Source organism: Pleurodeles waltl, chromosome 8, assembly GCF_031143425.1.
Source record: "Pleurodeles waltl isolate 20211129_DDA chromosome 8, aPleWal1.hap1.20221129, whole genome shotgun sequence".
NCBI classification, from domain to species: Eukaryota; Metazoa; Chordata; class Amphibia; order Caudata; family Salamandridae; genus Pleurodeles; species Pleurodeles waltl.
In genome coordinates this window covers 1,254,026,980-1,254,603,695 of record NC_090447.1, presented here as the reverse complement: position 1 = coordinate 1,254,603,695, position 576,716 = coordinate 1,254,026,980, and positions in this window count along the sequence as shown.

Sequence of the window (576,716 nt, the reverse complement as noted above, 5' to 3'; positions counted from 1 at the left end):
CAGCCTGTTGGCGGTGCTTCCGTCAAAACAGCCCTGGCGGTCTTGGACCGCCAGGGTTGTAATGACCCCCAAAGTCTCTTAGGATAGCTAAGAAGAATAACGGCTTCAAGAGTGGCAGGGTAAAGGCGAGTAATGGCTCGATAATGGCTGATTTCTCCTTGTGTCACGTCGTTATATTAAAGTTGCTGGACAAGTCTCTTATTTCCAATTGGGCAATATTTGGTGCATCGTTATCTCTGTCCAATAATCCATCGCTCACCTTACTAGAATTTTCACCTAAAACAGTTCTCATGCAGTTTATTGGCTCCTGTGATTGACGTCTTGAACGGGTAGAATGTCAGGTAGGAAACGTTACACTAGTCACTCCAGTCAGTAGTTCCATTGTCTTCCTTAGGTTTAGGCGACCTTGTACCTGTTGCGAATTACACTGTTGCTTTTGGCAAGAATGTCTCCTTGAGCAAGTCGGGTCTCATAAGAAAGAATTTACCACGGTTACACACACATCTCTAGCTTCTGGAAAAGTACAGCATTGTGTCCTTCAGGAAAGCAGCACATTGCACGTTAGAAAACACAGTTAATATGAGACCAGGCAGGTAGGCCCAGACCCTTGCTTACTAAGGCCTAGTGATTAATTTAGCAAAACCCTAATACATAACTCTTAACGCTAATACAAAGTCAGACGTTAGTACAATATTTAATTCATCATTTGTCAGTTTCGTTAATCATCGTATACAGTGGTGGCCACAACCATTGGGCACATTTCAAACGTGTGCATTAATACTATTCTAGCATATTTTCTATGCAGCTTTATTATACATTATTTCGCAAGCTTTTCAGGTTAATATTGATTATAAAAATCACACCCCAACAATCCTTCCTCTGATGACTCATCACACAAATCCCTTTCCTTCACAATTTATTCATCTTCAAAGTTCTTTCATCTCCATTTCTTCCTCCACCTTTGCTTTTCCATATTTTGCTCTGAACATTTTCTCCCTTTTCCTTTCTTCCCTCCTCGTATTATGTTTTGCCAATTTTGCTCTAATTTTTTTAACTAATTTTGCATGATAACCATAATCCAAATAAACAAGCTAAAACAATCAATATACCATGTATGATTTTTGCCAATATCCCATGCCAAATGTTTCTAAACCAACTCCCCACGTTAGCAAGTCCCTTTCCAACCTTTTCCCAAACTCCTGGTTCTTTCAGTTCCTTCAAGTCTGTACTATCTCTTGTTAGGTTAGTAAGCATACTTCTAATCTCATTACTATTGTCAGGTATGTAGGCACAACAATGTCACTCATTAAGCATCTTACAGACTCTGCCATTCTTCACTAAAAGAATGTCTGAAGCAAGCTTGTTTTGAAGATTCATAGCCCTCTCCGCAGCAAGTTCAGTATCCATCAGGAGTATAGCTCCTGTAAAATTTGTCAGCATGTTATCCACAATAGTAGACAACTTTCGAATCTTTATGGAGTTGAAGATAACTCCCACTGAAGGAGTTATTGCTCCAAATATGTCTTCTACTACACCAGCAGCAGTCTCTCTCTTTTGTTTAATACGATGTAAGTCAGACAATTTTGTAAACTTCTTTAAATCCTCTAACTGATATATCTTTGGGAAAACTATCCCCAAATAACATGTCCCATACCATCCCTTTGGAAGATGGTAATAAGCATTAAGTCCACATATATAATAGATCCCAGGGAGCGCTGGATCCTGTCCATTTAACATGAATGTCCACTTACTCTGAAACAAAAACACATGCTTGCATTCACTCGTTCCCACAAACACATTGTCATAATATGACTTAGGTCGCGTTATGCAAAGCTTTCCTCCGTGCAGTGCATCTAAAGCTAATTTCCCTTGTTCCCTAATTGCACTATAGCTCTCACTACTGATAAAGGAACGTTGTTACCATCCCTTCTCTAACTTCCCTTTCAAAGCCCTTCTCCTATCTTCCATGTGATCTAAAATGCTTTTCTCCACAGGTGTAAGCAAACATGTCAGGTTATTGCGGTATGCATAAGACGTACTAATAGCTAATGTTGCCTCAAAGAATCCTTTAACTAATTTTATGGCATAATACTTTGCTACACTATTCAGATCTTCTATAATAGGCACATAAGAAAACACAAGATCATGATTAGAGTAAAAGTACTGTATCTCTTCCTGGTTATAGAATCGGGTTAGTAACAGACTACAGCTTATCCCGTAGGTTAAATATAAACTATGTTAGGTAACTCCCTCTTGCACCGAAACAGGAATTTGTGTACACACATAACAATTGTTCGCATCCATAGTGTCAACATACTCACTCAGCAAGCGACAGAAAACATTAGTAGATAGTTCCCCTTTCGTGTTAGTTCCCTCATGCAAATATCTTGTGTCCTGCTCGAACCTCTCCCAAGCTATTAGTGAAGCAGTGGTCTCAGGAATTGTAGCATTGTTAGTTTCGTCCTCATCTATCAAAGGCTTCCCCACAATCAGAACTATAATGAATATCACACACAAAATACACAGAACAACACCCAAACATTTACAACGCCTACTTCCCCTGTCATCATCACTAGTGTTAGCCATGATCTGTAAAGAATCAGAAAGTAAAGTGCTATAAGTGTAAACAGCCAACTGAGGATGGTTTAAAGATTTTCTCTCTTTTTTTTTTGGCAAAAGCTAAGCAAAGTCTCTCTTTAGCAAGTATTTACAGGTTTTCATTCACTCCCAGGATCCTTGTCAATTCAGGTTAGCAGCTTGTCAAGATTAGTTTTCAAAAGTCAATTCAGGTTAACAGTGTCACATCTGGTAACTTATCAGTCTCTTTCCTCAGCTTCCTTTTAGCTCAAATTCACCTTAACACAGTCTCTTTTCTTTCTGGTCAAACTCAGGTACTATAGTATTGACCTATGACTTCTTGATCAAAGCAGAACGTCTAGAACTCTTGTTGCCACTCAGCTGATCTATACGCCCATTCGGGACCTGCGTACCTTCATTTTGCTACTCTCTTTCTTTTCAATTTACGCTCACCCTGTAATTCTCCTTCACTGAGATCTTCTTTCCTGGGAGTATCAACTTCTTCCTCTATCGTTTCATCAACAACCTCCTTTCCTTTTGTTACTTGCGATTCTGGCCAAGTATCCCCTTTCAGTGTCTCCTTGGTCTTTGATTTTTCTTGCAGCAGCTTGTGGCCCTCCTCTGACTCTATGGTGCTTTCTCTCAATGGACCTGCAATTCTCTCAGGAGGAGTCTGAACACTCTGACTTTCTCCTGTCTCAACTCCTTCGCCTTCTGGGTCCGTCAGTGCCTCTACTTCAAACCCATACCCGTCTGCTTCTGGGAGAACCTCTCTTTGGGTTAGTCCTCCTGGTGCCTCACTTGAGATAGGCTCACTGTCACCCCTCTGGGTCTCGTCTCTTACTGAACTGACCAAGCCGTCCTCAACAGGCTCTCCTTCTGTCTCAGTTCCCCTTTGATTAATCTCTGGCCCTGAGACTTCCTTTTCTGTAGCTGTTATTTTTGACAATTCAATTTCCTCAGTAGTTGGGCACGTCACCTTTTTCGTGTGACTGGCATGGATCCAGTTTGGAATTCCCGCACACTTCACAGCAGTAGTAGTTGTCAGTATTACTTGATATGGCCCCTTCCAACGTGGCTCCAAACACGACTTCCTCACGTGTTTCTTGATGACAACCTAGTCACCAGCTTTCAGATTGTGACCTGGATCATTTATCTGTGGCAATGTGGTAACTTCCATCTGGAGAGAGTAAGAGCAGACCACGTCAGCCAGACCCTTGCAGTAGTCCAACACCATATCATCCGTGATATTCACAAGAGCATTTGAAGGCACTGCGGGCAGTCTCATAGCTCGGCCCATGAGAATTTCGTGAGGAGACAGTCCTGTTTTCTTGTTGGGTGTATTTCTCATTGACATTAGCACTAAGGGCAGCGCATGAGGCCACTTCAAATTCGTAGCTGCACACATCTTTGCCATACTCGACTTCAAGGTACCATTCATCTGCTCCACTAGTCCTGAAGCTGCGGGACGGTAACTACAATGCAACTTTTGTTCAATGTTCAATGCTGCACACAAGAGCTTAACCACCTCGTTAATGAAGTGACTTCCTCTATCTGATTCTAAAGAGATCGGAAACCTGAAATGTGGAATCAATTCCCTAAGCAACAGGTTTGCTACTGTGAGACTGTCATTTCTGCGTGTAGGGTAAGCTTCAATCCAGTGACAAAAAATACACACAATCACCAACACGTATCTCAGACCTCCACACACAGGCATCTCGATACCATCCAATTGCATTCTGCTAAATGGACCTCCTGCTCTCCCAATGTGGCTCAAATTTACCACTGTCCCTTTCCCCGCATTCATCTGCTGACAGATGATACACCTGTGACAAATCACTTCTGTGGCTTGTCTCAACTTCGGGTTAAACCAGTCAATTTTGAACAACCTGATCATGGCATCTCTCCCAATATGTGCTTGTCCATGGTAAAACCTTGCAAACTGTGACAGAAGACTGTTCGGCAAAACCATTTCCCCCTCATCTGAAACCCACAAATCATCTGGTCTTTGTACACATTGCATTTTAACCCAAGTGTGTTTCTCATTTCTGCTGGCACGTCCCTGCAACAGTTTCAATTCCTCCAACATGTCAACCGCCCTCAATGCATAACCTTTCAGGTAACAATTCCCATTGATCCTTGAATGATAAACAGTTCAATGCGCAAAACCTCGCGACTTGATCCACATATCCATTTCCCATTGAAACAAAGTCTTGTGACTTAACATGAGCACTGCATTTTACCACAGCAATTTCCTGAGGTAACTGAATCGCGTGCAACAACTCCTTAATTCTTTCATCATTTTTCACAGGCGAACCAGAAGATGTCAAGAAACCCCTCTGGGACCATAGCTGACCAAAGTCATGAACGATTCTAAATCCGTATCTGCTGTCGGTATAGATAGTAACTTTCAGTTTGTCAGCGGCATGACATGCCCTGGTAAGAGCAACCAATTCAGCCATTTGAGCAGAGAATACTCTTTCAAGCCAGGAGGCCTCTAGGATACCAGTGATTGTACACACAGCGTTTCCGGCTCTCAGTACTCCTACTGAGTCTCTCAAACAGGAGCCGTCAACAAAGATAATGTAGTCATTTTCTTCCAATTGGGTATCTTTAATATCAGGTCTCAGTTTGGTGCACAGTTCGGTTACCTCAAGACAATCATGTTCTACATCATCAGCATCCTCAACTTCTGTATTTTCATTGGGAAGCAAAGTTGCCGGGTTCAGCAATGTACATCTCTTCAAAGTCACATTCGGTGACCCCAGTATCATCGTTTCATATTTTGTCAATCTTGCATTTGTCATGTGCTGCGTTTTGGTACGGGTCAACAAAATCTCAACTGAGTGTGGGACCAAACTGTTAAAGGATGTCCCATCACTATGCCTTCACACTGTGCGAGGCCTTGACCAACTGCTGCTGTTGCGTGCAGACAACCTGGTAAAGCTTCTGCAACTGGATCTAAAGTAGCTGGAAAATATGCTACTGGTCGGTTTGCACCTCCATGGACCTGTGTCAGGACAGACAAAGAACATGCATCACGTTCATGACAAAACAGGACTAAATGCTTTGTGTAATCAGGCGTACCTAAAGCTGGAGCCCTGCACATACACTCCCTCAGCTCGATGAATGCTTTCATCTCTTTCTCTGACATAGCTATGGTATCTGGGTCATCTTCAACCTCCTTAATCGTCAATCTTATTAATGGCTTGGAGATAACTGAGAAATTCGGGATCCACTGACGACAGTAGCCCACCATTCCCAGAAACATCCTAACATCTCTCTGTGTTGTTGGGGGACTCATCTGCAATATGGGGGTCACTCTTTCCTTGGATATTTTCCTTGACCCCTTCTCAATTAGGTGACCTAGATATTTCACCTCTTTCTGACAATATTGCAGCTTCTTGGGGGGGACTTTGTGCCCATTCTTCCCAAGGTGGTTCAGTAAAGCAATGGTATCGTACTTGCAATCATCTCTTGTTTTGGATGCAATCAACAAGTCATCAATGTACTGCACTAGAGTCAATTGAAAAGGCAATTCCAATTACTCCAAATCTTTCTTCAATATCTGATTGAAGATGGAAGGTGATTCCGAAAACCCTTGGCTGATTCGACACCAACTGTAAACCTTGTCCAAGAATTTGAAACTAAAAAGAAATTGGCTGTCCTCATGAAGAGACACTGAAAAGAATGCTTGGGACAAATCAATAACTGAGAACCATTCTGCATCTCATGGAACCTGGAACATGATCGCAGCTGGATTTGGCACTATTGGGCAACATTTCACCACTATGTCATTGATTTTCCTCAAATCCTGCACAATCCGAACTTTCCCACAAGGCTTCCTCAGTCCCATTATAGGTGAATTACATGGACTGCTCATTACTTCTTTCAAGACCCCTTGTTTCACGAAGTCAGCAATTATCTGCGTTACCTGTATGAGGGCATCTTGCGCCATATGGTACTGCGGTACATGGGGAAACAAGGCATTTGGTTTCACATTAACCTTAACTGGTTCTACTCCTTTTATCAGTCCCACTTCCTTTCCTGTCAAATCCCACACTTTCTCTGTTACCATCCCCTGCAAGTCTGCTGGCAGATCAGTCACTGTGAACATTGGGAAAAAGCTTATCAGGGGGTACTCCTCATCTGTGGTCTCCGTCTCAGGCTCTGAAATCTGTCCGTCATCCCCTTCATCGTCACTGTTTGTCTGCACCTCAGTCCCTTCATTGGAACATGTGATTGAACACCTCGTTTTGCACAGTAAGTCTCTTCCCAGTAGGGATACAGGACTTGAGTCACAAACCACAAATCTGCGCAATCCCTGAAAGGTACCAATCTCAACCTGAACTGGATCAGTAATCGGGTTAGTCAGGAGCTGATTTGCTATTGGTACTACCTTTATCGTACGTCCCGAAAGTGGCAACTGTGGAACCTCTGCACTTCGGACTGTAGAGCGTGTAGCTCCTGTGTCAACCAAGAATGAAACTTTGTGACCCATCACTTTCCCTTGCACATAGGGCCCTCTCTGATCTACTTCTAGGGACGCTGCAAGTCTACACTCCTCATTATCGGAACTCTCATCCGACCAGTCATCGTTTATTCCATTCTCACCACGCAATGGGAACTGTTGTACTGTGTTACTTTGACTCATTCATTGACCTGTGACCTGTTGAGGAAGCATCACCTGTTGCTGTCCCATTGGTGCTAAGGGCAACTGCATTTGCTGTCTAGGTACCTCGGGAATCTGCTGTTGCACTTGCTGCCTCTGTACTGGTTGTACACGTGGCATCTGCACTTGTTGCATGGTTTGAAGACCCTGCACCTGGACCATGTTATTCTGGAAGTTCGGATTAGGACCTCTCATTCTTGGTCGTTTAACATTTTGGAATGCACTGACATCATTCCTTTGTTGAACAACATCCTCCTGTACCATCATCGGGCACTCCCGCTTCCAATGTCCGACGCACCCACAAGCATGACACGGTAACACCTTCTTCATCCCCTGCACATCGTTTTGGGCTACTACAGCATTCAATCTGGACCCCGGTTCACAAAACCTCCTCGACCTCTGCCCTTCACTTGCATCTGAAACACACTGTTTCCTTGCGGCTGTTGCACCATCTGCTGTAAACCATTTCCCTGCATCCCTGCTTGCGCTGCCTTAATTTGCATCACCATCACTTTCTCCTTCAACTTTCTCTGCTTCAACTCAATTTCGTCACTACAGTATTTTGCATACTGCAACACTTCATCAGTCGGCTTCGCTTGCCAACAGATCAAATGATTCTTGATCATCTTGCTAATCTCTGGTCTCAATCCCTCAACAGACCTAAACACAAGATGATTCATGTCCTTTGCCTCTATGACCTCTGTACCACTGTAGTGCTTGAACGCTTTTAACAACCTCTCATAATAGGCATGTATCGACTCTTTGGCCTCTTGTGCCGTTCGGTTAATCTTTTGCCAATCAATATTCTGCTGCGGCACTTTCTGCTTCAAAAACTCAATCACCTTATAGTAGTACTTCATTACCTCAGGAGACGTTACTCCTGTTGTTCTGTCCCTTGACGGTTCTGCTGTCGGCCAGTAAACACTCCTCTTACACTCAAGCCATAAATCAGCCAAAGACACTTCACAAGCTTCACAAACCTGTCTGTCTGCTGATACCACTCTATTGGCTTCTCCCTCAGCCTGGGGAAGTAATTTGTAAAAGACAAAATGTCACCTCTGGACCATGGTACGTGGACAAGAACCCCTCCCGCTGTCTCTCTCATGGGGTACGCTTTTATTGTACCAGTGTCTGGCACTGATTTCGCCTGCTGCTGTTCTGAGCAGTCGCTTTTCCTTTTATCTCTTTTCTTTGCCCATCTGCCTTCCCACTTCTCTAAGCCTCCCCAGACCTGTGCGCTCTGCAGTATTTCTTTAAGGTGCGCCTTCATTCCAGTAGACCTCATGTGATCAAAATCTTTAGGCTCAAAGTCTAACCTGTAACTCCTCTTCAAATGTTTAGTATTGTTTATGTCTATACCATATTTCTCTGCTAGGTTCGCCAACCTCTGGTGTACTTTGCTCACTTCTTTAGTTATCTTTGGGCACAGATACCTCAACTCTGCTTCAGTGTATGACTCTAGTCTATTCACTCCCATGCTCCCTTCTACTAGCTCAGCTGCTTCAATGCCCAACCTCACAAAATTCAGGTACTCCTCTCTTTCTGTAACAACTGATTAAGGAACTCATCATCATCTGAGTCGTCTGCATCTCCCCAGGACTTTTTAGTCTCCTTTTCTTTGCTAGCCCCTTTATCCGACTTGAAAGTGGCTTTTCTTCCTTGTGTGCCGGCTTCTTGAGTTATTGCTGGAAACATCCTTACTCCATCTATTATCACCCTTCTCCACATCCTGTTCTCACTATCCCACCTAGCCTCCGCTAGTGTCTTTTCTGCCTTCCTCATTCTTCTCTCAAACTTTTGTTGCCGTTGACGTATGGCCATCAACTCCCACATTGCTAATGCCTCAAACGCTGCTGGCCTCGTAGGCGGCTTTTGCTCAGTTAACGCCTTCCGCAAATTCTCTAAGATCATTATATTAAACGATCCGTTCTCCGGAAACGCCAAACTCTCATCCTTTTCTGTTAATTTGCACCATTGATTTAGCCAAAGACATGGTGCGACTCCCCTCTCCTCCATCATGGCATAAGCCAGAGTATCCTCTGGCGGTGTGGGCTCCCCCACACTAGTGGTAATGTACACATCATCCCCTCAAAGCGCTCCTTAGAGCTTTGAGGAACTTCATTTTTATGTCTTTTATTTTGTTTACAATTGAATCAGGAAGTGACTTTAATTCCCAGAACTCTCTTCACCTACCTTCTCTCACGGACGGCTGCCAATCCGTGCGCGACCCTTCTCACTAACCGACCTATCCGAGCGCGGCTCTAATGACGTCACACTCACACACCCTGCGGCTGACAAAGTCTTGCGGCTTGTCTTCCTCACTCTCGATTCACACACAAAACTAATGCAATATATTGCGAGCACCAACAAAACTCAAATTTGCCGTTTTGCTACAGGAAGGGTAACACAATCGCTTCAGAGCTTTAAAGAGATTTCACTTTAAGCCTCGGCCGCTACTCTCTCCTTCTCGGCTCCCACATTCGCAAGCAAAATTTGACCCGCAAATTCTACTCTCGACTTGTCAATGGGTTTTCCTAGTGCACTTTAGAACTCCCCAAATCTCCATCGAAGTTTTCATTCACTCACTTTGACTCAACCTCAACTCGTCAACCACGCCCGATTGACCTATTAAACCGTGCAAATTACAACATAAAACATCAATATATCCGGAGTCTTAGACCATGCAGGGTCCGTACATCATCAACAACCACGTGGACAATTTTTGAGCACAAAGCGCCACACTCACATGAAGTTCGCCGACTTCCCTACTCTCATACTGCAGAGTACGCAAACTCCTGCTAAAACATCACCTGGCCTAAAATTCTCACAAACCTCACAATTCACCTGCGGAATGCATAAGCTGGGCAAGCGCAAACCCTACGTGACTCACACTATCACTAGAACGCCAAGAACATACCCAACTCACTTCGGTAAGCTCCGAGATTCCGGGAAAGTCATTCGGGACTTAGGGGCACATCATCTCTCCAATTTGCATTATCTCAGAATCAATTTTCAAACAATGGTCCCTCGTCCTAGGGCCCCCAAAGGGCCTAAACCATCCTCTGTTACCAGAACTGCTAAGGTGTCCCAGCTTGGATAATTTACTTAAAATGGGACTCCTTTTAGGCCAATGAATCTTTTGACCCTGATTGGAGACTCCTCAGGACGAGATATCTGCTTATCATCCCAACTGATAAATCAATAATCAAATCGATATGCACAATATCTAATCAATAAAACTAATCATTCACATTTAATAAGAATTGGACACACCATGACCTTTCAGTCACGAATAACCACACAAATCTAGTAAGGTTTTGGATATTTATTCCCTATTAGTTACAACCTACTAGCATATTCATTGATCTCAATACCAGTAAGCACATCAATAGAACTACAATATGGCAACTGAAATAAGATTTTATCAATGCAAAGGTCATGAACATTAGCACAAAACATGAAGTCAACATGAATTAAACTTTAGCAAAGTATAATCAGTACATTATTCAACAAAGCAAAGATTCAGTCATTTGTCTATTTGCCTCGATTTTGGTGACCTCCTTAACTAACCTCTAATTAGCATCAGCATGTTGGGCTTCATGCAAAACAATTTAGTAACATGAATTTAGAAAACATCTAATTATGGCCTCTGTCAAAAGAGCAGTTGGTACCTAGAAAGAAAAGTCAAACAAACAATCACAATTCATCATCAGATAGTTACCCATCCAAATGGGGCGGCATACAGTGACAGTCTTCGTCCTCAGGACAGCAGTCGATTCACCATCAGCCAGGATAAGCAGGTAAGACTCAGCAGGGCATAGCAAAGGGCTCTTCCCTCATAAGGAGGAGAAGTGCAAATCAGGCAAGGGGTACGGCGAGGATGGTTAAGAGTATCAAACAGCTAGAGACAAAGGGGGTCATTCTGACCCTGGCGGTAAAAGGCTCTTACCGCCGGTCAGAAGACCGCCATCATTCCGCCGCGGTAAACCGCCACGGTCATTCTGACCCACAACTGGCAAACTGCCAAAAACCCGACATCCACTGAAGCCCGCCTCATCAGCGGTCAGCGATAAACTGGAGATGACCAAACCTCCACCGTCACGCCAACACAAACACGCCCATGCCATTACGACCCACGAATCCACGCGGCGGTCTTTCAACCGCGGTATTCCATTGGCGGTACACACCGCCGCGGTCAAAATACACACACCTTTACAAAACACAGCCACATTGGACAATTCAAAATACACACACCTGATACACATACACACACCACACCCACACCCCCATCACCATATAAAACACACACCCACATCACCCACAAACCCCCACAAATCGAAATTCAGAGACAAGGCGCAATACACAGAGAGAGAGCACAGGGAACGCAAACCACAACACACACAGGAACCCAACATCATCACCCACACCACATCTACGCACAAAACACCACACACCACCACACTCATCACCACAAACACCACCCCACACCTCATCCACACCACCCCATGGCACCCCAAAGACACCCCAGGTTCTCGGACCAAGAACTCAGGGTCATGGTGGAGGAAATAATCAGGGAAGAGCCCCAGCTCTTCGGCACACAGGTGCAGCACACCACAATAGCCAGGAAGGCGGAGCTATGGCAAAGGATCGTCGACAGGGTCAACGCTGTGGGACAGCATCCCAGAAATCGGGAAGACATCCGAAAGCGCTGGAACGACCTACGGGGGAAGGTGCGGTCGATGGTGTCAAGATAAAACCTCGCTGTGCAGAAGACTGGCGGCGGACCCCCACCCACTCCACCCGAATTCACAGCATGGGAGCAAGAGGTCTTGAACATCCTGCATCCTGAGTGCCTCGCTGGAGTAGGCGGAGGAATGGACTCTGGTAAGTCTAATCTCAACTACTTCACCCCCCCAACCACCAGCATGCCAACCCACACCCCCACCCTCACCTCTAACCCCCCAGCACACATACTCCCTGTTAATGTCTCACCAGCACAACCCACCCAACTCAACCCCAACCCCTGAATGCCAACACAAACCATGGACACCCATCACCTAAGCATGACCACTGCACATACCCATCCCCCCCCACAAACCACCCTCACAACTCCTACCACATGGGACTGCCAGCACTGGGGGACAAGGGCACCCACAAATCGCACGCCATGGCACACACAAAATCAATAACCATACTCTTTTACCCCTGCAGGGCCCGAACGCCAACACACCGGCCAGGAGGGTCCAGATTTGTCCATCCCACCCCCAGAACAGGCCCCCAGTGATGACAGCAGCTCTGTCAACCTAGAACCTGATGACCAGCCCGGACCATCGGGGACCTCTGGACAGTCGGTTACCCTCAGACAGGCCCAGGCCACAGCAGACCTACCCCCCTCAGGAAACACCAGCACAGCACCCACCCAGCGGGCCCATGCTTCTGTCTCCAGGACAGGTCAAGCAGCGGTGTGTCTACCAGTACAGGGCACCCAGGGTAACCCACAACCCCAACAACAACAGGGACCTGGGGACACTGGTAGTGGGCACACCGTCCAGGGGACAGAGGCCCAGGAACAAAGAGGAACTGGGAGGGCTGCTGTGCGACAGAGGGAGGACAGGCCTAGGGAACCCACTGTCCAAGAGGCCCTCACCACCATCATGGGAGCGTACCACCACTGCCAAGAGACGATGGCGACGGTCCTGGCCAGGTTCCAGGAGATCCAGGCCATGCAGGAGGGCCAGTACATGGGGTTCCGGGAAGAACTGCGCAGCATCAGTTCCGCAATGGGTACAATCGTGGTGGCACTCAACCAGATTGTCACCACATTGCGGGACCATGTGGCCCCCCAAAGGTCCCCTGCCACTAGCATGGAGGAAGAACAGCCCACCACCTCCGCCGGTGCTAGTGGTCAGGAGGCCCCGACACAACAGTAACGGCCCTCCCGGACCCCACCCCCTGCAGAACAAGAACCACCCTGCAAGAAAGGCCTGAGATCGAGGAAGAAGACAGAGTAGGATGTCAAGACCCCCGCCATGCACGGAAACCCCCGGATGTCATCCCACTGTCCCACTTGTTCACCCTGTCCAACCTTGAACTGCCCCTGCTCCACCTTCCACAGGCATATGGACAATGGACCTGTAGGAACGACAGTCTGGACACTGCCATGGACATGCCTCCACCATCACCCATCACCCTTTTTGAACTATACACCTATTTGAAAACTTCAATAAACACAATTATTGCACATTAACCACCTGGATTCTGCTATCTATTTATTTAAACCAAATGTATTCGATATAACCAACAAAACATTTCTAGTTACATTGTGATGACAACATACCAGTGTCACACAGCGGTAGTCCATGGGGAAGAAAACCAGAGGGCACACCGTGGGGATCAGATCACTGAAATAGGAAGTGATATACACAACTAAGTTACCATACATTGGGGTGAAAGGTCAGACAGTAGAGAGCCACTACAGTTACAGATATAATACAATGCAGGAGTAGATTATTACCTGTGTGTCACTGGAAATACTGCAGTATCACTCTGTCCCTGTTGTCTGTGTCGTCCTCTTCGTCTTCCTCCTCTTCACTCTCCGCAGGCTCCACAGCGGCCACAACACCACCATCTGGACCATCCTCCTGCAAGAAAGGCACCTGGCGTCGCAAAGCCAGGTTGTGAAGCATGCAGCAGGCCACGATGATATGACACACCTTCCTTGGTGAGTACATTAGGGATCCACCAGTCATATGCAGGCACCTAAACCTGGCCTTCAGGAGGCCGAAGGTCCGCTCAATCACCCTCCTGGTACGCCCATGGGCCTCATTGTACCGTTCCTCTGCCCTGGTCCTGGGATTCCTCACTGGGGTCAATAGCCAAGGCAGGTTTGGGTAACCAGAGTCACCAATTAGCCACACACGGTGTCTCTGTAGCAGTTCCATCACATAAGGGATGCTGCTATTTCGCATGATGTACGCGTCATGCACTGACCCTGGGAACTTGGCATTTAAATGGGAGATGTACTGGTCAGCCAAACAGACCACCTGGACATTCATCGAATGATCATTTTTTCGGCTCCTGTACACCTGCTCATCGTCTTTTGGGGGAACCAAAGCCACATGGGTACCATCAATGGCACCAATGATATTGGGAATGTGTCCAAGGGCATAGAAATCACCCTTCACTGTAGGCAAGTCACCCACCTCAGGGAAAATGATGTAGCTCCGCATGTATTTCATCAGGGCAGACAACACTCTGGACAACACCTTTGAAAACATAGGCTGAGACATCCCAGATGAAATGGCCACGGTAGTTTGAAATGATCCACTGGCAAAAAAATGCAGTACAGACAACACCTGTACTAGAGGCGGAATCCCTGTGGGTTGGCGGATGGGTGACATCAGGTCTGGCTCCAGCTGGGCACACAGTTCCTGTATAGTGGCACAGTTGAGTCTCTAGGTGAGTATGACGTGTCTTTCTTCCATTGTCGACAGGTCCACCAGCGGTCTGTACACGGGAAGTTTCCTCCGTCTCCTCGCAAGTCCCAGCGGACGATGCCTAGGAAGGACAACATGGAGCACAGAGTCAAGCAACCCACAGGTAAGTGCCCACAGCATGCACAGTACACGAATCTCTCGGGATTGAATGGCTAGTATGATTGTCGGTGCAAGGCCTAGCCATGTGTGACGCAGTAGGAATTAAGCCATGTGGGCCCTTGAAATGGCGGCTGCCTGACCTGTGAAGTGTGACAATGTGAAGTGAGGTCATTGCGAAAGCGTGGCACACCGTGGCAGTAGGCGGTCGCAGTCCGCGGCGCAAAGCCGCATTGGACAACATTGAACCCTATGGGTTTCAGGAGCCAATGGCGGTGAGCGCCGGCGGTCGCGGTACGCACCGCCGCGGTACGCACCGCCGCGGCACGCTCCGCCGCGGCCGTAACCGCCATCTTCTCTCTGCTTGATCACACGAGACCTGAGCATCCACAGGAGAGGACCTATACTGCAAGTGCTGCTGTGACCTCGGTCTGGAAGTGACAATGGCTGCTGCGACTGGGGAAAGGGCCCCCGCCTTCAGTTCCGAGGAGTTGGAGAAGCTCGTGGACGGGGTCCTCCCCCAGTATGCGCTACTCTACGGGCCTCCAGACCAACAGGTGAGTACACGGGGGCAATGCATAGTGCCCAATGCCTGGGCTGAAAGGGGAGGATGTACGATGGAGGGGAGGGCAGCGAATGACGAATGCATGGCACGACAGATAAGAGCATGTGCCACATGGCAAGGTTGGGGAGGGGGGGCCACTCACATCGAGCATGCAGAAAAGTGATGATGTTTCTCTTCCCCCCCTGTACATGTCACATAGGTCAGCGCCCATCAGAAGATTGACATTTGGCGTGCCATCGCCAAGGACGTCTGGGCCCTGGGGGTCCACACCAGAAGGGGCACCCACTGCCGCAAGAGGTGGGAGGACATCCGCCGCGGGAGCAGGAAGACCGCGGAGGCTCTGCTGGGGATGGCCTCCCAACCTAGGAGGGGTGCCAGTCGTACCTTGACCCCCCTGATGTCCCGGATCCTGGCGGTGGCCTACCCCGATTTAGATGGGCGCTTGAGGACATCACAGCAGACACAAGGGGGTGAGTACCAGCAAATCCAGCTATTTTGCGCGCAGTGGAGGTGAATGGGTGGGGGAGGAGGGCTGTGGGTATCCCTAGGCCAAGGCGATTTCTGTAGGATAGGCCCGTCCGTGAGGTATGGTCCTGTGCCCCCGCCCCCCACCTCTGTAGGGTGCCTAGTAACGCGATTCATGGGCCAGTGTATACTGTGTGGGCAGTTGTCGCCCATAGGCTTGTAGGGCATGTCCCAGTGAATGAGTAGTGTACCCCAAGTGCGCAGCGTAGTGCAGGGGGCTTCTGTGTCTGTCCTCTCCGCCAACGGTGTCCCTAATGCATGCACTCAACTTGTCTTTATGTTTTCCACCCCCCCCCCATTTTCTTTGATTTTCTGTGAATGTGTGCATTAGCATCATCAGGCGGAGGAGAAGTGGCATCGGCGCAAGAGGGAGCTGCATCTCACATGGCCCCGGAGGGCCATGCAACGGACTCCGACATGACCAGTGAGACGGAGGGCGAGGGGGGCTCCACCACGGGGACCCGTGGAGACGTCAGCGACACCGACACGTCCTCGGAAGGGAGCTCCCTTGCGGTGGCGGCAACATCCGTGCCCACCGATCCCACAGGTACAGCTGCCACCCAGCGCACCAGCTCCGCCCTCCCAGCAGCCCCTCGGCCCGTGCCCGCAAGGCCAGGAAGCCGGCCATCTCCTTCGCCCCAGGCACCTCAGGCCCTGCCCCAGTCACCCCTGCTGCCCTCAGTGAGGAGGTCATTGACCTCCTGAGGACCATCATTGTTGGGCAGTCTACCCTTTTGAATGCCATCCTGGGTGTGGAGAGGGAGGTGCATCAAAGCAATGCATACCTGGAGGGCCTTCATTCGGGTCAGGCTGCCCATCAACGATCGTTCAACGCTCTGGCCTCAGCACTGACGGCAGCGATTGTCCCTGTCTCCAGCCTCCCTCTTCTGACTCCCTCCACCCAGCCCCACTCCCCTGTTCCTCTGCCTATCCCATCCACACCTACAGACCAGCCTGCACACACCTCAACACCCAAGGCCAGCTCATCCAGATATAAGCACCACAGGACACACAAGCATTCACCCAAGCAACATCCAGATGCAGACATGCCAACAGTCACTACCTCCTCTGTGTCCCCCACCTCCTCGTCTCCCTCCTCCCTCCCTGTGACGTCTCCACACACACCTGCAAGCACACCACCATCAGCCATTGCACCCATCACCAGCACACCCTCCAGACCAGTCCGCACACGTGCAGTCACCACCCCCACTGCCATGTACACGTCCCCTGTGTCCTCTCCCAGTGTGTCTGTCACCCCCGCTTCCCAACCACACAAACGCAGGCAGGCACCCAAACAACAGCCATCCACCTCACGTCAGCCTCCTGCCCAAGCACCTGCACCCAAAGACAGCACACTTGACTCTCCCATACCCACTCCAGCCACCCTTCCCATGGCTCCAAAGAAAATTTTCCTCTCTAAAGTGGACCTCTTTTCCTCACCTGACCCACCCCCTCCATCCCGTAAGAGCTCCACAAACACCTCAGCCACCACCAGCCCAGCAACTCCCAAGAACGTCGTGCCTGGTTTTTGGAGTCCGCCCTTTCCTTGGGCTGGGACATCGTCCAGCAGCAAAGGCACAGCCAGCCCCCCCCCTGGGAAGAGGACCAAGAAACTGAAGGGCAGGCGCAACAGGCCTGATACGCCTGCCCCCAAGGAGGGTAGCCTTGCACCGTCACCTGCCACATCGGGTAAGGGAGCCAAGGGCCACGGACAGTCTGCCAAGGAGGGCAAGGGCAGCAAGGAGCAAAAGGCAGGGAGCAGCCGACCTGGCCATGAGGGCCCCACCAGCCCCATTCCGGGGGTATCGAAGGAGACCCAGGGCCCCAGGACTCCATCACAGGAGGGCCCCGCAACGGAAAGGTCCGATGCAGACTGAGCGGCAAGTATTGGCCAGGTGTGGTTCACTGGAAACACAAGACAGGCACCGCTGAACAGGGCCCCGCCGTGAGGAGCACCGCTGAACAGGGCCACGCCGTGAGGAGCACCGCTGAACAGGGCCCCGCCGTGAGGAGCACCGCTGAACAGGGCCCCGCCGTGAGCAGAACCGCTGAACAGGGCCCCGTCGTGAGCAGAACCGCTGAACAGGGCCCCGCCGTGAGGAGCACCGCTGAACAGGGCCCCGCCGTGAGCAGAACCGCTGAACAGGGCCCCGCCGTGAGCAGAACCGCTGAACAGGGCCCCGCCGTGAGGAGCACCGCTGAACAGGGCCCCGCCATGAGCAGAACCGCTGAACAGGGTCCCGCCGTGAGCAGAACCTCTGAACAGGGACCCGCCGTGAGAAGCACCGCTGAACAGGGCCCCGCCGTGAGGAGCACCGCTGAACAGGGCCCCGCCGTGAGGAGCACCGCTGAACAGGGCCCCGCCGTGAGGAGCACCGCTGAACAGGGCCTTTCCTGTCAGGCACCGCTCCGCTGGGCCCTTCATCTCAAGCACCGCCCCGCTGGCCCCTTCATCTCAAGCACCGCTCCGCTGGGCCCTTCCTGTCAAGCACCGCTGCGCTGGCCCCTTCCTGTCAAACACCGCTCCGCTGGGCCCTTCCTGTCAAGCACCGCGCCGCTGGGCCCTTCCTGTCAAGCACCGCTCCGCTGGGTCCTTCCTGTCAAGCACCGCTCCGCTGGGCCCTTCCTGTCAAGCACCGCTCCGCTGGGCCCTTCCTGTCAAGCACCGCTCCTCTAGGCACCGCCGTCTCAAGCAACGCTCCGCTGGGCCCTTCCTGTCAAGCACCGCTCCGCTGGGCCCTTCCTGTCAAGCTCAGCTCCACTGGGCCCTTCCTGTCAAGCACCGCTCCGCTGGGCCCTTCCTGTCAAGCACCGCTCCGCTGGGCCCTTCATCTCAAGCACCGCTCCGCTGGGCCCTTCATCTCAAGCACCGCTCCGCTGGGCCCTTCCTGTCAAGCACCGCTGGCCCATTGGCAGTCCCGGGTCTGTGTCGGGCAGGCCTTCACGACGCACTCTGCCCACCATGCCTCCTCCATGACCAGTGGTCTCTGTAATCCACCTGATGGACTGTGGCTTTGCACTCCCCAGGATGTAACAGTGGGCAATCCACCCACTGTAGAGACTTGTGAGACTGTGGCTTTGCACTCCCCAGGATGGCACAGTGGGCAATCCACCCACTGTAGAGACTTGTGAGACGGTGGCTTTGCACTCCCCAGGATGTAACAGTGGGCAATCCACCCACTGTAGAGACTTGTGAGACTGTGGCTTTGCACTCCCCAGGATGTAACAGTGGGCAATCCACCCACTGTAGAGACTTGTGAGACTGTGGCTTTGCACTCCCCAGGATGGCACAGTGGGCAATCCACCCACTGTAGAGACTTGTGAGACTGTGGCTTTGCACTCCCCAGGATGTAACAGTGGGCAATCCACCCAGTGTAGAGACTTGTGAGACTGTGGCTTTGCACTCCCCAGGATCGCACAGTGGGCAATCCACACACTGTAGAGACTTGTGAGACTGTGGCTTTGCACTCCCCAGGATGGCACAGTGGGCATGGAGGCCCTTCGTGGATCTGGCGTCGTGGACTCATGTGGCTGAGGTGCCCCCCCTTCCCTTCCCCCTGAGGTGCCTGTCTTTTTATTTTAGTGATGCCCCAGCAGTGTTCTCTCCAATGGACTCGATCTCGTGTGTGGGCTTTGCCCATGTGTTGCTGCACATTGGCCCACGGACATTTGGACTTTGAATGACTGGGCCGGACTTTTGCTACTTGTATGGATCTAGTTCTGAATGTGTATTCATTCTTCATATATTGCTAAGGTCGCTATACTTTATTGTTGCAATAGTATGGTTCTACTTTTACATTCATTGCCTTTTGTCTTTGTTTTTTGGGGGGGGGGTTGGGGGTGTCACTCTGAATTTTTTATCTGCATAGGTGTGTAGGTATTTCGGTGGGGGTGAGGGTGGGGGTGGGTGTGTGGCGTATGTGTGTGCCCGTAACCTTTCCTCCTCCCCCCTCCCCTGTGTCGTAGGTGCAGTACTCACCGTTGTCGTCTGCGGCGAGGTTCGTGATCCTGGAAGAAGAGCAGAAAGGCAATGGCTGGGAGGATGTGGAGTTCGGGTTCCATGCTGTTCCGATTCCGCGTGGAGTGTGTCAAGGTAAGCGTTTTACATTGGAGATGTCTGTTTCCGCCGTGTTTTTATCGGCGGGGCTCCCGCCCCGGAAAAGGTGGCGGATTGGTGAGTCGTGATAGGGTGGGCGGTACATTGTCTGCCGCCTGCCTGTTGGCGGTGACCGCCGCGCTGTTTGTTTGTACCGCCGTGGCGGTCGAAGTGTTACTGCGGCGGTCTGTGTTGGCGGTTCCCGCCAGGGTCAGAATTCATATTTTTAGGCCGCCAGCCTGTTGGCGGGTTGGCCGCCGCTTTAACACTGACCGCCAGGGACAGAATGACCCCCAAAGTCGCTTAGGATAGCTAAGAAGAATAACGGCTGTAAGAGTGGCAGGGTAAAGGCGAGTAATGGCTCGATAATGGCTGATTTCTCCTTGTGTCACGTCGTTATATTAAAGTTGCCGGACAAGTCTCTAATTTCCAATTGGGCAATATTTGGTGCATCGTTATCTCTGTCCAATAACCCATCGCTCACCTTACTAGAATTTTCACCTAAAACAGTTCTCATGCAGTTTATTGGCTCCTGTGATTGACGTCTTGAACGGGTAGAATGTCAGGTAGGAAAAGTTACACTAGTCACTCCAGTCAGTAGTTCCATTGTCTTCCTTTGGTTTAGTCGACCTTGTACCTGTTGCGAATTACACTGTTGCTTTTGGCAAGAATGTCTCCTTGAGCAAGTCGGGTCTCATAAGAAAGAATTTACTACGGTTACACACACATCTCTAGCTTCTGGAAAAGTACAGCATTGTGTCCTTCAGGAAAGCAGCACATTGCACATTAGAAAACACAGTTAATATGAGACCAGGCAGCTAGGCCCAAACCCTTGCTAACTAAGGCCTAGTGATTAATTTAGCAAAACCCTAATACTTAACGCTAATACAAAGTCAGACATTAGTACAATATTTAATTCATCATTTGTCAGTCTCATTAATCATCGTATACAGTGGTGGCCACTCCCCGTGGGCACATTTCAAACGCATGCATTAATACTATTCTAACACATTTTCTATGCGGCTTTATTATACATTATTTTGCAAGCTTTTCATGTTAATATTGATTATAAAAATCACACTCCAGCACTAGAGAAATACTAGTAAATAATAAACCTACCAAGGTATTGGTTGACTCAGGGTGTAGCCAGTCGGTAATAAAGGTGGAAATTCTAAAACAAAACTTGTGGCGACAAGAGGAGACAGTGTCTATATGTTGTATTCACGGAGATATGAAGCATTATCCCACAGCCGAGATTAAAATAAATTGGAGAGGCGCTGATGAATCCCTACTAGTAGAACTAATACCCCATTTAGTCGAGGATATGATTATCGGTACTGATTATTCTGCTTTCTCTAAGCTCTTAGACAGCATTAACGATGATCCTATATCTGGTTCTTGGTCCATCGATGCACCTTTTTCCCACAGCACCCTCACTCCGGGTAAGATAAAACCAAAACTGAGTAGGCAAGAGAAAAGAGAGCAGACAAAGTCATATCGAAGAGCGGTTCAAAGTGATCCCAATACTATAGTTCCTACAGAAACCTCTGTGTTAACGAGTCTACCACCTTTTCATGTTTGTCAATGGGACCACCCCACACTGAAACATGCCTGGGTTTCTGCTGTTATGGAATCAACAGGATAGGTGGGTCCTTATTTCCTTGTCCAAATGGTTTGTTGTACAGGGTTGTTAAACAGGGCATTGAACAAAGAACCCAACTGGTGGTACCCAACTCTTATCATATCCAAGTGCTCCATTTAGCCCTTAGTCAGGTTGGGGTGGGCATTATAGACGATAAAAAACTGAAAAGTACCTCCTACGACGTTTCTATTGACCAGGGGTCTTTTCTGACATCCACAGATTCTGTTTGCAATATCCTAGGTGTCAACTTGTTAATCCAGGTAAAGTCCAGAAAGCACCCCTTTATCCATTACCTATTACAGGTGTTCCTTTCTCCAGGGTAGGAATGGATTTAGTGGGTCATTTAACCCCTTCATTCCAAGGGTACATGTATCTACTGGTTCTCGTGGATTATGCCTCTAGTTATCCAGGAGCAGTCCCCTTAACCGGCATGACTACAAAAAGTGTGGCCCATGCAATGATAGGGTTCTATGCTCGAGTGGGTTTTCCCAAAGAGATACTAACAGACCAAGGTACTCCATTTATGTCTCGCCTTATATCTCAGATATTTCAAATCTTTGGCATAAAACACATCCATACCTCTGTCTATCATCCCCAAACAGACGGACTTGTAGAGAGTTTTAATCATACTTTAAAGACCCTTCTAAAAAAGACAATATCTGATTCAGGGCAAGATTGGGATAAGAAGTTACCCCAGGTCCTATTTGCAATCCGTACACATGTACAAGCATCAAAGGGGCAGAGTCCGTTTGGGTTAGTCTTCGGAAGACAACCAAGAGCCCTATTGGACATGGCTGCAGAAAAATGGGATGGAAAAGGAAACAGAAAGTAGAGATATATTAGAGTACACCCAACAATTGAAAGATAATATGCAAAACATATGGGAAGATGTCAGGAAGCATCTTGAGGAGGCACAAGAAAAACAAAGAAAACACTACAATACAGGCACAAGACAATGAGAACTAAATAGGGGAGAAAAGGTCTTGGTCCTTTTACCAAGCTCTGAAAATAAATTACTAGCCAGATGGCAAGGACCATATGAAATAATATAGAGAGTAGGTCCTGTCACCTATCATTTACAATTATCAAAATCACCACAGAAAACACAGATATATCACATCAACCTTTTGAAGAAGTGGGAGGAAGAGGACAATCCTAATCTTACTATAGATCCTGTGTTGTTGGTAAATCACTTTATATCCTCCAAAGGAAGACCTCCCTAAAGTGCTATCCAACATTAACTCAGACCTGTCTAGTGAAAAAAAAGACCAGCCCCTAAATGTTATACGACAATATAGTAAAGTCTTCTCCACTATACCAGGAAAATCTCCTTTAAAACAACATAATATTGTTACCAAGCAAGGACAGATAGTTTGCTTAAAGCCATATCGAATACCGGAGGCCTGTTGAAAGCTGTTAAAATAAGAAGTGCAAAAGATGTTAAACACAGGTATAATTGAGCCATCTGCTAGTCCTTGGTGCTCTCCGGTTGTATTAGTACCAAAACCCAATGGAGCGATCCAGTTTTGTATAGACTTTAGACAATTGAATGCTATCCCAGATTTTGACACTTATCCTATCCCTAGAGTAGATGAACTAATCAAAAACTTAGGGAAAACCCAGTATCTGTCTACATTAGACCTCACCAAAGGATACTGGCAGACACCTTTAAACCCTCAGCAAAAGAAAAAACGGCTTTGTCCACTCCTTTCGGATGCTATTATTTTACCATACTACCTTTTGGTTTAAATGGAGTGCCAGCTACATTTCAACGGTTAATGGACAGAATATTATGGCCCCACACGGAGTATGCTGCCGCATACTTAGATGACATACTCATATTCAGTTAAACTTGGGTTAAGCACCTATTCCATTTATCAAAAATATTCCATACACTACTTGAAGCAGGGTTAACAGCCAACCCAGAGAAGTGTAAACTAGCAAGGGATTCTATTACCTACCTCAGTTATAGTATATAGAGAGAGGGCATATAAGACCACAAGTCGATAAAGTGGACGCCATCATGAACCTACCATCACCGAGAACAAAAAAAGAGATACAATCTTTTCTTGGATTAGTGGGGTATTATCATCAGTTTATTCCAAATTATTCTACCCTGGCAGCTCCATTGACCAATCTCCTAAAAAAAGGACAATCAAAGAAGTTTAACGAATTAACACCTGTCCAAAAGGAGAGTTATAATATTTTTTAATGTTTCCTAACACAGAAACCTGTGCTCCACTGCCCTGATTTTAGAAAACCCTTTTGTTTACAAACCGATACTTCTGATGTTGGTATAGGAGCGGTATTGTCACAGGTGGATGATGAGGGTGTAGCACACATGATAGTGTTTATTAGTAGAAAGTTGTTGCCAGGAGAAAAGCACTACCCGACCATAGAAAAAGAATGCTTAGCTATCAAGTGGGCTATAGAGAACCTACAATATTACCTACTGGGACACCCATTTACCTTGGTTACAGAACATGCCCCTTTAACGTGGTTGGCACAGCATAAGGACACTAATTCTCAGGTATTGCGCTGGTTTAAGGCTGCAACCTTTTGTGTTCCAGGTACGACATTACACAGGCTCCCAAATGATACCAGTGGATTTTCTTTCACGACATCCCTTTGATCAGGGATTCAAACAGCCCTGTTCAAGAGAGGGCGAGTGTAATGGGGTTTCGAAACCCCTTCTGACCTCTACACGATCGGGCCAACAGTGAAGTGCCCCGGGGGCACTTCTAAAAGCGTCGCTTTGCTAAGACCCGATAAAAAGGAAACGGAAGCTGACTCACGCAGTGCCGTCATTGAGAAATCCAGCGCGGAAGTAGACGCAAGTGGTGAGAACATCGTCACAGCAGGGGACAGCGCGGGAAAAGACACAGCCGGTGAGGGAGAAGAACCATGGGAGAGCAGTGTAGAGACAGACAGCGAAGCGGAGGAGCAGCTGGAAGAGAACAACGAACGAGCACAAAGAGAAGACTCAACAGCCTACCACGTCCCTGGAGGATGGAGCAGGTATGTGCCCGTATACAGGCCTGGAACACCATTTGGGCACAGACAAGCGAGGCAGGTGGAACAATAGAGGATGGCAAAGAAGGTGGGGGGAAAGGGACCAAAACAATGTTTATGGCAGTGAAGGGCAAGGGACAGTCCTATAAATAAGTACCTAGGGTTCAACTGTGCATGTAAAATCTATTCTGGTGTTGTTTTTTTCTCTCTTCCCATTCAACTCAAACGACCTCACTGAGCAGATCACCTATAAAAGAAATAGACATTTATTGGGAGTGCACAGTCATTTTCACTAATTCCCTCACAACCCTTAAACCCTATTGCAAAGAAATAGGGAAAACCCCAACCTTACCTTCTCTTTCTTTATCTTGTGTTTCCTCCTTGCTCATCAGAGAGACATCCAAGAGACCCCAAGGAGTGCCTGAAAGAAAAACAAAACACAAATAAATGCTGTTAACAACAGAAAAGTAATAAGGAAAGAAGAGAGACTGTATCACTTAAGAGAAGGAACAGGAGAACCCAAAGAGAGAGAAGAGCGGGGAAGAACAGAAGAGAAGTGGAAAAGCAGGGATACAAAGAAGACTTCTGAGATTTTTTTTTTTTTGTCTACGAGTATTGGACGGTTAATAACGTAATCACAAGACTAATAAAGGAAATAGCCCTAATATATATAAACATTGCATCCGACGTTATTTAGGGGTTGATACAGGGTGAAGGCTTTATATTAGAGGAAGGGAAGGATCTTAGCGGACTAGCCCACTACACTCAGATTATAAGATATTCACGAAAGCATTACCCTTTAGATTGGAACCTTTTCTCCTTTAACTTTTGGGTAAGGAAAAATCAAGTTTTGTTAAGGGCAGATACATTTTTTTGGGAAATATTTTTATTGAACCATAAAGGAACAGGGTTCCCACTATCAAATACAATGGAACATAGGTTTTGCACATTAACCATTCAAACACAAATTAATTGGCATCATACAGTTTACCGCCGAATACCACCAGTGGTCATTTTTTTATTGAAAAGAAAACTCAGCCCAACCCCAAATCTTAACTCTCTTAGCTCCATCCTAGCTCCACCTCCATGTCCTGGCCTCTGACAGACGCCCATATCCCCACAGTTTCTCCCCTTGTTGGCGGAATTCCTCCCTGTGTATACAACCTTCTTGGCTCTCTGGCACCAATCCAGATCAACCTGCCAATCCCCCAACCTGGGGGGGGAATTGGAATTTCTATATTGTGCTTGGCCACTCCCACTGCCAGTCTCAACCAAAGCCCCTGGTACCTGGGCCATTTGTGTTGTCTCTCATGATCCCCAAAAGGAACCATTTGGGGTCTAGTGGTATCTCTAGTGTAGTGACCCAGGACATCTTTCGGACAACCCCGGACCAGTAGTTCTGCAGTATGGGGCACTCCCAGAGTGTAGGCATAAATGTGTCCTCCAGTCGACAGCCCCTCAGGCACAGTGGACTTGTTGCTCTTCCATTTCTATGCAATAGTAATCGAGAAAAGTAAAACCTATGCAGAATTTTTAACTGAACTAGTCCGAACCGGGCCTTGATGGCAATCTCCCTGGCCCCCAAGAGCTTCTTCCCATTCATCGTCCCCTAGGGCTCCCAGGTTCTTCTCCCATGCCCCCTCAGTCCACTCAGCAAGTACGGGGAGTTATTTATCAATTTTTTTATAAATCACGAAGGTCCCATGTTTGAAAATCAGTTCAGTAAGGATCCTCCCCTCCAGGGTTGAGGCCTCCAGTAATTGTTCCCATTCCTTAATATGCCTCCTAAAGGAATGGTCCATCTACAGGTATCCATAGCATTTAGTGTACACAAGATTGTATTCTTCTCGAAGAGTCTCAAAATTGATTATGGCCTGTCCCCTCCATAATTCCCCTAGGTGCTCAATCCATATTACTTCCCATTTCCTAAATCCCAGTAGTCCTTGCACCTCCGCTAGTAGGTCGCTATACCAAAGTGGAGAATGGCTGGTGAGCTTCCCCCTTCCAGCTCAAGTATGTGTTTGCTTTATTCCAGGGCCTGACTACAGCCAATGTGTGATGTGGTAGGTCTTTTTCTCGTCGTCGTGTATCAAGCAGTAAGGCCTTAGGACCACCCTTACCCATCAGATGTCTTTCTAGTCTATAGGCGGGAGACTGCTGATCTGCGAATACCCATTTATTGGCCACTAGTAGGTGTGATTCCCAATAGTACCTTTGAATTTCTGGGATTGAAAGTCCTCCATCGTAAATCCCTTTCTGCAATTTGGCCAATGCTATTCTTGGAGCTCCCCGGTTCCACAGAAGCATGCGGACCTCTGTATCTACCTTTCTGAAGATTTCCTGAGGGATCATGTGGGGCAAGTTCTGTGTGACATATAGAAAGCGCGGCAGGCTCATCATTTTATAGAAGACCGCCCTCCCCATCAGGGTCATCTGAAGGCTATGCCAATTAGCAACATCCATGTGAATCTTTCTAGCTGTGTGAATAAGTTCTTATTGAGAAATTCCTGGGGGTTCCTCGTAATGTGAATTCCCAAATAATGAAAACATGTTATGACCACCTGTGCTGTGCAGTCCCAGGGCAGACGGGGGCTCACACCAGAGAGAGGAAAGACAACTGACTTTGACCAATTCATGGTATAAGCAGAGTGTTCCCCAAAATTGGCAAATATCTGAATGAGCCTGCCGATTGAGAGGGAGGGCAGCGATACATAGAGGAGTATGTCATCCGCATATAATGAGATTCACTCTTTCCATCCCTCCTGAGCTTGGATCCTCCAAACCAGAGGATCCTGGTGAATCCATGCTGCGGTTGCTCTAGTGACAGGGCAAAGAGCATAGGGGATAAGGGGCAGCCCGGGCGGGTCCCCCTCAGCAGCTGAAACTCCCAAGAGACCACCCCGTTGACCCTCACCCGTGCCATGAGGGGGCCATAAAGTAGTCTGACCCACGTTCGGAACCACAGACCAAAACTCAGTCTCTCCAGCATGGCAAACATATAGTTCCATGCCAGGAAGTCGAATACCATTTTGGCATCTAATGCCAGCAGGGCCGATTGTTCCTCCAGCAGATCCCCAGTCATGTGCAGCACCCCATATAGGTGCCAGAGATTCAGTCTCATGCTCCTATCAGACATAAAGCCCAATTGATCTGGATGTACTAGTGATGTAATGACCCCTTAGAGCCTTTTCACCAAGACCTTAGCCAATACCTTAGCTTCCATATTTAGCAAAGAGATGTGGCTGTAAGAAGTGCAGGTCACGGGGGCTTGACATCTTTATGGAGGACTACTATCGCTGCGGTCCTCTTATCTGCTGGCAGATTCCCTCCCTCACGGGCCTCCTGGAACATCACCAGCAACGGTCCAGCAATAATGCTGGTCAGCTGTTTGTATATTTCAATCGGCAGCTCATTGGGTTCTTCCCTAACGGCAGATCTCGAAGGGCTCTTGCCAATTCCTCTTCTGTTATATCTGCCTCCAATGCTTCCATATCATCCCCCGTGAGCACCTGTAGAAGGATATCCTTCTGAAGATCAACACAGTCTGCTGGGGACATGGTCGTCTTGGTGGTGTAGAGACCCTCATAGTACCCAACAAAGGACTCAGCTATGGCTGTGCAAGTTGTTTGTAGCACTCCCTCTGCGTTATCTATCTGAGCACCCAGGAGCATTCCCTACCCCTTGCCCCAGCCAGTCCAGTAATTTACTGTTTTTTCCCCCACGTCGTATAAGCTGTACTACCAATGTATGTTTTTGGATATAGTCGTCTGCCAGCACCCTCAGCTCCTGTTGGCAGAGTCGTAATTACAGCGATCCTCTGAGGACCCCGAGGTCAGGGCGCCTCCTGCATTTGAGCTATGTCTCTCTATCATTGTGCATTCCTGCCTTGTATGTTTCTTTTTGGCCCCAGTAAGCACCTGGGCCTGCCCCCTTAAAACTGTTTTAAAAGCCTCACATAGCATGCAGTCTGCCTGCACAGACCCCTGGTTTTCTTTAAAATAAAATAGAGATCCGCTCCCACCTTGAACTTGCCTTGTATCTCTCTATCACGCAGGATCCAAGCATCCAGGTGACACGGCAACGAGTAGTCTCGCGCAAGACCCATCAGTGTGACCCCAACCCGGGAGTGGTCAGAGATCCCCCTTGCATGATGAACAGCCTCCCAAAACCGAGAAGCGTGAACACTTGACGTGAATTTGTTATCTACATGGGAGAAGCTCTTGTGAGCAGCAGAGTACGTGTATATTGTCATATGTGGGGATTGCTTTCCCTCCACAGATCGATGAGGCCCAGAGTTCCTGCAGATTGGGGCAATGGACCACCTCCCACCTGTGAGTTTAAGTTCCCCCCCTAAAATAAAGATCCCAGGGGGAAGTCCCAGCAACAGATCCTCGACCTCCGGGAGAGTTGTTTCATGTAGGCTAGGGGGAATGTACAGAGAGCAAATATTCAGAGTGGTTCCCTCCCACGTGACAGATAGTGCTACATAATGCCCATTGGTGTCATGCCATACCTGATCTGGGATGAGGGCCACCAACATTTTAACAAGTATGCCCAAAAAACACATGCCCTGGGGATGTACTTAAACCTTTTGAGTGCTTTGTAGTAATTACCTCGGAGGTGTATTTTCTGCAACAGGACTATTTCAGGCGCATGACATCTTAAGTGTTGCAAAACCAGCATAGTTTTAATCTTATCACCAAGACCATTGATGTTCTAGGACTAGACATTCAAGTTCTGAGTCAAGACCGCCATCTGAAAAGGCTGTTACAGTCCCAAGATCGGGCGTCTAATCCCAGTAGTGTCCACCTCCCTCCCTTACTATGATCACCATCTCCCCCAACAGTGCAATGTAAACCCCTTCTACCCATAAACTAGGCTCGATAAACAGTTAATTCATTACCAACAATAACTGTAAACTCCCCTCTCCCAGCAACCCTGCCTTGTGGGTTCAAAACTACCCACCTCCCCAACTCACAGAGCACCTGTTTAAGGGCAGATACTTGTCAGATAACACAAGCTAATTGGTTGATATAATTTCCAAATCTGCAGGTATATCAGAATCTATGGCTGCTATTGCCTTAGATGCTGAAAAGGCTTTTGACCTCACCAATTGGAAATTCCTCTTTTCTGGGATTCTGTACATTTTCCAACTGCTCAGTGGGCACATCAAGTGCCAGGTGTTGTTTCTGTCTATCCAGCAATTGTTCCCAGGCTTCTATAAACGCAACACAGTAGCTTTTCACTGTATCAAGCTAATGTTATAAATTATGTCTAGCACTATTTATTTTTAGAGAGGAGGATTCCAGCAGAGCTGACTCGTCTGTGGAACAGATGTCCTCCAGGGCATGCAGCCTGTGTAAACTGGGTTTACACTTCCATATGAGGACTGATTGACTGCGCAATCAGAGGTATAGGGTTCTCCGCACCCAGAGATTACAAATAATAGTATTCCTGTGCATACAATTACAGGATAGGCTCAGGGCACTAGATTTAGATTATTCTAACTACTTTTCTGATTTTTGTAATTATTGCCAGTATAGTATTCACATCTAATTTGCTTCATAATAGACTGTGTTAGTTGCAATCATTCTATTGTGCTTCTTTTTTAGTGTTGCTATGATATTTATGACTGAGATAATGTACGAAAAGGACTGACCTAATTTTTCACTGTCCCCTCAGAGGGGGATAGACTCTCGTGCCTTTTGGGTTGCCACAATTATTCGTCACTCTGTAAGGTTAGGAGTGAAAGTAAGGCACTGTGAGCTAGTCAGATATTTTGGTATGACAGTACTGATTTGGCATAAGTGGTGCAGCCCCTGCATTCTGATATTCTGTTGTCCCAAGGCACAGTTCTGCAAAAGCAGTCTCTCTGCGACATGGCACCACAAACAATGCGCCTGGTACTTAAACACACACTTTTGCAATACAAAACACACACAGTACAGCACTTATTAATAATATTGTCCATAAAAAATACAAAATGACCTTGGATATTTCAAATGTTTTTTTCAGTCAAAATCTAGTGCCCAAGAGTAAACTACTTTCTACGTGCTTGGCTTCCAGCTCCGCTTTGCATGCCTGACCATGGTGTACAAGAACAGTTCATTACTGTTGGCTGCCCGTTCAGTGTCAATTCTCCATGATATTGACCCAGACACATAGGGGGTCATTCTGACTAGACTACCGCCAGGCCAACGACCGCGGATGCACCGCCAACAGGCTGGCGGTGCATCCATGGGCATTCTGACCGCGGCGGTCCCGCCGCGGTCAGAAACGGAAAACCGGCGGTGTCCCGCCGGTTTCCTGCTGCCCTGGGGAATCCTCCATGGCGACGCTGCAGGCAGCGCCGCCATGGGGATTCTGACCCCCTTACCGCCAGCCTGGCCTGGATGGCGGTAACGGGTGTCGCGGGCCCCCTAACAGGGCCCCACCAAGATTTTCAGTGTCTGCCGAGCCGGCATCCTCATGGAAGGGGGTTTCCCGCTGGACTGGCGGGCGGCCTCCTGGCGGTCGCCCGCCAGCCCAGCGGGAAACTCAGAATTACCGCGGCGGTCTTTTGACCGCACAGCAGTGTTCTGATGGCGGTACTTTGGCGGGCGGCCTCCGCCGCCCGCCAAGGTCAGAATGAGGCCCATAGTCTTACACAGATGATATCTATCGAATGGATGATGTTTTGGGCACACACTTAGCCAGAGTGGACCGCATTATTTTGCGGTTTGCTGCCATTGACTACAAATGTATTTTTAGGAAATCTCACATTTCATTTTTCAGTATCATACTCTTAGGGTATGAACTCGCAAACAAAGGCAAAAGCCATGTATCTCACTTCTTAGAGAAGTGTGCACTCCTACAACGACCTAATATTCTTTGGAAACTACATTCAGTCTTGGGTTTCCCTAATTTTGGCAGGACATATATTCCTTACTATGCTCAACGCATAAATCATTGTATAAATTGATAACCCCTTATTTTTCCAGTTCACATTGGATTTCTGAACACAGTTACGGACTCAGATCACTACAATCTGACTTACTTGCTACACAAGGTTTACATGCATGTGTAAATACCACAAATCTTGTCATCCATATAATTGCGGGTGCCATTGGGTTTAACTACATTTCCTTCAACAAGAGTGAAACAGTGCTGATTGCATATAAATCACATTTATATAAAAATGTGGAAATGCGTTTTGCTTCCACTGAGAAAATACTGACTGAAGTGCAGATGGCCGTCCTAAAAGAACGGCCTCTTGCACAGGGAAAATGCATAATTGGTGTTACACCAATTCCAGACTTATAGGATATTGATCCACAGTACACAAATAGTTGTCATGATCATTTTTTAAATTCCTCTCATGAGTCAAGACAAGCAGGCCAGACTCTTGTTATCCCCCATCCCAACACTCAGACATAGTTACCACATATTTAGTGGGGAGGTTTTGAGTAATGATTAGAATATTCCACACTGTCTGCATTCTTTCCCGCCTATCAGAGGACATGGACCTCTCCGATTTCTTGTTGGGTCCTAGGTTTCCACGTTCAAAAAGATTTATTTACACAACCTATAATGAAATTTGTAAAGTGTCGCAATTGAAAGCCGCTGCACGTTTAAGACACATTGATCAAGATAATTTGCATAAAGTACTTGCTGTTGTTGATAATAATATCAACACATTGTCTTTGCGAATTTGCATTTTGAATAATGTTGTGTCTGTCATTGGTATTATGCAAAATGATATGTCTGTATTGTACCATGGGAAATTTCAGCTGAGAACAATTTTGCAATTTAGCTTGACACTGCAGAGCCTTTAAAATGGTCATGTACCTCGGCAATACCTTAATTTGAGACACCTATTCCTGCCATTTAATCTGACCCGCAAAAGATGACTCATGACATAAAAAGATGCCACATACACAAAGTTAAATATCGAGAAGCTAGACAAGCTACCCTTTACCATTGCAGAAACACCATCCTCAGCTTACCTAATGCTTGGAGTAATATCGCTCTCTATTTCAAGATTCAAGTTCACTTCTTGCATGAAACCTTTCCCTGTGGGTAGATACGAAGCCCTGGGTGGGAGCTTCACTTGCAAGAGATGGTCATTCCCTTTTGGATAGCATTGTGAATGGCTGGACTCCTCTGTCGGCCACTCACTTGTGTGCAAGCATCTTACCATTCATGGCTCCTGTAATGCGTCTGTTCCAAATTTGGCCTGTTTTTCAAAAGGAATTCCAGTTCCCACAATTTTACCCACACTTATTGCTCTTTCCAATTGCAGGTTAATTTAAATGATCAGGACTGTTGCGGAATGAAAGCTGGGATACCCTATATTCTTTCAGTTCCCAAGCTTGTGAAATGTTGTAATAATGTCCTTTTCCCTCCCACACATGCGGTTCTTCATAGTTCGATATGGCCCTCCCTTGCAACTTAGAAGGCAGATTTCAATAAGCTAACAAGACTCAAAGCCTTATTGTTTCAAAAAGAGGTAGCGTTAACTTCGGCTAAAGAAACATTTGAACTTCAAGTCTCAAGGATGTCTAGCGAAATACAGTCACTCTTATCTACAAACCTCTCACTACATTTCAGCACGTTATTAAAACACATCTTTAATAGGTCCAATACTGCAATCATAGCACATTTCTTTAACCTCCTGGATATTTGGGAGAGCTAGTTACGTCCTCGGCCCCGGGGCTTGGGTGCCGAGGATGTAATCAGCTCGTCCTGGACCTGGTTGAGCTCCCCCGTGGGCCTCCCACCCACCTCCTCTGGGCAGGGACGGGAGGGGAATCGCTTTCCCAACCTCCCAATCCTCTCCCAGTGATGTCTGATGAAGTTGGCACGCAATCGCACTCTGACCTCATCAGAGGTCACCCCCATCTCGCTCAAAGCTCGGCTTCCAGCACGATCAGAAGAGAAATGCTTGCATTTCTCTTCCGATCAGGGTGTGGGAGAGATCAGAGAGGCATCAAAGGAAAGGAAACGCTTTCCTTTCCTTTGATGTCTTTCTGAGCATTCCTGCAGCACAATTGCATAGCGATCGTGCTGCAGGAATGCCCACTAGACACCAGGAATTCTTCTTTACTTTTGTAAGCAAATAAGGGGAGCGGCCCCTTGGGCAAGGGTCGCTCCCCCAGAGGGGAAATTTATTTTTAAGCCATTTGTGCCCCCCTTGGGACAGATCAGCCTATTTTAATTAGTCCAATCTGCCCCCAAGGGGGCAGAAAACACTAGACCAGGGATATATTTTTTGTTTGTTTTCAGGGGAGTGGCCCCTTAGGCAAGGGTCGCTCCCCTGGGGGCCAAATTTATTTTAGGCCATTTCTGCCCCCATTGGGGGCAGATCGTCCTATTTTAATTAGACAAATCTGTCCCCAAGGGGTGCAGAAACCACTAGGCACCAGGATTTTTTTTATTTTTTTACAGATGGGGAGTGACCCCTTAGGCAAGGATTGCTCCCATGGGGGGGCAATTTTATTTTAGGCCATTTTGGCCCACCTTGGAAGCAGATCGGCCTATTTTTGTAGGTCAATCTGCCCCCTTGGGGGCAGAAACCACTAGACACAAGGGATTTTTTGCACCAATTTCAAGCAAGGGGAGCGACTCCTTAGGCAAGGGTCACTCCCCTGGGGGGGAAATTTAGGCCATTTCTTCCCCCCCATGGGGGGCGATCAGCCTACTTTTATTAGGCCAATCTGCCCCAAAGGGGGGCAGAAACCACTAGACACAAGGGATTTTTTATTTTTTACAGATGGGGAGCAACCTCTTAGGCAAGAGTTGCTCCCCTGGGGAGAAAATTTATTTTACGCCATTTCAGCCTCCTGGGGGCAGATTGGCCTATTTCTATTAGGCCCATCTGCCCTCAAGGTGGGGCAGAAACCAATTAGGCACCAAGGATTAGTATGTGTCTGTGTGTGTGTTTTGTTCGGGGGCATCCTCTTGGGCAAGGGTTGCTCCCCATGGGGACACATTGCTGTTGGCCATTTCTGCCCCTCCCCCTTGGGGGCCCTATTTTTGTAAGGCCCAATGGCCCCCAAGGGGGGCAAAAGGCCACTACACACCAGGTAAGTATTTCTTTTTAAAAACAGAGGGTGGGGAATGTCCATACCCCCACCCCTTATAAATGGGGACAAAGTTGTTCTGCCCACCGGTGGACAGATGGGGTAATTACCCCCGATCCACTCCCCGGGTGGCAGAAAACCTATTAGATGCCAGGGAATAAAAAAAAACTAAAAAATAGTGAGGTGTTGGTGGTTACCAACCAGTATGGGCACGGTAATGCCCCCACCCCAACTGAGGGGGTAACAGTCTTTCAGCTCTGACCACGCATACTAAAAGATCTTATCCCAATGGCAAGCAAGAGGACATTTGATTGTTTTGGGTTTTGGTTTTACATTTGGGCCATGAGAGCTTGGCTAACTCTCAAAATCGTCCCACTTGGACTGGTGAGGGTTGCACTTTTTGGGCTTTGGGATGCTGCCATGTAGAAAAATGTACAAGACCTAGACACATCTGAAAACTAAACATCTGAGTGAGTCCAGAATGGTGTGGTTCACATGCACCAAAAACCATTTCCATACCCACAATGCCCTGCAAATCTCCAACTTTGCTTTAAATCACACATTGTTCCCCACATTTTTGTGATGGAACCTTCCGGAGTCTGCAGGAATCCACAAAATTCCTACCATCCAGCATTGTCATATACCGATAAAAATTCTGCCCCACTTGTCAGCCTAAGAACGTTTTTTTTCAAACTGCCCTTTTGAACCCGCTTTGGTTCCCTCTCAATTTCAACATGTTTTTTGCTCTTTCCTGTCTCAGGCACTTGGTCCAACTACACAAGTGAGGTATCATGTATATCGGGAGACTGAGGGGAACGTTGTGTAGTAGGAAATTTCTGCTGGTGCAGTGATCCCACACAGAAATGTGGGGAAAATGTGAATTTTTAGCTAAATTTGAGGTTTGCTGAGGATTCTGGGTAAGAAAACACTGGGGGATCCACGCAAGTCATACCTCCCTGGACGCCCTTGGGTGTCTAGTTTTCAGAAATTTGTGGGTTTGGTAGGTTTCCCTAGATGGCTGCTGAGCCCAGGACCAAAAACACAGGTGCCCACCCCTGCAAAAACAGGTCATTTTGCAATTGATCATTTTGATGTCTCCACGCAGTGATTTGGGGCATTCCCTGTCGCGGGCACTAGGCCTACCCACACAAGTGAGGTTCCCTTTTTATTGGGAGACTTGGAGGAACACTGAATAGAAGAACAAGTGTTATTGCCCCTTGCCCTTCTCTACATTTTTTCCTTCCAAATGTAAGACAGTGTGTAAAAAAGACGCCTATTTGAGAAATGCCCGATAAATCACATGCTAGTAGGGGGACCCCGGAGTTCAGAGATATGCAAATAACCACTGCTTTTCAACACCTTATCTTGTGCCCATTTTGGAAATACAAAGGTGTTCTTGATACCTATTTTTCACTCTTTATATTTCACCAAATGAATTGCTGTATACCCGGTATCCAATGAAAACCCATTGAAAGGTGCAGTTCATTTATTGGCTCTGGGTACCTAGGGTTAATTATGAACTTACAAGCCCTATATCCTTGCAACCAGAAGAGTCCAGTAGACATAACAGTATTTTGCTTTAAAAAATCTGCCATAGCTGGAAAAAGTTATAGAAGTATACGTGGACAGAAATGGCTCTTTTTACCTCAATTTCATTGTTTTTAATTTAGCTGTTACTTTCTGTAGGAAAACCTTGAAGGGTCTACACAAATGACCCCTTTGCTGAATTCAGAATTTTGTCTACTTTTCAGAAATGTTTAGCTGTCCAGGATCCAACATTGGTTTAATTCCAGTTTCTGTCACTAACTGGAAGGAGACTGAAAGAACAAAAAATAGTAAACATGGGGTATGTCCCAGTAAAATGCCAAAATTATGTTGAGAAATGTGATTTTCCGATTCAAGTCTGCCTGTTCCTGAAAGCTGGGAAGATGGTGATGGTTGATGCCATGTCCAGGGGAAGACCACATGCTTTTTTCTGCAGCTCCTTTTCAAATTTTTTTAGAAAAACTAAATTGTAGCTGCATTTTGGCAAATTTCTTAGTCTCCTCTATGGGAACCCACCAACTCTGGGTACCTCAAGAATCCCCAGGATGTTGGAAAAAAGGACAAAAATTTGGTGTGGTTAGCTTATGTGGATAAAAAGTTATAAAGGTCTAAGCGCAATCTACCCCAAATAGCCAAAAAGAGGCGTGGCACAGGAGGGGAAAAAGGCCTGGTAGCAAAGTGGAGGATTCTAGCAGGGCTGACTTGTCTGTGGAAGAGATGCCCTCCAGGAGTATTCAGCCTGTGTGAACTGGGTTTACGCTCCCCAATGAGGACTGCTTGACTACGCAAACAGAGGTATGGGGTTCTCAGCTCCCACAGATCACAAATAATAATAATAGTCTTCCTGCACATACAATTACAGGGCAGGCTAAGGTCATTAGATTTGAATTATGGTGGCACTATTTGTGTTATACAGTTTTCCAACTGCTATTCTGATTTTTATAATTGTTGCCAGCATTGTAATCACATCTAATTTGCTTCATAGTTGCAATAAATATATGGTGTACTTTCAATTTGCCTTTTTTTGTTGCTATGGATATGTATGACTGAGATAATGTACAAAAAGGACATACTTGTTTATCCACTGTTTCCTGAGAGGGGGTCTAGAGTGTTATGCCATTTGGGTTGCTACAGTTACTTGTCACTCTGTAACATTATGAAGGCGAGTAAGGCACTGTGAGCTAGTCAGGTACTTTGGTATAACAGTACAGTACAGAAAGTGTGCAGCCCCTGCATTCTGGCATTTTGTTGTCCCAAGGCACAGTTCTGCAAATGCAGACTTCCTGCAACATCTCTGTTTCTTTTTAACTTGGCCGCTTGAACCAGTCTTATTTCACATAAGGCAAAATACAAATATTAATTGATTCACATATAGTACCATTCATGTCAAATCAGCAGTACATGACAATGACATTTTATTATTTATCTCAAATCCTCAATCTCCACTTCCTTCGTTTTCAGCAGATGTTTCCTCCTATGCATAATGTTGGAAATGGCCCTTTCTGCAGGGTTTCCTCTGCGTGTTTTTGCTTCTGACCTGTTTTTTTATCCTTTGCTCTCTTTCGCTTTTGCTGGCTTTAGGACTCTGGTCACTTTACCACTGTAGACCAGGACTAAAGTGCAAGTGCTCTCTGTCTAAATGGTGATTGGTTTATCCATGATTGGTATATTTGGTTTGCTAGTAAGTCCCAAATATAGTGCACCATGAGTGGCAGGGCCTGTAAATCAAATGCTACTAGTAGGCCTGCAGCACTGATTGTGCCACCCACAAGAGTAGCCCTGTAAACATGTCTCAGGCTTGCCACTGCAGTGTCTGTGTGTACAGTTTTTTAACTGCCAGTTCCACCTGGCAAGTGCACCCACTTGCTAGGCCCAAACCTTCACTTTTAATGCATGTAAGTCATCCCTAAGATAGGCTCCAGGCAGCCCCATGGGCAGGGTGCAGTGTATTTAAAAGCTAGGACATGTACTGGTGTGTTTTACATGTCCTCATAGTGAAATACTGCTAAATTCGGTTTTCACTCTTACATGGCCTATCTCTCCCATAGGATAACATGAGGATTGCCTTGAAATATCTTTCAAGTGTAATTTCCTTTTGGAGCAGATGGAAATTAGGTCTGGGTGGAGTTCACGTAGCCGCACTAAGCGGAACTACGTGAAGTTGTGTAAAAACTCAGTTGCGCTGTGCAGAGTTTCACAACGGGCAGAATTTCTGGCCGCACCCATTTGCATAACATTTAACTTAACTGGCAACGTGAGGTACGTCCTCGCATTGGAATTCACACGCGAACAGAACCACACAGTTCGCAAGGGTGCGGTCATCTTGTTTTTTGCCTTTTTATGGTGCAAGTGACTGGTTTTATCCCTCTTCTATTTGTCCTATCCCACACTTTTAAAACACATTTTCCCTTAATTTTTGTTTATTATTTCACCTTTTCTCTTTTGTTTTTATATTTTACCTTTTTCCAACTTTTTTGTGTTTTATGCAACTTTTTTAATTTTAATTTTTTTTCGCTTTACTTTCTTTTTTTCCTTCTTTTCTTCTTTCCTATCTTAGCTCTTCTCCCCCCCAGGTCCTCAGCGCCATGTCAAAGCAGTGGAGCGGCAGCGCCAGGCCCCCAAACACCACTGGCAGCCTCCTTCCTTGTGGGTGGCACTGCCATGAAGGGGTGAAGCCCTGCACCATTCTTTCTGAGGTGAAAGTGGCTGCAGTGGTGTTTTATTTTCAGCACCACCTCCCCTCCACCTTGGCAACAGGCAGCATGCCAGGGTTTAGGTAGGGCCTCCGGAGCTGCCAGCAACGCTGAGAGACGGTGCGCCGGGCTGTGTGCAGCAGGTCTGGGGTCTGGCGTACCCAACAACAGCTAACGCACCGGTGGGCCGATATCCTAGACTGTGAAATGGCATAGGGGTTGCGGGGCTCGGTGAGTAATAATTAATTGTTAGTTGTGTTGTATGCTAATAGTTTGAAGTTTCTTCCCAAATGACAAGCATGCTGCTCACATGCAGGTAAGTTAACTTTATGTTGAAAATATAATATTATGTGATGGCTGTGCAAAATGCGTCTGTCTGCTTAGGTTAAGTTAATGTGTCAAACAGTTTTCAATGCATGGCAATGCAAAAACAAGGTGTGTTTCACTTCCCTTCCAGTGTCCACTGGGTCAGTCACTTCCTAGTACTTCACTTCTTTAATCTTCTGTTCCAGCCTTCTGAATAATTTGAAAAGTCCATTCTTTCCTTGCATCACATTTTTTGAGCCAAGTGATCTATAAATATAATAAATTATGGCTTCCATAAGGGATTCACTTCTGTTCAAATTGTTCCCTTTCAACACTTGCCAAACACAGGGATTGACACTACTAGCCACACCTTAGGCACATGAAGAGGATGCCTAATCCCCCCTGCTTTACCCTGCAGGTTATGAAGTTAAGAAGGTTATTTTCCTTACTGCAAAGCACATGTATTTTTTTTGAAAAAAGTAATTATTATAAAGTATGGTGGAGAAGGGTGATGATGACAGTGAGTAAAGTGGTACTAAGTAAGTGTCTTGATTTTCTCGAATGGAATAGTCTGTGATGAACAAGCCAAATAAAATGTATATATATATTATGTATATATATATATCCCATTCCTCAATCCTTTCCCTCTACTGCAGTACATTGCTTTTCTCACCATCTACTCATGGCAGACAGGATGTCTGAATGATTGATTTTATTATACTACATGACGTGTTTTATTCTTAGTACTCATCGGCCTTGTAGTCTGGGTACAATTGAAAGGCATTTATTTAGAAGAAGAACGGGGCCATTGGCATAAGATAATTTTCTAGTACTGCTGCCCTAGCTGCAGACAGTAATGAGTATGACTAGTGCGCCAGCTGAGCTGGCAATGCCACCATTAATTTAGCACAACAGGAGAGAGAAGAATACTTGTACTTCATAGTGCATTATTGCTGTGACTCTAATCACCTTAAAATCAAATGGCCTGAGGTGACCAGCAAATGTACTTCTACTGTGCCACTTCAAGATTTTAAACACGTGTTTTGCTCAGAGTATAGTTCACAATTCTTCTTTTTTTTCTTTCTTGATATAGATATTCCTGCTGGTCCACCATCATGGCAGCAAATAGCAGTCCAGCTGTGGCGGCAGAAGCTGGAGGCCATCAGAGCAGAGTATCAGCAGCTGGTGTTCCTCGAGGAAAAGGAGGCAGCAGCAGCTGCTGCCAATGCTCAGGGCCCCAGCCAGCCCCCCACGCCTCCAGTCCAAGCTCAACAACACCAGTGGTGCAGTTCCAGTGTGGTTAAAAGAGACTGTTTGTTTGTGCCTGAGCTTATGATTTGAGAAGGGTGGGAGTTTATGAATGTGTGGTGAAATTACATCGTCCTTTTATTATAGTGGAGTAACTGACTACTGTTGGGTGTGCCGGACGAAAAGGATTTAACAGTTCTTTTCTAAGCAACAATTATTGTGATTTAATGCACTGTGACATATTGTCCTGAGGATGGTTTCATGGATGGTTTGAGCCTTGGTATACCGAAACATCTACCTTATACTCTTGATGATGCAGTCAATTGTGTGAACTGCTGGAGTTCATTAGGAGTTATTTCTAATTGTTTGAAAAACTGCATATAGAACTCAAACCTTTTGTGGTTGGAGAGTCAGGAGGGTTGCAGCTCTCCTTCTGTCCCTTGGATGTAAAGGGATTGGGGACTAGAGGGGTTGCCAGTGCGTTTATAAAAACACTAAAAGTTCTCTTTCTTGCTTTTTTATATTGATGAATATATTTTCCGTGAATATATAAAAAATCTTAATTTTTCCAGAAACAAATTACACGCTGATAGAAGATTTATTCATTTATAGAATTTGATTTATGGTTAATTACAACATAGATAGTATTTAGTATCGCTGAAATATTTGTATGCAAATGATTCTTCCATGAACATTGTGTGCTTTGCAATTCCAGGGCAGCCGCCTACTGCCATACCATCACTGCTACCCCATCCCCCAGACACCGCTTTCCAATACCATGTCCTTAGGAGGCTGCTGCAAATTAGAAGCCAGGCAGGCACACATGGAGGGGCTCATCAAATGAGTCCTGGCCTACTGTAGTGCACTCTTCTGCCTCTTTCTAACCTTTTATTTGTGTTGGGTGGGACTTGTTGTGGATGGAGAGGGTGGAAACAGGTCTTTGGGATTAGGATTTTTCTACTTTGTTTTGTTTTACAATGGACAATTGGAGAGTTTTTTTGGACATTGGTTGGAGAAAGGGAGATTTGTTTGGCGTTAGGTGTGGGCAAGTTGTGGGTGGAAGGGGTGGGTTTCTATTATTTTGTTAGGAATGGGGGAATAATACATATTTATTTATAGTTCTTTATTCTTAAAATACTTATTCGGGTGTTTTACTTCGGACTGCTGCCTTTACGCATTGTGTTTTTTCAATTCTGCTGATAGTGTTTTCCTTTTAGAGCAGCATGTTTTAAAATCTGCTGACAGTGTATAACAATTAATTATGCAGTTAGGTACCTTTCTCCTACTACTCTCCTAGTCTCTGCAGTGCATTCTGCAATCATATTTGACCAATAAGGAGAATAGGGTGGAGAGATTTGCCATTGCCAATTATATTGCCTTAACTAATAATACAACAATGCTCCTTAGTTTTCTTACCTGAATAGATGAGGCAAGGGTTGCGTGGTTTCTCAGGGTACTTGGTGGTGTAGGAGTAGCATGCTAGCGCACTAACACTGATAATATCAGAAGCGAGGTCCCACTGCCCCTAGGTGAACTCAAATGAAGATCCTGCACACTGAGTTTGTGTTGCTTCCACCACATCCGCCCCACCAAGTGTGTGATTAATAATGGTATAAATTATTAAGTAACACCTCAATAAATCACACAGCTGGCGGAAAGAGGGTTAAGGATTTGATGAATGGATGGGAAAGGGATTTAGCGAAAGGTGTGACAAAAAGACAAACACCACACAAACACAATGTTCATTTGGGGAATGATCAGCAGTCTGTTGTGGGAGGTATAGAAAAAATGAGTATGTATGACACAGTTAACTTTACATTCCATTAGCTCCAGTGAGATCCAAGTTGTTATAAATCTAAAAATGTTCGGCCATCTACATTTGCAAAATAGTACATATAATTAATGTTGGGGTGAAGCCAACACAACAGTTCTTAAAAAAGATTATTGAAACAAAAATTATACTACTGTGGATTGTCAAATTGGGTGGTGCATCTGCATTCTTCTTGGATTGCCCCGTCAATCTTCTTGGGTGCCTGCCTTAAGCAGTCCGATAAGGTAAGCAAGAGTGTTATGGTGCAGGAGAAGAGAAGGCCTGCAGATTCTAAAACAGAAATGATTATCATGATATTGTAAAATGAAGAAGGATTGAATGGAAAGTAAGTTTCATGAGGAGTAGATGTACCATGAAGTCTCGAAGGTGGCAGAGCAAGAGCAAAGTCCATAACAATCATTCATTTTATGACTGAGGTGCTATCAATTAAGTGAGAGCAGTTCAACCAGCAATCACAGACAAGTGGCTGCATATATTGGGAATATCTGCGACTCCCTAGCCACCTTCTTCTACTGCAAGATCACAGACATCCATGACAGCTTCAATACCCAGATTTCTCCACGGCAAACATAGCTACTGCTATGCTATGCTTCCAAGCACCATTAAAAATTTCAGCAGTGTCAACACCTGCAGATATAATTTCCCGAACCCCCACAAAAGAGATCCAGTGTGCAGTGATGCACATGTAATCAGTGGCTTGGCAACTCGTTCACATGTCTGTCATCAGGTGGATTGTGTGGAAAGGACCCTGCTGCAAAGTTTGTCCAACCAATTCCAACGCATCGTGATGTAGCACTAGAACACCAACTCTGGTGAAATAGGTCCGGCTGGGAGCCTTCCATTTCTGGCAGATGGCTGCCACAAATTCTAGAAAACCCACTCCTTCCACAAAAGAAAAAGGGAGAAGGTCCAACGCTAACATTTTAGCCTGCTTCCTGTTGTACAAACGTGCCATTGGGTGGTTGTGTTTGTACTGCCCCTCTTGCCTAAACATGGCAGTAACAGTAGCCTGAATTTGTTTCTTTATTGGTGCCACCGATGCAAGCAACTTCAAAGCAAAAGGTGGTGGTAAGCTCAATGTGCGTCTCAGGGGGTTAGCCACTGTATGTTCTTGCATTGGTGTTTCACTGTTGACCTGAGTCTTCCTGTGCTATTGCGTGGTTGCTGATGTGGGTGATGATACCTCTGCACTGCTGGGGACAGATCTCATTTGTGTAACGAAAATGTCACCCTCTTATTCAGCTTCTACCATGATCGGATCAGATTCCCTACTTTCAAGAAGTCCCAAACTAGGGAGGTCAACTTTCTAACACTGGTGCCACTGCCAATGTCTACAGAAGTGGGGGTAGAGGGGTGTTGTTTTGATGACGTTTGCCTTTCTGCAGTGCCTACTTCTCCTGAGGTGGCTATGGATGTAGGTCACAGCCGAGGCCTTATAAATATGGAAGCTGTTGGAGGTGGAAGTGGTGGTATCTGTGCCACATCCCTCGGAGCAGGTTGAGAAGATTGTGTAATGTTTGACTCCATTGGGGCTGGGCTGACATCCATGATGTCTTGCTCATTATCAGACTTGTCATCCTCCTCTTCTTCATCAATAAATCTAAGGCTATTAGGAACCTTCCTTTTCACTCCTTTCCTCGCCTGGTGTATCTCAGACTGAGGTGGCATCCAAATGGAGTCTTAGGCCCTCATTATGAACTTGGCGGTAATCACTGCCAAATGCCGTGGTGACAGTGAACAGAAGACCGCCAGTGGCGGTAAACTAGACACCGCCGAATCATGATGCCAAAAAGTCAAACCTCCAAAAATCCTGCAACCTCCACCCACCGCCAGGGCCTACAACGGTGGAAAGGCAGTACACCCCACACCGCCACCGCCATGTAGACAAACCCTCTGCCCAACAAACAATGAAGCACAAATCAGCGTGGCTGATAGTGGATGCCGAATGACCATTGGTGGTATGGACCGCCATGGCCAACAATGGGACCCACCAACATCAAATGCACACATTGGCAACTTTTAAACCCACACACCTGACACACATCCACAACACTATAAAACACCCACACACATACCCCACAAACCTTTGCATTGCCAATAGCACGACTGAGATTGACAACACAACACGCATACACTGAACACAACATAACACAAGTCACACGCACAAACACACCACCAAAACCCATACAAATCCCAAACACCTTTATAAGCCACAAGCACAACCACACGACAGCACCCTCACCAATACACCCATAACACACCACCCACAACACACACCAAGGCACCCCCTAAGCACCTGCGCTTCACAGATAGGGAGCTAAGAACCATGGTGGACGAAATACTCAGGGTCGAGCCACAACTACTCGGGGCACAGGCGCAGCAGACATCTGTGGACAAGAAGATGGAGCTATAGCAGACAATTGTCAACAAGGTCAACACAGTGAGAAACCATCCACGCACAAGGGATGACATCCAGAAGAGATGGAACGTCCTGCGCTGGAAGGTTCGGTCAATGGCATCCAGGCACAACATCGCCGTACAAAAGACTGGTGGCGGTCCCCCACCTACACCCCCCGAATACACCGACTGGGAGGAGAAGGTTCCTGGCTATCCTGCACCCTGAGGGCCTCACTGGACTCACTGGAGGACTGGACTCGGGTAAGTCAACCACTATACCTAAACATTCACTCCACCTATAATGCATGTATCACCCACCCCTTTCACTCCCACTAGGACCCCATCCCCAGCCAGTCCACAACACCCACATCTAACTAGCCTGCATGCCCAGTATCCCACAAACAGACCTCCATCCTGCCCCCTGTGCACAGTCACCTACCCCTGCATGGATTCCCAGTGGCACTACAGCACCCACAAAGCATCTCCACCCCCCGCATAAAATGCAAAGAAATGTACACGAAGGGACCTTGCATGCCACAACAGGGGAATATAAGCACAAAATAGGGCAGAGCAGTGCATCAATTGCTGAAAAAGTACCTGACACCCACAGGTCCATTCCCCCCCTCAGGCACCACCACGCATTCCACCCGGATGGAAACTGAGAAATTCCCTGGCCCATCTCACAGTCCTGGACTGTCACCCTCCAGCAGCCCCACCCAGGATACCACTGACAGCCCTACCACCCAGCCACAATCATCAGCTCTGGCCAGATGACCCCACACCAGTGTCTTCCCGCCACGGAGTGGCAGCTCGCATGTACAGAGGCCAGAGTCTCCACCCACCAACAGGTAGAATGATGAAGGGCCCAGTGCAAGTGGGACTGCCAGAACTGTGCAGGTGACACAGGTACAGGGGTCTAGGGCCAGTGGCAGGACATCAGTGGCCCAGGGGGTGGCCAAAGGATGGATGCAGCAGCCCAGGAGGTGATATCTGAGGTCTGAGGAGTATACCACCATACCCAGGACAGGATGGGCCAGATCCTGGCCACTGTGGAGCAGAATCAGAGGCTGCAGGTAGCACACCACCAGGAGGCAATGGAGCAATGGAAACAGCTTAATGCCACCATGGACTCCATTGCAGGGGTGCTGCAGCACCAGTACCACAGCCAGCCTGAGTCCTCCCCTACCTGCAAGCCCCCACCACTAGCCAGGACACTGCCCTGCCCTCTACATCTGCAGCAACTACTGGACTGGTGGCACTGCTAGAGGACACACAGGAAACCAGTACCCCTACCCCTGCAGCCCAACTCCAGCCATGCAAATGTGCCCTCAGACCCAGACATGCCACTGAAACACCAGCCAAGACCACCGCTAGGAAGTGGCTCTGCCCTGAACTGTCTCCCTTGTGTGCCACTGTGCTCTCTTGTTGACATGCCACTGCCATCACACCATCTACTAATGGCCACATGGACCAAAACCCAGTGCTACCAACAGCTGACCATATGTACCTGAGTATGGATATGCCCATGTGCCCCCTCCCTATCACTGTCCCACGAAATATGTATATGTTGTCAAATCGTATGTCCCTCGTCAATATGAGATATCAATTGTGTGTGTGTATGCATTAGCCAGTCAATTTCATAATCATACCTTTATTGCAAGAGGGGATCCAAAGCACTGTAGTGTCTGAAGTATGTCACACTGTACATAATATTGGGTTACCTGGCACATGACACTTCAGTCATCAGTTTACAGTGTCACTGACTATAGACACCACATTACCAATTACATGAGTCAGACTGATGCAGTGGAGACATCAACATCATTGAACAGTACCTTATAGTCAATGGAAGTATAGGCAGATCAGCTGGTTGATGGAGTTGATATCTTCCCCCTCTTCCTCACCATCACGCTCATCCCCTCTCTGAGGTTGCTGGGCTGGTTGGACAGCACCCTCCTCTTCCAGAAGGCGGATAGCTTTCCTCACAGCCAAGCTGTGTAGCAGGCCACCACTATCTTACACACCTTGTCAGGGACATAACCCAGGGATCACCCAGAGATGGAGACAACAAAATCTAGCCTTCAGGAGACCTATAGGGCATTCAATCACCCTCCTAGGATGTCCATGGGCCTCATTATAATTCCTCTCTGCATCTGTCCTGAGATTCCTCACAGGTGTCAGGAGCTATTGCAAGTTGGGGTAGCCAGAATCACCTGCAAAAGCGGGCAAAAGAGGACTTTAATATATTGCCTTTACTTGCATACAGCCTGGCTGTCAGCTATGTACGGGTCCAGTGTCATACACACTCACCTATGAGCCAACCTCTGTCCCCTTGTAGTTGTTCCATCATGTGTGGCACACTGCTGTTTCTCAGAACAAATGAATCATGGACTGATCCAGGGAACCCGCATTGACATGTGATATGTGCTGATCAGCAGTACACACCAATTGTACATTCATGGAGTGATAGTTCTTACTATTGCTGTACACCTGTTCATTCATTCCTGGGGGTATGAGAGCTATGTTGGTTCCATCAGTGGCACCAATTACATGGGAGATGTTAGCAAAGGCATAAAATCCAGATTTGATGGCAGGAAGGTCAGCCCTTTGGGGAAACTGGACATATGTTTGCAGGTGTTGGACGAATGCATCCAGGAATTTTGACAGGATGGGGCTGAACAATGGCTGTGAGACCCCTGCACCCATGCCCACTGTCACCTGAAAAGTGCCTGTAGCCAAAAAATTGAGTACAGATAGCACTTGCACAGTTGTAGGGGTGGCAAGCTGATTCCGATTAGTCGGTTTCAGTACAGGATCCATTAATGCACTGTGGTCATGGACAGTAGCTTTATTGCATCTGTAGGTGACAATGATATAACGTTCCTCTATAGTTTCCAAATCAACCAAAGGTCTGTAAACAGATGGGGCCCTCCCTCACCACATGGGTCTGTACCTATGGGGGAGGAAAGAACACATATTGAGTGTAAACATACACTTGTATCAAATGATGTCACTGTATCTTTGTAAGTGTGACACATAGATAACACACACAGACAGAAAGTATAACTCAGTCATAATGGCATCCCAGTGAGGACACAATTCCAAAGATGGGTACATGTGAGGATCCTAGACTTATGTCAGCAAGCGGCCAAGGTCGGAGATTTGAGGCCCTGGATAAGGGCCCCTGGCCAGGCTTTGGTGACGTGGTGATAGCAAAATGACAGCCTCTTGCCATCCAGGTATGAGAGGAAGTGTCTTCATTGTAGGAGGCTGGCCTGGCTTATAGTGGGTATCTGATGGTACTTCCAACTTGTGCCAGGTCCAGTTAACCCTTATTAGTAGATTAGTAGTGTTCTAGCAGCTTAGGCTGATAGAGGTAGCTATAGCAGAGCAGCTTAGGCTGAACTAGGAGACAAGCAAAGCTCCTACTATACCATTTATAGCATATAGCACTAAATTACAAGAAGCACAATACTCAGAGTTACTAAAAATAAAGGTACTTTATTTTAGTGACAATATGCCAAAAGTATCTCAGGGGATATACTCCCTTAGGAGGTAAGTAAAATACACAAAATATACAAACAAACCAAAGTCAGGTAAGTAAACAGTTAGAAAAGTAGTGCAAACTGTAGAATACAATAGGATGCAATAGGCCTAGGGGCAATACAAACCATACACTCCAAAAGTGGAATGCCAACAACGAATGAACCCCAGGCCTAGTGTGGTGTGTAGAGGGTCGCTGGAAGTGTAAGAAAATGCTAAGGGTGTCCAGGATACCCCACCCCAAGAGCAATAGTTATGAGGGGATTCCCTGAATTTAATGAGAGTAGCTCAGACAGGGAAATAACCAAAGTAGGGAAAAACTACTACACAAGCTACTAAGATAGCCATGAAGATACCATAATCTTCACGTACCAGTACTATGGTATATTTTATTATTCCATGATTGTATCATCATGGAATAATAAAATATCTATATTTGTAAAATAAGTTTGTATCAACTATGTAATAGGATTTGTTTACCTGCAATCGAGTACCTAAATTAAGTAGCCTGATATTATAAATATACAACTGGTCAGTCATATGTAGTTAGTATCATTCCAGACCATAGTACTGGTACGTGAAGATTATGGTATCTTCATGGCTATCTTAGTAGCTTGTGTAGTAGTTTTTCCCTACCCCACCCCAAGACCCTGAAAAGTAGGAGTAAAGGTACCCTACTACCCCAGAAAGACAGTAAAGTCGAGATAGGGGATTCTGCAAAGGCAACAACTGACTGCAAAGCACTGAAGATGGATTCCTGGACCTGAGGACCTGTAAGGGAAGGGGACCAAGCCAAGAGTCACGCAAGTGTCCAGGGGGGGGCAGGAGCCCACTAAACCCCGGATGAAGGTGCAAAAGGGCAGCCTCTGGGTGGAAGAAGCCAAAGATTCTGCAACAGCGGAAGGTTCCAGGAACTTCTCCTTTGGTCCGAAGATGTCCCACATCGTTCTGGAGGACGCAGTGTTGTTTCCACGCAGAAATACCGCAAACAAGCCTTGCTAGCTGCAAGAGTCGCAGTTGAAGATAATGGGTGCTGCCCAGGAAGGACCAGGAGGTTGCCCCTTGGAGGAGGAGACAGAGCAATAGAGAGAGCCCACGCAGAAGCAGGCAGCACCCACAGAAGCACTTCAACAGGCATTCAAGAAACCTGAGCACGGTGGTCATCTCAACACAACAAAAGAGGGTCCCACAATGTCGGTGGTCAACTCAGCGAGTTGAGCAATGAAGGAGGGAGTGCTGGAGACCTGGGCTATGCTGTGCATGAAGGAATCCTTGCACGAGTGCAGAGAAGCCCTAGCAGTTGCAGATCAAGCAAATACACAGGATTGCTGTCTGGCGTGAGGAGGCAAGGAATTACCTCCACCAAATTTGGGCAGAAGGACCACTGGACTGCCGGGGTCACTTGGATCCAGCTCCTGTGTTCCAGGGACCACGCTTGTCAAGATAAGAGGGGACCCAGGGGACCGGTGATGCAGAAGTTTGGTGCCTGCGATAGCAGGGGGAAGATTCCGTCGACCCACGTGAGATTTCTTCTTGGCTTCCAGTGCAGGGTGAAGACAGACAGCCTCAGAGTATGCACCACCAGGAAACAGTCGGGACAGCCGTCAGGATTAGGTGCTACAATGTTGCTGGTAGTCTTCTTGCTACTTTGTTGCAGTTTTGCAGGCATCCTGGAGCAGTCAGTGATCGATCCTTGGCAGAAGTCGAAGAGGGAGATGCAGAGGAACTCTGGTGAGCTCTTGCATTCGTTATCTGAAGAGGAACCCACAGGACAGACCCTAAATAGTCCTCAGAGAAGGATTGGCTACATAACCAGTTAAGAGCCTATCAGGAGGGGTCTCTGACGACACCTGCTGGCACTGGCCACTCAGAGGTCTCCATTGTGCCCTCACACCTCTGCATTCAAGATGGCAGAGGTCTGGGACACACTGGAGGAGCTCTGGGCACCACCCCTGGGGTGGTGATGAACAGGGGAGTGGTCACTCCCCTTTCCTTTGTCCAATTTCATGCAAGAGCAGGGGTTGGGGGATCCCTGAACCGGTGTAGAATGGTTTATGCAAGGAGGGCACCATCTGTGCCCTTCAAAGCATTCCCAGAGGCCAGGAGAGGCTACTCCTCTCAGGCCCTTCACACCTATTTCCAAAGGGAGAGGGTGTAACATCCTCTCTCAGAGGAAAGCCTTTGTTCTGCCTTCCTGGGACTCGGCTGCCCAGACCCCAGGAGGGCAGAAACCTGTCTGAGGGTTGGTAGCAGCAGTAGCTGCAGAGAAAACCCCAGAGAGCTAGTTTGACAGTACCCGGGGTCCATTCTGGAGCCCTGGGGATGCATGGGATTGGCACCCCAATACCAGATTTGGCTTGGGGGGACAATTCCATGATCTTAGACATGTTACATGGCCATGTTCGGAGTTACCATTGTGAAGCTACATATAGGTATTAACCTATATGTAGTGCACATGTGTAATGGTGTCCCCTCACTCACAAAGTCTGGGGAAATTGCCCTGAACAATGTGGTGGAACCTTGGCTAGTGCCAGGGTGCCCTCAAACTTAGTAACTTTGCACCTAACCTTCACTAAGTGAGGGTTAGACATATAGGTGACTTATAAGTTACTTAAGTGCTGTGTAAAATGGCTGTGAAATAACGTGGATGTTATTTCACTCAGGCTGCAGTGGAAGTCCTGTGTAAGAATTGTCTGAGCTCCCTATGGGTGGCAAAAGAAATGCTGCAACCCATAGGGATCTCCTGGAACCCCAATACCCTGGGTACCTAGGTACCATATTCTAGGGAATTATAAGTGTGTTGCAGTGTGCCAATCAGAATTGGTGAAAATGGTCACTAGCCTGCAGTGACAGTTTTAAAAACACAGAGAGCATAAACACTGAGGTTCTGTTTAACAGAGCCTCAGTGATACAGTTAGGCACCACACAGGGAACACATATAGGCCACTAATTATAAGCACTGGGGTCCTGGCTAGCAGGATCCCAGTGATACAGGCAAAAACAAACTGACACACAAGTGAAAATGGGGGTAACATGCCAGGCAAGATGGTACTTTCCTACATTCATTCCGCTGGCGTTAGTCGTCATGGCGGAAGGCGGTGTTCACCGCTGTGCACCTGATCATTGAATTACATGGTTGTCAATGGGAAACCTGAGGCAATCATGATCACTGCCTGCTGTGACAGAGCGCACTGCCACGATACCTACGCCATTTCGTCAGACCCTTGACTCCTGATTCCCGTGCAGGCTAGTACTCCACTGCGTGTGCTGCTGTGTCCTGACTCTGGTCCCTGAGATGGCACGGGTCACAGGGGAACGTGCCCCGGCCTTCAAGGTGGAGGAGCTGGAGAAGATGGTGGATGGGGTCCTACCCCTGTATGCCAAGTTGTATGGGCGACCAGAGGAGCAGGTGAGTTGGCATCTGTCATCCTTAGATCTGTGTGATTGTGGCGGATGCCTGTATGCATGTGGGTTCGATGTGTGTCTGACCAGCTGTAGACTGTCTGGCATGTACTGTATGAGAGTTGATAACTTGCCTTTCAACAATTGCCGTTCCATAGGGAACGACATGTTATCTGTAATCGGTGCACACGTACTGACGTCTGTTTTTTTGCTCTGTGTGTCCCATGCAGGTCAGCGCCCATCAAAAGAAAGGCCTGTGGCAAGACATCGCGAAGGAGGTGCGGACTCTGGGGGTCTACAATCAGCAGAGTACCCCCTGCAGGAAGCGGTGGGAGGACGTGAGGCGCTGGGCCAAGAAGACCGGAGAGGCCCAGCAGGGGAAGGCCTCCTAACAAAGAAGGGGTGCCCGTCGTACCCTGACCCCCCTAATGGCCTGCATTCTGGCGGTGTCCTATCCGGATTTGGATGGGCGCTTGAGGGCAGCACAACAGCCAAAAGGGAGTGAGTACCTGCACTCTTGTGACACTGCTGAGATGGATGTATGTTGGTGCTGTGGTATGTATGCATTCTAGTGCCAGGCTCTTGGACAGGTATGTTCCTGCAGTCTTGCCCCCTCAAAGTCCCTGGAATGGTGTGAGAGCTAGTTTGGGCAGTCTCAATAGGCACATGGGGGTCCCCTTTCTGTCATCTGGTATGCTTTGTGGCCTCATGGGCTTGTAAGTGCATTGGCTGGGCATGGTCTCTCATGGGTGTACTCCACACAGTGTATCAGGTTCGTGTTTTATGTGGGTTATGTGGTGTATTCTGGGGTAATGACCACTAGTCAGAGCCACAGTTGTATGTTGTAGGTGCTGCGTGTAGGTGTGCGACCTGGATCGGAGTGTGTGTGGGCCAGAGATGTACATATAGTCAGTTTTTGACAAAGTTCTCCCTTGTTTTGTCTCTCCACCCCTGTGCTCTTGTGTCCTTTGTGTACATCAGCATCATCTGGCTAGGGAGCAGTGGCACCGGCGAGTGGGGATGCAGCAGCCCACGGTTCCAAGGAGGCAGAGTTGAGCGACGCCAAGGGGACCAGCGGGTTGGAGGGCGAGGAGAGTAGCACGGTGGAGGCAACTACCACTGGAGGTAGTGACTCTGATACTTCCTCCAATGGGAACTCCCTTGTGGTGGAGGACCCTACTGGGCACACCCATTCTATGCCATCTTCCATCGCCCCCCATGCCATCACCGCCCTCCCAGTTGCTCCCCACCCACTTGCCGTGCCCGCTCACCCAGGAGGGTGGGTGTCTCCTTCGCCCCAGGCACCTCATCCCCTGCCCCAGTCAGCCATGCTGCCCTCATGGAGGAGGATATTGACCTCCTGAGAACCATCTCTGTAGGGCAGAGAACCATCACGAATGCCATCCAGGAGCTAGCATACCAGATGCAGCAATGCAATACATACCTGGAAGGCATTCACGGTGCCATGTCTGGCCTACAGAGATCTTTTCAGACTTTGGCCTCCTCTTTGACGGCAGCCAGTGTCCCTGGTCTTTCTGTACCCCCTCACACCACCTCTACCCCTTCCAGCATCCTACTCCCTTCACCCATCCCAAACACACGTACAGACAGCCATGCACACAGATCAACACACAAGAAGCACACAGACAAACACAAGCACCACACTTCCCACCACAGGCAGACACACACCCAACATACCAAAGCACACACAACAACATCCACTTCCCCCAGTGTGTCAACCTCTCCCGCCACTGTATCTGTCACCTCACCATGCACACCCACAGACAGCACCCTCAGTCATTGCTGCTGCCCCATTCATGCAGTCACCACAACAAGTGACATCCAGACATGCACCCCAGACACCACAACTGCACTCACCACAACTACATTGACAGACACTTGCAGCACACTCACCAGACCTGCAGACACCCAGACAACATCCATGTACACTGGCAGCCTGTCTTGTCCCATTGTGTCCACCCCACTCCTCCCAAAACACTCAAACATTTGCAGACATCCACACTACACACATCCACCATAAATCAGCATACTTTACAGGCACCTGCATCCATGTCTGGCACATCTGCACCTGATACAAGCACTCCCTCAACTTCCACTCTCAGACCTGCCTCCAAATGCCCTCCGACTGCCCTTAAGAAGCTTTTCCTCTCCCATATTGACCTGTTCGAACCCACCGGCCCACCCCGTCTCGTCCCTAGACGTGCCCATCTCTTTGCCCAGTCCATTCCTTCCACGTCCAAGTCCGCCCTTCCCATTCCCGTGCCCCTTCCTCTGGGAGGAAGAGGCCCAGTGTTGCCCTAGGTCCCTCTGCCACCCCCGGTCCAAGCCCACTCCCCATCCTTCCAAGGTCAAGCCCAAACCCCCTCCACCTCCCAAACCTAAGCCCAAGCCCCCCCCCCCTTCCAGACCTAAGTCCCCAACCCCGCCATTCCCTGCCCCTGTTCCCTGAGGTGCCTGGCTGCCCCATTGATACCCCTTTTTAGTGGAGTTCCCTTTGCACATGTGGGAGTCAAGTTCGGCCTGTTTTGGCCCTTCAGGTTATTTGTAATGGACTGGCCAATGGCCTTATTTGGACATGACATAATGGGGGTCATTCTGACCCTGGCGGTAATTACCGCCATGGCGGAGGTCGGCGGTAGCACCGCCAACAGGCTGGCGGTGCTCCGCCGGGCATTCTGACCGCGGCGGTACAGCCGCGGCCAGAAGCGGAAAGCCGGCGGTGTACCGCCGACTTTCCGCTGCCCATGGGAATCCGCCATGGCGGCGCAGCTTGCTGCGCCGCCATGGGATTCTGACAGCCCATACCGCCATCCTGTTCCTGGCGGTTCACCCGCCAGGAACAGGATGGCGGTATGGGGTGTCGTGGGGCCCCTGGGGGCCCCTGCAGTGCCCATGCCAATGGCATGGGCACTGCAGGGGCCCCCGTAAGAGGGCCCCACAAAGAATTTCAGTGTCTGCTTTGCAGACACTGAAATTCACGACGGGTGCAACTGCACCCGTCGCACCTTCCCACTCCGCCGGCTCCATTCTGAGCCGGCTTCCTCGTGGGAAGGGTGTTTCCTGCTGGGCTGGCGGGCGGACTTTCGGCGGTCGCCCGCCAGCCCAGTGGGAAAGCCAGAATGACCGCCGCGGTCTTTCGGCGGGAACCGCTTGGCGGGCGGCGACTGCCGTCCGCCGCGGTCAGAATCACCCCCAATGTCTTTTTAAATAAGGTTTCAGTGCCCAGTAGTGCTGTTGTCACAATATGGTGACGTTGTATAGCTTTTCACTATGGAGGGGTGATGTGCACATGTGTGTACTTTGGTGCAGGTCTTTGTTGGCTTGTGTCTGGTAAGTAAATTTTGTTATGGTATGTTTGGCTTGGGATGTGGGAGGGTTTGGGGTTGTGTTGCAGGGTGGGTGGAGTGGATGTGCAACTGTGCCCTTTCTTCCCATGTGTACTAGGTTGCGGTATTTACTGTTGTCGTCTTTGTCGGTGGTCACGATCCTGGAGGTAAATGGCAAGGAGCAGCAATGGCATTATTTCCAACTCCCTCTCCATGTCTGTGTCGGCGTGTTGTGTGTGCCTCTGGTGAGTGTGTCCTTTTAATATTGGTGGTTTCCGCCACGCTTTGCCTGGCGGTGGTTCCCGCCCCAGAACTGATGGCGTTCTTGTGTTTCTTTATTTGGTGGGAGGGTAGGACCTTTCCGCCAGCCTGTGTGTGGCCTCCTCCGTCCTCGTCGGGACTACAAAGATGGCGGTGTGTGGATGGACTGCTACTTTCTTCTCATTGGCTTCAATATTTGGCGATCTGGACCACCAGCATGCTGGCGATAGTTACCGCCACCGCCGGCGGGGCGGTGTTTACCACCATGTTCATAATGACCACCTTATTCACGAGAAGAGGGACTTGAAGAAGAAAATGGCAGAGATCTAGAAGACAGTGGACCTTGTGAAGGGGGGGGTTGTTAGGGTTCTGCAGCATGAAGGTCAACATCCTGATGTGCTCCTACTTCGGGAGGAACTTCTATTGCTGGCTCTGGCTGTTGTTGTCTACTAGCCTGAGTTTCCGGCAACAATTTTGTACTATTTTGAGAAAGAGATAAGTCCAACGCAACATCACTGCTCGTCGACGTTGCTGTAATTAGAGAGGCTGTCTCTTTTCCGGACATGGGCTTTGGCCTAGTTTGGAGTGGGGCTGCTAATGCAGGAGTGCTGCTCCCAGCTAGCTCCCCAGTGGCTGGTGCGGCAGGTACATGTTTTTGCTCGAAAAAGGTCTCGGGCAACATACCAGTAGTGTGAGGCTCCTTCTTATCACTGACCGTTTTCTTGGTAGCACCTTTCTTTGGGGCCATCTCGAAGCTGTCAGTTGGCAGTAGCACTTAGCTTCACAAGCTGAAGAGATGTCCGTGTGGTCATGAGTGTGGTCACGTGTCAGGTCGCGCACAGGCATTCTATCTGGCGGTACTGTGGGTGATGTTTCTTTCTCTTCGTGCTCCTAAAAGCAAACATGCAAGAAGGATATCGGTGAAATGTGGCATTTTTGAGGCTGTATTAATAGTAGAAACAATATAATTTAGTGATTACTTAAATTATAAATAAATATGAAATAATACAGTGTAATCCATTACAGTAAACCACAGCAACATTAACTTTCATTAGCAGGTACACTAAGGAAGGATAAGAAAGCAACTACAATATACAGAATGTAACTGTTAGCTTTATGTGCATCAAGTTGGCAGGTGGCACTCAGGGGGGTGATGGCGACAAATGGAATAATCCTTGGATAATATAATGGAATGTTGCACAGCTGTATGCCTATGGCAGACATCGGGCTAATGGGGACAACGGAAAAAAATTAAAATTAAAATCATAACAAGTTACGTAAAAAATGGGATTTATTTTTAAAAATCTACAATCAAGGATTTTTTAACAAATAATAATAATAATTATTATTATTATTATTAGTTTCATCAGTATTATTATTATTATTATTATTATTATTATTATTATTATTATTATTATTGTTATTATTACTAATAATAATAGTATTGTTAATATGACATTAAATGAAAATAACATTTGTGAAACAAATCATTCAAAATAAGAATACAATTAAAACAAATAAATTAAATTACTGATGTACGAGGGGAGGGGGACTACCATGAAAAACCACATGGATTTGGGAGGCAATGAATGGTGCAGGTGAAAAATGCAAAAAAAATAATAAACACTGTTCATACAGTTCATACATTTAGCAATAAGCATTGACCTACTAGGCCTCGAGCATAACACACAAAATGGCTGCCAATCATACAGTCAAACAACAACAAGCAATGAGGCATGGCCACCACAACAAAGAAGAACACATGCAGGCCGAAAAGCACACTAGCTGCCTACACAAAATGGCTACCAGCCACATGATCATACAACAACCAGCAAGGAGGCATGGTCACCATAACAAAGAAGAACACATGCACGCCTAAAAGCACACTGGCTGCCTACACAAAATGGCCACCAGCCACATGGTCAAACAACAACCAGCAAGGAGGCATGGCCACCACAACAAAGAAGAACACATGCAGGCCTAAAAGCACACTGGTTGCCTACACAAAATGGCCTTTAGCCACATGGTGAAACAGCAACAACCAGCAAGGAGGCATGGCCACCACAAAGAACACATGCAAGGCCTAAAAAAAAGCACAGTGGCTGCCTACATAAAAATGGCTGCCAGCCACATGCTCAAATAGCAACAACAAGCAAGGAGCCATGCCCACAACAAAGAACACATGCAGGCCTAAAGCACACTGGCTGCATACACAAAATGGCCACCAGTCACATGGACAAACAGCAACAACCAGCAAGGAGGCATGTCCACCACAACAAAGAAGAACCCATGCGGGCCTACTGGCTACCTATGCAAAATGGTCACCAGTCACATGGACAAATAACAAGCAGAATGAATACAAAAACAAAAAACACAAGTAGTTATAGGACTATAATTGACTGTACAAAAAGGGCACCTGGCCATGTGGCATGGGGAACAAAAACAAATGGTGGCCTATGACAAACGCTCGCATACGCTGGCCAGACAAAGAAGGTATTGGTACAGGAGAAAAGAACAGCATTGATTCAGTAATTCCAAAAATGAAAATAAAAAGGGCTAGAATGATACAAAGACATCAAGTATTTTCCCAACATACACTGCAGAAAAAAGTGAAATACCGCCTAACAACATTTTGTTATTTTCTAATCCAAAGCCATCCATGGTGTTTCAGTTCAACAGACACCACAAACAGTTGTTTCATCACGCGCCCCTGACTAGTACTGGACCTGCAGCTGGAAGGCCTATTTCATTAGCAGACTAGGCCACTTAATAACATTATCATAGTGAATTAAATGAGTATTGCTAATTTACAAAGCAAAACAGGGAGAAAAACATTATTCCTGAAAACTATAACTAGGCCCCAAATGCAGGCCACCCACCACAATACATTTAAAAAATTGTAATAAAAGTACAGATACATCTTGGTGCATGCTCTCTATCAAACAAGTTATACAACACCCTTTATACAAGTGTTTTTGAACTTACTTTTGAAATCTCAATACAACAAAGTCCTTAAATCCAATGATATATCCAGGAAACAAAAAAAGTAATCCTTCCAGCTTGAAATTCAAGTGAAAAGTGACTAGGAGATGGAAAAAGCACTGGAAGGAGCCTACTGGACAGGAAGAGGAAGTTGGAGTCTCTGGGGCACTTCCTGTTGTTGAAAAAAAATAATTTAAAAAGTAGCCTTGGACAACAAAATCAATTCAAACGATTTATTAGAGAAGATTTTTAACCTGAAGTTGTCTTTTGGGGATATTTTAGCTGCTTGAGCTTCGCCAGGTTGCAGCCGTGGTCGATCGCGCTCACTCACCTACGTCTTTAAAGATGCTCCCGAAGTCACTGGTGTTGCGCTAAATCTCATGGGCGGGTAAAAAATCACATTTGTGCTTGCGAGGGACCAGAAGTCTCTCATCTCACTTCCTGCACACGTGAAATTACATTAAGCTTGCGCCAATGGGGGAAAAACTCCACTCCGTTGCGGAGTGCGGAGTCTATTGGTAACTCCGTGTTCTCAGTGGAACGCAGAGTTGCCGAATTCCACAAACTCCACCAGCGGAGCTGAGTTTTTTGCACAGTGCTAATAGAGATATGAAGTTTGGGGGCTCTGAACTCACAACTAAAAGTACATCTTTTGGTGAAGTCGTTTTTTAAATTGTAAGTTTGAAAATGCCACTTTTAGAAAGTAAACAAACACAAATGATGGACGGAATGCAGAACCAATCAAACATTCACCCCAAGTCACAGATCTAGGTTTAATCCATCAATTATTTTGCTCACCATACCACCCCAGTTTGGACTCAGCTATATGCAAATCAGTCTTGACCCTGTGATTGCTATGCCACCAGATTCTAGCTAGCCTGGCTGATGAAGGGTGATACCCTGAAACCGGTCCCAGGATGCTTGTTTCCGGTCCAGGAAGGACCTGGCCTGGCAGTTCGGGCTGGACTGTTTCCATGAGTGACAGGGTCAAGACTGATTTGCATATGGCTGGGTTCAAACTGGGGTGGCATGGTGAGCAAAAGAACGATGGATTAAACCCAGATCTGTGACTGGGGGTGAGTGTTTGCATTATTCAGCACTCTGTCCATCATCCTTTTGTGTTGCTAAAGTTGCCCAAAGTGGGAAGGGTATGCCCAGACGTAGGTCCTGTGCTCCCTGCCCCAATGGATTCAAGCTAGCCTGGCTGATGAAGGGTGATACCCTGCAACCGGTCCCAGGATGCTTGTTTCCGGTCCAGGGAGGACCTGGCCTGGCAGTTCGGGCTGGACTGTTTCCATGAGCAACAGGGTCAAAACTGATTTGCATATGGCTGGGTCCAAACTGGGTGGCATGGTGAGCAAAAGAACGATGGATTAAACCCAAATCTGTGACTGGGGGTGAGTGTTTGCATTGTTCAGCACTCTGTCCATCATCCTTTTGTGTTGCTAAAATTGCTACAGATAGACCTAAAGCTAACATTTAGCTAGAATTGGAAACAGACCGTTCCACTACCTTTTCCACATCAACCTGGAAACACATTTGGATCAAAATAAAGGGAATCCTTTGCAAGCAGCAACTACAACAAAAACACTCTTTTTCATTTACAAAAGGCTGTTTCTGACATCCAATCTCCTACACAAGATTAGCTCAAATATTTTGGATACTTTCTGGACTTGTTCTTTACAACAAGCTGATTTGGAAAAAATTCTGATTCAAATGTCCTATCGTTTTCACTTTGTAGACACAAGTTTGGGATCAAATCAATTCTATATTTCATTCCAACATTATCTATTCTGCCACTAATGTGTTTTACCATATCTGATGCATGGACACTTGATTTAAAAATATTGGACATATTACTATCAATTGACTTTCAGCAAATAGCTTGACATTGGAAGGATTTCTTGCAGTTGTTATTTAAAGTGCAGTCTGCTACAATCATCAAGTGGAACCTGCTAATATGCACCCTATATCACTGGTTTTAAAGCAGAAAACCCTTTGGACACCCATTACACAATTCATTGACAATTCTGCAAAACTGTCCTTTGCCCCGTTACCCTACACTCAAGAAGTTCTTCAACCTCTCTGACTTCCTATTTTAGATTATATATTTGTATATTATATATTGTTTGTTATATGTTTTATTTATCACTTTTTATAATCAGACACATATGCATATAACTTATGTACCTCACCTTCCATCCCCTTCTTCTCTTCTTTTCTTTATTTAGTTGCTTCTTATCCACCAAATGTATTACTTCTTATGTATTACCAACAACAACTGCCAATAAATAAATCATAGCTCCTTTTATATTGTTGGTGTAGGCTGGCTGTCACTCTTCTAGATTTATTCCCAGAACCCCTTTCAAATAAACTATAGTAAGACAGCAAATCACTGTTCAAAAAACACTTTTGGGCATGTTTAAGTTTAAGAGCCCCTAGTGCCAACTTTGTGCCACCATAGGGTAATTTTTTTTATGCTAAGGTGGCGCTAAAGTGGCATGTTTACCCGCCATATTTACAAAGAGGTGCAATGCATGTATTGCACCCCTTTGTAATCCCCTGTACCACATTACGCTTGCGCCTGGCATAATGTATGCCAGGAGGGCATCCTGGCGCTAGGAGACCTGCAAAAATGGCGCATTGAAATTTAAAAGATTTCACTGCACCCTTTTTTGGGTCATTTTTAATTCCCGCTCAGAGCAGGCGTTAAAATGACGCTCCCATAGTAACCTATGGGCCTCCTTGCACTTTGCAGCACTAGCGTAATTTTTTTTGACCCTAGTGTAGCAAAGCGCCACAGTGGTGTCAAAACATTTGATGCTAAGGTGCTAACGACCGCTATAGTACGCCGTATTAAAAATACACTGCACCCATGAAGTTGTTAGATGCTAGTAGGGGGGCGCAAGAAAAATGGCACATCGTAGCTGATTTGCCACTTTGTATTAAATATGGGCCTTTGTTTTATAGAGTATAGAATATAGAATTTTGTGATTTCAAGATGTTGTTCTGATAGCCTTCCAAAGTCCCCATCAGACACCTCAATGACTGACAACTTTCAGTCTGATTCAGTGACAAATATAGCAATTATGTTAGAAAGTGAATGTTTTGTCCTGTTTCACTGATTTCCTTGCTCTGGACCCCAGGACCAGTATTCAAAGGGTCAATCAGGCACAGACTGAATCTGAGCACCCTATTTAAAAAAAAGAAATACATTGTCTAGCCTGCAGATGGGAGCTCAAGCCAGCATTGGGAACAGTGTTGCATTGAGATTGTTTGGCTGTTGTAAATTGCAAGTTTCTTTCTAAGTAGGGGTTCCGGCTTGCTTTTATAAAGGGGACAGAAACACGTCTCATGCAAGTAGAATGTAGGACTGCATCCGGGGGCACTAGAGAGCCTGGATGAAAGATGGTGACCTCTTAGTGAGGCTCTACAATACAAGACACATAACCCAACACTTATCCTGCTCCATGAGGAACATTGGACTTACTTTGCCTCCTGCTGTTGTCCCTGCTGGCTAGCAGATCGCATTGAGCCCTTTTGGTAGAGCCGGGGTCGCGGAGGGCCTGGATTCAGGCACCGCCTTATGTGAGGCCTACTTGGGTGCCTGCAGCTAGGGCATTGAAGGTTTCATGCGCTACACCTATCTGACTCCTCATGACGGGTGGGCCGGCAGTGAGCTGCACTGCCGCTTGTGGTGCGGCACCTGGCCTCACACATGAGTGTGGTGGTGGGAGCCAGGTGGCTGATCCCGTGTTGAGACAGGTTGTGGGGGGACTTACCTGCTGTGACTGGACCCGCAGAGTGTGGCGCTGGAAACTGCTGTGTCAGTACTGCCAACTGGCCCTTTCCCTTCTACTGCTGAGCTCTGCTCATGCTCCCCAGGAGGGGACTTCTATGGTGTGGCAGGGCCTGGAGCACCACTTAGCACCTCTACTGAACTATTGCACTTGGGCCAGGTCCCTCCAGCATTAAGGACAGTGGATGATCCCCTTGCCCTGAGCATAGTATGGTGGTCCGTTTAGGCCTACCTGTGATGCATACCAATGAGGATTCTGGTTGGGTCTGGTTGTGCTCACTGGTTGATTGCACCTGATAAGTGGCAGGACCCGGTACATCATGCAACTCACCCCCCTGGAGTTGGTGATCTTGGGCAGTGAGTACCTTAAACCCCCTTATCCACACTGTGGGAACGCATGACAACAAGCAAACTAAGTTCTCATTTGAGTCGCACCATCTCATGTACACTGCAGAATTGGGATCTGAGGCACCTGGACTAGCTCCACAAGCTTGTTGGGATGCCAGGGAGGGGCAAGACATTTTCTCAATGTTCTTGGAACTCAAACAGCCTGAATACCATTGACTCAAAGATTGATCGCCCCGCTTACAGATTTGTCTTAAAGAAAAAGTAGGTAGAAACAAGGAGCATATTGATCAGCTTGAGTGCAGCCCATCAGATACTGAAGATACACAATCTACAGCTGATTAACAGCTACTGTGGATTTAAAAAGTGTAGGAGGTTATCAAAAGTAAGAATGAGGACCCTGAAGCGCACTCGCTCCAAAATAACTTGCACATCCGTGGCTTCCCTGAATCAACGTCAATCATTGGATGGAGATCTACATTGAAAATATGTTGCAGTCTCTTTTTTGAGATGATTCCTCCCCCATATTTGTTGTGGAGAAGGAGCATTGATCCATGGGCCCACATCTGACTTCTTGGGCTCCAGCATGCCTGATCCTTGCTCAACTCCTAAATTATAGAGACAGGGACACCGTACTGTGCCACGCCAGGGAGCTCTTACAGGGGAACACTAACTCCTTCTTCCTGGACTATACTTTGGCTGTGCAGGCTTCCCGCCTTGAGTTCCTCCCGGTGAAACTATCACTGCAAAAGTTGGCACCACATATTCCTTGATCTATCTGGCCAAGCTATTTGTTCGGCATTGTGGGGCAACATATCACTTTATCGACCCAACAACCAAGTTTATTCAAAGTATAGATCCCTCTACTGTCATTTTTTTTCCCTCTTCAGAGGATCCAGCTGTGACCACCTCAGTCACAACGATTAATCACCAGATGACATTCATGTTGGTCCTCCCCTGCCATGGTCGGGGTGTACTCCTGGATGAGAGCAGCGCGTGACTCATCTACTGTAGAACCTACTGGCCGACCTCGGCTTGACTGCTTGGTTGTAGCAATTCACCCCGTAGGCTGTGGGGATGGCCATCACATTATCCTACCATGTCAACTTCTCTACAGTTCCTGGATACTCAACCATTTTATGATTGGGTTGTACTCTGGGTCCTCTTGCCGCCACTTGGAGATGTTTCCCTTCACTGTTTTGGTGTGTTGTTCTACCTTTCTTTGCGGGGGAGGGATGGGGAATTTTTGGCTCGATTATGAGTCCTAGGTGGGTGGGGGGCTGTGTTTGAAGGCATTGTCTACTGTTGTGTGTTTTGCCTCGGGTTCCCTTTTCCTTACCACTCAGATTTTAATCTCCACTGATGCATTTGCTCTACGTACACTATGCAACATGTATCACTATCTGCCCCCTAAGTAATGATGCGTTCTAATAAATGCTTGACCTATACATTTAACTAAGTTGTCCCAGGCACGCCAATGGGCCATCTGGGTTGCCACTACTTCAACTATGCATGCAGAGAAGTTGTTCTTATCCAATGGATTTTACCTTGGCACACCCTCCATGTGCTATATGAGTAACAGTGCAGATTTGTCATCCTGTTGGGCACATTGCAGGGGCACCCTCTGATACTGATGCCAGGTTATGGCTCAAATGTCGATGACACTACTTTCTTTGCTGAAGTCTGGTGGCTGGCACACTGTGCTTGGGGGCAGTGCTGCAGGGGGGAGGGGATTTCTAAGTGGTGCTAGACATGTATGAGGACAGGTCTAGCAATTCTTAGTACATGCGTCCCGGGGTCGCATCTCCGCTGTCCAGCCTCACTGCAGACTATGATCTTACTGTCATCTAGCATGCTCGCCACACCTCTAGCGCATAGACTGATGTATAGGATCAACTCATTATACTTGGAATTGAATCAACTATTGGTTTGTCACTAAGAAGTGGTCGCCTGGGCTACTATTGTTATCCATCTCCCAAGGACATTCTGATCATGCACCTGCCCTGTTGGAGTTGGCCCCCTGGAGTTTATTTGTTAGCCTTTTCTTGGAGCCTTCTCCAAACGCACTTCAAGATCAGGTCTTCAGGGCAGAAATTAGGAATGTCATCATTGAATACTTTGAGCAAGATAAAAAGTTCTTAGATTCCCCATCTACACTCTGGGAGGTGTTTAAGGTAGTGATTCGTGTGGCATGCATAGCTAAACAGACCGGTGTACGTAAAATGCTACGCAGAGAGCTTTTGCGCTTGGAAGCAGACATCAGAGCTTTGGAGCTCAATTTTTTTGCCTGTAACAGCTAGAGCGCCCTTGCCTTCATCTGGAGTAAGATCTTAGATTACATCACAGCAGCGCTACAAGAGACGCATTACCTGGGGAGGGAGGCATGCGCTTGGCAATATGGAGAGGGTAATAGTGTGGGTAAAACACTGGCCGGCCTGCTATAAAAACCTTGGGCAAGTGACTACAGTGTAGAGCTAGTGGCTGACCAACAGACCATCCATGTGGGTGTTGCAGCTCTACAGCACATAATGACCAATTTGTACTCTAATTTGTACACCTTATCCCCGCTGCCTGCCCTGTCTGACCTGACCTTCCATCTAAATTCCATCCAGCTACTATGGTTAGATGATGGGCACCAGCAATTTGTGACTTAACCTTTCACTGTGGAAGACATCTGTCTGAGACACCAGATCCTCGGGGTCTGCGCACGTTCCCAACACGTTCACCACTGAACAGCTCCAAGACTCTGATAGATAAATCACAGAGGCTAAGAGAGTTCAAGAGGGGAAGAGGGGATCAGGAAGGGAACAGCTGGGAAGGAGACCTGTAGTAAGAAAAAAGTTAGAACACACAATATGAAAATTATATCTCCTGAAATCAATACTAGACTATGATTCTAAGCATAGTCATTCTGAAAACATGAACAATCTAAGAATGAAGTTTAAAATGACTAAGTTTCAAGATGGCCGGATACCTGTAAGGGAATCAAGATGAATTAAATGAAAACTTTCTTATTCAAGTACTTTCTTTTACATGAGAATCAGAAAAAACATTCTGACTAAATTTTAAATCAGTCGTATGAATCCTTTTTTTGAGACTGAATAATAAAACCATACAATATTACATTTAGAAACTCTGGCCTTTTGTGTTTTCTTGAAATGTTTCAACACAGATTACACACTTTGCAGATATATATTTATATGTAGTAAACACCATGGAAGAATTGTGCTTCAATGACTAACACTATATGAGTTCAAGAAATAAATCACACACTTGCCAACTCGAAAACTACCAAACAAATGTCCTAGAATGGTAGCATACAATGAACAACATGAAATAGGCTCGAGGAGAGAATTGCGCGTCTTACCGATTCAAATACCACCATGCAAAATATCAAGAATAGGGAGCGCCTAATAAATAACAAGGTTTAAATCATTATCAAACGAATCGTGTGTCTTTCCGATTCGTAAGCCTCCATGTAAATGTCAAGAAATGGTTGCGCGCAATAAACAACAAGCTTTAAATCATCTTGAATCGAATCGCGCGTCTTGCCGATTCGTAAGCCTCCACGTAAATGTCAATAAATGGTAGCGCATAATGAAATACAAGCTTTATATCTTCATGACACGAATCGTGCGTCTTGCCGATTCGTAAGCGTCCATATACATGTTAAAAAATGGTAGCGGGTAATGAAACACAAGTTTTAAATCTTAATAAAACGAATAGCGCGTCTTGTCGATTCCTAAGCATCCATCTACGTGTTAAAAAATGGTAGCGCGTAATAAAACATAAGTTTTAAAACTTCATAAAACGAATCGCGTGTCTTGCCGATTCAAAAACCTCCATGTAAATATTACAAACATTCAAGTGCGCTTTTCATGAGCTCAAAGTAATTTGTTAATCAAATAAAGAATTAGGCTCAAGAACATGAGAGTTCTCAAATAAACGGCGTCGGGGAGTAAACCCAACCACCGACTTACCGCCCAGAACAATGATCACCAATGAAGCATGAAAAGCAGAGGTCTGGAAAATCAAATAGGCCACCGGGACAGGAACTCTGGAAATAGCTGCTGTTCTGCACCGGGACCTCTGAATAGTTAGCACTGGGAGTTGGGCTGGCTCTCTTTTATAGAGTCTTGGACCAGCCCACAACCACCCTGGAAAGGGGCCACACCCCAACACACTCTGAAAACCTGCAGCAATACATTGCAAAAGAACAGTATTTGTAAGCATATTAAAAATCAGTCTTCAGGATTGAACTCTGCAATGCAAAAGGTTAAACCACAACATATCAGCAAAATGCATAAATTACGGTGTTTTGAGAGTGCTGGATTTTTGCATTCTAGTAGCCAATAGAGCTCGCAATGCCCTGGTGTTGACAACATCATACAACCCATTAATGGTTCGCCTGGAGGTAAGGCGCCGGTCCTACGTGGCCTGACAGCAGCTTTTTTTAAAGAGCATGCTCCTCTCCTTGCCCCCCCACCGCCTCTCCATGTAAGTGGAATCCTTAATGTGCGGCACCCTCCTGCCCTCTTTTCAGGAGGCACTTGTTGTTACCATCTTGAAATCTGATCAAGATACCTAGTGCTGCGACTCCTACAGACCACGAGCCATGATTAACTTGAATAACAAAAGTCTAGTGAAAATGATTGCTTCCTGGCTTCTCCCCCTGTAACTGCACAATGTTTGCCCAGATCAATCCAGTTTTGTACGTGGCTTTTCGACAGTGCACAATCTGCAAACCTTTGTATTTTGGTGACCCCCAGTCCATCATGGATCCCATCATTAGGAAAATTATTCATTTTGGTTGTTTTGCTATCATTACTATCAATTAGTCTAAATCCATCATTTTTCCCCTCCCCTTATTCCATGCAAGTCTTTGAGTCCGAATTTGCCTTTATGTGGGCCATTGACCCAGTTGAATACCTGAGGATTTGGCTCAGTCAAGATATGGATGAATTATGGCATGTAGACTATGGCCGGCTGATGACTTGGCTTAAGGGTTGAGTGTCTGCATGGGCCAGACTGCTGCTGTCTGTTATTGGGAAGATCGCTTTGGCCAAAATGATACTTCCCAAATATCTGTATCTCTTTATTAATCTCCCAATCTCTCTAATGGCAAACTTCTGCCAGTGCCCCTGATCTCACCTATTTACATTAGTTTAGCTGGGAAAACAACCTCAAGGGGCAGGCATGGGAGTTGCTGACTCTAACCTTCAAGAGGAGCGAGCTCTGCGCCCAGGATATGAATCTCTATTTCTATTGCTCTCAGGCAGAGTTTGCTCATTACGGCTGCACCCTACTCAGTTACAGCTGCACACAGCACACAAACATGATCAGATAGCCCTCTGCGGGCTGCTTTGTCCCTCCCCCGGTGCCTCCCATGCTAGGATCAACACTGTGGTTTGTAGGGTTCGGGCGTGGGACAAGTTGCATCAGTGGGTGAGATTGGATAGCTTGTATGCCCCTGCGGTGCCACTTGTGAGTCACCCTCTCTGCAGACATGAGGACTCTCAGTTGCCTGAGATGGCTGCAGCTGGTGACCTTTGGGGACATATATGCAGAGGGGAACTTCATTCCCCTGCAGCAAGTGTCAAATGACCCCTCCTCCATACCCCTGGTTATACTTATTTATTATCAGCCTCGTGCTGCTTTGTGCTTCATAAATGATACTTTTCCAATGGCCCCTTTGACTTTACTTGTGGTTGAGGTGATGCTCACTAACCCATATGGAATGGGCCTGCTTGATGAGCTAGAGTGCTTGCGCTGCATGGGAGTGTCCCAAAGTCCCACGCTTTTGGTCAGAAGTTTTCTAATACTATTCAGATGATTACAGACTATGCTCCTGTGCGGACACCGATGATGGCGCTGCTTGGTTATGTGAAAGATGACCCTGCAGAAGTGCATGAACTCATTGCTATCTTGCTGCTGTTGGCTTAGCATAGAATGGCCATCCACTGGAGTTGGCATCCCCAGGACCAACTTGACACTTAGTGGGAGCTGCTGTTGGTATGCTAGTACCCTAAACACATTTGGACTCTACTGGTGTGATTCCTGATGGTGCAACAGTACACTGCAGGACTGATGACTATGTTAACTCCCAAGACACTACAATCTGACTTTCTTCAGCTGTGCTATGGTGGTATGTGATATTCACCACTAGAGTCACCTTTCGGATGTTTCTGGGGGAGATTAAACACGACTATGGGATGGTAATCGCTCTTACACTGCTGTGCCCAATATTGTGGGGTTAGATGCTGAATTGTTTACTAGTATTGTTGTAATCAGTGGTGATTTGTGTATCTATCCGGCAAATATCTGAGTGGAGTGCTGTTTCCTTCTTGGTTGTATTGAGTTTGGTGCTTGTGTTGTTCTACTCCTTGTTTGTGCTCATGCTAATAACCAATAATATACAATAAAAAATGTAGGACTGCACTCACTTTTGGGGGGATGTCTAGAGGGCTGCTGGGATACCCTTTGTGCCTCAAACACCAAGGGTGTACTAACTCTGCCACTTCATTTTTCATCAAAGTTTTTAAGTGTATGATTAGCAAACGCTATCCACTCTGAGGTACAAAGCGATTTAAAAATGTTACAATCACAAATACAGTATTAACTCTTTGTTTTGTGAAATGTTATTCAAATCAACCACGAATAAGAAACAGAATCTCCTAGCACAGGTATTTTGCTCTTATTAGAGCTTGCCATAGAAATATAGGCCCTCATTACAACCCTGGCGGTCGGCGGAGAAGCGGCGGTTAGACCGCAAACAGACCGGTGGCAAAAAAAATGGAATTTGGACCGCGGCGGTCACCGCCGCGATCGACCGCCACTTCACCACTCCGACCACCACGGCGGTAATGACCGCTGGGCTGGAGGTTGCGGTCTCCAGCCCGGCGGTCGTCACTAGACCGCCAACGGTATCAGGACCCTGCATACCGCCACAGTTTCTGGCGGTTTGGAACCGTCATGAGAACCATGGCGGTAGGCACTATCGGTGCCAGGGAATTCCTTCCCTGGCACTGATAGGGGTCTCCCCCACCCCCCACTACCGCCCACGAGTCCTCCCCCCACACCCTCCACCCCCCTGCCACCCCCCAGAGGTGGGAACAAACCCCCTCCGCACCCCCACCCCAACATGCACATACATGCACATCCACGCACCCCTACACGCACACACCCCCAACATGCACATATACATACCCCTACACACACACATACACAACGAGGACACATACCCGCACACATACATGCAGACATGCACACCGGCCGAACCGCACACATTTCCCATAGACACAGCAGCACCCCCCGCACGTATACACGCACTCACACACCCCCTCTACACACTCACACGCACACCCCCATGCACGCACACAACACACAACACCCCCCAACCCCCTCCCCTAACGGACGATCAACTTACCTTGTGCGTTGGTCCTCCGGGAGGCGACGGGATCCATGGGGACATCACCGCCACCAGCACACCGCCACCAGAACACTGCCACACAGAATCGTGGGATGTGATTCTGTGGGCGGTGTTGTGTTGGCGTGGCAGTGGAGGTTGAGCAGCCTCCACTTTCCCGCCGACCGCCAGTGTAGCTGCTGGCGGATTTCCGTACGGAAAACGTTGGTACGCTGCCAGCGGTCATAATACGCGGAACGGAAGACCACCACGACTGGCGGTCTTCACCGCGGTGGTAACTTGGCGGTCTTGCGAAAAGACCGCCAATGTTGTAATGACCCCTATAGTGTTGGTCAATTTCAAAGACACTCTCAATAAGGGTGGAGCTTGCCCACTGTGGTTGATGTCTGCTTGAGACGGGAGCTCTGTGCCACAGCAGGAATCTTCTTCTGAGGACGCAGCTCTCGTCAGTCTAACGGCCCTACGATGAAGTGATTTTGGCATCGGAAGGTCTGGAGGTTGTAAGAAGCCTTTCTCATCACTTCTCATATCGCCCTTTCGTCACAGATATAAAATGTTAATTTTTCTCCTCAAGGAATGATGCAGCGGCCATCTTGAATTTCTTCAGTGCTCCTGAGTCTTTCTCCTTATGATGGCATCTAAATTCTCTTCACCGTACAACAAGTGACTTTTATTGTAAATGGCTCTGGGTACTTATCTTAATGAAAGCTAATGGTCCATTTTTATATAATTGGACTCCTTAAAGCTTTTCCACATGCTGTCCTTCTCCTGTAAAGTTACAATCGCCTATTTCATTGGGACTCTTGCTTGATGAAATTAGAGCACTACGTCCTTTGTGGAAGAAACCAATGCTCAAATACAACACTTAGATGACAAGTGGTCCAATACTGTGGTGAGTGTTTCAATGATGGAACAATGTATTAGCGATGTACAGGATGAAACTCATAAAATCACTTCATCGGAGAAGTAGGTGGCTGAACTTAAAATCCAGACAGAAGATTTTGAAAATAGGGATAGGAGAAACAATCTTTGCCTTTATGGTCTTTAAGAAGGCATTGAAGGTGCTGATCCTGTAGCTTTCTTCTCAGCTTTTTTACCTCAACTAGTGAATTCACCATCTCCCTCAGTCATTAATATTCAATGTGCACATCTACTAGGTCCACATCTTCACATGACACATCCAACCAAACCAAGAGGAGACATTAATTTATTTCTAGAATTTACTAACCTTCTAAAACTTCTTAAAGCTGCAAAATTTAAAAAAAACGATTATTCTGGTCAGGCTATAAACTCTTCCTCGCTCAAGTTGCCTCCAGAGCTACCAGAAGAAAGGGAATTTGTTGACCTTCATCCACAATTGCAAACCATAGGTGCCAGATGTGGTCTGCTTCATCCATGATTTTTTAAGGTCACTATCCAAGATAAGACTACCACCAGGAAAATCCTGCAGACTTTAAACATTTTCTAACACATTTTTCCTCTAATCCTATGAATATTCCATCTCCTTCTAAGAGATAATATTATACTTTTACCATATGAGAGACTACTCTGTTCTTCTATCTTATTGTTGTTTATACATATTTAATGATATTACTGTTGCTGCACACAGTTTGGTTTTGCCTTTGTATTGAATGTTAATATATTTGTTTTCTTTGCAGGTTTCTTCTTCCTTGTCCTGTCAAATTTGTTGACATATGCCCGGTCATCGTTGCACTGGGTTGCCCGTGCTATGTCATCTTCTTCTTGTCCTGTCACCATTGCATCCTTATTTATGCCCTTTATCAAGGTATGTTTTAGTAATCAATTGTTTTTCATGTACTGTCTCTTTTGCTTGGATCGTGTTCCCTTTCTTTTCCTTTCTCTTTATCCCTTCCTTATTTAGCCTTCTTCCTTTGTGTTCTTCTTTCTATGAGTCTCTGCTCCTTAACTTATTTTAGGAATTTTTTTTACTTTACTACTATTTAAGACCTCATTAACTTTTATTTTGTGATTGTTTAGAACATTCAATTTACTCTTGTCTTATGTCATAGGTTTTATTAATCCTATAAAAAGGCAGGGAATGTTATCCCATCTGGCCAAATATGATCCTGATTTTGTTGTACTTCAGGAAACTCACCTCACAGAACTTGAAGCCTTGAAGCTCAAATGTAGTTGGGTGGGTACAGTGGGTACATTTCAGCATAAATGAAATGGTGTATTTGTTTTGTGTCATAAAAAATTACATGTTACGATTCTCCCTAAAACAACTGATAATGACAGGAGATGGATTTTGTGTGAAATTTCTTATTAATAATATTCCCTTAACACTTTAAAATGTTTATGGTCCCACACAACAATTATTGGCCAGGTATGTCAAATAATGCTTACAATATGATGATGATTACTTTATGATAGGGGTGATTGTAATCAGTTTATGGATCCTTTTCTTGATTATCAATCCATGGTAAAATTTGTGCTCTCTAAAATGCATTAACAATTTCACTCATCCATTATGCAACAACATCTAATTGATTCTTGGAGGCTGTGCAATACCTCTTCCACTAATTGCTCCTTCTACTCTCCTGTTCATAGTTCTCTCTCTAAGCTTGATCATATCTTGATTGGTAAATCTCTTTTCCAAAATATTATTGGCTCTTCATTAGGTCCTATTTTAATTTCTAACTATGCACCAGTGATTACAGACTTTGACTTTATTCCACTCCAACCGAAATTCAGTAGATGGAGATTTAATTGTTCTCTGTTTTGAGATCCCAACTTCTCTTTGCCTTTTCTTTCCTTTGTTACAGAATTCTTCACCATTCATGATGATCTTGAATTCTCTACTCAACTTCATTGGGACACCTATGAAGCATCTGCTCATGGATTTAAAATTGATTTTGTAGCTAAAAAGAAGGGACATTTCAGTAAAGAGCATAAGTCTCCTTACCACTATTAAAAAACTCAAACATCACTACTATATGACAAAATCTAACTCTGCCCTAAAGGAATGTATCAGAGCCAAAATACAATTTAATTAATATTCTACTTTGAATGCATTTCCCATCTTACTTAAACGTAGTACCCGTTTCTATAGGGATAATAACAAAGTTGGCAAACTGTGAGCTAATTATCATAAGGTCAGAAAACAACACAGCCATAGGTGATTCCCAAGGCTATCATTTATTTATTTAAAGATAAAGGTATACTAAATGAATTTGCTACATACTACCAATCTCTTTATACACATGAAACTCCCTCACTTTCTTCCATTGATGATTCTTACTTAGATACTGTTCCTAAGCTCATTCACATTGATCTTGATTGTTCTCCCCTTAAAACAGATATCTCTTTACAAGAAATCTCTAACACTTTTAGTACACTTAAGAAAGGAAAAACCCCAGGCCCTGATGGTTTCACATTAGAATGTTTCCTCCATTTCTTCAATATTCTATTATCACAATTATTGCATTTTTTTTATTTTTCTCTCCACAGCTGGCTTGACTTTTGGCACAGTCCAGGAAACCACCATTTGTCTCATTCATAAGGAGGGGATGGATCCCTTATACTGTAAAAACTATAGGGAGCTTTCTCTTGTAAATGTAGATTAAAAATCTTTGCTAAACCTTTAACTTTATACATAGGACCTTTTCTCCCAACTTTAATAGGCAGGGAACAGTCAGGATTTATAAAGGGACACCTTGCTTGGGATAGTACTTGATTACTCTTTAATGTCCTTAATAAAGCCTCCCTTCTTTCTTCTCCACCAGTAGATACGGAAAATGCTTTTGATAGGATTGATTGGAATTTTATATTCAAGTCTTTAGCATGGCGTGACCTTGGCCTCAAGATAATATCCTTAATCTCTTTATTAAGATTATGGGCCTGATTACAACTTTGGAGGAGGTCTTAATCCATCCCAAATGTGACAGATATACCACCAGCCATATTACGAGTTCCATAGGATATAATGGACTCGTAATACGGCTGGTGGTATATCCGTCACTTTACCGTCACTTTTGGGACGGATTAACACCTCCTCCAAAAATGTTAATCAGGCCCTATATCCTTAATCCCTTTACTATATGTTTCCAGAAATGCCTCAGTTTTAGTCAATAGGGTGACCTCTCCTTACTTCTCTCTTCAGCAGGGAATTCAACAAGGTTGCTGTTTATTCCCGCTACTTTTTGTTTTAGCCCTAGATACTTCCCCTCCCATACACATAGGGGGTCATTCTGACCCCGGCGGGCGGCGGGAGCCGCCCGCCTGGAGGAAACCGCCAGAAGACCGTACCGTGGTCAAAAGACCGCGGCGGTCATTCTGGGTTTCCCACTGGGCTGGCGGGCGACCGCCAAAAGGCCGCCCGCCAGCCCAGTGGGAAACAGCCCTCCATGAGGATGCCGGCTCCGAATGGAGCCGGCGGAGTGGAGGATGTGCGACGGGTGCAGTGGCACCCGTCGCATATTTCAGTGTCTGCAATGCAGACACTGAAATACAAAGTGGGGCCCTCTTACGGGGGCCCCTGCAGTGCCCATGCCATTGGCATGGGCACTGCAGGGGCCCCCAGGGGCCCCATGACACCCCTCACCGCCATCCTGTTCCTGGCGGGCGGAACCGCCAGGAACAGGATGGCGGTGAGGGGGTCGGAAGGGGATTCCCAGGGCAGCGGAAAACCGGCGGGAGACCGCCGGTTTTCCTGTTCTGACCGCGGCCGAACCGCCGCGGTCAGAATGCCCAAGGGAGCACCGCCAGCCTGTTGGCGGTGCTCCCGCGGTCCCCGGCCCTAGCGGTATTTACCGCCAGGGTCGGAATGACCCCCATAGTAACTCCTCTATTACAGGTTTTCAGTACAGAGCTAATCAATTAAAATGATCAGCTTATGCTGATGACATCCTCTTCATCATACTAAATTCTGATTCTTCGATCCTGGCTTTACTTACAGAAATTGCTAATTTTGCCTCAGTATCAGGTTACAAAATTAGTTCAGATAAGACCAAATGTTTACCACTCAACCAATTCACTTTCAAATGTGCATTTGAGTCCTTTGGTCTTCCAATGGAACTCTTCAAAGATTAAATATCTGGGACTTTGGTTTACCTTCAGTTTCTCTTAATCTCAACGGAAGGTTGGCTAAATCGTCACTATCCTCCTGGAATCCGTTGTTTCTTTCTTTGTGGGAATGTATTGATTCTAATAAAATAATGCTTACTCCTATATTTTTATATGTACTATCTATGATTACTGTATTAGTACCTTCTCTTGATTTCAAGAAAGTGGACTCTCTTCTCTCTAAATTTCTCTGGAGACAGCCAAAATCCAGGATTTCTCTCAGCAGCAGAAAGAGTGGTGGGCACAGAGTACTGCAAGTGTACATCAGTTTGGCTGGCTGTCTTTGGACGGCCGAACCAACATGTGTCTCCAGGCTGTTGCATGGAAAACATCAGGGACGGGCTCCCAGTCCCTGTTGGAGCATAAAAACAGCCTCCTCTGCCCAATCTGTGTGCTTCTATCATGCTGATTATTACCAGCATGTGAGCAGTGTCTGGATTGGCGCCGGGGAGTCTAGGAGCCTTGCATCTGGAGCTGAAGAGCACTGAGGCGGCGTGAGGCAGGTAACTTTTCTTTTTTTTTTTTTTATTATTGTCCCTCCCCCTGCACTACTCCACCACTTTTCCCTGCTAGCAGCCTATGGTTGCGCCAGAAGCGTCACTCTTTTTGTTCACAGATGTGGTGTTCTTAAATTACAGCAAGAAATCCAAGAGACGCTCACTGAAACCATCTGCACTACACAAAACGCTCTTGCCACTGATCCAGGATTTGGAAGAAGGCTAGAGGACCCGCTTCACCATTTTGCATTGTCTGTGCTATAGCACCCTCTGTGTGCCCACAAGCCCATGAACAGTCATCCCACACTATATTCTACATCTTCACACAACAATGTTGTTCCTACCCTCAAACCTCTGCGACCAGTTCCAGGGTCCCGTTGTTGCATTTTGTGGATTTTCAAGCTGGGCACTTTCCTCGCTATTGGAAGAGTTCCCACTGGAAAAAAACCTTTGCATCCGTCATCTCAGCCTCGCAGCATTGTATTCACTGGTGCACTTCTATGGGCATCAAAAGAGATGTGAACCAGACTAAGAGAGGGCACAGATCTTAGAAATTCTTTGTATTCGGCTCCGTCCCCGCCATTTCAGAAGTGACAAATTCAGCCAGCATTCAGATGGAGAAGCCCAGAGAGAGCCCCGCAGCGAGGGACGAGCTTCTACAAACTGTGAGAGCAGACTCGAAGTCCCAGCAGGCCCCAGGAAAAGGGACGGAGCACCATCACCACAAGGCAGTGCAATAAAAGAGGCATAGGGATTGGTGGGCCTGAGGGTCTCTGGGGCTGGGTGGCTGATGGGATGAGGAACAGGGAGTCTGGGAGGAACTGGGTTTGCGGGCAGCAATTATAGGTCTCGGGCTCAGACAGCAGATCTATCTCTCAAGGTAATACAGATGTGACAATAGGCTTTTGGCAGCAGAGCTATTCTGCTTCTATGCGGCTGAACAGATCACTCAAATAAATTGATGAGGATTACAACTGTCAACGAGCCTGTGCCTTGATGTCTGAAGTACAGACCCAGGGTGTTTTTTTGCGCTTTAACCTGCCATTATCTTACGGGAGCTGCATCATGAACTTTAGTATTCAACGCTCACCGTGGTTATTTTGATCTCTTTTATTAGTTTCAGTCCTGCAGCAAATTTGAATCTTGCGCAATTCATTAATAGCCTCTGACAGGGGTCGCTTTGATTTCTCATCTCTCTTCTCCCCTTTCTTCCTCTTTTATTCATTTATTTTTCTCTTTCTTTCTCCATTGTTTAGTTTTTATATCCCCTACTTCATTGCATTTTACGGTCTCACTTTCTAACACTCAATTTCATTGAGTATCTCAGTAATCCCGTTCACAAACAGCACAAATAGGTAAGGCATCCTACAATGTGCACAGCTTCCCATTGAGTGAAATGGCATGTCACCATATACAAAGAACGACCCTGCTCCCTATCCCTCAGCCTAAAATGAGGATTTCTGTGATGATTGAATATTAAAATGTGTTATGTTTGATATAAGCAGACACACATGACATATTGGTGGCACCGATTAAAAAATGCTGGCCTTAGGTTACTACAGATAATTATTGACTTAAATGATACTTCCCCGCCTATGTTGAAAGGATGAGTATTAGGCTTCATTGTCACTGCTGAAAGTACAACATTATTTAATGAGTGCCCTGTCACAGCCTATGGCTTTGAGTAAATGTATATGAAAATTATGCTCTAAAATGTTCTATCTGACCCAATGTTAAGAGAAACTCATTGAAGGGATGACCACCCTAAACCTTCTAAGAAGTGTTATGCCCCACCACTTTCAAAGTTCACCATCCTCTACTGGTTAAAGTGTTATACATTTACCAGACTTGTTGTTTGCGGCAAGCCTCTTTGTGGATCTCCAAAGCTCCCTTCATTTCTCATCGATTGTGGCTTGACATTGACAAATCATTCCTTCATCCATTCTCCACTTAAGAGGTGATTTCTTTTTCTTCCTCTTCACATATTATTTCTACACCCCTTTTTAAACACACTTGTCTGGATAGCGTATTTATTCCAGGAGGATGCTCCTACATCTTTCCCATTAAAAAAAAAACATTTCAATGCCTGAATCACTTCCAAAAGAAATGTTCTCTTGTAATCAATATTGTACATTAGATGTTTTTTTAATCACTAGCAGAATCTCCTTCACCTTTTTCATTCTCCACAGTATCTTTGTCCATATTAGACTGTGGGGAAAATGGGCTGATTGCAGAAGCCCCCTCACTTTTTGAACCCCATTTTTGTCTGATACTGGTGTTTTCTGGCTCTGACTGTGCCGTAGGCAATGCTAACCAGTCCCACTGCCAGTGGTAATATGCAAATTAGGCATAATTAACTTTTGGCTCTGACACCCTACCTATAACTCCCTAGTATATGGTTGGCATGGAAGTTTAGGGGCCTCAGTATAGTTAGGGCACCTCTAGGTACACTGCTGTGGTGTCCAGTGTCATAGTAAAGGCAGGCCTGCCTTGCTGGAGGCTTTTAAAATAAAAGTAACCCCAAATTTGATGTTGGAATTACAAGTACTTCCAAAGTCTTGTTAACGGCTCAGACCTTATTAAGTAAACTTACAAGGGAGACTCGTATAGGCCAATGGACCTTTTGACTGTGCTTCGCTTTCTATAAAGGTTACAATGTTTATTTCCCCATATTAACAATGCTAATGTCACATAACTTAATCTCAAAATCAAATGATAAACGTACAAAAACACGCACTTCTACAAACTGTGAGAGGGGACCCAGGGAAAGGGGTAGAGCACCTTCCCCACGAGGCAGTGCTATAAAAGCACAGAGAGAGCCCTGCAGTGAGGGACGTGCTTCTACAAACTGTAAGAGGAGACTCGAAGTCCCAGCAGGCCCCAGGAAAAGGGGCGGAGCACCATCACCACAAGGCAGTGCTATAAAAGCAGAGAGAGAGCCCTGTAGCGCGGGACGCACTTCTACAAACTGTGAAAGGGGACTCAAAGTCCCAGCAGGCCCCAGGGAAAGGGAAAGAGCACCATCACCACGAGGCACAAAGAGGTGCACAGAGAGGGACATGTGCTGTCCTCGCCCAGGCAAAGACCGGTCCAAGGGTAGGCCCGTCCTTGCCTATCAGTGTCCGCAAGAGGCTGGGCTGGGCCACCCCTATGATACCTGGCAAAGTAGGGTGAGTGTTAAAACCTACTACTGCTACTATCCCCCCTTACTTTTTGCCGTGAAGGTTGCTTTGTTTCTCCCTCCTACAGCTGTAATTACTCATTTGTGTGAAAAGTATTTGTGAGACAGCTGGTCAAACCAACTGGATGGGTAGGAAGAGGACCCTGCAGAATGGAGAACAAGGTGCAGGAGGGAAGGGATCATCAAATTCAATGCTAGACTTCTTTCTTCCCAAAGCGGTTGGGGTGGTTGAAAAGGAGATAGACCTGACAGAGAGACGGCTTTCATTGGAAATAAGTGACTGGCAACAAGTGTCACCCAATGTTGAGGTTTTGGAGTCTTCTGTGAATGAAGAAGGGCAGCCATTGGTAGGGTGGGGGGATCTGTCCAAATCCCCCCCAGCAGAGGGGAAAAATGGGTTGGAGGACTTATCAAGGAATAGCAAGAGGATTCTGTCTGATTCTCCGCCCAGTGGCAGTAGTCCCCCACCCAAGAGGAAAAAACCTCTGAAGAAACCCAGGAAAAAATCCAAAGTGCCACTACCTGAAAATCTGAGCTGCTCTGGTACCCAGGAGGGCATTGATGCCAACAAGTGCCTAGCTCCCGGTCTTGAGAATCTTTTGGTAAAAGTTAAGGAGCTGATGGAGGCAAGCTTGGTCCAGGTAAAAGAAAAACTGCAAGCCTTGGAAGCTGCAGTTTTCCTTATGAGCGGCGGGGGGTCGGATACAGTACAACCAAACCTTGGGCCTCTGGATCCCATGTGTCATGGTCCCACAGGCGAGGAGGAGACTTTGGCAGAGGAAAATCCAGGAGCTCAGGAGAGGGATACCCTACAGCCCCTATATCACTCTAATTTAGGGATCCCGGTAAAGAGCACAAAGATGGCCGTGCAAATTTGTAGATAGATACAAGGGATACAGGCAGACTCGAAGATGGAAGGAAATCTGGGAGTGGGACTAGAGAGAAAGTAGTGGTTTCCCATCACCAGAGGCAAACTACGTATCCTGACAATGGCCTCCCACTTGTCCGTTTGGAGCTTCCTCCTGACTGTAACCCCTTTGTGGTGGTACCTACGAATGTCCCACCCTTAGAGCCGGGTGCAAGTGAATCCATTGATCAACTACAAAATAAGACAGGACACTGGTTGGGAAGAAATTGTGATTTAAATTGCAATGACTTTAGGGATATTTTGTTTGTCAGAAGGATTGGGTGGGTGGGCCCAGTGGGTGGGCGCTCTGGGCCCAGTGGGTGGGCGCCCGGGAGAAGTAAGGTAAAGGGGATTTTATCATTGTGAATTGTAGATACCCAAGGTTGGCACAACAACTTCTCTCAACATGCTACACGGGTCCCCAGGCAAATAAAAAGATTGGTATGGTCCCCCTGAGCTTCTTCTACAGGCATACTCAGCCCATCGATGGGTGTCGAGCCAGGGGGTCTGGCAATCTGCAGGAGAAATCGCGCCACCTAGATTGGATTGTAGATTTACCAGAAGCCCTGATCTGGAAGAGAATGATTGACGGTATGAATAGGGGTTTCCGGTAGCACAGGAGGAAAGGGGTAGGGTAGCTCCATTGTGGCCCTTACATGCAACCCTAGGTTTGGGAGGTGTTGGTGAGATAACCTCCCAGACCCGTTTAAGTTCTTGGAATGTGGCAGGGTAAGACACCAAGCTTCAAGGTGGGAAATGGGTTAAGTTCATGGTCGATCATGATTTAATTTTACTCCAGGAGACTTGGTCAGAAGGAGAAACGTTTTGGGATGGTTTTCAAAGTTGGGCAGTTCCGGCTGAGCGGTCACCTAAAAGGGGGTTTAGTCACCTTGGTTCGGTCCTCGAAGATAGCAAAAGAATATCAAATACATTGTATCGGGGTCTCCTCATTATATGGGTAGGCTTTCCAAACAAGTATGATGTATTTTTGGTAAATTTCTACTACGCAGTATGGGACCCTGGATGCCAAATTGGGGCCTTTTTTTCAGTGTTGCAGATATTGAGACGAAGATTGGAGGTGTGTGGTATGGAATTTTGTGCCATCGTTTCTGGGGACTTCAATGCAAAGATAGCGGGGGGACTGTACAGCGGCGAATCCCTTTGAGCAGGACAACAGTGTGCATGTATCTGAGGGAATACAGGATGCAAGGGGAAGGTCCCTTATCAAGGGGATACAGAGTCTGGGATTGCTGAATATATGTGACCTGCAGTCCGCAGGTGAATCTCAGGTACCAACCTTTGTGGGGAGAGGGGCTGGGATGTCAATTGACTATATTTTTGTATCCCCTTCATTGAGAAATCTGGTCCAGCATGGTAAGGTCATAAGGCAGTATTTTAGTGATCATAACCCTCTTACAGTTTCTATAAACTTCCCATATAACATGTGCAAACCTGTGTTTGGAGGACCGGTAGTTGTGAGAATAAAGGATCAGGGAAGGGGAAATGGATGGAGACAGGTGAGCATCCCACAGGTAGTGGAGAGGGTAGTGAGCCAAAACCTAACTTTGATAATAGGGATTCTTTTGGCTGAGTCCCCCTCCCCCACACTTGGGGATGTAATTGATGCTGTGACCAGAGTAAATGAAGCCATTGAAGAATGTATGATCAAAACTGAAAAGCCCACTTCTAAGCATCAGGAAGGTTGGTTCAGTAAGCCATGTTATAAGTGAGGAAATCCCTGAAGAAAGCTTTAAAGGCACAGCCGAGAGATAAGTTCTATGTGAGCAGTGCACGAGCTCAGTATAAATCTGTCTTAAAGGAAAGAAAACAGCAGCTCAAGGAGCAGGCCTGAGAGGATCTGGAACGTGCGTTGCACACTAAGAACTTAGGCCTGTTCTGGAAGATTGGAAATAGGGGCACTTTTGGGACAGAAACGACTGAAGTGCTGGGCTGTCATATCCTACCTGATGTCTTGGTGAGCCATTTCTGCAGGGTTTTCATGGGGGGCATCCAAGGGGAGGAAATGGATAAGCTGCATGGACACACCCCTAATTTGGCTACTAGATTTACTCTTGATGAGGTGTTGGAGGCTATGCATGACAGCACTAGCCACAAAGCACCGGGCCCGGATGCCATTGCTATGGATCTATATAAATGCTGTCCTCAGCTTTGGGCACCCATACTGCTGAGTGTCCTAAATGTGGCAGTCAGTCTAGGGATCCCTTCTTCTTGGAAACTGGCGTGTTTTGTCCCCATTTATAAAAAGGGAAACCGGAGTGATCCCAAATCCTATCGCCCAATCTCACTCCTAGATCACTCAGTGAAAATTCTGGGGGAAATATATTTAAGACTCATTGAGGTTTGGATGTGTGGGAATGATGTGCTGAGTAGGGTGCAGTATGGCTTTAGGGAAGGGCTTGCAACTGAAGAGCAATGTCTAAATTTGCTTATGCTGATCGGTAAATATATGTAGGCAAAGAAGGGTACCTTGTATCTTGCTTTTATGGATCTTAGATTTGCATTTGATAAAGTGAATCGTAGTAAGTTATGGGAAAGGCTAACCTTGATGGGCTTAGAGCCCCAAATTGTAGAATTGCTCCGTTACTTACATTCAGGAACAAATGAAACTGTGAGGTTTGGGATGGAAGGAGAATGCACTGAATCTTTTAGGTTTAGAAGGTGAGACAGGGGTGTGTTCTGGCCCCCACCCTTTTACTTTTATATCCTAACGGGTTGCACAATTTCCTGGTGGAACGATGTAAGGATGTTCCCATAATAAGTGGAAAGAGTGTCCCGGTCCTGACATATGCGGATGATGCAGTACTTATGGGTCACCGAGAGGTGGTTAAGGAGTATGACAATTTTAAGTCTGACTTGAACTTGGAGGTAAATAGTAGTAAGTCACACTTCATGGTATGTGGCAAACCACTGAGTAAAGTGGGTGCAGTAAAGATCAATGGCCAATGTATCAGCCGCGTACAGGAATTTCCCTACCTAGGGATAACCTTTGATGATAAGGGAACATGGAAGTCCTGCATTTCAAGGCAGTCTGCGCATTTTAATGCTACTGTAGGAGCTAGCTTTGAGTTTGCCTCAAGAGTGGGGAATAAACCCGACAGCCCCTGCTTGAGGTATATAGACGCGAATGCCTTCCAGGCTTCACGTATGGGGCGGCTCTCTGGGGCCACTCCAGAAGCAAGGCTCCCTTGTCAGAGGAAAATTGCTTCTGTAGAAGGCTGATGGGTGTGGGACAAAATACCTCCAGTTTCTGCATACATGAGGAATTGAATTTGGAGTTCCTAGACGATGCTAGTAAGATGGCGCCCTTTCTGCTATGAATCTCAATTTGGTCAAATGAGTGTGCCTCCCTAAACAGGGAAATCCTGCGTGACTGTATGGTGTGCGATCATGCTTTAGATATTCCCTGGCTGTCATATATAAAATAACTTGCGACATCCCTTGGCCGCTCAGAAATGTATGATGCCCCAGTGTGTCTTACACATTCTGATAAACACTGGGCAAAGGAGAACCTTCTTAATATTCTAGGAGCCAAGAGTGAGGCAGTGGAACTAAGGAAACAATCAGTGAGGGATTTCCTAATGTTAAAGATGTCGATGGGTCCGGAGATGTATTTCCTGACGGTACAGAAAGTATGGGAAAGGACACTCATTTTGCTCTTCGACTTAGGAGTAATTATAAGTAATTTTTGCTTCCCGCTTGGACAATATGACCTGAAATCCATACAAATTTACCCTTGTGAAGCAGTGTCCTCACAGTCTTTGATCGATTTTACTTTGTTCGGTGATTTTTATGCACCATTTAGGTAACAATTTTTACTCCCCCTGCTGAGGAAAAGGGGCTTTGTGCAGTATCGGGCAGCCTTTGTGTGACTGCGTATAGTCCCTGATGTGCTGGTGTGCCGGGGGGTGGGGTCTTTAATTATGATTGATACTATTTAACCGAATAAAGAAAGATGATGATGACATACAAAAACAATACTGGCTGACCAAAGCGGCAAAAGAATCGCAATCTAATCAAAGCTTGAGCCACTACACATTCTAAGGTTACAGTACAAATTAATAAAATGAATAGCTGCACAAACAAAATACCGTACATTTAGATTCAGCAAAGAAAATACATCAACTGTTATTACATATAGCGAACTTCATCAGTGAGGACCCTAATTGTCATCAAATTAGAATAGCATGTTTGGGCTTCATGCAAAACAATTTAGTAAACACAAATTTGGAAAAACATCTAACTATGGCTCTCTCAAAATTAGCGGTTGGTACCTAGGGAAAAAAGCAAATAGACATAACTCTCATTAACATCGTCTTATACCTGTCCTCAATATAGTTCAGCAAGCTGTGACAGTCTTTGTCAATAGGACATCAGTTCGGTCAGCAAGACATCAGGATTCAGCGTCAAAGTTCAGGAAAAGCAAAGTCTCTTCATGCAGTGCAGAAAAGAATAATAACTAAACACTCAAGACAGTTAAGAAGAATGTCACGGAATGGCCCCTCAGGACCATTAGGGAGACAATAGCTAATGACCTCCCTCCTCTTGGTGCAGACTGGCTAACTTAGGTTTTCTAAAACTACTTCCCACGTCCTCATTGGTCAAAGAATTGCATGTTTGCATTTAGTTCAATGAAAATAAAACCCCAAATCTAAAGTTTTACTACTTCCCGATTCACATGTCGATGATTCGCTCCTCTTCTCCTGTTCCCATCATGCAGCTTGTCAGGTGTCAATATTGTTGCAGCTTAGACTCTGATCAATGCATCCATTGTCTTCTCCTGGGAAGGTCATTCTTACACATATTACGATGTACAATGTTTCTATAACTTGTACAGCATCTCGTAGCAAGCAGTTTCTCACGAGAACAAACTTCAGCTATGAGCACCTGGTCAGTACACTGGAAAATCACAATTTAATCCTCTAAATAGCCACTTTATAAAATGCCAGAAAATGCAGCTTAACATGAGGCCATGCTAGGCCCAAGACCTCGCTAAATTAAGGCCTTCAATTAATAAAGCTAATACATAATGCATAACCCTCAATATGACATGTCACTACATTAAACAAACATAAGCTCAACATTTCAAATTAATAAGCCATTAATAAGTACACTTCGTGAACACTGTTGGACACTCACGCCAGCGAAACTTCAAATGCCCGCATTATTTTTCTCTAAGTTAATACATATTCTATGCAAATTCAACACTCAGAATACATAAATATTTATTAAGAAAATTCAGCGTTAACAATCACAAATTACCTTATCTTTGCATATATGTCACCTCTAAGGCTTCCCTAGGTGATCCCATGGTTGGGAGCAGTGCAAATATAAGTGGGATCTTATAAAAGATGTTTTATAAGCCCTGGTGAGGGAAAAACAGCCATTTTCGTTTTTCCCCATTGTAGTCAATAGGTTTCATAGGTAACATTGAGAGACTTCATTTTAAAATAATAAAGTCTTATTTCCAATAGCGATGAGCGAAATATAGATTGGTACCAAATTAAATGCTATAATAAATCCAACAACTTGCCAATGTTGAATGTAATATATCTAGCCCAGGGACCGAGTTTTAGAACTCATGGATAAATATGGCAGAGCTGCCCCATAATTCAAATCCCTGCTGCAAGAACGTACTTGAGAAGAAGGACTGCCCTGCCGTACCCCTGGCCCGCACTGAAGAACTTCACTCACAAGGACTGCGCCAGCTGCACACTTTGGGCTTCACCAAGAAAAAAACCTTGTCTTGCTTCTGCAACTCCTGGAGTGGACTCCTTGTAAGGGACAGGTACAAAGAAGGTGACCAGAGCCCCCTACATGAAGTCCTACAAGAAGAGCCCTGTTAATCAGCACCCAGTGGCCATTTGAGGATTCCAACCAGGTGCAGTCTAGGAATTGTAGTCCCAACTCCCAAGGAGCAACTCAGAGCTTCTGGAACCTTGTATCAAGTTTGTGGACATTTCAAGGACCGAAAAAGGACATGTGAAAGACGATCCAGAAGTTTGGAGAAGTTTGGTGCAACTGTTGTAAAAAGCTTCATAAGTTGAAGAGCTGCATTGTGGAAGTTGTAGTCCCAAACACCAAGAGGCAAAGCAGAGCCTCTGAACCCTTTCCTGGTGCTGTGGGACACTTTCCTGAATCAAAAAAACACTTCTGAAAGTAGGTGTAAAAGTGTTACACTGTGGATGGCCTGAACTCTGGGCTTTGTCCCTGTTCACTTTGACCTTTTTTTACCCTTTCAGCACTATTCGCTTCTAAGCATTAGTTTTACTTTTAATCTTCAACAATTCAAATCTCTGGTTCCCTACATTGGAGTTTTGTTGTTTTGTTGTCATTTTCAAGATACAAATATTTCCTATATTTATAAATTGGTGTTGGATTTTTATTGTATGGTGTGTTATACATCTTTACTGTTTTGTTGTTATTAAATGCTTTACACACCTGTCTCCTAAAATAAGCCTAACTGCACGTGGGCCAATCTACCAAGAGTTGAGCATGGATTAATTTACTGAGACCTTGACTGGACCTTGTAGGGGCTTGTGGCCTCCTGGTAAGTGTAGGTACCTACCTGCCCTTACCAATAACCAACTTTCCAACATAGATTTATCACCTAAAGCCGCCATCATATCCTTATCCTTTTTCTCCTATGATCTTTCTTGTTCTAATTCCAAAGTAGACTTCAGGGGATCAGAACTAAACAGCTTCACAAAGGATCCATAAATGCTAACACAACACAACATTTGTTTTTTCTATATAATAGGCTTTACATAACCCGATCCCTTACTGCTAAATTCTCTGTGGATAGTAATAATGAATGTTGGTCTTTTCAGCACACTAACAATGACCTTATGCATATATTATTTTGGTGCTGAACACACTTACTTTTTGGCATGAAGTTTAGGGGCCAGATGTAGGAAGCGTTTTGCATGGTGTAAACAGCGAATTTCGCTGTTTGCGTCATGCAAAACGCGCATCGCGATGCTCATTCCCATTTTGCGAGTCGGGAACCTGGTTACCGACTCGCAAATAGGAAGGGGTGTTCCCCTTCCTATTAGCGATTCGCATCGCGATGTAGAATTGCTTTGTGACCGCGAACGCGGTCGCAAAGCAATTCACAGTTAGCACCCATATCAAATGGGTGCTAACCCATTCGCAAAAGGGAAGGGTTCCCCATGGGACCCCTTCCCCTTTGTGAATGGCCCTTAAAAAAAATTCAGGCCAGGCAGTGGTCCTATGGACCTATGGACCTATGGACCACTGCCTGCTCTGAAAAAATTAAACAAAAACGTTTCATTTTTTCTAGTGTATTGCAACTCGTTTTCCTTTAAGGAAAACGGACTGCAATACAAAAAAAAAACTGCTTTATTAGAAAGCAGTCACAGGCATGGTGGTCTGCTGTCTCCAGCAGGCCACCATGTCTGTGAGTGCTGCGAATCGCAAGGGGGTCGCAAATTGCGACCCACCTCATTAATATTAATGAGGTTGGTCTTTGCGACCCCCTTGCGATTCGCAGATGGTGTTAGGGACACCATCCTGCATCTGGGTTTGCGAAGTGCGAATTGCGAGTTGCTCAGACTCGCAATTTGCAAGTTGCAAACTCAGACTTACCGACATCTGGCCCATAGTCCCAAATTGCAATAATTTGTCATATCGAAACCACCTTTTTCATTTTCCATGCCTTTCTAAGAAGCATGTTTCATTATAATTGCACTACTATGCATAGGACTATGTTATTAGATTTATTACTGGCATTAGCATTTCAGGAAACCACTGCTAACTGAAAATGTTCTTCAAATATATCTTATAAAGCTTGGTGGTATAATGGTTGTCATCATTACAGACACAGGCCGTCATTATTACATTGGCGGTAAATCCCACTTACCGCCATGCTGACTGCCACCAACTTACCGCCGCTGCCGTGGATATCCATTCACCATATTATGACACACACACACACCAATCAATCAGTATTCAGCCACATACACAAATCCGCCACACCAAAGGTCAGTGATAAACTGACGGTATCAAAACCCACACCGTTAACCCAACGGAACTACACCCACCACCTTATGACCCACGAATCACCACGGCGGACATTCAACGGCGGTAAACCATTGGCAGTACATACCGCCACGCTCAAAATGGGCACACACATACAAAACACCACCACATTGGACAATTTAAACAACACATACCTGACACCCACACACACACCACACCCACACTCCCACACCACTATAAAACACACACCCACATTGCCCACAACCACTTACCATACCAAACCATTGCCAGTAGAGAGACATCAAGACCACAGACACAACCAGAGCCACACACTGTACACACCGATACACCACTCACGCACTCCACATCACACACCCCAACACATTACCCAACAAACCCTCACCTACACACCTCACACAACACCCATGGCACCACAAAGACACCCCTGTTTCACAGAGGACGAGCTAAGGGTCATGATGGAGGAAATCATCAGGGTAGAGCCACAGTTGTTTGGAGCACATGTGCAGCAGATATCGATAGCTTGGAAGATGGAGCTATGGCAGAGAATCGTGGACGGGGTCAATGCCGTGGGACAGTACCCAAGAACCAGGGGTGACATCAGGAAGAGGTGGAACAACCTACGAGGGAAGGTAGGATCCATTGCAGCAAGACACCAGCTCACTGGACCGAAGACCGGGGTGGACCCCAACCTCCTCCCCCACAACTAACAGCATGGGAGGAGCAAGTCTTGGCAATCCTGCATCCTGAGGACCTGGCCGGAGTAGGAGGAGGACTGAACTCTGGTAAGTCAACTCTCTACTACTAATACCCCCCTACCTGCATGCCATCACATACCTCCACCCTCACCCTAACTCCCATCACTCCCCACTTCCCACACACCCTACCATCACATCTCACTCATCCCAATGCCAAGCCCTGCATGCTCTACCAATGAAAGGACATCACTCACAGCCCTGCATGGACACTCATCACTAAAGCATGCACACAATAGAGAACTGACAATCCCACCATACACCAGCATACACAAGTGAAAGCTGAAAGGGCAAATACAACCATAGAGGGGAAGCCACAGAAGCACAATATGCCAGAAACAGAAACCATAACACATCTTTTACATCCCCACAGGTATCCCAGCCAATGTCAGCAGTGAGGAGGTGCCAGCAATATCCGGTCCCCCAACTGAAGAGGCCCACAGTCATGACAGCAACTCTGGTCTTCAAGATCTGGATGACCAACCTGGCCCAACAGGGACCTCTGGACAGCTGGTTACCCAGGCCCAGTCACACACCACCACAGAGCCTCCCCCATCAGAAAACACCACCGCAGCACCCACCCAGCGTACCCACACCTCTGTCCCCAGGACATGTCAATCAGCAGTGTGTCCACCTCTACAGGGACCCCAGGCCACACCTCATACCCAAGGCAATCAGGGCCCTGGGGTCAGTGGGCACATGGTTCAGGGTACAGAGGCACAGGCTAACATGGAAACTGGGAGGACTGCTGTGCACCGGGGGAGGACAGGCTGAGGGAACTGACTCTCCAGGAGGCACTTGCAGAGATCCTGGGAGCCTATCGACATTCCCAGGATACAACGGGCGATGACAATGTGCAGGAGAACAGGCGGCTGCAGGAGGGACAGTACCAGGGGATCAGGGAGGACTTGCAGGCCCATTAAAAACACTCTATTCTCCATTGTAGGGGCGCTGGCAGAAATGACCAACATTATGAGGGAGGCAGTCTCACACCAGCGGGCCCCTCCCACTATCCAGACATCTGAACAGCCTACCACCTCGGCTGCCGCTAGTTCCCAGGAGGTCCCGCCACAGGAAGTAACACTGTCCTACCTGTGTGTCATTGGAAGTATTGTCTGATCACTGATCTGTTATCCTCATCCTCATCCTCATCCTCTGCCTCCTCATCCTCACTGTCCACAGGGTCCACTGCTTGCACACAGGCATCTCCAGCCTCCTCCTCCTGCAGGAATGGGACATGGCGTCTGAGGGCCAGGTTGTGCAACATGCAGCATGCCACCACTATCTGGCAAACCTTCTTAGGTGAGTAGCACAGGGATCCACCTGTCAGATGGAGGCACCAGAACCTGGCCTTCAGGAGGCTAAAGGTTCTCTCAATGATCCTTCTGGTTCAACCATGTGCCTCATTATAACGTTCTTCTGCCCTTGTCCTGGCATTCCTCACAGGGGTCAGAAGCCATGATAGGTTTGGGTAACCTGAGTCACCCCTCAAATATTGAGGGACAACTATCCCTTATTGTCCACACCATACCCATACACCAACATATACTGGGTGGGAACCAGGGCTCACCTATTAGCCACACCTTGTACCTCTATAGTTGGGACATCACATTTGGGATGCTGCTATTCCTTAGGACAAAGGCATCATGCACCATCCAAGGATACTTAGCATTGACGTGGGATATGTACTGGTCCGCCAAGCACACCATCTGTACATTCATAGAGTGGAAGCTCTTCCGATTTCATTCTGGCGGAAGGGACAAATGCAATATGTGTTTCTTCAGTAGCCCAATTATGTTGGGGATATGTCCCATTGCATAGAACTCGGCCTTCACTGTGGTCAAATCCTCTACCTGAGTGAAAATGATGTAGCGGCACATGTGTTTAATAAGGGCAGACACCACTCTTGTCAGCACGTTTGAGAACATTGGCTGTGACATTCCTGCTGCCAAGCCTACTGTCACATGGAAAGAACCAGTTGCCAGGAAATGGAGCACTGATAGAACTTGCACAAGAGGGGGGATCCCAGTGGCATGACGGATAGCAGATATCAGGTCAGGTTCCTATTGGGCACACAGCTCTGTGATTGTGGCCCTGTCAAGTCTATAGGTGAGAATTATGTGCCTGCCCTCCAGTGTTGCCAAGTCCACCGGGGGTATGTCTCCATCTCCCATTAATCTGCAGCGATAGGTATCTATGGGGCAAAAGAGTGAGGAGCCGCTCACAAACTGAACAATGGAGCTACAACAGAACTTTGTATGCTGTTAACTTTTAATGGGTCAGTGTGATTTGAACAGTATCTTCTAATTTCACCAGTGACGCAGCTATTTTCCAGGGCTTGCCCCCTCCCCCGAAATGGCGTCCGCCTGTCCTGTGTGGAGGGACAGGTGGAAGTGAGGTGATTCCGCTGACGTTGTGCGCCGTTGCAGGAGGAGCTCGGGAACCGCCGTGCAACTTCTCATTGGTTAACATTGGGCCCTATGGGTTACAGTGGCCAATGGTGATCTGCGCCGGTGGTGACGGTATGCACCGCCGCGGATGTAACCGCCATTTTCTATCTGATCCTTCACTTGCTACCTGATCTTTCACAGGAGAGGACCTACACTGGATGTTCTGCTGTGACCTGTGTCTGGAACCTGCCATGGCCCTTGTGACGGGGGAAAAGGGCCTCAGCCTTCACTTCGGAGGAATTGGCGGGACTGGTGGATGGGGTCCTCCCAAAGTACGGACTGCTGTATGGGCCTCCAGAACAACAGGTGGGTACACTGTGGGCACGATGCATGTGGCAGGAATGCATGGAGTGGTTTGTATGAAGGCCTTGTGTAAGGGGGTGGGTGGATGTCCTCTGGGCGGCATATAGGTTGTGTGCTGGGCCATGTGTGTGTAAATGGTGATGGAAACAGGTAGGACTGTTTATATTATTCTATTTTCCTGTGTGCATTGCCTCTGCAGGTCAGCGCCCTTCAAAAGAAAGGTATATGGCGTGCCATCACCATGGAGGTGCAGACCCTGGGGGTCTATGGCAGGTGGAGCACCCACTGTTGCAAACGTTGGGAAGACGTTAGACGCTGGGCATGGAAGACGGCGGAGACCCAGCTGGGGATGGCCTCCCAACGAGGTAGGGGTGCCCGTCGAACCCTGACTCCCCTGATGGCCCGCATACTGGTGGTGGCCTATCCTTAGCTGGATAGGCGCTTGAGGGCATCACAGCAGCCACAAGGGGAAGAGTACAGTGCCCATCATTACAACTAACGCATGGTAAGGTGATATCCGGGTGGGGGATGTGTGTCAGTGGGTGCCTCTAGGCCAGGCCTGACATTGCAGCATAGGTACCCTGGTAGTTAGGGTTCTGAAGGGATAATCCTGCTACCTAGCTAGTAGGCATCCACTACTGGTCAGGGCTGCTTCGCTCCCAGGTGTGCTGCATTTGGCGGTGTGTGTGCCCCTCCCCATGCCTTGGTGGTAAGCTATTTCTCTGCTAGTGCTATGGCATATTGAGTGGGGGTGCTGTGTATGCCAATGGTGGTGTTGGTGCAGCCATTGACCCAGTTTATCCTTTGTCTCCTCCCCCACTTTTTGTTTTGTCATCCTGTCCTTATGTGCATTAGCATCAACTGGCAGAGGAGCAATGGCACCGGCGACTGAGGGAGCTGCATCCCACAGGACCCAGGAGGCAGAGTCCACCGAAGCTTAGGGCACCAGTGGGACGGAGGGCGAGGGGGGCACCACGGTGGAGACTGGATGGGACAGTTCTGACACAGATACCTCATCCGAAGGAAGCTCCCTGATGGTGGCCGGACTCTTCTGTCACCACCCCAACTACAGGTACAGCCGCCACCACCCATACCAGCACCGCCCTCCCAGCAGCCCCTCATCGAGTTGCCCATGCCTGCTCACCCAGGAGGGTGGGCATCTCCTTCACGCCCCAGGCACCTCAGGCCCTGCCCCAGTGAACCCTGCTGCCCTGAGTGAGGAGGCTATTGACCTCCTGAGATCCATCTCTGTAGGGCAGTCAACCATTGTGAATGCCATCCAGGGTCTGGCAGCCCAGATGCAACAGACTAATGCATTCCTCGAGGGCATTCACACTGGATTGGTGGCCCAACAGAGATCGATCCAGGCACTGGCCTCCTCTCTGATTGCAACCATTGTCCCTGCTTCTACCCTCCCCCCTCCAACTTCCATTGCCCAGCACCATTCTCCTGAACTCCAACCCATCCCAAGCACACAGGCAGACAAGCATGCACACAAGACAAAACACAAGAGTGGTACAGGCAAACACAAGCACCACACTTCATCCCAGAGGCACTCACACAAACACCATCCAGATGCAGACACACCAACATCCACTATTTCCACTGTCTCCCCTCGTCCTCCTCCTCCACCTCCCTACCAGTTCTGTCTACACTCACACCTGCATGCACTACATCATCATCCACTACCAGCATCATCACCACACCAAGCAGAACACACACCTCAATGGCAGACACCTCCACAACAGTCATGCACACATCCCCTGTGTCCTCTCCCACTGTGTCTGTCCCCCATCTCCTAAGGTACACAAACGCAAGCACTCAGACACCCAACAGCCATCCACCTCACAACAGCATACAGCCCATGCACCTGCACCCAAAAGCAGCAGACAGACACTTCCAACAACCACTCCCTATTCCTCCGCTCTCAGTCCTTCTCCCTCTTCCCACCCCAATGTACCTAAGAAACTGTTCCTATCCACCATTGACGTCTTCCCTACCCCTCACCCTGTCCGCACGTATGGGCAGGTTTGGAAGAATCCAGCCAAGCACCTCAGCCACCCAGTGCACAGGCCCAGTCGCCACCACAACCACTTGTGGTGGAAAAGGATCCAGGACACATGTCCTGAAGGAGAAGGAGTCTGCACAGGCAGCCTCAACGGAAAGGAGCCTGCCCCAGCTGCTAGAAAGAGCAAGCAGCCTGTCCCAGCAGGCGAGAAGGGAAAGGAGCCTGCCTCAACTGCCAGGAAGACCAAGGAGCCTGCCCCAGCAGGCAGGAAGACCAAGGGGCCTGGGGCAGGAACTGTGAGGGAGCCCTCACCACCAACCATTGCTGTGCAGCCACCCGAGGTTGCAGGGGATGGGCAGGAGCCTCCCCCCCAGCTGCACCACCACCTCCACTGAGCACTGTCCGATTTTGCAGGGTATGGGCAGGAGCCTCCCCCCCCAGTAGCGCCACCACCTCCACTGAGCAGCCATCCTAGGTTGCAGGGGATGACCAGGAGCCTCCCCCAACCAGCAGCACCACCACCTCTACTGAGCAGCCGTCCGAGGTTGCAGGGGATGGGCAGGACCCCCCCAGAAGCACCACCACCTCCACTGAGCAGCTGTCCGAGGTTGCAGGGGATGGGCAGGAGCCTCCCCCCCCAACAGCACCACCACCTCCACTGAGCAGCCGTCTGCGGTTGCAGGGGATGGGCAGGAACCTCCCTCCACCAGCACCACCACCACGTCTACTGAGCAACCGTCACTGCCGGCGGACGGTATGTAATCCTGCCTCCATGGGCTGCTGTGCGGCCTGTCCACTCCAGCACCAGTGGGTATGACACCCACCTGAGAGACTGTGACCTTGCACTCCCCAGGACCAAGCACAGGGCATGTTGCCTCCATCCAGAACCAGTGGGCAAGGCACCCACATGCCCAACACTCCCCAGGATCAAGAGCACAGCGCATGAGGCCCCATCCAGAACCAGTGGGTAAGACACCCACATGCCCAACACTCCCCAGGATCAAGAGCACAGGGCACGATGCCCCCTCCAAAACCAGTGGGCAAGTCACCCACTTCAGAGACTGTTGCCTTGCACTCCCCAGGACCAAGCACAGGGCATGTTGCCCCCTTCAGAACCAGTGGTCTTGTAACATCTCCCAGCTGAGGTGCGCCCATATCCCCCGTCCCCCTGAGGTGCCTGCCTATTTACCAACTGATGCCCCTGCAGTGTTCTCTCCGTGTTAATGTAGGTGACATGTGTGGCCATGGACTTTGGCCTGTGGCTATGGGGCCTATGAACATTGTGGACTGGGCTGTGTCCCTTTTTCTGTACATATGTATATACCTATTATATTGCCTAACTTATTTTTCATGCTGTGTTGATCTCATTACATTCACTTTTTCGAAATCATTTTGTCCTTGCATTATTCATCTGAGTTACAGGGTTAAATTGTTTTTGTAATGCCGCTGATTCTGTGTATGGTGTGGGGGGGTGGTGCGTGTTGTGTGTCGCAACGACCTGAAGAACTTCCGCCCCATCTCTCTTCTCCCCTTCCCGGCCAAGGTCATCGAGAAGGCCTTCAACAAGCAACTGACCACCTTCCTTGAAGATAACAACCTTGCTCGACCCCTCCCAATCAGGTTTTCGTGCCAACCACAGCACGGAGACCGCCCTCATCGCAGTCACCGACGACATCAGAACCCTGATGGACGACGGAGAAACAACTGCCCTCATCCTCCTGGACCTCTCTGCTGCCTTCGACACCGTGTGCCACCGCACCCTAATAACCCGCCTCCGCTCCACTGGAATCCAAGGACAGGCCCTGGGCTGGATCATCTCGTTCCTCGCTGACCGAACCCAAAGAGTCTACCTCCCGCCCTTCCGCTCAGAACCCACCGAGATCATATGCGGCGTTCCACAAGGCTCTTCGCTCAGCCCTACCCTCTTCAATATCTACATGAGCCCCCTCGCCAACATCGCTCGCAAACACAACATCAACATCATCTCCTACGCCGACGACACCCAGCTGATACTCTCCCTCACCAAAGACCCAGCCACCGCCAAAGCCAACCTGCAGGATGGAATGAAAGATGTCGCAGAATGGATGAAGCTCAGCCGCCTGAAGCTGAACTCTGACAAGACAGAGGTCCTCATCCTCGGACACTCCCCATCCGCCTGGAACGACTCTTGGTGGTCCACGGCCCTGGGCACCGCACCAACCCCCTCAGACCACACACGCAACCTATACGCAGTAATCACCGCAAAGCTACAGAATCGTCTTCAGCGCATACAGAACGCCTCCGCACGCCTCATCCTCGACATACCGCACCACAGCCACATATCCGCCCACCTGAAACACCTGCACTGGCTCTCCGTCAACAAAAGGATCACCTTCAGGCTCCTCACCCACGCACACAAAGCCCTCAACAAAAGGGCCCCGAATACCTCAACAGACGCCTCTCGTTCTACACGCCCACCCGTCAGCTTAGCTCAGCCAGCCTCGCTCTCGCCACCGTCCCTCGTATCCGCAGAACCACCGCTGGAGGTAAATCCTTCTCTTACCTGGCAACCAAGACATGGAAACTCCCTTCCCGCTCACCTAAGAACCACCCAGGACCACCTCGCCTTCAGGAATCGCCTCAAGACTTGGTTCTTTGAGCAGCAGTACCCTCCCCCCCTAGCGCCTTGAGACCCTCACGGGTGAGTAGCGCCCTCCATGAATGCCTTGATTGATTGATTGACTCTCGTTTTTCTCCCTCCCTCCCTTGTGTGCTATGCGGCTGTACTCACCGTTGTTGTCTTCGCCGGCGTTGGTGTTCGAGGTGGAGCAGAACGTAGAAGGTCATGGGAAAGACATGCAGTTTAGGTTCCATGGCGGCGTGGTTCTTCCCTGTGTCTCCAATGGTGAGTCCTTTCCCTTCTGAGCTCAGATTCCGGTGGCGGTTTACAGGGTCTTAATGTGGTGGGCGAAACATTGATTTCCGCCTGGCTGTAGGTGGCTATCGCCATGGTGGCTGTTGTTTCCGCCCTGGCGGTCGGTGTGGTACATTGGGTGTCTTTTGGAAATCTTTCCACCATGGTCATAATTTGGTGCTAGTTACCACCAGCCTGCTGGTGGTATTACCACCACTTTCACATGAACCGCCAGGGTTGTAATGAGGGCCACAGTCTTTATCTCTTATTCAATTTCAATTTCACCAAGCAATAGATATTTATTTTAACTACCTTTCATGTTTTTTCTGAATAAGTGTTGCACACATTTTTCGACTAAGTTCTATAACAGCAGGACATTTTTAACCACCATGAAATGTTGAATTTTCTACCCTTAACAGTTTATTTAGTATTAGCATTTTTACTATAGAATGGGTGTTATGCTGTTATATCTTACAGTTTTGTTTTTTGGTCTTCATTTTCTTTCATTTTCTAAATATTATTACATATTATATTGAGTTCTATTCTCCCTCCTCCCCTATAGGAATGAACATGGTTAAAAGTTTTTTGTATCATTAGTTAAACTTTCTTTTTTTATTCTTCCATCACATTGTCATAATTGTTGTCTTTTGACTAAGACATTTTATATTGTAGTATGGTTGTTGATATTAACGGTAGAATCAATAAAGCTTTTTAAAGAAAAAAGAGGCACTCAATAGATTTCCGAACCAAACACTTGCAAATTTAAAGTCTCCAAAAGAGGAAATGTTGCATGAGTTATCTCGTGGAATAAAATATATTTTATCTTTCTGTTTTCTGTGATTAATACCTAGTTTCCAAATCAGAAAAACAACGCTCATATAGGTAGAACAAGAGAGAGAGGGAATTATTTTTTCTTAATAGTATTGATTTCTTTAAAATAGTTGGAAGTCACTGCATTTGGGAATCTGATGGATTTCTGCGTTACCCTGGTTGTTTTTATCACGAATACAGCTAGTGTACTCAATGCAGGATAGCAATTCCGAATTCTATTTGTATGTGAAAATGGGTATTCATCATTTATGTCGACATAAACATTTTAGAAAACAAACCCACAAGCGACAATGCATTTGATTGCGCAATCTAACTGATATATATAAGCAAGTACACATGCTGAAAACATACAAAGGGCATTGACTGGAAATAAAAATAAAAATAACTTGCTATTTAATTTGCCTTTACTGCCTCCAAGAGTAGAATTAAATGTATTTACTAGTAGGAATGAAAAAATCATATATTTAAATGCTCATTTTAAAATTGTCTGTTTCAGGCTCAGAAGGGGTAAACTTCATATCAAGTATTTTAGACGTAAACATTATCAACTTTCTTGCTGGGGTCACAAAAACCTTAAGGACTCCCCTCTGTTCCATGTAGTTCTGGGGAACTGTCAGTTTTGAGTCACAGGAAGCTTGTCCATTGCGTTATGGGGTCAGAGGAATTAATTTGTTATACTATGCATACATTTGAAGATTATATTTCAGGAGTGAGGGATGGCTTAGTGGCCCCATTAGCTTAAGCGTTGTATTCCCGCTAAACTGTACAGGCACACTAAAGCTATAGAACAGGTTACATTGTTCATTCAAATCTCTCAAATGTTGCATATTGAGTGTGTTGATTACAAGCTAGTTACTCCCTGGCTACTCCACATGTTTGAAAGAATAATTGACAGGACTTATAGCGCGTACAGCTACTTGGAGAGTGTCCCGGCGCTACAGCAATCCCAGGTTGGGGAAATGAAGTTAGAGGCTTAAAAGATAGGTTTGCAGTTGAGCTTTTCCCGACAATAAGGCCCTGCCAGAGTGATAATGATGGATCCTCATGTTGAGATAGTTTGACCCTAAGCCACGCAAAGCAGGGTCGGTGAGCAGTAGGGCTTTAAACATAAATCTCTTGTTAACAGGTAGCCAGTGAAGCTGTTTTAGGTAAGATGATGTCGACATGCACCTAGAAAGATTGAAAAGAAGGCTAGCTGCTGTGTTCTGCGCTTCCTGGAGTCATTGAGTTAAGGAAGCTGGTAAACCTAAGTATGTTTTACCCTTTCATCACTATTCACCTCCAACTGATTTTCTTCACAGATAAGAAGGAAGCTTAGAAAAATCAAAAAACTGAAGAATACTCTCTGTTCTGCAGGAACAAACTGAGATAGCATGGTTTCAAAAGCTTCTAAAGCCTGCAGGATGTTGGTGCGTTTACAATCAATTAACTTTTTATAGATTCTAGACTAAAGGATTAGAAGCAAAACAGAATGAAAATTGACCAGAATTGCAAGCACCAAGTTAGTTTATTTGAAGAGTGGGACTACATGACCTGTTTGTACACAGAGATGAGAGAGGAGCTAAAGGTGCAGCAGAAGAAGGTCTCGTGGACTTGGTGTTGCAAAGCAGGAGCTCAGTGTTCCAAATGGCAAACTCATGTACTAGTGAGAGAACTGTTAGTCAGCTTGCTAAGGGTGAGGGTGCAGAAGCAGTCCAGACAGCCAGTCCGTGCCAGGATGGGAGACTAAAAAACGTAGGTCTCTGTGATAAAGGAGCTGATTCCAAAATAGCTTTCTCAATCTTTTCAGAACTAAATAAAGAAATATCTTTGCAAAGCTAGGCACTAGAGGAAATTGTATTCTATAACAAAGAGGGTCTTCACGTATCTAATGGCTTTATTATGAGTTCGGAGGTCCCACTGCGGGACAGCCAAACTCACAGGGAAGAAGCCAATGTCATGGTGCTGGCGTCCCCCCTGCCCTGTTACAATGTTCCCGCTTGTCTGACCAGTGAGAACATTGCAATAGAGCGTGCCCACCAGCCAGACCTGTAGGAACAATGCTACAAGATAGCACTTGGCTCCCTTAAAGGGGCAGAGTTCTATCTCATAGCACAGAGGGGGCCGACCAGCACCCTTGGAATGCGCACAGTCTGCAAAGCAGACAGTGCCCATTCTGATGGTGCAGGGGGGCCTGCAGTGCCCATGCCATGGGCAGTGGTCCCCCGTGTGGCCCCCAGCACACCCTCATCACTAGCCTTTGCATGATGGCAAAACTGCCATGGAAAGGCAGGCAGTGAGGGGAGTTGTAATCAGCCAGGCAGCAAAGAGTTTAGCGCCACCCTGGCTGATTACAATTCTGACTGCCACCATGTCATTGGGAACCATGTTCCCTGCAGGGATGGCGGTCACCTATCAGGTCTGCCCACCAGGGTTGTAATTGGGCTGTCGGACTGCCTGGAGTGTGGTGGTTCGACTGTCAACGTGCATGTGGTAGTCCTCGGACCGCCACACTCGTAATGAGACCCTAAGTCATTTCTAAAACAGGTTTAGAAAAATATGAAATTATATTATTGGGGCAACACATTTCTGTGTTAAAATTGTAATTGTTATCATGGCATAATAAAACAATGGGCAGAGGCGATTTGCCTGAAAGAAGCAGAATATCCTTTTGGACAGTAACATTCGCCCAATCTCACATGTTACACAAAAAAATTCACCTTTCATCATGCAGAATGATGACAGTTCTATGAAGATATCCATGAGCTAGAGTGACAGTTGTCGGTATCACTGATTCAACTACTGACGGGATATGGAAACATTAGATCTAAGGTTTCCCTGAGCAAAAACGTTGGAGGGAGTCTGTTATCTCCTGTTTCATCACAAAAACAGAAAAATTCTATTGAGCAGATGACAGACGTCTCATCTCTTGCTTTCCATTTTTCTTATTTTGTCACGCTTACATAAACTGTATCTGGCCATGTGGAGTATTTTGTGCTCTAATCCTTGATGTAACAAATAGGTAAAATATGTTTGGACTACCTTTTACATAGCTGCTGCTAATCAGAGAACAAATCTAGAAATTATCCTCTGAGAGGTATAAAAATGCTATCAAGCAGCTCAAAAAGACAATTGGAAACATCTTTCCAGACAGTCTTGTGCTCCTTTTTTAAATTATTATTTATGTATTTATGAGCAGTAGAGCATTTTGACATGAATTGGCTATACAGTAAAGCTAGCTTTGGGTATGCAGATTACACTTTCACTTATTTGATGTAAATATGTTCAGTACTTTTGGACATATTAAAGGGCAAACAGATTTGTATATCTAGCGCCGCGGATCCTTCAGGACAATTTCACTGCAATTGCGATGTATTCACGAATGCGTGTGTGAAAAGGAATAGTGTGATTGGCTGGCTGCAACCTGACCAGAAAGTTGGAACTGCCGTTTTCGATAATGGGGACATAGTCCCTGTGGCTGAAAAATTATCTTAAAAGAGACATAAGGGTTCAGGGTGTGCCCCCCGGTGTAACAACGTGACGTATACACGAATAGCAGCAACAACAAAAAACATACATTGAGAGAGTTACTCATAGATTAATTTGTTCACTCATAATAGCAGGGAGACACTCATGCTTGTACTCACAGACCCACTCAGACACTCATGCACCCACTCACAGACCCACTCACACACTCATGTACCCACTTACAGACCCATTCAGACCCTTCTGCATTCTCTCACAATCCCATTCAGACCCTCAGGCACTCACAGACTCATTCATACCCTTACATACCCTCTCACAGACCCACTGAGACCCTCAGGCACCCACTCACAGACCCACTTAGATTCTGACACACCAACTCACAGACTCACTGAGACCCTGTCACACTTAGTCACAGACCCACTCAGACCTTAATGTATCCACTCACAGACCAACTCACACACTGATTTACCCACTCACAGACCCACTCAGACACTGATGCACCCACTCACAGACCCCCTCACACACTCATGTACCCATTTATAGACCGACTCAGAACCTCAAGCAGCCACTCACAGACCCGCTGAGATCCTCCTGCACTCAGTCACAAACCCACTTAGGCACTGGCACATCCACTCATAGACCCACTGAGACCCTCACACACCCACTGACAGACCCACTGAGAACCTCATGTACCCAGTCACAGACCCTAACGCACCCACTGACAGACACAGTGAGATAGTCAGACACTCATTCACAGACTCAGTCAGACCTTGATGCACCCATTCACAGACCCACTCAGACCCTCGCATACCCACTCACAGGCTGACTCAGACCCTCATGCATCCAGTCACAGACCCACTCAGACAGTTACGCACCAACTCAGACTCACTTAGACACAGACATACTCACTCACAGCCCTATTTAGGTCCTCAGGTATCCACTCAGAAACTCAGTCAGAAACCTCATGCTGTGATTCACAGACCCACTCACACCATTACACACCCACTTACATATGCACTGACACACTGATGTCCCCACTGGCAGACCCATTCAGTCATTTATGCACACCCTTAGAGATCCACTCAGACTATCACACAACCAGTCACATACCCACTCAGGCCCTCATGTACACACTCACAGACTGACTTGGACATCGTCTAATATATATACTGAAAGAGGTTGTGAGTCAGTTATATACCACAAAAAGACTCATTGAAACTTGGGTATATGTAGTGACAGAGACACTCACATATGTGTTTGTGGAGTTTTGATTGGAAAGTAATATTTGATGTCTGATATTGCTTTCATATATATAAATATATATATCACTGAAGAGCAGTCCTGTGTTTCTTCCAGCGCTTGCCTGACGAGGTTGGTGCTCAGTAAATGGGCACAGGACCCATTTTGTATCCACTCCAAAAGAAAATCAAACTTAGGCACTCCATGCAAGTCACTGGCCTTGGTTTATTTCAGAAATTCCATTAAACAAAACATAGGGCAACGCGTTTCAACCATCACGGTCTTCTTCCTTGGCCCTTTTTTTTATATATTTACAAACATACAACAAAAATGTGGCCCCTCCCACTTCCTATATATCCACTTATTCATAGACATAGAAAAAATCATTTTTTTTTTTCCTTCTCTCTTCTTTGTTTTCTCTCTCATTTCCGTAAATAACAAAATTCCTAATTCTAATGTTATATTTCTAATTATCTATTATATGTAACATCCCCTATTGGAGTAATACTGATATGTAGTAAACAGTAATGCAAATAATTGGAAGAGCCACTCTATAAACCAGTCTATCATCAAAATAATATTCATTTAGGCCTTTTTTTTTAAATAAAAGATAACCTAATATGGGATTATTGCAATTTTCCCCTGCCTTTCCACCATCAGACTAACCAATATGGACAGAAAGTTCTTCGTCCTTGTTCAATCCCCAAGGATAACGGCTATTTAGCTGAATAATGTATTCAGACTCCAATCTCCTTAATTGTTTTTCTCTGTCCCCTCCTCTCAGAGTATATGTATATAGAGCTATATATAGATATATATATATATATACTTCTGTTTTTTGAGTGGGCTGGGGACTGGTGTGCATTAAAAGCCTGCTTTTGTTTTGCATTTTCCCTGTATAGTGTGGATATCGCAATGTCGCCACAAATATTTTGAAAAATTGTAGAAAAAAAAAATAAAAAAAATAACAGGAGTTCTGGACAATAGGGTGACCCTGAGAGGCCTTTGAGTTTATTGTAGTATGTTAAAGCTATGTGTAAGAGTGGATGCAGAGTTTTAGGATGGAAAGAAAAACTCTGTTGCCTTCATCTGTGAAAAGGACACCGTCACTTCTATATATACCATGCATGCCAAAGCCAGGGTGTTATTGTAGATATAGCCCATGTTACGGTCCCTGAGGAATGCAGAAACAGTTTTATTAAAATGTTTCCTGGCTTTGTCAATCTGTGGACAGAAATGAGTTGACCGCTTCCATTTCTGCCTTTGACATATGTTGGAAAACACCAAAACAGTGTGGTGGAAAAGTCTCATCAATTGTGTAAAGGTATCCTTCATTAGGATTTCCAGTACTACGCTAGTTAGTGTGCCCAGGTCTTACCACCACAGTGCACAATCATGATGTCAGAGGGTTGGGAATCTCTAATATTTTTTGATCAAAGCCAGCAAATGATGCCACTTTAACCCTCTCGGGCCAATCCAGGTAATGTCCACATTAGGAAAACCCAGGCCCCTGTCAGTGCCACTCTACCTAGCAGCCTCTCTAGCCCAAAATACACAGCTCTGCCCAACAACACACACTCTGACCGTTTAGAAGTGAAGCAGCAGTAGCAGTCAGGAGAAGGCTGGAGCTGAATGAGGCAGTGTTGGAAATGGGATGCAGTTAAAATGGAGGTGTGCTCCTGGTTTAAAAAAAATACATGCTTTTGATTGGGTAGAGTGAATATGCAGGTGACTGAAGTTAGGTTGTATTTTGACAGGATTAGTAAGTTATTTTTGATTGGGTCTGGTAAAAATAAAATGTGTACTGCAGACTTAGATATGGTGTTTAATCTGTACAATAAAGCACACCTGCTGAAGTTAATTTTGTAACTCGTGTGCCCCTTCTAGAATGTTCTGTGAACCTGTAACCTACTGTTTCTAGGGGGTTGCTATGGAGACTGTGCTAGGAGTGTATTGAGGGAAGGGTCTTAAAGAGAGAGTTCTACCTTTGTAAAATGTAATAGGGTTTGCAGTCATTAATTTGTATTGAGGATTTACTTTCCTAGAGAGGGATTGCTAAAAAAAAGTCTACTATGCTCTGAAAGTCATAAAACTATGAAGGCATATATGTTTTTGGGCACCTGTTTTCTTTGCAAATTCATTGCGTTGATCATGATTAAACTGCGATTTTGGAGAAAAAAAACTACTATACTGGGCTTGTTCAGAAAAGGGTTAACGTATACTAACCATTCATATTTGGGCTTACAAAAAATAAAAAATGAAAGGTGTGTTTTTATTTGCCTAGATCTCTAGTATCACACAGTGTAAATTTAAAAAGTGTGCCATTCATGGTTGTTATGTGCAGGAGTAGTTTTTATGCTTAGTTTTCACAATTGCTGAAAGTACTGAAACTATCTGATAAGACAACAAAAGAAATCTCCAACTAACTTAATTTTCAGGTATGTGAATTACATTTAATTGTGAGAAAAAAAAAGATTTATATTTTATGTGAGAATATTAAATCAGAGTATGAAGTAGATAGAAAAGTATTGCAGCTACCTGACTTGATTTATAAGTGGTTGCTTTAGTGGTTTTACACATTTTTTTATTACTTTAAAACAAAGTGTGTCTGAGGGACAGAGTAGTTCTGTGAAAAGTTGGTTTATAATATATTGGAATCAGAACTACATATTATACATTTAGTATTTTACTGCATGCTGTAATTGCTACAAAAAAGAGATCCACAATAAGCCTAAAACATGAACTTCACAAGGTATTAAAATATATGATACTTTGCAAGTCTATACATGATGTTGTGTTCACAAAGAATGTATTTGTTAGAAATCTGGAACTTGTAGTCCTATTTAATCCGTTTTGCAAGAGAAGTACAGCATTCAGAAAGGTAAGGGGAAAATAATTTCTACAGGTGTATGTGAAATATTTCTGTGTGAAAGGTCACAAGAATGTATTAGATATGTGTTAGAGTAGATGTTGGTAAATTATAGGTGAGGTGTCTATGTACATAAATGGTAAAATATGCTCTTAAACGGTATAGTGAGTCACTTGTAGTATAATAGTACTAGGTGTTTTTAAACAAGTACTCGTTAAACATGTGTCACATCTCATACAGCAGATGCTGTCTATTGTCTTCCACTGCCAGCTTCTCATGGCATATAGAACATATTTGTGAAGTATCAAATGAATACTATAGTGGATATTATTCCTCTGAGAGAGATTCACACTATGGTGGTTTGTGCTGAGAATATGAGAGATCTTTTTTTGAGATGAATAAGTTGTTCATGCACTTGCAGGAGTATATGATATGTTGTAGGTATCCCATTAAACATTTTGAACTGTGCTAATGTGATTAAGATATGTAATTGTCAGTTAAAGAAACTTAGGGGCTCATTATGAATTTGGCGATCCCACCACAGGACCGACTAACTCATGAGGAGGACGCCACCACCATGGTGGTGACATCCCCACTGAGCATGTTACAATGTTCCCGCCTGACTCACCGGTGGGAATATTGTAATAAGCATTCTCGCCGGACTAACCGTGGGGAACAGTGCTAGGATATTGGGCTCAGCTCTTTAAGGGAGCCAAGGCCAATATCCTAGGACTCCAGCACCCTCGGAAATTCGCATTGTCTGCTGTGCAGACAGTGTGCATTCCAACAGTGTTGTTCAGGTGGACCCCTGGCAGCGGCTTTTCGTAAGCCTTATCATAGCGGGGTCCCCGGCATGAAAAGCCTGTCAGAAAGTGGACTTGTAATCAGCCAGGCAGCGCTGAATTCAGTGCCGCAATGGCTGGTTACAAGTCTGACTGCCATCACCCTATTGAGCTCTAAGGTCCTGACAGAGAAGACAGTCTTTAGGCAGGTCCGCCAGCAGTCAGACCACTTGAAGTGCGGCAGTCCAACCATCAACGCAAATGTGACGGTCCCCGGACCACCACACTTGTAATGAAGCCCTTAGTCAGTTTGGATGCTGTGCGTCAGCCAGTGAAAACACTTATATATGCAGCAATATCAAAGGCAAGCACATACCAGCAAATGCACTAAAATATTACACTGTGCTATTAGAGGTAGACAGCTACGTTCACTTAGATATATAGGCAAGTACTCACACAATCTTTTCACATATCCAGAAAAATACAGCTTTCCTGAAAGGTGATGTGTAGTACTGCAGAGTCTGTGTGTGCTCTATCAGTAAACACTGAAAATGTCCTGTAAAAGTGTTTTGTGAAGTTTCAAAGCCACGTTTTTGCAAATATCTCACCTCTGTGACATGCTGTAGGTATGCCATCAAGCATGCTGAAATGTGCTTGGGAAATTAGGAAACATACTTTTCTGTTTTAGAAACTTACTCATGCACTTTCAGACCCCTAAGCCAACCACTGCATAGAATATACAACTCACCATGGAACTGACATTCATGTTTCCACAGCATGTATGCTATGTCTCACCAGTCACAGTGAAACAGAGACACTTCTACAATCACTAACATACTCGGAAAGCACTTTTATATGCAGCAATATCGAAGTCAAGCGCAGGCACTGTCACATACCCCTGTGTTCCCTAATAGGGGCAATAAGGTATACGTTCAGGCGCTAACATACGGATTTACAGAGTCACACAGGTACTAAAAACAGGCAGTCACATACCGGCAGATATACTAAAATATCTCATGACGCTACTAGAAGTAGAGAGGTACATTCTCCCAGACACATAGGCAAGTACTCACACAATATTTTCATGTATGTAGACAAAGTGCTTTTCAGAAGGTTGAGGCCTAGTAGTTCAGAGCCTGCATGCTATGTCAGTGGGCACAGAAATTAGGCTGTAAACGTTCTTTCTGAAGTCTCAAACTAATGTTCAAGTGCAAATATGTCATCTCTGTGATATGTTGTAGGCATACCATGAAGCATGGTGCATTCTGCTTCAGTGATTAAGAAACATACTTTTCAGTTTTACAAGCTTAGGTGACCAGTTTTGGACCCCTAAGCCAAGGACTAAATACTGTATGCCAATCACTAAGGAAGTGGCAGTCATGTTTCCAAAGCATGCATGCCATGCCTCAGCCAGTGATAGAGAATCACAGACACTTCTTCATTCAATGACAGTCAGAAAGCACTTATATATTCAGCAATATCAAAGGAAATTGCTGACACACTCATGTAAGCCTGTATTCTTTAAGGGGTTCTAGTGCATATGTTTTGTTGCTTACGTACAGATTTAGAGAAGCATACAGGTACTAAAACAGGCAGTTGCATACCGGCAGATGTACCACAGTATCACATGGCACTACTGGAGGTAGACACCTGCATTCACCCAGAAATATAGCCAAATATTCACACGATCCACTGATGTATGCAGATAAATACTGCTTCGATCATGGTTGAGGCCTACTAGTGCAGAGTTTCTGTGTGCTATGGCACTGGTGACTGAAATTAGCCTGTACTGTTCCTTTGTGAACTCCTAAACTCATGTTTAAGTGCAAATATGTCACCTCTGTGATATGTTGTACTTATGCCATGAAGTGTGGTGCATTTTGCTTCAGTGATTATGAAACATATTTTTCAGTTTTACAAGCTTAGTTAAGCACCTTCAGACCCCTAAGCAAGCACTAGATAGAGTATGCCACTCACCAAGGAACTAACATTCACGTTTCCAAAGCATGCATGCTGTGCCTCAGTCTCTGGTACAGAAACAGAGACACTTGTACATTCAATGACATACTCTAACAATACTCATACATGCAGTAATAGCAAGGTAAATTGTACAGACACTCACATACCCTTGCTTTCCCTAACAGAGGCTCTGAAGTATATGTTCAGCCACCTATATGCAGATTTATAGAGCCATCCAGGTTCTAAAAGAGGCAGTCGTATACCAGCAGATGTACTAAAATATTTAATGGTGCTACTAGAGATATACAGGTACATTCTCTCAGGTATATAGCCAAGTACTGACACAATCTTTTGATGTATTCACACACACCGTGCTTTTCTGAATGGTGAGACCTAGCAGTGAAGAGCTTCTGTGTGCTCTTTAATTGCCCAATAAAAATTGGCCTGTAAAACTGCTTTGTGAAGTCTCAAAGTCACCTCAGTGACATACTGAAGGAATGCCATCAACTATGTACTATGTGCTTAACTGATTATGAAACATGCTTTTCAGTTTTAGAAACTTACGTGTGCCCTTTCAGACCTTTAAGCAAAACACTGCATAGAGTATTGCAAGCACCAAGGAACTGAGATTCTTGCTTCCAGCGCATGTATGCCGTGTCTGGGGCACTGAAAGTCAAACAAGTACACTTCTACATTAACTAACATACTCAGAAAGCATTCATATGTGCAGTAATAACAAAGGCAATTGCAGATACATTCACATACCATTGTATTCTCTAACAGCGGCTCTGAAGTATACGCTCAGGCACTTATGTACGGATTTTTAGAGTTATACGGCTTCTAAAAGAGGCAGTCATATACCTGCAGAGGTACTAAAATATCTCTTGGCGCTACAAGAGTTGACAGGTACATTCGCTCACATATTTAGGCAAATGCTCACACAATATTTTCATGTATCCAGACAAATAATTATTTTCTGAAGGGTGAGGTGTAGCAGTGCAGATCTTCTGTGGGCTCTGTCACTGGCCACTGATATTGGTCTGTAAAACAGCTTTGTGAAATCTCTGTCACCTTTTTGTGCTACTACAGATAGACAACTATGTTCATTCAGATATATAGGCAAGTACTGACACAATCTTACCCTGTGCTCAGCTGCTGACATGCTGAAATATCTCAGCTCTCTGACATACTTTTGGTATTCCATCAAGCATGCTGCATTCTGCTTAAGTGATTAGGAAATGTACTTTTGTACAGATTAACAGAGTTATACAGAAATATGTACTAAAATACCTCATTGTGCTGCTCGAGGTAGAAAGGTACATTAACTCGTATATATAGGCAAGTCCTGACACAATCTTTTCATGTATCCAGACAAATAGTGCTTCTCTGAAGGGTGAGGCCTGGTAGTGCGGAGCCTGTGAGTGGTGTGTCACTGCCCACTGAGATTGGCCTGTAATACTGGTTTGTGCAGTCTCAAACTGATGTTTTATTGCAAATACTTCATTTCTCTGACATGCTGTAGGTATTCCAATAAGCATGCTGCAAAGTGATCAAGTGATTAGAAAATGTGCTTGTCACTTTTAGAAACTACTCATACACTTTTAGACCCCTAACCTGAACAGTGCATAGAATGTAGCAGCCAATGATGAACTGATAGCCATGTCTCCAAAGCGTGAGTGCTGTGTCTCAGACACTGCAAGAAAAACAGAGACACTTCTACATTCATTGGCATACTCAGAAAGCACTTTTACATGCAGCAAGGTAATTGCAGATACACTGACATACTCCTTTATTCTGTAACAGAGACACTCAGGTATATGTTCAACCACTTACATACAGGGTCATAGAGGTGACAAAGCAGGAAGTCAGAGGTAGACAACTACATTCATTCAGATATATACGAAAGTACAGACACAGTCTGTTAGAAATGGGGTCTCTAGTTGGCAGAGGTATAAACCCTTGTCCAAATAGGAACCACAATCCTAGTCAGGGTAAGTCACACACAATCCAAATTTTCCTGTGCCCACCCTCTGGTAGCTTGGCACGGAGCAGTCAGGCGTAACTTAGAAGGCAATGTGTAAAGTATTTGTGCAATAAATCATACAGCAACACAGTGAAAACACCACATAAATACACCACACAGGTTTAGAAAAATATATGATATTTATCTGGTTACATTAAGGTCAAAGCGATAAAGATTCAATAAGCACAAGTTGAGATATCACTTTTGCAAGATTAAGAAAAGTCTTACATCTTAGAAATCAACAGTTGTCTCTTGGTTTCACATAGTACCTGGTTTACATGAAAAATGACATGCACAGAGGAGGAGATGCGTGGAAAAATAGGGTGTGCGTCAGATTTTCCGTCTCGTCACAGACAGTGCTTCGTTTCTTTCCATGCTGCAAGGGACTTTGTGTCGATTTCCGGCATGAAGGCTTGGTTTCTCACTGCGATGCTGGGATCTTTAGATGCCCAGGGACGATGCATGGAAATCCTGGGTGCGCAGGACAATCCGATGCGATGCGTCGGATATTCTGTCACACAGCAGGCACTGCATCAATTCTTCACTCGGGAAGTTGTGCTGCGTCATTCCGGTTCGGCTGCGCATCGATCCAGTAGGGCTGTGTGTCGAATTTCCGGTCTCAAGGCAGGCGCTGCATCAAATCTTTACTTGGGAAGTCGAGCTGCATCGTTCTGGTTCAGCTGTGCAGTGATTTTCTCGTCGCAAGGCAGGCTGTGTGTCTTACCTGGCAAGCTGTGCGGCGATTTTTGGCGCACAAGGAGTTCTTTGAAGAGATGAAGGCCTTCATTATGACATTGGCGGTAAATACCGCTTACCGCCATGTTGACGGCCACCAACTTACTGCGGCGACGGCGGATATCCGTTCACCATATTATGACACACACACACGAATCTGGTAGAATTCAGCCACATACCCAAATCCGCCAGACCAAAGGTCAGTGATAAACTGGCAGTATCAAAACCCACACTGTTAAGCCAACAGAACAATGCCCATCACATTATGATCCACGAATCACCACGGCGGACATTCAAAGGCGGTAAACCATTGGCGATACATACTACTGCGCTCCCAATGGACACCCACAAAAAAAACAACATCACATTGGACAATTCAACCAAGACACACCTGACACCCATACACACACCACACCCTCACACCCACACCACTATAAAACACACACCCACATTACCCACAACCCTTGGCGATTACAAATCATTGGCACAAGATTGATACCAAGACCACCTACCCAACTAGAGTCACACACCACTCACACTCATACACCACTCACGCACAACACATCACACACCCCAAAACATTACCCAACACACCCTTACCAACACACCTCACATAACACCCACGGCACCACAAAGACACCCCTGTTTCACAAAGGAGGAGTTAAGGGTCATGGTGGAGGAAATTGTTAGGGTAGAGCCATAGCTATTTGGAGCACAGGTGCAGCAAATATCTATAGCTAGGCATATGGCGCTATGACGGAGAATCGTGGACAGGGTCAACACTGTGGGACAGCACCCCAGAACAAGAGACGACATCAGGAAGAGGTGGAACAACCTACGGGGGAAGGTACGTTCCATAGCAGCAAGACACCAGCTCGCTATCCAGAGGACTGGCAGTGGACCCCCACCTCCTCCCCCACAACTCACAGCATGGGAGGAGCAAGTCTTGGCAATACTGCATCCTGAGGGCCTGGCTTGAGCCAAAGGAGGACTGGACTCTGCTAAGTCAAATTCCATCAATTATCACCCCCCATACCTGCATGCTATCACATACCATCACTCCCATCACTCCACTAAATCCCACACACTCCACCATCACATCTCTCTAATCACAATGCCAAGCCCTGCATGCTGTACTAATGCATGGACACACCTCACAGCCCTGCATGGACACTCATCACTAAAGCATGCACAGCATAGAGAACTAACAATCCCACCTAACGCCAACATACATAAATAAAAGCTGCCAGGGCAACACCAACCATAGAGGGGAAGCCAGGGATGTACAATATATCATACACATTAACCATAATAATACATCATTTACATCCCCACAGGTACCCCAGACATTGTCACTGGAGAGGAGGTGCCAGCACTATCCAGTCCTCCAACAGAAGACACCCACAGTGATGACAGTAACTCTGGACTTCAGGATCTGGACGATCGACCTGGCCCATCTGGGACCACTGGACAGCCGATTACCTAAGCCCAGTCACACACCATCACAAAGCCTCCCCCATCATGAAACACCACCACAGCACCCACCCAGCATACCCACACCTCTGTCCCCTGGACACGTCAATCAGCAGTGTGTCCACCTGTACAGGGACCCCAGGCCACACCTCATACCCAAGACAATCAGGGACCTGGGGTCAGTGGCAGTGGGCACACAGTTTAGGGCACAGAGGCACAGGCCAACAGGGACACTGGGAGGACTGCTGTACACCAGGGAGAGGGCAGGCCCAGGGAACTGACTCTCCAGGAAGCCTGGGAGCCTATCAACATTCCCAGGACACAATGGGCCAGATCCTGGACAATGTGCAGGAGAACAGGCGGCTGCAGGAGGGACAGTTTCAGGGGATGATGGACTTGCAGGTCATCAACAACACCATGATCTCGATAGCAGGGGTGCTGGTAGACATGGCCAACATTATGAGGGAGGCAGTCTCACACCAGCGGGACCCTGCACTAGCCAGTCATCTGAACAGCCTTCCACTTCCGCTGTCGCTAGTGGCTTGGAGGCCACGCCACAGGACTCACAGGCCACCAGCACCCCTCCTCCTGCAGAAGGTGAACCACCCCACAAACGTCCCCTGCGATCCAGACAGAAGCAAGAGATACTTGCCAAGACCACTGCCAGGAAATTAGACTCTCATGATTGTCACTCAGTCACCCTGTCCACCTTGAACTGCCATTGCTCCCCTTCCTATGTCCCCTTGGACAATGCACCTGTGCTACAAACAGACTGGAACAATACTCTGCACTTTCCTCCATCATCACCCCATCCCTTTGCACTTCCCCCTATATGTTAGCACTTCAATAAACACCCTTTGAAAAACACCGATTTCTAGTATGTCATGTATATCAAATATGCATTGTTTGAAACAGGAACAACCATTGCTAATGAACTGTACAGAGAATGAGCATAGATTAATTACCTGTAGCTGGCTGTAGTGATCACACCAGGAGTATTTGTCATATCACCAACATCTGCAAAATGAACAGCCAGAGGGAACAGTAAGTGGGTATTGAATTGGGAATTACCAGCATGCCAATGCCACACAGAATACAACCAAAGTCATTGAAATGTAAAGTTACACTGTCTTACTTGTGTGTCTTTGGAAGTACTGACGGATCACAGATTTTCTGTTGTCCTCATCCTCATTCTCTGTCTCCTCACTGTCCACAGGGTCCACTGCTGCCACAGGGGTACGTGCAGTTTCCTCCTCCTGCAGAATACAGATCTGACGTCTGAAGGCCAGGTTGTGCAACATGCAGCATGGCACTACTATCTGGCAGACTTTCTTGGGTGAGTACCACAGGGATCCATCTGTTAGATGGAGGCACGGAAGCCTGGCTTTCAGCAGGCCAAAGGTTCTCTCAATTATCGTTCTTGTTCACCCATGTGCCTCATTATAATGTTCTTCTGCCCTTGTCCTGGCATTCCTCACAGGGGTCAGCAGCCATGATAGGTTTGGGTAACCAGAGTCACCTGCAATTATTGAGGGACAGCATTTAGCCACACACTATCCTATAGGGCCCACACCATACCCATACACCAACATATACAGGGTGGGAACCAGGGCTCACCTATTAGCCACAACCAGTGCCTCTGTAGTTGGGCCATCAAATTTGGGATGCTGCTATTCCTCAGGACAAAGGCATCATGCTCCGACCCAGGATACTTAGCACTGACGTGGGAGATGTACTCCCAAGCACACCATCTGCACATTCATGGAGTGGAAACTCTTACGATTCCTGAACTTCATTCCTGAAATTCATTCTGGCGGGGGGACAAATGCAATATGTGTACTGTCAGTCGCCCCAATTATATTGGGAATATGTCCCATTGCATAAAACTCGGCCTTCACAGTGGCCAAATCCTCAACCTGGGGGAATGTAATGTAGGTGTACATGTGTTTGATCAGGGCAGACAATACTCTAGCTTGCACTATTGAGAGCATTGGCTGTGACATTCTAGCTGCCAAGCCCACTGTCACTTGGAAAGAACCAATTGCCAGGAAATGGAGTACTGATAGCACTTGCACAAGAGGGGGGATCCCAGTGGGGTGACGGATAGCAGATATCAGGTCAGGTTCCAATTGGGCACACAGCTTTGTGATTGTGGCCCTGTCCAGTCTATAGGTGAGTATTATGTGCCAGTCCGCCAGTGTAGCCAAGTCCACCAGGGGTCTGTACACAGGGGTATGTCTCCATCTCCTATTCATCTGCAGCAGTAGGAATCTATGGGACAAAAGAGTGAGGAGCCTGTCACAAATTGAACAATGGAGCCACAACAGAAGTTTGCATTCTGTAAACATGTAATGGGTCAGTGTGATTTGTCCAGTATGTGCCTATTTTTCCTGTGACACAGCTTTATTCCATAGGCCTGTCCCCTCTGAAATGGCGTCCGCCTGTCCTGTGTGGAGGGACAGGTGGAAGTGAGGTAATTGCACTGACATTGTGCGCCATGGTCGGAGGCGGTCGGGAACTGCCGTGCAAATCCTCATTTGTTCATATTGGGCCCTATGGGGTACAGTGGCCAATGGTGATCTATGCCGGTGGTGACGGTATGCACAGCCGCGGACGTGACCGCCATTTTCTATCTGATTCCTCACTTGTGACCTGACCTTCCATAGGAGAGGACCTACACTGCATGTGCTGCTGTGACCTGTGTCTGAAACCTACCATGGCCTGTGTGACCGGGGAAATGGCCCCAGCCTTCACTTCGGAGGAGTTGGAGAGACTGGTGGATGGGGTCCTACCACAGTACGGACTGCTGTATGGGCATCCAGACCAACAGGTGAGTACACTGAGGGCACGATGCATGTGGCATGCATGTATGGAGGTGTGTGTGGAGGCACCGTGTAAGGGGGTGAGGGATGTCCTCCTGGTTGAGTACACATTGAGTGGTGGGCTATGTGTGTGACAATAGTGCTGTAAACGGGTATGGTGGGCCATTTGTGTAACTGGTTGGACTGTTTGCCTAATGGTGTTCTCCTGTCTGTATTGCCTCTGCAGGTCAGTGTCCATCAAAAGAAGGGTATATGGCTTGCCATCGCCAAGGAGGTGCGGACCCTGGGGCTCTATGGCAGGCGGAGCACCCACTGTCACAAATGGAGGGAGGACCTGAGACGAGGGGCACAGAAGACCACGGAGGCCCGTCTGGGGATGGCCTCCCAACAAGGAAGGGGTGCCCGTTAAACCCTGACCCACCTGATGGACCGCATACTGGCGATTGCCTATCCATAGCAGGATGGGCGCTTGAGGGAAACACAGCAGCCACAAGTGGGTGAGTACAGTGGCTATCATTACAACTTACGCCTGGTGGGGTGGTATCCGAGTGGTGGTTGGGTGTCCTTGGGTGCCCCTAGGCCAGGCCAGACATAGCAGCATAGGTCCTCTGGTGGCTAGGGGTCTGAAGGGAAAATAATGCCTACCTAGCTTGTTAGCATCCACTACTGGCCAGGCCTGCGTGGGTTCTAGGTGTGCAGCAGTTGGCAATGTGTGCCCCTCCTCATGCCTTGGTGAATAGCAATATCACTGGTAGTGCAATGCATAGTGTGTAGGCCTGTTCCCTGTGTGTGAGGATGCTGTGTACGCCAATGGGGGTGTTGGTGCAACCTTTGACCCAGGTTATCCTTTGTCTCTCTCCCCCCCTTTCTTGTTTTGTCATCCTGTCCTTATGTGCATTAGCATCATCTGGCGGAGGAGCAGAGGCACCAGCGATGGAGGGAGCTGCATCCCACAGGACCCTGGAGGTAGAGTCCACCCACGCTGAGGGCACCAGTGGGATGGAGGTCGAGGGGAGCTCCACGGCGGAGACTGGAGGGGACAATACAGACTCTGATACCTCCTCCAATGGGAGCTACCTGGTGGTGGCGGACACTTCTCTGACCACCCTAGCTACAGGTACAGCCACCACCCACCGTACCAGCACCGCCCTCCCAGCAGCCCCTCAGCAACTTGCCCGTGCCTGCTCACCCAGGAGCGTGAGCATCTCCTTCGCCCCAGGCACCTCAGGCCCTACCCCAGTGTGCCCTGCTGCCCTGAGTGAGGAGGCTATTGACCTCCTGAGATCCATCTCTGTAGGGCAGTCAACCATTGTGAATGCCATCCAGGGGCTGGCAGCCCAGATGCAGCAATCTAATGCATTCCTTGAGGGCATTCACACTGGATTGGCGGCCCAACAGGGATCGATCCAGGCACTGGCCTCCTCTCTGATGGCAGCCATTGTCCCTGTTTCTACTGTCCCTCCCCCAACTTCTACTTCCCAGTTCTATGCTCCTTAACCCCAACCCATCCCAAGCACACAGACTGACGAGCATGCACACAGGACAACACCCAAGAATGTCACAGGCAAACACAAGCACCACACTCCATTACACAAGCACTCACACAAACACCATTCATTTACAGACACAACAACATCCACTATTTCCACTGTCTACCCCTCTTCCTACTCCTCCACCTCTAACCCAGTTTTGTCCACACCCACACTTGCATGCACTACATCATCATCCACTACCTGCATCATCACCACACCAAGCAGAACACACACTTCACTGGCAGACACCTCCACAACATCCATGCACACGTCCCCTGTGTCCTCTCCCACAGTGTCTGTCCCCCCTCAAGAACACAAGCACAAGCACTCAGACACCCAACAGCTATCCACCTCACAACAGCATACAACCCATGCACCTGCACCCAAATCCAGCAGACAAACACTTCCAAAAACCATTCCCTCCTCTTCCACTCCCATTACTTATCCCTCTTCCCGCCCCAATGTTCCTAAAAAGCTTTTCCTTTCCACCATTGACCTCTTCCCTTCCCCTCCCCCCCATCCTGCACATATGGCCAGGTTATCAAGAACCCAGCCAAGCACCTCAGCCATACAGTCCATGGGCCCAGTTCCATCCGCACCTACTCGTGGTGGAACGGATTCAAGTCCAAAAATACTGAGGGGGAAGGAGCCTGCAACAGCCATCAAACAGGAGAAGGAGCCTGCAGCAGCCAGCAGAAAGAGGAAGGAGTCTGCACCAGCAAGCAAGAAGGGAAAGGAGCCTGCACCAGCCATCAGAAAGGGGAAGGAGCCTGCACCAGCCAACAGAAAGGGGAAGGAGCCTGCACCAGCCAGCAAGAAGGGGAAGGAGCCTGCACCAGCAGCTGTCACAGAGCCCCCACCTCCAACCGTGATTGTCCAGCCATCAGTGAGTGCAGGGGCTGAGCAGAAGCCTTCCACTACCACCATCACCACCACAGTGCAGCCATCGCAGGGTGCAGGGGCTGAGCAGGAGCCTCCCACTACCACCACCACCACAGTGCAGCCATTGCAGGGTGCAGGGGCTAAGCAGGACTCTCCCACTACCACCACCACCACAGTGCAGCCATCACCGCCAGTGGACACAATGTGATCCAGCCTCCATGGGCTGCTGTGCACTCTGTCCCCTCCTGAACCAGTGGGAGAGACACGCACTTGAGAGACTGTGGCCTTGCACTCCCCAGGACCAAGTTGATCCCTCCAGAACCAGTGTAGAAGACACCCACTTGAGAGACTGTTGGTTTGCATTCCCCAGGACCAAGCACAAGGCATGTTGCCCCCTCCAGAACCACTGTGAGAGACACCCACTTGAGAAAATGTGGCCTTGCACTCCCCAGGACCAAGCACATGGCAAGTTGCCCCCTCCAGAAGCAGTGTGGGAGACACCCACCTGAGAGACTGTGGCCTTGCACTCTCCAGGACCAAGCACAGGGCAAGTTGCCCTGGGGTAACTCATTCCCCAGAATGCAGTCATTGGGCATCTGGGGACTAACTATGACCCTTCTCTGGGTCACCTCCCCACCCCACTCCAGGGATACCAGGGCCATAGGGCTGAAGAAATCCTCACAATGGGCTAGAGTCACCCTCCACACCTGGCCGGTGTACTGCTCTGAGGAAACTAGCCTCTCCACCATCATGGTATGACTAGCCCCTGTGTTCCTCAGAGCAGTGACTGGGACCTCATTCACTCCCACCTGGTGGAAGTGACGACTCCCACCCTCATGGACCACCAGTTTACCCTCTGAATCTATCTCCCAACTGAAAGAAATGAAGGCATGATCTACAACCCGCCCCTGGGGACTACTTTCCCCTAAGGCCACATTGGCCACCCCTGAGAGGTCCCACCAGTGGGTGGTTTCTTTGGACAGACAGAGTTCCCCTGCTTGCGTCCTAGCTAGGAGCATTCAAAGCAGCGAGGTTGGAAAGGGGGTGCCCTGGGCCACCACCTACCAGAGCCACCGTCCTGTTTCTCAGATGGGGCATGGGAACCCTTTCCTCCCCTCTTACTCTGGGACTTGGCAGGGTCAACTTTTACCTTCCCCTCTCTCTGTTGGGGGGAACTGGAACCACCCTTCTTGGGGTCCCTCCCAGGTACTTTTTTGAACACTCTGGTGCTAGCCCAGTGGTCCGCCTCCTCAGCAAGCATCCTTGGATCAGTCAGCTTACTGTCAATCAGGTGCTGGCACAACTCAATAAAGCAAATACTGAACATTTGCTCTCTCAGGTTCAAATCATGTAACCCCTTATAATCATCTACTTTACTGCCCCGCACCCATCCATTCAGTGCCTTGCTAGAAACATCAAAAACGTCTAGCCAAGTTTGTTTGGAGAGTTTGGTGCTGTTCCACCATTTCCAGAGATACTTTTCAGGGGTCAGTCCAAACTTGGCAATTAAAATGGCTTTCATGAGCGGGTATGTGTTCCAGTCCTTCTTTTCTAATGTGAGAAGTGTGTCCCTCCCAAGTATTGTACATGTTTCCACAAGCCCACCCCCCATTGATCTTCAGAAACCCCATTGGCCCTTAGTGCAATTTCATAGGCATCAAACCATCTATCAATGTCTTCAACCACCACATAACTTGGCACCACATCTTTGGGCATACAAACCTTTTTTGTCTCCAGCAGGTCCTGTATGTATGCTCCCATTATCACTGCTGGACTCAGACTGCCTAGAATTGAAGTCCAGCTCCTTTAGACTCAGTTCATGAGCCAGAAGTAGTTTTGTTTCAGTCAAGGCCCTTTCAGCCTCAGCTCTCCTTTCCTCTGCCTCTCTCACTGCTCTCCTCTCCTCCAGTTTTAATCTGGCCAATTGCAGTTGGAACTCTTTCACCTCCCTCCTTTCCTCTGCGGTCAGGATCTGGCTTGAAACACTGCTCCCTGGTTTAGCAGGGGGCACAAATCCAGGGTTGTCATCCCCCACTGCTATTGGCAAATCCTCTAGGGATCCATCCTCTGGCCCCTCGTCTCAACATCCTCTTGTGAACGGGCTTCTGCCCAGGCCCTTACTGCCTTTTGGTACTCCTCCCTCCTGGAGGTACCCCAGGTAGTTACTCTGATCCCCTTGCCGAACCCTTTCAGTTGGCTGACAGTGTATGTCTCCAGCTTAGCTAGGTCAAACTCTCCAGCTCCTCCTTGAGACCCAGCCAGAGACATGTTTTTTAGGATTAGATTAAAATGTCAAGCAGGAAAAATTGCAGCAAAAAGAGAAAATTCAAATTGACCTTTAACTGTGGGTAGGTAGTGTACACGTAGGTATTGTATGTCACTGCACAAACACAAGTCCTAGTCTCACCGCTGATCACCAATGTTAGTAATGAGGTCTCTAGTTGGCAGAGGTATACACCCTTGTCCAAATAGAGATCACAATCCTAGTCAGGGTAAGTCACACACAATCCAAAGTATCCTTTGCGCACCCTCTGGTAACTTGGCACTAAGCAGTCAGGCTTAACTTAGAAGGCAATGTGTAAAGTATTTGTACAATAAATCATACAGTAACATAGTGAAAACACCACAAAAAATACACCACACAGGTTTAGAAAAATATGTGATATTTATCTGGTTAAATTAAGGTAAAAAAGATAAAGATTAAATAACACAAGTTGAGATATCACTTTTGCAAGATTAAAAAGAGTCTTAAATCTTAGAAATCAACAGTTGTCTCTTGGTTTCACAAATTACCTGGTTTGCATTAAAAATAACACGCATGGAGACCACAGAAGAGGAGATGCGTGGGAAAACAGGGTGTGCATTGGATTTTCCGGTGCTGCACAGACAGTGCATCGTTCCATTCCATGCTGCAAGGGGCTTTGCGTTGATTTACGACGTGAAGGCTTAGTTCCTCACTGCGATGCAGGGATCTTTTTGATGCCCAGGGACGATGGGTGGAAATCCTGGGTGTGTAGAACGAAGTCACAGGCGTTGTGCCGATCCAGTGTTACGGTGCATCATATTTTCTGTCGCATGCAAGCGCTGCATCGATTCTTCACTCGGGAAGTCGGCCTCCATCATTCCAGTTTGGGTGTGTGTTCATCCGGTAAGGCTGTGTGTCGAATTTCCGGTCGCAAGTCAGACGCTGTATCGAATCTTCACTCGAGAAGTCAGGCTACGTCATTCGGTTCGACTGTCTGGCTATTTTTTCTTTGCAAGGCAGGCTGTGTGTCATTCCCGGCAAGCTCTGAGTTGATTTTCAGTGCACAAGGAGTTCCTTGAAGAGATGAAGTCTTTTAGGCTCTGAGATTTCAGAAAACAGGAAGCAAGTTCAATCCAATCCCTTGGAGTGCACTTCTCAGCAAAGTCAGAGGGCAGTGGGCAGCAGGGCAACAGCAGGGCAGCAGTCCTTCTCTGCAAAGCAGTCCAGATGAGTCCTTTGGGCAACCAGGCAATATCCTCTTGACAGGTTGCAGGATCAGGTCCTGAAGTGTCTGATTTGGGGGGGGTCAGGGACCCAGGTTATGTACCAAAAATGCCTTTGAAGTGGGGGAGACTTCAATGAGTGGTTTTGAAGTGCACAAATTCCCATTTCAGTACAGTTCCGTCTGCCAGGGTCCCAGTAGGGGGTTTGGCAGTCCATTGTGTGGGGGGCAGGCCACTAGCCTTTGAAATGTAAGTGTCAGGGCCTCCACTCTTCCAGGCCAGGAAGACCCATTCTGTATGCAGATGAGTGCAGGTGTGACTGAGTGTCCTGTGTTTGTGGTTGTCTGCGTGGAATGCACAAAGGAGCTATAAACCAGCCCAGCCCAGCCCAGACGTGGATTATAGACAAGCTCTAAGGCAGAAGGATTTTAGCGGCATAGAAATGCTCACTTTCTAAAAGTGACATTTCTAAAACAGTAAGATAAACTCCAACTTCGCCAATAAGCAGGATTTTTTATTATCATTCTGGCAATACTAAACATGGCCTGTTGGCTCCTTTCTTATCAGAATCTACCACTCAAACAGTATATGGGGGTAGCCCTAATGCTATCCTATGAAAAGAGCAGGCCTCACAGTAGTGGAAAACCGATTTAGGATTGTTCCAGTACCAGGACATATAGTACACACAGGTACATGTCCTGCCCTTTACTTACATAGCACCCTGCCCTATGGGTTACCTAGTGCCTACCTTAGGGGTGGCTTGTATGTATAAAAAGGGGAGTTTAAAGATTGGTAAGTACTTTTAAATGCAAAGTCGAAGTGGCAGTGAAACTGCACACACAGGCCTTGTAATGGCAGGCCTGAGATATGGTTAAGGGGCTACTTATGTGGATGGCACAAGCGTTTCTGCAGCCCACTAGGAGCATTCAATTTACAGGCCCAGGGCACATGTAGTGCACTTTCCTAGGGACTTACAAGTAAATCAAATATGCAAATTGGGTATGAGCCAATGTTACCATGTTTTTAGGGAGAGAGCACATACACTTTAGCACTCGTTAGCAGTAGTAAAGTGTCCAGAGCCCTAAAGCCAGCAAAAATGAGGTCCGAAAAAGAAGAGGAGGAAGGCAAAAAGTTTGGGGGTGACCCTGCAGAGAGGCCATTTCCAACACAATAGTTTCCTGTATACAGACAAAAAGTGCTTTTCTGAAGGATGAGGCCTAGTGTGGCCTAGTAGAGCCTGTGACTGTAGGTATTTCATCAAGCATGCTGCAATCTGCTTAAGTGATTAGGAAACATATTTTTAAGTTTTAGTAACTTACTCATGCTCTTTCAGTCCTCTAACAGAAGCACTACGTAGAGTATACTACTCACCAAGGAACTGACATTCATTTTCCAGAGCATGGATGCTGTGTCTCAGTCACTGACAGAGAAACAGAGACACCTCTATATTGACTTACATATTCAGAAACCACTTTTATATACAGCAATAAGAAAGGATCACTCACACACCCCTATGTTCCCTAACAGATCCACTGACACATATGTTCATCCACTTACATAGAGATTTACAGAAACCTACATGTGCTAAAAGAGGAACTCAGGTACTGCCACATGTACTAAAACATCTGATGGCAGTGCTATATGTGGACAACTACTATCACTTACATATATAAGGATATTGTTCCACAATCGCGTCATGTGTGCACAGAAAAAGTAGTTTGGTGATGGGTAAAGTTAGAGTTTAATTCTAAACTTAGACTTTTGGTCTAAGTTTACCTTAGTGAATTGGGCCATATATTTGTTATGAAGACTCATTTAGTGCTGGTAAAGATATATTTCAGTGTTCTGTATTTCCAACATACTTGCAGTTGTTGAAAGATGAGGTTGCACAGGAAAAAACCATCGCTGCTGGAATAGTCAGGGAGAGATTGCAAAGTAGCCAAAGTTCTGCACTAGGAAGTCAAGATCCTCTTGGAGAACCAATAAATCAAAATTAAGTAGTTATAGCTATGAATGAGGTGGAGATTGCAATGCAGCAGGCAAGAGAGAAAACTGTGGATTTAGAACATTTAGTAGAACAACTGAACAGAAAATAGAACACAAATTTCTCCACAACGTAAAACTATATGACTATCCTACGTAGAAACCAATATTTTTCAGTGGGCAAACTGGTACTGGCACAAGCTTCCTAATTAATGTTCTCACCAGTTATTTGTAGAATACTACTGATATAAATTTGTCATGTGTAGTAACAGCATCAACAGGATTAGCTGCTCATAACATTAAAGGAATTACTCTGCATCGACTACTAATTCTACCAGTTGAACATGACAATAAACTGGAATATCAAAAGTTATCTGGTGATGCTTGCCATGAAGTAGAAAGAGTTTTTAAAAAGATGACACTTCTCATTGTTGATGAAGTGAGCATGGTATCAAACCTAATGCTTGCTTTCATACACTTGAGGACGCAGCAGGTTTTGAGAACAAACTGTGATGTACCTTTTTGGAGACCTACTCAAACTTACACCTGTAAAAGGGCAACCAATTTTCAAAACTCTTCTGCATGATGAAACAAGGAATTTCCTATGAAATATTGGCAACGTAAATAGTTGGTTAAACTTTGAGTACAAAGAATTAGTAAAAAAACATGCGCCAAGCGCCTGATATGGAATTTGGAGAGATACTGAAAGACATTAGAGTAGGAGTTCTTACAAAACAGGGGAAACATGCTTTGGAAACTCACCTAATCAGGAATCTATTCCCACCTGACGTTACTGCACCAGAACTAATGTTCACTTTCATTAAAGAAGACAAATCCATGGTTTGTTTAATGCCAACACTTGAAGAGTGCTCAAATTTTAATGAGAAATTACGACAACTGGAGAAAGAAGACATTTTTGAAATTATAACTATTGATAAAATGGAGCATCAAGACTCACAATACTACTGACAGATAAAGTACTGGCGAAATTGGATTCTTTGGAGAAATCAGTATCGAAAACAGCAGGATTAGAAAAGTATTTCCATGCATGTAAAAACTGTTGAGGTATTTTACAGCGCAATTTAAGTGTTGAATTGATTAACATTCCAAATAGAGACGAAGTAGAATACTTGGCTATAAAATCTGATCAGATAGGTGAGGTGAAGAAGATTGGTCGGTGTGTTGTACAGTTTTGCTCGTAAAAGACATATATATCCGATGGCAACAGTGTACTCTGTCTTTAGCATGTGCAGTAACCATCCATAAATCACTAGGTTTAAGTGTAGATGCAGCTTTGGTTAATGTTTTTTTTTTTTTTTCCTCATTCACCGTGGCCGTTAAACTACGTAATCCTTCTTACTTTACCAGCAATAGAGTAGTCCAGGCCAGGGGACGCCCTTAACTCTCAAACAATCCTCTATCTACCAATATTTCTGTGAGGATTTCAGAGCAGGGGGTAAAATCATTGGACCAATGACAAAGACAAATAGCTTATTATTACATAATACTTTCACCATTTGCCATTACCCAAATCGATGTTTCCAAGCCAGTAATGGGGCCCAAAGGTTCCCCCCAGTCCTATTACTCTTCCGTAACATTAAATCCAAATCCGCTGTACGAAACACAGCGTTAAGCCACTCCAAATATACTGGAGGGGAAGCCAACATTCATTTTCAACATATTTCTCTTCTCCCCAACAAAATAACATAAAATAAAAGTTTAAGTTTTAAATTTGTACCTCTTCTACTCCTCCCCTTATGACCCTGTAGTTGACCAAATATTACTAAAGGGAGAGATGCTACAATATCCCACTCCAATATGCTCGAAGCAGTCTCACATACCTTTTCCCAAAAAAGACAAATATCCGGACATTCCCAGAACATATGAATATCAGCTGCTTGTATTAAGCCATATTTTGGACATTTCACCTCCTCCCCTCCTTTCATTTTAGACAGTTTCTCAGAAGAAATATAAGCTCTATGAATCGTATAATAGTGATTCTTCCTCAAAGCGGCCGATTTAACTGTATCAAACAAAAAAGTAAATGATTTCTTCCACCACATATGAGCTGACTCTTTAGAGAACAAATTACTCCACAAAACCGTAGGAAGTTCGAAATCACCATCCACCCCTTCTAGAATGCCCCAGTACCAAGCTGCCACTCTGTGAGGACCTGCCAATGGGCTCGGAACAACATCTTCCAAAACATTAGGCATACCGACTCCTCCCTTAACCCCCTGTGCCCAATCCCTTATCTGCAAAAACTTCCATCTAGTCAGGGAGCCGCCCGTTTGTTGCTTCAGCTCTTCCCAAGAAAGGAGGACCCCCTCCTGAAAAAGATCCCCCCAGTTCTCCATCCCTGCCCGTTTAATTGGTAGAGCCAAAAATTCTTGAAAACAATCTGGTGTACCCGGAGAATCCCAGATAGGTGTGTTGCAGTTATAATATGTTACCTTTGCAGCTAATCTAAGATGATACCAACATTCTGCCAATCCCTGCAAAATTTTCAGTTTTACCTTTTTAAAGAACTTAGGATCACCAAATTTAAATATAAAATTCCTTGACGCACCCTTAATGGTGGAGGCCATCGCCTTAAACATAAGACCCGTTGTTGTAGAGTCTGGAGAGAGAAATAACATCCTAGTATTCTTCAAAAGGAAAGCCCAAGCATAATACTGTAGTTCTGGTAGTGCCAAGCCTCCCTTTTCCTTACACCTACGCAGCTTTTTCAGAGAAATTCTAACCCCTTTAGATCTCCATATAAAATAATTTATAAGCTGCTGCATCTTATCTATACCTTTTTTTTTGCATAAGAAGTGGGGAAGCAGAAAACAGAAAATTCCACTTGGGAAGAATGGACATTTTTACCAAATTAACTCTTCCAATAATTGTTAAAGGAAGATTAACCCAATCCTGCAATAATCCCTTACACTCCAATAACAGCTTTTGCTGATTCCTCTCTGCTAACTGCTTGATATCCTGGGTCACCAGGACACCCAAATACCTCATTTCATTCTTACTATAAGCCGAACTGTACTCCATATTCCATGCCATAGTCTCTGTCTTTTCCACATTTACCTGATAGCCTGATATCTTTCCAAATCCTTCGGCTAATCTAAAAATCTCGGCGATAGCTGATGATAGATTATCTGTATACACCAAAAGAACGTCCGCATACAAAGCAACCTTTCTTTCCCAACCCTTACAACGAAAGGGAGTAATCACCGGATTCCACCTAATCTTCCTAGCAAATGGCTCAATATATAGGTTAAATAGCACAGGGGATAGTGGACATCCCTGTCTAGTACCTCTTGTTATTGTAATGGTTCCAGTAAGATTTCCATTAACGAGTATTCTTGCTGTATGGGCCCTATATATCTGATTCACAACCCCACAAAAGTTATCACCCAAATTAGCTTGTTTTAAAACTGATTTTAGATATCCCCAGCTTACTTGGTTGAAGGCTTTCGCTGCATCAATGGTAATGATCCCCAAAGGGGATTCAAAAGACATTGCCATATCTACAGCCCCAATCAAATCAAATGTCAATTCATACAAATATCTTCCCTTTGAGAAACCCTTCTGGTCCGAGTGTATCAGATTATTAACTACTCTATTCAACCTATCTGCCAATATCTTTGAAACAATTTATAATCACTATTTAATAGTGAAATGGGCCTGTAAGATGCGCATTTTGTCGCATTTTTTCCTGGTTTCAAAATCAGCGTAATAATCGCCTCATTCCATGTAGTTGAGATATCTATTTCATTTAGAAAAATCTTCCTAAACAACTCTGTCAAGATTGGGATAATTATGTCACCTAGTGCTTTATACAGCTCTACTGGAATACCATCAGGACCCGGGGCTTTCCCGTCTTTGCCTCCAGACAACACCGCCTGTACTTCGTCCATTGTTATAGGGCCATTAAGGAACTCCTGCTGCTGCAAAGTGATTCCCGGTAACACATCAGGGGCCAACCAACCCTCCACCAATTCTTCTCGCCCCTCTACACTTTCAGTATACAATGATGCGAAGAATTCCTGAAACACATACTCAATGTCCTCACATCGTGTCACTTTCATCCCTGACTCATCTGATTTGATTTCCTTAATATGGTTCCTAACTTGGTCCGATTTAATCTTCCAAGCAAGCAGCTTCCCCGCATTTTCACCATATTCGAAGTGCTTCAATTTGCTTGCCTCCCATCTTTTGACAATTCTTGCTTGTAAAATATTCAGCTTTGGTTAATGTTGAAAGTTCTGTATTCAAAGAAGGAATGTTGTGAATTAGAACCTTGTCCGGTTTGTTTTTTATTGACTTTGATGAGAGCAAGGTTAGTGCTGATGTAAGCTGCATAAGAGAATACAATTGTTTGAGAAGTCTTTACACTACTCATTTAAGCCAGTACTCTGTTTATTAGAAATGGATACTCTGCCCAAGCAGACGATTACAAAACAATCTACGGACCTTCAAGAAAAGAAAGGACAAAAAGACATCACATATAGTGCTAAGAAGAGAAAACTGGAAAAGACTGTGAAATTGTAGGTTACCAATTGGAAAACAGTACAGGTGTCAACTGCTATGAGAATTTCTTTCTCAATGTACTGTTCCATTTACCCCATGTAGTAAACCAAATTGAGAAAAATTCAAATAAGAGAATGTGTTCTGCACTATATAATTTGCTGCAACATTTAATAACTGACCAAAGTGTAGTACATTCTGCTTCAAGGATCTGAGATCATTTAGAGTATGTAGTGGATCAATAATGTTCACTCTCAACACTCAACAAGACGCACTGGAATTTATTATGGTCATGCTTGGAGTCTTAGAAGAAGAAGAAGTAAATATTGATGATCTGTTTGGACTCAGTTCCAAATGAAATCATGATTGAGAAGACTGCTCTTTTGCATTTAGCACTGAACTCAACTCTGAATGATTTCTATGCTTAATATTACCAGAATGTAAAAGTGTACCTTTTGACTAAACTGTACAGAAATGGTAAGCAAAATACGACCTGCCCCAACTGCAGATCTGACCTTCTCTCTACACTATTTCTACAGCAATTAGGAAAATACTTTATAGTAATGTTACAGTGCTGCACACCAGATGGTTCCAACTTGGAAAATCTAATTACAAACCTTAAAGCTGGACAAACATAATTTCATGAAGAACTTTTACTACTTTGGCTATTATCTTTCATGAAGAACTTGCTACAACCTCTGGGCACTACACAGTGTATTTAAAAAGTAAAACTGGATGGACAGAATGCAACAACATCAACCTAAAATACAAACAAAAGCTTTCCTTCAAACTACCAAACTCATGGCTTCTCTTTCTTCAAACAAAATTCCAAGGACAAATTACAGTTCAAAAACTGGAGAGCTGTGTTTCCTCTACAAGCTTCATCTGTTGTTTAGACATTATTCAGCCTACTAAGAGTAATGTGTTTAAAAAAAGAAAGTCAAATTTCAGAGCTCTTCTCATAGTCTACAAAGGAGTTTACATAGCAAATATATACAATTCTCTCTAATTAAAGTGTAAAACTGGAAGAGCATACTCAAATTACAGCAGCTCAAAGTTGAAACAATACATTTCCTCAAGACTAAAAAAAGTCCCCTTTTGTTACTCCTGCAAAACTTCTACATCCTGAATGAGGAGAAATACTATTAAGTGAGACTTCGTATACATGGATTATCAAAACCTTAGACATCATTTGGCCTACCAGAGTTGATGTTTTCCAGAAATACTTCTAACATAGAAAAATACTTCACATTTATTTCTGATACTGTACCAGGTTTAATTGTTCAAGAAAAATAATAAAAAGTGATTGTTTAGATTACTGTAGTAACTAGATAGTAAGCCACTAATTAAAACATTTAGTGCACTCATACAATCAATAAATCATACATGAATCACTCCTACACTTAGTCACTCACCATTCACCAGTTATGTACACACTCACCCATATACCACTGATACACTCACTCACATATATAGAAACTGTTCCCCTCACTCACTCACGTATACATGCATTTATGCACTCAGTCATTCATCTATACATGCACTAATGTGCTCACTTACTCGCCTATATGTGCAGTCATTCACTCACTCCCTCATATGTGCAGTCATGCACTCACTCACTCAACCATACAGCCACTCATGAACCCACTCACTCACTTAGCTATTTTTTACACCCACTCACTCACTCATCCATACATACACACATACACTCAGTTACCCATACACACACTTTAACACTCATTCAGTCACTCATACACCACTCACACACTCACCCATACATGGACTTATGTACTTGGACAATCACCAGTACACACACTCATGCAGCCACTCACTCACCCATACATCCACTCATGCACCCACTCGCTCACCCATACATGTACTCATACACTCACTCACTCACCCATACATGCACTCATGCACGCACTCACATATACATGCACTCATACACTCACTCACTCATACAGCCTGTAATGTTTCGACTCACTCAAAAGAGTGATTCATGCACCCAGTCACTCATCCATTCATGCACTCATGCATTCGCTTATTCACTCATACATTCACTCATATACTCACTCACTCACCCATTTGCACTCATGCACTCAATCTCTCACTCATACATGCACTTATGCACTCAATCACTCATACACACACTTATGCAGTCACTCCCTCACTTATAGTTGCACTTATGCACTCACTCACCCATACATGCACTCATGCACTCACTCATCCACATATTCACATATTCAATTGGTAAATCACCCATGCTCCACTCATAGACTCAGACAATCACGCATGCACTAGTCATACACTCACTCACTCACAAATGCACACACAGTCACACTCACTTACTCACATATACATGCACTCAGGCACTCACTCATTCATATGTATACTCATGCACTTACTCACTCATGCATAGACACACTCATACTTTCTCACTCACCCACACATACACTCATGCACTCACTCACTCACCCATATGTGCACTCACTCACCCATACAACCAGACATGTACCCACTAACTCACTCAATACAACCATTCATGCAACCACTCACTCTTCCATACATGCACTCAGTTATTCACCCTTATAATGCACTAATTTACTTACCCATATGTGCACTCAGTCACTTACCCATGCACTTATGCTCTATTCACCAGTTATGCACTCACTCACACTCCTCTCATACACTCATTCACAGATACACACAATGTTGCACTCACTCACTTACACATGCACTTATGCTCTCAGTCATACACCCATACATACACTCATTCACTCAGCCATTCATGCACTCACTCACTTACCTATACGTGTACTCATGCATTTACTCACTCACGCATACACACACTCCTACACTCTGTCACTCACACATGCATGCCCTCACACACCCATATCAATCAATCAATCAATCAGTAAATTTGTAAAGCGCGCTATGTACCCCTTAGGGTTACAAGGCGCTGAGGGGAAGGGGGGGGTAGCTGCTATTGGTCGAAGAGCCAGGTCTTGAGGAGTCTCCTGAAGGTGAGGAGGTCCTGGGTCTGGCGCAGGGGGGTCGGGAGGGAGTTCCAGGTCTTGGCGGCGAGGTGGGAGAAGGATCTGCTGCCGGAGGTCTTGCGTTGGAATCGGGGAACGATGGCGAGGGAGAGGTTGGCAGAGCGGAGTTGGCGGGATGGGATGTAGAAGTTGAGTCTGTTGGTCAGGTAGGCGGGTCCGGCGTTGTGGAGTGCTTTGTGCGCATGGGTGAGGAGTTTAAAGGTGATCCTCTTGTCCACAGGGAGCCAGTGGAGGTCCTTCAGGTGGTGGGAGATGTGGCATCGGCGGGGTACGTCGAGGATCAAGCGGGCGGAGTCGTTGGATGTCTTTTGCTGGGATGCCTGTGTAGAGTGCGTTGCCGTAGTCGAGTCTGCTACTGACGAGGGCCTGGGTCACAGTTTTTCTGGTTTCCGTCGGGATCCACTTGTAGATTCTACGGAGCATGCGGAGGGTGTTGAAGCAGGAGGAGGAGACTGCATTGACCTGTTTGGACATGGTGAGGGCGGAGTCGAGGATGAAGCCGAGGTTGCGTGCGTGGTTGACTGGAGTAGGGGGGGGTCCCAGCGCTGTGGGCCACCAGGAGTCGTCCCAGGCCGAGGGGGTGCGTCCGAGGATGAGGACCTCCGTCTTGTCGGAGTTTAATTTCAGGCGGCTGTTTCTCATCCACTCGGCGATGGATTTTAATCCCTCATGGAGGTTGGCTTTGGCAGTGTGTGGGTCATTGGTGAGGGAGAGGATGAGCTGGGTGTCGTCGGCGTAGGAGAGAATGCTGAGGTTGTGCTGAGGGGCCAGTTGTGCGAGGGGTGCCAGGTAGACGTTGAAAAGCGTTGGGCTTAGCAAGGAGCCTTGGGGGACGCCGCAGATGAGGTTGGTGGCTTCGGAGCGGAAGGGTGAGAGTCGGACTCTCTGGGTTCTGCCGGAGAGAAATGAGGAGATCCAGTTGAGGGCTTTGTCTTGTATTCCGGCTTCGTGGAGACGTGTTAGTAGGGTGCGGTGTACATATGTACACTCATGCAGTCATTCACTCACCCATATGGGCACTCATCCACTCAATCACCCATGCACACACCCCTACACTCAGTCACTCACCCATGCGTGGAGTCATGCACTCAAATACTCACCCATACATGCACTCATGCAGTCACTCAGTCACCCATACATGCACTCATGCGCTCTCTCACTTACCCATATACCACTCTTAGAGTCGCTCACACATACACACACATAAAAGTTTGTTTAATGAATAATGTTTTTTTTGTTTGTGTATTTTTTGTGATTTTATACCTTTTTATTTTATTTTTGTTGTTTTTTTGTCTGCTAACTAAATGGCAACCTGGGTCTGAAAAACTTCAACAAGCAGCAAAAAATAGGCTGCAAAAAACGAGATTCCAAATTATAATTAACGTTTGTGCTGTTTTGCTGCGTCACATAGCACTTGAACTGATTGTTCTCCAGCCGAGATGACTTTACTGCAGTCCATACAATGCGGCTGAATTCGGATGCAATGTTTCCAACATGACTTTGTACTTGTACAGGCTCTCTCTCTCTCCTGGGGTAGGTGGTGTTGCTGATGCTCTCGATGTTCCTGCACCTTCTCTCTCCTTTCTAGCTCTTTTTAATTGGTTTAAGTGGTAAGTTTTCAGATGATATAGCATAGCTGTATTACCACTTGAGTACTTCTTATTTGATCCTCTGGAGAACGTCTTCTGATAGAGCATTTAACTGATTTCACTACTGTTTTTTAACTACCGGTTTGGACTCCCCCGATGGAATTGTAAATAAATCCTGTGCGACATTGGGTTTATGTACTGAAGGCCCTTCAACTCCAGAGTCTCCATTATCCTAGGCTTCAATGTGTTCTTCCTGTGCTGGCTGAGGCACCTGATCTTCTTGGCTGCCTCCTGTTGCCATTTTTCTACTTTTGAAAAGCTCCAGGTGAAAATAAGTACGCACACACTGCACCTATACTTGCAGACAGGCCCGTTCTAAACGGATAAAGAAGCAAATGGAAGTTTCACGAACAGAGAAATGGGCGGGATTCTTTCTTAAGAAAACGCTTCAAGATTCTCATGTCCAATCATATTGTTCTATTTGCCACTCACATGATTTTCGCGATTACGCTTGTTGCCGCGACGAACAGAAATGTAATAAAAAATGTTTTACAATACAAATAAGTCCACATGTGATAGTTAAAACATCACCACACCAAACCTCTATAAACAAAAGCTGTCTCCAATATCTGTATTTATGTGTTTTTCAATTCTTAAAAACTATGCAGTCGTCGTTGTTAACGTCATCGCTACTACCAGAGTTGCTACGAAAACTAAAAAGCGAATAGAAAAGTACTTTTCTACAATATCTAACCCAAAAAATAAACCATAAACATTATACTAGTAAACCCCGATCCGATAATCAAACAGTATCTACATTTTGTGCATATATGATTGACAGTAGTTGAAAAACCACACGGTCGTTGTGGTTAACATAGTCATTGCAACTACCGGAGTCGCCCTGAAAACACACAAAAAACCACTAGAAAATTATTTTACTATAAAACTAAATGCATAAAGAAAATGTTAAACATCATCCTAGGAAGCACCTATGAGAAACATTCTCTACTTTATATATATATATATAGATATATATATATATATGAACTATTTGAACATTTCAGTCAATGACATCACAATAAAAACAAGGGACACCGCAAACACTGAATTTTCATTCACAAAATAGTTTGCATTAAAAAATCATACCAAAAAACAATTTACATATGATATGAATAAATCCCTACTGTGAACGATAATGTTCAATCAAGGCCACTGAAACGATGCAGTAGGAGACAAACAAATTATGTGGCTTGGATGAGTAAATTATACGGCAACCAAACACAAATTATAAGGCATAATGCAGCGGATTGTGTAGTACTATTATTTCATTATTTCATCATATTTTAACGTGGTAACTGTCTGGATAGTGACTGAACTCTTTATACACTCAAATATAACTATAGCATTAGAAAGTTTACCAGTCCAGCTTTCATGAAGAGCCTTCCTTTGCACAGTACTATCTGTCGCTGCATTTTTAGTTAGTTTTGAATCGTTTCAGCTAGAAACAATTTTTTTTTTTAACGATCTACAGATTATGCGGTTGAAGATGGATTATGTGGGAACTACACCAAAACAATAATTATGCAGATTTCACTACGGCCACTCAATTGTATAATTCCACAAGCACTAGGTATACTAAATTCAAATATCTATATTTAAAAAAAGGCAGTGTGGTTAAAGCACAAAAATAAAAAATGCCATAAAGTTTCAGCAAACCTAAAAAATATTTAATATCTGTATTTAATTCAATCAATAAATAAATAAGTAACACTGAAACTTTGGGCCTGATTACGACCTTGGCAGATGGGATACTCGGTCACAAACATGATGGAAACCCCGCCCACCGGAATACAAGTTCCATTATGTTCTATGGAATTTGTAAAGCACAGGCGGGATATCTGTCACGTTTGTCACAAAGAATCCCATCCACCATGGTCGTAATAAGGCCTTTTTGTCCACAGGAACATATTTCATATATCTAATACATTATATACATTTACAAAAAAAAACTCAAACATTTGAATCCACTAAAAAAACATACATCATAAGGATATTATAATTAGTAAATAGAATATTAAAAACTAATGAAATTCACTGAAAAAAAACTATGGTAACAGGGACATAATAGTTAGGAAATAGATTCTAAATAACCATAGAAATTCACTGAAAAAAACAAAGGTTATATGGACATTATAGCTAAGAAATGGATTATAAAAACCCGTAGAAATTCACTGAAAAAACAGAGGTTACAGGGATGTTATAGTTAGGAAAAAATAATTTAAAAAAAACCAGAGAAATTCACTGAAAAGAACAAAGGTTACAGCAGCGTTAAAGTGAGGCTGCTACTTAACATGTACAAAACCATAGAAATTCAACAGTTATACAGGGAGTGCAGAATTATTAGGCAAATGAGTATTTTGACCACATCATCCTCTTTATGCATGTTGTCTTACTCCAAGCTGTATAGGCTCGAAAGCCTACTACCAATTAAGCATATTAGGTGATGTGCATCTCTGTAATGAGAAGGGGTGTGGTCTAATGACATCAACACCCTATATCAGGTGTGCATAATTATTAGGCAACTTCCTTTCCTTTGGCAAAATGGGCCAAAGAAGGACTTGACAGGCTCAGAAAAGTAAAAAATAGTGAGATATCTTGCAGAGGGATGCAGCACTCTTAAAATTGCAAAGCTTCTGAAGCGTGATCATCGAACAATCAAGCGTTTCATTCAAAATAGTCAACAGGGTCGCAAGAAGCGTGTGGAAAAACCAAGGCGCAAAATAACTGCCCATGAACTGAGAAAAGTCAAGCGTGCAGCTGCCACGATGCCACTTGCCACCAGTTTGGCCATATTTCAGAGCTGCAACATCACTGGAGTGCCCAAAAGCACAAGGTGTGCAATACTCAGAGACATGGCCAAGGTAAGAAAGGCTGAAAGACGACCACCACTGAACAAGACACACAAGCTGAAACGTCAAGACTGGGCCAAGAAATATCTCAAGACTGATTTTTCTAAGGTTTTATGGACTGATGAAATGAGAGTGAGTCTTGATGGGCCAGATGGATTGGCCCGTGGCTGGATTGGTAAAGGGCAGAGAGCTCCAGTCCGACTCAGACGCCAGCAAGGTGGAGGTGGAGTACTGGTTTGGGCTGGTATCATCAAAGATGAGCTTGTGGGGCCTTTTCGGGTTGAGGATGGAGTCAAGCTCAACTCCCAGTCCTACTGCCAGTTCCTGGAAGACACCTTCTTCAAGCAGTGGTACAGGAAGAAGTCTGCATCCTTCAAGAAAAACATGGTTTTCATGCAGGACAATGCTCCATCACACGCGTCCAAGTACTCCACAGCGTGGCTGGCAAGAAAGGGTATAAAAGAAGGAAATCTAATGACATGGCCTCCTTGTTCACCTGATCTGAACCCCATTGAGAACCTGTGGTCCATCATCAAATGTGAGATTTACAAGGAGGGAAAACAGTACACCTCTCTGAACAGTGTCTGGGAGGCTGTGGTTGCTGCTGCACGCAATGTTGATGGTGAACAGATCAAAACACTGACAGAATCCATGGATGGCAGGCTTTTGAGTGTCCTTGCAAAGAAAGGTGGCTATATTGGTCACTGATTTGTTTTTGTTTTGTTTTTGAATGTCAGAAATGTATATTTGTGAATGTTGAGATGTTATATTGGTTTCACTGGTAATAATAAATAATTGAAATGGGTATATATTTTTTTTTGTTAAGTTGCCTAATAATTATGCACAGTAATAGTCACCTGCACACACAGATATCCCCCTAACATAGCTAAAACTAAAAACAAACTAAAAACTACTTCCAAAAATATTCAGCTTTGATATTAATGAGTTTTTTGGGTTCATTGAGAACATGGTTGTTGTTCAATAATAAAATTAATCCTCAAAAATACAACTTGCCTAATAATTCTGCACTCCCTGTAGTTACATCAGCTAGCTATAACTTGCACCCCATATTCCACTGCTTATGACATTACATTTTGCATTACTTGACATGGTCAGTAACATCACTGATGACATCACAGATGACGTCATCCACAAAAATACTGATAAATCCATTAATAACACCACTCAAACAATAGTGCATCTACACACAAGTATTCACATATTCATATACCCATAAGAAAACTGACACACAACTACTCACTGTCACTCACTCACCCAAACGCTGTCACAAACAATAACTGACCCACACACTACTAACTCAGCTATTCAGACAATCGAAAAGCTACATACAACCCACTCACATCTCCCTACAGTCACTAATACGCCCACTCGTTTTTGTGCAGGTAAGAGGGGTCCCTGATTGTTGTTTTCCCCGATGTATGTATTGACTATAATAAGTATATAGATGCATGGGGCACTTGTTTGAGCATCAACTATTGAGTTCACCGGGTGGCGCTACGACATGCCATTAGCCAGTGGGGGAGCAGATGGCAACTATTCCATTTGAAATGGTACGTGTGTTGGGGAATACGGCTTTGGTATTTAAGAATCCAATTGATAGAATTTAACACTCCATTCAGACTGATTTTTTAGACAGCAGCGGAGCTGTATGCGTATGCGTACACGAGCAAACCGTACAGTATGTCTGATGCCATGTGTGATTATTAGCAACAGATGGCAGCGATGGATGTAAGAATGCTAGAAGCAGCATACCAGCACGTTAATAGATTACAGATTAGCGCATGTATAAGGGGATGCGGGTTCATGCTCTTATATTGAATATAAGTGCTTATGGTGCGGCATGCATATCGTTACGATCATTGATGTAATAATTCTAAAATGTGAAAAAATATATGTGCAGTAATGTATGACATGAATTATAATCACGTTTAGTGATTTGATCATAAGTATCGATCTCATCGTCAGAATTGTAAATAGGAGTATTTACTTTGCCACTCATTCTGAAATGATGGCCACTTTCGTTCTTTTTATGTGCACTTTTTGGGTATGGTATTCCATTGTCTATGCTGTATTCCAAGCATTTTGGGATGCGTAGCACATTTCAACACAAGTAGGAGCACACATGTTAGGAAGAGATCCCTTGTGAATCCCGGCGTGGTATTAAGTGGATTAACAAACCATCAGCACCGAGAGGCCCGACTGTAGGAGGAGATGCCCCAGAGGAAAAGTACCCGGTGCAAGAGTCTTCGAAGCTCGCGGTGAGTACCCTCCCCTTTTGCTAAGACATTCGGGTGCCTGGTGGGTTATTGGAGCTAAACTCTGATGGAAATGTAGCTGCATGTACCTGGGATTATAATATCCCAGAAGCAATACCTGCATGCCAGGTAAAAAAAATACTTGTTCAAGTAATAGCGCGAAGAATGGCTTCGAGTTTAGAAGTTAAATGAAAAGAAAGGTCTAACAGGTTATTTTTTGCACAGACCACTAATGAGAGCAGGATCACAAAAAAATAATGAAAATATTGGAAATTGCATGAAAGTGCAAATACTTTCTGAAAAATTAGAGAGTTGCTCAAAAATGAATTGACAAAATGGTAGGAGGCGGAGTCCCTACAAAGATCACTGATGTTGAATGGGTACCGAGAGTCCTGAGGATTTTTACTGTGCCTACCAATGGAGGCCCGGATATTATAGATATGGGCTAATAACGCTAATGGTTGTTCCCACACCATGATGAAGAGCTTAATTAAATATGACCTGAAGGACCAGGTTAAAATATTAAAGGAAATTAACAAACTGACAACAGAATTAAAAAGGTTGATCTCAAAGGAAACATTTGATGAGCTTACCATGAATTTGCGAACACATCTCATGAAGGTGGAGGAGAAAATCACAAAAAAAAGAGAGGAAATTTATATATGATTTCAAAGACTATCAAGCAGGCAGGTGGTAGAAACTGGGTCTCTAGTTAACCAGAGGCATACACCCTGTTCAAGTAGGGACCACAACCCTGGTCAGGGTAAGTCACAACACAACCTTAATTATCCTGTGCTCACCCTCCGGTAGCTTGGCACAGAGAAGGCAGGCTTAACTTAGAAGGCAATGTGTAAAGTATTTGTGTAATAAATGATAGAGTAACACAGTGAAAACACCACAAAAAATACTCCACACCAGTTTAGAAAAATAGATAATATGTATCTGCATATAGCAAGACCAAAATGACAAGAATCCAATAGGCACAAGTCAAGATATCACTTTTTAGAAGTCTAAGTAAGTCTCAACCTATAGGAATCAAAGAGTGCATCTTTTTTAGCAGAAAGTACATGGCAAGGGTCAAACATAATGACCCAGAGGGCCACAGATAAGGTGATGTGCCAGAAAGTAAAGCAATACGTTGATTTTTCCTGCACAGGGTAGGTGATGCCTTGATTCTTTCCTCACAGGCAAGGTGATCGATTTCCGGGTGTGCAGCCTTGGCTCCTTACTGCAGTGTGGGGATATTTTGATGCCCAGGGGTGATGCGTGGGAAATCCAAAATGCGATATGATGATGAATCAGGTGCTGCATCGATTCAGGAGGCACTGCAGCAATTTTTCAGCTGAGAGACAGGTGCTAAGTCGATTCTGCAGGCAATGCATTGATTTTGCAGGCGTTGTGTCATAATCCAGCACATTAGACTTTCTCTCTCTCTGGTGAAGTCTTTGATGGCCCTGAGACTCATTAACATGAGGCAAGCTCAGGTCAAGCACCTGGGGATCACTTGTGGGGGAAGGCAAAGTCATTCCAGCAGAGACAAGGAGCAGCAGACAGCAGGGCATCAAGCTGACAAGCAGTCCTTCCAGAAAAGCAGACCAGGTGAGTCCATTGGGCAGCACGGCAGTCCTTCTGATAGAGTCCAGCTGCAGGTTCAAAAGTGTCTAATTTGAGGGGGTCACAGACCCAGTATATATAACCAAATGTGCCTTTGAAATGGAGGAGACGTCAGAGAGTGATTTTGAAGTGCACCAGTTCCCCTTTAAGCCCAGGTCTGTGGGGGGTTATCAGTTCTTTGTGTGAGGTTAGGCCACTAGCCTTTGAAGTGTAAGTTAAAGCCCCTCCACCCTTCTTGCCAAGGAAGATCCATCAGTATGCAGATGAATGCAGATGTAGCAGAGTGTCCTGTATTTGTCACTGTCTGGGTGGAATACACAAGGGGAGCTGTCAACCAGCACAGACCAGATTTCGATTAGAGACAGGGTGTGAGGCACAGAGACAAGCAAGTGTAGAGAAATGCCTACTTTCTAAAGGTGTCATTTCTAAAATAGTAATGTTAAATCCAACTTCACCAGTAAGCAGGATTTCAACCATACCAATCATGACAATGCCACTCGTTTCAGATCAGAAAATACCTCTTAAAAGTATATAAGGGAATTCACAGTGCTGGTCTATAAGAGGAGCAGGCTTCACAATAGTAAAAATGACTTTGGGTGCTTTTCCCTACCAGGATATGTGAAACTTATAAGTACATGTCCTGCCTTTTACTTACATAGAACCCCGCCATATGGGTTACCTTGGGCCTACCTTAAGGGTGACTTATATGTAATAAAAGGGTAATTTAAGGCTTGGCAAGTAGTTTTATATGCCAAGTTGAAGGTGCAGTGAAACTGGACACACAGGCCTTGCAATGGCAGTTCTGAGACATGGTTAAGGGGCTACTTATGTGGGTGGCACAATCAGTGCTGCAGGCCCACTAGTAGCATTTAGTTTACAGACCCTGGGGACATTTAGTGCAATTTACTAGGGACTTATCAGTCAATCAAATATGCCAATTGGGTGATAGCCAATGTTACAGGGGAGAGAGCACAAGCACTTTAGCGCTGGTCCGCAGTGGTAAAGTGCACAGAGTCCTAAAACCAGCAAATTCTAGTTCAGAAAAATGAAGGGAAGCATGCAAAAAGTTGGGGGAAGACCACCCTAAGGCTGTCAGGTCTAACATGTGCCCCCCAGCTGAAAGTGGGGAGAGCTACCTAGCCCCTTGGGAGCTCTCTTTACTAAGGCGAAAGAATCTGGAGAGACCATCAGCGTTGAGGTGGTCAGTCCCAGGGCTGAAGTACTAGAGATTTTCATTCTCAGGGTAATATAACAAAGAACTTGGCAAAGAAGCTGAAATATGAAAAGACATCTTTATTAAACTCAAATGAGTGAGACTACGTCTCCCAGAAGCTGACCTATAGCAACTGAAAGAGGCAGTCTCCTGAAATGGTCTTAGCTCAGACCTTTTATATCATTTATTATGCCCTAGGCATGCAAGGGGGCTGTACCAGTCACATTCCTAAACAAATGAGAAAAGCTAGAGAGGCAACATGTGAGTAGCCTTTGGGGTTTTAACAGGATTACAGTTGACCATTCACATATTTCACTACAAACGACAAAAACAGAGCCATGATGATGTTCCCACACTTCAGCTAGGACAGCCTCCAATTATTTACCCACGAGGGTTCAGATATCAGCAGACCCCAATAAAACCGGGCACCTCCTCCTCGTAAAGCAAGCCATAAAGCAGGAAACAGGGACAGGTGTGTGTAAGATTAGGCATGGTTTGTGTGTGATGAAAGGTTTATGATGTGTTGTGCCTTGATACTAATCTCATTCGGCCACTGGGAAAGAAACTGGCCGAACAGGTTTGGCTTCAGGCAGTGGAGTCAGCTTGCCCAGGTCACAGAGGAGTCAGCAAAGATGTACGTGTCCTTCAGACTCGTTTTCAGCATTAGACATTGGCCTATGTGAGGGCAATCATAAAATGGCTGTCGTTTAAATGAAACAATATGCAGTATCATATACAAGGTCATTCCATTGATGAAACGCGATAAAAACACTCGTACATATCGTATTTGCCATTTGCGGCTCTCTGATACTAAAATCGGCATGATAGGGCCATGCCTCCAGTGTGGTTCCGAAATTTAAAGTACCACAGGGCATGGCTCCACCGTAAAGTCCATTCCCTGTAGGGAGACGGACCGCCTCAAGAGTTTAGGATTTTCACTCCTCATTTGCATGAGCCATCTGAGGGGGCCTGTGGTCTCTCTGAACCTGGAAGTAAGTCCCAAACAATTATCATCTCAGGTTCTTCAGTGCCCAGACCACACCAAATGCTTCTCTTTCAATGGCACCCCACCTCTATTCCTGTGGAAGTAACCTCCTACTAATGAAGGCTACTGGTTGGTCTAGGCCCTCCTCATTCAGCTGTGCTAAGACTGCCTCTATGCCAGGCTCAGAAGCATCCATCTGCGCAATGCATTCCTTGGAGTAATCATGGGCCCTGAGCACAGGTGCTGTGCACATGGCTTCCTTGAAAGTATCAAAGGCTTTCTGACAAGCCTCTGTCTAGATCACCAACCTGAGCTGCTTCTTTAAAGTCAGCTCAGTTTAGGGGTGCCATAATCCTTAACAAATCTTCTGTAGAAGCCAGTGAGGCCTGGGAAGGCTTTTACTTTGGTTTGGCTTTCAGGTGGTTGCCAGGCCATGATGGTTTCAATCATGGCCTGCAAGGGCGACACCGGGCCACCATCCACCAGGTATCCCAAATACACCACAAAATCCTGTCTAATCTGGCACTTGCTAGCCTTGATTGCCAGATCTGCCTGTTGCAGGGCCTGAAGCACCGCTTGGAGGTGATGTGGGTGTTCCTCCCAGCTGGCACTGTAGACAGCAATATCATCTAAGTAGGATGCACAGAAAGCCTCCTTGCCAGCCAGGACCCTGTTAACCAACTGTTGGAAGGTTGCAGGGGCATTATTCAAGCCAAAGAGCATCACCCAGAACTAGTAATGTTCCTCAGGGGTTGAAAATGCTGATCTCTCTTTTGCTCCCTCAGTCAAGGTGATCTGCCAGTACCCTAATGTTAAGTCAAAATTACTAAGTAATTTGGCAGTGCCGAGCCTGTCAATGAGCTCATCAGCTCTGGCGATGGGGTGTGTGTGTCAGTCTTGGTGATGGAATTGAGGCCTTTGTAGTTCATGCGGAACCGAAGTTCTGGTTTGGTGCCCGGTGGGGTGGCCTTTGGAACCTAAAGCATGGGGTTGGACCAGGGACTGCTAGAGGGCTCAATTACCCCTAAAGCTAGCATGTTGGAGACTTCCTCCTGAATGCTGGATCTCACCATGTCTGACAACCTGTAAATGTTGTTCTTTACAGGGGGACTGTCTCCTGTGTCAATGTCATGGACTCACTGAGGTGTGAGTCCAGGGGTGAGTGAGAACAGTTAGGCAAACTGTCCCAGCAACTGGTAACATTCACCTTGCTGCTCTGAGGTCAGGGTGGCAGAGAGGTTGACACACTCGAATGACCCATCATGTTCCTTTGTAGAGAGGAGGTCAGGGAGAGGTTCACTCTCCTCCTCTACACCCTCATCAGTCACAAGGATCATGCTCACTTTCAGACCTCTCAAAGTGGCCACTAGCCTTTGAAGTATAAGTGAGAGCCTCTCCACCCTTCCTGCCTAGGAAGAACAGCCAGTATGGACATGAATGCAGATGCAACTGAATGTCCTGTATTTATGACTGTCAGGGTGGAATACACAAGGGGAGCTGTCAACCAGCACAATTCAGACATGGATTAGAGACAGGCTGTAAGGCACAGAGAGCAGTAGGTGCAGAGAAATGCTTACCTCTTATCAGTGGCATTTTAAAAATAGTAATGTTAAATTCAACTTCACCAATGAGCAGGATTTCTCATTACTATTTCAACCATACCAAACATAACAATGCCACTCCTTTCAGATCAGAAAGTAACACTTAAAAGTATATAAGGGAATTCTCAGTGCTATCCATGAGAGGAGCAGGCTTCCCAAGAGTGCAAAATATGACTTTGAGTGTTTTTTGCTACCAGGACATGTAAAACTTACAAGTACATGTCCTGCCTTTTACTTACACAACACCCCATCCTATAGGTCACTTAGGGACTACCTTAGGGGTGACATATGAAATAAAAGGGGAATTTAAAGCTTGTCAAGTAGTTTTAAATGCCAAGTTGAAGTGGAAGTGAAATTACACACACAGACATTGCAATGGACATGGATAAGGAGCTACATAAATGGTGGCATAATCAGTGCTGCAAGCCCACTACTAGCATTTGATTTACAGTCCCTGGGCACATATAGTGCTCTTTACTAGGGTCTTATATGTAAATCAAATATGCCAACTGGGTAGGAGCCAATGTTACCATGTTTAGGGGAGAGAGCACAAGCACTTTAGCCTGCTCAGGAGTAGTAAAGTGTGCGGAGTCCCAAAATCAACAAAAACAAGATCAGAAAAATGGAGGGAGGGAGGCAAAAAGTTGTAGGAAGACCACCCTTAGTCTGTCAGGTCTACAGCAGGACTCTGACTATCCACCGCAAATATGAACATATGTTCACTAATAATCAAACGGAACAGCAACCCCCTCAAGTGCTAACAAACAGGAGGGAGTCTTGGAAATTGAGGAAAGCGACATGTGTGACAATAACATGTCAGATACGTCTGAAACCACATTGTTACGAGGTCCCTCTACAAACAGAAATGCAAACAGGAAGAATTTTTGTAAGCTGTTCCATCTGCTCAACCATGAAAGGAGAGAGTAATACAAAGAGCAGAATTTTCAAATGGGCAGGGGGAGTGGTGGAAGAGGAAGAGCGAGAGGAATAAACAAGCAAAAGCAAGAATCATGAAGAGAAGGATTAAGGCCCATGGGAATGACAACGAGGGCTAGGAAATCAGCACAATGAATGTGATAAATCTATCCGACCTCAAATTATCCAAAGATGAGATAGACCTCTTATCTGTAGACTTTCCTTTTGCCCTTCCAGCAAGATGAACTATGTTCAGACGTAGAAATGATTTGCTCAATTTAATTGGAAAACTTAAATTGAAGAAATGGTTCCATTCAAAACCCACAAATGATTGCAACACGGTCTTGAGGCATATGTTAGATGATCTATGTATTGATGACATTGAGATTTTATACATATTGACAACCCTAGATAGTGGTCAGGAGAATCATGGCGATCCCTTCATTAATTTATGATAGCTTAACATTGAGGTAGACACGTCATTTCCTAGTTCTTTTAAACCCAGATCCACCTTTGTGCCAATGATTCACTGTGATGCTGTGGACATTTTTGAAAAAGATGTAATCAAAGAATTGAAAAAATAAAATGTAAGACAAAGAAAATCAGTATGAACAAGGTTTCAAGGTCCTAACCTAATGCTTTAGAAAATCTGAAGAAGCATACCTCAATTTTAATTCGCCAATCTGGCAAGGGTGGTAATGTGGTGATCCTTTCTGAATCTGAGTACTTGACTGAAGGCATGAAACAATATGGATTTTCCACATGTTATGCTTTATCCAATCAGGCTGAAGTAAGAACTGCTAAGCTGAAGTATTAGATGTTGATAGAGTGGAGGGAGAAGGAACCCCTTGAGTGGGAGGAGTACCTCTTTTTCTAATGTGATAACCCTAGGACCCCAGTACTTTATCTGCTACCCAAGCTTCATAAAAATGCACAGAAACCACCAGGTAGATCCATTGTGTCATCTATAGGGTTATTGCTTGAAAATGCTTTGAAATACATAGACCCCTATGTCAGACCTTTTGTCAGTGCACTTCTGGCATTCATAAAGGATACCACACACTTTCCCACGATCATAGAAGACATACACTGGGAGGATGACTACACATTGCTCACATTTGATGTAACCAGTCTTTATATGTGCATTAGGCATGATTTAGGTATTCGTGCCTTCAGACACTTCATGAGAGTTAGGACCATTTCCCTGTTAGTGCATACTGAGACGGTACAAGATATGATGAACTAGTGTCTTACCAACAGCTTCTTCCTCTTTGACAATCTTTTGTTCAGGCAAATACAAGTGACTTCGAAGGGCACCTGTTTCGCCTCCAGCTATGCAATTTTGTTGGGAGGAGCAGGCGTCCACGGAGTTAGAATGTTTTGATAATCGGGTAATATTATGGAGCAGATTTATAGACATCATTTTCATCATCTGGAAAGGGGATGTGAGGTCTGCCGGGGGTTTTGTATCCACCCTAAATAATAATGAGTATAGCTCGCAAATAATAGAACAGACAAGCAATTCCTAGATTGTATTTCTAGATGTGGAGATCTCTTTTAAGGTGGTTCACTTGGCAACCAGGCTATTCTATAAGACAACAGCTGGGAACAGTTTGCTTAACGCATCTAGTGACCATCCATCTAGTGTGAATTATAGTATCCCCTACGGGTAACTGCTGTGGGCTAAGTGGAACTGCAGCACCACAGAGGCCTTCAAATGTGAAAAGAAAATCATGAAACAGAGGTTCAAGGAAAGAGGCAACAGTGCTAAGGTGGGTGCTCAACCTGTGCTAAGGTAGATGAAGTTCTCAGGGCACACATATTACATCCTAGCAGGAACCCCAAGAAGGATGAACAGGATCAAGTGAGATTTGTCACCACATTTTCTAATCAGGGTTACAATGTGAGGAAAATATTGAACAAAAGCTAGCACATCCTTTAAACTGATCCAGTACTTGAAAAATATCTACATGACACACCACAAATTACCTTTAGAAAAAGCAAGTGCCTTAAAGACAACCTAAGCCACAATCTGGTCACACAGCACACAACTATGAGCAAACACAAGGGTATAAACAATGGTTTGTTTTGTTGCATGAAGGGCAAAGCATTCCCCAATAGCTTTATCTACACCAGTAGCAAGATCCCCATCATCACAAGGAAACATATTATTAAAGGAAAATTAAGCTGCAACACAGAATATTGCATTTACTCCCTGCTATGTCGCTGTGTAAAGTTCTATGTAGGAAGTACAATTCACAAAGCCAGGAAAAGGGTACTAGAGCACAAAAGAGCACTTCAGCATGATGATTAACAGTACCCAGTTGCCAGACATTTTACTGCGCATTTTGGGAATGAGAAGTTGTTGAGATTTATTGTGATAGACAATGTAGAGCCGAATACAAGAGGAGGTAACAGGGAATGTAAGATAAGAATTTTAGTACATTTTGGACTTTGATACCTTAGCCCCTGTGGGGCTTAACTCCAGAAAGGAAATGGCTGTGCATTTAGGATTAGTTGTAGTATGTATTTTATTATTTCTTTCATTAGTTTATTCAGGAATCACTATGGGGGTCATTACAACCCTGGCGGTCAGAGACCGCCAGGGTTGTTTTGGCAGATTTCACCACCAGCAGGCTTCAGCCACCCGCCAAGGTCGTAAAGACCCCCTATATGTTGAGCTGAGTTGTTTTGCACTTACACGTTTGCTTGTTTTTTTCTAACTTAGGTATGAGCCATGATTAGTTTTTGATAGTAGCAAGCCGAGCACCTAAACCACCACTAATTTCTCACTGCACCTCAACAGCAACCATCAGGCTGAATAGCCCACAAGGGCGAAACTGAGTGCATTGATCTAAAAAGAAATGGTGTTGGATGTACCTCTTGGGGTATGAATACTGTTGACAGGACTCTCTTGCCGATATATGTTCCAATAATCATATCTGGTAATGTTAAATTTGGGTACATCTGTTTTCGTGCATGTAAGAGGGGTCCCTAGTTTTTGCTTTTGCCCAACGTATGGATTGATTATAGTAAATATATAGATAAATAGAACACTTGTTTCAACATTAACTATTGAGTTCACTGGGTGGCCCTATGACACGCCGTGAGCTCGTGGGGGAGCAGATGACAACTATTCCATTTCGAATGGTACATGTGTTGGGGGAATGCCACATTGATATTTAAAAATCCAATCAGTAGAACTTAACACTCCATCCAGGCTAATATTTTAGACAACAGTCGAGTAGTATGCATACGGGTACACAAGAAAATTGTGCAGTGTGTCTGATGCCATGTGCGATTATTAGCCACAGATGGCAGCGATGGATGTGAGAATACTAAAAGCATCATACCAGGATGTTGTTAGTTTATAGATCAGCATATGTATAGGGGGATGCAGATTCATGCTAAAATATTGTAAATCAATATTGATGGTGTGGCATGCATATCATTATTCATTGATATAATAATTTTAAAATTTGGAAAAATATATGTGCAGTAATGTATGATATGAATTACAATCATGTTTAGTGATTTGATCATTAGTATTGATCTCATACTGAGAACTGTAAATAGGAGAATTTGCTTTGCCACATATTCTAAGATGGTGGCCACTTTTGTTAATTGTATGTACACTTTTGGGTATGGTAGTCCGTTGACTATGTTGTTTTTCCAAGTACATGGAAATGAGCATGTCAATTTCACTCTCTATCCATGTCGGTAAAGCTATACTGAGCAATAAAACTCTTTTGAAGGGTCTAGGAGAGGCTGAGTGGTCCTGCTATTGGAAAAGGATTGTGTGAGAAGTTTTATGGTGCTGCCAGAGCCTGACTCACACCCCTGCACTACGAGCCCCCAGACTCAAGGGTCAGAACTGGCAATATATAGTACCTAGCGGCAGTCGCCACTAGGTATTTATAAGTAAGACCATGTTTCCATAGAAAAAGTATTTTTTGACTTGCCTATGTCTTTGGCACAGTTTGACAATTCTTTACAAACATTTTCAGCAAACGTGCCCCACTGATTCTTGTTGTGCATGGAAAGTTTCAGAGTGATTCATCAAGCGAGGGGCCGAGAAAAAGGAGGGGGTCAAAAAAGTTGTGTTTCCCATGTTAATTCCATAAGACCTGTAGACACGACTACAGCCCGACCCACAGGACAGAATTACACCAAATTTGGCAGAAAACTAGTTTTCAATACACAGATTATGCTTTTGCAAATAATGACAAGATCGTGCAGGGAAATGCACAGCTCTGATTGGCTGCCAACACTTCATCCAGGAAGTGTTGGCAGCCATCTTGGGATTCGTCTTAAGCCAAGTCCCTCAAAAAAAATGTGAAAAAAAGAAAAGAACCAGAGTAGAGATACCCTAGCCCCTTAACTCTGCCGCTGGTGTCACAGAGGCACCCTACCAGGGCAAAAATAGCATTTTTTTAAAATTTGCTGCTGGGAATTTGTAGAATTCATGAATTTGCAGCAACATTTTTAGAAAAAAAACAAGACTCTCACTCTTATTTTTTTCATAGCCCTTGGGTGGGCCAGGTCCTGGGGGCAAACTAAAAAAATAAGAATGGGTGCACCTCTTGGGCTTTTCAGTGCCCCAGGGAGCACCACCTCCCCAGGGCTTCTTTTTCATTTAATGCTTGGGCCTGGGAACCACCACCTCCCTGGGGCTCTAGTTTAACTTAATGCAGGGGACGCAGCCTGCCTGCAGCATCCGGGACCACCACATCCCAGGGGCTTGGTATTATTTGAATGTGGGGGAGGGCACGTGGCACCCCTGCAGCCCCAGGGACCACCACCTCCCCAGGCCTCTAGTTAAATTTAATGTGGGTGGGCTGCATAGTCCCCCGCAGCCCCGGGGACCACCACCTCCCTGCCTGGGGCCAACATGAAAAAGAAGAAAGCGGGTCCATTTCAGACCCTCTCTGGGGCTAAATTCAGAGTTGGAGGGTGGCCGAGTGAACTCCCCCGAGGAGCCAATGATGGCCCTGGGGACCACCACCTCCCAGGGCCAGCTCCTGCTATGTCCCGGTGAGTCCTCCTCTCAGACATAGCTGTTTGCTTTTGCATGGTGGGAGCTGACAGATCCCACCAATCAAAAGCGAACAAAGTCTGCTATCTGACAGTGGGAGCTGACAGTAAGTGGAGTTTTCAACTATGCGTGCGGGGAAGACAGATAAAAACATTTCTCCTGCACGCAGGGAGCTGCTATTAAAAGCAGTTCCCTGCTTGGATGAGCAATGCTGGCTCCCGCAGAGCGCGGGAAGCCAGCTAGGACCATGGTGGCCTTAAGGCTCCCACCACGGTCCTGCCACTGTGATGGAAGAGAGAGAGAGAGATTGTCATTACAATGGTCTCTCCATGCAATGACTTTGAAGAGTAAGACTAACAAGATGTTTGGGACGAATGCTATAGTTACGTTTGGATGCAGAGTGCAACAGAGTCACTTTTGGGTGAATGGTGAAGGTCTTGTTATAGCACTTAGTAGGCTGAAGGTTCAAACCCTAGTATGGCTTGGCAGTGTGTTTGTTTATTTACCAGTGTTTTGACTGTTAAACCTTCCTAGTGATGGAACATTGCCATTTCTTTCCAATCATATGCGTGGGGTTGACTGTCATAGCTATGCCTGGAGGCATTACAGTAAGGTGTCACCTACAGCTGAAAGGTTGCAGTCACAGACCCCCATCTTGAAAGTTGAGGGTTCTACTCCAGGTGTGCCTGTGAACATTTCCCTTCTTGAATTATTTTGTAACTTTAAAAGTTTATGGTTCGCATTCCTTTTAATTGACAAATACATTTTTCTTTTCAATTTGTCTGGAAATATCTCTTTTTAAGTATTCCATCCCTCAAAGCCTAAACGCTCTCTATCTCTCTCCCTCTGTTTCTCTCACTGTCTCTCTCTCTTTCAATCTCTTTCTCCTACTCACACACCCACACAGACCCTCATGCACCCACTCAGAGACCCACTCAGACACTCACGCACCCACTCACAGACCCACTCAAATCCTTGTGCATCCACTCACAGCCCCACTCAGACTCTCACATACCCACTGACACACCCACTAAGACATGTACACACCCACTTACAGACCCACTCAGACTCTCACACACCTACTCATAGACCCACTGAAACCCTCATGCACCCACACAAAGACCTGAATAGACACTGACACACCCACTAAGATACTGATGCACGCACTCTCACACCCAGACAGAGACAGTCATAGCCACTCTCACCCCTAGATACACCCTCTCACACCTATTTTTACACCGAGTGAAACAGGCTGCGGCCAACACCCACAACGCACGGCCAAAGGGACAAGCCTTGTGGGCAACCCCTGCTCCGCATGGGCTAAGGCCGTTCATGGCGCAAGGTTGGGTGCTTATAGGGGGTTGGGGCCAGATGTAGAAAAATCAGTTTTTGCGACTTGCAAATTGCGAGTCTGAGCGACTCGCAATTTGCAAGTCGCAAAAACGGATGCAGAATGGTGTCTCAGACACCTTCTGCGACTCGCTATGGGGTCGCAAAGACCCACCTCATCAATATTCATGAGGTGGGTCGCATTTTGCGACCCCATAGCGAGTCCCTGCACTCACAGGGATCGTGGCCTGCTGTAGTCAGCAGACCTCCATGTCTGTGACTGCTTTATAAATAAAGCAATTTTTTTTTCATTTTGCAGCCCGTTTTCCTTAAAAGAAAACGAGTTGCAAAATGAAAAATAAACCGAAACCATTTGGTTTCGTTTTTTTCAGAGTAGGCAGTTGTCCATAGGACCACTGCCTGCTCTGAAAAAATATTTTTATCGACATTCACAAAGGGGAAGGGGTCCCATGGGGACCCCTTCCCTTTTGCAAATGTGTTACCACCAGTGTGACACTGGTGGTAACTGCGAGTTGGTTTGCGACCGCATTCGCGGTCCCAAAGCAACTCTGAATTGCGATGCGAGTCGCAAATAGGAAGGGAATACCCCTTCCTATTTGCGAGTCACATTCACAAATTGCGAGTCGGTACCGACTCGCAATTTGTGAATGTGCATTGCAAAAGGCTTTTTGCATGGCGCAAACTGCGATTTTCGCAGTTTGCACAATGCAAAAAGCTTTCTACATCTGGCCCTTGGTCCTGTGGCCAACCACCACTGTGAAGGGCTGAAGGCCGTGCATTGCGTTGGTTGGATTAGCGTATAGTAATTAAAATTACAATACATTAAAAAACCGTGGAAATTCTCTGAAAAAAAAACAAAGTTTACAGGAACTTTATAGTTAGGAAGTAGAAGTTGAAAGAACATACAAATTCACTGAAAAAAAATAAAGGTTACAGGTACTTTATAGTTAGGCTTACATTTTAAACATTCAAAACCATAGAAATTCTTCTGCTATAATTATCTCAAGTAATTATAATTCGTGCCCTAAGGTAACCATAACTCGCACCCTCGCCATGCACTGCTTATTACCTGCCAAATTACAGCACTCATAGCATCTTTGATAACATCACTGACAATATCATTGTAATATTTGCAGTAAAAACATTTCTGAAAAACTGTGCATGGCAGCAGCATGAGTTATAGTTACCTTAGGGCAAAAGTTATAGTTACTTGAGATAACTCTATGACAGGAGAATTTCTATGGCTTTGTACGTTTAAAATGTATATCTATTACGTCCTTGCAGCCTTTGTTTTTTTTTCAGCGAATATATATATCTCCAGTAGATAGTTATAGTTAGAACCATTCTTTTAATTTTTTTTGTTTTGCCAATAACTTTGGCGCTGCTTGACAAATCTTTGTGAAATTTTCAAAATATATACTTCAGTCGGTCCCCCATCTCCAAGACAAAGACAAAGTATGTATTTCTGGGTACACTATCCCTAGGTGAGAGTATTTAATATTTATGTAAATATTGTTATCTGATGAGTGTTGTGTCCTGTTTGGTATTTTTTTATTTGTATGACTGAGAATGTGTGATTGGAGTTTTTTTTTATCTGGTTTGTCTGTCCTAGGGGCTATTGAATGTTTTCATACTATATTGTTTATATATATTTAGTGTGTGAATCAATAAATTATATTATTTTCAGAAACTTAGCTTTATAAATGATTATTTGTTCTTTTGTGGTTTCCATTTTTTGGCTTGCTGTCTTATTGTTTGTTAATGGGGATTTTGTTATTTCAGAACCCTTGTCTGAAGGTGGGTTTTTCCTTGTGTTGGACTTATTTTCCCTCTCCCACTTCAGATTTGTGCTATTGGGGAGCCCTTTTTGTTTTTTTAATTAATTCCCGCAGCCGTGCTGCTTAGGGTTTGGTGTTGTTTATGTAGTTTGTTTTCTTGTTTTGTCTTTTGTCTTCCTTTTTTGTTGGTCTTTTTATTTACTTCTTTTTCTCCTTTCTTTGGCTCCCCCCTGTTTTTTGGCTTTTTCCTTGGCCTATTCCTATTTGTTGTATCCTTCCGTTTTTGGTTTTGTCCTTGTCTTCCTTTCACCTTTGCTTTTTCTTTATTTTTGAGTTTTCTTTGTTTCTTGCACTTCCAGGTCCACCATGGACTCTTTAAAAACCTTTGGGTTCTCTGAAGATCAATTCTTGCCACTAGTCGGCAAGGATATGGATGATGGCAACAGGAGTGTGGTCATTAAGGAACATGATGAAGATGGATTTACATTGGTTAATCTTAAAAAGAAAATGAAAAGAGTTGAAGCACTTGCCAATTTTATTCTAGAATACCTAAAGGCTGGAGTTATCCCAATGGGCCTAAGGGTTAGGAACATCCCTGGTTTGTTTTCAGATATTCACACATTTTGGGAAAAATGGTCCCTGATAGCAAATCGGTGTTCAAGAGATTGGATGATGTTGATTATAGAGACAGCAAGAGAAATTATCAGTTTTCTCTCAAATTAAATCATCGCCCTTGAAACTAAGATTAAACAAATAAGCTCACTAGAAGAACCAAAGAGAAGTCACAAGAAGATAGAGGCAGAGATAGAGACATATCATGAGTATCTGATTAAAAGAAAGACGGATAAACTTAGGAAGGATCTACGACTTTTCTCACAAGAGAGAGTTTATCCCTATCTGAGAGAAAAATTTTATTCAGAAGAGATGATCACTGGCTCCAATGCGAATAAAATCTTGTATAAACAACATAGAGTCATGTTCTCAGATACCTCTGAATCAGATGGGGAAGGAGGATCTAGCAGACACGATGTTACAAACGATAAAGCAATAAGAACAAGTGCTTTTTTAGACAGTCGAGGGAGCTGGAATGGCTCCAGGAGGAGATCACAGAACAGAATGAGAGAAAGACCTTATCATCAGGGAGACCAATCCCATCAGTTTCTGCAAACAAGGCAACATTAATATTGGAAAACTTGAATGTAGATAAGACTCTTCCCATTTTCAATCTTACTAATTTTCAGTAGAAATAGGCGGATCTAGATCTTTTAGGCAAAGGCCTTACATTCGTCCCTAGTCAGAGGATCAACAAATTTGAAATAATGAAAGACATTCAGGCCTTTTGTCACAAAGTTAAGCTCAAGAAATTCTTTCAGGGTAAAGAGATCAGTGATGATCGGAGCCTGGTGGTTTTTAAACCCCAGTCTACGTTTACTCCTAGTTTAGATCAAATAGGCCCTGAAGTAGCTGTCTTTGAAAGAATAATTTGTGACAAAATCAAACAGGTACTTAGATATGTTCCAACCTCACCCCCAACCTTACCTTATAGCAGAGAGAACCTATAAAGAACTTTCAGCTGAACAAAAACATCACAGTGAAGCCGTGCGATAAAGCAGAGGGATCGTCTTATTTGATACTGAGCAATACAAACAAAAAATGAAATCAATGCTTTCAGTACTGGAACACTGTCAGAAAATAAGGGACAAAACTAAAGTATTGGTTGGTTTGAAGATCCAGGCAGTGGATGAAAGAGGTATTCAAAATGGTATTATCTCCATATTGGAGGCTGATTTCCTTTTGGTTAACAATCCTAAACTGCCTGTCATCTATGGGGTACCTAAAACCCATAAACAGGTTGATGATCCTCCCCTTAGACCAATCGTTTCCACCATTGGGTTGGCGACTGAACCACTATCTAAATATATTGAGTTCTTCCTTAAGCCTTTGATTGCGAAATTTCCCTCCTATATTAAGGACACTGGACATATGATAACCAAAATAGAGGGACTTGACTTCAATCTGGAGAGCTCTTTCTTCGTCACCTTGGATGCTGAAGCGCTATATAATAATATTCCTCAACAGGAAGCTTATGATGCGGTTCAACGTCTATTGACAGAGGAGAACACCAATGTCCCTGGAGACTTTGTCCTGAGTTGCCTCAAAATTGTATTGGAAGAGAATTTCTTTGAGTTTGATGAAACCATATATAGCGAGATCAAGGGAGTCAGTATGGGAGCTGCATGTGCTCCCAGTGTGGTGAATATATATATGGGCCAGTTCGCAACTAAACACATATAAAATGAAATTGCTCCTTTCTTTGAGAATATTACCCATTGGGGCTGCTATATTGATGACATCTTCTTCATCTGGAAGGGAGAGAAAGATAATCTTCAGGAATTTATTGAGTGGCTCAATGTATGTGATACCAATCTTAAATAAATTCACTCCTCATGTGAACAACCAGAAGGTTGAATTTTTAGATATTCTTATGTTTGAGGTAGAGAGACATATTCAGGTTAGTTTCTACACAAAACCTACTGCTAGAAACACTTTATTGCATTTTGACAGCTACCATCCCAGTTGCCAACGACAAAGCATCCCGTTCAGTCAGTTCCTCAGGATTCGAAGGAACTGTAGTAGCATTAGCGAAGATGACAGAAATGCTAAGACAATGAAAGAAAACTTTCTTCAGAGAGGTTACCCTATAGGGTGAGTAGAGATGCATATAAAAGGGCCAAATATTATAATCGGGATACTCTTCTCGGATCACATCAAAAGGACAAACAAAGTAGGATGGTGTGTGTTATTAGACATTCCAATATCAATAACAAGATACAAGGAATTATTAATACACAATGGAATATTTTAAACATCAATGAAGAACATGCTCCTCTCCCGAGACCAATGTTTGCTTATAGAAGAAATTCTATTCTACGGGATAAGCTAGTTCAAGCAAAGCCTAGAAGAGAGAATGCATATGTACAGAAGAGCATTACAAGCACTAATCCTGTCCTGGGCAATCATCGCTGTGACGTGTGCCACGCATTTGCACAGGCCATGGTATCTGACTTCTTGCAGTATAACAAGAAGACGATCAAGCTAAAGACTATGACTAATTGCCCAAGTGCCAAAATTATATACTTCATCATGTGTCCTTGCCACCTAGGATACGTGGGTGAGACAGGTAGACAATTTAGGCTATGTTTCAGTGTACACAAGTCAGGTATTAAGAATCAGCAACTTCAGGCACCCCTTGTCACTGTATAGAGAAGGGACACCAACAGGGTGAATTGAAGTGGACCATTCTAGAAAAGATTAGAATATCTCAAGGTGATATTGACAAATATAGGAAGAAGAGGGAAGTCTTTTGGATTTATTGTTTGGATACAGTACATCAAGTACTTAATGATAGGATACCATGGGAGAACGCTTTTCTGTGATGGGTTTTCTGTTGCTTTTCCATCTTTTTGCAACCTTTATATTCAGTGCTGCTTGTATTTTCCCTGATATGTTGAGATTAAGGTGCCTAACATTGACTATGGCTCTCCCCTTTGGGAATAGCTAGATTCAGTGGCCAATGCAGAGGCTTTTCTAGGGGCTGGTTCGGTGTAGTAACTGAGTGTCACCATCATTATTATATTTTTTATTGGGCCCTGTGACACATGTTTTTAATTTTGATCTCTCCTACAGTTTATGACTGATTTAACAAGGCTACATGCTTTTGTGTTACACCTTTGATATACATTCTCTTTACTGGGTGTGTCTGATGTGTCATTGGAGGTATGTCACTGCTATGTAGGCAGTCTTATGTGTGTTGGCTATTTTTAGATGGGGGGCGCTTTTCGGTATTTTTATGATTGTTGTCTGATGCCGATGTTGGCAGAACCATATGATTGGTTGCCTGATTGGCGGTATTTTTCATATCCTTTCCAGATTTGGGCACTAAACTTTTAATGCTCTTTATCCCTCCAAGATGGCGGTTAAATCTTCCGATTGGACATCGGAGATTTCTGTTGTCCGTCGTTTACTGCTTTACTGCCACGCGTGGGTTAGACAAACTCCTGTACACCAGTTTATTAACCGATATACAGGCTTGAGATTTTTTTGGCCATCCTGCTAATTGAAATCTAGTCAGGACAAGGACGGCGAGTATCTTATATTGAATATTGAGACATTGTGCTGTCTTAAAAATATTTTCATCGGACATTGCATATCTTTATTGTCCGTCAATATCTGCTTTGCAGGTGTGTTCCCCCTGGGCGGCTTTTTCAAATACTGGGAGTCTTTTAGCCGATATGAAGGCTAGGGACTCTTTTACTAGACGTACAAGCCAGAATTAAGCTGGGATGTGAATGGCTAGTTTCCAAATACTCACCATTGAATCTTCGTTCGATTCATCTATTCGTGGGATTGACGCTGTAAAGGCAAGGTTTTTGAGGATTTGTAGAACCCATTATGTAGATGCAAGGAAACAAGCTGGATAACTGCTTACTCCTTTGGAGATGGTTTGCCCTCGCTGTTGTGCCTTGACGTCCTTGTGTTTCTCTCTATTTAAATATTAGGTACTTGATCAAATTACAGACCCCTCTACAAGCTTTTTTAACTGTGGATGAGATTGGAGTTTGGAGAACCCATTGCTAGATAGTAAGTGCTGGTCGGGCACAAATTTATTTTTAGGTTATCAACTTGTGGGTACTCTGTTTACTATGGTGCACTTATTTTCGGTGTGTGTATTTTTATTGGAACATTGTACAAACACATTTTCTTTTTACTCAATGTTGACTGTGAGCCTGGGTGCATAGGCATACATCCGAGAGGTTGGCTTCTCGGGTGTGATTCTTCTATTTGCATGTATATCACCAGCATCTGTGGTATTGAGACTCATCTGAGTATATCTTCTGTGGTTTTTTTTTGTGTGTGTCCTTATATGCTTTTTCTGTTTGTCAAGCCAATAGATACAAGTTATTGTTTTTTTGTATCATAGGAATCAGGTTGACAACTATTACAGTTTCCCCTGGGATGTCAATATTGATTTAAATGTTATGTGCCCTGATGAAGGTGAGTGTCCCTTTACGGCCACTTTTCACCGAAACGTGCGTCAGCACTACATACCTGGACTAAGACGGTTGGTTGGATCTGCTCTCCTTATTTCATTTATACCTTGGGAATTGTGACCTATTAATGATACAACTCATCGATTTACAAGGAAAGACTTTTTAACATTACAACACTGTTCTAATATTGGAGGACTTTCTCTTATAAGATATCAATAACTCTTCCTTTTGGATATATATACTAATCCATTGAAAAATTATTATTTTGCTGTATGTATTTCTGGGTACACTATCCCTAGGGGAGAATATTTCATATTTATGTAAATATTGTTATCGGATGACCATTGTGTCCTGGTTGGTATTTTTTAATTTGTATGACTGAGTATGTGTGATTGGATGTTTTTTTATCTGGTTTGTCTGTCCTAGGGGATATTGAATGTTTTCATACTATATTGTTTATATTTATTTAGTGTCTGAATCAATAAATTATATTGTTTTCAGAAATTTAGCTTTATCAATGATTAATTGTTCTTTTGTGGTTTCCATTTTTCTGGCTTGCTCTCTTATTGTTTATTAATAGGGGTTTTGTTATTTTAGAACCCTTGTCTGAAGGTGGGTTTTTTCTTGTGTTAAAGTTTCAATTACATGCGGGGGCAGTGTGCCCCCAGGCAGCCCTGGGGGCCGCCACCTCCCTGGGGCAAAGATTCAGTTGCATGCAGGGGGGCGCATGACCTCCCAGCAGACCTGGGGACCACCACCTCCTCAGGGCTATAATAAAAGAATGAAGGGGTTTCATTTCGGACCCCCTGCCGCGGGGACCGCCACGTACCCAGGGTAAATGCAATGTTGGAGGGGGCCACATGGGCCCCCTTGTGGAACCATACATGGCCATGGGGACCACCACCCCCCCAGGGCTGGCTCCTGCTATGTCCCGGGGGCCCACCCCTGGGACATAGCTGTTTCCCTTTGCTTGGTGGGAGCTTTGACAGCTCCCACAAGCAAAAGCAAACAAAACTCTGCTTTCTGCAAGCGGAAGCTGTCAAACAGCTCCTGCTTGCTGCAAGCAAAGTTTTCATCTGTTTCCCTGCATGCAAATATGCTTGTGGGAAAGATAAAAACATTTCTCCTGCAAGCAGGGAGCAGCTATTTAAAGCAGCTCTCTGCTTTTGGGGGTAATGCTAGCTCCCGCAGGATGTGGGGAGCCGGCTAGGACAGTGGGGTCCTTCAGTCTCCCCCTGTGGCCCTGTCAATCTCTCTCGCTCTTCCATTCCATGATGGGATGGAAGAGAGAGAGATTGTTATTGCAATGGTCTCTACATACAATGACTTCAAAGAGTCAGACTAGCAAGATGTTTGGTACGAATGCTATAGTCACGTTTGGATGAAGGGCAGAGCAGAGTCACTTCTGGCCTAATGGTCAGGATCTTGTGCTATCACTTAGTAGCCTGAAGGTTCAAATCCTAGTATCCCTTGGCAGTGTGTTTGTTTATTTACTAGTGTTTTGACTGTTAAACCTTCCTAGTGATGAAACATTCATGTTTCTTTTTAATCACATGCATGGGTTGACTGTCAAGTCTGGAAGCATCACATTAAGGAGTCACTTGTGGTCTAGAGGTTAAGGTCACAGAGCCTCACACTTAAAGTTGAAGATTCTGCTCCAGGTGTGTCAATGGTCATTTTCCTTTTCTAATTTGTTCCAAACTTCAAAAGTTTAAGTTCCATACTGAAAGGTGATCTCACCCGTTTTAAATGACAAATACACTTTTCTTTTTTATTTGTCCTAAAATATCTCATTCTACATATATCATTCATCGAAGCCTAAAATAACTGCTTTCCCCCCTCTCCCTCTCTCTTTCTCCCTCTCAGGTTCTCTCTGTCAATCTTTGTCAATCTCTTACTGTTAATTTCTTTCTCTCTCTCTCAATCTCTCACTTTCTGTGTGTATATCTCTCTCTCCTTCTTCCATCCCATAATGTGATGAAAGAGAGAGAGAGAGAGAGATTGTTATTGCAATGTGTTCTCCATACAGTGACGTCAAAGTGTCACACCAGCGAGATAATTGGGCAGCAGATTACACTTATGTTTTAATATACAGTGCAACAGAGTCACTTCTGGCTTGCTAGTAAAGCTCTTGGACTGTCACTCAGTTGTTTGGAGGTTCAAAGCCTGGTATGTCATTGTAGTGTGTCTGTTTATTTAGCAGTTTTTTTCAATATTGAACATTCCTAGTGATGGAACATTTACGTCTTTTTCCTATAAAAATCTTTGGTTTGAATGTCATAGTTATGTCTCAACACTGCATGGTACATTGCCATCTGTGGCCTAGTGGTTTAGATGTCAGACCATCACACTGAAGGTTGAGGATTCACGTCTAGGTGTGTCACTTGTCATTTCCCTTTTGTAATTCCTTTTCAACTTCAAATATTTAAGATACATACTGAAAGATGATCTCACTCTTTTTACTTGACAAGTAAATTTTTCTTTTTCAATTTGTCCTGAAATATATCATTGTAACTATATCATTTATTAAAGTTTAGAAGAACTCTCTGAGTAGTTACAGGGAGTTGGCCGCGAGGCCTGCACACAGACCAGGCCTTGCGGCCAACCCCTGGTGGTGTGGGGTTGGGTTGTTATAGGGGTTGGCCACAGGGCCCTGGTGACACAAGGTTCATTTCAGGTAACTCCCACCCTTCTACTGCAACCTACTCCTCCCCAAGAGCTACACTGGCCAAACCCTGTGACTGAGCACCAGTGGGTGCCTGTGCTCCCCTTGGGACATTTGGGGTCCACCTTCATGTGACCCACCTGCTCACATGCATAGCACTTGCGGGGACCCATCTCTGCAGGTTTCCCTGTAGAGACCAGTGATTTCTGATCACCTGGGAGCTGGGAATTCTAATCCTGGGAACTAGGTTGGGGTCATTTAGAGAATGCCCCCTATTGACCCTTACCCCCCCTCCCCCACTTCTTCTGATGTGGACCATGTTCACCCTTGGCAGCATCACCCCATACCTCTTTTGGACCCTGGTGCTTTCCCACTGGTCCTCTTTCTGAGCAAGCTTCCTGGGGTCAGTCAGCTTGTCGTTCATTAGGTGCTGGTGCAGCTCTGGAAAACAGAGACTATACAAATACTCCCAGGGCAATCAAATTGTACAGCCCCTCAAAAGTTGTCACCTTGCTGCCCTTCACACAGCCCTCTAGTGACCTGCAAAAAGTGTCTACAGACTCCAACAAAGTTTGGGATTCATCTTTCTCATAGGCCCTAAACTTTTCCCTATAATGCTCAGAAGACAATATCTCATGAGTAGCACGTCCATCATGATAGAGTAGGTGAGTCCCTGGGGTACCCCTAAGGATGTCAGAGTGACCTTCCCCTTTACCTAAAAGTGCTTCCACAGACCCACCCCCCAATGTGCTTCAGGGACCATGTTCATGTGGAGAGCTGACTCATACCCTTAAACCACAGATAGATGTCATCCTTCCTCTTGTAATCCTTTACTAAGTCCTTTAGAATGTGTACCCTCCTTTCAGGCTGCACTGAGGTACTGCTGCCACCATCTCTGCTGGACTGGCTCCTTTGGTCCAGCTCCCTCAAACTTAATTAATGAGACAAGAGCATCTTTTTCTCTTCTATAGCCAACCTTCTCTCCTCCATCTCCATTTTAAGTTGTTATAACTCCGACTAGTGCACCTGCTTGTCTGTCCTGCAACTCCTCAGGGGTCAGACCTTTGGATGAAACACTACTGCCTGCCTTGGAGACTCTCCCCCAGGCAGGACAGGATTACCCAACACCACATTATGAACACTCTTCACCTCCTCACCCTCATTCTCCTCCTCTGTGTGCCCCCCAGCCTCCTTGGCTGCCACCCAGGCCCTCAATGCCTCTTGCAACTCCTCCTTCCTGGTGGAGCTCTTGATTGGGCAGGCAAGATCCTTAAAAATAGCTTAAGTTGAGCCACTGTGAACTCCTCCAGTTTCTCTAACTCAAACACAGCTTTTGTAGCCACACCTGTTGCATCCCCATAGTGAGACATGTTTGTGAAGGTCAATAAAAATGCAAGAGTTCCAAAAAGAACAGAGAGTTCCCAAGAAAAAAACAAAATAAAAAGCAAGAAAAAAATCCAAAAAGAGAAAAAGCAAAAACAAGTAGTATGTGGTCACATAATGGTCTGCACTGAAAACAGTAGTGTACACCTAATCACTGTATGTCAAGTACAAATACAAGTTCTATCCTCAACACTGATCACCAATGTTAGAAATGGGGTCTCTGGTTGGCAGTCAGTTTGCACTGTGTCCAAGCAGGGACCCTCACTCTAGTCAGGGCAATGGAGATACACACTTAAGATAACCCCTGCTCATCCCCTTGGTAGCTTGGCTCAATCAGTCAGGCTTATCTCAAAGACAATGTGTAAAGTACTTGTATCAAAACATACAGTAATGCATTAATAACACTACAAAATAGACACCACACCAGTTTAAAAAAATAGCCAATGGTTATCTAAATCCAACAAGACCAAAACAACAAAAATTCAACATACACAAGTAAAGTTATGAATTTTTAAAGTACAACAAGTCTTACTCCATAGAAAACAATGAATGCTTTGGTGTTGCACAAAGTACCTAGTTTACGTCAAAAATAAAGCTGCACTGGTGCGTGTGCATCACAAAAGTCAGCGCTGCGTCGATTCCTTACTCGCAAGTGAGGCCGTGCTTCGTTTCTTCTCCGGTTGGGTAGGCGATGCGTCATTTTTCTCTATCGCAAGAGAGCTATGTGTCGATTTCTGGATGGACATCTGGGGTCTGGGCAGGTTCACATTGATTTTGACACCCTTAGACAATGCGTGTGAAATCCGGCAGCACGGTGATGAGAAGCTGCACTGCGTGGGGCTTGTGTCGATTTCAGCAGCCTCAAGTGGGTGTTGATTCGTTTCTCCAGCTGTGATGCAGGTGATGGGTCGATTTCCTAGCCGCGTTGCAGGTGGTGCGTTGAATTTTTCCCTGCATGGCTCCTGTGCATGGATTTCCACCAGCTTCAAATCTCAAGGGTCCAGGGACTGGAGTGGACACCACTTGGCAGGGTAGGAGTCTCAGTAGAGAGTCCAGGTGCTGGAAGAAGAAGTCTGATGGCCCTGAGTCTTCAAAGGAGGAGGCAAGCTCAGTCCAAGCCCTCAGAGACACTTCACAAGCAGGAATATACCACAAAGTCCAGTCTTTGTCCTCTTTCAGGCAGAAGCAGCAACTGTAGACCAACCCAGCAAAGCACAGTCATAGGCAAAGGGCAGTACTCCTTCTCCAGCTCTTCTCATTGGCAGAGGTTCCTCTTGAGTCCAGAAGTAATAAAAAAAATCTGGGGGTTTGGGTCCACTACGTATACCCCTTTCTACCTCTGAAGTAGGCAAACTTCCAAGTAAAGTCTCTGTTGTTCACAAGATCCTGTCTTGCCCAGGCCTGGCCCCAGACACACACCAGCGGGTTGAAGAACGCATTGTGTGAGGGCAGGCACAGCCCATTCAGATGTAAGTGTCAGCTCCTACCTCCACTCTAGTCCAGGTGACCCATCAGGATATCCAGGCTACACCCCAGCTACCTTTGTGTCACTGTCTTATGGAGATTCACAAATAACCCAACTCTCAGTCTGACCCAGACAGGGAATACACAAGCAGGCAGAGTCGTAGAATGGTTTAAGCAAGAAAATGACCACTTTCTCAAAGCGGCATTTTCAAACTGACAATCTAAAAACCAACTTTATCAAAAGTTGTATTTTTAAATTGTGAGTTCAGAGACACCAATCTCCACACCTCCATCGGCTCCCAAAGGGAAACTGCACTTAAAAGTTATTTAAAGGCAGCCCCCATATTATTAACTTATGAGAGAGATACTCCTTCAATCAATCATTCATTTGTAGAGCATGCTACTCACCTGTGAGGGTTTCAAGGCGCTGAGGGTGGGCGGGGGAGAAGCTACTGCTCGAACAGCCAGGTCTTGAGGTGTTTCCTGAAGGTCAGGAGGTCCCGGGTCTGTCATAGGTGGATGGGGAGGGTGTTCCAGGTCTTGGCGGCGAGGTGGGAGAATGATCTACTGCCGGTTGTGGTCCTGTGGATGCGAGAAACGGTGGCGAGGTTGGCAGAGCAAAGTTGACTTTTGGGGGTGTAGAAGGTGAGTCATTTGTTGAGGTAAGCTGCGCCGGTGTTGTGGAGTGCTTTGTGGGCGTGGGTGAGGAGCTTGAAGGTGATCCTATTGTTGACGGGGAGCCAGTGTAGGTCTCTCAGGTGGGCTGAGATGTGGTTGCAGCGTGGATGTTGAGGATGAGGCGTGCGGAGGCGTTCTGTATATGTTGTAGTCTTTTCTGGAGTTTGGCTGTGGTTCCCACGTAGAGAGCGTTGCCGTAGAACAGTCTGCTGCTGACGAGGGCCTGGGTGACCGTCCTTCTGGTTTTGGTGGGGATCCACCTGAAGATTTTGCAGAGGGTGTTGAAGCAGGATGATGCGACAGCATTGGCTTGCTGGGTTATGATGAGTGATGAGTCCAGGATGAATCCCAGATTGGGTGCGTGGTTGGTGGATGTCAGTGCGGTTCCTAGAGTGGCTGGCCACCAGGAGTCATCCCAAGCGGAGGGGGTGGAGCTGAGGATGAGGATCTCCGTCCTGTCTGAGTTCAGTTTCAGGCGACTGCTCTCCATCCAGTCGGCAATGGCCTTCATTCCATTGAGGAGGTTAATTTTGGCAGTGGCGGGGTCCTTGGTGAGTGAGAAGATCAGCTGGGTGTCATCGGCATAAGAGACGATTTGAGGTTTTGTGATCGGACGACATTGGTGAGCAGTGCCATGTATACATTGAAAGGTTCGGGCTGAGGGAGGATCCTTGGGGAACACCGCAGATGGTCTCGGTGGCTTCAGATCGGAAGGGAGGGAGGCGGACTCTCTGGGTTCTACCGGTGAGGAAGGATGTAATCCAGTCCAGGGCTTTGTGGCGGATCCCTGCGTCGTGGAGGTGTGTGTGGAGGGTGTGGTGGCAGATGGTGTTGAAGGCAGCCGAGAGGTATAGGAGGATGAGGGCCGCAGTTTCGCCTCTGTCGAGCATGGTCCTGATGTCCTCGGTGGCGGCGATGAGGGCGGTCTCGGTGCTGTGGTTGCAGCAGAAACCGGATTGAGACATGTCCAGAGTGTTGTTGTCTTCGAGGAAGTGGGTCAGTTGACCGTTGACGATATTCTCGATTACCTTCACAGGGAAGGGGAGCAGGGAGATGGGCCGGTAGTTCTTGAGATCTCGTGGGTTTGCTTTGGCATTCTTTAGTAGGGCGTTGACTTCGGCGTGCTTCCAGCTTTCCGGGAAGGTGGCGTCTTGAAGGAGCTGTTGACGATCATTCGGAGTTGGGAGGCGATGATGGAGCTTGCTTTGTTGAAGACGTGGTGAGGGCAGGGGTCGGATGGTGAGCCGGAGTGAATGATGCTCATGGTTTTGATGGTATCATCGTCGTTGACATGGGTCCAGGAGAGCAGGAGGTTGGTGTGGCTGAGGTACGGTGAGTCGGGGTTTGTGGTGACAGCGGTTGTCAAGGTATTGAAGTTGTCGTGGATGTCTGTGATCTTGCGGAGGAAGAAGGTGGAGATGGAGGTGCAGAGGTCTTGCGACAGTGAAAACCGAATTTGGCAGTATTTCACTGTTAGGACATGTAAAAACACACCAGCCTACTGTATGTCCCACCTTTAACATACACTGCACCCTGCCAATGGCGCTACCTAGGGCCCACCTTAGGGGTGCCTTACATGTATCAAAAAGGAAGGTTTCACTTGCCAGGACAAATTGGAAGTTTAAAACCACACACACAGACACTTGCAGTGGCAGGTCTGAGCAATGTTTACAGGGCCACTTGTGTCAGTGTAATGATATTTGTGTTTTGACCACTGACTCCACGTTGCACTTAGCCTAGCAGCACACCGTCACACTAGTGACAACCAATTTCATTTTTCCTATTGACTTTATTTTCGCATTAGCCACCACCACGTTAAAAACTGCAAGTAATTTTACGAGCTCACGTTACACAATGTGCTCATGTTTTTATTCTGCGTGTTTGCATGTCCTTTTCTCACCAAGGGCTTAGGCTGATAAGAATGTACTAGGACAGAAGGGAACGGTTTTGTTTTGATTCAGGGCACCTTGGGATATTAGCCAAGTCCCGACGTGTTCTTTTCAAAGCTGGCCTAAAGTAACCAGCATTTTCTGAATAATAAACTTATGAGGAGGGAGTTTCTAGAATTTTCCTCTCTTGTATGTTCAAGGTATAAGAGGCTGAGACCAGATGGACCGGGTGTAGGAGGCTGGCCTGGCTTATAGTGGTTACCTAGAGGCACTTACACCTTGTGCCTGGTCCAGTTATCCCTTATTAGTAGATTAGTAGTGTTCCAGCAGCTTAGACTGATAGAGGTAGCTATAGCAGAGCAGCTTAGGCTGAAGTAGGAGACATGCAAAGCTTCTGCTATACCACTTATATCGTATAGCACTATATCATAAGAAACACAATACTCAGAATTACTCAAAATAAAGGTACTTTATTTTAGTGACAACATGCCAAAAGTATCTCACTCAGAGGATATACTCCCTTAGGAGGTGAGTAAAATACACAAAATATACACACAAACCAAAATCAGGTAAGTAAAACACTTAGAAAAGTAGTGCAAATACTGTAGAACACAATAGAATGCAATTGGAGACAATAGGCCTAGGGGCAACACAAACCATATACTCCAAAAGTGGAATGCAAACCACGAATGGACCCCAGGCCTAGTGTAGTGTGTAGAGGGTCGCTGGGAGTGTAAGAAAACACTGAGGGTGTCCAAGATACCCCACCCCAAGACCCTGAAAAGTATGAATAAAGTTACCCAACTACCCCAGAAAGTCGAGATAGGGGGTTCTGCAAAGACAGCAACTGACTGCCAAGCACTGAAGATGGATTCCTGGACCCGAGGACCTGCAAAGGAAGGGGACCAAGTCCAAGAGTCACGCAAGTGTCCAGGGGGGGCAGAAGCCCACTAACCCCGGATGAAGGTGCAAAAGGGCTGCCTCTGGGTGGAAGAAGCTGAAGATTCTGCAACAACGGAAGGTGCCAGGAACTTGTCCTTTGGTCAGAAGATGTCCCATGGTGTGCTGGAGGATGCAGAGTTGTTTCCACGCAGAAAGACAAGCCTTGCTACCTGCAAGAATCTCAGTTGGAGATTGTGGGTGTTGCCAGGGCCCAGGAAGGACCAGGAGGTTTCCCTTTGGAGGAGGAGACAGAGGGGGCGTTCAGCAGCAGAGAGAGCCCACACAGAAGCAGGCAGCACCCGCAGAAGCACCTAAACAGGTGTTCAGGAAATCTGAGCGCGGGCGTCATCTCAGCACAACAAAAGAGGGTCCCACGAAGTCGGAGTCCAACTCAGCGAGTTCGGCAATGCAGGACGGAGTGCTGGGGACCTGGGCTGTGCTGTGCACAAAGGAAGTCATGCAAAAGTGCACAGAAGCCCTAGCAGCTGCAGATCACGTAGTACACAGGATTACTGTCTGGTGTGGGGAGGCAAGGACTTACCTCCTCCAAATTTGGACAGAAGGACCACTGGACTGTCGGGGTCACTTGGATCCAGCTCCTGTGTTCCAGGGACCACGCTCGTCAAGATGAGAGGGGACCCAGAGGACTGGTGATGCAGACGTTTGGTGCCTGCGCTAGCAGTGGGAAGATTCCGTAGACCCACAGGAGAGTTCTTCTTGGCTGCCAGTGCAGGGTGAAGGCAGACAGCTCTCAGAGCATGCACCACCGGGAAACAGTCGGGAAAGCCGGCAGGATTAGGCGCTACAATGTTGCTGGTAGTCTTCTTGCTACTTTGTTGCGGTTTTGCAGGCATCCTGGATTAGTCAGCGGTCGATCTTTGGCAGAAGTCAAACAGAGAAGGGCGGAGGAACTCTGGTGAGCTCTTGCATTCATTATCTGAAGAGACACCCACAGGAGAGACCCTAAATAGCCCTCAGAGGAGGATTGGCTACAGAGAGAGGTAAGCACCTATCAGGAGGGGTCTCTGACATTACCTGCTCGCACTGGCCACTCAAAGATCTCCATTGTACCCTTACACCCCTGCATTCAAGATGGCAGAGGTCTGGGACACACTGAAGGAGCTCTGGGCACCACCCCTGGGGAGGTACTGGTCAGGGGAGTGGTCCTTTGTCCAGTTTCGCGCCAGAGCATGGCTGGGGGGATCCCAGAACCGGTGTAGACTGGCTTATGCAAGGAGAGCACCATCTGTGCCCTTCAAAGCATTTCCAGAGGCTGGAGTTGGCTACTCCTCCCCAGCCCTTAACACCTATTTCCAAAGGGAGAGGGTATAACACCCACTCTCAGAGGAAATCCTTTGTTCTGCCTTCCTGGGACTGGACTGAGGAGAGCTAGACTCAATTTTACCAACATCTCTGACTATGATGCTGGTTCTACTCAAATAATTGACAGATTATCCACTAGGGGCTACAATCGCATTTCATTAAATATTACCAAGGCACATTTGAGGGACATGGATTGCAATCAACTGCTTAATAAATCAAAACAGACCAGCAAACAGCGGACAATCAGATTCATCACAGTATTTCACAATGGTCATCACCGGAATCGGAAATTATTAAGAAAATATTGGTATTTATTACTGAATAATTCTTCCATCTGCCAATACATAACTCACTCTCCTCAAATTGGGTTTAGACGGGCCCCCAACCTTCGAAACAAACTTTGTTCATCATTCTACCAAGAGAAGTCAGTCTCCACTTTTTTACCACCTATACCATAGGGGTTTTATACCTGCACAAAATGTTCTATCTGCAAGTTGGACCTCTCTAAATCCAGATGTGTTACCATCAACAATCTAACTCATCATATTCATGATTTCATCAATTGTGATAGCTCCCATGTTGTTTATGCCATTTGGTGCCCATGCAATCAAACCTACATAGGCAGTACCACCCGGTCTCTAAAAATAAGGATCCAAGAACATTATTGAAATATACAGAAGTTAGACAGTAAAGCTCCATTAGTTGAACACTATACTGAATTCCACTCTCAACAACGTACCTTCACCTTCAGTGGACTCCGTCATATTACCTCATCTCCAAGAGGCGGCAACAAGGTTTTAAGGATGCGTCAGGAGGAAAGACATCTCATCATCAAATATGACACAGTCAATCGAGGACTCAACAAAGATCATGAATGGCATTTTTGGTTAATGTAATTTGGGCATGTGCTGCTTTCATCCATTCTGTTTTGAATATGTAGGTTCTGCTTAATGTTGACTGAACATATTGTTTCTATGTCTATTTCTAGTTTATTTCTATTTGACTTGGAGTGTCCCCTTTAACTTTATTCCCATTATTCTTTCTTCTGTTTTTAATCTTTAACTTTTATATCTGTATCATCACTTCTTTTTTATTTATTCATTTTATTTTATCTTTTATTTGTTTTTTATTATTATTATTTACCTCTGTTTATATATCTTTTCCACAATTGTGCATTATGCTTACCTATTATCTTTTATTCATACCTTTTCTCCTGATACTTACTAGTTTTGCTTTTTGATTTCTGATTTCTGTTTCTCTCAATTATCCCTTTTTAATATCCATTTCACCCTTCACTTCGACCAGTCAGTGCAACTCAGCCTGATTTCAAAATGGCGCTACCCATTAATGTACAAATTGTCCCTTTTCACTTTCTGTACCTCGTTACTATCAACGAGGTAGGACTATTAGCGTTTCTTAACCGGTGGCTCAGTATATAAATATGCTACCGGCGGCTTCGCGTCCGTCCCGGTCTTTAAATGGAGATGGACGCGTCTCTTGGCATGTCCTTGTTCTTTCGAGGTGAGTCTGGTGACTGAATTTTTCCACCACCGTAACCCTATCATTTCTTCTTGCTTTAACGAGGTTTTAAGCAACAACTCGAGCCTTTTTTTCCTAAGTTACAATCTTCGTAATGTTATGTTTATATAACGTATACTACACTTATTTTCTATCATCGTATTGTGCGGTAGCCCTTTGTCCTATCGAGGCTTGAAAGTGAATCGAATTGTTTAAGCCTTCAAGTTTTTAATTCCTTATGTCATGTTTCTGTTTCTTACTTAAGTTAGTACTTGATAATTACTTGGGCACATCATTAGCTAATTATTAATATTTAGAATACTATATCATTGCTAATTAGGGTTGATCTTTTATTTTACACTGTGTACATCTATTTGCATGTATTTCTTGCGTATTTTTTGCAGATTAAGAACACATACAATTATTATACCGAAATAATTGGTTTGGCTTGTATTTCTGTACTCTATTTGAATGGTATGTCTTTAATGTCGTTCCTTTGTCTAGTTTTAAATCTTCAGTCTGCACATAAAATTTTCAGTCTGCACTTAAGTTTACCTTTCCGCATTAGGCAGGCACAATCTTTTACTTCTTAATCATAATAGTACCACATTGGAGTGCACTGTTAATACACCTTTAAATACCTGTTATTTTAAATTTTTGAATATCCTTACCTCCTCATGTACTTACTAAAGGTGCTCACGATAATAGGGGTTTCTTTTTCCATGTTCTCTTTTTGAATTTATTAGCTCACTATGACTTACATTTTTACACTATTGGTTAGTTAATTACTAACAAGCAATTTGTGCTTGGGATTCTTCTTTTTTCTGGTTTCATTCTCTTGGTCCTTCTCTTTCTTTTGGCAATAATGACGCTTCGTTCTCTCTTCTCTGGGATCACTTGAGTTTGAGAACACTAATTATTAGCATGCACAATGGAACCCTTCACCACTCGGTGTTGTTTTAGTTTAAGACCTTCTTTATCATGATTGAATTATTCTTAGCTGGATTCTGTTTCGCTTTTCTTTTAGCCTTGAGAAAGCCCCGGCTTACGTGCCTTTTTGGGGCGAAACACGTGTTGGCTGATGCTTCTGTGCTGTTGCTACGGACTTATCATTGATGTTACCTATTTAGGAATTAATTTGCTTGCAATAAACAAGGAATCTAGTGGATCAACTATGATGCAATCTTGTTCACCTTATTTCTCATCTTACTATTAATATTTGGATTTTCACGGCAAATATTGTTCCAGAGGCACTTTTCCACAATTCTAGTCTAAGGACTTAGAGAGGTGTTGCTATAGGTAAAAGAAAAGATTTTGGAGTTTGCTACTCCTCGCACTAAACAAGAGACACAGCGATTCATGGGATTGTTTGAATTTTGGAGCATGACCCTCATCTGAGTAAAATCTTAACCCTTTGGTACAAAGTGACAAGAAAAAAACGTGAGTTTGAATGGGGTGAAGAAAAGCAGTGTGCTTTTGACTTGGCAAAAGAAATAATTCAACAGGCTTTAGACTTTTGCACAGTGCAGGAAGGAGACATTGGCCCTCATTACAACCCTGGCGGTAAATGCCGCCTACCTCCATGCTGACAGCCGCCAATATACTGTGACTGTGGCGGTATTCCGCTACGGGTATTATGACCCACACTGACAAATCCTCCAATATACAGACACCCACACAAGTCCGCCAGACCAAAGGTCAGTGATAAACTGGTGATAGCCAAACCCACACCGTTACGCCAACAGGAATACGCCCACAGTATCAGGACCCATGAATCACTGCGGCGGTCTTTCAACTGCGGTAAACCATTGGCGGTACACACCGCCGCACTCAAATTACACACACATTTACAAAACACCATCACATTGGACAATTCAAACCACACACACCTGACACATATACACACACCACACCCACACACTCACACCACTATAAAACACACAACCCCTTACAGCGAAAAAAATGATAGCACACAGAGAGAGACAAGGCAGGAGCACCCACTCAATCAGAGGCACAGAACACCATCACCCATACACCATCCACGCACATCACAGCATACACTATAACACATCACCCCACACATCCTCACACATATCACTTGCACCACATCCATGGCACCCCAAAGACACCTCAGGTTTTCTGAGGAAGAGCTAAGGTCAATGGTGGAGGAAATCATCCGGGTAGAGCCACAGCTTTTCGGATCACTGGTGCAGCAGACGTCCATAGCTAGGAAGATAGTGCTATGGCGGAGAATAGTGGACAGGGTCAATGCCGTGGAACAGCACCCCAGAACAAGGGATGACATCAGGAAGAGGTGGAATGACCTACGGGGAAGGTGCGTTCCGTGGTAGCAAGACACCAGAGGACTGGCGATGGACCCCTACCTCCTCCCCCACAACTTACAACATGGGAGGAGCAAGTCTTGGCAATCATGCGTCCTGAGGGCCTCGCAGGAGTAGCAGGAGGACTGACCTTTACTATTATATCCCCCACCCTACCTGCATGCCATCACATACCCCCACCCTTACCCTCACTCCCATCACTCCATCACCTCACTTATACCCCACCATCACAACCCACCCCTCCCAATACCAAGCCCTGCATGCAACACCAATGCATGGACCCCATCACAGACTTGCCTGGACACCCATCACCACAGCATGCCCAGTAAATCACCACTCACACAATGCTAAGCTGACACGGAAATCACAATCATAGAGGGAAACACACCCATGCACAATATGGCCCACGTAGACACAATTACACTGCATTTGCATCCCCACAGGACCCATACTCAACGTCACTGCAGAGGAGGTGCCAGCTACATCCAGTCCCCCCACAGAAGAGGCCTTCAGTGATGACAGCAACTCTGCACTCCTGAATCTCGATGACCAACCTGGCCCATCCGAGAACTCTGGACAGTCGGTTCCCATGTCACAGTCCCAACCCACCACAGAGCCTCCCCCCTCAGGAAAGACCACCAAAGCACCCACCCAGCGGGCCCATTCCTCTGTCCCCAGGACACATCAATCAGCAGTGTGTCCACTACTGCAGGGACCCCAGGCAACCCCACAAACCCAAGAACATCAGGGACCTAGGGTCAGTGGCAGTGGGCACACGCTTCAGGGGACAGAGGCACAGAACAACAGGGAAGCTGGGAGGACTGCTGTGCGACAGGGGGAGGACAGGCCCAGGGAACCCACTCTCCACGAGGCACTCTCAAACATCCTGGGAGCATACCACCATTCTCAGGAGACCATGGGCCAGATACTGGCCAAGCTGCAGGAGACCCAGCGGCTGCAGGAGGGACAGTACCTGGGGATCAGGGAGGACCTAACAAAAATATACACCATTCTTGTCACCATTGCAGGGTGCTGGCAGACATGGACAAGACCATGAGGGAGGCAGTGGCACAACAACGGGCGGCTGACACTAGCCAAACTGAGGAACAGCCTTCCCCCTCCGCCGGTGCTAGTGGACAGGAGGCCCCGCCACAGGACCAACAGGCCACCAGCACCCCACCCCCTGCAGAAGGAGAACCACCCCGCAAATGGTCCCTGCACTCCAGGCAGAATACAGAGAACATTGCCAAGACCCCGCCAGGAAATAAGACTCTCCTGATTGTCACCCTTGTGTCCCACACTGTCACCCTGTCCACCTTAAACTGCCATCACTGCCCTTCCTATGCCCCATTGGCCAATGCACCTGTGATACCAAGAGACTGGACTCTACCCTGAACTTCCTTCCACCACCCCCTCTACTTATGAGCACCTAAATAAACACCCTTGGAACAAATACCAATCTGGAGTCTGTCAAATGATTCAAATATGTATTAGTACAACATTAGCAAAGCATTGCAACTCAAAAGTACAGTGAAATATACTTTAGGATGACCTCTGGTGGGCAGCAGTACACATAGCAGGAGCCAGAGTGGGGCACAGAGATCTGAAAATGGAGATGCCAAAGGGTACAGTCAGTGGCCATAGACATAGGGAAACAGGCTGCCTTGTACAATGTCCAACAGATAACTGAAATGTTAAGTGAAGTTACAGTGTCTTGCCTGTGTGTCACTGGAAGTACTGCCGAATAACATTGGTTCTGTTGTCAACATTTTCTTCCTCTGCCTCCTCAATCTCACTATCTCCAGGCACATCCTCCTGCAGAAAAGGCACCTGGCGTCTCAAGGCCAGGTTGTGCAACATGCAACATGCTACGATGATCTGGCACACCTTCTTGGGTGAGTAGTACAGGGATCCACCTGTCAGATGGAGGCACCGGAACCTGGCCTTCAGGAGGCCGAAGGTTCTTTCTATAATCCTCCTTGCATGCTCCTGTGCCTCATTATAACGTTCCTCTGCCCTTGTCCTGGCATTCCTCACTGGGGTCAGTAGCCATGAAAGGTTGGGGTAACCAGAGTCACCTGAAAACATTGAGGGACAACTGTTCGACACACACTAACCCTTAGGGACAACCCCATCCCAGACACCTACTCATACTGTGTGGGGACCTTTGGTTCACCTATTAACCACACCTGGTGCCTCTGGAGTTGGCCCATCACATATGGGATGCTGCTAGTCCTCAGGATATAGGCGTCATGCACAAAGCCAGGAAATTTGGCATTCACATGGGAGAAGTACTGCTCCGCCAAACACACCATCTGGACATTCATTCAGTGATAGCTTTTTCTATTCCTGTAAACTTATTCATTTCTCCGGGGTGGGACAAATGCCACGTGTGTACCGTCAATGGCACCAATTATGTTGGGGATATGTCCCAGGGCATAAAAGTCATCTTTCACTGTGGCCAAATCCTCCACCTGAGGGAACACGATGTAGCTACGCATGCGTTTAAGCAGGGCAGACAACACTCTGGTCAACACGTTGGAGAACATTGGCTGAGACATCCCTGATGCCATGGCCACTGTTGTTTGAAAGGAACCACTTGCCAGGAAATGGAGCACTGACAGGACCTGCACTAGAGGGGGGATACCTGTGGGTTGGCGGATAGCAGACATCAGCTCTGGCTCCAATTGGATACACAGTTCTTGGATTGTGGCACGATCAAGTCTGTAGGTAATGATAATGTCCTCCATTGTCGCTAGGTCCACCGGAGGATATCTCCATGTCATATTCTGCCTCAGCGGATGAAGCCTATGGAAGAGAACAGTGAGAAGAGGGTCATATTCACACTTATATTGCACTAATGATGAATTGTTGAATTTACAGAAACAGTATGTGAAATCGGAAGTCCGTTGACGTGCCAAAGTCTGCTGTGACGCAGTTAGGTGCCATGCCCTGTGCCCCCCTGAAATGACGGCTGCCTGACCTGTGAGGAGGGACAAGTGGAAATGAGGTAATTGCGGGGGGCAGAGGGGTCCTGGCCAGAGTGCAGAATGTAAGGTGGTCAATGTATGTGTGTCAGGGGATGTGTGGGATGTGGTGGGCTATGAGTATGACAGTCCGGACAGGTGAATAATTCCCTTTTCTGCTGTCTTTTCCCTGCAGGTCAGCACCCATCAGAAAAAGGGTATTTGACGTGCCATTGCCAAGGAGGTGCAGACCCTGGGGGTCTTTGACAGGTGGAGTACCCACTGCCGCAAGAGGTGGGAAGACCTGAGCCACTGGGCAAAGAAGACACGGGGGCCCAGCTGGGGCTGGCCTCCCTAGGAAGGGGTGCCCATCGCACCATTGCCCCCCTGATGTTCCACATCCTGGCGGTGGCCTATCCAGGGTTGGATGGGCGCTTGAAGGCCTCACAGCAGTCACTAGGGGGTGAGTACAGAATCTGAAACCTGACTTTGCATGCATTAGGAGGTACCTGGGTGGGGGATGTGGGCTGTGGGTGCCCCTAGGCCAGGGCGAACATGACAGGGTAGGTCCCTTGTTGGGCAGGCTCAGAATCAATAGTGTTGGCGTCCATCTACCCCTGGGTAGGGTCCTGTGGGTTTCAGGTGTACAGCTAATGGTGTTAGGCATTGAACCCATGGGCTCGTGACTGTCTTAGTAACTGGTAGTGCATGGCCTAGTGCATAGGGCTGCTCCCTGTGTGTTGTGTACGCCAACGGTACTGGTGTTGCTGGCATTGACCAAGTGTATCCTCTGTCTCTCCCCCCTTTTTGTTTTGTCACCCTGTCCTTGTGTGCATTAGCATCATCTGGCGGAGGAGCAGAGGCATCGGCGATGGAGGGAGCTGCATTCCACATGGGCCTGAAGGCCAAATCCACCGAGGGGGAGGGCACCAGTGGGATGGAGGGCGAGGTGAGCACCACGACGGGGACAGGAGGGGAGACCACAGACAGCGACTCCTCCTCCGATGGAAGCTCCCTGGCGGTGGCGGACACTTCTGTGCCCATCCCAACAACAGGTACAGCCGCCACCCCCCCCCTTACCAGCACCGCCCTCCCAGCAGCCCCTCAGCATGTTTCACGTGCCCGCCCACCCAGGAGGGTGGGCATCTCCTTTGCTCCAGGCACCTCAGGCCCTGCCCCAGTCAGCCCTGCTGCCCTCAGTGAGGAGGCTATTGACCTCCTGAGATCCCTCACTGTTGGGCATTCAACCATTCTGAATGCCATCCAGGGTGTCAAGAGGCATTTGCAACAAACAAATGCATACCTGAAGGGCATTCACTCTGGCGTGGTGGCCCAAAAGAGAGCATTTCAGGCTCTGGCCTCAGCACTGATGGCAGCCCTTGTCCCTGTGTTTAGCCTCCCCCTCCAACTTCCTCTACCCAGACCCAATCCCCTCAATCCAAGCCTATCCCAGACACACCTTCAGACCAGCATTCACCCAATTCAACACACAAAGGTGGCTCAGGCAAACATAAGCACCACACTTCAGCTCACTCAAACACCATCCCCATGCAGACACACCAATATCCACTGCCTCCACTGTGTCCCCCTCCTCCTCTCCGTCCACCTTCCTCCCAGCATCGTCTCCACTCACACCTGCATGCACTATATCCTCATCCACTACCTCCATCACCAGCACGCCATCACTACACACCCCTCACTGGTAGTCACCACCCCGACAACCATGCACACGTGTCCTGTGTCCTCTCCCAGTGTGACTGTGACCCCTCCTCCCAAAGTACACAAATGCAAGCACCCACCCACCCTACAGCCATCCACCTCACAACAGCATCCAGTCCATGCACCTTCACCCAAACTCAGCAGAAAGACACCTCCTACAACCACTCCCTCTTTCTCCACTCCCAAACCCTCACCATCTTCCCGCCCCAGTGTGTCTAAAAAAGTTTTCCTGGCAAACTTTGACCTGTTCCCTACCCCTCTCCCCCCCTCCCATCCTTCCCCTCAGGCCAGGGTGTCCAGAACCCAGCCCATCACCTCGGCCACATAGTCGCTGTCCAATGTGGAACCTGCGAATCCAAGAGGCTCAAAGGGGGCACCCGTCAGGAAAGCCAGTGTACCACCAACCCCTGCAAAGGATCAAACCATTCTGCCACCTGCCAAAGTGAAGAAGGGGCCAGCATACAGCAAGGGCAAGGAGCACGACCCACCCAGCAAGGACTCCTCCAAACCTCCAGCTGACAGAGCCAAGGGTACCACAGCATCTGCCAAGGTGAAGAAGGGGACGAAAATCGAAGACAAGGCACTTCAGCCGACGGAGGATGCAGGTGAAGCCCTGGTACCCACCAGCAGGACAACCAGCCCCGTCACCTGTACTGCGTGCAGCACCGCCATCATCCCCGCCGCAAGCACCACCTCCTGCACCGCTGCTGCCACCACTACTGTCAGCAGCAGCATCCCCACTGGGCAGCCGTCCGAGGCTGCAGGAGAAGGGCTAGAGTCTACCTCCACCACTGGCAGCACCGGCACCTGCACCACGGCCAGCACCGCCAGCATCCCCGCCGCAAGCACTGCCGCAAGCACCGCCACCTGCACTGCTGACAGTAGGACCGCTACCAGCACCAGCAGCCCCATTGGGCGGTCGTCTGAGGCTGCAGGAGACGAGCTGGAGCCTACCACCACCACTGGCAGCACCCCCACCAGCACCAGCACTACCACCACTTAGCAGCCTTAGCCGCCACAGGATGGAGTCTAGCTCTGCCTCCATGAACTATCATGCTACCTGTTCCTTGCAAATCTCGGACCTCAGACACTCAGGTGAGGGAATGCGTACTGGCACACCCCAAGTACTGCATCACTGAGCACCAAGCCCCCTTCAGAACCAGTGGAGAAAGGCATCCACTCACCCTATCCTTGGCAGGATGAAGCACTCTGGGCACCAAGCCCCCACCAGAACCAGTGGAGATATGCATCCACTCACCTTATCCTTGGCAGAATGAAGCCCTCTGGGCACCAAGCACCCTTCAGAACCAGTGGAGAAAGGCATCCACTCACCCTATCCTTGGCAGGATGAAGCACACTGGGCACAAAGCCGCCTCCAGAACCTGTGGAGAAGCCCTCCACTTGAGAGACTGTGGCTTTGCACTCCTCAGGACCAAGCAGTGGGCAAACCACCCACTTGAGAGACTGTGGCCTTGCACTCACCAAGACCAAGCAGTGGGCAAACCCCCCACTTGAGAGACTGTGGCTTTGTACTCCCCAGGACCAAACATTGAGCAAACCACCCACTAGAGAGACTGTGGCTTTGCACTCCCCAGGACCAAGCAGCGGGCAAACCACCCACTTGAGAGACTGTGGCTTTGCACTCCACAGGACCAAGCAGTGGGCAACCCACCCACTTGAGGGACTTGAGAGACTGTGGCTTTGCACTCACCAGGAGATTGCTGTGGGCATGGAGCCCCCTCGAGGAGCAGTGGCATTGTACCACCTTCCTGCTGAGGTGCCCCCCCTTTGCCCATCCCCTGTGGTACCTGTGTGTTTTTGACCTGATGCCCCTGCAGTGTTCTCTCCGTATTGAGGCAGGAGTCAAGTGTGGGCTTGGACCATGATTTTTGGCCCAGTGGCCCACGAACATTTGTGAAGGACAATGTACGGACTTCTGTACATATTGTATATTTGTGTACATACTGTTTTTCCGATTCTATAGTATATCTGCCTATTTCTAAAATATCACTGGTTTGACTCAATTCCTTTTGTCCTTGTGTTCTTCCAGGGGGTTACGGGGTGTATCTATAATGTTGTTGGATCTGTTTGTGTGTATGTGTTGTGGGTGAGGGTGGGGGTGAGGGTGTTGCATGTTGCGGGTGTTTCACTCTCTCCCCCCCCTCCCCTGTGTACTAAGTGCAGTACTCTCCATCATCGTCGCCGCCTCCTTTGGTGTTCCTGGTAGATGAGGAGGTAGACCAGCATCGGCAGGACCTGCAGCTCGGGCTCCATGGCTTCCTGGTTCTTCGTTGAGTGTCGAGCGGTGAGTGGTTTCCCTTCCAAACACTGTTTCTGCCGTGCTTTTGATGGCATTGGTACTGCCCTGGAAAAGCTGGCAGATTGGCGGGTTGTAATGTGGTGGGCGGTACATTGTCTTCCATCTGTCTGTTGGTGGTGACCGCTGCGGTGTTGGTGTTAAAGTGGCTGTCTGTGTTGGCGGTTTCCGCCGCGGTCGTGATCCCATTTTTTTTACCGCTGGCCTCTTGGTGGTATTACCGCCACTTTAACACCGACTGCCAGGGTTGTAATGAGGGCCACTGTGTTGCATGTAACTATCTAGGGACAATATGTAGATTGGAGCAGGTGGCAAAAGCAGAGAAGAACAGTAGTGCCCCTAGGGTTCTGGACTAAAAGATTATCTGATGGGATTCTGAAAAACTGGAGAGAACATTTAACTGAAGCCCTCGAGATTCTGAATAACAGACCCTTGACAAATGCTGAAACAGCCCTTATGAAAATGTTAACTCAGATACAACCACATGTGGCCACCAACACCATTGGGTACTTGGAAATAAAACCCGGAGCTTCAGGTCCTTACAGAGCCACACCAGAATCTGCAGGTGTTGACATACATGCTTACAAAATTGCCCAACTTGTCATAAGTCCAGTGTATGGAGGATTGGTGAAGAAGGGGACTGCCCCAGCCCTTCTGATAGGACAAGGAAAGGGAGGTTTTGTTCCAACTGACAAAACCCTGGTGCTAATATGTGGGTGAAATTCCCAAATGGCCCTCCAGAACCTGCAGAACATATAGGTAAGGGCCCTAATAATGTCTCGCTGCTCATAAAAGTAGGAAAGAAAAATGGGAGCATATTTCAGCTGACAAATGTTATTTGCAAGAAAGATCATACTTGTTTCTTTTGCAGATCATACTACGACTTGCCTCTGACCATGAGTGTGCTGCGTGGTCTCCCTTTGGGCATGTGCGTATGCGGTCGGGGAGGGACAGCGCCCCCAACCTGAACCTGATTGATCGATCACGTTGCACAACACTCCTGCTGCATTTGAAGGGCAATACCTATGGATCCATTTGACGCAAGTTGTGCTTCACAGATCAAAGTTCTGCATGGGAATAATGCAGAGTACCATGGATGTCCTATCAACCTGTTTGATTGCAATTCTAATGGAACCAACAACGTGGCTTGTTATCACCTGCTGACTGCTGCCAGTCACATTAAACATGTTTAAGTTGGCTGACTGTTCTTGTGTGGAACCTCCTTTACTTACATTTCAGCAAACATTACGGGTGGACCGTGTACCTTTACATGATTAGGACTCATGATGTTTCCCTCTAACTCTATACCACCTCGTTATCCTAGAGACACTATGCAATTAGGTGAAGACTGTAATTCAATTACTATCCCAATAGGAATATATAAGCTTAAGTCTTTCTGTTGTGGGTTGCCTACTTTAACTGTTTATAATACATGAATGATCAATAAGTTAATGACACTTCTATTGCTTTATAGTGATTGCTCTTATAAATTATGTTGCTGTGTACAATACATACTTCAGTTGCTTGTAATGTTTTTTTTTTTTTAAAAGAGAGAGAAGTTGATTTTAGGACTATATGGTATATGAGTCATTGGTCAAAAGGGTGGAGTGTAATGATATTTGTGTTTTGACCACTGACTCCACGTTGCACTTAGCCTAGCAGCACACCATCACATTAGTGACCATCAACTTCATTTTTCCTATTGACTTTATTTTAGCATTAGCCACCGCCACGTTAAAAGCTGCAAGTAATTTTTCATGCTCACGTTATACAATGTGCTCATGTTTTTATGCTGCGTGTTTGCGTGTTAAAGTAATCAGCATTTTTTGAATAATAAACTTATGAGGAGGGAGTTTCTAGAATTTTACTCTCTTCTTTGTTCAAAGTATAAGAGGCTGAGACCAGATGGACCGGGGAGTGATTCAAATCTCAGACAACCTCAGGATGCTGAGGTGTGTCATCCTTCCTGTGAGGATAATTGATCTCTCTCTCTCCACAATCGATTCTGGGATCTGGCAATCTAATGCTGATAGGAGGGAAATGAAGCAGATGTGCCCGTGCCTCATGGTGAAGCATATTTTTTAATTCATTATTTGTTTTGCATTGTAATATAGATACATATATTTGCTGTGTATATTGCAGTGGAGAATCATTTGTACATGTTTTCATTTCATTGCTGTGACCATTTTTAAACGTGTGCTTTCAGCATGCTAGTCTCGTTTACGAACCTTGCGAAGTAAATTAATAAATGTGTTTTTTAGACTGAGAAGCGCATTCCTGAGATTTTTGTCAGTGCATGAGTGTTTCAGCTCGGTCATTAGTGAAGCAAAACAGTCAGTGCCACAATTAGTGCTGCAGGCCCACTATTGGTATTTAATTTACAGGCCCTGGACACCTCTAGTGCACTTTATTAGGGACTTACTAGCAAATCTTGTATGCCAATCATGGAAAAGCTGATTACACCTACAATTTGCACAAGGAACACTGGAAATTTAGCACTGGTCAGCAGTAGTAAAGTGCCCATAATAGCAAAGGCAGCAAAACAAAGTCCAGCACACAGTCAAAACAATTTAAGGCAGAGGCAAAAAGACAGGGGAGACCACGCCAAGCATGCCAGGTAAAATATTTATAGATATAGATAGATAGATAGATAGATAGATAGATAGATAGATAGATAGATATGTATATATATATATATATATATATATAAAAAAAAAATATATATATAAATATATATAGAGATAAAGTTATAGATATATAGATATAGATAGATCTATATATAATTTATATATATAATAATAATATTTTCACTGAAAAAAGGTTGGAGGAACATTATAGTTAGGAAATAGAATTAAAAACCCATAGAAACCCACGTGAAAACCAAAGGTTACAAGGACGTTATTTTTAGGTGCATATTTAACTTGCACAAACCCATAGAAATTCAGCAGTTGTAGATATGCTTATCTCAAGTAACTGTAACTTGTGCCCTAAGGTAACTATAACTCGCGCCCTCGCCATGCACAGGTATCTCCTAAATAATTTGACTGCAAATATTACATTGAAATTATGATTTAAGTTATAAAAGATGTCATGTGTGATGTAATATCTGGGGTAATTAGCAGTTTATGGTGAAGATGTGAAGTGGGGGTTGGCCACAGGGCCTGGTCACAGGCAAAAAACCCATGGAGCGCCAGACCCGCATCATGCACAGCCTTGGGAAAGAAGAGAAAAGAGGGCAGGATAGGATCCCCCTAGCCACGGTGCTGGGGCACCCAAGGGACCCTGCCAGGGTGAAAAAGCATTTTTTTTTACAATTTCACCAAAAATCATGGGCGATCCTACAATCCGGCCAAAATTATTATTATTTTTTTAAAGTGCTGTTTCCCGTGCTTGTTCAGTTTAGCCCCCAGGTAGACCAGGTCCCGAGGGCATGAAGGATAATAAAAAAAAGGGGAGGGACACAGGCCGTCCTCTTAGTGCTCTTCAGAGCCTCGGGTACCACCACCCCACCCGGGCTTTGTTAAAAAGAATTGGAGGGGCCCCCTTTTGTTGGCCTCTTTTGAAATTTAGCAGTTCCAGTTTTACATTAGTCATGACATCTTTTATGACATCATTGATAATATCACTGCAAAATGTGCAATTAAATTATTAATACATTTATTGATGAGAAAACAGGGCATGGTGAGGGCGCCGGTTAGAGTTACCTTATGGGGCAAGTTATAGTTTCTTGCGATAGGTAGAGCTATATCTGAATTTCTATGGTTTTGTTTGTGTAAAATCTGAGACTAACGATAACGTCCAATATATATATATCGATCACCGAATAAACAAGAAATTCAAAGATTCCTGTGAGTGCCGTGTATGACTGTTTGTCAACTTGTGGAGAATTTAATATTTAATACACGGATTTGCCATTCCCTGACATGAGCACCGACTTTGTCTATGTAGTTATAGTTAGGTCTCCTTTTCCATTGAAAGAGTGTTTTTTGGTTTGATAATAACTTTGGCCTCATTTGAGCGATCTTCATCACAATATTTTCCCAAAAAAGGTTAATCCATCTCACCTTCTTCCTGGAAAGTTTTATGATGGGAAAAAAGGGGGGGTCCTAAACACAAAATCATCCATTAATTTTCCATAGACTTCTTACAGCAAAACTTCTGAACGGAATCACATCATTGTGCTTTGTGTCATTTGGACAAAATCCATTCAGTTGTTTGTGAGACATTAAGGGTAAAAAAAAAATAATCTTTGGACAGATGGGCCCAGAGTGTCTCAAGAGACTCAAGAGACTCTTGCGGGAGAGCCAGTTGAAAAGTAGAGCATTCTTATTGGCCCAGGGAGCTTTATTTCCCTTGGGCCATCTCACTTCCTCCAGAGTCAAAGTGATAGGGAGCACTCTGATTGGCTGCCAGCAACATGAGAAAACTGTTTCTGCCAGCCATTACTGCACTTGGGAATATAGGGCCTCATAATGACCCTGGCGGTCCTAGGACCGACAGGGTCGCGGTCGTACCGCCGACAAAGTGGCAGTCCGACTGTGACATTCCAACCGTGGCGAGAACGCCATGGTCAGATGCCGACACCACCAGGTTGCCGCCAGTTGACCGCCTGGCAGTCTCGTCAGTAGTAACCTGCCAGGGCAGCGCTGCTTGCAGTGCGGCCCTGGGGATTACAAGTCCCCTTTCCGCCATCCTTTGAATGACGGTAGCCCTGCCATGCAATGGCTGGCGGAAAGGGGTGCGGGGCCCCTGCACTGCCCATGCACTTGAGGGTGGATTGCAGGTCACGTGGGCCACTCAGAGGGTGGATCTCAGGTGTCCTGAAGTCCCTCATTGGTTGCTTGCTCATGTGCTTTTGGGAGTCCAGAATGGACTCTGCTTTTGGGGGCCCGCCGTTGGAGGTTCAGTACCCTGGGTACTGGTACACCAGAGCCCTGGAAGTCCCTAGTGCCACCAAATGTAGATAGGCAGGTCTGGTCCTCTGGAGCTTTTGTACAGTTTTTGGCTAGACTACTGAGTCAGAGTCATTGGTAAGCAGCAGGTCAGTAAACTGGAGTTCATTGCTTCCTTTCCTGCAGGGTGCAGGAGAGTGATACCTTCACTCTTAGGGAGGTTCTGGGTGAGGGTGATCTTTAAAAGGCTGGAGGTACTCTGGGTATTTGTACAGTCTATATGTTTCCTGGTGACATCGCAATGATGATTGTTGAGCCCTTGGAGCAGCAGGCAGGGTTTGATGCCTTTTTCTTTGTGCAGCAGGGCTTCAGTACTTGTGCCTTGAGTCTTCTTTGTCCTGGTCTTCCTATGTCCATTGAATCTGAGGTCTTGGTCGGGGGATGTCACCTAAATACTGTATTTAGGGTGTGCTAGGGGGAGTACCTGGTAGTGGCCAATGGGCTATCTACCATTGGGTGGCTACACTGACTAAATGATTACTTCCTGTGGGAAGGGGACACAGCCTTGACCCCAATTGGCTATTTCCCCGACCATCTTAGGTGGAGGAAAATGAAATGGAGTGGTCACCTCTCCTGCCACACCTGAGGGGTGGAGCAGGCTGACGGTGGCCACCCCCCATTCTTTCTGTGTTTTGCGCTACCAGAGGCTAGGGGTCAGATTTCAAAGGTGGCAAGGCCTTTGAAGTTGATCGCTGGAGCAAGGTGCCTGCCTGGGGGAGGAGGTGTGACTCCTCCACCCAGGAAAGGCTTTGTCTTCTTGCTCCTGAGAGTAAAGGCTTTCACCCCAGCAGTCCAGAAGCATGTCTGATGGTGGCAGGCTGGCTAAGACCAGTCAGCAACTATGCCAGGGTTTGCAGGGGGGACTGCTAAGGTAACGTATCGGTATATTTTGTAATATATCCCACACTGGCATCAGTGTGGATTTATTATTCTGAGGTGTTTGATACCAAAAAAAACTGGGTTCAGAGAGGTCATCATGTAGCTGGGGAACTCATAGTGACCAGTGTCAAGCACATGCATTTAATGTGACTTCACTGTACACTTACTATTTCTAAGAATTAGCAAAGACAGAGTAGGGGCATATCTGCTCATGCACATATGCCCTCACATTCATTATAGTGCACCCTGCCTTAGGGCTGTAAGGCCTGATAGAGGGGTGACATATCTATATTGTATGCAGTGTTAGTAAACATGGCACATGGGTGAGTGCCATGTTGAGGTTGCAATTTAGGGGACACCTTGTCATGCAAATTGCAATTGCAGTTTGCATGAAGCTGGTGTGGGGTCTTTCAGAGTGGCACAATTGGTGCTGCAGCTCTGGAGGGCCTTCTTCAGTACCCATGCCCTAGGCACCAGGGGCACCATTTACTAAGGGTTACAAGGGTGGTTGAAGTGCCAATCACAGTACAGTTTTTTGGGAAAGAGATCTGGCCCTGGGAACCTGTTTAGCAAGGGACCAGGGCACTTACAGTTCGAAACCACATCATGTTCCAGGCAAAAAGTAGGGTGGCTAACCATGTCAAAAGAGTCACTTTCCCATAGTCAGTCGATGAGTGTGTGATGTGAGATGGTGTCGAAAGCTGCAGAGAGGTCCAGCAGGATCAGGGCGGCTGATTCTTCTCTGTAAGCATACTGCGAATGTCGTCTGTTGCAGCTATCAGGGCTGTCTCGGTGCTGTGGTTGGCTCTGAAGCCTGATTGGGATGTGTCCAGTAGGTTGTTTCTCTCCAGGTGCTCAGGAGTTGCAGGACTTTGGCGGGAAGAGGGAGCACTGAGAATAGATGGTAGTTCTGGAGCTCGCTGGGGTCTGTGGAGGGTTTCGTGAGGAGAGGTCTGACCTCGGGTGTTTCCAGGCTTTGGGAAAAGTGGCTGTGGCTAGCGAGGCATGGAGGGTGGTGGTGAGTTGGTGGCTGATCTTGTTTCTCACAAGGTTGAAAAGGTTGAAAAAGTCAGTGGGGGCAGGGGTCGTCGGGTGTTCCAGAGTGATTGGAGTGCATGAGTGAGTGAAGTAGTGTTTGTTGTGCTGAGTTGCTCCCAGGTGGTGAGTTGGAGAACGTCGGTGGTGGTCGGTGGGATGTTGAGGCGGTAAGAGGGTTGGGCATTGAAGTTTCTATAAATGGTTCCAATTGTGTTGTGGAAGTGGTTGGCTAGGGCATTGCAGAGTTCTTATGTGGAGGATATGGAGGTTTTTGTTGGCTGACAGGCAGGTAAACTCTTTGACAATGGTGAAGAATTCCTTGGTTTGGTTGGAGCTGGTTTCGATGTGGTGGGTTCGGGCTTCCTTTTTAGTGGCTTTGATTAGGCAGTGATAGTTGTAGATGGAATATTTCAAGGTGTCTTGGTCAGTGTGTTCCTGCTCGTGTGTCATCTTCTTTCTAGTTGTTTGCACCTGCGTTTGGCTGCCCTGAGTTCCAGGGTGTACCAACTGGCTCTTTTGGTGAGTCCGTGGGGTTTGGGTGGTTTGGTTGGAACGACTCCGTCAGCAGCATTTGTAATCCAGTCATTGAAGTTATGATGTTGGGTTGTGTCCTGCTAAGGGCGTTGGTTCATTGCTGCTGGGTAACCTTGGTCCAGCTGCGAAAGTGGCCTCTGTGGCAGTTGGGGTGGTGTGGGGGGACTGACGAGGGTGAAATGAACAATGGAGTGGTCTGATCAGGTGAGTTAAGAGGTGTAGCTATATCTTAAGTAGAAGTAAATGCCCTCACACATCCAATCGGATATCATGGTTCATCATCGGGCTTCCTCCTCATCAGACTGGCGCTGCAATGTGTGACGGGCACCCCATAGAGGGGGCACTTTGCCGGAGATCTTTTTATGAACAATATGTGCCGTGGTGTACGCTGTGAGGCAGGATTTCCACCTACATATAAGCAGACAGAGGGAGAGCAGAAAAAAGGAATTAAAATTGGCTCAGAACCCTACCCATGGACAACAGATTTATTGGAAAGGAAAGGGTCTTGGTCAAGGTTACAAAATCATATGTGAGTGAAAAAGATATAATGCTCATTTACTCTCTCAACAGTTCTCACTTAGGGGTGACAGTCATCCCCTACTCTAGTTCAACATGTTTCGCGTCTAGGGGGTCCATACCGATCCAGTGACATTTCATCAGGACCAACTGACAAAGAGAAATGCTTCCCCTATTCGGGTCCCTGGGGTAGGTCTTTGGGCATAGGACTGGCAAGTTAAAAATGTTACGCCAATCCTAGGGTACACATTTTCCTATGGAGCCTGGTCCTTAATGTGGGATGGTCTCCTCAATATACGACTAAATCTACATATAGTTTTTTTTTATGAGTAAGTGATTGTAGAATCTTGACTTCATATTTTTTTTTGTTGGTGGTTTTCTTTTGTAATACTGAGGAGAAGCATTTCTCTTTGTCAGTTGGTTCTCATGAAGCATCACTGGATCCTTATGGGCCCCCTAGCACCGCCATGAAATCCCTGGCGGAAAGGCTACTAATGACAGGGACTTTCTTCCCTGTCACTAGCAGACAACTCCCCCACCCCACCCCAGCAAGCACAATACCCCTCCCCCGCACCCTTACTAGGTACAGCACCCTCCTCCCCCTCCAGTTAGAGTACCCCCCTACCCCTCCACCAGGTACAGCTCCCCTTCCCCCTCTCCAGGTACAGCGCCCCCTCCCCAAATACATGCACATGCACACAGACACCCACACGCACCCTGCATACATTCATTCAACACTGACATACACGCATTCACTCACATACATCCATGCACGCATTCACTACAACACTCAAACTCGCATTCACCACAAAACTCATACTCGCATTCACCACAACACTCATACACACACGCATACACAAACGCATACACACTTACATTCATATACGCACTCACTTCTACATACATACATGCATACAACCATGAATACACACATACATGCACACACGCAGACAACACCCACTCACACATGCACACACAACACCCACCACCCTCACACCCCGCTCCCCTGTCGGGCGACGACTTACCTGGTCTGGGGAAGAGGTCGTCCTGCAGGGAACGGGCACTTCCACCTCCGGCAGAGCCCCACCATCAGGACACCGCCAGGCCATATTATTGCACATAATAGGGCCGGTGGTGGAAACTCCCCAGGGCCTCCACCCGCCAGTACGACTACTGCTGGATTTCCACCCAATATGTGGCGGCCTTCTGGAGCCCGTGGCTTTGGCGGTCTTGCTCAAAGACCACCAAAGTCAGAATGAGGGCCTTTGTCTTGAAATGCAGCCTGTTATACTTAAAGGAAAACAGGATGTGTCTGAAATAAAATGAAAAGTGTATGTTTAAGCTTTTAAGGGTTGGGCGACTCCCTACTGCTTAAACATTTTTTGTCAAAATTCACAAAGGACTTACCACATCCTCAAAGTCAGTTGCAAAACTTTAATACATACCAATACAATTCAGAATTTGGATAGGAAGCCCTAAACACACCCCTTCTAAATACAGAATCAGTAGCAGTAGTAATTACTTTATTTCGGTAAAAACCATAAAAGCATACATAAATATATAAAAAAATCATTAGTAGAACAGTCCATATAAAGTGCACGCCCAATTACAATAATTAGAGCAACATCGAAGAAAAATTGATTATTTGGAGCTACTGAAAATAAAATATTTAAAATACATATACAGACAAATAAAACAAATACACATTTAAAAGCAGTACTACTCAAGTTAATCATCAGCTACCCAAACAAGAATCACAGGACCCATGATAATTGCCTCAGAGAGTGCAACGATCATTTCTTCCATTATATCACAAATGGACAGCACAAAAGGCTTCCGAGAAACAGATGGGGGCAGTCCACCTCCAAAATATATTATTTGGAGCTACTTAGAGTAAAATCTTAAAACTTATATACAGAGAAATAAACCAGGTGCACATTTAAAGGCAGTTGTACTCAAATATGTCATCAGCTACCTAGGCCAAAATCACCAGACCCATGTTAATTGCCTAGGAGTGTACAGTAATAATTTCTTCCATTATGTCACGATTGGACAGCCAAAAAGGCTTCCCAGAGATGTATAGCAGATGGGGACAGTCCACCTCCAGGCTGAGATCTGGCCAAGTGACTTTCAAAGATCAGCAATACAGTTCAAGATAAGTAATATATGCAACTTTGGTACATGCCTTTGTAGACAATGAGGGGCATATTTAAGAGCCCCTAGCACCAAAGGGTAAATAACCCACCTTCACTAATGGTTCCAAGAAAACAGAATCCCCACAAATAAAGGAAAAAACTCATCAAGCCAAAGTTACAAATTAACATTCATATCTATATATTTTGTAACAATTTATTCTGTATCCATTTATTAAACAAGTATAATCTTATTTGTTTCAATATTATAATCGTATATATACAGCAAAGTATCCTATAACTCCTGGGAGGAACACAAAAACAATAGAAAATAAAGAGTAAAATGTTTCACATTCATACCATCACACTCATACTAATTAAAAACAGAAAGGTCAGCATATGCAAGATAAACTAAATACCCTTCCCAACCCTCCATAGAAAAGAGAAGAGCAAATACATCTTCACAACAGTTGGCCCATAATAGTTCCTTTGTATTTTCAAATAATGTCACTTAATTTACAGGTCCTCAATGTTCAGAGGGTATATTATGATAATAAATTCTGTACTCCTGTTTTTAGTGTACGTACACCATTGATCCTGATGATTTATTAATAGAGGCTGGTATCCATAGGCCCGTAGGTCGCAGGAGATGTTTATGAAGAGGGAGTTTAAATCTAATAGTCAGTCCTTGTTCTTAATGGTGGTGCCGACGCGCGTTTTGATGAAACATGACCATAAGAGGTCACTCACCTTCTTCAGGGCACATAGCACTCATAAAATTGTGTAGAGCCATCCCAGGAGAAACTGTGGCATTGATCGGCCCTCTGCCTGCAATGTAAAGTATTAACATTAGAGCTAATGGGTTGACAAGAAAAGATTAAATAGGAAGAAAAGAGGAAAAAGAAAAGAAAATCAGAAAAAGGGAAAGATAAGAATAAAGAGAAAAAAAGAGATATAAGGACCATACATGGTGGCTTTATCCCCAAAGGTGATCCAAGATATTGTGCAAAGATATTGTATAATTTTGTCACTACTTGGATAAATGTTCAAAGATGTGACTCCATGCACATAACCATGCATTATCAGTTATATAGTGCTTCCACTCCTGCCAATGCATATTACTGCTTATCATCGCATCAAGACGCTTCCCTGCCATCTTTTCAATGATGAAGATAGCAAAATAGTTTGAAAACAACCAAAGTGCTACTAGCTAATTTGCATAGTTGTGCTCCCATCAAACTTGGATAGATATATTTAAAACACAAGCTCCTTACTACTATATAAGGGAATACTAGAACTCCAAATCCTCACAAACCAAAAGGTTCCTCCTCTGCAGTCGTCTTAAAAAGGGAATCCTTTAATGAATTGAAAGACATACGAAAGAGACGATTATCATGCACCTAAGAATGATATAAAATCACTAAATTAGATGTATACATAGCCTCTGTATTGCTGCCCAATCTCAGAAAAACCTTGCAACACAGCTTGTAATTCCTTTAACTTTTCAAGATGCTTATTTCAAAGAAGCAATGTTCCTCGAATAAAATGTATGGCAGAGTCCCCACGTGAGACATGCAGGCAGATGTGTCAAAGGACGCTGTCTAGGATGTGAGTCAGGAAAACATCGAAGACTCACAGTCTTCACCCAGAAGTGTTTGTATTCCGGGGTGGAAACAGATCTTTATTAGGCGAAAGGACTGCACACACGCCCGCATCAAATAAAGTATAAGTGGCCGTCATGTTGGAATATTCGTTTCGACAAGAAACAGAAAGAAAAATATATACACCTTCCATATAAGTTTGAGGTTATCATAAAAATAAGACCCCGAATTACAAAACAAAAACAAAACAACCTATATAATGGAACCCAAGAGATTATGGCTCTCATTACAACCCTGGCGGTAAAGTCTGCTGACCACCGTGCCGACGGCCGCCAACATACCGTGTCTGCTGCAGAAATCCGCCACGGGTATTACGACCCACACTTAGAAATCCTCCACAATACAGACACCCACAAAAGTCCGCCACACCAAAGGTCAGTGATAAATTGGCGGTACCAAAACCCACACCGTTACTCCAACAGGAATACGCCCACACTATCACGACCCACGAATCAATGCAGCGGTCATTCAACCATGGTAAACCATTGGCGGTACACAGCGCCGCACTCAAAATACACACACTTTTACAAAACACAACCACATTGGACAATTCAAAATACACACACCTGATACACATACACACACCCCACCCACACACCCAATTCAATATAAAACACACACCCACATTACCCACAACCCCTTACAATGAAAACTTTTGAAGAAGCAGAAAGACAGAAAAGCAAAGACCACACCAGCATCCAGAGGCACACAAAACCATCACTCATACACCATCCACGCACAAAACACCACACCCCCCAAAACATCACACTACACATCACATCACACATCACTCACACCACATCATGGCACCTCAAAGACACCCCAGGTTTTCTGAGGAGGAGCTCAGGGTCATGGTGGAGGAAAGCATCTGGGTAGAGCCACAGCTATTCGGATCACAGGTGCAGCAGACATCCATTGCTAGGAAGATGGAGCTATGGCGGAGAATTTTCGACAGGGTCAACGCAGTGGGACAGCATCCAAGAACACGGGATGACATCAGGAAGAGGTGGAACAACCTACGGGGACGGTACGTTCCGTGGTATCCAGACACCAAGTAGCTGTACAGAGGACTGGCGGTGGACAATAATGCATCCTGAGGGCCTCGCAGGAGTAGCAGGAGGACTGGACTCTGGTAAGGCAAATCTTTACTACTATGTCCCCCACCCTACCTGCATGCCACCACAAACACCTAACCCTACCCTCACACCCATCACTCCACCACCTCACATATACCCCACTATCATGACCCACCCATCCCAATACCAAGCCCTGCATGTTACACCAATTTATGGACACCCATCACAGACCTGCATGGACACCCATCACCAAAGGGAGAGACTCACCCAGGGCACACAATCACCACTCACACAAGGGCCAAGGCGATATTGCAAGCACAGTAATAGAAGGAAACACACCCATTGCACAAGATGGCACACACAGATACAATAACAATGCATTTACACCCCAACAGGTCCCCTACACAACATCACCGGACAGGAGGTGCCAGCCATATCCAGTCCCCCCACAGAAGAGGCTCACAGTGATGACAGCAGCTCTGCACAACTGGATCAAGATGACCAGCACGGCCCATCAGGGACCTCTTGACAGTCGGTTACCCTGCCACAGTCCCAACCCACCACAGAACCTCCCCCCTCAGGAAACACCACCACAGCACCCACCCAGCGGGCCCATGCCACTGTCCCCAGGGCACATCAATCAGCAGTGTGTCTACCACTGCAGGGCCTCCGCCGCTGGAGCAAGAAGGCGGCGGAGGCCCAGCTGACGATGACCTCCCAACGTGGAAGGGGTGCCCGTCGCAGCATGGCCCCCCTGATGTTCCGGATCCTGGCGGTGGCATATCCGGAGTTGGATGGGCGTTTGAGGGCTTCACAGCAGCAACAAGGGGGTGAATACAGTCTCATTCAGCTGACTTTGCGTGCTTTACGAGGTGTCTGGGTGGGGGATGTGGGCTGTGGGTTCCCCTAGGTCAGGGCGAACTTGGTAGGGTAGGTCCCTTGTTAGGCAGGCTCTGAGGCACTCCAACCCCAGTAGTGGTAGTGGCCATCTACAACTAGTCAGGCTCCTGTGGGTTCCAGGTGTCCAGCAAATGGTGTTAGGCATAGTCGCCCATGGGCAGGTGATTTTCCTACTTACTGCTAGTGCATGGCCTAGTGCATAGGGCTGCTCCCTGTGTGTTGTGTCCGCCAACGGTAGTGGTGTTGCTGGCATTGACCATGTGTCTCCTCTGTCTTTCCCCCCTTCTTGTTTTGTTACCCTATCCTTGTGTGCATTAGCATCATCTGTTGGATGAGCAGAGGCACCAGAGATGGAGGGAGCTGCATCCCACATGGCCCAGAAGGGTGAATCCACAGAGGGTGAAGGCACCAGTGGGACAGAGGGCGAGGGGAGCTCCACAACGGGGACAGGAGGGGACACCAGCGACATCGACTCCTCCTCTGATGGAAGCTCCCTTGCGGTGGCGGGCACCTCTGTGCCCACTGCAACAACAGGTACAGCCGTGACCCCCCCTACCAGCACCGCCCTCCCAGCAGCCCCTCAGCGTGTTTCCCGTGCCCACTCACCCAGGAGGGTGGGCATCTCCTTCGCCCCAGGCACCTAAGGCCCTGCCCCAGTCAGCCCTGCTGCACTCAGTGAGGAGGCTATTGACCTCATGAGATCCCTCACTGGGCAGTCTACCATTGTGAATGCCATCCAGGGTGTTGAGAGGCATTTGCAACAAACAAATGCATACCTGGAGGGCATTCATTCTAGACAGGCAGCCCAACAGAGAGCAATTCAGGCTCTGGCCTCAGCACTGATGGCAGCCATTGTCCCTGTGTCCAGCCTCCCCCTCCAACCTCCTCCACCCAGACCCAATCCCCTGTATCTCTGCCTATCCCAAGCAAACCATCAGACCAGCATGCACACACATCAACACACAAGAGAGGCTCAGGCAAACATAAGCACCCCACACCCCACAGGCACTCACACTAGCAACATACCCATGCACACGTACCAACATCCACTTTCTCCACTGTGTCCCCCTCCTCCACATCTCCCTCCTCCCTCCCAGTCTCGTCTTCAATCACACCTGCATGCACTAAATCCTCAGCCACTACCTCCATCACCAGCACGCCCATCACCACACACCGCTCACGTGCAATCACCACCCCCACTACCATTCACACATCCCCAGTGTCCTCTACCAGTGTGTCTGTGAGCCCTCCTCCCAAAGTACACAAACGCAGGCATACACCCACCCAACAGCCATCCACCTCACAACAGCCTCCAGCCCATGCACCTTTACCCAAATTCAGCAGACGTACACCTCCTACAACCACTACCTCTTCCTCCACTCCCAAACCCCCTCCATCTACCCGTCCCAGTGTGTCTAAAAAACTCTTCCTGGCTAACATTGACCTCTTCCCTACACCTCCCCCCGTCCTTCCCCTAGGGCCAGGCTTTCCAGGTCCCAGCCCAGCACCTCAGCTACCACATCCCCAGGCACCGTGGTGCCAGCAACTGCGGGGTCATGGAGTGTGCCAACCATCAGGGCTGCCAGTGTGCCACGTAGCGAGGGCAAGGACATTCCACCACCTGCCAAGGTGAAAAAGGTGCCCACATCCCGGAGGGAGAAGCCGAAACCACCAGCCACCAAGGGGTCAGAGAAAACGAAAGGGGATAGTGGCAAGACAACTGCGCCACCATCCAAGGTATGGAAGGGCCAAAGACAGAAGGGCAGGTCAGGAGAGGGCATGGCGGCACAGACTGAGGGACCAGTGTCACACCTTCTGTCCACGTCCACGCCAACCTGTACGGCTGCGAACACAGCCACCTGCACCGCCACCTGCACTGCCACCTGTACCGCCTCCGGCACGTCTGCAGCCGCTGCAACAGTCCCCAGCCTCTTCCCCGGTGGGCAGCCATCCGAGGCTGCAGGAGACATCCTGCTTTCTCCCTCAGCAGGTGCTGACACATGCCCCGCTGCCAGCCCCGCTGCCACAGACCCCGCCGCCAGCACCGCCACCTCGGACACCGCCGCCAGAACCGCCATCACAGACACCGCCGCCAGCACCGCCACCACAGACCCCGCCACCAGCACTGCCACCACAGACCCCGCCGCCAGCACCGCCACCACAGACACCGCTGCAAGCACCGGCAGCGGCCCCGTGACGTCCTCGGACAGTGGCACCTCCGCTGACATGCCTACCATCCCCAGTGGTCAGTCGTCCGAGGCTGGTGGTGAGTTCCAGGATCCTGGGCAGCTTCCATGAAGCATTACTGTCATCACTGCTGGCACTTGCAGGTGGAATGCGAAGCCGCAGCAGTGTGGAGTATGTCGCTGCCTCCATGGCGTATCATGCTACCTGTACCTCGCCAATGTCGTGCTACGCACACCCAGGTGAGTGAATTCTACCGGCCACACTGCACGTGGAGCACTCGGGGCACCAGGCCCCCTCCAGAACCAGTGGAGTGATACATCCACTACCTCAGTCCTTGGCAGGATGAAGCACTCTGGGCACCAGGCCCCCTCCAGAACCAGTGGAGAGATACATCCACTACCTCAGTCCTTGGCAGGATGAAGCACTCTGGGCACCAGGCCCCCTCCAGAACCAGTAGAGAATCACATCCACTACCTCAGTCCTTGGCAGGATGAAGCACTCTGGGCACCAGGCCCCATCCAGAACCAGTGGAGAATCACATCCACTACCTCAGTCCTTGGCAGGATGAAGCACTCTGGGCACCAGGCCCCCTCCAGAACCAGTGGAGACTGTTATCCACTTGAGAGACTGTGGCTTTGCACTCCCCAGGATAAAGCAGTGGGCAAACCACCCACTGGAGAGACTTGAGAGACTGTGGCTTTGCACTCCCCAGGATACAGCAATGGGCATGGAGCCCCCTCGTGCACCAGTGGTATTGTGCGTTCATCTGGCTGAGGTGCCCCCCACCCCCTGAGGTGCCTGTTTCATTTCGATCTAATGCCCCTGCAGTGTTGCCTCTGTTTCCAGTATGGTATCTAGTGTGGGCTTCGCCCATGCATTTGGGGCCCAGTGTTCCACGGACAATGATTGGTGCACTATCCGGACTTGTGTAGTTGGTGTACATAATTGTATTTACTGGATTTTGTACTTTGATAATGAGATTTCACATGATTACATTTGTTCAAATCATTTCCCTTTGTCCTTGCGTTCTTCCAGGGTGTGGGGGGTGTATATGTAATGTTGCTGCATGTATTTGTGTGTATGGTGTTGTGGGTGAGGGTGGGGATGGGGGTGTTGCGTGTTGCTTGTGTGTGTCACTCTCTTTTACCTCCCCCATCCCTTGTGTTGTAGGTGCAGTACTCACCGTGGTCGTCGCCGCCGTCTTTGGTGTTCCTGATAGAAGAGAAGGAAGACCAGCATCGGCAGTATCTGCAATTTGGCTCCATGGCGTCCTGGTTCCTCGTTGGGTATGGAGAGGTGAGTGTTTTCCCTTCTGTGTACTGTTTCCGCCATGTTTTTGTTCGCATTGGTTTCGCCCCGGAAAAGGTGGCGGATAGGCATCTTGTGATACGGTGGGCGGTACATTGTCTTCCTCCTGTCTGTTGGTGGTTACCACCGCACTGTTTGCTTCTACCGCCGTGGTGGTCGGAGTGTTAAAGCGGCTGTCTATGTTGGCGGTTTCCGCCATGGTCATGATTCCATTTTTGTTTCCACCGGACTGTTTGTGGTATTACCGCCGCTTTAACACCGACCGCCAGGGTTGTAATGTGGGCTATAGTGTTACAACACTCTCAAAGCATTGCAACGTCCATGTTCATTGAATCATAGCAATGTATGAAAGTTGGTGGGCAACAGTAAACATAGCAGAAGCCAGAATGGGGTACACAGATCTGTAAAAAGGAAACCCAAAGGGAACAGTCAGTGGCCATACACAGTGAGTAAGAGCATGCCATGTACAATGTCCTAAAGTATACTGAAATGTGAAGAGGAGTTACAGTCTCTTACCTGTGTGTCACTGGAAGTACTGCTGGATAATGTTTGTTCTGTTGCCTACATCTTCTTCATCTGCCTCCACTTCCTCACTGTCCACAGGCTCCACTGCTGCCACAAGACCATCACCAGGCTCATCCTCCAGCAGGAGAGGCACCTGGCGTCTCAATGCCAGGTTGTGAAACATACAGCATGCCCGATGATCTGGCACACCTTCTTCGGTGAGTAGTACAGGGATCCACCTGTTATATGAAGGCACCGGAACCTGGCCTTCAGGAGGCCGAAGGTTCGCTCAATTATCCTCCTTGTTCGCTCATGTGCCTCATTGTAACGTTCCTCTGCCCTTGTCCTGGGATTCCTCACTGGGGTCAGTAGCCATGACAGGTTGGGTTAACCAGAGCCACCTGTAAATATCGAGGGACAATTGTGAGACACACACTAACCCTTAGGGACAACCCCATACCCAGACACCTACATATACTGTGTGGGGACCTCGGGCTCACCTATTAGCCACACCTGGTGTCTCTGGAGTTGGGCCATCACAAAAGGGATGCTGCTATTTCTCAAGATATAGGCGTCATGCACAGAGCCAGGATATTTGGCATTCACATAGGAAATTAACTGGTCCGCCAAACACACCATTTACACATTTATCAAATGATAGCTTTTTCTATTCCTGTAGACCAGTTCATTTCTGCAGGGGGGGGAGACAAATGCCACATGTGTACCATCAATGGCACCAATGATGTTGGGAATATGTCCCAGGGCATAGAAGTCACCTTTCACTGTGGCCAAATCCTCCACCTGGGGGAAGACGATGTAGCTGCGCATGTGTTTCAGCAGGTGGTCAACACGATAGAGAACATTGGCTGAGACATTCATGATGCCATGGCCACTGTAGTTCGAAAGGAGCCACTTGCCAGGAAATGGAGGACTGACAGGACCTGCACCAGAGGGGGTATTCTGGTGGTGTGGAGGATAGCTGACATCAGGTCTGGCTCCAATTGGGCACACAGTTCTTGGATTGTGGCACGATCAAGTCTGTATGTGATTATAATGTGTCTATTCTCCATTGTTGACAAGTCCACCAGGGGTCTGTATACCGGAGGATGCCGCCATCTCATCATCTGCCTCATCGGTTGTAACCTATGGAAGAGAACAGTGAGCAGAAGTTCATTTCCCACAGAGATAGCCCAACTGTGTATGCATGAATGTCACAGAAGCAGTGTGTGTGAACTAGAGTTAGTATATGTGCCAATATGAGATGTGACGCAGTTAGGTCCCATGCCATGTGCCCCCATGAAATGGCGTCTGCCTGACCTGTGAGGAGGGACAAGGGGGAATGAGGTAACTGCACTGGCGTTTTGCAGCATCGCGGTAGGCGGTCGAAGACCGCCGCACAACTCCGCATTGGTTATCATTGGGCCCTACGGGTTCCAGGAGCCAATGGTGATGTACACCGGCGGTGACGGTACGCACCGCCACGGGCATCACCACCATTTTCTAGCTATTCACTCACTTGCTACTTAACCATCAACAGGAGAGGACCTACACTACAAGTGCTGCTGTGATCCTGCGTCTGGAAGCGACAATGGCTAGAGTGTCTGGGGAAAGGGCCCCTGCCTTCACTGCGGAGGAGTTGGAGAAACTGGTGGATGGAGTCCTCCCCCAGTACACCTTACTCTACGGTCTTCCAGACAAACAGGTGAGTACACTGTCAGCATCATGTGTGGGCAATGCCTGTTTTGAGTGGTGTGGATGTAAGGCACATGTTGGGGGGGGGGCTGAGGCGTCCTGGCCTGAATTTTGCATGAGAGGTGGTTAGTGTATGTGCGTCAGGGCATGGGTGGGAACTGGTGGGCAATGAGCATGATGGTTCGGACGGGTGAGTAAATACATTTTCTGCTGTCTTTTCCCTGTAGGTCAGCACCCACCAAAAGAAGGGTATTTGGCGTGCCATCGTCAAGGAGGTACGGACCCTGGGGGTCTGTCACAGGCGGAGCACCCACAGCCGCAAGAGATGGGAGGACCTGCGCCGCTGGGCCAAGAAGATGGCAGAGGCCCAGCTGGGGCCGGCCTCCCATTGTGGAAGGGGTGCCCGTCACACCATGACCCCCCTGATGTTCCGCTTCCTGGCAGTGGCTTATCTGGAGTTGGATGGGCGCCTGAGGGCATCACAGCAGCCACAAGGGGGTGAGTACCATTTCAGAAAGCTGACTTTGCGCGCTTTAGGAGCTAGCTGGGTGGGGGGTGTGGGCTGTGGGTGCCCCTAGGCCAGGGCGACCATGCCAGGGTGGGTAGCTTGTCTGCAGGCTCTGAAGCACCCTACCCCAATGGTACAAGTGGCCAAATACTACTGGGCAGGGTCCTGTGGGTGTCAGGTGTGCAGGTGCTGGCGTTAGGCATTGTAGCCCATGGTTTGGTGACTACTTTAGTGAGTGGTTGGGCATGGCCTAGTGCACAGGGCAGCTCAGTGTGTGTTGTGTACGCCAACAGTAGTGCTGTTGCTGGCATTGACCATGTGTATTCTCTGTCTCTACCCCACTTCTTGTTTTGTCACCCTGTCCCTGTGTGCATTAGCATCATCTGGCAGAGGAGCAGAGGCACCGTCGACGGAGGTAGCTGCATCCCACATGGCCCATGAGGGTGAATCCACTGAGGGTGAAAGCACCAGTGGGACAGAGGGCGAGGGGAGCTCCACGATGGGGACAGGAGGGGATACCTGGCGGTGACAGACACCTCTTTACCCACCCCAACAAAAGGTACAGCCGCCACCCCCCCCACCAGCACAGCCCTCCCAGCAGCCCCTCAGCGTGTTTCCCGTGCCCGCTCACTCAGGAGGGTGGGCATCTCCTTCGCCCCAGGCACCTCAGGCCCTTCCCCAGTCAGCCCTGCTGCCCTCAGTGAGGAGGCTATTGACCTTCTGAAATCCCTCACTGTTAAGCAGTCAACCATTCTGAATGACATCCAGGGTGTTGAGAGGCATTTGCAACAAACAAATGCATACCTGGAGGGCATTCATTCTGGCGTGGTGGCCCAACAGAGAGCATTTCAGGCTCTGGCCTCAGCACTGATGGCAGCCATTGTCCCTGTGTCCAGCCTCCCCCTCCAACTTCCACTACCCAGACCCAATCCCCTCTACATCAGCCCATCCCAAGCACACCTTCAGACCAGCATGCACACACATCAACACACAAAAGTGGCTTAGGAAAACATAAGCAACACACATCTTCACACAGGCACTCACACAAGCACCATACCTATGCACACATTCCAACATCCACTTTCTCCACTGTGTCCCCTCCTCCTCTTCGTCAACCTCCCTTCCAGTAGCATCTCCACTCACACCTGCATGCACTACATCATCAGCCACTGCCTCCATCACCAGCACGACCATCACAACACACCCCTCACGAGCAATCACCACCCCCTCAACCATGCACACGTCCCCTGTGTCCTCCCCCACTGTGTCCATGACCCCTCCTCCCAAAGTACACAAACGCAAGCACCCACCCACCCAACAGCCATCCACCTCACAGCAGCCTCCAGCCCATGCATCTCACCCAAACTCAGCAGACGTACACCTCCTACAACTACTACCTCTTCCTCCACTCCCATACCCCCTCCATCTTCCCGTCCCAGTGTGTCAAAGGAACGTTTCCTGGCTAACATTGACCTCTTCCCTACACCTACCTCCCCGTCCCTCCCCTAGGGCCTGGATGTGTAGATCCCAGGCCAGCACCCCAGCCACCAAATCGCCGTCCGCTGTGGTCCCTGCAAGTCCGGGAGGATTGAGGGGGGCACCCGTCAGGGCTGCCAGTGTGCCACCTACCGAAGCTAAGGACCACCCGATTCCGCCACCTTCCAAGGTAAAAAACGGGCCGGCATGCAGAAGGGAAACGACGCACCACCCACCCAGCAAGGCATCATCCAGAACCAAAGAGGACAGTGCCAAGGTCCCAGCAGCGACTATCAAGGTGGGGAAGGGACACAAAAGCAAGTGAAAGTCACCTCAGGGCACAGAGCCTCCTGGTGAGGGACTGGTGACCCCCATTTCTCATGACAGGCCAGCAACCTGTACCACGGTGAGTACCGCCGCAACGACCGCCACCTGCACTGCCACCTGCCCCACCGTCTGCACCGCCCCCTGCACCGAAGCTGCCACAACTACATTCACCAGCATCATCACCAGTGGGCAGCCGTCCGAGGCTGCTGGAGATGGCCTGGTGTCTCCCTCCACTACTACAGACACCTGCACCACGAGCAGCACCAGCACCATCTCTGCCACAGACACCGCCGCAGCCACCGCCACCTGCACCGCCATTTGCACCGCCACGTTCCCAGCCAGTGCCACTACAGCGGACATCAGCAGCATCCCCAGTGGGCAGCCGTCTGAGGCTGCAGGAGACGTCCTGGACCCTGCACACACTACATGAGGCACCAGCACTGGCACTACCAGCAGTTTGCAGCCTCTTTTGCCGCAGGGTGGAGTGTGGCTCTGCCTCCGTGGAGTATCATGCTACCTGTTCCCTGAAAATCTTGTGCCTAAGATACCCAGGTGAGGGAATGGGAACTGCCACACCCCAGGTGCAGCATCACTGGACACCATGCCCCCTCCAGAACCAGTGAAGAGAGGCATCCACTCACCCAATCCTTGGCAGGATGAAGCACACTGGGCACAAAGCTCCCTCTAGAACCAGTGGAGAAAGGCATCCACTCACCCAATCCTTGGCAGGAGGAAGCACACTGGGCACAAAGCCCCCTCCAGAACCAATGGAGAAAGGCATGCACTCACCCAATCCTTGGCAGGATGAAGCACACTATGCACAAAGCCCCCTCCAGAAACAGTGGAGAAAGGCATCTATTTGTGAGACTGTGGCTTTGCACTCCCCAGGACCAATGCGTGGGCAAACCACCCACTTGAGAGACTTAAGAGACTGTGGCTTTGCACTCCCCAGGACCAAGCAGTGTGCAAACCACCTACTTGAGAGACTGTGGCTGTGCACTCTCCAGGACCAAGCAGTGGGCAAACCACCCACTTTAGAGACTGTGGCTTTGCCCTCCCTAGGACCAATGTGTGGGCAAACCACCCACTTGAGAGACTGTGGCTTTGCACTCCCCAGGACATCACTGTGGGCATGTTGCCCCCTCGAGGAGCAGTGGCGTAGTACCAATATTCCGGGTGAGATGCCCTCCCTCCCCTTCCCCCTGAGGTCCCTGTCTGTTTTCAAGCTGATGCCCCTGCAGTGTTCTCTCCGTTTTGAGGCAGGGGTCAAGTGTGGCCTTTGACCATGGTTTTTGGGCCCACTGGTCCACAGACATTTACAAGGGACAGTGTATGGCCTTCAGTACATAATGTAAATATTTGTATATACTAATTTTTTGATACTCATTTGCTATCTCTGCATGTTCCAAAATATCACTGATTGAACTCAATTCCGCTTTTCCTTGCGTTCTTCCAGGGGGTTATGGGTGTATCTGTAATGTTGTTGGATGTGTTGTTGTGTATGGTGTTGTGAGTGAGGGTGGGGAGTGGGGGTGTTGCATGTCACGTGTGTGTGTCACTCTCTTTTACCTCCCCTGTGTGCTAGGTGCAGTACTCACCGTCGCCGCCTTCTTTGGTGTTCCTGGTAGATGAGGAGGTAGACCAGCATGGGCAGGACCTGCAGCTCGGGCTTCATGGCGTCTTGGTTCTTCGTTGAGTGTCGAAAGGTGAGTGGTTTCCCTTCAGTGTACTGTTTCCGCCATGCTTTTGATGTTGTTGGTACCGCCCCAGAAAAGGTGGCGTATTGGCCTGTCATAATATTGTGGGTGTTACATTGTCTTCCGTCTGTTTGTTGCTATCGCCCTGGCGGTCAGAGTGTTAAAGTGGCTGTCTATGTTGGTGGTTTCCGCCGTGGTCGTGATCCCATTTTTTTTATCGCCGGCCTGTTGGCAGTGTTACCGCCGCTTTAAGAATGACCGCCAAGGTTGTAATGAGGGCCGTATTTTTAAATTGTGAGCTCAGAGACTTCAAACTTCACATGTCTGTTCGCTCTCAAAGGGAATCTACGCTTTAATCATATTTAAAGACAGCCCCCATGTTAACTGATGAGAGGGATAGGCCTTGCAACAGTGAAAAACGAATTTGGCAGTATTTCACTGTTAGGACATATAAAACACATTAGTATATGTCCTACCTTTAACATACACTGTACCCAGCCCATGGGGCTACCTAGGGCCTATCTTATGGGTGTCTTACATGTAAGAATATTTTAAGGTTTAGGCCTGGCAAGTGGGTACGCTTGCCAAGTGAATTGGCAGTTTAAAAATGCACACAGACACTGCAGTGGCAGGTCTGAGCCATGTTTACAGGGCTACTAATGTGAGTGGCACAACCAGTGCTGCAGGCCCACTAGTAGCATTTGATTTACTGGCCCTGGGTGCCTCTATTGCACTGTACTAGGGACTTACCAGTAAATCAAATATGCCAATCATGGAAATCCAATTACATACACATTTTAGATAGGAGAATTTGCACTTTAGCACTGGATAGCAGTGGTAAAGTGCCCAGAGTAACAAAAACAGCAAAAACAGAGTCCAGGACACACCAACAACCTGGGAGACAGAGGCAAAAAGTTAGGGGAGACCACGCCAAGGATGCCAAGTCTAACAGTCTTGGTGTGCTACAACCTGTTAAGTCTCCACTCTGTGTCAAGTCCATCTCTTGCTAATGGGCTTACTTTGGATGGGTAGTCACAGCATCTTGTGTGGGCTGCTCTGAGGCTGTATGTATGACATGTCTTGGCCACTACAAAACAAATGAGTAGTCACTGCCTAGTTGCCTTATAAAACACATGTGTAGATGGGTCATGGTCAAAATGTGTTCCCAACACCAGAATCAGGATGCAGGCAGGGTGAGCAGGTATTCACAGATTGACTGATTCCTTAAGGAGTCATTGCATGTGGTTTAGTCTTTGTTCTTCCACTGGGCTGTTACTAGGTCACTGTCGTCTCACATCATAGGCTTGCTTGTGTCAGTGCATGTACTCACAGTCATTGGTACGAGTCAGTAACAGAGGATATTTGAATGCTTGGTCTCACCTGATCTAGTCTCCTTCCAGGCTTGGTTGGTCATCAGGTTTCCCAGTATGAACCGGCTGGTCACACTTCCTTCTCTTTTTTTCTTCTTGGTGCTTCTGCATGCATTTTATTACAATTATGCATCAAGACTTCTCGTTGCTTGAGTCTCTTCTCCTTCTTCTGTGTGCAGCTGTGTGCACCTCGTTTGGGACTGACCTAAGGGCATCTTGATGGTCGGCTGTCTCTTCTATTTCAGCTACAAACTTCAAGTGTGTACTCCAGCTTGGTGATGATCAGGGCAGCAACTGATCCCATTTTCCTTTCCTTCTCTAGTGCTGTGTGGTGTTCAGCTACGTGTCATCAGTTCCCTTCAGGGACCTTTCTGGAGCTCCTACACTTCACAGCACAGTTCTTACACCTTGAGGCTTTACATTCTGGCTTGACTTGTGTGGGTGGGCACCCATGGGCCTTGATAGCATGAGATTATGTGTCCCTGGTGCCTGGACCATAGTTGCGGTGTCAGGTACTTCCGTCCACCTTCGACTCCGGAAGTGGAACCTCATGATCCAGATGATTTTCTGTGATTAGGAGTGCTTCCATAATAATGTATTAAAAGGATCGATATATGCGCAAGACTGTTTTGTGAAAAAAGAAGCCTCGGTGAAAAAAGTGGCTTCTCTGTCTAAAGCAACACATTCTTTGTTATAACCAAACGAGTCCTGAAGTATGATCTAAAAAAGTATGTATTGCTCTATAATATTTGACATATATTTATAAACTCAAATTCTTTGAGTGAAAAAATGCATGAAAATTACAAAACATTTTTTTTAATCAAAAACTAGACCTGAGAAATAATATAGTGCATTTCTATGTGGTTTTTAATCTTAGTTCAAGGTAGTATTTCCTATTTTGCTAGTGTTACATCTAAGGTTGAACATTGCCTTCCTCTGATGTGAGTTAAATTAATCTCATCTAAAAGAATTATCCTATTTTTTGCTCTTACCTATTTTCTGTCTTTATGAAATGTAGCCACATGCAGGACATATGTTTTCATTTATTTATGAATGTTTTTCCATTTTCTAAGATTCAAATTCCCTCAAATATCACTGGTGCTTCTAATCCACTCTGAATTGCCTCCTGTATGTTTCTCCAAAACCCAAAGGCTCTGGAAGTAGGAGTGCACCAGGTGCTAAAGCTCCCCAGATACAACTTGAAGAGTTTAAATGGATGATTAGCCAAGTCTTTCCTCCTGTTCACAATATTGTTGGATGTCAGCCCCAGTCATTCAATTCCATTTTTAGAAAACATGAGTTCTTTGTTATAACTAGGATTTCAGAAACTCATAGCCTACAAATATGTGCCTAAAAACAAATTAGCAAGTTATTGTGGGTAAATGAATGAAATACATTTTAAATCATGCTTAATACATTGTGAATTTACACAATTAGGTGACAGTAAGTACCCAATTTAATAATAAGCAAATAAGGATGTAGTGCAAACTCAGGTTTTATAAAACGTTCCATAGTTACATTAACCAATTAATATACATGTGTCACCATTCCCTTGGAACAGTGGTGGTTCGGTGGATTGGTAAGTGGCAGCTTTGGTTAGGCTTACCTTTGTCCCAGGAGTCTGTACCAGCTAGACAACCTAGCATGTGCAGGTGTTGACCCTAAATTGACACCTCGGCAGATAGGTGAGGGTGCTGCTCATTATATACTCTGTTTTGCAAGGGATCTGCCAACCTCATTTCAAGTTGTTGGAGTTGGGGTTGTCTTGTGCTTAATGATGCGCTACAACAAAGCATGAAGTTATGAAGAGTTTATTATGCCACACAACTAAAGAGCAGCCGTCCTCTCGGCCAGCTAACAATAAACTACCGACCTTGGACTCTCACTCCCCCAGCTACTTACATCAATCTAGAACAAACTAAACATTCTCTGCATTCCATTCTATCAATCTGTCCTTAACATTATAACATATCTCGATCCCTCATATATCTAACAAAAACTATGCCAACCTAAAAAAAAAAAAATTAAAAGCTGGTACAATATAGATGTGCAACAAATGAGGACATAGCTAAGGTAAGATAAGTGCTCACAAAACTAAGATAAATACAATATTCAAATGATAGCAAGCATCTATAAGCAATTCTTCCTATATCAATTTTCACACAGTATATGTTCACATAACAATCATTTAGGAACACAGGTGGCTTACAATTCCTACACATCTTGGTAACTTCACATTCTGACCCTGTTCTCCTACAATTCTTTGACCATTTCTAATCTTGTTTGGTATTTGAATGCTAGTACTACCCCCTCTGTTTGTTGATGAGCTCAACTCCTCATCTGACATCAGCATAAATGCCCTGCAATCCTGATGCTTTTGTTTACCTAAATCACATTCACCACCTTTCTGTTAAAAGGCATCTCTTCTGTTCCAACTTTCTCCATTTTCTATTTTCACTGAATAACGATAAACTTGTTTCACTCTGTATGGACCTCTAAACGTTGTCAATCCACCCTTAATTTGACTACTTTTTACTTTCACCCAGTTACCTTCCCTGATGCATGTGGAAATCATCCTTTTCATACTGCTTCCTTTTCTTAATTTTAATTGTTCAGGATGTCATCTTACACCCATTCCTTCCACCAAGATGACATCAATTTGGTCCCAGGAACTCGACCCCTCATCATTTTGAAAGGTGACTTCAGAGTAACTTCATGTTCACTAGTACGATGTTCACTAGTGCCGAACTGTGTTTCACTCAACTGTGGGGTCCCTCAGGGCTCTTCCCTGAGTCCCAATTTGTTTAATCTTTACTTGTATCCATTTGCGGAGCTTCTAAAACCATTTGGCCTGACGCTGGTCTCCTACGCTGACAATACTCAATTGATTTTCTCTTTCTCACTAAATCTAATACTGATCACTCCTCTCTGACCCCTTGTCTCCAAGCAGTAACCAGATGGATGTCTGACTACAAACTAAGACTTAACGAAGACAAAACGGAAGTAATGTTATTAGGGGACCACCTCTCTCAAGGACTCCAGTCAGATATTCCGGAGTCTCTCAAAGCCCTGCCCCTTCCTAAAGATCAAATAAAAAGCCTAGGAGTCTGGCTCAACTCACAGCTTAGCAGCATGGACCATCAATCTAAAATGACAGCAGCTCCCTGCTTGAGCCTATTAAGACTTTTAAGGAAAGTTTTCAAAAGTCTCCCATTCTTAGCCAGGAAGTTCTTATTTCACGCCTGAATTATGCCAATGCTCTTTACCTCGGCTCTACCAATTATGTAGTAAGAAGACTGCAGGTGGTCCAGAATGCCGCTACACAACTCCTTTTTAACACCCCTAGACATCAATCTGCTAAATCTTTTATTTCCCTTCTTCAATGGCTTCCGGTGAAACAGCGGATACAGTTTAAATCCATCTGCTTGATGCATAGAGCCTTACACAATAGAGGTCCATCCCTACTGAGATCTATTGCCTCCTTTTATACACCTTCCAGATCTCTTACACCCTCAACATCGGCCGTGGTCCAGCTTACTGCAGTGAAGAGAGCTAGGTGGGGTGGTCGATCCTTGTCCTACTTAGGAACCAAGCTATTTAACTCCCTCCCACAAGAGCTCCAGCTAACTAGTCAAGAACCTCTGTTCCGTAAAGCACTTAAAACCTGGATGTTTATAGCATAAACCCCTCGTTGGTTTGTACAGTTCTGCCTTAGCGCTGGGATGCCTCTGGGTAGCCATGCACCCATACTGTTTCCATTACCATCGTCTTGACACCCTGCTCACTTGCCACTGCCATCAGAATTGTACCTTAGGCCATTCTATGCACCGTTGCAGCAATACCATTTGCTTGAGACTTATATAAGGAGGTGCAAGTGTGTTGCACTCCACATGACTTCAAGAACCCCTGCATCTCGTTAGAGGTTAATTAGTGCCATTATCTGTTATGATTTTAGAACTACCCCTGAAAATCTCCCTCAACAGTGTAATTGTCACTGGTGGTTATCTCCTTCATGAATTTAACTATTAACCACTTAGTGTGTACATTTATTATTACTAATGCATACTTTAAGTCATTCTTCAGTTTGTACAAGGGCCCAATAAAGTCCATGCTTAAAGTATGTCAAGGCTTACCAGGATCAGGAATCACACCCAAATCAGATAATACAGGGGTGTAGAATTTAATAAAATATCTACTTGTCCATGGGACAGGTTGCTGCTTATATCTACTTGTCCAGTGAAAAAATCGACTTGTCCCTTTGGTGCCATGTAGTGCGGTGGCAAATTGTGGCAGCAATCTCATTATGTAAGAGCTCTGATAGTAGCCTCTCTGATTATGCCATGGCTGCTACAATAATAGAGCTTGAATACTTGCAGTTTCAATCCCTACAGTAGTGATTTCTTTATTTTGCCACCTTTCCACAGATCGGCATAATGGGTTGTAGAAAGCAGTAAGCAACAGTTCCAGGGCTGGAATGCCTTTGAGTTTGCAAACCTATTAGCTTGCATGTTTGAAGGATTTTCACCAGCTCTTCTCTAATCTTTTCCCATAATGAGAACGGTTGCGAATTTACTCCTGGCAGCAGCAGAAGTAGAAGTTTTTCCAGGGTTGGGAAAAAGGGGTTGGAATAGAATTTCACATGAGCAACTCTACACATGCATATTTGCTTGTGCTAAAATACAGTTCACAAATATTTTCTAGGATTATGATTTCCTGGTCTATTTCTGTAAGTTCCTGTGAATTCATGAAAGCATCTAATTCAAAGACAAATACCATGGGTGCACTTTTGTGACTTTTTTAAAGAATTGGGTCCCTATTTAGGTCTAGCATTAACAAAGATATTTTGTTTTTATTAAACGTCTATCGTCTCTCCATCCATGACTGACTTTGAGTGATCACATTCTACTCTTCCACAAGGAGCATATTGGCACACCAAACAGTTTTGTTCAGTGCCAGATACTACTGTGGCAATCAGTGGCGTAACAAAACTGGAGGGGCCCCCCTGCAAAGAACATGGAGGCCCCCCTCCAGACTCACTCAGGGCAGGGGCTGTGCTGATGGGGGCCCAAGGAGAGGGGCTGTAGGGCCTTTGTTGTACCACTAGTGGGAATGTGTGCTTTTTGAGACCAAAAACCTTTTCTTTCTTTTTGTCAGTGTTTGTTACAATGGTGACGGTCAGGCAGCTCCCACAAAAATAAAGTGTTACAAAAGCCATGTCAAAACAATGTACACATTGACAAAACCAAAAGACTTACAAAAAAATGTTGAATCGGTTGGCTTTGCCAGTGCTTGATTATTTTCATACTTCCCATAATCTTGTTGAAAATGATTACACTTATTATACATTATGAATATTTTTTCAAAATACTAGCATTTTACTAAATGATGCTTCAAAGAAATAGCACCTAAATTTTCACAGTAGCGAAAAGTTGTTTCCTACTTGCATTTTTTTCAGAACATTTTATTTTGAAAGCAAATAATTATCACTCTTGCTTACAAGCCTCTGCAAATATTTGCATCTATTCAGAGAGCATTCTGGGAGCATTATACTTAGCCTCATATTGTTAAACGTTTCAAACATGTGTGTGTAAACTTTTTTTGCATTTTACTGGAACCACTGTCAGTAGTGCAGTGTGACCTTAAAACGTTTATTTACAGCACTCATCCTACTAATGAAGGCTTTTCATTAATGAACTGTAAATACAAGTTCCAACATCATTACTGCAAGAGCACAACTAGTACCTCAACTGCAGATAGTTCCTTTCCCTGTAAAGTGGCAGCCAAAGGTGTTGTGCCACAGACAAAATAAATATGACAGCTTGTTATCCTTGACACCAAACAATATGTGTTGTGCAATCAAAACTCCCACTCTTAATCTTTTTTCATGTTTCTTACACACATCACACTCCTCATCCCACTTATCTACCTGTTCTTCCATGCCTGGCCACCACGACTGACTCCGTAACCTCTTCTTTGGTTTAGTGTGATCTAAGTGCCTTTCATGAGCCACTTTTATACATCTAGATTTCAATCCCTGAGGAGGTATGAATTTCTCTCCCCCGCATTACCACTCCTTCCCCACTCACAGACAACATTTCTAATACTTTAAGATATGGTCTTACAGATGATACAACAGTGCTTTCTCTCCTGCTATCCTTCTGAATTAAGTTCTTCACTTCCTTCAGTATATTATTAACATCCATTTCCTATATCCATTCATCCACTGCAGTCACTTGGACTCCCCAAGGCTCCACCACATCATCCAATGAGGCTACTGCTCTTCCACTTTCCTTAGATTGCACTGCTGTGCCATCAGCTTCTTTCCAATTTCTTGATAATCTTGGCGAACAATCTGCCTGGCAGTTTTTCCAACCCTTAATATACGCTACAGTATAACAGAATTCTTGAAGCCTGGCAGCCATCCTTGCTGAATGTGCAGAAACCTTACCTGCACCTCTGGGAAGCAAAATCCACTTTTATGATCTGTGCATTGTATGAACTTTGTTCCCTACTAGCACATCTGAAAGTATTCTTCACCCCATGCTGCTGCCAGTGCTTCATGTTCTATCACTGAGCAGTTTTGTTCTGATTGTGTCAGTGTTCTGGAAGCAAATGCCACCACTTTTTCACACTTTCCATGCATTTGTAACAATATGGCACCAAGAACACTGGCACTGGCATCGACCGTAAGCACTGATTTCAGTCTTGTCTCAAATGGTGTTAAAATTCTGGCACTACAAATTTAATCTTTGATACTTTCAAAGGATTTTTGTTGTTCTTCCTCACATTCAAATGCAACTCCCTTCTTCAATAACTTTCTTAAACATTCCATTTTGACAGAAAAAGTACTTACCCATTTAGCGCAATTTTCTATTAGTTCTAGAAACAATCTCAATTTTTCTTTAACATTGGGTGAGGGGGCCAATCTGATAGCATTTACCAGATTTCTGTGGGTTTCGTACCTTTGGCTGATATGCTGTACCCTAGATACTCTACTTGATCTACTAAAAATGTTCATTTGTCTTGTCTGAGAGTAATACCTGGACCTTTCAATATGTGTAATGCCTATCTAAGTACAGTATTGTGCAGCTCTAGGTATTCCCAAAAATCAGAATGTCATCTTGAAAGTACAAGATGTTGCTCATCCCCCTGAACACTTCATTCATCATCCTTTGGAATACACTCATAGCTAATCATAAACCAAAGGGCATGTGCATGAATTGGAATGTTTGTTCCATTGTGATGAATGCTGTAAGAGGCTTAGATTCTTCATGTAATTTGATTTGGTTGTAAGCGTTTTTCGAATCTAATTTTGAAAAATATGTTCCCCCTCCTAAAGCCAAAATTAGTTCATTAATGCTTGGTACTGAGTATGTATCAAGAACCACATCTTGATTTAGATACCTGAAGCCTACACAGAACCTATACCAACCATTTGCTTTTTCAGTAATTACTACTGGAGATACCCACCTTGATGTTTCAATTGGCTCAATTGCACCAATCAATAGCATTTCTTGTAACGGTCCTTTCTTTGCCTTCTGAGTTACCAGTGGGGTTTGTCTATATTTATGTTGAATTGGAAGAGAATTAGGATCCAACATTATCTTATGAGCATATCCTTTTAGGCATCCCAATTCCTCTTTGAAAACCATCTTTGCTTCATCTTATATGTCCCTCAAAGATTGTGACTTTTACTACCATCATCCGATTAGTAGCTCTAGGGGTAATAACTAGGCACAAAGTGTATTGTGCATCCAACTTCAAATTAGTGGACCATTCACAGACACATACACTTTTCCAGTTGTTTCCCTCGATCCCAATTTTATGGTAGATTGCACATACCTCACGACATTAATGCTTTCCCCTCGAGGGTTGATATCTTTGGGCAAAAACTCTGTGGCAGATTTAGGAGCCTGTAGCACCTCCTTGCACCACATTAGCATCATTTTATTTGAAGCTAATGTGGCCCATCGCTGTGCCAAATTTACAAAGTGGAGCAATGCATGCCATGGTGCACCGTATCTTAGATACAGCACACCCATGGATGGCATTAGAGAGGCGCTAAGGGGCACAAGAAAAGTGGTGCCGCACTGGGTGCAGTGCCCCTTTTCCTAAATCAGGTCCTCTGTACCTGGTCAATGTTCACAGAATAACACCTTAGGAATGATAGTGTACATGGATCCAGAGTCAACCATAAGTTCTACCTCCTTCTCAATAATGACAAATTTACCTTAGGTCTACATATCCTTCTACTTTTACTTTCCTGTGTTACATTCTCTACACTCAAATTTCTCTCACTACAAGTTTGTTGCGTGTGTTCTTTGTCTACTGTAGCTACACCTGTTTTATTCCCTTGTTTGCACACAACTGCAAAGTGACCTCTACAACCACACTCACAGCAATCCTTAGTAAGTGCAAAATATTTCTTTGAGTCCGCTGTGAGGAAATTGCTCCCATACCTATCACAATATTTGACCAATTGTCTATTTCTGCTCCCACTGGCACTTGGATTTTGTATAGCTGCAACATAAGATTCTTTCCAGAAGTGAGTATTAGCTGTTTTTCCATCTCTTTTCTTAATTTCTTTCATGCAACGCTCCAATTACTCGACAAATTTGGCAATGCAAATTGCATCCTTTAGCCTAGGGTTTTTTGCCACCCACAAACGTTCCTGCGTTTTTGTTACTTTTGCATTGAATGATCAATTGATCTCTAAACAATTCATCAGTCATATCTCTGAATTTGCACTTTACCGATAACTCTCTAAGGGCCAGATGTATGATTCTGGCCCATTGCGATTCGGTAATTGCGATTTTTAAGAAATCGCAATTACCGACTCGCAAAGGGCAATGTATCACATTTGCAATTCGGTAATTGCGATTTCTTAAAAATCGCAAATGCAATTACCGAATCGCAAATTGCGATACTGGCTCCATTCGCAGCTATGCCTGTTGGCCCATAGCTGCAAATTTTTTGCATTTCCTAAATTGCGATTTCTGAACCAGAAATCGCAATTTGGGAAATGCAAAAGGGCAGAGTGCTGGGGGCCTAAGGCCCCTTCTCCTGCACCCCCAAATGTATTTTTTTACAATGTAAAGTACACACATGCCAAAAGGGCATGTGTGCTTTACATATTAAATTTAAAAATGCAGTTTTACTGCATTTTTTAATTTTGCACCAGGTTACCACCTGGTTGCAGACAATGGTATTTTGCACACGCAAAATACCATTCTGCGAAAAATCGCAATTTGCGAATTTTTGCAGAATAGGCTTGCGACCTGGATTTTGCAAATCGCAATTTGTGATTCGCAAAATCCAGGTCGCAACGCAGAAAATCTAAATTTTTGCGATTTTCATTTTGTGGTCTGCGAATGCCTTTGATGCATTGCAGACCACGATTTTGTACTCGCAAACTGCCAATTTAGCCGTTTGTGAGTGCAAAATCATTTGATACATCTGGCCCTAAGTCTTGATACAAACTCATCTACTGATTCATTTTTTCCTTGAGGATGGGTATAACACTTATACCTGGCCATCACCAAATTTACTTCCTCCGCAAATCTAATCTCCAATCATTTCTTCGCTTCACAATAAACATCCTGTATTGGGTTCCATCCGGTTGTGTAGCTACTGGTAAGTATGTAAACACATGTTGACCCTCCTTTCCTAACATATTCACTAATAATGCTCTTTTCCTTGATGTTAGGAACTTCTCCCCATCTAGTGCTTCAACGGATGTCACAAAAGTTCCATTCCAGTCACCCAATTCAACGGGCGGCGGCCCTGTTTGTGCTGGGAAGAAAGGGGGGATGCAATAGATTGATGTGCTTTGATACTGTAAGTTGAAATGGAATATATATATATATATGATGAACAACGGTGTGTGCATCACTGAAATGTACACAAAAGTGACTTTATGACAGTGTATTCAGAGGTTTGTATAAAGAGTGTGCGTATCACTGGTTGCTTGCAATAGTATATGCAGAGATTTATATAAAGAGTGTGCAAATCTCTGATTGCTTGTGTATGTAAAATTTCTCTCTCTCTATATATATATATATACATATATATATATATATATATATATATATATATATTATTAATATCCAATATTATTTGTACTATATGCCTGCACTCATTATCCTTGTAATTGCAAAGGTGTGCACATCACCGTGATTTCCCAGTAACATCTGAACAGGAGCATGCACGTTTAAAATTCCTGCAATTTATGTACTCGTTGTGCACATCACCGTGAAATGTTTACATAAAACTAAGATCCATTGAGAATGTGTTGAGTTATGTGTCGGTTCAACGATCACCTTCAATTAAGATTGCTTTCATGTAAAGAACTTCCTAGCTGAAGCGGCCCAATTCAAAATGGCTGTAACGTCGGAAGCGCATGTGTTACAGCGTGCTTATCAGCTCCTCAGTATACACAGCACATGCTTAACTGCCTGGTGAGAGATCCTCAGTAAGTTCCAAACCTTCACTCTATATCTTTTTTTCAATTGAAATATCGCTGTATTGCTGTGAAATAAAGCCACACACTTATCTGCGTACTTCGACAACTGCACTTCCAGAATGCTCTGTAATAACCAAGATGGATGGGGACCACTCTCATTAGTTGCTTTGTGGCTGTGGATGGCTCAGTCGTCACCAAATTCGTGTACTTGGTGATGCGCTATGAAACACCATAACATTATGAAGAGTTTATTATGCCACACAACTAAAGAGCAGTCATCCCTTGACCAGCAGGCAATTAACTGACTACCTTGGAATGTCACTCCCCCAACTATTTACATCAATCTAGAACAAATTAAACATTATATACATTCCATTCTACTGATCTGTACTTAAAATCATAACAGGTTGTCAATCACGTCATGTCAGCAGGATACCACAGTGCTGGCTTATATTTAAAAACAATCAGTGCTTTCTGTTAGTAGTATTCTTCGGTTGCTTCCAGAGTATCCAATTGGACTAACACTTCTGACACCATTAGTTTTTAAGAACACCTGTGGCTTAATATTTTCCCAAAATACTTAATTCCTGATGGTTTTATTTCTCTGGGCACAATACTGAGGATGTTCATAAATTTTGATGTGGCTCATTGTTTCAGATTGAGGCAATTTGCAAAATTGCTTCAAGTTAGGCACATAGGCCCTCATTATTACTTTGGCGGCCTCTAAGCAAGATCGCCAAAGCCACGGGCACCAGAAGATTGCCAGTGCTGGCAGACTTCAGCATGACATATAATGGGTACTGCTGGATTTCCGCCACACTTTGGACGGAAATCCGGCAGTAGCCATGCTGGCAGACTGCATCACACCAGTGTTGCTACCACCTGCACCACCCCGCCAGAAGGACGCCGCCAGCCATATTAAGACCATTAATACGGCCTGGCGGTGTCCTGCTGGCGGGGCAATGCCGATGGTAGCAGCGCCCCTTCCCTGCCGGACGACCTCCTCGTCGGACAAGGTAATTCGGACGTCTGACAGGGGAGGGAGGTGGGAGGGTGGAAAGTGTTATGTGTGAGTGTGTGGTGTCTGAGTGTGTGTATGAATGTGTGTGTGCTTGTGTGAATGCAACTGTGAGTGTTGTGGTGTATGCATGGTTGTATGTGTGTGAGTGAATGCATGTGAGTATGTGTGAGTGAATGCGTGTAAGTATGTGTGAGTGGATGTGTGTATGGATGAGTGTGAGTGGATCCGTGTATGTATGTGTAAGTGAATAGGTGTATGTGTGGTATGTGTGTGTGTATGTGTGCATGTATGCGGGGAAGTGGTGGGAGCATCATGTCAGTAGGGTGGGTGGGGGGCTCTCTGACTGTAGGGGGGGGCATCATGTCAGTGGGGGTTGGAGGGCTATGTGTTTTGGGGAGGTGGGGGATCAGGTGGTTGCTGGGAGGATGGGGGAGCCGTCTACCAGTGACAGGGAAGGGATTCCATGACACCGGTAACCCTACTGCCACAGAAGCCATGGTGGTAGGCTGGCTCATAAGGCCGCCAGTGGTCTTCTGTGGACTGCTGGGTCGGAGATGTACATCTCCGGCCCGGCGGTTCATACCGCCATGGTGGTATGAGTGGAGATGTGGCGGTATACACCGCCAGCCTGTTGTCGGTGATACCACCACATTAACCCTGGCGGTCTTAATGAGGGCTATAATGTTTCTCTTGGGAATGTAACTTTTTTCGAGGTGCAGAGAATCAACAAGGACATAGTGAAAAGTACTCAATGTTTTCTTGAAGTCATAATCAGAGCTGTCTATTTTTCCCTTGCCATGACTGAGAACTGATACATTAACATAAACAGAATTCTATTTCTTTTCACATTCTGCATGTCAATAGCAAAAAGATAGTTTAGAGAGAGGGAGAGTTAGAGAAAATGAGAAATAAAGAACAGGAGAAAAAGAGAGATCTTCTTCTGAGAGACAATCAATTTTCAGCTTGTTCCGAACTGCACTGACCTCCTGTTCAGTGTCTGCTGCCCTCCCCAGCTCCTTTGGCTGCTGCTGCCTCTGCCTTCTGCCTGGGATGAACTGAGATTCTCCTGACTCTCAGTTCGAGACCCTCCTCCTCCCATAGGCTCATCCCTGCGCCTGATCCCTGGTGGTCTAGTGGCCATCACAAGTAAGTATCTTTTCTCTTTTTTTCTCTCTCTCTCTCTTCCACTCTTGAGTTTTCTACCTCTGTTTCACTCGTTTGTTTCCTGTTTCACTCATTCCTGTATTGCTTTCCGCTTTCTGCCTTCTCCTCTCTCCTCTCTCCTCTCACTCTCCCACCCATCTCCCCCCGTGAAGCACCTTTCCCACTCTCACCCCCCCCCCCTTCTTAATGGTGGCCGCAGCACTGTGAGAGGGCAAGTAAAATGACCTCCTGGTCAGCGTCTGCTGCCTTCTCCAGCTCCTCTGGCTGCTGCTGCCTCTGCCTTCTGCCTGGGATGAACTGAGAGTCTCCCGACTCTCAGTTCATAGCCCTCCTCCATCTGCAGGCTCATCCCTGCACCTCATCCCTGGTGGTTTAGTGGCCATTACAAGTAAGTATCTTTTCTCTCTTTTCCCTCTCCCTCTTTTTTCCACCCTTGAGTTTTCTGTCTGTGTTTCACTTGTTTTTTCCTGTTTCACTTGTTCCTGTATTCCTGTATTTCTTTCTGCTTTCTGCCTTCTACTCTCTCCTCTCACTCTCCCCTACTACTGCCTCTGTGCCCCTGCATCCCCGGCTATCGCCCCCCGAAGCACTTCTCCCGCACCTACCCTTTTTAATGGCTGCCGCACGCAGCGGGCATGTTGCTGGTGTGACGCTAGTGCAACGAAGACATGCCAAAAGCAGCTTGTCTGTGCCGTCTGCGCCTGAACCGGAGACCCTGGATCTCTGCCAAGCCACCCCCTGGCCAACCTCCGTTACGACGCTGAGACCCTCCACCGCCTTAACATCAGAAGTCTCAGCAACTGGTGCACCATCTCCCCAAGGGCACCCACGGACCTTTCACCTGCAAAAACTGCAACTTCAGCGCCGGCCTCAACAACCCAAAGATTCTCTCCAACCATAGAGATACCAACACCCTCCAGAGACCCATCAGCTGCCTCCTCTTGAACATCCTCTCCCTCCACAAACACGCTCCCGACTCTGGGACCTGATAGATACCGCCCGACAGGACATTGCCTTCCTCACCGAGACCTGGACCAACACCACCTCGGGACCGGACATCGCCATCGCTATTCCCGACAGCTACAGCATCCTAAGGAGACACCAGCCCTCCCGCCCGGGTGGAGGACTCACCATCATACACAAGTCCTCCCTACATGTCAAGGCCGTCTCAGAAGAACATTGCACCAGCATGGAACACCTGCACTTCCTGGTCCACCCCAACCACAACTCCTTCATCCGTGGCACCCTAGTGTACAGGCCACCCAGCCCCCCACATCACTCATAGACAACATCATAGACATCGCAAGCCCCCAGGCGCTGGCATCAGACGACTACCTCCCCTTGGCGACCTGAATTTCCATCCGGGGGACCATGCCGCCCAAACACCACTGCTCCACGTGACGCCCTCACTACCCTCGGCCTCAGACAGCTGGTCTCCGCACCCACACCCATTGCAGGACACACACTGGACCCCATTTTCACCTAAGGCAACCGGATCACCATTGAGACCATCTCCTCCCCAGATTGGACCGACCACCACTGCATACATTTCACTATCACCTCACCCGCACCCCCAGAACCTCCCACAGGAAATGGAACAAAATCAACAACAAACGACTCACCTCAACCCTCACCAAATCCCTCTCTCCTCCCTCTCTCCTCTCTCTGATGACGCCAACACAGCAGCGCGCAATCTCAACGCATAGATCACCGAATGCACTGACACTCTAGACACTCTAGCCCCCCTCCAGCTGACATCGGCCAAATGCGTACCCAAGAAAGCCAGCTGGTTCACCCCCGAACTCCAAGAATCAAATCGCACCCGAAGATGTTTAGAGAAAAAATAGAGGAACAGCCCAACCAGCGAAGACTTTGCCTCATTTAGAGCCGCATCCGGCACCCACCGCCGAAACATAAAAAACGCATGGAAGGACACACTCCGGGATTGCATCGACTCCTTCACACACAACACTGAGGAACTCTTCTCAGTCATCGACGAGTTCACTAATTCTCCCTCTGAAGCCACCAGCATCCCTGTCACAGGACCTCTGCAGCATAGTTGCCACCTTCTTCCACTGCAAGATCCAGGACATCTACAACAGCTTCCTCCCAGAAAAATCTGCCACCGAAACCTGTGACCAACCCACCCCCCAGAACCCACCCAGACCATCCACAGCTGGTCCACGCTCACCACGGAGGAAACAGTATGCTTCATGAACAGCACCCACTCCGGAGTCCCCACAAACTCCTGCCTGCACCACATATACATCAGAGCCAGCACATCCATCGCCCGAACTCTGAAATACGTTGAACTGCTCCATCACGACTGGCACCTTCCCCAAGGACTGGAAACACGCCGAGGTATGCCTTCTCCTGAAGAAACCCTTGGCAGACCCAATAGAACTAGAGAATTTCTGGCCCATCTCGCTGCTACCCTACCCTACCCCGAAAGCAATCAACATTCAGCTGTGGAATTTCATTGAGGCCAACAACTCCCTGGACAGCTCCCAGTCCGGCTTCTGCAGCAACCATAGCATGGAAACAGCCCTTCTGACAGCCACAGATGACATCCAATTGCTCCTAGTCTGTGGCCACACCGCAGTGCTCATACTCCTCGACCTCTCTGCAGCTTTTGACATGGTCTCCAATAGCACCCTACGCACCAGACTCCACAACATAGGAATCTGAGGAAAAGCCCTGGAATGGATCCACTCCTTCCTGTCTGGGAGAACTCAGAGGGTCAGACTCCCACCCTACACATCCAGACCCACAGGAGTCAGCTGCAGAGTCCTCCAAGGATCCTCACAGAGTCCTGCACTGTTCAACATGTACATGACCCCTCTTGCAGCCATCGTCAGAAGCCATGGAATTAACATCGTGTCATATGCCGATGACACACAACTCATCATCTCCCTCATCGAAGACCAGGACACGGACAAAAGGAACTTCCATTCAGGAATGGAAGCCGTCGCCACCTAGATGAGAGAAAGCTGCCTCAAGCTCAACTCCGACAAGACGGAGCTCATCATCTTCGGGAACACCACCTGAGCTTGGGACAACTCCTGGTGGCCCACATCCCTCGGCACCCCTCCCTCCACCGATTGGAAACACCCACAACCTAGACATCATTCTTCACTACACCCTATCGATGACCCGTCAGGTAAACTCAGTTGCCTCCTCCTGCTGTCACACAGTCCGCAAACTTTGAAAAATCTTCAGATGGATCCCAGCAGACTGACGCAGGACAATCACCCAAGCCCTAGTCACAAGCAAGCTTGAATATGGTAACTCCCTCTACGCCGGCACCTCGATAAGAAACATCAAGAAGCTACAACTCATCCAGAACGCCACCACCAGACTCATCCTAAACCTCCCACGCTGAGAACGTACCTCCCAACACCTGAGGACCCTCCACTGGCTCCCGGTTGAGAAACGAATCAGCTTCAAGATACTCCTCCACACGTACAAGGCCATACACAACGCAGGACCAGCCTAACTGAACCACCGCATCTCCTTCTACACTCCCGCCAGATCCCTCCCCTCTGCCCAGCTGGACCTGGCCACCATCCCTCACATTCGGAATAAAACATCACCGGAGAATGATCCTTCACCTACATCATAGCAAAGAGCTGGCACAACCTCCCCCTACACCTCAGACAAAGCTCATTGCTCACAATCTTCAGGAAGAAACGTAAGACGTGGCACGTTGGATGAGATGAGGACCCTCCACCCAGCGCCTTGAGACCCTCATGGATGAGAAGCCACACTTTACAAAAACTGATTGATTGATTGATTGATTGTTTGAACTGTTCAGGATGTTTTAATGCTGGGCCACAGTAACCTCACCTTGGCAAATGATAAATTGGAGATAATAGGTTCAGTTGATAGTACCAATTAGTGGTGATATGCCATAGTTTCCTAGGTTTGTGATGAATACATTCTGTGACAAGTTGCAAAAAGTGATTAAGACCTTGCTTTTTTCTAATCACATCTGAGCTGGTGTTCAGTAGTTGTTTCTGTGATTAAGTTGCAGAAAGCGGTCAGTTTTCTGAAGAATATGCTCTGTATATTCTACCCTGCCCTGTATTATTGTAAAACTGCAGCAAATAAGCACCACTGTGCACCCAATTTTCCATCTATTTTCTACTACTTGCCATTTGCTTATTCAATACACTCACTCTCGAAGTAGCACTTGGATTATTCACTAGCTCTTGTGAGGTGATGTCAATGGACCGCAATTGCACTCTTTCAAAATTGCTCCAGCACCTCTGAGAGAGCCACTGGTAAATCATATTGCTTTCTATTATGCCTTGCGTTCCATGTTGATGTAGAGTTTGCCTCTACAGCACATCTGAGCCTCCTCAACACATCAGAGAATACAAAAAAATGATGGATTGAATGCTTGAATTAATCTCAGCCACTGGTAGTTACAGGGGCTGCATCTAAGTCAATATTTTTATTTGCCCACCATACCGCCTCAGATTAGAATAAGCCAGATGCAAACCATCTCCAATGTAAACTGTCCAGTCTGAACTGCCAAGCCAGATAATCTCCGAACAAGAACACGAGCAACCCTAGACTGGTATCAGCCTATTTGAGCCTCCTCATTCAGGTGTCATTTGGTTCAATTGGCGTAGTGAGCACGTGATCTACATCTGAAAACACACTTGGGGCCGATGTATCATTATATCCAGTAGCGTAGTAGTAGTATTTAATTGCGATTTTTTGCGAATCACAATTAAGTATTCGCTATTGGAATGTATGAAACTCCAGGAGTTTCATTCTGCGATTCGCAAGGGCTCGCAAATGGACCTGCCTCATTAATATTCATGAGGTAGGTCGCAATTTGCGAGCCATTGCGAATGGCTACAATCACAGGGGTGGTGGCCTGCTGGGCTCAGCAGACCCCCTGTGATTGCTTTTCAATAAAGCAATCTTCTTTTTTTTAAGTGCAGGAAAATGGGATGTGTTTAAAAATGAAAAATGAAAAGTTTTCTTTTCATTTTTTAAGAGTATGCATCCACAAAGGGGAAGGGGTCCCTTGGGGACCCTTTCCCCTTTGCGAATGGGTCACCACCAGTTTGAAATTGATGGTAACTGCGATTGTTTTGTGACTGCATTCACGGTCACAAAACAATCATACATACCTCTGTGATTCGGTATTAGGAAGGGATGCCCTTGACACACACCCTCCTAATACCACATCGGTATGTAGTCGCAAATCCAATTTGCGATTCAGTAAGAAGTTACCAAATAGCAAATTGGATTTGTTACATACCAAAATGCCCAAAGTGCCATTTGCAATCCCAAAACACTTTGATACATCTGGCCCTTTGTCATTTAGGGCATTACACTGAGGAATATAAAATGTAGATGTATGGAATGTATGAATTAAACTTAGCCACTGGTACTTACTCTGGGCTACATTCCAGTCCACATTTATTTGCCTGCCATACCTCATCGAATTAGGCCCAGCCATGTCCAAATCAGTTCTGGTTCCACTCTAAGAGGAACAGTACAGCCCGAACTGCCAAACCAGGTCCTCTACCAAAACCAAAAAAAATAAATAACCCCCAGGAGCCGAAAATGTTTAAAGTTCAGTGTGTACAATCCAAAGTATTCAGTGATTCTTTATTTTCAATCTTTACTGTCTTCAACTGATTCAGACAAATCTTGTCCATGTGGTAAATTCACCAACAAATTTATCCGGGCTACAATCAAACAAAATATACTTAATCAAAAGTATCTAAAAAATGTATTACATTTACAAAGTGATCCATGACCTAACAATTGGTGCAGTAAAAAAAAACACCAGCAAGTAGTCAACAAATCACTCACATAATAAGATCATAATATAAGACAGTGCCCAGAGCTAAAGAACAAACACCATTTGCAAAAATGTTATATATGACACAACATTGATATTATTCCACAAGTGTAAGTTCCGTAAACCAGACAGTACCCTATGCTAAAGAAGAAGCACAGCTTGCAAGAGTCAGATATATGACACAACAAAAATAATATTCCATGAGTGTAAGCACTGTAACTGTGTTTCCATTCACCATGTTGGAAATCCACTGAGCATAAGTGAAGGGGGCACCAGGGGGGAATTGCCAAACGATGAGAGATCTCCTCCTTGGGAAGTTTGCGGAAGGTGGTACAGCCCACGGGCACCATTTGGGTGTTTTTGGGCTGCCGGGAGGGGGATAACTAGGGGGACATTTTGGGGGGGTGCCACCATTTTGGGAAGGCGACACGGGGGCCGGTTGGGTCGGGTGACGGTCAGGGACATTCAGGTACTACTTGGCCACCTTAACTTGCTTGCAGGGTAGTGAGAGCCGGGAGGACATTCTGTAGGAGACTGGGCATGGCTTTGTCAGGGCATCGATTACCACATCATCATGTGCGGCTTAGTGATTGGGTGAAGAAGGATTTGAGGATGTGGTGTTTATTCTTGGAATCTTTTAACGGCATACCTATACAGACATGGCTGATCTGCGAATGGGTGATCCAAATATTTTCAGATGCAGCTGGGGCGTCGGGTTTTGGGCTTTATTGGCAGGGCAAATACTGTGCGGAGGAATGGGCGGTTGCATGATGGTGCGGGTGTCGGAGCATCGCGTTTCTTGAATTGTTTCAATTGGTGATGGCAGTTTGCATATGGGGTCACCTCTTAGAGCACAAAAGAGTGTTGTTCAGGGTCGACAACCTGGCAGTGGTACAGGGGGTTAATAGGCAGTCAGCGAGGGACGTACAGGTGTTGCAGTTGCTGCTAGGCTTTGTGTTGGAATGTTTGCGCCACAACATTAATTTTAGGGCTTGTCATGTTCCATGAGTGAACAGTGGGAGTGGTTCCATGGGTTGGTTGCGGAAGAGGACCTGTGCAGGACGACAATGCCGGTGGCACTGTGGGCCTAGCAATGGTGGATGCTGCGTCTGGTGGTGAATTTGTTGGCGCAATCCACGGCGTATGCTCAGGCGTGGCAAGAGTTTTTGCGGTCGGGGTGCACAAAAAGGAATCTGACAAGGATAGATTGGAATACGTGGTGCGGTTTATCATGGATCTGGTGGAGAGATGTCAGTCTAGAATCACCATTGCAGGGAAGTTGGCGGGCATTGCCTTTATGGGGAAATTGTTGAGAGGTTATGCTCCTTCGGCTGGGGAGCTGGGTCAAAGACTTTTAAAGGGTTAGGCCAAGGAAGAGGGAACGAGGGGCAGTTTTGAGGCAGCCTATGTTGCTATGTGGTTTTGCAGGCACTGAGGTTGGTATGTTCAGATGAGGATGAATGCCTATTATTTAGGACATTAATGTCACAGATTTTTTGGGACATTCTGGGTTTCAGAATTGTTGGGGTCGAAATACAAACTGGGTGTAAGGTGGGACGACATGAAGTTATGGGCGCACAGGGGGACCCTGCGGATTGGGAGTTCTAAAACGGGCCAACTGGGGAGGGGAGTGCACGTGGTGCTCTGGGCTTATCCAGTCTCTGGGATATGCCCTGTATTGCTGGGCAGGCGGCTGAGGGCAATAGATATGGGGGAGATGGAGGGGTTTTTAATCATTAAGATGGTCAAGGAGTTTCCGCATACCAGCTTTTAGCAGTATTGAGGGCAGGCCTGAGGGTAGTAGGGCGGAACCCCTCCCAATTTGGGACCCATTCCTTCCAGATTGGGATGGCGACAGAGTCGGGGACAAGAGGGTGGAATAAGCTTGAATTAATGGGGCTAGGGAGTTGGAAATCGGATGCATATAAGAAGTATGTGAGAAGGGTGGATGGGATGGCGGAAAGGGACTGCGCTTAACATATTTTTCTCCTGCTACAGGTTCCATACCAGGCCCAGAGGTGCGCTTCCTATCGATATGGGTCGCTGGGCATTCATTCGTCTAGTGGGCCCAGAAGCAAGCAAGGCGAACAGCTATTGGGGAAAATTTGGGCTTGCATCAGGAGTGGTATCAGGTGCGATGGGATGGAAGGGGGGGGGGATGCGGTGGCACAAGTTATTAGGGAACTTACAGAAGTCCCGAGCGAGGGGTTTTTGTCCGGATGTCCTACTGATCCACTTAGGGAAAAATTATTTGGTACAGAGGTCAGGCTTAGATATAATGAGGAGCATAAAAATGGACTTACAGGAGATTCATCAGCAGTGGCACGGTTATCATGTGATTTGGACAGCTTTTGTTCCTAGGAGGGTGTGGAGAGGAGCGAAGAAACCGGGGTCAATAGAGCGGGCTCGCAGGAAAATTAACAAGGAAATAAAAAGTTTTTGTATGGACAAAGGCTTTACCTATTTAGAGCATAGAGATCTTCGTTTTGAAGACAGGGAGTTTTCCAGGGGCGACGGTGTACACCTGTCCTTCATGGGCATGGAATTGTACCTGCTCCAAATGAAGGAGGTCCTGAAAGCTTTGTTCAGGGAACAATTAAAAAAAAAAAAAAAAGAAACAGGGATAGTGGGGTGACCGACCAGTTGCATGGGGGGGCCAGAAAAAGGAAGGCTTTCTTTTTCTGGTGGCGGAGGCAGCGAGAGTTCACATGACAGTGAAAAGAGGGATGGACAGCAAATCTGCCAAGGCACTTCCAGATTGAAACTGGGTTTGCTAGTTGCAGTTTCAATGGTTAGGTGGCAGCAGGAGCCTATTAAGGCTGAATACCTCAACCGTCGCCTCAGTTTCTACACGCCCACCCGTCAACTTCGCTCTGCCAGCCTCTCACTCGCCGCCGTCCCTCGCATCCGCCGCAGCACGGCAGGTGGGAAATCCTTCTCCTACCTGGCGGCCAAGACATGGAACTCCCTCCCCGCCAACCTCAGGACCACCCAGGACCACCTCGCATTCCGGAGGCAGCTAAAGACCTGGCTCTTCGAGCAGCAGTAACCCCCTCCCCCTAGCACCTTGAGACCCTCACGGGTGAGTAGCGTGCTTTATAAATATTATTGATTGATTGATTGACAAAAACGGATTTGACAAAGAAATCATTACTAAAAGGAAGAGTGTATTAAGAAACTGCAAGGTTAAGGGTAAAGGGAGGGGGGAGGGTAGGGAATGGGATGGGGGAGCGTTTTTGGTTAGGCAAAATTGGCTGTATAGTGAGGATGTTAGTTTTGGGAGGCAATAGGCCAAGGTCTTGATATTGTAAGTTCACCTGTTTCCTATCAAGCAGCCTTTTACACACAACAAATGTGTTGTGGTGCTGTTCCCTCTTCCTCAAAGCACCCCGTGTGGCAGAAGAAAGTAAATAATATGGAAGAAGAAAGCCATAAAGATCCTAACCAAAATATGATCAAGTGTCACCCCTAACTTTCACCAAAACAATGTGTCCTACCTAGTATCATGATATTATTCAAATTCAGACCAATGTCACAAAAGAAAATTATTATCCCAGGCTCCTAGAACACAAAAATAAAAATGATCTACATGTAACTGCCATCAGAGTTTTATACAAAATTCAAAACATAGCCAAACTCTAAACCTTACCTATTAGTAAGAGCTTGGATGTGTATTCCCATGGAAAGTCTGGAAAAAGGACTGAATATTGAACATGAAATGCAATATTTTTTGGGAACATGATGCTGCTGTGACTGTCCTTTTCTATCTACTAGTTTTTCTGCCTGTTTTTTTCTTCTAATTTTTTATCAGTTCTTTCTCACATTTTCCTTGTCACAATACAATACTTTGAGCTCCTGATCATCCTTGGTCTCTCTGTAGTAAATACATACTGGATATAGCACTGCAATATTTGGTTTAAATATACATTTGTAGATATTAACTATAGGTATGGCATTTGTAATTATATTGACTTGGAATTTGTGTATTTCTAAAAATGTGTTTTTACATATCAGTTATGGTGCAGACTTTTACTACCACTGATGTGCATTCTCACTCACAGTAAGACACTCACTCCAGTCCCATATGAGGCGACTTGGGTTTCTATGTGAATGAGCACCTACTTGCAAGGTTCTCTGGTATTCCCATGTGGATATACTTAGCTCTTTTCATATATATATATATGTGAAACTAATATAACCTGTGTACCACTCGGTAGAGAAGCTATCTGTGCCTCACTTTCCACTTGGATTGATCCACAGTACACTTACAGTTTCCTCCCTGCTACTTTATGCACAGGCTCTTACTATCTATGTTACCACTGTGAGTCACTTTTCCTGCTCTGTTGTGTCATGTGTTCATGCCCTCCCAAAACAGGTGATGGCCTCTGAGCTGTATCGTGATTCTTCAAACTTTCGTCACCAATTGAAAAATCCATAAAATCCAGTCGCAACACCTAATGTACAACAGTGTCATTGACACTGCTTGTGATTCCCAATGGGGTCGCAAATGACCTACCTCATAAGTATTCATGAAGTAGGTCGCAATTTGTGACCCTATTGAGAATGGCCACCCTCACAGGGGTGGTGGCCTGCTGGGGACAGCAGACCACCATGTCTGTGACTGCTTTTAAACTAAGCAGTTTTTTTCTTTTTTTAAATGCAGGCAGTTTTCCTTGAAGGAAAATGGGATGCATTTCAAAAACGAAAATGAAAAGCTTTCTTTTCATTTTTTCTGTTTGAGAGATCATGGCAACTCTAGAAGTTTTATGAATTTTGGTCCAAATGTTATCCCACAGATCATCAAAAAACATACAAAGCAATTTATTTGCCACTTCTTTGCAATCTGTAATTTAGTTCTTGGAAAGACACATCGGTGAAGCTTGTCATAACTAAATAAAGCTTTGGGGATGCTACACAACCCAAAAAGGAATATCATTGTGTACAATTGAAAGAATCTTTTAAATCTCTAAGAGGAATTATTTTGCTAATGTTCAAGAGCTGCGAATTCAAAAAAGGCCTACCTTGGGACAATCTTTCCAAATAATCTGATGATTATTCATTTTGGTAAGCTTAATGTACCAGAACATAGAGGAGGTAATATTGTCAAAATTAGACACTTTAAATAAAAAATAAATTTGTTCAGTAAATCCCTAGTGTGTTTTCAATTAATGTAAATATATTTATTTTGGGCCAATTATGAATGTGCAATGTTTCACTGAAATAGAAATGAATTAAAGTCAAATTTTCCAAACTTATCCATCTTGGTGTGTTTCTGTCAGTATGCTTACTTCTCAACCAAGAGGTTTGTCTGATATTAAAAAAATTGGGCCTCATCCCGAATTTGTGAGTCACACCACAGGACCACCAAAGCAGCAGGGAGGACGCCACCATCATGCCGGTGGCGTCCCCCCTGTCGTATTACAATGTTCCTGCCAGGCTGACTGGCAGAAACATTGTATTACGTGATCCTGCCGGGCTGACTGGCAGGATCAGTCCTACAATATTGGCCCAGGCTCCTTTAAGGGAGCCGAGGCCAATACCATAGCACTGCAGCACCATTGTAATGCGCACTGTCTGCAAAGCAGACAGGGTGCGTTCCGATGGTGCTGGAGAGGGGGATCCCCTGCATTGTCCTTGCATGGGCAGTGCAGGGACCCCTTTGTGGCCCCTGGCATTGGCTTTCCATCAGCCTTTCCATGGCAGGGTCCCTGCCATTGAATGGCTGTCAGAAAGCTGAGTTGTAATCAGCAAGGCAGCATTGAGTTCAGCGCCGCTGTGGCTGAATAAAACTCATACCACTGTCAGCTCATCGGGAACCATGTTCATGGCAGAGATGGCAGTCTCCTGGTGGGTCCGCCCGCCAGGGTTGTAATGTGGTGGTCTGACCACCTGGACTGAGGCGGTCTGACTGTCACCGCAAGTGTGGCGGTCCTTGGACTGCCACATTCGTAATGAGGCCCATTGTAATTTAGTTTAAAATCATGAGAACTGACACTGCCTTCTGCTTTGGGTCATTTGAGTTAACTCAGTGAAAGTCTAGGATGTTTTCCATTACATATGAATTTTTAATGATATATATAACTTTTAAAAACATATACTGAAATTCTGAAAGGTAATCTTGATAAAAATGATAAAATATCTAAAACACACATCATTATAATTGAATTAAGCCTTCCTCGTCATGATAAATATAAAGGTAGGTACATATTAATTAGTGAAGTGACGTTTTCTTTGATTGCAACAAGTTTTAATGGTAGTGTGAAGGTCTTTGGGAAAACAAAACCTGAATACTTTATTCCCAGGGCTCCAGTGGAAGTTGGTATCTTTAAAGATAACATCTAAACACAGACTATTAAGAATCAAGACTTTGATTATATGAAAATTAATTTGGTAGCCAGAAATCAAGAATAAAATAAAACATCCAAGATTCAGGATCCGAAATATTCAAAGCATAGGCCGAAAGTTCAGTTTTTTCATCACTGAAATAGACATCTCTCATTTGAGAATTATTTCTAGTAATTCAGGAACATGTTAAGACAAAGGTCAAATAATAAAGGGGAAACTGGACAACCTTGTCTAGTTTCACGTTGTAGTTTGAAAAATAATAATTTAAATTAATTGAAAACAATAATTTGAAAATAGCTTGCAAACATTTTGACGGCTTTACTTTGACCCCAAAATTATTTAGCTTTAGCCATCAAAAACATATTGTTAGTGCTTAGGAGAACAATTTTGTTTTGTTCAAACATTGCAGCAGCAAGATCAGACAGCATCTGAGATGATTTTGATGTAAAATAAAAATCATCTAAAGATTTGATTATATTTAACAATGAAATGTATGATAATTCAATGTAGACCTTTTTGCAACATATGAATTAATAAAAACGTGTAATGAAGCTTTATATGTGTCCCAGTAGTTTTTAAATAAGGACTTATCATTCGATGTATTAATACAAACCAATTAATGCTTGAACATTGAGCATTCCTTGCAAACTAAATCTTCAGATAAAAGATAATTAGTGAACTGCAATCTCCCATTAGAACATTGGTATGTTGGCAGCTCCATTGAAAACAATGGAGTGCTCCGGGCTTTTACTGGCCGGTAAAAGCCCGGAGTGCCAACATTCCAATGTTCTCTTTGTTCACAGCAACAGCTGTGAACAAAGCCTCACGGAGCCCGAGGGGATTTTAACCCCCTCGGGCTTCGTGAGGAATTTGTTTTATTTAATAGAACATTCTGCCCCGAGTGGCAGAATGTTCTAATAGCCTTAGAACGTGCCGTAGCGGGCTCTACTGGCCATTAAAGGCCCTCTCCCTTGTTAAAGGCCCTCGCCTTCGGTCCTGGCCTTTAACGCAGGAGCGGGCCTTTAATGGCCGGTAGAGCCCACTACGGCACGTTCTAAGGCTATATTAAACTTACCTACAGAGATATGGTCAATGGATGATGTCACAGGAGCATAGTCAGCAACAAAGATAGTTTCAGTTTTTGATTTGATGAGATTTGTAGCAATAGATTTGCTAGTAAACTTTTAAATGCTTTATGTGATTTATTTGGGACAAATTTACATTTAGAGATCCTATCAAGGAACGAGTGAAATATTGATTACAGTCACCAGCCATGATAAAATGTTCTTTGCCAACCAAGGCCATGTGTAATTTAATAATATTCCAAAAAGATAAATCCTTGTGCACTGGACAGTATAGTTTTAACATGGTTAAATGATCTTTGCATAGAAAGAGCATGTAGGAGGAACCATCTACCATCATCATCATGCTTCTGTGATATGACTTCAACATTTATAGATTTGTGACATAAATTTACCACACCACCTGTGTGATGAATAGCTGATAAATAAAAAACATTGTCTATCAGTTGCTTCTTTAGCTCAATGTGTTCAACACCATTACAGCGAGGCTCTTAAAGAAGAGTTTTTGAGTCATGTAGTTTAGATAAATGTGTTAAAACCTTTGTCGTGTTATGGGGTTACCTAGACCTCTCAGATTTCAAGACACTACAGCAAACATAGTAGCAATGAAGGAATCCATGTACATGTATTAAGATATTGCCCAGTAATAAGCATAAACTGAACACACAAAATAGCCAAAATATATTCACATTGAACAAGATAATGAGAGTCAGATAAGTACCTAAATAAGAATCAAAAAGACAGCTAACAGTAAGTATAAGAGATCCTAAATAGTGGAGAAAAAAGAAAAGAAAATAGTAGGTAAATTTACAGAGAGAGAACACAAAGGGATAGATAGGATGAAGAAAAAAAGGCCAAGACATCAATTCAAGCATAAAAAACTCTGAATTGAAAAAACACATAAAGTGCAAATTAAATAGGAGTGTTGATGTTAAGAAGATAACCATGCACAGCAAATAGCATTGATATATACATTAAGGCACCAAACTATACATAACTGAAGCTAATGGACACAGTTTTTCCAGCCTACATATTCTGAGATAGTCTTTGAGCCAGTCTGGTCTTCAGATGAGTATGTTTTCCTATTGTGGGGGATCTTAAAGAAATATGGGTGAAAAATCCCATATCTTATGTTTAGTTGTTTCAAAGTAGGCCTCATAAATAAGAATTATTTCCTGTGATCGGCCGTGGCCCTTGATTAATATTGAGCTCTGAAGAGCTTAATGCCAAAACAAGTAAGCTGTTTATTATTATTTTTTGTGGCTTGGACACCCTGCATGAGTTTCGTGTATTCTAAGAATAACATAACAATTAATTTACTTTTTCCATGATTGTCATGTAAATTGCGGCTTCTTTCCAAATGCTGGCAGAAGATACAACTATAATGCTGAGAAATGTTAGCAAAATGACACAAAATGATGTGTAGCTCCGTAAAAAGTAAATTAATCATTTGCTGCTAGATTTTAGCATGAAATGTGTCCTCACTCCAATGACGCGAGGACACATTTTATGTTAAAAATAAGTACAAAAACAAAATCAAAAGCACCGTGTATTTCAGGTAAATTTTAACAGGGAATTGCAAGTTCATGGAATTTTTGCTTTACTGTGAATGGTACTTAATTACGGAAAGTGGTATAATTTCAGGAGTTTTGTGTAACAAAATCTCCAAATCATGTGAATTACACTAATGTACTTTTAATTTTGCCTCGACCTAGATTTGCACCTAAGAATCTGGACATTCTATTGGTTTAGATGGACTGTCAGGAGAAGCATTGCTGTTGCTATTTTTTCTTTATTTAAAAGCGATGCCTTTAGATCTGCACACACAAGACTAAAATTGTAAAATTTCGTATTTAGGACTAGTTAGGCTTATCAGAAATAAATCACAATGGCTGCATTGGGCAAATAGTCATGGTAATAGAAATAAAAAAGTAAGACAGACAGAACTTAGCGTCACATGTAGACTGGTAGTATAAAAAGATGTACTAACATATGATAAGCACTTTCATAACAGCAAAATCAGTGGATCACCATAAGAATGTTGCGATATGAATCAGCACTGAGAAGCAAGCATCCTATTTACACAGTAAATTTGGTAAAATTTGATTTAAGGGAGCCTTGTTGTCTTTTTAGTATGTGTGGTTAATCTTGCTGTTTATATAGATGAATGTCAAGCTTGTAGAGATCCACAAAGTATACAGAGACAGGATCTAGCAGGCATGTCGTGACAAAAGGTTTAAGAATTTGGTAGTGAGCAGTGCTTTAAATGGAAAAATAGAAGTGCAGGTACTCTGTACCAGAGTACCTGCTTGTTTCTGAGAAGTGCCGGTACTCTCCAATTAAAAGTATTACGTTTTTCTTGAGATATGCCGGTACTCTCCCTCTCAAAATAAAAAAGTGCCGGTACTCAGTACCGGAGAGTACCGGCCCATTTAAAGCACTGGTAGTGAGAGAGGGTGTGGGACTTCCAAAACTAAGAATACGTGGATTTACTTCAGGGATAGAATACAAAATTATGATCTGAGTAGGCTGCTTGTAAAGAAAGCAGTGTTCAGTGTAATTTAAAAACCAGAATACATGAGCTAACATGGAAAAGCATTGCAGTTAAGATAACTTGCGTTCGTGTAGTAGTCAAAGCACATTCACATACAACTGTAGTTAATGCAGCATTGAAACTCTGATGCTTTAAGACTTGACTTTGCACATCTCAGATAAGCAAAATAAAGGCTCTATACCTAGTTTGCAGCTACTAGGAGTCACAGTCAATTCTAGTATGTCAAGGCTGATAAACAACATCTGTATCTGTATCACAAGAATTAACAGTTTGAAATGCCCATATTTATATTGGAAGACTCAGTGGAGTATACAGTGAGAAATAATGAAAGAGATCAGCAGGCCATGAACAGTATTTCAGTTAATGTGAATTTATGTGAGTGTTGAGAAAATATTTTCTCAGTAGTTTTCAGTGTAAAACGACATTGAGACATTTCTAGACAGAACACATTTCTTTTAGAAATCACGAAAAGCAGTTAAAGCTTTAAAAGTAATGAAGCAGGGCATGTAGTCATGTGCGCAATAAATCACAGCTTAATTCCTTGTGTTTATCTTCAGAAGGAATTCTTTGGTCTGCAGCCAGGAGGAAGAGAAAGGGCTCCCACCTTTGAAGCACTCATGTAAAATAGCAGATATTATATCCCAAAGTAGCTAGGAGCATTGACGGAGAAAGCTGTACTGTTTGGCTGCCTATAATATTTCACTGCTGACTTCTGGCAAGGAGCTTAAGCTGTGAGCAGCCATCTCTCAGCGCCAGCCCACCCTCGCATCCAACATTCCATCCTTAATGCCTCTTTCTTTTCCTCCGCTTTATATGTATGCTTCCTTCCTTCGCATTCTAGGTTTCTGCCACAAGCAAGCTCACTGCTAAAATGCATAATGATTGGGGGCGCTCGAGTGTCTTTCAGGGGACACTCCTTCTGTGTCGAAAAAGGATAGCACGGCAGAATCTCCGTGATGGTATTAGATTGCACCACAACACGCTAGTCCTGCAATTACATTTTGAGACATTTCATAAGGCTTTGACCCTCTGTCTCTGGGGGACAATCTAACCTAATATGCCCAAGGAATGCTCTCTTGGTGTTCTCCATCTCCTCTCTGTAGGCCGCAGGGATCCTATTTTATTGTTGCTATATAAATGCACAGTGGTGGATGTCTATTCATTATGGTTGAGTTCCTACTGTGCAGCCATTGAGCAGGTCAAAAGAGTAAACAGCACAAAGGAGAACGGATAAATCTCATCATTGGCATTGCTCTGGACAGGTGAGGTGTGAATGCACCCCACTGCTTAAGATTTAAATGGGACCACAGCAGTTTTGATAAAGACATTGATGGCCACTTACGTTTTTTAGTTACTCTCACAAGGGTGAGATGTTTTATGTAGAATGCTACATGTAGGAAGCTGGTCTGGTGCGTGGTGAAGACCTATGGTGTTATCACCTTATACCAGGTCTAGGTATCCACTATTAGTGAGGTGTAGGCAGTGCCTAGGAAGCCAGGGCTCTCTAGAGGTAGCTGTGGATGAGTAGCCAAGACTTATCTAGGAGACATGCAAAGCTTATGCAATACCACTACAGTCACACAGCACTTACACACATGAAAGAACCACACAGTGTTACAAAAATAAAGGGACTTTATTATAGTAACACAAGTACTAAAATACTGTGTAGGTAATACTCCACTAGGAGGTGAGTAAACACACTATTATATACACATTAGAAGGCAGTGATTAGCATAGAAAGCATTAGAAAATAGTAAAAACAATAGCAATTAGTGAAGGCCCTGGGGGAGACCAAACCATATACTAAGTAAGTGTAATGCGAAATGCAGTCCTCCACCCAAGGAAGTGGAATCGGTAGAGGGGAGCTGGAGGAACTAGGAACCCTGAAAGGTAAGTACCAGGGTGCCCCCCAGCGACCAGGAAAGAAGAGGTAAGTACCTGGTTTTTCCCCAAACCCACAGGAGAACTTTGGAGAAAGACTGTGCAAGACCCAGACAAGATTGGAATAAACCAAAGGTGGATCCTACAGAAGACGACATGCAGAAGAAGGGGACCAAGTCCAGTTCAAGTTAGAGTGTCCTGCTGTGGCATGAGCCACTACCCACCCTTCGGTGGATGGAGGACCAGGTCGACGGTGGATCAAGAAAGTCAGCAGTGTGGCACAGGAGCAGAAGATGAGTTCCAGAAGTGATGCAAGTGATGCCCACGTCAGTGGTCGTGTTGCAGTCAGTTAGTGGTGTTGGGAAATCACAAACAAGCATTGGCAAATTCAAGAGCCAGTGTGAAAGGTTTTGCAAGGCTGAAGAGAACCAGTAAGGCCCAGGGGACTCGACCCAAGAAGGGGAGACCGAGGTGACCCTCAGCAGCAGGGAGAGTCACAAGAAAAGTAGGCAGCCCCCACAGGTGATCCACAGGCAGCAGTCACAGGAGTCGTGGTGAGGCCCTTTCAGCACAACTTGAGAGGAGTCCCACGTTGCTGGAGAAGCAGGCAGGAGACTGCTTTGCAGGGAAGAGTGCTGGAGGCCGGGACTACATGGAGGCTGAAAATCCTGTGGAGGAGGAACAAACAAACCGGGGCAGCTGCAAGGGTCATGGTGCACAGGGTACTGTTCTGCAAGGAGAGACAAGGGCTTACTGTCTCCTAAGTTGAACAGCTGATAGACAGAACCAAGGGGACCACTCCAGACTACCACCTGTCAAGCAGAATTCATGCAGCTCCATAAGAAAGAAGATCCATGCAGCCAGTCGTCATTGCAGTTGGTGCCTGCGGATGTAGGGGAGTGACTCCTTCACTCCAAGGGAGATTCCTTCTTGCTTCTTGTGCAGACTGAAAACCCATCCCTCAGATGATACACAGCCAGGGAAATGTTGCAGTTGCTGGAAGGAGCCAGAGAAACAATGTTGCAAAGTGGAGTCGTCGCTAGAGTTGCAGATTGTCGGTTCCTGGAGGGTCCAGCTGCAGTCCCGGTGGCCAGAAGATGAAGTAAATGATGCAGAGGAGTCCTGCTGGAATCTTGCATGTCTAATCTCAGGACCCACCCAAGAGGGAGACTCTAAATAGCCCAGGAAGGGAGATTGGTCACCTAGCAGGGTGACCACATATCAGGAGGGGGCTGTGACCTTGCCACTAAGAGGCTCCCAGGGTCTCTGCTGACCTTGGATTCAAGATAGCATAATCAAATGTCTACCGAGAGGAGCTTTGGGCACAGCTCGGTGGGGTGTTGATGGGCAGGGGAATGGTCATTCCCCTTTCCATTGTCCAGTTTTGCACTAGTGAAGGGAGCAGGGTATCTGGACTGGTGCAAACTAGTTCATGCACGGAGGGCTCCAAATGTGCCGTCAAAGCATACCGGTGGCTTGGGGAGGCTACCCCTCCCATGCCCTGTAACACCTATTTCCAAAGGGAGAGGGTGTTGCCTCCCTCTCCCAAAGTAAATCCATTGTTCTGCCTTCTTCTGCTTGAGTTGGTCAAGCAGCAGGAGGGCAGAAACCTGTCTGACGGGTGGCAGCAGTGGCTGGTAGGAGCAATGCTGGGGATCCTCTAAGAAGCCCCCAGAGTGCATGGAATCATACAACCAATACTGGCAACAGTATTTCGGTATTATTATGAAATGTTTGATACTAAACATGCCCAGGTTCGGAGTTACCATTATGTAGCTGGACATAGGTAGTGACCTGTGTCCAGTACATGTGTAAAATGGATTCCCCGCACTTACGAAGTCCAGAGACATAGAGCTGGAGTTCGTAGGGACACCTCTGCTACTGCAGGGGTGCCCTCACAAACAGGTACCTGCACCCTGGCCTTTAGGCTAAGAGGGCCTGCCTTAAGGGTAACTTACAGTGACCTAGTGCAGTGACCTGTAGTGATAGGGTGCATGCACCTTCTCACGCAAGCTGCAATGGCAGACCTGAAGACACATATTGCATGGGATCCCATGTGTGGCACAATAGTGCTGCAACCCATGGGGAACCACTGGTGCCCCAATACCCAGGGTACCTAAGTACCATATACTAGGGACTTATATGAGAGCACCAGTATGTCAATTTATGGGATGTACTAAGTCCTAAGCAACCAAATTTAGAGAGAGTGAGCACAGTCACTCGGGTCCTGGTTAGCAGGATCCCAGTGAACACAGTCAAAACACACTGACAGCAGGCAAAAAGTGGGGGTAATCGTGCCAAAAAGAGGGTACTTTGCAACGCTACAATCTGGGCATGTCAGCATTTTAATTTTGCCTGTTGGATTTGGAAATGTAGCTCTGTTCCCATTCTTGTGTATATTTTGCCAAGTTCTGTGTCCCTTATGATAGCAATGCCCTACTTTTCCACTATGCACACCAGGGTGTTGGCCCCAGGGCCAGCTCTGGGGCCAGGCCCTAAGGCCAACCCCTGCATGCACCCAACCCCATATTTCTCACAGCCTTCGGCCATGCGTAGTGGAGTTTGGTATGACAGTGGTTGCATATTTTTTTCAACTGAACTACGGATCCACATATCCATCGCAAAGTTACAGTGGGGGTCACGCTGAGCGCCGCTGCAGTGGATCTGCAGATCAGACAAATACAACTATTTGCACAATTTTTGCCCATGAGGGGTCCCTCAGAGACCTATCCATGTGTGATAGAGGTATCCTGACCCCTTCCACAAGTTGCTATTCATGTCTTCACCCTGGGGCCCAGCTGAGAAACAAAATGGCAGCTGCAACCACAGTGGATCCACATCCCTAGGTATCTATATTTTATTTTTCTTTTGTTTACTTCAAAACTACTGAACAGATTTACACCAAATAGCAAAACACACTCTTTTTGGACCAAGATCTAGTTTTTTGCCAAATTTGGTGTAATTCTATTCAGTGGTTCGGGCTGTAGACATTGCATGCTGAAAAAGTGTTTAGGGCCTCCCTTTTTCTCAGCCCCTGAAACCTGACTGGCATACTAGTTTTGAAAATTTAATGAAGATTCATCAAACGGCGTTAAAGATATTAGCAAAACAAAAAACACTACTTATATGTGAAAAGTTGACTATAACTATAACTACCTACTAGGTAACACAAATCTTCACAACATTTTCCAAAATAATGTGCCGGTGATTCTTGTTGTGCATGAAAATTTTCCTAGTGATTTGTCAAAGGGGGCTTAGAAAAAGGGGGGGGGGGGGGGGGAGTCAACAAAAAGGTACATTTCCCATGTTAGTTCCCGTAGGAGTTTTGAATACGACTAGAGCCCAAACCGATGGACGGAATTACACCAAATATGGCAGAAAGTTAGCTTTTGGTTAACAGATCATGCTTTCCATTCAGTAGTTGAAGACAAATTAAAGGAACACCAGATTTGTCTATATAGCACTGGGAATCCTCCCAGACAACTTTGCGAATAATAACGAGCTTGAGTAGAGACCAGCAGAGCTCTAATTGGCTGCCAACACTTTAGCCAGGAAGTGTTGGCAGCCATCTTGGGACTCGACTCCAGCTGAGTCCCTGAAAAAGAGTGAAAAAAAAAAAAGAGACCAAGGTATGGAGACCCTGACCTCTTAGATCTGGTGCTGGGATCACAGTAGGACCCCACCAGGGCAAAAAAGCAGAATTTGCAGGGACATCGCGATTTCGCTCCAAAAAATTAAAAAAGAACAAGTGCAGGAGATGGCCAGGTCCCGGCGGTATATCAAAAGTAAAGAAGGGGTGTGTATGGGGCCCTCCTCCTAGACTTTATTTATGCCCCGGGGACCGCCACCTCCCCCGGGTTAACATTCAATGGCATGCTCGGGGACTGCGTGGCCCCCTGCCAGCACTGGGAACCGCCACCTCCCAGGGGAAATTGTTTCAAAATAAGATAGGCCACTGCCCTAGGGCTGAAATAGAAGAAAATAAGGGGTCCGTTGCAGACCCCCAGCCCCGGGGATCACTACACCCCTGGGCTGTTTAAATGGTGGAGGTTGGCCGCGTGACCCCCCTCGGGTAGGCCCCTAGGACTGGCTCCTGCTCTGTCCCGGGGTGCCTACCCTTGGAACATTGCTGTTTGCTCTGAAATGATTGGAGCTTTGGCAACTCCTGACAAGTATGAGCAAACACAAGTCCGCTCTCAGCAAGCAAGAGCAGTCAGACAACTCCCGCTTGCTGAGAGCGGAGGTTTCCACTGTTTCACTGCTTGCAGACATGAGCAGGGAACCAAAGGAAACAATCGCCCTCACAGACGGGGAGCTGCATGTTTAGCAGCTCCCTGTCTGTGACTGTAATGCTGACTCCCACAGGAGGTGGGAAGTTGCTGGGTCCGCCAGGTCCGCGGGAGCCTTGAGGCTCTCTCCGGGGTCCTGTTGCACACTGGGTGCCCTGGAGGGTACATAGGAGAGATGGCGGGGACCTGGGAGATGGGGTTTCTGGGGCTGAGATTGACCTGAGGAGGTGGGTCGAGATCGGCCCAGGGAGGGGGGCTGTGCAGCTGACCTCCTTCATTTAATAGAGGTAAGGCGTGGGGGATAGGGTCCTCGGGCAGAAATAAACCAGAGGAGGGGGCCATGCACCCCTCCCTAATTTAATAGTGGTGGGCCCTGGAAGATGGAGTCTCTGGGGCCGAAATCAGCCAGGGGAGGGGGCAACTAGTCCCCCTCCTGCACACTGCATCCAACCAGGTAGCACTCACCATGAGGTACTACTTACTAACTAGCCAGTAGGAAGTACTTCAGTTGGGTAGACAGTTTGTGCAAAACTGTGAACTCTTGTTGGAGAAACGAGCAAGTGAGCTTCCGTTCTTGCCAGGATGCTCATTTTACCTGAATTAAACCTCAACAGATACACTTACAAATATAAACATAGCAGGTGCCCCAGTCGAAGGCCCACTCCTGGGTTTGGCGAAGGCAAAGCAAGTGTGTTTACTTCGAAATTCTATATTGAAAAATGATCTGAAAACTTTAATGGAGGTAACTGCATTTTTCATCTATTGGAAGACTACAGTCCAAAGAAATGTGAATTGCATGTTGTATAAAACAAAACATAATCTTGTACAAAAGAATACATTTCATCAAAAAAGCAAATTTATCCATCAATCAATAAATCAAAAAAGGGACAAGCGCTACTCAACCATATTAAAAGGACATCCTCAAAAATCAGAGTACCACAAAATATGTATTTGAAACTTCCTATAAATTCTAAATGATGGCCAAGTGGCCATACCATTGCCCCAATATGCCTTGCTGCAAAAATAGCTTTCATTGAAAGCCCTTTAATAAAATTGTCTATAAATCGAAAAGACAAGCACAACTCAATTATGGCTGAGTGGCCGCATAGTCCTCCTCATCAAGTGCAAACAAAAAATAATCAAAAATCTACCAAAAATCTAACATCTGACTATACAGACACAGTGCACTCACTCCCATATGTGTATATATATATATATATATATATATAGTGGAACACAAAACACAAAAATGTATATACATGGCATCCAATAAAATAAAACTCTTTTAAAGTATACAAGAACAGAAGAAATGGAAAACCCTTGTGTGCAAATTGAATTACCGAGATATCCCTTGCATAAAAGACTGGTGCTGAATACTTTTACACAGGGAATTGGCCTCAACCAATATGTACAGAAAGTCCCTCATTAGAATTGAGACCCATCGGGCAATTACAGTTGAGACGCACTATATAATCTGACTCCATTTTCCGAAGTTTTCTTTCCCTGACGCTTTTTCTCGTAGTTGCCACCACTCTTTCAATACCAAAGAACAAGAGCGTACCAGGATTTTGAGAATGTACTTGTTTCCAATGTCTAGTAACTGGGTAACTGTGATCACAATTCCTAATCAACCTCAAATGTTCTAGAATCCATTTTTTCACTGGAGAAAATGGTACCACCCACATAGCATAGACCATATGGGCATATGAGAAAGTAAACACAGAAATCACTACCGCATGTAATGAACATATTAATCTGTCACCACTGTCCATTGGGCAAAAAATAAGTCTTAATGTTCTTGCTACCCCTACATGCTTTCCACTTTCCACATTTGTATCAACCTCTTTGTTCCAATAGCCAACCACCACGCTAGGTATCCGCCTTGATGTCGCTGTGTACCAACATGTCTCTGATTGCCCTAGATTGTCTGTAAGTAATCAAAGGATAAGGTGAGACTTTAAGTCCAATTACAGGATCAGATTTAACCAAATGTCAACGCTTTGAAATCATTCTTCTGATTCCATTTGATTCTGCAGTGTAAGTAGTAATCAGTCTCACCCTCCCTTCTTCACTGGTGGCCCTGGGTTTCTTAACAAAAAGATCCTTTCTGGAAACTGTCCTCACTCTCTCTTTGGTTGCAAACAGTATTTTACCGGGCGCACCACCACCGCCGCCGACCAGCATCCGCCTGTGGAAGACAACATCAGGCAGGTGGCAGCCAACGTCCCGCCCTCCATATTCCGAATAACCACTCCGCTAGGATATCCAGTGGGGCCCTACCACCATGGAAAACCTGGTGGAAACAGAAAGTATAAAAGGAATTACCCACCTCCAGGCACAGAGACGTGGCCACGGCCGCCATGGCAAATGAACTGCTACCTTCCCAGCGTTGTGGCTTGCCATACACCTTCAGGACCACCGATGACAACGAAGATGACAACGGTAAGTATACATAGCACAGAGGGGAAGGAAATGGCAGTGATACACTCCCACACAGAACACACATACCCTACATACACAGTGAAGACCACACACACGCACACACAACAAATGTCAATGCTAAATACCCAATACACACACAAAGCCATGCAGATACGTGCCAAACATACAGCACAATGCACAACACCACCACCAACACACCCCATAACCACACAATGACAACTACCCCACAAACACCTCAACAATGGCATAGACGGGCATGTTGTGTGACACCATACATACATACACACCTTGAATTCCATGTAGCAATGACACACAATCAATAGCTGTGAACACACATCCAAACAATCATACAGGTGACACAACACATATAACCAACAATCAAGGAAATACACACATGCAGCACTAGACACACGGACGCACACAAACCCCATTCAAACACACAAGCAAGCAGACATACACATCACAACATCCCCATGGCCCAAACCATCTACCAAGCGCATGCAACAACACAGACACAATCCACACCCAGAGCTCACACACCCTTGCACACAGATTTCACACCACCATGTAGAAGGAAACCAGGACAAGCGTCTTATCTTGCCAACCACAGCAATGTGGGCAGATGTATTCAAATAATAAATAAACTGTATACAAAATGTACCAATGGCAAATCCAAATGTCTGTGCGGCTTGATTGCCTCGTCGAAGACATCCGCCGGCACGAACAGCAGCTGACGCGGAGGAGAGGCGGGCCCGCGACTGGGACAGGCACTGATTGGGGCTGGAGCCTGACACTGCCAACGCAAAGACGCCAGGGTGCTGAGCCCCACTCCCGTGGGGCCACAAGTAAGAGGGCCAGGGACGGGTACTTCGGCATGGACAGACCTGGGCGCTTGCACGGGGCCGACACCGGCCGTCGGGACGTGGCCTGTGGATCTACGGCGGCACAAATCGAGCCGCGGCGCGAATGACGAGGCTCAGTTCCCGCTCCAAAACAGAGGGAACTATTGTGGGCGAGGACCGACAGCAACATTGCTGCGTCTGCCTTATATACTTTGGATAACACAAGTGCCCCTATTACACGAGACAGTCTCCTACCTACCACCGAAGCTGGGCAGGACTGAGGCCTTATGCATCCTTCCTCCCTCAGCCTCCCAGTTCCCTGGCTGTTCGGCGGGCCCGGGGGGATCAGAGTACGGGGGCCGGGAACCCCCGCTGTGGATCCATACAACAGGCGCTGTAACCGCGCGGTGCATGGCCAATAAAACCGGGCGAGCCGCGGATATCCGCTCAGCACAACGCAAGGAGGCAAACTGGATCATGCCCCTTACCGAGCCTGGATGCGACAGTGAAGAGGTGGGCATGGGGGCAACACACCATGAGGGATCGTAAGTAGGGGTGGACTGAATTGCAGCATGAAACACGCGCTTCCCAGCATGATTGGCAAACAGCTACCTTAACCTCCACTGGGCACACTGAACGCACCCGTACCGTAGCGAGGGCATGCATTTATCCCCCATCGCCACAAGGCAGATGTCTAGCCAGCATAGCACCAAGGCATCCTAGAATCGTCGTCTAGCCTGGGACACATATGGCTGGGCGCACGATACCTTAAGCCTCCCACTGCCGCAGGCATCAAATGGGCAAGCCAAAAACCCCACTGGCAACCCCATGGAATCAAATGCTCCTCCTCCCAGTGACCACAACGCGTCAAGCACTGCAGAAAATGGAACTCACTCTACACATCCATACAGCACAATTTGAAAAGATATTACAAGCCATCCTGGATACCAAGACTACTTTAGAAGCAAAAATAGGATCCGTTGCAGCAGACGTCAGCATACTGCGGGCAGACCAACATGCACTGTCAGATCGTGTGACAGAACTGGAAAAGGACACCGTAACCCTCCCCTAGCAGTGAAGGAATTACAAGCACAAATGAATCACCTGGCAGCGGAAGTAGATGACCTAAAACGCAGAGCTGAGGATGCAAAGGGAAGGTCACAGCGCAACAACATCCGACTAGTGGGGTTCCCAGAACGAGTCGAAGGGCCCAACACAGAACTATTTGTAGAACAATGGCTCACAGAGACGATTCTAAAAGACAAAGTCCTGAACTCCTTCTCAATAGAACGCGCCCACAGAGTGCCTGGCAGACCCCCTCCACCTGGAGCACAGCCCCGCCCTCTGATAGCAAGGGTCCTCAATTACCGGGACAGAGACCTCATTTTGCAGTCATTCAGCAAAACAGGACCTGTGCGCTTTGAAAATATAACAATCACAACCTACCCAGACTTCACTACGGAAGTGCAGAGGAAACGTAGGTCTTTTTACAGAGTAAAAGAATGCCTCCGTGAGCACAACATCAAGTATGTGCTGTTATACCCAGCTAGACTATGCGTGCAAGATAACTCCGAGTCCTTTTCTTCACCACACCAGAAGACGCCTGGATCTGGCTGCACGCCAAGGACCTGGCCGGTACAGCAGATGCTGAAAACCCCGAGGAAAGGTGGTCCCCCCCAAAGGCAAAACGCAGGCAATGCAAAAAACAGGGAACTAAACCCACACCTGAACAGTCCTTAGTAGAGCACTCCCGTCTACTGCAGGCTACATTGCGATTCGTGAATGTATCACCAAGAACTATGTCCAGTTATACGGGTGGCAAATTAGACCAATACGCCCACTCAGACTCCACAGACTCCCCCCGGGGCCCGCCCCTTACTCCGCGCTTGGCCGACGATATATGATACACACTTAATGCCCGGCCACTCACAAACCCTGTGAGGAGACCAGCCCTTAGACCTAAGTGTTAACTCAAATAGATGCCCAGGCGCCCAACAGAACCGGGAGCCCACAATACTACACTCCACAGTGGGTCATGTAACCATGGTCCTGGGCAGCAGGCCGAGGGACAGCTGCATTGGGGGCCGGGAACTTTGACGACGAGACCCCATCAACCCTATGCACGCCCGCTCCATATGGACCAATCACTCCAGTTGTTAGTCGGCGGAATTCTACCCGCCCTGACACAGCCAAAGTTAATGTTTTATAGTGTTATCTGTTCTTTTATCACCCAATGGGTTCTCACCATGTCATTTGCATGGACACATATTATCAGCATTACACATCACATTTGCTCCACTAGTAATAGCATGATCAACAGAATCAAGGGCATAAACAAGCCGGTGCCGGGTGGCAGGGGGCATCTCTCAAACATGAAAGTGGTGGGGGTCACGCTCGATCCTCAACTAGTTAAAACTACAACCTTACATGGCTACCCAAGGTCAAAAACATATCCCAAGATATAGGCCCTCATTCCAACCCTGGCGGTCTAAGACCGCCAGGGTGGAGGGACACGGAAGCACAGCCAACAGGCTGGCGGTGCTTCAGTGCCCATTCTGACCGCGGCGGTAAAGCCGCAGGCAGAAAAGGGGATCCGGCTCCCTGGCTGGGCTGAATCTCCATGGCAGCGCTGCTTGCAGCGCCGCCATGGAGATTCCGACCCCCTTCCCGCCATCCTGTTTCTGGCGGCTTTTACCGCCAGGAACAGGATGGCGGGAATGGGTGTCATGGGGCCCCTGAAAGATTTTCACTGTCTTAGCAGACAGTGAAAATCGCGACGGGTGCAACTGCACCCGTCGCACCCCTGCAACACCGCCGGCTCCATTCTGAGCCGGCTTCAATGTTGCAGGGCCTCTCCCGCTGGGCCGGCGGGCGCTCCTTTGGCGGGCGCCCGCCGGCCCAGCAGGAAAGCTAGAATGGCCTCCGCGGTCTTTTGACCGCGGAGCGGCCAAGTGGCGGTTCCCGTTTGGCTGGCGGCAACCGCCGCCAGCCAAAGTCAGAATGACCGCCATAATGTCTTCACATGGAATATAAGGGGAATGGCGTCACCGCGTAAGCATCAGCGGGTACACACCTATCTCAGGAGACACCAAATCCATCTAGCCATGCTGCAAGAGACACACTTCTCAACTGCTACACTAGAAAGCACACGTGTAAATTGGAAAGGGCAATTACATTGGAACCACATCCTCTTCATTCGCTTGGGGAGTGGCGATTTGGATCGCCCCGGGAGTCCCATTTGTCATGGCGCGCACCCAGATAGACCTTAATGGCCGATACGTGGTCCTGGAGGGCAATCTGGACGACTCGCCCCTATCGCTAGTAGCGCTATACGCCCCGAACATCAACCAGCGCAACATTTTATGTACACTAACAACCGGTAATCTCAGAGATCCGGCTGCAGATAGTATATGGGCCGGTGATTTCAACTGCGTCTTAGACACTCACATGGATCGCTCCTTTTCCCCACTTGGACCGCCCCGACCAACCGTGCCTCACACGACCAGGTAACTTGAGTCTCAAAAAATGGCTTGAGAGATTTTTGGAGATTTGGGCACCCCACTCATCGCGAATACTCCTACTATTCCCCAGTGCACAGCCTACACACCATGATAGATATGCTCCTTACTTCAGTGGCAGTAATCCACAAGATATGCTCATCAGAATATCTGGCCCGCACCATATCAGACCATAGCCCGTTATGCTAAATTTTAGAATGGGAATGAAACACACACACGCATACCAACATTGCGCCTGCAGGCAGAGGCACTTGCAGATCCCCCATTCTACGCAGAACTGGCCAAGTGCTTGTCCAATTCTTTCTCCTTGAATAATAACACAAATGGATCACGCGCAACCGAATGGGACGCCCATAAAGTTGTGGTACGCGGGCACTGTCTAGCAGCTTCAGTGGGGGTAAGGCGTGCATTAACCAAAGAGTTGCAAGAACTAGAGACTAAGTTGCGAAAGGCAGAAGTGGCGGTCTCCAGAAATGAGAGGCCGATGGAGGAACTGAAATTACTAAGGGCTAGCCACAGAGAGGCAGGTGCCAGATTGTGCAAACATGATTACAGACATTACAAGACACAGCAACACGCAGAAGGAGATAGATCAGGACGACTACTGGCGTGGCTGGTTCGACAGCCATCGCAATCCTCACCTATAGGTGCGATCCGGCTGCACTCAGGTCATATTATTAACACTCAGGTGGAAATCAATGAGGCCTTTTATACATATTATCGCTCCCTATATTCACCCCCTCCCCTATCAACCGAGCAGCAAATGACTGAACTTTTGTCAATAATCCCCCAAAACCGACAACTAGCCGAAAATGCAGACACACTGGATGGCCCTATTACCATAGAAAAAGTAAGTCTAGCATTGTCACAGATGGCACGCAGCAAAGCACCCGGCTCAGACGGCCTGCCAGTAGAGTATTTGAACTCCCAAGCAACTCATCTCTTGCAGCCACTCATAGAGGTGTTTAACGAAGCTCACGCCAGGGCACAACTACCAGATTCCATGTGTGAAGCCCTGATAGTGGTGCTTCCAAAACCAGGCCGTGACCCCCTAGATGTCAGATCATACCGACCACTTTCCCTACTAAACTCTGACTGCAAGCTGCTTGGGAAAATCCTAGCAAACAGATTGCTCCCCTACCTACCAAGTCTGATAAACAATGACCAATCCAGATTTATACCAGGGAGAAGCACCTTCTTAAATATCAGAAGATTAATCTGCATAATGCACAGCGTCACAGGGGGAGGCGGTGGTATTGTCCTTAGACATAGAAAAACCATTTGACACGCTGAGTTGGGACTTCCTTGTGCACACACTCATAGCGCTTGGTTTTGGCAACGGCTACATTAGATGGATGAAAACATTATATGCTAAACCCCCAGCCCGTGTCAAAACAGGACAAGTTATCTCTGAATCATTTCCAATAGGTAGAGGCACTAGGCAAGGGTGTCCGCTATCCCCCTTACTGTTTGCAATAGCCACAGAACCACTAGCGATCAAGCTCCGCAGTTGCACCCAAATATGGGGCACCCCAGAATTTAACACACACCACATTATATCCCTACACGCAGACAATGCCCTGATATATTTGCGCAACTATGCCACCTCCATAGCTGGAGTGATGACAATACTGGACACCTTTGCATCCACCTCTGACCTACGAATTAACTGGTCCAAATCATGCATCTTTCCTCTTACTCCTATAGCAATTGAAATGCACAGGGCACTACTGGAATATCAATTACCATGGTCTCATTCCAACTTCAAGTACTTAGGCATACAAATATATCACTCCATAGCAGACTTCAAAGAAGGCAATTTTGATAGAGTTCTCAGATCTGTCCGTGGCACGTTACCGTTCTGAAGCTCGCTTCTATTATCCCCTATGGGACGAGTAGCCATAGCCAAAATGCTTATCCTCCCGAGATTCCTATATTACTTCACCGTGCTCCCGATACTCCTACCACAATCGTTCTTTCAGTAGCTGCACTCCCTGGTGGCTGATCTGCTCTGGGGCAGAGATAGGCGCAGAGTAGCATTATCTACAACGCAATATCCGCAGTACGGCGGAGGATTGGGCATGCAAAATTTTGAGCTATACTATGCCGCTTCTCAACTGCAATGGCCAACCATGTGGCTCAGTGAGCCCCTCTCAGAAGAGTGCAAAGTATTGGGAGAAATCATGGCACCACTCCCGATCCTAACTTCGCTATTGTCTAGCCCCCATCGTCCACAGAAAGGGGCTATATTGCTAGATGTAGCCAGAACTTGCTGGCACAGGTACGTCCAAGGCAAGACCTCTGCGATTCCTTACTCTCCCTCGCTGCCGTTGACACAACTCCCGGGAGCCCAAAAGCTGTCATTGCATCACAATATACACGGCATGAGACAGTTAAATGCAGGTGACTGTTACTCGGGCTCCGCGCTGCGCTCCTTTGGGGAACTAGTGAACTCAGGGGTGTCTCACGCTGGGGCCTTTCTGACATATGGTGCAATCAAACTCCTACTGAACAACATGTGGGAACTCGGTAACGCTGAGCCACAGGAATCTCAACTGCTCACTCCGATCCTCACAATGGGCAATACAAAAGGCATAATAACAAGACTATACAAGCTGCTCCTAGCTGGAGCTTGCTCAGAATTACCACAAGCCAAGGCCCGCTGGGATGCCGCCCTCTCCTCACCCTTACCCCAGAATACCTGGTCCGCAGCACTATCTATGATCAAGAATGTATCCCGAAACACTAGACTGCGCTACACCCAGTTCAATTACATTCACCACTCCTATCTATCTCCGGCCCGTATAAAAAAAATATACCCGAGATCAGACCCAGTAAGCCCCAGATGTGTGTGGAGCTGCTACCCAGTAAACACGGCCTGGCAACGTATCACCGATACCACAGCTGACATTGCCGATCACACCCTAGCATCCACACCGGAATCTTGCCTGCTAGGCACACGCCGGCACGGCAAAGGTGACAAACACCTCCATAAATGTACTGACCTAGACTTCATGGTGTTCAAGTGCTTGATTGCCACGCATTGGAAGGCCCCACATGCCCCGTCACATGCTACCTGGGTCCGAGACTTGCACAGTTGCTCACAAGCAGAGGCCCAGATATTACGCCAGCTACAACACAGGGGACTGATCCAGGACGGCGCTGAAATCTGGGATACTTTTGTGGTTAACATTGAGGCCAGAGATGATACATACCCCACCTGAACACTGGGTAACCTACATGATACGGACCCTGTTAAATCCCCATACTGTACACCCCCCCGGAGACCTCCATAAATAACCTCGACACTATAGTTACAGTACACCACTTAGGGCTTATGCCCGCCAGGCACGCAACAACAAGTTAAGCAAGTTCTCCCCAACAGCGGTCCCTTTTGTTGCCACGGCAGGACCACCCTCAGTGCACCTCAGTGCAGCACCCACCTCAGGCTCGGCCAAACTCCCCCCACAGACTGTGCACACAACTGTTGCGCCACCCCCACTCTCCAGGCAGGAACAGCCCAAACCACACCACTTATCCGTTAAGCCACACCACGAACACAAATGTGACGTCATTTATAAGTTGTTATGTTACCTGTTGCACCACAGTACGCCAAAATGCGAACTGCATTGTATAAGGTTATATATGCGTGTGAACAGAATGCTAAAACTTAATGGAGAAATGTACTGCCGCTCGTTTATCATGTTTAATAAACAGATTTAAAAAAAAAATGACCCATATACAGTGCCATCATGACCACTTTGTACTACTACAGTACACGCAGAGATGGAGGATGCAGCCAATGACATGATAGCAGACTTGAGAGACCCATACCTATAGCTGAACATGTGTCACAGTACCACCACTTCTCATCCTAAATGGCTCAACATAGCGACCATCACACACTCCTACTTGATGGGTGTGGCAACCAGGACTGTACATTCCCGAAATCACATCTGACTGCGTTCATTCCCAGTCCAAGGAGGGTGACAGAGCACAACCATGCAGTAGTGACCTGACAGTCAACACTTACCCCCTTGTGGCTGCTGTGCTGCCTTCAAGTGCCCATCCAACTCAGGGTACGTCACCACCAGTATGCGGGCCATTAGGGCGGTCAGGGTCCGACGTGCACCCCTCCCACTTTGGGAGGCCATACCCAGTTGGACCTCTGTGGTCTTACAGGCCCAGAGTCACAGGTCCTCCCACTGCTTCTGCTTCCTGCAGTGGGTGCTCCACCGGCAATGGACCCCCAGGGTCCGCACTTCCTTGGCGATGGCTCACCACAACCCTTTCTTCTGGTGGGCACTGACCTGATTGGGAAACAGTGAGAAAAGGGGGGGCATGATATAATTGATACCAATCCCGCAGTAAGCTTTGGCAACACACAACAAACACTGCTCATGCACACCGGAAATATCCCACACATATCATGTGCATGCTACACACCTCATCAGTCATGACAGGTGCACACACATACATCATCAAACACCACCCAACTTGTGGGACAAAGGACATTGTACTGACCTTTTGTCCTGGAGCTCTGTACAACCGCCCATAAAGGGGTAGGACCCCTTCCACACGTTTTTCCAGCTCCTCTGTTGAGAAGGCTAGGGTCCTTTCCCCTGCAGTGCGGCCATCGTTGCACCATGAGACACGACACAGCAGCACACAAAGTGGAGGTATGTCTATTGGCAGTCAAGTGAGCTGTCCCACATAAAATGGCGTTTATGACTGAAGCGGTCATGATCTTCACCACCAGCGGTGATCGTCATTGGTCCTAGTCTCCCATTGACATCAATGTTAACCAATGAGGAGTTGAACAGCGCTTCTGACCACACTCTGCATGACGACTTCTGCTGGCGGCACAAGGTCACTTCCAGCAGTCTAATGCATGCCGGACAAGCGGATGCCATTTTAGTCTGTGACATTACTGTCCTGAGTTTACACAGCGTAACTACCTGCATGTCGTCACAAGTACATTTTTCAGGTCTGACCTGGTGAATATAGACACATGTAGTGCGCATCTAGAGACATTTACAGACTTGTCAGCATATTTGATCAGTATAGTGGAACACAGGGAAGGTGTAGGTGTACATGTCATGTATACGTCCATTCACACAGGAATTATGTGCCATCATCTTGTTAGGTACGGAGGGTAGAGTAATGTGTACTCCCACATTTCAGGTCTCTTGCATGACTATTATGTAATGACTGTCATGTGTCATACTGAATAGCCTACATTGTGACCATGATTGTTGTTTGTGTCCCCGCACAGATTTGACCACAATGGAGTGATGAGGAATGCAACAATTTACCGGCCACTCGTAGATCTTGAAACCATGGAAGAGCCCCACATCATCATGACCTATCGACTAAACCATTTGTGCATCAAGAAACAGGTCGCCCAGTTGAAGCCAGACCTCCTGCCGGGTTTTAGGAATCCCCATGTCATCCCTTCTCAGTCCAGGTGTTGTCAGTCCTGCGTTTCCTGGCGAGTAGCTCTTTTCAGGTGACAGTGGGACTGGCTGCAGGGATTTCGCAGCCCAAGTTCTGTAACGTGTTGCAGGATGTGCTGGATACCCTACTCAAGAATGTGCACAGGTACATTTGGTCCCCACTACCTCCAGATTTTCCCACTGTAAAAGCAGCCTTCTACAACATCTTTAATGTTCTTCATGTAATTGAGGCCATTGATGGGACTCTCATTGTCCTGGTACCTCAGAGGATCAATGAGCAGGTCTTCAGAAAGAGGAAAAGTACATATTGACTCACTGGACAAGTGGTGTGTCTTGCAGACCAATACATTACACAAGTGAACACTAAATTCCCTGCATCAGTACATGATTCCTACATTCTGAGGAACAGCAGTGTCCCTGCAATGATGTCACAGCTACAGGGAGAAAGGGGCTGTCTCATAGGTATGTGTACTGCTCTCCATGTCAGACGTCTGTACCCATCATGACACACTCAGCACTCCGCCTAGCATTGTTATCTATGGCCATGTTTCCTTTTCCTCACAGGTGACTCCGGACACCCCAACCTGCCCTGGCTCCTGACACCTGTGGGACATCCAACTACATTAGGGGAGAACAGGTACAATGAGGAACATGGCCGGACGAGGAGTGTCATTAAATGGACTTTCGGTCTCTTGAAAGCCAGATTTTGTAAGAGGTCTTTTTTACACACTCCCTTATATTTGGAAGGAAAAGATGTAGAAAAAGACAAGGGGCAATAACACTTGTTTTGCTATTCTATGTTTCCCCAAGTCTCCCGATATGAATTTAGGTGACAGAGAATTCTGGAATCTGAGAGGAGCCACAAATTTCCTTCTACCCAGCATTCCCCCAAGTGTTCTGATAAAAATTGTACCTCACTTGTGTGGGCAGGCCTAGTGCCCGCGACAGGAAATGTCCCAAAAAACAAAGTGGACATATCACATTTTCTCAAAGAAAACAGAGGTGTTTTTTGCAAAGTGCCTAACCTGTGGATTTTGGCCTCTTGCTCAGCCGGCACCTAGGGAAACCTATCAAACCTGTGCATTTTTTAAAACTAGAGACCTAGGCGAATCCAAGATGGGGTGACTTATGGGGCTCTCACCAGGTTCTGTTACCCAGAATCCTTTGCAAACCTCAAAATTTGGCTAAAAAACACTTTTTCCTCACATTTCGGTGACAGAGAGTTCTGGAATCTGAGTGGAGCCACAAATTATCTTCCACCCAGCGTTCCCCCAAGTGTGCCAATAAAAATGGTACCTCACTTGTTTGGGAAGGCCTACTGCCCGCCACAGGAAATGCTCCAAAACACAACGTGGACACATCACATTTTTCCACAGAAAACAGAGGTGTTTTTTGCAAAGTGCCTACCTGTGGATTTTGGCCTCTAGCTCAGCCGGCACCTAAGGAAACCTACCAAACCTGTGCATTTTTAAAAACCAGTGACCTAGGGGAATCCAAGATGGGGTGACTTGTGGGGCTTTCACCAGGTTCTGTTACGCAGAATCCTTTGCAAACCTCAAAATTTGGCTACAAAAACACTTTTTTCCTCACAATTTCAGTGACAGAGAGTTCTGGAATCTGAGAGGAGCCACAAATTTCCTTCCACCCAGCGTTCCCTCAAGTCTCCCGATACAAATGATACCTCACTTGTGTGGGTAGGCCTAGTGCCCACAAAAGGAAAAGCCCAAAAACACAACGTGGACACATCACATGTTTCCACAGAAAACAGAGGTGTTTTTCTAAAGTGCCTACCTGTGGATTTTGGCCTCTAGCTCATCCGGCACCTAGGGAAACCTACCAAACCTGTGCATTTTTTAAACCTAGGGACCTAGGGGAATCCAAGATGGGGTGACTTGTGGGGCTCTCACCAGGTTCTGTTACCCAGAATCCTTTGCAAACCTCAACATTTGGCTAAAAAACACTTTTTCCTCACATTTCGGTGACAGAGAGTTCTGGAATCTGAGAGGAGCCACAAATTTCCTTCCACCCAGCGTTCCCCCAAGTGTCCAGATAAAAATGGTACCTCATTTGTGTGGGTAGGCCTAGTGCCTGCAGAAGGAAATGCCCCAAAACACAAAGTGGACATATCACATTTTCTCAAAGAAAAATAGGTGTTTTTTGCAAAGTGCCTACCTGTGGATTTTGGCCTCTAGCTCAGCCGGCACCTAGGGAAACCTACCAAACCTGTGCATTTTTAAAAACTAGAGACCTAGAGGAATCCAAGATGGGGTGACATGTGGGGCTCTCCCCATGTTCTGTTACCCAGAATCCTTTGCAAACCTCAAAATTTGGCTAAAAAAACACTTTTTGCTCACATTTCGGTGACAGAGAGTTCTGGAATCTGAGAGGAGCCACAAATTTCCTTCTACCCAGCGTTCCCTCAAGTCTCCTGATAAAAATTATACCCCACCTGTGTGAGTAGGCCTAGTGCCCGCGACAGGAAAAGCCCCAAAACACAACGTGGACACATCACATTTTTCCACAGAAAACAGAGGTGTTTTTTGCAAAGTGCCTACCTGTGGATTTTGGCCTCTACCTCAGCCGGCACCTAGGGAAACCTACCAAACCTGTGCCTTTTGTTTAAACTAGAGACCTAGAGGAATCCAGAATGGGGTGACTTATGGGGCTCTCACCAGGTTCTGTTACCCAGAATCCTTTGCAAACCTCAAAACTTGGCTATAAAAACACTTTTTCCTCTCATTTCGGTGACAGAGAGTTCTGGAATCTGAGAGGAGCCACACATTTCCTTCCACCCAGCGTTCCCCCAAGTGTCCCAATAAAAATGGTACCTCACTTGTGTGGGTAGGCCTAGTGCCCGCGACAGGAATGGATCATAAAAGGGTCAATGGTTGTCCTTGCATGAGGGCTACTGTTAACCCTGGAGTGATCCATTCCTGAAGCAGGCACTAGGCGCAGGCACACAAGCGGGGTTGTGTTTTTATCAGGACATGTGGGGAAACACTGGGTGGTAAGAATTTTGAGGATCCCTGCACATTCCTGTAGTTTCTGTGATAAAAAAGAAAGGAAAAATAGTGGTTTTAATCACTTTTGCAGGGTATTCTGGGTAAGAAAACTTTGTTAAATCCAAACACGCCACATTTAAGTGGGCTGCCTTGGGTGTCTAGTTTTCAGAAATGTCTGCGTTTGGTAGGTTTCCCTATATGGCTGCCGAGCCCAGGACCAAATACTTAGGTGACTGTCTTAAAAATCGAGGCTGTTTTATGGTAGGTAATTTTAATGTCTCCACAGTCCATTTTGGGTACTTCCCTGTTGTGGGTACTTGCCCACTCACTAAAGTGAGGCAGTTTTTCGCTGGAGACTTAGTGGAACTTGTGGCTCCCTGCAGATCCCTGGACTTCTGCTCATTGGAATGCAAGGCAAATGTGTTTTTAAGCACATTTTGTGATTTCAAGGGGATTCTGGGTGAAGGATAACTGGTGAGAGCCACGCAAGTCCTGCACCCTTGGACTCCCCTGGTACTAGTTTGTTAAAGTTAACCCACCACTCGCACTGGTTGGTTTTAGCACCTCCAGAAATTATGGTTTCAAAGCATGAATCCAAGCCTTCTGAAGGTGGGCCATAAAGCTGCATCCAGGCACCAACCTCTTTATGGTCCATTCCCACGCCATTCACGCACAATAAACAACCCTTTCATACCGCCAGCCAAGGGCCCAATCCAACCAGTCACTGCACTCACATTAACTTACTGCTGCCAGACAAGGGCCCATCACATTCACACGCCACAGAACGGAATAAGTTTGACTACATTGTACCACCTGTCAACTAACTGCCTCCTTCTTCCTTAACATTACCAAATGCATGCATAACAAACCTTTACTAATGACTCCTGTGACAGCCATCTGAGGCTCAAGAAGACATGTTTTTCATGCGCCTTTAACATACTCTCTGTGCTAAATCCAACTCCTTCCAGTTTGTGGATGGGTGCGTCCGAGTATGCAGTACAAAGCGATTCCTCGAACTGAGTGAGCATATCTACCTTTGAAACTAAGAGAGACATGCTGGGGATTTCTCATGATGTTCCCTAAAGAGAAGGTCATATGCTATGAAAGAGGGTAGTGATTGGCACACAGGGGAGTCCAGGAAAACGTAGCATATGTCCCAGCCAACATTATGTGCAGTGATATGACTGTAATGCACTCATACAGCAAACTGAACATCTACTAAGTTCTGAGGATGAACATGAAAAGCAGGTCAAATACTAACCTATACAAGTCATTCTCCTTCAGTGCTGGGATGGCACCAATGGGTTTGAATCCATAGGTGTAGATGATGTACATCTGTACTACCTTTACTAACTGCCTTCTACCTGTGCAATATCACTGTGAAGGCACACCTACCATAAGCTTTCCTTACCCATTCATGTGTCTGTTCTCATCAGAGTCCTGACTAATACTGTATAATTGCCAAGTGAACCTATACTAGTTTGTGGATGCAAGTTGGGGGTTTCCAAGTATGCCGGACAAAGTGATTCCTTGAACTGAGAGAGCATATCTACTGTTGAAAGTAAGGTAGACATGCTGGTGAAGAAAGGGTACTCCGTGACAATGTGGCATATGTTCTGTCCACTAGTATATGCAGTAGGGGAAATATAATGTATGTTAATTGAACAGAACACCAACCACGTTCTGACGGTGGATTTAGCTCTCAAGCAGTCCAAAAGGAAGTCCATGATGAAGTAGATGAAATCAAATTCTGTGGCTCCTTGCCAAACGAAGCAGTGGCCCATGGACGTTCGGTATCCATGCACTGCCACTGAAAGGATTACCCAACAGCAGCTCAACCTCAGTCGATTTCCCAGAACTTTGCTTTAGTATGATACAACGTAAAGCAAGTAGGGATACAGAGGCCTGGTTGTGATGTACACTGGGGACAGTAATACTGACTCTTCTGCCGCTTTCCATGCTTCGAACACACTTTACAGCGACGACATGCACGATGGGGCTGTGCCTGGGGGCCCCTGCACTGCCCATGCTAAGTGCATGGCCAGTGCAGGGGCCTCCAGGGGAACCCCGTGTCCCCTTACCGCCAGCCTTTCCATGGCGGTGTTCACCGCCATGGAGAGGCTGGCGGTAAGGGGAGTCAAAATTCCCAGGGCAACGCTGTCCTTGCGGATAAAGACCACCATTGTGGTTTTCTGCCGGTCCCGGTGGTATGACCGTGGCACTTTCGCCACGGTCAAAATACGCAATGTAGTACCGCCACCTTGTTCATGTTGTTTATTGTATGCCACTATTCTAAGATATTTATCATGTAATATTTGAGTTGACAAGTTATGTGATTTGTTTTCCTGAATCCATATTGTGTTATTCATGGTGCACATTCCTTTTATGGTGTTTACTATACATATATATATATATATATATATATATATATATATATATATATATATATATATATATACAGTATATATATACATATATATATATATATATATATATATATATATAAATCTACAATATGCGCAATTAGTGTTGAAACATTTTAAGAGTACACAGAAGATCAGAGTTTCTAGATGCAATATTGTATGGTTCTAGTATGCATTCTCAAAAAAGGATTTATATGACTGGTTTAAAATTTAGTCAGAATGTTTTTCTGATTCTCATGTAAAGGAAATTACTTGAATAAGAAAAGTTTTCATTTAATCCATCTTGATTCCCTCACAGGTATCCGCCCATCTTAAAACTTAGTCATTTTAAATTTAATTCTTAGATTGTTCATGTTTTCAGAATGACTATGCTTAGAATCATAGTCTAGTATTGATTTCAGGAGATATAATTTTCATTTTGTGTGTTCTAACCTTTTTCTTACTACAGGTCTCCCTCCCCGCTGTTTCCCTTCCTAATCCCCTCTTCCCCTCTTGAACTCTCTTAGCCTCTGTGATTTATCTATCAGAGTCTTGGAGCTGTTCAGTGGTGGACGTGTTGGGAATGTGTGCAGACACCGAGGCTCTGGTGACTCTGACAGAATAGTGAGCCCACTAATTATTATCCTCCTGGTTTGTGCATGTTCTCAGCATGGCCACGCTGGACGAGTTAGTCAAGGCTATCACCCAGCTCCAGACAGAGGTGGTATCATCCAAAGAATTTACAACTAGCTTAACTGAGAGAGTGAGTCAGTTGCAAGATAAGGTAGAGAAGAAGGAACCAAGTCCCACAGGTTTGTCCTGGCCAGGTACTTCTTCTCAGGCTTCTGGAAGTAATCCGACAAACATTTCCCTAAATGTTCCTTCCGCAATTTCTTTAGCTCCCCCAGAACGTTTCTCAGGTGACCCTTTGATAGCGCAATCTTTCCTGGTTCAAGTGGGACTACACTTCACCTGCAGACTACATACTTTCCCCGATGCCCAGACCAAAGTAGCTTTCCTGTTATCATATTTGGCTGGGGGTGCAGCTACTTGGGCAATTCCTCTTGTGCGTAAAAATAGTCCCTTGTTGTACAACTGGAGAAATTTTGTTTGTGAGTTTGAGAGAGTTTTTGATCGTAGAACTGTAACATAGTCAGCAGATCGTGAATTATTAGATTTACGCCAAGGGAATCAAGACCTAGTGCCATATTTAGCTAACTTTAACTGGCTAGTTGCTGAGACATCCTGGCCTGAAGAAAAACAAGAGGTCTTGTTTTACAAGGGACTCAAAGAGGAACTAAAAGATGTCTTAGCACAAATCGACCCACAACCTGCAGACTGTCAAGAACTAATAAACCTTGTCTTGAGGCTTGATCATTGTTTAGCAGAACGTAAAGGAACGCGCAACAAGATTGAAAAATATTCATGGCGTGTTCATGATAACAGTGACTCAAGAACTCCGAAAGAGAGAATGCCGGAACCAATGGAATTTGGAACCATCAGAAGACCTTTGACTAAAGATGAAAAGGACCTACGCAGAAAAAATGGACAATGTCTTTATTGTGGGCGGAAGGGTCATTTCGCCAAAGATTGTCCAATCAAACCAAAGAACAAGCAAGGTCCAGTTTCAGAAGGTCGCAGCCAATGTACCAGTCGAGTTGGAAAACTAAAACACCTGAGATGCAGAGAAGGGTTGCTCTTAGGTGTCAGCGTGGACCCTTCACAATCTAGACATCTTAAACTGGAAATAAGAGTTCAGGTCAAGAAAAAGATCTATTTCAAAAAAGCTCTAGTCAATTCAGGGGCTACTGGGAACTTTGTTGATGTCCAATTGGTTCGTGTATGGGGGATCCCATGTATTGAAAAGAAGACCCCAGAAATCATCCAGGAAGTCGATGGAAAACTCTTGACTGGAGGTCCAGTAACTCTTCAGACTACCCATTGTCGATGATTTGTGAAGATAAGAATCAAAGCACGGGACGCGCTATTCGTTGCTGGGATACTGGAATGGCTGCATTGCCTGGGGTGGGACTATGTCCCCCAGGCTCCTCTGCTCCTTCTCGCGCTTTTAAGCGCAATTGACACACGCACCGCGGGATGCGCCCGGGTGAGTGCCCGGGCGAAGACCGGGCCAAGATGGGCCCTTCTTCGTCCGTCATCACCCAATAGCGGCTGGGCTGGGTGCATCCCTCTAACTTTTGTGAAGTAAGTTCTCGTCCCTGGAAGTTCACTTCAGGTTTTACTTACTGTTCTGTTTATATCATCTGCTGTTCAGAGATGGAGAAACGCAAAGCTGTGCATGCCCCCGCGCACTCTAGTGGTAAAAAAAAAACTGAAAAATGGTCAACCAATCAAATGAGTTCCCTGTCTAACAAAGGAAGTAATCCTTTAGAAGATATTGATATATTATTTGGAGACGTGGAGGCTATTTTGAGAAGCAATTCTAATTTACCATGTATAAAATGCGGTACTTCTGCTAAAAATATCCCAGATATATTTAAGAAAAAGTCACAGCTACCCAACTACTCTATGGGGGTTGAAGTAAACATGGCACCCCAAGTTCTCAGATCTAATTCTTCTTCTGTGCTGACCACTACCCTGTGCAGTGACTTGGACGTTGCATCTTGTGTCACAGATGGCCCTCTTGTGGGGAAAGAGGTTCCTCGCCCTCCACTAAGTCCTGAGGTTCTGGTGATTCCCTATATCCTGTGTTTTAATCAGCATGGGCCCTGGCAGAGACTGGGCGGTCCTATGATGGTGCTACACATTTACAACCTGGAGATTGTGTTGATGACAACATTGCGGCCAAATTGTCTCCGTACATGGGCAGACTGTCACTGTCTTGTGGGAAACCTGATCTGGCCTCTATTCTTCAGAAGCTGGACGAAGTCAAGAGCTTGGTGCTGTTGTTGATGGACAATTTAACTGGGGAACTGGCACAGAAGTGTGTGTGCAAGTGTATGAGGTCAAACAGGGGTGGGATTCTGCCTGCTCCTGGGGGCTTGCCCACTGTTATTACTGTGCCTGAATCTAGGCCCGAGCAGGTAACCATCCTCTAGGGCTTGCTTCAACGTCCCCTCTTGAAAGCTCATCCTCACCACATGACAAGGGATTTCAGGCTGCGCATGCGACTGTATGGTGGAAGTATAATACTTTTATCAAGGACAGGAATACCATTGGGTCAGAGAAGCCCGTTAACCTCTTAGCTGCTGTGTCCTTCCCCCCCGTGCTGAGCCCTTTTTTGGCTATTTGGAGTAGTTCGTGCTTAGGCCTTCATAACTTTTTGTCCACATAAGCTTTCCATGCCAAATTTGCGTCCGTTTTTTTCAACATCCTAGGGATTCTAAAGGTACCCAGAGTTTGTGGTTTCCCCTGGAGGAGACCAAGAAATTATCCAAAAAAGAGCAAACATTTTTTTTTTTTTTTTTTAAATGGAAAAAAGGGCTGCAGAAGAATGCTTGTGGTTTTTCCCCTGAAAATTGCATCAACAAAGGGTTTGCAGTGCTAAAATCACCAGCTTCCCAGCTTTCAGGAAAAGGCAGACTTGAATCAGAAAACCACGTTCTTCAACACAATTTTGGCATTTTTCTGAGACATACCCCATTTTTACTATTTTTCGTGCTTTCAGCCTCCTTCCAGTTAGTGACAGAAATGGGTGTGAAACCAATGCGGGATCCTGGAAAGATAAATATTTTTGAAAAATAAACAAAATTCTGAATTCCTCAAAGGTTCATTTGTGTAGATCCTACAAGGTTTTCCTACAGAAAATACCAGCTGAAATAAAAAAATATTGAAATTGAGCTGAAAACAACAGCCATTTTTCTTTCTGTTTTACTCAGTAACTTTTTCCTGCGATGTCAGATTTTTTAAACCAATATACCGTTATGTCTGCTGGACTCTTCTGGTTGCGGGGAGGTTCATCAAGAACCCTAGGTACCCAGAGCCAATAAAGAGCTGCACCCTGCAGTGGGTTTTCATTCTATACTGGGTATACAGCAATTAATTTGCTGAAATATAAAGAGTGAAAAATAGGTATCAAGAAAAACTTTGTATTTCCAAAATGGGCACAAGATAAGGTGTTGAGGAGCAGTGGTTATTTGCACATCTCTGAATTCTGGGATGCCCATACTAGCATGTGAATTACAGGGCATTTCTCAAATAGACGTCTTTTTTACATACTCTCTTATATTTGGAAGGAAAAGATGTAGAAAAAGACAAGGGGCAATAACACTTGTTTTGCTATTCTATGTTTCCCCAAGTCTCCCGATATGAATTTAGGTGACAGAGAATTCTGGAATCTGAGAGGAGCCACAAATGTCCTTCTACCCAGCATTCCCCCAAGAGTTCTGATAAAAATGGTACCTCACTTGTGTGGGCAGGCCTAGTGCCCGCGACAGGAAATGCCCCAAAAAACAAAGTGGACATATCACATTTTCTCAAAGAAAACAGAGGTGTTTTTTGCAAAGTGCCTAACCTGTGGATTTTGGCCTCTTGCTCAGCCGGCACCTAGGGAAACCTATCAAACCTGTGCATTTTTAAAAACTAGAGACCTAGGTGAATCCAAGATGGGGTGACTTGTGGGGCTCTCACCAGGTTCTGTTACCCAGAATCCTTTGCAAACCTCAACATTTGGCTAAAAAACACTTTTTTCCTCACATTTCGGTGACAGATAGTTCTGGAATCTGAGAGGAGCCACAAATTTCCTTCCACCCAGCGTTCCCCCAAGTGTCCCGATAAAAATGGTACCTCACTTGTGTGGGTAGGCCTAGTGCCCGCGACAGGAAATGCCCCAAAACACAACGTGGACACATCACATTTTTCCACAGAAAACAGAGGTGTTTTTTGCAAAGTGCCTACCTGTGGATTTTGGCCTCTAGCTCAGCCGGCACCTAAGGAAACCTACCAAACCTGTGCATTTTTAAAAACCAGAGACCTAGGGGAATCCACGATGGGGTGACTTGTGGGGCTCTCGTCAGGTTCTGTTACGCAGAATCCTTTGCAAACCTCAAAATTTGGCTACAAAAACACTTTTTTCCTCACATTTCGGTGACAGAGAGTTCTGGAATCTGAGAGGAGCCACAAATTTCCTTCCACCCAGCGTTCCCTCAAGTCTCCTGATAAAAATGATACCCCACCTGTGTGAGTAGGCCTTGTGCCCGCGACAGGAAAAGCCCCAAAACACAACGTGGACACATCACATTTTTCCACAGAAAACAGAGGTGTTTTTTGCAAAGTGCCTACCTGTGGATTTTGGCCTCTAGCTCAGCCGGCACCTAGGGAAACCTACCAAACCTGTACATTTTTTTAAACTAGAGACCTAGAGGAATCCAGAATGGGGTGACTTATGGGGCTCTCACCAGGTTCTGTTACCCAGAATCCTTTGCAAACCTCAAAACTTGGCTATAAAAACACTTTTTCCTCACATTTCGGTGAGAGAGAGTTCTGGAATCTGAGAGGAGCCACACATTTCCTTCCACCCAGCGTTCCCCCAAGTGTCCCGATAAAAATGGTACCTCACTTGTGTGGGTAGGCCTAGTGCCCGCGACAGGAATGGATCATAAAAGGGTCAATGGTTGTCCTTGCATGAGGGCTACTGTTAACCCTGGAGTGATCCATTCCTGAAGCAGGCACTAGGCGCAGGCACACAAGCGGGGTTGTGTTTTTATCAGGACATGTGGGGAAACACTGGGTGGTAAGAATTTTGAGGATCCCTGCACATTCCTGTAGTTTCTGTGATAAAAAAGAAAGGAAAAATAGTGGTTTTAATCACTTTTGCAGGGTATTCTGGGTAAGAAAACTTTGTTAAATCCAAACACGCCACATTTAAGTGGGCTGCCTTGGGTGTCTAGTTTTCAGAAATGTCTGCGTTTGGTAGGTTTCCCTATATGGCTGCCGAGCCCAGGACCAAATACTTAGGTGACTGTCTTAAAAAACGAGGCTGTTTTATGGTAGGTAATTTTAATGTCTCCACAGTCCATTTTGGGTACTTCCCTGTTGTGGGTATTTGCCCACTCACTAAAGTGAGGCAGTTTTTCGCTGGAGACTTAGTGGAACTTGTGGCTCCCTGCAGATCCCTGGACTTCTGCTCATTGGAATGCAAGGCAAATGTGTTTTTAAGCACATTTTGTGATTTCAAGGGGATTCTGGGTGAAGGATAACTGGTGAGAGCCACGCAAGTCCTGCACCCTTGGACTCCCCTGGTACTAGTTTGTTAAAGTTAACCCACCACTCGCACTGGTTGGTTTTAGCACCTCCAGAAATTATGGTTTCAAAGCATGAATCCAAGCCTTCTGAAGGTGGGCCATAAAGCTGCATCCAGGCACCAAACTCTTTATGGTCCATTCCCACGCCATTCACGCACAATAAACAACCCTTTCATACCGCCAGCCAAGGGCCAAATCCAACCAGTCACTGCACTCACATTAACTTACCGCTGCCAGACAAGGGCCCATCACAGTCACACGCCACAGAACGGAATAAGTTTAACTACATTGTACCACCTGTCAACTTACTGCCTCCTTCTTCCTTAACATTACCAAATGCATGCATAACAAACCTTTACTAATGACTCCTGTGACAGCCATCTGAGGCTCAAGAAGACATGTTTTTCATCTGCCTTTAACATACTCTCTGTGCTAAATCCAACTCCTTCCAGTTTGTGGATGGGTGCGTCCGAGTATGCAGTACAAAGCGATTCCTCGAACTGAGTGAGCATATCTACCTTTGAAACTAAGAGAGACATGCTGGGGATTTCTCATGATGTTCCCTAAAGAGAAGGTCATATGCTATGAAAGAGGGTAGTGTTTGGCACACAGGGGAGTCCAGGAAAACGTAGCATATGTCCCAGCCAACATTATGTGCAGTGATGTGACTGTAATGCACTCATACAGCAAACTGAACATCTACTAAGTTCTGAGGATGAACATGAAAAGCAGGTCAAACACTAACCTATACAAGTCATTCTCCTTCAGTGCTGGGATGGCACCAATGGGTTTGAATCCATAGGTGTAGATGATGTACATCTGTACTACCTTTACTAACTGCCTTCTACCTGTGCAATATCACTGTGAAGGCACACCTACCATAAGCTTTCCTTACCCATTCATGTGTCTGTTCTCATCAGAGTCCTGACTAATACTGTATAATTGCCAAGTGAACCTATACTAGTTTGTGGATGCAAGTTGGGGGTTTCCAAGTATGCCGGACAAAGTGATTCCTCGAACTGAGAGAGCATATCTACTGTTGAAAGTAAGGTAGACATGCTGGTGAAGAAAGGGTGCTCCGTGACAATGTGGCATATGTTCTGTCCACTAGTATATGCAGTAGGGGAAATATAATGTATGTTAATTGAACAGAACACCAACCACGTTCTGACGGTGGATTTAGCTCTCAAGCAGTCCAAAAGGAAGTCCATGATGAAGTAGATGAAATCAAATTCTGTGGCTCCTTGCCTAACGAAGCAGTGGCCCATGGACGTTCGGTATCCATGCACTGCCACTGAAAGGATTACCCAACAGCAGCTCAACCTCAGTCGATTTCCCAGAACTTTGCTTTAGTATGATACAACGTAAAGCAAGTAGGGATACAGAGGCCTGGTTGTGGTGTACACTGGGGACAGTAATACTGACTCTTCTGCCGCTTTCCATGCTTCGAGCACAATTTACAGCGACGACATGCGCGATGGGGCTGTGCCTGGGGGCCCCTGCACTGCCCATGCTAAGTGCATGGCCAGTGCAGGGGCCCCCAGGGGCACCCCGTGTCCCCTTACCGGCAGCCTTTCCATGGCGGTGTTCACCGCCATGGAGAGGCTGGCGGTAAGGGGAGTCAAAATTCCCAGGGCAACGCTGTCCTGGCGGATAAAGACCACCATGGCGGTTTTCCGCCGGTCCCGGCGGTATGACCGTGACACTTTCGCCACAGTCAAAATACGCAATGTAGTACCGCCACCTTGTTGGCGGTACTACTGTCACATTTCCCCTGGCGGTCACCGACTGCCAGGGTTGAAATGAGGGCCTAAGTCTGCAAGTGTATTGTTTGATTCATGCTGGGTGCTCTTTTCTGTCTGCACAGAGGTAAATCTCTCCAAAAAGCTATTATAACAGAGAAACACTTGTCAAGGGTTGCTTTTAGATGTTCCGGGTTAGCTTGGATGGAAAGTTACTAATCCAAAGTTGTAATATTGTGCCTGGAGTGATAAAAGACATTTGTCATTTTACAGCTCTGCATGGATAGTACTAGGTTATCCTCTGCTTAGAGAATTTGCTGTCGAAATGGCAATAGACTTTATCCCTTTCTAGCTGTCTGGATGGCACTGTGCTAATCTCATGCTTGAAAATGCTGCTAGAAAAACAGGCATTTGAGGTGAGCAGATTCAGAGTGTTGTTGGTGTTGTAGGGTACTCTATATAGGAGCTGATCTCCACCTAAACTGGGAAACTACACAGTCATCTTATATATATATAACAGGAGGCTAAAGAGAGGACATGACAGGAAAGGAAAACAATAATGCAAAGTACAAAAAAGTCACAAAAACACACTTACAGAAACGTAAATACAAACAAGGAAAGTCAGACAGTAATAAAAATAACTTAAGAAAATGTGTGATTGGGAAGGAGGTAATCAGATTGGGTGGATTGGGATGGATTGGAGTTGGGAAACAGAATCAACAAGGAGAAAGATGAGAAGGAGTAGGCAACTGTGCTGTGTGTGCTCCACTTTGCACTGAATTTTTTTTATCAGAACAGGCTACTGGTGTAAATCAAAGCACAAGCAACATACTCTGCATTTGCAGCCTGTTTGCAGAACTCTGTGGATTCTTGTATAGTTTTATGTAACTTCATGGAATTTCACAGAGTGAATTTTTGCAACTTCAGCCCACCCTTCCCCAGGTCATCAGCAACGATTGAGGGATAACTTCGTCCCTGAACCCCTGAGCTCAAATGTTTTGTCCATCCCTTTCCTCCTGATTTTTTGTCAATGGCTGCTTTCAGTTAGGTCATGAGTCCAGTAGCTGATGTTCTCTTAGTAATCTTTTGGGCTGTGAGTGAGCTGATTAGTGAAGTGAAGGCACTCTGAGGGATGTTTTTTTTTTTTTTTTTTTTAATTCAATTTTCCCATACACAAAAACATACATTAGTACAAACAAGTCCCTCGACGTGAAAATCAGTGGAAAAAAAAAATTGCAAACCATACAGCTTCAACGATATCCCGCATCACAAGGAGCTCTCTGTTAAAGTCTCTCCCTATATGCAACAATATCAAGGGATCCATCTCCAGACATCCTCCACAAACGGCGAAGCGAAGCGATCCACAGCACCGATGCAGGAGGAAACCTTGCCCCCCAAAGAAAATAACATAGCATAGTCGAGGGGAAAGAGCTACAGGAAAAACAACCTACTAAAAAGGCAGGTGGAGCACACAACCATATTGTGCAGGCTTATCTTACAACATAATAGCACACATAGTCCAGAGGGGAATGAACCTTGCGTATGGGCACCACCAATCACACTGCACACTCCTTCCGGGCCGCCAAGTATTCATTCAGAGGGGCCCAAATATCCTTGGGACGGGACCCCTTTGGCATAAGTCCCCAAAAGACCGACAGCTGATCATAACAGAAAGCTGCATCCCGCAGCCATTCAGATCTAAGAGGCGCTCTCCCCCGGCCCCAGCACATAGCAACCCTACGCTTAGCCAAGAACATGAGTAGGCCTACTAGACACCTATGCAACCCCTGAATATCATCCACACATCCCAACAGCGCAACCTTAGGGGAAAGAGGCAGCTCCAGCTCAACCATTTCAGTAATCGCTTGCCAAACCTCCACCCAGAAATGATATACTTCCGCACACTCCCATGCCAGATGCAAATAAGCCGCATCCTGAGCCCCGCAGCGAGCGCAGCATGCATCCGTCAGCAGCCCCATAGAGTGAAGTCCCTTAGGCGTATAATATAGTCGATGCAAAAACTTAAAGTGGAGCAGACGTAACCTATAATTCAGGGACAGTGCTTTCATGTGAGCGCAACAGCTGCGCCACATTGCCTCCGGGATGGGCTCTCCCACATCTCTCTCCCATGCAGTCCTAGAGGGCTCCCCAAGGCTACCCCTCTGCTCCTGCATACAATTATACAACTTAGTTACCAACTTGGTAGGGGGATCGCGCACCGCAGAGTACCTCAAGGGCCCGAAACTCCAAGGGAGCCCCAGACAAACCCAAAAATCGATCCTGCAGCAGAGCACGGACCCGGAGAGCGTACAATCGCTGCAACACTGTACCATCACAACCCGAAAGTGCCTCAGAGATATCCAACAAGCGCCGTCCACTAACCAGTCTCCCAGCACCGTCAGGCCAGCATCCCGAAGGAAACCGCGCACCCCACCGTCATGGAACATCTGAGCATCAGCAATCGCCATAACAGGCAACGAAGGGGCGAACGGCGTGGAAACCCCAGAACGCTGCATCAGCGCCCTCAACGCTCTCGCCGTGCAGGCCACCGTGTCGATTCCCTTAGAACGGGATGGCACCCTAATTCCAAGCACACGCACTAAGCCGTCCGGCCACACGGAGTCACTCTCAGGCGCCAGATGCGGCATATAACGGATCGGATTCAGCCAGTAGTACGCAAAGTGTGCCTAAGCACAGTGGTAATATAACTCCAGGTCCAGAGCCGCCAGCCCACCCAGCTCAAATGGCAACGTCATTTTCTCCCAGGAAATACGCAGCTGATGTCCCGCCCACGCCAAGCGAATGAGCGCAGATCGGAGGCGCCGGAAGTAACCCCCAGCAAGCGGGAGGGGAAGATTCACAAACAGATAAAAAAATTTGGGGAGAACCACCATCTTCGCAATGCGAAGCGCCCGATTAGCGAAAGTGAAAGCGGTAGAGTACTCCAGACCTCCACCTTTTCCTCCAGCCATGCCAGCGCTGCCTCATAGTTAGCAAGACGCAACGCATCCTCGTCACAGCACAGGTGTATGCCCAAATAGCGCACCGGACCCTCCGCCCAAACCAGAGGATACCAAGAATCAAATCTTTCCACGCTGGAAGTCAGGTGCAGGACTGTCGACTTCGACCAATTAATAGTGACACCAGAAAAGGTCCGAAAGCACACAATTTCATCTAGCAAAATATCTAGATTCTGCTCTGGGTTTCGCACGTATAACGCAATATCATCCGCGTACATAGATATCAAGACAGGACGTTGCCGAAACTGTAAGCCTCTGCTGCTGTATTTCTGCTGCAGCCCTGCCGCCAGTGGCTCCATAGCTGCTGCAAAAAGAAGCGGAGACAGTGGGCACCCCTGGCGTGTACCCCGCAAAACAGGAAATGGAGCTGATACACATCCGTTAAGGCGCAACCTGGCAGTGGGCAGCGTGTACAACAGTCTAATCCAGCTCACCAAGCGCGCGCTGAGTCCCACTCGGCCCAAGAGCGCAAACATATATTCCCAGGCCAGGGAATCGAAGGACTTGGCTGCATCAAGAAACACCGCAGCTACATTATCGCCAGTCTCCAATGAGCCCGCCACCGTGAAGAAGGTGCGCAAATTATGACACGTAGATCTCCCAGGAACAAAACCTGACTGATCCGGAAGCACCAACCTGGAAAGAAGTGGCTGCAAACGCGCCGCTATCATCTTTGCTAGGATTTTATTATCAATGTTTATCATGGAGAGTGGGCGGTACAAATCACATCGGGTCGGGTCCTTCCCAGGCTTCAAAACTGTTATTATTAGAGCCTCCCGAAGGGAGGCCGGAAGCGACCCAGCCTCCAGGGACTCCGCATACACCTCCAGCAAACACGGAGCAAGGATATCCACATATTCTTTATAAAACACAGGGGTCAGTCCATCAACACCTGGAGACTTATCGCCAGGTAGACTTAAAATCGCCGCAGCCACCTCCTCCACTGTAAACGGCATATCCAGATACGCCCTGTGCGCCTCTTCAAACCACACCAGCGCAATATTCTCAAAATACTCCTGCACATCCGCCTCCCTCAGGCCCTCTGGGGCCGCATATAGCTGTGTGAAATATTCTGTAAACACTTGCATCACACCATTCGATCCGGTCACCTTGCCGCCATCAGCGTCAATCACCTCGGTAACATAATTACTGGCCCAGGGCCTACGCAGCAACCCCGCTAGCGTTCTCCCCGCTCTCTCGCCATCCCCGTACCTACGAGCCTGTGCATGTCTCCCAAAGAAACAAACTTCTCTTAGGGAGGCCTCCTCATATAAGGACACCTCACGCCGAATCTCCGCAAGGACCTCACTTGACCATGTCGCAGCCAAGCGTCGTTCCAGCTCCCCAAGCCTCCTTTCAATATCGGCCATCTCCACGAATAACCACTTTAAATGCCTCCCAAAGGGTGCCGGGAGACCCCACCGATCCTCGGTTCTCAGCAAAAAAGAGCCGAATCACCTCCCGTATTTCCTCCCGAAAGACCTCGTCTCGGAGCGCTCCACTGGGCAACCGCCACATAACCATCGGTTGCAGCTCACTGGGTATCGCCAACTCTAATAGCACCGGCGAGTGGTCTGAGAGCGTACGGGGAGATGATCTACCGCTCTAGTCCAAGCCTCCCATCTCTGGTGCCCAGCCATCGATCAATATGAGACCAACTGCTATGAACATAGTTCAAGCAAGTTCCCTCTCGCACGCCTGCATGCCTCTGTCTCCACAAGTCCACCAGCGCTCCACTCTTCATCACTGCCACCAGAGATCTCGCCGTAGAAACATGCTGCACCCTGGCCACACTCTTGCGGTCCAACTTAGCATCCAGGACCACATTAAAATCACCACCCCAGATCACAGCTCCGGCAACCAACGACTCCACAAGGCGCCACACCTCCAGGAAAAAACGCCGGGTCATCAACATTCGGCCCACACACAGCCACAAGTCGACAAGCCCTGTCCAGTAATGTTCCACTCAATAGCACATATCTACCATTAGGATCAATAATAATTTTGCGCGTGCGCATAGCTAGAATATGTAGAGCAATGAGCTTCCCCAACCCAACCAGCCTTCAGTCTGCCCACCGCAGCCGCCATCAGATGCGTCTCCTGTAACATACAGATGTCGATACCATGTCGCTTAACATATGCAGCCACCAGCCGAACCTTCCGCCTATCGTTGAGCCCCCACACATTCCATGTCAAACATCTAACAACGGACGTAACATCACCCCTCAACCAGGACTACAGACATCCAACTCTGCACGTAAACACACCTCTCCACCTGCCTGGAACTTAACGAAAAGATAACCTGAAACACTCCAAAATTGGCCCAAGCCCCCCACCACCCACACAGGCCCCCCAATCGGACCCTCACAATGACCCCCCCTCCCAACCCGAAAGCCCACCCCCTATACTTAAAGCAAGCAATAACCGGACTCATTCTAGGGGCAGAAGCCTGCCTAACAGCTGTCCACCCAGAACATTCTAGGGAAGAGGGGCCCTTGGGCCAAGCAGCAGCTACACATCAGGGGCCCGAACACGGAGCAGCCCCGCGCACATCCATGCCCCAAACAGTACAGTATCCCATACAAAGCCAGTTAGTCATTGTCGATTCTCTTGGTAATCGTCTAGCAAACTTAGCCGCCTGCTTTGGATCCGAGAAATACAGCATCTTGCCCTCGTGCCGCACCCTCAGTCTGGCCGGGTATAATAGGGCAAACCCAACTCCAGCCTGACTCAGCAGACGTTTCGACGGCAGGAAGGCCCGCCTCTGGGCCTGTACACCTGGGATGTAATCTGGGAAAAAGTTGATTTCGGAATTCTTATATACTAGAGGCCTTCTCTCCCTTGCCAAACGGAGGACAGCATCCCGATCTCTATAGTTCAATAGACGCGCAATAATTGGACGCGGAGGTGTTCCCGGCGGGGGCCGAGGCCATAAGGACCGATGTGCCCTCTCAATCACCAGCATCCGTGAAAGCTCGACAGCAAACAGCTCCTGCAACATACTCTCCACAAAGTCTTCCATACGACCCACATCGGTTGCCTCCGGCAGCCCCACAATGCATATATTATTGCGTCGAGACCGTGCCTCCAAGTACTCATTTTTATTCTGTATCACCTCTAGGAGACGCTCCATTTGCGCAATCTGCTCTCTGTCACCTCTGCGCGCATCTTCCATTTCGGACGTATGTGACTCCAGAACCTCAAATCTGGAATCATGGTCATCAACCCGGGCTCTAATGCGATCAAGCCGCTCCGTCACATGGTCCAGCTTAGCATCAATGCCTGCCAAGCTGGTCTTAAACTCCAAGAACATGGACCGCACAGACATCTCTGAATTCTCTTCTTCAATCTCGACATCTCCAGGCTGGGAGGCGGGGGCAGCACTCCGCTTTCCTCCACCCGCGAAGGTGAGTTTAGCTTGCCGCTTATCTGCCTTGCCCATCGTTCAATACGACACGTGTGACCTCAGCTTGCGCCAACACTGGGAAAAAGATCGAAGACAGCAGGCCCCCACCTCCGATAATCACTCAACTGGCAGCCCAGCTCACCTCGCAGGGCCACCAGACAGCTTCCAGGCGACCCGGCCCACCGCACAGCACCTTCCAGACCAGGCCAGACTACTCTGCAGGACACTCCGCCGCACCGGCAACAGAACGTGGATCCGCGCAGCACGAGGGGGGGGGACAGGTCACCAGGCAAGCCCCGCGTCCAAGAGCCAGGGTATTCCTCAGCCCCAAACCTCCAGGAGACCCCACAAGCGTGCTCCGCTGCACCAGCCCGGGCCTCCGCCCCCCGTCCCACCACCTCCACAAGTATCCACTCAGTCCTCCCAGACGGTGTAGTTCAGGGCCTCCAGTACAATATGGAGGCCTCCCCCAGAAGAAACCTCAGGGGAACACCACAAATCCAAGCCGCAGCCTTCTCTAGCCGTCCCTTCACCAAGACAGAGAGCCCTAGGCCGTCACCTCCTCCAGCCGTCTCCTCGTCATGGGGCCAGGCAGCTCTCCACATCATGCGCGCTCTCTGCACGCCTCGAGACCGTCTAGGCCCGGTCCCGGCAGCAGCACACACCAGCCGGGAGTCCCGAGGACCATGAGGTCCAGGCAAGTCCCCCAGCCGCAGGGCGGCAGGAACCCAGGGGGGCCCAGCAACAGTAGCCGCGATATACACCAGGGAAGGGGGCCCGCGGCTCGATGCAGCTGCCGAACAGGCCCCCCGGCACTCTCTCGCGCTCGCGGCACTTCTCTCTGGCCGGGAGCGGCCTCAGCGCTTCCTCTCTCCCCGCGCGCAATCAGCGCTCGCACGCGCGGGCACAAGTCGGCATCGAGTCTGTCCACGCGGACCCAGTCTTCCGCGTCTGTCTCGCCCGCTCCCCAGCCCGCAAAAAAGTCACTGGGGCCTCCGGGAAAAGTCACCCGGGTCCGCGCCCGCCGTAGCCTCCTGTAGGATAAATAGAATTGAATCAATAGCCCAGGGCCCGTCAGAGCCTCACGCTGTGTCGGCCATCTTGCCCGGCGGCCAGGCCACGCCCCCACTCTGAGGGATGTTAGCAGAACAACAGAGAAATTTATGGGCCTGGTTTAGATCTTGGAGGAGAAGGAACTCTCTTGTAACTGAAAGAGTTCCCTCCCCACCAAGACTAAGGTCCACCCAACAAACTCAAATGCAGGCAGACCATAGTTTGACTACAGTGGAGATTACTCCCTCGCCCCATGGTCACCCTCAACAGGCCATAAGAGAATGGTAACTCCGAATATGGCCATGTAACATGTCTATGATCATGGAATTGCCCCCTCTATGCCATCCTGGCATAGTTGGCACAATCCCATGATCCCACGGGTCTGTAGCACAGACCCTGGTACTGCCAAACTGCCTTTTCAGGGGTTTCACTGCAGCTGCTGCTGCTGCTGCTGCCAACCCCTCAGACAGGTTTCTGCCCTCCTGGGGTACAGCCAGGCTTGGCCCAGGATGGCAGAACAAAGGACTTCCTCAGAGAGAGGGTGTTACACCCTCTCCCTTTGGAAAAAGGTGTTAAGGCAGGGGAGGAGTAGCCTCCCCCAACCTCTGGAAATGCTTTCATGGGCACAGATGGTGGCCATTTCTGCATAAGCCAGTCTACACCGGTTCAGGGACCCCTCAGCCCTGCTCTGGCACGAAACGGGACAAAGGAAAGGGGAGTGACTACCCCCCTGACCTGCACCTCCCCTAGGAGGTGCCCAGAGCTCCTCCAGTGTGCTCCAGACCTCTGCCATCTTGGAAACAGAGGTGCTGCTGGCACACTGGACTGCTCTGAGTGGCCAGGGCCAGCAGGTGACATCAGAGACTCCTTCTGATATGCTCCTTCAGGTGTTGCTAGCCTATCCTCTCTCCTAAGTAGCCAAACCCTCTTTTCTGGCTATTTAGGGTCTCTGCTTTGGGGAATTCCTTAGATAACGAATGCAAGAGCTCATCAGAGTTCCTCTGCATCTCTCTCTTCACCTTCTGCCAAGGAATCGACTGCTGACCACGCTGGAAGCCTGCAAAACTGCAACAAAGTAGCAAAGACGACTACTGCAACTCTGTAACGCTGATCCTGCCGCCTTCTCGACTGTTTTCCTGGTGGTGCATGCTGTGGGGGTAGTCCGCCTCCTCCCTGCACTAGAAGCTCAGAAGAAATCTCCCGTGGGTCGACGGAATCTTCCCCCTGCTACCGCAGGCACCAAAGAACTGCATCACTGGTCCCCTGGGTCTCCTCTCAGCACGATGAGCGAGGTCCCTTGAATCCAGCAACTCTGTCCAAGTGACTCCCACAGTCCAGTGACTCTTCAGTCCAAGTTTGGTGAGTCCTGCCTCCCCACGCCAGTCTGCATTGCTGGGAACCGCGTCTTTTGCAGCTACTCCGGCCTCTGTGCACTTCCAGCGGAACTCCTTTGTGCACAGCCAAGCCTGGGTCCACGGCACTCTAACCTGCATTGCATGACTTTCTAAGTCGTCCTCCGGCGGCGTGGGACTCCTTTGTGCAACTTCGGGTGAGCACCGTTTCACTCCTCTTCGTAGTGCCTGTTCTGGCACTTCTGCGGGTGCTGCCTGCTTCTGAGAGGGCTCCTTGTCTTGCTTCGTGCCCCCTCTGTCCCCTGACGCAATTGGCAACATCCTGGTCCCTCTTGGGCCACAGTAGCATCCAAAAACCCTAACTGCACGATTTGCAGCTAGCAAGGCTTGTTGGCGGTCTTTCGGCGGGAAAACACTTCTGCACGACTCTTCACGACGTGGGACATCCATCCTCCAAAGGGGAAGTTTCTAGCTCTTGTCGTTCCTGCAGAATCCTCAGCTTCTACTGCCTAGTAGCAGCTTCTTTGCACCCACAGCTGGCATTTCCTGGGCATCTGCCCATCTCCGACTTGCTTGTGACTTTTGGACTTGGTCCCCTTGTTCCACAGGTACCCTCGTTTGGAAATCCATCGTTGCTACATTGCTGGTTCGTGTCTTTCCTGCAGAATTCCCCTATCACGACTTCTGTGCTCTTTGGGGAACTTTAGTGCACTTTGCACTCACTTTTCAGGGTCTTGGGGTGGGCTATTTTTCTAAACCTTACTGTTTTCTTACAGTCCCAGCGACCCTCTACAAGGTCACATAGGTTTGGGGTCCATTCGTGGTTCGCATTCCACTTTTGGAGTATATGGTTTGTGTTGCCCCTATCCCTATGTGTCCCCATTACATCCTATTGTAACTATACATTGTTTGCACTGTTTTCTAAGACTATACTGCATATTTTTGGTATTGTGTACATATATCTTGTGTATATTTGCTATCCTCATACTAAGGGTACTCACTGAGATACTGTGGCATGTTGTCATAAAAATAAAGTACCTTTATTTTTTGTATATCTGTGTATTGTGTTTTCTTATGATATTGTGCAAGTGACCCTAGTGGTACTGTAGGAGCTTCACTCGTCTCCTAGTTCAGCCTAAGCTGTTCTGCTAAGCTACCATTATCTATCAGCCTAAGCTGCTAGACACCCTATACACTAATAAGGGATACCTGGGCCTGGTGCAAGGTGTAAGTACCCCTTGGTACTCACTACAAGCCAGCCCAGCCTCCTACAGAGGTGCCCTTCCCTGTCCCCAGGGACACCCCCTGCCACTCTCGCCCACCCCTGGAGGACACCCATGGATTGGGGGACCCATCCCAAGTAAGTACAGGTAAGTTGGGGTAAGCATAATTTTTTTATTTTTTTAAAGTGGCATAGGGGGGCCTAACTTGGGTCCCCCTACATGCCACTGTGCCCAATGGCCATGCCCAGGGGACAGAAGTCCCCTGGGCATGGCCATTGGGCAAGGGGGCATGACTCTTGTCTTTGCTAAGACAGGAGTCATTTTAATGGGGGTTGTGATTTTTGACTCAAACCTAACTTGCACCATTTTTTGACGCACAACCCCCATTTTTCCTACGTCTGGCGCGTGGGAATGGCATTAGCCGGCGGTATAAATATGGGCCTAAAGTCCCTTGGAAATAGGTTCATTGTTTTTTTTTATTTCCAAAAATGTAATTCTGCTTTGTGATTTTCTTTACAAAAATAAATCAAATTGTAATTTTGCTGTCATGTTTGCGGAGATGTCTATCAAAGTAACAATCCATGGGCAGAAACTGCCTTGACAGTAGTTCCTGTCCATGTCTTGAAATGTCTGCCGGGCTGATGGACATTTCAAAATTTGCCAAGGTAGCAAAGCATTTACTCAGTTGCCCTGGTATAGGACATGCCTTACATTTAAGGTAAACCTTTTGTCATCTTCTGACAAACTGATTGCAGGCATTCCATCTCATCTGCCTCCACAACCAACCTCATTTTCTGGTGTCACATCCCCTATCAAACCACTGTGTATTGGATTTCTCATGAGTGGGCGGTCTGCTCCTTCAACAGCCAGCCACATATTGCCTGTATATGAAAAGTTGTTAAAAAGTGAACCAGAAGATAGCCATGAATTTCTGCCCCAAGCCAGGAACCATTGTCAGATGCTCCTGGTTTGGGGGAGGCTGTATTCTATATACTTAGGGCTACTATATTCATTTGAACATTGCCCTTTCTTTTAGGATTTCACTCTGTGTTTGGACTGCTTAGGTTTGACTGTGGTTTTTAAAACGTTTTTATTATACTTTTATGTAAATAGACCTGCTCTCCAGACGTTATCAATGTGTTTTAGGAACTTGCTCATTGCCCTCCAAGTTTACATTTCCATTTTGATAAAATATACTATTTGTTTTCCTTTTGCCCAATCCCAAGGGCTAGATATATTATTTTCCATCATGATTATTGTACACCCATTTAAAAATAACATTAAAGTTTTCCTTATCATTTAGAAATAAGTGGTTGTTGATTAACTCTAGTAATCTAGTAATCTATTGGGTTGAATTGTAGAAGCCCACAGATAGTGTTAGAAAACTAGCTCCTACATTTTAATTTCATAAATACTAAACATATAAATATTTAGTCATTTTTGTATCACTTCGGTCAATCATCCAATATCACTAAGGTTCAACAGCCTTCATTTGGTCTGAGAGATCCGTGTTCTGAGTCACCACTCAGTGTATGGTCTATAGGCTGTTTCCACAGTGGTAGCAGCCCTTGACAAATGTGTGACCACAGTACTATGCCCCCATTTCCACCCTGGGTTAAGAAATAGTTTACAGACATTTCGAATAATACCTTTTTTTTAATTGATCTCGGTGACAAGGTCATTGCATGGTATTAAAACCAATTTTAACCGTCCACTGACAAGGTTGACAGAGTAATAGGGAGAGTGACTCAGAACAGGGTTCTCTCGTCCTGATAAAAGTGGTTGACGCTTAGTGGTATTGGATGATTGGCCAAAACATGCAGACGGCACCTATGGGGGGATGGTAGGGTGAAAATGCCATTCTTATAGGTTTTAATTCTGCCGGCGGAACCCAAAAATAAATATATCCGTATCAATAGAGTATCTGCAAGACAGTTTAATTTGTTTGAAATGGCAAGATGTCTATCTATTAAGCGACGATTGACAAAATACTTCTTGCTCCACCCCTGATGATAGTGACACAGGGTGTGTAGTTGCAGCCCTGTGAGGAAGCATGCCAATAATTAATGGATGAAAGCACTTTTACACCCAAATCTGACTCCTTAGAGGGTAACGAGTTTGGAATCAGAGCTTCCCTACCCGTTGGTGTGCTATGCAGTGTACTCTGGGAGGCTGGTTGGTGAGTTGATACCTCTCACCTCTTCATGTTCGTGAATAACCTGATATTACGCTTGTGTGCATTGATCCTGATGTGTACCTGGAGTTAGGCCATACCCACATAAAAAGACGATAGGAACATATTTTAACGACCCAAGTGCAACCAAGATGACTAACCATTTTGTAGAGACTCAACACACTGAAGAAGACATTAGTTGGGTAGTACTTGAAAGAGTGTCTATTCACCCTCATGACAATACTCTGCAGATGTTACTCAATAGGGAATAACATTGAGTATATCTCCTCACAATCCACACTGAAGGCTTGATATTTTATAGGGACCAGTGACAGTAGTGGGCTATTATTTCCCACAATGTATTGGTTTATCTGTACCCCAAAAAAAACCTTCTCCTTTTCAAGGTTCTTCCCTGTAGTATGTACTACCAACTGCAATCCTTACAGAGAGGAGTAATTTTTCAAACTGCACAGTTTGCCTCAGCTCATGTATTTTTTTCTTTAAAATGTAGAAAGGTCTCCAGAACAAGATTCCTACTCTATACATATATGAATAGCATAATCAGGTGATACATTTCTGATTCACCAGCTAAATTACACAGGATATAATAAATATCACCTGATGTAAGTGTGTTTTGACTGTGTCACTGGGATCCTGCTAGCCAGGACCCCAGTGCTTTTGCTTTTTGGCCTTCTTGTCAGTATGTTTCACTGTTTTTGAAAGTATGCTTGACTGTGTCACTGGAGTCCTGCTAACCAGGGCCCCAGTGCTTCTGTTCTCTCTGTATCCAAATTGATCACTACATACTGGTAACCCAGTTTTTCACTCAGTTTTTCACTCCAAATTGGCATACTGGTCACCCATTAAAAGTTCCTAGTATGTAGTACCTAGGTATCCACAGCACTGGGGATTCAGGGGAGCCCTATGGGCTGCAGCATTACGTTTGCCACCCAGTGAGCCCATGCAAAGGCTTCTGCAGGACTGCCACTGCAGCCTGCGTGAAATGGTGCATGCACCCTTTCACAGCCATTTTCACTGTACATGGTCACTTATAAGTCACCTATTTGTCAGGCCTTCCAACCCTGAAGGCTGAGTGCAAAGTACCTGTGTGAGAGGGCACCCCTGCACTAGCAGAGGTGCCCCCACATCATCCAGGACCATTTTCACAGACTTCGTGAGTGCGGGGACACCATTTTACGCGTGCACTGGACTTACGTCAATACCTATGTCAAGCTTCACAATGATAACCCTGAATATGGCCATGTAAGGTGTCTAACAATTGGGAATTGTACCCCAAATCTGATTCTAGTTATGGCTGCACAATCTCATGCACTCTGGGGGCTCCACAGGGACCCCCAGTACTGCCATACCAGCCTTCTGAGGTTTTCCAGGAGGCCCCAGCAGCTGCCACCTCACTGACAGATTTCTGCCCTCCTGTTGCTTGAGCAGCTCAAGCCCAGTAAGGCAGAACAAATGATTTCCTTTGGGATAGGGGTCTTACACCCTCTCCCTTTGGAAATAAGTATCACAGGCATGGGAGGGGTAGCTTCGTAGAGCCTCTGGAAATGCTTTGAAGGGAACAGATGGTGCACTTCTTGCATAATCCAGCCTTCCCCAGTGCTCTGGAGTGAAACTGGACAAAGGAAAGGGTAATAACCACTCCCCTGTCCATCACCACCCCAGGGGTGGTGCCCAGAGCTCCTCCAGAGTGTCCCTGGGTTTTGCCATCATAGATTCCAAGGTGATGAGGCAGTCTAGGAGCATCTGAGTGGTCAGTGCCAGCAGGTGATGTCAGAGCCTTCCCCTGATAGGTGCTTATCTGGTTAGGTGACCAATCTCTCTTTTAGGGCTATTAAGGGTCTGTCCTCTGGGTGTTTCTGCAGATTCGGATTGCAAGACTCCAGCAGGAGTCCTCTGCGTCCTTTACTTCATCTTCTACCGACGGAACCGCAGCTGAACCCTCCAGGATCTCTACAGACTGCAACAAAGAAGCTAAAACTACTTCTGCAATATTGTATCTTGAGCTCCTGCCAGAAACTGCAACAGTTTCCAGGTTGTGCATCCTCCGAGGACTGCCTGTCTTCAGCCTGCACCAGAAAAAACGAACGAGTCTCCCGTGGAGTGATGGAGTCACTTCCCTGCTTCAGCAGGCACCTCTCTGTAGTGACGACCGGTGGTGTGGGTCCCCTCTCCAGACCACGAGCATGGATCCAGCAACATAGGTTGTGGAATAAAGTTGCCCGACAGTTCCAAGCTCCAGCTGTCCAACTTTGGTGGAGGGAAAAGCTTGTCTTCCCACGCAAGACAGTACCCCGTGCACCTATGACTTGCAGTTGTCAAGGCTTCCAAGAAGTTCTTTGTGCACAGCACAGATTAGGCCCCCAGCACTCCATCCTGCGATGCACAGCTTCCTGAGTGGTTCTTCGGCAGAGTGGGATCCCTTTGTGTCGTGCTGCATGGGCCTCCATTTGCACAATCTTTGTCCCCATGCTGTGGGACTCCTGTGTATGCTGTCTGGTCTTCTGAGGGCTCTATGGGTTGCTGAGAGCCTCCTCAGTCTCCCCCTCCTAGATAGACGCCACCAGGTCCCTCCAGGCCCGGCAGCACCATTTTCCGCTAACCACGAGCTTTGTGTGTGGCAAGGCTTGTTGGCAGAATTCAGCAACACAAACTAGACTGCAATCATCCATCTGGCGTAGTACGTCTTCTGCACCAACCAGTAACCCACATCCATCTTCTTGGGTGCATAACTGACTTTGTCTTCTCACCAGTGGTTCTTCTTTTGCACCTTCATCTGGGTTAGCAGGGGCTCCTGCTCTCCCTGGATTCTTCAGTGCTTCTTGGACTTGGTCCCTTTCTTCCACAGGTCTCCAGGTCCAGGAATCCATTGTTGGTGTTTTGCAGTCTCTTCTGGTTCTTGCACCTTCTTCTATCATGACTTCTTGTGTGTTTCAGGAAACATTCTGTGATTTACTCCTGTTTCCTGGGCTCTGGGTGGATTATATTGCTTACCTTTTGTGTTTTCTTACAATCCCAGTGCCCCTCTACACACTACACTTGCCTAGGTGGGAAACTGACTTTCGCATTCTACTATTTTAGTGTATGGTTTGTGTTCCCGCTAGGCCCATTGGAACCTATTGTCGTTTTCACTATTTGCACTGTTTTCTGACTGTTTACTTACCTGTTTTTGGATACTAGTGTATATATTGTGTATATTACTTACCTCCTAAGGGAGTATAATCTCTAAGGTATTTTTGGCATTTGTGTTACCGAAATAAGGTACCTTCATTTTTGTAACACTGAGCATTTTCTTTCATGTGTTTGAGTACTGTGTGACTACAATGGTATTGCAAGAGGTTTACATGTCTCCTAGTTCAGCCTTGGCTGCTCAGCTACAACTACCCCTAGACAGCCTGGCTTCTAGACACTCACTACATTTCACTAATAAGGGATAACTGGACCTGGTATAAGATGTAAGTACCTTTGATATCCACTACAAACCAGGGCAGACTCCTAAGCCTCATAACATTTGTGACTACAAGGTTCTCCTCGTCATATTCCTCCAAGAAGTTTCCAGAGTTAAGATTAAGTTATGGAGTGTGATGTGTGAAATGTGACATATGCGTGCATTCCTGGCTACCATTCAAAACCTGTCTACACCAGTATTTAGTTGATTGCAGTACGTACCTACCATGAGTGATTATGGTTCTTCACACAAAGCTGTAATCTAGCATGAAACAATGAGCATTATCTTGAGTTTTACTAGTCCCTGTATGCCCTTTATGTCTTTCACTTTGTTATTTTAGGTTACTCATTTTTGATATGTTCAATCACCTTTGGACCATATAATATGTGCTGAAGAAGCATCTTAGCTTCCAGCAGAACAAACAATTGGATATTGTCTGTACACCTTCTGTGTGTTGATTGTTCATGTGCTAACAATGTTAACATCGGGTTGACATTGGATCAGTGAATACACACAACAACAAAACACCTTTATACACGAACAATACATTTTCATACATAAACAAATTCATATTACGCCTGTTGGATTCCCCCCATCATGAACTCTCAGTCAACCCCAGCACGTAGGTACTTGATAAGGCAGTCTTTATGTCCAAGGCCCAAAGGTTAATAACTAACAGGCCACAGGTAGAGTAACACTTAGTCAACAACCAAATACAAAAGCTTAGGTCAGATCTCACAGATAGGCAGCAACCCTGCAGTGGTCCCTGGAGATTGGCCCCAATAAAGTACAAAGGGCCAGAGGGACATATGTGTTTCCAAAAACCATAAAGTCAGATGCCACACATAGTTAGGTACTCTCAGCCAATCAGGATACAACACACACAGCACATACAGTGACCACGCACCCCTCAGGCCAGACATATGGACACGTACTCACTGGGACACATAGTGTGCACACCAGGCTGAGGCACACCTGCATTCCTTATCTGGAAATTGTATCTGTAACTCTCTGTTCACATCTTTTAACCGGGAAAAAGAGACAGTCCTCAGACCCCAGTGCTGTAACTGGTCTCCTGGCTATAATGTTTAATTAAACAAACCATTTCCTGTTTTGCCAGACGTCTCTTGTCTTTTAAATTAAATCATCATTCAATTAACAATAGCATAGGATAATAGGGATCACCGGCACTGATGAAAGCCATAGACTCCGGATGGGACAATAGGGCAAAACATGTTGATCTGAAAGATGCTGGAATAATCTATTCACTTTTATGCATCGCCTCGGTTTTTAATCACCGACTACTTTTTTCAAAACTAACATGTAGTCACTATGAGACGCCAACCGTGATTCTTACTCTGTACTTTCCAGATCCCATTCCCCACCTATCCATAAGTATTTCCATCGAATACAGGATGTCTGCCTGCCATTAGAGGATTCTTTGGTGAGCAAGGCTGGCTAGTGATGAAGCAAGACATCCAGGGTGCTTTAAAGACATTCCTTACATGTTTGCAATTGCTTACAATTTTTTGTGACTTTTACAAATTTCCTGTTCCTATCCATATCTGAGGCCGTACAGGAAATCATGGGCCCCCAGTATTAGGGTGTTCCCCACGTGTGGACCATATCCTTATCGTCTCTTTTGTTTATTGTGATGTGGATTCTTTTTTATGGGGACACAAACATAGACAGCTCATACATTCCTCTAGTTATCTCCATTTCCTGGTAGTAGGGCTTCATTATTTGTACCTGTCTAGCCAGAACAAGCATCTGTGGCTCCTTAGCTTGAGGCTGGGGAATCTCCAGAACTGACACAGGAGGATGATTGCTGTCCGACAATTAGCTGATTTTGGCTGATGATTTCTGTGTGGGCTCTCCAATGTCTGACTACTCCTATGCAAATAGGTGACTTATAAGTGACTACTCCTATGCTTCATCATTCTATTCTTCAACTATCTCCTGCTCCTCCTTGTTTTTTGATTCAATATTGACAGCCATTGGGATAGCTGCTTGGAGGAGGATTGGACACCCTTCTGGGATTGCCCGCTGTCATCTGCTTTGAATGGTGCAACATTATTGCAATGTCCAGTATCCCCCCTACCTGCTAGATGATGATAAAATTGGAAGTAATATTTGTGCTTATTAATTCCTCAGACATGTTCTGGAATAGATTCCTGAAAGAGGTTATACTTTAAGTTAGTAACATGAGGGTAACATGGGAGAATACTTAAAGATATGAAGTTAAAGGTCAATCCTTGAATGGAATTATTACATATTTGATAATGGAAACTCACCTGCTCCGTGCTTGCTTTGAGATTGACTCCATGACATAATTTGTTGAATCCTTGTCCTTACGAAGATGCTATTAAGGGGTCCCTTATCCAGCAGCAGTTGGAAAAAAAATAATGTGAAATATGAGCTGAAAGGTTATGACTCAAAGCATTTCATTGATATTTTGCTATTTCTAAATATACACATAAAAGATAAGCAAAATGTACTTAATATAGAAATACAAAATACAAAAATCAGACTGTGAGAAATTGGATTATTAGTTGGAAGTGGATGATAGTCTACCGCGAGTAATAATGTCACTATTCTTGTTGCACGCAAAAAGGATTCAGTAATTTAATTCTGCACTCAACCCCTGGTAGGTTTTGTGTGGCTATGGCACAGAGCAGACAGGCTTAACTTTACAAAATTTGCAAAGCAAATAGCTAACAGTGAAAAGCACAACACATAACAAATCTCACTCCAATTTATAAAAATAGAGAATAATTTAATAAACAGAATAAAACCAAAATATAAAAAATCGAGTAAGGGGAACTGGAGAAATGAATTTTCAAAATTGTAAATAAAAATAGAGTAAAAAAACATTCAGCACCAACCATTCTCATCTGGCTGTACTGGAAGGGTACCCAGGCAACATTTAATGCTGACCACGATCGGAGAACGGATCAAATACAGAAACCAGATTCATCCTGGTTGGGAAGTTTGACCTTCTGACTTAGTCCCTGAAACTGAAGTCAAAACTTCTCAGCAAGGCAAGGAAGCAGGTGTGGCCAAGAAGGGCACCACAAGGCTAAATGGCCATAGGGCAAAGTCCAGTTGAAGCTGTTGACTTTTGGCGGTAAAACTCCAAGTGGGAGAAATTCAAAATTTGCGCCTAAGGAAAGTTCCTCAATGGCCAGGTACATTTGTGCCTTCAACTGGTGAGGATTTCTATGTTCGCAATTAGTCACATTTTGGAGCTTAGATTCCTCCAGCAGGGCCAGGCTGCAGGGTGTAGCTGATTAGGGCTCCACAAGGCCAGATATCTTCTCTGTGACATCCCACTGAAACAGATTTGCTATGGGAGCAACCTGAATCTTTGACCTAGCCACAACACACCAAGGGGCAGATTTACCAGCCCAAGCGCCTCCTTGCAGCAAATTGTCATTTCTTTTAACGCTACTGTGACCCAATGAGGCAATGCATGCATAGAACCATTTTGACACCTTTTGCGCTACATTATGGTTGCTCGAGGCATAGTGTATGCAAAGGGGATGTTCCCCTGTTAGGGGGGCGAAAAAATGGCACAAAGAAATCTAAGAGATTTCTTAGCATCATTTTTTGGGGCACTTTTAATGCTTGTTCAGAGCAGGCATTAAAATGAGGCACACCATTGTTTACAATGGGCCTCAATGGGCTCGGCAGGATTATTGTCAGAATTTTTGACGCTAATGCTGTAAAGCTCTGAACTAGCATCAAATATTTTGACACTAGTTCCCTAACTACCGCCATGGTGCGCCGCATCTTAGATACAGCACACATATGGTAGCGTTAGGGGGCGCTAAGAAATGTGGTGCTGCACTGGGTGCAGCGCTACTTCTCTTAAATCTGGCCCAACTATTTTTGGATTGACCTAGTCTGCCAAAAGTTTTTGGAGCCAAAATGTTTCAAAGTTTCATAGCCACAGGTTTCTCAGACTGTTAGGAGGAGTATATTTGACAGAGCTAAGGGTCCAGGGCCTCATGAACTGTCAAGACTCACTCCAGCAGAAGCCATCAGCAGGGTCCACGTCAGGTGCTGTTGAAACTAGTCTGCTGAGCTTCTAGCAGCTTGTTGTGTTGTAGCTGTACACAGGAGATCAATCAATTCATCCTTGGAGTCCACTTCTTTGTCCTGGGTATAACTGGGAGCAGGTCTAGCCCTCCAGGTCTCCTCAGGGGTCTCAAAAGCTGGTGCAGTCCTTCTTCTGTCTTCCACAGATCCATTAGTGTTTCTAAGAGTTGCCCAGGAGTGCTACACTGATGCCTGGTAGTAGCAAGTGGATGTGGATAACTTCTGCCCCTTTCCTAACCAATAGGAAAATATTTCCCATGGGTAACCCAATCCACTTTTGCAACAGTTCCTGTATGCTCTACCTCAAGAAATCCCACAGTGCACCTCTCTACTTTAATCTAACATGGCAGAATTGTCTTTCTCATACTGAGATTGGTACCTTGCTGATTAGAGGGACAAAATAGGGGGCACGCCCAGGTGTTAGCAACACCTGCCTGTGACAGAATAGGCCTCCATGAAGTGAAATAAGATCCTGGCCACAGCCCAGATTGTCGTCCGGCTAGTAGAACAGAAAAGCTCCCCACACCCTAAGTCTTTGTCTCAGCTCTGGGTGCTCGTTTACACCTCCTCAAGTGGCCTATTGAGCTTCTGATTGACAGTTGCTATTGCATTCAAATGGGCTGCTAGACATCCTAAAAGTCTTTTTTCAAAAATTTTCATTACAAATCTGACTTTCCTGGGCGATATAACATTATTTAATTTAATAGTGTATCCCCACGCTTTCCTATGCAACAGCTAACCTCACCCCTCTACGCCGGAACGGCACGCAAACTCCAGAGAATCCAGAACACAGCCGCGCGCCTCCCCCGCCACGAACGAATCTCACCACACCTCAAAACCCTTCACTGGCTCCCTATAAACAAGAGAATCACATTCAAGATCCTCATCCATGCACACAAATCCCTCCACAACACCGGCCCAACTTACCTCAACCAAAGTGTGAACTTTCACACTCCCACGCGCAACCTCCGTTCAGCCAACACCACCCTAGCCACAGTCCCCCGCATACAACGCACCACCACAGGAGGCAAGTCCTTCTCCTACCTCGCCCCCAAAACCTGGAACTCCCTACCCACCAACCTCCGCAAAACCAAAGACCTCCTGCTCTTCAGAAAAAACCTAAAAACATGGTTGTTCGAACAGTGACCCTCCTACCCCCCCCTCCCAAGCGCCTTGAGACCCTCACGGGTGAGTAGCGCGCTTTATAATTTTGTTTGATTTATTGATTGACTACAGTGAAAATAACTTTTAGCACCAAAATGACATGGTTAACAATGAACCTTTTCATGTCCTATTTTTATACCATGCACCCTGCCTTATGGGCATTAATTCTTACATAGGGGTAATATAGGGGGAACATTAATATTTAGAAGGAAGGTGTGAAAGGGGTCAAACTGGTGGTCTTAAAACTGCACAGACAGGCTACAGTGGTAGCCCTGCAGTCATGTTTGTATTGTCATTGTAGTGGGTGCCAAAATGGGTGCTGCAGTCTGCTGGTGACATTTAATTTACAGACCCTAAGTACACTTTGTACCATACACTAGGGGTGTATAGGTACATTGAATATGCCAATCAGGAGTATAGCTAGTCTGAACATGTATAAGGGTTCAGACCACATGCACTGGGGCCCGGTTAGCAAGAGTCCCAGTGAACAGAGTCATAAAAAAGTGTGGGTGACCACGCAATAGGGGGTATTTTCTCTACACAGACATTTGAAACAACAGACAAAAAGAGGCTGAAAAATTACAAATACTCCCAAATAGTAGTAAAATCAAATGTTTATGAACATATCTTATTTATGAATGGCAGAGGAGTGAAATGCAGCTGGCAGGATGTTCCCTGATATCTTCAGTGGTGTTGGAGTGTTGGTCGCAACTCAACAACGGGGGCTATTGTCTCACAGTAACTAACAAGAGAGGCATAAGTAGAGTATTAAGTTTTCCAAAGATACACATGATTATAATGGTATCTTGATGGGACTAGGATGATGTATTACAAACAGGCTGATCGCCTGGAAGTTTCCAAATGAAAGATTCTTGTGCTACTATTACAATGCCAAGTCATAACATTAAAAAAATTAGAAAGAAACTTGCATCTCATAATTTAATAAAATGGAAACATGGGTGGATGTAGGGAAATGGGGAGTAGACATCCACCTATGCTGTCACTAACAAAAACAGAGATATATGAGACCAAAGTCCAAAAAGCAGGCAGTTTATTTATCAGTCTCTTGCATCTGTTTGTTGTGTGTAGCCATTCCTTGTTTTAGTGCACCGCTGGGAGCAGAATTAGAGGTGATAGCAGGTAGTGGGTTGGACAATAACACCGGCCCTTAAAGGTTGAATAAACAAAACAATGTATGGGAATATTTCTGTTAAAAACTTGACACTGTAAGTCATAGTTGAGAAAAGTGGTTGATCAAAATTAAATGTCATTAAAATAAATGTAAGGTTTCAACAAATAACCATTTGAAAACCTTCTATGTGTGTTGTAGATTTGCATTTAGAGACAGGTGCTACTTGTTGCTCTGTTGCATTGGGAAGTACTCCTGTCCCAGTTGTAGAAAGCACATTAATTGTTAGCGAGTCTGCATGAGAGAGAAAGGAAGAATAAAATGGATTAAACGGAAATAGCATCATATTTAAGATCTGCGTCTGTTAGATCTATATCTTGTGATTGTGTGTGATTAACAGTGTAGACTGTATAAGTACAGAACCACATGAGTGCTTGAGGATTATGTTTTAGGGACAGAGATGGGTGTAATTCTTTCTTGGCTTTCTTAACAGACAGCCCATAAATCAGATGAGAATGCACTGTGGAGAGGACAGACTCCTTGAAGGTATGCAACAGAGATAGGATCCAGGCCAGGCTCCAGGAACAGCTGGTGCCACTTGAATTCTTGATAACTTCCTTTTCATCTGCCTTCTCTAATCTTGAAATTTCTTTATAATGCCCCCCAGAGTGTTTGGCTCTTCATCATTGCATTTATGGGGTCTATGACCTCCTGACATACTGCTGTCTTTTTCCATTGATGGATGCAGACTATATGAGTCTGGCGGTCTTGAGACCACCAGACTCACGGCGGTGGTTGGATGGCTGCTGTTGTGGCGGTCAGACCACTGCGGTCGTGACGGTCGGACCACTACATTAAGAGTGTGGCGAACACAGTCAGGTTGCCGCCAGCCGACCCACCTGGTGGTCCCGGCGGTTGTAATCCGCCAGGGTCACGTATTACGAGTCCCCATACCGCCAGCCTTTTCATGGTGGTTCCACCACCATCGAAGGCTGGAGGAATGGGGGCATCGGGGGTCCCCTGGGGGCCCCTGCACTGCCCATGCCTTTGGCCTTGTCACGCATTCCACTGCCCAATTTATGGGCAGTGGAATGTGTGACGGGCGCATTGCCGCTGGCTTGATTAAGAGCCGGCTGCAATGTTAGGGCCCTGTTCACCACAGGCCCGGTTGGCTCAAATGCTGTTTCCACCTGCCAGCCCTACGGTGAACTCCAAATAGGCCCGGTGGTGTATGGACCGCACAGATGGTCTCTCGGCAGTATGAGTTTGGCGGGAAGCCTCAGCCGCCCGTCAAACTCATAATGAGGGCCTATGCATTTGTTTGTCATGTTTGACCACACGGTTCACTACAAGGGCTATCTTCTCCTGAGAGATGTTAATTATTATTATTATTATTGCTATTGGTACTGGTAGTAATTTTAAATTCCACAGTTCACCCAAAGTTACCTTAGCTCTCGATTCCATGATGAGTTCTGTGTAAGTTAAAACATGTGGCGCTAAAAAGATACGCACTTTTCATAAGGAAAGAGCCATGTTTTTAAGGACTTTCTGAAATTTAGGACAACTTCCTTAGTGCATAAGTCTACAGATATACTGTTACACAGTTTAGCTGCAGCTACTGAGAAGACTTTTCTTCCAAATGAATCTTGACAAAATTTAGGCACTGTCAGTAGAAACGTATTTTCAGCAAAGATCTAGGTTTATAAAAAGCAAATCACTTTGATAAAAGATTAGATCAATTATTATGCAGAGATTTAAGTAGTACACAGAGGGCCTTCAATGTGAAATTTTTTAAAGGAAGTAAAGATAGTCTGTTCAAAGCAGAGAATGTCTGTTCACAACTTTGAACATTGAAAACCACCTTTGCTAAAGTGTTGTGTACAAGTTTCAATATATTCAGTGGTTTCTCTTGTAAATCTAGATGTATTGCATTGCAGTAATCTAAACTGGTAGAAATAAACACATTTGTAATTTCAGTTTTATAGAAGATTGAAAAAAAGATCAATAATGTGTTACAGAATTAAAAGAAAGTAACAAAACAGAACAAAACTTCATCACTTACGCAATTTGCTCTTTCATTGTAAGATCCTTATCAAATTTAACACCCATATTTCTCACACTATCAAATGACTTGAGTTTCAAATCCATAGAAACTGGCCAAAAGCAATAAATCCATATATTTGTATTACAGAAAGGTGCTCAATCAATTAAAAGGACCATGACAAGTATATGTAAAAATAATAACATTCCCAAAGCTAAAGTAATTGAAAACTGAATTACATCACAAGTGAATTGATATACATAGTGTGAAAGCATAACAGCAGAATAACATTTTCTAAGACTGAAGACATGTAAATCAAATTACATATAGATACAAACAAATTTACAAGTTCTAAAAACATCCCATTTCCAAATATGTCAAGCCTTTCCTCATACGCATGATATTGATGAAAAAACTACCTGCAGCATTACTTACAGTAACATAATTTAAATCAGTCAAATACTGGACTGCTTCGCAATTGTCAAACAATTTCTCTTTTAAAAATAATGGTCTCACAAATTGCTTCCTATAAGTAAGATACAATTTGAAGAAAAGTACTAAGTGCAATATTGACTTGTCACAGAAGCATAATAAATTATTAGAACCCCAACAGCCCATTTTCAGAAATGCAACCAGGAAATGGATTAAACCAAAATGGGAATCGAGTTAAGAGATATATGTGGTGCACATTAGAGACCATTCTAATATAAGCTGGTACCCCTAAATATTTATTGGTTGACAGATAGCCCACTACTGTAATTTAATTATGGTCTTGCAGATGCCTCGAGCCATAGAAAAAAATCTTTTAAATCCCTTTTCAATAACTGTGCAGTATTTTCCAGGATCTTCCAAAGGGTCCCAGCAGTATTATCTAGTCCCTTTAAGAAAGCTCTAATATGTCTATCCAGGGGAGTTTGAGTCCATGATCCAACACAAAAAATCTCTATGAATTCCTTTGGCAAAATGTGACTCTGTTTTGGACCAAATTAAATACCATAAGGCCAACATTTTTGCGTCTATTATATCCATTTAAAAGGGAGCCCCAGTTCCATAAATATGACAGTTTCTGAAATAGAGTGTGGTACTGCAAGGAGTCATCTCAAAAACGTACTCTCTTGCCTTCGTAACATTGTATTTTCCCTGGCCCCTCAAAAAACCTGCACCGTATGTTACTGCTGCAACTGCGTTGGCCTCTTTAAGGGCTTAGGGCTTAATTTGGTTTCAAATCTAAAGCCCTCATTATGAACATGGCAGTCCGTTCCGCACCGCCAGCGGTGGCGGCAGAAACCGCCAACAGAGCAGCAGTCCGGACCGCCAAATATTGAACCAAACGAAACTCTTGCATCCCGCGCACCACCCACCACCAGGAAAGTAGTCCAGCTGACGATGGCAGAGTCCGCCCACAGGCCATCGGAAAGGCACAACCCGCCCATCAAAGTATGAACATCATTCCGCCACCAGTTCCGGGGCGGGAACCACCGCCACACTAAGCCAGGTGGAAATGAAACAAATAGAAGGAAACACTCACCGGAGTACAACAAAACGTGCAGCGGCAGCAATGGATAAAGAGCTGCAGATCATGCCAGCCTTGCTCCTTGCCATATATCTACACGACCGAGACCGCCGACGAAGACGACGACGGTAAGTACTGCAACCTACGACACAAGGGAGGAAAGGGCAAACTTACATACCCACCCACTACACCACACCCCACAAAGCCCCCCCACCCATTCGGAGCAGCACTAGTCAGACACCCCACAAAAAGAGGGACGTACCCGACTGGAGGCCACTGCAACGTGGCTATAGGACATACAATAGATCCATACACATACATAATTTAAACAAAGACCAGGGTGGAACTGCGTGCAGCCCAAACACAGGCCACACAGAAACTTTATTAACTTACTCATGCTAGATGAAGCAAACAGGGCCAATGGCCAGTCCAACAAGATTCAATTGTCCCTGGCCACAACTGGCCACACCTGACTCCCACAAGTGCTGGGCACTCCACAAAACGGGGCACCATAGGGGGATCCAGGCACCTCACAGAATGGGGGCCCGGGGGTGGGGGTGGGGATTTACGATGGGGGTGGGACTTAGACTTGCTGGAGGAGGTTGGAGGGAGGGTGGGCTTCTCCTTTGAAGGGGGTGGGGGCTTTTTGGCTTGGGTGGAGCTAGATGCCTTAGGCTCAGAGCGGGCCTTCTTCTTCACTGAAGAAGGGGCACGGGAATGGGAAGGCTGGACCGGGGTGGGCTGCGATGTGGAAGGTGCGTAAAGGGCAAGGAGGCGGGCACGTTTCGGGACAAGACGGGGTGGGCCAGTGGGTTCGAACAGGTCTACACGGGAGAGGAAACGTTTCAGATAGACATTAGTCTGCTGCATCTTTCATGCTAGCCCCTGGAAGGCATTGACGATGGTTGTCTGCCCTACAGAGATGGTTCTCAGGAGGTCAATAGCCTCCTCTGTGAGGGCAGCAGGGCTGACTAGGGCAGGGGAGGAGGTGCCTGGGGCGAAGGAGACACCCACCTTTCTGGGTGGGCGGGCACGGGCAACTCAGTGGGGAGCAGAAGGGAGGGCACTGATGGTATGGGTGGTGGCAGAAGATGTCACGGTCGTGATTAGTCCACTAGTGTCCACCACTACCGGAGGACCCCCATCGGAGGAGGTTTCAGAGTCACTACCACCGGTGGTAGTAGCCTTCCCCCGTGGAAGTCCCCTCGCCCTCCCATCCACTGGTCCCCTGGGAGTCCATTGTCTCTGCCTCTGAGGATCCGTGGGTCGCTGTCTCCCCACTAGACGGTGCCTCAGCTCCCTCGCCTGATGTTGATGCTGTACCAGACAAACACAAGAGAACAGGGATGGGGAGACAAAACAGGAGAGACACTTGTAAGTAGCTGCATGCTGATACACAATGGGCAGACATACACCTACCCAACAGACACACCCAACAGGCTGCACCGTGCACTAGGCCCATGACCATGGCCCTGATACTGAGCAGTAAAGTGACCTACACCCATATCCTGTCATTGCATTGAAGCTGAGGTAGGTGAAACCTGGCAGGGACACCCCTACACCCTTTGGGGAGCAGAGAGTAGCTGGACACCAGTCAAAACCCTGCTGTAAGCCCTATGACCCTATCGCACACACACTCATCCTTCCAGGCTGAAGTATGGGCTGTGAGTACTCACCCCCTTGTGACTGCTGTGCAGCCTTCAAGCGCCCATCCAGGTCTCGGTACGCCACCGCCAGGATCCTTCGCATTAAGGGGGTCAGTGCCCAAAGGGTACCCCTACCCCGTTGGGAGGACATCCCCAGCTGGGCCTCACTGATCTTCCACACCCAGCGCCGCAGGTCCTCCCACCTCTTCCGACAGTGGGTGCTCTGCTGGTTGTAGACCTCCAGGGTCTGTACCTCCTTGGCGATGGCATGCTGATGTGCCCTCTTCTGGTGGGTGCTGGCCTAGTAGGGAGACACAGAGAAGAAACACAGAGGTCAGGCACCTGCACGATGGCAATAGCTGGCTGATTGTTAGACATAGGACAGACAGTACTCCCCGACATGCAGGACAGTGGCACGCAGCATTCCATGCACCAAGCCCCATCCTGGCTCACAGGAATGCACATCAGAGCAAACCACTCCATCCATTACACACACAGTGCCCCCCAAACCCGGACTCACCTGTACCTCTGGGCGGCCGTAGAGTCTGCCGTACAGGGGCAGGACCCCTTCCACCAGTTTCTCCAGTTCTTCCTGTGGGAAGGCCGGGGCCATTTCCCCTGCACCAAGTGGGACATCCATAGCCAGAGGCAGGCCACAGCAGTACACGGAGTGGAGTACTTCTCTGCAAAAGATCAGGGAGTCAAGTGAGCACACTATGACGAACGCGTGTACGTTCTGCAACAGAATGCACCATCACCGCCGGCGGCGATCATGATACGCCAAGATTCCCCATTGGCATCCATGTTATCCAATGAGGGTGCGAACAGCGGTAAACACCGCCGAACGCTGTGTCGTCAACTGCTAGCGGTCTTAAGTCACTTCCACAATGAAGGGGCAGAACTACAGTGGGCAGGCATTTTGCCATCACCTATGCATCTTGAAATTCAATTTAGTCACAATGCTGGGCCTACTAGCCATATGATTCCCATTGTTGTGTGGTCAGTTTTATGTATCCTTTGCGCGTTAGCTTCAGGCGTTAGGCCTTTGTGCACTTTGCCCTGGATGTCTTTTATTCCTTTGCTCGCAGCGTAGAGCCTCTGTGCACTTTGCTCTAAATGCTTGTTATTCAGCTTCGTACTGTTATTTTTCAAATAGCCAGTTCTACGGTCTTGTTTTATTTTTTATATCACACTGTTTAGCCTACTTCAGCACTGAAGTTTTCAATAACACATTCTTGTTCACTCTGTGCTTCAGTCAAGGATACAGTCTGGTACATTGCCCATAGACGTAGTAGGAGTTTAGTCTTTGGCATTCTTGCGCAGGGACATTTTGTGATCACACTGACATGTTAGTTATAAAGTCACTTCCTTGTCCTAATACACGAGAGAGGGAGATTCCGACCAGGGAACCACAACTAGACGCTGACTGTCTTGTTGCAGATGCTGAACCAGATCACAGGCCTTTGCTCAGGTATGAGGGTTGATGGCTTCCCGGGGAATCTGAAAGGCAAGTTAGTAGCTTAACATGCTGTTCTTGAAATATAACTTACTGAGAGAGAATAGAATCTATTAACACCATGATAGTGTTGTTTTTATGTTTCACTCTCATCGTGACTATTTCAATCCTACTATGTTGTATGGTTCTGGTTATTGCAGCTCACGCCTTACTATCTAAAATGCAGTCGTTTTATTAAAAACAATATATAAAACTTAAACTGCCTTTGTCATTTGTATATGAGATCATACTGTAAATGAGAGAGCTGGTTAGGACCTGAATGACCACGACTTCCCTGAGAAGTTCCCAAGATGTCATGCGCTCGGCTGCCCAATCATCCCTTCCCCATGGGAGAGATGAGGCACTGCTAGTTAGCCGGAGCAAAACCGGATTTAGGGTGACAGAGGTCCTTCCAAGTGGGTCAGACTCAGTCCCCCACACCAGGAACGATCCTGCTACCTAGTAATCCAATAGTCTCATTTAAGATAATGAGAGCCCACGCAACACCATATGTCTCTATCCATGGAGTATATTATCACACATGATTTACTCCATTCCCTCTTGGTGGTGACAATGTACATCTGTCAGGTTGCAGTTATTGTACAGACACTACTATGAAGAATGCAGTGAATATGTTGAGCAAATTTGCCTGTGTATGAGTGCACATGACTCCTTGTTCTTACCCCTCACAGGTACAGACTCTTGTGGTGAGGAAGGGCACCCTCTGTGTACAGACCACTTGTGGATAGGGGACCATGGTGGAGCGTCAGATCATTATCACTTACAGACTCACACGTGCAACTATTCAAGACCTATGTGCATTACTGGATCCTGCACTGACTCCCTGAAATCGTAATCAGCATGCCATTCCAACTGAGGTGCAGGTGCCCTCCCCGCTTTCCTGGCCGCAGGCTCCTTTCAAGTGACAGTGGGTACTTACAAGATTTCTAAATGCATTTGTACAACATCTGCAATCGTATGTGCGATTCCCCCAAAGTGCTGATCTCCCTGCCATCAAGTCAGACTTCTATGCCTTTGCAAACATTCCCCATGTTATTGGTGCCATCCCCCCAAGAGTGAGTGAACAGGTGTACAGAAACAGGAAGAACTTTCACTCCATGAACATCCAATTGGTATGTACAGCAGATCAGTACGTATCCCATGTGAATGCCATGTTTCCTGGTTCAGTCCATGATTCATTTGTTTTGAGGAACAGTAGTGTGCCACAAAAGATTGAACAACTCCAAGAGGACAGAGGGTGGATCATAGGTAAGTGTGCCTGTCACTAACTGACAAATTGCTGAAAAACAGCCTGTCAGACTAAGGACATTCCAATGACGACTCTGTATTGACCATTTCTCTAGGTGATTCTGGCTATCCAAACTTGTGTTGGCTCCTGACACCAGTGAGGAATCCCAGGACGGATGCAGAGAGGAAATACAATGCGGCCCATGGACGTACTAGGAGGGTGATAGAACGTACTATAGGTCTCCTGAATGCTAGATTTCAGTGCCTTCATATCTCTGGGGGTTCCCTGGCCTATGGGCCTGATAAGGTGTGTAGGATAGTGGTGGCCTGCTGCATGCTGCACAACGTGGCAGTGAAACATTCAATCCCCCTTTTGGAGGTGGAGGGTGCTATAGGTCCTGATCTGTTACCTCAGAGAGGTGAGGAGAGTGATGGTGAGGATGAGGAAGGGGAAGATGTGAATTCCGGAAACCAACTGATACAACTCTACTTCCAATAACTGTCTGGAACTTCAGCCTGTATATGTGGTTAGTGACTGATACTGTAAGTGTGCCATGTCAACTAGGGGGAATTGGTCATGATATGCGAATCATGGACCTCTTCAGCATGGTACAGACAGACAACATAAGCATTCCCGTCTTGACTTTTTAGAAACACACTGTACCAGCAGCATGCACAATTTGACAATAACGTTTATCCCTGCCTGTTGCATCATTACTCCACTTTGTTCAACATTGAAGACAGGGGACAGTGTTACAGGTGACATATGTTGTTTATTGGTGGAATACAGTGAAATGTGCTATGTACAGTGATGGAAGTCGTTATGGTTGGTTGTCCTCAAAACCAACTTGGTGGCATGCCTGTTTGATTTCATAGGTGGGTCCTATTTGTAGTTCTGTTCATCATTTAGCCCTCAGCTAAGTGCAGTTTGTGAAAGGGTGTGTTGGTTGCTTGGCAGTAGCAGCAGTGTTAATTGTTGGTAGGGGGCTTGTTCTTGGCTGGGTTTCCAGTGCCATATCGTGGCCTGAGGCTACGTTTGAGCGCTTGCTGTGGAACTACTTGGGGTGACATGGATGGCGCTTGTGATTCCTGGGAGGGTTTTTCCTGTGCAGTTTCAGCTGCCTGGGACAACTGTAGCTGGTTGTCCAGGGTTGTTGTGGGGGCCTCTTGTCTGGTGTGGGTGTCTGAGGATTTGTTGACCAACTGCAGCAGTTCTCCAGCAATGGTGGCCATTGTGGCATTGTGTTCTTTCCACTGCTCCATGGCCTGTTGGTGGTGTTCCAGTTGCATCCTCTGACTTTGCTCCAGGGTGGTTACAATCTGTGCCAACCTGTCTTGGGTATGTTGGTATACCCCCAGTACCTCTGCAATAATGTCCTGGGCTGCTGCATCTATCCGGTGCCCTACCCCCTAACCCACTGGGGCACTTGACTTTGCCCTGGCCCCCTGTGGCTGTGTCCCCTGCGGAGGTCTGGACATGCCACTAGTACTGGGGCCCTCGTCTTCCTGCATGTTGGGGGTGGGAGACTGGGGCCTCTGTTGCTGTGTTCCACCTGTTTGTGCCCTGGGTCCACTGGTGTGGGCATGCCTCCCCTGGCCTGCTGGTCTTGACTGGGTGTTAGGGGTGACAGTGTTTTCCTGGGTGGGGCTGCTGCATGGTGAGCATCCAGGGCTGTGTGAAGGGCCTGCCTGCTCATCAGTGTCCAGGGATCCTTCACCAGTGTCCTGTTATGTGCCTCTGTCTCCCTGGAATGCTGTGGAAGTCCTTGTCCCCTCCATTAGGGTTGCATGGGTGGTGGTGCCTGTTGGGGGACATAGAATTGTTTGTTACATATGTAGGAGGGTCTGAGGTGGGCTGTACTGTACAGTTTAGTGCTGGTGTGGCTTTCAGTGGCCTTCAGGGGTGCCTTTGTGAGGTGGACATAGCATCTAGTGGCAGCGTTACATTGTGGTGGGGGTTATTATTCCATTGTGGGAACGTGCAGGGGTGGGTGGCTGTGCACAGCCGGAGTGATGTGGGCCTGGTAGTGAGTTGTGGGTGATGCAGGGTGGTGGATGTGGTGGGTAATGGCTGGGAGGGGTGTGGGTCTAGGTGGGTGTGGGTGGGGTGGAGTGGTGCATGCATTACAGGTATGGTGTATATGGGGTAAATGTAGACGACCTACCCGAGTCCATTACTCCAGTGAGTCCAGTGAGTCCCTCTGGGTGCAGGATGGTGAGTACCTTCTCCTCCCAGTCGGTGTAGTTGGGTAGTGTTGGGGGGGGGGGGCCCTCCCCCTGTCTTCTGCACTGCGATGTGGTGCCTGGATGCCATGGCCCGGACCTTCCCCCGCAGGTCGTTCCATCTCTTGCGGATGTCGTCCCTAGTGCGTGGATGGTGTCCCACTGCATTCACTCTGATGACGATGGACTGCCACAGCTCCATTTTCCGGGCAATGGGTGTGTGCCGCACCTCGGAACCGAATAGTTGTGTCTCTACTTTTAGGATCTCGTCCACTATGGTCCTTAGCTCCCTTTCGGTGAAGCGTGGATTTTTTGGGGGGACATGGTGAGGGTAGTGGATGGCGTCTGGACTGGGGACGGTGTTTGGGTGCTCCTGTGTGGGTCGATGTGCGTGTCCTGTCTGCTGGCGTTCTCTGTCTAGCTCTGATGCTCTCGGTCTTCTGGTCCTGGTTTCATTGCAAGGGATTGTGGGGTGTGTCTGGGGGTGTTTTATGGTGTTCTGGATGTGTGTCAGGTGTGTGGGTGCTAAGCCTAGCCAATGTGTGCAGTGGTTGCCCACTTGCCGCCCTTGGTGGTCGCAGCCGACATAGGTAGTCCGGCCTCCACTGTCCACCGAGGTGATTTGTGCATCTTTATTTGGAGGGTGGGATGTGGGTGTGCTTGGTGGTGGCGGGGTGGGGTGGGCCGTGATTCCCGCCGACAGGGTCCTGGCAGGGAGTGGTGGTGTGGGAATGTTTGGCGGTGTTGGTTTTTTTGTTGATTATATGGCGGGTTCCTATTCACCGCCGCCACCGGGATTCTGTTCACCGCCGCCACGGCGGTCGGCGGTCTTTACCGCCATGTTCATAATGACCACCTAAATATCTCTTTGTTATTTCTTAACGCATTAGTGCAGTTAATTTCCTTATGATCATTTCATCTGCCAATAGAGGAAAAATGTAGACCTAGATAACTGAAGCTCTTGGTACTTAAAATATTTCCACCTTTGATACAAAAGGGGTGGGTCTTTAGTGTACCATTACCAAAGCTCATAAAGAAAGTTTTTAATCAATCCTTAAATCTACCTCCTCCATGTACTCTATAAAGGTGTTAATGAGATTCTGTAAGCCTATAGAAGTTAAAGGTAACAGGACCACATAGTCTCCGCACAAAAGAATCAGAATAGACCGTTGACCAACTCTAGGAATATCAGCACCAAGGAATTGCAGTTTTCCATCAATGCTTTTTATTTATAGAGAGAAGAAAAATGGAGCAAGATCACATCCCTGTTGCACTCCTCATCCTATTCTAAACGAGTGAGTTAAATCCCCCAATGACCCCTAATCAACTCTAGACGATAAATTATTGTACATATACATAAATTATTACACATATGAGATAAAACTGAGATTATTTCCTTTGGTGCACCCAGAACGTCCATACACTTCCACAAATTAACCAAGTCGAAACCATTGTTAAGATCCACAAAACACATATGCAAACTACCTTCCTTTGCCCTTGAATACTTCCCTACCAGAAGATTCAAGATGAGACACTGTTCAATGGTCCCTAGCCCTCACCTAAAATCATACTGTGCCCTGGTCAGTATATTATTATATTTGGCCTATTGTTTCAATCTTTATAAGATAGCCCCTCCTAATACTTTTGCGGAAAAATCAAGAAAATATGCAGGTTGACTACACTTTAGGTCTTTTTTGGAGCCATTCTTAAATTTTGGAATACTTATTGATTCCACCTAAGATGATAATATACATACAACACCATCTGCATTTAAGGCCTTGGTTAACAAAGATACCCATAGAGTGAGAAGATGCTTATAGGTGTTCACAAGGACACCATCAGGGTCAGGACCCTTTCCAATTGGACTTTTGTCCAATGTCCGTTACCTCCTCTAAGGTATAAACAATAGGAGTCAGAGGTGAAACCACAGATGCCTCGACTTCATAAATTAATTTGCAGAGGGCTTCACACCCTCATTGAAGACAGTGGACGCATGTAAGTCTACACCTTGGTGTAAATCCAAATTAGGCAATGGTTAAAAGCAAAAAATAGAAAAAGATCTACACATGTGAGTCAAGCCCTCAATATATGTATTGAGCGTATATACCACTTTAAACAAAGGAGGCACGGTATACAGATACTAAGAAGTGTTACATTAGAAGTACGGAAAACAATAATAAAAATCAAACTGCAGGAAATTTGCTAGGGAAGGCAGCTGTTCTAGAATACGGTGAAAGACTGCCAAGGTTGAAAGAAGGAGATCGTTCTAAAATATGTTAGATCATTTAGGAAGAATAACTTAAAGAGGAAGAAAGATTAAGATAAGAGAGGTTGAAGCAAATTAACTTTGAAAGCAAAGTAAAAGGTGCAAGATGAGACAAAAATATGAATTAAATAGGATGTGTGGAAAGTGATTGGCAGGTATATATTTGAAGATGACATGTGGAAACTGTGAGACACGAAAAAACGTGCAAAGCGGTAGAATGCGCAGGGTGCAAAAGGAAGCTGATAGAGGAGCCAAATAGAAAAGTGGTGCAGCATTTCAGGAGCAGACTGTAGTGTTTACTCAGTCAACTAGACTCTTATTTTTGGAAAGGCACTTTTTCAATTTATGAATATGTTAAACATATAGGCCCTCACTGTGACATTGATGGTAAGCGCCGCTTACCGCCATGCAGACTGACGCCAAAATACCGCAACCGCAGCGTATACCGCAATGCTTATTATGACCCACACATCGAAATCTGCCACTATACAGACACACACAGAAGCCCATCAGCCCAAAGGTCAGTGATAAACTGGCGTTAACAAAACCCACACCGTTGTGCTAACAGAAATACGCCCACAGCATTATGATCCACGAATCACCGCAGCAGACATTCAACCGCGGTAAACCACTGGCGGTACAGACCTCAGCGCTTGAAATGCAAACACACATACAAAACAACACCACATTGGACAATTCAAAATACGCACACCTGACACACATTCACACACTCACACACCACACCCACAACACTATAAAACACACACCCACACTACCCACAACCAGTTGCAAAAAAATAATAATTGACTACTGAGAGAGAGAGACAAGCCAGGTGCACCCACTGAATCAGAGCCACAAAACACCATCACCCATACACCGTCCAAGCACCTCACAACACTCACCCCAACACATCACCCCACACACCCTCACACACACCACTCACACTACACCCATGGCACCACAAAGACACCCCAGGTTCTCAGAGGAGAAGTTAAGGGTCATGGTGGAGGAAATCATCCGTGGAGAGCCACAACTATTCGGATCACAGGTGCAGCAGACGTTCATTACTAGGAAAATGGAGCTATGGCGGAGAGTCGTGGACACAGTCAACACCGTGGGACAGCACCCAAGAACAAGGGATGACATCAGGAAGAGGTAGAATGACCTACGGGGGAAGGTGCGTTCCGTGGTTGCAAGACACCAGATAGCTGTACAAAGGACTGGCGGTAGACCCCCACCTCCTCCCCCACAACTAACAACATGGGAGAAGCAAGTCTCGGCGATCATGGATCCAGAGGGCCTGGCAGGAGTAGCAGGAGGACTGGACTCTGGTAAGTCAAATCTTTACTACTTTATCCTCCCCACCTGCATGCCATCACAAACTCCGACCCCTACCCTCACCTTTATCACTCCACCACCTCACATATACCCCACCATCACAACCCACCCATCCCAATACCAAGCCCTGCATGCTACACCAATGCATGACCCCCATCACAGACCTGCATGGCCACCCATCACCACAGCATGCACACTAGTGACAACCACTTAGCCCACCAAATCACAACTCACATAAGCTAAAGTTGCCTTGGTAATAGCAACCATAGAGGGAAACATACCCATGCACAAGATGTGACACACAGGAACAATAAAATGGCATTTACATACCCACAGGACCCCCCACACAACGTCAACGGAGAGGAGGTGCCAGCAACATCCAGTCCCCCCACAGAAGAGTCCCTCAGTGATGACAGCAGCTCTGCACGCCTGGATATGGATGACTAACCTGGCGCTCTGGACAGTCGGTGACCTAGCCACATTCCCAAACCACCACAGAGCCTCCCCCTCAGGAAACACCACCACAGCACCCACCCAACAGGCCCATCCCTCTGTCCCCAGGACACGTCAATCAGCAGTGTGCCCACTACTACAGGGACCCCAGGCAACCCCACAAAAACAGGACGATCAGGGACCTGAGGTCAGTGGCAGTGGGCACACGTCTCAGGGGACAGAGGCACAGGACAACAGGGAATCTGGGAGGACTGCTGTGCTACAGGGGGAGGAGAGGCCCAGGGAACCACCTCTCCACAAGGCACTCACCAACATCCTGGGAGCATACCACCATTCCCAGGAGACCATGGGCCAGATACTGGCCAAGCTGCAAGAGACCCAGTGGCTGCAGGAGGGACAGTACCTGGGGATCAGGGAGGACCTGAGAGTCATCCACACCACCCTGGTCCACCAATGCAGGGGTGCTGGCAGACATGGCCAACACCATGAGGGAGGCAGTGGCACACTAACGGGCCCCTGACACTAACCACACTGGTTAACACCCCTCCACCTCCACTGACGTTAGTGGAGAGAAGGCCCCGCCACTGGAACAACAGGCCACCAGCACCCAACCCCCTGCAGAAGGAGAACCACCACGCAAAAGGTCCCTGCAACTCAGACGGAAGCCAGAGAACATCGCCAAAACCCCCACCAGGAAATAAGACTCACCTGAATGTCACCCTTGTGTCCCACTCTGTCACCCTGTCCATCTTGAACTGCCATTGCTCCACTTCCTATGCCCCCTTGGACAATGCACCTGTGATACAAATAGCCTGGACTCTATCCTGGACTTTCCTCCACCATCGACCCAGCCTATTGCAATACCCCCTACACTTATTATCACAGAAATAAACACCCTTGGAACTAATACAAGTATGGAGTCTGTCAATTGATTGAAATATATATTATTTTAACAAGCTGTAAACATTGCAACTCTACTGTACAGTTACATATACATAGGTATGACCTGTAGTGGGCAGCAGTAAACACACCAGGAGGCAGAGTGGGGCACAGATATCTGAAAATAGAGATGCCAAAGGGTACAATAAGTGGCCATTGAAATAGGAAAATCAGGCTGCCACGTACAATGTCCAACAAAAAACTGCAATGGAAGTTGAAGTTACAGTGTCTTACCTGTGTGTCACTGGAAGTACTGTTGAATATAGTAGCTCTGTTGTCCACATCCTCTTCCTCTGCCTCCTCTTCGTACCTGTCCACAAACTCCACCGCTGCCACACGACCATCTCCAGCCTCATCCTCCTACAGAAAAGGCACCTGGCGTCTCAAGGTCAGGTTGTGCAACATGCAACATGCAACGATGATCTGGCACACCTTCTTGGGTGAGTAGTGCAGGGATCCACTTGTCAGATGGAGGCACTGTAATCTGGCGTTCAGGAGGCCAAAGGTGCGCTTAATGGTCCTCCTTGTTCACCCATGTGCCTTATTGTAACATTCCTCTGCCCTTGTCCTGGCATTCCTCACTGGGGTCAGTAGCCATGAAAGGTTGGGATAACCAGAGTCACCTGCAAATATTGAGGGATACCTGTTAGCCAGACACTCACCCTTAGAGCCAACCCCACACCTATATACCTACATCAACTGTGTGGGGACAAGCGGCTCACCTATTAGCCACACCCTGTGCCTATGGAGTTGAGACATCACATATGGGATGCGGCTATTCCTCAAGATAAAGGCATCATGCACAGAGCCAGGATACTTTGCATTGACATGGGAGATGTACTGGTCCGCCAAACACACCATCTGCACATTCAGAGAGTGAAAGTTCCTTCGATTTCTGAACATCTGTTCATTTCTGCGGGGGAGGCTATATGTGTACCATCAATAGCACCAATGATGTTGGGGATATGTCCCATTGCATAAAAGTCAGCCTTCACTGTGGCCAAATCCTCCTCCTGGGGGAATACGATGTAGCTGCGCATGTGTTTCATCAGGGCAGACAACACTCTGGTCAGCAAGTTTGAGAACATAGGCTGTGACAACCCTGATGCCATGGCCACTGTCGCTTGGAAGGAACCACTTGCCAAGGAATGGAGCACTGATAGGACGTGCACAAGATGGGGGATCCCAGTGGGGTGACGAATAGCTGAGATCAGGTCTGGCTCCAATTGGGCACACAGCTCTTGGATTGTGGCCCTATCAAGTCTGTAGGTGAGGATAATGTGCCTGTCCTCCATTGTTGCCAGGTCCACCAGTGGTCTGTACTCCATCTCCTATTCATCCTCAGCAGCTGAACTCTAGGGTGAAAAACGGTAAGCAGATGGTCATATTCAAACATATACTCAGATTAATATACTTTTCTTTTTTTACAGAAACAGTATATGAACGTGTTGGTCCGTTGATGTGCCTATGTCTGCTGTGACGCAGTTAGGTGCCGTGGCCTGTGCCCCCCTGAAATGGCGGCCGACTGACCTGTGGGGAGGGACAAGTGGAAATGAGGTAATTCTGCTGGTGCTGTGCGCCATTGTGGGAGGCAGTCGATGACCGCCATGCAACACCGCATTGGTTATCATCAAGGCCTACGGGTTCCAGGAGCCAATGGTGATGTACGCCGGCGCTGACGGTGCGCACTGCCGTGGACTTGACCGCCATTTTCTATCTGTTCACTCACTTGCTACCTGACCTTTAACAGGAGAGGACCTACACTGCAAGTGCTGCTGTGACCTGTGTCTGGAAGCGACCATGGGTTGAGTGTCTGGGGAAAGGGCCCCTGCCTTCACTTCGGAGGAGTTGGAGAGACTGGTGGATGGGGTCCTACCCCAGTACCATTTACTTTATGGTCCTCCAGACCAACAGGAGAGTACACTGTGAGCATGATGCGTGGGGCATAAATGTATGGAGTGCTATGTGTGTAACCCTCGTGTGGGGGGGGCTGAGGGGTCCTGGGCAGAGTGTTGCATGTATGGTGGTCAATGTATGTGCATAGGGGATGGGATGGATATGTTGGGCCATGAGTATAACAGTCCGGATGGTATGAATAATACCTTTTCTGCTGTATCTTTTTCTGCAGGTCAGCGCCCATCAGAAAAAGGGCATTTGGGGTGCCATTACCAAGGAGGTGTGGACCCTGGGGATCTTTGACGGGTGGAGCACCCACTGCCGCAAACAGTGGGAGGACCTGTGCCGCTGGGCAAGGAAGACAGCAGAGGCCCAGCTGGGGATGGCCTCCCAACAAGGAAGGGGTGCCTGTGGTACCCTGACCCCCCTGATGTTCCGCATCCTGGCGGTGGCCTATACGGAGTTGGATGGGCGCTTGAAGGCATCACTGCAGCCACAAGGGGGTGAGTACAGATTCAGAATCATGACTTTGCATGCGTTAAGGTGTTACCTGGGTGGGGAATGTGAGCTGTGGGTGCCCCTAAGCCAGGGCGAACTTGGCAGGGTAGGTTCCATGTTGGGCAAGCTCAGATGCACTCCAACCCCAATAATGTCAGTGGGCATCTACTACTGGGCAGTGTCCTGTGGGTTTCAGGTGTGCAGCTAATGGTGTTAGGCATTGTACCCCATGACCTGCTGACTAGGATTGTAACTGGTAGTGCATGGCCTAGTGCATGGGGCTGCTCCCTATGAGTTCTGTACGCCAACGGTAGTGTTGTTGCTGGCATTGACCAAGTGTATCCTCTGTCTCTCCCCCCCCTTTTTGTTTTGTCACCCTGTCCTTGTGGGCATCACCATCATCTGGCGGAGGAGCAGAGGCACTGGCGACGGAGGGAACTGCATCCCACGTGGGCCTGGAGGCTGAATCCACTGACGGTGAGGGCACCAGAGGGACGGAGGGTGAGGGGAGCACCACGACAGAGACAGGAGGGGATAGTAGTGACAGCGACACCTCCTCCGATGGAAGGTCCCTGGCGGTGGCAGACACCTCTGTGCCCACCTCAACTACAGGTACAGCGGCCACCCCCATAATAGCACCACCCTCCCAGCAGCCCCTCAGCCAGTTTACTGTACCTGCTCACCCTGGAGGGTGGGCATCTCCTTCGTCCCAGGCACCTCAGGCCCTGCCCCAGTCAGCCCTGCTGCCCTCAGTGAGGTGGCTATTGACCTCCTGAGATCCCTCTCAGTTGGGCAGTCAACCATACTGAATGTCATTCAGAGTCTAGCAGGGCATTTGCAACAAACAAATACATACCTGGAGGGCATTCACTCTGGCGTGGCAGCCCAACAGAGATCATTCCAGGGTCTGGCCAACTCACTGGTGGCAGCCATTGTCCCTGTCTCCAGCATCCCCCCTCCAACTTCCTCTACCCAGTCCCACTCCCTTCAACTCCAGCCTATCCCAAGCACACCTTCAGACCTGCATGCACCCAAATCAACACACAGAAGTTGCTCAGGCAAACACAAGCACCACACTTCATCCCACAGGCACTCACACAAGCACCATCCAAATGCAGACACACCAACATCCACTGCTTCCACTGTGTCCCCCTGCTCCTCGTTGTCTACCTCCCTTCCAGTAGCGTCTCCGCTCACACCTGCATGCACTACATCTTCATCCACTACCTCCATCACCAGCACACCTATCACAGCACGCTCCTCACTGGCAGTCACCACCCCCACATCCATGCACACGTTCCCCGTGTCCTCTCCTACTGTGTCTGTGCCCCCTCCTCCCAAAGTACACAAACGCAGGCACTCAGACACCCAACAGCCACCCACCTCACAACAGCATTCAGCCCATGCACCTGCAACCCAAACACAGCAGACAGACACCTCCCACAACCACTCCCTCTTCCTCCACTCCCAAACCTTCACCTTCTTCCCACCCCAGTGTCCCTAAGAAGCTTTTTCTCGCCACCCTTGACCTATTCCCTGCTCCTCCCCCTGTCCTTCACTTCGGGCCAGGGTGGACAGAATCCAGCCCAGCACCTCAGTCACCCAGTCCACGGCTGCTGTAGTTTCTGCAGCTACTGCAGGTGTGAGAGGCTCCAAGGACGCACCGTCAGCACAACCAGTGTGCCTGCACCACCTGCCAAAGGCAAGAAGGGGCCACAGCTAGCAAGGGCAAGAAGGGGACACCAGCCAGCAAGGGGAGGGAGGCAGCACCAGCCAGCAAGGGGAGGAAGGGAACACCAGCTGCCAGAAGCAAGGAGGCACCACCATCTGCCAAGGGCAGGAAGGGGACAACAGCTGCCAAGGCCAATATGAAAGGAACTGATCTGGTGCCTGGGGCTGGAGCGGCATCTGGTCTAACAACACCAGCCATAGCACTTCAGCCGTCTGAGGCTGCAGGGGAAGGGCTGGAGCCTCCCCCCATCACTGACAGCACCGCCACCTGCACCACTGCCAGCACCGCCACCTTTACAGCCAGCAGCACCATTGCCAGCAGCAGCAGTCCCAGTAGGCAGCCATCCGAGGCTGCAGGGGAAGGGCTGGAGCCTCCCCCATCACTGACAGCACCGCCACCTGCACCGCCAGAAGCACCACTGCCAGCAGCAGCATCCCCAGTAGGCAGCCGTCCGAGGCTGCAGGGGAATGGCTGGAGCCTTGCCCCACCACTGACAGCAACGCTACCTGCACCGCCAGCAGCACCACCACATGCACTGCCAGCAGCACTACTGTCAGCAGCAGCAGCCCCAGTGGGCAGCCGTCCGAGGTTGCAGAGGAAGGGCTGGGGCCTCCTCCCACCACTGACAGCACTGCCGCCAGCCCCGCAACTGCAATCCACTGAGCAGCCGTCACCGCCGGTGAACAGTGTGTAGGCGTGATTACATTAGCTGTAGTGAGTCCTGGCCCCTGCAACACCTGTAGGTGTGACACCCAGGTGAGAGACTATGACCTTGCACCATCCAGGATGAAGCACACTAGGCACAATGCCCCCTCCAGAACCAGTGGAAGAAGGCATCCAGTCACCCCCTCCTTGCCTGGATGAAGCACACTGGGCACAATGCCCCCTCCAGAACCAGTGGAAGAAGGTATCCACTCACCCTCTCCTTGCCTGGATGAAGCACACTGGCCACAAGGCCCCTCCAGAACCAGTGGGCAAACCACCCACTTGAGAGACTGTGCCCTTGCACTCCCCAGGACCAAGCAGTGGGCAAACCACCCACTTGAGAGACTGTGCAGTGGGCAAACCACCCACTTGAGAGACTGTGGCTTTGCACTCCCCATGACCAAGCAGTGGGCAAACCACCCACTTGAGAGAATGTGGCCTTGCACTCCCCAGGACATCGCAGAGGGCATGTAGCCCCCTCCAGGAGAAGTGATGTTGTACCATCTTCCGGCTGAGGTGCCCCCCATTCCCCATCCCCCTGAGCTGCCTGTGTGTTTTCGACCTGATGCCCCTGCAGTGTTCTCTCCGTATTGAGGCAGGAGTCAAGTGTGGAGTTGGCCTATGTGTGATAGCCCCGTGGGCCACGGACATGTTGGAGTGGGCATTGTCCCTCCATTTGTATATATTGTACGTACTGTTTATTGCTTTAAGAACGTATTTTTCCAAATGTATAATATTGCACTCAATTCAAGTTGCATCTGTTTGTGTGTATGGTGTTGGGGGTGGGGGTGTTGCATGCTGTGTGTGTGTGTTTGTCACTCTCTTTTTCCTCCCCCCTCCCTTGTGTGCTAGGTGCGGTACTCACCGTGGTCATCTTCGCCGGTGTTCGTGGTGTAGGAGGAGGTATACCAGCATGGGGAAGATCTGCAGTTCCGGCTCCATGGCATCGTGGTTGTTCCCTGATTGGCCAGAGGTGAGTCGTTTCCCTTCTGTGTACTGTTTCTGCCGTGCTTTTGATGGCATTGGTACCGCCCCAGAAAAACTGGCGAATTGGCTTGTTGTAATGCTGTGGGCGGTATATTGTCTTCCGCCTGGCTGTTGGCAGTTACCGCCCCAGTGTTTGTTGCTACCGCCGTGGCGGTCAGACTGTTAAAGTGGATGTATGTGTTGGAGGTTTCCACCGTGGTCATAATTCCATTTTTTGTACCGCCGGCCTGTTGACGGTATTACTGCTGCTTTATCACCGATCGCAAGGGTTGTAATGAGGGCCATAATGTGTTGTTTCTAACTCTGTCATGCATAGAAAAATTGTATAGCTTTACAGACACCCATTCAACAATGTCTAATATGTTTTACTTTAGGAATGATAGTAATGTTTTCAGATGTTGCTTTCAAATAGCGGAAACTGTTACGCTGGAGGTTGTTTTCATAGATTTCGTGTTCACAAAATAAAGATTGATGTGGCCAATTGCTAAAGAATATGCAAAGGGACTTGGGTTTACAAAGATCAGCACGTTCTGTCAAGATGGATGGGTATTGTGCTCTTGCAGAAATGACTAAGTAAATGTACTATATGTTCCCTGTTCTTGGCAAAGAATGATATTTAATCTCTTTTTAAGGCTCTCATTACTTTTTTAGTTTCATCTGTTCCCTACGACAGGCGCACATTTGCAGACTCACCGTTCAGGAAGTCAATAGCAAATTTGATGTTTGATTTTCAAAAATAGCCCCAGTCAACTACCAAAGATGCTGATGGATTTCAAAAAGAAACTCGACTATCTTGGTAGCATATACTCGTGAGTCACAAACCAATGCTAAGAGATGCTTTACTCATGGCCACTAAAAATCATAAAATGACCAAGACAATTATTTCCTATTCCTTGTAGGTAAGCATAAATTATTGACATTTGTTTTGAGGGTTTTAGAATGTCTATGTGGACCATGGCCTCCATTGGGTTAAATGTAATGACATGATATGGTGGAACACTGCATGTACCAGAATCCAAAGGGGGGTATAGTAGCTATGTTGCTAGAACCTTGAATACTGCACACATTTTCAATGCTGCCAGCCCGAGCCGAGGGTGCCGGGGGTGGGGGAACACTGCTGCTATTTGGCAGCAGCAGGGAAGAATAGTGGCTACTCCAGTTTAAAGTGTCCATATCACTTTGGCTCGCTTTCTTGTGATAATCAGCTGATTTGCACACTTTAAATCTCTCCACTCGAGCTGTGTTAGCTGAGTGGAGAGGAGGCACAGGCCTCCAATATTGTAGGAATGCTGAGCCAGTCCGCTCCAATCAATCCTGGTGCTTCTCTCACAGTGGCTATTATTATCAGCAGCATGAGAGCAGCATTCGTATTAGTTAGAAGAGTTGACTCTGGACGTGCTTCTGTAGGTTGGTCAAAATATTAGCCCAACTAATTTCGAATGGAAGCATTCACCACTGGTGATCATACTACACCTAGAAAACTAAGATGGATGTCTTGGTTCACAACTCGTTTTTCAGGTGTGGCATGTTTATCAGCAGCAGTTCCCCAGAGGAGTTTAACCTCACTCTTCTGTGAGTGCAGTAAACATGGGAAATAGAATGGCAAAAAAATGATGTTATTGTCATTTTATTTTTGACACGGCCACCCAAGCAGAGTGTCAGGGCAGGGTGGGGCCTTTGTAGCTGATTGGCAGCAGCAGGACGGAGTGGTGGCTAATCCAGTTTAAAGTGTGCATGTCACTTTGGCTGCCTGCCTTTCAACAGACAGACCCACGTGCTCACTTTAAACTTCTCCACCAAGCTGTGTTAGACAGCTGGATGGAGAGCAAACACAGGTCTCCAGTGTCTATAAATGTGCTGAGCCTGCCCACTCCAACCAATCCTGACACTTCTCTCTTGCAGGTTAATAATATCAGCAGCATGACAGCGGCATCTGAATTGGTTAGGGGAGTTGACTAAGGGACCCTGTGCTGCCTTGGAGTCATGGACTGTAGGACCAAAGAGGAACACAAGTAAGTGGGCAAGTACCCTATTTCTTTTGAATTTAAACTGTTTTTTTAGTGTGAGAAACGTGCACTGCCTTGGCTTCAGCCTCAAATCCAGACTTCTCAGTCATGGCCAATTATAAACACTGTTCATATCATACCACAGTTGAGATCTTTGCTGATTCCTCACAGTGCCTGCAAGTGGGTAAAACTTTTCATCCAACCACATTCAAAGGGAAGCAGCCACCACATCATTTGATAGGGAGTCATTACATTTGTGTCAATACCGGAGTACATTTATATCATAGTACTTTATGTCATAAGTACCTTACTTTTCAGCTATGAGCTGATAAGTAAAATATTATTTAATGTAGATTTGGGCATATCTATCTATATCTATATGTCTATCTATATATATATACTGTATATATATACATATATATATATATATATATATATATATATACATTTATTTATATATATATACATTTATTTTATTTATTTATTTATTTATTGGATTTATATAGCGCACAGCTACCCGGAGGTTTCCCGGCGCCAAGACAATGCAAGACAAAGGCAGGATCAGGAAATCAACTTGGGCGATTACTGGTTAAAAAGCCATGTCTTAAGCTCCTTACGAAATCTAATGAACACCCTTTCATGCCGTAAGTAAGAAGGAAGAGAATTCCAAAGAGAGGGAGCTAGGAAGGCAAAAGAACATCCCCCCATTTTGACACGTCTGATTCTGGGCACTTGGAATTTGTGTTGATTGGAGGATCTAAGGGACCGAGAGGGCCGATAGTGTTGAACCAAGATTTTAAGGTAATTGGGAGCTAGGCCCATATTAATTCTATGCATATAGCATAGGGCTTTGAACTTGGTGCGATTCTCAATTCTCAACCAATGTAGTTCACGAAGTGCACCAGAAGTAGGAGCAATTCTGGGAAGTTGGCAAAGAAGCCTGGCCGCAGAGTTCTGAACAATTTGAAGTTTGAGTAGTACTTCTTTATTCGCACCCAAATAAAGCACGTTTCCGTAGTCCAGTCTAGAAATAACCAGCGCTTGGACCACGGTTTTTTGAGCAGCCACAGGAAGCATCCAGAGAATTTTACGAAGCCACTTCAGGATGGCAAAGCAGGTCGAAGCTACTTTGGTCACCTGTTGTTTCATAGTCAACTGGTCATCAATAATGATGCCCAGGTTACGTGCAGAAAGAGAAGGGATTGGGGGGACACCCATCTCAGAGGGCCAATGTTGGGGGCCCCAGAGTGATTTTTTGTTTCCAAAAATGAGGAGTTCTGTCTTTCCTCCATTAAGTTTGAGTTTATTAAAATGCATCCAGTTGGCTATCTTAGACAATCCTATTTGCAAAGAGGGAGAGTTGGAGGTTTCTTTGGGGGAGAGTGAAAAAATAAGTTGAGTGTCATCAGCATAAGAATAGATAGTTAGGCCAGCTTGTTCTGCTATGCTCGCCAAAGGACTGACATAAATATTGAAAAGTAGTGGACTAAGAATGGAGCCCTGAGGGACTCCATAAGGGGATGCGTGAATCAGGGAGGAAGCTGTGTGAGAGAAAACCTGAAAAGTCCTATTGGATAAAAAGCTGGACTACCACGAGAGGGCTTTGCCGCCAATGCCCTTGATGTTAAGAGTTTTTAGGAGAGAGGAATGAGATACAGTATCAAAAGCTGCGCTTAAGTCCAGTAGGATAAGAGCTACTGTTTCTCCTTTATCAATTTGTTGGCGGATGTTTTCAGTCACACCCAGTAAAGTCGCCTCAGTTGAATAGCCGGCACGAAAACCAGATTGAGAAGGATGGAGGATGTTGCTGGTTTCTACAAACTGGGTCAATTGAAAATTAACGTGTTTTTCCAAAATTTTGGAAAAGAAAGGAAGGAGAGAAATTGGGCGAAAGTTAGAGAAAATTTCAGGATCAGAGTTAATTTTCTTTAATAAAGGAAGGACCATTGCGTGCTTCCACCAAGCAGGAACATAAGCTTCCGTAAGTGACATGTTAAGGAACTGCATGATGGAGAGAAGTATGGGGGGTCTAACTTTTGAAATACCATAATGGGGATAGGGTCTTGCGGGGAACCAGACTTAATACTTGTGAGGATATTAAAGAAAGAGGCAGTATCCATGGGGAGCCATTCATTAAGTAGATTAGTATTATTAGCTTGGGTCGTTTCTTGAGTAATGGGAGAAGGTAAAAGGTGGATGGATTGGGGTTTAATACTGGTGCTGGGATTATTAGAGTAGTTGTGGAATTCGAAATAAATTTTGTCAATTTTATCCACAAAGAAATTTGCCAGATCATTGCATTTTTTTAAATCAAGATCAGGGGGCTTAGATAAGCGGGAGTCACCAGAGAGTTCCTTTACTACTTCAAACAGCACTTTGGGGCAATTCTGAGATTGTAAAATAATCTCGGTGGCATATTCGGCACGCGCGGTGTTACACAGTCGGTGATAGTTAAGAAGGGCTAGTTTGTAAGTAGATTTCCTGTCAGGATCATAGTTTTTTCGCCATTTCCTTTCCAGGTTCTTGCATTTAGTTTTTTCTGTTGTAAGTATTTCTGAGAACCAGGGGGCGGGGGGATGCTGGTAGCCCTGTTTATTCTTTTTATTTGATAGAGGAAGACATTCATCAATGGCAGAGGTAAGCCAATCAAGGATAACCCCGTCATCTCTTATACTCGTAATCGATGGTAGGGTTTTTTCGTGGCATGCCGCATGTTCGTGGGGCACCCGGTGCTAAATCATTCGTAGACGACCTGATTCTTTTGCAGTTGGTAACTTTCTTAAGGCCGTGAAGTGAGCCATCTTGGTGAAGGAGTCCACAGTTACCATTATTACGTGGTTTCCCATTGAGGAAGGTAATGCGCACATAAAATCTGTGGAGATAGTGTGCCATGGGCCTGGGGGAACTGGTAATGGGCGGAGTAATCCTACTGGTCTGGTTCGGGGTGTCTTGGCTTGAGCACATATAGGACAAGATAATACATATGCCTCAGTATCAGCCTTGAGAGTTGGCCACCAGAAGGAGCGAAGCAAAAGGTCTTGAGTGGCTTTCATTCCTCAATGACCTGCGACAGGGGAATCATGGCACATATGTAAAGCTTCAGTTTGTACTGCTTTAGTGGGTAAAAACAGGGCCTTGTCATGATAATAATAGCCATGATCTGTATGCAGTTGCGGACGCAACTTATTCAGCTCTGTTTCATGTAGACGGGCATATTCAGACTTGACTTGGTCTAAAAAAGTCTGTGCTACCCCAATGATCTTATTGTTGTCAAATAAGTTCTGAACAGTGGAATCGCTGCACTCAGGATAACGTCGGGACAAGGCATCCGCCAGGGTGTTCTGAGAGCCAGGGATGTAGGTGATATAGAAGTCATATTGGCTGAAAAAGAAAGCCCATCGAGCCTGCCGGTTATTTTGACACTGAAAGTTTCTTAAGCACTGTAGATTTCTGTGATCTGTCCGGGCTTCAAAAGGTTCCTTTGATCCCATCAAAAAGTGTCTTCATTCTGTGCACGCGACTTTTAAGGCGAGTAATTCACGTTCTAACACGGAATAATTCCGCTCAGAATCAGATAGAATGTGTGATACGTAAAATACAGGGTGTTCTAAATCATCATCGTCTTGTTTTTGCAATAGGGCAGCCCCAATGGCTCTTTTCTGAGGCGTCTGTGACAACAATGAATTGTTTGCTGGTGTCTGGGTGTCGTAGAATAGGGGCTTGAATAAAGGCTTTCTTTAAATCCTGAAAGGCTAACTCTGCGCCGGGTGTCCAACAAAAGCCCTTCTTTAGATGTTCTTTTTTAAGGGTCTGAGTAATGTAGCTGGTTCTCTGGGCAAAGTCTGCTATGAACTGTCGATAGAAGTTGGCTAATCCCCAAAAACACTGAGTCTCCTTGATGGAAGAAGGAGATGGCCAGTTCAATATAGCCTGCACCTTGTCTGAGCCCATGGCGATTCCGGTTTGGTTTATGCAGTATCCCAAGTATTTTACTTCTGTCTGATCAACCTCGCATTTTTCAGGTTTGCAGAACAAATGATGTCTCTCTAAGACTTGGCGAACGTGTTTGGAATGTTCCTCTGGATGAACCGAATAGATTAAGATATCGTCAAGATACACCACCACTGTTTGTTGCAAAAGATCAGAAAAGATAGAATCCATGAACCTTTGAAAAATGGACGGGGCATTAGTGAGCCCGAATGGCATTACTCTATATTCGTAGTGACCAAAAGGTGTTCTAAAGGCGGTCTTCCACTCATCACCTTCTCTTATTCTTAGAAGATGGTAGGCTCCTCGGAGATCCAGCTTAGTGAATCTCTTTGCTCCTCTGACTGCTTCTAAGATGTCCTTTATGAGGGGTAACGGATACCGATCTTTAATAGTGATCCTGTTTAATCCTCTGAAATCGATACAAGGACGCAAGTCTTTAGTTTTCTTTGGTACGAAGAAAAGAGGAGCCTCGGCGGGTGAAGAAGAGGGAGTAATCAACCCGCTTTGTAGGTTCTCATCAAGGTACTCCTTCAGAATCTGTTTCTCTGGTTCTGTGAGAGAGTACATCCGCCCAAAAGGAACCACTGTATCAGGTTCTAAAGGAATGGCACAGTCGTATTCTCTGTGGGGTGGCAGTTCAGGTTTTTCTGGCTTCTGGAATACATCGGCATAATCCTGATAATGCCTGGGAACTCCCTGTAGAACGTTAATGGAGCCCCCCACCTTAGACAGTGCTGTTGAGAGACCTTTTGGGGACCAATAATCCCCGGCGGGATAGCAGTGGTGTTGGCAAAAGTGAGAGGACAATGAAATGGTTTTTGTTTCCCAGTTGATGTAAGGATTGTGCCGTGTGAGCCATGGAATTCCCAGGATCATGACGTGGTGTGGTGATGAAATTAAATCAAACAAAAGATTTTCTTGGTGTTTTCCAAACTGTAAACAGAAGGTAGGGGTGGTATATTGTACAGGTCCAGAGGCCAAGAGTGACCCATCCACGGTGTGTACCTGTTCTGGTACTTCCTTAGGTATTTGTGCTATCTTTCGTTCCTTGGCCCAGGCTTCATCTAAATAGATGCCACCGGCTCCGCAGTCCAATAAGGCCAAAGCTCTTTCTTCCCGACCATCAGTTAAATGAAGGATAACTGGTAAGAGAAAAAGAGCAGTTCCTTCCTCCCTGGAAGAGCAAATAGAAGGTATATCACGATATGCCGTCCTCACCCTTCTTACTGAGGACGGGAGTTGGCGTTTCCCAAAGACTTGGTTGGACGAATGGGGCAAGCGCGAATTAGGTGACCAGCTGCACCACAATATAGACAAAGCCCCTTCCTTCGTCTATGTTCCCTTTCACTGGCTGATAAAGGTCCTCGAGCCGTGTCAATCTGCATTGGTTCTTCCTCGGTATTCCCTATTCAGGACGGACTTCCTCGGTACGATGAGAGAAGGAGCGAGACGGTACTGAGTGAGATGGCAAACGACTCTTCTTTTTCTCCATTCTTCGTTCATTCAACCGATATTCTATCGTCAGAACCTGGTCCATTAATTCTTTAAGGTTTTCTATTCTAGCAGAGTGCACTAGTTCATCTTTAATGTCCTCTCTGAGACCTCTACGGAACAGTGTCACCAAGGTACGTTCCACCCAGGTTGTTTCTGCTGCTAATTGTCTGAAACGGGTGATGTATTGTAATACATCTTGACTCCCTTGTTGGACTTCGCAAAGAGCCTCTTCTGCTGACGCCTCGAGTCCAGGGCGTTCAAACATCTGTTTAAAATTAGTGATAAAAGTGGAATAATTAGACAGGCAGGTATCGTTTCTGGTTACTAGAGGTGTGGCCCAAGCCAAGACTGGCCCTGATAAGGCACTAATCAAATACCCCACCTTGGTCTTGTCTTGTACAAATTGCGTGGGGCGGAAGGCAAAGTACACCGTCAAGGCATCCAGGAATTCTTTTAATGTGGTAGGATCCCTGGAAAAACGAGGTGTAGTGGCATCTACTGCAGGGACATCTGTGGTCCTGGATGCAAAGGCTTGTCGATAGACAGTATTTTCAGTACGTAACTGTTGGAGTTCTTGAGCCTGTTGTTGTATCGTCATAAGCAGGGTCTGGCTCGTAGGTTCCGTGTTTGCCACTGGATTATCCATGATACCGGACTGCAACTGGAGTTTTGGGCGTTGGTATCAGTGTATATATGTTTTCACTGAAGAAAACCAAATGTTACAGGGACGCTATAGTTAGGTGCTGAATTTACCGGCACAAAACAATAGAAATTCAGTAGTTATAGTTACCAGCCCTAACTATAACATACACCCTCACAATGCACTGCTTATGACGGCACGTATTCTATCACTCATGACATGATCAGTGACATCACTGATGACATCATGTTTGACATCTCCAATGACACCACTTATGACATCATTCAGTCTGTGAAAGTGTGAAAAATGTTACGTGAGTTAAAGATACATACAAAGGGATTTCATAAGTTAAATTAGTGCTCTTTCTAATATTTGTATTTAATTCTATTTCCTAGCTGTAACCTTCCTGTCACCTTTGTTTTTTTCAGTGAATTCCAGGGATTTTTTGTTTAGTCTATCTCTTAACTATAAAGTCCTTCTGACCTTTGGTTTTTGAGGTGAATTTCTAAGGTGTTTTTAAAATATGTTTTCATCAGTGTAATGTCTCTGTAACTGTTACTTTTTTCAGTGAATATGTGGATATGTAAGTGGGTGTGTGAGTGTCCCAGTGGGTATGTGAATGAGTGTGTGAGTGATTCTGTGAGTGGGTTCATAAGTGGAGTAGTAATAAGTACCAGCTTTGCATCATTTAGGGTCTGATTGTTACAATAATGTGATGGAGAAAATGACAAATGGCTGTATGATCACTCAGTAGTGTGTATTTTTGAGTAAATTCACCTTACTTTTTGGGGGGGAATAGCAAATCTACCACAAACCAATCCATCTTGTAGTTCCAGATCTGCAGAAGGTTCACCCATCTGGCATGTTTTGGACAGTAAGTTAAAACATATATAGAGACATATTGCATTCTGTTTGAAGTCAGAAAGTTGTTAAAATAACACTAAAGCTTTTGAGATGTAAGTAAAATGCATTTTAAGCTTTTTTTTAAAACTCTTCCGACATTTAAGAAGATGTCGCGATGATGTCACAATTTTATCAAGACACTCGCGTTACTCAGAAAGAAGGGATTTTATTGGTTGAAGCAGTGTTCAGGCAGTTTATTAAGAAGTACCCTCCTTCTTTCCTCATCTTTTTGGGTGTGGCTGTGAATTTCCACACTCCTCATACCCAGCTTCAATTTTGTTGTTTATTTGGTGTTTTCATTTGTTTTCTTGCTTTTATCTATAAAAAATGATGGCATCTGATGCAGACAACACTGCGTCTTTTTCTGGGAGTCAGGATTCAGCAATTCCAGAAGGCACCTCTTCTTCTGAAGAGGCTCTATTAGCAAGAAAGGAGAGCATAGCCTGAAAGGGCTTCCTCATTTCATTTGACAAAAAAAGTTGTTGCTTAAAAGGTGAAATGCTTGTTGGGCAGCAAGGAACTGTCTGTGGCAGTGGGAAAAGTACTCTTGCTGTACTACTAGCATGATCAAGCCTTTGAAGACCATCCACCTGAAACACCTGACACGAGCTGAGATTAACTGTGATGTCACCAGAACATCCAGAGCTATAATGGGTGAAGTGTTTCCAAGAAGTAAATCATAGGCACCAATAGCATCTTCAGTACCATACAAAGGGGGTTATTCTAACTTTGGAGGAGGTGTTAATCCGTCCCAAAAGTGACGGAAAAGTGACGGATTTACCACCAGCCGTATTACGAGTCCATTATATCCTATGGAACTCGTAATACGGCTGGTGGTATATCCGTCACTTTACCGTCACTTTTGGGACGGATTAACACTCCTCCAAAGTTAGAATAACCCCCAAAGTTCCTTAGTTTGGCATGTTAGTCCACTTTTGCTTGAAATGCAACACAGTATTAAGCATGGGAGAGAAGTCTATCCCTGCACTTGTGACACTCACAAAGGTTAACTTTTTTTGGCTGATGTTTGAACTAGTTAATGCACAATTTTTGTGCTTTTTGCTCTAAAGTAAAAGTGTTTTAGTTTTTTCCCAAAACTAAAAAAACACAAAAAAACCCAAAACAAAATTGTTGCAAAAAACACACAAAAGATGAAAAAAAATTTTTTAAAAAATTGTCTTGTTCCTGTTGAAGCCTTTGTTTGTAAGAATGTGGGTATGGATTCTTGTTTATGTTTGTTTGGGACTCAGTATAACAAAGGTAAATATACATATATTAGTGTCAATGGCCCTCATTACAACCCTGGCAGTCGGTGATAAAGCGGCAGTAATACCGCTAACAGGCCGGCGGTCAAAAAATTGAATCACGGCCATGGCGGAAACCGCCAACACAGACAGCCCCTTTAACAATAAGAACGCCACGGCGGTAGCAACAAACACCGCAGTGGTAACTGCCAAAAGACAGGCTGAACACAATGTACCACCCACACTATTACAGGGCACCAATCCGCCAGCTTTTCCGGGGCGGTACCAATGCCATCAAAAGCAACGTGGAAACAGTCTTTGGAAGGGAAACCACTCACCTCACGATACTCAACGAAGAACCAGGACGCCATGGAGCCCGAAGTACAGATCCTGCCCATGTTGCTGTATCTCTTAGTACACCACGAAGTGGAAAGAAGGCGGCGGCGGCGACAACCACGGTGAGTACTGCACCTAGCACACAGGGTAGGGGAGGAGGGAAAAAGAGAGTGACACACACACGCAAAATGCAATATCCAATAACATCACAGATACACCCCGTCACTCCATGGAAGAACTCAAGGACCAAACAAAATGAGTTTAACTAGTGTAATATTCGAACTATCAGATAGCCCAAGAGAACAGTAAATAATCAGCATACACATATATTTACAGCAAGTACACAAGTCCGTACACTGTCCTATGAAATGTCCGTGGACCAGTGGTCCCAAAAAGCATGGGCGAAGCCAACACATGACACCTGCCTCAAAACGGAGAGAACACTGCAGGGGCATCAGGTCGAAAAAAACCAGGCACCTCAGGGGAAAGGGGAGGGGGGGCACCTCAGCCCGAGGATGGTACGATGCCAATGCTCCTCGACGGGGCTCCACGGCCACTGCTTGGTCCTGGGGAGTGCAAAGCCACAGTCTCTCAAGTCTCTCAAGTGGGTGGGTTGCCCTCTGCTTGCTCCTGGGAGTGCAAAGCTACAGTCGCTCAAGTCAGTGACATGTTCCACTGGTTCTGGAGGGGGCTTTGTGCCCAGAGTGCTTGATCCTGCCAAGCACTGTGTTAGTGGGTGTTTTTCTCCACTGGTTCTGGAGGGGGGTTTGTGCCCATAGTGCTTCATCCTGCCAAGGACTGTGTGAGTGGAAGTTTTCCTCCACTGGTTCTTGAGGGGGCTTTGTGCCCAGTGATGCTGCACCTGGGGTGTGGCATGTTGACTTCGCCTCACCTGTGTGTCTCAGCCATGCGGTGTACCCGGAACAGGTAGCATCATACTCCATGGAGGCAGATCCACATTCCATCCTGCGGCGACTTAGGCTGCCAATTGCTGGTTCGTGTCAGTGCTGGAGGTGGTGTCTCAAGTGGCGTGTCCAGGACGTCACCTGCAGACTCTGACATCTGTACACTGGGGATGGGGCTGATGTCTGACAGAGTGGCATCGGCTGTGCACGTCGCAGTGCTGATGGTGGTGCAGGTGGCGGAGATGCTGCCAGTGCTAGCCGTGGTGCAAGTGACTGTTGGGGTGGATGGAGACACCATACCGTCTCCAGCAGCCTCGGATGGCTGATCCTTGGGGAGGATGCTGCAGACTGATGTTGTGGCAGCAGCGGTGCAGGTGGCGGTGCAGGTGGCGGTCGGAGCGGTGGTGGTGTCTGGGGTGCATGTGGCTGCCATCCCTGATGATTTAGTGGTCACCAGTCCATCCCCAAGTGAAATCCTGCCCAGAGGTGTTGTGCCCTTTGGCTTGTGCCCCTTCCCCATCTTGACAGCCGCTGCAGGGACCTTGGCACTGTCCACTCTGTGTTTGTGCGAGGCCTTGCTTGGTGGGTGGTGTGACTGTCCCCTGCTTGAAGCCGGTCCCTTTTTGAGCTTTGCAGGTGGTGGAACAGGGTGGTCCTTCTTTTCTGTCGGTGGCACACTGGCAGCTCTGACGGGTGTCCCCTTTGACCGTACTGGAGTAGCAGGGACAACAGCGGATGCAGATTTGGTGGCTGAGGTGCTGGGCTGGGATCTAGACATCCTGGCCCTAGGAGAAGGACGTGGGGGGAGGTGAAGGGAAGAGCTCCAGGTTACCTAGGGAAACAATTATTTGGACACACTGGGACGGGAAGATGGAGGGGGTTTGGGAGTGGAGGAAGAGGTTGTGGTTGTAGGTGGTGTACATCTGCTGAGTTTGGGTGAAGGTGAATAGGTTAGAGGCTGTTGTGAGATGGATGGCTGTTAAGTGGGTGTCTGCCTGTGTTTGTGTACTTTGGGTGGAGGCTCACAGACACACTGGGAGAGGACACAGGGTACGTGTGAATGGTAGTGGGGTGGTGAATGCACGTGAGCGGTGTGTAGTGATGGGCGTGCTGGTGATGGACGTAGTGGCTGAGGATGTAGTGCATGCAGGTGTGAGTGGTGATGAGCCTGGGACAGAAATGGAGAAGGGGGACACAGTGGAGGCAGTGGATGTGTCTGCATAGGGATGGTGCTTGTGTGAGTGCCTGTGTGATGTGTGGTGCTTATGTTTGCCTGAGCCACTTTTGTGTGTTGATGTGTGTGCATGCTGGTCTGATGGTGTGCTTGGGATAGGCTGAGGTAGAGGGGATTGGGTCTGGGTAGTGGAAGTTGGAGGGGGAGGCTGAACACAGGGACAATGGCTGCCATCAGTGCTGAGGCCAGAGCCTGAAATGCTCTCTGTTGGACCACAACGCCAGAATGAATGCCCTCCAGGTCTGCATTTGTTTGTTGCAAATGCCTCTCGACACCCTGGATGGCATTCAGAATGGTTGACTGCCCAGCAGTGAGGGGTCTCAGGAGATCAATAGCCTCCTCACTGAGGGCAGCAGGGCTGACTGGGGCAGAGCCTGAGGTGCTTGGGGTGAAGGAGATGCCCACCCTCCTGGGTGAGCGGGCACTGGAAACACGCTGAGGGGATGCTGGGAGGGTGGTGCTGCTAGGGGGGTGGTGGCTGTACCTGTAGATGCGGTGGCACAGAGGGGCCCGCCACCGCAAGGGAGCTCCCATCAGAGGAGGAGTCGCTGTCACTGCTGTCACCTCCTCTCCCCGTCGTGGAGCTCCGCTCTTCCTCCCTCCCACTGGTGCCCTCACCATCAGTGGATTCACCCTCCTGGGCCATGTGGGATGCAGCTCCCTCCGTCTCCGGTGCCTCTGCTCCTCCGCCAGATGATGCTAATGCACACAAGTACAGGGTGACAAAGCAAGAGGGGGGGTGACAGAGGAGACACATGGTCAATGCCAGCAACACCACTACCATTGGCGGACACAACACACAGGGAGCAGCCCTATTCACTAGGCCATGCACTAGCAGTTAGCAGTAAAATCACCTGCCCATGGGGGACCCACAGCCCACCTCACCCACCCAGACACCTCGTAAAGCACATCGAGTCAGTTGAATTAGACTGTACTCACCCCCTTGTGGCTGCTGTGATGCCCTCAAGCGCCCAGCCAACACCGGATAGGCCACCTCCAGGGTTCGGAACATTAGGGGGTTCATGATGCGACTGGCACCCCTTCCACGTTGGGAGGCCATCCCCAAATGGGCCTCCGCCGTTTTCTTGCTCCAGCGGCGCAGATCCTCTCAACTCTTGCGGCAGTGGGTGCTCCGTCTATGATAGACCCCCAGGGTCTGCCCTTCCTTGCCGATGGCATGCTAAATACCCTTCTTCTGGTGGGCGCTGACCTAGAGGAAAGGTACAGGATGAAAGGAAATTACTCTCACATCCAGACCGTCATAGTCATTGCCCACCAGTTCCCAACCAGGCCCTGATGCACATACACTTACCATCCTCACATGCAGGCCTCAGCCCCCCCCACATGTATCTTCCATCCACACAACTCCATACATTTATGGCCCAGGCATCATGCTCACAGTGCACTCACCTGTTTGTCTGGAGGACCGCAGAGTGGCGTGTACTGGGGGAGGACCCCATCACTACTCTCTCCAACTCCTCCAAAGTGAAGGCAGGGGCCCTTTCCCCAGACACTTGAGCCATTGTCGCTTCTAGGCACAGGTCACAGCAGTACTTGCAGTTTAGGTCCTCTCCTGTTGAAGGTCAGGCATCAAGTGAGTGAACAGATAGAAAATGGCGGTCACGTCCGCGGCGGTGCGTACCATTACTGCTGGCGTACATCGTGATTGGCTCCTGGAACCCGTAGGGCCCACTGATAACCAATGCTAAATTGTGTGGTGGTCTTCGACCGCATACCGCAATGCTGCACAACGCCAGAGCAGTTACCTGATTTCCTCCTGTATCTCCTTAAAGGTCAGGCAGCCGCCATTTCAGGGGGCACAGGGCATGGCACCTAACTGCGTCACAGCACATTTTGGCAGAAATACGGACAGACAACCCCACACACTGATTTACTCACTTTACAGCATAAACACTCGTGCAACCTATGTGGTATATGACCCTCTGCTCACCAGTCTCCTCCATAGGGCACATCCGCTGGGGAAGATGATGAGATGGCGTCATCCTCCAGTGTACAAACCCCTGGTGGACCTGTCGGCAATGGAAGACAAACACATTATTATCACCCACAGACTTGATCGTGTCACATTCCAAGACCTGTGTGCCCAATTGGAGCCAGACCTGATGTCAGCTATCCGCCATCCCACAGGAATACCCTCTCTAGTGCAGGTCCTGTCAGTGCTCCATTTCCTGGCAAGTGGCTCCTTTCAAACTACAGTGGCCATGGCATAAAGGATGTCTCAGCCAATGTTTTCTAACGTGTTGACCAGAGTGTTGTCAGCAATGCTGACACACATGCACAGCTACATCGTATTCCCTCAGGTGGTGGATTTGCCCACAGTGAAATCTGACTTCTATGCCCTGGGACATATATCCAACATAACTGGTGCCATGGATGGTACACATGTGGCATTTGTCCCCCACCCCCACAGAAATGAACAGGTATACAGAAATCGAAAAAGCTACCATTCTATGAATGTGCAGATGGTGTGTTTGGCAGACCAGTGCATCTCTCATGTAAATGCCAGGTATCCTGCCTCTGTGCATGATGCTTACATTTTGAGGAATAGCAGCATCTCTTATGTGATGGTCCAGCTCCAGAGGCACCGGGTGTGGCTAATAGGTGAGCCCAAGTTCCCCACACAGTATGAATAGGTGTCTGGGTATGGGGTAGTCCCTAAAGGTTAGTGTGTGTCTAACAGTTGTCCCTCGACATTTGCAGGTGACTCTGGTTACCCCAGCCTCACATGGCTACTGACCCCAGTGAGGAAGGCCAGGACAAGGGCAGAGGAACACTACAATGAGCCACATGGGTGAACTAGGCGTATTATTGAGCGCGACTTTCAGCCTCATGAAGGCCAGATTCTGGTGCCTTCATCTAACAGGTGGCTCCCTATACTACTCACTGAAGAAGGTGTGCCAGATAATCATGGCATGCTGCATGTTGCACAACCTGACTTTGCGATGCCAGGTGCCTTTTCTGCAGGAGGATGGGCTAATGATAGTATTGTGGCAGCTGTGGAGCCTTTGGACAGTGAGGAAGAGGAGGCGGAGGAAGAAGATACTGACAACCGAAACAACATCATCATGCAGTACTTCCAGTGAGACACAGGTAAGAGACTGGCACTGCTCATCACATATCTGATTACTGTAGGACATTGAATAGGTCAGCCTCTTAACCTCTGTGTATGGACACTGACAGTTCACTTTGGCGTCCCATTTCACAGATCTGGGTAGCTCATTCTGCCTTCTGCTATATTTGCTGCTGCCCAACAACTGTCATACATTGGTATGTGCAAATTAACATTTACATTGATATTTGTGGAAGAAGTTGTAATAATACATTTGTGAACGTACAGACTGACTCCAGATTGGTTTGTGATTCAAGGGTGTTTATTTATGGGCTAATGTGTATAGGGGTATGTGGAAGGGGCTGGGGTGATAGTGGAGGAAGGTCCATAGTAGAGTCCAGTCTCTCGGTATCACAGGTGCATTGTCCAATGGGGCATAGGAAGTGGAGCAATGTCAGTTCAAGGTGGACAGGGTGACAGAGTGGGACAGAAGGGTGACAATCAGGAGAGTCTTATTTCCTGGCGGGGGTCTTGGCAATGTTCTCTGTCTTCTGCCTGGATCGCAGGGACCGTTTGCAGGGTGGTTCTCCTTCTGCAGGGGGTGGGGTGCTGGTGGCCTGTTGGTCCTGTGGCAGGACCTCCTGTCCACTAGCGCCGACAGACGTGGAAGGTTGTTCATCGTTCAGGCTGGTGTCAGGGGCCCGGTGGTATGCCCCTGTCTCCCTCATGGGGTTGCCCATGTTTGCCAGCACCCCTGCAATGGTGACCAGGGTGGTGTTAATGGACTTCAAGTCCTCCCTGATCCGCAGGTACTGTTCCTCCTGCAGCCGCTGGGTCTCCTGAAGCTTGGCCTGTACTGTGCCCATGGTATCCTGGGAATGGTGGTATGATCCCATGATGTTTGATAGTGCCTCGTGGAGGGTGGGTTCCCTGGGGCTGTCCTCCCCCTGTCGCACAGCAGCCCTCCCAGCTTCCCTGTTATCCTGTGTCTCTGTCCCTTGAACCATCTGCCCACTGCCACTGACCCCAGGTCCCTGATTGTCCTGTGTTTGTGGTGTTGCCTGGGGTCCCTGTAGTGGTGGACACACTGCTGATTGACGTGTCCTGGGGACAGTGGCATGGGCCCGCTGGGTGGGTGCTTTGGTGGTGTTTCCTGAGGGGGAGGTTCTCTGGTGGTTTGGGACTGTGGCAGGGGAACCGACTGTCCAGAGGTCCCTGATGGGCCGGGCTGGTGATCTTGATCCAGGCGTGCAGAGCTGCTGTTGTCACTGTGGGCCTCTTCTGTGGGGGGACTGGATATGGCTGGCACCTCCTGCCCGGTGATGTTGTGTAGGGGTCCTGGTGGGATGTAAATGCATTGTTATTGTATCTGTGTCTGCCATCTTGTGAAATGGGTGTGTTTTCTGCTACTACTGTGCTTGCAATATCCCCTTCGCCCTTGTGTGAGTGGTGATTGTGTGCCCTGGGTGAGTCTCTCCCTTGGAAATGCTTTGGTGATGGGTGTCCATGCATTGTTGTTGCATGCAGGGCTTGGTATTGGGATGGGTGGGTTGTGATAGTGTGGTATATGTGAGGTGGTGGAATGATGGGTGTGAGGGTAGGGGTAGGTGTCTGTGGTGGCATGCAGGTAGGGTGGGGGGATAAAGTAGTAAAAATTTGCCTTACCAGAGTCCAGTCCCCCTGCTACTCCTGTGAGGCCCTCAGGATGCATGATCGCCAAGACTTGCTCCTCCTATGTTGTTAGTTGTGGGGGAGGAGGTGGGGGTCCACCGCTAGTCCTTTGTACGGCTACTTGGTGTCTGGATACCACGGAACGTACCTTCCCCGTAGGTCGTTCCACCTCTTCCTGATGTCATCCCATGTTCTGGGGTGCTGTCCCATTGCATTGACCCTGTCGACAATTCTCCGCCATAGCTCCAGCTTCCTTTTAATGGAGGTCTGCTGCACCTGTGATCCGAATAGATGTTGCTCTACCCGGATGATTTCCTCCACCATGACCCTGAGTTCCTCCTCAGAAAACCTGGGGTGTCTTTGAGGTGCCATGATGTGGTGTGAGTGATGTGTGAGGTGATGTGTGGGATGATGTTTTGAGGTGTGTGGTGTGTTGTGCGTGGATGGTGTATGAGTGATGGTGTTGTGTCCCTTTGGATGCTGGTGTGGTCTTTGCTTTTCTGTCTCTCTGCTTCTTCCAAATATTTCATTGTAAGGGATTGTGGGTAATGTGGGTGTGTGTTTTATATTGGATTGGTTGTGTTGGTGTGGTGTGTGTATGTATATCAGGTGTGTGTATTTTGAATTGTCCAATGTGGTGGTGTTTTGTAGGTGTGCGTGTATTTTGAGCATGGTGGTGTGTACCGCCAATGGTTTACCGTGGCTGAATGAATGCTGCGTTGATTCGTTGGTCGTGATAGTGTGGGCGTATTCCTGTTGGCGTAACGGTGAGGGTTTTGGTCTTGTCAATTCATCACTGACCTTTGGTGTGGCGGACTTGTGTGGGTGTCTGTATTGTGGAGGATTTCTAAGCGTGGGTCATAATACCTGTAGCGGATTTCCACCGCAGACACGGTATGTTGGCGCCTGTCAGCACGGCGGTCAGCAGACTTTACCGCCAGGGTTATAATGAGGGCCTATATGTCTTACTATGTCAGGGACTGTTTATTTGTGTGTGCTAACGTATGAATGAGAGTTTGCATGAGTATGTTACTGTATGCATCAGTTTGTGTCTGGGTGTGCTTTTGTATGCACCAGTGTGTGTTTGTGTGTATCGGTTTATGGATGAGTGTGTACCTGGATGTGTCAGCGAATGCATCATTGTCTGTCTGGTTGTGTCAGTATTTGCGCAAGTATCTGCTGGGGTGTGTCAGTCTATGCATAAGTGTGTGCCTGGGTGTGTTATTGTATCTGTCAGGGTGTGTATCTGTCAGGATGAGAGTTTACCTGGATGTGTCAGCATGTCCATTAGCATACGCCTGGGTATATCAGTGTATGGATGAGTGTGGACTGGGTATGTCGGTGCGTGCATCAGTATCTGTCTTGGTGTGTCAGTGTGTGCTTCAGTGTATGCCTGCATGTGCTAGTATATGCATCAGTGTGCCTGGGTGTGTTAGAGTATGTTTCAGTGTGTGCTTGGGTGTATCAGAGTATGGATCAATGTGTACCTGGGTGTGTCAGTGTATGCATCATTGTCTGTCCGGTTTTGGCAGTGTGTGTATCAGTGTGTGCCTGGGTGTGCCAGTTTATGCATAAATGTGGGTCTGGGTGTGGGTGAGTGTGTGCCTGGATGTATTAATGTATAGATGGGTGTTTAACTGGAAGTGCCAGTTTATGCATTAGTATATGCCTGGGTATATCAGTCTATGAATGAATGTGTGCCTGGGTGTGTTAGTGCATGCATCAGTGTTTGCCTGGGTATGTCAGCGTATGCATCAGTGTTTGTCTGGGTGAGTCAGTGTGAGCATCAGTGTTTGCCTGGGTGTGTCAGTCTATGTATAAATGTGTGCCTGCTTGTGTTAGTGTATGTGTCAGTGTGTGCCTGAATGTATCAGTGTATAGATGAGTGTTTACCTGGATGTGCCAGCGCGTGTATTATCGTATGCCTCGGTATATCAGTCTGTGAATGAGTTTGTACCTGGGTGTGTTAGTGTATGCATCAGTGTTTGCTAGGGTATGTCAGTGTACTGTATGCATCAGTGTCTGTCTGGGTGTGTCAGTGTGTGGATTACTGTATGTCTCTGTGTGTTAGTGTATGCATCAGTGTGTGCCTAGGTGTGTTAGTGTATGCGCCAGTGTGTGCTAGGATGTACTAGTGTGTTGATGAGTGTGTACCTGGGTGTGTCAGCGTACGCATAAGCACGTGCCTAGGTATATCAGTACATGCATGAGTGTGTGCCTGGGTGTGGTACTGTATGCATCAGTGTGCCTGGGTGTGTCAGCATTTGCCTCAGTGTGCCTGGGTGTATTCGTGTATGTGTCGGTGTGTGCGCAAGTGTCTTACTGTATGCATTAGTGTCTACCTGGGTGAGTTAGTGTGTGCATAAGTGTGTGCATGGGTGTATCAGTGCGTGCATCAGTGTGCAGCTTGTTGTGTTAGTGTATGTATGAGTGCGTCCCTTGGTCAGTTAGTCTACATAGCGTACATGTGGATATATGAGTGTTTTCATTAGTGTGTATTAGTGTATCACTATAATTAGTATGTTTAGAGCTGTGCATATTTATCGATGGTGTACGAAGAGAGAAAGATGCAATTAGTTAACTACATGATGGCAATAAATAGGTTCATTAATCTGTGTCAAAAGAAAGAAAGCATAAACAGAAGTGAAAGGTTCATTTTATACATTTTTCTAAAGTTTCACAATATGTGAAACTATTGTTAATAATGAAACACAATAAATTTATAGCATTCTATAGCAAGTATGCATTTCATTTTAAGCATCTCATTTTACCCTTTTCACTTTTCTCCAATTCTGTAATTTTACACCATAAATTAAGTGTTGTATAGATACTCATCCCTGAACAGTAGGAGAAAAAACAATCAGAGAGACTGTAAAAAAGACACAGAAATGCATAGTACATTATTTGAAATAAACATTACTATGCATCACACTCACTACAAAATGTATAGTACGTTATTTGAAATTAACATTACTATGCATCACACTCACTACAAATAATTAACTAACTGTTTTACCTACACTTATTAAGTAGTGTAATAGATATAAGCTTGATATAATTATTTTGTCTGTGTTAAGAGTGTTTTAATGCACTTAATATGTAAAAGGTTGGTAGTAGATGAAACACTTTACAAATATCATCACCCATGACTGGCGGCGTGTTGTATTAGTATCTGGTATTCCATTAACAAGGAGTAGAGTTTGGCAGTGTTGGAAATCTACTTTTTTTCATAATTTTGCGGCTATTCTTGAAACATTTGTTTGATTATGATGGTCTTCTTATAAAATTATGTCTGTCTATTTTTACTTTCTTTAAACTAGTTGAATGTCCAATAAGATGCTTAACTTTAATAACTTTATTAGTTTTTGCTTCTCTATAAAATAGTTGCTTGCACTGGTTTTAAGTTTCTGATCTGTTTTTTCAATTTAGTTGTATATCTGTTGTTTTGTTCAGGGGTAAGTCCATTTCAATATTTGAAATCCCTTATAAAGACATCACCCTTGATAGGCTGTATGATGTCTTAACTTACTACATTACACGTCCTAGAACCGAGGTATTCCATTTTTAGTATTAATCCTCCTTAGAATTTTGGTTCGAGAAAGAGAAGGTAAGAATTTGGTAGTTTATAAGGTAATCTCTACTTAAATGTAAGCAGTGTCCAGATGTTTTGTTGACTTCTTTGTAGAAACATTACACAACCTTTAAAAACATTACCCTTGGTAGGCCCTGTGATGTCTAAAATACTGGGAATGCCCGTAAAAGAAATATTGTATGTTCGTTTCTTACCACAAATACATGTTAGAATTTTAGTTGAAGAAAGAGAAAGTAAGAATTTTGTAGTTTGAATTATAGTTTTGATTTGAATATCTGGTTGCTGTCATTGCATTCCATCCACCCAGTTTTACACTTTAAAAAGACAGTGTAGGGTCCAGATGTTCTATTAACTCCTCTTTGAAAAATAATAGCCACAAATATATATGTTTTTCCACAAATTGAAATTTGTTGAACTTTGAAGTTTGTGATTTCGGTTTCCAGTTTAGATCCATCTGCTTTACATCGTTGCAACATTTTATAAGGTATTTTACAGTTCTTTGTAGATACAATGTAGCCATAACATCTGATCTACAAGTCTGGCAGGGCAAATTTTAGTTTTCTTTTTTAATCAATCTGTCAAAAGACACAGTTTTGAAATCCAGTAGAGTCAAGTACAGAAATAAATCCCAATTTATTTCAGTACAAAATGTAAAATAGCAATCTTCATAGTAATGGTTCTTTTTGTAACTGAATCCAAATAACTTTCCAATATTTACTTATTTTTCTTCTAATACTCCAAGGATGACCATTATAAATTCTTGTGCATCTTGTTAACTATTGAGAGTAAATACTACTGATCCATTACATGTATTTTCGAGGTCTCAAATGCCTGAAGCAGAATGTATTACTGTCTTTTCACTCAGTAAATGCTGTAACAAGTTATACAGCAGAACACAACCTCTTATCTCCTTTCTGTTGAATTCCATTTTTAACAAGTGGTAAATGAAAAAGTACAATGAGAACAACATTTGCATAGCAGTTGACAAGTGAACTGTTTTCCAACTGGTAAGCTACAATATATCCCTTATTTTCCATTTTCTTCTTCTTAACACTTTCTAGATCGTTCTTCTTCTTCTTCTCTTCAACATCCATCAACTCTTTTGGAAGCTTTCTCTTTGGACAGATTATCCATTTCTAATCATTCAAATATTCACCTAAGTGAGTAGCAAATACATTTCCTAAACAAGTATACTGTCTCATACAGCTTAAATCAGCACTAACTTTGCTTTCATCAAATTCAACCAAGGACAAACTGGACAATGTTCTAACACGTGATAATGCTACATATGACATACATACTGTACTCCTAATATTAATAAAAGCTATGTCTACATTTAAACCTTGTGATTATGGACCGTGACAGCATACACAAGAGAGAATGGGAACTGTTGCCACCAGACATTCCTTTACAAGCAAAAACTGTGCAGTACATTGAGCAATCTGCTTTACACAATCATTCTGATCAAATTTTACAGCCAAATATTCAACCTTAATTCAAATTAATAAAATCAATAACTTTACCTATTCAACCATTTACTAACCCTTACTCAGCATTAAAATTGTGTCCTAAGAATACTTTACGTGTAAACACTTCTCTAAATCTGCAGTGTTCAATACAGACTTTTCCAAAGAAACCAATCTTGCTTGCAATTTTTCTGTTTGTAGTATTGTGACTCTGTGATGTTGCATTTTATTGATGGCTGTAATTTCCAAAGTGCCTTCTTTTTCCATTTTCAGTAATTGTTTGTTGAAGATGGAAAAGTATATGCATTAAAAATAGTGCAGATTTTCCTACTTTTCTTAATGTGTACATTAGTTGGGCTCTTGTACTGTTTGGTGAAAATAATTTTTTGGTAAGATGACTTTCTAAAGCATGTTTTCCATCCTTTGACAAAACTCGCACTCTAATGTCCTTCAGGGTATTTCCATATTCTATGTTGGATGCTTGCTGCATATTCTTCACTAGTTCCTTGTATTCAAAGTTTAACCACATTGTTAGAAATGGGGTCTCCGGTTGGTAGTCTGTTTGCACTCTGTCCAAGCAGGGACCCTCACTCTATTCAGCGTAAGGGAGTTACACTCCTAAGACAACCCCTGCTCATCCCCTTGGTAGCTTGGCCCAAACAGTCAGGCTTATCTCAAAGGCAATGTATAAAGTATTTGTACCAGCACACACAGTAATATGGTGTAAAACACTGCAAAATGGACACCACACTGGTTTAGACAAATAGGCAATTTTTATTTAAATCAAACAAGACCAAGGGGGTCATTACAACCCTGGCTGTCGGTGTTAAACCGGCGGTAAGACCGCCAACAGGCTGGCGGTCCTGGGTCTCCAGCCCGGCGTCCGTCACTATACCAGCGGCGGTATTCTGACCCGGCTTACCGCTGCGGTTTTCCAGCGGTCTGAACCGCCATAAAAACCATGGCGGTAAGCACTATCAGTGCCAGGGAATTCCTTCCCTGGCACTGATAGGGGTCTCCCCCACCCCCACCCCGACTCCCTCCCCTACACCCCCCACCACCCCTGCCACCCCCCAAAGGTGGCTGGGCCCCCTCCCCACCCCGACCCCCAACATCACATCACCCATACCCAAACGACTCGCACGCAGGCACCACCTACACACTCACACGCACACACATCAACATACATGCCTACATCCACACGCACACTCAAACATACACACACACATCCATACAGACATACCCACAGACATACACGCACTCATTCCCATACACACAACACCCCTGCAGGCATCCATGCACTCACACTCCCCCTCTACATACACAGACGCACACTCCCATGCACCCACACAACACACAACACCCCTCACCCCCCTCCCCTCACGGACGATCGACTTACCTGGTCCGACGATCCTCCGGGAGGGGACGGGAGCCATGGGTCAGCTCCGCCGACACCACACCGCCAACAGAACACCGCCACGGTGAATCACAGGACGTGATTTGCTGGGCGGTGTTCTGTTGGCGTGGAGGTGGAGCAACCTCCACTTCCCCGCCTCCCGCCAGTATGGCTGTTGGCGGCTCTCCGTCGGAACAAGGACAGAGAGCAGCCAACGGTCATAATAGGCCGAGCGTAAGACCACCACCACTGGCGGTCTTCAGCATGGCAGTACCTCAGCAGTCTTGCGAAAAGACCGCTGAAGTCGTAATGACCCCCCAAATCTACAAAAATCCAACATACACAAGTCAAATTATGAATTTTCAAAGTCAAAAGAGTCCTACTCCATAGAAAACAATGAAAACATTGTTGTTACACAAAGTACCTGGTTTGAGTAAAAAATAAAGCCACACAGGTGAGTGTGTGTCGAAAAACTCAGCACTGCGTCAATTCCTTACTTGCAAGTGAGGGCGTGCATCTTTTTTTCTTTGGTCAGGTAGGTGATGTGTAATTTTTCTCTCCTACATGAAAGCGATGCGTCGATTTCCAGACAGGAAACCTCAGATCCACACAGGTTCATGATGACTTTGACGTCCAGCGACGATGCGTGAAAAATCCGATTGCATGGTCAGCAGCCGCAGTGGGTGTCTTATCGTTTCTCCATCTGTGATGCAGTTGATGCCTCAAATTCAGCTGTGTAGGGGGTTGCACATCATTTTTACAGCTACGTTGCAGGTGGTGCATCAAAACTTTTCCCACATGGCTTCCTGTGCGTGGATTCCAGTCCTTGTTCTACCAGCTTCACCCTCAAGCTGGATAAGATACCACTTTGCAGGGCTGGAGTCTCAGTAGAGAGTCCAGGTGCCGGCAGAAGAAGCCCTTGATGGCCCTGGTACTTCGAAACAGGGGATAAGCTCAGTCCAAACCCTTGGAGATTCTTCACAAGCAGGAATATACCACAAAGTCTAGTCTTTGTTCTCTTTCACAGGCAGAAGCAGCAACTGCAGGATAACCCAACAAAGCACAGCCACAGCTAGGGGCAGCACTTCTCCTCAGCTCTTCAGCTCTCCTCCTTGGCAGATGTTCTTCTTGGTTCCAGAAGCAAATCTTGAAGTAATCTCAAAATCTGCAGTTTTTGGGTCCACTACTTATACCCCTTTCTGCCTTTTAAGTAGGCAAACATCAAAGGAAAATAATCTGTTGTTCACATGATCCTGCCTTGCCCAGGCCTGGCCCCAGACACACACACCATGGAGTTGGAGACTGCATTGTGTGAAGGCAGGCTTAGCCCATTCAGGTGTAAGTGACCACTCACCACTCTTCACTTTTGCCCAGATGGGTCATCAGGAAATGCAGGCTACTCCCCAGCTCTCTTTGTGTCACTGTCTAGTGAGATTCACAAATAGTCCAACTGTCAGTCTGACCCAGACAGGAATTACACAAGCAGACAGAGTCACAGAATGGTTTAAGCAAGAAAATGCCCACTTTCTAAAGGTGGTATTTTCAAACAGACAATTTAAAAACCAACTTTAACAAAAGATGTATTTTTAAATTGTGAGTTCAGAGACCCCAAACTCCATCCTCTATCTGCTCTGAATGGGAATCTGAACTTTAAGTATATATAAAGTCAGTCCCTATGTTAACCTATGAGAGAGATAGGCCTTGCAACAGTGAAAACCAAATTTGGTAGGACAGGAGGAAGCCTGTTGTATGCACCACCCTGGTATGCAAGATGATCCTTGTTTGTACAATCTTGCATAACATATGTATGCAGATGAATGACCCCTGGAATGAACTGTTAGATGACACCAGTGAGGAAGAGGATGACAATGGTGCAGCACAGGTGGAGGTGGAGGAGGAGCAAAAAAAAACACTCCTGCTAGAGTTCCCAGGAGACAACAAATTGTACTGAAGTTCTACACCTAGACACTGTACAACTAATTCCACCTTGTACATATCACCATTAAGGAGGTGATTTTAACCTTGGCGGACGGCGGAGGCCGTCCGCCAAGGTACCGCCGTGAAATGACCGCACCGCGGTCAAAAGGCCCCGGCGGCCATTTAAACATTTCCGCTGGGCCGGCGGGCGCTCTCCGAAAGAGCGCCCGCCGGCCCAGCAGAAATGCCCCTGCAACGAGGACGCCGGTTCAGAATTGAGCCGCCGTAGTTGCAGGGGTGCGACGGGTGCGGTTGCACCCGTCGCGTATTTCAGTGTCTGCAAAGCAGACACTGAAATACTTTGCGGGGCCCTCTTACGGGGGCCCCTGCAGTGCCCATGCCATTGGCATGGGCACTGCAGGGGCCCCCAGGGGCCCCGCGGCACCCCCTACCGCCATCCTGTTCATGGCGGGTTTCCCGCTATGAACAGGATGGCGGTAGGGGGTGTCTGAATCCCCATGGCGGCGGAGGTGGAGGATTCAATGGGGCAGCGGTAAACCGGCGGGAGACCGCCGGTTTACCCTTTCTGACCGCGGCTGAACCGCCGCGGTCAGAATGCCCTCGGGAGCACCGCCAGCCTGTTGGCGGTGCTCCCGTGGTCGGTGACCCTGGCGGTCACCGGCCGCCAGGGTCAGAATGACCCCCTAAATCTCTTTGCACCAGATTGTCCATGGTGTACTCATTCTCTACCACATATACCATTAGAAAGTTGCTCATACCTCAAAAAGCAGGAAAAAAAACACAACAGTTACAAAGATTGTTGGAACATAGGTTGTGATGTAAGAGGGTCTAGAACCTCCAGACTCACGCTCATGTGGCTCTCGAAGGCCTAGATTCATGCACAAGAAAAACTAAGTGCATCGAGTAGGCATAGTGTAAAATCCTGCCCCTTTCAACGCATCATGGCTGCGCCAGGCAAGATGTATGCAAGGGGGGGTGCGTACATACGGGGCTGTATCCAAATGGTATATATGAAAATAAGGAATTAAACAGTGTCACATCTCAGGCGGGTAGCTGTAACGCCAGCACATATGACAAGAGGGAGCACTATTGGTATCAGTGGACCTTCAGGGACTATTCAGGTTTAGGGACAAATGTTTGAGCCTAACCTTGTATTGTATATCAATGGTGTTACGTACAGCGAGCCATATCATGGTGACAGGATGTGTACACTACTGACTGTTCTCCAGCAAAATATGGGTACTTGCAGTTCTACAGCCTCAATATATATCTGAAGGGTACTGAGGCACCTGTGGTGCACGTGTCTACTACATAAGCCTCCTAGAGACCTCTATATATATAACCTACATCTGTACCATCTTGTAAGTAAGTGTAAGCTTTGTGTGGCACATAGACCCCAATTATGACATTGGCGATAAATCCCACTTACCACCATGCTGAGTGCCGCTAACATACCGCCACTGTGGCAGATACCTGTTCACCATATTATGACTCACACTCCAATCTGTCGCTATTCAGCCACAGACACAACTCCGCCACACCAAATGTCAGTGATAAACTGGTGGTATCCAAACCCACACCATTACGCCAATAGAACTACGCCCATCACATTATGACCCACGAATCACCATGGAGGACATTCAACTGTGGTAAACCATTGGAGATAAATACCGCCACGCTCAAAATACACACACTCAAACAAAACAGAACCACATTGGAAAATTCAAACTACACACGCCTGACACACATACACACACCACACCCACACCACTATAAAACACACATCCACATTACCCACAACCCTTTACCATTCCAAACTATTGCTAACAGGAAGACAGCAAGACCATTCACACAACCAGAGCCACATACCACCATCACCCATATACCACCCACACACCTCACAACACACACCCTAAAACATCACCCTACACACCCTCACCTACACTACTTACACAACACCCAAGGCACCACAAGGACACCCCAGATTCTCAAAGCTGGAGCTGAGGGTCATGGTGGAGGAAATCATCTGGGTAGAACCACAGCTATTTGGAGCACAGGTGCAGCAGATATCCATTGCTAGGAAGATGGAGCTATGGCGGAGGATCGTGGACAGGGTCAACCCCGTCGGATAGAACCCCAGAACAAGGGACAACATCAGGAAGAGGTAAAATGATTTACGGGGGAAGGTATGTTCCAATGCAGCAAGACACCAACTCGCTGTACAGAGGACTAGCTGTGGACCCGTACCTCCTCCCCCACAACTAACAACATGGGAGGAGTAAGTCTTGGCAATCATGCATCCTGAGGGCCTGGCAGGAGTTGGAGGAGGACTGGACTCTGGTGAGTCAACTCTACACTACTATCACCCCATACCTGCATGCCATCACATACCTCACCCTCACTCCCATCACTCCACCACTACCCACACACCCTACCATCACAACACACTCATCCCAGTGCCAAGCCCTGCATGCCATACCAATGCATGGACACCACTCACAGACCTGCATGGTCACCTATCACTAAAGCATGCACATTAGAGAGAACAAATCATCCTATCATACCCCAACGTACACAAGTGAAAGCTGCCAGGGCTAAAACAACCATAGAGGGCAACCCATCCATGCACAATATGTCACACACAGAAATAATAACACTGCATTTACATCCTCACAGGTATCCCAGCCAATGTCACCGGAGAAGAGGTACCAGCAACATCCAGTACCCCCAAAGAAGAGGCGCACAGTGATGGCAGTGACTCTGCTCGCCTGAATCTGGAAGTCCAACCTGGCCCAGCAGGGACCTCCGGACAGTCAGTTACCCAGCCACAGTCACACACCACCACAGAGGCTCCGCCCAGCACCACCATTGAGCAGCCATCACTGCCTGCGGACAGTCTGTAGCCCTGCAACCATGGGCTGTTGTGTGGCCTGCCCCCTGCGAATCCTGTGGGTTAGACACCCACCTGAGAAACTGTGACCTTGCACTCCACAAGATCTGCATCACTGGACACAATGCCCCCTCCAGAACCAGTGGGTATGGCATCCACTCACCCCATCCACTCCAGGATGAAGATCGCAGTGCACAGTGCCCCCTCCAGAACCAGTGGGTATGGCACCCACTTGAGAGACTGTGACGTTGCACTCCCCAGGACCAAGCACAGGGCATTTTGCCCCTTCCAGAGCCAGTGGGCAAGTCACCCACTTGAGAGACTGTGGTCTTGCACTCCCCAGGACCAAGCACAGGGCACGTTGCCCCTCCAGGGCCAGTGGATTTGTTCCATCTTCTGGCTGAGGTACCCCCCGTTCCCCATCCCCCTGAGGTGCCTTCCTATTTTCGAACTGATGCCCCTGCAGTGTTCTCTCTGTGTTGTTGCAGGAGGGGGGCCTTGGACTTTGAATGTGGCCCTGTGGCCCATGCAGATTGAGGACTGGGCAGTGTCCCTTGTTTGTACATGTGTATATACTTTTAGATAGAATTTTTGTATTTCTACTATATTTATATTATTACACTCACTTTCATCTATTGGTGTTGTCCTTGTACTATTCCTGAGGGGTACAGGGTAAATATGTTATGTTACTGCATCTGCTTTTGTGTATGGTGTTGGGGGTGGGGGAGTGTGGTGTGCATGTGTGTGTCACTCTCTTTTTCCTCTTGCTCTCCCCTCTGTGATAGGTGGCAGTACTCACCGTGGTCGTCTTTGCCATCGTTGGTGTTTGTAGTGAAGCAGGACGTAGAAAATAATGGGGAAGATCTGCAGTTCGGGCTCCATGGGGGCGTGGTTCTTCCTTGAGTCTCCAATGGTGAGTCATTTCCCTTCTATTCAGTGTTTCTGCCAGGCTTTTGATGTCATCTGTACCACCCCGGAAAAGGTGGCGGATTGGCCTCTCATAATACAGTGGGCGGAACATGGTCTTGTGCCTGGCTGTTGGTGGCTGTTGAATCCGCCCTGGTGGTCGGTGTGGTAAAGTGTCTATCTGTCTGAGCTCTCTCCGCCATGGTCATAATTTGGTGGTATTTACCACCAGCCTGTTGGCGGTATTACCGCCGCTTTATCACCAACTGCCAGGGTTGTAATAAAGGGCCATAGTGCTGTCAATGGTGCTGTGACAAAGTTGTTGTCAACAGGCATGCTATTTACATAAACAGCTGCTGTGACACTTGTCATGATAGACATCAATATAATACCCACAATTCCATGCATGCACACGTTGCCCTTTGTGCTACAACCAAGCCATTCTCAATGCTCAACATTCCAATAGACATGATGTCACCATCCTAACTCCAATGGTCAGGCAAAACCATATTCATGGCATTCCACACATCAGACTGATTCACACCAAATCCTGGATTGACACACATGACGCACAAGATGACACTTACTGGCTCCATTGGGGCCTTCAAATCTGGCCACCTCACTAAAGGTGTAGGGAGGAGGTTCACCTGCAAGACATGAATGGAAAACATTGCTTAGTGATATTTATACATATCAGTTAATGGACACCATTGTTTACTATCGACTTGTCAGGCTGAGTGAGCAAGTTAACCCAGTGATAGATCAGAGCAACTGACAAACATCTATGATTAGTGAATCACACATCTCAGATAATGGAGAACCGGGCACCAACAAACCATCACTTTCCCAAAATCCTATGGTGCTTTTGACTGCACCATATATACATAGCTATGCCATGCAGGTGTCTGTTAGCTTTACACCTCAATGACCATATGTGACTGCATGACACTGTATACTGCATCTGAGGGGCATGCAATGGTTGTTGCAGTGGCCATATCATTGTGACACCCATAGAATTTGAAGCTGCCCCAGATGTTGAGGACATCTATCTCATTGTCACTGCAAATTGATAAACAACTGCCTAGAGGTTGTATGAGTGTTTCAAAGTGTTGAGGAATACTGTGATATATCCTTGTTTGTAGTTACTAATATGTGTGTGCCATCACACATCCCAGTTGGCAGAAAAATAATGCCACAACATAACCCCAACTACCCCAAATACCCAACAAAGTATCCTACCCTAGACAAACACCCCACAATACAGTGACAGATACAGAACAATTACAATACAAAAGACAGACTGAAAGACTAAATATATACAACAGCTACAGGATAGAGCACAAAAACACTCCAAATACTCCAAATCACGAACAGCAACTGCTCCACACACCCTCACACATTAACAGACAATAAGACTGTGAAGTGAAAGTGGACTCGCTGTAGCATAAATGCAGGCAGGATGTCCTGTTTCATCACTTCCTGTGCCTGTGCGTCACGTTTGCAGTCATGCATCATTTTTTGCCGCATGGCAGTCATGCATTTATTTTTGCCCATTGTGTGTGAAAAGGCCTGTGGACATGCAATAGACACTCAGGGCCTAGGCGTCTTATTGCTTAAGAGAATAGTATGGTATAGGCTTATGCGCATACATTTTTCACGCATGATGGTCATGCATCGATTTTTTCCCATTGTGTGTGAAAAGGCCTGTGGATGTGTAATAGCTGCTCAGGGGCCACGTGTCATTTTTCTGGTGTTGCAGAGTATAGATTTGAGCCGTTCACACCATACATTTTTTACACACAATAGAAATGCGTGGAATTTGGCAAAGTAGGCCTTGAGTGCACCCAGATTCACATACCATGTCATATGGGCTATGCAACAATGTTGTCATTATGGTATGGCTACATGTGTGTAACTTTCCAGTCATATCGTTAAGATGATATTGGTATGTTGAACCTATATGTTTGTTTGTGTGTCTGCTGCATGCAATGACTTATACCTTGTGCATATGTGCATGTGTAGCTACACTGTGTCCACATACATGTCAGCACATGTGTGCTATGAGCATACATATGTGTTTGAACACTCATTTGTGGGAGTACTACATTGTTATGTCTGGTATACAAATGTACACATACCAACAACACAAAATATATGATGGCCTATGTCCAAAACATGGTAAGGCATGTGACAGCCATGACAAATTGTACTAAGAGTATGCAGTGGACTAGGACTGGGTTGACATCACTTTACCCCTGACAATTAGCACAGGAATGTGTGTCCATTCTGTGGTGTGTTGTTGTTTTTGTCTTCATGATGCTCTGCTACACGTGTGACCTATAGTTCCCCATGCATCTTAGGTGCAGGAGATGGTATGAACACATGTGTCACTGAAGGTTGGTCTAAGCCGTTTGTGTGTAAAGATATGTGTATTGTAATTTCAGTATCATATGACCACAGTGGTGTCTTCATGGGATGTGAAACCTCACATATCTATCTTCCTGCATGGACACATGTTGGACTATTACAAATGCCTGTATAGTCATATCAGTGCCACCTATGTTTCCATATGTCAAAACACATGTAAAGGTCATTTTGTTCGGTCAGTGATCTTGGCATACATATGCCCCTACATTTGTTGCAGGTTGCCTTTTGTTCAGAATCCTATACACATTACCATGCCTGAGCCATTTAATGGTACATTTGTGCTGAGATATGTGGTATATGTATGTGCATGCCACCAACTAGGCACTCACATTCGTCCACATCATGTTTGTTATGACTGTCACATACAATAACATACCACAGTGTAGCAGTAGTGCAGATAACAGCCTACTCTTCATCACTACTGTGGGAGTTTCTATGGCAATACAAAGCCATGGTTGCATGTGAAGGGGCAGGTTTATGGAGCTCCAGATTACTCAGGCCACTGTGCACATGCGTCAGGCCCCTGACAATGTCATATGTTTCTATAACCAGAGCAATGGTATTAGGGTGTTTTGAGCAGGGATCTAGCCTCTTCACAATTGCTAATCAGCAGAGCAATGTACACTCCCCTGCAGAGAGACAGCCCAGGATATCATATTTTCCTCTACTGTACTTGATGTCAGCCTTCCCCTCCTGTGTACCGAGGACTGGGTACTTGAACATGCTGGACACGTCTCATTATTTGATGTCCTTAGTAATTTCCATAGGCAGGTTGGTTAGAGGGTTGTATCTCCTTTGTGACTTCTATTTTGGGAATATGCCAGAGGACAGATGGTATTATCTGTCACTGCCTCCTGTCATGTTGGCATGTGATGGTCAACTACCAGGTTAAAGTAGTGGCAAACATCACTGGGTTATGTACTGACCTGGCTACTCTCTCTGTACACATATTGGATGGTCACATGTATCCATTGATGTGTTGCACAGTCAGTATTGGGCTATGTGTGATCCTTCTCCATGTTTTACCACATTACTTGTAAGGTATATTTTGTCTCCTACATTGCTCCCATTCTTTAGGCTGCTTAAACTTTGTATACATCTTCTACAGCAACATTGTCTGGTCATACATGGACAGGATGCAACATGTCACTTGTGTAAACTGTAGATGTGCACATCTTCTACTATGGGCTACATGATAGTTACCGTCCCGTTGCTGGCATTTGTGAGATGTAATGAGTGCCACACACCCATGACATTACACCTGCCACAGCACTTATGTTGTCTCTAAGCGACCTTCCATGTTGCATTTCCAAGTATCTGTTGGTATCTCTCAGCTCTCCATCCACATCCTCCGTTGAACATGGGTATGCATATATTCCTGCATGCCACAACCTAGGTAACTCTTACCATGACTGAATGATGTTGCTGTGTGGAATCATCTCAGTGCTGCTTTCTTCATTAGCCAAATGCAGCATATATAGCTAACTCTACTCCTAGTTATCTTTGTGATGGGTCTCTGACATTTTGGACATTACTGGATATAGTTGCACATCCCACACCTGATTGCCATGTTGAAGCGCAAAAAATGTATGGGATAATTTGTAACTGTTGCTACCTTGTGCTTGTTCTGGCACGTGAGTGGCAATGAGTGGTGTGTATTACTATGTGCTTTGTGATGCTGTTATACAGAGCATACTAAGTAACCATGCTGACATATGCCAACAATTGTTGGTTCTAGCAAACCCTTTGCTACCTAGGACATACACCGTCTTCACATGTTTATCTGGAATTGCTGTAGGCACGTGTCAAGACAGCAGATTTGTGTGAAAAGTGTGCATCTTATGTACATAGGGAGTGTAACACACTCTGGGGGTCATTTTGACCTTGGCGGTCTTTTTCCAAGACCGCCGAGGGACCGCCGTGTGGAAGACCACCAGTGGTGACGGTTTGCCGCTCGGCCTATTATGACTGTTGGCAGCTCTCCGTCTTTTTACGGACGGAGAGCCGCCAACAGCCATACTGGCGGGCGGCGGGGAACTGGAGGTTGCTCCACCTCCACCGCCACGCCAACAGAAAACCGCCCAGCGAATCACGTCCTGTGATTCGGCGTGGCGGTGTTCTGTTGACGGTGTGGTGTTGGCGGAGCAGCCCCCATGGCTCCCGTCCCCTCCCGGAGGATCTTCGGACCAGGTAAGTCGATCCTCCGTGAGGGGAGGGGGGTGGGGGGTGTTGTGTGTTGTGTGCGTGCATGGGGGTGTACATGTGTGTATGTAGAGGGGGTGTGTGAGTGCGTGTATGCTTGTGGGGGTGTTGTGTGTTTGGGAATGAGTGCGTGTATGTCTGTAGGTATGTCTGTACGGATGTGTGAGTGTATGTTTGAATGTGGGTGTGTGTGTCTGACTGTGTGTGTGGATGTTGGCATGTATGTCGGTGTGTGTGCGTGTATGTGTGTTGGTGGTACCTGCATGCGTGTTGTGTGTGAATGAGTGCTGTGATGTTGGGGGTCGGGGTGGGGAGGGGGTTCCTGCCACCTTTGGGGGTGGCAGGGATGGTGGGGGGTGTAGGGGAGGGAGTCGGGGTGGGGGAGACCCCTATCAGTGCCAGGTAAGGAATTCCCTGGCACTGATAGTGCTTACCGCCATGGATTTCATGGCGGTTTCAAACCGCATGAAATCCATGGCGGTCAGCCGGGTCCAAATACCGCTGGCGATATAGTGACGGTCGCCGGGCTGGAGACCCTGGTTTCCCACCCGGCGGTCGTCTCCGCCCTGTCGGGGGAACGGAGAACCGGCGGATGACCATGGCGGTAACCGCCATGGTCATAATACAACAAAAAAAACGCCAGCCTGTTGGCGGTCTTACCGCCGCTTCTCCGCCTTCCACCAGGGTCATAATGACCCCCTCTGTCTACATTCCACCAGGTAATTATTTGGTGGTGCATTGTCCCATTTAAATCTTAGATCATGACAATGATTCATATGTTTGGTTAGTGATTCAGCAAGCATAGCTGCTCCATTTGTCGGGCAACCCATAGCCCACTCCACAGCCAACGTCAGTGTGCCATAAGTGAGGTACAGCCCACCATGTGTCAGGGTTTTGCCCAATGACAGAGCAAGGACATAATCCTATGGATACGCAGTGCAGGCTCTGCCTCTAACATTGGTTATAACCCCTGTACAACTACTGATGGTCCATAGTTACCAATGATATCCCCCATTGTCACCCATGCACCGTGCAGGCAAAGGCAAATCAACAGTCACCCTGAGATGTGACAGTGTTCAGTTCCTACAGTACTTAAACACCATTTGATCACAGCTCCTACCTTATGTATGTCCCCCTTGCATACAGCCTGGTAGGCGTGGTGATAATGTGGAAAAGGGCTAGGAATTAGCACCTTGACCACTTGACAGCACAATATATGTTGTGGTGTGCTGGATCTAGGCCTTCAGGAGTCACATTACTGTGAATTCAGTGTCACTGATATGTGAAATGGAGGCAGTAGACCCTCTTGCATCACAAACACTGTTGCTACCATACTTGTAACCATTGTGTTTCTTACCTGCTCCCTGGGGTTTGAGTTACATTCTAATGGTATATGTAGTGGAGAATGAGTAGACCAAGGAGATTCAGGTGCAAAGTAATTTATTGGTGCTATTTCCAAAGTGATGATGATAGTCCAGTCACTATGTATAAAGGTTCTGTATTATGTGGAGTCTCCTGCGAACTCCTGCAGCAGTGTTCTGTTGTTCCGCCTCCAAATTTGCTGCACCATTATCATGCTCCTCCTCATTGTGGACGTCAACCTGTACATCCCAGGGAACATTTGTTATCATACATACAGTATCGAGGATTGCACATACCACTATGATTTTACATACCAGTGGTGGAGCATACAAGAAGCTTCCTTCTGTCAGGTTCAGGCACCTGAACTTTAGAAGCCCAAATGTTCTCTCCACCATATTGCATGTTTTTTAGTGCCCTTCATTATATGCACAGTCTTCCACTCTTGTGGGATTGGCAAATGGAATTATTATCCATGGCTGTATTTCATAACCTTGATTGGCTCCAAAGGAATGAGAGAAGATGTGTTGGTAAAGCTTGATAGTGTTTTTGAATATTCCATGGCAGTTGTTAGTTTTAGGTAGAGTGGTGACTCAGACTTGTTTGTGGTATAGTGTGTGTCCTTTTTTTTGTGAAATTGTTTAATAGGTCGGTGTTGATGGAAATCACAATCTTGGGTTGTGGCTCAGGGACCTGGGAATTATCATATCAAATCCAAACATATGGTTAAACCATTGCAAAGATGAGTAGTGTAGTCCATATTTGAGGCAGTGTCCTGTTGTTGGACGGAACCTACCACCTCCTTGTACCACAGTGATGTCAGATGTAGAGACACCATGGTAGCCCTACAAAGCCAAACTCTGCCTTCCATGTTACCATGTGGCACCACGCATGCAGTGCGACACTCAGTGACCCTTTATGATGGTTTTGCCAATCATCAAGTGTATGAGGGTGTTGATCACACATTTGTACGATGATCACATTTTGTGCAGTAGAGTCTCCTCACTGCCAAAACATGGTTTATCAATGACACTTTCAATACATGCACAGTGAAGGCTTTGGGAGAGGGCACACCTTTTTTTTACATAGGTCCCCATGTGCGGTGCATGAAAAGTCCTACTATAGCATCCAGGATATTTACAGTTTTGCACAAACTCTGCACCATGGTGGACCATTTCTTGTATACAGAACACACATGGTGGTGTTATGGGGTGCTTATGGGCACATGTGAGGTGATACTGGAGTAGGTGTACACACTCTTTCTCATGATTCTGCCCCATAGTCTTTCATGGCAGGTTAATTTGTATTCCTATGTGTGTGACACAATGCAGCAGACAGGTGTATGTGTACATTACAGGTATGTCAGCTATGTGTAGATGATATGTAGTTGTAATGGCACCCCTTGTATGGCATTTGATATGTGCTGCCAGAGGTTTGCACACCATAATTTACTTGAGGCTGTGCCTATGTGTGGTTTTCTTTACATGGCCATTGCCCATGCCATTGACATAGCTGAGCCATTCTTTCTTTGGTGTAATGTGTGTGGGATCTGTATTTAGTTGTCAACCACTGGACACTTGTAGGAAAAGGGGGCATAGTTCCACCTGTCCTCATGTGATGTGCCAGTCAGATTGTGGCAGTGTTATGTACATGTGGGTGTATGTGTTTGTGATGTGTAATGATTGCGGTGTAGTGTGGCATGTTGCATATGCGTTCTTGCCTGAACATCTGTATTCCCCTGCTCATGTGTATTTGGTGTGGTGTGTGTTTTGTTTGTTCTACATGGTTGGTGTGTTATAGAGGTACAGATTGGTATGGTGGCTTATCTATGAGTAGCCCATTGCCATAATGCCCATGCTAGAACCGCTCATTGATAGTGGAATGGCGGAATATGTAGGCATAATGGATGCTGCCAGGATATTTTGCTAGGATGTTAGTGAAGAGGCCACGGTGGTCCACAATGGCCTGCTCATTGATCGAATGGGTGTGCTTTCGGTTCCTATATAGATGTTCAGGTGCTGCAAGTGGCACTAGCTGGACATGGGTGCAGTCTATTGCACCCAGCACATGTGGGAACCCAGCGATTTTGTAGAAACCTTGCTTGGACTCCTGCTGCAGTGGCTGGGTGTTTGGGAAGCAGATGTGGTGGGGTGTGAGGTGTATGATTGCATCCAGGACATTAGGTAGGAAGACCAAAAGGATGGCTGGGAGATGCTACCCGCTTGGGCAACCGTTATCTGAAAAGATCTAGACGCCAGCATGTGAAGGACAGCAAGGAGTTTTGTCATGGGTGATATTAGAAATGGGGTCTTTGGTTTGGCAGTCAGATTACCCCCCTGTCCAAGCAAGGACTCTCACTCTAATCAAGGTAAAGGAGAATCACCCTCAGCTTACCCCCGCTGACCCCCTTGGTAGCTTGGCATGAGCAGGCAGGCTTAACTTCAGAGTCTAGGTGTAAAGTATTTGTAGCAACACACATAGTAACTCAGTGAAAACACTACAAAATGACACAACACCAGTTTAGAAAATAGGAAATATTTATCTAAACAAAACAAGACAAAAATGACAAAAATCCAACATACACAAGTCAAGTTAGGAATTAAAAAGCAAGAAAGAGTCTGAAATCCTTGAGAAAACAGTAAAAACACTGTTAGAGTTGAAAAGTACCTGGGTAGCGTCAAAATCACATGTACGGGCAAGTGTGGATCAAAAAAGGTTAGTGATGCGTCCATTTCTCACCTGCCATCGCCAATTTTTATCTCCGCAGGAGAGCAGTGCGTCATCCGGGCAGCACTCAGGTGTGGGCGGGCATTGTGTTGTTTTTCCACGTCCAGCAAGGTATGTACTGAAAATCCTGCTGCACTGTATCAGCAAAACCGCACAATGTGGCTTGCGACGTTATCAGCCTCCGTCAGCGGGTGTTCTGTCTAATTTCTCCAGCTGCGTGCGTCGATCTTCCAGCCACAATGCCAGTGGAGCACCGATTTCTGCTGTGAAGCCGGCGGCATGTCATTTTTCAGCCGCGTCTCGGAAGGTGCGTCAAAGTTTTCCCCGCACCGCGGTCTGTGCTTGGATTTTCAGCCTTGGTCTGCCAGCTTCACCTTCCAAGGCCCCAGGAACTGGATATGGCACTACTTGGTAGGGCAGGAGTCTCAGCAAAGAGTCCATGTGCTGGCAGTAGAAGTCTTTGATGGCCCTGAGTCTTCAACAACAGGAGGCAAGCTCAGGACAAGCCCTTGGGGATTTCTTTACAAGCAGGAATGCACAACAAAGTCCAGTCTTTGTCCCCTTTCACCAGGCAGAAGCAGCAACTGCAGGATAGCTCCACAAAGCACAGTCACAGGCAGGGCAGCACTTCTCCTCAGCTCTTTAGCTCTTCTCCAGGCAGAGGTTCCTCTTGATGTCCAGAAGTGATGTAAAGTCTGTGGTTTTGGGTGCTCTTCTTATACCCATTTTGGCCTTTGAAGTAGGCCAACTTCAAAGGGAAGTCTCTCTTGTTTGTGAAATCCTTCCTTGCCCATGCCAGGCCGCAGATACACACCAGGGGGTTGGAGATTGCATTGTGTGAGGGCAGGCACAGCCCTTTCAGGTGTAAGTGTCCACTCCTCCCCTCTTACCTAGCACAGATGGCTCATCAGGCTATGCAGGCTATGCCCCAGCTCCCTTTGTGTCACTGTCTAGAGAGAGGTGCAAACAGCCCAACTGTCAAACTCACCCAGACAGGGAATCCACAAACAGAATGGTTTAAGCAAGAAAATGCCAACTTTCTAAAAGTGGCATTTTCAAATACACAATCTCAAAACCAACTTTACTAAAAAATGTATTTTTAAATTGTAAGCTCTGAGACCCCAAACTCCAATGCCTATCTCCTCCCAAAGGGAATCTATACTTTAATCATTTTTAAAGGCAGCCTCCATGTTACCCTATGAGGGAGATAGGCTTTGCAACAGTGAAAACTGAATTTGGCAGTATTTCACTGTCAGGCCATATAAAAAACATTAGTATATGTCCTACCTTAAACATACACTGCACCCTGCCCACGGGGCTACCTAGGGTCTACCGTAGGGGTGACTTACATCTAAGAAAAGGGAAGGTCTTGATTGGCAAGTGGGTATACTTGCCAAGTCGAATTGGCAGTTTAAAACTGCACACATGCACTGCGGTGGCAGGTCTGAGCCATGCTTACAGAGCTACTAATGTAGGTGGCACAACCAGTGCTGCAGGCCCACCAGTACCATTTGATCTACAGGCCCTGGGCACCTCAAGTGCACTGTACTAGGGACTTACCAGCAAATCAAATATGCCAATCATGGAAATCCAATCAACAATACAATTTACGCAGAGAGCATATGCACTTTAGCACTGATTAGCAGAGGAAAGTGCTCAGAATTCTAAAGCCAACAAAAACAGGTCAGAAAAAATAGGAGGCAGGAGTCAATAAGATTGGGGATGACCCTGCATAAGGAAAAAAGTCCAACAGGTGGAATAGTTGTAGGAGTTTGCACCCTTGCTGTGATGTGTGGCACAATGTGGTGCAGCAGGCGTACAATGGTCTCCCGGTTCAGTCGGTACATCCTGATGATATCTTGTTCCCTGAGCCCAAGGATCGTTGTCCACTGTCTGAAGATCCTCTCCCACCTTCTGGGCTGCCTTTGTGACTGCTGTGTTGGTGTTTGGGGCTGCTGCTGTGGCGGTGGAGGGACCTGCTGTCTTTGCTGACATCTGCAGCGTGTGTCAAGCTGGACCAGTACCACTTCCATGTTGTCCTGGAGGTTGAAAATTCTCCTTCTGTGTGTCTTCCCTACATGGAGGTGTGTGGGCCTCTTTTTAATGTCTGGTCTGACCAGGCATTACATTTTGATGCTAATTGATCTTAGTGTAATTTTTGTGGTCCTCGTCTTAGGTCTGTGTCGTTTCAGCATCGGGAAGTAAATATGGCGCTGGGGGGGCTGGCATCATTTTTTGGAAGGGCACACCTACCTTGCGTCTCATAGTCACAATGAGATGGAAGGTGGGTTGGCGCTTCCTAAAAATGGCGCTAACCCACCTCAAATATTTTGATGCTAGACAGGTCTAGCATCAAAATATAAATATGGAGTTAAGCTAATGCTGCTTTAGCATAAAAAAAAATACGCTAAGGTGGCACTAAGTTTCCATAAATATGGGCCCTAGTTTGGAAAAAATGGACTATTGTTTATGAATTTTTTTTAATTTTTTGGGTTGTTGGACTTCCCCTCTCCTCTGTGCCTGACTAAGTGTGTGTCTGTAAGTATGGTGTACATGATGATTCTTGTGTGCATGTAGGTAATTAAAATTTTCGATTGGTACTCTGTTGGCATCGCCAGACCACCAGTACCAGTGTGCTCATGAGGATGTCATCAGTGTGGGTGGTGTTTTTGACCTTCATGTGCACGGGTAATGTATAAAGAGGAGGCGTGAAGCACTAAACATTGGTCGATGATCACAACGTGGCCCGAGGTCACATATGTGCCCCTCTACTCACTGCATGTGGCGTGCAATGTGACTCTTCTAAGTAGCGCCAGGTCTTTTGGCTAAGCCCTTCTCTAGGGGTTTCCTTTGGACTAGCTTAAGGCTTCTTTTTATTGGTCTTTGGGAGCTTCCCTAGACCTACACGTGATCAGTTGTTTTAATTGTCTAAAACTGGATGGGGGTCAGAGAGTTCTTCCACGGCCCATGTATGCCTCTGATTTGTGGAGTTTGAAAATGAGATTGTTGCTCAACTCAAATCGTTTGTGAGGCCCTGCATGTTGCCAGATTGCTATGCCTGATGCGGGGGTGAGCACATTTTTGCATTCCTCTTTGGACTCCCTTCCCTGGCACCCTCCTCCTCCTTTGACCATATCCTTTTGGGACCTACGGTTTCTGGCAGCTATTGGAAAGTATTGAGGTTAAGGAGGAGGCAAAAATATTGCTGCATGGAAAATCTGGAACAAGGCCAAGAACTTGTCGAAGTTTTTTGTGTATTACGGTACTGGACCTAGATGGCTAGATGTCCTGGCAAATCCTCTCTTCTGACTCAACACTATGCGGTGCTTCGCCATCAGTCAGAGCTCACATGTGTGCTTTGGTGGTTATGAGATCTTCGATATCCCAAGTGTACGGAAAGCCTGGCTCCTGGCACTGATGTACTGCTTTGTTTTGGAACAAAAAAGGGCCCTCACTTGGCTGGGGGGCGGTAGCATTTTGGGGACACTATTGCTGCTTGGACTACGCAACAAAGGTTTTCTAGTCCTGGCTGGGTACCTGAGAATTGGGACCTTGGGCTTTGTCATTGGAACCAGTTCCATTTGACTTGTGGGTGATGGGACCTGGGTGCCTACATTTTAAGCACCGGTCAGAGAGCCACCCTGCTCACCTTCATCAGACCGCCCTCCCCCTGGGGTGTGGCCAACTGACCCCACCCTGGGGGATCAGCAGCAGAGTGTGGCCGAGGTTCCCGCCAGCACCCTGAATGGTGAACTTTAGTGAGGATACCCGATCGACATCAGCATAGCAGCCCTGGGCTTCCCAAATGCAAGTAAAGGTTTTAAATCTCCAATGTTGTCTCGTTGGTCCTTCTTATGACTTTTGGGTACAATACATTTGGGTTATGTGTCTGTGTGAAGGCATTACTTGCCCAAACAGTTACCCATCCCTGCCGCGCCTGTGGTCCCGGTCCTTGTTGGCCAGGGTTTTCTGCCTGTGGTTGCTGATGCCATGTGTTGGTCCAACTACCTGACCCCTAATGCAGTGATGCGGCAGTGGACTGACTTCCCTGCAGCTGAATGTAAGGCACATTCAGGTTTCCCTGGGCTTGATTGTGAGGATGGAAATATTTCGGGCCTGGCCCCAGCTCACTGACTTCTGCTCATGGTGTGCCTCTAGCCTGCATCTGTCAGCCATGTGGCCCATTCTGTGGCTGTAGTAGTATTGTATGATGTTTGGCTTCTGCCATCCTCCCTGGTTTCTATTATTGAAAACCCACTGAGGTCTTGCGGTGGAGCTCCCATCATAACTGGTGCCATTTACACACTTGCAGCCAACATGGCCCCCTTGAGTGGAGTTTATGTCAGACCTACTAAGTGGTATTCCTCTGGGCTTGCTCTTGTTTTTCCCCATCCTTTTCCTGTTTCCTTTTGTGAAAATGCAATATGTGTTCTTGTATCTCCGTCCACGGTTTGGTGTCTAGCCCTCCTACGCCATCCAATCCACTATATATTTCCATGGGCAGCCCCTTTTTGAGGATGTTGTAAAAGAATATGATCTGGGGGATTGTATTGATCCAAGGTTGTCCTGTCTCCTGTCCCCACCGTTAACTCATTTTGTCTAACAAATCTGTTATGGTCCCCGAGATTTCATGGTCTCTGCCATCAACCCTCCGGCATATGGGCAGTCAAGGAACATTTCCTTCAGGGCAGTCCGTATTTGGTGCCGGCATGAATTGAATGTGGCCCGTCATGCTCAGTGCTTGTCAATATGATTGCTGGGATGCAGGTTCGGGCGAACACCATGTTAGTTTGCTCTCCGATAATGCTACTTAGTAGATCTTTAACATCGCCTATCGCTAGGGTTATCCTTCGTTGTTCTTCTCACAGCATGAGATCCATTTCCCTGCCCCATTCAACAGCAGCAGCAGTTTGGCTCTTAGCCCTTCCTTATCTATCTGAGCCCTTGGCAAATAGATGGTTCCTGCTGTAGAAATGGGCATATTCTCGTAGGCAGCTCCACTGATTTTCTACATAGCATTTCCAACTTCTCAGACAATCTTGCATGTAAGGGAAGTTCCACTTGGGATCTCCCCCTCTGTGCTGGATGCAGTCTTCCACAAAGGCTATGTCCTCTGGTTCGAAGGATCCCTCCTCTGGCCAGGGTCTATCATACTAGTTATTTCCTTTGGTCCAGGGAGGTAGCAGGTAGCAGGTGACAGGTTGTGCAAAGATCTTGCCTTCCTCCTGAGCTGCTATATCCCTTGGGATTAGTTTATCGGTCCTGTGCATTCAGGAGGAGCCACAGACACCTTTGTCGCTGCCCTCCTTCTGTGCACTCAAAGGTGCCATCTTAGTTCTCCTATGTCTAAGCTTAGGCTAATTTCCTGGTCAGTCCCTCCCCTTCATTGGTGCTCTGGTGAGGCTTGGACCCCAGTCAAAAGCTTCTCCCCTAAATATACCTCAGATATTTCCTCAACTGAGGCTCTGTACCTACCCCTGCTCTCCTCAGGTGGAGGGCACACTGCTCTAATCTCTTGTTGGGCTTCCAGGGTTTGAGCTCTCTCTCTCTCTCCTCAGTTCACGTCTCTTTTCTATATCCCACCTAGATTGCCTCCTCCATTCTGAGCTGTGTGCTGTTCTCCTTAGTTGGGACCTGCCCTCAACCTCAATATCTGTTGTTTCTTCGGCTACCTGAGTGTACCCTGTGGCTCCTCCGTCGTCATTGGATCCAGGAGGACTTGGTCCCCTCTCCTTACCCCCGCTAGTTATCTCATTGTCCAGAACTGCTATGAATCTCCTTGTCACTCGGGTGGGTTCCCTCTGTACCAATCGGAGTGCGTGTTCTCTGTACCACTGAGATTCGGTGGGCTGAATGCGATGGAGGGGGTGTTGAACTTCAGGGAGCTCAGGAGATGGACTGGGGTGGTGCAGGAAGTGTCTGGGCTTGTTGGCCTATTAGTCTGCCATGCTTAGACCTAATAGCCTGTTGTTCAGTGGGGGCCTGTTGGGCTCCCTCGTGTGGTGGATTGGTGTATCCTAATGCAAGGATAGCAGGCATCGGGGAGAACACCTCCATTGACTGCATATTGCGGGGGAGGTGCAAACGTCTTGTTTGCTAATTGCCGGTATTAATATTGGCCTGGGCATCTTCAAAAACGGCCCATAGTTCCAGTAATTCTTCTCTTTTGTCCTTATTTTGCCTTGTGTATTTTGTCAGTATATGTGTTTTCATGTGTTCAATTATGTTGGTGTCAAAGGTTCCCTTTTTTGGCCAGGGGAACATGTGTGCCTTTGTGTGTGCGTGCCACCTTCAAGTAAACTTGTCAAGCTTTTTAGCCTGTGTGGGGAATTAATTCTGCATCTGCTTTAGCAGCGTATGCATGATAAATTTGAGTAGTTTTTAGGGGACAGCTACACTTCTAGCTTTTATTTGTTTAGGGGATCATACGTGTGTATCTTTTCTGTTTTTAGGGAATTTTTTAAGTTTACTCTGGTAACGGGGAAATATGTACTTGGGAATCATTAGATCTACACTGGTAGTGGGTAAGTATATACACAGGGATTACTAGATCTAATGAGCTCCACGTTATTTACAGATACATCAGAATAAATATTTAACAAACAAAAATGCATATGAAGGATCACAACCTAGGAAAAAGTGCAATTGTTAATTCAAAGCAGCATGAGATATGGCATCAAAATAGCGAGGCTTACTTTGGTATCAGATAGCAATTTGTAAGAATCAGCAACAGCTTCATAGCATATTAAGTCATTGACAAAACACAACACTTAAGGCAAACACATTTGCATTAACTTACCAGTGTCACAATATTAAAATGACACTGTTTCAACTGCCACGAAAAAGCTGACAAAGTACAATAAAAATGTATGGATGACCTTGTCAGAAATACCTTAGCCCTCTCCTAGACCTTGCTATCCTGTTAGCAGGGGAAGCTCTGCGCAGTACTCAGGACTAAGTAGGCCTGATAGTTTTGTTGATATTGGCTCTGAGGCAAAGATAACAACAAATTATACGGGGAAAGAAAGAATTAACTTTAATTACCACAGGCCCTTCCTGACCAAATTGAAGCTGTGCCTAATCACCAGGATCCCAATCGATGTTATCTGCTAACGCCCAAATTACACCCTATGTCACACCCAGGGGTTATGCATACCATCTGAGTCACACCCAGGGGTCCAATCCGAGCCAACACACCTCTCAATTCTTCCAGATACTAGCAGTGTTAAGAAACCGGAAGCAATGAGAAATCCCATTTAGCCGAGCAAGATCGAGGTGGGGCCCTATATCAACCTCAGATCCTATGCAGAACATCTGTGTCATGCCCAGCGGTCCAAATGAAAGGCACTTCGTAAAACAAAGGTGCTAGCCCTATGTCACACCCAGAGCCTTATCCGTACCATCTGTGTCACACCCAGCGGTCCAAGCGATCAGCTACCCAAACAATATTTACCTTTCCTGATGCTGACAGTAAAAAAGGTACTTCTCACAGGATTGCGGGTTTTCCTAGTTTGCCATACGCCAAATGCTAGGGCTAAGGCTCTGATGTAGTATTTTGCCCTTCTGACAGCAGCTTCAGGATAGACCTCCACCCCAGAACTTTCAATCAATTGTGGCGTCTGCTCATCTTACTTGTGGTGCAAATGTGAATCTGTCCGGACGGGGTCCCCGTCTGTGGGTCACAATCAGGTCCGAGGAACCTATCAGCTCCTGGTTGGCTTGCAAAAATGTTGCTCAAATGAGAAGTTACCTTTAAAAAAACAGAAGACAAGAGGCATTTGGCTAAACAGGAACAGTTCCTTTAATTAAACATTGCAGCCGGGAAGCAGTTACAGAACCGGAGTATAAGGACTGTCTCTCACTTTACATCAGTTTGGAGTAGGTTTTTATACATTTCTGAGTACCGTAAAGCAATGAAAAACATTTCTTTCTTGGTTAAGAATGCAAATAGTTTGTCATGGAGTCACAAAAAGTTACGATGACTAATGCTAGTGGGCTTTGACCTTGAGTGGACACAATGTGGGCCAGCCTGTAATGTGTCCCTGAGGGGCGTGCGGTCACTGCATGTGCAGTATGTGGTATGTTCTGTTTTGATGTGTGTTCCTAATTGCATTGGGCATCTAACTTTATGCTGTTTTTGGGAATGTGTGCACCCCTTTTGCCATGTGAGTTTTATTGTAGCCAATCTCCTGGGACAATTGTGGTATTGCTGCGCCTATCCGTGGGATCTGATTTAAGTTTCCAATTTGTGCATTTGCCTGTCAGCTATGTGTTACTCCACCTGTGACCTGTCAGTCTGCATCCTAAGGCCTAGGCCTCAGCACCTGCATGACTATGTACCTTCCTGCTGGGGTTGGTGGAGAGTTCACAACGGGGGAATCTAACAATGGTGATGCAACTTTGTTCTTATATATGAATGCATCACCATGTGCCTCGACATCGGTTAATCCAATATTAACAGTTCAGAGAAGGGAATAATGCTATCCCCTACATTGAGAGAGCAGTAGAAGAGAGAATCTGTCACCATGTGAGAAGGGGTCTCTTTTGACATGGTAACCCCCCACTTTTCACCTAGAAAACAATGTGGTTTCAAACTGTAAGTGCCCTGGGCCCCTGCTAAACAGGTTCCAGGGCCAGATCTCTTCACCCAAAACTGTACTATGTTTGGCACTTCAGCCACCCTTGTACGTCACTAATAAATACTACCCAGGTGCCTAGGACATTGGTACTGAAGAGGGCTCCCCAGAGCTGTGGCACCAAATGTGCCACTCTGAGAGGCCCCACACCAGCCTCATGCAGACTGCCATTGCCAGTGCATGACATGGTGAATTTACAAGTTGCAAACTTGACATGGCACTTACCAAGAGTGCCATGTCCACTAACACTGCATGCAATATAGGTAAGTCACCCCTCTGGCAGGCCTCACAGCCCTAAGGTAGGGTGCACTATAATGCATGTGAGGGTATATGTATGCATGAGCAAATATGCCCTTAATGTGTCTTTGCAAAACATTAAGACATAGTAAGTGTACAGGGAAACTATAGCAAATAAAGTTTCTGGACACTGGTCGTTATGAGTTCCCAGCTACATGATGGATTCTCTGAATACTGGGTTGTTTGGTATCATACAACTCAGAATAATAAACCCACACTGATGCCAGTGTTGTATTTATTATTAAAGGTACCCAGAGGGCATCTTGGAGGTGCCCCCTGCAAAGCCTAACAGCCCTGGCATGGTTGCTGACTGGTCTTAGCCAGCCTGTACCACCAAACAGAAGCCTGGACTCCTGGGGTGAGAGACTCTGCTCTCAGGGGCGAGAACACAAAACCTTTACAGGGTGGAATTGTTACAGGCACCCTGCACCAGTGGTCAGCTTCAAAGGCTTTACCGCCTTTGAAATCTGACCTCTGCCTCTGCTGCTAGCAGCAGATGGCTGCCCAACATCCCCCCTCCCACTTTGAGTGGGAAAACGATCAGGAAGACTGGGAAAGACAGGAGGAGTAGATATCCCCAGCTTGCACCACCCCTCAGGTATGGCAGGCAAGGAGACCAAACCATTTCATTTTCCTCTATCTTGGATAGCAGGAAAATAGCCTATCGGGTTAGGGATGTCACCCCTTCCCACAAGCCCATTAGCCACTACCATGTACTCCCTCTAATGCCCACTGAATGCATTGCTTAGTACGTATCCCTAGACCTAAAGATCAGATTCAATGGACACAAAAACACCTGGAACAAAGAAGACTGGAGGCACGGGTACAGAAGCCCTGCTGCACAAAGAAGAAGGCACTAAACCCTGCCTGCTGCTCCTAGGACTCTACATTTACCATTGAGGTGACGCCTGGAAACCTGAAAGACTCTACTAAACCCCAGAGCTCCTCTAGGCTTCTGAAAATTACCAAGAACCTCTCTCAGAGTGCAGGTATCACTCTCTTGCAACCTGTAAGCAAGGAGCCGGTGAAGTCCACTTCACTGACCGACCACTGACCAATGAACTGGACTCATCTGCCAGAACAAACTCCACAAGACAGACTCAAAGGACAATACCTACCAGTGTGCCAAGTTTGGTGTCACTGCAACTTTCAGGGCCTGAGATATACCATTGCCTGGGGTACTGGACCCTCAACATCGAACAGCAAGAAGGAAAGTTCACTCCAGACTCTCAAAAGCCCAGAAGTAAGCACCGGTCAAAGCCCTTCAGAACACTCAAGAATCACCCCCCAGAGAGGCCCTGCTGACCTGCAATCTACCCTCCAAGTGACACGCACCTTGCTCCAAGGACTCCCTGAGGGGACGACTCTTGGCTGACCTATCTGCACTGTACCCAGCCTCCCTGGCATCTGCAATGCCACACCAGTTGTGCTCTAGTGGTCTCTAATCCCTTGTGACCTCTGCCCTCCAAGGGGACCCACCGGACTTACCTTTAGGTCATCATCATCATCATCTATCTTTAATCAGATAATTATTCAGATCCATAAAAGAATCACAGGAATAATACAATATTATTATTTTAAAAATGCATGTCACTAAAAAGAAAGTCACTCAAACAAAATAAAATAAATAAGCTACAATTAAAATTACTGCTTTTGTACAGACACACAGCTCGCACAGGTCTGGCTCAAGCCATCTCTGATCCTATACAGCTTTTCAAACAAAATTAGGCAATCAATAAAGGCCAGTGTGGTGTGCCTAGTCATCCATATATGTGATGGAAACTAGAAGCCCTATAGCTAAGAACAAATCATAAAACATTATCACAATTTGTGCTTTTATCACATCACATGTCATTACTCCGCCTCATAAGTTAATACTCCCAGATATGTAAGACATTTTCTTCTTTTCATAGCCAATGCAACAAATGTACATACAGAGGAACAAATGTTCAGGTTCTCAAGTGAACGGATATAGTTAAAAATATCCTGATAATACATATACTTTCATTTCATGAAAAAGGGCATAAAATTAGCTTTCTGATTTCCTTATAAAATCTGCAATAAAGGAAAAAGTGCAACATTGACTGAGTAGACTTCATATCGCATGGACTTTAGGGAGCACCTGGGACCAAGCCCTTGTTTTGGGGAACGCAGTCAAAAAATTAAAAATATCCAACAGTAATCTAATCAAGTAAACTCTATGTTGGATATTACTTACATTTAACAAATAAAACTGGGTCCCCTCTATAAGGGGGCCTGAAAGATAGCTACATACAGTTGTCTTGTTATCTTTGTATTCTCCCTATCAATATTTCTCTTCCCTAGGAGGACATCTTTTAATTCCTTACTGCTATAACATAGTATATTGGCAGGTTCCACAATACCTTTAAGTCCATCTGTGCAGTCTGTTTCCAAGAGGTCCCCTTCTTCGCTTTGCACCAGCTCCAAGATTTTCAGCCACTGCTCCCGCTTGAACCGGGGACCACCCGAACGTCTCCGGCTGGCCCACAGGACATCTTAATGACCTTGACCTAAAAGTAGATGGTGACACTTGTGAGAGCATTGCCTGATTTTATATGCATTTGTAAAGATTTTTTCATTAATTCCTATGGTGCATAATTAAGCACAAAAGCATATATTTTCTAAACCTTTAAAAATCATAAAAAAGAAGTACTTACCATATTTTCATGATCTTGGTCTTAACAATGTCACAAAACTCTGAAGTAATTTTGTAAATTGGTCTCAAGTTATTCTTCCGAGTGTGTATCCACATTTATTGACACTGTGAGTACAACAAATGCTTAGGACAGCCCCAAGATACATCTAGCATCTCACTCACACTACCACAAAAACAGAGCAGTAGGTGGTCTGCTTTTTACCTCTGGATACCAAAGTGGGGTTGCTTGGACTCTATGCACATTTAACATCTTTTTCATACACTATATAGAGATACAGCCTTTTACACACCAATTGTTGGGGCAGTTTGCAGGACTGTACTCCCAGACGCCTGGGCTGACCTACTGGTTTATTCATGCCATTGACATTGGGGACAACTTGCTTTTAAAAACAGAATCTACAGGTTGTTATACAAAGGGGGAGCCAACTTCAAGGAAGATGTTTCCAAACTTTTGTCTTTGAGGTTGATTTAGCCCTCTAGTGGTCTCTGGGCATGACCAGTGGTGGTAGTGCCCAGACAAACATGAAATGGGGGACTCCGGAGCTCAGGTTCTGCATGGACTACTGACAAAAGAATGCTATCACCAAGACTGACACACACCCCATTCAAGGAGCTAATTAGCTGATTGACTGGTTAGCAGCTGCCAAGAATCTCAGCACATTTGATCCTCAGGTAGGTTGCTCTAACTGAGGGAGCAAAGGGGTTATCAGCATTCTCAACTCCTGAGGGCTACTTCCAATTTAAAGTAATATCCTTTGGATTGATGAATGCCCCTGCCACCTTCCACTGGAAGGTGGATAGGATACTGTTTGTGCTGAGGACCTTTAGTAGAGTATGTCTAGACGATATTGCTATTTTTAGTTCCATCAGGTAAGAACATCTGATTCACATAAGGGAAGTGTTTCAGGCCCTGCAACATGCAGTGCTGACTATCAAGGCCAGAAAGTGCCTCATAGGGCAGGGGTCTGGAGTGTACCTGGGCCATTAAGTTGGCAGGGGACATGTGCAACCTCTTTAGTGCAGGATCCAGACAATCAATGCTTAGGTGTATCACAAAACCCAGTCTCAATTCAGTGATTTTCTGGGTCTCACCTGTTTTTAGAGGGCTTTCATCAAGAGATATGGCACCATAGCCCCCTGACAAAGCTGACTTCAAAGAAGCATCAAAACAGCCATTTGGACTGAGGAGAGTCAGGAGGCCTTTGACACCCTGTATACTGCACCTGTACTCAAGGCACCTGATTTTAGCAAGGAGCTTCTGGTCCAAGGTGATGCTCAGAAAATGCGAGTGGGCTGCGTTATCACTGCTAAATAATGAGAGTTGTGATCAAACAGTTGCCTTTATCAGCAGGTGAACACTCCCCAGTGGAATAAATAATGTAAAAAGTTCAAGAGTAAACTTTGTCAGTGGGGAGAACTTCATTAACTTTAGTAATGTAGTCCAGTGCTTTGCTATGCAACAGCTACCCCTGGCACAGTGAAAATAGCCTGTTGGTCTTTGTCACTGTCAGGACATGTTCAACATTACCACTTCACATATCCTTCTTGTAAATATCATGTACCCTTCCTTATGTGCATTTGAAGCATAATTAGGGGTGACATTAACATTTTAAAATAGGTTTTAGGCTTGTCATAAGGGGTTATTTTGACTGGTCAAATGTGCAGTTTAAAACTGCATGGACAGGCTACTTTGGTAGATCCGTAGTCACGTTTTTAACTTTTACTCTAGTGGTAGCACAATCAGTGCTACCGTTCATTAGAGACATTTAACTTGAAGGCCCTGTGCACACTTTGTACCTCATACTGGGGACTTTTAGGTAAGTTTAATGTGCAAATTAAGAGTATAGCCAATTTCAACATGTTTTAGGGATCAGAGCACATGCACTAGAGCCTGGTCAACAAAGTCCAGTACACACAGTCAAACAAACAGGAGCATACTTAAAAAAAAGGGGGTGATCATGCTAAAAACAGGCATTCTCCCACAGTAACCTAACTATAAGTTCATTTTAACCTTTGATGTGTTTGGTGATTTTTTTTCTTTTTATCATAATCACCCAATTCCCTCACTGGGCATAGCTTTTGACCATGTGCAGAAAGGGATTGGACACAGGGCCTGACTTTCAGCCAAGCTCTGCACCCAACCCCTTGTGGGTAGCCACCACCCTGCTGTACAACCAATGCTTAGGACAGCCCCAAGATACATCTAGCATCTCACTCACACTACCACAAAAACAGAGCAGTAGGTGGTCTGCTTTTTACCTCTGGATACCAAAGTGGGGTTGCTTGGACTCTATGCACAGAGCACATCTTTTTCATACACTATATAGAGATACAGCCTTTTACACACCAATTGTTGGGGCAGTTTGCAGGACTGTTCTCACAGACGCTTGGGCTGACCTACTGGTTTATTCATGCCATTGACATTGGGGACAACTTGCTTTTAAAAACAGAATCTACAGGTTGTTATACAAAGGGGGAGCCAACTTCAAGGAAGATGTTTCCAAACTTTTGTCTTTGAGGTTGATTTAGCCCTCTAGTGGTCTCTGGGCATGACCAGTGGTGGTAGTACCCAGACGAACATGAAATGGGGGACTCCGGAGCTCAGGTTCTGCATGGACTACTGACAAAAGAATGCTATCACCAAGACTGACACACACCCCATTCAAGGAGCTAATTAGCTCATTGACTGGTTAGCAGCTGCCAAGAATCTCAGCACATTTGATCCTCAGGTAGGTTGCTCTAACTGAGGGAGCAAAGGGGTTATCAGAATTCTCAACTCCTGAGGGCTACTTCCAATTTAAAGTAATACCCCTTGGATTGATGAATGCCCCTGCCACCTTCCACTGGAAGGTGGATAGGATACTGTTTGTGCTGAGGACCTTTAGTAGAGTATGTCTAGACGATATTGCTATTTTTAGTTCCATCAGGTAAGAACATCTGATTCACATAAGGGAAGTGTTTCAGGCCCTGCACCATGCAGTGCTGACTATCAAGGCCAGAAAGTGCCTCAAAGGGCAGGGGTCTGGAGTGTACCTGGGCCATTAAGTTTGCAGGGGACATGTGCAACCTCTTTAGTCCAGGATCCAGACAATCAATGCTGAGGTGTATCACAAAACCCAGTCTCAATTCAGTGATTTTCTGGGTCTCACCTGTTTTTAGAGGGCTTTCATCAAGAGATATGGCACCATAGCCCCCTGACAAAGCTGACTTCAAAGAAGCACCAAAAAAGCCATTTGGACTGAGGAGAGTCAGGAGGCCTTTGACACCCTGTATACTGCACCTGTACTCAAGGCACCTGATTTTAGCAAGGAGCTTCTGGTCCAAGGTGATGCTCAGAAAATGGGAGTGGGCTGCGTTATCACTGCTAAATGATGAGGGTTGTGATCAAACAGTTGCCTTTATCAGCAGGTGAACACTCCCCAGTGGAATAAATAATGTAAAAAGTTCAAGAGTAAACTTTGTCAGTGGGGATAACTTCATTAACTTTAGTAATGTAGTCCAGTGCTTTCCTATGCAACAGCTACCCCTGGCACAGTGAAAATAGCCTGTTGGTCTTTGTCACTGTCAGACATGTTCAACATTACCACTTCACATATCCTTCTTGTAAATATCATGTACCCTTCCTTATGAGCATTTGAAGCATAATTAGGGGTGACATTAAAATTTAAAAATAAGTTTTAGGCTTGTCATAAGGGGTTATTTTGACTGGTCAAATGTGCAGTTTAAAACTGCATGGACAGGCTACTTTGGTAGATCCGTAGTCACGTTTTTAACTTTTACTCTAGTGGTAGCACAATCAGTGCTACCGTTCATTAGAGACATTTAACTTGAAGGCCCTGTGCACACTTTGTACCTCATACTGGGGACTTTTAGGTATGTTTAATGTGCAAATTAAGAGTATAGCCAATTTCAACATGTTTTAGGGATCAGAGCACATGCACTAGAGCCTGGTCAACAAAGTCCAGTACACACAGTCAAACAAACAGCAGCATACTTAAAAAAAAAGGGGGTGATCATGCTAAAAACAGGCATTCTCCCACAGTAACCTAACTATAAGTTCATTTTAACCTTTGATGTGTTTGGTGATTTTTTTTCTTTTTATCATAATCACCCAATTCCCTCACTGGACATAGCTTTTGACCATGTGCAGAAAGGGATTGGACACAGGGCCTGACTTTCAGCCAAGCTCTGCACCCAACCCCTTGTGGGTAGCCACCACCCTGCTGCACACAGCATTTGGTTGTGCATAGGGTGATTTTGGCTGCAGAACCTGGCCTTTAGCCAGGCAATGCATCCAACCCCCATGAGCAAAACCCCCAGCCAAGTATATCCTTCAACTGTACAGAGCAGAAGGTTGGCCAACTCAGTGTTGCTAGCTAATTCCCCACACATGATCAGCCTTCTTCCCAAGATGCCCAAACCTCATTTTTCATTTTAGTATTTTCTTCACAGTACTGTGATACTCCTACAGCACCACCATGCAAGTGCACTCCAATATATGGCAGGACAGTGCAAGCTGCACTTTTTAACCCTTACATGGTCCCACAGTACTGTTGCAACCCACTCACCTGAACTCTAGGTCTTTCTAATGGGGAGACGATAATCCCCGAATCCTAATGAGAACTGATAGGGCAGCAATGAAGGACAGGAGATTCCAAGGTGAAGGAGGGTTGGATGAGAGAGAAGTAGAGAAATACCAGGATTTCTGCGTATTCGGATTCCTCTACTCTGAGCACTGCTGGGCTCAAGAATATCTGGATTCTGGTTCTGGATTCAGGATACTGGCAATCAGAATTATTCACGTAAGAGGGTTTAGACTCAGATTTTCTTTTAATTAAAGCACACTTTAAAACAGGAAAAAATAAATAGATCTTTGGCATTAACTTATGTCAAAACAAAATACCAATAATTCACACAAGAAACAATCCCCAGTGTCATTCAAGAATTATCAAGGAATTATCATGATCTGGAATTATCATGTTAAACGATTTCCACTGAGAAAAAATAACTGGGTTAATCACAACAAAACTACTTCAAATTCTTGAGTAGTTCAAGAGTCACAAGAGTTCAAGGTTCATATGCAAGTATGCAATGCAATAGGTTCATAGTTATCAATTGTCCCAAAAGTCTTTAGAACACCAACATCAGATACTGATTGGGAAAATACGGACTGAAAACCAACTGTGAGCACAAGATCCATAAAGACGCAGCTATTACAAGAAACACAACATTTCTCTAATATCTTTCCAGTCACAAGATTGATCCAAATATTATTGCTGGCTTTGATAAGCTTGATTAATCAGCTCTGATCAAGATCCCAAATCAAATAGAAAGACTTGTGTTACCTTATTTGGGATGACTCGTGTCTTTTTTCCAGCACAAGAAAGTGTGATGTGAGCGAATGATGTGAGAGAATAATTGCCAGCTGCCCACCTTTTACAGGTGCTGTGTTAATTGCGGAGAAGCTTGGAAATACTAGGTCGGAACTCAGGAAGTGCATTGCTGTGAGGAGAAGAATGTCGCTGTGAAGGTATGGCTGCTGCTCCGAAGAGAGGACTGCCTCTGCAAAGGGAAGGCTGCCAAAGACTGGAGACAGGTAAGCGTCACTTCCAAGTTAAACAAGGGTAAGCCGGATCTAGTCTGAAATGCCATATTTTATAGCAGGCCTGAACCAGGTGCAAGGAAACACACAGGAAAAACAGAGGAACTCATTAGTCATGATAGTAATTGCACATCTTTCTCAACCGTCTTTTTTCCATGAAAAGGAACAATTAAAGAACCGGCAGTTGTCAGCAGTTGACATGCTTCCTGGATTACCTGGACGAGGCCCAGGTGTTCAGAAGCTATCTTAACAACAAGCATTGGTCCCGATCTGCTTTAAACATTGCCATTATGTTAATGACTGAGTTGCCAAGTTACAGAAGGTTTCAAAGGCATAACATGTTTCAAGCTTTCACTGTAATGAAAAGAAAATAACAACATCTCTGATATCACTCATAAGGGGAGAATGCGGCATGACTATGGATAACTTGCCCTGCTCACAACTGGGACCATGACAGATACCCTGCGGTATTCCTGCTGGACCACACTGAAAGGCCATGCTTGCCCCCCCAGCTCCCCACGGAGTCCCACTGAACCTCATAGGAGGCCTTCCTGGGTCGCGCAGGAGTATTGTGGGATGCGGGGCACAAAAAGATACATATGTTAGCCCTGGTGATCCCACAAGAGCCAGGGCATCAGAGTACCTCTACCTTGCCTGTTGGATGGTTTTTATTAAATACACAACAAAGAAACCAAGTCCCTGAGACCAGAAATAGCAACCTCAACACTTCTGTTTCAGATGAATCCAGTCAATCAGATTCCTTGCTTCCTCAAGACTGGGCTCGTGCAGTGGAAGCAAAAGATCTGACAGGAAAAAAGCCCTCTCAATCAATGAGAGTGGTACATTTTTTAAACTTGCAGTACTGCAATATTCCCACAGAACCAACCAACCAGTCCAGTCTGGCCTAGCTTTCTCCCAAATGTATTGTACATTTATTCTGCTGTGGGTTTTTTTTTGTGTATCGCTTTCCAAAATTCCTATGGGGAAAATATGTTTTTGGGTCCCCCTTTCTTCTTTCTCCCCCCCACTTGCAGATCACACAGAAACGTTTGAGGAATATCTTTGGCTGTACGCAGTATGGGGTTGGGTACAGGGTCTTGCTGTCAGGCCCTGTTACTGCTGGGTCTCTGAGGTAAGGTATCCCAGATAGGCCATAGTTGTGGCTGAAGCCATGCCAAAGTAAATAATGGCTCAGTAAGGTTCTTTTGGGGTCCAACAGGGATTATCATGTCCTCCCCCATGCAGCGAGTAGGTATCAAATGCATATGACTGCTCCCTGCTGCTAAGAATTGTTCTTGCCATGCAGAGGAATGTCCTAGGCTGCCATCTTGGTTGCCAGCATGACCACAGCCTCCTTGTTTGCTATTGTTGATTGGCTTTGTGTGTTTGTGGATAGACCATTTGTATTTGTATTTTGTAATATACACTCATATTCATGACTATATTTTCTGCAGATTGTGAATTGAATTTAGCAGTCTGATGATGTAGGAGTATCTTCGTCAATCATTGTTAGTAGTGTTATATGTATAAGAGGGGGTCTGAGATAAAACAAGTCATAGTAATTGAAAAGGGGTGGAAATAGTTCCTTTGGGAGCACCTTTGAGGAAACCTTCAAAATTACATTTGAAATTGAGGGAACCTTCAAATTTAAATTTAATTGTGAAGGGGAAAAATTCAGAGAACTATCTCCTTTCCCAATGGTTCTCTTTCAATAGTTTGTTTCACCATTGGAGGGCTCCTCGATTAGGATCCCATTTATTTGGAGCACGTTGAAGACTTCTTTCCACTTTTCCATTGTCTTCTTGATGTTGATCCGTGACAAATGAAGCGGCATATTTAAGAAAAGTGGCGCTGCACACATTGCAGCGCCACTTTTCTTACGTCCCTTAGCACTCCCCTAATGCCCCCATGTGTGCGCTGTATTTAAAATATGGCGCACCATGGCGGTAGTTAGGGGACTAGCGTCATAATTTTTTACACTAGTCTAGACCTTTACAGGATTAGCATCAAAAATGTTTACGCTAATCCTGCAAAGCCCATTGAGGCCCATTGTAATCAATAGTGTGTCTCCTTTTAACACCTGCTCAGAGTAGTGGAAAATAACAGATAAAGTAGTCCGGAAACCATGCTGAACACATTGAGCCTCGTATGATTTCAGTAGTTTACCAGTGCTGTGTAGGTGGGCTAAACACCAGAAGAGGCATGAATTATGCATGCCTTTCACAAATGAAAGCTAGTGGATTTTAAAAGGCAAGCCCACAAACCAATGAAAGTGACTGACATGACATGGGCGTGGTTGGAAGCCCAAAGAGAGATTGCTACAGGGGGCGGATCGCTTTGCGCGCTCCCCTAAAAATGAGGACCACAAGGGGAAAACATCTTTAAATTTAGTGGATTAAACATGAACAGCCACAATCAATATGCGGGATCCAAATTACAATGTGACATTTCTTTGAGGCCGTATCCGAGTGACTCACGTTCATGCAATTCTTTACTTCAATTCATTTAAAGTATTGGTCTGATTGTGTGCACTTGTTGTGGACAACAGAGCGCCCTGAAACGCATTTTTGCTGGTAGCCTAACCATAAAATGTGATTAATTTCACATTTTGCAAAAAAGGGAGCGTTAGGCACATGCCCTTAGTTATTTCTCTTAAAGCACAAAATCCATCCATCTTGCGGGACAAGTGCGGATTTTGCCAACAGAGATTCTTTGTCCATTTGTCGTTTTATTTTGCAATAAATCAACCCTTAATCTGAGCATGAACTCTACAGGAACATTTTTCAACCGAAAGCTGTGTAAAACGAACTCAACGAGAAGCTACAAATGCCGCATGAGACAGAAAGGTGAATGTTTAAAAATGATAACATCACTACAGTTGAATGTGCGATCTCGCAGTTTGCTTTTTCAGATGTTGTACTGCACAGGAAGAGAATGGCTGTTTGGTAAAACACTGAGGATTAGATGGGAGACACGGGAAAAGTAGATGGCATTAGCCATCGATGTATACACACACGTAACAAGATTTATGCTACTGTGAGTAAGCGGAGTAAGTTTTATTTATTTCTGATTTAAAAAAGAACATTTTTTTTAAAGCGTAATGTGGATAGTATAGAATTTCGTCTGAGGAGCATTTAACATGATCAGGAAATATTGTTCTATTCGGTCTATCAGCGTCAGGAAAAGGAAACCCAGAAAGACTTGACAATTAAATACACTAAAAAAGATCAATGCAGCAAATATTGATTTGGGGGTAAAGGAGCTGAAAACTGACCGAGGCAGTTAGGTACCTTGGTGTCTATGGAAGGGGGGATGATGGGGTCGGTACTATGGCTCTATTCGCCCTGCCCTCTTCTTGTCCCCTTTATTTGTCCTGCCCACTTCTTGGCTCCACCACCACAGGGGATCAGTGCTTAATTTGAGCTGGTGTTTTCTGGTGCGGGGCATTAGCACTTATTTTTGAGGGCCGGTATTTATTTTTCTGCCTCAAGCATTTACTGTGAGTAAAAGACAGATATGGGAAAGACATAGGAAGGAAAAAACAAAGTGATGTCATAAAAGGCAGAAGGCAGAAAGCTGCAAGAGTGAGCTGAAGGGGCAGGGACTGGCTAAAAATGGATTAAAGAGGCCTGAGATGTTTTTAGGGTTACGCTGCCTCTGTATTCAGTGTTCACATATTTAATTGCAGCACACACATGTTTCAGAGGAGTGCTTTGGGCACTGGCATGCTTTAATTTACAAATGAATCACTGCAGCGGATGAACTTGCCAGAGGAGACACAGAAAAAACAGACACTGCACCATGCCTCGTAAATTAATTTGTCCAACAAATTTTTATTGAATTGAAGTTTTGATTGCTTAAAATGTTTAAATCAGACTCATGCATGCGTGTCTATTACCTACTGGCACTTGCCGGTAGGAATAGTTGTGAGAAAGTAGCCTCTTTCTAGCATGATTACCACCATTTTTGGCCTGTTTGTCTGTGTGTTTTGACTGTGTCACTGGGATCCTGCTACTCAGGAACCCAGTGCTTATGGTTTGTACCCTACATGTCAGTCTGTTTCACTGTTTTCAACAGTATGCTTGACTGTGTCACTGGAGCATTGGGGTTCCAGGAGATCCTTATGGGCTGCAGCATTTCTTTTGCCACCCGTAAGGAGCTCATACAAACACTTCTTCAGGACTGCCTTTGCAGCCTGTGTGAAATACTATAAGCATTTTCACTGCACCAGGGGCCAGGTGTACCAAACTTTTTGCACGTTGCAAACAGCAAATTTCGCTGTTTGCAATGTGCAAAAAGCACATCGTGATGCCCAATCCCTGTTGGACTGCGAGTCGCAATTAGGAAGGGGTGTTCCTAATTGCGAGTCGCAGCGCGGTGCTGTATTGCTTTGTGTCCGCGGACGCAAAGCAATCCAGTTACCACTGGTGGTAACCCATTGGCAAAAAGGAAGGGTTTCCCATGGGACCCCTTCCCCTTTGTGAATGGCATGGAAAACATTTTTTTCGAGGAGGCCGTGGTCCTATGGCCCACGGCCTGCTCTGAAAATATGAAACAAAAACGTTTCATTTTTATGTTTTGTAATGCCTCTGGAAATGATTTGAAGGGCATAGATGGTGCCCTCCTCACATAATCCAGTCTACGCCAGACCCCGAGTCCCTGCTCTGGCGCAAAACTGGACAAAAGAAAGGGGAGTGACTGTCTATCACCACCCCAGGGTGCCCAGAGCTCCTCCAGGGTGTCCCTGGGTTTTGCCATCTTGGATTCCAAGGTGGTGGGGCACTCTGGGAGCATCTGAGTGGCCAGTGCCAGTAGGTCACGTCAGAGACCCCTCCCCTGATTAGGTGACCAATCCCCCTCTCAGGGCTATTAAATGTCTCTCCTATGGGTTTTTCTTCCGATTCTGATAGCAAGACTCCATCAGGAATCCTCTGCATCCTTTATTTCATCTTCTACCGATGGATCAATCACTGACTGCTCCAGGAACTCTACAAAACTGCAACAAAGAAGCTAAGATGACTTATGCAACATTGTATCTTCAGCTCCTGCCAGCAACTGCAACAGTTTCCAGGCTGTGCATCCTCTGAGGACTGCTTGCCTTCAGCCTGCAAAAGAAAAACCGAAGGAATCTCCCGTGGAACAATGGAGTCACTTCCCTGCTTCAGCAGGCACCTCTCTGCAGTGGTGACCGGTGGCTTGGACCCCCTCTCCAGACAACAGGCATGGATCCAGCAACACAGGTGGTAGACTAAAGTGACTCTGACAGTCTCACTGTCCTGCTTTCCAACTTTGGTGGAGGTAAGAGCTTGCCTCTCAACGCAAGACAGTACCCCCATGCACCAAGTGACTTGCAGTTTCTAAGGCTTGTGTGCGACCTTCCAAGGAGCTCTTCGTCCACAGCACAGCTTAGGCCCCCAGCACTCCATCCTGTGATGCACAGCTTCCTGAGTGGAGTTCCGGCAGCGTAGGAATCCTTTGTGTTGTGCTGTTTGGGCCTTCATTTGCACCTCCTTTGTCCCCAAGCTGTGGGACTCCTGTGCGCGCTGCCTGGTCTTCTGAGGGCTCTCTAAGTTGCTGAGAGCCCCTTCTGTTTACCTTTCCTGGTTAGAGGCCACCAGGTCCCTCATGGTCTTGGGCAGTCCAATTTTTTTCTGCTAACTGTGAGCTTTTTGTGGGCAAAGGCTTGTTGGCGGAATCCAGCAACGTAAATCAGACTGCATTCCTCCATCCGGTGCTGGACATCTTCTGCACCAACCAGGAACCCACAGCTGTCTTCTTTGGTGCAATCATGACTTTGTCTTCTCACCGGTGGTTCTTCTTTTGCACCTTCATCCGGGTTAGCAGGGCTCTTCAGTGCTTCTTGGACTTGGTCTCCTTCTTCCACAGGTCTTCAGGTCTAGGAATTCATCGTTAGTGTCTTGCAGTCGCTTCTGGTTCTTGCATAATCTCCTATCACGACTTCTTGTGTGTTTCAGAAAACTCACTGTGATTTACTCCTGTTTTCCTGGGCTCTGGGATGGGTTCTATTACTTACCTTTGGTGTTTTCAAACATTCCCAGCGCTCCTCTACACACTACACTTGCCTAGGTGGGAAACCGACTTTCGCATTCCACTATTTTGGTATATAATTTGCGTTCCCCCTAGGCCCATTACAACCTATTGTGATTTTCACTATTTGCACTGTTTTCCTACTGTGTACTTACCTGTTTTTGGTTACTAGTGTGTATATTGTGTAATTTACTTACCTCCTAAGGGAGTATAGTCTCCAAAGTATTTTTGCCATTGTGTCACTAAAATAAAGTACCTTTGTTTTTGGTAACACTGAGTATTGTCTTTCATGTACGTAAGTACCGGATGACTACAGTGGTATTGCAAGAGCTTTGCATGTCTCCTAGTTCAACCTTGGCTGCTCTGCCTACAGCCACCTCTAGACAGCCTGGCTTCTAGACACTGACTACATTTCACTAGTAAGGCATAACTGGACCTGGTATAAGGTGTAAGTACCTTTGGTACTCACTACAAACCAGGCCACCTCCCTACAATAGTTAGGACCTAGTTTCCATAGGAAGAGCATTTTTTTGTTTTGCTAATAACTTTGGCACCATTTGAAGAATCTTCACGAAATGTTCCAAACTAGTTTGCCAGTCACTTCAGCTGCTGTCTGGAATATTTTGGGGTGACCCATCTTGCGGGGCCCCTCTGAGAAAGGAGAGGCCCCAAATTGCATTTTTACCCATGTAATTTCCCATGGGGATTTTAGACACGACTACAGCCCGAACCGCAGAACATATTTTACACCAAATTTCGTAGAAAGCTACATGTTGGTCCAAAATTAATGCTTTTTGTAATTTTGTGTAAATCTGTTCAGTAGTGTTGGAGTTATTGAAGTAAAAAAAAAGTTATTTATATATAGAGAGGTGGATCCACATCAGATCCACCAAAGTGGATCTGTGAATCCACGTGCCAATACAATGCTGTGGTTGGCTGTCCACACCCTGGGAGGAAAGTTGTGGCCGGCATTTTATGATTCCGGACTTGGTTCCATGGGGGGGGGGGAAATGTGAAAGTAATAGAAAGGGTGGAGGTACCTTGACCTAATGGGACTAATGGAGGGGTCTGTGAGGGACCCCTCATATGCAAGAAATGTTTTTTTCCGATTTTGTGAGGATTTGCGGATCCACCGCAGCACTGAGCATGACCATCCTGTGTGCATCAAGGCAGATCAACAGATGTAGACCCCAATTAAAAAAACACACAAACACCCAGTCACAGGCCCACACACCTTATCACACACTCACTCACATACCAACTTACACACCCACATAACCACTCACATACCCACTCTCACACCTATAAAGCCAATCACAAACCCACTCCCAGGGAGACAAAGCCACTCACACACCCACTAAGACCCCCACAGCCACTCACACACACTAACACAACCACTTACACATCCACACAACCTTTCAAACACCCATGCAGCCACTCATGCACCCACTCACAGACCTACAAACTGCTCACATACCCACTCACAGACCTACACCGCCACTCACACACACACTGACATACCCTTTCGCACACCCACTCACTCACCACTCACACACACACACGTAGCTGCTCACAGACCCACAAAACCACTCAAACACCCACTCACAGGCCCACACAGCCACTCACACACTTACTCACACACCCTCTCACAGCCCCACATAGCCACTCACACACTTACTCACACTCCCACTCACTCCAACATACAGCCATTCACAGACCCACACAGCCACTCACACCCTACACTGCCAATCACACACCTACTCCCACACCCATACCCACACAGCCACTTCCACACCCACTTACACACTTGCACAGTCACCCACACATACATATAGCCATGCACACACTCACACCCACACACAAGCAATGATACAGACGCAAGGACGACACCGCAGATAACATGACTGCCCTCAAGAATGCTACCCGTGAACACCACCAACTGATCTGCGCCGCCAAAAGAAATTCCTTCACAGACAGACTGGACAAGAATAGCTGCAACAGCAGAGAACTCTTCAACATCGTCAAAGAGCTCTCCAACCCTAACGCCAACACCATCACGCCCTCACAAGACCTCTGCAACTCCCTCGCCACCTTCTTCCATCGTAAGATCACCGACCTACACGACAGCTTGGGACACCAGACCCAGCCAACCACCACAGAACCTACAACCCCAGCCATCACCCTCAACGCCTGGACTCACATCAACACGAAAGAGACCAAAGCAACCATGAACTCCATCCACTCCGGTGCCCCCTCGGACCCCTGCCAACACTTCATCTTCAACAAAGCCGACGACATCATCGCCCCGCACCTCCAGACCATCATCAACAGCTCGTTTTCTTCTGCTACCTTCCCCGAGAGCTGGAAACACGCTGAAGTCAACGCCCTAATGAAGAAACCTACGGCGGACACAAGCGACCTGAAGAACTTCCGCCCCATCTCGCTCCGCCCCTTCCCGGCCAAAGTCATAGAGAAGACCGTCAACAAGCAACTTACCAACTTCCTTGAAGACAACAACCTACTCGACCCCTCTCAGTCTGGATTCCGAGCCAATCACAGCACAGAAACCGCCCTCATCTCAGTCACAGACGACATCAGAACCCTGATGGACAACGGAGAAACAGTCGCCCTCATCCTCCTCGACTTCTCTGCTGTCTTCGACACCGTCTGCCACCGCACCCTAATAACCCGCCTCCGCTCCATCGGGATCCAAGGACAGGCCCTGGACTGGATCACCTCCTTCCTCTCCAACCGTTCACAAAGAGTCTACCTCCCACCTTTCCGCTCAGACCCCACCGAGATCATCTGCGGCGTCCCACAAGGCTCCTCGCTCAGCCCGACTCTCTTCAATGTCTACATGAGCCCCCTCGCCGACATGGTAGGCAAACACAGCATCATCATCACCTCCTACGCCGACGACACTCAGCTGATACTTTCCCTCACCAAGGACCCCTCCAGCGCCAAGACCAACCTGCAAGATGGAATGAAAGACGTCGCAGACTGGATGAAACTCAGCCGTCTGAAACTGAACTCAGACAAAACGGAAGTCCTCATCCTCGGAAACACTCCGACCGCTTGGGATGACTCCTGGTGGCCCACGGCCCTTGGCACTGCACCAACCCCCTCAGACAACGCACACAACCTCGGATTCATCCTGGACCCACTTCTCACCATGACCAAACAAGTCAACGCCGTATCATCCTCTTGTTTCCTCACCCTCCGCATGCTCCGAAAGATCTTCCGTTGGATCCCCGCCGACACCAGAAAGACCGTGACCCACGCCCTCGTCACGAGCCGACTAGACTACGGTAACACCTTATACGCAGGAACCACTGCTAAACTCCAGAAACGTCTGCAGCAAATTCAAAACGCCTCCGCCCTCCTCATCCTCGACATACCCCGCAACAGCCACATCTCCGCCCACCTGAGACACCTGCACTGGCTTCCCGTCAACAAAAGGATCACCTTCCGTCTCCTCACCCACGCACACAAAGCCCTCCACAACAAGGGACCCGAATACCTCAACCGCCGCCTCAGTTTCTACACACCCACCCGTCATCTTCGCTCCGCCAACCTCGCTCTCGCCGCCGTCCCCCGCATCCGCCGCACCACGGCCGGTGGGAAGCCCTTCTCCTACCTGGCGGCCAAGACATGGAACTCCCTCCCCACCAACCTCAGAACTGCCCAGGACCACTCCGCATTCCAGAGACGACTCAAGACCTGGCTCTTTGATCAGCAGTAACCCCCTCTCCCTAGCGCCTTGAGACCTGCACAGGTGAGTAGCGCGCTTCATAAATGTTTATGATTTGATTTGATTTGATTTGATACACCTATAGAAATTGCACTAGCCCATGTAATAAATGTGATGTTAATTTAGTATTGAATGTATGCTTCTGGTTGAGAAGTGATCCATAAAAACAATTAAAAAAAAGATTTGGTGCATTGCATTTATAGAAGTATATAAGAATGAATGTGTGAATAAAATGTACTTATAAACTTGTGAAAATACATATTCAAAAACTTAACTTATAGGTCAAATTGTAGTGCACATAATATTAACAAAACAGTGAAATTCACTAAAAACCCAAATGCTACTGGGATGTTATAGTTCAGAAGTAAACAAATGTAGAAATTTCCTGAATAACAAAGGTTCCAGGGAAGAGATAGTTAGGAAATAGAACGAAAAAAACATTAGAAATACACTGAAAGAACAAAGATTACAATGATATAATTTGAGATCTCATCAGTTATGTCAACAGTGATGTCAGTGACCAATGCAGGAGTGATGTAATATGTGAGGTCATAAGGAGTGCATTGCGGGTGGCATAAATTATGGTTAGCTCAGGTCACTAAAACTGCAGAATTTCCATTGCTTTGCATGTGTAAAATCTGAACCTAACTATAACATCCCGGTAACCTTTGTGCTTCTCAGTGAATCTATATTTAAATATACATAGGCTTGTGCTGGTAGGGAAAAACTCTTAGACTCGTTTTTTCACTACTGCAAGGCATAATTCTCCATTAGGATAACACTGAAATTACCTTATTACATTTAATAAGCTGTAACCTCCAGATAGGAACAGGCAACCGGTTCATGTTTGGTGTTTTTGGAGTTGTAATGAAAAAGATTCTCTTATTGGGAAGAAGTTGAATTTTAAATTGCAATTTTGAAAATGCCACTTTTTGAAAGTTGGCCTTTTCCTGCCTTAGCCATTTAGAGCCTGCAGCCTGTCTCTAGGTCACATGACGAAGTGTAGCTGACAGTTGGGCTTTGTGTATTCCTCCTAGACAGCCACACACAATAGAGAGCATAGGTGTGTGTGGATAGCCATCACTGTAAGGATGGGAGGGTGAAGCTAGGCATAGCCCTTTTTATACGTAGACTGTATCCTGCCTCCACACAAAGGGATGCAAACCCCCTGTAGTTAGTTTGGAGCCAGTGTAGTGGAGGTCAGAAGCCTGTGCACTTCACAGGGAAACCTCTAGAAGCTTCTCCCACTTCAAAGGAAGCACTTAGTAAATATTGGACCTCGGACACCAGCTCTTTTGTACCCTTCTGGACCTGTGGAGACTCTGTAAGGAGGAAGGACTGCTGTGCTGCTGAAAGGACTGTCACTCTGCTGAACTGCTGCCCTGCTGGACTACTGCCTTGCTGGATTGCTGGCCCTGCTGCCTTCTGCCTGAGACAGAGAAATTTTTTTGTGGTGTGTTTAGATTTTATTGCTGTTTGAAGTATAACAGAAATACTTTACATATTACCTTTAAGTTAAACCTGACTGCTCTGTGCCAAGGTACCAGAGGGTCAAGCACAGGATAAATTGGAGTTTGCTTGAAATTCACCCTCACAAAGATTGTCGCTACTGCTTGAGTAGGGTTTTACCTCTCTCAACCAATAACCCAATTTCTTACAATGACCATTCCAAAAAGAGCAGAAGTCAAAACAACACTAAAGGAATAGTTAAAATAAGAAAGGAAGTACAAGCTAACACACTTTGTCAATCCTCTAGAATGGTTGTCTGCCTCGGTTTGTCGGAACTGTCACCTCACAGGATGCGGTCAGTGATTTTGGAAAGTACCTAGCCAGCGAGAGCGACTTGTAGAAGTTGGTGGCCTGCTGACTTGATGAAAGATTTGGGTATTATCATCCAGTTGCTCTTCTAGTTGAGCTGGATATGGGATAGAATACCTGATGTTAAGTGCACCCAATGTGTACTGCCCCTCCGTGAATTTGCAGCAGGTGTCTTGACCTGCTTGAATGAAGTCACGAAAAATAGATATCACAGAACCTTGATGTTAAAGTGGTCCCTTCTCACAACCCAGTCGTAAAACAGTATCCTGAACAGGAATGTTGAGGTCTGGCTATGATTAGCTGACAGGGAGTGTCTGGAGGTAGATGAGGGGCGAGTGATCTGTGTGCATGCATTACAAGGAACACTTCAGAAAAATTGTGATTAAGGAAAGGGGATGTGGAAGGGACTCCATGTAAGCAGCGAGCCATCCAGTGGTGGAATACCCAATAATACAAATAAGGGGCACACTGTTGCCTTCATTCTTCATGTCAATAGCCAGGACCACTTTTCCAACTTGATACCTTTGACTCTAGTGTCACTGTTGTTATCTTCGAGATCAGGCCACCTGCCTGTCCATTATCTCTGTCAGATGATTGAAGTGTGTGACTATTGAGTCAAGTTTGGCATCTATAGACCATAGTCTGGTGTTGAGTGCTAGCAAGATGGCATTCATGGAGTCCAAAGGTGCCTCACCGTGGGCACCTGACAAGCCATCAGTGTCACCAGATGGTAATTCAGTGCAGGTGTTTCTTGATGCTAAAGGGGAGTTTCCCCTCCTTCGGATCTCCCTTTATTCATTGTGAATAGAGATAAAGTGAGGCAGGCACAGAGACCATAGTAGGGCCCAGATAAGAGGAGGTGTCAGAGAAGGAGTTGTATGGGCTCAGCCTGAACTGCCAGATCAAGTTGATAAAGCGTGGGTAGGATGGAGCTAAGGTGTAGGAGAGCTCTAACTGAGAGGCAGTGTAGCAAGGTGGCAGCATTATGTGGTATGACTGGGGGATCTTAACATGTAATGCTGATACATTAACCAGACGTGAACCTCGGGTTCATACCAGTTAACCTCAGCTCAGTCCTGGTAAAATGACAAAGAGCAGTCAGGCTACCTGGAAGAACAAGTGTAAAGCATTTCACAACACCAACATGGGCGATAAGTAATTGACATAACTCAAAATAAATCCAACACCAATTTAGAAAAATAAACAAGATTTTTATCATATTTATTTTTAGGTGTCAACCAAATACCATTGAATTCACTAGGGAAAGGCACAGTATGCAATCGGTCACTTGTAGGGGCGAGTTCTGTGGAACCCACCTGGAGTTAAGGTCTGAGAGGTCCCTAGACCAAGTTTTTTAGACTGTACCTTTTTACCTTGCCCCGGGAGTCTAGGTGCAGAGCTAACCTTGATGTCCTTAGAAAAGATAGGGAACTGGAGTGCTATCAAATCAAAGATGCAAAACCTCTTTTGGTGATGGAGTTACACTCTACCCTCAGATAGTAGAGGTTTTTGGGGATCCCAGGGCATTGATTCCACAGCTGGCACTCCACCACCACGTCGGGCAGCTCCGGGTGCAGAGGTGGCCTTGCAGCTGTCAATCATGGGAGGGATGCGCCAGATGCTTTGCCACTTAGTCGAAGTTGCCATCTTCAGGATCAGGATCTTAGCAGTGGGGTAATTGCAAAAGTTGGTCACTGTTGCTGGGAGTTGCTTTGGAGTTTGTGACATCCAGGGATGGATCGGTTACCATGGAGGTCACCAACAGGCCTTGGCAGTGGGACAAGTAATCCACAGTTACTTCATTAGTTGAGGTCAACAAGATAAGTGCAGCAGCTCAAAACTTGGTGTGAGCTGCACCTCAACTCCGGGGGTGCAAGTCACTGATTTTCTTTGGGCTCACTCAAAAGGGCCCCAGTGGGCCGCACTTCGTGTGAGACAGCACAATGATTCTTTTGCAGGTTGCAATCACTTTTTCCACTAGTCAGGGGAGTCTGCTTCAGTTTCTGGCATCCACTGGAGTCCTGCTTGCTGAGGACAATGTGCTTTTGTCATGGGCACATGTCGAACACATAGTTACAGTAAATGGTCTCCTCAAGGCACTTAGGTGTCCTCTCTTTACGCTGCGGTTGAGTCCAAACTCATGTTGTTGTTCATGGTGTCTTCTCTGTGCATTTTCTCAGATTCAAAGTCAGAACTGAGATTCTGGTGCCAAGGGCTCCCTTTAAAACCTAGTTTAGGAGGCGTTAAGGGTGTGAGGAATAATGGTCACTGGGTTACTGGTCCCTGCTGCTAGTCAGCCCATGAGGTGACAACTTCTTGGGGAGTACATCACTTTTCTATCCAGAACCCAGTAGTTCAGGGTTTGCCAAGATGCAGAACCTTTCCTTGACTGTACACATCTCCTAGCCCACCCGAAAGGAGTGACAAGCCTCTCGGAGGTGTACACCTCCTGCATAACTCATTTTCCCAGCTGTGAGCCTGGACAAGGCAGGAAGGGCTTTCTCCTCAAGTAGGGGACAAGAAATTACACATCAAGGGCTGTGAAAGCCTTTGAAGCTCGCCACCTTGATAATTATAAACACAAGCCATCCTGGGAGGGTGGAAATGTGACCTCCTCTGTGCCCAGGTCCTCTGTCTTTGTCCTGGGGGAAGTGCTAGCACAACCAGCAGGAGGACAGACTCTTGTCTTGGCGGCAACTGGCTCAGGAAAGCCCACCAAGTCAAAAGAAAGTTGCCAACCTGGTTGACATTGTCTAAGGACACCACCAAGGTACATGCTAGGTAACCCTGGGCACGAGAATTGCGCTCAGGGTTAAAAAAACATGGGGCCCTCATTATGACATTGGTGGTAAATGCTGCTTACCGCCACGGTGATGGCTGCCAACATACAGTCGTGGAGACAAACATCCGTTTGCCATATTATGACACACACACACACTAAACCAACAGAATACTGCCACAAACACATTTCTGCCAGTCCAAAGGTAAGTGGTAAAGTGTTGGTACTACCACCCATTCTGCCATGCCAACAAAACAACAGCCTCCACATTATGATCCACGAATCACCATGGCGGATATTCAACGGTGGTAAACCATTGGCGGTACGCACCAGACTGGTCAGAATGGCCACCCAAATACAAAACAACACAACATTGGCCAATACCAAAAACACACACCTGACACTGATACACCCACCCACCAACAGCACTATAAAACACACACCCACATTACCCACAACTTTTTATGACCAAGAAAAATAGCCAAAAGATAGCCACGCAAATCACAGCAACAACTACACACACCACTAACACCCACTGCACAACACGCACCACACAACACCCATGTACCCACAAAGGGACCCTTGTTTCACAGATGAGGAGTTGCATGTCATGGTGGAGGAAATAGTCAGGGTAGAGCCACAGCTGTTTTGAGCAAAGGTACAGCAAATATCCATTGCAAGGAAGATGGAGCTATGGTGGAGAACTGTGGACAGGGTGAACGCCATGGGACAGCATCCAAGAACAAGGGACGACATCGGGAAGAGATGGGACCTACGGGGAAGGTATGTTCCATGGCAGCAGGGCACCAGCTCGCTATCCAGAGGACTGGCTTGGGAGGAGCAAGTCTTAGCAATACTGCATCCTGAGGGACTCACAGGAGTTGCCGGAGGACTGGACACTGGTGAGTCAATATTTACTACCTTTCACCCCCCCCCATACCAGCATGCATTCTTACCCCCTCACCCTGACTTCCATCACTCCACTCCATCCCACACAGTGCACCTACATGTTTGACTAACCCCAATGCCAAGCCCTGCATGCCATATCAATGCGTGTCCAGCCCTGCATGCACACCCACCACCAATGCATGCACAGCATGGAGAACTAACAATCCCACAATACATCACCATACACAAACAAAGGTGGCAGGGCATCAGCAATGATATAGGGTAAGCTAGGGATGTAGAATATGTCACAGACATCAATCTTAATACATCACTTACATCCCCACAGGTGCCCCAGCCAATCTCAGCGATGAGGAGGTGCAACGACTATCCAGTCCCTCAACAGAAGATGCCCCCAGTGATGACAGTTTTTCTGGACTTCTGGATCTAATGAACTACCTGGCCCATCAGGGACCACTGGTCAGTCAGCCACCCCAGCCCACTCCCAGTCCACCACCAAACCTCCTCCCTCAGTATCAAACACCACAGCACACACCCAACATCCCCACACCTCTTTCCCCAATACACGTCAATCAGCAGTGTGCCCACCTGTACAGGGACCCAAGTCCACACCTCACAGGCAAGACAAGGAGGTTCCTGGGGTCAGTGGCAGTGGGCACACTATTTAGGGGACAGAGGCACAGGGGGCAGGGACACTCAGAGGACAGCTGTGTGTCAGGGGGAGGACAGGGCAGGGAACCTACTGTCCATGAGGCACTCACTAATATCCTGGGGGCTTACCAACAATCCCAGGACAATATAGGCCAGATTCTTAACAACATGCAGGAGAACCAGCGGCTGCAGGAGGTACACAATCAGGAGATCAGGAAAGATTTGCAGGCCCTCAATACCACCATGGTCCCCATAGCAGGGGTGCTGGCTTATATGGCCAATATCATGAGGGAATATACAGCACACCAGCGGGCCCTTTCCACTAGCCAGTCAACTGAACAGCCCACCACATCTGCTGCAGCTCTGCCACAGGACCCACAGGCCACCAGCACCCCTCCCCCTGCAGAAGGTGAACCACCCCACAAACGTTCCCTACGACCCAGACAGATGCCAGAGACACTTTCAAAGACCAAGACCACCACCAGGAAATTAGCCTTTCCTGAATGATCCCCTTGTGTTCCACTATCTCACCTTGTCCACTTTGAACTGCCATTGCTCCCCTCTCTATGGCCCCTTGGACACTGGACCTGTGCTACAAACAGACTGGATTAATACTTTGGACTTACCTCTACCATCACCCCATTCCATTGCACTATTCCTTCTATACGTTTCACTACAATAAGCACCCTTGAACACAACTTGAGTGATAGTGCTTTATGTGATAAAAATGTGCAATTATGTTAACAGTTACTTCTTGTGCAATTGACCTGAACTTTGTGATAGCATAAAAATAATAACCTGTAGCTGTCTGTAGTCATCACATCAGTACACAGTTGTAATAACACCAACATCTGCAAATTGAGAAGGCACGGGTGACAGTCAGTTGAAATGCAAAGGAAGTGACTGCCATCCTGCTACAGCCACACCGAAAACATAAATAATTAGAGGAAAGGTCCGTCCCACTGTCTTACCTGTGTGTCATTGGAAGTACTGCCGTATTACTGATGTTCTGTTGTCCACATCCTCATCCTCTGCTTCCTGATCCTCACTGTCCTCAGTGTCCACTGCTGCCACAGGGGCATTTCCAATCCCCTCCTCCTGTACAAAAGGCACATGTCATCTGAGGGCCAGGTTGTGCAACATGCAGCATACTACATTATCTGGCAGACCTTCTCAGGGGAGTAGCACAGGGATCCACCTGTCAGATGGAGTCATCTGAACCTGGCCTCAGGAGGCCAAAGGCACGTTCTATTATCCGCCTGGTTCACCCATGGGGATCATTATACTGATTCTCAGCCCCTGTCCTGGCATCCCTCACAGGGGTCAGGAGCACAGTAGGTTTTGGTAGCCAGAGTCACCTGCAAGAATTGAGGGACAAACATTAGCCTTACACAATGGTATGGGGATGACTCCTGAAGGCATACTCTGACATATATTGGGTGGGGACTCAGACCCACATATTAACCACACCCTGTGCCTCTGTAATTGTGCCATCACATTTGGGATGCTGCTATTCCTGAGGATGAAGGCGTCATGCACTGACCCAGCATACTTGGCAGTGATGTGGGAGATGTACTGGTCCACCAGGTACACCATTTGCACATTGAGTGAGTGGAAACTCTTCAGATTCCTGAAAACCGGTTCATTGTGGCAGGGGGGACAAATGCAATATGTGCTCCGACAATCGCCCCAATAATATTAGGAATATGTCCCATTGCATAGAATCCAGCCTTCACAGTGGCCAAATCTTCCACATGTAGCTGCACATGTGTTTGAGCAAGGCAGACAAAACCCTTGCCAGCTCTATAGAGAACATCAGCTGTGACATTCCTGCAGCCAAGCCCACTGTCAGTTGGAAAGAACCATTTGCCAGGAAATGGAGCACTGATAGAACTTGCACATGAGGGGGAATCCCAGTGGGATGACAGAGAGCTGATATCAGATCAGGCTCCAAATGAGTACACAGCTCCATGATTGTGGCCCTTTCAGTCTATAGGTCAGTATTATAACCTGCCCTCCAGTGTTTGGCAAGTCCACAAGGGGTCTGTACACGGGGTCTTGCCTCCTCCTTCTATTCCTCCACAGTGATACAAAAGGGACACAAGAGTGAGAAGGGTGAGAAGGGTGTCACAAACTGAACAATGGAACCACCACCCCAGTGTAACTGAGCATGTATGTAATTGGACAATGTGAATGGCAATGTATGTACAATTTACAGCAATGATGCAGTTTCTGATTATTGTCCACCTTCATAAAATGGTGACTGCATGCCTTGTAAGTATGGACAGGTGGAAGTGATGTAACTCCGCCGGCGTTGGGCGTCATGGCAGAAGGCTGTCTTGCACCGCCGTGCTATTCCTCGTTGGCTAAGATGGGGCTCTATGGAGTACAGTGTCCACTGGGGATCACCGGCGGCAGTGACGGTGTACACCATTTTCTGTCTATAACCTCACTTTATTCCTTACTTTCCATAAGACAACACCTACACTGCATGTGCTTCTGTGACCTGTGTCTAGATCCTACCATGGGCCGTGCAACAGGGGAAAGGGCCTCTGCCTTCACTTCAGAGGAGTTAGAGTGCCTAGTGGATGGGGTCCTACCCCTGTATGAACAGCTGTATGGGCCTCCAGACAAACAGGTGAGTACACCATGGGGACGATGCATGCTACAAGGTTGCATGCAGATGTGTGTGCTGGCAGTGTGTCATTTGGGTGGGAGGTATGTTTGGTGGTAGCGTACATGCAGGGCTGTGGATAATGTGTGTGCCAATGGAGATGGAAATGTAATTTGTGGGCCATATGCGTGACAGGCTGGATTGTATGGTTAATAGTATCCTCCTGTCTGTATTACCTAAGCAGGTCAGTGCCCATCAGAAGAAGGGATTGTGGCATGACTTTGTCAAGGAGGTAAGGACCCTGGGGGTCTATAGCAGGCGGAGCACCCAATGCAGAAAAAGGTGGGAGGACCTGAGACGCTGGGCCCGGAGGACCACGGAGGCCCAGCTGGGGATGGCCTCCCAATGAGGGCGGGGTGCCCGTCTGAATCTGACCCTCCTTGTAGCCAGCATACTGGCGGTGGCCTTCCCAGAGCTGGATGGGTGCTTGAGGGCAGCACAGTAGCCACAAGGGGGTGAGTACATTGAGCGTGACAACCATTTTTGGCGGATGGAATGGGATCCTTGTGGTGGGTTTCAGTTAGTGGATGCCCCTTAATGCCAGCTCAGACATTGCTGCATGGTCCATCTCAAAGTAAATGGGTGTATAGCAAAATCTTGTAAACTGGCTAGGTGGCATTCCATGTGAGAGAGGGCTTAGTGGGTCCCAGGAGGGGTGCAGTTGGCAGTGGTTGGCTCTCATCTTGCTGTGGTACTGAGCCAATGGAATGCCGATGTGATGCATAGTGCTCAATCCTGATCCCTATGTGTGATAGGAATGTGTGTGCCTTCTGTGGTGTTGGTTCTGTAATTGACCCAGTGCTCCCTCCCCCCCCTATTTTCTTCTGTCATCCTCTCCATGTGTGCATTAGCATCATCTGGTGGAGGAGCAGGGGCACCGGCGACTAAGGGAGCTTCATCTCACAGGACCCAGGAGGCAGAGTCCACCAGTGCCGAGAGGACTAGGGGGACGGAGGGCAAGGGGAGCACCACAGTAGAGGCACGAGGTGACAACATTGACTCTGAGTCCTCCTCCGGTGGGAGCTCCATGGTGGTGGTGGACACCTCTGAAGCTACCCCAGTTACAGGTACAGCCGCCACCCCCGTACCAGCACCACCCTCGCAGTAGCCCCCCACTGAGATGCCGTGCCCACTCCTCCAGAAGGGTGGGCATCTCCTTTGCCCCAGTCACCTCAGGCCTTGCCCCAGTGAGCCCTGCTGCCCTCAGTGAGGAGGCTATTGACCTCCTGAGATCCATTTCTGAGGGCTGTCAACCATAGTGGATGCTATCCATGGGCTGGCATCCCAGCTGCAGCAATGCATACCTGGAGGGAATCCATAGTGGGTTGTCAGCCCTACAGAGATCATGTCAGGCTCTGGCCTCCTCTCTGCTGGCAGCCAGTGTCCCTGTTCCTACCCTCCCCCTCCAACTACCACTTCCCAGTCCAAGTCTCCTGAATCCCAACCCATCCCATGCACACATACAGACAAGCATGCACACAAAACATCACACAAGAGTAGCACAGTCAAACACAGACAGCACACTTCAGCCCACAAGCACTCACACAAACAACAGACAGTTGCACACAACAACATGCACTGCCTCCACTGTCTCCACCTCCTCCTCTTCCTCTTCCCTCACAGTCACATCCGTACTCACACCTGCATGTACTGCATCAACAGCCACCACCACATTACCGCATCAGGCAGCACACACACCTCACTTGCAGACACCTCCACAACATCCATCCACGCGTCCCCTTTGTCCACTCCCACCCTGTCTGCCCCCTCCTAAGAGACACAAAAGCATGCACTCAGACTCCTAATAGCCATCCACCTCACACACGCACACTGCCAATGTACCTGCACCGAAGTCCAGCAGACATATACCTCCAGTAACCACTCCCTCAACCTCCACTCCCATCCCTCCTCCCACATCCCACATCCCACCCCAACGTCCCTAAGAAGCTCTTCCTTGCACATCTTGACCTCTTCCCTCCTCCTCAACCCCCTGTCCGGTCCATAAGAGCAAGGTTCCAACGACCCAGCACAGCACCTCAGCCAAACAGTCTGCCACTACTCCCATCAAATCATCAGCTGCTGGCACAAAGGGGCCCCAGAGTGTGAAGCTGCCACTCCTACTGTGACCACACCTCCACCTCAGAAAGGGAGGATTAGGGTGGTGAAAACCAAGGGACAAGAGACAGGGACAGTGGAGGCACTTCCTAGTCCTGGAGGCAAGGACACAAGTGACATGTCAAAGGCCAAGGGGACCCATCACAAAAGGGGACACATGGATCCCCCTCCACCATCAAAGAAAGGGAAGGTTCCCACTCCACCACCAAAGAAATGGAAGGTTCCCTCTCCACCACCAAAGAAAAGGAAGATTCCTACTCCACCACCAAAGAAGGGAAGATTTCCTCTCCACCACCAAAGAGAGGCAAGAGGCCTCCTCCACCAGCAGTGGGCAAGGAGCCCTTACCTCCAGCAGAGGCCTCCAGGGTTACACCCCCACCAGCAGAGGGCAAGGAACCCCCACCTCCAGCAGAGGCAGCCAGGGTTACACCTCCACCAGCAGTGGGCAAGGAACTCTCACCTCCAGCAGAGAAACAGCAGCTCTCACCTACAGCAGAGGAACAGCAGCCCTCACGTCCAGCAGATGCACAGCAGCCCTCATTTCCAGCAGTGGCACATCAGCCCTCACCTCCAACAGAGGCACAGCAGCCCTCACCTCTAGCAGATGCACAGCAGCCCTCACCTCCAGCAGAGCCACAGCAGCCCTCACCTCCAGCAGAGGGCATGCAAGCCAGCCTCCACAGACTGTTGTGCAAGGAGCCCCCTCTAGAACCAGTAGGCATGTTCCCCACTTCAGAGACTTTGGCCTTGCACTCCCCACCAGAGACAATTGGACAGGGAGCCCCCTCCAGAACCAGCGGGCATGTTCCCCACTTCATAGAATGTGGCCTTACACTCCCCAACAGAGACAATTGGGCAAGGAGGCCCCTCCAGAACCAGTGGTCATGTTCCCCACTTCAGAGACTGTGGCCTTACACTCCTCACCAGAGACAATTGGGCAAGTAGCCCCCTCCAGACCCAGTGGGCATGTTCCCCACTTCAGTGACTGTGGCCTTACACTCCCCACCAGAGACAATTGGGTAACAATTCCCCTCCAGAACCAGTGGGCATGTTCCCCACTTCAGAGACTGTGGCCGTACACTCTCCACCAGTGATAATTGGGCAAGAGGCCCCCTCCGGAACCAGTGGGCATGTACCCCACTTCAGAGACTGTGGCCTTACACCCCCACCAGTGACAATTGGGCAAGGAGCCCCCTCTGGAACCAGTGGGCATGTTCCCCACTTCAGAGACTGTAGTCTTACGCTCCCCACCAGAAACAATTGGGCAAGGAGCCCCTTCCAGAACCAGTGGGCATGTGCCCCACTTCAGCTAAGGTGTCCAACCTACCCCACTTCCCCCTGAGGTGCCTGCCCATTTCCAACATGATGCCCCTGCACAGTGGATTCCAGATTGTGCCAGGAGTCAAGTTGGGCCTTGGACTGTGCCCTGTGACCACGTGGCTCTTTTGTACTTTGGATTGACCATTGGCCCATTCTGGACATTGATGCCTGCATTTGCTTTCGAACAGACAATATGGTGGCTGTTGGCATCAAATTACAGTGTTTGTTAATTCTCAGTGTGGACCTTGTTTTAGTTAAACGTGGGTCCTGCGACATTGGTTTTATTCTGTAGCTGGTTCTGTGTATGGTGTGTGTGTGCATGGTGTGTGTTGTGCGTGTGTGTGTCACTCTCCTTTTCCTCCCTCCCTCCCTTGTGTGCGAGGTGGCTGTACTCACCGTCATCGTCTTGGTCGGCATTGGTGTTCCAGGAGGGCCATTGCGTAGAAGAACATTGAGAAGACTTAAATTTCTGGTTCCATAGTGGTGGCGGTCTCCTCTGTGTCCCTGAAGGTGAGTCTTTCATCTTCTGTGCAGTGTTTCCGCCAGGCTTATGATGGGGTGGGTACTGCCCTTGAAATCCTGGCGGTTTGCTATGTCAAAATATGGTGGGCGGTACCTTAGCTTCTGCCTGGATGTTGATGGCTACCGCTATGGTCAGTGGTGTGAACGCCCTGGCGGTTGGTGTGATACATTGGCTGTCTATGGGAGGTATCACCACCATGGTCATAATTTGGCGGTATTTACCGCCAGCTTGTTGGCGGTATTTCCACCACTTTTACACACACCGCCAATGTCATAATTACCACCATGGTGTTTGACACCAAACAGGGGGGAAACCGAATAGGCCATCATGGAGCAGGACATCTGGGGTTTGCTCGGTGCTATTCCATGTCATCCTAAGGACCGCCGGTCACTTGCGGCAGCATTGAGTTTTAAGTGCACGCTCATGCATATATGTCTTCACTCATAACACAGTGCACTCTGCCTCCTGGGCTATAGGAGGCATGCCTGGTGTGGGCAGAGTTCAACTCAAGCAGATAAGCTGCTCATGCAGGATGACATGGCAGCTCTGCAGACTTTGCTTTTACTCGGGTCAAGCAGGGTGGCCCAATCAGTGTTGCAGCCCTGGTGACCCTTTTACCGACCCTGCCCTGGGTACGAGTGCTACTCGTACCATTTACTAGGGTCCTACAGGGGTGATAAAGTCCTTGCCAATTGGATTTACAAAATCACAGTAAAATTTAAGGGGAAAGAGCACTGGCACTGAGGTCTGATTAGCAGGCTTAAGAGCACTTTTCAGATCAAAAACGACACCATCAGCAGTATAAAAGGGGGCATAAAGTGTGGGAGGGGGCATCTGCAATGGGCCCAGTTTCTTACAGGCAGGAATAATTGAGGTGAAAGCAATATCGCTGCAAGGATAGTCAAGGCCACATAGGGCTGCTAGGAAATAGCAGACTCTGCACCGCAAATCAGGTGATGGCTTCCCCACAGGAGCCACAGGTAATTTGATGAAAAAGGTAGAAGGCAGAGTCTGGTAATTACCTAAGTGTCATTGGGAGTACTCCGCAATGCATGCTGCCATCTTAAAATATGCCACTGGGTCAGCCCCAACCGCCTCAGAGTTGAGGTGCGCACATCAGAAGCTTTGCAGAGCCCATGTTGGAACCGGCACCCGGAGGGACAAAGCAAGACACTACCTCCGAATACAGTAGACAGGTAAGTGTGCCGGCATCAGGGTCACCAGCAGTCCCTATAGCTGCTGGGCCTCTGAGGCCAGGAATTCTAGATAGGACAGAGTTGTAGCCAAAGACCACCCTACAGTCAAAAACAGCTCACCAAAGTACCCCAGGGGCAAACATGGGTTAGCAAACCCTCCCCATGCAGCTAGAGGGTATCAGTTGCATATGACAGCTTACTGCCACAAAGGATCATTGCTGAGTGGAGCTTTGTGCTAGGCCGCTACCTTGGTTGCCTGAGCAGCCACACCCTCATTGTTTGCTATTATTAATTGGCTTTTTTAGTTTTGTGGACACTCCGTTCTCCAGTTTCTGTCCGCAATTGATACATGTGAAATTGTGTATTTTGTAATGAATGTTGATATTTTCTACTTCATTTTCCCCAGACTGTGAATTTAATTTGACAGCCAAATAATGTGAGTTTCTTCAATAGAAATTGGATAGTATTGAATATATATAAGGGGGGTTTAGACACAAAAAACAAGTCATAGAAATTGAAAAGGGGTAGAAATTGTTCCTTTGGGAGTACCGTTGAGGGCACCTTTAAAATTAAATTTGAAATTTGAAATTGAGGATATCTTTAAAATTAAATGTAATCATAAAGGGGAACAATTGAGAGACCTTCCTCATTCTTCAATAGTCCTCTTTCAATAGTTTGATTCACTATTGCAGGACTCCTGGATTAAGATTCCGTTTCTGTGGAGCACGTTGAAGTCTTCTTAGATTGTCCAATTTCACACTGCTGACTCCTTGACATTGACTTGTGACAAACAAAGGGCCAGATTTACAAGGCCCTAGCGCCACCTTGCCCCACGTTAGAGTCATTTTCTTATGCTAATGTGGCTCAATGAGTCAAAAATCACTGCGCCATATTTACAAAGTGGTGCAATGCATGCATTGTGCCACTTTGCGATCCCTTGCGCCTCATTATACCTGCCCCCGGCATTAGGAGGCCCACAAAAATGGCGCAATGAAATCTACAAGATTTCAATGTACCATTTTTGGCATCATTTTTAACGTCTGCTCAAAGCAGACAATGTGCCTTCTTACATTTTGCTGCGCTACAGTCACAATGTTTGATGCTAGTGCAGCAAGGCACCTCCGTAGCATTAAAAATGCTGTCGCTATTGGCCTAACATGTGACATGGCGATGGTGTTGTTAGGTGGAGGGGTGCAAGAAAACTGGCACATCAGTACTGATGCGCCAGATTCTTGGAAATCTGGCCAAAAATGTATTTTCGGGAGGCCAAATCCCAAAGTACCTTAGTCAGCAGCTAACGTGAAGGGTGGTGAGTTGCCCTGCTTGTTTTTTCACAACATATCCCTTGCAATAACAGTCATCCTTTGGAGAACAAATAAAGAGTTTTCATATGCTAACAAGTTATTTTAATCTTTTATGTGGATATTTTGTGTATTGCTGTTCATCTCTGAAGAGAGTCTAACTACGTGAAGATGTTGGCACTGGGCCACCAACCCTTCAATGGTGAGACAGTTGTGAAGATTTTCTGAAGCGGGTCGATAAACTAGGGAAACTCTGTATTTCTAAGCAAAAGTTAAGGAAATCAGAGGTTTGCACAAAAATATAATTCATTAACTTTCAATGTGCGGTACTGGCGCCAACTTACCACACAGTGCAGTGCAACTCGAAATCCCGGCCAAACTGTTAAGATTGTATGATAATATATGTTATCAGAATTAGGCAACTGGATGGAATGAAACCTGCATGACATTTGATTCATGAAGCCCAGTAAGGGCTGACGAATTGTGAAAGAAAAAAGTTCGAAAACAAGGGGAAAACATCGCTTAAATCTTGTGCTTTCAATATGAACAGCCACATTCAGTATGTTGGATCGGAATTTCTATGCAACAGTTCATTGTAGTCTTATCTGAATGACTCAAGTTGATGTAATTCCTTACTTCAATCCATTTAAAGGATTGGTCTGATTGTTGTGGACACCAGAACAACCTGAAACGCATTTTTGTTAGTAAATGATCCATAAAAGGTGCAAAAAAGGGAGCGTTAAGCACATACCCTTAGTCAATTCTCCCAAACTACAAAATCCATCCATCTTTCAGAACAAGTGCTGGTCTTACCAACCCAGAGCTTCTTTGTCCATTTGTTGATTTATTTTGCAATTCAGAAGCCCTTAAACTGTGAGCATGAACTCTACTGGAAATATTTTCAACCAGCAGCTGTGCAAAACGAATTCAACGAGAAGCTACAAATGCCACATGAAACACAGGCGTAATTGAAAAGTGCATTTAAAAAAATAATAACATCATTTCAATTGGCTGGGGGATATCACAGTTTGCTTTTCCAAATGTGCTGCATAGGAGGAGAAGGGCTGTGTGGCAAGGCACTGAAGACTGAGCAGGAGGCACTCGAAAAGAAGATGGCATTGGCCATGGATGTATTCACGCACGTAAAAAGATTTATGGTACTGTGAGGGGAGTGAGTTTTTCTATTTCTGATTTTAAAACATTTTTAAAAGGCTGATATGGATATTATAATATTTTCGTCTGGTGATCAATTAACATGATCAGGAAATATTGTTTTATTCATTTTAAAAATAATAGGAAAAATGTATCCCAGAAAGATCTGACAATTAAAGAGACTCGAAAACATAAATGCTGCAAAAAAGGATTTGGGTGTAACGGAGCCTAAAATTGGGATTAGGCAGTTAGGGACGTTCGTGTTTCTAGAAGGGGGCCCGATGGGTTCTGTAATTCCAGCTTTATCTGTCCTTCCCCCTTCTTGGCCCCACCACCACAGCGAATAAATGTACCAGAAGGTGACATAAAAAACAGACACCGCACAATCCCGCACATTTTAATTTGTCCAAATACGTTTCACTGAAATGCAGTTTTGATTGCTTGAACTGTTTAAATCAGACGTGCATGTGTGTACACCTATATTTAAACATACCTATATAGATATATAAACACTTAGAAGGAATCCGTGGCTGGTGGGTTAAGACATGGTCTGCGTCATCTGTGCAGTGGCGCCACTCTGTAGCTGGCTCGGTACATTGATCAGCAGGATCTGGTGCCCTTTTGTATCAAAACTCACTGTGTGCAGAGATACTTGTAACAGCTTTTAAACCAATAGGTAAGCTTATGCCAAAACATGGCCTCTAAAATGGTACATATAATGAATAGCTACTGTGATACATTTCCACTAAATTGGAAACAAAGAAAGGTCTAGAAATGTGTTGCAAATGAAATAGCTCTAGTGCAGAGGATCATTAGTAGAACATCTCAATGTTAATACATTTCTGTGAGGACACACTCAACGACAACGCATGAATCATTTTTTATGGCAAACAAAAAGGAACATCAACAACTCACATCTGTATAATTTTAGGACCCATCGTCAAATCAGAAAAGTATCTGTTCATGAAATAAATCGTCAATAATAAATATTGGGTAATCTACCCCATAGGCTTCCACCTTTCCAACTACATGAAACGTCACATTTCCGGGACATAAAATCTGATGCTTGGCAGGAAGGCAATTCGTGGCATACAGACCCATCTCATGTGGAAGACAAAAGGACCTGGATTACAAAATTACCTAAAATTGGTCAAACCTCGTTATTAAATAAAAACATAAATGAAATAAAGAAAAGTCATGTAAACCCAAGCATACCTTGTGAGACAAGGGATGTCACCAAACAGGACAGCAAGTTTAGCCTTCTTATAAGTGAAGGCGCCATGCAAACTTCAAGTCCCCATTGATGTTTTATGAGAGAAAGCTGAGTTACTCTTACCATTTAGGCTTAAATCTCTGAAGGATCGCTCATGGGCCTATGATGGGTTCTCCTAATGGCATAAGTAACTCTGTTACCATCCTCATGAGGAATTATGAGGTCTGTGAATTATCATAAACCTATTGTGTTACTAATGGAGATTGTGGCTCCTGAAAGATGCCAACATTTGAGAGGGAAACTGTGGGAAAGAGTGAGGGAGTGCCCAAAAGACCAAAAATTACAGATTTGCCCTATAATTCCTCTTTACTCTGGAGACTCTCAGGCCCAACCAATAACCAACATTAATTCTGCATTGCCGAAGTTAACAGAACGACCCAATATCTTTAACTCCTTGGGTGAGTAACTAACATCCCCTGATTCGGGCACTTTTCTATCTTTGTCTACGATTTTTGCCCCTGTCTTGTTGGATCACACTAAACTTTGCAGTGGCAACGTCGAGGCAAGACCAGTGTGCTGGTCACAATGTTGGACTCTGTAGAGCCAACAAACAAAAATCAGAGATTCAAAATTGTGCAGTCTGCCGTTCCTTCAGTTGTAAAATATTTAGCCAACATGTTTTGACCTTTTGTTAACTGACCTGCCTCCCAGTCAAATGCTGGGCAGTACCTATTCCTATATTTAGCCAACAGGCAACCAAATAAACAAAGGACTTTTGAGGTCCTGATGAGATCTTTGGTTAGCACATCTCACCACTATTCAAACTTCCATTTCCCTACCCAGTAAGTAAAATAGACTTCAGAAGGGATGCCTCCAATTCTCCAGAACATTGTCTGCTAAAACACCAGACCTCCCTATTATGGGTAATTTTATTGCCACAGCCAGATTTTTAGCTGTTTAAATAATCTTTAATAATGCATCTCCTAAACATTAATATTAAATCACTGTATTGCCGAACAATTAAGATCTTTAACCCTTATTGTTCACCCACAAATGCACCCAAAAAAGGCCTCACAACAACAAGACAAAATAATTTAGCATTATACCCCTACACGTTTCCTGGTTTTATCTGAAGCTGTTCCACTTCCTTTCAGTGCTTAATTTGAGCAGATAGTTTGTAATGCTCGGGACCAGCACATGGAGGCATATTTACAATGAATCGGTGTAGAACCGAACCACAAGTTTTTTTGCGGCGCTGCCCTATGCCAATTCAAAAGGGCAGGAATGCACCATATTTATGAGATATGGTGCATTCCTGTTCTTTCAGCCACCCCGGCACACCATCTTATGCCTAGCTCCAACACAGGCACCCTTGCACTATGGTGGAAGGGAATCTGCATTGCTGGCAGGATTGTTTTTGTTCAGGAAGGGACACCTTCTTGCGCAAAAACAATCCATGGAGAATTGTGTCCTCTTTCTCTGTGTACTGCTTAGTGCAGGACAAATGGAAAGAGAAAAAAACGCGTAGAAATAGTGATATTTCTCCTTATTACGACTCCCCTGGGAAGGTTTATAGTTTTGGTGCATTCCTAGGTTTTCAGACCCTTGTAAATCTGGGAATGTGTCAATACCCATAGCTGTTGTGTGGGAAAACTCACTACAATGTTCATGGAATGACCCCCGGCACAGTGTAAGGTAACGCAGTGACATGCACTGCATTGCCTTACACCATATCCATGAGGCCATGAAAAGCCACTCAAAGTGGCTTTGTGTGGCCTTATGGGTATGGGTCTTCACTTTTCGCAGATGGAGTATCGTAAAAAATGATGTACTAGCGGCGCAAGAGGCTTGTAAATAGGCCCCTTAGTTATCAAAAGCAGCACTTATAACAGCCCACTGCATCGTGGAGCTGCCTCGCTAATTAAGAGATGAGTATTATAACTGAGAGTTATATCAATGCAATATACGTTAAAAAAGAAATGTTACCTGCCACCCAAGCGTTCTTATGGCTTTGGGTGGCCTGAAATAGTCTGAATTGTCACACTTGACTTATGGCTTTGGGTGGCCTGAAATAGTCTGAATTGTCACACTTGTGATGGTTAGTAGTTCTGCTGGTACAGTAATTTTGTAGTTTTTATTTAGTGAAAACTTAAGCCAAAGGTATTAGAGCAGTTTATGTGAACACTAGTACATTACACAAAAGACAAAGTTATGTTTTTTGGTAGACACAGGGAGAATAAGTGATTTGCAGAGAATCACACAATGTTATTATTGGCAGCGCTGGCAGGGGCAATGGGTGGTAAAAGCTACAATGGCCTCCTGAACGTGCACTAAAACTTCCTTTGTTTTGCAAACTAAGCAGGTGGCCCTCAATATGCTGCAGCTCAATAAGAGGTCAGGCACCTTGCAATAGAAAGACCATTATCTATGTCAATGGCAAAAAGCCAGGCTTCCGAAGAGAAAACAAAGACAATCTGTTTCTGAATCATTTGTGCACCTAATATTACTTACAAAGAACTACGATGAGACAATTCAGTTCCAATAGCCATGCTACTTAAGTGTACTACTAATTATTCATTTATGAAGCCATTCACTCATGTGTTTACTAGTGCAAATATTTTCACATGAGGGATACTGAGCACATTTTTCATTCAGGTGGGAACAATAGGGGTAAAAGAAAAACCTTAGAAGAACAAGTGCCATCTGATTTTAGATACATTACTTGACATTTGCAAAGGCAGCCATCACTCATTGCCATTAACACTTGAAGAGTATTGATGGCAAAGTCTCTCAAAAAGCTCTGCGGTCTAAACCGAGTATTCAAGGCTGACATATGATTAAATAAATCAGCTGTCCCAAACCGCATCTTTGATTTACTTCTGCCTCATAATCCTCTAAGAAGGAAACCCATTCTGATGGAAATTTGTATATGATAAATCCTCTCTGCACAGTAAATTCTCCCTCACCTTTGAAACGGATGCCCACCTCTTCCTTCCAGTTGTCACAGACAGCAGGTTTATCCCAGAACACCCGATGCGCAATTCAGGGAAATGTCTAGCAGCTGTATATGTGAACAAATACCAAGAAATCTGTATCGCTGCCCACGTGGACAAATATGTGTCAGAAAAGGTAAATGTGGAATGCTGTAATCCTTTGGAAAGCAACACAGTACTAGAGATTCCTAAATTAGGAACCATCATGTTAACATTTTTTAGAAAAATCGTTAAACATTCCTAAACAAAATATTATATGGACATGGAAATCAACCAAAATCGTTGTGATGATGGGCCCACTTAGCAAAATACTTAATCCAACTAAAATACCAAAATCCATTGAAAATCAATAAATCTAGGGACTCTCGTGAGATTGGACACAATATGCTCTGTGTTTAATAGAGCTGCCTGTACGACCATATTTTTCATAAAGAAAATAAAGTATTTTACTTTAAATGATTAAAAAAACACATGACTATTAATTTCTTTCATAGCAGCGGGGATAAGAATGCATCCATGAGAGCTGTACATGTTTTATGGAGATGTCAAGTAGTTGAGCAGACGCACCACAATTGTTGTGCATTTAAAAAAAGTGCCCATGCAGCCTATGAGAATATTATCCAAATAGATAACCTCTCAGGAGTCCATCATATGTTTGAATATGTTGTTAGGGAATTGTTGGTAATGCAGCCGGGGTATTGTTGTCATTATGGCCCCGACTATGAGTGGGTGAGAAAACCTCAACCCCTCATAATCAGGGCCATAATGTCTACAATAGCCCTGCTGAATTTCAGCACTTTCTTAACAACATATTCAAACATATTGGAGACTCCTAAGTGGGTCAAACAAAAACGAGTTTGTGCAGAGGTCAGAATTCTGAATAATCTGCAGGATTAACAGAGGAAAATTGCTGTGCCTAATTTGAGCTGGTGGTTTCTGGTGCTCGGCACAGCACTTAATTGTCAGCACCGGCACTTATGACAGTCTGCCACATGGTGGTGGTCTCTGCCTAATTTAGGTATGAGCCCAACAACAGCTGTTTATTAATTCAATATATATTAACAATGACTAATTCCTGCACCCAAGACATTCTTATAGCTTTGGGGTTCTAAAATAATATGAATTGTGACATTTGTAAGAGTGTGATGGTTAGTAGTTGTGCCTATACTTTGTGACGGTTAGTAACTATGCCTGTACTTACTGTCATTGGCAATGCTGGAAGGGGCAATGGATGGTGCAAGCCAAAGGCCCTGGTACCTATTTCTTTACAAATTAAGCACTGGAAAACTGTAGGGGAATCTCAATGGTGAGATGGAAATGTTTGCACTGCAGGTAGTGGTATCCGCTTCCATGTAGGGACTTGTGTAACAAACAGAGAAACTTAAACAGAGAGCTGTTTAAGAGGCAACTAGTGTAAAGCATTGAGAGTAGGTTCTGAAGGAGATCGAAGGAGATCGAAATGGCAGAGATGTTTTGTACCACCTGGAGCTTGGTTAAGGCATTACCATAATCTAGGCGTCTTACTTTAAGAGCCTGGGTGAGGAATTTCCTTGACTGAAGTCATAGCCACTTAAATGCTTTTTTAAGAAGGCATATGATCCCAAAGCAAGATCTAGCGATGGCATTAGCATGTTCTTTCACAGAGAGATTTTCATCATCCATAACATCCAAGTTTTTCACTGCCTTTTTTGGGGTGGGTGATGGCCCTAATTCAAGGGCCCACTAATCATCAGACCACACAGAGTGAGTTTTACCAAAGAGCACAATCTCAGTTTTTCCAGTGTTTATTTGAAGACAGTTAAGCCGCATCCAGAAGGCAATCTTTTTCATGCATTTTTGAAACCTTATTTTAGTAGAGACTGGATTTGGCCCCATAGTGATGACACGTTGTGTATCATCTGCATATGAGATGACATCAAAACCATCTAATTTTATCACTTGTGTTGGTGGGGCCACACAGATTTTAAAAAGGGTGGGGCTCAAATAGGAGCCTGTCCAAGGTTATGGTTTGAGAACAGAAGAATTCTAATTGCATCATATGGGACCACTCGCTCAACAAATTCTTCAACCAGCCCAAGCTTTTCCTTTGGCCCCCATCTCCCTCAGTCTTTGAAGTAAGACTGAGGCTCTCATTACAAGTTTGGCGGTTTTTACAGAACACTGCCATGGTGGCGGGCACCAAAAGATCACCAGTGTTGGTAGGATCACAACAGCCGTATTGCGAGTCAGAAAATGAAGACAACCCAAACACAGCCAAAAATCAGACACCACCAGGCTGAATGACAGCAGGAGAGAGGGGGTCCCACCACCCACACCGCCACGATGACAACATCCTGCCCTCCAAATTATGACACACAAATCAGCACAGTGGTCTTTGCACGGTGGTAATCCATTGGCGGTCTGAAGGGTTACGGTCAAAAACTCAACTCTATCAAAATAAAACACCACATTGGACAGTACTAATACCCCACACCTGATACACATGCACATACCACAGACACCTGATCACTTCACTATAAAACACACCACCACACATAGCCACAACCCCTTGCATCCTGAATTTGTCACAGAGAAAGGGAAGGACGCACAAATAGAAGATACTGCACCTAGATACCATAGGTACCACCACAACTAACACAGCACACACTACACAACTGCACCTCAGCACACAACAAACACGTTGCCACTGCACACAACCACCACATACCACAAGCACACTGAACCACACAACCCTACCTCACCAAATAGCACACCCCTGCACATTATACATCTGACTACCCACAACACATCCACCATGTCACTACAGAAACACCCACGATTCACAGACGAAGAGTTGAGGGTCATGGTAGACGAAATCGTCAGAGTGGAGCCACAACTGTTTGGAGCACAGGTCAAGCGTACATCCATAGCAAGGAAAACAGAGTTCTGCTGAGGATTCTCGACAGGGTGAACTCAGTTAGAAACCATCCATGCACAAGGGAGAACATCAGGAAGCGGTGGAACGACCTACAGGGAAATGTCTGGTCCATGGTGAGGTGCTCACTGGACTAAGCAGCATCCTACGTGCATCCTCCACCCATCGGCAGGCCCCTAACAGTAGCCAATCAACGCCTGTGCCATCTACATCTGCCACAGCTACTGCAATGGAGGGCCACCCAGAGGACCCACAGCCTAGTAACACCCCTGTCCCTATAGCAGAGGATCCCCTAAGCAAACAAGGTCATCCATCCAGGCATCCTGCAGGACGTGAGGCCAAGACCAAAACACTGCCAGGAAGTGATCTCTCTCCTGAAAATTATCCCTTGTGTGCCACTGAGACACCCAGTTGACTGTACACTGCCAAAACTCCATTTCCCCTTGGCCCTGGGAGACTGGACCTGTGAAACCAACAGCTGGGCCACCTACTCTGATACTTTCAAACCCCATGACTCCACCCCTCTGCAAATGCACTTTGAATCACATTAAACACATTTCAGCACAGTAATAGCTTACGTGTCATCATTGTCACCAGTACCAATTAAAGTGAAAGATATAAATTGAAATGCACATGTATGTGTCAATAACTCTGCCAGATGGACAGGTGTGGCAGGAATGTCCAGCAGGTGTGTCATGGCATCCTTCCTGTACTGTAATCCTATGCCAAGGGTGCCAACAGTCATGTCAGAAAGCAGAGTGGAACCACACATCTGACCTGCAGATAGAACAAGATAGGGTACACCTTCAAATGATGTCTCCCATGGTGCCCATCCATTACACATTCAGGATCTAATGCAATCCACAGAAATCATGTTGCAGTGGGGAGGTCACCACGTATCTATGTTTCTATAGCCCAGCTCACTTGACTCCTAACACTCGACCAAACAATACCTCCACTGTGTGAGCTGGTGTGTTCAGTATGTGGATGCCACAATGGCACGTCCTGGAGGAGATAGGGCCCCAGCCTTCACCCTGGAGGAACTTGAGAAACTGGTGGAAGGGGTCCTACCCCTGTACGTACAGTAGTATGGGGCTCCAGATACACAGGTCAGTACAATGTGGAATACTTATCAGCTAGGGTGGTGTTTGACAGCAAACGTTTATGAATATTGACATGGCATGATTGACTGCTGAGGTTGTGTTGTATGAATGATAATGGCATATTGTGGACTATGTATGAGCATGTGCTGTGCATGCTGTGTGTAGGCCTCTGCTGTAGGTGTACTGTAACTCTACGTGAATATTATCTCCTTTTGTCTGTATTAGACCTGGCATCCTTCTACTTGTTTTGGACTCACTTCCAGGTTCAGACCAGTGACAGGCCCCTCAGATGGTTAATGCAGATGAGGGGTGAGAATCCAAAACTTTGAGGTGGTCCATTTCCCTACAAAGGATGGATTTTCGGGTGAAACACCACCCTGGAACAGAACACGCCAATGCTGATGGTCGGTCCAGATTCTTCTGCCTCAGTGATGAGAACTCCCATGAGGTAGGGTAGTTCTCCCGACTTACAGCAGGGGGGATACATGTTAGACCTGGCATCCTTGGCGCAGTCTCCCCTGTTTTTTTGTCTCTGCTTCCCATGTTTTGACTATGTGCTGGACTCTGTTTTTGCTGTTTTTGGTACTCTGGGCACTTTACCACTGCTGACCAGTGCTAAAGTGCAAGTGCTTCTGTGTCAAGTGTATATGTAATTGGTTTTTCCATGATTGGCATATTTGATTTACTAGTAAGTCCCTAGTAAAGTACACTAGAAGTGCCCAGGGCTTTTAAATCAAATGCTACTAGTGGGTCTGCAGCACTGGTTGTGGCACCCACATGAAAACATGTCTCAGACCTGCCACTGCAGTATCTGTGTGTGCAGTCCTGCACTACCAATGCGATCTGGCAAGTGTAGCCACTTTCCAGGCCTGAACCTTCCCTTTTTGTACATGTAATGCACCACTAACGTAGGCCCTAGGTAGCCCCATGGGCAAGGTGCAGTGTATGTGAAAGGTGGGACATGTTCTGTTGTGTTTTACATGTCCTAACAGTGAAATACTGCCAAATTCGTATTTCACTGTTGCAAGGCCTTTCTCTCTCATAGGTTGACATGGGGACTGCCTTTAAATATTCTTAAAATGCAGATTCCCTTTGAGTCAAAATGGAAATATGGAGTTTAGTGTCTCTGAACACACAATTTAATAATACATCTTTTAGTGAAGTTGATTTTTAGATTGTTAGTTTGAAAATGCCACTTTTAGAAAGTGACCATTTTCTTGCTTAAACCATTCTGTGACTCTGCCTGTTTGTGGATTCCCTGTCTGGGTCAGACTGACAGTTAGGCTGTTTGTGAATTCCCTCTAGACTGCGACACAAAAGGAGCTGGGGTGTAGCCTGCATATCCTGAAGAGCCATCTAAGCTTGAGTGGAGGGAGGAGTGGTCACTTACACCTGAATGGGCTCTGCCTGCCCTCACACAATGCAGTCTCCAACCACTTGGTGTGTGTCTGTGGCCTGGCCTGGCCACGGCAGGATCTTGTGAACAACAGAGACTTTCCTTTGAAGTTTGCCTACTTCAAAGGCAGAAAGGGGTATAAGTAGTTGACCCAAAACCCCAGACTTTAGATCACTTCTGAAACAAGAGGAACCTCTGCCAAGAAGAAGAGCTGAGGAGAAGTGCTGCCCCTGCCTGTGACTGTGCTTTGCTGGGCTATCCTGCAGTTGCTGCTTCTGCCTGTGAAAGGGGACAAAGACTGGACTTTGTTGTGCATTCCTGCTTGAAGAAGAATCTCCAAGGGCTTGAACTGAGCTTGCCTCGGGTTTTGAAGTCTCAGGGCCATCAAACACTTCCTCTGCCAGCACCTGGACTCTCTTCTGAGACTCCTGCCCTGCCAAGTGGTGCCCTATCCAGTCCCTGGGCCCTTGAAAGGTGAAGTTGACAGAACAATAGCTGAAATCCACACACAGAAAGCCGTGAAGGGAAATTTTCGACGCACCATCTGCAGCACAACTGATAAATGATGAGCCACCCGCTTTGAGGCTGAAATAGACGCATCGCGGGAGGAGAAATGACGCAACAGCTGTTTGGGGCTGCTGATAACAGCACAAACCCCATGCAGCACAGTTTCCTAACACCGTGCAACTGGATTTCTTACGCATCATACCTCGGATGCAACTTTATTTTTGATGCAAACCAGCTACTTTGTGTTAAAATCAACGGTCCATTGTTTTCTATGGAGTAAAACAACTTATTCTTTTGAAAATTCATATTTTAATTTGTGTATATTGAATTTGTTGGTGTTTTGGTCTTGTTTGATTCAGATAAATATTACCTATTTTTCTAAACTGGTGTGGTGTCCATTTTGTAGTCTTTTTGCTATATTACTGTATGTGTTGGTACAAATACTTTACACATTGCTTCTGTGTTAAGCCTTTCTGCTCGGGCCAAGCTACCAATGACAGGGGGTAACCTGACTGCCAACCAAAGACCACATTTCTAACAGTCTGTGTCTCCAATACAGGTCAGCGCCCATCGAAAAAAGGGGTTATGGAGAGCCATCGCCATGCAAGTGTGGACCCTGGGGGTCCATAGCCGGCGGAGCACCCACTGTAGAAAGCAGAGGAAGGACCTGAGATGCTGGGCTCAGAAGACTGTGGAGGCCCAGCTGGGACGTCATCCCAACAAGGGAAGGGTGCCTGTTGGACCCTGAGCCCCCAATGGCCCACACATTGGCAGTGGCCTACCCGGAGATAGATGAGCGCTTCAGGGCAGCACAGCAGCCACAAGGAGGTGAGTATACACAGTTTAATATCAGTTGTATGGGCTACTATTGTGTCAGTTAGATTACTTAGATACTAATGAGGTGTGTGTACATTAGATGAGATTATAGTCCTGGCTATTACTTCCACTATTTAGAAGTGGTGTAAATTAGCTTTGAAACACCATGCAAGCAGTATTATGTTGGTGCTATACCTCCTTGTCCAGTTACGTTTAGTCACACTCCTATGTTAAGTGATTACCAAACCTTAATTCCCTATCCCCAAGTCTGCTTTATATAGCCAATGACATCTAGTTAGGGCTGATATTGGATTATGATTCCTGTGAGTAGGGAACTTCTACTGTGAAATTATATCATTGTCCATGGAATTCTGTATATCATGAGCCAACCTGTCCTATAGTTTAGTGTGCAATGTACTTATCCAGGACATTTGAAAAACAATGTGTCAAAAGTGTCAGATTGGCAAGTATATGTGGTAGTTAGTAGTTATTGCAATTGTAGAACGACTGATGACATACTGCAGCATGCCTAAACTAGTCATTGTGTTGGAATTAGCAGGTAACAGCTTAGATATTAGGTTATGTCTTCATGACCAATATTTGGGGACAATGTATCATAGTCATTCCTTGCCACGCCAGAGGAGGAGTAGATAACTTGTTGGTATGTGTACTAGATGGGTAGGCATTGACCCTTTCCTCCCTTTCGTTCCCTCCCACCCTCTCTCCCTGTCCTCTTCTGACCTTGTGTGCATCAGCATCATCAGGTGAAAGAGAAGGGGCACCGGCGAGTGGGGAAGCTTCAGCCTATTGGACCCAAGAGGCAGAGACCACTGCCGCCGAAGAGATCAGTGGGATGGAGGGTGAGGGGAGCACTACAGGAGAGACCGGTACAGTTACATCATCTTCGGATTCCTCCTCCGATGGAAGGTCCCTGGTGATGGCGGACCCATCTGGGTCTATCCCTGGCACCATCCTTGTCTGCCACCCCCACCTTACCAGCACTGTCCTCCCTGTAGCTCCCCACACAGTTGCAGGTGCCCGCTCACCCAGAAGGGTGGGCGTCTCCTTTGCCGCAGGCACCTCTGCCCCTCCCCAGTCAGCCCTGCTGCCCTCAATGAGGAGGCTATTGACCTCCTGAGGTCCATCTCTGTGGGGCAGTCAACCATTGTAAATGCCATCCAGGGACTGGCATCCCAGTTGCAACAAAGCAATGTCTAGCTGTAAGGCATTCACTGTGCCTTGGCTGGCCTGCAGAGATTGTTTCAGGCTCTGGCCTCCAGTTTGACGGCAGCCAGTGTCCCTTCATCATCTGTCCCCCCTCCAGCCTCCTGTGCCGAATCCAACAACCCTCTCCCCTCACCCATCCAGAACACACATACAGACCAGCATTCACCCACTACAACAGAAAAGATGCTCAAAGACAAACACAGGCATCACAGGCCACACCACAAACATGCACTCACTCAACACACACCTGCAAACACAACAACAGCCACTCCCTACACTGTCTTCCCCACCACCTCCTCCATCACAGCCACATCACCACTCACACCTGCAATCACTACATCATCACTTCCTGAACCTGCCACTAGTCCTGCCATACCCACAGACACCACAGGAGAAGACCCGCAGACATCCACCCCAAACATCACATCCACTCCCACCACGACAACCTTCATGACCACATGCAGCACTTCTACCTTACTTGCATCCACCACCCCAACATACACTCACACATCTTGCATATCATCTCCCTATATGTCTTCCCACCCTCCTCCCAAAAAATATAAACACTATCACTCACCCACCCAACATACACCCACCAGACACAAGCACACATTGCACACACCTGCATCCATGTCCAGCAAACCAACACCTCCTACAACCACTACCTCAAACTCCATTCCTAAATCTTTTATTTTTGACTGCCCCTGTATACCTAAAAAAGATTTCCTTCCCAGTCTTGACCTCTTCCCGCTCCTGTCCCACCCCATGAGGCCCCTAAGCGCAATGTCTCCCTGTCTCAACTCAGTCCTTCCACCTCCCAGTCCTCCCATTGCCCCCCTAGAAGTTCCCATGCACCACTCCCTGCAAAAAAAACGCCCCCTCCAAAGTCAAAGGTCCCTACACCTACCCCAAAATCAAAACCCCTTCCCCAATAACAAAAGCTAATCCTAACCCCACTCCCAAACCTAATCCCAAGGACCCCCTTCCAAGCCCAAGCCCCTACCACCTCCTTCCCTCACCACTGAGGTGCCTGACTGTCCCATTGATGCCCCTGTCATGTGTAGGACAATTTGCAGTCAGGAGTCAAGTTGAGGCATGTGACTGTACCCAATGTGCCTCAGGCACATAAGACATTTGCTGGACTGGCCAGTAGGCATCACTTGTACTTAGTTTTAACTTAATTTTAATTATTCAATACATCTGCCCACATAGATGTGGATGACAAGCTTGAGAAATTGTCCTGGATTTCCTTCAACATGGTTGTGTTATATCTGTATTCTTTGAAGTTTGTGTTGTATGTGTATGGGATGTATCTGTGTTGCTGCATGCACTGGGTTGATGACTTGTGCCATGTGCTTGTTGTGATGTGTTGTCATGGTTGTGTGTGGCATTGTTTGGTAGTGGTGTGTGTCCCCCTGTGTATAGTGGTACATCTGTGATGTCCTTTGTATGTTGGTTGGACATAGCGTGTCACCTGAGGCCTTCTTTGGATGTCTGTACTATTTATTTGATTGTGTGTTGTTGCTACATATTGCTGCCAGTATGTGTTGTTGGGTAGAGTTGTTTGATGTGCCTTTCTGACAATGTGTTTGTGTTGTTGTTGTCATTGTATGATTGTGGGGTGTTGTGTATGTATGTGTTTGACAGTGGCAGTGGTGTGCATGTGCAGTATGCTGTGTGAATGGCACATGTCTGTTGGCCGTGGTGTGTGTTTCTAAAGTATGCGTTTGTGTAGTTAGTGTGTGCATGTGTGTCTGTAGATGTGTGTGTTGATATGGGTGTTTGCGTGTGTGTGTGTGTGGCCAGTGCTGTCCGTGCTGGGTGTGTGTGTTGTGTGTGGGTGTGTAATATTGCGCTTCCCTCCAGTGTGTGCTAGGTGGGGGTACTTATGGCTGTCATCTTTGTCGCTGGTCCTGGAGGTATATGCCGAGATACAGCAGTGGGAAGACTTCCAGTTCCGGTTCTGTGGAGGCCGCGAATGCGTCTGTGTACCTGGAGGTGAGTGTCTTCTTTTATGCTGCCAGCTTCCACCAGACTTTTCGTGGCAGTCTCACCGCCCCGGAAATCCTGGCGGTGTGATGACTCATAATATGGTAGTCGGTGAATCGGTCCCCACCAGCCTGGAGATGGCTACCGCCATCGACGGCGGTTCGGCCGCACTGGTGGTACTGGCGGAACCTTGGCTGTGTTGTGGTGGGATAACCGCCATGGTCATAATATGGCGGTCTTCTCAGCCAGGCCTGCGCCGGTGCTACTGACTCCTCCACTGCGGCGGTCACTCATTCAAAGAAAGTCTAAAAGTATCTGGAACTTTCATCACTGCTCTCTCCATGCTCTACACAGCTCGGAAACCTGACTGGGAGATGTAAGTTGTGAATTAACTAAAGTTTTAACAACTTTATTGAGAAAAGGGAGCAGCAATATTGGTCTGTAATGTGGCAGCTATAAAGGATCTACTGTAAGCTTTTTTTAAATTACTTTGACCGGTGCTGTTTTTACATTTTAATGGAAAAGTTTCAATGCTCTGGGTGAGACTGAACAGGCACGTGATAGAAGAAAGAAGTGCTGGAGCCAGGGTTGTCATAATATAAGGTGGGGTAGGATCCTCTGGTGATCCAGATTTAATCCTGTTAATCAATACCTTCACTTGTTTCGGGATAAGTTTGTAAAAGTCTTCCAGAAGAACAGGACAGCAATATCCAGAAGGGATAGACGGAACCCATGCTTTTTGTGTAGTGCCTTTAGAAAAAGTGTTATAAAATTTAGCTATTTTTATTCTAAATAGTTTGCAAGATCATTTGAGAGAGCCTTAGAAGCTGTTTTATAAGTAGACCTGTTGTTGGTTTTTTTTGTAGTCCTCCATTTGAGTTCCAGTTTCCACTTTTAGAGAGTGTGAAAACCAAGGAGAAATAGCAGTCTTTGATTTGGATTGGCTAAGATTAGAAGGAGCAACCATATCAAATGCCTGAATGAAAGTTCCCTTAAAAGCTACCAATGCCATATTCATGTCTGCCTGACCAGTTAAAGAGGGAGGGGGAAGCGTGATGTAAGTAGTGAAAGCACACATTTTCCACATGACCTAATCAGCCTAGGATCTATTTTCTTGAGACCTGAGGGCTTTCCCACATGAAAATGGAATTTAATAGCAGAATGGTTGATCAAGAACAGTGGAGTGGATGGCTCTACTTGGAGTTTGGGGAAATTAGTAAATAAATGAACCAACGTATGTCCTGCCATGTGAGTGGGGTCTACCACTTTGTGACGTAACCTAGAGCCTCTAGGTCCAAAAGCAGGCAAATGTATCCAGATCTCAAGCAAGCTCTGCATAATGGTTGAAATCTCCCACCAGCAAGAAATTGTCAGCTGCCAGGGTGTGAGGTGCCAAACATTCCATCAACTTGTTACTAAAGTCTTTTTTTTTTACCCCTGGAACGCAGTTTATTAATGCACCTCTCCAAGTTCCATTTGAGGGTGTCTTTAGTTTGACAATACACATCTCAACCACATCAGTAAGGAAAGACTCTACTAAGTTAACTTTTATTGTGTTATTAGAGGCAATGGCAACACCACCTCCTACCTTTGCTTCTCTGTCTAATTAAGTTATATTCCAAGAGAAATGCTAACGTAATATAGGGGAGAGCCACTGGATGCAGCCATGTTTCTGTAATGAAACAGATATCTGATTTTTCAGTATCCAACAGATGGCATAGCTCCAGAGCATGTTAGGGGATTGAACGGGCATTGCAGTAAAGACTATGGAGCTGGGTGAGTTGTCAAGAATCATTCTGCCTTAAGGTTTTGTGCTTTATTGTGATGGGAGGTAGGGAGGGAACATCTAAAGTTACAATGATGTGCAGATGTAGGGGCTGTCGTGTTCATGCGATAGGACCACTGTGTAAAACAGACTCAGAGTACATGAGAAAGTGGATCGTTCCCTGATATATCTAAGACCAGCACTGGAATAAAATAATTCTGACATAATCTTACAATTGTGTGGAAAAGAATCAGGGTTCAAGGCGGCTGCTGGTGCTCGGGCGTGGACAGGCGCAGACAGGCGCATCCGTGCAAGTAAGGTACTTAAATAGCCCTCCAACTATCAGGGGATGAAGAGAATATTTGGAAGTCTAGACCGCTGATGTACAAATAAAAATGGGGTAGGGGTCGTCCTCCTGGACCACCACTATGAACAGACCAATCAGAGGATGCTGTGGTGGCCTGGGGACTCATCGTAATCACACAAGGGACAAAGGCCCATATTTATACATTTTTATCGCTGTATTCGCGTCATTTTTTGACACAAAAGCAGCGCAAACTTACAAAATATAATTGTATTTTGTAAGTTTGTGCCACTTTTGCATCAAAAAATTACACAAATGTAGCGCTAAAAAAAGTATAAATATGGGCCAAAGTATCTTGTGCATAGTACAGACCATAAAATGTCTAAAAAGCAAAGGCCCTCATTACAACCCTGGTGGCCGGTTTTAAAGCGGCAGTAAAACCGGCAACAGGCCAGCGGTAAAAAAAATGGAATCACGACCGTGGCGGAAACCGCCAACATAGACAGCTACTTTAACACTCCGACCGCCACGGCGGTACAAACAAACAGCATGGCGGTCACCGCCAACAGACAGGCGGGAGACAATGTACCGCCCACAGTATCATGAGAGCCCAATCCGCCACCTTTTCTGGGGCGGATTTACTGCAAATAAAAACACGTCGGAAACAGGAGTTGGAAGGGGAAACGCTCACCTCTACACAACCCACGAGGAACCAGGACGCCATGGAGCCGGAACTCCATATTCCACCTGCCATTGTCTTCCTGCTCCTCTACCAGGAGCACGAACGCCGGCGGCGAAGACCATGGTGCGTACTGCACCTACGACACAGGGGAGGGGGGAGGAAAAAGAGAGTGACACACACACGCAACACGAAACACCCCCACCCTCACCCACTACAACACACACACAAGTACATGCTGATACATTACATTTACACCCCTCAACACCCCTGGAAGAATGCAAGGACAAAAGGAAATGAGTTGAACAACTGTAATCAATAAAAATCCAGTACTCAAAAAATATATATACACTATTAACAAATATATACACCAAGAATTCAAGTCCATGTACTGCACATACATAGTCCGTGGACCACTGGGCCCAAAATGCATGGGCGAGGCCCACACAAGATACCCGACCAAAACGGAGAGAACACTGCAGGGGCATCAGATCGAAATAAAACAGGCACCTCAGGGGGGAAGGGAAGGGGGGCCACCTCAGCCGGATGAGTGCACAACGCCAGATTCACGAGGGGGCTCCATGCCCATTGATGTATCCTGGGGAGTGCAAAGCCACAGTCTCACAAGTCTTTACAGTGGGTGGTTTGCCCACTGCTGCATCCTGGGGAGTGCAAAGCCACAGTCTCACAAGTCTTTACAGTGGGTGGTTTGCCTACTGCTGCATCCTGGGGAGTGCAAAGCCACAGTCTCACAAGTGGATAACAGTCTCCACTGGTTCTGGAGGGGGATTTGTGCCCAGAGTGCTTCATCCTGCCAAGGACAGAGGTAGTGGATGCCTTTCTCCACTGGTTCTGGAGGGGGCCTAGTGCCCAGAGTGCTTCATCCTGTCAAGGACAGAGGTAGTGGATGCCTTTCTCCACTGGTTCTGGAGGGGGCTTTGTGCCCAGAGTGCTTCATCCTGCCAAGGACAGAGGTAGTGGATGCCTTTCTCCACTGGTTCTGGAGGGGGCCTGGTGCCCAGAGTGCTTCATCCTGCCAAGGACTGAGGTGGTGGATGCCTTTCTCCAATGACTGTGGGCCTATATGGAAGCTGTCCAGGCCCCTGAAACTGACCACCGGCTTCGTACGACTGACCACTGGGGATGGCAGCCATGTCTGCGGTGGTGCCACTGGCACATGATGTGGCGTGGCCGCTGGCGGTGCTTGCGGCTGCCTCAGTAGCAACGGTGCTTGCGGCGCTCATGGGCCCCGTGGGATGCTGGTGGGTGGCTCAGTGAGTGTGCTGGTGGCGGCGGTGTCCTGGGAAGCATTGATGGTGGCGGCGGTGTCCTTGGCAGCGCTGCTGGTCGCGGCGGTGTCCTTGACAGCGGTGCTGTTGGCGGCGGTGTCCTGCGCAGCGGTGCTGGTGGTGGCGGTGTCCTCGGCAGCGGTGCTGGTGGCAGTCTTGTCCGCCGTGCAGGTTGGCGGCGACTTCCCTTTCTTTCTCTGCCCCTTCCCCACCTTGGATGGTGGCGCAGCTGTCTTGCCACTCCCAACTGTAGTCCTGGGAGAGCCCTTGGTGACAGGTGTTTTGCCCTTCTCCCTCCAGGCATTGGCCAACATTCTTTAGTTTCTGAGGTGTGGGGTTGTCCGTGGTCTGGCTCCGTGGCACACTGGCTGCTCTGCTGCTTGGCGCACTCCAGAAGCCGGTTACTGCTGGCACCACTGTTCCCAGTGATGTGGTGGCTGAGGTGCTGGGTTGGGACCTGGAAAGGCGTGCCCTAGGGGACGGAAGGGGTAGGGGAGGTGTAGGGAAGAGGTCAACATTTGTGAGGAAAAGTTTTTTAGACACATTGGGACGGGTAGATGGAGATGGTTTCGGAGTGGAGGAAGAGGTAGTGGTTGTAGGAGGTGTACGTTTGCTGACTTTGGGTGAAGGTGCATAGGCTGGAGGCTGTCGTGAGGTGGATGGCTGTTGGGTGGGTGTGTGACTGGGTTTGTGTACTTTGGGAGGTGGGCTCACAGACACACTGGGACAGGACACAGGGGATGTGTGAATGGTAGTGGGGGTGGTGAGTGCACGTGAGCGGTGTGTGGTGATGGACGTGCTGGTGATGGACGTAGTAGCTGAAGATGTAGTGCATGCAGGTGTGAGTGGAGATGTGACAGGGAGGGAGGAGGGAGACGAGGAGGAGGGGGACACAGTGAAGGCAGTGGATGTTGGTATGTGTGCATGGGTATGATGCTTTTGTGAGTGCCTGTGGGATGTGTGGTGCTTATGTTTGCCAGAGCTACCCTTGTGTGTTGAGATGTGTGCATGCTGGTCTGATGGTGTGCTTGGGGTAGGCTGAGGTACAGGGGATTGGGGCTGGGTAGAGGAAGTTGGAGGGGGGAGGCTGGACACAGGGACAATGGCTGCCATCAGTGCTGAGGCCAGAGTCTGAAAAGCTTGCTGTTGGGCTGCCTCACCAGAATGAATGCCCTCCAGGTATGCATTCATCTGTTGCAACTGCCTCTCTACACCCTGGATGGCATTCAGAATGGTAGACTGCCTAACAGTGAGGGATCAGAGGAGGTCAATGGCCTCCTCACTGAGGGCAGCAAGGCTGACAGGGGCAGGGGCTGAGGTGCCTGGGGCGAAGGAGATGCCCACCCTCCTGGGTGAGCGGCCACGGGGTACAAGCTGTGGGGCTGCTGGGAGGGCGGTGCTGGTAGGGGGGTGGCGGCTGTACCTGTAGATGTGGGGGGCACAGAGGGGCCCACCACCGCAAGGGAGCTCCCATTGGAGGAGGAGTCCGTGTCGCTGGTCTCAGCTCCTGTCCCCGCCGTGGAGCTCCCCTTGCCCTCCGTCCCACTGGTGAATTCGGAGTCCGTAGTCACGCCCTCCAGGGCCATGTGGGATGCAGCTCCCACCTGCTCCGGTGCCACTGCTCCTCTGCCTGATGATGCTATTGCACACAAGAACAGGGAGACCACATAAAGGGGAGGGGGAGACAGAAGAAAGACATGTTCAGTGCATGCAATACCGCTACCGTTGGCGGACACTACAGACACAGCAGCCCTCTGCACTACGCCATGCACTTAGAGTTCCCTCATTAATCACAGGGCCATGGGGTACAAGGCCTATGCCCGATTGCTGCACACATGGACGTCACAGGAGCCTGACTATGGTGGTCATTCTGACCCTGGCGGTCTTTGACCGCCAGGGCGGAGGACCGCGGGAGCACCGCCGACAGGCCGGCGGTGCTCCAATGGGGATTCCGACCGCGGCGGTAAAGCCGCGGTCGGACCGGCACCACTGGCGGGGTCCCGCCAGTGTACCGCGGCCCCATTGAATCCTCCGCGGCGGCGCAGCTTGCTGCACCGCCGCGGGGATTCCGACCCCCCCTACCGCCATCCAGATCCCGGCGGTCGGACCGCCGAGATCCGGATGGCGGTAGGGGGGGTCGCGGGGCCCCTGGGGGCCCCTGCAGTGCCCATGCCACTGGCATGGGCATTGCAGGGGCCCCCGTAAGAGGGCCCCTACATGTATTTCACTGTCTGCTGCGCAGACAGTGAAATACGCGACGGGTGCAACTGCACCCGTCGCACAGCTTCCACTCCGCCGGCTCGATTCCGAGCCGGCTTCATCGTGGAAGCCTCTTTCCCGCTGGGCTGGCTGGCGGTCTGAAGGCGACCGCCCGCCAGCCCAGCGGGAAAGTCAGAATTACCGCCGCGGTCTTTCGACCGCGGAACGGTAACCTGACGGCGGGACTTTGGCGGGCGGCCTCCGCCGCCCGCCAAGGTCAGAATGAGGGCCTATGTGTAGTTGGCTCTTAACACTGGTGGGGTGGGGTGCCACAGTGCCTGCCTTATGAAGGGACCTTGCCTACAAAACTCGCCCTGACCTAGGGGTACCCACAGCCCACCTCCCCCCCCAGACACCTCCAATGCGCGCTGATTCATCTGAATGAGAGTGTACTCACCCCCCTGTGGCTGCTGTGATGCCCTCAAGTGCCCATCCAACTCTGGGTTCGCCACCGCCAGGATCCGGAACATCAGGGTGGTCATGGTGCGACGGGCACCCCACCCACGTTCGGAGGCCATCCCCAGCTGGGCCTCCGCCGTCTTCTTGCTCCAGCGGCGAATGTCCTCCCATCTTTTCCAGCAGTGGGTGCTCCGTCTGTGGTGGACCCTCAGGGTCCGGACTTCCTTTTTGATGGCACGCCAAATATCCTTCTTCTGGTGGGCGCTGACCTACAGGAATAGTACAGGGGAAAAGGAGAAGATATAACCGTCCGGACCGTCACTGTCATTGGCCCACGTTCCTACCCTTGCCATGACGCACATACATTCACCGTCATTTCATGCACGCCTCCTTCTCCCCCCGTATCTTACATCCACACCACTCCACAAAGGCAGTGCCCATACAGCATGCTCACACTTTACCTCTTTGTCTGGAGGACCGTAGAGTAGAGCGTACTGGACCCCATCCACTAGTTTATCCAACTCCTCTGTGGTGAAGGCAGGGGCCCTTTCCCCAGACACATGAGCCATTGTCGCTTCCAGACTGAGGTCACAGCAGCACTTGCAGTGTAGGTCCTCTCCTGTGGAAGATCAGGTATCAAGTGAGTGAACAGATAGAAAATGGCGGTCACGTCCGCGGTGTTAACCAATGCAGGATTGCGCTGCGGTCTTCGACCGCCTACCGCAACGGTGTACAACGCCCGCGCAGTTACCTCATATCCCCTTGTCCCACTTTACAGGTCAGGAAGTCGCCATTTCAGGGGGCCACATGGCATAGTTTTTAAATGCGTCACACATATCTAGGCCTTGCATACACACTAAGACAGGCCAATAGCAGATTGAAAAATTTGTGCAATTAAGTTGTGGTTTCGTACCTCAGTGTTGGCTGACCCTCTCTGTTCTCCTCCATAGAGCACGTCTGCTGGGGCAGGTGAGGAGATGGAGGCATCCTCCCGTGTACAGACCGCTGGTATACCTGTCGACAATGGAAGAGCGACATGTAATTGGCACCTACAGACTGGACCGTGCCACAATCCATGAACTGTGTGCCCAGTTGGAGCCGGACCTGATGTCAGCTATCCTCCATCCCACAGGGATACCTTCTCTAGTGCAGGTGCTGTCAGTACTCCATTTCCTGGCAAGTGGGTCTTTTCAGACAACAGTGGCCATAGGATCAGGGATGTCCCAGCCTATGTTCTCCAACGTGCTGTCCAGAGTGTTGTCTGCCCTGCTGAAACACATGCGCAGCTACATCGTGTTCTCTCAGGTGGAGGATTTGCCTACAGTGAAAGGTGACTTCTATGCTTTGGGACATATCCCCAACATCATAGGTGCCATTGATGGGACACATGTGCATGAGTGCAGGAGTGAACAGGTGTACAGAAACCGGAAGTGTTACCATTCTATGAATGTGCAGATGGTGTTTTTGGCCGACCAGTACATCTCCCATGTGAATGCCAGATTTCCTGTCTCAGTGCATGACGCTTACATTCTGAGGAATAGCAGCATCCCTTATGTGATGGGGCAACTCCAGAGGTACCGTGTGTGGCTATTAGGTGAGGACATGGACCCTATACAGTGTGAATAGTTGTCTGGGTCTGGGTTTGTCCCTAAGGATTAGTGTGTGTCTAACAGTTGTCCCTCAACATTTGCAGGTGACTCTGGGTACCCCAACCTGTCATGGCTACTGACCTCAGTGAGGAATCCCAGGACAAGGGCAGAGGAACGCTACAATGAGGCACATGGGTGAACTAGGAGGGTTATAGAGAGGACCTTTGGCCTCCTGAAGGCCGGGTTCAGGTGCCTCCATATGACGGGTGGTTCCCTATTCTACTCACCAAAGAAGGTGTGCCAAATCATCGTGGCCTGCTGTATGCTGCACAACTTGACTTTGCGACGACAGGTGCCTTTTCTGCAGGAGGATGGTCCTGAAGGAGGTGTTGTGGCAGCTGTGGAGTCTGTGGACAGTGAAGAAGAGGAAGCAGAAGAAGAGGATATCGACAACAGAAACACTGTGATTCATCAATACTTCCAGTGAGACACAGGTAAGAAGACATCACTGCCTGCTACATCTGATACACTTGTTCTACCTCTCATCTGTCTGTCACTTTCACCCAGTGTATGGACCCTGATTTGTCACTTTCCCTTACGATTTCACAGATATGGGTCCCACTGTGTGACCTCTGTTATGCTTCCTCATGGACTAGAGCTGTGTGACAGAGATATGTTGACAATACAATGGATATTGCTATTTCCCTCAGTTATTGCAATTACACATTTGTGAAAGCACAGACTGACTCCAGATACTTTTGTGATTTAAGGGTGTTTATTTAAGTGCTAAATAGTGGAAAGGGTTGTAAAATGGCCAGGGGTGATGGTAGAGGAATGTCCATGGCAGAGTCCAGTCTATTTGTCTCACAGGTGCATTGCCCAAAGGGGCATAGGAAGTGGAGCTGGGGCAGTTGATGGATGGACAGGGTGACAAAGTGGGACAGAAGGATGACAATCAGGGTGGTCTCATTTCTTGGCGGGGGTCTTGGCATTGTTCTCTGGTGTCGTGGTCCTGTGGCGGTGCCTCCTGTCCACTAGCGCCGGCGGAGGTGGTGGCCAGTTTATCGTCCAGGCTAGTGACAGGGGCCCCTTGTGGGGCCACAGTGTCCCTCCTGGTGTTCACGAGTTCCTTCAGCACCCCTACAATGATACCCAGGGTGGTATTGATGGATTTGAGTTCCTCCCTGAACCCCAAATACTGTTCCTCCTGCAGCCGCTGGGTCTCCTGAAACTTGGCCAGTACCGTTGCCATCGTCTCCTGGGAATGGAGGTAGGCTCCCATGATGTTGGAGAGGGCCTCGTGGAGAGTGGGTTCCCTGGGCCTGTCCTCCCCCTGTCGCACAGCAGCCCTCCCAGTTCCCCTGTGTTCCTGGGCCTCTGTTCCCTGACCCGTGTGCCCACTACCACTGCCCCCAGGTCCCTGCTGTTCTTGGGGTGGTGGGTTAGCCTGGGTTCCCTGTAGTGGTGGACACACTGCTGCTTGACGTGTCCTGGGGACAGAGGTATGGGCCCGCTGGGTAGGTGCTGTGCTGGTGTTTCCAGAGGGGGGAGGCTCTGTTGTGGCTTATGCCAGTGTGAGGGGAACCGACTGTCCTGAGGTCTCACATGGGCCGGGCTGGTCATCTAGATCCAGTTGGACAGAGCTGCTGTCATCACTGTGGGCCTCTTATGTGGGGGGAGTGGACATGTCTGGAACCTCCTGTCCGGTGAGGTTGGGTAGGGGTCCTGCAGGGGTGTAAAGTCATAGTTTTAGTATCTGTGTGTGGCATGGTGTGCAATGGGTGGGTGACCCTGTACTCCAGTGCTTACTTTCCTGTGTAGGACCTTGTGTGCTAATTGTTTAGGGGTCTGTGTGGGTATATGTACTGGACATGCATTGGTGATGGGTGTCCATGCTTTGGTGTTGCATGTAGGGCTTGGTGTTGGGATGTGTGGTTTGTGATAGTGGGACATATGTGAGGAGTTGGAGTGATGGGGGTGAGGGTGAGGGTAGGGGTATGTGTTAGCATGCAGGTAGGGTGGGGGACAAAGTAGTTAAAGATTTAACTTACCAGAGTTCATTCCTCCTGCTACTACTGCAAGGCCCTCAGGATGCAGTATAGCCAAGACCTGCTCCTCCCATGTTCTTAGTTGTGGGGGAGGAGGTGGGGTCCGCCGCCAGTCCTCTGAACCACGATGTGGTGTCTTGAGACCACGGAATGCACCTTCCCCCGTAGGTCGTTCCACCTCTTCCTGATGTCATCTCGTGTTCTTGGGTGCTGTCCCACTGCTTTGACCCTGTCCACAATTGTGCCATAGCTCCATCTTCCTAGCTATGGTGGTGTGCTGCACCTGTGATCCGAATAGCTGTGGCTCTTCCCGGATGATTTCCTCCACCATGACCCTGAGCTCCTCCTCAGAAAACCTGGGGTGTCTTTGCAGTCCCATGGGGTGGTGTGGGTGATGTGTGAGGTGGAGTGTGTTGTGAGGTATGGGGTGATGTTTAGGGGTGTGTGGTGTTTTGTGCGTGGATGTGTGATGGTGTTGTGTGCCTCTGTATGGTGGTGTTGTCTTTGCTGTGCTGTCTCTCTGGCCTTCGTCAATATTTTAGGTAGTAAGGGTTTGTGGGTGATGTGGGCAGGTGTTTTATAGTGGTTGGGTGTGTGGGAGTGGTGTGTGTATGTGTATCAGGTGTTTGTATTAGGAATTGTCCAATGTGGTAGTGTTTTGTTAATGTGTGTGTATTTTGAGCGTGGCGGTGTGTACCACCATTGGTTTACCGCAGTTGAAAAACCACTGCGTGGATTCGTGGGTCGTGATAGTGTGAACGTATTACTGTTGGCGTGACGGTGTCGGTTTTGTTATCGCCAGTTTATCACTGACCTTTGGTGTGGCGGACTTGTGTGGGTGTCTGGATTTTGGCGGACTCCGAGCTGTGGGTCATAATAGCTGTGGCGGAATTCCGCGGCCGAGTGTTGGCGGTCTTCTGCACGGCTGTAAGCGGGATTTACCACCAATGTTGTAATGAGGGCCAAAGTGTCTAAAAGTGTGGTGTTCGCTCATAAAAATAGCAAACTCAATTGCACACCTTTATGATCAGATTAAAAACAATATTAAAATGTGCGTTGGTAAAGCAGCAGAAATTCCCGCAGCAAGAACAACCTGTTGGGTGTAACAGGCCTGTAACAGTAAGCTACCTAAATAGCCCTCCAACTATCAGGGGATGAAGAGGGGATTTGAAGGACTAGACCACTGACCGACAAATAAAAAGGGGGGGTGCAGTCATCCTCCCTAATTACCACTATGAACAGACCAACTCCCTCTGCTCAATCGGCACACACCGTGGCCTGATCTCAGTCACACAAGGGACAAAACAAAGAGGGTCATTATGACCCCAGAAGTGAGTGGAAATGTGGCAGAAGTACGGCCAACAGGCTGGTGGTACATACCGCCACATTGTGAGAGTAGCAGGTTGGCTGCAGCCAACCCACCGCTTCTCTACTCAAACTGCCATGGCGGTATCAGCTGCCGGGCCAGAAATGTCAATCTCCAGCCCGGCAGCCGGCCTAGTACCGGCGGCAGCATTATGAGCCTGCCTACCACAATGGTTTTCGTGGCCTTAGCAACGCCACGAAAAGCATGGCAGTAGTCCGTACCGGTGACATAGAGTTCCTTCTCTGTCACCAGTAGACAGCTCCTCCACCCCCTCAAAAAAACCTGACACCCCCCACATTGACATTGTACTGGGACACACCCCATTTTTACTATTTTTTGTGCTTTCAGCCTCCTTTCAGTTAGTGACAGAAATGGGTGTGAAAATAATGCTAGATCCCAGAAAGCTAAACATTTCTAAAAAGTAGACAAAATTCTCAATTTAGCTGGGGTAATTTGTGTAGATCCTACAAGGGTTTCCTACAGAAAATAACAGCTGAAACAAAAAAATATTGAAATTGAGGTAAAAAAACAGCCATTTTTCTCCATGTTTTACTCTGTAACTTCTTCCTGCGATGTCAGATTTTTTAAAGCAATATATCGTTACGTCTCCTGGTTGCGGGATATATAGGGCTTGTAGGTTCATCAAGAACCCTAGGTACCCAGAGCCAATAAATGAGCTGCACCTTGCAATGGGTTTTCATTCTATACCGGGTATACAGCAATTCATTTGCTGAAATATAAAGAGTCAAAAATAGGTATCAAGAAAACCTTTGTATTTATGAAATGGGCACAAGATAAGGTGTTGAGAAGCAGTGGTTATCTGCACATCTCTGAGTTCTGGGGTGCCCATACTTGGATGTGAATTACAGGGCATTTCTCAAATATCCGTCTTTTTTAAACACTGTCTTACATTTGGAAGGAAAAAATGTGGCGAAAGACAAGGGACAAAAACACTTATTTTGCTATTTTGTATTCCCCCAAGTTTCCCAATAAAAGTGGTACCTCACTTGCGTGGGTAGGCCTAATGCTTACCACAGGAAACGCACCATGGACACATCACATTTTTACATTGAAATCTGACGAGGTTTTTGCAAAGTCCCTAGCTATAGATTTTGGCCTCTAGCTCAGCGTGCACCTAGGGAATCCTACCAAACCTGTGTGTTTGTTAAAACTAGACATCTATGGGAATCCAGGATGGGGTGACTTTTGGGGCTCGCACCTGGTTCAGCTACCCAAAATCCATTGCAAACCTCAAAATTTGGCCAAAAAACACTATTTCCTTACATTTCATTGACAGAAAATTCTGGAATCTGAGAGGAGCCACGAATTTCCTCCCACCCATTGTTCCTCCAAGTCTTCCGATAAAAATGGTACCACACTTGTGTGGGTAGGCCTTGTGCCCGCGTTAGGAAATGCCCCAAAACACTACCTGGACACATCAAAATTATCAAATACAAAACTACCTGTTTTTGCCAGGGGCACCTGTGTTTTTGGTCCTGGGCTCAGCAGTCATACAAGGAAACCTACTAAACCCAGACATTTCTGAGAACTAGACACCCCAGGGAGTCCAGGGAGGTGTGACTTGTGTGGATCCCACAGTGTTTTCTTACCCAGAATCCTCAGCAAAGCTCAAATTTTGCTAAAAAATCACATTTGTCCCACATTTCTGTGTGGGATCACCACACCGGGACAAATGTTCTACCACCCAGCATTCCCCTTAGCCTCCCGGTAAAAATGATACCTCACTTGTGTAAGTGGGCCAAGTGCCTGTGACAGGGAAGAGTCAAAAACATGTTGAAACTGATGAGGAACCAAAGCAGGTCCAAAAGGGCAGTTGGAAAAAAAGCATTTTAGGCGGACAAGTGGGGCAGAATTTTTATCGGTATAGTTGAGACAATCGTGGGTGGTAGGAATTTTGTGGATTCCTGCAGATTCCAGAAGGTTCCATCACAAAAATGGGGAAAAAATGTCTGATTTCCAGCAAAATTTGAGGTTTGCAGGGTATTGTGGGTAAGAAAATGATGTGGAGTGCATGTGATGCACACCACCCTGGACTCACCCAGATGTTTAGTTTTCAGATGTGTCTAGGTCTTGTGAATTTTTCTACATGGCAGCGTCCCAAAGTCCAAAAAGTGCAGCCCTCACCATTCCAAGTGGGACGATTTTGAGAGTTAGCAAGCTCTCATGGCCCAAATGTAAAACCAAAACCCAAAATAATCAAATGTCTTCTTCCTTGCTGTGGGATAAGATGTTTTAGTGTGCGGGGGTGGGAGCATAACTAGGCCCATACTAGTTGGTAGCCACCACCCCACTATTTTTTGTTTGTTTGGCCATACCCACACCCTCTTATTTTGGAAAAAAAATCTTCCCTCGTCTCTGGTGGGCTTTCTGCCCCCTTTAGGGGTAGATGGGAATTCCAACAATTGGCCGATCTGCAGATATAGCCAACTGTAATGTGCCCTCATGGGGAGCGACCCTTGCCCAAGGGACTGCCCGCCTAACAAAACACACACATACACACACACCAATCCCTGGTGCCTAAATGGTTTCTGCCCCTGAGGGCAGATCGGCTTAATAGGAATAGGCCGATCTGCCCCTAAGGGGAGCAGAAATGGACTAAAATAAATTACCCCCAAACCGGGGGAACAACCCTTGCCCAAGGGGTCGCTCCCCTCTGAGTGAAATTGACACAAAAAAATCCCTGGTGCCTAGTGGTTTCTGCCCCCTTGGGGGCAGACTGACATAATAAAAATAGGCCGATCTGCCCTCAAGGGGGTCATAAATGGCCTAAATACAATTTGCCTAAGGGGACGCTCCCCATATATTAAAAAATAAAGAAAAAAAATATATCCCTGGTGTCTAGGGGTTTCTGCCCCCCTGGGCCCCTCGGGCAGATTGGCCTAATAAAAATGGCCTAAAAGTAATTTTGTCCCCCGGGGAGCGACCCTTGCCTAAGGGGTCCCTCCCCACATATAAAAAAATAAATAAAAAGAAACAAAAAGAAAATTAGCACTGGTGTCTAGGGGGTTTCTGCAGATCGGCCTAATTATATTAGACGAAATTGCCTAAAAATAATTTGGCCCCCTGGGGAGCAGCCCTTGACCAAGGGCTGCTCCCCTCATGACAATAACCTACAAAAAACAAACTCCCTTGTGTGTAGTGGGCATTTCTTCTGCCTGATCGCATCACGATCTGGCAGCAGAAATGCTGAGAAAGGCATCAAAGGAAAGGAAAGGCCTTTCTTTTCCTTTGATGCCTTTCCCTGCCCCTCCACGTGATTGGAGGAGAAATGCTTTTGCATTTCTCCTCCGATCGGTGCTGGAAGCTGAGCTTCCAGTGCATAGGGGCAGGCCTCTGATGAGGTCAGCGTGCAATTGCGTGCTGACATTGTCAGACGTAACGGGGAGGCGGGGGGGCAGGGGTGGAAGGGGAGGCGATTCCCCTTCCATCCCTGCACTGGGGGTGCTGAGGCGAGGCTTATGGGGGAAGCGCTAGCGCTCCCCCATGAGCCAGTCCAAGGACGTAATGGTTACGTCCTTGGTGCCTCAGTGCCGCAGCCAAGGACGTAACGGTTACGTCCTTGGCTGCGAAGGGGTTAAAAGAAATTGTAGAATAAGTCTAATGGGTAAAACCGGGGCAGCACATCACGTTTCAACTGATTACATAATAATCACTTTGCTCAGTTCTCCCCCACCATTCGACAATAGAACAGTCACTTTGAGGGACACTGGGATCCAACAGATCTCCTATTCTATATAACATTAAATTCAACAAAACAAGAAACAGGCAAAACATTTATAATAATCACTCAATTTTTTGATTCTGTACTACAAATATAACATTCCTAAATGTAGAGGAATTCAGCACATCTCATTTGTTGCAACATAAATTCTACTGACCTCACATTTTAAAATCCTTTGCTCAGACAGACGATTTTCTAATCTGTTTTCCGTGCTCCCTCACATTCGTGGTCACCCTCTCAATCCTTTCTCCTTTGTAAATATCAGCATTACATAAAGCCAACCTACGAATGTTCCATTTGTCACAATTCTCCAAAAGGATAGTATTTACAAACACAACTTTTATCTTCTTAGGGCCTGAAAACTTTGACACCCCTTTGCCTACCTATCCTCCTAATTTAACCCGTGCCATATCACCCACACAGCATGTATACATGCATCCTTTCATTTTGCCTTTGTCTGTATTCACGTTGTCTGTCCCTTAATATCTGAGACAAATAGCACAAATTGTTAAGTACCACACCATCCCCTCCCATCCATGATGAACATGCCATGGTGGCAGGAATTCTTCAGCATAACAACACAAATGGGGAAATTCCTGTTACTGAATACAGAGTTGTCCTGTAATTCCACACCATTCTTCTTAAGGCCTCCTTTCCCTTTAAACCACTTTTCACAGCCAGTTGAAAAAATTCACTCAACACTCTATTAAACGTTCTGCATGACCGTTTTCCTGGGGTGGTCCAAAGCTGCTCTGTGATTACCCTGTGACACTTCAAAATTTCTGATATCATTCCAGGTACAAATTGGGGACCATTATCTGTAACAAATTCTTGGGGAAGACCCTCCCTCTTGACAAAATGCCTGAAAAATGTATGCTATGTTGAGCCTTAAATTCACTCGCTAGTTTTACCTTCTGCCATTTTGAGAAGTGATCTACTAAGACTCTGGCAAACTTACTTCTTACATCCCCATACCCAAAATGTCCACTGATGTCCAAACGCACATTCTTCCTTCTGGATCCTTGACTGATACTCTTTCTGATTTCCTCAGCACCAAATATTTGTCCCTGTGATTACAATTTTTGCACCCTCTTACACATCTTTCTATCTTACCATCCATATTAGGCCACTAAAAGTCCATACAGGCCCTATGTTTCATAGCAGACTTAGCAATATGGCTTAAGTGCAATAATTCTAGCAAAATGTGTCGAAAAGATACCTCAACTACAAATCTATCTTCTCTACAGACTAAACTGTCTATAACTGACAGTTCTAGCCACACTAACTTGTATTTACTCATCAATTGATCCTTTTCAAGATCCTTTTTCCAACCTTTCAAAATGCTGTTCCTCACTCGCAACAATCCTTCATCTTCCTTTATGCCCTGTTTCTATGCATCTTCTATTATAGTTCCTTCTGATACCTTCTCTACACTTGCAGCTAGCCAACTGTCCTCACATACTTCTTGGTCACCGTCTAATGGAAGTCTGGTGAATCAGCTGTAATGATCCTTAAAGCATGAACATACTTCACTTCAAATGAATAAATCTGCAAACTGTAAATCCATTTGTCTACCTGTGGTCCTTTCCACTCCTTTGACTGTGATGAAATCTATGACTGTCTTGTGATCAGTGCATAGTTCAAAATGCATCCCCCAAACACAGGTGAGGTAATGCTGTATTCTACAACAACAAGCAAGCGCTTCTTTTTCAATGACTGAATATGATCCTTCTGCACCTTTCAAAATCCACGATGCAAACACCACTCTTTCGGCCATATGTACTAAAGCATTTTCCCATAGACACAGAATGGGTAAAATCCTTTGGTACATCTGGCCCTTTGTTCCTTACTGGCATCAGTCATCAGTCATTACAGTTGCCTTATAGTGGGGGTGAAATGGTTTCAAAATTGGAGCAGTAGCTATTGATCTCTTCCCTTTTATAAATGATTCTTCAAGCTCTCTTGTCAATTCATATTTCATCCCTTTCTTAAATGCCTATCTCATCACAATGGTATGCTCAGCAAAACGATCTACAAATTTTGCATTATATTCATTGAGAAGGAGGAGTGACTGCAAACGTTCCTTATTAACAGAGCTCTAGGCATTCTCTATGGCTTCTAATAATTTTATTTTGGGCCTTATTCCATCTCCTCCTACTAAATGTCTCAAATACTCCACTTCCAGCACAGGGAATGTACATTTTTCTGCTATAATTGTCATACGAGAATGTCTCAGGTGACACAACACTTATAATAATTCATCATGCCCCAACTCATCCTTCTCAACCAAATGTTATCTTGGAACATGACCGCACATCTAATACCTGCAAATAGTTTCTGAATTATTTGCTGGAATAATGAAGAACCAGAAGCCAGTCCAAAAGGCATTCACAAATATCTGTAAGGACCTTCGGGTGCCACAAAAGACATAAGGGCCCTCATTATTACATTGGCGGTAAGTGCTGCTTACCGCTATTCTGACTGCCGCAAACATACCGCTGCGGTATACCTCTACGCGTATTATGACCCACACATAGAAATCCGCCAATATACAGACACACACAAGTCCGCCAGCCCAAAGGTCAGTGATAAACTGGTGGTACCAAAACCTACACCGTTACGCCAACAGAAATACACCCACAGCATTATGACCCCCGAATCACTGCGGCGGACATTCAACAGCGGGAAACCATTGGCGATACATACCGCCATGCTCAAAATACACAAAACCTAACAAAACAACACCACATTGGACAATTCAAACAACACACACCTGACACTCATACACACACCACACCCTCACCCACAAACTACTATAAAACACCCACCCACATTACTCACAACCATTTACCACTGCAAACAACCTACAACAGAGAGAGAGACATGGCAGGAGCACCCACAGAACCAGAGCCACATAACACCATCACCCATACACCATCCACGCACCTCACAGCACACACCCCAACACATCATCCCACACACCCTCACATACACCACACACAGTACACCCAGGGCAACACAAAGACACCCCAGGTTCTCAGAGGAGGAGCTAAGGGTCATTGTGGAGGAAATCATCCAGGTAGAGCCACAGCTATTCGGACCACAGCTGCAGCAGACGTCCATTGCTAGTAAGATGGAGCTATGGTGGAGAGTCGTGGACAGGGTCAACGCCATGGGACAGCACCCCAAAACAAGGGATGACATCAGGAAGAGGTGGAACGACCTACGAGGGAAGTTGCATTCTGTGGTTTTAAGACACCAGATAGCTGTACAGAGGACTGGTGGTGGGCCCCCACCTTCTCCCCCACTACTAACAACATGGGAGGAGCAAGTCTTGGGAATAATGCATCCTGAGGGCTTGGCAGGAGTTACAGGAGGACTGGACTCTGGTAAGTCAAATCTTTACTACTTTCACCCCCCTACCTGCATGCCATCACATACCATCACCCCTACCCTCACCCCATCACCTTACCACCTCACATATACCCCACCATCACAACCCACCCATTCCAGTAACCAGCACTGCATGCAACACCAATGCATGGACACCACTCACAGCCCTGCATGGACACCCATCACCACAGCATGCACACTAGTCACAATCACTTAGCCAACTAAATCACAACTCACACAAGCCAAAGCTGGCTTGGTAATGACAACCACAGGGGGAAACAGACTGATGCGCAAGATGTCACACGCAGTAACAATAACACTGCTTTCACATACCCCCACACAACATCACTGGAGAGGAGGTGCCAGCAACATCCAGTTTCCCCCCGAAGAGGCCCACAGTGATGACAGCAGCTCTGCACGCCTGGATCAGGATGACCAACCTGTCCCATCAGGGACCTCTGGACAGTTGGTGACCCAGGCACAGCCCCATACCACCACAGAGCCTCCCCCTCAGGAAACACCACCACAGCACCAAGCGGGTCTATACCTCTGTCCCCAGGACATGTCAATCAGCAGTGTATCCACCACTAAAGGGACCCCAGGACACAGCACAAACAAAGGACAATCAGGGACCTGGGGTCAGTGGCAGTGGGCACACGGTTCAGGGGACAGAGGCACAGGACTACAGGGAAGCTGGGAGGTCTGCTGTGTGATGGTGGAGGACAGTCCCAGGGAACCAACTCTCCACGAGGCACTCACCAGCATCCTAGGAGCATACCTCCATTCGCAAGAGACGGTGGGCCAGATACTGTCCAAGTTGAAGGAAACCCAGCGGCTGCAGGAGGGACAGTACCTGGGGATCAGGGAGGACCTGAGGGACATCCACACCACCCTGGTCACCATTGCAGGGGTGCTGGCAGACATGGCCAATACCATGAGGGAGGCAGTGAGACACCAGCGGCCCCCTGACAATAGCCACACCGATGAACAGCCCTCGTCCTTAGCTGATGCTAGTGGACAGGAGGCCCTTCCACAGGAACAACAGGCCACCAGCACCCCTCTCCCCGCAGAAGGAGAACCACCACGCAAAAGTCCCTGCGATCCAGGCAGAAGCCAGAGAACATTGCCAAGACCCCCACCAGGAAATAAGACTCCCCTGAATGTCACCCTTGTGTCCCACTATGTCACCCTGCCCACCTTGAACTGCCATTGCTCCACTTTCTCTGCCCCCTTGGACAATGCACCTGTGATACCAATAGACGGGATTCTATCCTGGAATTTCCTCCATCAGCAACCCAGCCCATTGCAATACCCCCTCCACTTATTAGCACATAAATAAACACCCTTGGAACAAATACAAGTATGGAGTCTGTCAATTGATTAAAATATACATTTGTTTAACAAGCTGTAAACATTGCAATTCAACTGTACTATTATGTATACATAGGTATGACCTGTAGTGAGCAGCAGTAAACACACCAGGAGCCAGAGTAGGGCACAGATATATGAAAATAGAGATGCCAAAGGGTACAGTAAGTGAGCATAGATTTCGTAAAATCAGGCTGCCATGTACAATGTCGAACACAAAACTGCAATGGAAGGTGAAGTTACAGTGTCTTACCTGGGTGTCACTGGAAGTACTGTTGAATTAAAGTTGTTCTGTTGTCCACATCCTCTTCCTCTGCCTCCTCTTCATCACTGTCCACAGGCGCCACCTGTGCCACACGGCCATCTCCAGCCTCATCCTCCTGCAGAAAAGGCACCTAGCGTCTCAAGGCCAGGTTGTGCAACATGCAACGATGATCTGGCACACCTTCTTGGGTGAGCAGCACAGGGATCCACCTGTCAGATAGAGGCACCTGAACCTGGCCTTCAGGAGGCCAAAGGTGTGCTCAATGATCCTCCTTGTTCGCCCATGTGCCTCATTTTAACGTTCCTCTGCCCTTGTCCTGGGATTTCTCAATGGGGTCAGTAGCCATGAGAGGTTGGGGTAACCAGAGTCACCTGTAAATATTGAGGGATGCCTGTTAGCCAGACTCTCACCCTTAGGGCTAAACCCACAACCATATACCAACAGACACTGGGTGGGGACCATGGGCTCACCTATTAGCCACACCCAGTGCCTCTGGAGTTGAGACATCAAATATGGAATGCTGCTATTCATCAAGATAAAGGCATCATGCACAGACCCAGGATACTTTGCATTGCCATGGGAGATGTACTGGTCCGCCAGGTACACTATTTGCACATTCAGAGAGTGAAAGCTCTTTCGATTTCTGAACACCTGTTCATTTCTCCGGGGGAGGGGGAACAAAGGCAGTATGTGTACCATCAATGGTACCAATGATGTTGAGGATATGTCCCAGTGCATAGAAGTCAGCCTTCACTGTGGCCAAATCCTCCACCTGGGGCAATACGATGTAGCAGCGCATGTGTTTCATCAGGTCAGACAACACTCTGGTCAGCACGTTTGAGAACATAGGCTGTGATATTCCTGCTGCCATGGCCACTGTTGCTTTGAAGGACACACTTGCCAAGAAATGGAGCACTGACAGGACCTGCACAAGAGGGGGATGCCAGTGGGGTGGCGGATAGCTGAGATCAGGTATGTCTCCAATTGGGAACACAGCTCTTGGAGTGTAGCCCTATCAAGTCTGTAGGTTCGGATAATGTGCCTGTCCTCCATTGTCACCAGGTCCACTAGTGGTCTGTACATGGGGTATGTCTCCATCTCCTATTCATCCTCAGTGGGTGAACTCTAGGGTGAAAAACGGTGAGCAGATGGTTATATTCAAAGATATCCTCAGAGTAAAATGCCTTGCATTTTGTTACAGAAACAGTATGTGAATGTGTAGGTCTGTTGATGTGCCTATGTCTGCTGTGACTCAGTTAGGTGCCCTGGCCTGTTCCCCCTTGACATGGCGGCCCCCTGACCTGTGAGGAGGGACAATTGAAAATGAGGTAATTCCACAGACGTTGTGCACCGTTGCGGGAGGCGGTCGATGACCGCAGTGCAACACCTGATTGGTTATCATTGGGGCCTACGGGTTCCAGGAGCCAATGGTGATGTACTCCGGTGATGACAGTACACACCGCCGCGGACATGACTGCCATTTTCTATCTGTTCACTCAACACTGTCGCAAACGGTGGGAGGATCTGCGCCGCTGGGTAAGGAAGACGGCGGAGGCCGGGACGGCCTCCCAATGAGGAAGGGGTGTCCATCGTACCCTGACCCCCCTGATGTTCCACATCCTGGTGGTGGCCTATCCGGAGTTGGAAGGGCACTTGAAGACATCACAGCAGCCACAAGGGGGTGAGTACAGTTCCAGAATCATGAAATTGCACGTGTTGAGGTGTTATCTGGGTGGGGGATATGGGTCTGTGGGTGCCCCTAGGCCAGGATGAACATGGCAGGCGAGGTTCCATGATGGGCAGGCTCAGATGCACTCCAACCCCAAAAATGCTAGTGGGCATCTACTACTGGGCAGAGTCCTGTGGGTTTTAGGTGTGCTGCTATTGCCGTTAGGCATTGTTCCCCATGGCCTGGTGACTAGCATTGTAACTGGTAGTGCAGGCCTAGTGCATAGGGCTGTTCCCTGTGTTTTGTGTACGCCAACGGTGGTGTTGTTGCTGGCATTGACCAAGTGTATCCTCTGTCTCTTCCCCCCCTTTTTGTTTTGTCACCCTGTCCTTGTGTGCATCAGCATCATCTGGCGGAGGAGCAGAGGCACCGGCGACGGAGGGAGCTGCTTCCCACATGGCCCATGAGGCCGAATCCACCAACGGTGAGGGCACAGAGACTGGACGGGACAGTTCTGACAGTGACACCTCCTCCGATGGAAGCTCCCTGGCAGTGGCGAACACCTCTGTGCCCAACCCAACTACAAGTACAGCCGCCACCCCCTGTACCAGCAGCCCCTCCCGTTCACCCAGGAGGGTGGGCATCTCCTTCGCTGCATGCACCTCAGGCCCTGCCCCAGTCAGTCCTGCCGCCCTCAGTGAGGAAGCTATTGACTTCCTGAGATCCATCTCTGTTTGGCAGTCAACCATACTGAATGCCATCCAGGGCCTGGCAGGGCATTTGCAACAAACAAATGCATTCCTGAGGGCATTCACTCTGGCGTGGCGGCCCAACAGAGATCATTCCAGGCTCTGGCCAACTCACTGATGGCAGCCATTGTCTCTGTCTCTAGCCTCCACCATCCAACTTCTCTACCCAGTCCCAATCTCCTCAACCACAGCCTATCCCAAGCACACCTTCAGTCCAGCATGCACCCAAATCAACACACAGAAGTGGCTCAGGCAAACACAAGCACCACACTTCATCCCACAGGCACTCACACAAGCACCATCCAGATGCAGACACACCACCATCAACTGCCTATACTGTGTCCTACCTCCCTCCCAGTAGCGTCTCCACTCACACCTGCATGCACTACATCCTCATCCACTATCTTGATCACCATCATGCCTATGACTACACGTCCCTCGCTGGCAGTCACCACCCCTACATCCATGCACACGTCCCCTGTGTCCTCTCCCACTGTGTCTGTGCCTCCTCCTCCCAAAGTACACAAATGCAAGCACCCAGACACCCAACAGCCATCCACCTCACGACAGCATCCAACCCATGCACCTGCGCCCAAACACAGCAGACAGACACCTCCTACAACCACTCCCTCTTCCTCCACTCCCAAACCTTCACCCTCTTCCAGCCCCAGTGTGCCAAAGAGGCTTTTCCTCTCCACCCTTGGCCTATTCCCTGTCCCTCACCCCCGACCTTCACTTCGGGCCAAGGTGGGCAGAACCCAGACCAGCACCTCAGCCACTCAGTCCATGGCCACAGTAGTTTCTGCAGCTACTGCAGGTGTGAGAGGCTCCAAGGAGATACCCGTCAGCACTGCCAGTGTGCCTGCACCAGCTGCCAAGGGCAAGAAGGGTCCACCAGCTAACAAGAACAAGGAGGGAACCAGCAACCAAACAGCACGGAGGCACCACTAGCTAGCAAGGACAAGGAGGCACCATCAGCTGGCAAGGAGGCACCACCAGCTAGCAAGGGCAATAAGAGACCACCAGCTACCAAAGGCAGGAAGGGAACACCAGCTGGCAGAAGCAAGGAGGCACCACCAGCTGCCAAGGGCAGGAAGGGAACACCAGTTGTCAAGGTCAATGAAAAAGGCACAGACGCTGCAGGCAGGATGGATCTGGAGCCTGGTGCTGGAGCAGCATCTGGGGAAACAATACCAGCCATGGCACTTCAGCCATCTGAGGCTGCAGGGGAAGGGCTGGAGCCTCCCTCCACCACTGCCACCACCGCCACCTGCACTGCCACCAGCACCATTGCCAGCAGCAGCCCCAGTGGGCAGCCGTCCGAGGCTGCAGGGAAAGGGCTGGAGCCTCCCCCCACTACTGGCAGCACCGCCACCTGCACCGCCGCCAGCACCGCCACCTGCACCACCACCTGCACCACTGCCAGCAGCAGCAGCCCTGTGTGCAGCCTTCTGAGGCTGCAGGGGAAGGGCTGGAGCCTCCCTCCACCACTGGCAGCACTGTGACCTGCACCGCTACCAGCACCGCCACCTGCACCACTGCCAGCAGCAGCAGCCACAGTGGGCAGCCGTCCGAGGCTTCAGGGAAAGGGCTGGAGCCTCCCCCCACCACTGGCAGCACCACTGCCAGCCGCGCAAATGCCACCACTGAGCAGCCGTCACCGCCGGCAGGCAGTGTGTAGTCGTGCCTACATGGGCTGTAGTGCGTCCTGGCCCCTGCACAATCCAGGATCTGCATCGCTGGGCACAATGCCCCCTCCAGAACCAGTGAAAGAAGGCATCCACTCACCCCCTACTTGCCAGGATGAAGCACACTGGGCACAAGGCCCCCGCCAGAACCAGTGGAAGAAGGCATCCACTCCATCCATCCTTGCCAGGATGAAGCACACTGGGCACAAGGCCCCCTCCAGAACCAGTGGAAGAAGGCATCCACTCACCCCCTCCTTGCCAGGTTGAAGCACACAGGGCACAAAGCCCCCTCCAGAACCAGTGGAGAAGCCACTCACTAGAGAGACTGTGTCTTTGCACTCCCCAGGACCAAGCAGTGGGCAAACCACCCACTAGAGAGACTGTGGCTTTGCATTCCCCAGGACCAAGCAGTGGGCAGACCACCCACTTGAGAGACTGTGGCTTTGCACTCCCCAGGACCAAGCAGTGGGCAGACCACCCACTAGAGAGACTGTGGCTTTGCACTCCCCAGGACCAAGGAGTGGGCAGACCACCCACTAGAGAGACTGTGGCATTGCACTCCCAAGGACATCGCATAGGGCATGTAGCCTCCTCCAGCAGTGGCGTTTTACCATCTTCCGGATGAGGTGCCCCCCATCCCCCTGAGGTGCCTGTGTATCTGCGACCGGATGCCCCAGCAGTGTTCTCTCTGTATTGAGGTAGGAGTCAAGGGTGGCCTTTGCCTATGTGTTATATTGTGGGCCACTGACATTTTGGACAGGGCATTGTCCCTCCATTTGTATATATTGTAGATACTGTTTCGTGCTTTAAGGATGTATTCCTCGTAATTTATATTATTACACTGGCTTTACTCACTTCCTTTTGTCCTTGCTTTATTCCTGAGGGGTACGGGGTGGATATGTGATGTTGTTGCATCTGTTTGTGTGTATGGTGTTGGGGGTGGGGGTAGGGGTGTTAAGTGTGTGTGTCACTCTCTTTTTACTCCCCCCTCCCTTGTGTGCTAGGTGCGGTACTCACCGTGGTTATCTTGGCCACCGTTCGTGTTCCTGGTATAGGTATGCTTCCCCAGCATGGGGAAGATCTGCAGTTGGGGTCCATGGCGTCGTGGTTCTTCCTTGAGTGTCGAGAGGTGAGTCGTTTCTCTTCTGTGTACAGTTTCCTCTGTGCTTTTGATGGCATTGGTACCGCCCCAGAAAAGTTGGCGGATTGGCTTGTTGTAATACTGTGGGCGGTACATTGTTTTCTGCCTGGCTGTTGGCGGTTTCCACTGCAGTGCTTGTTGCTTTTGACGTGGCGCTCGGAGTGTTAAAGTGGCTGTCTGTATTGGCGGTTTCCGCTGTGGTCATAATTCAATCTTTTTTTTACCACCGGCCTGTTGGCGTTATTACTGATGCTTTATCACCGATTGCCTGGGTTGTAATAAGGACCAAGATGTCTTGAATCAGGATGCAGTATTATCCAATGATAAGCATTAAACAGGTCAGTAAAGGAAAATAACTTGCCTTGTGCTAAAGGGCTAATCATTTCATTGATGCTTGGCAATGGGTGTCTGTCCACCCAAATACAACTTTTTAGATTTCAGAAATCAATACACATACATATTTTTCCATCAAATGTTTGAGCCAACACAATTGAACGTAGCCAATCAGAAGATTCTTGGGTTCTATCACACCATATAGAACCAATCTTTCTAATTCAGACTTCAAAGTAGCTCTCAAGAATAAAGGTACTCCTATCACCTTGTGGACTTCATGCACCAATACTTGCTTCAATAGTATGCGATGGGAGAACTCCGTCGACTTGCCCAAACCACCACAAAACACTTCTAGAAAATCTGCTTGCCACCTGTCACTCTCAGCTACCTCCATCACCACAACTTGCTTTGGATGGCTTGGATCAACAGACATGCCTAAACCTTTCTATTATCTCCAACCTAGCAATAATCAGCCACAATATCCAACAGAATTTGCATCAGGATTTAGCAATGCAACATTTTACAAAATTTTCCATGTCCTCCAGTCAGTTAAAGCATAAAGGGAACATGAATCCATCCACATCTCCACAGCAGCACCATGAACTGCATCTCGGAACGTTATAGAGTTCTGCAATATTTGACACATAGTAGTCATTTTCATCTGTAATGCTGACAATCTCCTCACAATCTTTGATAACTAGAAGATCATCATCCTCACTAGGCTCCTGTTCTATCACCTTTTATCCAGTTGATTATTCATTTTGTTGTAGCTTTGCACACTCATGAAAAAGCCCCATTTTCTTATATTAGAAACATCTTGCTTTACTTCAAGGGCTAGTTGTCAAAAACATTCTCACATCTGTAACAAGGATTCTTAACTTTGATGTCATCTTCCCTAGAAACATTGGCACATTTTTTTCACTGTTTATTTCATACTACAGTCATATCTGAACATGTATCATTAGTTTTGTTTCTCCACATGCAACAGCGCTAGCATTCGGATTAAGCACTTTAAGATAGGCTGAAGTATTTTCTATCCTTTATGCAATCATTATTGCTTTTTTTAGAGTGGGTTCTTTGACACTGAATTTTTTTTCCTGAATTTGCACATTGTTTGTACAGTTTGTCAATTGATCTCCCACTAGTTTATTTTGCAGCTCTTTAAACCTGAAGGTAGCTGCAAGAATGTGCGAACAGCTCATATATTGTTCTACACTTTCACCAGGAAGTTATGTCCTTGAAATAATTTAAACAATGGTCTTCCTTCCTTTATTTATGTATTTATTTATTCATTTATTGATTACTAACAAAGTACTATTTTTGTGTTGCTGACATAAACAGCTGGCTGCAATACCAGTCAGAAGTATTTCTTCATTTTCTTATTTTCCTGAAGTAGTCATACTTTTATGCCAATTAAATGAAAGCAATTGAGTGTGTTATGCCACAGGCTCCTTTTGACAGTCCCATCCTCTATAGGAGGCTGGCCAGATTTGTAGTGGGTACCTAAGGTACTTATACCTTATACCAGGTCTAGTTATCCCTTATTAGTGAAATGTAGGCTGTGTCTAGAAGCCAGGCTTTCTAGGGGTAGTGTGGATGAGCAGCCAAGGCCTAACTAGGAGACATGCAAAGCTCGTGCAATACCATTATAGGCACACAGTACTCACATACATGAAAGAAAATACTCAGTGTTACAAAAACAGGTAATTTATTTTGGGGACGCCAATGTCAAAAATACCATAGAGACTGTACTCCCTTGGGAGGTAAGTAATACACAAATTATATACCCTAGTAAGCAGAAATAGCTGTAAAAACTGTTAGAAAACAGTGCAAACAGTGAATATCACAATAGCTAGATCTGGGCCTAGGGAGAACACAAACCATATACTAAAAAAGTGGAATGTGAATGTCAGTTTCCCACCTAGGCAAGTGTAGCATGTAGCGGGGCACTGGGAGTATTAGAAAACACCAAAGGTAACCCACCACAGAGCCCAGGAAAGCAGGACTAAATCACAGGAACTTTACAAGAACACACAAGAACACAAGAAAGAAGATAATGCAAGAACCAGAAGAGACTGCAAGACACCAATGATGGATTCCTAGACCTGAAGACCTGTGGAAGAAGGGGACCAAGTCTAAGAAGCACTGAAGAGTCCAGGGAGAAGAGGAGCCCCTGCTAGCCCGGATCAAGGTGCAAAAGAAGGACCACCGGTGAAGAACAACAGTCAGTACTGCACCCAAGAAGATGGCTGCGGGTTCCTAATTGGTGCATATGATGTCCCATGCGGGATCGATGATTGCAGTCTGGTTTCCATCGCTAGATTCCACCAACAAGCCTTGGCACACGCAAAGCTTGCGGTTAGCAGAAAATGGTGTTGCCTGGGACCAGGAGGGACCTGGTGGACTCTACCCAGGAGGGGGAGACAGATGGGGGCTCTCAGCAACTCAGAAAGCCCTCAGAAGACCAGGCAGTGTGCACAGGAGTCCCACAGCATGGGGACAAAGAAAGTGCAAAAGGAGGCCCATGAAGAACTACAACAAAGGGTCCCACACCGCTGGAGACCCACGCAGGAAGCTGTGCATCACAGGATGGAGTGTTGGGGGATGGAGCTGCACGGTGCACAAACAACTTCATGGAAGGATGCCAACAAGCCTTGGCAACTGCAAAACATGTGGTGCATGAGGGTACTGTATTGCATGGGGAGGCAAGCTCTTACCTCCACCAAAGTTGGACAGTAGGATGTCAGGTCTATCAAGACCACTTTAGTCCACCACCCATGATGCTGGATCGAGGCACTTTGTCTGAAGAGGAGACCCACGCCACCGGACATCACTGCATAGGGGTGCCTGCTGAAGCAAGGGAGTGACTTCTTTGCTCCAAGGAAGATTCCTTCATTCTTCTGGTGCAGGCTGAAGACAGGCTGTTCTCGGAGGATGCACAACCTAGAAACAGTGGAAGTTGCTGGCAGGAGCTGAAGATACAATGTTGCAGAAGACGTCTTTGCTTCTTTGTTGCAGTTTGTAGAGTTCCCGGAGGGTCCAGATGCAGTTTCTTCAGTAAGAATGTGAAGTAAAGGATGCAGAGGATTCTTGCTGGAGTCTTGCAATCCGAATCTGATGAACAACCCAAGAGAGAGACCCTAAATAGCCCTGAAAAGGAGACTGGTCAGCTACAGAGTTAAACACCTATCAGGGGAGGCATCTGGTGTCACCTGCTGGCACTGGCCACTCAGATGCTCCCAGAGTTCCTGAAAACCTGGAATCCAAGATGGCAAAACCCAGGGACCCTCTGGAGGAGCTCTGAGCACCACCCCTAGAGAGGTGATGGACTGTGAAGTGGTCACCCCCCTTCACTTTGTCCAGTTTCGCGCCAGAGCAGGGACTGGCGATCCCTGAACTGGTGTAGACTGGATTATGCAAGGAGGGCACATCTGTGCCCTTCAAAGCATTTCCAGAGGATTGGGGATTTGGTCCCTGGCCTATGACCTTTACCTCTACACACATATCACCAAGGCTTTTTAGTGTGTGCAGAAGAGGAAGAAGAGGAAAAAGTTGTTATTCCCATCCCAGAGAAGTTTTGTGGACCTGAGGAGGAGTTTTCACATTTGTGTTTGTCCCCACCCTTGTCCTGAGACTTTTTCTTGTCCTTGTCACCCCCTGTATGTGCTTTTCTGCTCACCCTTTTTCTGACCCATTTATCTGCCTTCTTTTTTAAATTTTTGGGGAAAAGTCAGATCTGAGTCTACCAAGTATTGGTGCAACAAGACAGACACACAGTTATTTAAAATATGCTCTGGCAGACGTAGATTGTATAAGCCCTCATAATCAGACACTTTGCTGCAATGTAACCAGCCTTCTAAAGCCTTAACAGAACAGTCCACAAAGTCAACCCAATCCTGTGAGGACTCTTTTCTGGTTTCACTAAACTTAATCCTGTATTGGTCAGTGGTTAAGCCAAATCCATCCGAGTGTAGTTTTAAGAATATCATAGTTGTCTGAGTCCTCTTCTCTGACAGTGAGAAGACTATCTCTCCCCTTGTCAGAAAAGGGCAACCACAGAATAACAGCCCACTGCCTTTGAGGGACACTCTGAACTTTGCAGGCCCTCTCAAGTGCAACAAACCACTTGTAGATATCATCCCCCACCTTGTATGAGGGAACAATTTTATGCAGGTTTCTAGAATCAATGACGTCCTCCCTGACCCCATAACTCCTGAAACTGCTGCTGCTTCCACCATGGGGTACTAACTCCAAACCCTGCAAATAGTGAATATCACAATAGCTAGATATGGGCCTAGGGAGAACACAAACCATATACTAAAAAAGTGGAATGTGAATGTCAGTTTCCCACCTAGGCAAGTGTAGCATGTAGCGGGGAACTGGGAGTATTAGAAAACACTAAAGGTAAGTAATACAACCCACCACAGAGCCCAGGAAAGCTGATGTAAATCACAGTAACTTTACTAGAACACACATGAACACAAGAAAGAAGATAATGCAAGAACCAGAAGAGACTGCAAGACACCAATGATGGATTCCTAGACCTGAAGACCTGTGGAAGAAGGGGACCAAGTCTAAGAAGCACTGAAGAGTCCAGGGAGAAGAGGAGCCCCTGCTAACCCGGATGAAGGTGCAAAAGAAGAACCACTGGTGAAGAACAACAGTCAGTACTGCACCCAAGAAGATGGTTGCGGGTTCCTGGTTGGTGCAGGTGATGTCCTATGCCTGATTGCAGTCTGGTTTGCATTGCTAGATTCCGCCAACAAGCCTTGACACAGGCAAAGCTCGCGGTCAGTGGAAAATGATGTTGCCTGGGACCAGGAGGGACCTGGTAGACTCTACCCAGAGGGGTAGGCAGAGGGGCCCTCAGTAACTCAGAGAGCCCTCAGAAGACCAGGCAGCTTGCACAGGAGTCCCACAGCATGGGGACAAAGAAAGTGCAAAAGTAGGCCCGCAAAGCGTTACAACAAAGGGTCCCATGCCGCTGAAGAAGCACACAGGAAGCTGTGCAGAGCTGCATGGGGCATGAAGAACTTTGTGGAAGGATGCCAACTAACCTTGGCGACTGCAAAACATGTGGTGCGCGGGGGTACTTTCTTGTGTGGGGAGGCAAGTGCCTCCATCAAAGTTGGACAGTAGGGTGTCCGGACCGTTGGGACCACTTCAGTCCACCACCTCTGATGCTGGAGCCATGCACTTTGTCAGGAGAGGGGACCCAAGCCATCGGTCGTCACTGCAGAGCGGTGTCTGCTGAAGCAGGGGAGTGACTCCTTCACTCCAAGGGAGATTCCTTCATTCTTCTGGTGCAGGCTGAAGACAGGCTGTCCTCAGAGGATGCACGACCTGGAAATAGTTGCAGTTACTGGTAGGAGCTTGAGCCTTGGGTAGGTCGCTTCCCCGCCGCTGCAGCCTCGCCTGCACAGGCCCCTGCCACATCTTTAAAGGTCTCTAGGTTTTTCCTTTTTCCTTTTTGCATTTTTCTTTTTGCGTTTTCCACTTTCCACTTTGAATTCTTTTCTTCCTGTTCTTTCTTCCTGTTGTGCTTTTTCTTGTTTTTTCCTGCTCTCCTGCTTCCCGCCGCTGCCACCCGTGCGGCCCCGCCCCCGCTCCCATTCGCTGTCCTCCCTCCCACCTCCCAGCTGACCCCTCCTCCCCCGTTCCCTCTTATGGCGGCCGCTGCACGGCAGAGACAGCGACCCTTGACCCTTGGGTAGGTCGCTTCCCCGCCACTGCAGCCTCGCCTGCCCAGGCCGCTGCCACATCTTTAAAGGTCTCTAGGTTTTTCCTTTTTCCTTTTTGCGTTTTCCACTTTCCACTTTGAATTCTTTTCTTCCTTTTCTTTCTTCCTGTTGCGCTTTTTCTGGCTTTTTCCTGCTCTCCCGCTTCCCGCCGCTGCCACCCGTGCTGCCCCGCCCCCGCTTTCGTTCGCTGTCCTCTCTCCCGCCTCTCAGCTGACCCCTCCTCCCCCTCTCCCTCTTATGTTCTGCGCCCGTCCGCGCCTGGACCGCGCCCAGCGTCAGAACCCCTGGCCCCCACCGCACTCAAAAGACCTGACTAAAATACGACGCCATCTCCCTCAACGCCCTCAATTCCGGACGAACAGCCACCTGCTACCAAGCCAGCCCTAAACGAACTCATGGTTCTTCACCTGTCAAGCCTGCAAGCACACATTCCAACGGACCTGTAAACCACCCACCGGCCCTCGCAACAACAACCACCTCAAGTGCATCCTCCTCAACACACGCTCCCTCCACAAGCACGCCATCGAACTATGGGACCTCCTGGACACGACAGCACCAGACGTCGCCTTCATCACAGAAACCTGGATGAACGCCTCCTCTGCTCCTGACATCGCCATAGCCATCCCCGACGGTTACAGGATCGCCCGGAAGGACCGCATCAACCAAACCGGAGGAGGAATTGCCATCATCTACAGGAACACCATCAACATCACGACCACCACGGAAGACACCCCCCTCGCCGCCGAACATGTACACTTCCAGATCCACACCGACCCCAGAACCACCCTCAGAGGAACACTCTTCTACAGACCCCCGGGCCCACGCGCCCAATTCTGCGAAACCATCACAGATTTCATCAGCCCGCACGCCCTAGCCTCACCAGACTACATCCTCCTCGGGGACCTGAACTTCCACCTGGAGAAAAACAACGACAACAACACCGCCACCCTGCTCGACAACCTTGCCAACCTCGGACTCAAGCAACTGGTGAACACCCCCACCCACACCGCTGGCCACACGCTCGACCCCATCTTTTCCACCAGCAACCACATTTCCTTCAGCCATTCCTCCGAACTACACTGGACCGACCACAGATGCGTCCACTTCACCTTCAAACCGGAGACGCACCACCATCGCACACAACAAATCCCCTGCAGACGCTGGAGCAAAATCTCCACAGAGCAGCTCCTCTCAACACTGAACCAAAACCCACCAGCCACCACCACTGACGCCAACAACGCAGCCCACAGCCTCACACAGTGGATCACCAACTGTGCCGAAAACCTCACACCACTTAAAAGCCACCCAAGCGGGACCAGCATCAGGAAACCCCTGTGGTTCACGGACGCCCTCAAAGAATCCAAGAAATCCTGCCGTACCCTCGAAAAAACCTGGCGCAGGGAACGCACCACAGAAAACATGACAGCCCTCAAGATCGCCACCCGTGAACACCACCAGCTGATTCGCTCCACCAAAAGGACATCATTCAAAGAGCGACTAGACAACAACGCCCACAACAGCAAAGAACTCTTCAACATCGTCAAAGAGCTCTCCAACCCCAGCGCCAGCGCCAACGTCATCACACCCTCACAAGAACTCTGCAACTCCCTCGCTATGTTCTTCCACCAAAAGATCGCAGAACTACACAACAGCTTCGGACCCCAGACCCCGCCCCCCACCACCGAACCAACAGCCCCCACCACTACACTCAACGCCTGGACCCCCATCAGCTCTGAAGGGACCAGAAGCATCATGAACACCATCCACTCCAGCTTCCCCTCGGACCCGTGCCCCCATCACATCTTCAACAAAGCCGACTCCATCATCGCCCCCCATCTCTGGAACATCATCAACAGCTCGTTCTCATCAGCCACCTTCCCTGAGAGCTGGAAACACGCGGAAGTCAACGCCCTCCTGAAAAAACCCACGGCTGACCCCAATGACCTGAAGAACTTCCGCCCCATCTCTCATCTCTTCTTCTCGGCCAAGGTCATCGAGAAGACCATCAACAAGCAGCTGACCGCTTTTCTTGAAGCCAACAACTCGCTCGACCCTTCCCAATCAGGATTTCGAGCCAACCACACCACAGAATCTGCCCTCATCGCAGTCACCGACGACATCAGAACTCTGATGGACAACGGAGAAACAACCGCCCTCATCCTCCTGGACCTCTCGGCTTCCTTCGACACCGTGTGCCATCGCACCCTAATAACCCGCCTCCGCACCACTGGAATCCTAGGACAGGCCCTTGACTGGATCATCTTGTTCCTCTCTGGCAGAACCCAGAGAGTCCACCTCCCTCCCTTCCGCTCAGAACCCACCGAGATCATCTGCGGCGTACCCAAAGGTTCCTCGCTCAGCCCAACCCTCTTCAATATCTACATGAGCCCCCTCGCCGCCATCGCACGCAAACACAACATCAACATCATATCCTACGCCGACGACACCCAGCTGATACTGTCCCTCACCAAAGACCCAACCACCGCCAAAATCAACCTACAGAAAGGAATGAAAGACGTCTTGGAATGGATGAAGCTCAGCCGCCTAAAACTGAACTCTGACAAGTCGGAGGTCCCCATCCTTGGACAATCCCCTTCCGTTTGGGGTGACTCCTGGTGGCCCACGGCTCTAGGCACTGCACCAACCCCCTCGGATCACGCACGCACCCTCGGATTCATCCTGGACCCCCTCCTCACTATGACCAAGCAAGTCAACGCCGTCTCGTCATCATGCTTCAACACCCTACGGATGCTCCGAAAAATCTTCCGATGGATCCCCGCCGAAACCAGAAAGACAGTCACCCATGCCCTCGTCACAAGCCGACTGGACTACGGAAACACCCTATACGCAGGTACCACCGCAAAGCTTCAGAAAAGTCTACAACGCATACAGAACGCCTCCCCACGCCTCATCCTCGACATCCCTCGCCACAGCCACATATCCGCCCACCTGAAACACCTACACTGGCTCCCTGTCAACAAGAGGATCACCTTCAGGCTCCTCACCCACGCACATAAAGCACTCCACAACATGAGCCCCGAATACCTCAACAGCCGCCTCTCGTTCTACTCGCCCACCGTCAGCTCTGCTCAGCCTGCCCCGCCCTCGCCACCGTCCCGCGCATCCTCAGAACCACCGCCGGAGGAAGATCTTTCACCTACGTGGCAGCCAAAGCATGGAACTCCCTCCCCGCACACCTAAGAACTACCCAGGAACATCTCACCTTCAGGAAGCACCTGAAGACATGGCTCTTCGAGCAGCAGTAACCCACCCCCCTCCCCCAGCGCCTTGAGACCCTCTCGGGTGCGTAGCGCGCTCTATAAATGCATTGATTGATTGATTGATTGATTGAGCTGAAGACACAATGTTGCAGAAGTCGTCTTTGCTTCTTTATTGCAGTTTGTAGAGTTCCTGGAGGGTCCAGATGAAGTTTGTTTTGTAAGAAGGTTACGTAGGGATGCAGAGGATTCCTGCTGGAGTCTTGCAATCTGAATCTAATGAACCACCCAAGAGAGAGACCCTAAATAGCCCTAAAAGGGGGATTGGTCAGCTGCACAGGTAAGCACCTATCAAGGGACGGCTCTGACATCACCTGCTGGTACTTGCCACTCAGATGCTCCCAGAGCTCCCTGCCAACTTGGATTCCAAGATGGCTAAACCCAGGGACCCTCTGGAGGAGCTCTGAGCACCACCCCTGGGGAGGTGATGGACATGGGAGTGGTCACCCCCCTTTCCTTTGTCCAGTTTCTCACCAGAGAATGGACTGGGAGTCCATGAACTGGTGTAGACTGGATTATGCAAGGAAGGCACCATCTGTGCCCTTCAAAGCATTTCCAGAGGCTTGGGGGCTACCCCAAAAAGCCTGTAACACCTATTTCCAAAGGGAAAGGGTGTAATACCCCTCTCCTAAAGAAAATCCTTTGTTCTGCCTTCCTGGGCTTGAGCTGCTCAAGCAAGAGGAGGGCAGAGACCTATCTGAGAGTTGACAGCAGCTGGGGCTGCCTGGAAAACCTCAGAAGGCTGGAATGACAATTGTAGGAAGGTAGCCTCTTTCTAGCCTTGTTACCCCCACTTTTGGCCTGTTTGTGAGTTTATGTCAGGGTGTTTTTACTGTCTCACTGGGATCCTGCTAGCCAGGACCCAAGAGCTCATAGCGAAGACCCTATTTGTCAGTGTGTTTTATATGCCTCACTGGGACCCTGCTAGCCAGGACCCCAGTGCTCATAGTTTGTGGCCTGAATGTGTTCCCTGTGTGGTGCCTAACTGTGTCACTGAGGCTCTGCTAACTAGAACCTCAGTGTTTATGCTCTCTCTATCTTTAAAATTGTCACTGCAGGCTAGTGACCATTTTTACCAATTCTGATTATAACACTGGAACACCCTTATAATTCACTAGTATATAGTATATTTCACAGCCATTTTACACTGCACTGAAGTAACTTAAATGTCACCTATATGTCTAACCCCCACTTAGTGAAGGTTAGGTGCAAAGCTACTAAGTGTAAGGGCACACTGGCACTAGCCAAGGTGCCCCTACATAGTTCAGGGCAATTTTCCCGGACTTTGTGAGTGCGGGGACACCATTACACGCGTGCACTACATATAGGTCAATACCTATATGTAGCTTTACAACGGTAACTCAGAATATGGCCATGTAACATGTCTAAGATCATGGAATTGTCCCCCCATGCCAAATCTGGTATTGTAGTGCCAATCCCATGCATTCCCGGGGCTCCAGCATGGACCCAGGGTACTGCCAAACTAGCTCTCTGAGGTTTTCACTGCAGCTACCGCTGCTGCCAACCCACAGACAGGCTTCTGCCCTCCTGGGGTCTGGGCAGCCCAGCCTCAGGAAGGCAGAACAAAGGATTTCCTCTGAGAGAGGGTGTTATACCCTCTCCCTTTGGAAATAGGTGTAAGGGGCTGAGGAGGAGTAGCCTCCCCCAGCATCTGGAAATGCTTTGAAGGGCACAGATGGTGCCCTCCTTGCATAAGCCAGTCTACACCGGTTCAGGGATCCCCCAGCCCCTGCTCTGGTGCGAAACTGGACAAAGGAAAGGGGAGTGATCACTCCCCTGTCCATCACCACCCCAAGGGTGGTGCCCAGAGCTCCTCCAGTGTGTCCCAGACCTCTGCCATCTTGAATGCAGAGGTGTGAGGGCACAGTGGAGGCCTCTGAGTGGCTAGTGCCAGCAGGTGACACCAGAGACCCCTCCTGATAGGTACTTACCTGACTAGGGGGCCAATCCTCCTCTGAGGGGTTTTTAGGGTCTCTCCTGTGGGCTTCTCTTCAGATAATGAATGCAAGAGCTCACCTGAGTTCCTCTGCATCTCTCTCTTCGACTTCTGCCAAGGATCGACCGCTGACTGCTCCAGGACGCCTGCAAAACCGCAACAAAGTAGCAAGAAGACTACCAGCAACATTGTAGAGACTAATCCTGCCGTCTTTCTCAACTGTTTCCTGGTGGTGCATGCTCTGAGGGCTATCTGATTTAACCTGCACTGGAAGCCAAGAAGAAATCTCCCGTGGGTCGACGGAATCTTCCCCCTGCTAACGCAGGCCCCAAATTCTGCATCACCGGTCCTCTGGGTCCCCTCTCATCTCAACGAGCGTGGTCCCTGGAACACAGGAGCTGGATCCAAGTGACCCTGACAGTCCAGTGGTCCTTCTGTCCAAATTTGATGGAGGTAAGTCCTTGCCTTCCCATCCCAGACAGTAATCCTGTGTGCTGCGTGATCTGCAGCTGCTAGGGCTTCTGTGCACTTTTTCAAGGAATCCTTTGTGTACAGCACAGCCCAGGTCCCCAGCACTCCATCCTGCATTGCTCAGCTCACTGAGTTGACCTCCGGCTTCGTGGGACCCTCCTTTGTAGTGTTGAGATGACCGCCATACTCAGATTTCTTGAATGCCTGTTCAAGTGCTTCTGTGGGTGCTGCCTGCTTTTGCCTGGGCTCTCTGTACTGCTGAGCGCCCCCTCTGTCTCCTCCTCCAAGGGGCGACCTCCTGGTCCTTCCTGGGCCCGGGCAGCACCCATTTTCTTTAACTGTGACCCTTGCAGCTAGCAAGGCTTGTTTGCAGTCTTTCTGCGTGGAAACAACTCTGCTTCCTCCAGCATGCTGTGGGACATCTCCTGTGTAAAGGAGAGGTTCCTGGCATCTTCCGTTGTTGCAGAATCTTCAGCTTCTTCCACTCAGAGGCAGCCATTTTGCACCTTCATCTGGGGTCTAGTGGGCTCCTGCCCCCCCCGGACACTTTTGTGACTCTTGGACTTGGTCACCTTCCTTTGCAGGTCCTCAGGTCCAGGAATTCATCTTCAGTGCTTTTCAGCCAGTTGTTGTCTTTGCAGAATCTCCTATCACGACTTTAGTGTGTTTCTGGGGAAGTGGGTAACTTTACTCCTACTTTTCAGGGTCTTGGGGTGGGGTATCTTGGACACCCTTAGTGTTTTCTTACCCTCCCAGCAACCCTCTACACACTACACTAGGCCTGGAGTCCCTAAGTGATTCACATTACACTTTCTTAGTATATGGTTTGTGTTGCCCCGAGGCCTATTGCATCCTATTGTATTCTACGGTGTTCGCACTACTTTTCTAACTGTTCACTTACCTGATTTTGGTTTGTGTGTATATTTTGTGTATTTTACTCACCTCCTAAGGGAGTATATCCTCTGATATATTTTTGGCACATTGTCACTAAAATAAAGTACCTTTATTTTTAGTAACTCTGAGTATTGTGATTCTGATGATATAGTGCTATCTTGTATAAGTGGTATAGTAGGAGCTTTGCATGTCCCCTAGTTCAGCCTAAGCTGCTCTGCTATAGTTACCTCTATCAGCCTAAACTGCTAGAACACTACTAATCTACTAATAAGGGATAATTGGACCTGGCACAAGGTGTAAGTACCATCTGGTACCCACTATAAGCCAGGCCAGCCTCCTACAGCAATACAGTGGGTTTTCAAAGTAACCCCCAGAGTGCATGGAATCATACAACTAATGCTTGCAAAAGCATTGGGGTATGATTCCAACATGTTTGATACCAAACATGCCTATGTTCGGAGTTACTGTTAAGCAGCTGAGCATAGGTAGTGGCATGTGTAAAATGGCGTCCCCGCTCTCACGAAGTACGGGAAAATAATCCTGGAGGTCGTGGGGGCACCTCTGCTAGTGCAGGGATGTCCCCACAAACAGGTACTCTGCACCCTGCTCTCAGGGCTGAAGGTCCTGCTATAGTGAAGATGTATACGTGACCAGGTGCAGGGTAAATGGCAGTGAAAGGGTGCATATACCTTTTCACACAGGCTGCAATGACAGTCTTGTAGAACTCTTTCCATGGGCTCCCTATGGGTGACAAAAGAAATGCTGCAGCCTATATGGATCCCCTGGAACTCCAATGCCCTAGGTACCTTAGTACCATATACTAGGGACTTATAAGGGGGTATCAGTATGCCAATTCTGGGTGAAATACTGGGTAACCAGTATGCAGTGACAACATTTAGAGGAGAGAGAGCATAATCACTGGGGTCCTGGTTGGCAGGATGCCACTGAACACAGTCAAACACACTGACATCAGGCCACAAGTGGGGATAACCATGCTAGAAAGAGGCCACTCTCCTACATCTTCTTATTACCATCAGGACAGTAATTTAAAAAAATATAAATATATGTGATTTAGAATCAGACAACAGACACATTTAGTAGGTGAGTAATAGGGCAATAAAAGTGGTGGCACTGCAGGTTAAGAACGCTACAATGCATGTGAATAATCTCCATAACAGATTACCTATGATGCACTCAATGAAGACCAGAACAGCAGCATTTGACAGTGTAAGAAATCTGCTCAAGCAATGTTTATTTTTGAAGGAAGCACTGTGACAGCTTGTGTGATGAACTACTGCTTACTTCTTGCAAATGTTCACCTTTGAGATAAAATCTGTGAGGGAGCAGGGTGATTTCCTTGCCTCTTGAGTGATATTTACATGTAAAAATACTTTGAAAAGCAGAGGAAAGTATATTGGTCAAAGGCAGCACATGTATGATGCTTAAAGCAGAGACACAGAGCAAAACTGCAAATCCTTAATGCCAGAAGCATGCCCACCAAAATTAATAGTTATTTAAAACACTTCAAGCCCTATTAATGCATGTACCATTCACATATGAGAGTTAAAGATGAGTTGAAATTCTTATTTTTAGGCTGTTTTTAGGCATTGTTGGCAACCATTACCCTCCTCCAGAGTAACTAGAAAATGGGGTCTTGAACTCAAACACACTCATTGCCAGTGAAAGGACGCTGCCAATACCACCAGAACTGTAGCAGGAACAATTTATTAACAGAAATTGTGTGTGGAGCAAGTCAAATGGGTAAAACGTTTCAACTGATTACACTGGAATCACTTTGCTCTGTTCCCCCTCCATTCCATTAAAAAAATCGCTTAACGGGGCATTAGGATCCAACAAATACAAAGGTTGAAGTAAGTGAAATTTGGATTAAACTCGATGATAGAATTCTACTCAGATCATTAAAATGCAGAGTTGGTATCGGAGAAGAAAGAAAACATGTAGGGCAATGATAAAGATTACACACACTTAGAAAAGACACACCTGTCATGGAATTTAGATGATATAATTTAGAGAAAGAGACACTCCTTTGGTTAAAATAGGGAGGCTGGTAACTTCTCAAAAGCGGGAAATATCCAGTAAGATGTGCGTCCTATCAGTCCCTAAACTAACTGAATATAGATGATAAGAATTTTATGATAATCTACACACTAATCGTAGTTAATGTGATCCACAAATTGGTCATCAATGTCCTAATGATTATTTTGGAATGTTAAAATCTTACATAACACATACATTCAATAATAGACAATAAAATGAAAATATTGTGAAACAAATTAGTCATTCGCATAGGTTTTAATCCTGGTAGACTTCTGCCCTCAAATATGCATTACTATTTGGAGACTACAGATTACTCTGAGGTCAAACATGAACCTCTTGCTGTTTGATTCCATTATGTAGACAAGGGCATAGATGTATGTGCCCCTTAGCGCCCCCTAATGCCACCATGTGTGCGCCATATTTAAAATACGGCACACCATGGCGGTAGTCAGGGGGACTAGCGTCATCAGTTTTTATGCTAGTCTGGCGCTTTGCAGGACTAGCATCAAAAGTGTTGACGCTAATCCTGAAAAGCACCCAAAGGCCCATTGAACACAAAGGGAGTCTCTTTTTAGCACCAGCACTTAGCAAGCGTTAAAAAATGCCGATAAAAATGGCGCAAAGGAATCTCATAGATTCCGTTGTGCCATTTCTATTGCCCCCCCCCAGCACCAGAACGTCACCCCTTTCATACATTATACCTGGCACAGGCATTATGAGGGGCAAGTTATTACAAAGTGGGGCAATGCAAGCATTGTGCCACTTTGTAAATATGGCCCAGTGTTTTTGCTCTTCCAACGCCACATTACCATAAAAACTATGACGGTAATGTGGCATTGGAATGGCGCTACGCCACCATAAATCTTGGCCTAAGTGTTTGACTTGGCAAACTGGTTACTAGGATCATATACTTTCCTGTCCAGTTCAACAGGGTACGACTCTGAGTTTAGTGCTGGAGAAGCCCTGCTGGCACCACCATAATTAATGGGACTCCTCAAGAGTGTTCTCTGTCATGTCACCCCTATTATTCACTATATTCATCATATTGATATCTAGATTTATAGCTAAGAGTGAAAAAGTTGGACATAGCCCCTGTACAGTGTTGCAGATAACTGGGCAATTATCCAGAATATCAAGTTATAGGGTTAGTAAACAAAAAGGGAAGGAATATTAATCCATATTCTGAAATGTGATTGAGAATGGAAGCTGCAATGAATAGTAACATTATCTGTTAACTATCTGAATATCCATGTGAGCTGTCATGCTGCAGAAATGTATGTGCTTAATTGTATAGCCGCACTACTGGTGAAAATCAAAACAGACCATAGGTTGTGGAAGTATTTAAGATCTTACCACAGTGCTTGTTTCCTTCTGCAATGTTTATTCTGTAAGTTTAAGAGGAGATTTTTTGTAAAACTGAATAGGTTAGTCACTTCAGTTGGGCAAACAGTGTATCTAGAAGCAACTCCCTTGCTTGCTGCGCCACTGGATTCAAGCTTGCCTGGCTGATGAGGGGTGATATCCTGAAACTGGATGCTTGTTTCTGGTCCAGGGAGGACCTGGCTTTGCATTCAGGCTGGACTATTCCAATAGGGAGCATGGTCAAGACCGATTTGCATATGGCAGGACCCAAACTGGGGTGACGTGGTGAGCAAAATACAAATGGATTAAACCCAGTTCTGTGACTGGGGAAGTGTGCCTCAGAATCCTAACTATTATCTATAGTGAATAGTGGATTCTGCGCTAGAGGACGATGGATCGAAGTGACATAGGTTTGAGGGGATGTCATCAATGAACGGCGTCAGTATCAACAAAGGTTAATATCAATCTATATTTCAAACTTCAATCAGTAACCACACCAGTTTATTAAGAAGAGTTCATAGATTTATTTCCCTATATTAACAATGCTAATGTCACACAAATAATTCTCAAACACAAATGATAAACATATAAGATCAATAGCGGTTGGTTAAAGCTTCTTATCTATCTCAATTTAATCAAGACAATTAAACAAATTATCTCCAAAAGAATCACACTTATTAATGATGCAAAGATCGGTAATAATGACAAAGTATACATCAGTTCAGCATCAAATGATTTCAAAATAAGTCATGAGCATTTCAAATTAGTTCCCTCACTATCCACAAATTAACATCAACATGTTGGGCTTCATGTGAAAAGAATTTAGCAACACAAATTTAGACAAACTCTTTATCTCAGTTAATGATTACAAATATATTATTAATATGCAGCAATTAAGTCAAAGGTTGCAGCTGATACCTAGAAAGCAAAAGAGACACACATTACATTACAATGATATACATTACCAATGGTAAAAGTAGAAACAGCAAGTAGTATGCTTCAGTCAGTGGACATCATCAGTTGTGGCCCAACAACAGCTAACCCACTCAGTCAATACGAACTTCATCTGCTCCAATCTGCTCTCCAAACTCTAAACATTGTAACAATCATACCCACACTAACTTCTAAAGAATTCTACCCAAGTTGTTATCTTAAATCCTAATAAGCTTATGATTGGTCAGTTTATGGGGTGGTTTCATTTCAGCCAATCAACAACTAAATTGATGACTTCAAACAATACAAATCTATGCTAACTATAACATTTTCTTCAAAAGTAGCATTTCCTCTTCCATCTCATCTGAGGCTCCATTGTTTCACCGCCTCTCGATTATCTTGCCTTCAGGAAGAAACTTTTACTGTTGCATTCTACTTCTATCCTCTAGGAAAGATCAGATGTTAGTAACATTCTAAAATAATAGGACATTTGAACTTATGCACTGCTTGGTTTTGCTTGGTTAAAACATGACCTTGTAAGACATAACGCAGCAACCCACTAGGGATAGCTGTGAGCACATCTACACATCTACACAAACTTCGAAAACACCTTTATGTACATTTTTGAATCATGGAAAATAACCATGACTTTTAGTTAGAATTTCACTCAGCTAAGAACTGAAAAACGAACATTCTCAAAAGTCACGGTTTTGCACGTTAATTCATTACACATTTTAGTATAAAAATAATTAATAAACATATTACAAAATTCACACTCTCACACTGATCATATACTGCTGGCAAAAGAAACATTTTAAAATCAGTGAGAGCAATTCCACTCGTAGATGTTCTCCAACTATTCTTAAACTGCTTTAGAACCAATCGCATTTGTTTCCTACTTCAAATTAGTTCTTAAATTAAATTAAAATAAAACTACCCGAAGCACAAGCCACACTAATGGACTTTACAATTGCCGTTTGTTTAATTATCCTATTCTTCATGAAAGGTGAAAACACCTTTTTTAGCTGTACATTCTCGACAGTTTCACAAAGAGACATATATTATCCCAGTTGTAAGTGCGACTTATGAATTTGAACCAGTAAGAGATGTTTACTCCTGGACACAAACTATGAAGCTTTTTTTCTGTTACAAAGTATATCTTACTTATTAAACTTTATGAGTAAATCATATTTTACACTAGAGTAAAACACGTGCTCTCGAACACAGAGTAAAACACAGGTGCTCTCAAACTTTGCTTTCTGAATGAAGCCTTAATATTCCAGACTAAATCACATTTAAGAAAGGAGTAGAACACCCAAATAAGGCTTAATATGCTTTTAGCATTGAGAAATATGGGCCAGATGTAGCAAGCAGTTTTGCCCATTCTGTGTCTATGGGAAAATGTGTTTGTACATATGACCCTATGTCTTCTATAAAATCTACTTTGCAGACCATAAAATTAAACAATTATCATATGTTTACCCAGATAACCAAACACAGCCTAATAAGATTTCTCCAAAAACATTTCCGTTTAAACAAAGTATTGTTTTCATGAAAAATAAACATCACCAAAAGTGCCTATTTTCCAAAAAAGACATCCTGATGATGAGGTAACATTTACACCCCACTTAGGCCCTCATTAGGAGCAGACCTTGAGTTGCTAGGCTCATAAGAATTATGAGTTTAGCAGGAAGCCTGCTGTGCAGTGGTTTGCTACCTAGACATTTCACCTGCTGTAAGTCGTCAAACATTTCTCGTGGAATACTGAGGAAAAACATGTACAAATATGTATGATAAGTGGTGTTGGAAAATGGGTTATTGGTAGGGCAGGTAGGTACCTACACCTAGCAACAAGCCACTAACCTCCACATAGGTACAGTTAGGTCTCAGTAAATTAATCCCAGCTCAACCCTTGGTAGCTTGGCAACGAGCGTCAAGGCTTAACTTAGGAGACAAAGTGTAAAGCATTCAAATGTCACAAAACAGTAATTAAATAAAACACAGGAAACAGTTTAAAAATCCAAAACCAATTTCTAAAAATAGTTTATATTTTTATCTTTAAAATGACACAAAAACGATTAAAATCGGTTCAGGGGAACCGGAGATATGAATTTTTAAAGAATTATTACTTTTCTAGCGCTTAGAAACAAAAAGCGCCAATCGGGTCATCTGGTTGCACCTCGACCGGGGCAAAGTCAAACTTTCAGGCCGACCGCGATGGAGCCCTGCTCGGCTACAGGTCGCGGGAGGCCTCGGTTAAAAAGTTACCTTCTGACTTAGTCTTTATTTTGAAGTTTTTCTTCACCGGGACGAACCTGCCAGTTGAATCCGACCTCCTGGAGCCCTTGCCGGATACGCGATGTGGGTTTCTTCGGTGGAGACTTTTACCTTCGGACTTAGTCGTTTTTTCAAGATGAAAATCCTTCGACCGGGGTAAACCTGGATCTTGATCCGACATCCATGGAGCCCTTCTCGGATACGATGGCTGGGAGGTCCCGGTCAACTTTTTACGTTCGGACTTAGTCTCTTTTTTGGATGTTTTTCTTTACCGGGACGAACCACGAAGTCAGGCCGGGTCGCGGTTGAGGTAAGCCGGCTAGAATTTCCGCGGCGGGTCGGTCCCTCTCTGGAGCTTTTTTCCAAAAATTCTCAAATCTTTTCCAAACTTCTGGGGCTTCACCCAGATGTTCTTTTAAGGTTCTTTTGGGGTCCACAGCTCACCCCAAGGGTCCAGAAGTTCTGTGATGGTCCTTGGGGGGTGCGGACTTCAACTCCCAGAATGCACCTGGTGCAAACTCCTTTTTGGCCACTGGACAGTGGTCAGCTGGTCGCTTTCTTCAGGAGTTGGTGCAGGGGACTCTGGTTAGCAATTTTTCACCTGTAGCAAACAGGGAGTCCCTCCTTGAACCAGTTGAAGCCAGGCAAAGTCCTTCTTGTGGTGAAGCCCAAGTGTGCAGCTGGTGCAGTCCTTCTGAGTGCAGGTTCCAGGTGCAGGCCAGGGGTCCAGCAGGGCAGTCCTTCTTCTCCTTAAGTTCTTTCTTCTTGAAATTTGGTGGGGATCTCAGGCGTGGGTGCAGGTCTGCCAGTTTTATCCTTGCTCCTGGGTGAAAAGCAGGGGGGCCCTGGTTCTCCAATCAGGGACAGGGTCGTCCCCCTGTGATGACCACTTCCTGGGAAGTGTGGCAAAAATCCATCCCAGAAGGCAACAGTCTCTAAAAATCCAACATGGATGAATCTGATTTTTGGAGGTTACATCTGGCTGAGCCCACCCACTGGTGTGGCTAAAAATCATAAACACACCCCTCTCCTGCCCTCTCCTAATCTAATCAAGGGGGCACCTAATTGTCTGGGGTTGCAGGATGTGGGGGTGTTGCTGGGTGCTGCAAATGTCCTTCTCTGCCTTTGAAGACCAGTTTGGCAGCCCTCCCCCTTCCTGCCTCACCATCTGCTGAGGGGAGATTCTCTCCCCCAAGCACATTCCTTTGTGTGAAGCCTGGCCACTTCACACCTCATCAAGGCAGCCTGGCAGAAGCTGCTGCAGGCTGGCCAATCAGAGCACAGCAGCAAAAACAATGCAGACCTGAAATTGGCAACTTTTTAGGTAAAGTCTAAACTTTTTACCTGAACAAGTTATATTAAATCCCACAACTGGAAGTTGTGGGATTTATTACAACAATTAATTTGATACCAAATTCTTGGTATGTAACATTTAAGGAGACTTTAAAATTTAAAATAAAGTCTGCCCATTCTAGCCTATGAAGGCCATTTACTTCAATGAGGGAAAAACGAATTTGGCTGTTTTTACCTCACCAGGGCTTATAAATCTATTTTTATAAAGTCCCTGCTTATAGTTACATGGCACTCAGCCCTAGGGGCACATAGAGCACACCTTAGGGGTGACTTATATGTAAAAATAAGGTAGTTTAAGACTTTGGAAGTACCTTTAATTCCAAAGTCGAATTTGCTTATAACTTTAATTTAAAAGCAGCCAGCAAGGCAGGCTTGCTTTTAAAATGACACTGGGCACCTCAGCAGTGCACCTAGGTGTGCACCACCTATGCTGTGGTCCCTAAACCTACATGCCCTACCATATACTAGGGACTTATAGGTAGGTTAACTTAGCCAATTATAATTAGCCTAATTTGCATATCCATTTTACACAGAGCACCGGCCCTGGGACTGGTTAGCAGTACCCAGGGCACCAACAAAGTCAGGAAAACACCAGCAAAAAGAGGAAAATGGGGGCAAAAAGTTATGGGGCCTCTGCAATCAGCCCTGTTTTCTCACAAGTGGGATTTCTGCATGTTGTTTCCCCAGCTCTTCTGCACCTTCAAAATTACTCGGACCTCTGGTGAAGGTAACTCAAGAGAGAAAATATTTTTGGGGGCCGCTCACAATGATGGCCTAGCATCATGGCTTAGTACAGTAATACTCAGTTTTGCATCATTGTAGGGGTGGACCTAACTTGAATAATTTGCTGTTTTTGTAATTGAATTAAATTACCTCAGAGTTACACGAGATTATGCAGAATTATTTGAGGCGCGTGACCCTGCATTTAGCACAATTCTTTCACTTCTTTCACATGAAAAGCACCCTCCAATTCAAAATGAACCTAAAATGGAATAACAGCAGCCACTTGTGCTCTGTTGCTGTGCTCATGGGGAGGCATTTTTCCCCCACATCACTCCCAATTACGTACACGTAATCGCTACATTTTCAAATATTTTGCATCACAAGAGTAACACAATTATTAAACTACACCGATTATTCCGGTGTAATACATTTTTTGCCCAGGGTAATGTTTAGGCAGAGCAAAGGCAGTGTTGAAGCACTCCAACTTTAACACACATTAATGCACAACTGCATAAATATAATACCTTTTTTTTTAAAAAGAGCTTGCATGTCGTTTTCTGCATAAATGGCCAATATTAGCATCATCCCGGCACATTATATATTTATACCTCCATGGCATGATTTGTGCATGCTATCTCGTTTTTAACTGTCAAGAAATATAGTTGGGCCTGTAACATACATTTAAAAGAAATGCATATTTTACAAAATATTGTTTATTTCATAAGGCTGCTAACATTTAATAATGTCCCGCCCCTCACTAGCTTCTGATCGGTCATTGTCATATCAAGCAGCCTGAAAATGTTTGTTGAATTGTCCCATGGCTAGACCCTTAAAAGGACAATTATGAGATAGTGGGAAAACTGACTTCTGGCACATTTTAAAGGGAATCTACATGACCCAGGCTAGGTCATACAAGTATGAAACTGCTTGTTTCATATTTATGACATAATTGCCTCACTCTGAAAGACTTTGGAATTCAAGAGATCGTATTCTTCTTAGCAAAGGACACATCACCATAGTGTGCTAGAGCAGAGGCCTTCATACTGTGAGGTATACCCCCCATGGGGTCTGTTGATGTGTTCCCAGGGGGACGCAATCACTTGTAAATTAAGATAGCCTGGAAGCAGGACAGGCTGACAGGCACATTTCCAGGCTGTCTCCATTTACATGCAGCAGTGAACGTGCATAAACGAGTGTGGGAACTGTACTACTGAGTAGCATGGGGCAGGGTCAGTGAGCAGGATCAAAAACATGGCTAAAAAGAAGAAAACCTGTTGTTGTTTTCACCTTCTGCTAAGTGCAAATAAAATAACATACAGATACCACAAAGCAACAGGTAGGTCTAGATGTGTATTTTCTTTGTTGTTTCTTTACATAAAGTAGTATTAAGCCTCTTTTGAGCATCTGGCAGCCTAGAAATAATGGACCCATTGAGTGGGAGACCAAACAGCCTGTTTCGCAGAGTTGTAGTATCATTGGTGCTGCTGCTGCATTAGAGACTGAGGGCATACCTGCAGTGCCAGTTTTGCTTTGAGCCTTGGAACAATGCCACAAAGGAGGGGGAAATGAAGCAGAGGAGACAACTTGATTTGGGCATCAAAGAGATGGGTGGGAGAGGGATGGTGTGAGACCAGAGCCCACCAGAGCCCACATTGTTAACAAAGATCAGAGGCTACAGCTTGCTTTGCAAGACAGTAGCTATAATTACTGAAGCAGATGTGGTGAGATGTTTGCCCAGAGGGCTGGGGGCCAACTGGTGGAGAAGTGTGGCTCAATGGTTAGAGCAGCAGACCCTGAGGCAGAGATCTGGCTCAAGACCAGGGTTCAAGTCCCGCTTTGGCAGGTCTTGGGCTCAATTCTCCTTGACCAGATAATTCTCGCCTCGGTGCCTAATCTAATTCATGGGTCCCACTCTGCAACTCTGGGCAATTGCTTGCTTAATCTCCACAACAGCCCCAACAGCGCTTGGATGCCTGGCTTCACCCTGGGGGTGCTCAGGAGTGGGTGCCTCACAGGGAAAAGCCAGGAGGGGTTCCATAGCGGTATGAGTACAGCACCTTGAGACCCTAACGGGCGAGTAGTGCGCTATACAAGTGCTAATTTACATTTACAACTGCTTCACCCTTATTAATGTTTTACTATAAAAAGTGTGTATGGGGTTCATTTTCCTAGCTAGCACTAGGGCAGGTGGCACCCTTGATGCAAAAAAGGGGGCAACATGAGGTAGCTCATTTGTTCTTCAGAAAAGGGTAGAGCGTGTTTCAAGATTGAAGTGATGGTGAAGCACAGTGGGGAAGGAGTGAAAGAAGAGAAGATAGCCTGCTTTTTATGGATACAGCCATCATTAGTGCAGCTGGTGGACTTGCATTGGGGCTCACAGCACCCCAATTATGGGGACTTTAGTTTTTGTCAGTTCTGTTTTTATTTGAGCTGGTGCTCTTGTAAAAGTCTTTCATTTAGTGTGGATTACAAGCTACAGAAACCACCCCTGAAATGATCCCATGATCCCTGCCCCATGAAAACAACCCCTATCTCCTGCTCCCTAAATCCTTGCAATAAAGCTCTCCAGAGGGCCGATCTTCAAAACATTTTGCTTAGTGGGGCTCAGAGCAAACAAATGTTTGAAGACCTCTGTGCTAAAGTTATTCATGCGATCAATAGAAGTTCACCAAAAAGCCACACAATGTTTATGTTGTGTATGTAATATTATTTATTTTGAAAGTGTACATTTGCCATAGGTATATTGGTGCTGCAGGGTTGACACTGCTAAAGATCAGAATCACAAGAAAAGGAAGTGTGAGAAAGAAAAGTCACCCTAGTCTCGTGGTTAGAGGTTCAAATGATGCATTCAGCTTTTTCGTAAAGAGAGCCAGCACTGGTTCAAGACAGAATTCTAAATGAAGTTTGTTCCAGGTTCTGATTGCTATGAAAGAGAATGCTTTGTTGCGATATTTCAGGTTCTTGTTTTGCAAATCTCTAACAGATTTTCGTATGAGGAGTGTAGTAGGTGCAAAAGTTGGAGCAAAATACATTTTGCTGCTACGACATTTAGGATGTTTTGATGAATGGCTGGTTGAACTCTAGTTAAGGCTTTAAACATTGTCCAGGAGCACTAGCAGGTAGTGAAAAGAACGTAAAATTATACTGGATCTTCTGCCCAAGTGCGATTGACTGGTGGTGGAACCTTGGACTGATGGCCAACTGAATCAAGGGGGCAGCCTGCAACCAGAAATTTAGGGTTTCACTCTCAGAGCTTGGATTGAAGCCACTCATTGTGGCTGGGCATTTATTGGTGGGAGCCAATCTAATTGGGGTGGGAGTAGGGATATACAAATAACTTATCTGAGGTAAATTTCAATTGTTGTTAGGGAGGTGAGAAAGTGGGATATACTTGCGTGTCTGAGGTGCTAGTGTTCCTGGTATCCTTCTAGTCTTATATTGCTCCACTCCCTGTAGCATCCTGACCCCTATCATCAAGAGTCACCCACCTCATCTGGTACCACCCCAGAATATGGAATGGTATTGAGACCCATTCCTGACATAATTCTGGGTATATTTTGGCCATCATTGGCATAATGGTGCATTCACATTGGCATATGCTGACACCCCTGGCATTCTAGATACCATTCCTGCCTGCCATAAATGTGTCATTCTTTCATATTATGAGAATCCATAGCATGAAGTTTATGGTGGCGCATTGGTGGTTGTTCTTAACATTTTGCGGGTATTATTGTCATAATGAAGCACACTGCTGTGATAGTGAACATTTCAGCAGATAAATCAATCACTTTGGCAGTGTAACTACACACTAGAGACAATAAAGTTGAATCAGCAGAACAATTGAACTTTTAAGCTTAAAAATCCTAACATACATTAAAAAAAAAATGTAAATGTTTTTTGTTTCTTTTTTAGAAATCTTATGCAATTATAGATTGAAAGACCAGTTTAAACTCGTTCAAGCAAATAAGCACACTGAAAACAAACCTATAATTAAAATGAAGGTATCAAGCAGCAAATTTCCTATAATCATGCTATGTGATACGATCTTAAATCTGATTTAAAATATCATAAGATAATAATAATTTAACATAAAAAGGCATCATATAAATCACAGGTGCAGTCTTGATTTCATTAGTCATAAAAGAATATCCCAAGAATCACAATAACAATAATTTCAATATTACGCACATGAGAAAGTGGATTATCAGTTGAGGTGGATGTTAGTCCACCACTAGCTAGAATATAACTATTCTTGTTAAGTCTACTAAAGGTTCCAGTAGTTTAAGTCTGAGCTAAACTCCATGGTAGCTATGGTACTGAGCAGATAGGCTTAAATTAAGCAAATATGTAAACCAATCAGAAGTACTAAATGGTTAATAAGTCAAAACACAACACACTACAAATCCCACTCCACTTTATGAAAATAGAGAATATTTTTATGAACAAAACGACAGCAAAACAAAAAAATCCAACAAGGGGAACCAGAGACAGGGATTTTTAAACTTTTAAATAAAAATAGCACCAAAGAGTGCTAAGTGCCAACAGTGGACACCTGGTCATGCTAGACCGAGACAAGGGTAAGGTTTGAAGTCAGCCGTGGTGGCGCACAAGTCAAATATAGACACCAGGTTTGTTCCATTGAGAAGCATCAACTGCTGACTTGGGGCTTGATTTAGAGTTTGCCGGAGTGGGTTACGATCCCATCATAACCTATGGAGATCGCAATATAGCGCATGGGTTATCTGTAACGTTTGTGACAGAAACGTGACAGAGTAACACATCTACCAAACTCTAAATTAGGCCCTTAGGCCCAGATTTAAGAGGACCTAGTGCCATCTAATGACAGGAGACGTGCTAGATAGCCAAAATCACCATTCCATATTTATAAAGTGGTGCAATGCATGCATTCTGCCACTTTGTAACCCCTTGCGCCACATTATGCCTGCACCAGGCATCATGTATGCATGGTGGACGTTCCTCCATTAGGGGAGCTGAAAAAATGGTTCAAAGAAATCAAAGAGATTTCTTTGCTTCATTTTTTCCAGGATTTGTAACGCCTGCTCTGTGCAGGCGTTAAAAGGGGGCACACCATTGATTACAATGGGCCTCTATGTACTGTTTAGGGTTATTACCAACATTTAGGTGCTAACCTTGAACAGTACATCGATAACGTCATAAATTCTGATGTTATTCTCCCCTACCCTGCACCAAGGTGCGCCTTATTTTAAATATAGTGCACGCATGATGGTGGGAGGGGGTGCTAAGGGGCGCAAAAAAAGTGGAGCTGCACTGGGTGTACAGACATTTTTCTTTAAAATGCCTCTTAGTCTCTGAAATGAAAGCTAAAATCCCTCAGTGGAACAAGGAAGCAGGCAATGGCCGATATGTGTTCCACAAGGCAGCAAAGCTGTTGGCTTTGAGGGAAAGTTCAGAGTGGGAAAAATTCAAAATTTGCACCCAAGGAAGGTCCCTTCCCAACGGAAAACTTTTGGCATCTTAGATCAGTCAAGATTTCTATCGTCAGACATAGTCACTTCTTTGGAGCTCATATTTTTCCAGTGGGGCAGGAAGTAGCCTCACAGGACTCCACAAGGAGGATACCTTATCAGTAATGCTCAAGTTGAAACTGATTAGCTGCTGTGGGAAAGCTCCTAGTAGGATCAACCTCAATATATGGCCCAGCAGCAATATCCCTTTCTCAGATATACTTGGCAGGTTTGTTCCAGCATTCTGTCAGTTCTCCTGACAAAAATTCCTTTGAAACTTTCTGAGTCCCAACTTTTCAGATTAGGCAGGTAGAGTACGCTCTGAACCTATTTTAGGGCTTCAGTTCTTTTGGGGTCAGGATTCACTCCAATGAAGCCAGAAGCAGGTACCATGGCATGTCCAGTTTAAACTAGTTAACTAAGCACTTCAGGAATGGGAGGCTACTAGTAGCTTTTGTGTACTGGTAGGTCAACAAAAGGTCAGCAAACTGACTCTTGAAGTCCACTTCCTAATCCTGGGTACAAATGAGAGCAGGTCAAGCCTTTAGGAATCTCCTCATAGGCCACAATAGCAGATGCAGTCCTTCTATCTTCCACAGGTGCAGAGGTGTTCTGAAGAGGGTATTCAGCTTACTATATTTATGTCCAGTTCCAGTCCGTGAGTGGGAGAAATGCCTGGCAACTCCACAACCAATGGGGTAAACAGTTCAAGGGGTGACCTTTCTCACATTTGCACTACTTCCTGTTTATTTTACTGTTGACTAACCCACATATGGCCATCTCCCTACAACCAAGCCCTTTGTCCACTCTCTGTGAGCAATACACATTTAACCAGAGGGGAGCCATCAATAGTCCGGTGACATTGAATATTGGCAGAAAGGCTTATTTGGTTCAGAAAGGAAAATGACTACTTTCTAAAAGGTTCTCACATAGTAATCTAAAATCCGACTTGACCATCAAATTGAATTTTAAATTGCCATTAAAATGAGTCCTTGAATCATTTTTCTAGGTATACCCAAACTGAAGTTAAGCAGTATAAGCTGTTATAATATAACCCACGGTTTTCCTATAGGAGAACCAGCCTTACCAGAGGGAAAATGGCTTTGGAGATTTGTCATAACATAGCCAGGGCATGTAAAACATAAGTACACATTCCCTACCTTTTAAGTCCATTGCACCCTGTCCTATGGGCATGCAGGGCCTTGTTTAGGGGTGACTTATAAGTATTGAAAAGAAAGGTTTATGTCTGGCAAAATGTTTATTTTCCCAGGCCAAATTAACAGGTTTAAAACTTCCTACCCAGGCTGCTAGGGCAGGCCTGGAGATATGCTTTGGATTGTCACTTCAACATTGGCACAATATGTGCTGCAGTCCACTGGTGACATTTAACTGACAGGCTCCCAGTAAACTTTTGTCCCATATCCTAGGGACGTATAGGTAATTTAAATATGCCAGTGCAGAATGCAGCCAATTTCAACATGTTTTAGAGGCCTGAGCACATGTACTGGGACCTGGTTAGCAGAGGCCCAGCGTGCAGAGTAAAAAACCAGCAGCATCAGTCCGGAAAAGATGGGGGTGACCAGACATAGAGAGGCATTTTCCTATAACACATAAAAAGACTTCGTCCTAGTTAGTCCAATGAATCTAGCAATAGCCACAGCAGTATCAATGTTTTCCATAAAGGATAACGTAGTTAGAGCTTCTCTATGTGATATTATACCATAGGTCTTAAAAATATCATGAGTTTTATTCTCTCTTCCAAACATCATATACAGTCTGAAAGAATGTGTATTGTGTTGTAATTGACCCCCAATTTGCAAATATAGTGATTGTTATTTGAACTAATCCTTGGTTTTAGACAGGAAATTCGCCATGTTGAGTTGAATCCAGTGTGGATGTGTAGGTGTCTACCAAGCATCCTCTTCTCAAGAATTTTAGCCAGATAGGGAAATTCCCTTTCATCACCCAAGTAATCAAGGGGATGCATAATTTTTTCAGTGTTAGCTATTTTCGCTTAGATCTCCAACCCTTTCATTTAAGAACCTCTTCAGTTTGACTACAGATACCTTGAAATATATGGCTGTACCATAGCAGGAGTTGAGTTAGATATAAAGTTACGAATTGAGATTGAGAAAATATCTACACAACTTTCGATTTCATCTAGCATTTGAGAAGAAAGTTTATCACTACATGCACTCTTACTAAGAGGAAACAGAGATCGTAGAGCGCATGACTGCGCTATCAAGTACCAACGTTCATTTGATTGAACTGTTGTTATATGGTTCCTATGTATAAAGTAGGACTGTGCATCTGGTCAACATAACCGTCAGTGTATAAGGACACAGTCTGGCCACATCGTTAGGAAATGTTGATACATTTCCTTGCTAGCTCACAATGCCCCATTTGAACCCCTAAACATGCCAGAGTACCAGATGGTATCTGCAATCTTGAGCATGACTACTCAGATTTCCAAGGAAATTGTGGAAAGAGATCTACCATTTCATTGTCACACTGCGTTGCCAAGATGAGATAAAATAAAGATATGAAAATGTATTTTTAAACATGTATTGTATTCTTGCATAAGAACATGAGCTGCATTTATTTGGCAAATGAGACAAAGCATGGTAACCAGCATTGTGAAAATGGTGAAAAAGATAAACAGTTCAACCATGATAATTTTATTGTGTTGGTACGCTCCTATCTGTTACTACCTACACTATCAAGAACATGGTGAGAATACCCTCTGCCAGATCAATTGGGGCAGCCTGAATCCTCGTACCTTGGTGAGATGTACTATCAAGTCAGGAAGTCAGTCTGGTGTAGTGCAGGCTATTGCCCCTTGCAGGGTAGAGGTTAGAGTCAGCAGGGCTGCATCTCGGCCACAGTGCACCACATTTCAAGATAATCCTAGCAGAAATGCTCCTCTGCCCAATGTAACACAGATGCAGGTTTTATAATACAAGCATAATTTGTATCACACTGTGTTAGAGGTGCAGAGCCAATGTAATGGTATGTCTAAAAATGAGGAGCTACCTCCACGGACCATCCTCATACAATTGCATTGAGATCTGTTTGCTTAGCCTTTGACAAAGTGTACAGACTGGATGGCAGCACCGCTTACAAGAAACATGCTGCATGTGCAGTATTTTCTCAGTACATTATTGCATGAGGGAAAAGCCAAGTAAAAAGTCACCACCAGAAAGAAAAGGTGAAGTTAAAATGAGCATTCTAAAATAGAGGGTTTAGGTGTGCCCTGTCTTGCTTTACCACACTGTAACATAAAACATTTTCACCACAAAGGAGGAATCACTGTTTACATCTGCTTTAATTAGACTTAATTATTTTGATTCTTTTGTTTCCTTGTGCATACAAAAGTCTTTCTCCCAGTCTATCAATTTTGGATGCTGATGCAAAAGTGTCACCTATCTAAGTGCTAAAATAACACTGTTTGAAACACTTCAGAAGTTAAGGAGTTAGTATAAAACAATGACTGCGGCGTGAGGTAACAAACAATGACCTAGTGTGCATGAAGTGAGTTCTGCTGTGGTAAATTCATGCTGTACTGAGCTATGTTATCTTCAGTGTCTTCTCCATCATATATATTTCTGACACTGTGTCCTAATAATAAATGTTTTTGCTGCCTGTTATTTGTCTTACTCCTACTGCTCACTTTCAGGAAATTTGAGAATTCTGTATCTTACGTTTTACTATTTGCCATGCAATTGGATACTGTGGAATCTGGTGTTTCTTTGGAAACATTTTAAGATTATATGCATACAAAGACCTTTTTGTAAAACAGTTATACAGCACTGTCAGCTCCAGCTTTACACACCTCACAGGATTTACTCTTCTTTCAACCCATGTAACTGTCTTTGTAGTGTAGTAGGAGTAGGGCATAGGTTAACCTTTGAACCAATATAGAGCCTAACATTATGTAAGGGATAAAGTAGCCCTTGAAGTACATTATAAGGATACTGCAAGTCACCAAGGAGTTCTATAACTTTATAGAGGAACAAGACTGAAAGCTGAGTTCCTATCTAAGGTTATGGAACGCCAAGGTGACTTGCAATATCCTTATCAAGTACTCCAGGGTATACTTTGTTCCACATATTACATGGTCACACCATTACCTTTCCCACAAACCACTTAAAACCTTGGTGAGTCGCTCTTTTATGTGAAAGATCAAGCATGTATGCACACATGAAGAATAAAAATAAAACCTCTATTGCAAATTGAAACACATCAAAAACCTGTTAGATAGTTGTTGCAAACAGATATTAGAAACAGTTCCATGCAAGTCAGTTTAAAAAAAAAAAGCTGCAGTACATCGGAATGTGAAGAAACTTGCAGAAAGATTTTAGTTTTTCTATCAATGTAAACAATAAACATATTCTCTCTGCTTGTCATTGTAAGCTAAAACACAAGCAGAAGGAAGATAAGCAATGTTCCACTGCCGTTTACAGAGGGATTACAAAATTCCATATATTATAAAGTGATTTCAAACTCAATATAAAGTTTCAGATGATCCAATATGCATAGAAAGAACAGAACATTAATGGGTAAGAATGCACCCTTGCTGTACACCACTTATTCTTGAAAACCTAGGAGCTAACCTTCAATCATTGTTCAATTTGACTTCAACCCATGGTTCTTAGTGAACGTCATTTAGGACCCTTAAAAATATTTTAGCAATTCACAGGGGGTTACATTTGACATAGATGTAAAATGCGATACTGCAGTGTATGTTGCAAGAATATAGTATTCCTCTCTTCTTTCTGATGTGAGTGCCAATAATACTTGCAACATTGTATTGTCTATCGTGGAACCTTTATTTTCTAAAACCCATTGTGGTAGGGTCAATAGTGTTTTCATGATTCAATCTGACAAACTATTATTTTTTCCAAAATCAGGCCATCCGAAATAAAGTAGGCTGTTGCTCCTACAATCGGACTTGGGGCCTTTTTTCATACCAAGACAGAAGTATAGATCCTCCTTTGCTTCTCTATGAGATCAAGGCTCCACAAATGGAATTCTTAACCCTGTAAGTGCAGAGAATGTTCCCCACCAGTGCGGAGCCATTTTTATTGACATATGGGGCAATTTGCCCTTAAAAGTTCATTCCTTTTTCCCAGAAAATGTATTCAGGCAAACCGTGGGCTCTTTTTTCCCGCATATTGGGATTTCAAATGGTACAAAGGATTTGTGGCTTGCTTGGAAGGGACCGAGGGATAGTCAACATGTTGCATTTTTTTCTTTTTAAATGGGAATAAGTATTGTGTAAGAAAGTGTATTTTTATTTTTTTAAATTACCTATAGAAAAGGTTTAGTGTACTAAGACCACCTTCTTCCTAGCTTTCAGGAACAGGAAGAGTTGATTTTAAATCACTATAGATTTTGCACATTTCTAGGTAGTAATCAATATTTCCGATTTTGTGGTTTACATCCTTTATACATCTTCTTGCAGTCTGTTAGGGTTCTGGGGACAAGAGGTAAGAAACTCATGGGAGGAGCTGAAAAGCAGTACTCTTCTGAAAAGTAGACACAATTTTTTTTTCACCAATTTGCCTTTTGTGCATATCGCTCATGCTTTTCTTAAAGAAACTAATCATTAACTTTAAAAAACAATAAAAATACATAGAAAAAAAGTTGACAATGTTTCCACCTGTAATATTTTGTCCCAATGGCCAATATCCAAAACAAATACAACATAACATCCCTTGGACTCTTCTGGATGCTATACATTGTTGTTTTTTCAAAACCTCACAATACCTGGAGCCAAAAACCGAACTTCAGCTTGTGATTATTTTTCATTGAGTTACTATTATGCATTAATTCACAGAGTGAAATCTAATGGGTGAAAAATGGACATGAAAGAATGCCATGCATTTTTAAAAGTGTCCAAGAATATGGGTTTAACAGTAGTGGTTATTTGCTCAAATCTGAATTTGATGTTACCTATCACACCATGTGATTCAGAGGGTGGTATTCAAATGTGCTTTTTCTTCCACTCCAGCTGACATTTGGAAGCAACAAATGGATTGGAATTCGTTACTTCATAGCAAATGTTCTACTAGTTTTTGTTCTTGATGCAACGGTATCACACTTTTGGCTGGTCCATTCACCTGTGAGAGGAAAAGCCCCCAAATGCGATATCTGGGCAAAATTATATTTCCTTGAAATTTCAGCATTTCCGGCAATGGGTGGCTGTGTATTTAGGCATGGGATCGGTCAGCATCCTATGAATCTGCCAACACAGACATTTCTGAAAAGTAGACATGACTGATGGAGTCCAGACTAAATTATATGGATGCTATCTCTATTTCTTAGCCAGAATCCTCTGGAAACATCAAACTGTGGCTAGAATTATAGTTTTCCTCACATTTTTGTGAGGGAAAGGTCTGTATTTATTCAGGATCCACGAACGTCCTACTTCCCAGTGTTCCCACACATCTGCAAATAAAAACATCCCACTTGTGAGGCTGGGACAAACACCTGTGTCAGGAAAGCTCCCCAAAACCAACAAGGTGATATCAAGGTTTTTTCCTTGGAATTTCAGTCTGTCAGATGACATGGATAGTTGTGCTATTGGTCCTGTGTTTGGCCCCCACACAGATCAACCTACTAATCTCAAACAATTTTAAAAACTAGACACCTAGGCCAGTCCAATGTGTTTCCAGAATACCATGCATGTATCAAGTTTTGGCTAAAATCACAGATCCTTCTCAAGTTTCTGTGTGTGAAAGTTCTTGAATATGGAGTAATTGACAAAAGTCCTACCATCTCACATTCCCACACTTGTACTAATTGAAAAAGTACCCCATTTGAGTGGGTGGGCCTATTTCTGGCACAGGAACTGGTCAAAACACGGATTCTCTGAGGTCAATAAGGTATCACATGGTTACAGTTTTGGTCCATTTCTGTGACATGTGTTAGGTCTGTTCACACACAAGGGCAGCAATTTTTACTGAGTGATGTGAGGGATCGCAAGGTGTTAATGCTTCGGTTATTGGCTGGAAGCCCCAAAATGTTTCACATAAATACAGACAAAATCCTGTTTTTGACCCATTGACACGGGGAGAGTTCTGTCTAAAAAAGGATTGATGAGGGGCACTGGCTAAGTTTGGCATCAGGTCCTTCCCCCAGGCATCGGATAGTTTTTCTGCCACCAGGAGAGACAGAATTCTGGAGTTTAGCCACTTATGAGAGGCCTATATATAAAATTCAAGACAAACTTACCCATTTCGAAAATGTGTCATAATGTGTCTTCATAGCCTATGCATGACTATGATTCAACAAGAGGGAGAGAATTAAAAATGACAGATTGATTCAGCGAAACACGGTCTAGTATACTGATGAGTTGACCATCGAGGAAGTGATGGACTTTGGAGAAAGGTTTAGGAGGAGGAATGCTCTTTTTTCTTGCGCCTACTCCAATATTTTCCCCCCACATTATCTCATCCCCAGCAGCCTGAACCTATGAGGTGCAAATGGAATCCTCCGGTACAAGCACCAGCAGGATTTCCTCCCTTTTATGGGGGATACATTCACGTCCTCAATACTGTAAAGGTAACGCCAATGACCAGAACATATTGTTCTTTGCACTAAAGAGGTTAAATAGTAGGCACAGAGTGCTAATTCAATATTCATGCGCTTTTATTATGATGTTGATGGAAATATGGTTTGCCCCTGGAGCTCTAGAAGAGCGTCTATTTTTAATTGCTTGGTTAATGCTAAAATTGGATGAATCAGCATAATTATCGTAATTATCTTAAAATAAATTTTGAATGTCTGCTAAGGCCTTTTATAAAGAGCTTCAATTTGTCTCCTCCACTCCCCTAGCCAGATGTGGTAATTGGGACGACTTTCTATTACTCTAGGGCAAAATTAATTTACACAGCACAATTCCAAGTATTTTCCAGCATTTACGATTGTTACACAAAAAACTTGAGATAATGCCATTCCATGTCCAAACTTGGGTGGCTGTTGTTCATGTCACATGCAATTTTGTGCTATTTTGAGCCTAAAATGTGTCCTGGCTCCAAAATGGACACGAAGGTGCATCTTACACTAACAAATATTCAAAAATGTGGAAGCTGAAATTTCTCACAATAACATATACTTTCATGTAAATTTGGGGCATTTTAAGTAATTTCTGTATAGGACATTACTTGAATTTCTCCTAAGCCTACTTTATGTAAAGCTATAGTCAGTTAGTCTCCACAATCGCCTGTTGTAATCCTTGTAATGTGCATTCTTGACCTGCTCATTGTTTTTTTTCTTCAAAATATAGCACATTTAATAAATAAGTAAATACTGATCTAGCAGAATATTTTTTATTTACTAAACCAAACCTAAGAATTGACTTTATAAGGTCACTGCATCTTAAGTAATTATCTAATCATTTTTAAGCATATTGGATAATTTGTTGTTATCTATTATTTCAATTCACAACTTATTTTCCTTCCGAAATGTGTGAAATTTGTACAGGTTGTTTTTGAGTAATTATGTACAAGTTATGCAAAATGCACATCTTACATTTAGTGTAAATGGGTCCATTCATCTCTTTTAGACATGAGTACCCATTTTTTAGTAAAAACTAGTATCTGGAAACACACACAAGTTGTGCAAACAACATCCACTAGTAATCTGATCATTTGCATTGTTCCCACACTCCACCACTATGACTTTGCCTCAAATGTGGCGTCATTATGTGATATAGCGCACGGACACAATTTCAGTAACTGTGTAACAAGAATAATGTGAAATTCAAAAATTTACGCATATTACACTGTGTAATTTAAATTTCACCCAGGCCTACTCACAACATGAACAATTCTTATTTACTTAACTTTAGAATAATTAGCCCACATAAATTGTATCATTCCCTGGAACGTAAGACATCCATTATCACACTAAAGTCAACCGGCTTCTCTTTTGTAAATAACCACATAATTATTCCAAAGAGATTCTGTGCTTTTTTCAGTTCCTTATTCTACTATATAAACATGGAAAGTATTAGATCTATTTTGGCACTTAACAGAACTGGTGTTGACCGGTAATGGGCAAACAATATTATTAAACCAAGAACTGGGGATAGTGGTCACTTTTATTTCTCAATTCAGTGTGATAGCCTGTACAAATATGAAAATCTAAGGGTAATATTCACTCACTCACACACTGAAAGAGACTGTAATTTGGAATGCTTATCCTTCTTAAACAAGGAGGAGAAAGATGTGTGAAATACTGGAATCGTATATTAAACAACTGGAGATATGCTGAGGGTGACGGTGTAGTATGCTGTGCGAGTAATGAGGATACTATGCTATGACTAAGAGGTTATACAAATGTAGGAACGATAGTAGTCCTTTTGTTTTGACTGCACATGTAGGGTTCCCTTGAGAATAAAAAATTAAATGTCCTAGCTATACTTAAGCACACCGTTGTCTGTTTCAGCTGGTGTTGTTTCTTCATTAAATTTTAGTTGTAGTAAGATTATTGCATTCACTTTGTAAACCGTATAATAGCCTCAGAACTGTGGGAGATGGTACACAACACTAATACCGTAATTAGATTGTACCTAATTCCTAAATGTTCTGTTCTTAAATGGAGCACTTTTAATAAAACGTTAATACTGAACTAGCAGAAATATTTTTTTACTAAACATTTTCTTTATAAGGTACATGTGACGTTCACTCAATAACACCTTGCCCAAAGTTTGGTGATGTATCTGTCAATGATAACAAGTGATGACTAAATGTTTTCAGATTTACAGTGCTCAAAAACGAAGGTATTGAATAAGGTAGTCAAGGGAGAGTGTTATTAATAAATAATCTTATAGGCAAAGGTAATGAACTAATTATGGGTCTTCCTTCAATAGAAGCCATCGCACAAGAAGGGAAAAAATAAGTAACGAGGTCAAACCAGAGATCAGACAGGCTGACATGGTGAAGGTTTGCTTAACTTTGGAGAAAATGGACTTGCAAGAAAAAATAGAGGCTACTAACATTGTCCTGTTCGGGCTGGAATATATGTAGTAAATGTATTTTTAAAGTAAGAATGTCTCTGTTTAAAGCCATTCGTGACATAACTTACCTCGATTTTTAGTGCATTTTTCTTGCAGGTTAATCCTCAAGCCACTGGTTAGCAGGATGGTTGTGATATAAAAATAGATATCAGACCAGCCAATGATGAATAACCACTCTAAGTTTAAATAAATTTGACTCACCTGCATCCAGAATTCACATTGGGCTTAAGGATGGTCATGTTGGTGAAAACAGAAGCAGTCTCCTGAGGCCTAACATATTTGCAGAAGAGTAGGAATGTGAGAACCAATACTGGGGGCATGACACTGTGGATAACACTGCCTAAAACTGCTTAGAAAAAAGAGATACCATTCCATTAATATTCTAGCATTGCTTAAAGATCAATCAAATAAAAGGCTCTAGACTATCCACCAGCAGTCATCATGGTTGAGCACCCTGTTTCCACCAACACAAGAGATTGTCTCAAAATGTATCAAAAGCAATCTTACCCCTCTACCACGGTAAGCTCATGGCTGACAAGAATGAGCCAAGGGCACTGCATGGAGATGGAGTTCAATGTCAACATTCTCTATAATGTTGCAGAAAACAAAAGACTATAAAGAATACAAAAACCTTTACGAGACTAGAATCTACAGAGAGCCTTTGAAAATGGGATGATTAAAGATTGTTTTATCAATTTAAGATTATATTAAGTAATATCACCAATTGTTAAGGTTGAGAAATGTGACACAATTACTGAGGTATGAAAGAGATATGACCACACCATGAAATCTTGGCAAGCTCAAAACCCACCTTAATATCACACTTAACAGCAAGTCATAACTGGTTAGTTAACTGTCAGATCTTCTTGGAATTATTTTGAACATTGTCAGTGAGAAAAAGCAGATAATACGTGTCAGCATAGACACACTTGTAACATGTTCAGTCATTTTATTATGTATTTATTTATTTAATAGTTTTGTGTCTGGGGGTGAATTCAGGCACCAGGTCTGCTCCATAGGAGACCGAAACAGAATTACAAGAAATAGGAAGGAACAATATAATCATGTAAAGCCCTAAAGAAAGGTGCATATCAAGAGACAAAATATAAATGATTTTAGTTAAGGGGGTGAGGGGACTACTGTACTGCGTTCATCTTTATACTAGACAGGCAGAGACAAGTTTCCTTCAAAAGGGTGGTGGTGCCAACATTGTAGTTATAGAAAAGTTAATCAACATCAATTGCAGTTCAGATAGGAATTTTCCCACATCTGTAAGAGACTTCATTACAAGTGAGAGCACAGTTCAGCGCGTATCTCCACAGATGCCAAAAGGGAAAAATCTTTTAATGCATCGAGCCCATCGTTCTGTGAGACACAGTAACTCAGGAATTTATTTCCTGTTAAATATATGTTGGTTTATAGGAAACTAGCAACTTCAAACCCCATGTTCTCACTTATATGTACAACTTCAGAAAAATATTTGAGTACATGTTGACATAAATAAACCATAGAATAGGCATAACCAGTCAACATTGATTACGTTTGTTTTGGTGTGTTTCTGGAGTTTCTCTGCCACCTCTTCTGCCCCTGGGGTGGGACTACATTCCCAAGGGTTACCCCTGCTGCACCTGAGGAGAGGAGGGGCCAGGACGGATATCAGGCTTAAAGCGCTTCAAGGCCCCCGTGGCACAAGTGTGTTCTCTGCTACCGGTGCTGCCCCCTGAGTTGGGACCACATCTCCTAGGTTTACTACTGCTGCACCTGAGGTGAGGAGGGGCCAGGGTGGATATCGCTCTTAAACCGCTCCAAGGCCCCTGCAGTGTGGGAATGCACAAGATTTGTCTGGGAGAAGACCAGGCCAAGAGCGGGCCTGTCTATGCCCGTCAGTTGCCAGAAGAGGCTGGGCTGGGTCTCCCCTCTTGGTTGTGATTTTCCAGCGAGAGCTCATTTTTGGCTGGCTTTTGACCAGTGGGTTCTAGTGTAGATCATGTGGGAAAGGAAGAACGTGGCAAGTACCAGTGCTGGGGACCACACACCTACCCTAGACTCCTTCCTGGCTCATGCTGCAGGGGTTCTTTCAAAGGGGATTGAACTAGCTGAGAGGCCCCTCTCTCTGGAGGCTGGTGTATAAATCCTTTCCTCATTTGCAAGTGGTGGGGTTGCACCTTCTCAGAGTCTCCAGTCTCCCCGAGCCAGGTCAGGCTCACTCTGTACTGTTTTTCCATCACCAAGCTAACCTCCAGAAAAAAAGAAGAAAAGGCGGTCCTTGTGCAAAAGGCCTGTGGTTACACATAAGGAGGCTAAGGAGACGCAGAGGAAGGCTGGCCTCACAATGGCCCAATGCATTAATGATGAACTCTGTGCCAGGGTCAAATTTACAATGAAACTTCTTCTGAAACCTGTACAGGACTGTTTGGATTGCAGTGAGGCTAAATTGTTGAGGTTGTTTGCACAGCTTAGTGTTAAGCCCACAACGCATACTCTCGGGGGGGGCAAGCACATCCTAGCTCTGACTTAAATAAGCAGATAGAGTCAGCCCTGTTAGTTCCCCGCAAATATCTGATACACTTGTTCTCGGGGTGGATAGGGTGCAGTATCTTCAGGGGTGAGTGCATCATTGCAAGAGGTGGCTACAAAGGCTGCTACTGCCTGTAATATCTCACCACTCCCCCCCCAGATTTAACCTCAACAAAGCAAAGGGGTTCTTATTGGAGCATGGAGTTTCTGGGGGGAAGATATTCCGCCCTGATAGAAAGGGCGATGGTTGTACATTTGACCCACAGGTGGGGATTTACAAAGGCCACACCTTCCTCCAGCCTCAAGCCCATACATATTGATCCTCCCAAATGTACCATGGTTTAGGTTAGTCCAGACTGAAATTAACAAGCAGTTTATTGCTAACTATATCTCTTGGCCTGGAGTATTCATTGTCTACCAAAATTCTTACGGCCAGAATGGTGGATTGGATGGATTTGTCTCCCATGTCCATTGCAGGGGATTGTGTAGTTGTAAACTTTAAAACTCCGGGGGTTGTGGCCAAACCTCTGAACTTAATGATAAATTTGCACCATTGGTCTTCACCTAACATTGTCTTCCCCCTAGGTTATTTTTATAAACCGCACCATATTACTACTTTAACATGCAGGGCGAGCGGTGGGACTTCCGGAGTGCATAATAGTAGAGGGCATAATGGTGATAAAACAGGGCTCTTGCTTACTAAAAGATTTCAGACATTTTAAGGGGTTAAAGAGCTGCAACTGACGGACGACTCCGCCAGTTACAGGCCCCCCTAGTATGGGTGTGGATCAACTACAGTGAGATGTCCCGATAATAATCCAACCCAAACTTGATGAGGTGAGAATTCTATTGTGGAATATTGTGGAGATAAGAAATTAGGTGGATGACCCCAAGTCAATAGAGACAGTGGTCAATTATCAGGTCATTTGCCTCCAAGAAACATGGGAGACTTAAGTGACATCAACAGGTACAGACATACTTTTCTCCCGCCTGCCCTTCTAAGTCGGGAAGGCCCAAAGGGGGTCTGGTTACGTGTATTGCGAATTCCTTTCCAGGGAAGGTTACCATGCATTTTTAACTAGTCAGCTATTTTTTCAGTGCATCCTATGTGACTTAGACAGAGAGTGGGACCTTTTGATAATTGTTTATTATAATAACTGTTTCCATAGGGCAGCCCTGCATGTGATAGTAGTGTTAGAGGCTGCAATTCAGCGGATTACCAATGACCAGCAGAAATCAATGGAGCTCTTTTGGGTTGGTGATTTTAATGCCCATCATTGCCCAATATTTTCAAAAGCGGGTTGTGACCTAACAGACAGTAATGAAGAATCACTGGTGCACTTCAGGCATGATGAGTATGATAATACTTTAAATTACTCTAAAATACAACCTCAAAATGATGAACAAGAGAAGGGAGGTGGGAGGTTTGGCACTGACCTTTTTGAGTAGGGATCGCTCTTCCACCATTGACTACATTTTTAGTTCAGAGCTGTTAGGGACCTTTTTGGTTGGATTCCAGGTTCAATTCACGAGTTTTAGCGATCATGCAAAGCTGTGCAGTAGCATGAAGGGGGTGTAGGCAAAAAAGCCCCTGATTAGAACAGGGTACAGGCCCAGTTTAGGAAGGAAAAGTAGGTTTACCATGAAATGGGATAAGGGAGGTAAGGATGCCTTTATGCCTTTCCTGCTTCATGATAAACAGTTGGCTATCTCCCTATGCCTTGATATGGAAGCAGAAACCAATGAAGTCATGGAGGCTTTTAGGAATATCACAGATTGGATATGGCTAGTGCCCCAGTACAGTTGTACCCCGGGGACTGGTTTGATTCGGCATGTACTAAAGCCATTACAACCTTCACGTGCCCTTATGTGCAGAGCCGGGAGACATAGGTGGTCATTACAACCCTGGCGGTCGGTGCTAAAGCGGCGATAAAACCGCCAACAGGCCGGCGGGAAAAAAAATGGATACACGACGTGGCGGAAACCGCCAACAAAGATAGCCACTTTAACACTCCGACCGCCACGGCGGTACAAACAAACAGCGCGGCGGTCACCGCCAACAGAGGGAGTCAAAGTACCGCCCACAGTATCACAACAGTCCAATCCGCCCCCTTTTCCGGGGCGGATTCACCGCTGATAAAAACACGGCGGAAACAGGCATTTCGAAGGGAAAATGCTCACCTCTACACACCCCACGAGGAACGAGGACACCATGGACCCGGAACTCCAAATCCTCCCAGCCATAGTCTTCCTGCTCCTCTACCAGGAGCACGTACGCCGGAGCAGAAGACAACGGTGAGTACTGCACCTACGACACAAGGAAGGGGGAGGGAAAAAACAGTGACACACACACGCAACACCCCCACCCCACCCTCACCCACTACAACACACACACTAATACATATCTATACTTCACAGTTACACCCCCCAGACCCTCTGGTGGAAGAATGCAAAGACAAAAGGAAATGACTGTAACCATTGAAATATATTGAAATACAGCAATCAAAAATATATACACACTAAAAACTATTATATACACCAAATTTACAAGTCCAGGCATTGTCCGTGGACCACTGGGCCCAAAAAACATGGGCAAAGCCCACACCGGATACCTGACCTAAACGCAGAGAACACTGCAGGGGCATCAGATAGCAAAACTACAGGCACCTCAGGGGGAAGGGAAGGGGGGGCACTTCAGCCGGATGAGTGCACAACGCCAGATCCACGAGGGGGCTACATGCCCACTGTTCCATCCTGGGGAGTGCAAAGCCACAGTCTCTCAAGTCTCTACAGTGGGTGGGTTTCCCACTGTTCCATCCTGGGGAGTGCAAAGCCACAGTCTCACAAGTCTCTACAGTGAGTGGGTTGCCCACTGTACCATCCTGGGGAGTGCAAAGCCACAGTCTCTCAAGTCTCTACAGTGGGTGGGTTTCCCACTGTTCCATCCTGGGGAGTGCAAAGCCACAGTCTCTCAAGTGGATAACAGTATCCACTGGTTCTGGAGGGTGCCTGTTGGCCAGAGTGCTTCTTCCTGTGCAGCAATGAGGTAGTGGATGCATGTCTCCACTGGTTCTGGAGGGGGCCTGGTGCCCAGAGTGCATAGTGCAGCCCTGTCCGACACAGATGCGGCACTGCCCCTGCCGATCATGGGCCAGCGGTGCTTGGGATAGCCGTGCCCTATTCAGCAGTGCTTGAGATGGCAGTCCCCTGTTCAGCGGTGCTTGGGATAGCCGTGCCCTGTTCAGCGGTGCTTGAGATGGCGGTCCCCTGTTCAGCGGTGCTTGGGATAGCCGTGCCCTGTTCAGCGGTGCTTGAGATGGCGGTCCCCTGTTCAGCGGTGCTTGCGATAGCCGTGCCCTGTTCAGCGGTGCTTGAGATGGCGGTCCCCTGTTCAGCGGTGCTTGAGATAGCCGTGCCCTGTTCAGCGGTGCTTGAGATGGCGGTCCCCTGCTCAGCGGTGCTTGGGATAGCAGTGCACTGTTCAGCGGTGCTTGAGATGGCGGTCCCCTGTTCAGCGGTGCTTGAGATAGCCGTGCCCTGTTCAGCGGTGCTTCAGATTGCGGTCCCCTGTTCAGCGGTGCTTGAGATAGCCGTGCCCTGTTCAGCGGTGCTTTAGATGGCCATCCCCTGCTCAGCGGTGCTTGGGATAGCCGTGCCCTGTTCAGCGGTGCTTGAGATGGCGGTCCCCTGTTCAGCGGTGCTTGAGATAGCCGTGCCCTGTTCAGCGGTGCTTGAGATGGTGGTCCCCTGTTCAGCGGTGCTTGGGATAGCCGTGCCCTGTTCAGTGGTGCTTGAGATGGCGGTTCCCTGTTCAGCGGTGCTTGAGATAGCCGTGCCCGGTTCAGTGGTGCTTGAGAGGGCGGTCCCCTGTTCAGCGGTGCTTGAGATGGAGGTCCCCTGTTCAGCGGTGCTTGGGATAGCCGTGCCCTGTTCAGCGGTGCTTGAGATGGCGGTCCCCTGTTCAGTGGTGCTTGCGATAGCCGTGCCCTGTTCAGCGGTGCTTCAGATGGCGGTCCCCTGTTCAGCGGTGCTTGAGATAGCCGTGCCTGTTCAGTGGTGCTTCAGATGGCAGTCCCCTGTTCAGCGGTGCTAGCCATGCCGGGGTGCTCATGTGCCATCTGGCCTGGGCCTGGCGGGGCCCTCCTGCCCACCTGTCCTGTGGGTGCCGGGGCCCTCCTTGGAAGCTGTGCTGGGGCTTTTGGTGGCCTCCTGGCCAGCTGGGATGGGGCTTTTGGTGGCCTCCTGGCCAGCTGGGATGGGGCTTGCGGGCCCTCCTCGCCAGCTGGGCTGATGGCGGTGTTGTCGAGCGTGCTGCCCTTCCCAGCCTTTCCTGCTCTTCTGTGGCCCTTCCCCACCTTGGCCGGTGTCCCAGCTGCCTCGACACTCCCGCCGGGAGCCCTGGTAGGGTTTTTGGTCCCTGGTGTCTTGACCCTCTGCCGCCGTGCACTGTCAATTTTTAGATGTTTCTGAGGGGGGGGGCCTGGCTGTGCTGTGGCTCCGTACCAGACTGGCTGCCCTGGTGGGCGGTGCACTCCAGTGACCATGTACGACATGCACCACCGGGCCCGGTGATGTAGTGGCTGAGGTGCTAGCTCTGGGCCTATGACATGGACAGGGTGGGGGAGTTGAGGGAAAGAGGTTACGTTTGGACAGGAAAAACTTTTTGGGGGCAGTGGGACGGGTAGGTGTAGTGGGTATGGGACTGGAGGAAGAGGTTGTGGTTGTAGGAGGTGTAAGTGGGGTGGCTTTGGGTGCAGGTGCCTGGGCTGTAGGCTGTCGTGAGGTGGATGGCTGTTGGGTGGGTGGCTGCCTGCGTTTGTGTATCTTGGGAGGGGGCGGCACAGACACACTGGGAGAGGACACAGGGGATGTGTAAATGGCAGTGGGGGTGGTGAGTGCACGTGTGCGGGGTGTTCTGGTGTGTGCTGCTGAGGGACGTAGTGGCTGAAGATGCTGTGCATGCAGGTGTGAGTGGAGACAAGACTGGCAGGGAGGAGGGAGACGTGGAGGAGGGGGACACAGTGGAGGCAGTGGATGTTGGTATGTCTGTATGTGGATGTTGCTTGTGTGACTGCATGTGGGATGTGTGGTGCTTATGTCTGCGTGAGCTGCCCTTGGGTGTTGAGGTGTGTGCAGGCTGGTCTGATGGTGTGCTTGGGATAGGCAGAAGTACAGAGGATTGGGTCTGGGTGGAGGAAGTTGGAGGGGGGAGGCTAGACACAGGGACAATGGCTGCCATCAGTGCTGAGGCCAGAGTCTGAAAGGCTCGCTGAAGGGCCGCCTGAACAGAATGAATGCCCTCCAGGTATGCATTACTTTGGTGCACTTCCCTTTCTACACCCTGGATGGCATTCAAAATGGTAGACTGCCCAACAGTGAGCGACCTGAGGAGGTCAATGACCTCCTCACTGAGGGCAGCAGGGGTGACTGGGGCAGGGCCTGAGGTGCCTGGGGCGAAGGAGATGCCCACCTTCCTGGGTGAGCGGGCACAGGGCAAACACTGAGGGGCTGCTGGGAGGGCGGTACTGGTGTGGGGGGTGGCGGCTGTACCTGTTGTTGCGGGGGGCAGAGATGTTGCCGCCACCACAAGGGAGCTCCCATCAGAGGACGAGTCCGATCCACTAATGTCCACTCATGTCCCCGCCGTGGAGCTCCCCTCACCCTCCGTCCCACTGGCGATTTCAGAGTCGGTAGTGTGGCCCTCCATGGCCATGTGGGATGCAGCTCCCTCGTGCTCCGGTGCCACTGCTCCTCCGCCTGATGATGCTAATGCACACATGAACAGGAATACCACAAAAAGGGCGGGGGGAACAGAAGAAAGATGTGTTGAGTGCATGCATTCCCGCTACCGTTGGCGGACAGCACAGACACAGAAGCCCCCTGCACTACGCCGTGCACTTGGGGTCCACTTTGCAATCCCTGGGACATGGCCTACAAGGCTATGGACGACATCTGCACACATAGGTGACACAGGGCCATGAATAGCTGTACTTGGCACCCTACAGAGGTGGGGAGCGGGGGCACAGGGCCGTGCCTTACGGAGGGGCCTAGCCTACGGAACTTGCCCTGGCCTAGGGATACCCACAGCCCTCCTTCCCCCACCCAGACACCTCCACAGCGTGCAAAGTTAGCAGAATGTGAGTGTACTCACCCCCTTGTGTCTGCTGTGATGCCCTCATGCGTCCATCCAACTCGGGGTAGGCCACCGCCAGGATCCGGAACATCAGGGGGGTCAAGGTCCGACGGGCACCCCGCCCACGTTGGGAGGCCATCCCCAGCTGAGCCTCCGCCGTCTTCCTGCTCCAGCGGCGAATGTCCTCCCATCTCTTCCGGCAGTGGGTGCCCCGTCTGTGGTGGACCCCCAGGGTCCGGAAGTCCTTGGCGATAGCACGCCATATATCCGTCTTCTGATGGGCGCTGACCTATGTGAAATGTACAGGGGGAGAAGAAAAGTAATTCCCTTCTGCACCATCAATGTGAGTGGCCCCCCATCCCTTGACATGTGGCACATGCACTCACCGTCGTTTCAAGCATGCCTCAATCTCTCCCCCCCCATCTTTCATCCACCCCACTCAACACAGGCATAGCCCATACAGCATGCTCCCATTGTATTTACCTGTTTGTCTGGAGGATCGTAGAGTAGCGCGTACTGGGGGAGGACCCCATCCACAAGTTTCTCCAACTCCTCCGATGTGAAGGCAGGGGCCCTTTCCCCAGTCGCATGAGCCATTGTCCCTTCCAGACCGAGGTCACAGCAGCACTTGCAGTGTAGGTCTTCTCCTGTCAAAGATCAGGTATCGAGTGAATTAACAGAGAGAAAATGGCGGTCACGTCCCCGGCGGTGCGTACCGCGACCGCCGGCGCACATCGTCATTGGCTCCTGAGACCCATAGGGTCCAATGTTAACCAATGCAGCATTGCGCCACAGTCTTGGACCGCCTACCGCCACGGTGTGCAACGCCAGTGCAGTTACCTCACATCCCATTGTCACACTTTACAGGTCAGGCAGCAGCCATTTCAGGGGCCCACATGCCTTACTTTTTTTACTGCGTCACACATACCTAGGCCTTGCATCCACACTCATACAAGCCATTCGATGGGTTAAGATCTGTGTTTTTTTAAAGCTGGGGTTACGTACCTCTGGGATGCTTGACTCTGTGCTCGCTGTTGTCCTTCATAGGCACCGTCCGCTGAGACATGTGAGGAGATGGCGGCATCCTCCGGTGTACAGACCGCTGGTGGACCTGTCGACAATGGAGGAGAGACATCTCATCCTGACATACAGGCTTGACCGTGCCACTATTCTGGAACTGTGTGCCCAGCTGGAGCCAGACCTGATGTCACCTATCCGCCATCCCACAGGAATCCCCCCTCAAGTGCAGGTGCTGTCAGTACTCCATTTCCTAGCAAGTGGGTCATTTCAAACAACAGTGGCCCTAGCATCAGGGATGTCCCGGCCTATGTTTTCCAACATGTTGTCCAGAGTGTTGTCTGCCCTGCTGAAACACATGCGGAGCTACATCGTTTTCCCTGAGGTGGAGGATTTGCCTACAGTGAAAGGTGACTTCTATGCCCTTGGACATATCCCCAACATCATAGGTGCCATTGATGGGACCCATGTGGCTTCGGTCCCCCCCCCACAGGAGTGAACAGGTGTACAGAAACCAGAAGAATTATCATTCCATGAATGTCCAGATGGTATGTTTGGCAGACCAGTACATCTGCCATGTGAATGCCATGTTCCCTGGCTCAGTGCATGACGCCTACATCCTGCGGAATAGCAGCATCCCTTATGTGATGGCTCAGCTCCAGAGGCACCGTGTGTGGCTAATTGGTGACTCTTGTTACCCCAACCTGTCATGGCTACTGACCCCAGTGAGGAATCCCAGGACTAGGGCAGAGGAACGCTACAATGAGGCCCATGGGCGAACTAGGAGGGTGATCGAGCGGACCTTCGGCCTCCTGAAGGCCAGGTTGAGGTGCCTCCATAGGACAGGTGGATCCCTATTATACTCACCAAAGAAGGTGTGCCAGATCATCGTGGCCTGCTGTATGCTTCACAACCTGGCTTTGCGTCGCCAGGTGCCTTTTCTGCAGGAGGATGGTCCAGATGGTGGTGTTGTAGCAGCTGTGGAGCCTGTGAAGAATGAAGAGGAGGAAGACGAAGAAGACGACATAGACAACAGGAACACGGTGATACTGCAATATTTCCAATGAACAGAGGTAAGAATACAAACCGGCCTACTACATGTACTTAAACACTACTACCTCTGTACTGTCTGTCCTTTTCACCCAGTGTATGGTAACTGAGTTGTCACTTTCCCTTACGATTTCAGAGATCTGGGTCCCACAGTGTGACATCTGCTTTGTTTCTGCATGGACTACAGCTGTGTGGCATTGGTATGTTGGCATCACAATGTAAATAAGCATTTTGGCACTGTAATTACAGATAACTATAGTCACATTCACAGACAGACTCCTGATTGTTTTGTGCAATAACGGTGTTTATTAAGGTGCTAATTATTGGAGGTGGGTTGTAAATTGGTGAGGGGTGATGGTGGAGGAATGTCCATGGCAGAGTCCAGTCTATTAGTTTCACAGGTGCATTGTCCAAATGGGTCTGGGAAGTGGAGCTGGGGCAGTTTAAGGATGGACAGGGTGACAAAGTGGGGAGTGGGATGATTATCAGGGAGGTATCCTGTCTTGGCGGGGGTCTTGGCATCTTACTCTGTCCTCTTCCTGGATCTCTGGGACCGCTTGCGGGGTGGTTCTCCTTCTGCAGGGGTGGGGTGCTGGTGGCCTATTGGTCCTGTGGCGGTGCCTCCTGTCCACTAGCGCCAGCGGAGGTGGTGTGCAGTTCTTGGTCCATGCCAGTGTCAGGGGCCCTTTGTGGTGCCACAGTGTCCCTCAACGTGGTCACTACCAGATTCAGCACCCCTACGATGGTGCCCAGAGCGGGGCTGATGGTTCTGAGTTTCTCCCTGAAGCCCAAATACTGTTCCTCCTGCATGCGCTGGGTCTCCTGAAACTTGGCCAGTACCGTAGCCATCGTCTGCTGGGAGTGGTGGTATGCTCCCATGATGGAGGAGAGGGCCTCCTGGAGAGTGGGTTCCCTGGGCCTGTCCCCACCCTGTCGCACATCAGCCCTCCCAGTTCCCTGTTTCCTTGGGCCTCTGTCCCCTGGACCGTGTGCCCACTGCCACTGCCCCCAGGTCCCTGTTGTTGTTGGGGTGGTGGGTTAACCTGGGTGCCCTGTAGTGGTGAACACACTGCTGCTTGACGTGTCCTGGAGACAGAGGTGTGGGCCCGCTGGGTGGGTGCTGTGCTGATGTTTCCAGAGGGGGGTAGGTCTGCAGTGGCCTGTGGCTGTGTGAGGGGAACCGACTGTCCCGAGGTCCCTGATGGGCAGGGCTGGTCATCTAGATCCAGGTCGACAGAGCTGCAGTCATCACTGTGGGCCTCTTCTGGGGGGGGTGGACATTTGTGGACCCTCCTGTGCGGTGACGTTGCGTAGGGGTCCTGCAGGGGTATTAAAGCATGATTATTGCATCTGTGTGTGGAATGATGTGCAATGGGTGGGTGCCCGTGTCCCCCAGTGCTTGCATTCCTGTGTGGGGGCTTTTGTGTCTGTGGTTTGGGGGGAGGGGTATGGGTATGTGCAGTGGGCATGCTTTGGTGATGGGTGTCCATGCTTTGTGGTCGCATGCAGGGCTTGGTGTTGGGATGGGTGGGTTGTGATGGTGGGACATTTGCAAGGAGTAGGAGTGATGGGGGTGAGGCTGAGGGTGGGGGTATGTGTTGGCATGCAGGTGGGATGGGGGGGATGAAGTAGTGAAGATATGACTTACCAGAGTCCGTTCCTCCAGATACTCCGCCGAGGCCCTCAGGATGCAGGATCGCCAAGACCTGCTTCTCCCATGTCGTAAATTCTGGGGGAGGAGGTGGGGGTCCGCCGCCAGTCTTCTGCACTGCAATCCGGTGTCTGGATAACAAGGAACGCACCTTCCCTCGTAGGTCGTTCCACCTCTTCCTGATGTCATCCCGATTTCTTGGGTGCTGTCCCACTGCGTTGACCCTGTGGACTATTCTGCTCCATAGCTCCATCTTCCTTACAATGGACGTCTGCTGCACCTGTGCTCCGAATAGCTGTGGCTCTACCCGGATGATTTCCTCCACCATGACCCTGAGTTCCTCCTCCGAAAACCTGGGGTGTCTTTGCGGTGCCATGGGGTGGTGTAGGTGATGTGTGGGGTGGAATGTGTGGTGATAAGTGTGGTGATGTGTATTGGTGTGTTGTGTGAAGTGCGTGGTATTTGTGTGGGTGATGGTAATATGTGCGTCTGGGTGCTCGATTCTTCTATATGGTCTCTCTCTCTGTGCGTCGTCCCGATTTTTTTGTGGTGGGGGTTTGTGGGTGATGTGGGTGTGTGTTTTATATTGTATTGGGTGTGTGGGAGTGGTGTTTGTATGTGTATCAGGTGTGTGTATTTGGATTTGTCCAATGTGGCTGTGTTTTGTAGAAGTGCGTGTATTTTGAGCGCGGCGGTGTGTACCGCCAATGGGATACCGCGGTTGAAAGACCACCGCGTGGATTCGTGTGTCGTGATAGTGTGGGCGTATTTCTGTTGGCGTGGCGGTGTCGGTTTGGTTATCGCCAGGTTATCGCTGGCCTTTGGTGTGGCGGACTTGTGTGGGTGTCTGTATTTTGGCGGTTTCCGAGTTGTGGGTCATAATGACCGTGGTGGTTTACCGCGGCCGCGGCGGTGTGTTGACGGTCTTCTGCACGGCGGTAAGCGGCTTTTACCGCCAGGGTTGTAATGAGGGCCAGAGTCTTTATAAAAAGTGCACAGGCAGAATACCCCATATTAGGGGAGGGAAGGATAAGGGAAATTAAGGAGAAATCATGGGAGGACCTCAGGATTGTGAGTCAAACTAAAGATAGCCCTGCCTTTTGGAGGGTGATTAATTCTTCTTATTTTAGGGATCAGTCGGACCCCTCTGCAGAGGTTCATGTCCAGAATTTGCAATGGGTTGGGCACTTCTTTATTTATTCATGTGATCAGGGGGGCGTTGAGAGTGGGGGGTGATATGGAAAAGGTTGACACTCCTATGCCTTTCGTATTTGATCTAGAGCAGAGGTCTTCAAACTGGGGAGCAGGCCTCCCTAAGGGGGGCCCAAGTGATCCTGGGGGGGTGGCAGACTCTGGCCAAAAGAAGCATTATACAGATAACAGGCCTTTGTTTTAAGCAGAAGCATGTTATTGCATTTAAAAAAAGGTAACAGTACTTACCTGCAATGTTTAAATAGGCCTAGACATATTTAAACATTGCCATCCTTAGAAAATAATTGTGAAAAATTCTGAGGGGAAGCCAAGGATTTTTATTTTCCAACTGGGGGGGTCGCGGCATTAAAAAGATTGGAGACCACGGATTTAGAGGATGTAATGATGGCCCTCAAGGGAGACCGTAGAGGGAAGGCACCTGGTCGGGATGGGGTTCCTGTCAACTGGTATGTGGATTGTCAGGAGTTGTAGCGTCCACTAGTCACTAATGTTTTTAACGTTATTTCAAAGGTCAGAGCACCTCTCTCATAGAAAAGAACAGTACTTTTTTTCCGATCTATAAAAAAGGTGATAGGACTCAACCGAAGAACAGAGGATTGGGCAAATAGCAACAATATAGTTGTAGATACCCAATATGGGTTTAAGAAGGTGATGTGCACAATAGACCAGTGCTTGAATCTGAGGGTGGTAATAGCTTAGTATGCTGTGGTTAAGAAAGGTTTCCTGTTCATGGCGTTCACGGACCTATCGCAGCATTAGACTATGGCTCACATTCTAAACTCTGGGCACTCATGACTGAGATGGGTATTGGGGAAGATATTATTAATTTTATCAATCAACTATACTCAGAGGGCAAAGCAACTGTTCGCTATGGAAGGTATGGGGAGTCTACAGACCTCTTCGATATAAAGCGAGGAATGCGGCAAGTCTGGGTCCTCGCTCCCTTCCTCTTCTCTATTAGAATTGAGGCAGCACTCACCTCTAGACTGAGAGATGTGGGAACCCGCCCGCTCCCGATTCTGTGCTACGCAGATGGTGCAGTTTCATTTGCAAGGACAGGGAGTGCTGTACAGGGGCTAATTGATGATTACATCAGTTTCATGAGGGACCTCGATTTACAGGTCAATGAAAGCAAAACATTTTTATTGAGGTGTGGAAAGCGACCTGAGAAAATTCCACTATTTTACATCAATAACATCAGATTTGTGGAGGCCGCAACCTTTTAGGATCTTGGTGTCCTTTTTGACAGCAAATACATGTGGAAGCCAATGGTGTATAATAAAATTGCTCTGCTTGAAAAGACCATAGTTGGGCTACAGAGCTTTTGAAAAAAAGTGGGCACCAAACCTGTAAAAGAGCTGTTGACTGTTTATAGGTCTAAATGAGTGTCTGCTGCTATCTATGGGGCAGGTAAATGGGGTATGCTGGATACCCACGGGATTCAGCATGTGGAAAACGCCTTTCTTAAAAAGGTGTTAGCCATCCCACGTGACTGTCCCAAAAATGCGTGCCATGAAGACCTTGATATGCCTCACATTAAGGAAAAAAATAAACTAGCACCGCTTTTGCTTTGGCAATCTATTTAGCCAGGGAGTCTGCTTCGTTAAACCGTATGGTGAACGAGGACTGTTTACAATTCTATGCAGCTCTCGAGATTCTCTAGCTAGTGTATGTCAAAAGAACTCTAGTAGATATTGGGTTACTGGAGCTATTTACTTTCCCCAGTTCATGTAGCAGTTGTCCAAATGTGAGTCTGATAAAGGTGTTCATGAGGAAAGCTTCGGCTTCTAGAAAAGCTGCCGATTGTAAAAAACAACAGTGTACAGTTACAAGCAGTTATGTCCACAGGGAGGCATCCAATCGTATTTATCCATGATTCAGAATTATCAACATCGCTATGTGCTTACAAGATTTCGTTTTAACTATCTTCCGATTATGGTGGGATAACCATGGAACTGTCACTCCTTTTCAGAGCTTAGTCCCTACCCTTGTGACGGCAAAGCTATCCAGTCCAATTTGTACATTATGTTTTTCTGCCCCTTCTATAAAACACCCAGGTTAAAAATGTACTCGACACTTTTTAAATTATTTATTTTCGTCAGTGTAAACCAGTGCTGTTATTTCTCCAGCAACTGCAGTCTCCCCTGGTGTGCATTTCGGTGGCGAACTTTATCTGGCAAGTAATGAAACTAAAAAAGGATTGCAGCTAGCTGATAGGTGATTCATTCAGAATGTAGTACTGTATGTGGTATTTCTAAATGTATTCTTAGGGATGCTGTTCCCTTTTATAATCATTTTTATATAACTTTTAATTTTTTTCTCATTGTTTCTTTTATTGTGTATTCGCTCTGATGTATTTTTTTATGCATTTTTGTTATTGTATTTGTGTTTTTGTGCTGCAGAAATGCAGCAAATAAAGTTTGAACTGACTGACTGATTAATGTTGTTCTTTATCACAAAGAAAATATTTTGAGCTACATAAGTTACTTATGCCTGTAGGTCCTTCCCACCTTGAGTAGGCGGGTGGTAAATTCTGTTGTGTTTAATGACAGTTAGATAATTGTCTGATAAATTCCTGTGGTAATTGATCCACATTATTCCTTTGTGAGTCATTTCTTGAAAAGAGGAGTTGTGGGCTTTTTCCTGAAAGATTGCAGGTTTGAGGCCAGTCTTAGATTATGGGGCAGAAAACTCTGCTCCCTGTTGCCTTATTGCAAGTAGAATGTTATAGAGTTGTTTCCTGTTCGTTTGCAATTTCTATGTGCAACAGTGCTTATTGTGCAGTGGTATGTGTAGCACAATACAGTCCCTCTACCAAAGTATAGTTAACATTTTCTGTTGAATTCAAGTATAGCAAATATATCTTCACCAAAACGGTCTCGACCTTATTTCCGCACTTTAACCGCACTCTCACTGAAACAGTGAAAAGTGCAGACTTACTATTTCATTTTTCTTATTTACAAATTGTGAACAGATGGTAAAGTCACAACTGTCAAATGTTATATCACAGTTTATACTTCCCAAAACAATGCATTAAATCATTTCTTAAGCTTATAGGAAGTAATTAAAAACTTGTCCAACATTTTATATTGTGCAAAAACACATTACATGGGGAAACTCACTTCAGTGTGAATAACAAAACATAAGGGAAACTAGAAAAGCTGTCCTTCAAAGGCACTTCGAGTGCAGAAGGCTTGCAATAAGCAATCTTATCAACAGCAATGAATTTACATAAAAACCTCCAGGTAACAGTGATCTATTTAAAATGATCAGAGAAATGTATAAACAGGAATGGTTTGGAGTGCTTTATGCAGCAGCTTCTGGAAACTTAATGTATGTCTACCCTTGTGATTGAAGGAGAATTCAGTGCCAGATGTACATAAAGGTTTTGTGACCACCTCTCTGCAATTTGCATAACCACAGAGTTTAAGACTGAAAAATGATTGTTTCTTATGTATAAAACCCAATTGTATGTGTGAGAAAAAGACTCCAAAGGTCCTAAACCATTGAACAGCCACTAACACCTCAAAGTAGATGCTAACTGATCCATGTTGACTGCCTCAGTGGGTCAAGAAAGTGGCCCAGGTGACCACAGCCCACTTCCCATAATGTGTTTACAAATGGAAACCTTTAAGACTCAGTGCTGCTTTTAAAAAAGAACGGTTTCAATTTGGTAATGTAAACACAGAGATAGTGGTCTGCACTCTATTACAAGCCACCAACCCTTTGTTTGCAGTCAGTCATGGGGGTCGCATCACTTCTCGATTCATATTAATCCGAAAAAACATTCTGTGACCCCCTGTGAACGGTGATTTTATGGCATGGCATAGGTTGCTCCCCAAAATCCAAAGTCCCTTCGTAAAAAGTTGGTAGGTAAGTTACAATCACTTTTTGCAAACTTACTTTTAGTGTATCTATCCTTCAGTCTCTAATTACAGAAGGGGAGAATATAATGCGGTTGAGTAAGTCTATAGCAGATTATGGATATTACCATCCCCTTCACATTGTACATTTACAGCCTCCCTAAAATACTCAGAGGAAGGATATTACTACTTCGATGCCCCCATTGTTCTAGGGATAGGCTCCCTTCTCGAGCCTCTTCAACAATTCTGTATTTTTTTCTTACACCTGAAGTTGAAAAGATCTCCTAGTATGTTGCCTAAGACTTCCAAAATGAGACACTACTGAGCTTCTGTTGTAAAATTACCCTATACCAGGTTACCTTCACAAAAAACCCTGAGGGTAGTTGTGGATGTCCACAGTCAACACTCTGACTTGTCTGAAAAACAATTTTGGTTTGCCATCACCTTTACTGGTTTAGCATTAAGGAAGAATGTCCTCAAGACTGAGAACTACGTTTTCCTTTACATTTACACACAGCTTAGTGAATAACTATGCTCATGTATTTAAACACCGAAGACCTTTACTTTACTAACCCATACTTCACCACATTAACAGTGTAGACGAGATATGTGGATGGCATCCTTGTTACATAGATTAACAATATCACCATTAATCGTGTTTTAGCTTGCTTCAATGACCTGGATGTTCATCTGCGGATGTTCATCTGATGTTTACATACACCAGAAATAAACATCTCCTTCTTGAGGCAAAAGTTGAAGCAAAAGATGAAGCAAGGTGTAGTAAAAAACAGACATAATCATTAACTTACTATGCAACAGCTGTGCTAATTAGGGCCAGATGTAGGAAGCCGTTTGCATGGTGCAAACTGCGAAAATCGCAGTTTGCGCCATGCAAACGGCCTAACACGATGCACATTCACAAATTGCAAGTCGGTACCGACTCTCAATTTGTGAATGCGACTCGCAAATAGGAAGGGGTGTTCCCTTCCTATTTGCGACTCGTATCGCAATTCAGAATTGCTTTGTGACCACGAATGCGGTCGCAAAGCAACTCGCAGTTACCACCCGTGTCACACTGGTGGTAACTCATTCGCAAAAGGGAAGGGGTCCCCATGGGACCACCTTCCTCTTTGTGAATGTTGCCCAGAATATTTTTTCAGAGCAGGCAGTGGTCCAATGGACCACTGCCTACACTGAAAAAACGAAACCAAATGGTTTCGGTATTTTTTTCATTTTGCAACTCGTTTTCCTTTAAAGAAAACGGGCTGCAAAATAAAAAAAAAAACCTGCTTTATTTAAAAAGCAGTCACAGACATGGAGGTCTGCTGACTTCAGCAGGCCACCATCCCTGTGAGTGCAGGGACTCGCTATGGGTTCGCAAAATGCAACCCACCTCATTAATATTGATGAGGTGGGTCTTTGCGACCCCATAGTGAGTCGCAGAAGGTGTCTGAGACACCGTTCTGCATCCGAGATTGTGACTCGGAAATTGCGAGTCGGACAGACTCGCAATTTCCGAGTCGCAATCTCGGAGTTTGCTACATGTGGCCCTAAATCACTTAGGGATAAGCTGTCCTATGGACAGTTCCCATACTGTAGAATACATTGTTCTGACAATGCCCAGCGTAAAGAAGTTGAACTTAAACCTAAGCACTAAAAATATCCCTCTAAAATAAAATGTTTGAATATGTAAACTAAAATGATAACCAAAGAGCATTGATTGAGAAAGTTACAAAGCCATCTAATAAACACATTTCGTACAGAACATTTATCCACTTATCGAACAGCCTTAAGAATATTTGGCCATATGTACTACACTATTTTGCAGTAGTAAAGGCTCCTATAAGCAAAATAGGAGACCTTGGCCCTCGTTTACAAATATTTCATTTAAGGAATCGAAAATTGCAATAAATAATGATTTGCAATTTCCAGTTCGTTCAATGGAATGTACAAAAACTGATTTGCTCGAAGTGGTTGCAATTTGCCCACCATCTTCTAACTAATCCATTGGTATTTTGAAATCTGACCTATGTATTAATAGGTTGGTACTCAAAATACTGATTCATAGTGGGTCACAATTCAACCTGTCTCATTAATATGCTTGAGGTAGATTGTGACACACTATGGTTGGCTACAATTACATGCATGGTGACCTGCATGGGTCAGCAGACCATATGTCTACGATAGCTTTTAAGTAAAGCAATTAAAATAAAATAAAGCCCATTCCCCTTAAATAAAAATAGGATGTGTTTAAAAAAAGTAAACAAACCTTTTTTTATGAGCAGGCAGAGTCTCCCTGACCACTGCCTACTCATATAAAATGTCTTTGTGAACAATCACAAAGCGGATGTGGTCCCACAGGAACCCCTTCCTATTTGCAAATGGCTTACCAACTCATTTAGTGGAGGTGGTAAAATATTAATGTTTTGTGGCCAGATTTTGGTTGCAAAACATTAATACATAACTTAAAGATTTGGTATCTGGCAGGGTCGCCCTTAACACACCTCTTCCAAATACTGAATTTGTATTTATTCCAAACCCATTTAGCGATTCAGTAAGATTTGGTAACATGTTACTGATTCGCAACTTAGGTTTGGTGAATAAAAAAGAAAGAACATTTTGCAGTTGGGAAGGCTCCAATTTTACAAATCAGAGCCTCAGATTACTTGATACATGAGGACACTAGTTGCCACAAACTAGGTTTTTCTACTGTATGAATATTATTTTAGGAGTCGGTAAACTTTAGCCAGCTCCTTAAATGGGATTGCAAATGAATACCATTTGAAATTTGGAAAGGGCCTGTTCTAGGTGAGCTTCCCAAATTGTAATTTGTATCCTATGTATTCATGATTTGTACCTGTAATTCTAGGCCAAATCACTGAAAAGTTACTGAACCTGAAGTTGAGGTGGTAACATGTTCACAAAATGGGATTGTGTCCCCTTTGGACCATTTACTCTTTGTGAACAATGAAAAACGTTTCAGGGGGAGTAAGTTATTCTCCTGGGGACCACTGTGAACTCTCAAAGAACCTTTTAAAAAATAAAACTTTTTAAAGCTTCCCCATATACTTTAAGTAAAACAGGCTGCTTAAAAAGTTATATTTCATTTCAAGCCAATAGCAGACATTGGTGTCTGCTGACCATTGAAGGACACCATCCCCATAATAGCCACCAATTGAGGTAATCCTCAAATTTGCAACCCACCACATTAAGAAAAATGAGGTAGGTCGAATTGTAATCCCCTCCAATTCAGAATTTTGGGCAATGACTTATTAGTATAGAGGTTGGTTTTGATAATCCTGCATTGGTTTAAAAAATACTGGTCACAAATTTCAACCAGTTTTTGTAAGCAGTGTATAAGTACATCTGGCTCATGGTGCCCAAACTTTGGAAACTACTTGGGATAGTGGCAGAGAACCACTGTGAGGCCTCCAACAGGACAAGCATATTACTTGTGAGAAAAGCACATTGTGTAATTTCACAACTCCAACTAAATACAGAGGCAGGGATCTTCGTACCTTTGGATACAATAGAGCCAAACAATTGTAATACAGATTATATATGTGTATATGTTTGGTTGTTTCACAAGGTACATAGGAACAACCACAAGGAAAATAAAAATCATGGGTCTAGAAAATAGTAGGGTTCACTGTGCATCCTTGAACACTTAGTAAGTTGCCCACAACACAGAGAGGCAGTCTAGAGCAGAAAACCAGTCATGCCATTATTGAATAAATAAGGTTGTAAAGGGTCACTGCAATTTCCAACCACATTCTGCAACAGTATGAACAGAGGTGAATTTCCAAGTTCAGCACATAAAATATGGACTGAAAGATTCTTTAGAATGGAAACAGTGGGCCAACTGCTAGGACACTCTCTCACTGCACACAATCAGAATCCATAGGCCCAGTCAAGTAAAGGCCCATACAGAGTTGCAGTTGTCCAGGTTAGATGGGTGGCATTGTCTGTATAGGAGGACATTTGAAGCAAGTCTGAGAAGTCTGACTACCAATTAGACTGACCTCCTTGCTTTACTATTTGACAGCATACTACTAAGTACCCCTCAAAGAGCAGTACAGCACACCACCTCAACACTGATTGAGGTCCTCTCTCTTACAAATTTTGGGACAAACCATTCTCCATTGCATCATATATATATATATATATATATATATATATATATATATATATATATACACACATATATATATATATATATATATACACACACACACATATATATATATATATATATATATATATATATATATATATATATATATATATATATTGATAGGAATGGATAATTTGCACTCATCATACTACTTCAGGACAGAGGTGGGTTCATAGCCACTCAATGTTGTATTTTGAATCTGGTAGGACCAATATCCAGGACATATCAGGAAACAGGAAGCACAGTACAGCACGCAAGACAAGCACAATACTTGAGGAGTCATGCATGCATTGTTATGGTGTCAGCTCCCACAGGTAAGCCCTTACTTTCAAATGTGATGTAGAGCAGCACTTTTCTGTATTATCTGCAGTATGCTGTGTCTTCAATTCTCATGTTCTGTGCACTTGTAGATAAAATGCAATGTAACAGTGACATGCTGAACAGTATTCAATTTAAAAACACACATTGTTTCTATATACCTTATGTCACCAAGGGGCAAAAAGTGTTGCTGTATGTACCAGTAGAAAAGCAGCAAGACTGACCAATATGTTGGGACTTATATCTCTGAAAGGAGATAGATGTCAAGTCACTCAGTCTCCAAGGGATGAGCATGACATCCTCTCCTCCCTACCTTAATACTCCACAGGTTTTGATTTGTAAGAAACATGAGAGATGTAGTAGGACACTTCCTACTTATCCCATTCTCTTCCACAGGAAAAGTGATTTATGTCTTTCCTTAATGCAATGCAATAAATGTAACAATCTGAAAGTTAACATTGATTTGCAGAGTGTAGGTGTCTGATTAAGGCACATATATCTGTACGAATGTACAGAAAGTCCACACATATGACAATTGTAGGCTTCTTAAAATTATCCCTCTCACTGCTAGGCGTTTTCCTCCCCAGTGCTAAGCCTTTTTTGGCTATTTGGGGTAGTTTGAGCTTAAGCCACTTAAATTGTTTGTCCACATAAGCTATCAATGCCAAATTTGTAAAAAAAAAAAAAAATTCAACATCCTGGGGATTCTGAAGGTACCATGGGTTTGTGGATTCCCCTGGAGGGGACCAAGGAATTAGCCAACATATACATTTTGTTTTGGGGGGCATTGGGAAAAAGTGCTGCAGAAGAAATTGTCTGTTTGTTTTCCTGCAAATGACATCACTCAATTGTTTGCAGTACTAGATTCATCCATCTTCCCAGCTATCAGGAACAGGCATACCTGATTCAGGAAACCACATGTTTTACCTCAGTGATGGCATGCCATGGCCCATTTATCCTTCAAGTCTGTGGTAAAAACAGGTGTGAAATCAATGGTGGTTCATAGAAAGCTATACTTTTCTGAAAAGTAGACAAACATTTTGAAATCAGCAAGGAGTAATTTATGTAGCTCCTTCAAGATTTTCTAAAGAAACTAAGGGCCTGATTTAGTTATTGGCGGATGAGTTACTCCATCACAATGGTGGCGGATATCCCGTCCCCCGAAATATAAATCCAATATGCTATACCGGGATTTAAATTTTGGCGGACAGGAAATCTGTCACCATTGTGATGGAGTAACCCGTCTGCCAAGATCCTAAATAAGGCCCTAAGTGTTGAAATAAAAAACATTGAAAATTAGTAGGAAAAATTGGCATTTGTGACAACGTTCACATTTATAACTTCTCATCACGATGGCTGATTCACAAAAGCAATACACCATTACATCTGGTAGACCCTTCTAGTTGGGGGGATATGTAGGGTTAGTGTTTTTTTCAAGAACTCGTGGTACCCAGAGACAATAACTGATCTGCACCTTGCAATGGTTTTTCATTGTGTACCGGGTATTGAGCAATTCATATTGTAAAATATAAATAGTGAAAAACAGGTATAAAGAAAACGTATGTTTTACTGAAATGGAAATACATGGGTATGGAGCTTAGAAACAGTGGTTATTTGTGCATCTCTGAATTTGTGGGTACCATATTAAAATATGAACAAGAGGGCAGTTCTCAAAATGACTTCTTTCCTACCCATTGTCTTACATTTGAAAGGAGCAAATACAGAGAAGTACAATGGGTAATAACACTTCTTTTGCCATTCTGTGTTACCCCAAATCTCCAGATAAAAATTATATCTCACTTGTGTGGGTAGGCCTAGTGTCCGCAAAAGGAAACGGCCTAAAATGCAACATGGACGCATCCCTCTTTTCTACTGAAAACTGACCCTTTTTTGCAATGTGCCTAGCTTTGGATTTTGGGCCCTAGCTCAGCCGACACCTAGGGAAACCTAGAAAACCTGTACATTTTTAAAACCTAGACGCCTACCGGAATCTAGTATGGGGTGACTTGCATGGCTCTCACTAGGTTATGTTACTTAGAACCCCTTGCAAGCCCCAAACTTTGACTAAAAAACACATTTTCTTCATATTTCTGTGATGGAAAGTTCTGGAATCTGTAGGTAGACACAAACCTCCTTCCACCCAGCATTCCCCCAAGTATTCTGGTGAAAACAGTGCCTCACTTCTATGTTTAGGCCTAGTGACCATGACAGAAAACATCCCAAAATGCAACATGGACACATTACATTTTTCAACTGAAACCGACCCTTTTTTGCAATGTGCCTAGCTGTGTATTTTGGGTCCTAGCTCAACCGGCACCTAAGGAAACCTCACAAACTTGGAAACATTTTTGGAAACGAGACACCTAGGGGAATCTAGAATGGGGTGACTTGTGTGGCTCAAACAGGTTGTGTACCCAGAATCCCTTGCAAACCCCAAACTCTGACAAAAAAAACAAATTTTCCACATATTTCTATAAAGGAAAGTTCTGGAATTTGTGGGAAACGACAAAATTCCTTCCACCCAGCATTCCCCCAAGTAGTCCAATAAAAATGGTACCTCACTTGTGTGGCTGTGACTAGTGCCCGCAACAGAACAAATCAAACCAAGGGCAATGAATGTCCCTTTGTGAGCACGCCCATTGATTTTAGTTTGATCTATTCCTTACTCAGGCACTAGGCCCCGTCACACATTACTGGGACAAGTGGGGAAATGCTGGGTAGTAGGAATATTGTGGAATCTTTCTGATTCTGGAAGAATATGGCACAGAGATGCAAATGAAAGGAAAATGTGTAATTATAGTCACATTTTGAGGTTTGCAGGATATTTTGGGTGAGAAAACTTTATGGGATCCAAGTGAGGCACACTACTCTGTACTCCCCTGGGTATCTAGTTTTCAGAAATGCCTGGACTTGGTAGGTTTTCCTGGGTGCCTGCTGAACACAGGCCCAAAACCTGCAGCTACCGCTTTTGTTGATGTTGCCAGATTGAGTCTTGGAGACTGTACTTTTGCGGGCACTGGGCACAGTCACATAAGTGAGGTAATATTATTATCAAGAGATATGTGGGAACTCTGGGTGGCAGGAAGTTTGAGGCTCCTAGTAGATTCCGTTACTTTGAGGGATCCTTGCGAGCCCCCCTAGTGTCTAGTTTAGGAAAATATCTTAAGTTGATGGATTTTCCCTAGAGACATTGTACACCCTGGCAGACAAAGACAGAAAAGACAACTATGACTGAACAACCATCTATTCCTCAAGTACACACATGTACTGGTGGATTTGGCACGAAGGTGAGTAAAAGGTTAAAAATGTAAATTTTATTAACAAGGGGTTTCACAAAAATGAAATACACTATTAATTATTTGAAAGTTCAAAAAAGTGAACTAATGGCTCACAGCTCATAAGCTGTAAAGCCATGACAAGGCACCAACCATTTTACAGGCCATTCACACACTTTTCATGTGTGACATACACAAAACCATTCACAACACCAGCCACAGGCCCCAAACATTACAAAACTCACATCAACAGATAGCCCCATTCAAGTGCCTATCACTTTCATACTCCACAGGAATAACACAGCAATCACACCTGGCAGCTGACATAGTGTGTGGACTGTTCAGATGGCAATGTGTGTGGAGGGAAAAGCAGCAAGTCACTACACATACACCACCAGCCAAATTCCAGCTGCCGCACACCACCAGCCAAGCACCAGTCCACAAACACCACCATAATTTATTTTTTTACAAAAAAGAAAACACATACTAGGTTGAAGGAGATGTAAAACCAACTATGACTACAAACACAAGAGCTCTAGCTAAATATATCAAACTACTGCCAACTGTGCAACTGAACAAAAAACATAAAACAATACAGACCAGTCAGTTCACTTTTATACTCTTGGTTGCTCCCAAAACTTCAGTTGCATGTGGTACAATTTAAAGCATGCAAGCACACATAGCCCAGGATTAGAAGGACACTCTTTGCAGTGCACATGACTCTCTTTCTGCACACCTCTTTGGACAATCTTCTACAAGGAAAGCTGGTTTTGGGCATAGAAAAAATTTAAGCAAGAAAGTAGTGATCTTTCAATATAGCCACATCATCTACCACTCCAACTCTAGGAACACTTGCCTGGTCCACAACAACAAAGCTGCCTATAACAGACTGCTGAAACTGAACAAAAGTCATCTTTGAATATGGAGAACAATCCCTGAACACAACAATAACATTGAAGACTGCTAAATGAACCAATAGACAGCCAACTTCTTATACGAAATGAATGACTTCTGAACAGCAGTGTAGGGCTCCAACCTCTGATCTACTCTAGCTGTACCACCCATGTGCTTATTGTAGTCTAAAATGCACATGGGTTTGTCCACTTCAGCAGCCTGATCCCAAACAGTCACAGGTGAAGTACATTCACCATGAATGACTGTCAGCATATGGGCATCTCTCCTGTCTGAAAATTACACAGCTAGAAGCTCATCACTACACAAGTCACTGCACTGCCCTCTCTGAAGTTCTTTGCATGCAAACTTGTGTGGGTAACTCTTACGGTCAGGGCAGATTGTGCCACAAGCAACAATGTCCACTTTGAACAATCCCTAAACAATTGCACACCAGTGTAGAAGTTAGCTACATATAAATGGTGACCTTTGTTAAAAAGTCCCCTTGCAAGTTGTCACCCAATTCTCTCATTGACTCCAAAAGTGGCTGGACAACCAGTGGGCTAAATAGAACAATTTCTACCAGTGTACACCATGAAAATATAGACATATCCATATACATCTTAATTCTTGCTAGGAATGTACTTCCTAAAATCCAAATGACACTTCAACATTACTAAAGAGAAATCCACAGCTATTCCTTTTCCTGGAACATAGATCTCTGAAAAGAGATCTACAAAATAAACAAGGACATGCCGAATCTTTAAGAAATGGTCATAATCAGGGCGGTCTAGTAGCAATGCTAAACCATTTTCAGCAAAATGCGGCATCTGAAGCAGAAGCGGATACCAATCATGGCTTATGGTTGCAGGAAATATAACAGTTGCCATCAAGGGACTAGTAGACCAACATGAAGACAGAGATGGCTTCATTATCAAGCCCACAAAAAAAGGCAAACCCAAGAACTTCTTCAACTCATCCATATTTATGGGAGTCCACCGTGTACCTCTAAAGTAGAGTTTAAGTCTGGAACTGTTGTCCCTCAAATGCTGCTCAGCATACAAATTAGTCTGGTCAAAAATCTCATCCAAAAATACATTTTCTACAAGCAACTAAAAGATGTTTATAGGCAAAACGTTTTCAGTATTGACTCAATACTCTGCAACACCACTAAAGGCAAGCAACACAGGCTGCACCATGTTTGGGGCAACCTGGAGTTTAGCATTTCCAATGGGAAGCCTTTCAGCCCCAGGCAGAAATCCAGATTACTCTTGCTGCACTGTCAGCATATTAATGTCCTCTTCTAAAAGAGGCACTTCGTCCACACTAAGAGTGGCTTCATCATTAGATGATTCCTCACATACAGAAAATTCACTGCCAGAATGTTGAGCTTCCTCCTCCGCCTCAGATGCAGAGTCAATCTGAGACCATGATCAGAGGAAGATTTGAAAAGTAAACCAACAACCTTCTGGGCTGTACTCCTGTGGTTAGCCTTAATCCTTACTAATAAAAGTATCACAACAAATAAGTCAACAATAACCAACACTGTTTAAAATAAGTAATAAACACAGTGTGACTTTATCAAACAGAAATTAAAGCTATTAGTATATTGTAATCTGGAAGCAAAAGTCAATCAGAACAAACCACACTAAGACCTGTATACTCAAAAATGATACCACTCACTTGCCGGAGAGAGCTAGACTGAGGATCACCTGCAACTACTCAGCACAGACACAGCACACGCCAACAATATCCCACTGTGAAAGGAAAAACAAAAGAAAATTATGCACAAGACAACACAATAGGTGTCTTACACAAATCCAAAGATATTTTGACACAATAAAACAAAAGCTAAATATGCTGCAATTAGTACACCATTAAAACACACACATTCATGCCGGGCAATGACACTTGTTTGAAGTAAACAGTACAAAATATTTTTCTTTACAAACATAGGCAACTACACAAACTCCAGATCTACCAGTGCCGAAACCGCAAGCAGGAGCACCAATGAAGGAATGCAAAAGCTTTGCACTAGAATGAAAAAGGGAAATGAAACATTAATATCACAAGTGCAAATGATGACAAAAAATGAAATAGTTAACATTACAAAACACTACAAAGACTGAGCTTGGGGGCAAATCAGTATCACAAAGGTCTGATCTGCCCCCAGTGAAATTGACTTGACTTGAAGAAGTGACCCTTACCCCAGCCAAACACCAGCCGCCCACATCGCCAACTAGAAGCCAGTCCGCACACACTGCCAGCCAAATGGCAGTGCACACAGAGCCAGCCAAACGGTTGTACAAGCAGATCATCAGCCAACCTCCAGTTTGCACACTGAAATGTATTCCCTGGTTTCTAGTAGTTTCAGGGGCAGATGGTCCTTAACGTATGGCGATCTGCCCCGGGTGGGGCACAATATCCCCAAAATATTCCCCCATTAATATGGAGCAACCCTTGCTCAAGGGGCCACACCCTGACATGTAATTACATTAATCCCTTGTGTCTAGTGACTTTCTGCCCCCTGGGGGCAGATGGACCTGCAAATATGGCTGATCTGCCCCAGGGGGGCAGAAAATGACCAAAATAAATGCTCCCAATATTGAGGAGTGACCCTTGCCCAGGGGGCCGCTTCCTGGCATGTACATACAAATATCCCTGGTGTCTAGTGGCTTTCTGATCTCCTTGGTGGCAGACTGACCTAAAAATATAGGTGATCTAACCCCGAGGGGCACAATATGGGCAAAATATTGCCCCATTAATAGGGAGCAACCCATGCTCAAAGTTCCACACCCTGACATGAAATTAAATCAATCCCTTGTGTCTACTGGCATTTTGCCCCCTGGGGGCAGATGGGCCTACAAATATGACTGACCTACCCCCTTCTGTGCCCAGGATGTAATGGTTACGTCCTGAGGCACAGTGCTTGTGGGGTTCCCGCCCACCCCCCCCCAAGGCAGGGATGGAAGGGGAAGCCGTTCCCTTCCACCCAAACCCCCGTGACGTCAGTGCGTGATCATGCGCTGATTGTCACAAGGCCTCCTCCCATCGGAGGAGGCCGGAACGGCTTCAAAGGGAAGGAAAGGAATTTCCTTCCCTTTGAAGTCTCTCTCAGCATTTTAGCAGCCGGATTGCAAGCAATCCAGCTGCTAAAACACCCACTAGACACCAGAGATTAATTTTTTTAAAGGAAATTGGCATAAGGGAGCGACCCCTTGGGCAAGGGTCGGTCCCAGGGGTGGCATTTCTTTTAAGGCCTTTTCTGCCACCAGGGGGGGCAGAAACCTCTAGGCACCAGGGACCTTTTTTTTTTTTTGAGGTGGGGAGCGACCCCTTAGGCAAGGGTCACTCCCCTAGGGTGCAAATTGTATTTAGGCCATTTCTGTCCCCCTTGGGGGCAGATTGGCCTATTTTTCTGAGGCCAATCTGCCCCCAAGGGGGACAGAAACCACTAGACAACAGGGAGGTTTTTTTTTCCGTGAATTTCACGCAAGGGGAGCGACCCCTTAGGCAAGGGTCGTTCCCATGGGGGGCAAATTTATTTTAGGCCATTTCTGCCCCCCTGGGAGGCAGATCAGCCTATTTTAATTAGGCCGATCAAACCACTAGGCACCGGGGATTTTTTTTGTTTGTTGTTGTTTTACAGATGGGGAGCGACCCTGGAGGGGCAAATTGTATTTACGCCATTTCTGCCCCCTTTGGGGGCAGATCGGCCAATTTTAGGTCAATCTGCCCCCAAGGGGGGCAGAAACCACTAGGCACCAGGGATATTTTTTTTTGCGCCAACGTCACGCCGTTGGCAAGGGTCGCTCCCCGGGTGGGTTGGGGGGGCAAATTTATTTTAGGCCATTTCTGAACAACCCTCCCCCCCCCGGCTGAGCTAGAGGACAAAATCCACAGGTCGGCATTTTGTAAAAAACACCTCTGTTTTCTGTGAAAAAATGTGATGTGTTCATGTTGTGTTTTGGGCCATTTCCTTTCGTGGGCGCAAGGCCTACCCACACAAGTGTGGTACCATTTTTATCGGGAGACTTGGGGGAATGCTGGGTGGAAGGAAATTAGTGGCTCCTCTCAGATTCCAGAACTTTCTGTCACCAAAATGAGAGGAAAAAGTGTTTTTTGGGCCAAATTTTGAGGTTTGCAAAGGATTCCAGGTAACAGAACCTGGTCAGAGCCCAACAAGTCACCCCATCTTGGATTCCCCTAGGTGTCTAGTTTTCAAAAATGCGCTGGTTTGCTAGGTTTCCCCAGGTGCCGACTGAGCTAGAGGCCAAAATCCACAGGTAGGCACTTTGCAAAAAACAACTCTGTTTTCTGTGAAAAAATGTGTTGCGTCCACGTTGTGTTTTGAGCCATTTCCTTTCGTGGGCGCTAGGCCTACCCACACAAGTGAGGTACCATTTTTATTGGGAGACTTGGGGGAACACAGAATAGCAAAACAAGTGTTATTGCCCCTTGTCTTTCTCTACATTTTTTCCTTCCAAATGTAAGGCAGTGTGTAAAAAAGACGTCTATTTGACAAATGCCCTGTAATTCACATGCTAGTATGGGCACCCCGGAATTCAGAGATGTGCAAATAACCACTGCTTCTCAACACCTTATCCTGTGGCCATTTTGGAAATAGAAAGGTTTTCTTGATATCTATTTTTCACTTTTTGTATTTCAGCAACTGAATTGCTGTATACACAGTATAGAATAAAAACCCATTGCAAGGTGCAGCTCATTTATTGGCTCTGGGTACCTAGAGTTCTTGATGAACCTACAAGCCCTATATCCCCGCAACCATAAGGGTCCAGCTGACGTAATGGTATATTGCTTTCAATATTCTGACATTGCAGGAAAAAGTTACAGAGTAAAACGTGGAGAACAATGGCTGTTTTTTTCACCTCAATTTCAATTTCGTTTTATTTCAGCTGTTATTTTCTGTAGGTAACACTTGCAGGATGTGCACAAATGACCCCTTGCTGAATTCAGAATTTTGTCTACTTTTCAGAAATGTTTAGCTGTCTGGGATCCAGCATTGGTTTCTCACCCATTTTGGTCACTAACTGGAAGGAGGCTGAAAGCACAAAAAATAGTAAAAAGAGGGTATGTCCCAGTAAGAGGTTAAAATTGTATTGAAAAATTGGGTTTTCCAATTCAAGTCTGCCTGTTCCTGAAAGCTTGGAAGATGGTGATCTTTCCACCGCAAACCCTTTGTTGATGCCATTTTCAGGGGAAAAAACACGAGCTGCCTTCTACAGCCCTTTTTTCCCATTTTTTGGAAAAAAAACAAAAAATTCACTGTATTTTGGCTAATTTCGTGGTCTCCTTCAGGGGAACCCACAAAGTCTGGGTACCTCTAGAATCCCTAGGATGTTGGAAAAAAAAGGATGCAAATTTGGCGTGGGTAGCTTATGTGAACAAAACGTTATGAGGGCCTATACGCGAACTGCCCCAAATAGCCCAAAAAAGGCTCGGCACAGTAGGGGGAAAAGGCCTGGCAGCGAAGGGGGGCAGAAAATCACCAAGATAAGTGCCCCCAATATTGAGGAGTGACCTTGCCCAAGGTGCCGCTCCCTGGCATGTACATACAAATATCCCTGGTGTCTAGTGGCTGTCTGCTCTTGTTGGGGGCAGATTGACCTAAAAATATGGGTGATCTGACCCCGGGGGCAGAAAATGGTCAAAATAAGTGCTCCCAAAAATGGGGAATGACCCTTGCCCAAAGTGACATGCACATACACATATTTAACTTTCCCTGGTGTCTAGTGGCTGAAACAGTGAAAATGTATGCCCCAATAAGAAAGGGGCCACTTCCCAAAACAAAAGAAAATCCCTGGTGGCAAGAAGATGCAATCCTGCTGCAGGATCGCAGCTCCATCCGGCAGCAGGAGTGCACTGCAGAGAGACACCTGCGAAAAGCAAAAAGCTTTCCTTTCTCTCTGTGCATCTCTGCCCTTCCTGGTCCCTCCCTGGAGGAAAAGTTACTTTCCTCCTTGGATGCGCTGTAAGCAAATGGCTTCCACTGCGTTCACGTCAGCTTTTGATGACAACGTGCAGTGTGAGAGCTGACATCATGAGAACGCCAGGGGAGGGTTCAGGGGTGGCAGAGGAAGTGCTTCCCCTGCCATCCCTTGTGGGGGCATGTTGTGGGGAGTAGGTCAGGGAGTGGCAGCACACCTTACACAGGTGGGGGCAAAGTCAGCTTAGAGACCTTCTCAGCACACACACACCATAGCAGAGGACAGCTCCAAGTCATCCTCTGCACGGAAGCGGTAAACATCAAACAGAGGGATATGTATATAAATGTAAAGACCTGTTGTATGATGTATGAGCAGCCATGATAATGTATACATTTTTACATATAAACTAACAGTACTTTTAGGATGCAAACCAAAAAAGAACACAGATTCATAAAGACACTTTAGACGTAATATTGAAAAATGACTAGGTGGTTGAAATTGGACATGAAACCCTGATATAAATAAATGGTATAAAGAGAGTAGTTACATTTGCAAGTCAGGGTAGTAATGACAATGTACACATCACAGAGAAAGCCTAGTGTGATTTAAGCAAGTAAAAGGCTTGTAGCTAGGGAGTAGCTTTAAAGGTTACATAGAAAATCTTATTACTATAAGAATCAAGACAGACGTACCCACAGCATATGGTTCACAGGATTCCAGAATAATATAAGCTAGTAATTTCAAAGTCCAGTTGAGGAGCAGCAGATGCTCCATGTTTAAGATTTGTTATCAGCAGCAAAATGTAAATTCAAACGATTAGACTCAAAGGCTAATTACAGAATATAAAAAGAAGAAAAGATTAGACAGATAGGCTAAGTCTAGGCCATGAAGTTGAGGCAAAGCTTGAAGGATTGAAAAGGTAATGTCGGGAGGAGAAAGCACTAACAATGATGGCATCATAAAGGAGAATATTTTTTAGAAGAGATTTTTAAAACTGGAAAATAATTAGCTTTTTTGACATGTACTAGAAGACCATTCCCAAATCTAGGTGCATTTCTTGAGAAAGCTATGTAAAGAGTTTAATTCTCCTTGAAGCACAGGGTGCAGAGAGATATGTTGTTTTTGTATCACAGGCTTCATGAACTCCTAGAAATAATTTTGAATGAAGTATCTGGGAGGTTTGAGGTGTAATGGTATGTAAATTAGGCAGCCAGTCCTCAACCAGGTAGCTCTCACAAAGCATCTAGTTTTAATAGTCAGCATTTTAATATTGGCTATTACTGAGTTGATATGATCACGTTGTTAGGTGTTGGGTAGAAATGTGCATGGAGATAGAGCACGTCTGGTTTTGAGGAGCTCAATAAGGAGGTCTGAACCACATTTAAGGTGGGAAATTATTTGAACAACAACTACTATATTCATGTGCAGCACAAATACTATATGTTTTTACCCTTTGAAGTGGAAATCCAGCAGATTTATTCCTGGTTTGAATGTGCTTTTTTGAGCTGAAGGTTTTCAGCTAAGAGCAGACCCTATGATTTAGCAGTGGTGTCACGTTTTGCCGGTATTCTGTGTATTTTCAAACCAAATAGGGTTGTTATGAAAGTTAGTTTTATGCTAGTTGAGTTGCTTTGAGTGCTGGAAGAGAGAATGTGTGATTTGTAACATTGTCTTTTTATTTGGAGCTATGTTTGAGAGAGCCAGGTGCTTGCTAGTTGCCTAATTTGTTCTGCTTTTCCAACAGAGCCTCTTTGGAGTGGAAAGCTGCATGTTCCGACAATGTCATTTCCAGCACGAAAATCTTTTCTTTAAGATTAAAAACCCTCCTGCCCCTGTAGGTGTCACAGGCTGCCTGTTAAAGTAAGTGTGTTCTACTTTACCTAATATTCAATAGTTAGGAGATATTGAGACCAACTGTGAATATATTAGGACATCATTTACATTGCAAGGTGAAAGGCAAGTCACAATCCACATAGTGTGCAAAAATTCAAACTGAATTTCAATTCATTGGGTCCTATATCACTTACATTTTGGTATATATTTTAATTGAATGAAGACTAATTTCATTACATTATTTGTTGATATCTTGTACCAAAATATGAATAGGAGGACACAAGTTACATATATATAAAAATCTTGTTACCTGTTGTTTGTGAAGGGGCCCTTTTGACTCACCACTGGCACCCGACTTTAGACTCCTGGCTGCCATTTTTGGCTACTGACATAATTTCTACCTTTAGGGCCTTTAGGTTTTCCTATGCTGTCTCCCTTTTTTGGTTCCACCACTTCCTTTACCTCAGGTACCTGCTCTTGGCTTCTGTTTTATTTACTTCCTCGTGGGCCAATTATTATCATTATTTTTTTGCGATGTTGCATTAGACAAACCAAAAATGTGCTTCACTGATGTAGTGGAACTCTGCAATATTTTTCAAGGAGGACATGGAGACACTTTTTCATAAGCAGAACACCTCTTTCTCATGTTGATAGCAGGCACACATGGACTACCTCCATTAGGGAAGAAAAATCCTCTGGAAGCATCTGTGGTTCAGCATGAGACACAGAGCTGGTATCTCTCACTTCAAACAGCAAATACCACTGGGTGTATGTCATTGGCTGGGAGGACGTCCTTGTGGAGGATCTCGGGATGGAGATAAAACATCAGCAGATAACAGATGTTTAAGGGCCATTTTTAATTGTGCTAAGTACTTAAAGTAATTCTTATAGCTTGAAGAAGATCTAATTGTTAATCTAGCTATTTACAGTACTGATAAAAACAAGTTTTTTTTTGCGATTGTGAGTTCACAAAGGGAAACAGTGGCTTGCCTGGTCTTCTCTCCTCATCCACTAAATTAATGTATACATTATGATGGGCTATTATTTCCCGTCTTCACTTTGCAGACTCTGAGAAGTTGTGTAATTAGTGTGACACTCCTGTGCTGTTAACCACCATTTTGGCTGTCAGTGGCGGGTCTACACTGACCCACGGTCAACAAGAGAGAAACCTAATCCTTAGAGGTGTGCTTACCGAAAGCCTCAGTTACAGGGTGGTGATGAAGGGTGCTAGGAGTAGATGCTGTGTCATTCCAGGTATTGGGTGTCAAAAAAAATAATTTGTCAGGACATATGAGGAAGTCAATGTTGAGGGTGGGAGGGGGCCAGGTCTACTTTTTTTAAATATTTTGTGGGGAGGACATTTTTGGAAGGGACAATAACTGAGGTACCTTCCTCTTTGGAGAAGAATAAATACACCCTTGTTCTAGGAACCGAAAGGAATCGTCACCAGTCATGGCACAGAGATGGCATGCACTAGTATTGGGGTTCATATGTCAGCCTAAACAACAGTTGCATAAATAGTAGCAGTGGAGTGAACCAAGCCGCAACAGTACCTGAGCATGCTCAGGAGAAGAAGAAACTGAAAAGGAGCACAGCTGAGAGCTTCCATGACACATCACCCACCTTGTCACACACAATTAATAGTCAGGACTCAATTCGCACTTACACCTGTTTATTTATTAAACAAATTGTCACACAAACATGTTGTTCCCATAGTGCCTGACATGCAGTGTCTTCACTTACAAGTTGACGTCTTTTCTCAGCGTATACGAAATTGTTTCACATGCTTAGTTAAATGTATTTTGTGCATAGTATTTTCTCATCCCTTGGAAGAATTTAAAGTTACACTATTTAGGCCATTTATCAATATGGGGCTTGAGGTGCTGTTTTCCAGACTGTTGAAATCTCACATCATGTGCAGTACGACTGCTGCTTTCTCCAGGTTAACAAAACACAACAGGTCCTAGGAGGCCTGGTATGCAATCTGTGGTGGCGACTGAAGATGAGCTCCTTTAATTCATGATGTTCAGCTATTTCAAATAACGACATATGTGTGGATCAGCCACATTTAGTCACACACTCTGCATTGCACCTCGGACACTGAGTGGCTGTGTTAGAAATGGGGTATTTGGTTAGAAGTCATGTTACGCCCAAACAAGGACCCTCCCTCTATTCAGGGTAAATGAGAATCACCCTCAACTAACCCCCGCTCACCCCATTGGTAGCTTGCCACGAGCAGGCAGACTTAACTTCAGAGGGCTAGGTGTAAAGTATTTGTACCAAACACACAGTAACTTAATGAAAACACTACAAAATGACACAACTCAGGTTTAGAAAAATAGAAAATATTTCTCTAAACAAAACAAGACCAAAACAACAGAAATCCACAATACACAAGTCAAGTTATCAATTAAAAACAAAAAGAGTCTTAATGTAATTTTAAACACAGTGCTAACGCTGTTAGCGTGAAAATGTACCTTGGGTGCATCAAAAATAACCCTGCACAGGCGAGTGTCCGTCAAAAAGGGCTTGCGATATCACTCACCAGCGAAACCTTGCGTCGTTTCTTCTCTCTGCAGGAGAGCGATGCGTCGATCCGGTCAGCACTCTCGGGTCCAGGCAGGCCTTGCATCGTTTTTACACGCTCAGTGGTGTTTGCATCAGAAATCCAGCAGCAGGATGATCTGAAAACCAAGCAGTGCAGGTTGCGATCTCACCAGCCTCCATCAGCGATGCTGCGCATCATTCCCCAGCTCTGGGCATCGATCTCCCCGTCGCGTTGCAGACGAGCAGCGATTTCTAGCAGCAAAGCCGGCGGCATGTCGGTTTTTTAGCCGCAGATCAGAGTTGCATCGATCTTTTCCCCGCACGGCGGTCGGTGCGTGAATTTCTCACTCTTTGGCTGCCAGCTTCTCCTTTCAGGGTCCAGGAACTGGATGGGCACCACTTGGCAGAGTAGGAGTCTCTCCAGAGACTCCAGGTGCTGGCAGAGAGTCTTTGCTGTCCCTGAGACTTCAAACAACAGGAGGCAAGCTCTAAGTCAAGCCCTTGGAGAGTTCTTCACAAGAAGAAAGGCAACACAAAGTCCAGTCTTTGTCCTCTAGCACAGGCAGAAGCAGCAACTGCAGGAGAGCTCCACAAAGTACAGTCACAGGCAGGCCAGCTCTTCTTCTTCAGCTCTTCAGCTCTTCTACAGACAGAGGTTCCTCTTGGTTTCCAGAAGTGTTCTACAGTCTGTGGTTTTGGGTGCCCTTCTTATACCTATTTTTCCCTTTGAAGGAGGCCTACTTCAAAGAAAAGTCTCTCTTGTTTGTGAAATGCTGCCTTGCCCAGGCCTGGCCCCAGACACACACCAGGGGGTTGGAGACTGCATTGTGTGAGGGCAGGCACAGCCCTTTCAAGTGAGAGTTACCACTCCTTCCCTCTCTCCTAGCACAGATGGCTCATCAGGTTATGCAGGCTACACCCCAGCTCCCTTTGTGTCACTGTCTAGTGAGAGGTGCAACCAGCCCAACTGCCAAAGTGACCCAGACAGGGAATCCACAAACAGGCAGAGTCACAAAAATGGTTTAAGCGAGAAAATGCTCACTTTCTAAAAGTGGCATTTTCAAACACACAATCTTAAAATAAACTTTACTAAAAGATGCATTTTTAATTGTTAGCTCAGAGACCCCAAACTCCACATGTCTATCCACTCCCAAAGGGAATCTACACTTTAATCATTTAAAGGTAGCCCCCAGGCTAACCTATTAGAGGGACAGGCCTTGCAACATTGAAAAAATGAATTTAGCAATATTTCACTGTCAGGACATATAAAACACATTACTATATATCCTACCTTAACCATACACTGCACCCTGCACTTGGGGCTACATAGGGCCTACCTTAGGGGTGCCTTACATGTAAGAAAAGGGAAAGGTTAAGGCCTGGCAAGTGGGTACGGTTGCCAAGTCAAATTTACAGTTTAGAACTGCACACACAGACACTGCAGTGGCAGATCTGAGCCATGTTTACAGAGCTACTAATGTGGGTGGCACAACCAGTGCTGCAGGCCCACTAGTAGCATTTGAATTACAAGCCCTGGGCACCTCTAGTGCACTGTACAAGGAACTTACTAGTAAATCAAATACGCCAATCATGGATGAACCAATTACATACACATTTTGTATAGGAGTGTTGAAGCAGATGTGTGGAGAAATTAATCGTAGAGAAAATAATGTGCACATGTGACATTGTGCCCTCAGGGTATGGCCGCCATGTGTACGAAATTGTACTAACATAACTGAAACTGTATGAATTAATGAAAATATACGAGAAAAATGTAGTTATCTGTCATATTGAAATGTATAATCTATGTTTTACTTCAATTTGTAGTGTTAACTTAGCCGAAGTTAAGGCCTAGTCTTCCTAAGCCTCGCACACAGAGAGCAAAAACAATAACAGCGTTTGCAAGAAGCTGCTACAGCCTGGCCTTGACTCACCCGATGTTAAAGTTGCTTAGCTCAAATTTTCTGCAATGTACCGGCAGACAGGAGATGATGAGGACAATTTGATACAATTATGTGTAGAGTAGGCTAAATGTACTTTCCCAAGACTTGAACAACGAAGACACTGACTGAAGAGGAACATTCAACAATTTCGATACCTATAGAGCCGGATGATGAGGACATCATATAGCAGACCAATCAACATCTTGTGAACGGACTGATATTGAAATTAGTACATTTGGTAAACAAGTACTATAGGTTAAAGTTGTATCTGCTGACTGACTGACCAATAGGAATTAGGAGGATGGACTGGGAGACACTAATAAAAAGCCTTGACAAGGGTCTAAAACAGGAGATGCGGGAGACTTTAGGCAGCTGTGAGAGATGCAAGGGGAGAATTGATGAAGTCAGGAGACGCTGTCCTAGGTCCTGTCATTGGGCTCATGCTCTGTGAGCCTGATGCATGGCTGACTAATTGATGACCTGAAGACAAAGACTGACTTGTTGCTGATCCATCCTGGATAGGTAGCTATGAAAATGTGACTGACAAATTGTGCCTTTTCTTCTAGGTACCAAGTGCGCAGATTATAGAATTCTCACTTAGATAGATTTTTTCAAATTAATTAAAAAACAATTCTCTAAATTGTTTTGCATAAAGGCCCACATGCTGATGCTAATCTTGGTTAGGTAGGCTGTTAAGGGTGACGTTAACAGTGACAATTGACTGATGAGCTATTTGCTGAACTCTGTCATTAATGCTGGTATTCTTGGCTTATGTAGATGCATTTACGCATATGGTTTCCTTCAAGTTATGTTCTGGTGTTTTTCATTAACAAATGAATAATTGAGTGGATTAAATAGAGATTGAACTAATGGATGATTCATAATTGTAATCAATAGGGAAATAGAAATTGTTTAACTCTTTTACTGAGTTGTGGTTATTCATGAGTAGATGATTTTTGATCTGCCTTATCATAGAAGGTTTTCTTGATTATTGATGTTAATTATTAATTCAGTGGTCACTGCATAACTGGGATACTACATGCGATTCAAAAGGTTCATCGACCTATACGTGTCCCCTTGTAAGTTTACTTACTAAGGACCAGGCGCGCTTGCAGTTTTTGGTAGCAGCTTGACGGTTAGTTTCCTTGGAGAACAAGTTATGTTGTGATTACTGGTTATGGTGGTAGTTTAAGTTAGGGTTAGTTGTTCATATTTTATGAGGTTTGAATTTAGTTTTTTCTGAAATGGCAATTGTAGCAAAGATGATGTCCCCTTAAGCCCAGAAATGACTTTCCCAGATCCTGGATCCCGCTAGTAAATATGGGTATGTTCTCAGCGCTCTTGTGATAAGTATGAAAGTGGTAGGTTGCACTTGCACAGACTTCAGAAAACCGCAGGTGAATTGTGATGTATGTGAGGTAAAGTAGGGAGTCTGCATACTCCAGTTAAGGTTTAGTAGGAGGGTGCATACTCCGCAGTATGAGAGTAGGGAAGTCGTCGAACTTCACATGTGTGTGGCGCTTTGTGCTAAAAGATTATCCACGTGGTTGTTGGTGATGTATGGACCTTGCGTGGTCTAAGACTCCGGAGTATATTGACAAGTGTAGGAGACACTTGGTTATATGTTGTAATCTGTCTGGTTTAGGTTGATCGGGCATGGTCAACAAGTCAGTGTGTGGGATCGATGAGTAGAAGAAATTTTTCGACTGAGATTTGGTGAGTCCTATGTGCACCAGTACAGACCCATTGATCAGTTGAGAGTGTAATTCGTGGGTCGAATTTATGCTTGCGAATGTGGGAGACTGAGAAAGAGGAATAGCTACATGAGCGAAAGGGCCATTAGTGAAAATCCATAAGGTCTCTGAAGCGATTGTGTCCCTTCCTGTGGTAAACTGGTTTGTTTTAGTTATAGGTTTTTAGTTAAAGTGCTTGCAATAATCTGCATTAGTTGTGTGAGTTGAAGTTTAGGAAGACAAGCCGCAAGACTTTGGCAGCCACAGTGTGTGAGTGTGATGTCAGAGTGTGCCACGTTGGGATAGGTTGGTTGGTGAGAAGAGCCGCGAGCGGATTGGCAGCCGTCCGCAAGAGGCAATTGGTTGAGTAAGTGGGTGAAGGGAATCTTGGGAGTAAAAGTCATTTCATTATTGAATCGAAATAAAAACAGTAGACAAAATGACGTTTTTCAAGACGTTCAGAAGTCTTGAAGTGCATGAGAAGTGCTATGAAAGGTGATTCTTACATTAAGGAGTCAGTGGGGGAGCCAACCCCACTTGAAAATTCTCCGGATTATATTGTGATGGAGGAGCGAGGTATTGCACTGTGTCTTTGGTTAAAGCAGTGGTGTGAGCTAACAAAGAAGTTAGGAGCCTTAGCGTTTCCAGAGCATGGAACATTTAATTTGAGAATTTTGGACAAATTGCGAATGGCATTATATGAGATGAAGCCATTACCAAGACCAGCACAGTTTGAGGCTTTAGCGGTTTGGGAGCTGGTGACAAGACAGCAACAAGAGATGAAATTCAAGAGGAGAATAAAGAGAGTAGAGAAATTCTTAGCTGAAGCTAGATGGGATTGGGAACAGAAAAGGTGGGGAAGAGAGATGTTACAGGGAATTAAATTATTTCCTGAAATCACAGAGGAAGACGAGACAGAGTAAGAAGACAATGCTAAAGGGAGTGAGAGTGCGGGGACAAAACAAAAGAAAATGTCTTATGTAGACGACGAGGACTCAGATGTTGAGGACCTTATTACACAGTTGTTGAGGGATCGACCTCTACCCTCTGGGACTTATTCAGAGGGTCCAAGTACTAGTGCCGTTACAACTGCTCCAGCACAAGCATTGGTAACCCAGGGGCAGTACAGAGTACACCTAATACAGAGACTACTACTGTGGTCCAAGCGCAGATGCATCCACCATCAATACAAAGAATTTGTCCAGATGTGCCAGTCCTTGAGACGATTTCAAACTTAGTGGTGCCATCGGAGCAAGTGCTCCTGAGGCCAATGCTAGTTCAGACAGAGCGACTCCAATGTTATTGCCTCCGGCACAGCCACAGGGTTTGCCGAAGTTTACACCAATAACGGGAACACAGTCAGACTTTATGCCAGTCATGAATCAGGCGATGGGGGTAACTTTTCCACAAGGTACAAGTGTCAGGACAGCTCCTGATACAATCTCACTACCGATTACTGCTGGTCCAGCGGTACCTTTATTTGCACAAAAGAAAGCGAGTACAGTAGATCAGAGTGAGATGTCACAGAGCCTTCTGAGAAGGGGAGTGAGTGATCCTGTGCAGATGATGTCGTCTGTGGGTCAGACTTTTAATGGATCTATACCGTTAATGGATGTTAGTCCACTTGTATTACTTACAAATGCAATAAATGTCTTGAATGCAAGTCAGGGTTTGAAACGTTTGACACCACAAACTCCAGGTGCAGAGATGCAACAGGTACCAGTGCAGAATGCAAGTAACATCTCATTACAGGGATTGTCAGCCCAGAAATTGAGTGAATGGTTAGACAGTCTAAATACACCTCATAATACATCCAAGGGTGAAGAGCTGATAAATTGTGTGAGGTTAACTACAGAAGCAACAGAGCTAGTTGAGGGAACAATGGCGTGAACAGGTTAGAATCCTACACAGAGCTGAGGTATCTGTGCCCCAGAATTACAAAAGAAGTGAGTGAAATAAATCAGAAATTGGCAGAGCTGGCAGAGAAACAGGACATCGTGATTGAGAAAACAAAGCATTTGAAATGCAGTTACAGGTTAGATTTCGAGGCGAAGGACTTTGAGCATATGAGATCAGCGGGAATGAAGGCTCACTTGAAAGAATTGTTGCAGAGTGCTCAGATCTGGGGAGCATTAGAGAAGTGGGAAGGTAGATGGGCAAAGAAAAAAGATAAGCAAAAACAAGATTCACAAGATGGGTCTGAAGATGTTCAGAAAGAAAAAGAATCAGTAAAAATGCTTCAGATGAGAGAAATTCCAGGAGGACAGTTTGTTCATGTCCCATGGCACAGAAGTGATATATTGTCATTTACAAATAATTACAAGAAAACTGAGAGAGAAACCGGTTGAGTGGTATCAGCAGACAGATAGGTTAGTGAAACTCTCTAAATGTCTGTGGGAAGACAAACACATTTTTGGAGATAATGGTTCCAGCCGATTTGTGGGTCGAGTGTAAGAGAGCAGTGGATTGGCCAACAATTGAACTGGAGAGAGACAGAGTAACAGGTGCAACTTCACCTGAGGTGATGAAACATTACTATAAGGTGATTGAGTTCCTGAAGACAAGAATTTCTCCCCAAAATATTGATTGGCAAAGAATTGACAGAACAGTTCAAGAGTCTAAAGAGTCAATACATACCTATTATGAAAGATTGTTAAAGGCGTTCAAAGAGTACAGTAGTAAGGAAGCAATTGAGCCGAAAGACATGTTGCATTTTGTGTTCAGGTTCATTGAAGGTTTGAGAGCAGAAGTAGGACAGATGATTAAGAGTCATTTGATTTGCTGGCAGGCAAAGCCAATTGATGAGGTGTTGCAGTATGCAAAATACTGTAGTGATGAGATTGAATTGAAGCAGAAAAAGCTGAAGGAGAAAGCAATAGTGATGCAAATAAAGGCAGCTCAAGCCGGAGTGCAAGGAGCTTTAGTACCACCTATTCTGCAGCAGCAGAGAACTGTTATGTTCCGTAAAGGTCATGGAATGGACATAATGCGTGGTCCGGATTTGGGTACTGTGGTGGTTCAGAATGACATGCAGGGGATGAAAAGGATGCTACTGTGTCATTTGTGCGGAAACGTGGGACACTGGAAGCAGGAGTGTCCGTTGATGGTGCAGGATGGTGTCGTTCAGCAAGGTGGTGATGTGAGTACATTTCAAACTGTGAAAGTTTCAAGAATGAAAGGATTTATTCCTAATGTTCAGAATCAAGTGCAGAATTTCCAACCTGTGCAGCAGGTGCAAGTGCTGCGTGCACAATTAACACAGTTGCAACCAGTACAGCAGCAGGTTCCCATGGTACCTAGACAGCAAATGCAGATACCTCACGCCCGATGGAGCAGCAACAGGTGGTGATTACTCAGCAGGTCACATGTCAGACACAAGACAGAAGTAATGACACAGTACACCAATTTCTATTTTACAGTGAGGATGAAATAAACGAAGAATGGATGAGTGATAATTTGGATGAAGGACCATGTATGCTTGCAGCATCCTTAGAAGTAGATCAGAGAGGTCCTTTTGTGAAGGGAAAGGTGATGGGTTACAAGGTTTCATTTTTAGTGGACACAAGAGCTACACGCTCTACAGTAAGAAGTGTGGAAGTCCTGAATATACCTCCTTCAGGCAGAGCAGTTCAAGTTGTGGGAGTGGAGAATAGATAGTTGATAACCCCAATCACAGATCCAGTGCAGGTTGAGATTGGAAATTACCAGGGACTACATTGGTTTGTAGTATGTGACTAGAGTCTAGTATCCCTACTGGGAAGAGACTTACTGTGTAAGACAAAATGCTCCATTAATTGTTCAGACACTGGAATAGAAGTACAAACTAATAGCGATGATGAAGAAGACCAGGTGACTGAAATGATGATCAAAAATGCTAGTGAGGAATACCCATTGATTGAGTTTTTACCAATGTTTACTGTGAGAGAACTGCATGCAGATTTACAAGGAACAGTGAAAGAAGATGTCTGAGACCTGACAGGTAAAGAAGTGGGTTTGATTAAAGGAGTGGAACCGATTAAGATCACTTAGAAGCCGAATGCAGTATTCCCACAACTTCCACAATATAACATGCCACAGGATGTTTTGATGAAGGTGGCGCAAACAATTGGAAATTTTCTAAAACAAGGGGTTTTAAAGGAAGTGTTGAGCAGTCCATGTAATTCACCGATAATGGGCTTAAAGAAGCTGTGTGGGAAAGTGCGCATTGTGCAGGACTTGCGAAAATTGAGGATCTGGTAGTCAAATGTTGTCTAGTGGTGCCAAATCCAGCAGTGATACTGTTTCAGATTCCTTGCGATGCAGAGTGGTTCAAAGTGGTTGACTTGTCTCAAGCTTTCTTTTCCGTGCCTCTTCATGAGGATAGTCAGTTTATTTTTAGTTTTAAATTCCTAGACAGTCTACTGCTGGGTGCAGGCTTCCACAAGGGTATACGGAGTCACCATCATTGTTTAATCAGATCTTGAAAAAGAAACTGGAGTCATTGGAATTACCATACCAATCGACTCTAGTCCAATACATTGATGATTTGCTGATTGCATCCAGAACAAGGGACGAGTGTAAATACGACTCGGTTGCCCTGTTGAACCATTTGGGAAATTTTGGACGTAAGGTGTCTCTTGTAAAACTGCAGTATTGTCAGAAATCAGTGAAATACCTGGGACATCACAGAGAGATGTCAACAGGCTGGCGGTGCTCCTTTGGGCATTCTGACCGCGGCGGTACAGCCGCGGCCAGAAACGGAAAGTCGGCGGTGTACCGCCGACTTTCGCTGCCCAGGGGAATCCTCCAGCTGCGCCGCCATGGGGATTCTGACCCCCATACCGCCATCCTGTTCCTGGCGTTTTCTGTTGCACCTTATTTAAGAGTTGCTTCTACTTTCTGATTCTTTACAGATCATGGCTGAGTTAAATAACAAGTTAGGAATGCTAGGTATTGTAGGTATTTGAGTGTTGGAGTAGCAATTATGGGTGGAATAATGTTTATAATAACGACTGCAGGAATGTCTATTCATGATATGAAAAAGGCTACTACTGTTTCTTTTTCTGAAACTACTACACTAACAGCTTTAGAAAGGTTCAATTTAGATGAGAAATACTTGCATGACTATACTAATGCACAAGGTGAGCTTTCTTCTAATGTATTCTATCACTTGTTAAGTGAGTATGTTGAGATGATGGATGCAAGGAACTGTCTTGTGTGTATGCAAATTCCTTCCTCTGTGGAAGAAGGAGTTACGTATCATAGGGGGTCATTCTGACCCTGGCGGGCGGCAGTTGCCGCCCGCCAGGAGGGAACCGCCATTTGGCCGCCCCGCGGTCAAAAGACCGCTGGGGCCATTCCAACTTTCCCGCTGGGCCGGCGGGCACTACCTAAGGTAGCGCTAGCCGGCCCAGCGGGAAAGGGGCCTGCAACACTGAAGCCGGCTCCGAATGGAGCTGGCGGTGTTGCAGGTGTGCGACGGGTGCAGTTGCACCCGTCGCGCTTTTCACTGTCTGCTAGGCAGACAGTGAAAAGCATGCTGGGGCCCTGTTAGGGGGCCCCTGCACTGCCCATGCCATTGGCATGGGCAGTGCAGGGGCCCCCAGGGGCCCCAGGACACCCATTCCCACCATCCTGTTCCTGGGGGTAAAAACCGCCAGAAACAGGGTGGCGGGAAGGGGGTCAGAATCTCCATGGCGGCGCTGCTTGCAGCGCCACCATGGCGGGTTTGGGCAACCGGGGGAAATCCGGCGGGAAACCGCCAGACCCGGTTTTCTGACAAGCCGCGGTCAGAATGGCCCAGGAAGCACCGCCAGCCTGTTGGCGGGGCTTCCGTCATCTGCGACCCTGGCGGTTTTGTACCGCCAGGGTCGGAATGACCCCCATAGTCTGCTATTAACATATCGGATAAGCTGTAGTCTGTTGCTAACAAGATTCTATAACCAAGAGTATATACAATACTTTTATTCCAATTATGATTTAGGCAGTCATTACGAACCTGGCGGTTCGGCCCGCCATGCTGCCACTGGCGGGCCGAACCGCCACATAATGAAATGTTTTTATTTTTTTTATATATCTTTTATTGCATTTATTGTATTGTTAAAACATGTCAATGATAATGATATTACTATAGTAAATCCCCAAAGGTGTTCTTAAATCCCCCTCCCCCATTTTGCAAATAGTTTGTCGTTTAATGTTCTTAATTCGACAATTCTCTATAGATAAGCAGTGACTCACAAACACGCAACATTCTGTGTTGTAGGCGTGGAGGTCTGCTCGGATTCGGAGTCCGAGGTAGTAGTGTCGTCCTCTGACGTGGGAGCGTCCAGGGTCCTCAAGTTCTCCAGCATTGAGTCCCATTGTGTGACATTGTCTCTAGGTCTTTGTCCCTGTATAGCCTCTTTCAGTAGCACCATTCCCTCGGTTTCCGCCCATTTCTCCAATGAATTTTGCCATCTATTCACTTCGGGGCTCATCGAGTCCTTCCAGTACAAGGTTATTTCTCTCCTAGCTAGAACCAGAGCTAGGTCGATGAACCTGTTGGATATTTTGTGAGCTGAAGGGCAGGGGATGTCCCCCAATATTCCCACTATTGGGGATGGAGATAATGTCCTTTCAGTGCTGGAGGACATTTTCCTGAAGATTTCTATCCAGTATGAACTGAGTTGAGGGCAACTCCACAACATATGTACAAGTCCTGCTGCTGGTTCAGCGCATCGGGGGCAGCCAGAGTTGTTTGCACTGTATATTTTAGTTATGATTTGCGGGGTTAAGTAGGCTCTGTGGTAGATATACAAATTTATTAGTTTAAACCTTGCATTTCTGGACACTGAGTAAATGTGGGAAGTAATCCTAGCCCACTGCGATTCGTCCATGGTGGTGTCTAACTCTGTCTGCCATTTGGTTTTGAGTTTACTTAGGGGTACACATTTGCTGTTCTGTAGGGATTTATATATTCCTGAAATCACCCCCTTCTGGTTCCCTATTGATCAGAGAAGGCTACAGCCCCTGTGGGTAGGCGGCTCAAGTGATCCCCTACCCCATGTTTTTTTAATGGTTCTGGTTATTGCGTTATAGGTAAGGAACAATCCTGACGGGAGAGCGAACTGATCTTGTAATTCTACGTAGGTGCGAAACTTCCCATTGATAAATAGATCTCCCAGTTTTATAATGTTATGCGTCACTAATTTGTTAGTGCCCCTTAGCATTTGACCTCCTGAGATATGGTTCAAGCAGGTTAGGGGGGCCTCTGGTGCGTATGGGGTCTTTGTTCGGGTGCGTTTTGGGTATTGCTCCCAACAATATCTCGTAGATTCCCACTCTAATGGTAGTTGTTGTTTCGGCTTTTTGGGGTTCTGTAAAATACTCCGGATTTTTTCAAGTGGGAAGTTCAGTGGGATCTGTAATTCCTTTGCAACTGGGGGTTCATTAATTAATTTTGCCAGCCATTGTAGTTGCCCTGCCCAGTAGTAAATCTCTAGATCTGGGGCAGCCAAGCCTCCCTCTGTGGTAGGTCCCTGGAGGGTGCGTAGTGCGATTCTGTGCCTACCCGATCCCCATATAAAACTCGCCGTCATGGATTCTGTGGCTCTGAACACTGCTTTTGGGATTAAGAGTGGGATAGTGGAGAAGTAATATATCAGTCTTGGCAACACTATCATTTTGAGCAAGGCAATTCTTCCAGAGACCGTTAGGGGTAGTGTGTCCCAGAAGTGCATTTTAGTCCTGATCCCCCTGAGTGCTCCATGTATGTTTCCAGCAGGTCTTCCATTTTGTGGTATATGTTAACCCCTAAATATTTAAATGTGTTCGGGGACCAGGGCAGACCTCTAGTGTCTATAGGTTCCGTGGCGCCTTTGAACATTGGAAAAATTGAGGATTTTCTCCAGTTGATTCGAAGTCCGGAGGCTACTCCGTAGCTCTCCAACATGTCCATTGCTCACGGTAGGTCTACTTCCAGGTTCCTGAGGAAAAGTAGCATGTCATCTGCATAGAGGGCGATATGATGTGTCCAATTATTAAGTGGGATACCCTCAAAGAACCTCCCGGATCTGGCCATTTGAGCAAGTGGTTCTACTGCTACAGCAAAAAGAAGGGGTGATAATGGGCAGCCCTGTCTGGTACCTCTGCCTACTGGGAAAGGGTCAGATATAGTGCTAGCTGTCCGCACTCTCGCTGTGGGATTGGTGTATAGTAGTTTTGTTCAACGTACGAATCCCTCTCCAAGTCCTAACTTTAGCATGACCTGCTCTAGGTAGTCCCACTTCAGGCTGTCAAAGGCTTTCTCGAAGTCCACTGAAATAATCGCCGTTTGTGACATTGCTAGGGGTATGGAGTGGAGCACTGACACCTGGCGTCTAATATTTTGAGCCGTGCTGCACTGTGGGATAAAGCCCGACTGGTCTTGGTGAATAAGTGAGGACATATGAGGTAAGAGTCTATTAGCCAATACCTGGCTTAATATTTTGTAGTCTAAGTTAAGCATGGACAGTGGCCGGTAAGAGCGGACATCAGTGGAAGGTCTGTCGGGTTTCAGTAGGGGTATCATTTTGGCTTTGTTGGTTGACTGAGGTAAGCTATTATTGTTCCATGCTTCTGCGTACATTGTGCAAAGCTTTGGAGCCAATAGGTCCTGGTATAGGAGATAGAACTTTATTGGGAGTCTGTCCGCTCCCGGAACTTTGCCCCTTGCCATGCTTTGGATTGCAGTTATGATTTCAGCTATTGATATAGGTGTCGCCAGGGTCATGCCTTCCTCGGCTCCCAGTTTAGGGAGGGTGAGAACCTCCAACTCTTGTATCTGGGAGTTACTTATTGTTTAGGTGGGGGATGCATATAATGTTGAATAGTATTTAGAAAAGCTAGAATTTATCTCACTTTGACTATATACGCCATTACCTGGGGTTTCCTCAATTTCAACTATAATAGTTTGTTGTTTAGGAGGCCTAGCAACCCAGGCTAGCAGGGCGCCTGCCTTGTCATCTTCTGCATGTTGTTTGCTTAAGTACTGCTTATAATCGAAGCAAGACAATCAAGTATTCGCCTCGGTTATCTTGGTTCTGGTTTCGTTCAGCAGGGGGGTCAAGTCAGGATGTGTAGGGTGCCTACGCTCGATATCCCTAAGGGAGTTTCCCGGTGACTACTACATATCTCCCTTTCTTGTCTATAGTCTTGTGTAGTGCTTGGAAGGGCACCCCAGGGCAGATCCACAGTAGCACTCCCCTTGCAAACGCTGAATAATTAGTGGCAAATATTTGGCCTCTCCATCTTTTTTTTAGAGCATTAACTTCTTGCTCTAATAGGTGGGTTTCCTGCAGTAGAGCTATGTGTTTCCCCCTGCGTTTGAGATGGTTATATACTTTATACCGCTTGGACATATTCTTTAAGCCTCTAATATTCCAGGTTATTATTTTATATTTTGTGGACATGATCTAGTTTTTTTTGTTTGTGACGGCTAGTATGGGTATGCATGTTGTGGAGTTTGGCATTGAAATTTAAATGACGAGGTTCTAGGTCGAGAATTGTCTACTTCATTAAGGACAAGTGCACAGGTTACCCCTTTTACTGAATTAACTAACTCAACTCCCAACTCCCAACTCCCACTCCCCAGGACCGGTAACCAGAACTCTCCCCGTCCAAACCATTATAACTTTTCTTATTTAGTGTCCTATAGGTGGGTAGCGTGCCAGAGACTGAGAGCCTGCGCTCCGGACCGTTCCCGGGATCCAGCAAAATTGTACCCGCAGCCCATGAAGTTTTACTTAAGATGTGTCAGCTGTTTCGGAGATTTCTTCAACTATTATGAGTTAACTATGTTCGTATTAATACTCACAGTCTATTCGGCCCGCTCAGTGAGGGGTCAAATAATTTCTTCCACTGTTCTCGGGGTCACTTTTGGTAGACTGATGAGGGTGTCTCGCGATGATACTGAGGAGCCTTCGCAACTTGAGTCAGGATCCGAGATATTACCAGAGGTCTGAGACAGGGGGCAAACTTCTCCGCTCAGTGCTGCTGCAGCATCCACGGCATCCTGCATTTCTTGGAGAATTTGGTGCCTTGGGGGGGCAGGTTCTGTGACTCGCTTGGTAGATCTGCTGCATTTCCTGCCAGGTGTGCGGGGGGCTCTGGGACGGAGAGGTAGCTTGGTTATATTCAGGGATTCCAGCCATTCCCCTACCAGTTGCGGTGATAAAAAGAAGTGCGTTTTGCTGTTGTACTCCACTCTGAGCTTGGCCGGGAGGAGCATCGCATATTTTATGCCATTCTCGTGTAGGATGCGCTTAGGTTCGTTGAAGGAGGCCCTTTGCGCTTGTGTTCCTTTAGTGAAATCAGAAAAGATCATGACTCGCAGGTTATTGCACATAATTTCACCTTGTAGACGGGATTACGATAGTATGTAATCTCTGCCTTTATAGTGCAACCGTTTTGCTACTATTGGTCGTGTTCTGGTTCCGGGGGGAGGAGGTCTGCTGGGTACCCTGTGGGCTCTCTCTATCGCGAAAAATGCAGAGAGGCCCTCGGGGGCTACTGTTTCTCTGAGCCAATTTTCCAGGAAGGATTCCATATTGTCTGCCGAGGATTCCACCCCTTCTGGTACCCCAACTAGTCTGAGGTTACTCCTGTGGGCGTGGTTTTCAGCATCCTCCATTCTGGTTTCCAGGGTTTTGATCCGGGTTGTGAGTTCCATAAGTTCTGTGGATGAGGATTTCTGTTTAATGTCACTAGTGCGAGTGTCTTTTCATTCGTTCCCACTCTCTCTGTTAGTTTACGGTGGTCGTCCCACAATAATGAGAGTTCCATTGTTAGGTTATCTATTTTTTGTTTAAGTGCTTCGTGGGATTCCCTGATGGCTTGGAGGATCGTGTCCAGTGTTGTCTCTTGTTGTGTCGAACCATCCTGGGAATTTGAATTTGTGGATTGACCAGGCAGTTTTGTGGTTGTGGTGTCATCTTGGTTCTGCTCCTCGCGCTTTTTGGGTTTACCCATTATTGGACCAGTTATTTGATCACCTGGGGAAATAATTTTGCCCGATGAGTTCAGAGGTTCTCAGTCCTGAAATTTCCCCAAAGTTCACCGCCTTTCACAAGGGTGGCGGGGGTTTAATTACTGCGAGGGGGACCAGGTCTCTTCGTTCCTACTGTTTTTTTGGGCATTGGTCAGGTGTCCTGTATTTCAGAGTGGGCAGGGGAGGGACCAGGGTCTAGAGTGCTTTTATATCACTTATGGAATTGTCCAGCGCTGGGTAAATGGAGTGTGGTGAACTCGTTCCTCCCTCCTCCTCAAGGGAGCTAATATTCTTCAGGGTGATTCTCCCCTGAGGGGTGTGTCTGGGCGCGGTGAGCCCCGACCAGGAGCTCAAGTGTGCTCCGTTAGCGCCACTCCCAGTGCTTGCTTCGTTGTGGGGAGCCCCCCACGTGCCCGCAGTTCCTCAGGACCTCCGAGCCCTGGGCCGGGGAATCAGCTGCGTCTCCCCAGCTGTGATCGGGTGGGTTGTTCTGCCCTCTCCCACCCGTATCGCTACACCGCTTGATGCCCGCCCACTCCTCCACTCACCGGCCTCCTCCGGGCAAGCAGGGGGCCCGTCATTGCTGGGGGGGTCACTCCGGAGGGCAGGGGCGAGATTTCTGCAGTTGTGGGGCATCTGTTTTTCCTGCTCCTCTGCACTGCTTCAACCGAGTCAGCACTTGGGCGCGGCTGACATTTTAGTTCTTGGCGGTCGCGCAGAGAGCATGCCGGCGTCGGGTCCTCTTTAGTCCTGCAGTTTTCCGGTGTCGGGCCGTCGATCCCTGTCATTGCTGGGCTCTATTTACAGTTATTACACGGGCTGGGCCCTGTTCTTGCCTCCGGAGCGTCGCGCTAAGCGTGCAGCTTCATCGGCTGCAGGCCACACCCCTCATAATGAAATGGTTGATGGCGGCCAGTGGCAGCCGTCACCCACTGCCATGCTCCTGGTGGGATATCCCACCAGGCAGCCTGGCCGCAGGATGAAACACCATCCGCCAGGCGCTACCCTGCAGATAATGTTTCATATGCCGCCAGCCTTTCCTGCCAGGATATCCCACCAGGAAAAGGCTGGCGGATGTGATACGCCGGGGCACCCCTGGGGGTCCCTGCACTGCCCATGCACTTTGCATGGGCAGTGCAGGGGCCCCTGTGCAGGCCCCCGTCGCGCATGTCACTGCCCAATTTACGGGCAGTGACATGCGTGACGGATGCACTGCACTCTCCGCACACCAACATTGGCGGCGGCTCCTAATGGAGCCGCCCTCAATGTTGCAGCCGTGTTTCCCGCCAGGCCGGCAGGCGGAGACACTGTCTCCGCCTGTCGGCTTCATGGGGAAAACATTATGCGGCCGGCGGGTTTTCCAGGAGGCTGCCGGTCGATGAAAAGACGGCGAGCCTGAACATGGCGGGAAATCCCGCCGTGTTCAAAATGAGGGCCTTAGTGTTTTCATTTATTTCTATTTTTAGATATCTGAGTAAAATACCTAAAGAGCATGACATAGTATTAGTTAGAGGCTTCTTTGAACCAGCATTAATGTTTGGCAATGCATACGCGCACAAGAACAATTTGACCTGTTTACTTACACCGTTAGAAAAGAGCTTTATAGGACATACTGATGATAGGAGAAAGGCATTAAAGGAGAAGTTAGAGAAAGGATTAGAAAAGAGAACTTATAGGAATGATTAGGCTTACACTGCTATTGAAACACAAGGGAAGTTGGCTTTAAACGCATTACATGTAGGGAAGCTCTGTATACATAGGCCAAAATTACGCACAGACACTTTATTTGTGGGTACGAGTGAATGTAGGCATGTGTTTCTGTTTCAGAGTAAATGGACTTTTATGCTGAATGGTCAGGACCCTGCGATTCCTGGGATCCACTACATTTGTGGACTTAATGCTTATTACCGTCTTCCTAGAGGATGGTATGGGACATGCTATTTGGGGATAGTTTTCCCTAAAATGTATCAGATAGATGATCTAAAGAAGTTTCCGAAAGTGACTGAATTACATCATAAGCGACAGAGGAGGGAAACCTCTTCTGCAATTGTGGGAGATATTTTTGGTGCAGTAATTCCTTCTGTCGGAGTTCTTTTGAATGCAATCAAGATACAAAAGATGTCTACTATTGTGGATAACATGTTGACGAATTTTACAGGGGCCATACTCCTGTTAGATACTGAATTAGCTGTGGATAGAACTATTTTTTTTTTTAATATGTTTTTATTTTGTATAGCATAACAAATGAACATAGAGAAGAAATACAGATGTTCGTAGTACAGTGCAAATGTAGACTCATTCTGCTCAACCCCTGGCAGTCGGATCAAGTATTACCAAGTAGATGTGCCCATCAGAACCCTTGCGCACCCGAGCAGGCGTGGGTGTGCGTCAGGTCAGAGGGGTAAAGCCCGGGGACAGCGTTGGTCTAGAAAGCCTTAGCAGGTTGAGAGTCTACGATTAGGGGGGATGTAGAGGGACCAAGGTCAAGGAGGTGGGGTCTGGCGAGCGCGAGCCACGGGCGGCGGGGGAAAACGCATTGGGGAGTGCAGAGATAGCAGAACCCGGGCCCTTACCCCCTCCCCCACCAGCGATCCCCGGGGGGCCCAACCGCATCATCCGGTGCGCCGGCCATATGCAATCAGTAATCCCTACGTAGGAACGAGCCACCGGGTGTCAGGGGGGGTAGGTGGGGAGGATCCCCAGCATGGCGAGTGCATCTGTGAGTCTAGGGGCCAGATGTAGCAAAATAACATTTTGCGACTTGCAAATTGCGAGTACTAGCGACTCGCAATTTGCAACTCGCAAAATGTTATGCAGAAAGGTGTCTCAGACACCTTCTGCGAGTCGGTATGGGGTCGCAAAGACCCACCTCATTAATATTAATGAGGTGTGTCGCAAATTGCAGCCCCATACTGAGTCTAGGCACTCGTCAGCAGACCTCCATGTTCGTGACTGCTTTCAATAAAGCAGTTTTTTTTTTTTAAGTGTAGCCCATTTTCCTTAAAGGAAAACGAGCTGCACTTAAAAAAAAAAAAAAAAACTTTAGTTTCGGGCTTTTTTCAGGGTAGGTAGTGGTCCTTTGGACCACTACCTACCCTGAAAAAATATTTGTGGGTCCATTCACAAAGTGGGAATTTGCGAGTGGGTTACCATCCACTTGAAGTGGATGGTAACTGCGACACCATTTGCGACTGCACATGCGGTCACAAATGGTATTGCATACCACTCAGAATCGCAAATAGGAAGGGAACACTTCGCATTTCTGCATAGCAAAGAGGCATTTGCGCCTCGCAAACGGCGATTTTCGCCGTTTGCGAGGCGCAAATCCTTTGCTACATCTGGCCCTAGGTCTCATTGGGGAGCAATCGAGCCCAGCTCCAACGGGCACAGCCAGATGTTACCCTGTCAATACTATCCCAACTTGTCCATTTTACTCCCTTTTTTTGTTTTTTTTGTTCTTTGATGATGTTGCGCGTTGCTTTGCCGTAGTTGTAGCTAAACCATCGCATGTAATTATGTGGTCTAGTGTGTGTTGAAGTATGTCTTTATGGCGTTTATGTAGGTGTTTGATCTTGTTAACGGGCATGTCGATACTTAATCACAGGGGTTGTCATTTAGTGAGATGTTCAAGGCGGTCATTCGTCGTCTTTGTTTTCTATTTTTGTGACAAAGGAGTTCCATGTGTTTAAGCACTTGACCGGGATCCCCCTGGCCAATAGGAGCTGCAACGTCTGTGCCTCCGCTTTGGCCCAGCGCAGCAGCTCTGCGTGCCACATATCATCCCGGGGGCGGGCGGTGCTTTCCAGTGCATGGCTATGAGACGCCTGTACATCACCAGCGCCAAGGCTATGCATCTTAGTGAGTGCTTCCGGTTTTTAGGACAGGGGCCTATTCCCAATAGGCATAATTCAGGTGTGGGAGGGAGCATGATGGCCGTCCATTCTGTCAACAGTGTTATTATGTCGTTCCATATTGTTCGGACTGGGGGGCAGTCCCAGGTCATGTGAAAAAAGTTGGCGTCGGGAGTAGAGCATCTGGGGCAAGCCTGGGTCGATTGAGGGAACATGCGTGTGATGCGGTAGGTGAAAGGTATGTTTGGTGTATATAATTAAACTGGGTATATCGAAAACGTTGGTTGCGTGATACTTCTTTTACCATATTCATACACTTGCTCCATGCACGCTGTGATAGGGGTTCTGTCAGCACGCTGTCCCATCTGTTTTTCGCTTGTTCTTGTCTATGTTCTGGGTGGGAGGCGAGGATCGCGTAGGTTCTAGATACGTTTAGGGGGGCGGTTATGCTACCTAGTATGTCGTGGAGCGTAGGAGAGACGTTGGGTTCTAAGTTGCCGGTGTTCCAGTAAGCGCGTAACACTTGTCACACAGCTCAGAATGTTATGAAGCCACCTTGCCCCAAGTTATATTTGTCGGAGAGAGCGTTCAGCGTTAGGAGGTGGCCTTCACTGTATAAGTCTCCAATTGTGCTTATGCCTTTATCATCCAACCCACCTAGGCCCACCTTGGGGGCTATGTTAGCGAGTTTCGAATTTGCTAGTAATGGGATCTTGGGGGAGTACGGCGGTGTTTGGTCACCCGCTAGGACGTAGCGGCCCCATATCCAGTGCGCGGTTTTCAGTAATATATTATGTGGGTGTTTGGGGTGCTCGCGATTCATAAGGTAATGTAGTACTCCCGTGTTACCCAGAGTGGAGAGGATCAATTGTGATTCCGCGTTGTCAGGGCACCCAAGCCAGGTAGATGTCCATTGTATTTGGGCGGCTGCATAGTATAGTTCGAATCTGGGAGCTCCCAGTCCACCCAGGGTTAGTGGTTGGTATAATTTAGTTAATGCTACGCGTCGTTGGTCATTGCCCCAAATTAAGGCTATTAGAAGGCTATTCAGAGGTTTAAAGAAGGAGGGTGATAGTATCAAAGGGAGGGCCATAAACAAATAGAGCAATCGGGGAAGGATTATCATTTTTGCTATGGCCACTCTGCCCATAGGCGAGAGCGGGAGCGAGCACCAGAAGGGCAAGGAGCCTCTAATGGATCTGATCGCTTGTCCAAGATTACCGTCCCTTAGATCGCGTGTATCGTGGTATATGTTTATGCCCAAGTATTTAAAAGTGGTTTAACACCACTTCAGATCCCCCGGGTTGGAAAGTATCCTATGTGTCTCAGGGACCGGACTCATGGGGAACATACATGATTTTGTCCAGTTCACCTTTAAACCGGCTAGTAAGCCGAATTCACGCAATATTTTCAATAAATCAGGCAGAGATTCATTGTAATTGCGAAGAAAGATTAGGGCATCGTCTGCGTATAGAGATACTAAGCGGTATGTATGGTCATCGCGGACGCCCCATAAAGGGGCGACCAACCATAGGCGAGCTGCTAGTGGTTCGATGGTGAGAGCAAACAGGAGAGGGGACAGTGGACAACCTTGTCTGGTACCCCTTTCTATGTTAAATGATTGGGAAATCGTGTCACCAGTTTTAATCCGCGCGGTTGGGTTAGTGTAAAGCACCCTTACCCATTCAATGTATGCACGTCCTAAGCCCATGCAGTGGAGTGTTTCCATCAAAAAGGGCCAACCTAGCGTGTCGAATGCCTTTTCTATATCTAAAGACACAGCTACACGATGATAATCGCCCTCTGGGGAGTTTGCCATTAGGCGCAGTAAATTCCGGATATTGCCGAAGGTGCTACGACCCGGTATGAAGCTGGATTGGTCTTGGTGAACCAAGTCCGTCATGTATGGAAGTAAGCGATTGGCCAGGAGTTTACCGAGTAATTTACAGTCTGTGTTTAATAGCGAAAGTGGTCTGCATGAGCGCACGTCTAGTGGGTCATGACCCGGTTTAGGGAGTAACGCTATTAATGCTTCCCGGCAAGTATTAGGCAGTTGACCGTGTTTCAAGGCTTCGGATAGCATCGCGAGATACAGGGTTAGTATTTGTGACGAGAACGTGGTGTAATACTCCGGGGGTAGACTGTCACTGCCGGGTGCCTTGCCTTGTGATAATTGTTGCAGAGCCCGTTGAATTTCCTTAATATCTATTGGTCTATCTAGGTCCGCTGTTTGTGTGGCCGTCAGGCAGTTTATAGTGATATCATTAAAAAACTTGTTCATTGATGTTGTGAAGGGTAATGGGTGAGCTTGGTAAAGTGTGCTATAATATTCTCTAAATGCGCTGTTGATATCTGCTTGGGTGTTTACTATTATTAGTATTATTGATGCGGACCCGGTATTTCGCCGACACCTAAGCAGTCTTTATTACCTTCGCTGGCGCCGTCCTGAAAGCCGCGGCCTCCATTCACTGGGAGTGAGAGGTTTTATCTTACGCCAATGCTGTTCTACTCAGGGACCCACTTCTTGAAGAGTTACTTTTATTTATTTATTTATTATTTTTTTTCCACCCTTTCTTTTCACACAGTTGCCTCACCCTACTCTAAGTTGCTCCGAGGTGTCTCCTGCGCTCGGTCCAGCGGAAGGCTGTATTCAGGCCTACTTATTCTCTCTGAGTGGAAGGGTAGGTAGCTGCCGATAGCAGGTCGCGATCCCAGATCCAGGTCCCAGCGCGCACCGATCCTCGCGCCGCCGTGGACCTGGGATAGAGTTCAGGCCTCCCCTGGCCCAACGGAGCAGGTGAGTTTGCGTGGTCTACGTCCCACGCAGAAAGCAAGCGTCTCCCAGTCCAGGTCTCCACGCGGTTGGCGCCCGCGCCCACGAGGGCTCGGGGACACTTCCGCCGTTCTCCCGCGGCGTCGATCGGTCCGGCGGGCCGCAGTCCGCCGATCGGGGGCCGCCTCCGCCCGCCACGCGCACCCCAGGCCTAGGCCGCCCAGGCAGAGTGCGGTTGGGCCGGAGGGCGCAGATCGCCCGGGTAGCGTGCCGGGATGCGGCACACAGCTCCTCCGGGAGTCAATGGGCGCTGGACCCTAATACCGTTGGCTGGGGAGCTGCTGGCTTCGGTTGGCTCCCTCCTCCACAAAGGCAATCACTCTACGGAGCCGGGGCCTCGACCATGCCCCGCGCTCCGCTTCCGGGCCTCGGCGGTACCGACGCGATCTGTTGCGGGATATGTTGGGCTTCCCCTACGTATCAGGGGGGAGCCTCCATGACAAATCGCACTTTAGGGGCCAGGAGGATTGTTTAAAAGGTGGGCTGTGAGCGGAGCTCCTGGTTCAGGCTTCCACTCCGGCCGCCATCTTGGCCACGCCCTCCAGCTGCGGATAGAACTATGACGCTTCAAAATAGGTTTGCTTTAGACATACTTTTAGCAAAAGACGGCGGAGTCTGTAGGATGATTAATGCTAGGCATTGCTGTTCTCGTATACCCAATAATGATAAGGAGATAAAAGACTTTGGGCCAGATGTACAAATCTTTTTGCATGGCGCAAACAGCGAAATTAGCTGTTTGCACCATGCAAAAAGCACATTGCGATGCTCATTCCCTTTTTGCGAGTCGGTAACCTGGTTACGGACTCGCAAAGTGGGAATGCGACTCACAAATAGGAAGGGGTGTTCCCCTTCCTACTTGCGATTCACATCGCAATGTAGACTTGCTTTGTGACCGTGAACGCGGTCGCAAAGCAATTCGCAGTTAGCACCCATTTCAAATGGGTGCTAACCCATTCGCAAAAGAGAAGGGGTCCCTTTTTTCGTTTTTGTCGCAACTCATTTTCCTTTAAGGAAAACGGGCTGCAATACAAAAAAAACAAAAAAACTGCTTTATTGAAAAAGCAGTCACAGACATGGTGGTCTGCTGTCTCCAGCAGGCCACCATCTCTGTGAGTGCTGCGAATCAGAAGGGGGTCGCAAATTGTGACCCACCTCATTAATATTAATGAGGTGGGTCTTTGCGACCCCTTTGTGATTCGCAGATGGTGTCAGGGACACCATCCTGCATCTGGGTTTGCGACTCGCAAATTGCGAGTCGCTTAGACTCGAAATTTGCGAGTCCCAAACTCCGACTTTGCTACATCTGGCCCTTACTTACTAACTTAACTAATTCAAGTAAGGATTTGAAGGAATTGAAGGAACCAGGAGTCTGTAAAAAGGTTGGAAAGCGATTTGCTTCAGTGGGTAATTGGTTTAGTCAAAGTTGGAATGGGGTATTATTAAAAATTGTACAGGGAATATTAATTGTGATCGCTTGTTTATTAGGATTATGGGGCATATGCAAATTATAGCAAAAATTTAAATTGAGGAGACCTAAAAATAATCAGAGGAGGAAAGGACAACCTAGAGGAAGAATCTATAGGGAAAATTTAAGAAGAAGACAAAATACAGCAGAGACGGAATTGTGAAGGTGTTGGTAAAGAAAGGTGTGATGACATATTTAGACATCAGAGGAGGGACTGTTGAAGTAGATATGCTAATTAAAAAAATGTATTAATGATGTTTATGTGTTTAGTAATGAAAGATGTGTAGAGAAATTAAACGTAGAGAAAATAATGTGCACGTGTGAAATTGTGCCCTCCAGGTATGGCAGCCATGTGTATGAGATTGTACTAACATAACTGAAACTGTATGAATTAATGAAAATATATGAGAAAAATGTAGTAAGATGTCATATTGAAATGTATAACCTATGTTTTACTTCAATTTGTAGTATTAAATTAACCAAACTTAAGGCCTAGTCTTCCTAGGCCTCGCACACAGAGAGCAGAAACAATAACCATGTTTGCAAGAAGCTGCTATGGCCTGGCCTTGACTCACCTGATGTTAAAGTTGCTTAGTTGAATTATCTGCAAGGTACTGGCAGACAGGAGATGATGAAGACAATTTGATACAATTATGTTTAGTGTAGGCTAAATGTACTTTCCCAGGACTTGAACAATGAAGGCACTGACTCAAGAGGAACACGCAACAATTTTGATACCTGAAGAGCCGGATGGTGAGGACATCATATAGCAGACGAATCCACATCTTGTGAATGGACTGATATTGAAGATTAGTAGATTTGGTAAACAAGTACTATAGGTTAAAGTTATATATTCAGAATGACTGACCAATTAGGAATTAGGGGGATGGACTGGGAGACACTACAGGGAGTGCAGAATTATTAGGCAAATGAGTATTTTGACCACATCATCCTCTTTATGCATGTTGTCTTACTCCAAGCTGTATAGGCTCGAAAGCCTACTACCAATTAAGCATATTAGGTGATGTGCATCTCTGTAATGAGAAGGGGTGTGGTCTAATGACATCAACACCCTATATCAGGTGTGCATAATTATTAGGCAACTTCCTTTCCTTTGGCAAAATGGGTCAAAAGAAGGACTTGACAGGCTCAGAAAAGTCAAAAATAGTGAGATATCTTGCAGAGGGATGCAGCACTCTTAAAATTGCAAAGCTTCTGAAGCGTGATCATCGAACAATCAAGCGTTTCATTCAAAATAGTCAACAGGGTCGCAAGAAGCGTGTGGAAAAACCAAGGCGCAAAATAACTGCCCATGAACTGAGAAAAGTCAAGCGTGCAGCTGCCACGATGCCACTTACCACCAGTTTGGCCATATTTCAGAGCTGCAACATCACTGGAGTGCCCAAAAGCACAAGGTGTGCAATACTCAGAGACATGGCCAAGGTAAGAAAGGCTGAAAGACGACCACCACTGAACAAGACACACAAGCTGAAACGTCAAGACTGGGCCAAGAAATATCTCAAGACTGATTTTTCTAAGGTTTTATGGACTGATGAAATGAAAGTGAGTCTTGATGGGCCAGAAGATTGGGCCCGTGGCTGGATTGGTAAAGGGCAGAGAGCTCCAGTCCGACTCAGACGCCAGCAAGGTGGAGGTGGAGTACTGGTTTGGGCTGGTATGATCAAAGATGAGCTTGTGGGGCCTTTTCGGGTTGAGGATGGAGTCAAGCTCAACTCCCAGTCCTACTGCCAGTTCCTGGTAGACACCTTCTTCAAGCAGTGGTACAGGAAGAAGTCTGCATCCTTCAAGAAAAACATGATTTTCATGCAGGACAATTCTCCATCACACGCGTCCAAGTACTCCACAGCGTGGCTGGCAAGAAAGGGTATAAAAGAAGGAAATCTAATGACATGGCCTCCTTGTTCACCTGCTCTGAACCCCATTGAGAACCTGTGGTCCATCATCAAATGTGAGATTTACAAGGAGGGAAAACAGTACACCTCTCTGAACAGTGTCTGGGAGGCTGTGGTTGCTGCTGCACACAATGTTGATGGTGAACAGATCAAAACACTGACAGAATCCATGGATGGCAGGCTTTTGAGTGTCCTTGCAAAGAAAGGTGGCTATATTGGTCACTGATTTGTTTTTTGTTTTTTTTTTTATGTCAGAAATGTATATTTGTGAATGTTGAGATGTTATATTGGTTTCACTGGTAATAATAAATAATTGAAATGGGTATATATTTGTTTTTTGTTAAGTTGCCTAATAATTATGCACAGTAATAGTCACCTGCACACACAGATATCCCCCTAACATAGCTAAAACTAAAAACAAACTAAAAACTACTTCCAAAAATATTCAGCTTTGATATTAATGAGTTTTTTGGGTTCATTGAGAACATGGTTGTTGTTCAATAATAAAATTAATCCTCAAAAATACAACTTGCCTAATAATTCTGCACTCCCTGTAATAAAAAGTGATGACAAGGGGATAAAACATGAGATGCAGGAGACTTTAGGCAGATGTGGGAGATGCATGGGGAGAATTGATGACGACAGGAGATGCTGTCCGAGGTGCTGTCATTGGACTCATACTCTGGGAGCCTGATTCATGGCTGACTAATTGATGACCTGAAGACGAAGACTGACTTGTTGCTGATCCATCCTGGATAGCTAGCTATGAAAATGTGACTGACAAATTGTGCCTTTTTTTCTAGATACCAACTGCGCTGATTACAGAATTCTCACTTAGATAGATTTTTCCAAATTAATGTATTTTTTTTTCTTTAAATTGTTTTGCATGAAGGCCCACATGCTGATGCTAATCTTGGTTAGGAAGGCTGTTAAGGATGACATTGACCGTGACAATTGACTGACAAGTTATTTGCTGAACTCTGTCAATAATGCTGGTATTCTTGACTTATGTAGATGCATTTATGCATATGGTTTCCTTCAAGTTATTTTATGGTGTTTTCCATTAACCAATTATCAATTGAGTGGATTGAATAGAGACTGAACTAATGGATGATTTAGGGAAATAAAAATTGTTTAACTCTTTTATCGAGTTGTGGTTATTCATAAGTAGATGATTTTTTATCTGCCTTATCATAGAATGTTCTCTTGATTATTGATGTTAATTATTGATTCAGTGGTCACTGCATAACTGGGATACTCTATGCAATTCAAAAGTTTCATCGACCTATAAGCGTCCCTTGTAAGTTTACTTACTAAGGACCAGGCGCGCTTGCTGGAGCACTTGCACTTTAGCACTAGTTAGCAGTGGTAAAGTGCTCAGAGTAACAAAAACAGCAAAAACAGAGTCCAGCAGACATCAACAACCTGGGAACCAGGGTCAAAAAGTTAAGGGAGACCACGCCAAGGATGAAAAGTCTAACAGGCTGTGCTGTTGGTTCGTCCAAAATATGAATGACTTTAGTAAAGAAGTTAATGGCTGAAGAGGGCCTAGCCATAGCCCCATTTTCTGTATATTGTCCTCTGCAGGGGGAGAGGGGTTGAGGGGGTGACTAAAGTGTGAACAAAACATCAAGTAAGCAATGTGTAAGGCTAGCCCAAGCCCACTTTATGAATTAATATATTGTGAGGTCTATTTTTCTAATTATATATATATCTTTATTGCATGAGGCTAGAGGGACAGCAAAAGCTTTCTTTATTTCAGACCTAAAGATGAAGACACAAATGTCCAGTCAGCCACAGTCGTACATACTACACACAAACATATTAGATAATAAGTATAGTACACTGGACACCGATGTCTAGTCATTTACTGGTATACACAGCGCAATCCCAATACTACATTAACAGCAAAATGTTTTTTAGCAAGTTAAATTTCTCAATCAATCACAATATAGTACACAAAAGCACATCGAACCTCCCTAAAGCACATAAAATAACATAATTTTAATGGAATAAACCAATATAAATTTGTGGGGGTCTGGATTGGGGCTCTGCATTACATTCAAATTGGCTGTCGCCTCAATAGTAATCATAATTCTAGTATTGAAAATCAGACTCATAGCTTTCATCAATGGGCTAATTCTGTTTAGCCCTGAAGACGTGCCTGCACTAGGATGGGCATAATTCACGTAATCCTGAATAGCGTAATCACATGGAAATCCACAAAAATTATACAAGATTACGGTGAAATTTCATGAGATGCGTATCACGCACGTTGCATCAGATAAATTACACCAGTGACGCCATTCGTACTAAACACCAGTTAAAGGGCATCTCGAGCTGGACAAGCATGCAACATTTTGTTTTTTAGGGCCTTCATCGTCGTCCCCTCGTGCTTCCTGATCCTTAGTTCCCAGCCTGCCTAATCCCCTCCACCTCACTCCACCTATCACCCTTTTTTTGTGTGTTTTCCTTTTATTAGTTTCCTACTCCCTTGTGTGTTTATTTTACATTTTTTCCCTGGTTGGTGTATTGTTGTGTTTTGTAACCATCCCATCCAGTCCCGCCATAGACATGGCAGTCATGCAGCGCTGGCGTGTCACGCAGCCCCTGTGGCAAATGGCGGTGCGAGGGGGTGATGCCTTGCCATATGTTTAGAGAGACAGAGGTTCTTTACAGCAAAGAATACGAACTGTGCCCTCAGATGCAAAAATGTACATTTATTTATGTGGGTGGAGTCACTAAGGGCCATATTTACAAAGCCCTTGTGTTGCCCTTACGTCACGCAAGGCAACATAGTAAGGGCTTATGAGAGATTTACTAAACCATGCAAAGTCACCTCTGCGTGGCTTAGTAAATCCAGAGTAATACAATGCATTGTAAATCGCTACCTTGAGTTACTCTCCATTTGCAAGGCATTCCATGAGTTCATTTTACATGTTCCCATGCATCCACCCATGGATATGGTGCAATCCTAGATTTACAAAGACTTGTGAATATGGGAATGAGTCAAAAAGCCATACCTTCCTCAGTGAGGTGTAACAAGTAGAAATGTGTTTATTTATTGTTGTTACTCTCTCTTTCTATATGTGCTGAGTTCTGCAGCACACATAGAAAGAGGAAAATGTCTCAAAGGATTGTTCTTGTGCAGGAAGGTGTCCCTTTCAGTACAAACTCAATCCTGCCTGTAAAGCAGGCACCCTTGCGCAATAGTGCAAGGGTGCCTGCACTGGTGATAGGCAGCAACAAGTGCACCAGCGGCGAGAGAGAGAGCAGTAGCAAATTTTGTGTCATATTTTAGTACATATGGCACATTCCTGCTCTCCTTGTTTCACAGTGTGACACTTTCATATATTTACCCCCATGGTCACAGCAAACAAGGCTCATTTCAGGTTTTTTTTTAATGTTGAAGTGGGCCACTCACATAAATACATTCACTTTCTGCACCATAATATGCCTACATCCACTGTCTTTATTTCACAAGAGTGGGCATGCTTTCTTTTATGTTTGAACTGTGAACAAAAAATGTGGTCCACAGAGTAGTGGGACATGTTGCCATGGTGCTACCCTGACCGGGCAGGTGTAAACTGAAGGATTTGGAGGGATTTAGAGTAGTCAAGTGAATCATATAATACAACATGGATTGTATTCCAGTGAGGTGAGTTATTGGGCTTTAAGGGATGTTAGCTATGAGGACGGCCTTCTATCTGGGGTGTTGGTTGGCATCCTCTGTGACTTTATGTTGCTAATACAGTTTCCATCGCTGTGAGGTGCAGTACGTGAAGGGAGACTGACTTTGCCCATCAACGGAAAAATTGTACAAAGTGAGGGGAGTAGCAATCTAATTGTAGGAAGCAAACAATGTGTAGGAAAAAAAACTGATTTTGGCAGGGACACGCGCACCAACGTGTGGGGACTTCATTTCCCAGACCGCCTGTGGCCCAAGGAGACGACCATTTCCAGCTGCCCCCACTCAAACCGGCAACAAGCGCTATATAGCACAGCAGCATTTACTGCGGCACGGGACGCGCACATCAAGGTGTAGGGACTTCATTTCCCAAACTGCCTGTGACCCATGGAGGTGGCCATTTCCAGCTACCCCCACTCAAACTAGCAACGAGGCTATATAACGTAGGGGTGTTTACCGTGGCACAGGACCCGTGCATCAACATGTGGGATCTTTATTTCCCAGACTGCCTGTGGCCCAAGGAGCCAGCCATTTCCAGCTGCTTCCATTCAAAGCAGCAACAAGCGCTATATAGAATTGGGTGTTTAACGCAGCGTGGGATGGGAGTGGGCAGTGCCCGGGCAAAGCCTGGGCCAAGGGCGGGCCTGTCCTGCGCCCGTCAGCGCCAGGAAGAAGCATGGCAGGGCCACTCCCTTTGGTTATTATTTTTAAATAAGATAAGGGCCAAGTGTGTAAGTCACCCTGTGTGTAAGCACAAGGTGTACAAGGGCAAGAGTCAAGTAGGGAGCATTAACAAGGAGTGTGAGATAGAGGATGGGAAACAGAAAACACTCATCCCTGGGTACAAAAGGTAAAGAGCAGAGACACTCATGCGCTTCCCTGCTACACTATATCACAGGGGCTATGGGTGCCATCGAGAAGCAAATTACCACAGTTGAGGAATCCCTGTCCACTCATGAGGGGGAAGCAACAGGCACCACCCTTTGTGAAGATATATCTTTGTGCACAAAACCATCTAGAATAGTGACTGCAGTTACTGCAGATAGCAGTAGCATAGACATTGCCCCAACTGCTTCCAATTTAATTGAGGAAATAGATTCTGAGCCCCCTCTAAAATGCATCAGGACACCAGGCCCTATGTCAAACCCCCAGGGAATGTAGTTAGAGTAGATCAAGACCCTGAAGGCAGGCTACAAATCAGGCAGGTTAAAACCAACTACAAGGAAAAGTATGGTTAAGGTCACCTCTGATGAGTTCAAGGAGTTGCTAAATACTGTGCAATCTTTGGATGCTTTTGTTAAATTGTCTCTGACTTCCTTAACTAATAGAGTGACAATGATAGAACATATGGTGTCCACTTGTGCAGACTGTTTAGAATTAGCCTTGGCCTCAAGAGTAACTAAGCCGTCACAGGCACTTCCCTCAAATCCGGCAGCTGAAAATAGTGCAGCAGTAGGGGCTAAGCACACAGGAGATGGGCTGGTGTATCAGATGGGAGGAGCTGGACATATGGGGCCTGGTGACCAGAAAACGGGCGGACATCCTGTACAGTTAACATCTACTCGTACGGGTGGATTAGAACAGGAACATAGCCCTATAGAATCTGAACAAGAGTCTAGTAAGGATACCCTTATTACTGACAAGGAAGGAACAGCCCCTCATTACCCCGAATTATCTCCCAGCATAGCTCCGTAAATGGTAGTGTTGGCAAATGTATCAACCCTCGCTTCATATATTATCTATATTAAGTAGATTAGGGCTAAGGGAGGCTTTGCCGAATGGTATATTGGTCCTGCCACTTGATTATTTCTACCAATCCTGTGTTACGCAGGAAGCCCCTAATTGGTCCTGCAGCCTGGGCGGAAGATGTCTCACGTACAATACTAGCAATCGCTTTGCGAGTCTTGAGGGGCTGGAGGGTGTAGGTTGACCTAATAGGAGGGTAATTCCCCTGGAGGAGGACAGGGCTGTGTCTCCTTCTGGTTTCCAAGGTGGTGGGCCTGAAGAAGATAGCAACCTTGATGCTAAAGGTAGCGACATAGGAGTTTCTGTACTGAGACTCTCTGATGTAGGGAGAACACTACGTTACGATCCATCGGAAGCACTATCTTCCATTAGAAATACATTTCTTGAGGGGAAGATAAGGGTAGCATTCTGTAAAGTGGCAGGTCTACTGTCTAAAGTGGCAATAGCAGACTGGTGTGAATTTGTTAATAGTTCTACCGTAGTTTGTGTTAAAAAAACATGGGCAGTAGACTCAATCCACCTAAATGGTTTTAGAATCTATCATACCCCGGCGATGCCATCTAACTTAGGGAGAGCGAAGGGGGGAATTTGTACCTATGCATCAAACACCCTGAGGGCCTCTAGAATAATTATGTTGGCCCCACACCCTACCATCAGATTGTTGTTGTTGAACTCTCAGTCACAAGTGCGCTAATTAACTTTTACAATAACATCCCGAACTCTGAGGTAAAAATAGCCCTGATTTTAGTAAAGAAGGATGTTGAAGCTCTCAGGAACTAGAAACACAAGGATTTGGTATTCCCTTGGGGGGTAGACTTTAATACTGAAGTATGTCCTAAGGGCTCAGAGAAGATATGTGACTAAAGACACTTTATACACCCTTTCCTTGGGGAGCAACTGAATGAACTCATATTTAGTACTGACCAAGTGTTCTGCAATGAGATCTGCTGTCCGCCAATTCCATTTGCAGCCACATTCAATGGTCAAGGAAAAAACTCAGTGATAGACTATATATTGGTCAAAAGCAGACACACCGCAAGGGTTGGGAACTTTATCACCCATACAATTGCATGCAGTGATCATTACCTACTGAGTATAGACTTGGATGTGGCGTTGTGGGATTTTGTTATCCCAAACGTCACTTACTAACTATTGCACAGTGGGTGACATGGACATTGCTATGCTTAACAGGTATACCTTGCGTTGGTCAAAGATTGATTCCTAGGAGTTCCTAAAAAAGTTGATTTGTGGATGTACGTAGGCTTTTGAGAAATGCTTAGATGTGGGTACTAATCCAGAGGATATTATTGAGAGTTTTCAAAGGATTGCTGGGGTATTACGGAGGGACTGGTAATTACAGATAGGGGCAGCAGCAAAAATATGATGATGGAGTGGTTTGATGAATCTTGTACTAAGGCCATTAGTATGTTGAAACTAGCCCTACACAAACATCCACGCTGTGTAAACAAAGTTAGGGCTGCTAGAAAAAACTATAAGCATATCTTAGTACAATAGAAAGCAGTATTGAAAAAGGAATTATGGGACAAATTGCAAGAAGCTAGCAGTAGTAAAGATTCTGCAGCTTTTTGGCAGGTAATCAACTCTCCCTATTTTAGGTCAGACACTAGACTACGCCTTGAAATGTCAATTACCAAGGGAGACTGGATCTGACACTTCTCAGCTATTTATTGTAATCCGACTCACATGTTATGTTTGACAAATGATGATGCTTCTGACAGTGGTTTCTCTGCCCCTGTTAACTTTGCAATCAAGCTTGTATTTGCCTTGGAAGAGTTCACTACTGCCGTAAATGCAAGTAAAGCCGGCAAGGCACCTGGCCCAGATTTCATCCCTGTAGATATATTTAAAGCCAGCACCAGCCTTTGGGGGCCATTGCTCACTCAAGTCCTGAACACATGTTGTGAAGTTGGCTTACTGAGAACTTGGAGGGGATTAATTATTGTGTAAATTTTCAAAAAGAGAGACAGACACAGCCCTACATGTTATCGGCCAATCTCTCTTTTAGACTCAATGCTGAAAGTGGCGGGTCACATTGTCTTGAACAGACTACAAGACTGGGCCCAGGAGAAGAACGTTTTATCAGACTTACAATACAGGTTTCGGGTGGGAGTAGGGACGTTGAGCAGGGCCTCAACTTAAGCATGCTGAGAAATATTCCACCATTAAAGAAGGGAGACTGCACCTATTTTTCATTGACTTAACAGCTGCATTTGATTGCATAATCCATAGCAAATTGTGGGCTATTATGGGGAACTTGGGGGTGGACCCGCCGATTGCACAATTCCTCTGGCAAACTTATTATCGGTGTAGGGCTAGAGTGTGATATGGATTAATGGGTGAATGCACTGTGCCATTCAGCATAGAGAGGGGGGTAAGGCAGTGTTGTGTTTTGGCACCCTTCCTCTTCTCTGTATACATTAATAGCTTGGGTAATGTACTATCTGCTGATTGTACCAACCTGCCCCAAATAGGGTCCCAGCCCATTCCTGCCTTATTACATGCTGACAACGCTCATGATAAAAGACATTAGAATTGACTACGTCACATCCTTTTCCTATCTGGAGATTATGTTTGACCAAAATGGCAACTAGAATTAGAGGAATACATTTTCAGAAAACTGTTACAGCCTTGTGTAACTTTGCTTGCAAGGTTGGAAAGAAACCCCCTAGGGAGATATTATCAGTTTATAAGGCCAAATGCATGTCAGTGGCCCTGTATGGGGCAGGTCTTTGGGGGGCAAAACATGACTCCCCACAACTTACAGAGAATACCTTTTTGAAGTATCTTCTCTTTCTCCTGCAGAGTAGTCCATCATATGTATGTCACTCAGAACTAGAGGTTCCGCTTATTTCAAAACCTAGCTAAAATACAGCCGATCCTGTTATGGCAGAAGGTATGGACTTCCAAGCACACTAAGCTGAATCAAGAGATTGTAGGGGATTGTCTTAGGCCCTCTTGTGCAGGGGGAGTTCAGTGGCTAGAATATGTCAAAAACTATATGATTGATCTGGGGCATCAGGATTACTACTATAAACCAGAAACTCTACAGACCGTAGCAAGAAAATATTTGAAAAAAGAGTGTCTTTCACACTTGGAAGAGCTAAGCTTATCTGATGAATTGCTTAAGCCAAGTGTTGTTAAAAATCAGTTGGTTTAACCTCATTTGGCATGCAAATGTATTTAAAGTAGGTGAGCATGAACAGCATAGATTTGTTTTAACCAGGTTCAGGCTGGACCTTTTTCACCATTTGGTGAGTTTCTCAACCAGGAATGACTGGTCAAGGCCTATGGTTAAACTCCTGTGTGATTAGGTTACTGAGCAAAGTACTTTCCATACGGTTTTATTCTGCACACTGTAGAATTCTCTGAGAAAGACATTTTTGTTACCATTATTGAGATCTATGGACTTTGTACAATGTCCAACCAGGTACATTTGCAATGTCATGTCCAAATTTTTATGGGCAATTTTTAGACATAGGAAGTTAACACGTTTTATCAAAGAGTGAGAGGTAGTCTTTATACCCAAAGCTGCAAGAAATCTGATGTTTTTAAATTATATATGATTCAGTATTGTCTTTTTCTAAGCGCTTTCATGATTTTAAAAAAATCGAATAAAGCTAATTTTAATTTGAACTGATTTTGGCGGGGAGTTTGAAGGTAGGAATATGATTGGTTAGTAAGACAGTAGAATGCTTGAATACCCATTTGTAGAAACTACTACTTGGTCTTCTTTATTGTTCCTCCTTTTAGAAGAACCAAAGAGAATCGAAATGGGCAAGAAGGGAAAAGTTGCCAGCCGCCTGGCCGTCACCCATTAAGCAGGCGATGGAGCTGGTGGTGACTCGGCCACAGAAGATGTTCCTGCTGAATCTTGTAAGTAGCGTTTTCAAGTTATTTCTTACCCCCCAGGGTGCCTGGGGCGAACTGGTCTCATCCAGGCACACAGGAACCAGCTTGTCCTGTACCCAGCCCGCCCCCGCTCGGCAATCTGATGACGTCAGCGTGCTCACAGCGCGCTGACGTCATCGGAAACTCCTGAGGACGCGCTGGAAGCCGTTTGCTTCCAGCGTGTCGAGAAGGGAAGACCTCAACAGGTAAGTTCCTCACTTTTTGGGGGTTTTAGGGGGGGAACAGACACAGGGGGAAAGAGTTTTTCCTTTCCCCCGTGCCTGTTTTCAATGGTTTCCTGCTTCACGATCGCGGGCGGGGCCCGCGATCTTGAAGCATGAATCTCCACTAGGCACCAGGGATTTCCCTTCAATTTTGTTTTGGGGAGCGAAACCCACTAGAGAACCAGGGATTTTTTTGAATTGAAGTATATGGGCAGTGACCCCTTAGGCAAGGGTCGCTGCCCTGGGGGCAAGATTCTTTTATATGTTTCGGTCCCCCTGGGGCTAGATCGCCCATGTTTTTGGCCGATCTGACCTCCGGGGGGGGGGGGGGTCGAAATCCACTAGGCCCCAAAGGGGGGGAATTAGTGTTGGCTATTTCTGCCCCCCTTGGGGGAAATGGGGCTATTTCTTTTAGGCCCATCTACGCCAGGGTTTTTTTTTCCCCCTTTTTTTGTTTTGTACTGGGGGTGCCCCCTTTCGCCCCTTTTGGCAAGGGTTTCCCCCTAAAGGGGGCACAGGGCTGTTGGCCATTTCTGCCCCCCTTGGGGATCTCTCTCCTCCCTTTTCCAGCTAAAGTCATCGAGAAGATCGTCAACACTCAGCTCACCCACTTCCTCGAAGACAATTCCATCCTGGACCCCTCACAATCCGGATTCAGACGAAACCACAGCACTGAGACTGCTCTCCTCGCCGCCACAGATGACATCAGACATCAAATGGACAACGGCGAAACCTCAGCCCTCATCCTCCTCGACCTATCAGCCGCCTTTGACACAGTCTGCCACCGCACCCTACTGACCCGCCTCCAGGAAGCCGGCATCCAAGATAAAGCCCTCAACTGGATCTCATCCTTCCTCTCCGACAGAACTCAGAGAGTCCGTCTCTCCCCTTTCCGCTCCAAAGCCACCAACCTCATCTGCGGCGTCCCCCAAGGATCCTCCCTCAGCCCTACGTTGTTCAACGTCTACATGGCCCCCCTCGCTAAACTGGCCCGCCAACATCATCTCAGCATCATCTCCTACGCCGACGACACCCAGCTCATCCTCTCCCTGACCAAAGACCCGCTCACCGCCAAATCAAACCTTCACGAGGGACTAAAAGCCATCGCTGATTGGATGAACAACAGTCGCCTGAAACTCAACTCCGACAAGACGGAAGTCCTCATACTCGGGCGCACTCCCTCGGCCTGGAACGACTCAAGGTGGCCCTACGACCTCAGACCCCCGCCCACCCCTGCCAGCCACGCAAGAAACCTCGGCTTCATCCTGGACTCCGCCCTCACCATGTCCAAACAGGTCAACGCCGTCTCCTCCTCCTGTTTCAACACCCTTCGAATGCTCCGCAGAATCTTCAAGTGGATTCCAACAGAAACCAGAAAGACGGTGACCCAGGCCCTCGTCAGCAGCAGACTTGACTACGGCAACGCACTCTACACAGGCATCCCAACCAGAGACATCAAACGACTCCAACGTATCCAAAATGCCTCCGCCCGACTGATCCTCGACATACCCCGCCGATGTCACATCTCCCCTCACCTGAAGGAACTCCACTGGCTCCCGGTAGACAAGAGGATCACCTTTAAACTCCTCACCCACGCTCACAAGGCGCTTCACAACACCGGACCCTCCTACCTCAACACCAGACTTAACTTCTACACTCCAACACGTCAACTCCGATCCGCCAACCTCGCCCTCGTCACCGTACCCCGAATCCAGCGAAAGACCTCCGGCGGCAGATCCTTCTCCTTCCTCGCCGCCAAGACCTGGAACTCTCTCCCCACATCTCTACGGAAGACCCAGGACCTCCTCGCATTCAGAAGGCTCCTCAAGACCTGGCTCTTCGACCTCTAAACAGCAGCGCACCCCCCACCCCCTACCCTCAGCGCCTCGAAACCCTGACGGGCACATAGCGCGCTTTATAAATATTGTGATTGATTGATTGATTGATTGATCAGGCTATTTTTTTCAGCCCATCTGCCCCCAAGGGGGCAGATTCCACTTAGGCACCAGGGATCTTGTGTGTGTGTGTTTTGTGGGGGGCGGCCCCTTTGGCAAGGGTCACCCCCTAAAGGCAGGCACATTACTGATGGCCATTTCTGCTCCCGTTGGGGGCAGATCAACCTCTTTTTTTAGGCCCATCTGCCCCCAAGGGGGGCAAAAACCACTTAGGCACAAGGGACAATTTCTACGTTCTTGGTGGTGGGTGTTTGTCAACTGGCGAAGTATTTGTATTTGTGATTATAACAGTTTATTTCTTCTTTTTGTTCTAGTTCAAAGCTTTTGCTTCCTTTGCTGTGGATCCTTGCACTTATGGCAGTAGTTGTCCTGTGGTTTGCATAGTTGAATGTTTTAGGTAAGTAAAAGTAATTTACTCCAAAGGAATATTGTTGACATGCATGAATGATATGTTTGTAGGTGGTGTACTAAATGCAGTATTGTGTGTGAAATTGTCCTTAGATTTGAGCACGATATTTGTGTTGTCATATGTCTAATTGGCTTTTTTCTTTTTAGTGAGATATCATTGGTGATTGCTGTGTCTGTGCAGTGTAGTTGCTAGTGAGTAGCTTCTTCAGGCAAGTGAGTGATGTCATTATTTAGTACATAACTCTGTTGTAAAGCTACATTTTGTTCATTACTTATTTTAGTGCTGGTTGTTGTTGGCAATCCATTTGTTGTTAGAAAGGATCATGGCTAGCCGCAGAGTAACCGCTCAGCAGGTTGTTGGCATGCTTTTTGAGTTGTCTTCTGACCATGATTATGAGACTGACTGCATCTGAAGCAGGGGAGGAAGTGAGAGATTTTGGCAGTGAGTTTTCTGTCTGAGAGGAGTCTTCTGATGAGAAAGACACTCTGAGTGCAGATGATGGGCCTGATTTAGAGGAGGACATTGATGTGCCAAGAGTGCAGCAGCCTGGGGCTGAAGGGTTTCCCATTAGAAGACCTGACACCTGGATTGCCCCAAACATGGAACAGCCACAGTTACCTACATTTTATGGTCTCCCAGAGTATAGAGTCAATACGGAAAACTTGTTGCTGTTAGTTTCTTTCACTTGTTTATGGACAGTGTATTTTTGGTATAGATTGTTGAGCAGACTAATTTGTATGCGGAGCAATATTTGAGGGACAACGCTGTCAGATTTAGGCCTCAGTCTAGAGCTACTGAGTGAGTTCTCACATATCTGGAAGAGATGAAAAAGTTCTCAGGTTTGACTTTTTTGATAGGGTTGTTTAGGAAGCCGTCACTGGCTTCTTATTGGTCTACTAGTCCCTTGATGGCAACAGCTATATTTCCTCTAACTATGACTCATAATCGCTATTTGCATTTTGAAGACAGGGCTTTAGCCTTGCCACGAGATCACCCTGATTGTGACCGTCTTTTTAAGATTAGGACTGTCCTTGATCATTTTGTAGATCGGTTTTCAGAGGTCTAAGTTCCAGGCAAAGAGATAAGTGTGGACGAGTCTTTAGTCCTTTTCAAGGGGCATTTAGTTTTTAGGCAGTACATTCCTAGTGAGAGGGCACGGTATGGAATTAAATTGTATATGCTGTCAGAAAGTAGTACAGGATATGTGTATAATTTCTGGGTCTACACTGGTGGGAATTCCAGTATTGACCCTCCTAGTTGTCCGCCCACTTTTGGAGTTAGCATGAAAATTGTGTGGGAACTTGGTAGACGACTGTTTAACAAAGGTCACCATTTGTACGTAGATCATTTCTACACTAGTGCAGTTGTTTAAGGAGTTGTTTAGAGTGGACACTGTTGCTTGTGGCACAATCCGTTCTAACCGGAAAGGCTATCCAAGGGAGCTTGTCTGTAAAAAACTTGAGAGGGGACAGTGCAGTGCCTTGCGGAATAATGAGCTGCGAGCTCTGAAATGTTCAGAAAGGAGGGATGTGTACATGGTATCTACCGTCCATGATAAGAGTACTTCCCCTGTGACTGTTTTGGGTTAGGTTGCCGAAGGGCACAAACCTGCATTTTGTACTACAATAGGACCATAGGTGGTGTTGATAGAGTAGATCAGAGGTTGGAACCTTACACTGCTCTTCATAAGTCTTACGTGTGGTATAAAAAGTTGGCCCTACATTTATTTCATTTGGTAACTTTTAATTCTTTTATTGTGTTCAAGGATTGTTCACCTGAGTCAAGGATGAAATTTGTTAAATTTTCGGAGTCAGTGATAGAGACCCTTATTGTGGTGGAACAGGTAAGAGTTCCTAGAGTAGCAGTGGTGGAGGATGTGGCTAGACTGAAAGATCGCCACTTTCCAGATCACAATCCTCCCACTCCCAAAAAAGACTTGCCCACTAAGACATGTAGAGTATGTGCCAGAAGGGGTATCCGGAGGGAGATCCAGATGTACTGCCCCGATTGCCCTTCAAAGCCTGGACTGTGTGTCGTCATCTGTTTCAGGAGTTGCCACACCCAAACAATTTGGGGGGAAAGACCATGAGCGTAAACTCTCTATTTTATATTTTCATTTGTTCAGTTTCACGGTTGGCATTACTGTCATGTATTTAGTTAGAGCTTTTGTGTTTGTACTTATTTTAAAATTAGTTAGTGGTTTCTTTGTTGTTTATAAACAAAAAAAGTGATGGTGGTGTGTGTCGGGTGGCGCTTGGCTGGTGGTGTGCGTGGGGTGGTGATCGGCTGGTGGTGTGTGTGGGGTGGCGGTTGGCTGGTGGTGTGTGTGGGGTGGCGCTAGGCTGGCAGTGTGCGTGGGGTGCCGCTTGGCTGGCGGTGTGCGTGGGGTGGTGCCTAGCTGGAGGTGTGTGTGGAGTGGCGCTTGGCTGGCAGTGCCAGCCAAACATCAGTCCACACACTCCCATCAGCTAGTGTGATTGCTGTATTTGGCATGTGGGAGTATGCAAGTGATGGGCCCTTGAGTGGAGCTGTCTGTCGATGTGAGTGTTGTAATGTGCTGGGCCCATGGCTGGTGGCGTGAATGGTCTTGTGCATGTCATGTATGAAAGGTGTGTCAAAAGACTGTAAAACAGTTGGTGCCTTGACGCAGCTTTACAGCTCGCAAGCTGTGAGTCATTGGTTCAGTTTTTTAGCCTTTCAGTTATTAACAGTGCATTTCACTTTTGTGAAATCTCTTGTTAATAAAATTTGATTTACTGAACCATCACTCACCCTTGTGCCAAATCCAACCAGTATGTGTAGTAAAAATGGCAAAACCTGCTCTGCTGTAATCAGACGTCACAGCACACTTGTGACATGCTAGGTGTCTCAGGTGGGACCCCGATGATGAAGCATGCCACCAACTTGGTTGCTGGGTGAGGGGTCTTTTTCACATAACCTAAGTGTGTTTCTTTTCACAATTTTAGTGTTTGGCACATCACAGACGTACATGGACACATCAAAATGATATATTACAAAACGACCTGTGTTTGGGGGGCAAGGGTGCACCTAAGTTTTTGGCCTTCATCTAGGGAAACCTACCAAACCCAGACATGTTTTAAAACTAGACACCTCCAGGAGTCCAGGGAGGTGTGGCTTGCTTGGATCCCCCAAAATTTTCTTACCCAGACTCATCTGCAAACCTCAAAATTTGCTTAAAAAAGCATATTTTCCTGACTTTTCTTTGTAGGATCACCACTTCGGCACAAAATTCCTACTCCCCAGCGTTCCCCTCAGTCTCCCAAATAAAATGACACCTAACTTGTGTGGGTCCCCAAAGCAGACTCAGCCTAAAGATGTCTAAAAGAAAAAGATGTGCTTATCAACTCGCTGTGCTAATCCCCCAATCTCTATAGGTGTTTCGCCTTTTTCTGTTGCAGCCACCTGGCCCACCCACACAAGTGAGGAATCATTTTTATCGGGAGACTTGGGGGTACGCTGGACGGAAGGAAATTTGTGGCTCCTCTCAGATTCCAGAACTTTCTGTCCCTGAAATGTGAGGTAAAAGTGTTTTTGGAGCCACATTTTGAGGTTTACAAAGGATTCTGGGTAACAGAATGTAGGAAGTTGGCTCTGTATGCACTATATCAAAGTAAGGAATAGTATGCACAGAGTCCAACGGTTCCCCTTAGAGGTAAGATAGTGGCAAAAAGAGATAATACTAATGCTTTATTTTTTGGTAGTGTGGTCAAGCAGTAGGCTTATCAAAGGAGTAGTGTTAAGCATTTGTTGTACACACACAAGCAATAAATGAGGAACACACACTCAGAGACAATTCCAGGCCAATAGGTCTTTGTATAGAAAAATATATTTTCTTAGTTTATTTTAAGAACCACAGGTTCAAGATTTGCATGTAATACTTCAAATGAAAGCTATTGCAGGTAGGTACTTTAGGAACTTTGAATTAGCAAAATAGCACATACAGTTTTCACATAAGTCACATATAGCTATTTTAAAACTAGACACAGTGCAATTTTCAACAGTTCCTGGGGGGAGTAAGAGTTTGTTAGTTTTTGCAGGTAAGTAAACCACCTACGGGTTTCAAGTTTGGGTCCAAGGTAGCCCACCGTTGGGGGTTCAGAGCAACCCCAAAGTTACCACACCAGCAGCTCAGGGCCGGTCAGGTGCAGAGGTCAAAGTGGTGCCCAAAACGCAGAGGCTTCAATGGAGAAGGGGGTGCCCTGGTTCCAGTCTGCCAGCAGGTAAGTACCCGCGTCTTCGGAGGGCAGACCAGGGGGGTTTTGTAGGGCACCGGGGGGGACACAAGTCCACACAGAAAGTACACCCTCAGCAGCACTGGGGCGGCCGGGTGCAGTGTGCAAACATGCGTCGGGTTTCCTATAGGTTTCAATGGGAGACCAAGGGGTCTCTTCAGCGATGCAGGCAGGCAAGGGGGCGGGCTCCTCGGGTTAGCCACCACCTGGGCAAGGGAGAGGGCCACCTGGGGGTCGCTCCTGCACTGGAGGTTGGATCCTTCAGGGCCTGGGGGCTGCGGGTGCAGAGTTTTTACCAGGCGTCGGATCTTGGAAACAGGCAGTCGCGGTCAGGGGGAGCCTCGGGATTCCCTCTGCAGGCGTCGCTGTGGGGTCTCAGGGGGGGCAACTCTGGCTACTCACGGTCTCGCAGTCGCTGGGGAGTCCTCCCTGAAATGATTGTTCTCCACAAGTCGAGCCGGGGGCGTCGGGTGCAGAGTGTCAAGTCTCACGCTTCCGGTGGGAAACGCAAGTTGTTGCAAAGTTGCTTCTTTGTTTCAAAGTTGCAGCCTTTGGTGAACAGAGCCGCTGTCCTCAGGAGTTCTTGGTCCTTCTAGATACAGGGCAGTCCTCTGAGGCTTCAGAGGTCGCTGGTCCCTGGGGAGAGCATCGCTGGAGCAGTGTCTTTAGAAGGGGGGAGACAGGCCGGTAGAGCTGGGGCCAAAGCAGTTGGTGTCTCCGTCTTCTCTGCAGGGTTTTTTCAGCTTAGAAGTCCTCTTCTTCTTAGGTTGAAGGAATCTGAGTTCCTAGGTTCTGAGGAGCCCTTAAATACTAAATTTAAGGGCAGGTTTAGGTCTGGGGGGTTAGTAGACAATGGCTACTAGCCCTGAGGGTGGGTACACCCTCTTTGTGCCTCCTCCCTTAGGGGAGGGGAGCACATCCCTAATCCTATAGGGGAAATCCTCCATCTGCAAGATGGAGGATTTCTAAAAGTTAGAGTCACCTCAGCTCAGGACACCTTAGGGGCTGTGCTGACTGGCCAGTGACTCCTCCTTGTTTTTTTCATTATCTCCTCCGGCCTTGCCGCCAAAAGTGGGGCCGTGGCCAGAGGGGGAGAGCAACTCCACTAGCTGGAGTGCCCTGTGGTGCTGTAACAAAGGGGTGAGCCTTTTAGGTTCACCGCCAGGTGTTACAGTTCCTGCAGGGGGAGGTGTGAAGCACCTCCACCCAGTACATGCTTTGTTACTAGCCACAGGGTGACAAAGGCACTCTCCCCATGTGGCCAGCAACATGTCTGGTGTGTGGCAGGCTGCTAAAACTAGTCAGCCTACACGGATAGTCGGTTAAGGTTTCAGGGGGCACCTCTAAGGTGCCCTCTGGGGTGTATGTTACAATAAAATGTACACTGGCATCAGTGTGCATTTATTGTGCTGAGAAGTTTGTTACCAAACTTCACAGTTTTCACTGTAGCCATTATGGTGCTGTGGAGTTTGTGCATGACAGACTCCCAGACCATATACCCCTATGGCTACCCTGCACTTACAATGTCTAAGGTTTTGCTTAGACACTGTAGGGGCACAGTGCTCATGCACTTGTGCCCTCACCTATGGTATAGTGCACCCTGCCTTAGGGCTGTAAGGCCTGCTAGAGGGGTGACTTATCTATACTTCATAGGCAGTGTGAGGTTGGCATGGCAACCTGAGGGGAGTGCCATGTCGACTTATTCGTTTTGTCCTCACTAGCACACACAAGCTGGCAAGCAGTGTGTCTGTGCTGAGTGAGGGGTCCCCAGGCTGGCATAAGATATGCTGCAGCCCTTAGAGACCTTCCCTGGCATCAGGGCCCTTGGTACCAGGGGTACCAGTTACAAGGGACTTACCTGGATGCCAGGAGGTGCCAATTGTGGAAACAAAAGTACAGGTTAGGGAAGGAACACTGGTGCTGGGGCCTGGTTAGCAGGCCTCAGCACACTTTCAAATCAAAACAAAGGCAAAAAGTCAGGGGGGAACCATGTCAAGGAGGCATTTCCTTACACAGAACCTGGTGAGAGCCCCACAAGTCACCCATCTTGGATTCCCCTAGATGTCTATTTTTCAAAAATGAAAAGGTTTGGTGGGTTTCCCTATGTGGCGGCTGAGCTAGAGGCCAAAATCCACAGGTAGGCACTTTGCAAAAACACCTCTGTTTTCTTTGGGAAAATGTGATGTGTCCACGTTGTGTTTTGGGGGATTTCCTGTCGCGGGCACTAGGCCTACCCACACAAGTGAGGTATCATTTTGATTGGGAGACTAGGAGGAACACTGGGTGGAAGGAAATTTGTGGCTCCTCTCAGATTCCAGAACTTTATGTCACCGAAATGTGAGGAAAAAGTGTTTTTTCAGCCAAATGTTGAGGTTTGCAAAGGATTCTGGGGAACGGAACCTGGTGAGAGCCCCACAAGTCACCCCATCTTGTATTCCCCTAGGTGTCTAGTTTTAAAAAATGCACAGGTTTGGTAGGTTTCCCTAGGTGCTGGCTGATCTAGAGGCCAAAATCCACAGTTGACCCCAACTGTCCCATTAGACAGAAGCAGCTTCCATCCCATCCCATCCCTGCCGGTGCTGCTGGTACATCATATTGAATATTTTTGCCGTCTATTCTAGAATGCATTAGGGTCTTCTGTAATTTCTTAAACTTCTTCCATCTATTTTAGTGTCAGATTTAACCAAGCAAACCTGAGTCCTTGTGTCTTTTTATTTGCAATTTCAGCTGCTTGCTGCTTCCTGTCTGTCACTCTCTTCCCCTGTCTCTTTGATAACCTTTCTCTCACCTCCTGTCTTGTGTTAACAGAAGATTGCTTGTAACGTATAGAGGAACACACTCCTAAGTATGCTATTCATACACAATGTAGGTTGACAAAAGGCTTTATTGAGCAAACAGTTCATAGTACCGGCACAGATTAGAGATGGTTGCCACGGACCCCAACAGGATGTCATGTCATACAGAGTTCCACGGTGTAATGAGTCATGACAGAACATCATGGCAGGATACATTCAGCCATACGTGCTTTCCCTTCCAACCCGTCATTGTTTGCTTTTCCGATCCTTTCTGACCCATTTCTCAACCAACATTACGAAAAAATATATATAGCTTTGAATGGTTGACTAGTTACTTGATCCATTACATTTTTCAAAGTTAAACTTTTTATTAGTAGATAAGATAGCAATAACTCAGCATTAGTGATAAATTGCTTTTGTTACTTGTGCAAAATAATGTGATGTTTACTTACACCAGGTATCACAATCTGTCTGTTATGTATTCCAGGCTCAGGATGACAGAGACCGCCACCTAGTATAGCGGAAGGAGTGGCTTCTGCGACAAGTGGTAAGTCTTTCTCCCTTCTCAGTACAACTACTACATTTTGTAAAGTTGGATAAGGTTATCCAGCCTCCTATGTGTGTCTTATCCTCCTTACCATTCTGTGTGGAAAATGTGGTGGCCAGTGCCCATTCACCTATAACTTACAACATTATTCCTGTCCCTCCCAGCTCATAATTTGCAATCCTATCTCGGTATTTGCCACAATTCTTCCACAGGTTCAACCTAAATTGCTATTTTTCTAGCTTCATTGCTGTTCTACTGAGAGAGGGTAGCACTTATACTCAAAATTAACATGAAATGTTTATGAACCAGTGCATAATAATGCTGCATAGAAAATGTATTAATGTGTTATTGCTATACACGCGCTTGAAATGTGCCCACGGGGAGTGGCCATCAAGGTATACAATGATTAATGAATCTGACTAATAATAATGAAAATGAGATGTTAAAGTATGATTTTACACTAATATTAAAAGTTATATGTTAAGGTTTTGCTAACAAATCATTAGGCTGAATTAGCATGAGTCGAGGCCTAGCTGCCCGGTTTTTCATATTAAATGTGTTTTTCTAACGTGCAGTGTGCTGAGTTGCTGAAGGACATGTACTCGTACTTTTCCAAAGCTAAAGAATAAGTGTAACCGTAGTAGATCCGTTCTCATGAAATTCGACTTGCTAGAAGAAACATTTTTGCTGAATGCAACACTGTAGACTAGTAACAGGTACAAGGTCGCCTGAACCGGTACAGACAATGGACCTACTGACTGAAGATGCAAGAGGACCACGAGGGTATGAAATCATACTGGGCATTCTGCACACTGGAGACGTCAATCATAAGAACCAATAAACTACGTGAGAACTGTTATGGGGTGACAATTTTTATGAAATCATTGAAAACCTATTGGATGGAGATAGTGGGGTGCCAACCCTAACCAATCAAGAATTAGGGGACTGTACGACAGAAAAGGGATAAAAACCTTTGACACGAGGAGCCATTGGGAGATGACATTGCAAACTTTTGTTATGACCCAGACACTTTGTCACTCTGCATAGAAACCTTGCTGTTTGGTTCTTCAAACCATTCTCGCCCATACCCTGCCCGTTATATACTTTTCCTCTTTATGAGGGAAGTGTCCCTTCTTACCCGTTCTTGCTGAATTCCCTGGCTGATGGCGAATCAACCGATGTCCTTAGGATGAAGACTGAATCTGTATGCTGACCCATTATGGAGGGTAACTATATGATGATGAAATTGTAATTGTCTGATTGCCTTTCCTTTCGTGGTATCAACTGCTTCTTTTGACAGAGATCATAGTCAGATGTTTTTCCAAATTCGGGTTACCAAATTGTTTTGCATGAAGCCCAACATGCCAATGCTAATTCGAGGTTAGTTAAGGGGTTCACTGAAACGGACGCAAATAGACAAATGACTGGTTCAATGCTTTGTTGAATGATGCTCTAATGATACTCTGCTAAGGATGACTTATGTTGACATCGTGCTATGTTCTAATGTTTGTGATCCTTGCCGTATTGAAATCTTATTCGAGTTGCCATATTATGACAATTCTAATGTGTTTCATGGTTTTGAGACTAATACACTTGCTAGTAGAATTGTAATCAATAGGGAATAAACTTCATATAATCGTACTAAACTGGTGTGGTTATTCATGACTGCAAGGTCATGGTGGTTCCTGAGTCTTATTGATGACGTTATTGACATATTGATTGACATGTTAATTAGTTATCTCGTCCTAAGGTGTCTTCAATCAGGGTCACAACAGTCCCAGAGTAAATAAATGAATCAGATTGGGACGCGTTAACACTACCTTCTTCCACCCATTAACCATGCAACTAAGCCTACTGGTATATGACACCCAAATAATTCATAATCCATCATAAATACATCTAGCCCAAGGTCTGCTGTTGATCTTATCTAGCTTTACCCCGCGCTATCATGCCCCATAGTTAATTGAAAAAATATTTGTAGAGCATTATTTTGGGTGGAGGGTGTCTTGTGGAACTCAGTCTGAAGTCGTACTAAGGGTGGGACTTGGGAGGAAGTAAGAAGAATAAGAGCAGGGCTATTGAAATTTAGGATGACACATCACTGCTGTCCCAAAAAAATCACAAGCTGCCCCTCCAGGATGTCTGCATTAATGTTGCATGTTACAGTGAGTCATGTAAATTGTGCAGTATTCATTATTAAATGTGTCCTGTTCATCAATGACAATGTCTATTTATGTTTGGAAAAATGTGTTGCAGGTGTCACCACATGAAATTAAAGTTTTGACTTTTCATCCTTTTAGTTCAAATAGATAATGGCAAAAATCAGTGAGCATGGTTTGATACTACCAAGCACAGCTACTGCTACTGCATTGTGGAAAGTGTGTATGGGAAAAATGTGCCCTCTTCTCTGACAAAGAAGGAATTGGGTGAATGCTACAATTTCTTTAAAATGGGTCTTTGGTTGGCAGTCAGATTACCCCCTGTCCAAGCAAGTACCCTCACTCTAGTCAGGGAAAAAGAGAATCACCCTAAGCTAACCCCTACTTACCCCCTTGGTAGCTTGGCACGAGCAGTAGGCGTAACTTCAGAGTGCGTGGTGTACAGTATTTGTACCAACACACACAGTAACTGAATGAAAACACTACAAAATGACACAACACAAATCAAGACAAAAACAACAAAAATCAACAATACACAACTCAAGTTATAACTAAAAATGCAAAAAGAGTTGTTAGCATGAAAATGTACCTTGGGTGCGTAAAAAATAACCCTGTGCAGGTGAGTGTTTGTCAAAAAGGGCTTGCGATGCATCGATTTCACTCAAGAGCAAGACCTTGCGTTGTTTCTCCTTTAGTCGGTCGGCAGGCATTGTTTCTTCTCTCCGCAGAAGAGCGATGCGTCGATCCGGTCAGCACTGTCAGGTCCGGGCAGGCCTTGCATTGTCTTTACACGCCCAGCTGTCCTTGCATTGGAAATCCAGCTGCATGATGATCCGAAAACCACGCAGCATGGGTTGCAATCTCACCAGCCTCCGTCAGCAATGCTGTGCGTTGTTTCTTCAGCCTTGAGCGTCGATCTTTGGGTCGTGTTGCAGGCGAGTGTCGATTTTCAGCTGCAAAGCCGGCGGCGTGCCCATTTTTCAGCCGCAGATCGGACTTGTGTTGATCTTTTCCCCGCGCAGCATTTTGTGTGTGGATTTCTAACTCTTGGTCTGCCAACTTCTCCTTTCAGGGTTCCACCTGGCAGAGTAGGAGTCTCTCCAGAGACTCCAGGTGTTATCAGAGAGAAGTCTTTTCTGTCCCTGAGACTTCAAACAACAGGAGGCAAGCTCTAAACTAAGCCCTTGGAGATCTTCACAAGAAGGAAGGCAACACAAAGTCCAGTCTTTGTCCTCTAGCACAGGCAGAAGCAGCAACTGCAGGATAGCTCCACAAAGCACAGCCAGGGCAGCTCTTCTTCCTCAGCTCTTCAGCTCTTCTCCAGACAGAGGTTCCTCTTGGTTTCCAGAAGTGTTCTAAAGTCTGTGGTTTTGGGTGTCCTTCTTCTACCCATTTTCTCCTTTCAATTAGGCCTACTTCAAAACAAAGTCTCTCTTGATTGCGAAATTCTGCCTTGCCCAGGCCAAGCCCCAGACACTCACCAGGGGGTTGGAGACTGCACTGTGTGAGCGAGGCACAGCCCTTTCAGGTGTGAGTGAACACTCTGCCCCTCCCTCCTAGCACAGATGGCTCATCAGGAAATATAGACTACACCCCAGCTCCCTTTGTGTCACTGTCTAGTGAGAGGTGCAACCAGACCAACTGTCAAAGTGACCCAGACAGGGACTCCACAAACAGGCAGAGTCACAGAAATGGCTTAAGCACGAAAATGCTCACTTTCTAAAAGTGGCATTTTCAAACACACAATCTTAAAATCAAATTTACTAAAAGATGTATTTTTAAATTGTGAGCTCAGAGACTCCACATGTCTATCTGCCCCAAAAGGGAATCTACACTTTAATCATATTTAAAGGTAGCCCCCATGTTAACCCATGAGAGGGACAGGCCTTGCAACAGTGAACAACGAATTTAGCAATATTTAACTGTCAGGACATATAAAACACATTACTATGGTGGTCATTACAACCTCGGCGGTCTTTTAAGAAGACCGCTGAGGGACCGCCGTGCGGAAGACCGCCAGTAGTGGCGGTTTGCCGCTCGGCGTCTTATGACCGTTGGCAGCCCTCCGTCGTTTTTCTGACGGAGAGCCGCCAACAGCCATACTTGCGGGCGGCGGGGAAGTGGAGGTTGCTCCACCTCCACCGCCACGCCAACAGAACACCACCGAGCTAATCATGTCCTGTGATTCTGCGCGGCGGTGTTCTGTTGGCGGTGTGGTGTTGGCGGAGCTACCCCCATGGCTCCCGTCCCCTCCCGGAGCATCGACGGAACAGGTAAGTCGATCGTCCGTTAGGGGAGGGAGGTGGGGGGTGTTGTGTGGTGTGTGGTGTGTGGGTGCATGGGGGTGTGCATCTGTGTATGTAGGGGGGTGTGTGAGTGCGTGTATGCTTGCGGGGGTGTTGCGTGTTTCGGAAATGTGTGCCTGTCGGTCTGTATGTATGTCTGTATGGATGTGTGCGTGAATGTGTGAATGTGGGTGTACGTGTCTGAGTGTGTGTGTGGATGTAGGCATGTATGTCGGTGTGTGTGCGTGTATGTGTGTTGGTGGTGCCTGAATGCGTGTCGGGTGTGTATGTGTCAGGTAATGTCGGGGGTCGGGTGGGGAGGGGGACCCTGCCACCTTTGGGGGGCGGCAGGGGTGGTGGGGGGTGTAGGGGAGGGAGTCGGGGTGGGGGTGGGGGGTGGGGGAGACCCCTATCAGTGCCAGGGAAGGAATTCCCTGGCACTGATAGTGCTTACTGCCATGGATTTCATGGCGGTTCCTACCGCTGGAAATCCACGGCGGTAAGCTGGGTCACAATACCGGCAGCGGTATTGTCACGGCCGCCGGGCTGGAGACCCAGGTCTCCAGCGGTCATCTCCGCCCTGGCGGGCGGAACGGGGAAGCGGCGGATGACCATGGCGGTAACCGCCATGGTCATAATACTGAAAAAAAGACCGCCAGCCTGTTGGCGGTCTTACCGCCGCTTTAACACCGTCCGCCAGGGTTGTAATGACCCCCTATATGTCCTACCGTAACCATACACTGCACCCTGCCCTTAGGGCTACCTAGGGCCTACCTTAGGGGTGCCTAACATGTAAGAAAAGGGAAGGTTTAGGCCTGGCAAGTGGGTGCACTTGCCAAGTCGAATTTACAGATAAAACTGCACACACAGACAATGCAGTGGCAGGTCTGAGACATGATTACAGAGCTACTTATGTGGGTGGCACAACCAGTGCTTCAGGCCCACTAGTAGCATTTGATTTACAGGCCCTGGGCACCTCTAGTGCACTGTACTAGAGATGTACTAGTAAATCAAATATGCCAATCATGGATGAACCAATTACCTACACATTTTGTATAGGAGCACTTGCACTTTAGCACTGGTTAGCAGTGGTAAAGTGCCCAGAGTAACAAAACAGCAAAAACAGAGTCTAGAACACATCAACAACCTGCGAAACAGAGGAAAAAGGTCTAAGGGAGACCACGCCAAGGATGACACAATTCATGTTATTTTAATCTCTTTGGATGATCTAGCCACTCTTGCCGGGAGTTGAAGGACCTGCCCCAGAAGCCTTCTCCTTGTGGGACACAACAGGTTGGCAGTGTCTTCAGAAATTGGAGGCAATTGTAGGGGAGTACCTCCTGCTTGTGGTGCTCAAAGAGGAGGAAGAGGCAGCCACTGCTGCCTTGGTCCACTTGCCGGAGGGATACTGGCAATGCCAACACCGCCACTGCAGGCAGCCAAGGTCCCCGGCCACGCAAGCCACCCCCCAACCACCACCACCACCACCAAAGACTCTCCCTTTCTCAATACGATTGTGCAGGGAATGGACAAACTAATGGCTGGCCAGCAGGAACTGGTGCACCAGGTGGAAGCTATTGAGGTATGCTTTTTGTTTAAGGGGTGGGACTTGTTGTGGGAATAGAGGAGGTTGGGAAGGACTGTTAGAATATGTTGGGTCTGCATGAGTGGTTGGGTCTGTTGTGGGAGGAGAAGGTGGAAAGAAAATTTGGGGACAAGGGCATTTAGGTTATGTTAGGTTTGAGTGAGGGGTGGGCCTTTGTGGGAGAAGAGGGTGGGTTTTTTATAGATTTATTTGTTCTTTTATCAAATCAATGGATTTTTGTTTATTGTGTGTATATGTCTTTGTATTGGTTAGAGTAGCCTCGCACACAGTTAAAGAAAAAGCACTACCAACACAGTGAAAATAGAGGTTGTTCTTCTCCACACCTGTCCCATGGCAAACCAATTGTCCCACTGCACCCATCACTTCTTTCTTTTACTTTTTTAATATTTCCCTGCCCGATCTCACTTTCCATGTAATAATTATTCTACTTACCTTACCTCATCCAGTCTAAAACCCCCCTGCCAACAGTGTTGTAAAAACAGAATATGAGTGACCTGCACATACACAACCTTCCTACCCTTGCTTAATAAGGCTGATCATCACCCACCATCCCAGTGTCAGTAATAACTACTATTGCACTTGCCCTACCCTCTGTAACTACCAATGGTCAGTAATGGGGTCAGTCAACAAAAACAACAATTCCTCCTTTCCGAGAGCTTCTTTTCTTACCTTAGTAGATAAACTAATGTCTGCTACCGCTCATATAATTGGTCTATACCTTATCGTAGCATTTTCGAAAGGGCCTTCTTAATGCTAGTAGCAGTGGACCACTCGCACTAATGGGTGACATCATCAGCATTGCAACAGGATATAGTAAATGACTCTGGTGTGCTGAACTAGTGCACCACAGCCACCAACTAGACTAAAAGAAAACAGCATGATGGAAAATCAAAGACTGAGACTGCCATAATAAAACAACAATTAGCAACAGTGTTTTGAGTTACTTACTAACAGAAGCATTATTTATGAATGCTTTGGGACAAAGGAGGAGTCAGGAGGAACCAGTAGAAGGTTACTTCAGTGGAATATAAATACATGGGACATAGAGGGGCATATTTATACTCTGGTTGCGCCGAATGTGCGTCAGAAATTTTGACGCACATTCAGCGCAAACCGTGCACCATATTTAAACTTTGACGCCTGAGCCCGCTGACATCAAAAATCCTCTGTGTGTGTCATTTTTTGGATGCGGGAACCTGCCTTGCGTTAATGACATGCAAGGTAGGCGTTCCCGCCCAAAAAATGACTTAAAGGCCTGTGCGCCTTATTTATACTCCTGCGTCATTTTGATGCACAGGAGGGGGTGGGCCTTAAAAAACACGTTTTTTAACACCTGGGTGAGGGCAGGCGTTAAGGGACCTGTGGGCTCACTTCCATGGTCTCTGACCATGGAAGGAGGCCAGAGGTGCCCTTCCCTGCCCCCAGGGACACCCCCTACCCCCCTCGCCCACCCCGGGAGGACACCCATGGATGGGGGGACCCATCCCAGGTAAGTACAGGTAAGTTGAGGTAAATATTAATTTTTTTTAAGTGGCATAGGGGGGCCTAATTTGGGCCACCCTAATTTGGGCATGGCCATTGGGCAAGGGGGCATGACTCCTGTCTTTGCTAAGACAGGAGTCATTTCAATGGGGGTTGTGCGTCAAAAAATGGCACAAGTCCGGTTTGAGGCACGATTTTTGCCTCAAACCTGACTTGCACCATTTTTTGGCGCATAACCCCCATTTTCCCCAACGCCGGCGCTGCCTGGTTTGAGTCATTGTTTTTTTACTCTGCTCAGCCCTCAGCGCCAGCTAACATAATTCATTAAATAAGGCGCCCGCATGGCGCGTAGTAATGGCGTTAGCCAGCGGTGAAATATTTTAGGCAAACCACCGCCGGCGCTGGTTTGCTTCAAAAAGTATAAATATGGGCCAGAGTGTGGAAAAGTGCACAGTACCTATCTTTGAACATACATTTCTGCAATTAAGACTCTACATTTTGATGTCCCTTTTATGCCTGGGTAGGAGGGGTGGTATAAGCAAATATACATTTTTCGGACTACTACCTCTTGTTACAGTTGCCGTTGCTTTAACCACATCTGCCCCCATCAAGCGGGAGATATGTTGATAGCAGAGATTAACACACAAGTCAACTGATCACCTAACCTGGGGGAAAAGGGTTAGGGTTTTTTTATGAATTGATGAGTAGGGGGAATTATGGAAAGGTGAGATAGTCAAACAAAACATTCATCAGATAGATGAGCCCATCACATCTATTGTTGAAGGAAAATGACAATTAAGTTACCAAAAGCAAAATGGTCATTCAGCCCTAAGAGTTCCAAGTTATCTCATTTATTTGTGTTACCCATGGCTTGAAAAATGCAAAAGAGGGAGAACCCACACAGATCAAAAAATGGTTGTGGATATAAATAAATTATACTGTGTACAAATGAATTGTGCATCTGCATTCTACTAGCATTGTCTGTCTTCAATGCAGGACTGAACTGAAAGCTGGAGCACTAGTGAGCAAACTTCTTACAGACATGATGGCCTCTGGAGTGCAAAAATGAAATATCAGTATTGAAAGTGAAGGTAAGCATGATGGTGCCTGAAAAAGTCAGAAGAGCCAATCTCATACCACAAAATAGATAACTAATTTCATGTTCTTGGCTAATCACTGTAACAATAACAACATTTTGCTGTTAGCAGGCCACAAATTGATTATTTATTGGATTTCACCATTTGAGCCACTACTGTCGATTTTCCTAGCCAATGTACCTCTCAAGTTCACAGAGGTAGGCCGCCATTAAATCTTCTTGTTTCCCATTGAGGCAGATTTCAGGCAATGGTCTTCTTCTGGTTGAATGTATATCAACTGACAGAGATACGCCTAGAGTGTTGATAAGAACATAAAAATAATTTAGGGATTAGTAGTTTAGGTTTAGGCTTGGTAAATAAATTGACTGGTCTTAGAAATAACCCAGAGATTATGGAATGGATTTAAGCTTTACGGGCTATGAAATTCTTGACTCTCCCCTTGTCGTGTGGGGGAGGGTTTGGGCAGTCCCTAGTTCTCTGTTTTATTAATGGGCAGCACTCCTGCAACATATGGGGATTCTCTTTGTAGCTAGGAGGAAGGTGTTGGATGTGTCAATTAATTAATTTATTTATTTTTGAGGAGGAAGCATTGTGGGGGAGGAAGCATGGGGTACCTTTTCAGACAGGGTGAGCTAAGTTATTATAAAAAAAGTGAGGTGTAAGACCCTGGCGACAACCTGGTCAATCTGGAGTAAGCCAAAGCGGAAGGTGGAATTTAAAAAGTGCAACCGGTATACCCTGCTGCGGCAATCCCCTATCTTTCTGGAAAGATTCCATGATGGGACCTGTAAACAATGGGATCAGGTTGGGCTCCCCAAGCTGGGTGATTTTTTTCTCAGGGTCAATTGTGTTCTTTTGGAGATTTGCAGTAGGAATTTGGGTTGGGAGAAAAGACGTTTTTTAAATACTTGCAGATTAGGGAATTGTTTAATAGAATTGGGGATCATATCATATTGACTGAAAGAATTCCCCTGCTTGACATTATTTTGTGTTTGGATAACAAAATTGGCCATATCTATGGAGCTCTATACAATATGGTCCCGGATGATTTTGAGGCGCAAGGGGCAATTCGAGAAAGAAAGCTGGGGACAGGGGGCATTGATGTGTAGGCTTCAATTGAGGTTGGAATGAACTTGCTTTATACAGCCAGTTTAAGAACCCAACATTGTAAAACTTTGATCAGCCTATAATATACACATGCTAAGTTGTTTAGTTGGGGCACAAGGGCTGATAATAAGTTATCTTATTGCAGGGTAGCCCCTGTGAATATGGTACATATGTTTTTTGGATGTGGTAATTTACAGGCACTCAAATTTGGGATAGAGGCCTTTTAGAAGAAGCTGTTTCAGGTAGAGATGCATATTAGCTCAGCAATGATGTTACTAGGTATGGATCAGGGCTCCACAGAAATGATCTGGGCAGGTGCATTTTGTCTTCTTATTGCATCAGCATGGGAATGCCGGAACCACCAGCCCTTCAGCAATGGCTCGCTTATCTATTAAGCATGCATAATTTGAGAAAAAAACCTCTATAATTGCAAGCGAATGAAGTCCAGGAGATGTGGGAGGAAGATCTGGTGACCATTGACAAATTAGATTAGAGATAATCCGGGGTGTAATGATTGTCTAATGTAGGGTCCGTAAGATTATGGCTGAGAGCTGGTAAAGAGTCACCTGCATGATTGTTCTTTGGGGACTATTTCTGCATGGGAAACTTCTCTTGTCTGGCTGAGAGGAAGAAGCGTATGGTGTGCCCCTATTCTTCATGTTTGTATGTTCAGGATATCTCCAGTGCAAACATTTCTGTAATGATTTATTCTAAGATCAATTGATATACTGTTTTCTGATGCATTATTATCTCCAGACCCTATCTTAATTATGGCCCTATTCTTTGTATCCCTGTGGTTAAGGCATTGTGAGGGCAAACTCTTTGTGATTAATTCATTTTTTGATCACCTGTGGCATTGTTTTTAGATTTATTACTATCTCTTTGTCCCCTGTTAATATTGGATTTTCAAAGAAATGGACTGTTCCCCCCTTTTTTAATTGCTTATTATAATAACTGTCATTATTTATGCTTGTAATTTACATTTTTTCCTTTTTAGAATAAATAAATGTAAAAAACAGGAATTGACTTAAGCTAACAAAAGAAAACATGAAAGTATATACCCCATTATGTGAAAGATGAGGAATGATGCAAAATGATCCTGCAAACAGTACAATATCAAGTATAGCTTACCAGATCCTCCAATCCACAACAACATGATGAATCTTTAATTCGGTAATACGTATTAGTACACGGAAGGTACCTCTTCCACGTATGTGGCGTCACTTTGCCTCTGTCTTCTCCATGAAAGTGATACACAAATAGGGCAGTCTTAGGTTTCAGTCTTATGGGAGATATCTTGTTCTTTAACTTTTTTTGTGGGAAACAAAGGCTTTCTATTTCAGTAGATTGCCACAATTTGCTTATTTCAAAGTCAATGGTTGACTCAAGGGTTAAATTACTCTTTCTCAGCTTTCACCACCTAGCCAGTCTGAGCCATATTATTGGTGCACCCTCTTTGATTAACTATCTGTGCTATGCACACTGGTTGGCTCTATTTCAGTTAGTTATTTACAATATGCTGTCTGTGTCTGTAAGCCAAACACTATTTACATATCTGTAAACATGTTTTTAAGCAGTCCTCCTATTTAACTTCTTATGTGTTATTTTGAAAAGTAGAGTTCATCTTCAAACTCAGAAAGGACATCTGAGGATAATCACTGACCAAACTTGAGATGTCAGACCAATTGACCTTGTCATCCTCTATTCTTTTAATAGCACTATAATCCGTTGGACTGAAGTGTTTGTTCATTTTAATCATCACCAGTCTATCCACATTTTAAGGTGAGAGACTGGTCTTTCTTACTGTGATAAAAGTGCAATCTGCACTAAAATAAGCTGTGAAGAAACAATGGCTACTAGACATCAAATATACTTTATGCAAGCCTACTGAACTCTGGTCAATGTGCTCTCTTGCCATGCTAATAGATCAATGGGTTTTGTTCCACGTACACCTCTGTTGGGTCATTCAGATAGCCGGAGACCATTTTGAACGACCATTAGTGCTGCTACTTGCTGTGCCTTTGCCTCTGCTCTTGACATAAGTCCTGCTGAATGAAACCAACCCATTGCAGAAATTGGCTGTGAACTTGTTGCTCTGGGTTTTTGAGTAGCTGGTGATGCTGCTGGATGCTGCTGCAGAGACTGTGAGCCAACAGCATCACCCTGTGTGGAGATTAAAGGCTGTACTTCAGAACTTCTGCCCTGGCTTCATATTTTCTGTTGTTCCACTTCTAGATCAGACACTTAACTGATGATCCAGTCTTGTAAACTAACACATACATTTAATTAAAAGTAATGAAAGAGGCCAGCACATTTTTGTATCCTGGATTCTGAATCATGGCACAGATGTAGTCTTTGGTGGACACAATTTCTTTTTGCTGCCTTTGATTAGTGTTCAACAAAAACTTAAACTACCCACCTTACAAGATGCTTTTCGTTGACTGGGGATTGTGTGTGCCACCTTTTGCAACTGCTCCTGTAGCAGATGCAACAATGGGATTGCCTGGCTCATGGTATTATCTTCTTTGCGTGTCATAATTTCAAAAGGAAGTAGTATTAGTGTAAGGCACTTCAGTAACCCCCATTTGTCTACCTCCATTGTCACTGCTTTGTTCGTTGTATCCGCTCTCCTTCAAATTACATAATTGTTGATGAATTTGTACTGCTCAAACAGGCATTCCAGCATTTAGTAGGTTGAGTTCCATAATTTTAACACCTTCTGTATGAGGGCTTTTACAGGTTGTTTATTAGCACATTGTAGGTACCTCAACTGCTTCCAGGCTTTTGAATGAATGACTGAGTGCACAGCTTTCATCATCTGACCAGTATCTTGCTGACAACCTCTTCATTTTTTAGAAAGCCTTGCACAATTAGATTGATGCAATGCACCAAACACAGGACTCAGAAATACACATCATCAGCCATGGCTTTCACTATATTACTTCCATTGTCAGTGGCAACAAAACACATCATCAGACCTCTCATTTTAAACCATTCATAGGCCTTGTATTAAACTCTTCCAAGATGTTGGCATTTATGTGCGATTTCTCAATGGCGAGCATCACAACTTTTTCATGCTCCTGAATACCCTGAAAAGCATCATCCACAGTAAGGCCAGTGGCTAGCCTTTGACTAACTCCTGTGAACGAGACCCAGTGTGCAGTGATGTGTATGTCCACATGTGTGTTCTGAGGTGGTGCACTGTACAGCACTCTGCTGCATAACATTGCCAACCAATTGCAGCACTTCATGATGCAATGCTGGCAGGGCTACTCTGACAAAATAGCTACGCTATGAACCTTCCTATTTTTGGCAGGGAGAACCTCCACAAATTCTAGAAAGCTCACCCATTCTGCAAAAGAAAAAGGGAAGAGGTCAAACACTAAGGCCCTCATTATGACATTGGCGGGTGGCTGTGATCTGACCGCCGGGCGGCCGCCAATGCAGCCGCACCCCCGCCGCGGTCATTATGAGATCCCCGCTGGGATGGCGGGCGGAAACCTGGTTTCCGCCGGCCGGCACAGCAGGGATCTTGGGCGCAACACAGGAGCCGGCTCCAAATGGAGCCGGCGGTGTTGCGGCCGTGCGACGGGTGCAGTCGCACCCATCGCGCTTTTCACTGTCTGCACTGCAGACAGTGAAAAGCTGCATGGGGCCCTGTCAGGGGGCCCCTGCACTGCCCATGCCAGTGTCATGGGCAGTGCAGGGGCCCCGTTACTCCCCGTACTGCCAGCCTTTTCCTGGCGGTTCAAACTGCCAGGAAAAGGCTGGCGGTCGTGGTAATCCCCTGGGCAGCGCTGCCACCGGGGCAAATGTGTCGGGAAACCACCGGCCCAGGCGGTGTGACCATGGCGCTACTGCCGTGGTCGTAATCCCCTCTGAAGCACCGCCAGCCTGTTGGTGGTGCTTCAGCCAAAACAGCCCTGGCAGTCTTGGACCGCCAGGGTTGTAATGAGGGCCTAAGTCTTTAGCCAGCTTCCCATTATAGAAACAGGTGTTTTTGTGGTTCCAGTGTTATAGCACCTCCTTTATAAACATAGCCCTAGTAGTAGGCCTGGGAGGACCTCACAGAGGTCTGCTATGCTGCATTGTGCAGAGCAGGCTAAAAACTGCACGAGATTCCATGGAATTCTGCGAGCGGTCAGAGCTGCTGAACTCGCCCATTTGAGCTATGTTTTTGATGTTTAGGAGTGCAATGCACGTTCTCGTGCTGGAAACTGTGTGGCCATTTTGTTTTCTTTTCTGTGTATGATGCTGGGCCCTATTTTTCTAATCCACTCAATCTTTTCAATCCTTCTCCTACATGACTCATCCGCCCATCATTTTCCTTTATTGTATCAGTGTGAGTCTTTGTGTTTGTTCATTTTATGTTTTTGTAATTTTTGTGTTTTTGTTTGTCTTTTTGGTCCTTTTTTTTGTTTTTCTTTTACTTCTTTAGTTTTTCCTTTCTTCCTTTCTTTTCCTATTTCTTCCCATGTTTTTTTACCACCCAGCACCATGGCAGAGCAGGGCAAGAGTGGTGAGAGAGGGGTGACAGCACTAGTGTGGCTGCTAGCAGCACACCTTGTGGTAGTTAGGGTGGTCAAGGGGTGAGGCCCTGTGCCATTTTTTTCAGAGGCAGAATTGGTAGCACTTGCTGTGGTGAAGTGTGTGCATTGGCACACTGAGGTCCAGCACATCCAGCAGCAATTAATGCAGCGCTGGGCACATTCACTGGACCACGAGCAGGACCTGTCTGACTTGCTGGACATCGGTGTGTTGGGGCTCATGTGTAATTATTTATTTGTTGTGATTAATTGATTAATTTATTCCATAATTTATAAAACTCATGGCTACCCATTGGGTTTCCCAGCGCTCAGCAAGAATGAAGACATCCATAAACCAACTCCCCAGATTATAACATTGGGAACAGCCAGGTTTTTAGCAGCTAACGAAATTCCAGAAAAGTTTTGCACTCTTTCAAACATAGCTGAAGGTTGTTCCATAACTTAGGTTCAGGGACTCGAAAGGAGCAGCCCCCTTGCGGGTCCTCTTCACTATGGTGACAGCAGCTAAGCTCTGTTGACTAGATCGAAGAGTACAATGGGGTACACACTAAGTAATTCCCGAACATAAGTACAATGTTGTGGAGGCATTTAAAAATAAAACATAGTGCTTTAAAACGCACCTGTTTTTCCACAGGCAGCTAGTGTAGGGATTTCAGTAAAGTGGCAGAGCTAGAAAACTGTGCATGGTGAAGCAGAAGTCAGAGTGTGGCGTTTTGAACTATTTGTAGACAATTTAACAAGGTTTTTGTCACACCAAGGGAGAGGACATTGACATAGTCCAGCCTAGATATAATTAAGGCCTGGACAATAATACGGTTGAGCTGGCAAAGGAAAACAGCAAAGACTTCTACTTAACCATTTTAAAATGCCAAAGCATGTGGCAGCTATTTTGCTTATCTGTGTCCTCATTGATAGCTCCTGATCCAACCATAATCCCAGACTCTTTGCTGCTGCAGCCGCGAGAGAATTACCCAATGTTGTTGGCCAGAGCTGTGCACCCCATAGTGTAGGGGACTGGCCAACTAATAATAGTTCAGTCTTATCCCCATTCTGTTTCAGGGAATTAGCTGACATCCAGTCCGCTATGTTCTACAATGTTATTTTTTCAAATAGTATGCTGCTCACACTCAGAGGTAAGTTAAGTTTGTGTTACAACAAATATTATGTGATCCAGTTTGAGCTAGACAGGCGCCACCTAATCATACTCATCGGTATTCGCTCGCTTCCGTGATTATTTACAAAGCCATGCAGACTGCTCTGTCCTATCACTAAGATAGTGATAGTTATCATAATATCAGTGAGGTAGTGTTCTCTATGCCTTTCTTTATGTAGCTCATACAGTCCCAATCATAATCTCCCAGTTATGTGTAGTATGCATCTATTCATGGAAAAGGGAGACTGAGTTGGCCCAGTAAAGGTGGTTGAAAAGCAAAGATCATTTGTTGCAATATATATTAGTAGTTTCAAATGTAGTTTAGGTTAAGTAAATTTGGAATAGGGATTAGGTTTTGGAAATTTAGCATAGGTCAACTCAATACTAGTACTATAGGTGATCTAATTTAGAAAAGTACAATATTACTGCCGTTGCCTGTCAAAATATTTTTTAGGGAGATTAACTGTACCGCAAATCTATTATTTTATCTTCTTTATTTCTTACCTCAGCACCCAAGGGCAAGAAGAGGGGAAGTACGGAGGCAGTTCAGGGAGATGGGGGTGCCGCCACTAGTGCCGCAGCTGGTGGATCTGCTGGCCCCAGTAAGTCCTCCTCTTGTATTATTATTATTTCCTAACTAGTACCTCTTCCCATTTAGAATTTGTTTTACTGTGCCTGTTTCTTTTTCCCTACTCCCCTTTGTTCTATCTGTGGTTTGCTAAATTCCTGTTATTCCTGCATTATGCTAGTTTTTTGCTGTTTTTCATGTTTCTACAGCTGACTTCCTCCTGTCTGCACTGGTCTGTGGCTTTGTCCTGCTTTTTTAGTAAACTTTCCCTATCCCCTTCTATGTTTTGTGGACTGCTACTGCAAGACTAACAGAACAGATTTAAGGACAGGTACTCAACCAAGAGGACTGCATGCCTAAGTAAGCTTTTTTATGCATGTTTGTTGAGGAGGCTTTCTTTTTTTTGCTCATGCTCAAACAGTAAAAAAAGAGAGAGTGGCCATGGTCATGGTTGACCTCCCCCCAATGTTGTGTTGTTTGTATTATCATTCATTTTTACAGTAGTATACCTTTTCATCAGTTTCGGTGACAGTGCAGTATGATTGGAAAATACCTTGAGGAGGGTTCCACTGCATTTGCCAACCAAGACCTCTCCATATGTCTTTCAGTGATCAATTATTCCATCCCTGCTTTGCAGTCTGTGACTTAGCTATGCCCCTCCACCTTGTAACTTTTGTGGCTGGCTTGACTTCACTTCCCGACTTTTCTAATGTAGCTAACCAACCAAATTCCTAAAGTGAATGACAAAAGAAGATAGAATTGTAGTGATCTATTGCTGATGTATTTGAGTTGTATCTGCCGTCTAAAATGCGCAATACTTTTTACTGTTGCAATGACTACCAGTGCTGGGGCCAACAGCAGCACCAGTGCACCAAACACAGAGGGGAAGAATCAGCAGCAGCAGGGACGGGTATTGATAAGTAACATTTGCTTGCTTATTGACAATTACCAATATACTCACTGCAAGGGTGTCGTGAGCCCCCCTGTTCGTCAACTACAGCTGGGTTGAGTTTTTAATGGCCTCTTATATCTGCAACTCAGCAGACAAAAGAAATCCCATTGTAAACGCTATAAATGATGGGTTGATGGAAAATGGAAAGAAGAATAGACAGGTAAAAGAAAGGGTGGGTGAAATGGTATGTGAGTGAAAGGATGGTCGGTTGGGTGAAAGGATGAACTGATGCGTAGGTGGGTAATAGGTGATGCATGGGTTGGTGAAAGGATGGATGAAATGGTATTTGGGTAAAAAGGTGCTTGGAGGGGTGAAGAGTGAATGGGTAAAATGATGCTCCAATGGGTTAAAGGATGAGTGGATGGGTAATGGTGCATGGGTAAATGGATGGGTGGGTGAAAGGATGGTGGAAAGGGTGGATAGATGAATGGATGGATGGATGCATGGATGTATGACTAGATGGATTGAAATGGTGAAGGACTGGATGAAAGAATGTAAAGCTTAAATAGTGGGCATCAAAAGGTGAATAGAAAAATAAAAGGATGAATGGCTAATTGCTTGGATGAAGAAATAAGGGAGCTCTTCTGGAGAGGGACGTGTTCTCCTACTAAGCTTGCTTTGCTTGGTTATCAAAGCTTTGGTTCAAAGTGTGGGGAATTTTAATGTTCTTTCTATTCCCTTAACTCACTGTATTTGTTAAATAAGGTAGATATACATCCCCCACCCAGCCCTCTCACCCATCATCATTCATCACCTCCCTGCCCATGGCATTTAGCCACTCATGCCATGACCTAACTGCAGTATGGTTCAATTCTGCAGTACAATAGCGTTGTCTGTGCAATGTGTGTCTGCTTCAGTTAATGCAGCAGTTACAAAGTTGTTAAGGCATTTCAAACTGAAAACAAGGTGTTTCTCTCCCAGTGCCCACTCAGTCACCTCCTAGTTTTTCACTCCCTTAGTCTTTCCCAGCCTACCAAAAAATTAGAAAAAACAATTTTTGGCACGTGCCACATTTTTCTGGACAAGTGATTCATATATTTTATGGCTTTCATAATAGATCCATGCTTGTTCAATGTTTTCCCTTTTGACATTCGTTAACTACAGTGAGGCATGTATGGGTAAATAAATGACCCTATAACTCGTCATCAGTCATATCAAATTTCAATGGCCCTAGGGGACCAGCAATGTACTGCTACTGTGCCATTATAATTCTAAACAAGTGTTTGCACAGAGCACTATTCACAATTTGTCTTTTTTCTTTGTTTTTCTTTCTTGATAAAGTTACTCCTGGTGGTCCACATACACATCTGAAGATGGCAGCCTGGCTGCTGTGGCAGAGGTTGGAGGCCATGCGTTTAGAGTACCAGCAGCTGGTGGCTCTGCAGGAGGAGGAGGGTGAGACTGCTGCCTTGACTGCAGGCTCCAGTTCCTCCATCCAGCTGCCAGGGCCTCCAGCCTCCAAGTAGAATAAAATCAGCAATGTCATCTCCAGCTAGCAGGCACTTATCCATTTCGTACCACTGCTGCCACCCTTTCCATTCAGACCGCATATTCCAGTGCCATGTCCTGGAACATCTGGAGTGCCTGGCTTGTAGGGTGGCCTATATGATCGCCATACCCGCATGGAGAATACCTGCGTTTAGCCCTTTTTTCATGTTTTATTTTGTGGAGTGAAAATTCTTGTGAGGGCAGGCAGTGGAGTTTGGAATTTAGACACTTAATGTTTCTTTGGACATTAGTTGGGGATGGGATGATTTATTTGAGGAGAGGGGTGGGCCTGTTGTTGGTGAAATGAGTGCTAAAAAATAAAAAGGGAATAATTTATTTTACTTTTGGTATGCTCCCAATCTTCATTTTGTTGTTTTACTTTACAATGCTGTCTTTTAGCATATCCTGTTTTTCAAATCTGCTTAAAATGTGTATAACAGTTAGATATATTCTTGTCCTACTACCCTCTATAACTATATTAACCATTATGGGGGACTGCCATTGCCTATATTGCCTACAAAAACCGATATAAACACAAACAACATCTTCAGTAGAAGTAAGTTACTAACTAAATTAGTTCACTTCACTCCATATTTCTCTTACCTGAACAGATGAAGTGAGGGCTGCTACCTCTCTCAGTCTTCTTACTGTGGGGTTTCCCAATGTGCCATCATATGGTGGTGGTAGTAGTAGGCGGCTAGCACGCTAACAGGAATTGCAAGCGAGGTCCCATTCCCACTAGGTGAACTCCAACCGTAATATTAATCAAGGGATTATTCACCACAGGCAACTAGATTGAAAGAAAACACAGAGTTAATGGGTTATATATCATTTACATCAGAGCTTTAGAAAGACTGAGACCAGACTACCATCATGACACCACAAAAAAAGACCTGCTAAAGAACTAAAAGTAGCAATAGTAACTTCTTCTGAGCAATGAGAGCTAGTATTTAATTAAAAGAAAACTTACAAAATCCTCGAGTCAGGAGAAGTGTATTCAGAGCCAGGACTAAGGCCCTCATTACAACCCTGGCAGTCGGTGTTAAAGCGGCGGTAATACCGCAAACAGGCCGGCGGAAAAAAAAATGGGATTACGACCGTGGCGGAAACCGCCAACATAGACAGCCACTTTAACACTCCGACCGCCACGGCAGTAGAAACAAACAGCATGGCGGTAACCACCAACAGACAGGCGGAAAACAATGTACCGCCCACCGTATTTCAAGACGCCTATCCGCCACCTTTTCCGGGGCAGAACCAATGCGGTCAAAAGCACGGCAGAAACAGTACACACAAGGGAAAACATTCACCTCTAGACAGCCAACGAGGAACCAGGACGCCATGGAGCCTGAACTTCAGATGTTACCTATGTTGGTTTACCTCCTCTTCTACCAGGAGTACAAATGGTGGCGGCGGCGACTACGGTGAGTACTGCACCTACAACACAGGGGAGGGGGAAGGGGGAGGAAAGAGAGTGACATACACACGCAACACCCTCACCGTCACACACAACAACATACACGCAAATGCATGCATCAACATTACATATACACTCCCCAACCCCTGGAAGAACGCAAGGACAAAAGGAAATTATTGTAACGATTGTAATAATGAAAAACCCATTAGTCAAAATTCAGTATATACAAATATGTACACCAACTACACAAGTCTGGATAGTGTACCAATCATTGTCCGTGGACCACTGGGCCCAAAATGCATGGGCGAAGCCCCCACATGATACCTGACTTGAAACAGAGAGAAAACTGCTGGGGCATCAGATCGAAAATACACAGGCACCTCAGGGGGAGGGGGAGCACCTCAGCCTGATGGACACACGATGCCACTGTTGCAGGAGGGGGCTCCATGCCCATTGCTGTATCCTGGGGAGTGCAAAGCCACAGTCTCTCAAGTCACTCCAGTGGGTCGTTTGCCCACTGCTTTATCCGGGGGACTGCAAAGCCACAGTCTCTCAAGTCTCTCCAGTGGGTGGTTTGCCCACTGCTTTATCCTGAGGAGTGCAAAGCTCAGTCTCTCGAGTGTCTCCAGTGGGTGGTTTGCCCACTGCTTTATCCTGGGAGTGCAAGGCCACAGTCTCTCAAGTGGATAACAGTCTCCACTGGTTCTGGAGGGGGCCTGGTGCCCAGAGTGCTTCATCCTGCAAGGACTGAGGTAGTGGATGTGATACTCCACTGGTTCTGGAGGTGGCATGGTGCCCAGAGTGCTTTATCCTGCCAAGGACTGAGGTACTGGATGTGATACTCCACTGGTTCTGGAGGGGGCATGATGCCCAGAGTGCTTCATCCTGCCAAGGACTGAGGTAGTGGATGTGATACTCCACTGGTTCTGTAGGGGGCATGGTGCCCAGAGTGCTTCATCCTGCCAAGGACTGAGGTAGTGGATGTGATACTCCACTGGTTCTGGAGGGGGCATGGTGCCCAGAGTGCCCCACATACAATGTGGCCGGTACAATTCCCTCACCTGGGTGTGCGTGCCACGAGATTGGCGAGGTTCAGGTAGCATGATACGCCATGCAGCAGCGGCATACCCCACACTGCTGCAGCTTCGCATTCCAGCTGCTGGTGCAAACAGTGATAGAAGCCATGCCTCATGGAAGCTGCCCTGGTTCCAGGAACTCTCCTCCAGCCTCAGACGACTGACCACTGGGGATGGTAGCCATGTCAGCGGTGGTGCCAGAGTCCGAGGATGCCGCGGGGCCGGTGGCGGTGCTTGCGGCGGTGTATGTGGCAGCAGTGCTTGCGGCCGTGTCTGTGGCGGCAGTGCTGGCGGCGGTGCATGGATCAGCACCTGCTAACGGACAAAGCAGGACGTCTCCTGCAGCCTCGGATGGCTGCTCACTGCGGAAGAGACTGGGGACTGTCACTGAGGCTGTAGACGTGCCGGGGCGGTGCAGGTGGCAGTTGTGGTGGCGTGGCAGCTAGCGGTGTTCGCCGCAGTACAGGTTGGCGTGGTCGTGGACAGAAGGTGTGACATTGGTCCCTCAGTCGGTACCACCATGCCCTCTCCTGACCTTCTCTTCTGCTTTTGGCCCTTCCCCACCTTTGATGGTGCCGCAGTTGTCTTGCCACTATCCCCTTTTGTTTTTGCTGAGCCCTTGGTGGCTGGTTGTATCGGCTTCTCCCTCTGGGATGTGGGCACCTTTTTCACCTTGGCAGGGAGTGGAATGTTCTTGCCCTCGGTACGTGGCACAATGGCAGCCCTGATGGGTGGCACACTCGATGACCCCGCAGTTGCTGGCACCACTGTGCCTGGGGATGTGGTGGCTGAGGTGCTGGGCTGGGACCTGGAAAGCCTGGCCCAAGGTGAAGGACGGGGGGGAGGTGTATGGAAGGAAGAGGTCCATGTTAGCCAGGAAGAGTTTTTTAGACACACTGGGAATGGAAGATGGAGGGGGTTTGGGAGTGGAGGAAAAGGTAGTGGTTTTAGGAGGTGTACGTCTGCTGAGTTTGGGTGAAGGTGCATGGGCCGGAGGCTGTTGTGAGGTGGATGGCTGTTGGGTGGGTGTGTGCCTGTGTTTGTGTACTTTGGGAGGAGGGCTCCCTGACACACTGGGAGAGGACACTGGGGATGTGTGAATGGTAGGGGGGGTGAGTGCACGTTAGCAGTGTGTGGAGATGGGCGTGCTGGTGATGGAGGTAGTGGCTGAAGATGTAGTGCATGCACATGTGAGTGGAGACAAGACAGGGAGGGAGGAGGACGACGTGGAGGAGGGGGACACAGTGGAGGCAGTGTGTCTGCATGGGGATGGTGCTTGTGTGAGTGCCTGTGGGATGTGTGGTGCTTATGCCTGAGCCACTCTTGTGTGTTGATGTGTGTGCATGCTGGTCTGATGGTGTGCTTGGGATAGGCTGAGGTACAGGGGATTGTGTCTGGGTGGAGGAAGTTGGAGGGGGGAGGCTGGACACAGGGACAATGGCTGCCATCAGTGCTGAGGCTAGAGCCTGAAATGCTCTCTGTTGAGCTGTCTGCCCAGAATGAATGATGCCCTCCAGATATGCATTTGTTTGTTGCAAATGCCTCTCTACACCCTGGATGGCATTCACAATGGTAGATTGTCCAACAGTGAGGGCTCTCAGGAGGTCAATAGCCTCCTCACTGAGGGCAGCAGGGCTGACTGGGGCAGGGCCTGAGGTGCCTGCTGCGAAGGAGATGCCCACCCTACTGGGTGAGCGGGCACGGGACACACGCTGAGGGGCTGCTGGGAGGGCAGTGCTGGTAGGGGAGGTGCCCGCCACCGCAAGGGAGCTCCCATCAGAGGAGGTGTCGCTGTCACTGCTGTCTGCTCCTGTCCCCGCCGTGGAGCTCCTGTCGCCCTCTGTCCCACTGGTGGCTTCAGACTACGTTGCTTCATCCTCCAGGGCCAAGTAGGTTGCAGCTCCCTCCTGCTCCGGTGCCAATGCTCCTCCACCTGATGATGCTATTGCACACAAGAACAGGGAGATCACAAAAAGGGGGGGACAGACAGAAGAAAGACATGTTCAGTGCATGCAATACCAGTACGGTTGGCGGACACAACACACATGGAGCAGCCCTCTGCACTACGCCAGGCACTGACAGTTCCTCGAAATTTCAGCTGACCATGGGGTACGAGGCCTAAGACCAATTGTTGGACACCTGGAAGTCACAGGAGCCTGACTAGGTGTAGATGGCTCTTACCACTGGTGGGGTTGGGGTGCCACATAGCCTGCCTCACAAGGGACCTTGCCTATCAAGTTCGCCCTTGCCTAGGGGAACCACTGCCCACCTCCCCCACACAGACACCTCGTAATGTGCGCAGAGTCAGCTGAATGGGAGTGTACTCACCCCCTTGTGGCTGCTGTGATGCCCTCAAGCACCCATCCAACTCTGAATAGGCCACCGCCAGGATCTGGAACATCAGGGGGGTCATGGTGCGACGGGCACCACTCCCACGTTGGGAGGCCATCCCCAGCTGGGCCTCCGCCGTCTTCTTGCTCCAGCGGCACAGGTCCTCCCATCTTTTATGGCAGTGGGTTCTCCGTCTGTGGTAGACCCCCAGGGTCTGTACATCCTTGGTGAAGGCAAGCCAAATACCCTTCTTCTGGTGGGTGCTGACCTAGAGGAATGGTACAGGGGGAAAGGAAATTACTTACCCGTTCGGACCGTCATACTCATTGCCCACCAGTTCCCACCCATGCCCCAATTCACATACACTCACCATCCGCACATGTAGACCTCAGCCCCCCCATGTATCTTCCATCCACACCACTCAAAACAGGCATTGCCCATGCAGCATGCTCACAGTGTACTCACCTGTTTGTCTGGAGGACCGTACTGTTGGGTGTACTGGGGGAGGACCCCATCCACTAGTTTCTCCAACTCCTCCGAAGTAAAGGCAGGGGCCTTTTCTCCAGACACTGTAGCCATCGTCGCTTCCAGACACAGGTCACAGCAGCACTTGCAGTGTAGGTTCTCTCCTGTTGAAGGTCAGGTATCAAGTGAGGGAACAGACAGAAAATGGCGGTCACGTCCTCAGCTGTGCGTACCGTCACCACTGGCGAACATCATCATTGGCTCCTGGGACCAATAGGGCCCAATGTTAACCAATGCAGAATTGCGCCACGGTCTTCGACCGCTCACCGCGACGGTGTACAACGGCAGCGCAGTTACCTCATATCCCCTTGTCCCACCTTACAGGTCAGGCAGCCGCCATTTCAGGAGTCCACATCGGATGAATGTTAACTGCATCACACCTATCTGGGCCGGGAATATAGACAGATACCAGCACATTGCGGATTAATAACGTTTCTGCAAATAACAAATTGTGATACCTCATTGTTGGATGACTCTCTGCTCGCTGTTCTCCTCCATAGGGCATGTCCGCTGGGGCAGGTGATGAGATGGTGGCATCCTCAAGTGTACAGACCCCTGGTGGACCTGTCGACAATGGAAGAGAGACACATCCTATTAACATACAGACTTGATCATGCAACAATCCAGGAACTGTGTGCCCAGTTGGAGCCAGAACTGATTTCATCTATCCGCCATCCCACAGGAATCCCCCCTCTAGTGCAGGTCCTGTTTGTACTCCATTTCCTGGCCAGTGGGTCTTTTCAAACAACAGTGGCCATGGCATCAGGGATATCCCAGCCAATGTTCTCTAACGTGTTGTCCAGAGTGTTGTCTGTCCTGCTGAAACACATGCACAGCTACATCATTTTCCCTCAGCTGGAGGATTTGCCCACAGTGAAAGGTGACTTCTATGCCCTGGGACATATCCCCAACATCATTGGTGCCATTGATGGGACACATGTGGCATTTGTACCCCCCGCAGGAATGAACAGTTGTATAGAAACCGGAAGAGCTACCAATCGATGAATGTGCAGATGGTGTGTTTGGCAGACCAGTACATCTCCCTAGTGAATGCCAAGTATCCTGGCTCTGTGCATGACACTTACATTTTGAGAAAAAGCAGCATCCCTTATGTGATGGGGCAACTCCAGAGGCACCGTGTGTGGCTAATAGGTGAGGGCAAGGTCCCAATACAGTTGACATAGGTGTCTGGGTATTGGGCTGTCCCTAAGGGTTAGTGTGTGTCTAACAGATATCCATCGACATTTGCAGGTGACTCTGGTTACCCCAACCTGTCATGGCTACTGACCCCAGTGAGGAATCCCAGGACAAGGGCAAAGGAACGCTACAATGAGGTACATGGGTGAACTAGGAGGGTGATCTAACGCACCTTCGACCTCCTGAAGGCCAGATTCCGGTGCTTCCATCTGACAGGTGGCTCCCTTTACTACTCACTGAAGAAGGTGTGCCAGATTATCGTGGCCTGCTGTTCGCTGCACAACCTGGCTTAACGACGGCAGGTGCCTTTTCTGCAGGAGGATGGGCCAGATGGTGGTCTTGTGGCAGCTGTGGAGCCTGTGGACAGTGAAGAAGAGGAGGCAGAAGAGGAGGATATCGACAACCAAAACAACATCATCATGCAATACTTCCAGTGAGACACAGGTAAGAAGATGTAACTGCTTCCCACATCTCATACTGTTGTTTGAGCTAGCATAAGTCTGTCATTTTCACTCAGTGAATGGACCCTGACTTGTCACTTTGACTTTCCATTTCACAGATCTGGGTCCCACTTTGTGCCCTCTGCTATGTTTACTCCTGGCCTACAGCTGTGTTACATTGGTATGTGAACAAGTAAATTTACATTGCTATATTCCATAGTTATTGCAATTACACATTTGTGAAAGCACAGACTGACTCCAGATTGATTTGTGATTGAAGTGTGTTTATTACTGTGCAAATAAGTGGAGGGGGTTGCAAAATGGGCTAGGGTGATGGTGGAGGTATGTCTATGGCAGAGTCCAGTCTATTTGTTTCACAGGTGCATTGTCCAAAGGGGCATAGGAAGTGGAGCAATGACAGTTTAAGGATGGACAGGGTGACAGAGTGGAACAGAAGGGTAACATTCAGGGGGATCTTATTTCCTGGTGGGGTTCTTGGCAATGTTCTCTGTCTTGTTCCTGGATCTCAGGGACCATTTGCGGGGTGGTTCTCCATCTTCACGGGGTGGGGTGGGTGGGGTGCTGATGTCCTGTTGTTCCTGTGGTGGTGCCTCCTGTACACTAGCGCCAGCGGAGGCGGAGGGCTGTTCATTGTCCAGGCTAGTGTCAGGGGCCCCTTGTTGTACCACTGTGTCCCTCCTGGTGTTGACAAGGTCTGCCAGCACCACTGCAATGGTGACCAGGGTGGTGTTAATGGACTTCAAGTCCTCCCTGATCCCAAGGTAGTGTTCCTCCTGCAGCCACTGGGTCTCCTGAAACTTGGCCAGTACCGTTGCCATGGTCTCCTGGGAATGATGGTAAGCTCCCATGATGTTGGAGAGTGCCTCGTGGAGTGTCGGTTCCCTGGGCCTGTCCCCCCATCGCACAGCACTCCTCCCAGTTTCCCTGTTATCCTGTGCCTCTGTCCCCTGAACTGTGTTCCCACTGCCACTGCCCCCAGGTCCCTGATTTTCTTGAGTTAGTGGGTTTGCCTGGGTTCCCTGTAGTGGTGGACACACTGCTGATTGACGTGTCCTGGGGACAGAGGGATGGGCCCGCTGGGTGGGTGCTGTGCTGGTGTTTCCTGAGGGGGGAGGCTCTGTGGTGGCTTGTGACAGTGTCAGGGGAACCGACTGTCCTGAGGTCCCAGATGGGCCGGGCTGGTCATCTTGATCCAGGCATGCAGAGCTGCTGTCATCACTGTGGGCTTCTTCTGTGGGAGGACTGGATATGTCTGGCACCTCCTGTCCGGTGACGTTGGGTAGGGGTCCTGTTGGGGTGTGCAATGGGTGAGTGACCCTCTACTCCAGTGCTTGCATTATTGGCTTGGTCCTTGTGTGATTGGAGATTTTGGGCCATGAGTGAGTCTCTGTACTGGACATGCTTTGGTGATGGGTGTCCATGCATTGGTGTTACATGCAGGGCTTGGTTTTGGGATGTGTGGGTTGTGTTGGTGGGGTATCTGTGGGGTGTTGGGTTGATGGGTGTGAGGGTGAGGATGGGAGTATGTGATGGCATGCAGGTAGGAGGGATAAAGTAGTTAGGATTTACCAGAGTCCAGTCCTCCTGCTACTCCTGCAAGGCCCTCAGGATGCAGTATTGCCAAGACCTGCTCCTCCCATGTTGTTAGTTGTGGGGGAGGAGGTGGGAGTCCACCGCCAGTCCTCTGTACAGTAATCTGGTGTCTGGATACCACGGAACGCACCTTCCCCCGTAGGTCGTTCCACCTCTTCCTGATGTCATCCTGTGTTCTTGGATGCTGTCCAACTGCGTTTACCCTGTCGACAATTTTTCACCTTAGCTCCATCTTCCTTGCAATGGATGTCTGCTGCACCTGTGATCCGAATAGCTGTGGCTCTACCCGGACGATTTCCTCCACCTTGACCCTGAGCTCCTCCTCAGAGAACCTGGGGTGTCTTTGAGGTGTCATGATGTGGTGTGGGTGATGTGTGAGGTGGTGTCTGTTTGTGTGAGGGGATGTGTTGGTGTGTGTTGTTTGAGGTGCATGGATGTTGTGTAAGTGATGGTGTTGTGTGTCTGTGGATGCTGGTGTTGTTTTTGGTGGTGTCTCTTTCTGGCCTGCACTCAAAATTCTGGTAGTAAGGGTTGGTGGGTAATGTGGGTGTGTGTTTTATAGTGGTGTGAGTGTGTGGGTGTGGTGTGTGTATGTCTATCAGGTGTGTGTATTTTGAATTGTCCAATGTGGTTGTGTTTTGTAAATGTGTGTGTATTTTGAGCGCGCGGTGTGTACCGCCAGTTTTTTACCGTGGTTGAAAGACCACTGCGTTGATTCGTGGGTTGTGATAGTGTTGGTGTATTCCTGTTGGCGTGACGTGTCGGTTTTGGTATCGCTAGTTTATCACTGACCTTTGGTGTGGCAGACTTCTGTGGGTGTCGGGTATTGTGGCTGGTTCCGAGCTGTGGGTCGTAATACCTGTAGCAGAATTCTACGGTGGCAGCGGTATGTTGGCTGTCTTCTGCATGGCGGTAAGCAGGATTTACCACCAGGGTTGTAATGAGGACCTAAGTGTTTACGCAACACAACACAAGGCCTGAATGATAATGTTGACAAATGATGTGTGGGTGAGTAAATGGGGCTGGTGTGGGATATTACTCAGGAAATAGAAGCTCCTGCAGTGAGTTGGTGTCGCTTTCACCACATCTGCACCACCAAGTGTGTGATCCATTTATGGTGTAAAATTAAGTCACATCTCAATAAATCACACAACCCAGGGGAAGATTGCTAGGGGTTCGATGAACAGATGGGAAAGGGGATTTGGGGAAAGTGTGCAAAAAGACAAACACTACACAATGACAATATTCATCATGGCAATGAGGAGGACACCATCATCAATCTTCTGTTGATGCAAAAGAGGGGATGGGTATGATACAGTTCAGTTAAAAGCATTGCAAACAGTCTTTCAGCCTCAAAGTCCCAGGATATTTTATATATAAATGTTCTGTCATCTAGGATTGAAAATACAAAGTACTGAGGAGCAAAGTGAACCCACATAGTTCTGAAAGACTTCTCAGAATGTCCATCATTCTTGGGTGCCTGGCTCAGCCGGTCATAAGTAAGCAGGAGTGTTGAGCTTTCACCTTTTATTCACTCAGGAAGGGAGAAGGCCTACAGATTATAAAACATAAACTGTATTGTAGGCTCTAGGAGAAGGACAGAAGGAAGCTAAGCTTCATGAGGAGTGTATCAAGAAAACTCAGAGGCAGAGAAAGAACATAGGAGGAGTTTCACGTTTGAGCCAACAGTGCAACATACACACTCAGCAGCATTTCCAAAATCAACACACCTCTCTCCAGTCCACAAAGCTGAGTACTAGTCTTTAGAGTCATCATCATCATGGTTTCCCTTTGAAGTTGATAACTTTCTTCTTTTGGACTGGTAAGGTAGTCCCACCCTGAGTACTTCCATCCTCCTCCTTACTCAGAGCAACTCTGTCCCAGTCCCGACTTCAACTAGATAGACCTGTAGTGCACTGCTGTTGAGGAGAAAAATAATTAGAGTATTTTGTTGGACCCTGCAGGTAAATTTTGCAAAGTTTGAAAGGGCCAATCACCTTAAGAAAAATGATCACCCATCAGGTCCCAAACATTGCATATCATTACAATCAAGTTTACTAATTAGTTGAACACCCTCACTGTCTGCCACTACATAAATCATCACTCACAATCACTCAATAATAAATCATCACTCATTGATCGAATAGTTCTCTCTTCCAATTCAAGCACAGTAGTAGTTACACAATTGCACCTCCTCTATGATGTAAGCAACACATTGGAGTTTGTCAGTCTTGTAAGTCAATGATCTTCTGGGACAGACCTGCTAAGTAATGCAGAAAAAAGGAATAGACATGCGAGGTAAGTAGGAATTGTCTCCCAGTGCCCTGAAGGGAATGGGGATGCTTCTTTACTGAACACTGGTCCAGCTCCAATTTGGCCATACATGTGACTAAAAATGGAGGGGCAGCAAAAATCAGACTCAAGCATAATATTCCACTGGCTATAGTTTTTTTTTGGGCAAAGAAAGAAGTATAATGATAAATGATTTAAAAGTACTATGGCGGCATAATCAGTCAAGGAAGTAGAGCTTGTCCTCAGACTCAAGTGGTTCGCCCAGAAGCTGGTCAGCTAACATACTTGATTCTGCCGAATTCTCCTCCTCCTCCTCCTGTGCTGTTTCAGGAACAGTGTAATTGTGTGGTATGAAATGCTGGTTCATTTTGCTCAGGCTCAATCTCTCCACATTTTGAGGCAAGAGACTGGTCCTTCTCACTGTGACAACTGCACCAATTTCACTGGACACATGCTCAGCAAACATACTAGCTACCAGACAAGCCAGATACTTTATTGCTGGCCTGCTGAGCAGTGGCCATTGGTGAAGCTTTGCATGCCAATACACAAATGGGTTTTGATCCACATAGATCTAGTTTGGGTCAACCAGATACTAATAGATTATCCCCGTAATGGTCATTGGTGCTGTTTCTTGCTCCACCTCCTTTGCCTTTGCCTCTGCACTGGACTTAATACCTATAACTTGAAATCAGGCAAAGCATAGGTTGGGACCAATTCTCCTGTAGTTGTGATTGTTACTGGTATTCTTTGCTGGTGTTGGCTGCTGTGACTGCCCTCTCTGGAACTTGAAGGTGGCACCCCAGAACTTCTGCCCAGGAGTGGGGCTCTAACAATTTCAAGCTGTTATTCTTCCAAGTCTTGAGCTTGTTTATCAATCCACCTCCTGTATTTTGAGACATCCTCTTCAGAAAAAGGAATAAAGTTGGCCAGATTTTTTTTGTACTGTGGATCAAGCAGAGTGGCACAGATGTACACTTTGGACAACATGATGTCCTTTTGCAGCCTTGTATTACTAACCAACTGAAGGGTTAAGCTGTCAACCAAATCATGCGCTTCTGCATTTTCATTCACCCCTGCGAGTGCGAACCTTTCAGATGCCTTTTTTAACTGGTCTTGTAGCAGATGCAATAGGATAGCTTGGCCCATTGTACAGTCCTCCTTGCTAACTTACTGTGTGAAAACCTCAAAAGAGAATAGCAGCTGTGGTCAAGCATTTGACTAGTCCCCATTTGTCCTTATCCATGGTCATAATTTTCCAAATTTCATCCCCTCCTCTTTAAATGACATAGCCGTCTATCTTTCTGTACTGCTCAAACAGACATTGCAAAATGTAAATGCTCAAGTTCCAATATGTTGCCACCTCCTGTATGAGGGCTTTAACTGGTAGTCAATTAGCACACTGAATAATGCTCGTCTGCTTTCAGGCTTTAAAAGGATGGCTGAAATGAGTGCATATTCTTCTGCAGGTGGTCAGTATGTTGCTGGCTATGTCTTATTTTTTGGAGAAAGTTATGAACAACCAGGTTGATGCATTGCACCAAACACATGACCCCAAAATAGCCAAAATCTGACATGGCCTTAACTGTTATTTCTGCCATTGTCCGTGTCATTATATTGAATTCTGAGACCTCTGGGTCACAGTCATTCAAACACCTGGCTGTTAAAGTCTTCCAAGATGTTTGCAACTACATGGGATCTCTCCATGGTGAACATGGGGACTGCTGCATGCCCCTGAACATCCTTGAAAATATCTTCAGTGTTGAGACCTGTAGATAGCTGTTGCCTAGCCACGCCAAAAGAGATCCAGTGTGCAGTAATACACATGGAATCAGACACCCCAGGTTCTCAGAGGAGGAGCTAAGGGTCATGGTGGAGGAAATCATCCGGGTAGAGCCACAGCTATTCGGATCACAGGTGCAGCAGACATCCATTTGCTCGGAAGATGGAGCTATGGCGGAGGATCATGGACAGGGTCAACGCTGTGGGACAGCACCCCAGAACACGGGATGACATTAGGAAGAGGTGTAACTACCTACGGGGAAGGTGTGTTCCGTGGTTGCAAGACACCAGATAGCAGTACAGAGGACTGGCGGTGGACCCACACCTCCTCCCCCACAATTAACAACATGGGAGGAGCAAGTCTTGGCAATACTGCATCCTGAGGGTCTGGCAGGAGTAGTAGGAGGACTGGACTCTGGTAAGTCAAATCTCTATTACTATCACCCCGCTACCTGGATGACATCACATACCCCCCACCCTCACTCCCATAACTCCACCACCTCACATACACCCCACCATCACAACCCACCCCTCCCACTACCAAGCCCTTCATGCAACACCAATGCATGGACACCCATCAAAGACCTGCATGGACACCCATCACCAAAGCATGCACACTTGAGACAATCACCTATCCAACCAAATCACCACTCACACAAGCCTAAGCTGCCAGGGCAATCACAACCATAGAGGGCAACACACCCATGCACAAGATATCACACGCAGAAACAATAACACTGCATTTACATCCCCACAGGTCCCCACACAACGTCACCAGAGAGGAGGTGCCAGCAACATCCAGTCCCCCCACAGAATAGGCCCACAGTGATGACAGCAGGTCTGCAAGCCTGGATCAGGATGACCAACCTGGCCCATCAGGGACCTCTGGACAGTTGGTTTCCCAGGCACAGTCTCATTCCACCACAGAGCCTCCCCCCTCAGGAAACACCAGCACAGCATCCACCCAGCGGACCCATACCTCTGTCTCCAGGACATGTCAATCAGCAGTGTGTCCACCACTACAGGGACCCCAGGCCACACCACAAACACAGGATGATCAGGGACCTGGGGTCAGTGACAGTGGGCACACAGTTCAGGGGATAGAGGCACAGGACAACAG